Source organism: Vicugna pacos, chromosome 1, assembly GCF_048564905.1.
Source record: "Vicugna pacos chromosome 1, VicPac4, whole genome shotgun sequence".
Lineage (NCBI taxonomy): Eukaryota > Metazoa > Chordata > Mammalia > Artiodactyla > Camelidae > Vicugna > Vicugna pacos.
The window spans coordinates 51,999,963-52,576,678 of record NC_132987.1 but is presented as its reverse complement, the minus strand read 5'-3'; the positions used below and the strand labels follow the sequence as shown (position 1 = coordinate 52,576,678).

General features: G+C 39.6%; 8 protein-coding genes, 4 long non-coding RNA genes, 6 other non-coding genes and 2 pseudogenes across 35 annotated transcripts; 7 read left to right on the top strand and 13 right to left on the bottom strand.

Annotated features, from left to right (window-relative positions):
• Window positions 1–9,406: 9,406 nt before the first annotated feature.
• Window positions 9,407–40,424, bottom strand: KLHL24 (kelch like family member 24). Of its 3 annotated transcripts, XM_072961949.1 has the most exons (9): window positions 40,274–40,403; window positions 36,356–36,489; window positions 34,809–34,850; window positions 30,944–31,924; window positions 22,991–23,175; window positions 21,958–22,076; window positions 18,418–18,606; window positions 17,008–17,196; window positions 9,407–11,853 (listed from the first exon to the last, which is right to left on the bottom strand). In XM_072961949.1, exons 4-9 carry the CDS (start codon window positions 31,861–31,863, stop codon window positions 11,653–11,655), a joined length of 1,803 nt encoding a protein of 600 aa, XP_072818050.1. In that variant the 5' UTR covers window positions 31,864–31,924; window positions 34,809–34,850; window positions 36,356–36,489; window positions 40,274–40,403; the 3' UTR covers window positions 9,407–11,652. The 3 variants fall into 3 exon arrangements, with proteins under 3 accessions (XP_072818050.1, XP_015092163.1, XP_072818057.1); XM_015236677.3 differs by lacking the exon at window positions 36,356–36,489 and having other exon boundaries at window positions 40,274–40,424; XM_072961956.1 differs by lacking the exons at window positions 34,809–34,850; window positions 36,356–36,489 and having other exon boundaries at window positions 40,274–40,419.
• Window positions 40,425–47,753: 7,329 nt separating this feature from the next.
• On the bottom strand, window positions 47,754–48,142 carry LOC116282093 (translation machinery-associated protein 7-like). Its single transcript, XM_072970775.1, has 2 exons — window positions 48,133–48,142; window positions 47,754–47,953 (listed from the first exon to the last, which is right to left on the bottom strand). Exons 1-2 carry the CDS (start codon window positions 48,140–48,142, stop codon window positions 47,754–47,756), a joined length of 210 nt encoding a protein of 69 aa, XP_072826876.1.
• A 35,675-nt stretch (window positions 48,143–83,817) lies between these two features.
• On the bottom strand, window positions 83,818–84,283 carry LOC107033244 (large ribosomal subunit protein eL21-like; annotated as a pseudogene).
• A 10,103-nt stretch (window positions 84,284–94,386) lies between these two features.
• KLHL6 (kelch like family member 6) lies at window positions 94,387–148,655 on the top strand. The gene is made up of 7 exons (XM_006201061.4): window positions 94,387–94,732; window positions 115,440–115,605; window positions 131,949–132,398; window positions 138,853–139,090; window positions 143,307–143,509; window positions 145,022–145,235; window positions 146,552–148,655. Exons 1-7 carry the CDS (start codon window positions 94,440–94,442, stop codon window positions 146,851–146,853), a joined length of 1,866 nt encoding a protein of 621 aa, XP_006201123.1. The 5' UTR covers window positions 94,387–94,439; the 3' UTR covers window positions 146,854–148,655.
• Window positions 146,964–184,503, bottom strand: LOC107033266 (uncharacterized). 6 transcript variants are annotated; one of them, XR_004191787.2, is made up of 6 exons: window positions 184,297–184,503; window positions 179,356–179,457; window positions 178,137–178,272; window positions 175,399–175,568; window positions 170,549–170,764; window positions 169,358–169,681 (listed from the first exon to the last, which is right to left on the bottom strand). It is a non-coding gene; the product is annotated as an uncharacterized lncRNA (long non-coding RNA). The 6 variants fall into 6 exon arrangements; XR_012073016.1 differs by lacking the exons at window positions 169,358–169,681; window positions 170,549–170,764 and adding an exon at window positions 146,964–147,052; XR_012073014.1 differs by lacking the exons at window positions 169,358–169,681; window positions 170,549–170,764 and adding an exon at window positions 160,965–161,472.
• LOC140696556 (uncharacterized) lies at window positions 170,754–174,736 on the top strand. The gene is made up of 2 exons (XR_012073030.1): window positions 170,754–170,960; window positions 174,571–174,736. It is a non-coding gene; the product is annotated as an uncharacterized lncRNA (long non-coding RNA).
• Window positions 177,171–177,302, bottom strand: LOC116282908 (small nucleolar RNA SNORA4). Its single transcript, XR_004192449.1, has one exon. It is a non-coding gene; the product is annotated as a small nucleolar RNA SNORA4 (small nucleolar RNA).
• On the bottom strand, window positions 177,478–177,608 carry LOC116282901 (small nucleolar RNA SNORA63). Its single transcript, XR_004192440.1, has one exon. It is a non-coding gene; the product is annotated as a small nucleolar RNA SNORA63 (small nucleolar RNA).
• Window positions 177,917–178,084, bottom strand: LOC116282916 (small nucleolar RNA SNORA81). The gene has a single exon (XR_004192458.1). It is a non-coding gene; the product is annotated as a small nucleolar RNA SNORA81 (small nucleolar RNA).
• On the bottom strand, window positions 178,351–178,481 carry LOC116282902 (small nucleolar RNA SNORA63). Its single transcript, XR_004192441.1, has one exon. It is a non-coding gene; the product is annotated as a small nucleolar RNA SNORA63 (small nucleolar RNA).
• Window positions 184,504–192,793: 8,290 nt separating the features above from the next.
• MCF2L2 (MCF.2 cell line derived transforming sequence-like 2) lies at window positions 192,794–397,846 on the top strand. The gene is made up of 29 exons (XM_072962053.1): window positions 192,794–194,578; window positions 226,839–226,922; window positions 235,726–235,840; window positions 262,164–262,254; window positions 264,568–264,687; window positions 272,709–272,825; window positions 275,789–275,938; window positions 284,228–284,352; window positions 285,685–285,799; window positions 286,217–286,336; window positions 293,110–293,301; window positions 295,558–295,749; window positions 305,546–305,723; window positions 310,222–310,313; window positions 319,146–319,231; window positions 351,178–351,244; window positions 352,364–352,479; window positions 353,646–353,715; window positions 357,784–357,876; window positions 358,540–358,632; window positions 362,157–362,228; window positions 364,370–364,495; window positions 375,773–375,988; window positions 377,171–377,263; window positions 377,436–377,514; window positions 393,885–393,929; window positions 397,070–397,158; window positions 397,533–397,645; window positions 397,720–397,846. Exons 1-29 carry the CDS (start codon window positions 194,503–194,505, stop codon window positions 397,730–397,732), a joined length of 3,138 nt encoding a protein of 1,045 aa, XP_072818154.1. The 5' UTR covers window positions 192,794–194,502; the 3' UTR covers window positions 397,733–397,846.
• TRNAT-GGU (transfer RNA threonine (anticodon GGU)) lies at window positions 213,170–213,241 on the bottom strand. Its single transcript has one exon. It is a non-coding gene; the product is annotated as a tRNA-Thr (tRNA).
• Window positions 244,837–245,498, top strand: LOC102524651 (large ribosomal subunit protein uL13-like; annotated as a pseudogene).
• On the bottom strand, window positions 321,716–339,594 carry B3GNT5 (UDP-GlcNAc:betaGal beta-1,3-N-acetylglucosaminyltransferase 5). 4 transcript variants are annotated; one of them, XM_031682105.2, is made up of 3 exons: window positions 338,988–339,594; window positions 334,940–335,045; window positions 321,716–325,814 (listed from the first exon to the last, which is right to left on the bottom strand). In XM_031682105.2, the coding sequence occupies exon 3, from the start codon at window positions 325,500–325,502 to the stop codon at window positions 324,357–324,359; it is 1,146 nt and encodes a 381-aa protein (XP_031537965.1). In that variant the 5' UTR covers window positions 325,503–325,814; window positions 334,940–335,045; window positions 338,988–339,594; the 3' UTR covers window positions 321,716–324,356. The 4 variants fall into 4 exon arrangements, with proteins under 4 accessions (XP_031537965.1, XP_031537969.1, XP_031537962.1 ...); XM_031682109.2 differs by lacking the exon at window positions 338,988–339,594 and adding an exon at window positions 337,897–338,359; XM_031682102.2 differs by lacking the exon at window positions 338,988–339,594 and adding an exon at window positions 338,162–338,359.
• A 6,969-nt stretch (window positions 397,847–404,815) lies between the features above and the next one.
• Window positions 404,816–442,352, top strand: LAMP3 (lysosomal associated membrane protein 3). Of its 2 annotated transcripts, XM_072962544.1 has the most exons (7): window positions 404,816–404,887; window positions 406,111–406,176; window positions 419,333–420,081; window positions 420,954–421,082; window positions 429,326–429,383; window positions 431,219–431,389; window positions 440,671–442,352. In XM_072962544.1, the coding sequence occupies exons 3-7, from the start codon at window positions 419,356–419,358 to the stop codon at window positions 440,802–440,804; spliced, it is 1,218 nt and encodes a 405-aa protein (XP_072818645.1). In that variant the 5' UTR covers window positions 404,816–404,887; window positions 406,111–406,176; window positions 419,333–419,355; the 3' UTR covers window positions 440,805–442,352. The 2 variants fall into 2 exon arrangements, with proteins under 2 accessions (XP_072818645.1, XP_006201148.2); XM_006201086.4 differs by lacking the exons at window positions 404,816–404,887; window positions 406,111–406,176 and adding an exon at window positions 411,202–411,340.
• A 4,037-nt stretch (window positions 442,353–446,389) lies between these two features.
• On the top strand, window positions 446,390–497,681 carry MCCC1 (methylcrotonyl-CoA carboxylase subunit 1). 2 transcript variants are annotated; one of them, XM_006201063.2, is made up of 19 exons: window positions 446,390–446,585; window positions 450,312–450,358; window positions 452,318–452,454; window positions 455,564–455,659; window positions 463,971–464,092; window positions 464,509–464,656; window positions 464,744–464,865; window positions 469,461–469,572; window positions 470,838–470,919; window positions 475,190–475,317; window positions 478,809–478,992; window positions 482,733–482,842; window positions 484,213–484,429; window positions 485,923–486,009; window positions 490,441–490,490; window positions 493,535–493,672; window positions 494,508–494,615; window positions 496,469–496,540; window positions 497,333–497,681. In XM_006201063.2, the coding sequence occupies exons 1-19, from the start codon at window positions 446,497–446,499 to the stop codon at window positions 497,459–497,461; spliced, it is 2,178 nt and encodes a 725-aa protein (XP_006201125.1). In that variant the 5' UTR covers window positions 446,390–446,496; the 3' UTR covers window positions 497,462–497,681. The 2 variants fall into 2 exon arrangements, with proteins under 2 accessions (XP_006201125.1, XP_072818014.1); XM_072961913.1 differs by lacking the exons at window positions 446,390–446,585; window positions 450,312–450,358 and adding an exon at window positions 451,668–451,749.
• LOC140696512 (uncharacterized) lies at window positions 485,997–493,590 on the bottom strand. 2 transcript variants are annotated; one of them, XR_012072970.1, is made up of 4 exons: window positions 493,518–493,590; window positions 487,287–487,384; window positions 487,000–487,184; window positions 485,997–486,065 (listed from the first exon to the last, which is right to left on the bottom strand). It is a non-coding gene; the product is annotated as an uncharacterized lncRNA (long non-coding RNA). The 2 variants fall into 2 exon arrangements; XR_012072969.1 differs by having other exon boundaries at window positions 485,997–487,184.
• A 14,752-nt stretch (window positions 497,682–512,433) lies between the features above and the next one.
• LOC140696781 (uncharacterized) lies at window positions 512,434–515,621 on the bottom strand. Of its 2 annotated transcripts, XR_012073307.1 has the most exons (4): window positions 515,550–515,621; window positions 514,870–515,035; window positions 513,025–513,195; window positions 512,434–512,710 (listed from the first exon to the last, which is right to left on the bottom strand). It is a non-coding gene; the product is annotated as an uncharacterized lncRNA (long non-coding RNA). The 2 variants fall into 2 exon arrangements; XR_012073297.1 differs by having other exon boundaries at window positions 512,434–513,195.
• Window positions 515,622–517,665: 2,044 nt separating this feature from the next.
• DCUN1D1 (defective in cullin neddylation 1 domain containing 1) lies at window positions 517,666–550,056 on the top strand. Of its 4 annotated transcripts, XM_072961891.1 has the most exons (8): window positions 517,692–517,765; window positions 520,735–521,106; window positions 533,566–533,782; window positions 535,151–535,319; window positions 537,598–537,728; window positions 548,185–548,267; window positions 548,510–548,606; window positions 549,910–550,056. In XM_072961891.1, exons 3-8 carry the CDS (start codon window positions 533,608–533,610, stop codon window positions 549,987–549,989), a joined length of 735 nt encoding a protein of 244 aa, XP_072817992.1. In that variant the 5' UTR covers window positions 517,692–517,765; window positions 520,735–521,106; window positions 533,566–533,607; the 3' UTR covers window positions 549,990–550,056. The 4 variants fall into 4 exon arrangements, with proteins under 4 accessions (XP_072817986.1, XP_072817992.1, XP_072817976.1 ...); XM_072961885.1 differs by lacking the exon at window positions 520,735–521,106 and having other exon boundaries at window positions 517,666–517,765; XM_072961875.1 differs by lacking the exons at window positions 517,692–517,765; window positions 520,735–521,106 and adding an exon at window positions 521,949–522,255.
• Window positions 550,057–555,797: 5,741 nt separating this feature from the next.
• Window positions 555,798–555,877, bottom strand: TRNAI-AAU (transfer RNA isoleucine (anticodon AAU)). Its single transcript has one exon. It is a non-coding gene; the product is annotated as a tRNA-Ile (tRNA).
• Window positions 555,878–576,716: the final 20,839 nt, after the last annotated feature.

The window sequence follows — 576,716 nt, the reverse complement described above, 5'->3', positions numbered from 1 at the left end:
ATAGCCAGGATAGAACAATATCATCAAGGAGCATTAAATTTGTTAAATAAGAAAATGACTTAATTTAGCAACGAACATGTAATAGAGCTCTTGGCAAGTGTGATTTCCGTAGTGCTGTGAGTATGTGAGGCCAATTGTGGTGTATTAAGAAGTGAGGCAAAGGAGAGACTTAAAAAGAAGGTAGAGTTAGAAAGGAACTTGGGGCTGCAGAAAGGATTTTAAAGATGGGAGAGGCTAGAGTATGCTTAAATCAGGAAAGCACTCATAGGAAGAGAGGTTGAAAATCAGAGAAGGAGATAGAAGGAAGTCCTTAAGACACTGGATGAATGGGATTCAAAGTTCAGATGGGGGAAGGGCACCTAAACCCTGAAGAGAGAGGATAGTATAGGAGTGGAGATTCTACTGCATGTCTTTCAAGTCTTTGAAAAGGAAGGAAGATCAACTGCTGAGAACAAAAGAGAAGATAGTGGAGTGCTGCAGGAGAGTGGTGAATAAGCTGGTATAGAGATAGGAAAAAGATGAGAGCAGGTACACACTGAATAAAGCCTGGCTGAGAATATCTTGCCCAGCTGAAGTTGGAGATGACAGAATTTTAGAGGTACAAATTTGCAGCTAATTGATTTTCTCTACCTGTGCTCAATAACTTGGGAGAGGAGCAGAGAGGGCCAATAATTGGGCTGATAAACATGGATGCAGTAGGAGAGTAAGTGAAATGGGAGATCAAAAGGTGAGCAAATCTTGAGTGCTGGTGAGAGTGTTGGAGTGACACTGCAATGATGGAATGCAGGCTGGGAAGAGATAACGGGTACCCTAGGGGCCTGCATGAAGAGGTGTTAGAAGACTGGAGATCTGGGTGAGCTCACAAGGAAAGTCATAGAATGAGAGAGGTGGAAGGAAAGGAGGGCTTTAGAGTTTAAGGTTTCATTGGAAGAGTAATTCTGGGTGATGAAATGATCTGAGGAATGGCCTTGTGTGTTGGAGTGAGTGGGAGTGAGGGTCTGTTGACTAGAGGTCAAAACAATGTGAGGTTAGAGCAAAGGGATGGGTCCTATATGCTTAAATGACCCAGGATAATGGCAGAAATCAAATTTAAAGAGCAAGACTATGAGTCATATGTCAAATCTGCTGATAAACAATCTTATGAATTGTAGGTATCCAGAAACCACAGGTTGAGAAGTAGAAAATTTTTTTACTTCTACAACAAACTAGGACCTTAGTGTAATGTTATTTCTATGTCTCAATAAGCAGCCCTTCCCTGATTGCTGTGTATTTCCTCACTGGACAGAAAGCTCTGGAGGGCAGGGCCTGTCTTATTAAATTAGATCCCACAGCACCTTATCCAGTGCTTGACAGCAATTGGAAAGAAGAAAACATACAATCTCTTTACTCTAGAAGGCGGTGACTCCTTATTCCCATTTGCACCGTTCTCGGTACCTGGAATCCTCTAACTTCCTCTATCATACTATATAGAATTTATCTGTTCATATGTCTGCTTCTCCCATCAGTCTGTAAACTTTAAGGACAGGGACTTTCACATTCATTACTGCAGTCCCAGAGGAAATATTCTGTCTGATCCACATTAAGGACACCAATGTTTGTCAAATAAATAAATGAATACATAAATGAATGAATCTCTCAGCTGTTAATAACTACCATTCCTGATTAAGCCCCATTGTCAATTATTGAGCTTTGGTCTTTTCTCTCTAATTGCTGCCAGACACTGGGTAAGGTGCTGTGGAATTAATTTAAAAGGCAGGCCCTGCCCTCCAGAAGCTTTCGTTCAAGTGAGGAAATAGGTAGCAATCAGGGAAGGGCTGCTTGCTGGGACATTACATGCTTTTACATTCTAATGTAATCCTCACAAACAAGCCTAAGTAGGAAGAGGGGAAACTGGAGCCCAGAAGGATTGAATTATCTTGCCCAAAGACAAACAAGCAGTAAATGTTAAAGCTGGCATTTGAACACAATTCTGACTTCAAACTTACTTTCACATTATGTTGCCACCAAGCCTAGCCTAAGAGTAACAACTAAGACTTTTCAGAAAATCAATTTAAGTGGATGGCACCACAGTGCTAACTTTATCATTAAGGCAATGATTTCCAAGGGATTTTTTTTTAATTGCTATGTATGTTAGTCCTGTGTCCTCTGAAAAGCAGACACCAAGATGAGATCAAATGTGCAAGAATTTTTAATAAAAACATGCAAGAAAATGCCTATGAGGGAAAACATAGAGGGAGGGAGAGAGAAGACTGGGAGAACCAGTGGATCCCAAAAGCAAGTGAAGAAGAGAGGGAAGGAAGGTTGGATAGAAGCATCTTACATTGCCACATAGTCTCATGAAGGTTAGACAAAGCAGGAGGAAGTCCTGGAGCCCAAATCCAGCATCAGAAGAGACCTCTCTCTTAGGAAGAAGTGTGCCTCAGTATCCCTGCTACAAGTCATTGGCTGAAAGTAGCTGGTGGGAGGTGTGGCTTAGCGCCAATGCAAGTGCATAGCAAAGCCAGCAGCGGGGCATTATTTAGTCAACTGTACTCCCTGTGACTGGGGTTCAGGCAGGCCCTTTTCCATAGCTGTCACACTATGCTAGAAAGGCTGCTTTCTCTTTTGTTTTACCTCTTCTGTTTACCCACTTGCAGACAGTGAATTCCTATAAAGCCTTACTATCTCTAGTGTCATTCACCAAATCTCAGTAGAATGGAGTATGTGTGTTAAGCAAGTAACTATCATTTGAAATCCTCTTTGCTCTTTCCATTTGGACAAGATGCCTCCCTTTGTCACATTTTTCTCTAAATAAAAAGAAATGAATATTCAAAGCCTTGACTTTCTGCACTGATTCCCCTTTAGCACTTTGGTTATATTACATATGTATTATTATGTGTATTAAACTCTGACTCAAAAATCCTGTTTTAAGGTCTATACAGGCTCTTGTATAAAAAACAAAATAGTAAAGCATTAAGGACTTCTGTGCTGAGCGTGCTATTAAAATATAAAAATGAACAGGTGATTTTTTTTTTTTAAACTGAAGTATGGTTGATTTATAATGTGCTGGTTTCTGGTGTATGGCATGGTGATTCAGTTATACATATCCTTTTTCATTATAGGTTATTACTAGCTATTGAATATAGTTCCCTGTGCTATGCAGTAGGAACTTGTTTATCTATTTTGTATATAGTAGTTTGTATCTGCTAATCCAAAACTCCTAATTTATCCCTCCCCCTTTTCCCCTTTGGTAACTATAAATTTGTCTTCTATGTCTGTGAGTCTATTTCTGTTTTATAAATAAGTTCATTTGTGTCATATTTTTAGATTCCACATACAAGTGATATCATGATATGTCTCTATATGACTTTACTTAGGATGATAATCTTTATGGCTGAGTAATACTTCATTGTGTATATTGTGGTGTATATATACACCACAACTTCTCATCTGATTATCTGTCAATGGACGTTTAGGTTGCTTCCACGTCTTGGCTATTACAAATAGTGCTGCTATGAACATTGGGGTGCATCGTGTATCTTTTTGAATTAGAGTTCCCGCCAGATATATGCCCAGGAATGGGATTGCAGGATCATATGGTAATTCTACTTTTTGTTTTTTGAGCAATTTCCATACTGTTTTCCATAATGGTTCACCAAACTACATTCCCATCAATATTGTAGGAGGGTTCCCTTTTCTCCACACCCTCTCCAGCATTTATCACTTGTGAACTTTTGTCTTTCATTTTTTCTTGAGTTATAGTCAGTTTACAATGTTGTGTCAATTTCCAGTGTAGAGCACAATTTTTCAGTTATACATGAACATACATACATACATTCACTGTTGCATTATTTTTCACTGTGAGCTACCACAAGATCTTGTATATATTTCCCTGTGCTATATAGTATAAACTTGTTTATCTATTCTATATATGCCTGTCAGTATCTATAAATTTCAAACTCCCAGTCTGTCCCTTCCCATCTTACCCCCCCCGGCAACCACAAGCTTGTATTCTATGGTTATGAGTCTTTTTCTGCTTTGTGTTTATGTTCATTTGTCTCTCTTCCTTCCTTCCTTTTCTGTCCTTCCTTTTTCTTTCTTTTTTTCTTTTTCTTTCTTTCTTTTCTTCCTTCCTTCCTTCCTTCTCCTTTCCTTTCTTTCTTTCCTTTCTTTTTCCTTTCATTTTTTTTAAGATTCCACATATGAGCAATCTCATATGGTATTTTTCTTTCTTTTTCTGGCTTACATCACTTAGAATGACATTCTCCAGGGATATCCATGTTGCTGCAAATGGCGTTGTCATTTTTAATGGCTGAATAGTATCCCATTGTATAAATATACCACATCTTCTTTATCCAGTCAGCTGTCGATGGACATTTAGGCTGATTCCATGTCTTGGCTATTGTAAATAGTGCTGCTATGAACATTGGGGTGCAGGTGTCTTTTTGAAGTAGAGTTCTTTCTGGATATATGCTCACTTGTGGACTTTTTAATGATGGCCATTCTGCCTGGTGTGAGGTGATACCTTTTGTATTTTGATTCATATTTTTCTCATAAAATTAAGCATTTTCTCATGTGCCTATTGGCCATTTGTATGTCTTCATTGGAGAATTGCTTTTTTAGGTCCTCTGCTCATTTTTGGATTGGGTGTTGTTGTTGTTGTTATTGAGTTGTATGAGCTGTTTTTATATTCTGGAAGTTAAGCCCTTGTCAGTTGCATCATTTACAAATATTTTCTCCCATTCTGTAGGTTGTCTTTCCATTTTGTTTATGGTTTCCTTTGCTGTGCAAAAGCTTGTAAGTTTCATTAGGTCCCATTCTTTTAGTTTTGCTTTTATTTCTATTGCCTGGGTAGATAGGCCTAGAACATTGCTAAGACTTATGTCAGAAAATATTTTGCCAATGTTTTCTTCTAAGAGGTTTATAGTGTCTTGTCTTATGTTTAAGTCTTTAAGCCATTTTGAGTTTAGTTTTGTGTATGGTGTGAGGGAATGTTCTAACTTCATTGATTTACAATGTGGCTGTCTAGCTTTCTCAACGTTACTTACCAAAGAGACTGTGTTTTCTCCATTGTATATTTTTGCCCCATCTGTCAAAGATGAATTCACTGTAGGTGTGTGGGTTTATTTCTGGGCTATTTGAACAAGTGATTTGTGTCTTAATTTATAAATGAGACTGAGTGACAACATGGAGGGAGAGGTCAAAGCCATTGAAAGAAAACTTTGTTATTCCCCTTGAAGCAAGATGCACATCATGTCACACAGAGCCCACAGGGGAAGCACCAGTGTCCCAGAGGCAGAAAGAAATTAGGAGAAAGCCACAGACTTTCCTGGTGTTTCCATGAGAAAATCAAGGCATGGCAGGATAAACAGTTTAAGATTGGCTTGTTTGAATAATTCCAGGTGGTTTGGGGACAATGGGGAAGTTCTCAGTCTTCTGGTACCTGGCCCCAGGGTGATAGAAGGTAGAGGAAATGTTAGCTTGGTGTGCTGAAAGTTAAAGGAAGTGACTGGGGGTTTGGACAGGAGATTGGTTGGTTTATATACCAAAGCTAGGCTCACCGATGAGCTGCTTGCTACCCCTAGGAATTAGCTAGTCCTGGGAGGAACAGTTTCTCCCCAGCCAGCAAGGCTCTCTGAAGATGTCAAAGCATCATAAAATATAGAAAATAAAAAAGACCCCAACATAATTAGGAGGAAATCATGCCTTCTGATTTTCTTAGCCTCCATTAGCAGTTAATAGCAGAGAAACAGAAGACAGGTTTAGCTCACTTTGCCCCTCATTCTGTTAAGAGCACACTTTTTTTAAGAGAAAATTTAAAGAGGCTTCTATTCTTTACCCATTATCCGTGATTTTCCAAATATAAGCTAACAATTACTTTTAATTCTTTCAACTTCTTCCCTGATTGTGCATATGGTAGTTTTATCCTAAAAACAAAATACACGGAGGAGGAACCAACATTTATATTCTCCTCTTCTGTGCCAGGACTGTTCACTCTTCAACATACATCCCATTATCAAATAAGCCTGTAAGGTGAGTACTATGACTACATTTCCTAGAACAAGGGAAATATGGCTCAGAGAGGTTAAATGGCTTTTTGGCAGAGCACTGGCTGGAATCAGATCTGATGAAGCCCACCCACTTTCCAGAGGAATTAAGTACAATGAAAACACCTTTACTTTTTTTGTGTGTGTGTTTCTAAGTTTCCATTTTTTTTTAAATTGAAGTAACAGCTTTAATATTTATTATTTAAGATGCATTCTAACTTGCCATTGTATTTTGTTGGCACAATTCAAAGACTAAGCATAAAAAGCTAAGCATTGCTTGTGCTTCTGTAACATATCTTTTCGAAATTGTACTTTTGCTAATGTAAAATCAGACATCGCCTCTGTGGTTGATAATGTGCCCCCTCTTTGACACCTGAAATAAAATTTAAGTTCTTTACTCTTGATATTATTACAGGGGTATTTTTGCAACCCAAATCAAAAGAACACTACAGTGCAAATGTTATGGATCACTTTCCAGGAGTTAAAAACTTCTTTGAATAGGTAACACTTTCATGTGGCTCAGACTAAAGTAGATTATATACATATTTATATATATAATTACACATAACTCTATAGGAGTATACAATGAAGTTGCTTTTTACTTGTCCCTAACCCACCATTTCCTCATACACACCAATGTTTTTAGATTTTGTTTATCCTTCTAGTTACTTTGTGGGCATACCAGTAAATACACATATTAATTTGTAATTTCCTCCACTCCTTTTTCAAACAACCATTCGAATATATTTAAGATAAGACAAAACAAAAAGGTTTTGGTAAATAAAATTTAATACAACCATAGTCAAGTAATAATGGTTAAGAGACATTTTTACTAGATACAACAACTTTTAAAAAATTAAAGAAAACTATGCACAAAGGATATTTAAACAAGACATATAAGTATTAGTGTGCTGCAACTGAATTGAGAAGAAAGAAATACAAAGCTTTTTTTTCTCCACTGTGAAGACTCTGGAGCCTCTGAAAGCAAATGACATTTGGCTGCCTCAGGTCTGTACAAGTTGTAAAGCACATTATACTCTTGTTCAGCTCTGTAATTGTGTTGTCTTAGGTAGCTCCAGAAACTCTCAGTAAGAATTTAAATAAAGAAACCATGGGGAGGGGTGTTGGGGAAGGAAAGAGTAAGAACTTTTTCAAGAAAGATAAGTAAAAGAGCTTGTAGAGGGAAAAAAAATAGTACGTAAGAATGGAACAAAAATAAGAAGATTTACTTTTTTGATATTAGATGTAGATACTGCAAATAATGTTTACAAGGGTTTAATCAATGTAAGATAGATGTTTTTCTAAATATCTTAAAAAGCACCTTGGTATCAAACAAAAACCTTCCCAAGTATAATAAAACTCCAAACACTCAACAACCTTTCTTAACATTCTCTTTCTGCCAAGCAACCACATGATTGGTGCTCATTAAAAAAATTAAGAAGATAAATTTATAGGAAACAAATATGAAACTTATCTAAGATAAGCTTTATTTAGATTGAAAAAATGTTAAAATAGCACTAGAGAACTTAAGGCACGTAAACAAATTCAGATGCAGTTATTTTGAAAACATTAAAACAAATTCTTTTCTTTGGAAAAATATATAAAATAAGTTATGACTATTGCTATTTTAAAAATTTTTTATGATGATCATCTTTAGCACTAAGTAAATTTAATATCTAAGGCAATCTCACAAATGTAAAACATTCATAAAAAACATTAAAAAAAAGTCTGAAGTATGTTGCAAATGTCTCTGGAATTATCAATTCACACTCCTGGCTCAAGTGGTTTCTGATGCCTAGCATTAGATGTGACAATAAGTATAGCTAGCTGGTCAAACCTACTGCCTTGAAGGCCAATCAAACTGCCTCATTCTGGTTTCTTGGTATATGAATTTATTTATTTAACTAAAAGGAATAATGGGATGTGGTGATGTAAACCTGGCTTTCAGTATAATGGACAAGAAATCCTAATAAGGCCAAAACTATGTTGAGGTTAACTGGTGTCTTGAGTTTAGGAAAATAAAGGCGGTCCATAGGAAGCCTTTAAGAGACATTATCTTGTCACTTGGCACCACATAAGCAGCAATGTCTTCTCTTTAAATATACGGTCTAGAGTAGAAGATGACTTTTCCACATATAAATCTCAAGAAACCAAAGGCACACACAAACGATTCAACCCCTCTCTTTTCATATATGGGTTCTCACAGCAGTTCTTTAAAAAAAATCTATTGCCATATCCAGACGACAGGGAAAAAAAACACACCTGGTTTGAATATTGACAAAAGTAGTATAATTGAACCTTTGTCGTTCCTGAGTTTCAAAAAGGGTGTATGACAGTAGAGATACATAAACAATTCATTTTCACTAAGAGGAAATGTGTCAGTCCACAAACACTTTCACCTTTCTAAATATAAAAGAATGAATGTTTAACCACCATCATGTGTGAAGCCCCTTTACCAAATTAAATTTACTCTAGAATCATGAACTGAAGTTAGTTATGGCACTTTAAACACTCCAATTAGGCAAAAAGGACAAGTTAATACCCTCCCTGAGTATTTACATCATTTTTTTCCTTAATACCTGGTTTAAATGGAGTCAATATCTGTATTTCAGTCATCTAGGGAAAAAAGGGTTACTGAAGATACAACAGGCTACCATTTCATACCTGTGCAGTAAAGACAGTGGGAAGAGTAGAGTAGAAAAGGAAGGCCTTTTGTTGTAAAAATTAGACCACTTTATAGTTCACTCACATATAGAAACACATGAAAAAGGATTAAAATTCATGAAAAAAGAAACTACTTTTCTGTTGATCCACAAAACATACTTTTAAATTTCCTTCCCACTGAGGTATCATGGCTAGGGTTAGCAAACTTGTAATCCACCTCCAATCTGTTTTCTGATCTTGTTAAACTGTATGTATCATATAGATTTTGACGGTATACAAGCCATCATACTAATACTTATCCTGTACTTTCATATGTAAAGAAGTATTCTAGAAATGCCCAAATTAAAATAAAAAACTTCTGGAACTGAATTTAATAAGGTCAGCTCATTTTTACTTTATGTGCCTTTTTCTGATCATCACAAACTGATAAAATTCTTGGTGCTTGTATAAATGTGTGTAGATGAGCATACTATCTATCTACATATATATACATGTATCCTAACCCAAAGGCTTCTATGAGCATCACCCACCAAAAGAAAATCTGTCAACTCTGTGATGACAGTATGAATATAGTCTGACACCAATGTGGTTGATAAATCCCTTTTGATATACTAATTATACTTTAAAGTTCTTTATTATTTTATCAAAGCTAACATTACTATTTATCAAAAATCAATAAAGGAAGATAAAGAATTAAAGGAAAGTAAAGTATCAGGTAACTTTAAAAATTGTTACTTTAATTTCATAGGGTTCAAGCTAAGTTCTTGGTGGCCTACTTAATTTATGTAGTTTTAAATTATGTAGAGAAAAAAATTAAACAATATTGGCATGAGGTCTATGTCTAAACAAATTCAGTTTTATGGGATTTCATTTCAAATTTACTACAATAAACACATGAATATTAAAAATAAATGTGTAACAAAATACAAGTAAATAGTTAATACTTTTATAATAGACAAAAATACTAGAATACAAGTTATGTTGAGAAAGTCTTTTTGTGTGAAGTGTCTGTATTTATGCATGGGCATGATCTTACAAATACACATGAAAATAACAAGTATCATTTATATAATCCTCAGCACTTACAAAACACTTTTCTCATACGTTATCTCATATGCCACAAAGAATTTCTGAACTAAATAGGTTCCATTATCTACAAAAGTTTGATGCAGAAATAGATGTTTACTCTAAAATTTAAAACAGTATCCCAATTGTATCTACTATTGCCTTTCAACTAAAATGGTAGAAAACTGTTTTCTAAATTGCTTTGATAATTATCACAAAAAGGTATATACCATTTCATATATGATTTGAAAAATAAAAATTCCCTAAAAATTTAAGTTTTTTAGAGTTTTCCTCAGAATTCAGATTCCAGCTAAGCATTAAATTTGATGCCATATAGTTTATTTGAAATCTCTGTATCATTCTAAAATGAGGAAAAAAAAGTAGTTTATCAATGTTAGATTTTTGATTACTACCTTGGTTTTAACAGAAATCTGGTGACACTATAATCACATATTAGCGTCATTTCCCCTATGACAAGGAGTATGTAATCATGATGTGAGATGACAGTAACGCCTGGGAAGTTGAAATACAGCAGGCTACCTGGAACATCCCTAAAATGTTGTAAATTTTATCTGTCCACCCAGAAATAACAATAATCGTCTATGCTGTAGTTTCTGCTATTCCATTTGCCTTAGAAAAAAGTTTTACATTCTTCTCTGAAAACTAGTAAGCTTTATTAAACTGAAACTGAAACATCTAGACAAAGGCAATTTGATGCATAGAAGCTTGAGAATGTTGATCAACATTTTACACCATGGGTACCAGATGAAAGAGATATTATAGAAGACTGCCAACTACTGCTGTTAAATTTCTTCAGATAGCTAATTAAAAAAAATTATGGACCCACTGAGACAGGTGGTCCCCACTTTATCCTGTAAGGACAGCTTAACAGTAGAGACTCCCAGGATTTTCAGCTGTTCACAAGAAAACAGGGTAACCAGGAAGAGGTCCTCACCCAAAGCACCATACTAATGAGGTCAAACCATACTGGGCTAGGGAGAAAATCTATCCCAGTTTTTCACAAGATAATATTACAAAGTGGATTTCAACTTTTTTTTACCAGGTTCAAGAAAAGGCGCTTCCTTAGAGGATTTAGAGATGATACATAAAGACTTTTGTGAGCCACGGTGGGTCATTTTCCTTTCAATGGTCTTAGGTAGCTTTTTTCTTAGGAACTAATCTGCAATTTTAATCCCCATTTTAGGGGTACCTGCTTTTATATCTCCTCCCTCCTCAAAAATCTTTAATATAAGAAACCAATTCAAAGAATGAAGTCACAATAATTCAGTGTTTTTTGATACTCAAATTGTTGTCATTACATTTTTATCAATTATAGGGAAAAAACCCAGTAAAATTAATCATTTTGGATATATTTTTCAGTGACAAAGATTTTTAAAACTGATTTTTCCCCTTTAGAATGATTCTAAGCATTATGTGAGTCAACCTAAATGAAGCCTTAAGTCATGAAATTTTTTCTTTCTATATATACATACACACACACACATAAGACAAAATAAGGAATATACAGTCTTGCAGATAAACCTACATAAATGAAGAGACCATTCACAAATTCCTAAAAGGTATGCAGGCAGACATTATTATTATATGCAGGCAGACATTATTTCCTACTTCACATAGGTTTCTTACAAATACAAAGATACACTCTCAAAGCCCAAGCAAAGACCACTATTACCTTCAACATATATTTTTTTTTCAATTACAGGAAAGGTTTTATTACAGTTTGAAAGATTGATATTTTGGGGAGAAAGGCACCACAATTATTATTTTTACCTTTTTGTGCATATGGTATAAAGGAAATATGTCAACTTCCCACTCTGGAGTTTTTAAAACCTCTCATCTTGGATTGGTGTGGCTTCTTGGGTGAGGTATCCTGGCTTTAGAGCTTAAAGCATTTCTCATTGTATCTATGAATAGTCACACATCCGTGATAGGACACTGGCCTGGGCATTGCAGCTACCCCTGTGATGATACTTGTTGCAGGATCATAACAGAGAATAGTGTCTGTAGCTTCTCCATTTTCCCGTCTTCCACCCAGGATATATATTTTACCATTACACACAGACATACCACAGTTTTCCTGTTCAACCAAATTAAAAAAAAATTAGCTGTTGAAGATAGGGGATTTGGTAGCAAACTGAAAAGTAAAATAAGGCATGCTTTAACACAGTCAAAAAAGGAGACATGAAATAAGCTCCCTTTTGCCCAACTCCTGCTCTATATGTGAGTACTAGATAATTTTGCATGGGTGAAGGGAGTGTTAAGATAGAATGTATGTCAGTAATTGGGATCAAGATACGGGAAGTGAAGTGGGGGTGGTGAATTGAGAGAAGAGTTTTAATTATCTTAATAGTAGTTTAACAAAAACATCCTTGAAGAGTATGGCTTGCTTCTCCTATTACAGGGAAGTGGCTATTACATGACCAAGGGATAGGGACATTATTCATTATATGGGATTACCCACAAATTGAATGAATGAATGAAAGAGCTATGACCAAATTAACAAAGATGTTATTAGAGGCCTTGGGTGGGGCATAGAAACTCCCCAGATAAGATTTTATAGTTAACATTCCACACAATGAGATTCTAAGCTAAATTTTACTCCTGTGTCAATAACTATAATTATTATACAAAACAAATATTCTTGCAAGGATAAGAGTGATTCTTCAAAGAAAGAAATCACAGTAAAATTGTCTCACTACTGCATGTATCTGGTTATGCTACAGGTCGATTATTCTTCTATTTACAATTTACTTTAACTCAGAAAGTTATTGATCTTACTTATTATCCTGTTTCCACATAACCAAAAATGAAATGGGTTCTACCAATGAGTACAATAAACATTTTTACTTGATCAGATTTGCTATATAAAAATTTTGCTCTGGTAGAAAAAAATTAAATCTTGGTGGACTAAAATAATAAAGGATAGTATCTTAGGGTCTAAAAGAATTAGGGAGTATTTAAAAATTCTTACATTAGAGTTTATATACACACAAAATTACTTGCCCCATTATCATGTGAATGACAAACTTTTATGCAGAATACCACCCGTGAATTGTACCAATTATGTACTAAACTACAACATTTTTCATCTAAAGCAAAATGAGCTCTTTTTATAAATTCTAAGAGTTCTGAATACAATAAAAAACAACACCCTTAGTTTTTAAGTACATGTTGACTTGTACTACCAAACCTTAAAGTCACTTTGATGATGATTCTTAAGCTATATAATTATAGGCTTTTGTTATTAACATCATTTCATAAATAATTCTCAGAATTAAATAAAGCAAGCAACCATGAAAACAGTTATTCATTCATATCAGGAAATTACTTGTACAATAGTTTATTTCACTCTGAGAATCTCAAGAGTAATGGCAGCTAGTAAGAAAACTAATTTATTAATATATGAAGTTTTAATGTTATTTTTCTGACTTCAATGAAACACAATGAAATGAAACTGTAAAAAATACCCCTCTCCTTATTTTTTATAATGCTTAAATGTTAAAATGACAACATAAAGAGAAAGAATCAGATTTCTTTTATTATTCTAAACTCAGTGATATTTTAAATATCTAGTCCACAGAAGAAAGGTTAAAAAAAACAGGGAGTAAAAAAAAAAAAAACAAAAAAACCCCCACAATTAAAAAAAATATGTTCCTGATGAAAATTAAAAAGCAAAATATGTTTAAAATAGTATGTTGTGGCTTTTGAGAATTATGCAAAGTCCAAAGGCAAGGAAATGGTGAAGTACAGAAAGAGAAAAGGCTGGGTCTATCAGGACTCATTTTTTAGCTCTTTTTTTGGTCATTCACTATTCAAAGCATTAAAAAAAAAAACAAAACACAACCTTTGACTCAAATAGCTGTCTACCATGAGATTACAGTTGACTTATCCTCTTTCATTTGATTAGTATTAAAAAGGTAGGCAAACACTTACAGATGGTTCAAAAATTGCCTATCAATAATATGCACTTAGAGGTACTGGTAATAAGAAAGGACCAGGGGAGAAAAGATAATCCTAGAAATCTCAGTATTTTTTTTGCTTCAAGAGATTTGATATGGAATACTTGATTTAGATTTTAATGATCTGTCTTTGTTATAATAAATATACTTCTGATCTAAATGTTCCTTGAAATATCTGAAGTCAGTATCAGTCATTGTTTAATTAGGGAAAATGTGCCATGTATGTCCTGTTGTTTTTCCTTAGTTTTACCTCAATCATTTAGTTAAAATATATTCATTATATACCCTGTATTACGCTAGATGCTGGCAATTATCTTCCTAAGCTCTCCTACTGTCTTATACAGTATAGTCAAGTTTTAAATGAACAGTAATTCTTAGCAGAAATGCACTGTGCTTTAAAATATGCACTGTGATAAATCAATAAAGAATAGATTTGGTTAAAAAATTCAGAATTAAGTGTAAACACTCTGTCACACAGGTGAATGTAACAGGGTTCTTATGTGGCAGGGTACACCTCACTTACAGAGTTAGAAACTGTCCTTTCCAGGAGGCCACTGAACTAGAGAAATGTGGTTCATTTTACTTAAATGTGATATAAGAGGGTAGAAGATTATGTTCTCTCTACTATGAAGCTTGAGATCCTATTATATCCCTTTCATTGGTTGAGGCAACGTTTCTCTGAATATATTACTAAGTGGAGACTATATACCTCAATGTCAACAACTTTAGAAAAATTGTGTTATACTCAAACTCTAGTCTTTATCCTTATAGTCTATAATTCTTACATATCTTGCATATAAAATTGTCTTAAAATTAGGACCCACTGTTACTTCACTCCTATTTTACTTCACTATTATTTGTTTACTTATTCAATAAATATTTACTGAGCACCAATAAATGCAAGATATATGAGATGAGTTAGAAAATACAGTATCCTAAAGAAGACTGAATTCCAGTATGGAAATAAACAGTTATGTAAGGAAATGTATGACGTCCATAATAGAGATATAAATGTAGTGACAGAGCAAGAAAAAAAAGACATAAATTCTGAATAGGGCAACCTCAGTTTGTTGTAACTATATCCGGTCCTTGAAAGATGAGTAGAATACAAGTAGAGAAGGCAGAAAAGGTATTAAAGGCTAAGAGGACAGCATAAACCAAGGCAGGAACACACATCATCTGTATAGCAAATGCAAGCAACAGATACTTAATGTAATTGGGGTAAAGGTGAAGAAAATGAAGCTGGAAAGGCAAGCAGAGGTTAGACAACAGAAAGCATAGAATGAAGTGGAAAAACTTTTGGATTTTACTCAGTATGTTTCCAATCAGACGAGAGACATAATTAGATTTGCGGGAAAATAGCTGGTGGCAAAATGGGTTAGAGAAGCAAGACATTAGAGAAAGGATTACTGATTAGAATCCATTGTTTTAAGTTTAGGTAAAAACTGATGAGAAGTTGAATGAAAGCAGGAACCACAGGAATGGAAAAGAATAGGCAAAACTCTTAAGGACACAGAATTGATATGATAGACTAAATCAATTGAAGAGAAAACAAGAAAAATCTAAAAAATTGTGTCCAGGTATGCAACAGAAAAACATATATTAGTAATATATATTAGTCTCTGCCCCTAGTTCCTGACTTAAGAGCTCCTAAATCCCTTGGAATTTCCTGGTTGATGGGAGTGTCTTTTGTTCTAATGAGGTGGCTCTTGGTGGGCTCCAGATGAGGGCTGGTCATCAGAAAGATCAAGCCATAATTAGAAACTTGAAAGATTCACCCCACCCTCCCTTCTCTGGAGAGGAGAGAAGGGCTGGAAATTGAATCAATAACTGATCGTGTCTACAGGATTACACCTCCATAAAAATCCCCAAAGTAAAGGATTTGGAGAGCTTCTAGGTTGGTAAACAAATCCATGTCCTAGGAGTGTAGTGCACCTCAAATCCATGAAGACAGAAGGTCCCGTGCTTGGGACTCTTCTGGGCCTTACCCTAGGTACCCCTTTATTCAGCTGTTTATTTGTGTCCTTTTAAATATACTTCATTATATAATAAACCTGTAAACTTTAATAGGTGTTTTCCTGAGCAAATTACTGAACCCAAGGAGGGGGTTGTGGAAACCTTGAGTTATAGCTGACTGATCAGAAGTATTGGTGACAACCTGGGAATTGCGATTGGCATTTGAAGTGGTGACAGTCTTGTAGGACTGAGGCCTTAACTTGTGGAATCTGAAACTAACTTCAGGTAGTGTCAGAACTGAATTGAATTGTCAGACACCAACTGGAGATGGAGAATTGGTTGGTGTGGAAATAAACCCACATATCTGGTGTCAGAAGTGTTGTGAGTAAGGGAGAAACAGTTTTTCCATTCAGTAGGTTGCTTGGAAACAGAAAAAGTAGGCTTGGTGAAGAACGTGAATTGTTTTAAGTTTGAAGTCTTGGAATACCATAGAAAATATCAAATAGGCAGTTTGAAACTTGAGTCTGGTGTACAGGAGAGAGGCTATAATGGAGAGTAATATTTGAAGTCATCAGTACTGAGCAGTAATTGCGATCACTCAGGAATGCAGTATAAACTGGGATGAGGGCAGCGGAAAGAGGCTCAAGGAATACTTGTATTTAAGGGTTGGGTAGAAACAAAAGAGAGAACGTGAATGAGACTCAGGAGATTATTAGTAATGACTTTGGGAGTACAACATCTCTAGAGTGGTATAGGTAGAGCCAGACGTCCAGCATCAGCACCATTTCAAGTAGTTTGGTGGTAGAAGGAAAAAGGGTAGAACCCTGAGTCAAAAGGTGGAGGGAAGCCTTTCTGGAGCTGCGGTGGAGGCAGAGTGAGGGTCCAAGCAGGGTGTGGGTGGAGGAAACCCAAGTACAGCCATTTCCTTTATAACAAAAAACAACAAATTATCTAGTTTCTAACCACAGAAGGAAAGAAATCAATTTGGGAGCATTTCTTCTCTTTTGAAATATACAAGAGAGAGGGATAAGGACTGGAGTAGGACCTACAAAAGGTCAAGGGGGAAAAAACCCCAACAGACCAAGTGCAATACCAACTTTACCATGGGATTGTGAAGAGTAAGTTATTTCAATAAGACAATTCCTTGGAAGGAGTTCAAAACAAGTATACCATATGCTTTAGGTGGAGTTTCAAAAAATTATGAAACAACAAGCATACATGAAATAGATTAACAGTGAAGTTACAGTGTACTCATACTGGTCTGTACTTGGTCCCACCCAGACTGATTTTTCTTTTGGCCTATTTTATGTTATTACCTGCCGGCTGAATGTATTCTGTACATGCATCCAGTAATCTTCAACTGGGTCGTAACAGTATATTGCCTTGGTCAGTCCACCAGCAACATATATCAGGTTGTTTAAGGATACAGCTGTTATACACCTCTTGGCAATTGGGATAGCTGCACGAAGTAGCCAAGAATTGGTTTCTGGATCATAAGATTGAACCTAAGAATGTATAGAAATATTTAATTAAAATTTCTCAATAAAAATGCAAATTTACTTAATAAAAAGTCTACCAATATGACTAAAAATAAAAACCCATTAATTCAGACTTAAGGGAGGTTAGTTTGAGAGTAAAATATCTGAATATGAAATTCTCAAAAGAAATGCAAGTTTATTACTATCAAGCAGAATTTAGTTACAAACAGGGATTGTTTCCAGGATGAATGGCTACCAGGTCTGCTTAACTTATTTCCATTAAAATTAAGAGACGAGATTTAAAAAAAAAAATGTATTATATAGGAGAAGTATGCCTCAATTTGAATACAATTTCTTTACACATTTAGGAACTCCTTTCTTCAAAAGAACACAAGTGAACCTCAATTCAGTATACTTTGAATTATCACAAATTCTGAACTAATGAATTCTAAATATGTAACATTTGACATTATATTAAAATTTAATTTAGGAAAAGAATTTATTGATTGACAAAATTCAGTTAATTATTGCTAAATGAATTAGGCATTAGACATTTGTTTCCAGAATAAACATGGTATTTTCTGTCATGTCATGATGGCACATATTCTTTTGTCCCAGGAGTTCAATGAACGGTAGCAGCTTTGTGCTATATTTTATTTACATTAGAAAGGTTTCTTTCCTTTTCTTTGTTCTAAAGAATATTTTCAGAGTATGCAGAAAATGACCCAGCTGGAAGCAGTATAATTAGTTATTGTCTTACCCTTTGCTAATTCAATTCCCAATTGTGTTTTGTGTGAATAATTTTTTGATCCTGTAAACTATTTAAAACTGTTTGTCTGTTTGTTTATAGTTTATTTTTAAACTTTTTTGGCAGGGGAGGTATTTGTTAATTTACTTATTTTGATGGAGGTACTGGGGATTGAACCCAGGACCTTGTACATGCTAAGCATGCACTCTACCACTGAGCTATACCCTCCCCCTCAACAAAATAGTTTATTTAGTACAAGATCTCAACATTGAGATTAGTCTCATTTCAAAAAGACTGAATCACACTTTTTACAGAAAATGTTAGATATATTAAGATCTCACTTTAGTAACTTGTAACTCAGTGTTTTCCCTACAAAACATAAAGTACCAATTTTTAGAAGGCCCCTCACACTAAGAGACCTAACTACCTACTTGATAAACCTTCTGTATTTCTCTTCTAGTGTATGTCATTAGTAATTTCTATAAGAGAACAAGGCTTACCTTATCAGAACAAGTATTATCATCAGGTCCTCCACCAATCACAAACAATTTGCCTACACAGCTAGTCACAGCAGGAGAACTCACTGCTTCCTTAAGGGGAGCAACTTCAGTCCATCGATTTGAAAAGGAATCATAACATTCTACGCTGCTAAGTCTGTTTTGCCCATCATAGCCTCCAACAACATACACCTATATGTAAAAAACATGGAAAAATCTTAATTATCAAAAGTTTTAATTTTTAACTAGTTAGCTAAAGAATTAAGGGATCTCTCCCCTTTAAAAGTCTATGGTAACTGTAACAGCAACATACTTAGCTTATTTTCTGGATCTTTTAAAAGAAATTATCACTCTCTTACTACCACCAAGGAGCCCTTTTAAAACATTTTTTTTTCATAATAGTTCCCTCTGATGAACATTTAATACTATAGATATACTGCATATCTGTTTAGGTACTGTATATAAATCTGTGCTTTATACATGAAACAGTGTAATTTTTTCACCCCACCAAGAACCAATCTTCACCCTATTAGGGACAATACTGCTTGCATTAAGAATTACAGGACTTAGCACAAATGCTCACAATCGTGGATGATGAAAATATTCAAATATTATAAAGCAATGAAGCTATGAAACTAAAATATCAGGTAAGGAATTTCTAGACTGTGAAATCTTTGAAGGCAGGGCCTTTTACAATTTAGTCCCTACAATGCCTAGAAAAGTACCTGATACATAATGAACTCTATACTGTACGTTTCAAAGAACTTTTATGTACATCTTCTTTTCATAAATATAAGGTAGGTAGGCAAATAAATATCTTTCTATAATAGATGAACTAATCAACACGCCATTTATTAAATCACTTATAAGCCAAATAATCCATTAAGCATCATGAGATAAAGAAGAAACTTTTAGCCTATAGAAACTCTCCCAAGTTTAATATCCACATTCTTTTAATGGACAGCCATCATCAACCCTTCTCTCCCTCCATATCTAATTAACTATTAAGTCCTACTGAGCCTTCTTTCACAGCATCACTCACATCTGTCCCTTCCTTTTGTTTCCCATTGCCACTATCCTACCTTGGGGTCCATATCATTTCATACTTCTCAAGCTCTTGGCCTCCACTCTTGTACTCACTCTCTAAACCACAGATTAATCTTTCTAAAACTTCATCAACTCCTTTTAATAGTTCAACAGTGAATGCCTAAGGGTCAAGGCCAAACTTTACACACTATCATTCAAGTCTGTCCACAATCTATCTTTCCATGCTCTTCCAAATTTCCTCAGCAGCCAAAGCTATTTCAATCTTGCATTTCTCACATTATTTTAAAACAATCAGTTGGTGGGTCTGTTCTCCCAACATCATGCATCTTAGAGAAGTTAAGTAGCTTACTCAAGGTCACGCAGCTAGAAGGGGTATGGAAACTGTGGTACAACGTACCAATAAGTGTGTAGCTTTGAAGTCAGGAGAGGCAGGGTCCATATCTAGCTCTGCCACTCAAGTTAAGACCCTGCTCGGGCAGTTTACCTATCCTCTCTGACTCAGTCTTAACTTCCTCAATTTAAAAATGTAGACAATAATAGTACCTACCATACAATGTAATTTTGAGGATTAAACTTTAATACTACTTCTCTGCATGAAGAAACTAAAAATATATGCTGTGAGTCTCAAGATAAAAGGCCTCTAGATTAAGAAAACCTGAGCTTTGGCCCATGCTTTATCACTTTCTGTGCAACACTGGGCAAACGACTTGATCTCTCTGGACTCAGTTTCTTTGTAAACCGAAAAAGTTACATTAAGCATTCTCTAAGATTCCTTCTTGCTCTGACTATATTCCAAACCATCCTATGTTTCCCTGACAGAGAGCATTTATAACTTTAAATGACTTTATAGGTTTGAATTCAGACTATACTGTAATTTTTCGGATAACAGTTTTCCATGAATTGAGTACTTGCTATGTAAGGCAGGAAGGATTCCCTTTATTTCTTGAGTTAGTGCTTCCTGGTTTTGGGTATATTCAAGTCAAAAATACTAATATTTGTCAAATAAATTTGTGTTCATCAATCCATTTATGATATTTGAGACATCAGTGATTTTAATTTGCCTTTGTATGTCCAGATAAAATGACTATAATGTTTTTAGTCAGACTTCATCTCTTTCTAACCCCTTAATTATTTTAGCTGTCCCTGTCCAGTAGTATTTTGTCATTCTTGAGGTATAGCTACCAAAACCATATATAATATAGTAGGTACTAACAAACCAGTGGTTTTTAGAAAATATTCTGTATTAGTATTTTATTTCCATTACATCTATCTCAAGGTCTTCATTATTTCACTGGTGTTGTCGCCAGCAGCAGCACACTAGATCAATACCCTTAGGAATTAACAGTAGCTTTCAAACTGTACTTTAGTATTCTATGGAATAGAGATTTCAAGAAGCTTCTGTTGGGGGCAAGGGGAGGGAATGAGAACTGATAGAAGGCTCAGTGGGAAGGATTCCTGGCATCATCTGTTTCAACAAGAGCAGTTCTGCTTTCTCACTGGTGGCTCTAAAATGTCTTCATGGGAGGACTTAAGAAGCAGCAAAGTTTTTAGAAGGGGGTACTAGGGGACTGGTCAAAAATATATGTGGGATACACCCAGTATCTTGTGATAACCAATACTGGAATATAACAAATGAACAAACAAAGCCCTAAAATATGAATCACTAACCTGTACACTTAGAACTAACACAATACTGTAAATCAGCTATACTCCAAAAAAAAAATGTGCAAGCAAGTGTGCTGTTTTCACTTAGATTGCTCATTAATTTTGAGATGGCTTTGAAGGAGTTGATACAGATGGAGGCACGGAAAGGTTAAAGAGTCCAAGTTAGCCCTTGGTACACTGCTGTATTTTTATCTGTTTTATGTAAGGCTTTTTATATTAGATTTAACTTCAAAGAAGGGTGTAGTTGCTCTTAAAAAGTTTGGAAGCCACTAGTCCACAAGTGATTCTCAAGTTTGTGAGAACAGTGAATGGGTTCAGAATCAAATTATTGGTTTTTTAAATATTCATTAGCTGCAGCCAATAAGAAGTTTGCTTTAAATTATGTTGGTGAGTTTATCTTAACACTTACTTGTTTTGTCCCTACCTGTACAAATAAATAAGATAAAATAACATCACTCTAGATAAATATATCTTGGCCTGACTGCCAAAGTCAGTAAAAGGAAAAAGACTGCTTGGATTAGACATTGGCTTGTTTTTGTACTTGATGTAACTCCTTCATTTTCCAATGCTTCTCAGGCATTTAGACTCCAGTGGTGCATGAGAAGAGAAATGTGCTGCACTGCTATGAATTCCAAATTGGGAGAACAAAATATCCATTCAAAAGTACAGTGTCAAACTGTTTATATCTTCAGTTTATGTACTGAGGTTAGAAATGGAAGGAAATACAGTCTGAATCCAAAACACCCAGAGGGTGAGTAAAATGAAGGATTCATCTGTGGTATTTATTCTGGACATGTACCAGTAATAAGAATAAAAAGTGGTTTCTCTTACTTTACCAAGGAGGACAGCCATTTTGTGACGCCATCGGCCTTTATTTAGAGAAGCAACTCTGATCCAAATATTTAACTGCGAGTTATAAATCCAGACATCACGGCCATTGATTCTTCCACCTTTAAATGCAAAGCAATGCACATACACTAATATGTATACCACCAAGGGATCTATGCCAAAGGTATAGATAATGAAAACAATTATTTATTCATCCAGCCAAGAATTCGAGGGTTCAACTCGAATAAATTAAGCAAGGACCCTCTTAAAGCTAAATGGCAGATTTAACTTTGTCAGCTGTTATCTCAAGAAATAATTTTATGCCCCAAATAATAAAAGGCAGATTATGAATTTTACAAGTACATGAGAGTTTTCATTTAGGAGTCAAACAAGAGAAGCACCCAAACAACAGAATTATTCTAGAAAAAATTTTAAAAACCATCCATTTTTTTAAAAGCATACTATTATACAGTGGTTCAACGTGTAGTAAAATAGTAATCTGCAAAGCTGGTAAAATTATTTAACTAATTAACAAATTTCAGACCATGGATACTGTAGTTATACTTTATATAAGTCTGTCACTTTACTATCTATTTGATTTTAGAGGTAACATTACATATTGTAAAAAAAAAAGTTTAAGTTAAGAATTTTAAGGAAATTTCTATTTCATAAACTTTGGGGAGAATTTCAGTAAACATGGGTGGAGATGCTTAATTCTGAGTACTTTTCACTTTGCACACTTTACTGTTCCTTAAAATAAACAAGTAAAACTTTAAAAAATTATGCCATATTCTGTATGCATTTGAGAGCACTTAAAATATGGCATGGTTTAAGGCATTTTCTGATGAATCTTTTGAAATCATTCTGCATCATCCTGTGCCTGTTTTTAAGGACAAAAAGTCATCTGTTGTATAATCTGATCTACCTAGAGTGGGTATATCCACTTTCATTGTTTCCTTTTGAGACACTGTTATGGTTTAAAATAGCCGAGCTGTGTTTAAATTAAAAGCAGCTACTGTAATAATTCTTTATTTACCTGAAACAAGAATGTCATTCCTTAGAGCACAGACCGCATACTCTGATTTGGTAAATTCTGGAAGCTTAGCCAAAGACTTCCACTCTCCTGTCACAGGATCATAACACTCAGTGTAGGGAAGATTAAATCCTCCAACTCGTTCACAGCCTCCAACGACAACTATCACCTCAGAATAGCCAGTTGACCTAAAATAATTATTATAAGAATGCACAAATAATAAATTAAAATACACTCAAAATTATTTAAAATTCTAAAAACAAAATGTTGGGTGGTCACTAAAAATGTTAATAGAGTTTATAACAAAGAATAGTAAAGGAAAAAAGCAAGATGAAAAATTGTAGAGAAGGTCTGATCAATAGTATGTAAGTAATGTGTCTGGAGAGAACATACCAAAATCCTAATGACAGTTTTCTCTGAAATGTGGCTTCCTCCTTTCTATCAACACAAATTTTCAAAATGATGATGGACTACTTTTAGAGTGAAAAAGACAACTTTTAAGAGCACTAAGGGAATACTAAGGTTTATGTTAATCACTGGCTTCTTTTACTTTGTACTTTAAATTTAAGATAGAGACAGGAAAAACCAAAAGCTATCCCAGCCTTTTCTTTTTGTTCATAAGACTCATGGAAATGAAAAAGTCTTATAATTGTGTTTTATGGCTGCTACAATTTTAAGTCCCTCAAAGACAAACATAATAATCCCCCGTCTCTTACTTAAATGGGGAGAGCAAAAAGACCACATCAGAAAACTGATTTGTAGCTTTAGTCAATGTGACAGTTTATAACTACACTAGAAAAAAACAAAATTAACCAACATTGCTGTATCCCTTTAACAGAGCTGCTATACTACACTTCATCGCAGCTATTCCAACTAACGATCATTCACCTGGTCCATGCCAGGCATACCTTTTCCTTTATAAAATCAGAAATACATATTGTAGAAAAGAATTTTGTTCACAGAAGCAACAAAAATTACTTTTAGGAACCCAGCAAATTATATAATCCTAACTCATCATAGAGTAAAACAGAAGGACTCAAATATCATCAATAATATTATTTTCAAAATAATTCCAAAATGAAAATATTAAAAGTAAATAGTGGATAGCACCAGACGCTTAGTAGTATAACTAATTTATCCTCCTTTCTGTAGAAGTATTATTTCCTAAAATCTCACTTAAAATACTTCTAAAACAAACCCAGGTGATAGCTTTCAGAGTCTTATCTATTAATTGAACAAAACCAAAAATTGCTAAATAATGTCACTGGGGTTTAATCACTCCTAATTGTTTTAATAGAAAATCAAGGTAATTACTACATAGAGCTTTGATAGAATTTTGTTTTATACTTTATTTATAGCATTTTACTTGTTTTATACTTTCCCTTTGCTTGAACTTGCTTGCTTGCTTTTTTCAAGACTTTTTTTAGCCCAATGAACATATACTATCTGTTTTGTACCTTGGAACAAGAAGAGAAAACAGCACAAAAAGCTAACAGCTAAAACATTTAGTCCCACTAAATAAAGGCTATGTGTATTTATCTGAAAGGATCAGCAAACTAGTAGTTTTTCCTCTGCTGAAGGTCTTATTTGCAATGAAATGGCTTTTAACTTAATTAGAGAATAGTCTGGTGTTCTCATTAGAGACTAATTCAATAAAATTGTTATTTCTATTTCTTGAGCTTAGAAAAATACTTATCTCAGGCAGGAAAATGATTGTCTTAAAGGAAGTGAGTTGCTGTAACTGATAATGGTGACCAGAATAAAAAGGCAGCCAAGATGATACTATAGAATGAATAAAATTCTGAATACCTATGTAATCTATTTTTCAGAGTGAATGTTACTTTATTTTATTAATCTCTTAAAGTAAAAATTATGATTTTCCACTATTACAAAATGAAAAATATTTGCTGCTTTAGCGTAAGTCTCATCATTTGTTCCCAGGAAAGTGTGACAAGCAAATTATCTTTTTTCTACAATGGTAAACATTTAAAGAAAGTCATCATTCTCTTTTATCATAAATTTGAGAAAAGATCAAAGATCACAGTCTTCGATTTATGTAAAAGATAAAATAATTATAACTCCACAGGATATTCTAAACCAAATCAACAAACTGTATAGCAATTACCAGGTTCAGTTAAGAATCTCAAAAGGTAAAATGCATGACTTGCTAGCTGAAAACAGACCTTCTTATCATCAATGCCAAATATGCCAGAGAGAGATGAACTGCCAAACTAACTTTTATCAACAAAAAGGGGTCAAAAGGTGATTCTGGTTAATAAGAAAAATAACTGAATATATTAAAAAAAAACACAATAAGACATGTTTCCATATAGTGAGAAGTTGGAAGGGAAAAAGGAGAGGTGTTAGTGATATAGTCTATTTATCATTCCAAGACTCAAAAATATCTGAAAACTAAGCCATTAAACCAAAATAATGAACTCAAACAGAGATATGAGACTTTTAAGTCCTAAAGAGACTGAATAGCTCTCTACTCTGCAGGATGTGACAGTTATTAAACTCCATGTATTAAGTATATATCAAAAGAGGGGCTTGGTCAGCCCTAGCAGCAATACATAAGTGAATGAACAAATGACTGAAAGAGTAAATAAATAATCACAGACACATTTCTTGTGTCCATTCAAGTTACTGTCTAAAGGAAAAAAACCTTGGCTAAGCTAACTTGAACATTACTATTTCTTCGGTAAGAATATTTTATGGTGGGTGAGACCTTCTCAAGCTATACTAGCTGAGAGGACTCCAGTTCTAAAGATCTCCTAGCTCCCTCTGTTTGGATTCCATTCTTGCCAAACAACCTTTGAAAACTCTGGCTTCCCAACTGGTGACTTGCTCATAGTAAGAGAATATGCTGGACAGGTTGACCTAATATCTAGTCTTTTTGACAGTTCCATTTCTTATTGTAAATAAATTATATAAACTAAAAGATAAGTTAATCGGTCTCTCATAATTAACATTAAATCTGCCCCTAATCTGCCCTTAATAGTCTGATCTATTCTTACTGTAGCAAAAAAAAAAAAGTTTCTGAGCCTAGAGGAATCACTGGATCATGGTTCATCATTATAAATGACCCCTTAAGAGGCTATGCCAGCCACAAACCTTATGGCTTTGTAAACTTTGTAAGGACAAGTTTCAACTTGTGTGGTAAGGCTTTCCACCTGAAACTGAACAGGCAGAATGGGTTCTATAAGGAAATGGCTATACTGATCCAAAGATTCAAAATGTTTACTCTTGAAAATCAGCAGTTAACTAAGAATTTATTATCAGGAACTAATCACAGATATGTTTAAATAGCCACAAAGGTCTTCATCTCACTTACTAGTAAAAAATCAGGAAGAGTTTAAATGTGGGTGGGATGGTTATATGCTATACTGTAGCTTCATGTCAACAAAATACGTTTACCGTAACAGCAGACTATGAAATAGATTACAACTCTGTGAAAGAAATAGTAAGTTCGTAGACAATAAAAGAGAAGAATGAAGTCAAGTGCCACAGTGTTACCTCTTGGAGATAGGAATATAGGTGTTATTTTTTATCTCCAATTAACCATAAATCACTCTATCCCCTCCTCTTTACCTCAAGGTATGAAAGAATAAAGGAAAAAAAACATATCTTAGTATTAATAGACACTACTGGGTTGTCTGCTCTTACATATGGGACAAGAATTTCAGCTACTACTTTTCTGCTACATGATCCTGCTCCCTGGCCAGAGGTAACTGTCCCGAGAAGGTTGTCTAGCTGAATCAGAGATTATCTCCCTACAGGAGAGGGAGAGATTTTATCTCCCTGAGTGACTGAACTTGTAATATAGAGACCCCCATACCCATGAGTGGCTATATTCAGCCTGACTAGTGAGAGAGAATGATGCAGATATGCAGAGAAAAGCAGAGGCAGGAGGTAGAGAGAGGGCACAGCTTGGTTTCTGATGGCTTTTCAGTAGCCTATTCTAGTCTTCTTGGAAGTCCTGTTGAATTTCTGCCCTTAGGTTCTTCAAGATAATGACTTCCTGTACCCTTTAAACACACTTATCTCCCTTCTATGCTTACACTGATGAGCTGGTTTTAATTACTTGCAATCAGAATTCTGATATACTAGAGTTCAATGAATTGCAGGAAAAAAACAACCTACAAATGGTTTTCCAACTCAGGAAAAGATGCTCAACCTTCCACATTAAAGAAATGCACATTAAAATTATGAGATGCCACTTCACTTTCCAGAAAGATTTACAAAAATAATGATGCGCTGTGTCAGCAAAGCAGCAGAGAAATAAGGATATTCATATTTTTGAATGAAGTATAAAACTGAAGGGCAATTTTTACAACATCTACCAAAATTTAAAATGCACATATCCTATGACTGAGCAATTCCACTTCTAGTAATTCATGCTATAAATTATCAGACATACGTACAAGAATATTCACTGAGCATTATCCGCAATGAAAAAATCTGGAAACAACCTAAACGTCCATCATTAAGAGATGGATTAAATAAATGATGGCACCTATATGTGGGGTACTATACATCTTTTAAAAAACAATGAATTTGAAATTTTCCATAATAAAGAGCAAAAAAAAAATAAAAGAATGAAAACCTATATGTGCTGATATAGAACAATCTCCAAGATACTTTTAAGTGATTAAAGACAAGATGCAGACTGTGAGTAAAGTATACTACCATCTATATAAAGAACAGTGGGGATGTATACGTGTGTACACACGTACACACACACCCACCCATCCACCCACTTATATATGCAAAGAATGTAACAGGGAGGTATCCTTTGGGAACGAGAACTGACATACCAAGGGTTAGGCAGAGGAAGATTTACATGTATATAGTACTTTTATGTAAAAATGAGTTCAAAATAATAATGAACTAACATGTGTAAAAATGGTAAACCACGCATCCGATGATATAGGAGATTAACACTCTTAAGAAGGACTGAAACAAAAATTCAGAACACTGAGTTCTAAAATATTATTTCTTAAAAAATCTTAACCTTAGTCTTCTCATTGATTTATTCAATAGCAACTTGAACCTTGTCCTCATTATGGCAATTAGGTTCCTATTTTCATTATATAGTAACAGATTATTATCATAAGCGGTAGTAGAAAGTATTAGGAAAGACAAGTACTTAACCAATTCAATTAAACTCAAAATGATTAACTTATTAAATCCTAGCCAACTCTATTGCTTAATGGAGTGTGGCAAAGATTTTTTTCCATAGATACGAACAATTCATGCTTAAAATTAACCATTTGATAGCTAACATTTCTGTCTCTCAAACCACATTTCCCATTCTGTAAAAGGATAGCAAAAATTTAAATGTATTTTGATTATCCATGAAACCAGCAATAATTTTTATTAAGCATTTTTGTGTCAAATACTAGGTTATGCATTTTTCACATGGTATTTCTAACCCTCACAACAATCTTACAAGGTATATGGTATTATGCTTATTTTACAGATTAAGAAACTGACACATAGAGAAGTTAAAGTGCTCCCAAGGTCAAAGAATTAACTAGTTACATAGAGCCAGATTCTAGTCTAGGCCTATCTGATTCTGAAGCCAGTACTCAAGACAACATGAGGCTTGCACTTTGTTTATTAAAAACAGTATTATACATTAGTATAGAGATTTAAAGTTGCAATAATATATATTAATAAAAAGACAAGTATTCCTAAACTTTACTTCTTCTGTGACTGGTCTCCACTATTTTTTCTTTATGTATCTAAGGTTTACAACTGGCAAAGCAGATTATTAAAGCTTTCATGGTCTTACATCCTATAATATATCCCCTTTCTAGGAAATTGCCATCACACTGTTTTTAATATAATGTACCTTGGGGTTTTCTCTGTCATTTAAGAGACACATGGGTATGTATAGGTACACTACCCAGTATGAACTGAACTCTGGAGAATATCTGGCACAGGATAAACACTAAAGAAACACTGGATGATGTGAGGACTATAACTCAACTGTACAGTGGTGGGATCAGACTGTCACTGCCCTAATCCAGAGCTAATCTTTGCATCACTAGTAGTGTAACAATCAGATATGCTGTATCTCCTAATGTGATGCAATGAGATACTTACATTACCTAGAATGAATTCTAGCCAAAAATATTTAACTTGTCTCCATTGACCTGAAGCTTGTCGAGCTAACTTTGTTTTCAGGATACATAGCTTAATGCAGCTAAGTGACAGCATAATGAAGTAAACAGACTAATACAGAAGGTGGGATATTTTCCTGGACAACATGCCCATCAACAAGTCAGAATCGTGAAAAAGAAACTGTTTTGGAATGAGAGACTTCATGGAAATAACCAGATGCAATGAGTGGTCCTGTACTGGATCCAGATTCATCAAAGAACAGTTAGGAAAAGATTGGGGAAATACGAATATGGATTGAATATTAAATAATATGAAAGAATTATTCTTAACTTTGAGATATTATTTTGACTATGTTACTGTTTTAAAGATGCATCTACTATATATATTTATATACATTATATATATAAAGTATGTGTGTATATATGTGTGCATATATATAAATATAATCTTAAAAAAACCATTGGCTGAATGAATGAATGAATGAATGAATGAAAAAGTCAGGGCTGGAGACAGAGGTTTGACAGTCAATAGCATGCACAATAATCAAAACCAGGAGAACAGATGAGATCATCTAGGAAAGTATTAGGCAAGTCAAAGAGATGTGAACCAAAGTGAATATCAACATTTCAAAGACTAGATAAAGAACCATTGAATTGAAAAAGAGTAGCTGGAGAAGGGGACCATGAGGGAAATGGTATCCCAGAAGCTAATGGAAGAGTTTCAAGAGGGATTAAAGCCGAGCACCTTAAGGATTATTGGATTTAATAGTTTCAATGGCAAAACCATAATGAAGTAAGTTACTATTTATCATTCTCATTTTACATATGAGGAAATGGATTAAATTTTACTTTATCCAAACTAGTGTACGTTTTAAAGACATGCTATCTCACAATATGCTGAATTTTAATCACACTCCAAAATAATGATAATCAAAATCAACGTTAAAAATGTGGTTTGAGAGCAATGCTACAGTAAATTTATAGGAAAAGTAGAGATTGTGTGGGAAAATAAACATCAGTTTCACAACAATGTGAATATATTTAACACTACTAAACAGTACACTTAAAAAGGGTTAGGATGGTAAATTTTGTTACGTGTTTTTTACCACAAACACAAAAAGTCAGTTTTGTTAGAAAGATATTTAAGATTCCTTACTATAATATTTCTCACAATAGCCATTTTTTGCTTACAAGAAAATGTTTACTATTACTCCTTCTATTACTAAGGCATAGAGATTATTTTTCTATAGCTTATGAATTAAAATCTATAGGCTTTTTAAATCCAGTAACTGTGGCAGTAAGAAAGATCTGAAACCTGGGTTTTACATCTTAGGATCCACTCAGTCTATACCAGCTTACTTACTTCACCTCTATATTTCATGTTGTTGGTTAGGAAAAAGGTTAGTCTGTGAATGTGCAAATTGCTTTTTATAAGTAGAGGCAGTCCAGCAGAGTCTAATAAAATCTTTAGTTCCTTTATATCCAAAGACCCTTCGGAAAGAAAAGTGGAATGATTTGGGACCCTATAAAGGTTAGGAAAAATTAGAAGAAATAGTTTGAAAAATGCATAGTTGCAAAGATCCTTTGAAATACCCTCTTATAGCTCAGAAAAACAGTAACAAAACATGCTACTGTTGAATCGAGTCTTCACTGGGAGAGAAATGCTAATAATTTATAATCTAAAACAAATCTTAAATTATATAAAGTCACATGTAGACGATACATATAAATGACTACACTGAGATTATACTCAGGAGGTTTTAAAATATTTTAAAAACGAAAGCTTTTGTTAATTATGTTGTAGTTAATTTATAAACAGTCTTCTCACCTGCGTGGCCTAGTCCTTGGGGACATCATTTCATTCCCAAGTATGTGGTACCGTCTTGCTTCATGCAACAACTGATAACACTCAGGAGAATTCTGGATCAACTGGTCCACCTCAACTGTCTGAACGAAGTAGTTGGGATGCAACAGAGGGAGTCTCACATGTGTCAGGAGCTCATGTAACAATGGTCTTCTCAGATCAACAGCACGGTAGACCCAACGCATGACTGCTTCAAAAACCATTTCCTCTTTACCAATAACAAGTTCATCGCTACAAATATAATCAATAAGTTCATCTTTGTCAAGCTCAAGAAATTCTTCATGCTGGGACACATCCTCAAAAGTCTGCAATGCAAAATTCTTGCATTTTGTGAAGAGTGTTTTGAGGGAATGGGTATCAGCAAAGCGCTGGATCCCTAAGCAATTACAAGGATCAAGTTGCTCCTCTAAGAACTTGGCACATGCATCACGGAGAACACTAATCTGAAAAAGGCTTGATGTTTCAAAGAGATACTGTACATTCTCTGTAGTAATCTTCACCTTTCCAGTATAAACATACTGCAAAAAACATTCCATAGCTTCAGCTAAAATACCATTGATCTCAACCAACATTTCTCGGCTTTCCCTGTGGTCATTACAAAACATAGCTCTGAAGTAGCTACTACAGGCTGAGAGAACAGCTCTATGGCAAGGAAATTCTTTTCCTTCCACACAAATGATAACATCTGTGAATAAGCGGCTATCTCGGAATTCATTAAATATCTGAAGTATGTTTTCAGCATGGGATGATCCTGAAGAGAAGTCAAAAAACTCACGGCCTGTCAGAGATTTAGGGTCCATTTCAAAAACTTTACGCTTTGTTGCTGGTGAATCACGCACCCCGAGATCCTCTCTGTTTAGTCTTCGTCCCAATATTAGTACCATTGTTACATCAGTTGACTATATAATTGTTGAGAAATAACTGTTGTGGATCTTCTTTATGTGGCTAAAAATTAAAAAAAATTAAAACATTTCAATATGTAAAATGTTCAGTAAAATTATATAATTTCATTTTGATGTAAACAGTATAACAAAATCACATAATTAATATATTTCATACAGGGTATAGAGTACTATCTCATCTTAATAAAAATTGATGAATAAAAATTTATACAATTAGAATATTAGAGGTAATTTGCAATAGTACTCTTTAAACCACCACCCCGCCAGTTGAAAGGATACTATGTACTTTGTGAATTACTGATAACCTTAAGTTTCCCCTTTATACAAATGGGTTTCAACTACTGAATGTAGAGTTAAGTCAGAATGCTATAAGACACAGAACTTGATTATATTCAGAATCCTAATATAAATGTTTATTATCTTAAAATAGTGTGTTGCTAGAGAAGAATTCGGGTACATCCATTAATGGCTTTTAAAAATATGTATGTGTTTTGACCGAGCAAATCCCTTTCTAGCAATCTATCCTAAGGAAATAATCAGGATCATATGGAAAGATTTATCTACAAATATTCAATGCTGTATTAATAGAAAATACTTAAAACATCCTAAATACCCAACAATAGGAGATTAAATCAAGTGTATATAATGATGGAACATAGTCTATGCGGCCATTAAAAATTATATAGACTGTTTAATGACACGGGGAAGTATTAACCAGACAGTAAGTGAAAAGCAGGTATCAAAACATTTGCAAAGAAAAGAGAAAAATTTAAGTATCAGTGCATCTAGGCACAGAACAAAGGAGTCACATATGCCAAAGTATTAAGTGATTTATTTGTCTCCTTGCAGGTTATCCAATTTCTTGGGTTAAGGCTGTCCATGCATACGTGTGCATGTCCGCAAGCACATGAACACATGTATGGGTGAAATTAAAAAAACTCACTTATAATGTACATATACGCACTTTCAAATTCCAAGCTTCTGTATACAGGAAGTAGCACAAATCTCAAATATGCTTTTAATCTGAAGTTATTATCTCAATAACAGTTCATTTTATAGACATCTACCTCCCATAGAAGACACATGACTACTGTGCTTGAATGTCAATTTTTTATTATTGAAACTGTAAAAAGTTCAAAGCGGGTAATGTTGCAAGTGATAAATATTCAATTATAATAAATATAAACTGTGGTATGACATATAACTCATATTTTAATCTTAAAGCTTTAATCTAAATTCAAAATATAGTTGAATTAGTCACAAATCAGCTTCCCAAGTCAAGAACTTATTCTTCAAATCAGCTTATTTAACTTAAATTCTTATTGCATTTCAGATTTAAAAAATTCAAACCATTGTTTTTGACTAGTGAAATAATTACTGGCATTAACGACAAAAATCTTGAGCCTTCTGCCTCCATACATTTTTGTTTTCTTAATGTTTAAATGAAAATTTATTCAGACTGCAAAACAAAATAACATACTGCAAGTACTAAGAATTTCCCTTTTAGCTAAAAGGGACAAGTAAGAAAACAAATGAAAAGTACTCTGCTTTCTATATCCAATAATCTTACTGTATCTGGTATTTGTTATCTGTTATCTCATTGTATTTGATAAATTTGGGGATAGCATATTGAATGAGTTGTAATAGTAAGGTTGATTAAAATTTTATATGAGTTAAGGGTTTTTATGCTGTTTTCTGCCCCTTAATTCTCATGGCTATTTTCCTTGATTGTTAACTGACAGGTCTCTAACTGCTTTACCCAATGTAGAATGGAAAATCTTGAATAAGAACAGCTATAAAATCACCTGCTGTTACAAAATATTCAACAGCAACAAGATATTTGTTTACTGCTTTGTACATAAAAGAGGCTGTCTCACAGATCTGGGCTATTTCCTTCCAAACCACTTTTGCCTGGCTTTTTGGATAGCCTGGTCTTTCTGAGAACTCTCCTATTAAGCAGTTCACAACAGCACGAAATATAAACTCTTCATATTGATGACAAAATAAATGAGTTGCACAGGAGTTTATCAGGAATAGGAGATGCATTTTAGAGTGTATCTTTTGGGCTTCCAGGTGTAATTCACTAGACTGTATTTTCCCATTTTACACAAAGTATTTTATTTCAACTAGTAATGGTTAAAAATTTAAAGACACACTTAACCACATCTCAAAGTACAGCATCTAATATAGGTTTAAGATTTACCATAAATGAACTCATAAACAATCAAGCAAATGAAACATAAAATTACAGACTGAATTCTTCTAAAAATTTAGCAAATATCAAAGCATCATTATTCCTATCAGGAAAAAAACAGCAACTAAGTAGGCTTCTCTGGACAAGAGAAAACATTTGTTCCAAAGAAATATAATGACTAAAAGTTATAACTATATAAGTTATTGGATTCAAGGGTGACCAGACTCTGAATGACTGACTGCCAAAGTCACATGACTTGCCTAGAAAAGTTAGTATCCCTTTCTCTCCCTCATTTTCTTCAGGAGCTAAACTCTCATTTGAAAGGAAGATTTTTAAGAGAAAAATTCTTCTAGTTAAGGGTACTCTAGGGTTTATTTCCAACTGCGGAACTCATAAATGTTATAGACCTAATTTCTCATTGCTAAGTAGATTGAAAATTACATGTTTTTGGCCCATGTCCCAGAAAAAATGAGTGGAGATAACTTACTTCCTTTACTGTCTCTAAGAATGGAGAAAAAGGTAGAAGAGGGATGGAGGATATTCGAGAGGAGTAGAAAGGAGTGTGTAAATGCTTTGTTTGGTAACAGAAATGTCTGTGGTGCTGCCTTTCTACATGATCTTGAGAATAGAATTGTTCCCTGTTCCTCCGATGGCATAAGTGATCCCTGGTTAAAGGAAAATGACTTGTATTTTCTAATGTTTAGAGAGTTTATAAATACTATAAATATAGTACCTTTTCAGCATTTGCTTGATCAAAGCCCTAGTTTTTCCACACCTAAAATAAATGGAGAACATCAACATATAAATCAGGTAGTAATCACTTCATGTGTAATTAGCATTAGTTACTAACATGTTGAAAAGTTTTAAATTTCAGTTTCTGACTAGAAGTTTACTTTTGCATAGACAACCAATACTGAATAACAATTTCTTAAAGCAAATTAATAATTTTATGCTATTTTATATCTTAATCAGTTTCATTATCAACTCCCTTACTTGATGATTTTATCCTGCAGTAAGGTTTCCTGAGTGAAAGATGAGTAAACAAATATTCATGTCAACAGCAAGCTAATGGTGGCATTAAAAACATATATCCTATGATAATTCTGCAATGGATATTTGAAGAGTGTCTGGTAACTGATGCCTCATCTGAGTTTGGGGCCATTAAATAATTCTGAGTTGGTCTATCAATATTACCAAAAGCAAACTGTTCAGTCATTATATTTTATATAACTATGAAATCAACTCGAGAAATTCTCCCCAAAATTCCAGTTTTTAATTCTTAGTTATCCAGATTATCCATATAGAGTCACCATGCTTATCAAATAATAACAATAATAATAATTTTTTAAATTGAAGTACAATTACAATGTGTCAATTTCTGGTGTACAGCACAATGTCCCAGTCATGCTTATACATACATATGTTTGTTTTCATATTCTTTTTTCATTAAAGGCTATTAAAAGATATTGAATATCGTTCCCTGTTTAAATCTTTTAGAATATAAATGCATATTTCTTCTGTTTTGTTGATCCTTATAGGGTTGTAGAAACCAACCAATTCAGCACCTTTTTTTTTCCCTTGGTGGAAGGGGAGAGGAATGCTTAAAGGAGAATACTAGAACCTTGAACTGTGCACAGAATACCAACAGTATTTAAACACAAGTGGTTCTGGTTTCTGGCCTAGACATCTATAAATAGAATTCATAAATCTAACAAGTTTAGTCGAATTCAAAAGTTGATTCGGAAAGCCAAGATATGGACTACTGATTTTTTTCTACGTGTATATACAAACACATATCTCTACAACCCTTTCTGCTTTGATTGTGAAGTGAACGTTATCTTGCTTATTTCCTTATTTGCAGAAGTCAATCTAGCTTGGTAAAGAATATTTCAACGTGGTCAAATTGAGGAATTGTTAGTCCTAGCTAAGTTAAGTGTTTCTTCGCAATAAAACAGTAAGATCCTGAGCCTATGCAGGGGTTCAGGTCAATCAAGAAACAATTCTAGAGAGCCTACTCTCTGTCTCACACTGGGGTGGCAAATACTGGATTCAGATCCAATTTTAGACTCTGTGGGGTTGGTTAAGATTAGACTCAAACAAGAACTTCAAGATTGATACTAAAATAGATTCAAATTCTCAGTGTTTCTCTAGCAGAAAACACAGGTGCAAACTGGAATAGATTCTCTCATGACTGATCTAGTCTAGAATTAAACCTTAAGGAGTAGAAGGACAAGGCAATTCACCTGGGCATTTTCTGCAGGGTTTTTAGGTAATACTCACCAACCTAATAGGTAAGGGCAAGGGACAGAGAAGGTCAGAGTACAAAGTCCAAAGGAGATATATAATGTCAGAATTGATCTTAAAGTGTAGTTGCACTGCAATCAAGCTTATTTTTCCTTTAGAATGCAGGAACCCTATATAAAGAAAGTAGTTACTATCAGCCTTAAAGATAGTATGCATTAGTGAAGGGCTTATAAAGACTAATAAAAACCAGATAGCAAAGGAAACCAACATTTTGACTAACATGGTCCCTACAACTTTCAGTAATGAACTGCCACATGCTATGCTCTACACTACTCCATTTTCTCAAACTGAACTTTGAAGAACATAGCAGAAAGAGCAAAAAGACTAATCAAGAAGAGGTTTATCTTAAAAGATATACAGTAACTCCAAAGAAGTCAGAAAACAATTGTAACATATTAAACCTATTATTTAAAAATAACTAGAAAATTATATTTAACATGGAATTATCTGAAATCAAGCAGTTTAAAAAATAAATTTCAGACATTTTCACCCCATTTTCTCAAAAGCTGATTTATCTGAATCATTCTATTTAATGACCACTTTAAAAAAATGGTAAATTTATACTCTTCAATTTTCAATTTAAACCTTAACTTTTGGAGTAGTGGTTCCCAAGCCAAATTTTACAAATGTAATATTTAAAGTCCAGTCTTCAAGCTGCTATTTTCAGTATTTCTAATTTTTTAATGAAACCACCAGGAACATACTCATCCACAAGATATCAAAAACTTTAAATTTGTCTAGAATTACAGCAAGTGATTATCCCTTGTTTACTAGAACCTCAAATAGTCAATATATTATTACTTTGATTAATGAGAAAAAGAAATAAGAGGCATCTGACAATGAAAATTTAGGAGTGCTTAAACTATGTGTCAGACTAAATTATTATGGTTCTATAAGTAAAAAAAGAATGTCTTCTCCTAAATCTCAGAACAGAAATTTTGAATTTCTCCATTCAGTGTTTCTCTCCCTTGCTTTAAAACTTTTAGCTACTAATACTCCCCAACCCCTAGAGGAAGAAAAAGTTAATCATCAGAATTAACACCTGGTATAAGGCAGCCCTACTGAATCTACTTGATACCTAAACTTAATGTCCTTCGGTTTCATCCTACTAGAAACATGTTTCTTTTAGGTATTTAATACATTGTTTTATTTTAAAATCTTAAGATCTATAGATATATAATATAGTATCATTTCTTTTAGCAGAATTGGTTTTGGTTCTCTTACTAGAATTAATTAAATATGCAAGAACACTACCCAGTTCTGTGCCACTTGACAAGTTTGAGATCTAGTATTTTAGATGACTTCCCTATGTATAAAAGCACTTGTAAGTCAGTGATTTTTATTTACCTTAGTGGTAACACAAATTATGTACAGAAGTGAGTTTTAGAAACCACTGAGTAAAGAGCAAAGCCTAATCACCTTTAAACATCAGTTTAGTAGACTTTAAGATGTACCAAATGCTGAAAAGTTGTAGCCCCTGGATAATGAATTTAGGAAGAGTAACAAATTGTTTAATTTTAAAAAGCTACTTTAGCTATTGCGTTTTTAATAGGAGAAAGAATATGGGTTTTAAAATGTCAACAGTGGTCAAGGAGCCACATACTCTGCTTCAGCCACAACAGAAACAGAATTTGTATATACTTATATATTTCACATATTTATAAGAATACATTATGAGGATGTTTTATTTATATTTTTCATTATACAGTCCATACCTAAATATTTATTGAAAAAAAGTGTCCCAAATTCCTAGGTAAGAGAAAAGTATATACAAAAATAACTGCAAGTCACAGTCTTTGTCTGGATAAGCAGGCTTATGAGCAGTGGTTTTATTTTTTTTTTAAAAGGTTAGAGGTTTGCATCTTGTACTTATTTAGAAACACTATATGCCTTCAATGCACAAGCGATGAGGCAGTCCGGGATCACAGAAATTGCTCCTTCTGCTGTAGTCATCCCAACTTCAATTTTAAAAATAAATTAAGAATGCATAACCAATGAGAACTGTTCATATTCAATTCCTGCTTCGGCCAGGGAGCACAATCTACCTGCTACAGAGATGCATTGTCTTGGATGAATACTTACAGATTTATAAGGAAAAGGAAATCTCATAAAACCCAAGCACCCTATTAAAGAGATTAGGAAAATCTTCAGCACACTATGACTAAAATGATTGTTCATACAGATTTTGTTACTGTCATAGAAGAGTGAGCTATAACCCCCTCAAACAAGGAAACAACTCATCTAAACCAGAGTATATAAGAATCTTATTTTTTTTAGGATATCTTCAAGGTATTTCTTTTAAAAATACAATTCTAATTTTACATCCTAGTCGACAGCAGGCAGATTTTTAATCTATTTTACGTATTTAATAAAAACCAACCTCATCTGGTGGATCTAAACAGTCTGTAACTGCAAATATTAAGACACGATTTTAAAAGGCTGCTCAAGAGAGCAAGTGATTAATTATTAAAATCCACTAGAATGAACTGTTACTAGTCACTGCCTCAGAGGTGACTGTGAGGCACTCTAAAATGCAGCGTTAGAGGCCTTATTTAGCTATTTAAACCTTGTTTACCGAACAGGCAGTAACTAATTCGCCTGAGGACTTTCTTCCACTATCTGGGCAGATGAGGCCACACGAGTTAAAGAGGGCTAATCTGCCGGTCCTCCGAGGGCTGGCCGCGGCTGCGGTCCCCTGCGGGCCCCAGAACTGCCTACAGACTCAGGCAGAAGCCGCGGAGTCCGCCAAAGGATGTCCGGGCTGCTGGGCCTTGCGCTTGAATCCTCCAGAGCGGGAGCGCGCGCCGCCGGCTCCACTCCGGCAGCAGCTGCGCGAGAGGCGAGCGCGCGCTCTCGCGCGTCCTCCAGATCACCTTCAAGGGGGCGGGGAAGAACTGCTAGGGCAAGTCCACCTAGCGACAAGACACCCGCCAATAAACACTCGAAGCTCGCCCCGTCGTCCCGCCTGCAAGCCGCCGCAGGCCCCCAATCCCCGCTGTGTTAACAGTTTTCGCACAGACTGTACAGAACCTGGAGGCGGGGCCGTTAGGAACTAAATTAAGAAACCGAGGCCTGGAGTGGTGGGAAGGTGGGGTGGTTAGGCTGGGACTCAGCCGGCGGAACGCCCGCTCCCCCGCCCGCCTCAGCTCCCCGGGGACTGTCGTTCCAGGGCCGGGCTCCCGGCGCGGGCCCCGCCGCGAGCGGTGGTAAACAAAGGTTCGCGGGCGGTGGGGGCGGGCGTAACGGTCAGGTGACAGCGCCCAGCATATTTCGCAACCGCTTTAATGGGGCTTCTCTGGCCCCAAGCCCTGGGACCCACCTTGACCCCGTCAGTCCTCCCCGTCAGGACTAAACGGTCTCTCCCACCAAAAGGGAAGGCTTGATTTGAGACTTTCGCATACTCAGACCTTCCTTCAATTAAAAAAAAAGAGCAGCGGCCCGTTCGAAGCCCATCGGCAACATGCGGTATCCATCTCCCCAGCCCTGTCCTCCAGCTGCCCGGGTCCCCGAGGCGGCAGAGTGACCCACACCTGCTACCCCCGGCCCCGGCGGCCATGCCCCTCCCAACCCGCCCCCAGCGGGTGCGCCAGCAGCGCCGCGGTTCCGGGGCGGCATTGCCAGGAGGCGGGGGTGCCCTTCCTTTCAGAGTGTGGTTACGGAACCGGGGCTGAAGACTCCCAGGGAGGCCCCGGAGACCGCCTCGCCCCAGATAGGGGCCCGGCAGCCTCAATTGCAATCTCTCCTCAGACCCCGCGTCTGACTCCGAGAGGCCGGCCGCCGATGGCTTCCCCCTTGCAGACACCCCCGTGGTCGGGACCTCGGCCGACCCTCCACCCCCAGCTCTGGCCGGTTGCTCGTCTTTCGGCCGATCCCGGAGCTGTCATCCCCGGGTACCTCTCCACGAAGGCTGGAAACGGCCAGCAGTAGTGGACTGCTGCGGCGGCCCCCGCGGTCCCTTAGCGGCCGGCGGCGCTGCGCTCTCTCTGGCGCCGGCGTCTCTTCGAGCCACCAGTCTCTCCGCAGCTCACAACAAAGGAAACATGTGACCGCCCGGGCCAAAACACTGAGCGTCACGGACCCCTGGCCAATCCGAGTGGGCGCCCCCTGCCCCGGGGCACCCTGGGAGATGTAGTTCCCATTCTGGGGGTAGCCGCCGGGGCCGCTTTGGGTTTCCCGCTATAGGGCGGGTTTTGGGTGCCAGGAGTGAGAGATCCAATCCAAGGGCTGCTGATTCGGAAACACTTTATTTTAGGCAGAGGTAGGTTAGGGAAATGCATCCGTGTTAGGAGGCTAGTGAGAGACCTGAGTCGTATGTTTATTGCCACGTCCCAAGGCAAAAGCACATAACCAAGAATTCTCAGAACACTGGAATTTGGGACTAGGCTTAGAGACCTTTTTATTTGACTCCTTCATATACAATCGGAAAATCTGAGGGCCTAAGAAGTGAAAGGGACTAGAACCCTGGTAGCCAGACGGCACAGGGAAACCAGCTTTCTCTGTGAATCTGTTACTGTCACTTGTATCATCCTGGGTTACCTTTTTATTTTAAACGTACACGCAAATCAGAAAAAGTTGTCGCAAATCCCTGTTTTCGGAGGCAGACTCATCAAAGGACATTATTTTGTCTTTTTGTTTCTGCAAATATTTTTTTCAAGCTTGAGGATACCTCTAGATTTTGAAACATTTAACTAGTTTTTGGGTTTTTTTTTTTAACATTTTTTATTGATTTATATTCATTTTACAATGTTGTGTCAAAGTTTTTGGTTTCTGATATCAGAATTATAACTTCTCTTTCTTCCATACCTTATGAATATAGCCATGTCTTTGTTAAATAAGGGCGTGTGTTCCTATGACCAGAGGTGTATATAATATAGAAGGCTTGTGTCCAGGCCTTTTAGACATGCTTTTTGGTTCTGTTTTCCGTCTGTTTTTTAAAAATGAAAATACTTACCATTTATTGAATTTCTATTAAGCTCCAGACTCAGTGCTAGACACTTTTCATATATCCTTTACTCTTCATAATAACATAGCAAGATAGTGTTATTATCCCATTTTACAAGTAAATAAACTTAGCCACAGAAAGCATAAAGAGTTGGCCCCGGTCACTCGGTTATTATGCGGTGAAGGTGGGGTTAACACATAGATTTTTAAAAAAATAAATTTTTTAATATTAATATAGGTACACAATTATCTTTCTAAAAAGTGTATTTACAAGGCTAAATATTACAAGTCTAGTAGTACAACAGTAGTCCTGTCTCCCACTCTTCTCATTCTTGATTCTCCAGAAGCAACCACTTTCAACTATTTGAGCTACTCTGATATTTACATTTATCTTTCTGTATAATGTGTGGCTATTTCCTATTAAGGAAGCTGTCATCCCTATCCCCCATCCTTCCAATGTCATAAATTTCTGGTTAAATAGTTTATGTTTATGTTATTAAGATTATGTATTTATTATTCAACTCTAAGTTAAACAACATACAACTTCCTTTCTTGGGTGGCTTTTCATTTTTCCTGGAGTAGGCAGGCAGCTAAGCACCTGGTAGGTCTTCACTGCTGTCATAAAGTCCCAACTCCCTGACAGTACTTCTAAGGTTGTTCTGGATGGACTCTTGGGCCCACCTCTGCAGCCTGAACACCAGCCTCAATGAACTTCCCACAGTTGCTCAAAGGACTCTTGCTCCAGGCTATTCCCATCTGTATCCTGTTCCCTATGCCTCTTATGCCTCTTCCTTCCCTTCACCCCATTCACTCAGCTAGCTCCTGCTCTTCCTTCCAGGAGTCAGCCTGTGGGTCCTTTCTCTAGGAAACCCTCTATTCCTCCTCATTGCCCTCTGGGCTAGGTATCTCCCTTCTGTCTTCCTACATCAGCCCATCCTTACCTCCTTCCCAGCCTACATTTTCAGCTGACCCTTGAACAACACAGGGGTTAGAGGCTCTGATCCTCTGTGCAGCTGAAAATCCTTGCGTAGTTTATAGTCAGTCCTCCACATACCCGGGTCCTCCGTATCCCTGGTTCCACATGCACAGATTCAACCAAACCTGGCTGGTGTAGTACTGTAGTATTTACTACTAAAAAAAACCCACATATGAGTGGATCTGTGCAGTTCAAACCCTTGTTTAAGGGTCAACTGTATTTGCATGCCTTTCCCAAATGAGTACTCTGTGAAACCCCTGAGGTCAAGGATCATGTCTTATTCATTTCGTGTTGCAGTACACCTAGTAGATGTTCAATATGTGTCTGTTAACTGGTGGAGTGATCTCTACTTCTTGAGTTTAGGGGGACTTGAGAGAAAAAAGGTGCCACCAGACCCCCTGAGATCCACTTGGGCTGGCCTGCATGATGAGGTTCTCAGACTCTCTTGGGGCAGATGGGTACATGGTGATCAGTCACAACTCTGAGAGTGGAAGGGAGTGAGGGGACCCACAGGACAGCAGCCCTGGAGACAGGCAGGGGCCTCCTAGTGGATCTGGGAGCTCCTCAGGCAGCTACCAGAATAAAGGTGGTTTCAGCATTGGTAAACCCTGGGAGTTATGCCTACCCTACAAATCAGTGACCCTGAGAGTTATGCTGACCCCTCAAACCAGTAAGTATGCCCACGGACAGCCTTTTCCTCATCTGGGACTGAAACAGAAGCAGAGCTGTCAAGTCCAAGGGCAGTCTGCTGAAACTGAGTGAGACTGTAACATGATTTATTTTATGCAGTGTTTACAGTCTGGGTCGGCTTGTCATTTGAAGGAGGCAGCTACTTGGAGTGAGCGGAGCCAGAGGGTCTTCAGATCTATTCCTCTCCTTTTTGGGATATAGCATATTGTTCCGTATTGCGTTTTCTTGCAATACCACATGGAAGCCCCTGTTTTGCTCTCCAGAGCATCCTGACAGCTTTAAGATTTGAAGGTGGCCAAGCATCCATAGATCCTCCAGCCATTCCTTTTCTCTCTCCAGCCTGCTCCTCTTCCCTACGCAGACAACAGTTGGGACATAGTAAATCATCACTCAAACATACCGAACACTTTCCACCCTCCCTGCCTCTGCTCTAGGTCTCTTGCACCTGAAGTCCCCCTGTCCCTAATTGTAGTAGGAATATTTGCCATCCTTTAAGGCTCATCTCTGGTACCCCTTCTATTGTGGGGTCTTCTCTGAGTCTCTCCTCTCTCCCTCACCTGTTGGGAAGCTGTGCACACCTTCCACGCCCTTTAGAAGGTGGCACTCACACTGTGCTTATACCCAGCCCCTGAAAGCAGCGGGGTGCTTTGCCCAGCTATGGGCTCAGCACTTGGCACTTCTCCTCTGCAACAAACCCCAGCTGCAAAGCACTGACAAATGGCGATTTTCCCGAAGATTTCACAAGGAGACAATTACATGGCATCTTATACTGCAAAACTCCACGATTCCCTTTAAATATCTCAGCTCCCTCACCTCAGCTCCTCCCTTGGTACCAGCTCTTCCTCTTTTCCCACCACACACCCTGTCTCTGGGCCTCTCTCCACCCACAAACTTGGGCTTCCTCCCTTTCCATAATCTCTGCCACCTTCTTCCTAGACAATTCCCTCTACCCCTCCACTCCCTAATCTCTTTTTCAGTAATTTGCATTTTCATACTCATCACCTTTCAAACAAGAGAATTCCTTTCTTCAGAGACAGAGAATATCAGAAATAACAAATTATCTCAGCCCACCCCACCCCCCATCCTGTTTTCCTCCACAGACATATTAAACAGCTCAGCAAGCCTGTTACACAATACCTCCTCAGAGTGTTGAGTGAAGGCAAGAGTGAACACAATCCTCTATTTGCTCATGGCACCTGAGCCTCTCCAGTCTTGAGGTCCACCCCTTCCTGCCCTTTTCTGGTGCGGGAAGATGTGACACCTCTCTGTAGCTCTTTTGGATGCAGAGGTCTGACTCTGGCTCTGTAGTTACCAAGAAATGTTGTCTCACCCCAGCCCAGACAGTGCCCCAAAGAGACTAGCTTAAGTTTGGGGTCAAACATGGTAGCATTTAACAAGGGTTTAACAAGGGTTTAACAAGGAAAGACATAGTTGGAAAAATTTCCATTTTGAGATCTGGAAAAGGAGGTGTCATCTGGAAGGTGAGCTCTGTTCCCCGCCAGCTTTTCTTTTTCTTGGTAGGGGGAGATTTATTAGGTTTTTTAGTTTATTCTTAGAAGAGGTACCAGGGATTTAACCGAGGAACTGATGCCTGCTAAGCATACACTTTACCACTTAAGCTAAACCCTCTTCCCTGAACTTTTCCTTCTGAAACAATAAGTGCTTCTCCTGGGGGTGGGGTGAGTGGGATGTCAGTCCCTACTTTGTTTTTGAAACCATCCTTCACAGGTTGAAGTCAATGAGATGCCAGGAATCAGTATCTCTATGGCCTTGGATCCTGTTTGTGACCAAAGTTGCCACGCTAGATGCAGGTAAGGATGACTGGGCATCACCACGAGCCCTGGGCTCTGACTTCAGGGGACTGAGACACACTTGTATGTTCCCTACATGTAATGCCCGTCCCTGTTCTCTTCATTCTTCTGCCCCAAGCACACCTGATATCACCTCCCTCTCTTCTTAATTACTTTCCAGTAGTGAGAATTCAGGGGTCCCCTCTGGTCTCAGAAGAAACCTGATTTTTGGAAACATTTTGTCATAAATTACTCCTGCCCTGACTGCTCTATGTAGGCCTGATCCTCCAAGGGACACCTCATAGCACCTTTTCACATGACTTGCTGCAAAACCCTCTCAGGTATGAACACATATGGAAAGTGTCTTCTCCTGCTAATGACATCTGGTCACAAGCTTAGGCCAGTTTAAAACATGACCATAACCCACTCCTAGGGTTGCTCAGCAGCCTGTTCCACAGACAGCTGTGTGTCCATATGGAATTCTGCTGCTGGTCCCAGTGGACTTGGACTTCATCTCCAGTTTCTTGCCGCTCCGTGACATTTAGGAGGTATGTACTGATTCCAACTTGATCTTCCTCTGCTGTCTCTGGCTCTGTTCTCCTTCCAAATGCCTGTAGTTTCTGAGGCTGTGTCTTGTCCATCTGTGGTTCCCTTTTGCTTGATGGGCAGCTCTCCCAGTAATCCTTCAGCAGGTATGGAAGGGCTGGGCCTGTCCGTGAATGTCTGCAGCAGATGTCTCCTGCTCTTGAAAGAACCCATCCAATTTCTTAAGAAATTGTGTTGGTTGAGGCTGGCGCACCAATCTCCAGCCCAAGAATTCTCAGTTTAGTAAGCTTCCCGACGCTGTGCTCATCAGACGCTCTGCCTAAAGTGTCCATTTCGAACAGTGCAATGTTCCCAAAGCTTTAATGCAGATCTCAGACTAATTCCCATACACTGCTAATCTAGGACCACCCTAATCTGTACTGTGTGACTTTTCACTCCCTTACGTACTTTGACACTTTGACAGTTGTGATCTCTGTCGCCCCATAAAGACTTGAAATCTAAGTATTTCCAGCAGAGCTTTAGTCTTGAAAAGTCTAGGTTCAAATTTAGCTTTGTTTCTTACTAGCTGTATATCCTTGGGTAAATTACTTAATTTTTCTCTGTTTTCTCATCTGTAAAAATGAGGATAAAAACACCCACCTCATAGAATTGTTATGAGAATGAAAAAAATAGACTGCGTGGGATACAGGAAGTGCTTGATAACAACCAAAATGATCCCTGTTGTTATTATTGTCCCCTCCCCCACCGAGCTGTGTCCTTCCCTTTAGGAGATGGAAAGAAGGAAAGAAAGGGAGAGTAAAAGAACATAACCTCTATTATCTAGAATTAATAAACAAGTCTGAAGAAACGGAGTGATTTAGAAAACCTAGAAACCAAAGCCAGCCTTTCTGAACACTCCCAGAGTCCTGTCCTCTAATTTCTTTTGTCTTTCCCAATGGGCATTTATAAGAAGAAGAAAGAGAGAGAGACTGCCCACAAGATGTAGAAAAGCAGTTTTCCTCTGCTAGTTAAATATCCACACTCAAGGCCACACCATTGATCTTAAACCATGGTTGCCTTTGAGGTGCAGGTGAAGGGACTAATAGAGTTTGAGGGAGAACTGCTTCTTTCAGTCAGTTTTTGACTAAAAATACCCCAAAACTATGCACATATATACACTTCTCAAATTTAAAAAAATGTTTTAAAAAGTCCTTGCCTGACTAATGTGATTAAAATAAGCACCTGTTTAACTGTTTTGCAGCCTCCTTCGCTTCCAGCCCCAGATCTCTCTGTGCTGGCCTAGAAAACAGCGAGGGCTCCCAGGTCACCAGTGCACAGGGACAGATACTCTTGACCCTGCTTGTGACAGCATCGCAAACACATGCCTGACATACTTTAGAAAGGCTGCCTTGTTCTATTACTGGTACATAAAAGTTTTGCTCCGGTAGCAAATCTCTAAATTTAGATGCTTTTCAGGATGAACTCCGAGTGATCTTTGTCCCCAGAACGAGTAAGGAATCAGAGGGCACCTTGCTTTTTATTCATTATTCAAATGCTGGAGTTGATGTTTTGTAATGCAAAACTTTTGAAGATTGCCATATTAATGGAAAATAAAACAAGCACAAGGGAGTAGCTTTCTCTTTTTGCAGTGCTCATAAAAATTTTCCCGTGGGATCCTTTATTTTCCCCCTTTAGTTGCAAATCATTGCTATGTTATAGTAATACACCTTAATAATACTTTGCATAGTCAGGTGAAATAAAAACAAATTCAGGGTGAAAATTCTTATCCTGGTAACACTGTGGAGGTGTTTAAAATGAATGCAATTTAGGAATTTGGTTCTCATATAATGTCAAGATGCTTAAATGTTGCCATTTTAATCGAAGAAAGACAGTGTCACTAATAAGAAGACTTTAAGGAGTACTGAATTTACTTTTTTTTTTTAAGTGGTTGTGATATTTATTTATTTTGAATTTAGTTTAATGGAGAACCAGATCCTTGAAAGACCAGTCCCAACAGGGTATTTTTTTTTTTGTACAGCCAAGATATTTTTATTTATTTAATGAAAAAAATTACTAGGGTATATTTGATAATTAAAAACTGTATATATTGAAAGTGTACAGTTTGGTGATTTGGTGTACATATACCTTGTGAAATGGTTACCACAGCCAAACTAGTTAACACATCTATCATCTCAGATGGTTACTGGCTTCTTCTTTTCCCTTTTTTTTTCTTTTGTTTGTTTTTTTTCTTGTTTTCTCCCTTTTTTTTTTTTTCAAACGAAAGTTTGTTCTTTGGAATCTATGCACGATAGGTTCCAAGACAGCACTTCATTCTATCTATAGGTGGCAACAGATGTTATGGTAAGGAATCCAGATGTTTAAACGGCAATGGAATTAAGGATCATCATTGATGGAATTAAGGATCATCATTGCCTCAGGCACAAGGAACAGCTTACTTTTTACTGGGTTTCTTAATTCCACCTGCAGTTAGGGGGCCTTTCCCTGTGGCCTTTGCCTTTCGCTCCTCGAGTTTCTTCTGCTCCTCTTTCTGTTTCTGCCTGAGCACCTTATCTTCCTCGCCCATCTCCTTGGCCTGCTTCTTTGGCTGCTTCAAGGGCTTCTTCCTACCACCTTTGTAGCCGGTTATGGTGCCTGCCACCCCTTCCCCAGTTTATTTTCCTTTTTTATGTGGTGAGAACACTTAACATCTACCCTTGTAGCAATTTTCAAGTATGCAATAAAATACTGCTAACTATAATCACATTGTTGTACATTAGGTCTCTAGAACTTATTCATTTTGCGTAACTGAAACTTCACATCCTTTGACCCACATCTTTCCATTCCCACCCCCTAGCCCCTGTCAGCACCCTTCTGTTCTCTGCTTCTATAGCATTAACATTTTTTAGATTCCACATACGAGTAAGATCATGCAGTATTTGTCCTTCTGTGTTTGGCTTCTTTCACTTAGCATAGTGTCCTCCACATTCATCCATGTTGTTGCAAATGGCAAGATTTCCTTCTTTCTTAAGGCTGAATAATATTCCATTGTATATAAATACCCAACAGTGTATCTTTATGGAGATTCAAGAAGGTAACTTGGATTCAGATGGACTGGGTTCAGATCCTGACTCTGCTACCGCTAAGAGGGTGACAGTAGATGGTTTATTTAACTGCTCCAATGCTCAGCTTCTTTGTCTGAAATCTAATAATACCTTCTTATTATGAGAATTAAATGACTGCTTATAAAAAGAGCACATAGGCCTCCATAAATGTTAAGTATTATTCAGTTAGGACATAATGGTAAGTATTATTTTGTCAGGGTATAATGATGAGTACTATTAGGACAGGACATAACAGTGCATTGACAAGTCCTAGTAAAGGAAGATTCTTCCTGTTTAACTAGGAGCAGCTTGGCTAATGGAAAAAATGCACAGAAAAGAGCAGGATTCTGGGGAGCCCTGACATAACTTACTCAGTCACCCTGGACAAATCACCTAATCCCCTTGGGTCCCCGGTTTCTCATCTCTAAAAGGAGCACCATGAAGATGTTTGGCTAAACTGTTTCTAAAGGTCTGTCTAGTTTTGGAAGTACAGGAAGTTTGTGTATTTTTGATTGAAAGGACTTCAGTGGAGCAGTTCTTTTGGTTTAGCGAGCTCCCAAATCAGGACGTTCCTGGGGGCACACAGAATTCTTTGGGAGGGAATTGGGTGGCTATAAGAGGCCACAAATAACCAGAAATCAGGTTCTAGCTCTGGGAGTGAAAAGCCTGCTTGACAGGCTAATGGGATTTGGGGAGGACACAGATGCTTCCTTTGGGATCTAACTGAACTCAGTGCCTCCACTGAAACTTTAAAACAGCTCTCCCACTCCTAAAGCAACACACTCCACAAAGCCTTTCCCAGCTGGGTCCCGGCACCAGCACCTCCTTCCCAGCAATCTGACTCCTAAGGGAGAGCCCCTAGCCAACCTCCCCTACTTCCAAGTCACCCCGCTCCTGGGCTTCACCTCAGTTTAACCTGCTCACAGCCCTTCTTGTAGGACTCATTAGATGCCCCTGCCCCCAATTCAGCCCCCAGATCTTTCTATTTTTATCTCCTAACTCAGGGACTTTTGGGAGTAAACAGTCACATGCGCTAGGGAATTTATGATATTACTGGCTTGCACTCTCTCTTACATTCTCATTAATAATCCCTTGCTTTAAAAAGAAGAAATGAGTAATTTTTAAAGTTTCCTTCCTCCAAATTTAAAACTATTACATGCCAACTGTTGAATACTTCACAATGGATAAAGAGGAAATTGGATACCATCTATGTTCAACCCAGAGAGCTACTGTTAACAATATATTTTCAATCTTTTGTTTCTTTATATCTATATTTATAGTGTATCCATAGCTATTCATACTTGTTTTTGCATATTGAGTTAATACTATACATGCAAAATAAACTCATATATTAACATTTAGTTGGTGGCTTTCTATTTCCTTCTCTCTGATCTGTCTTGATCTTCCACCTCTTGGCAGTCCCAAAGACACTGCCCTGCAGCTTGGAACTAACTTGCATCAGCATGTTATTACTAAATATTGAGATGAGTTAGAGTTTTGTATGCTAAAAAAGGTGTCTCCTCAAATTGAAGGTGATTTAGGCTCGTTAACCCTGCAGACATGAATCCCAGGAAATATTTATTTTCGATGTCTTTAGGGTTTCGTAGCATACAGTTACTTCCAGTGTTCCCTTATGTTTAATTTTTAAATTTCTCCCTTTCATTTTTAAAAAAGAAATTTTCAATAAAGTTAAAAGAAATCCTTCATTAAAATATTATTAATAATGCCATTATGCTATCAATACAACTATTTAAACATTTAAAATACATTTCTCATAGGCTCAGAACTTTCTTACATACTATTATATGTATTTTTTCTTGAGATGGTATTAGGAATATTTTCCATAGTGTATTAAGTCCACTCAATTAGCTGTTTTCATTGACTTTTCATTAGTAATGATAACAGTAATGGCCAACAGTTACTGAGCACTATTCTAGGTGTTTGTTAAGTGCTTTACCTGCATTATCTTATTTAATCTCCACAATAGCACTGTGATGTAGCAACTATTAGTAGCTAGCCCCATTTTACAAATGGGAAGACTGAGATTCAGAAATATTGCCTAAAAACTGGAGCTTAGAAAAATCTGACTCTGAGCTCTGTGCTCCTTATGAACTATTATACAGTTCTTTTTGCTCCGTAATGTGTCTTGGTAGATGTGCTAATCTTTGTTCAACTACGCCGTTGGTTTTGAATACTTACGTAGCAGCCAGGTTTTTCTTAAAACCCAATTTTTGATAACTCTGCAATGAACCTCTTTCTGCATATAGATTTTTGCTTCCACTGCATGATTTCCTTATGGTTAGTTCTCAGAAGTGGAACAGGAAGATAATTTCAGTCAAAGGGACCTTGTTGGAGGAGCTGTTGGGAGAAGACGAGGAGAATTTATTCAGCTCTTTTGCCACAGGCTCTGTTCCTGAGCCCCACACTATGGAGTAGGAGGAGGGGGAGAGGTAGGGAGACTGAGCCACTGAGGAATCTGGTCCCTTTAGGGCTGTGTTTGGTGCCTCTCCTGTCATGGAACCCCTGACTTCCTTTTATCATGATGTTTATTAAAGACACTTAAACTTGTCTCATTATGTTACCTCCACTTAAATACAAGGACTATCTGTTTTCCTTCTTTGTATCCCAGGGCTTAATATAGTAGTCAGAACACAGCAAGTGCTTAATAGATGCTCCTTGAGTGAATAAGTGAAGGATAGAGAAAGAAAACCTCTCAACTGTGAGCTGCAGTTGAATTAACTATGATAGTTAAGATCAATACCTAGTCAGGGTGGATATTAAGCATCAGGGTGGGTTAAGTCTTTTTATTTTGATGCTTTTTGGGCCTTGCTGACACTAGAAGGTGCTGTCCCTTCCATGGTTAGCAAATTCCTATGGAGAGCAAACAACTCCCCTGAGAGTTTCATATGCAAACCAACCAATCCAAGACCATACTCCAACCACCTGCTTTATCAGGTACTCACAAGACTCTCCCCTTTGGGCCACTTCCTCTGTCCTAATTGCCCCAGATCTAGGTACCTGACAGCTAGGGACAGCCCCTATGCCCCAGAGTCTGCTGAAATTATTCCAACAAGCCAATCCTAAATCTGTTTACTCGGCCTCACATATTCCTTCCTCTAAAAAGCATGATAAAGGTTCTTGCCATTGTTTTCCACTCTCTTCCTCTGCCCCATTATTGACCCTAGTGCTTCCTCATGTGGCCATGTGTGGCATGATGTGTCGCCTCCTTTTGGGAACTGTGAGTAACAAACTAACTGTTCAATGGCAATCATCTCCTCACAGGCTGACTTCACTATACTTGAAAAATGATGAAACCTACATTTTAAAACAGGTACCAAAGCTGACAATGACTGAGATGATGGTGGGTGAAACATTGTGACAATGTATTGGAACAGTAGGGCTACAAGATGTAACTGATAGTAATAGTTGCATAACTAACAGGTTATAATGGTTAAAAGCCAGAAAGGGGACATGATAATTATGATAATTAATAGCAATAATAATCACACAAACTTTACAAAGCACTTTTATAATCTTAATAAGGAATCCTAATCTCACTGTTTTATAGATTTCTTTCCTACATATTATCTAATTTGCTTCTCACAACACATAACTTCTAGACAATAGTATTATCCTGTCTGATTACAGAATGTGCTAGGCCTTCTGGTAAGTTCACAGAAACAGAAATAAAACTGAATATCACCAGATATTCTACATTGAGGAAACTGAAGCCCCATGAGGGTGCGGTTAGTTTTAAGTGTCAACTTGATTGGACCATGGGGTACCCAGACATTTGGTCAAACATTATTTCTGGCTGTGTCTGTGGAGTGTTTCTGGATGAGATTACTGTTTGAATCTGTTGACTAAATAAGGCAGACTGTACTTCTCAGTGTGGGTGGGCTTCACCCAATTGTTTGAAGACCTGAATAGAACAAAAAGTGAAAGAGATTTGCATTCTGCCTGATTGTCTTTGAGCTGGGACGTCAGTCTTCTCCTGCCATTGGGACAGACTTGGACTGGAACTATACTGTTCATTGGTTCCCCTTGCTCTCCAGCTTATCAACTGCAGATCTTGGGGCTTCTCAGCCTCCATAATTGTGTGAGCCAATTCCGTACAATAATTTCCCTTGTTTCTGGTCTCTGGGGAACCCAGACTATTACAGAAGGGAAAGAAATCTGACCTTGTCTGGCCCCGTCCCTCCTAACTGAAGTCATAGATATCCTCTGCTGGCTAAACCCATCCTAATTTAGAAGCCCTCTCAGAGCCCAGCAGGAGGCAGGGCAGAGCCTCAGCAGCTGGTGGGCTGGGGATCAGTTTCTAAGGCTCCCTTCCCGTTGAGGTCTGACTGATACTCCTTGGTTACCACCCAAGGTCCATCCCCTTTGCCTTAGGCCAGAGCTAAGCCAAGAACCGAGGATGGGTCCTCTTACTTCTGCCCACAACACCTCACAACAGCATCTGTCAAAGTACCTGAGACAGTACCTGAGAAGGACTTGGCCCTTCTGTAGGGTAGCTGCCTTCACATCCCTGGGATGCCAAGCTGGCTTTGACTTGGGAACCCAAGAAAGGGGTCAAGGTCACCTCAGGTTTCAAGACAGGGGCTTGGTTACAAACCTTTGGCAGGTTTAGAGTGGAACTGGCCACAAGAGTAGGATACAGAGGCCAGAATTATTGGTCCAGTCACCCCAAATTGCCCAGGAATGAAGTTTGCCCCAGAGTGTAAGGTGAATTTGCAGCCTGGAGAGAGGTAAAGTGTAAAACCTTGCAGAGCAGGGAGCCATGCAGTGCTGCTGGAGACCTTTCCCTCTGCTTATTTCATCAGTTCCCAACCTTTATTAAAGAACCACTGGGAGCTTTTTGATGGGTCTGACTCCACTTGGAATCAGAGAACTTCTATTTGAGAAGTAATGTAATGGTAACCGCAGAGCTTGGTGGAAAAAGAGAGGCGGTGGCAAGTGCAGGCAGAGAGATAGAATTAGCAAAAATGAAGAGCACTTGAATTGTCTGAACTAGTTTCTGTGCTTTTAACCATAGCCAGGAGCTGCTCAAACTCTTGCTGATGTCACTACCAGAAATAAAATCTGACTCCTCCTCTGCATCACGGCATTCACTAACAAAATATTGTGTATATCTGTGTGCAAAGGACAGGACGGAGAGCAGGTGCAAGGGTGCTGGCTGGGTGGGTGACCAGCAGAGGCAAAGAGCAGGGAGTCAGGGGCTTGATAGAAGCCGAGGGCTGGGTCACCAATGTGCTCAGACAGGATCCGGGTGAGCTGTGGGCATAAAGAGGCATTAGATCAGTAAACAACCAGAGGGAAGCAAGGTTCTCTGGTTTATAAAGATATTCTGAACCAGAGGAGTGGATAAAGCAGAAATGGAGGCTGGAAGTCTGATACAGCACCAGGAAATTTCCAAATTTCCCTGAGAGGAGGTCATAGTCCTCCTTGGATTGGGTTTTTTAAAAACAGAAGTTGAATTAATTTTACTTAATCAGGGATGGCTCAGGTTTTTACAATTTAAATTTAATTGAATTTTATATATAGCTGCACCTACAGGATAGTCTTTCTAGGCTTTCAGGGGACCAGACCTCTCAGGGAAGCCCAATGCCCTCCTGCATCCTCATGTCCCCAGAGGCCCATGACAGATGGCAGGCTGTGTCTTTGGGCAGAGGAGAGTCATTTGAGCATCAGGGATCATCTTTGGATTTTTCCTTCAGGATCCAGCCTCCCACCTCTTGGGATGGGAAGAAGGGGTAGAATTATAGAAAATATAGATAGCAGTATAAAGAAATGGAATGAGCCACCCACAATTCCACTCTTCAGAGACAATCACTCTGCTTCTGCATCTGTGCAGTGGGCATAATTATTCAAACAGATTATATTAGATGAGGGAGACGCTATTTTAACATTTTGGTATATTTCCTCCTACCCTTTTCGTTAAGCATTTAAAAATTGGAATTGCATTGTATATATAATTTCCCCCTACTTTTTTCCTTAGTAAATAGTATGACTATTCTCATGGTCACAAATATACTCTGTATGTGTGTGTGTGTTTGTCTTCCAGTAAACTACCTACAAAGCCAGTGATGGACCAGATTTAGTCTGTGGGTAGCAGCTGACTAACTTCAGGTATGAAGTCCAGGGCATGGCCCACCCCAGTGCAGAACAAGCGGCAGCCATGGGCAAAATCACGACTGACGTGAAAATGATGATGCTCTCCTCAGGGACTCAGAGGTGAATTGATCTCATTTTTACTTACAGGAAGCTCACTATCTGGGATGTGTAGGGACTGAGGGATAAGCAGGCAAGAGATGAGATTTAAACACACTGCTTTCTGTTTGAATCCAAGCCCCATTTAATCTGGGGCTCCTGGGTCCATATTTAATCTCTACACGGTGGCACGAGTTCTCTGAGAGAGGAAAGCTAGGACTTTATCTCATGACTGAAAATTTCCAGGAAGCCCCAGGAGAGGTGGCTGATTTTCGCCCTCTGTGGCCCTGCCTCTCACCATAATTTTGGAAAGATGTCTGGGTTCTGCCTCTGGGGGCAGCTGGGTGCAGGCAGGAGCCTAAGGACTTGACAGAAATACTTTTTCAAACTGTCACTTTTGACGATTGTATTCTGTCGCATGATTGAAACATAATCTATTTATCCCTCTTCATTGTGTTGGATATTTAGATTGCTTCTAGTTGTTTGCTGTTAAAATACTGTAAAGGACATCTTGTTATATAAATCATTCTCTTACATTTAGGCTATTTTGTATTAGATGGGGGAAAACTATTTTAACATTTTGGTGAATTCTGTTCTAGTCTTTTTATTTGGCATTTTAAACACTGGAATCATGCGGTTTATATAATTTTATTCCACCTTTTCTCTTAATAGCATGACTATTTTCATGTTTATGTTTTATTCATATATATGATTAGATCAGCATCTGAAAGCTTACGGTTCTTACTACATATTACCAAATTGCTTTCCTGATAATTGTACCATTTATTCCCAACAAGTCTTCAGTCTGAAACATAGACTTTGATTAGGCTTTACCAAGGATTTTTCAAATGAGAAGGCCTGGGCTTGGCTTTCTCACTCCCACTTCAGTCCTGATTGGGAGAACTTGGCTTCCTTGCTCTTGCCTACTGGTCATCACCTCACTGGGGAGTGGGAGTCCCAGAGGAGGGAACACTGGGAGAGACGGCTTGCAGTTCCTTTCTCCACCCTACCTGATACTCTTCATTCAAGGGCCCAACCCATGTTCTGATCTTGTCCCAATCTCTCAATCTTAACTCTTTTCCCCTGGAAGCAGTGGGAAAAATCCTTAAGTTTTGGAGTCAGAGAGAACTGGGTTCAAATCCCTGTTCTGGTACTTACTAGCTCGTGAGGTTAAGCAAAGTTCCTTACTGTCTCTGAACCTCAGTTTCCGCATCTGTGAAAAGGGCATGAAAATAGGCATGTAGTGAGAATTAGATAAAAGAAACTATGTGAAGCTTAGGTGTATACTATGTATTTAACAAACGGTAGTCCCTCCCTTTTCTATTTTTCTGTCACACAGGGACTGAACTGGGCCTGGAGTTGCCATCTCAGATGAGACACTGGAATTGTCATTCAAATAACTAGAGTATGAATGTGGCGAGAAGCCACATTCTCTCCGGGACTTTGTACATTTTGTTCCTCAGCCTAGATCAGTGACTCTTAAATTACACTATGCACCAGAAGCACAAATATCGATGCGCCTGACACCTAGAATGTCTGATTCTGTATGTCTGGGGAAGGGCCTGGGAACTTGCATTTCTAACAAGTTCTCAGTTGAGGCTGATGCTGCTAGCCTGGAAACACATTTGAGAACCTTGGGGCTAGAACATTTTACGACTCTTTCTAACCTTCTGGCAAATTCCTACTCACCCTTCAGGTCTTAGCTTTAATTTTATTACCTCAAAAAAGTCTTCCTTAAACCTAAAGTCCAAATGAAGCATCTATCTTCTACACTTTCAAAGCTCCCTGGACCTGTTTGCCCATAGGACTCATCACAATGCTCTGTCTTATGGCTTGTCTATATCCCCCACTAGACTATAACTTCTTTGGAAAAGTGACTATGTCTGTCCTGTTCATGTCGGTATTCTGTATCTTGCTTTGTTCCTAATACATAGCAGGTGCTCAATAAGTGCTTGCGGAATGAATGAGTGAGCCAGACCCTAGGTAGCTGGAACCAGAGCCTAGGACTCATGAGAGTGGGGCAGGTAAAGGAGTAGGTTCTAGTGGCCAGTGTCCAGGCAAGTCTAGGAATTCAGGGTTAGGGAGATAAGCACAACGCTGCAGGAGCTACAGGTCCAGAGAGGAGACCTCAGGAGTTGGTCCACCTGCTGGGTAAGGAGAGCAGGGCAGAACCCAGTGACATAGAAACTGAACTGGGATTGAAGACTCAATTTCTGATTAAGATGCCTGATCCATGGATGAACCTTGAGGGCATTATGCTATGTGAAATAAGCCAGACAGAGAAAGGCCTAAACTTTGTCTGGGGTCCTTGCTGAACATCCCAGGTGCTCAGTGAGGTTTTTGCACTCTGGCTGATCAGAACTCAAATGTGTCTCAGAACTAGGTAAGCTCTGGGAATTTTTCAGCTTGCAACCACTGATAATTTCCCAGGGTTCTTGTAAGGATTAAATCAAATAATTCATATGAAGAATATTTCAGGGGGTTGTTATCAGGAAAGGATACATGAGAAGGGCTTCTGGGGTGATGGCAATATTTTAAACAAAATTTTTGTTTGTTTAAGGGGGGAATTAGGTTTGTTTATTTCTCTGTCTGTCTATTTATTTTTAGAGGAGGTACTGGGGATTGAATCCAGGTCCTCGTGCATACTGGGCATACACTCTACCACTGAGCTATACCCTCCCCCAATGGCAATATATTTTTTTATCTGGATGGTGGTTACATGTGTGTTCACTTTATAACTATTTGTTAAATTGAATGTATTCTGTTTATATGTTATATATCACAATAAAAATTAAAAGAAAGAATATGATATAGTGCTAATATATAGTAAGTACTTAATAAATGGTAGTAAGCCTGATTCAGTGAGGTAAGATATGTAAAATGCCTGGCACAGAATCCAACTCACAGTGATTTCAGGATCATTTCCGAAAAGTAAATTTTATGCAAGTCAAACCTACATAAAGACAAGTACACAAAGCATAAGCACACAGTTCAATAAATTTTTCTTAAAAAAAATTCACCCCAGTAACCAGCAACCATGTCAAGAAATGGAATTGAATTATTGTTAACATAAAAGGATATGAAATGGGATTTTTCTGATGTCTCAGAATTTTGGCTAAGCTCTCAAAGCTGCTGATAAATACCTGTCCCCCTTCTAAAGAATATTGTTGGACATGTCTTCAGAGCTTCCTAAAAGATAACAGAGCTGCTCCTGCAAATATCAGCCTCTGTCACCCACCTCCAGCCTCACAGGAGGCTAGGACTTCAAAGGTGGCTCATTTCAGACTCTGGTTGTTCAGGAGTATAATGTTTAATTTTCACATATTTGTGAATCTTCCAGCTTTCCTCCCGTTATTGATTTCTAGTTTCATACCATTGTGATCAGAAAATACTTGGTATAATTTCAATCTTCTAGAATTTGCTAAAACTTGTTTTCTGACCTAACATATAATTTATCCTGAAGAATATTCCATGTGCATTGAGAAAAATGTTTATTTTGCTCTTGTTGGATGGAATGTACTATATGTGTCTATTAGGTCTATGTGGTCTAAAGTATAATTCAAATCCAATGTTTCTTTATTGTTTTTCTGTCTGAATGATCTATCTATTGTTGAAAGTAGGGTATTAAAATCCCCTACTATTACTGTATTTGCTCAATATATTTAGCTGCTCTGATGTTGAGTGCATATATGATTGGTATATCCTCTTGAAGGATTGACACTTTTTCATTATAAAATAACCTCCTTTGTCTCTTGTTACAGTTTTTGACTTAAAGTCTATTTTGTCTGGTATAAGTACAGCTCCCTCTGCTCTTTTTTGGTTTCCATTTGCATGGAATATCTTTTTCCATCTTTACTTTCAGCCTATGTGTGTCCTTCAGGTTATGCGAGTCTCTCGTGGACAGCAAGTTCTTCTTTTTAAAAAAAATCCATTCAGCCATTCTATGCCTTTTGATTGAAATTTTTAATCTATTTACATTTAAAGTAATTAGTGATAGTTAAAGACTGACTGATGCCACATTATTGATTGTTTTCTGGCTGTTTTGTTCCCTTGTTTATTTCTTCTTGTTTTGCTGTCTTCCTCTGTGAATTGATGATTTTTCACGGTGGTATGCTTTGATTCCCTTCTCTTTATATTTTGTGTGTCTGCTGTAGGTTTTTGCCTTGTGGTTATCATAAGGCTTACATAAAACTTTCTAGGGGTATAACAGTCTATTTTAAGCTGATGACAACTTAGCTTTGATCACATATAAAAACTCTACCTTTTTACTCTCCCCTCACATTTTATATTATTGAATGTCACAACTTACATTTTTTTGTATTATGTATCCATTAACAAATTATTGTAGCTATAGTTATTTTTAGTACTTTTGTCCCTTAACCTTTATACTAGAGTTAAGTGATTAACGCACCACCATATTCTAATATAAGAGCATTCTGAATTTGACTATATATTCTTACCTTTACTGATACGTTGTACATATTCATGTTACTAACATCCTCTCATTTCATCTTGAAGAATTCTTTTCAGGATTTATTTCTTATTTCCTTTTTTTTCCTTTCCTTTATTGAAGTATAGAGTTACAATGTGTCAATTTCTGATGTACAGTACAATGTCTCAGTCACGCATATATACACATATATTTATTTTAATATTCTTTTTCATGAAAGGCCACTACGAGATATTGAATATAGTTCCTTGCGCTATACAGAAGAAATTTGTTTTTCTCTATTTTTATATATAGTGATTATCATTTGCAAATCTCAGACTCCCAAATTTATCCCTTCCCATTGCCTTTCCCCAGTAACCATAAGATTATTTACTATGTCTGTGAATCTATTTGTTTTGTAAATGAATTCATTAGTGTCCTTTTTTTTTCAGATTCTACATATGCGTAATATTATATGGTATTTTTCTTTCTATTTCTGGCTTACTGCACTTAGTATGACAATCTCTACGTCCATCCACGTTGCTGCAAATGGCATTATTTTACTCTTTTTTGTATCTGAGTAGTATTCCATTGTGTATATATACCACATCTTCTTTATCCAATCATCTGTCAGTGGACATTTAGGTTGCTTCCATGTCTTAGCTATTGTGAATAGTGCTGCTATGAACATTGGGATGCAAGTATCTTTTTGAATTAGAGCTTCCTCCAGATATATGCCCAGGACTGGGATTGCTGGATCATAGGATAAGTCTATTTTCAGTTTTTTAAGGAATCTCCATACTGTTTTCCATAATAGTTTCACCAAACTACATTCCCACCAGTAGTGTAGGAGGGTTCCCTCTTCTCTACACTCTCTCCAGCATCGATCGTTTGTGGGCTTTTTAATGATGACCGTTCTGACTGGTGTGAGGTGATAACCTCATTGTAGTTTGCATGGGCCCAGCTTGGCCAGGTGTCTATCCTTGGATCAATCAAATGTGGCCAAAAAAGTGAAATCAACAAGAACATGTCTATGAAAATTACCCCCACGGGAAAAGGGAGTTCTCAGAGGAATCCCCAAAAGAGTCTCCTGTAGCTATAAATTGTTGATGTTCATTTCAAGGACTCATCATCTAGAGAAAGACCATTACAAAAATATTTAATTAATTAATAACTGCCCAATTCTAAAAAAAGGATATACGGCAGCCAAGTCTTAAGTATGCAGAGGTGAAGGCCAGAAAGTAAATTAATTTAGTATTAGAATGCTTTATTCCAAATCATTAAAAGCTTTAAGTGTGACTTTGTTTAAATTATTGTTCTAAATGGAAAATCTCATTCGTAGGGACTATAGATCAGTGAGAAGATTTTAGAAAGTGAATATTTGGCTCATTTGTTCCTCTTTACTTAAACACAGTCTGTATTTTAACCAAAATTACATTAGTAATAAGATGTAAGACAAGAACTAGTAAATCTATTTAAATTTAATTAACACAGGGAGCTTGTTTTAGATATTTAAAATATTTGGTCCATTATAGTGTTTTGGTTAATGAATTGTTGAAATTTCATAAGGAAATGAAACTCAGTTGTCTGGCTTTACCAGGCGTTTCTTTATGACTGTAGATAATCGTACCTCATAGCACGAGTATTAAATGTTTTAGGCTACGTATCTTGTTTTATGCTAAATGAATAGGGGAAGTGAAATGTAGAACAAATTACTCTGGACAGGAAGCAATAGAAAGGAAAATCAATGTTGTTCTTTACTTGATCCTTTGCATTGTTTTTATATTTTTACTGGAAGCGCTTTACAGCAGTGCTCTTTTGGATTACCATTTAATTGTTCAGTAAATACATAGTCAGATTTAGCACAAGTCTCAGATGGGACTGAATGTTTCTGTTCCCCTGGGGAAAGACCCTGTACCCTAAGTTAATTTGCATATGGCTTCAGATGGCTGGGAGAGGGAGAGAGCTGTTGACTTGGAGACCAGGCCTCCTACCTTGGAGGAGAGGGGCTATATACTCCAACAGGCATGGATGCATGTCTTTTTGTGCAATTATAACTGGAAAGTAGAATGTTAAGGAGGGAGGAGGTTAAGTAACAGCAAACTTCATTAAGTTGAGCCACCTGCAGCTCTGGGCAAAATGGGGCTTAGGGGTAGGCTCAGCTTGGAGGACAAGCAATTAATTGCAAGCTGGGCTCTTGAGTACCCTGTATTTCCTTGTGAGGGGAAGTAAATTTTTGTTAAGATTAGGGTCTCCTTGGGAAGAACCTCAAGAAAATAAAAAGCAGGGCTCCTGTCAGCCTCTCTTGTGCAGGGGTTGTCCTAGAGAGACCAGTCCTGCAGGGATCAGCCATTGCCTTTCTCCAGACAAAGAAAGAGCGCAGAGAAAGCTGGAGGGATTCCACTAACAGACCACCAGGGAGGGAGCTTGCAGGCAGTTGTAGTCAGACAATGGAAACAATACTGTGAGAACTGGTAGCCCTTCTTTATGGGGGCATTACCAAGATCAGTGAGGGAGACTCCAGGAGAGGCTGTGGACTTTAAGGGACGTGGCAAGAAGATGCTTGTATTGGCACTCTGCCTTTCCCCCTCTCTGCTGGTTCATTCTTATCGGAAGGTGTCACATGTACAAACTGGCTACTGTGCCTCCCATCTTTAAAAAAGCCTTCACTAGATCCTTCATCTCTCTCCAGCTGCCAGACCGTTTCTCTACCTCTCTTCCAAGAAAAACATCTCAAAAGAGTTATCTGCCTCCAATTTTTCATCTCCCTTAAACTTATTTTTTACCTTCAGGCTGCTTTTGGTATGTAATAACAGAAAACTTTAAATCAGCTGTGTGAAATAAAATGGAGACAGACTAATGAGTTTAAATAACAAGAACTCCACAGGTAAAGTGGGCTCTGGGCATGGACTCTGGCTCTGCTTTGTGACAATTCTTTTGGCTCTGTCCTCCTCTTTGGCGTCCATTTTATCCTCAGGCTGGTACTGAGATGGTTTCCATAGAACTGTCACACCTAAAACTGACAATAGCCAATGTAAGAAGAGGAGCTGCCTTTTCCTAAAAAAAAAAAAAAAAAAAAGAGACCTCTGCAGAAATCTTCCAACGGACTTCCTCTCACATCTCGGCCAGAATTATATCACATGCCCATTCCTAAACAAATCATTGCCAGAGGAGGGTAGACTATAGTGACTGGCTTGGATCGATCAGGGTTTACAATGGAGCTGGCCATATGGGTTCTGTTTGCCAGGAAGAAGGGGAGGACAGATTCTGGGAAAGTATCTAACATGTCAATTTAACTTTTGTCCCTAACAGTACACTGAAATGGAGCAGCACAAGACACCAAATTCAGTGGGCATTTTTTTTTTTTGTCTTCATCTTATTCCACCTTTTAGCAACACGTGACTACCTGAGTACCCTTCAGCTTCTGCTGTATCATGTTTCCCTGGTTTTTAATTTTCCCTTTGGTGGCTCTTTCTCAGTTTTCTCAGTGCACAGGATTGTAGAATAAAACTCATCCTGTTTTGTCTTCAGCTTTGTCTTCCCAACACAATCTTAGCAAATGATTCAAGGAAATAATTAGCCAGGACGTGCAAAGGATTGACCAAAAGTGGGTTTTATCTCCCTTAGTTGATTAAATACTTCCAGTTTATGAAAAAGGTTAAAGATACCAAAATGCACAAGAAATTGGAGTGAAAACTACTTTACAGAGATCTGCAATATAAGTTTTTCCCCACAGTAGGGAAGCAGTGAGAGTGTTTGCTCTTACCAGCCAGTTTAGTGAAAGGGGCTTTACTGGGGGAGCTCCTGGAGAGTGGGACACAGAGCACTGGTGTCTGACTGTGGTTGGCGGCTCCTTTGATGGCAGAGTAAAGAGGCTCTGTGTTAGGGATGGCTGTTCTCCCAGAGTTTTGGGCCAATGAGGCTTAAGTGCCTCCCATGGCCCTGACGTAATGCACACATAGAGAGCAGGCATGAGTTTTCTTAGATCCTGCTCAAGAGGGCTCCTTGGAGAAAAAAACAAACAAACCACAAGCAAATCCTGGAGATATACCACTGAAGTCCAAGGTGGGAAGAATTTTAAGTGATCAGCCCTAGGAGATGCATTTATCTCCAGCAAGGACACTGCCACTGCAAGATTTCCAGAGATGGTAGAGTCTCTGAAAAAAACCCACACACACACAAAAAAACACAAAACCCTACATAGTCCCATGGGAAAAAGAATAAGCTCTAAATACCTGTAATAATAAAAAGCATCACCTTCCAACCAGTTGCTTAAACCTAAGATCTAAGATTTGGATTTTCTCCCTTTCCTCATCCCCTGCTTCCAGTCCATAACCAAGACTGGTCAGTTCAACCTGAAGAATGTATTCCAAATCCATCCTCTTCTTTTTGTCTCTATGCTCATCCCCTCCTCTAAGGCACCATCAACTCTTCCTGGGCTACTGCCAAGCTCTCTGTTATGGTCTCTCTTCTTCCACTCTTCCCTTGTTGAGTCTGTTCTCTACATCATCAGAGTGAATTTTAAACATTAAATCCAATGTCAATGCTCTGCTTAAATCCTCTATTATTTTCTCATTTTATGTAAAATAAAATTCAAACTCTTAACCATCACTTACGAAAGCCTTTATGATCCAGTCCCTGTCTTCTTCTTAAGGTTGTATAGTCCATTCTCTTTCACTCACTATGCTGCAACCATTTTTCCTTGAATGAACTAGTCTCTTGCTTACCTCGGGGGCTTTGCACTTTCTGTTCCCTCTGCCTGGAATGCTCTTTTACTGACTCTGTTAAGGCTGCATCCTTCTCAGCCTTCAGGTCTCTACTCAGATATCACCTCCATGGGAAGGATTTTCCTGATTATTCTTTCTAAAGTAGCTCCTCCTGAGACTTCCATTATTCTTTATTTAATTGCCTTATTTCTTTTATCCATAGCACTTACCACAAATTAAAATGTCATTACTTCTTTGTTTACTTACCTTTCTCTGTTTCTCTTGCCAGATTTAAATTTCAGTCCTTTCCAACCTGTTCACACCAGGTTCTTAGCACCTAGAATAATATCTGTCAGATAGTAGGTGCTCACTAAATATGCAGTGAATAAATGAATGAGAGGGGCAACATCCAGCAGTGATTAATCATCCTTTGGAGATACCACATGGACCTGAGTTAGAAGAGCCCAGAGTGAAATTACAGGGTCCTAAAGCCTGTTCAGAGTGGAGGCTGCCACTTCAACGTGGTGTTTCCTCCAACCAAGTGGGCCACTGCCTCACCCTGCATGTTACCTGGTAAGAGGGAACAGGATCTTCAGGATCTGGGTAAGATAAATGTTAATAGTGATTCGTTTTGTCTTCTCTGCAGTCAGAAAATGACAGAGAAGGAAACACTTAAGGCCTGGGCAGACTCTCCTCAAGAAAATCTTGTTAGAATGGCAAAAAGGGCAATACTTACAGCATTCATTCCACCTCATAATGACCAGACTGAAGGACAAATCCTTTAGTGCGGAGGACCCAGAGCAAGACCTCCCTCCTCAAGGACAAAGCACTTGCCTATACTGGAACCCTCAAGATCTCCTGAGGCTGAATATGTCTAGTGTACACTCAAATAATAGAAAATCCAAGGTGACTTGGATCAGGTGCTGTGAGTCATAGAAATGATAAGAAATTCTGGAATACTGTCCTATGTTTATAATTTCCATTCCTTCCTCCACAACCAAATTCAAATTGCAAATAGCAATAGTGACAATGACTATTTGATCAGCATGGTACGGTGGAAAACACATGGGCTTTGATGTCAGAGACATCTGGGTTCAAATTCTATCTCTGTCACTGGCTTAATCATCTTGGGCAAGTCGCTTAACCTCTCTGTATGTTAATTTCTCCATCTAAGAAATAATTATCTTTGCAAAGTCGTTTGAGTATAAGGGTCTGATAGATGAAATGGGCCTGACAAATGACGGTATGGTTATTATGGTGGGAGATTTTCAGCTTTCTACCTCAGTGTGATAAATGCTTCAGAGGCATAGTAAAATGCAAAGCCTGTCTTACCTTTATCCTCCCATCTGATGAAATAAAATTATTTTTAAGGCAGGACAAGAAAAATTTTAAATGTAAAATTCTCTGCCCGCTTGAGCCACTACCCCCACCCCTTAGTGTGCCTGGTGCGTCTGCATTATACATGAACTAGATCCCCTCAGAAGACACAGGAATGCCTACTGGCCAAACAAAACAAAAAAAGCAATTTCCTCCTGGCACCAGGAAGGTTAACTCCTTGGGAGATAACATTCCTTTCTCAATCTTATTAGGGGTCACAATAGCCCATTACTTGCCTTGTTGGACTATGTAAACTGTCAGTATGTTACTTTGATGTATAATCGTTTGTCTCAAAAAATTATGTAACCGTGCTTTGACTTCTAATGGGAAAACAGTCCTCAGAGTTTTCTGAAAGACTGTCTCAAGTTATAATCCTCAAGTTGGCTCAAATAAAATTTCCATTTCTTTCTTAGATTGACTATTGATTAATTTTTTGTTGTTGACTCATCTCTGTAAACCTTGGAGGATCTGAGCCTTGTAGAGAAGCCCAGTGCTTTAAAGCAAGAAGTTGATTTCGAGTGATGGGTCAAGGTTGACATCTAACATATCATTAGTGTATTCTAAGACTTGGTGGCACCTGTGATCCACCCTGGAAACAAGAAGCAACTTAAATTCCAAGGAATAGGAGGTTACCAAGGAGTAGCAGGGTTATAAGGTGGCTGGCTGAATCATGACTTAAGAGATTAAGTTTAAATAGGGGAATGGCAGTCTAGGCCAGTTCAACTTCTTGATAGACAAGTGGAAAACTATTTTCTACAGGCCACAAGACTATGTTAATTACCCCTTTTTGTCTTTTGGTTTCTTCAAAGCCTCTGTTTTCTAACCCTTTACCAATGACATCCTACATATCCCCTCAAGCTCTGGGTAATTATTTTCCCTGAGAGATGAAACGATTGCACATAAATGTGGGTCGTAGGGCAGTCGCGTTTTCTATCACATGGGTAAAGAAGCTAAAAGATCCTGTTTGAGAAAAATAATAAATCAGATGTTAAGAGAAGAGACTGTCTACTGGTTCATTCCCTGCCCTACAAAAACCTAGGGGCACTCCTGATCATGGGTTCAAAATGACCTCCCTGTATCTGTAACAATTTCTTTTTTTAATGCTTGTGTCAATTTGAGTTGGGTTTTGTTCCTCGAAACAGCAAGAGTCCTTTTTTTTTTCACTTAAAAAACACTGTTTTATTTGTCCCAAGTGGATACCACTTTTTAAACAAACACTGCTTTTTTAACTAATGTTTATAAACACTTCTCTAAATGCATTACAGAAGAGATATCATATCCATTCCTTGAAGTAACACTCTTCTCAAAGTATTCTGCATGTATAACTCTTATAAACATCTTTATTACGTGTGCTTTTCAACACTTCTCTAAATGCATTACAGAACAGCTGTCACCCCCACTCCCTGAAATAACACTCTTCTCAAAGTAGGCTGCACAGAACACGCAAGAGTCCTATCTAATACAGCATACAACACAATGCTTGGTGCAGAGCAGCAGCTCTCTGACAAATGATTACTGTTATCATTAAAGTTGCTATTGGTACCATGAAGATCATATCCTCAGCTTCATTGGAAACTCAACTGTCAGTGTGGTCTTCACAGATAGTTTGGGGAGGGTGATAAATCCTGACCTTAAACTAAATCCTTGCTACTGGCTCTATCTATGATATACACTTGTTCCTACTTCTTGTTCTTTCATTCAATCATTCATTCATTCATTCACCCTTCCATCCATTCATCCATTCAAAATGCCATGGAAGAGGAAAGAGAGTTCGTTTCCTGCTAGTAAAATCATCTGATAACAGGAAGCACAGACTCTTCAACCTCCCCGACGGAGCTCGCAGCAGAAGAGAGTGAGAGAATGGGTCTGTGGCGGTGTTCTATGAAGGAAGCCTTGTTAGATCCCTACAGTTAGAGTTTCTCTCCTTTGACAGTGCTGAGATGGGCCATCCTGTCTGTCTGCAGCTAATGGGTATTTTACAGGCCTGAGATGATCTATGTCCTGCCTGACCCTGCCTGATCTCACATCAGCCTCCTGGCCCCCTCTGCATTTTGCCTGGCTTTAATTACCCAGTAACAGCTGCTGCCCCAAAGCGGGCCTGGCTTCCAGCTGGCTTCATGATTACAGGCATCCAAAGGGCTGGAAGAAAATTTCTGCATGTCTTTGTGGGGCGTTTTCCCTGATAGCATGACCTCTGAGTTGCAGAGTGTCTTTGTTGTAATCCTTGCCATCAGCAGTGGCGTTTTCTGCTGTTTGAGCTGCCTACTGCCACAGATAGCTGGAGAAGCGGTACATATCACATAAGGAATGTGTCCTTGGATGTGGATCACTTTCATCAGGCAGGGAACCAAAACACTACTCATTCTGCCTCTCCTGAGGGTCATAGCCATGGAAGCACAAACTGCCTGGAGAAATTAAGCAGCTGCATTCATTTGCCAGAAAATGCCCCAGAAAAGGCATCAGGACAAAGAGTGGTCCTGGGACAGTGCTGCAGCGCTACATCCGTCAGTGCTCAGCCTCAGGCTCAGCTGAGGCCTCTTCTCAGGGCTCTGTCAGCAGCCTCAGGGTGAGGTATTGCTGGGAGTTTTCAGGAGGCCAGACGAGGGAACCAGGGAGTGGCAAGTGCCCCTGGGCCTGGACCTGTGGATTCCTGGTGGCCTGACGCCATTCTCAGGACTGAAGAATGTTCTACTTACAGGAGTGGGGCCAGGGCACAAGAATCCCAGGCAGTCAGATGGTGGAGGTAGGGGGGTGGCGCTGTTTGCCTGAAGCAGCCTGAGGTCATGTGACCAGGGTGGAGAATCCAAATCATCCCCCAAACAAGCAGCATCATGGGAACGGAATAAAGCATAAGGAACGGCTCAAGGAGACTAGTTCAAAGCAAAGGCTGTGAACGCAAGTTTATGAGGAAGTCTCCCTCCCCTGTGGGGCTTGTGTAATTGTGGGAGAGGGTGTGAGGTCTTAAAGTGACTACACTGGGTATGTGGATGGGAGGGCAAGCCTGGAACCTGGTGAAAGGGGAATCTGGCAGTTTCCTAGGGCTAGAGCAGGAATTAATGGAATTCCTGATATAGCTGGGTGGCCTGACTGTAAAACTTTGTCTCACATGGATCTGTGGGATTTTTTTGCTTGTTTCCTTTATCTGTGATAATGAAATGTGAAATGTCCTCACATGAAAGGGAACCTGTGACATTTGCAAGTCTATAAGCAACCTCCCCTCTTTTTAGAGGCTCTTCTGCGGATGCAAGATGGAGGCCTTGGTATCTTACCCATGCTGAGTTCTAATGTGTCACAAGGTACAGGGTTGTTGGATTGCAGGCAGTCTCTCTTGTCTGTCAACCTCCGTGTGGCTCCTGCAACCTGCTGATCCACAAATTAGGTGGGATTGTTTGGTGAAATGTCTGCCATCTTTTCTCCACAGCCGCTCCACGATATCCTACTTAAGTATTTGTCATGTCATCTAATCACTTTGTCCTCCTCCAGCAGAAAAGGTAACCTCTGAAAATCTTAATCTTTTTTTAATTGAAGTAAAGTCAGTTACAATGTGTCAATTTTTGGTGTACAGCACAATGTCCCAGTCATGCATATACATACGTATATTTGTTTTCATATTCCTTTTCATTAAAGGTTATTACAAGATATTGAGTATAGTTCCCTGTGCTATATAGAAGAAACTTTTTAAAAATCTATTCTTTTTATAGTGGCTAACATTTGCAAATCTTAAACTTAAATGTTTTTTAAATTTCATGCTTTTCTTTTAAAACAGAGGGAAATCATAGATAGCTGTGATAAACTTAAGAACAACTACATCATACACCTTTTGAGGGATACCTAACTATTGGCTAACTCTGAAAAATGATCATGTAATGGAAATAAAGGGCCTAGTAGAAAAGAGGTCTGGGCTCCAGTCCCATTTATGTCTCCAGTTAACAGCATGACCTCTGAAGTCACTTAGTCTCTTGGGGCCTCATCCATCAAACTCTAACGTACACATGGTTTCCCTGGGATCTTGTTGAAATGCAGATACTGATTCAGTAGCTCGAGAGTGTAGCTTGAGATTCTGACTCCCAGGCAATGCTGCTGTTCAGACTTGAGTAGCTTGCACTTAGAAGACCTCTAAGGAGTTCTCAATCCTGGCTATACATTAGAATCTCCTTGGAAGTTTAGAAAGGACTCCGAAAATTCTGGTACCCAGGCCCTATCTCCAGAGAGAATGATTCAGTTGGTCTGGGATGGGCCAAGGCATCAGTCTCTTTTCAAAAGCTCTCAGGTGATTCTAATGTACTGTCAGGGTTGAATTATTACTATGATGAGCTCGAGGAGTCTGTGAAAAAAATGTATATACACAAAAACACATATATGCATATAATACATATGTGTGGATGTATGTGTATGAATGAATGCACACACACACATGCACACACTTTAAGAGTTTCTTTTTATCTTTTCAGAGAATGTACAAAACTAGAATCTGTCCCCTTTCTGCTTTTGATGTGTGAGTAGGGATAGCAGAGAAGGATCAGAGGAAACAGCAAAATAACTGTCAGCCAAAGAAGCCACTAGAGTAAGCAAGGCTGGCCCTTGGCCTGGTGTGACCACTGTGTGGCAGAGTTCCCGAGACCGGCTGCCTCACACAGAGCTCATTAATCAAACAGGGCTGCCTGTCCGACATTGGGCCCTAGCCTGACCCAGATTTTAAACTCAACTCTTTATGTCTTTAAACCTAAGAAGCTAGCAGTATAAACCAGTAGGGCTAAACCACCTGCTAATTTGTTATCTGGGGACTTTATTCTAAGATTGGAAAAGTTGAATGCTCTTACCGTAGACTAGGCACCTGCAATAGAATTGGGGGAAAAGGTTTCCACTGTTTAATCAAGCTGAAGAAAGAGGTTCAAGTGCCTGATTTCCATTGCACCACTCATCAGAAAAGCAAAAGCAAAGAGAAAATGGCTCTTTGAAACCACTGTTGTCTTTAAGGATGGTGAATGTTGTTAAAGAAAAAACCTATAAAGTCAAGGCCTCTGCCGAAACAGTAGTGTGGCCTGTTTGTCCAGCTGAGCCTCTTGAAGGGTTTAGTTGAAGTTGGGCCTGGGATGACTTGGGACAGGGGGCTGAATGGCTTATCTCAAATTGTGAGAAGAATTAGGACCTGGGGGTGGCGGTGCCTGGAAAGGGGAGAGGACAAGGAGGGAGAGCACGAGCAAGGCCAGGATGTCCCAGGCTAGGAGGGGGTTGTGGGAGATACTCGGTGACGAGCATGTGAGGACCTCTGAGAACAGGCTGTCCACAGCCTCATCTGCTGGTGTAGGGCAGCCCTGTAACATCTCCCCACAGCGGCCTTATCTTCACAGTTGCTTCTTGGAGTCACAAGTGAAAGAGCTGGTCCAGGGGGACTCCCACCAGGACAGGATAAAGGAGCAACCCCAGGGGCAGAATGGAGAGCCCGAATTCCAAGGAGGCTGAGAACCAGAGCTGAAGGAGCTGCAGCACCATCTTCCTGCCCTGCCCTATTTGCAGAAACCTCGGGAGAGCCCTGGACTTTCCACAGGACCTGGAATTGGGATTTGAACCTGCCATGTCTAGATCTTAAAGGAGCAGGGCTGCCCCAGCCCACATGAGGGCCACCTTTCAAGTGAAGTTCATTGAATGGTGTGATGGAGGAAATGATTAAGATTATACATTTTCCTCGGGCCTGTGCTTAGAACTATAACCAATTTATGGGCATTTGGAAATGGTTGAACCCAAAGGTAGAGATAGTGGCTTACTTTCATATAATAAGTGGCTACGATGAGGGGATTTGTTGATTTGCTGCTGGAGAAAAATGACTTACAGGGAATGGAAGCTCTGAGAGACTCAAAGGCTACCAGACTGCACTTCCTCAGCAATGTGACCTGGGTGAGCTGTGGGAACACTGGCCTTGCTATTTGTCCAGGGAGGTTCTGGGCTTTAGTCCCAAACCCACAACTGGAGACTCTGCTCATTTTCCATTTCTGAACTGCTCACAGCTCAGTGAAGTCCCAGGTTTTGAAGAGTTACCGAGTTCTGTGGCAGAAATAAGTTGTAATCTTGGAAAAAGTTGAATGAGTTTGAATTGTGCTTAAAGTTTCTGTGTCTGCTGCTGGGATTTCAGGAAAGTCTTTCTGTTTAGTTCAGTAATTTTCCCAGAAAAACTGGTTTTCTTAGTTATGAACGTTAATTTAAACATATGTAATGTAAAAGGACTAATGCATTTTGCACCCAGTGCATGGCCCAGGGAGTCGGTAGCGGGCTTTGGAATGAGACTATGCTGAGGGTGTATGTTGGGACTGAAATCCTGGCTGAGCTCCACTCCCCAGCTGTGTGCCCCTGAGTGGGGCTACATCTCCTGGGGAGGAAGGGATGCCTTTTTCTAATGTGCCTGCCCAGAGGGAGTGCCTTTCCTTAATTGACGGCAGATAGGCCTGTAAGCAGGCAACTGAAAGACCTTAGCAAATGATGCTGCAAGGCATGGGATCTTTGTCTCCCTTGGCTACTCTGAGATGGCAGTCAGGGCGGATATCCTGATGCAGGTGCTCATATTAAGGGAGGCCACAGGAAACATGAATGTGCCTCAGTATGGATCCCTTTGGATTGACCTGTTCTCAGTTGCTTTAGGAAAATTAAAATACTTCGCAGATGTGTTAATTACCTCTGGATGGCAAACCTCCAGATATTCCTAAATTAGCACAGGCTTGCCTTATCAATGTATTACATTTTCAAGAGATTAAAGATAAAAATGTATTATTCCCACATGACAGTCTCAGGATCTTTGGAGTTTTGGAGGTGGGTAGGTGCCAGTGGACACTAGGCTGGAAGCTGCATGAGGGCATGGCTTGGTTCTATCATGTTTAATGCTGCACATCCTGCCTTTAGCACAAAGTTTGCCACAGAGTATTCCCTCAGTGAATATTTTGAATTGAAGGATTTATGAATGGTGCCCCGTGGAGGTGGCCAGAGCAGAGGAGAAAAGGGAAACATTACATAGTGGCTGACCAAGTGAAAACTACCTTTATTTGAAGCACATCTAGAACAATTTCTTCTTTAAAAGGACTTTTCAGGGAGCTAGGTATTGTGTTTGAGGCAAGGCTAAGAGTCAATAAGATTTTATAAATTGTATGTTTATGCTTATTTAACTCTAAGTGTCCAAGTGTCTTTATTGATTAGAGTTGCCTGAGAAACATGTGTCTAGAGCATTTGCTATTTTACTTAACAGATTTTATTGAGTATCCAGTGTCTGACGCTAGGGAGATGCAAATGTCCAAGACAGTTTGTGCCCTCACACTGCACACTGGTGTAGTGAAGGAATGGGCTCTAGAATAGATGTTTCCAATAATAGGTGTCAAGTGCCATGGCAGAAATTCCCAGGGTTCTGTGTGAGCAAATGGGAGGTACATTTAACCCAGCTTGAGTGGAATGGGGGGAGGCTTCCTGGAGGAAGCGGCTTTTTCTGTATCCCTTTCAACATACATGGTTTCTTTGGATTGTGTGGGCTATGGCTTTCCTATTCTCTCAGTCTTCAGAGGTGTAGTACCCTAGAGGTTCTGTCCACTCCTTCTGGGGAAAGCAGCTCCCACCTGAAAAAACTTCACTACTTCCTCCCCTGCAGCTGTTACTTGACCCACTGCAGAGGAAATCAGTATTACACTTAAATATCTTAATATTTTAAATATCTCCCAAAGCAAGCCAACATTTATTGAAGAGTCTTAGACACAGAGATTTCTGAATTTAAAGTCATATCCACTTATTTAAATGTTCTAACCATCACGTTTTCCAATTCTTAAGCAGCCATATTCTCAGATTAAGAAATCTGATTTGATGTTGTGAAGCTTAGAATTTTCCTTTCAAGAATAAAAATTCAAATAACTTGTGTTCCGTTTCTTAGCTTTTAGTTCTGGGAAGAATAATAAGATAGGACGACATTACAAAAAATGGGACCCTCTATCCTAGTTGGTGGTAACAAAATAAAAAGCAAAAATTTAATTTGAATTTTGAAAGAATCTATCAGTTGACTAACAATGGTTTCATTTTAAATAGAGTTCACAGTACATACATAATTATCTGCTGGGTACACCCACATCCTGTTCTCACTAAGGATGAATTTTGGAGGGGGGAAAATTTAAATGTATCGGTTATTAAAATGAGAGGCTAATAATACTCTAGACAGCAGGTGGTACTCAAGGCACTTATTGGTTGGTTCATAGAGAGCTTGGCTGCTTGGAGAGGGAGGACTGGGTTCACCATTTGAGGTGGGGAAAAAAAAGACATGATAATTTACAGAGAATCCAGTTACCTATGGGTCATCTCCAGCTGGATGATCCTTGTACAGTCAAACTCCATCCTAACGCTAAACCTAAACCCATCATCTTCCTCCTTAAACCTACTTTGCCTCCTGTGCCCCCTATCCTGGTAAAGGATGTCACCATCTATCCAGTTGCCCAAAGTAGAAACTTGGATGTTTTCCTTTATTTCTCTCTTTTCTTCTTCCTCTTCCCCTCACTCCTTTTGAATATTACTTGAATCCATTCATTTTTCTCCATCCCCAGAACCATATCTGTATCTCAGACCTCTGTTATCTCTCATCTGGCTTGCTGGCAGATAGCAGCTTTCTGACTTCCCCACTTCTCCTCTCACCTCACTCCAAACCGTGCTGCATCCAGAGCTGATCTTAAAGCGCACATCTAACTGTCCTTCACTTGCTTAAAATACTTCAGGGGTCCTACACTATCATCCAGTTAATGCTCAGGGTCCTGTGGCTCACAGCCCTCAGGAAGAGGTCCTGGGGGTCTTGCCAGCTTCGTCTGTTGCCCACCCCGACTTCCATGCCATAATCAGCCTCCTTCAGTTCTTTGAGTACTCCTTGCCCCCTCTTGCCTCTAGGTTTTTCCTCAAGTTCTCCCCTGTGTTTGAAATCCTTACCAATCTCCTACTTATCTTTCAGATTTCAACTCAAATGTGACTTCCTCCATGAACACTTTCCCTGAATTCCTCAGGTCCACATCATTTCCCTGTTACAGACTCCCACACTCTATGTCCTCCGTCACAGCCCTTTTCTGGGTCATCATTGCTTGTCTAAGTCCTCAAGTAGATGATGAGACACTTGAAGGTGTAGCTCTGTCTCAGTGTTAGATCTCCAGTGATTACCATGTGGCTGGTGCTCAATAGAAGTTTGTTCATAGTTCCAGGGAGTCCAAAAGGGATGATTGCCCACAGAAAGATTGGATAGCAAATATATTCTGATAAAAAAAATTTAAAGAGTTTTGTTCCCAACCCCATCTCTATTCTTTGCAGTTCTATTCTCCAAATGCTGTAAAGTTTTAACAATGAATGCATGTAATAGGGAAGCCTGGGCTGATAGAAAAACTCGAGACACGGCCAACATTTGTTGAGCTCTTGCTACACGTCAATCTGTGTCTTAGCACATTATACATATTAACTTATTTAGTCCTCAAGCAGCTCTGTTGGGTGAGTACTGTCAGCTTCATCTAGCTGATGAAGAAATGGAGGCACAGAGAATCAGGCCCCAGTTCAAATCCATGCTGTCACTGTGTGACCTTGGGCAAACGACCTCTTGATTTTCATCTCCTGAGCTATAAAATGGAGACAACACTGCTGACAAATTGACTTCCTATTTTTCTGTTTTCTTACACCATACATATTACACACTGGCCTTCCATAGTTCAATTCTGAAGGCCGCCCACACACTGCTGCGTATCAGTGGACAAATGAGCATGAGCCAAAACGCGGTGATGTTCCAGCCTACTGGCCGTCAGTACAGCTTTAGCAGCATAGCCAGTATTTTTGTTCAATTAAATATTTCACTGTAACTTGCCCTTATTATATTATAAAATGTGTGAAGTGTGAAAATAAAAGTTCTGATGCTAGTGACTCATAAGTAACAGTTATTCAGCACTGTGTCAATTATTAAACTCCTGTCTTTCAGCTTGAAACTCACTCTTTTATATCCTGCTTTGTGATGCAGGGGCTGGGACTCTGCGAACCACATTCTTCCTTGGCCAGCTGCTTCCTTTTAGGCTCTGTCAATAAGGGACATTGGAGGAAGATTGCAGGGCTAGATGTGGAAGAAGAGACGTACTCTCTCCTCTTTGCTTCTGGTTTATTTCTGTTGGCTTCCTGTCCCAGCCATCAGCATCCAGCAGCGCAGCTAGTCCACCCCGGCAGAGGTAGTTCACTCCAGAAGCAGTTTGTTACAGGTTGAATTGTGTTCTCCTAGAACTCATACGCTGTGGTCCTACCTCCCAGTACCTCAGAATGTGACTCTGTTTGGAGATAGGGTCTTTACAGAGGCAAGCAAGTTAACATGAGGTCATTAGGGTGGGCCCTAATCCAATATGACTGATGTCCTTATAAGAAGAGGAAAATTAGACACTGAGATATGCATAAAAGGGAAAACAATGTGAAGGGACACAGGGAGAAGACAGCCATCTACAAGCAAGGACAGAGGCCTTGACCAAATCCCTTCCTTCACAGCTCTCAGAAGGAACCCACCCTGCCAACAGCTTGATTTTGGCCTCTAGCCTCCAGAACTGTAAGTCACCTGGTCTGTGGTGCTTTGTTATGGCAGCCCTAGCAGATAACATGCAGTTCAGTCCAGTTTGAGGTTTTACCAACCTGCAAAGCCAACCTCAGGGCATCCCTGCAGAGACACAAGCACTGCTGCCTTCCTCAGAAGTCTGAGTCTCAATCCACTGGGACTCTCCTCCAAACTCCTAAATTTTAATAATCCCAACTTCTTCCCTTGGTTCCCCCAGCCTATGAACTGCTTCCTGCTGCTGCTACCTCTGTGATAGCTTAGTGTTCTCTTTTTTCCTTTTCAGTTACTTAGCTAACAGTTCTTTTTTACCTAGTTAAACATGCTGTATATTAAATCCTCTCCGGTAAAATGACTGGAGGCCTGGGATCATGACCCTGGTCTGGCCAAGCTGCAGAGGTGATACCACTGCTCCAGTGGGTCTGGAAAACTGGGCATCGAGCCAAAGAGGATTATTCTCAAGCCTTAAGATCTAATGGAATTTGCCTTGGTGGGTTTTGTACTTACTTGGAATCTATCACCCCTTCTTTCTTTCCTATTTCTCCCTTTTGGAATGGAAAGGCCTGCCCCACCACTGTTATTTGGAAGCACATAACTTTGGTTTTACAGGTTCACAGCTGGAGAGGAGTTTTGCCTCAGGATGAATCATACCTCTGGTCTCACCTGTATCTGATTCAGATATTTAGATGAGAGTTTGGACTTTGGACTATAGAACTGATGCTGGAATGAGTTAACACTTTTGGGGCTGTTGGGATGGAATGAATGTGTTTTTCGATGCAATAAGAACAAGGATTTGGGGGCCTCAGGGTGGAATGCTATGGACTGAATTGTGTCCCCACGAAATTCATATGAAAGCCCTCTTCCCCAGTGTGACCCTCACAGAGAGTGTGACAGAAAGATCCGTTCTGGCTAAGCCTTCTCCAGACCATATTGGGTACTTCTCCTCTGATGCCAGGGACAGGAACCATAGAATTCACAAATTTAGTACAATTGAGACAAAGATGAAAACTTTTGAAGCAAATAGAGTGGTGGATTTTGTTTACTCATTTGAATGTACATTGAGCTGAGTGTTTAATTGTTAAGGAAAAGAACTGAGAAACTAAGAAACAGAATAAAATGTTGAAGATATATAAAGATTGGATCTAAAAGGCTTCATATAATTTAGGGTATCTTATTTCCTCATAGTAACCTGCATGTTCCACATGTTATTCAGAGATTTTCTGTTCTCATGTTGGCCTCCTTGGTCTGGGAGCTCCTTGAAGCAAGGCTGGGGAATATGTAGTCCCCTCTGCATCCCTTGGTGTTCAGTACCATGGCTGGCCCATGCTCAGCCTTCAGTAAACATTGGTGAAACTTAAATTTTGAAAAAGAGCCTGTTTCAACTCCCCATCATCAGTGTCATCTTGGGCCCATTGATGACCCAGGACGGAGCCCTCAGGAAAGGGTGCAGCCTAGCAAGAAGGGTGTACTTGTCGATTTCAGACAAAGAAATGACTTTCCGTTAAGGCGGACTATTTTGAGAGGGTTAGACATGATTTACATGTCAGTCAGGCAGGCAGTGGCCAAAATCGTTCTCATGTCTGGGGGGAATTTATGTCTCTGCTCTTCTTTGCTATTTAATGATAGTTGTTACTTATTTAGCACTATGGTACGTCAGGTTCGATGTCAAGGACTTTACATAATGATCCCTCATTTGATAACCACAGCAATGTGATGAGATGGGTAACCCATTTTATAGATGATGAACCCGAGGATCTGCAAAGTCAAGCAAATTGTCAAGATCACAGTGTGGGAAATGCAGTAATTAGAATTAAAATTCAGGTCTTTCTGACTCTAGAGTTTGGCCCTTTCCAGTGGTCTTCTGTTTTCTTGCTCAAGCAAAGCCCTTAGACTCTTAGAATGGGGCTACCAATCTCCTGGCTCTCTCCACACTAGGACCCTTTCTCCAGGTATAAGAACTCAAATCCCAGTTGTCCCTCTGAGAAAGTGACGACTAAGTTTTCCAGTCCCCAGTTTGAATCAGTTAGTAATAGTCACATTACCTTTCCACACACCATACTGAAGGAAGCAATTTGCACAGTGGCGATGTGAGTTGGAGAAGTGAGCAGGGACTTCTACTGTGGAGTGCTAGCTTCCTCAGGATCTCCTGCCATAATGTTCCTGGAAGGATTAGTATGATGATTAACTGTGTTGTGGATAGACTATTGGTTATACACAGTATCTTTTAATAATATTTTATCTTCTCATTTATTACAGCCACAATTCTGAGCAGCAAACTGGGGATTATCTAATAGTCCTTCCTGAATGCCTTCAGTATGTGTTGAAAAGTTCCTACATATTTTTTAAGAATCATAAAAAATCAGAGCTACTGAATCATATCTGGTTTAAAAGAATTCAGGTTAATTCAGGAATCTCTGGATAATGTAAATGATACTCCCACAGATAAACTGGAAAACTTCCCTTGAAATGGAGATATGGAAAAAGTAGACTTCATTAGCCCAGTGTGTTCCTTGTTTTTCATCTCTCATCTAAAAGTATATTGAAAGTCTGTAGCTTGAAATGTCGAACAGACTGGATCACTTTTTTTTTTTTTTTTTTGGTCTTGGATGAAGTATCTTAAGGGTGAGAAAGCCACCTGTCTGTTTCAAAATGAGATTGATTGGAAGTCCCTGTTCCCCAACTCCTGACCCCACACTATGCTTTTGTCTTAGCCCCAGCTGATCAGGTTCACGCTTTAATCTAATGGTACACACAGAGGCGACCATCTCTGCCGGATTTATTTACTCATTTGGGAGGTTGTTAGAAGATTGAGTCCATGGGGAAGCTCTGTCAGTGGCATCCACCGGCCTGTGCTAAGTGTCTGTGGAGCAAGCTACAGCATCTTAACTCGGGGATGAGGAAAGTGGTGATCTTTCAGAGAGATTCTGAGCCTGTTCTTGGCTGCAACTTTTAAGCCTTGTTCTCCATCCAAGCTGCAGATTTTGTGCTCCCTATACATTCCTCCAAACATTTTAAATTTACAATATAAAAGTATAGTGTAATAAGCTTGTACATACCCTTTGCTTTATCTTTCTCTGTATATAAAACATTTTCTTTTGCTGAACCATTTGAAAGTAGGTGATTCTCTACCCCTCAAAGGGCATGTATCTCCTGAGAATGAAGACATTCTCCTACATAATCACAATGCCATAATCACATGCAAAAATTTAACCTTGATATAATATCACTGAGTATAGTTCATGTCCAGATTTTCATTAAAATGTCTGTTATAGCTAATTTTTAGGCAATGTAATAAAACCTTTAATATCACTTTCGTGCTAAGTGAATTCACACATAAATTGAAAATGTCTAGGGGATGTATAGCTCAGTGGTAGAATGCATGCTTAGCATCCGTGAGATCCTGGGTCCAATCCCCAGTACCTCCATTTAAAAAAAAAAGAAAATGTCAGATTATTTTAAATATCCCAAGACTCAACTTTGATTAATTTTATATTTCAAACCCAAGTCTATATTCAATACCATTTCATCTAAGAATAGTTTTGAAACATGTGACATTGGATGTTAATACTTTTGGAACTCTGGAATGCCCTGTGCCCAATATTCCCAATATGTTAAAACTAGGGGAAAAAAAACCCTCCTTTCTTTAGCTGTTTTTGTTGTTGCTGCTGCTGTTTTTTAACCATGTTAATCGACAATTTTAAAATGTAGAGTTCAAAAATTTTAAGTCTATTCACATTGTTGTGCAACTAATCTCCAGAACTCTTCTTCTCTTCTTGCAAAATTAAAAACTAAAACCCAGGAAACACTAACTCCCCAAGTCCCTCTTCCCAGGCCCTGGCAACCATTGTTCTACTGTCTGTCTCTACGAGTTTGACTGCTTTAGGTACTTTATGTAAGTGGAATCATGCAGCATTCGTCTTTTTGTAACTGGCTTATTTCACTTAGCATAATCTCCTCAAAGTTCATCCATGTTGTACCATATAACAAGATTTCCTTCATTTTTAAGGCAGAATAATGTTCCATTCTATGTCAATATCACATTTTATTTATTCATCCATCTGTCAATGGATCTTTAGGTTGCTTCCACCTTTTGACTATTATGAATAATGCTGCTCTGAATATGGGTGTTGTTTTTCTTTTTAAAACCAGAATCCAAACCAGAATTATACACCCAATGTTGTGCTAACAAATTCAACTTCTGCTAAAAATCAGCTAGTGTTGACTTGTTGCCAGTCACCAGGGACTCAGAGTCTACCCAAGAGTACATGGGAAACATAACGATCTTGTATGTGGTGGAACATAACTATCTTGATTTAGAACCTGAAGCTGAATACATTAACTCATTGGTGGTGTTGGTGAGTATGAATGTGCCTCCTACGTCTGATGTTACCTTGCATTAGCCTTATTCTCCCACCTTCCCTGCATCCTTTCATCCCTCGTCATCCTGCCTCAGAGAAAATGGTGAATGAGGAAGTAGAAACAGGGTGTGTGGCACAGCTTCTTCCTCTCTTCTTCCTTTGGTTTCCTACTTTGCAATTCTAGGGTAAGGTGAGGGTGGGGGCCGGCCTTGGTTTAGTGTTGCCATGACTGGGTGGATAACCTGATGATTATACAGTCTGACTCCCCAACAGAGCTAGTCCTCATGTATTTGGTCCTCATCTCCTAACTCTTTTGTTTTACTTCACAACTGGTTCATCTCCAGGATAAGGGGGGAAATATTGCTGTTTTTTGGGACCTTTATAATACCTCAATTGTCAGGGAGACACCTGGATCCCAAACTTGACCATCCACCTACACAGTGGGCCTCCTCCTGTCGCACAGGTCTGCTCAGGACACCAAGTTACAATTTGGAAGATGCCTACATCTGTGTAAATGCCTGTGAAAGAAACATGGCGTTGCCAAAGAGATATTAGCACTAAACCCCATTCTAGAGACACTGCTGCTGAGGTCATGAATTCCAGCTCCAAGAAGTAGAATGCTCCCCACTGCTACATGCACAGAGAACATTTTATTCTTTTTTTAGACTCTACTTAGAAAAAAAAAATATTGTTTATTGCTGAAAACTTGGGAAAAACAGAACAGCACAAAGACTAAAACAAAAGACACACAGAAGCTTATCATCCAGAAATAACCACAGTCAATTTTTTTGTACATCAGTTTATACCTCCAACCCAAACTTCTCCTTTGAACTCTAGACAGTGTATCAAATATCTTACCTGATAATGCATCTCCAATGTCTCAGATTCTTCAGACTCAGCATGACCAAGAATAAACTCATACTCTTCTCCCCTAAGCCTGTTCCTTTCCCAGTGTTTCCCATGTTAGTGTTGACAACTCCATTTATCTAGCTATTCATACTAGAAAGCTAAGCCATTCTTGAAAATTTCCTTTTCTTTACACTCCATATCCAATCCATCACCAAATCCTATTGATTTTAACTTTCATATATGCCTCAAATGCATCAGCTTGTTTCTGTCCCTAGTCTTCTTTCCCAGTCCATGTTGCCATCTTATGCCATGTGCATTACTGTGAGAGATTCCTCACTAGACCCCTTTTCTTCCTGCTCATCTATGCTAGCCCCTAGTAATACAGATACTTTCAAAGTGAAATCTGATCATATGTTACATACACCACCCCACTTCTCCCCGAGTTCCTCTGAGATAAAGACAAAACTCCTTAACTTGGCCTATAAGATCCTGTATGATCTGGCCCTGCCTACCTCTCCAGCCCCATTCCACACCATTCTCTGCCAACTATTTTTACTCCAACCACTCCTTCCGGTTCCTTATACTTGCTGTGGTCCCTCCTCCCTGGGCTGTGCCCATGCTGTAGCCTCTGCCTGGACAGCTCTTCAGGCAGGTATTGCATGCTTATCCATCACAGCTCAGTCAGCAGAGAAGCCCTCACTGATCTCTCTGACCAGGTCACATTGCCCCTGATAAAGCTTCTCCACCAAGGGCATCTCCTTCATAGCACTTAGAACAATTGCAGTGTGTGTGCTGGTCTCCTTCACTAGACTGAAAGCTCCCTGAGGGTAGGGACTGTGTCACCTTTTGCCTACCATTGTATCCTGAGAACATACTTATGAAACATTTGATGAATAAATGAATGCCTTTCCTTCTGGTCTTCTATCTATTTTCATATACACTCATGTCTCCAAAAATAGAAACATGCTGTACTTACTGCTTTATGGCTTTCCCCTGCAGTTAGCAATAAGCAAACGTTTTGGGGCTGTTTTTACTGACAAAACGTACTCTTTTGAATTTTTGCTATTTTCAATTTACTCTTTGACTTTTCATGTGGAAAATCCACTCTAGGGTTGCTTATAAACAGAAAATCTGAATTAGTACTGCTGCAGCTATGGTTTCTGAGCTTTTTTGGGGGCCCATGTCTACACCTGGCAATATCCCTGGTCTGTGGAGGAAGGGTAGTGCAGTGGTTAGTGTGCAGAGGTCAGACAGATAAGCTTCACAGCACTGTCCTGTTTTTGTTCCAGGGAGACCCATTTGGATGTAATGAAGAAAGTCTCAATCAAGCTACTTCAAGAAAAGTGGGATCTAGGCAGAAGGCTCTTTGAAATCCAAGAGCAGAGCTGTAAATAGAGCTACAAGGCGGACCTAGATTCAGAGTGACCTCAGGACGTCAGCAACAGGAGCCCCCCAGGCCCTGCCCGAGTCTCAGGGTGACCTGTCTCGACTACTCTCTACACGTCAGCTTCAGCCTCCTCTTTAACCTTCCAACTCCCTCTGCTTTCTTACAGTTTATGCTTTTCAGAAGTTTGGCCTCCAAATGGCTTTAACTTGGCATGGTTCTTACACTATCTCTTGATACATCTTTCTGCCTCTTATTTCTTCTCTCAAATGGCAGACTCTGTGTTTCTTATTTCAAATGAGACAGAACGTCTCTAACTGCCCTCATCTGACCCTTTTGAGTCAGCTGTATGTGTCCTTGAACTAATCTTGGTACACACTTGGCTATCTTTGGGTGGGGGCATCCACGCTAGTCAGTAACAAGGGGGAACAGCAGAGTCATGTAGTACCAAAAATGGCTTTCTGGGCAACAGGGCAGGTGTGCTGGGAACTTCCCATTAGAATAGGGTATTGGGCAAATCAGAAGCTATATATCTTACCTAGTACCGCCTGTGTTACCTGGAACAAAGCATCCAAATTCAGTTTTGAGCCTCGGTTTCCTTAGCTGTAAAAAAGTGGAAGGCAACCTATTTTATCAAATTATCAGGATAAAGGGCAATAAGATGAGATAAAGCACACAGAATGCTTCTCCCAGTGACATCTCAACAATGATGCTCTTCACAGTAATAGTTTCATCTATACCATGTTAATATGTTTATAACTAATATATGATATATATTTGAGAAGACTATATTTTTGTATTCTAGATGTAATATACATATATATATGTTTGAAATAATGTGTTTTCAAATTACCTCTCTAATCTGGGTTACTTCAGGGAAGAAATTCCCAGATGAATAAATACTTCTAGGTAGAATAATATTTCTGACGCACAGGGTGGAGGGGCAGGAATGTTTATTTCCCCAGGTGGTCTGAGTACATGGAAAGGATCCAAGATAGCATGGGGACAATAAACAGCCTGTGGATGGTAACAAAGGCCATTGTACTGAAGGAGTTTTTTGGTCTGGAGCCAGAAGCCAGATTTAGAATGAAATGCACATACTTTCTTTTCTACAGAAAGGGTCGAATAATAACAGCAAAATGCTTGCATAGTGCTTACTGTATGCCAGGCATTGTGCTAAAGGGGTCATATGTAGTAACTCATTTCCCTCTCTTCACAACACATCAAGGTAGGTACTGTTATTATCTCCAGTTTACAGATAGAGAAACTGAGACATTGATTTGTTTTTTAAAAGCCTTTCCATGAACTATAACCAACTGCCCTTGCTTTAACCTTATGCCCATCTCCAGGCCTCAGTCCTCTGAGTGCCATGGTTGGTATTGCTGTTCCTCCAGGGCTGGAGTTTTACCTTGTTCCTCTGACTTCTTCCCAGGGCTAACGTTCCTCCATGAACTCCAAACCTTAGGGCTGCCACCAGAGCCCTTAATATATATTTTTTCACAGTCCAGAAGTCTTTTTTTTTTTTTAAATACCTATTATACCATGACTTCATAGGGAATGGGTTCTAGCAGCCCAGGCTCCTTTCCACTAATTCTCACAAAGTGTGCTTCCCTGGGGGGAGCAGGCTGGTGCTTCAGTTGAACCCAAGCACTTTTCTCTTGGCTTCCTTCTTTTTCTGATTGTTTTCCTTCACACGTTTCAGGAAGCCATCTTGGCTCTTAGAGGGCTGAATAGTCTCAGTACATACATTAATTCTCTTGGCAAGAATCTTACCTTTAACTTGTTTGTCTACCACAATGCCAACAGTAGGCTGGGTAACACTAATGTCTCTCAGTTTTGCTATGGGAACATTTGTGGGGAATTCCTTTTTGAACACAATGTCTACAACATCACCTTTGTTGTAGATTCACACGGATGTGGCTGAAGAACAATTCCATGTTTTCTAAAAGCCTTAGAGAACATACAGTGGGTGTCTCTCCTCTTTCCCTTTGTGTTGGTCATTTATCAAATTACTGGAAGATGGCAGTTCCAGCCCCACCCCCCAAAAGAATCCCGTAATATCTTGAGCAAGCCTGATCAAGAGGCAAACTGGGACACGAAGTCTAATGAGATAAGGAGTGAGAGACTACTTTGGACTAAATTGTTCAAAATTCAGTGTCTACAGCTGAGGAAATCATCAACAAAACAAAAAGACAACCTACAGAATGGGAGAAAATATTTGCAAATGATGCAACTGGCAAAGGATTAATTTCCAAAATATACAAACAGCTCATACAGCTCAACATCAAACAAAACAACTCAATCAAAAAAATAAGCAGAAGATCCAAATAGACATTTCTCCAAAGAAGACATCCAGATGGCCAACAGGCACAATGAAAAGATGCTCAACATTGCTAGTTATTAGAGAAATGCAAATTAGACTACCATGAGATATCACCTCACACAGGTCAGAATGGCCATCACCAAAAGTCTACAATAATAAATGCTGGAGTGGATGTGGAGAAAAAGGAACCCTCCTACACTGTTGGTGGGAATGTCAATTGGTGCAGCCACTATAGAGGACAGTATGGAGGTTCCTTAAAAAACTAAAAATAGAGTTACCATATGATCCAGCAATCCCACTCCTGGGCATATATCTGGAGAAAACTCTAATTCAGAAAGATATATGCACCCCAATGTTTATAGAAGCACTATTTACAATAGCTAAGACATGGAAGCAACCTAAATGTCCATCAACAGAAGAATAGGTAAAGAAGCTGTGGTACATATATACAATGGAATATTACTCTGCCATAAAAAGGAATGAAATAATGCCATTGGTAGCAACATGGATGGACATGGAGACTGTCATACTTTGTGAAGTAAGTCAGACAGAGAAAGACTAGTATCATATGATATCATTTATGTGTGGAATCTAGTAAAATGATACAAATGAGCTTATTTACAAAACAGAAGTAGACTCACAAACATAGAAAACAAACTTATGGTTACTAAAGGGAGAAAGGGGAGAATGGATAAATTGGGAGTTTGGGATTAACATATGCGCACTATTAAATATAAAATAGATAACTAACAAGGGCCTATTGTATAGCACAGGGGACTATATTCAATATCTTGTAATAAGCTATAATGGAAAAATCTGACAGAGAATAGAGTTACATAAATATATATATAATATATTTTATATAATACATTTATTGAAAAAATATATATATTAAAAAACTGAATCACTTTGTTGTACACCTGAAACTAACACAACATTATAAATCACCTATGTGGGGTCTACAGACATCTGGCAGATTCCTGCTCTGAGGCCCCTCAAGCATCCAGTGGCTGACCTTGAAAGATAACAAAGAACATTCTTTTCTTAATATCTACCTACCTTAGCTGAACTAACTACTCTGGACAATGATCAGCCTTACAATGACCAGAAGCCTAGCCACCAGGACTGGTCACAACCCCCTACCAGAGTCATAAATCCCTACCCTTTCACGACCCCCTCCATCCTCAGTCACCTCAATATCAACCAATCAGAGAATTGTGCACAAGCTGATCAGGCACCCTGTGACCCCTTTGTGCCTGAGGTCATGTCAGCACAAGCAGCAAATGTCACCCTCCCTTATAAAAGACCTCAACAACCAACCCTTGGAGCACACAGGCACCTCTCGTCTGTAGCCTGCAGTCGCCTATAACAGTGTACTCAATAAACAACTTTTCTATCTCCCTCCTTTGTCTCTGGTAAATTCTTTTTATCACCCATGTATCGGCCCACCAGACCCTACAACAAACTATACTTCAATTTAAAAACTTCAGTGTCTATTGGGAAATTCCCTTTAGGAGAAAACTGGATCTGCCCTCAAGGCAGGTATTGAAGCTTGAAGGTGCCAGTTTGGGCTGAAGATCTGGCTTCCATAGCAAGTATCTGGAGTGGGGTCTGTGGAAGAAGGGCAGGATGCTGGCTAGTGTGTGGTTATATGAAGAAGTGCCCTGATACGGCTCTGTCTCTGCTCCAGTGATGCCTGTTTAGATGTAAGGAACAGGGGCTCAATCAAGCTACCTTGAGAAAAAGAGGTTTTAGCCGGAACTTCCCTGCAATCCAATAGTACAGCCTAAAGTGGAGTGGGAGGGCGGTACAGGCTCAAGTCAGCCTCAGGACCTAAAAAGTGTAAAGAGGAATGTGGTGTATTAGTTGTGTGCTGGGTTAAAAAAAAAAAGCTCTGATTTGTAGCATTTATCATTTCTGTGGTATAAATACTCCCTCATGGCCAATTTCAGCCAATATGGTATCATTGAACTTGAAGTTGGGAAGAAATGTGTGCAGTTCAATCTCTTGAATCAATATGAATCTATTCCAGTGTACCAAATGTTAACTTTGATTCTTTTCTGAATTTTTCAAGTTTTCAACAAGGTGATTTATTATTGTTTTATAATCAGAAAAACACCTAACAAAGTTATTTTTAAAAAAAGAAATAGAAATAAACAAATGGGAAATAATTAAACTTAAAAGCTTTTGCACAGCAGGGAAAACCATCAACAAAATTAAAAGACAACCTATGGAATGGGAGAAAATATTTGCAAATTTTATTACCTATAAAGGGTTAACATCCAAAATATATAAACAGCTTATACAACATAATATCAGAAAAACAACCCAATTAAAAAGTTGACCTGAATAGACATTTTTCCAAAGAAGATATACAGATGGCCAATAGGCACGTGAAACATCACAAATCATCAGAGAAATGCAAATCAAAACCACAATCAGCTGTTACCTCACATCTGTCAGAATGGCTATCATCAAAAGACCACATGTTGGCAAGGATGTGGAGAAAAGGGAACCTTAGTATACTGTTGGTAGGAATGTAAATTGGTGCAGCCAATATGGAAAACAGTATGAAGGTTCTGCTAAAAACTAAAAATAGAACTATGATATGATCCAGCAATTCCATTCCTGGATATATATTTGAAGAAAATAAAAATACTAACTTAAAAAGTACATGCACCCTAATGTTCAAAGCAGTATTGTTTTTAATAGCCAAGATATGGAAGAAGCCTAGGTGCCCATCAACAGAGGAACAGATAAAGAAGATGTGGCATATATATTTATACACCATGGAATATTACTCAGTCATAAAAAAGAATGAAATTCTGCCATTTGGAACAACATGGATGGACCTAGAGGGTATTATGCTTTGTGAATGAAATACATCAGATAAAGACAAATACTCTATGATATAACTTACCTGTGGAACCTAAAAAATAAAATGAATGAATATAACAAAACAGAAACAGACTCACAGTTAGGGATAATAAACTAGTGGTTACCAGTGGGGAGAGGGAGGGAGGGGCAAGATAAGGGTACAGGATTAAGAGGTACAAACTATTTTGTATAAGATAGATAGGCAACAAGGACATATTATACAGCACAAGGAAACATAGCCATTATTTTATAATAGCTTTAAATGGAATATAATGTATATAATAACAATGAATCATTATGTTGTACACCTGAAACTAATATAATATTGTAAATCAATCATACTTCAATTAAAAAAGTAAAAAAGATAGAAAGAAATATTGTGGCTGTGGGGCGATTTATTAAGAACAAACTTCCTTGATTTTATCATTTGTTGAGAGTCAGTCTAAGCTTTTGCCATCAGTTGCCTCCATTAGCCCTTGGGACCATCTAAGGGCTTGCATGTTTGATTGGCCTCACAGCTACCTTTAAGAAGGCACTTCCAAATTTTGACTCCCTATTTTGTGGACATTGTTTCAGAGAGAGGTTGACTGGAACAGCCTGGAGGGGGCCTTGGGAACACCTGGCCTTCCTTAAGTTCAGATCTGTGAGGACAGTCCATGGTAATGCTCAAGGACCAGGCTAGGTGGCCCTGAATGGAAAGTTTTGAAAAACTATAACCCATATATGACAAGCCTTTCATTATATTGACAAACATGTAAAGTTATGCTACGTAAAGTGTGTGCTGTATGTGGAATTTGTAAGAGAAAATAAAGCCTTGACTGAGATCTTTTAAAAAGAATCCTCTTCAATTATGGAGGAGTTGGCTCTGGCCTTGGCCCTGCACTCAGAGATTTTGGTTTCTGGGCTCCCCATTTAGATTAGCCTTGTGCTCTTTCTCAAGCAATTTTCCAACTCTGTTTCTGACTCAAGCAGTCCCCCAGCTCATTGTTCTCTATGAAAGCATTTATTTTTTGTTACTATTATGCTGGGACATGGTTGTCTAGAGGAGTTGGCCTGAGGGGCCCAGCGCTGGGCATTTGATGGGCAGGAGCCTAGGAGTGTTGAGCAGCCTTGAATTGGGCAGCGGGGAGAGACCAGGCCAGCAGTGTCTGCGGGATGGGCATGGGAGAGACTAGAGCACTCCACCGCGAGCCGGAGTACCAGGTGAACCCTGACCTGAGGGAGAAGCTGCAGGTTCTGTCCTCTGGGCCTTCAGAAGGAGGGCACAGGACGGAAGGCAAAGCTACTATTATTTGAGGTATGGATGGATTTTCAGCCACCTCCCACTTACAGGTAAGACACAAATGAAGTCCTGTTCATGTTACCTCACCCTGGGGCGGTGGTTAAGGTGTTGACTCAGGAGCTGCAAGTCCTGAGCTGTAGTCCCGTTTCAGCTACTAACCAGCTGTGTGATTTTGGGCAAGTCATTTAATTATCTGGGTTTGTTTCTTGATCTCTTGCTTGAGGTAGTTACAGGCCAGCCTGGGATGGCTCTCAGGATTTGGTAATTCTTCCTATTGGGCTTGCCTGTTATGCCTTCCTTTTGACTCTGACTCACTGGAGGTGTCCTCTAGCTTCTTCTGCCTGATGGCCTTTTAATTCCCGTATGAGAGTCCTTCTCCTTCTCTTCATTAAACTTTGCCAGAGCCTCTGACAGATTCGTATATAACAGTTCATATGTAACATTCGTATATAACAGATTCTCAAAGAATGATCTGGGACCACAGCATCAGTATCACATGGGAACTTGTTAGAAATGCAAATTTTCAGGCCCCACCCCAGACCCACCAAAGCAGAAAGTCTGGGGCCCAGGTCATGCTGAGGCATGCTCCAGTTTCAGCGTCATTACCGGTAGGAATGGGGCCAAATCCTCTCACTGGCCTGGTCTCTTACTATGGTACCCCCTTTTCAACCTCCTCTCACTCACACACCTTATTCCCTTGTTGTACCTAATGGTTTGTAGTACTCCAAATATGCTGTGTCTTTCACACCTCTGTGTACATATGCTGTTTCTTTCCTTTGGAAAGCCTTTGCCCTAACCCTTTTCTTTCCTGTAAGTTCTCCTTGTAAATGTCCTCCCAATCAGCTCACACATGACCTCAGCCACTCAGAACCTCCTCATATGAGAGTTACTGGCCACCGAGGCAGAGCCTCTCCCCTGATGCCAGCAACAGGTTTCCTCACCTTCTCATGGTTTGGATTTTTTCTTTCATCCAACCGCGAAATCCATCTACCATCCCATATTTCTTGATTGAATCCTATGTAATCAGGCTTGTGCCAGGCTCTGGGGTTTAAGATGGGTGCACAGCCCCTGCCCTCGCTGAGCTCACGGCTTCCTGGGGGAGACAGTCGAGTGGTCAGATAATGAACCTAGCACATCCACAGCCGCTTTGGTGGTGCAGCGTGTACCCAGGCAGGGTCTATAATAAGTGAGGTGTGTTGAGGACGCTATATGGAGGCAGGAGGGACATTTATCATGAAGGATGAGTAGGCATTTTGCAGGCAGAGAGGAAAGTACGGGGTCCAAGACCCTGAAGCAAATCTTACTTTGTTGACTCTGCTATTCCACCCTCCTACAACTCTTGCTCCTCACCCTGGAGAAATTAGGTTAAAATGAACTGCATGTTAGGTATGTGTGTATATATATATTTAAATCTTTTTTTCTGACAGGAAACAAATTCTCTGAATCAGAGAAAAGACAATTTATTACAGACCATCTTCTTACTAGTTTTCTGCATCCCAATCAATCCCTATGGGTAATGCAGTGAGAGCCTGCTGTTATCCTGAGAGTGCAATGGGGGTTGCACCACAGGAGAGTAACCCCGAAGTTATGAGACTAAGAGCTCATATAGGGCAGCTGGCACATAGGCCCATTCTCTCCTGCAGAGAGGGAGAGAGAGAGAGAGAGAGGTACTGATTATTATTCTGGAATGTAAACCAATCCCCTCTGGGAAGAGGAGTGGACAGTCTGCACTTCTCCTTTACTACCATGCAGTATAAGCAAATGGCTTCAGGAGGAAGCAAGTACCTAAATCTCCCTGGAGCAATGCACTGTCTCTAACTCTTGACGCATGTTTTTAATTCAGTTCCCTTTAGCTAAGTGTGCCAGTGCTCTTTGCTCAGAAAGCCCAGACCATACAGTCACATGAAAATATTCATGGGTGATTATTTTCCAACACTGAGAGGGCAGAAACCACCTGTGACCTGTTCAGAGGTCTCAATACACCCAGAGTCTAGCTCAGAGGATGCTAGATAAATATCTAAGAAACAGAAATGTAGGTGTGAAAGAATGGGGCAGGAATGAGATGAAGGGAAGACAGGACCACCTTCACTGCCATCAAAGAAAAACGTTACTAATTTCTCTTTTCCAACAATGATTGGTAAAATGTTATCAAATGCCTATGATAGGCAAGGTGTTTGGCATGCTGGGGGGCATAAAGATAGGGCGACTAAATTGTCTGAGTTTTTCCGGGACTGTTCCAGTTTTAACCCAGAAAGTCTGGTATCCTGGGAAACTTCTCAGTACAGCAAAATAGGACAGACTGTCACCCTACAAATGGGAGACAAATCCCTTCTCTTGAGGATTTTATGATCTAGAAAACAATCAAATCCCTTCTCTTGAGGATTTTATGATCTAGAAAACAATCTCAGATCCATATCCTCAAGAAATATTTAATCATGTCTTAGAAGACATAAAAATATAGGGAAGTGAGAGAGAATATACAGCTCAGGGGATGAGGGAAAGCTTCATGGAGGTGGTGCCATTGAAGATGGCTAGTATTATTTGTTAAAAAAAACCCCAACACTAAGTCTTTCTGAGAAATGGCATCCTGAACTCTTCTTATTGCTTTGTAATTCCGAAGTCTTCAGTAAACATCCTTACCTCCATAACAAGAATCTTACCACCCTGACAGTGGTTCTGGTGAGCTGGCATCCTCTTGCAGCTGGGAATGCTGTCAGGCAGAGTGCTGCTTTGGGTGTATGGGAATTGTCTGTAGGTGACCTCTAGGACGGGCTGAGGGCGTATAGGCGTGACACTGATATACTGTGCAGCAATTATGTGATCTTTTCTGTTTTCATGTCTCTAAAGTGGAGAGCAAAGTACTTAACTTCACTGGATCAGTGGGAAGATGAAGTGCGTGAGAATTCACATAGTGCCGCTCACAGTTTCAGGAACATAGCTGATGCTCAGTAAATGCATTGGTGGTAGTTTTAGTAGCAATAAGTAAACAAGAGGGGACGGTGGCTCTTCCTCTGTAGCTGACTTTAGACTTGTTTCTTTCACTATAATTTGTGTTAGAGAAGAGAGCTGACTGGAGTCAGAAGGGGCAATATGTGGCCTTAGGAATAGAGATATTCCTTAAGTGCAGCTGCCCATTTGTATGGGGACAGAATCTATTCCTTACAAGCATCGTAAAGTCAGGGAGCCTAGTAAGATATAATCAGATTGTTTTCTCAGTAGTAAAGCTTTTGCCAATGGTTTTACATTTTGTTGCCTAGTAGGAAAAAAAAGCTTCCACATAACAATTATTTTGCTTGTAGCTGTAAGGAATATTTACCAGTTCGTGCTGAATCTCAGAGCATATCCAGATTGATACAGACGCCAAACTGATTTTGCTTTTGCCTTTGCACTAAAATCTAATCATAGATATTATCACACCCATAGTACAACAATGGGTGTGCTTGCTTACTAGGAAAATGGGGGGTTAGAAGGAAGGTAACAGTTACCTGTTTATGTTGGGGAATGGGGTGGGTGGGCTTGGAAAGTACATGAGAAACAATAATGGAACAGCGATCCATTATTGTCATCCAGATCTGTCATGAATGAAGAATCAAGTTTTATTCTTAATTTTGTTTTAGTTGGGGTGGTTGGGGTGGAGTTGGATATAGCCAATGTATTTTATAATTTGAGAGGTTCTGAAGGACAAAATGCCATGAGAAGGGTCAGTCATGTGTTGTCCTCAGCTCTACTAGAGAAGATGGTTAGAGTCACGGAGGTGAAGTTCTGAACTCCTCCCAGCCAAGGCCTGCAGGAAGAGTTTGGGTTGTGTATGTCCTTGTGGCAGGCACAGGAGGCTAACTGCTCACCAGCCTGCCCCCCTCTTCTGTGTTAACAGGCCCTAATTTTGTTCAGCTTTCAGACGGCTCTTCCTTGATCTTGGGGGAAGAGGACTAATACCAGTGGATGAATTGTGTTTGGTGCAAGCCAGTCACACTAGGCAATTTATATTCCCTGGTGTTTGGTTTGAGGTAGCCAAGTGGCCTAGGAGAAGTCTGAGTGGGGTTTTAGGAAATAATTTTCTGTCTGGTAAGAAGAGAGAGATGGAAGAAAAGAAGCCTGCCCTTTTTCTTCCTGATTTTGGACTGGGGTTCTATGATGACATGGTGTTTGGTATTGTGGCAGCCATTATGTGACCATGAGGATACATCTCTATTACACTGAAGGTGATAGAATGAAAGATGGAAAAATCCTGTGTTCTTGAGTACATCACTGAGCTTCTGGATCAACCTGGGACTACACATCTCTGGCTTCTTATAATGTGAGGTCCCTATTATTTAAACCACTTTTTATGCGATATTCTGTCACTGAGGCCAAAAGCATCTCCATGGACAGAGCTCTGGATGAAGAAGTGTTGGAGGAATTTAAAGGCCCTGATTTTAGGAGTAAGTATCCATGGAAGAAGAAAAGAGGAGCTGAGACAGAACTGCGACTCCTGGAGAGGGCTTCAGTCACCACTGATCAGGACAGAGAAAGGATTGGGCTCCTGCTGATCAGGGACACCCGCAGTGCTCCCCACTGCTAGAAGGTAAATGAGAGCAGAGGTGAGACAGCAGAGGCCACTTGGAAGTGCCGGACACTGGGGCAGCCATGGAGGGTGAGCCCCATGGTTCTCTCCATGGGAGACAAGGAGCCAGGGCTGACACAGTGTTACAGCTCCAGTTGCCTGGTGGTGGTGGAGGAAACGGGGGCTTTACAGCCAAGAACTGGGCCCTTCCAGTCACTTGAGCAGAGTTTCAGCTTCCTTAGCTATAAAATGAGGACAGTCATATTAGTGCCATTGGGTTGTTATAAGGATTAAAAGACATTAACTCCTGTAAATTTGCTAGGGTATAGCAGGAGCTTAATAAAAGATAGTTATTACTTTTTAACGGATGCCTGCAGAGGTAATGAAAATACTTCATGATCCACCACTAGGTGCACGACCAATAGATGCTGGGTAAGGTCAGGCCAATTTGAGACTTGCTAGGTCTGGTGTTGACCTACCCTCATTGGTCTTCTAAGAGAGAAGACCCTGGGGAATGGAGTTTCTGGAGACCGTTTCTTTTCTGCTCCCTGAGGCATATCCAAAACAATAGACTATTTGCCATGACATTGTTTCCCACCTCCTTCTTCCCAGCAGGGAGGAAGACAAAGATAGAAAGGGCGATACCCTAGCTAAGTGGGTTTTCTAAAGTTCCCAATGGACTGGGCGTGGGCTCATCATGGTGTCTCAGACTCCTGGCAGGAGGAGGAGGAAGATTTAGAATATCCCCTGCCCATCTCCTCATTGACACCTTGGGTTGTAGAAGCACCAGGAATATAAATGTAATAACCAGAACCAGAGGCTTCCTGCTCACGGATATGAGGGGGGAGGTGGACCAAAATAGCCACACAGCATATCAGCAGACTCTGAGAAGCCACTCCTTTTCTCCGGAGCCCCTTCCTACACACCCTTCTAAGTAATTTCTAACCTTGTGATGATTTACAGAAAGAAAAAGAATAGAAGTTACTGGCGTTTGTAGTAACAGGATGAGAAAGTGCGAGACTTCCTGTTATGTGTGTGTGACAGCTGGTGATAAGTGGAGGGCCCTGCACAGGAAATCCGCTCAGCTTCTGCAATGTGACCTGCCTGAAACTTGGGCGCTCCTTCAGTCTGGATGCTGATGGCAGGACAAAGGGGCACCTGGACCATGGGCGACGTGGTGGAGAAGAGTTTGGAAGAGCCCCTGGTACCTTCTACAGATGACCCCCCCAAGAAAAGGGGAGACTTGGTAGAAATCTTAAATGGGGATAAAGTAAAATTTGACGACACGGGACTCTCCTTAATCCTGCAGAATGGCCTGGAGACCCTCCGAGTGGAAAACGCTCTGACAGACGTCATCTTGTGTGTGGACATTCAGGAATTCTCCTGCCACCGCGTGGTGCTTGCCGCGGCCAGCAACTATTTCAGGTCAGCACACCTAGGACGAGAGGCAAATTGGGTGCAAGACGTAAGGAAAATCTGTATTGATGTGAGAGCCCAATCTAAATAGTTGGCTGTTGCATTTACGGTTTGTATATTTATTTAGATTTGGTGTCTACTCAAGATACAAAAAGGAAACTATTAAACCTTAGATTTTAGGACTTAAGTCATATTAAAAGAGAGATTGGCATCATTTAAAAGCAATGTTTCTATATTATGGTGAACCTTCTGTGTATGTGTCCTTGTTCCAGAGGATGGAAAATTACTGAAGTCATGGGGATTTTTTTCCCTTGTCTGACTAGTGTTTTGGAAACATGATGTTGTCTTTGTTCACCAATAGAGGTATAGAAAAGGATGTGGCCACTCTTCTCAAGTTATCCAGTGACTTGCTGAAAATTAGGGACTTCTGTTTGTGCACAGGGAGTGGGTGGGAAGGGAAAGCAGTTACAAAGGTGCTTTAGAATTGAGAGGCCACTAGTTAACAACATACCCAGAGATCTGGGTTCCACTCTACTCTGCTCCTTCCTGACCCTGGGACGTTACATGAGTCACTTAATGCTCTGAGTTTCTGTTTTGCCATCTGTAAGATGGGGACAATGATGCCTATCTGTCAGGATTGTTGTGACAATTAAACATGAGGGAGGAGAAGGTCTCACACAGTGCCTAGCATCTAGTAGATGGTCAATATATCTTTGTTGAAATTCTTCACCTTGTTCTGCTTAGTTCAGCTAAGAACTGTCCATTGAGCAAGTGCTTGGAGTAAGAATGTGGGAGAATCTGGAACCCAGTGAGTTTGGATGGCTCCAGAGTTCTCCAGATTGACGTAGACCCAGTGAGAACCAGTCCCCAAGGGAAATGTGGATGCAGAAGGTATTTGGGGCACTTGAAAAAGAAATATTCTGATAATTCTTCTTAACAAGTTTCTTCTTAACTCTTGATTCTGGCTGGGGAAATTTAAAACTATTTACCTATGTAAATATCATGGAAGATATTTAATTTTTTCAGGTTTTTTTGTTTTGGTTTTTGGGTTTTTTTTTGGAGATGCTTATGGGAAAATCTTTGGAGTTCAAAGAGCAGGGTCGGAAGGTTGTTGTGGGACTGATTAGGTCCTGTATGTAGATGAGGCAAGGGGACATCTGGGTTTGTAGGAAGTAGTGCCTGCTACGTACCAGACAGTTATCTGATTTTATTTTTGCAACAGCAAGATAAAGGTGGCTGATATGCCCTTTTGAAGATGAGGAAATGGAAACCCAACATTACAAATCTAGTCATTGCTGGAGCAAGGATTGGGCACATTTTAGAAATTTTTGCTTTTATTGAAATATAAACTGCCCCTACTTTGGAAGCTTCATCCCATAGGAAGTATATAAAAGATAAATGCTGATGGCAGGACAAAGGGGCAACTGGACCATGGGCGACATGGCACAGCCATAATGATTGGTTGACATAGATAAGCATGTTACTTACTCCACCAGTATTGATCGTATGCTGTCACATACAGCATATGTGACAGCATATGTGACCCCTTTCAGAAATGAATGAAAATCAGCTTTGCTCATGTCCTGAGCACTTACTCTCAGTCTTGTTCACTCTGTTTTGAGTCACTAGAAAACTGCTATCATAAAATGTGTGCCTGATTAGCAATTTCATTAGTTGCTCTGCCTGGCTTTGAAACAGGACCGATGGCTGTGTGCTCTTGAATACGTCACTGGTTTCTCTGGCCCTGGTGTTTCCCAGCCTAAACAGAAAGTGTTTGGGCTCAGGTCCTTCCAGCCCTGCTGATGGAGGATACTAGGGAAAGTGTGTGCCAGCCCTCGGAGGCAGCAGTGGGGCAACTAGAAGCTGGAGGGAAATTCCTTCTATGCTTTTTTGATTCTTATCTTGGCATTTCCAAGATGACTGTCCTCCTACAATGAACACAGTCCTGGAGACAGGATTCTTTTTTCCGGTACTACTATTAAAAATAACCTTTGTTGTTGAGCACTTATTGTGGGTCAGGCCTGTGCCACCTATGTCACAGACACTGTCCCACTAATCCTCACAACCCCGTGAAGTGGGGAACTGTCTCCCCATTTCCAGATGAGGAACCAACCCCCTGAATGTCTCAGTTAACACAGCAGCCAAGCGGGATTTGGATCTAGGACTGACATTAAGTTTGACATTACCTCACCACCCATCTTGCTTTGTTTCTAAGATTTTGAAAGGGGTTGGGAACCAAGTTCCTCTTATGCTCAGACTTCGGAAGGGCAGAGAGTTTGCTCTGTCTGAGAGGCTTCCGACACAGCCCTCTGTTCTCTGGAGGACCTGGAAGCTGGTTGTAAAATCATGCAGGTTTTTCCCCCCTTGATTCACTGAGATCATAAATATTTTCCACTAAGTGATTGAACCATTATTTAATCAATCCTCTATTGACAGACATTTGGATTGTTTCTAATTTTTTTCTGTTATAAACAATTTTATTGTGACTAGCCTAACAATGTCATTTCATATGCATGCAGAACTGTCTGGGGGTGCATTTCTAGAAGAGAGTTTGCTGAGTCAAAGAGAAATGCATACACAGTTGTAGTGTATATTGCCAGATTCTTTTGAAGAGAGGTTCAGTAATTTTGTACTCCCCACAGCCTTGCATCTAACTTTGGGGTTTTTCCCTGTCTGATAGATGGGAAATAGTGTCTCAAGTTAGTTTTAATTTGCATGTCTCTTATTTTTAATAAGGTTAAACACCTTTTCATATTTTAAGGGTTGTCTGTAGTTCTTTTCCCGTGAACTCTCTCTTCACAGCCTTTCAGATTTTCATGTATATCTTTTAAAATCAAAATTTATTTTTATCAAAGCACTATGTGCAAATAGTTAACAAGGAGTCAAGTAATATTTAAAGGCTTGTAATGAAAACCAAAAATTCCTCTTCCCCTCCTCCACCAGTCAGACTTGTTCACAGGAACCCACCGTTTTTGACATTTAGCTGTTTCTGTTTCTTCTAGTATTATATTTATATTTTTACAAAATATGCTTACACTGCTCTTTCTTCATTTCTCAGTGGTAGTCATCATTTATTAATTTCCTAGTATGTCTGATAAGAACTTGGCACTTATACCCAAATCCCGTACCCTATCCTTCCTTTCTTTATAATCTCAATGCAATGTTTTCACATTTTTGGATATATTTGTATTAAAAGTTTACATTATATCCCTGAAAACATTGTTTCTTCTTGAACCAAATTGTGTATTATGATTATATACAATTTCCTTTCTTGTAAACTTTTTTGTCTTTCCTGAAGTTAATAATTCGCTCTTTTTTCCATTTGCTTAGTTTCTGGGGTATCTCTTGCTCACAGCCTCTCCACAATGATCTTTCATGTGGTCTGGTGCATCAGAGAATGTAGCAGTTCCATTTACCCCAATATTTTTCTCACTTCCATTATCCTATACACGTTCTCTGGACCTGCTGCCCAGCTATCATCTAGCTGCATATGTAATTATGGTGGCTGTAAACAGGGACTAGTAAAAAAAAAGAAAAAAACGGACTGGTAACTCAGACAATGTGGTTCCCCTTGGGGGCCTATTTAAAAGTCTGGAGCAGAATGAGGAAGCTGGGAAAACACATAGGGTTGAGGCTGAGAAAAGGGTGAGGGAGAATAAAACTTAGAAAGTAGCACATAGCATACATTACATGTCAAAAAGCCAAATGTCAAGGTGTCCAAATATTCTCAGGACAGAAAAATCAAGGGAAGCATAGATTTAACATTCATAATAATGTTTTCAGAAATATTATAAGACTACTAGTATCTTTTATAAGACTGCTAGTAAAGCTGCCATTGTGTTATGCCTTTAGACAGGTCCCCAAAACAAAGTCACTTGAAGGGGTTGTGTATCCTGAGTAATGAACCTGCTTCCCAAATGATCTCCACTTAAGCAAGTAGTTCTGTCCATTTACGGGGGAGCAACTCACTGCCGACGATGGCACACCCCATAAATGATGTTGACCTGTGAGGGCAACCTTGTTGTGATTCCCAGGGTGAGCAGAAGGAAGGGGTAGTTGTGATGTAGGGAGGGGTCATCAATCTTCTCTCACTTCTACCTGATGACTGACCCTTCCTACATGAATACAAAAACTTCCAGGCTGAGGTTGTCAACAGCAAGCTCCTTTGTTGCTGCTGTTGCCTGAAATCCCTGCCTGGACTTGGCCCCTGCCTTGTACCTGAGTACCTCAGTCTTTGGGTCTGGCTCTCTGAGGCTATGACAAGGAGACTTTGACCACTAGCTATAGAAATCAAGCATAATGCAGCAATGGGAAGGGTACTGTGGGCATAATTTATTAATCATTATTCTATATTAACTGGATGGCATAAAGGGGGCCAAGAGGCTACTCTTAAGCCCTGTTCAGATGTTGTAATCCTTTGTGTTTTTTCTGTAATGATGTAAGATGTCTAGAAAGGAGCCAGCAAGTGATAGAATAAGTGCCAAGGACAACAGGAATGAATTACAGACATCTGGGTCTGGGTTAAAAATCTGGCTAACAGCAAAAGTGTTGAAGGTCGTTCTGCCATGGTGGGTTGATTACTCCCAGTGAACTCAAATGAACTGATGATTGTACTTCCAGCATCAGGTCCTGTGTTTTACACTTTTAATGTTGCCCTTTCCCAGAACCAGCGTGGTGGTTAATATTTAAGGAACTATAGGCCTCTAGTCCCTTATCTGCAATTTCAAAATCCCCAAAGTGCTGCAAATGGAAAAGTTTTCAAAACTTATTTGCTGGCTAAATCCAATTGGAACTGTACCTCTCTGGTGGAGATACCTGTCCTGAACTGAGAGGCAGCTATTTAGAGTTTTTATTTCCCTGAGGATAACTGTCTATTCCCTGCTGAAGTACTGAGGTGTTGGATTGAGGAGTGCTGGAGGTGCTGTATAGTATCCAAGGTATGGTAACAGCCAAACAATTCTGAATGTCAAAACACATCTAGCTGCAAGATTTTGGGATAAGAAATTATGAAACTTTCTAATAAAGTTAATTTTCATTTTAGTGTTATTCTTCTACCTTTTTTTCATCTGAGTATTTTTGTTTACTTTTGTAAACATAGTTTACATACAATTTTGCATCTTGCTTTGCACTCTTTTTTCAGTATAATCTTTTCCTCAAAGTGCTCCATGGTTTTCTTGACTATTATTTATTTAGCTACCATTTTAAATAGATGCATAATATGCAAATCATTCATTGTGGGTATAGGTCGCTTCCAAAATTTTGTTTTTATAAAGGATGTGGTAATAAACATCTTTGTATCAAGTATTTTTCAGAGTCTAAAATACGGAAAGGCTAACAGTTTTTGAGCACTTACCGCATGCCAGGAACTTGGCTGGATTCTTTTACATTTCATTTAATTCTCACAATATTGACAATTAAATAACAACAAGTAGATAGCATTGTTTCCATTTCACCCCCCAGGGAATTCACTTTGATGGGAAGAATGGTTTCCCTGTTGGGATCCAAACTGAAAACAGAGGTCTCCACTGGGCAGAAGTATGGCTGTTGGGACATTTCCTGTGTAAGACCATTGACTCCTCCTCCCCATTGTGTACTACTGTGGTCTACATAAGCTGAAAATGATGAGAAGATGTAAAAAATCATTGCCCTGTGTGCATACACACACATTCACAGGCAGGATACGGTAGGAATGTTCAATCCAATTTGTGTCTGGGGGCTGAGCCGGCAGATGTTGGTAGCAAAGCCCCAGCTTGCTTTAGGGTACTGTTGTGGGTCAAGGGGCTAACAAGAAGCCCAGGAGGTAGGTCAGGGTATGAGGTGAAGAGACAGTATACTTCGAAAATATAGGGCCTCAAGAACCTATGGGACTTCACTGGGGGCTGGAACCAATAACTATTGGTATAGTGGAAAGAACACTGTCTTAAAGTTCTCTACTGGGATTTGAGTCCAGACCCTGCTACTTGTTGGCTGTGTAAATCTTGGAGGAATCGTTGGCTTGGTCTCTCTGGGGCTCAGTACCATACCAACAACACAGTGAGGCTAATGGTTTGTGTCTCCCTATCCTGGTGAGTTCTTATGAAATACACATAACAAAATGGATTTGTTTATGAATTTATCTGCCTAAACATTTTATGCATGGTAATAAACCAGATTTCTTTGTTCTGAGGAATAGAAATCAACCATCTCTTTTGAGAAGGGGATTTATATAAGTAACTCACAGAATCCTCCAGAAGCCTGGAGTGCCAAACTCAGAGAACAGGTGCAAGGGAGGCCAGGCAGTGGGCAGGACCACAGCCCAAAGCCACCCAGAACCCCTGGGGGAGGACTCCCCTGCAGCTGCAGGATCCTGGAGGCCAAGGCTACTACAGCTGCGGCCCCGGCACTGCTGCGTCTGTGGTCTCAGGAAACTGGAGGCTGCTGCCGCTTGTGCTGCCTCCACCAGGACAGGTTCTCCTCGGTCCCTGCTTGTTTGCATCACCAGCTCCCAATTCATAGTCTGGGATTGGTCCAGGCCGAGTTACATGGTAGGGCATTAGCTCTGTGTGTCGGAAAGTGAGCACTTCTGGATCCAGAAGTGGCTTCTGCACTACACCACACCCCACTCAGAGGAAGATTTGCCACCTAGCAACCAAATGACAAAGGTCCATTATATGCAGCTACTATGTGACAGGCCTGCACCAGGATAGGGGTTAAGGTAACAGGAAAACTATGCAAGTATCAGGGAATTCCAGGGCTCTTGTTACATATGCATCAGAGACAAGGATCCTGAGATCCTAGAAGGCAAGAGGACAATTACTTGCCCTTTTATTCCTCCTCTCCCTCCAGATTGTGGGCAGCCCTGGATATGAGAGAGTGTGGCATGAAAGCATCATCCATCATGTGTGGACTGGAATAAGGCTGAAAGCATGGGCTATGAGAGGGCCCTTGGCACCACTGCAAAGGCTGGCATTCAGCAGACACCCTGTAAATGTTTGATGTGAATAAAAACTTGATGTTCCTCCTGCAGGTTCTGTCACTGATTAAGTGACATCCTGGTCAGAGCAGAAAGTCCTCATAGAGTTGGGAGGCTATTGCACAACTTTAGAAAAGGGAAGGATGATAAAGCTTGGCCACCACAGGAAAAATTGGAAGGAGCAGTTAGAAAACCCAAAATGCTTCAGAATTTGTGGATTCAACAGGTCACTCATGTGATCATCTGGACACAGATGTGCTATGCCCACATAGTGACTCCTGCAGACTTTTCTTAGGATTGGAAGATGCTGCCCAGCATCTTCCAGAGTTGCTGCTCCAGAGTGGAAGTGCAATCAGATCCTTTGGATTTTCAATAAAATGTCGTCTGTTGTCTCCACCCCAGTGTCTAGGGCATGTGGATCTTCTTTCAATCAAGAACAGAAAAAAATATTCTCCACTTTTGAATAGTGTTCCATGCAGCATTCAACTAGATCACAACAGAAATACTTTCTTCATTTATATCACAAGTTCTAAGCTTTATCCCTGCCTCAAGTACATGGATGTATAACTGTCTCTCCATGCAAATGTCTTTATAGAGATAGATTCTAATATGGTAACACCAAACAGTCCCTGAGTGGAGATGACCAGATGTTGAATATCTGTGGTTTTGGTGAAACTGCCTTGGAGCTCACCATCCACCCTATTGCTCAACATTCTTATATTAGTCAGCATTCTTTTGGTTGCAAGGGATGGGAACTCAAAGTCAAATCAGTTTAGGCAAAAGAGGAAGGTATTTGGCCACATAACCAAAGCACCAAAGTATAGGAAGGGCTGGGATGTAGCAGAGCCCAGGAGGAAGAGGAACCAGAGCCTTTTATGCTGTTAGGGAGATTTCTTCCCACCCTCACTCAGCTTCTCTCTTGCTCTGTTGGGATTTCTCAGGTGCACTTCTGCCTCACAATGGGGAATTTGCCTGTTGGCAGCTCTGAGACTCACTTTTCCCAGCTTTTGTTTCAGAGAGAAACTGAGGGGCTAGCTTCAGTTTGAAAAGTTCCCAGGAAATACTGATTGGTCCAGCTCCATTCAATTACCCAGTCCTAGACCAATCACTGTTGGGAGGTGGGACACAACGGTCAGCCCAGCCTCACTTAGGAGTTCACTGTTGGACTAAGAGGTGAGTATGTGTGTGTGTGTGTGTGTGAGAAAGAGATTGAGAGAGAGAGAGAGGTCGGTAAAAAATGAAAGCTCCTACTTGAACCACATGAGTTGAGTGGGACCTGACTGGGGAGAAAACTGCTTTCCAGAAATAGGGGGAGGGCATTGGACAAAAGGAAAAATAAATTTCCATTAAAGAAGGATAAAAAATCCTGGCTTACTTTTTTTATTAGCCAACTTATACTTCAGGAAGTTCAGTCAGTGCGCTAGCTTTTCTTAGCCTAGGTTTCAGTAGTATATTCTCCTCCTACTTTAATTACTTCTTATCTTATTTTTGTTGTTACTATTTGTATCTATGATAACTCTACTGCTTCAGTATAAGCCACCTCAAGTTCTTTTGGAGAGGTCATTTCTGTATAAAGATAAATAGTCCTTGCTATGAAAGCATATCGTTTAGCCAACCTACATGTCTTCTGTCAGCTATATGGATTCTTTCAATACATGTAACATTTGTGGAAAGCTTCAAGGCCACAATAATTGCAGGAGTGCTGATACTGTTTTGACTTTAAAACACAATCAAACCAAAAGTTTCAGCATAGCCTTATTCTGAGGAGACACTTAGGGATCTATAAAAATTAACCATCGGCAGGTTTACATATAATGATTCAAGTCTAGGGTCAAGTAAGAGCTGACGTGTCGTAAGCAATCATGTATCATAAAGAGTAAGCTCAGGCTTGCAGGGTGCTGGATATTAAGGGCATTTTGGCTTTGTGGGAATTAGGGGAGGGGCAGATGCCTGATGATTAATTCCAAGAAGGTGAGGTTGGTGGACACAGCACACGAAAGAAACAAGACAAAGAGAAGGGAGATTAGGAAATTTAGTAAAGTTCTCAGATGACTGGCAGGATCCTTACAGCTCAGGGTAGCAGGCTGGTTTAGCAGGCAATGTCTGTTTCCTTTACAGATGAGCCTGGAGGTGGAAGGGGAGAGAATTTAGTAATTGTGATGAAAAACCTGCACTCCTCCCACACTTCTTTGTATACCACTGATGATTTGTAGGCCTTTAATTGAGGAACACTGCATCATATAACCTCTCCTAAGATACAAATGTCAGGGCAGGGTTCAGGAACAAAATATTAAGCTTTCAGTTCTGTGGTGTTGAGTGGGTTTAGTGAAATTCCATCCATCTCTCCATTCATGTATTAATTTGATTGACACAAATTTATTAAGCGCCTAATCTATGCCAGGCATGAGTATACAAAGATGAATGAGTTATGGTTCCCCCTTGACTTCGAAATCACAATCAGAGGAGAGAGACGGATAAATCAATGTTTCAGTCCAGGGTGGTAAGTGCTATGATGAGGCTTTGCTTATGGAAGGGGCATGAAATTGTTACTGACCCTCCTGAGTCAGTCCCCAAAAAGGATCTTCCTGTCAGGTGTCACATCCAGAGAATGAGATCGAGTTCGGTTCAGAAGCAAAGGAAAGCTTTACTCTATGGTTAAAGAATGGAGAGGTGTGGCCTGGCTCTAGAGTCCATGCTCTCCCCACAGGCTGTGGGCGGGGCTGCTTCCTAGAGCTCTGGTCGCGGCGGGAGGGGCAGAGTTCTCACGGTCCGCGCAGGCGTGCTGCTTGTGCCCCAGATCCCCGTGCCTGGCGCAGCCTCTCTGCACACGGCCCACCGCTGCCATCTTGAACCGAGTGTCACTCGGCCACCACGCTGAGGCATCCGGTGCAGCGGTTCTGCACTGGGAACACTAATCTCAAGAGTCAGATGCAAGGCTTCTGCACACAGCCCGCAATGGTAAGTAAAACTAAGCACCGAAGTAGAGATTAGACCTTATCTTATCACCTAGATTCCATCTCATTCCTCCACTTCCCACTCCAGTGGGCTTCACTGGTGCAAAGTCAGAGTGGAGGAAAAGCAGTCAGAGAAGACTTCCTGGAAGAGGTGATATCTGAGCAGTTTTAAAGGATGAGTAGGCATTGGACCAAAGGGACCAAGAGATGGGGAGAAAGGGAGCAGAATTCCAGGCAAAAGAAAACGCATCTCGGAAAGTATTGTGCAGCATAAGCATGGGACCACAGGTAGAAGACCAGGGTTGGAGTAAAGGATATGCGTGGTCCAATAAGGCAGAGACAGATGGGCAAGGGAGACCATGAAAGGTTTTGATGGGCCAGGATGAAGAGTCTGAAATGCATCTTATAGCCAGTAGGAAGCCAGGGAAGAGTTTTTAATGAGGAGAGTGATCCAAGATCTCTGTTAAAATAACCCTTTGGTCTGTGGTGCAGAGGTCCCAATAAACTAGGGAGAATCTCCAGTGATTGCAGAAATTACAGGTAGAGGAAATGAATTAAGGCTGAGGCAATAGGAAGACAGTCCCAAGTGACAATCTGAGTCCTCTCTGAGGGACCTCAGGGTTGCCAGACCACAGAGAGCCCCAAGGAGGGAGTGGCTCTAGCTGGTGAGAAGGGGAAGAAGAAACCAGGGCCAGGGACTGGAAGGCAGACTAAACTGGAAAACAAATCACACTTTTGCCAAAGGCCAACTCTGAGCTTCAAGACTGAAAAGAGAAAGAGAAGGTAGTGTAACTTTATCAACCCTTCACCCACCTATGCCATCCCACTGTAGAGCAGAGCCCAGAAACAGAACAAGTAATTTCAAAGTAACTCAAGTTCTGAACTTACTTTTTTTGAACACCTTGAGGGACACACACCACGGCTATTAAAATCCATTCCTTTTTTTTATCCACATCTCAGATAGGGACCACATCACCTTCGTATAAATTTTAAAAATTTCTGTCTGGGAGGACCAATTAGAAATAGGTGCCTCTTGCCCTGGGGATGTCACTGTCCACATCAGGGCCCAAGGTTTGGCAAGTGCAGCTGGATGTCAGCCCCAAGTCTGGCCTTGTCTGGGCAGCCCAGCCTGAGTAACTCCTCCTTCACCTCTCACATCAGCTGTAAGATCTCCTGTCTTCCTCCCCCTTTCCTCTGGATTCTGTATCATTAAAGTCCAAGGATCAGGCCTGGCAGTCCAGATTCCTCTGTGGCAGCTGAAGCACATATATGATCATCTTTGCCCTGTTACAATGGGGATAAATTTTAGGACTGGGAAAGCCATTTGAACACCTTGGAGTGAAGATTGGGACCAATTCACATGTTTCTAAGTGGTCAGAATCAGCGAATACTCAAAAAAACCTTTAAGCTGAGGCTGACCCTTGACTTCTGGATAATGACATGGAGGCCACAAAGAAACCAGCATGGGGTCCTGGGGAACTGAGATGGAAAATGTTTGGAAAAAGATGGTGATAAGGAGCCTCCAGGATAACAGCCTAGTCAGGATGTGGTGGTGGGCAGTAAGCACAAATGCTGACTCTGCTCCCAGCCCAAGGGAAGTGAGAATCAGAGAATTGTTGAAGGGGTTGTGAGGGAAATGGTGTTTCATTACGGGAAACCAGGCTTCATTTTCGGGCAAGGAGGTATAAGATGTGTAAAGGAAAATTAAGGTGAAGAAGGACCACCACATTTTGTAATGTAAAACCTCAGGTAGGAGAGCTTAGGATAAACATTGTGGGCCTGGGGTTCCAATTTGTAGACTCATTGGCTAATATAGATCTTCACACACGTACTTTGCTCCAGGTCAATCAGTCTTGGAGGTCATTGTTATTTATTCTCATGGCAGTCAGAGGAGAAATATGGCTGTGGAGACTGTAAGGTAAAATAGGTGAATCCATTTCCTTTCCATCCCTCTGTGTATCCGTCCACCCATCCAAAAAATATTGTGTCTATTATACTAAGAATTGAAAGAGAAATAAAATCCAACCCTTGCCTTTCAGAGTCTTATAAATCTAATAGAGGAAAAAACATTAAAAACAGACCCTCTACAGTGTACATAGAGAAGCCTGTCTGGAGTCCAAAGGTGTTGCTGTAAACAGAGGCACATGTTGGAAACTGCTAGCTGAGCCATGGGCTGGGGAAGGGGGTATACAGATCAGACTGCGAAGGGCCTTGCATAGCAATGTTGAGAGCACTTTAGCATCTCTTTTTCTACAACCTTTTATACACTTTTAGTACAATCTTCTTTAGCATCTGGGCCCATTTGTTATCCAGGATTTTTCTTGTCCTATTGTGTCAGTCAGGACTCTGTATTGCAAATGTCAGACAGTCAGTTCAAACTGGTTCAAGCATATTAAAAAAAAGAGGAATTTGTTTGCTCACATAATTTAAAAGTCCAGGGGTATTGGTTTCCAGCTTAATTGGATCCTGGTGCTCAAATAATGTCATCAGGACTCAGTTTCACTCTGTCTCTTGTCTCCACTTTCCTCTGTGTTGGTTCCTCTCTCGTGGAGGGCTTCACACATGGAAGCAAGAAGGTCTCCAGCAGCTTTGAAATTTTATTTCTCCCAGCTCAGCAACCCCGGGGGGAAGAAAACTTCTCTTCCCTAATAATTCTAGAGAAAGTTCTGGAATTGGTTTCAATAGGATTGACTTCTTCCTGTGCCCATCTGTGACCCAATCATTGTGGCTTGGGAAACATAATGTACCATGCTCACCTTGGTCTAAGAGGTGGGACTAGTTCCAACCAAACCTCTGAGACCGGTAACGGAGGAGGGCTAGTTCTCCAAAGGGAAATCTGAGCACTCCTCCTAAAGGATTAGGAATGAAGGTGGGCAGGCAAAATAAGAACTTCCCATTCTCTCTTTGCGGCTGAATCGTTGCTGAATTCTGGCCACAAGCATTTGCTGTGATTGATGTTTATCCTGCCTAACCTTGCAGCACAGAACAAGCCCTTCTTTCTGTCGTAAATTTGGATGGGCTGAAACCATCCATGGCATGTGGAGGCCTCAGCAATGTTCAGGAGGGCCAGAAGGGAGTCTGATTCTATAAGAATGTGGCTGGCATCTGGTCTCCTAGAGGGTACATGTGCACCCTCACCATCCTTGAGGGGTGGTGAACTGGGGGAAGGAGCTTGGCAGAGACAGTTCTTCTGAAGTCTGGTGTTCAGACCTGTTTAGAGTCAGGTAGGGGCAGCTATGGAATTCCAGCTCCTCTGTCAATTTGGAGCAAAGACTCAGCCAGCAGGTGGGGATTCAGGGAGCTGACTCCAGGCCCTGGAAAGAGATAGTGGAGTGCTGTTAGCCGTGTCTCTGGTGTGGAAAGAAAGATGTCCATGAACTTCCAAATCCTTTTCTGAAGGCGCTCCTCCAGATATGTGAGGTTTACCTGTGCACAGCAGATAAGAACAAGTTGCACACTGTTTGTTACAAACAGGGCTTTGGCACCACCTCCTGTTTTAGAGCTCCTAGCTCTAATGAGATGTGTTACTCGAGTATCAGCTGCAAGGGCCTGTCTAAACAGCTGAGGGAGAGAAGGCTTGAGAGGCCCGGACAAGGCCTGCTTCCACTGAACCTCCACCAGGTTGAGAAGTGAAGGAGGAGCACTGCTCCCTCCCTCACATTTTGGGGGGCAGCCCTCTGCTCATGGATTCTAGGAGGGCTGGCTCTCAGAAGATGAGAAGAAGAAGCTACAGGGAGGGAAGACTTTGAAGGGCCCGCCTGTCCCAGAATCATGGTCAGTTATTTCCTTCACCTGGGCCCTTGTCCAATTTCCTCCTACTCAGAGTGCGCCAAGGGGAGCTGGAAGTGAGTTGATCTCTCTTGAGGGCATTGGTTCTAGAGTTTGGTTTGCAGAAGAATTATGGGTGGGGGCTGAGTGAACCGAATAAAATTCATATTCCCAGCTTCAGTGCTAGAGATTTTGATTCAGTAGGTCTGGGGTAGGTGGGGTTCAGGATTCTGCATTCTTTTTTCTTTTTTTTTTAATTTCAATTTTATTGTTTTGGGGGAGAGGAGGTAATTAGGTTTATTTATTGATTTATTTTTAGAGGAGATACTAGAGATTGAACCCAGGACCTTGTGCTAAGCATACACTCTACCACTTGAGCTAGACCCTCCCCTCAGGAATTCTGATGCCAGCTGTCCACGCAATATACTTTGAGACCCACCAGCCTCAAGGCTGGAGTGTCTGCAGGCCAGGGATATGGGCAGGACTCATGTGTTGGGACAGGGTTTACATGGTAAGGGCTTAGGAGACAGCTTGAGGTCAGAAACTGGGCTAAGCCAAATGTCTATGTACTTCCTTTGGTTAGGAAATGGTAGATGGAAGGTTTGGTGCCTTCAGCTTAGAGGCTCTGAGGACCGTAGAGTGATGTCATCCCATGCTAGGGCACCCTTGCATCTGCTGACTTTCTGCTTTCTTTGCAGTAGAAACCCCTTTGATTGACCACATAGGGTTTATATCCAATAATCCCTTCTTAACAATATAATGTTCATTCAGCAGCATGTGATTACTAATTAAAAAAAATTGTAGCCAATTGGTATACATATTGATACATACTCTTAAGTAGAATTTAACTCAGTTTGCAACCAATGTTAGAGCCATTTCAACCCAGAATATCTCACTAATGCCCAAGAGTTAGTTCCTGGTATAAATGGGATGGTGAAGGGGTTAGAGGATGAACAGAGGAGGGGCAGCATGGGTGGAGCTGGTACAGGAGTGAGAAAGTGGGGGCGGTGGAGGTGGACAGTGACTGGGGTTAGAGGTTCAGGAGGCAGGAGATTCAGAGGCAAGTATGGAGGCCTGGGGAGGCGGTGGGCCATAGCAAAGTTGGGCTGAGTTCAAAATTCCCAGTGGATGACATTTAGGCTCTGCAGGGAGCTCTAGAACTCATCCACGCTGTAGGCAGGAGGTTCTGGGGTGGGTGAATCCTCTTCAAGCTCCAGGCCCTCAGGGGTGTGATGGGAGTTCTTTGTGGGGGCACAGGGCTCATGAGGGTGTTTGATCATTCTTGGGGGTGCAGATTCCTGTCAAAAGCAAACACACAAGGGCTAGAAGCACAAGTTCAATCATTCATCCTTTCATTTATTTTCTCTCCAGGTATTTACTGAGTCTGTATTAGGTTCCAGGCACTGTTCTAGCCCCGGGGACATAGCATTGAGCACGTTACAGCTGCTGAACTCACTCAGCTCATGTTCTAGTGGGGTGACAACTGTTAACTCGTCAACAACAGATGTGTAATGTTTCAGGTTGTGACAGGGTTATGAAGAAAAACAAAGGAGGTGATGTTAGGGCGTGACTATTTTAGAGTGAGCATCAGGGAGGGCCACTCCGAGGAGGCAATGTTCGAGTGGAGACCTGAATGACGTGAAGTGAGGCCAACAGAGCGTGGAGGGGAGCGAGGCCCAGGCAGAGAGACGGGGCCATGGCTGGACTTCATTCCTGGAGACTCTTGGGCCTGTGGCTGTTTTCATGGCAGTTGTGAGAGATGAGCTCACTGGCCCCAGCTCTATTTTGGGGTGGGCACTGACTCACAGCTGAAGTATTGGGCAACAGACTCCCTGCTGTGAGACTGTTTCTCACTGTAAAATGAGGATCTTTGTAGTTACCTCTGTTTTATAAGAATCTCATGAGAATTGGTCAGTGTCTGTCTAGGAAGCATTTTTATTACACAAAAATTGTATTTATGTCCTGTGTAAGCTAAGGGGTGAATGGTCAGCAACTAACCCAGCTGTATACTCAGGGAGCAAACCATGGTCTGGTTCTCTCAGTACTGACACTCAGCTGACCCCGTGAAGATGGCCTTGAACTCCTGCTGATTTTCTTGACTTTAGTGCACTGCTGAGCTCCAGAATAAGAGCCCAAAGTCCTAAGTTTTGGTCCCCATTCTATTGCCAACAACCTGTAGGGTCTTAGACAATTCACTTAAATTTTTACCTCAGTTTATCACCTATAAAATGGGTATAGTATTCAAAGGAGATAATGCCATTTGCCCTATGAATGCTATAAACATAAATGTGGAGATTACTGTTATTGGAGTGGGAACCTAAGGGTGACCCACTTTGCTCAAGTTATGGACCTTTCATGGGTCCCAACATTGCTAAAGTGTTTCCATGAATCTCCTGGAGAGCTGCGGGAGGCCTAGGAGTTTGGTCTATGAGAAACAGGTAGTTTTCTCCTTAGTTTTACCTTATCTGTGTTCACCATGGTGGCTGTGGCCCAGGAGAGTTTATTTAAGTGACAGAAAATCAGTGAAAAACTCTCAGAGGAAAGCAGAGAAATGCTGGGATTTGGGGACCCAAACCAGACACACACACAAAAAAAAGCCCCAGAGGAAGGACAGTCTTTATTTTTTAATTTTTATTTTAATGAAAGTGCTGGGGATTGAACCCAGGACCTTGCGCATGCTAAGCACACATCCTACCACTGAGCTGTGCTCTCCCCTTGGGCATAGCCTTTAGAGCACTTCTTTCCTCTCTTTCCCATGAACATTTATTGAGCCCTTACTGTGTGCCAGGCACTATGCTAATGAATCTAGATCAGTCTGTGTACAGCCCTCGCCTTGACTCCACGCTGGATGAGGGGTGGACAACCATGCAGGGACGTGACTGGACCGGGCCCAAAGCTGGCAGGTCAAGTGTTGCAAGCCAGAGTGCAGTCACCTTGCCTATTCCAAGTGTCTCCCACAGCCCGCCAAGATTCCTCTGACCTGGTCTGAAGTCCCTTCCCTTCGTAAGTACTGGGTATTGCGCCAACAACTTTGTGTACATTGTCTTATTTTCCCAGCAGCTCAAGGGGGCAGGGACTATGATACCACTTTACAGAGGAGGAAACTGAGGTTTGTTCACTTGGCCAAAGTTATACAGTGAGTTAGCATCGGAGCCTAGACATGAGAGCCCCTCTCCTCCTTCCTCCAGCCAGCACTGCAGCTCTTCTTCCTGCCCTCCCCTAGGATCCTCGAATCCCTTTGCTAGTGCACACACACTCCCACACACATCAGAAGCCAGAAAGGCCTGAGAATTTACCTACTCCTCGGGTGGCCCCATTACTAAGACTGTTATAAGGTGCCAGGGTATCACAGCCCAGCTTCTTTGCCTCTTGTTGGGACGACTCTGGAATGTATCCTCCAGAGGTCCTCTGCAGGATTAAGCCAAAGTGACTTTGTGTACGACTTTTGTCTTGCTTGGCTTCCTCCCCCGCTCATCTTACTCCCCCCCGACCCCTAACATATCACTGGCTATGGAGGGTTGGTTTCCGGAGGATCCAGTTACCCAGTTAGGTATTGGCTGAGCCAGGGCAGGACGTTATTCAGTGACTAATTCCAAGAGAGAATTCAGAAGCAGTGTCTAGCAATGACAACCTGACCAAGAGTCCAGATGACCCCAGAGGTCCTAATAATCATGTCACATGGGACACAAAAAATACATAGGCTTCAAAAGAGCCCCTCAAAGTGCAAGGCATTGAATTAGACAATTTATATACCTATCTCATTTAATATTAAAACATCTTTCCACTAGACTTTTCCAGTTTTCATTAGAATGTTTGAGATCACACAGATTCAACAAAATTCACCTTTCACTAATCTTAAAGTCACATTCTAGATAAAGGAGCTTTTCTAAATTTCACCTTGGTAGGACTCCAGTGATAGGTTGCCTTAGTTACATGAAGCTTCATTTGACCCCATTATCCCTGCCCATCCTCTCCTGCTAAATGTCCTCTTTCCCGTATATTCATATACGTGACATTCATGTGGGTGACATTCACTTTACCCCCTGAGATGATTGCAGATCTGGGTGACCCGACAGCACAGTTCAAAGTTGATGTCCTAGAGCTGTGCTGCCTAGTACAAGTGGCCACCAGCCACATGTGGCTGTTGAGCATTTGAATTATGGCTGGTTTGGATTGAGATGTGATTTAAGTATAAAATATACATGGGGGATTTTTAAGACAATATGAAATGAAGAATGTAAATTACCTCATTAATACTAAAATATTTATTGCATGTTGAAAGGATAGCATTTCTATATGTGTTGGGTTAAATAAAAGATATAATTAATTTTATCTCCTATTTTTTACTTTAAAAATTGTGGTTTCTAGAAAATTTTAAATTACACATATAGCTTGCATTATATTTCTGTTGGGCAGCACTGCTCTAGAGACTCAAAGGGGAATTTAGGGAGTGAGGTTGTCCAACTCCTCCCAGGAAGACAGGCTGAGCTGAAAAGAAAATGTGTGGTTGCCATGATGGCAGGGCTCTATGGAATCAGGAGGCAGCAGGTGCGTGCTTCATGATCTCATCGCTTCACAAGGTGCACGGTTCTGCAGAAGGCTCTGCGCGCCTCTGACCAAGACAGTTTATGGCTGAGGGTCATCTGGCTAAGTGATATCACTGCTTCTCTGGTTTCAGGCTGGGATTTGTTAACTTTGCAGAATTCGCATTTGCTCTTTGTGTTGTGCTGTCATGTTCTTGCAAGGGGATGGGGAGCTGGCCATGTGAGGGAAGAGAGAAGAGGAGAGAAAAGAGTGGGAGGATTATCGTTGATTAAAACAGAGACAGGAAGAAGGACAGAGGGAGGAAGAAGTTCTCACTGGCTAAAACAAAGGGTTCAAAAATCAGCTTGCCGAGTGATTTCTTCCACTTTCTGTTTTTCTCTCGATTTTCTCAGTCTCTTGGTCTTGGTCTTGGGTCTTTTATGGCCATCATAGACTGTTCTTTGTGCATATGTGTCCCTGCTAGTTTGTGAACTACTTAGGAGGTGGGGGAGCTAGACATTGCTTGTATTAGTCAACTTGGGCTGCCGTAACAAAATACATTGGACTAGGTGACTTCGACAACAGAAATCTATTTTCTCACCATTTTAGAAGCTGGAAATCCAAATCAGGGTGCTAGCATGGTCAGCTTCCAGTGAGGGCTCTCTTCCTGATTTATAGATGAACACTGTGTGCTCACACAGTAGAGAGAGAATTTCTCTCTTTTCCTTTTCTAATAAGGACATCAGCTGTACTGGATAAGGACCTCATATTTATGATCTCATTTAGCCTTAATTACAAAAGCCCTAGCTACAAAAAACAGTCACATTGAAGGTTAGGGCTTCAACATAGGAATTTTAGGGGGACACACTTCAGTCCAGAGTACCACCAAATACTGAAATCCCTTCCATTCCTAGCCCCAGTATCCTATGCAGAGTGAATGCATGATGAACTGAAAGAAACTGAATTCCAGAGCTTCCAAAGAGTTGTTTTCATAAGCTGTGCTGTCCCAGCCTGTGGGGCTGCTGGGATCCCACAGCCACTGGGAGGGCAAGAGAGAGTGAACAGGTTTTTGTGGGAATGAGGCTGAGGGAGTTGTCTCAGCTGCAACTGTAAGGATCGGCCTCATGAGCCTACTGTCTACAGTAAGACCATCATGAGGCTGCTGTTCATCCCCAAGAGAAGTTCCATCTAGTTTTCAGTGTTAAGAGCAACAGAAATTCTTCTGAGTCCTTGGATTTGTGAACTGTGTAACTGACCAGATGGTCTGTCTTTTGCGTTGGTCAGGTGTGAGGCTCATCTGTAATGACAGCACAGTGGCCATTGTGATGGGCACTTCTAGCCGTTTTCATAGATTATCTTCATTTCCCCACTCATTTTTTTTTAATCTTCTTTCTCCTCTACTTTTAATTTATGCAATCTTATTATATTTTAGGTACCATTTAAGTTTTCAGAATTCCATAAGTCTTTTCAGAAACATGGTAGGGCTTTACATCCATTTTAAGAATAAATAACATTGCTCATATAGTCCCTGAGAGAGATTGACAGTTCAAATATCAAAGCCCAGGAAGCATGATAAATTCACATATGAGCCTAGTATGAGGTGAAATAAAACCCTCTATATCTCTATTTATCTATTAGTTATTGAGCTAATTCTTACAATAAACTTTAAAAATAGCTATTAAAATCACCACCATTACATGTTGAAAAAACTGAAGTTCATGGAGATTAAGTAATATGCCCAAGTTCTGCGCTGATGGAACTGGTGTTGAGTCCTGGTCCATTTGATGTCAAAACCAACATCTTTTCCATCCTGTTCCCCTGCTTCCAGAAGTCCAGTCCTAGGGAGGGAACAGGAGAGGCATAGTCCAGAGGCAAGACAGAGTAATGACCTTGGGGAATTCTTTCCTGGGTTGAGGCAATTGAAGGCTTCCAACTATGACTGGAATCCATAGACAGGGTCCAGCCTCTGGGGAAAGAGTCTGGGGAGGCAGCTACTTGAGTTGCTGGAGGGCATCTGCCCCCTAGCCAGACAGGCCTGATGGTGGGACCAGGCTCCAGGGCAGAGGAGAGCTGGAGTAAGAACTGAGAGCTGAGTCAGGAGCCCTGTTTGGTGCTGGAAGTTGAGAAAGAAAATTCAGATGGAGCTTGGCGGGGGCTGGGAGGATTGGGGAGGGTCGGGAAGGGTCACAGAATACCTACAGAAGAATCCTCCACTTTGAGCCAATATAAAGTAGTTCTAGATCCCACCAGGTGTGCCAGTAGGGCTCCTAGTGTCCCTTCACATCTGGAACTGCCTTGGGGACCACAGTTGGGCTCAGCAGAGTGGGACACAAGCGTTCAGTAAGCACTGATGTAACATTTGGTTTGTGCTGAGTGCTGAGGAACAGAGAGCAATCGCCCCAGATCCTGACCTTGGGAACCTCAAAGTTCCATGTGGGCACACAGGTCTGCGGGGGGTCTGTTTAGCCCTGGAACCATGGGTCATGGTCTGACTCACACTCACATGCCTCTCTTCCAGGGCCATGTTCTGCAATGATTTAAAGGAAAAGTATGAGAAGAGGATCGTTATCAAAGGGGTCGATGCGGAGACCATGCACACTCTTCTGGACTACACGTACACCAGCAAGGCGCTGATCACCAAGCAGAACGTCCAGCGGGTCCTGGAAGCTGCTAACCTTTTCCAGGTGTGTGAACAAACAGGCCCAGTGCTCTCCTCTGGAGTAGGAAAAAGCAGCAATTCTCTGGAGATCTGCCTGGCCTGAGCTCCCAGGCCTGGACCTGAGACACATGCACACACTTAGCTGGGCCTGTGCTTGCTCGAAATTTCCTGAGAGGTGGTGACCTGGGGGCATGAACTCCTTAATGATAAGAAGCCAGGCAAGCTTTCTGCTTAGAACCCACACTTGGCTCCTAACTCCAGGAACAATGACTATAATTTACAGAAGCCTAATTGGAGCCAGAGGCTGCAGTCACCACTTCATATATGCACTTTCCACTCCTTAGCACAACCCAGGGGGATAGTTACTTTCCCTCACTTTATGGGTGGGGAGAGTAAGGCACAGAGAAGTGACAAGGCTGTTATTTGAACTGAAAGCTTTCTGAGTCCAGGGACCACATGCTTGCCACTATAACGTGCAGTCTCTCGGGGAGCAGTGTCTGGATTCCGGAGAAAGCAGGACCTTCACTGGTCAGCAGTTTGTGGTGGGTGTAAAAGAAGAGCACTTCTTATAGAAGATGAGGTAATAATTTTATTTTGCTTCATAAAAGAATTATACTCATAGATTACGTCAGTTGCATCCACAGTGATCACAGGGGTCCCATCCTGAGATTCCATCTTTGCTGAGGTCTAAGATTACAGTTTGAGCTCCTTTCCATTGGGTTACAACAGAGATTGTCCCACTGAGGATGTTGAAATTTATGATAAACAGAGGCCAGGTCATTCCCATCAGATCTTGTCCATAGTTTGGGACTTTGGGAGTTGGCATCTTCTTGGATTATCAGTAGGTCAGCAGTTGGAAGGAACAGAAAACAAAGTCTGGGAAGTTGGGGAATAAGAGGTCTAGGGTCAAGACCATGGGCACTGGGATTATCTTTGTTGAGGCTGGAGTCTACACAGGATTTAAGAAGTCCCGCAAGGAAGGGAGATTGGAAAGAGGGAGGAAAATCAACCATGGAACAGCACTGATGAATTCTGAGTAATGGGTTTCTGCAGTGTTGGCCAATTTTATTGTCTCACTTCCCTCTGGGCATTTTAAAGATACAGAGCAAGTTACTTCCTGCAGGACTAGTCATGCCTCACCTGGCAAAGTGGCCAAGTCAGTTACCACCTATACGCTGAGCCCCTTGCCATTTCTGTCCTTATCTGCTTATACCCTCAGCCTACTGATTGGCAGGGAAACGCCCCGTGTTATATGGAGGGAGGGACTCAGGAACCTCCTGCTCAGCATCCCCACCTCACACCTCCACCCTAACTACAGGGAACTCCTTCCAGTGTCATGGAGGGGCCTCTATCTAGTTCAACTTTTATGCTTTTTTAGAACCTTCTCTTAAAAGGCAAACACCCACTTCTTCAATGCTTCCCCCAAAAGGACCAATAACCTTGCCAGAATCACCCCATTCACCATAGTCCAATCAATCCACTTCATCCTAATCTCCTTTCTTGGGGCCCAGAAAGGTTGCTGACTCATCTAAAGGTGGACAGGTAACACTGACAATAATAATAGCATTTATTGCTTCGAGTACAGTGTCTGACACCAGAGTAGACACTTAATGAATACAAATTGTATGAGCAATTACTGTGTGCCTTGAGTGACAGAGTTGGATTAGTAACCAGGTTCCTACTTTTCCCACTAACTGAAATTAGGTCCTAGATGGTAGGCTGAGGAGATAATGTTGTTCTTCAGAATGCAGTTTTTAATATTTATATGCTGTAATAATACTACAAACTTATTTCAGAAAAATTAGAAAGCCATACAAACAAAAAGAACATAAAAATTACCTGCAATCCCTTCCTATCGAGACAATGTGGCAGCTTCTTTGGTGTATAGACCTGGTGTAATGTCCTTTCTGTGCATTGACCCGTATAGAGGCAGCCAGCAGGGTGGTTAATAGCATATCTTGGAGCCAGACTGCTGGGTTTAAATCTCAGTTCCACCACTTATTAGCTGTGTGACTTTGGGTAGGTTTTATAATTTCACTGTGCTCTGGTTTCCTCGTCAGTAAAACAACTAAATCAAGGAATACAAGAGAGAGGAGACAGGAGAGAAACATGGAAAGGAATCTCTCTCTGAGCCTCCAGAGAGAGCCGGCCCTACTGACAACTTGATTTCAGACCCTTGACTTCCAAAACTGTGAGAGAATAAATTTCTAGTTGGTTAAACTGCCAAGTTTGTGGTAACTGGTTATGACAGCCCGAGGAAATGAGTACAAGCTTAAAAAGTAAACTATAGCTAAAAATCTTAAAATGAAAAGCAGTGATCTCCTATTCCTATGCCCTCTTTCAGCCTACTCTTCTGCAACAATTGCTTTCACACATTTTGAAGTATTTCTGCTTTTATTTATTTCCAGATTTCTAAATGATTTGTGTACTCCATTATCTTCTGATGCATCAGTTTTGGATAACTTGTTTTCCCTCTGTCCTCCTGCTCTGGTCTTACCTGGGTGCTCACTAGGCCTGTTGCACAGCTGTTATCCTGGGAGTTCCTGTTGCCTCTTTTCTAAGTCGGATTTTCTCTCCCTGGATCCCATGTCTTCTTCTTTCTTGTATACGCTCACATTTTAATGGATCACAACCTTTAATAGCTTACAATGAAAGGGTATATGAGATAAATTTTTGAAACTTTAATGTCTAAAAATGTTTTTATTTTCTCTTCATATTTGATTAATATTTTGGCTGGGTATAAAATTCAAGATTGAAAATAATTTTCTTTTGACATTTGAAGGCAGTGCTCTATACTGTTACCTGTTACATATTTTATGAGAATAGATTTCTATTGGACCCATGTTTTTAAATCTGTTTATTTCACCTGTATTGTATTATAATCATTTTTTTCATGCCAATAGATTCATTTCTGCAACAGCACTTACGATTGCTGTGGGTCTTTTTTCATCCCTTGTGTTGGTTCCTTCAATTGGGAGACTCATGTCTTTCGATTCTGGGAACTTACATTTTTTCTCTGATATCTTCCTTTCAACTCTTTTTATCTAAGCTCTGGAGCTATTACTAGCTATTATTAGTTAGGTGTTGCACCTTCTGAATTTAATTTCATTTTTTTGTTACCTTTTCTTTCCTATTGACCTTTTTGTTCTATTTTCTAGGAGATTTCCTCAACAGTATATGTTAACTCTCCTGTGGATTTTTAATTTCTGCCACCTTATCCTTAGTTTCCAAGAGTCTTTGTTGTCTATTTTAATAGGGTCCTATTCTTATTTCTTTGAGGCTGTTATAATATATTTGAAGTTTCCTTCTGCTCTCTCTCTTGTGAGTTCCTTTACTCTGCTTAGTTGCTTAGGTCTCCGTCTTTCATCTTAGAGGGTGTCTCAGTTTCCTAGGTTTGCTACCATAATAAATTATCACAAACTGGGTGACTTAAAACAACATAAATTTATTTTCTCACAGTTCTGGAGGACAGAAGTCCAAAATCAAGGTGTCAGCATTACTCCCTGCAGAGACTGTATGGGAGACTCTGTTCTTTGCCTCTTCCAGTTTCTGACATCTCTTGACATCTCTTCAGTTGTGGCCACACCACTCCAATCTCTGCAACATGGTCACATCGCCTCCTCCTTCTCTGTATATTCTCTCTGTGTGTGTCTGTGTTTTATAAAGATATATGTGATTGCATGTACGGCCCACCCAGATAAGCTCCTCCTCTCAAGAAATCCTTAACTTAATCACACCTTGTGCCAGATAAAATAATAGTCACTCTTTTGCCATATAGGGTAATAGGCACAGGCTCTGGGATCATGATGCAGGCATATCTTTTGGGGCCACAATTCAGCTACTACAGAGTGTTTCCTCAAATACCCTTGGCTTTCCAATCATATTTCAGATTGAGGGCTTAATATGCTAGCCCAGCTCAGTGCACATGCTGTAGGTTGGGAGGCCAGCAGACTTGAGAGTTTTACCAGAGTTATCAGGTGGCCTACTGATTTTTTATTTGGGATCCTCATATGTCAGTATCTGTTGAACTTTTCCTAGGGTTGTTCAGCTTCTCCAGATAAGGATCTTCAGTCTTTTGCTGGAGGTTAAAAGACAGCTGCGTGTATTCTGGACAGGTGTGTGGATGTGTGCAAATCTTTACTTAACCCCTTAATTTTAAGTAAGATGTCTGCATGTGTCTTCCTCGGCTCCTGATGTCTCTGAGTCCAGAACCTTTTTGGTCTGATATCTCCAGAGGACAAATCTTCCTCTCCAGTGGGAGTGGGAGTTGCTAGACTGCAAGAGGTAGAGAGGAGAACCAGGAGGCTTAACTTCTTCTTAAACCCTGTTGTCAGCCCCTGTCTATCCTGGACTTCCTGGTATTTGGGGACTTTAATATTCCTGACTTTTGGGGTTCTGAGGGACAAACTTGGTGTGACATTAAAGTCACTTAACAGTTTTCACATTGTGTGGTTTGGGGTTACTGATGTCTCTTGGTTTCACTGAAGATGGAGTTTGTGTTTCTGTTTCTTGTTCTCCTTTCAGTTTTCGGTGATTTTTCAAGAGACCTATAAAAACTTTTTTGATAGTAAAGATTGTAATCTTTGGTAATAATGTTGCAAATATTTTCCATTGATTATATGACTCATAAATTTTAGTCATATTTTTATATACAAAGTTTTAAACTAGTATTTAGTCAGATATATTGATCATTTCCTTGATGGTTTTTGCCTTTGGTGTGCATTTTAAAAAAGACCTTCCCCATTGCTTGATTATGTACTTATCACTTATCATTTCTTTTAGTTTTGTTATATCTACAGATTTGATACTTTAATATTTAATATATCTGGAATTTTTTTGGCTTAAAGTTGTTTCTTTGTCTTTTTCTTCTTTTCATTTTCTCCCAAGTGGTGAGTTTCAGTGGAGAGTTTAATGAGTTTTAATGAGAGAGGTTGGAAAGGAGGACGGAGACAGGATAGAAACAGAGCAAACTCTTGTTTATTTTTGACGCCCCTATTCTGGTAATCCCTCGCCTCAAAACTTTCCAAGTCTCGTTCACTTTCTCGGCAGGAAATAGTAAGTTTCTCTCTGAGGCTATTTTACTCATTTTCCCATGAGTGTTAGTTCTTATGAAAACAAGAGAAGAGTTCTGTGAGCTTCTGGATATCTATTTAACCCACTTTCTGATTGCTATTGCTCCTGGACTGTTTGCTTTGAAGTCTCAGACATAGAATACTGGAAAATTTTCATGCTTGAAGGTGTTTAAGGTATAGGGGCTTATAGGTTGTTGAAATCTCTTTGTGGTTTTAACATGTTGTTTATTCTTTTGCATGGATAAAACATATGCCTGTTTCAAATTCAGAAATACAGGAGAAACAGTGAACCATTTGCCATCGTCACTGTTAGCTTCCTTCTTCCTGCCTTGCATGGACCAATATATACATGCATATAGGATGCTTGCTCATTGCTCTATTTTTTCAAACACAAATGTTGACACACTATACCCTCTGTTTTGCACCTTGCTTTTTTTTTTTTTGGCTTCACAACAATTTTTGGAGGTTGTGACAGGTCAGTATATGTGGAGCTGCCTTGTTCTTTCCAATGCTGGATAATATCGTTGGGGTCTCTTTAGATATTTAGCATGTATGTTGTCTGTAATGGTCTCTTATAAGGCAGAATGGTAGAGCAGAAAGAACAGGGGCTTTGGAGTCGGAACCTGGGTTTAAATCCCAGTTCAGTCAATTATTTGCTCTGTGGCTGTGGGCAAATTAGTTAGATTTCCTAAGGCTCAGCTTTCTCATTTGTAAAATTAGGATGACAATAATACCTACCTTTCAGGGAGAGTGTGCCAGAGTTGGCATTTTATCTCATCATTTTAGAACCTCCATAGAAGCCAATAACACCTTTGTGGGACTGAAGTCAGTGGGAATCAGATCGTCTTGATTTCCCCACCACATCCAGTAGTAACGTTTTTTAACTTTCCTGCCTTTGATGTGGCTCGGCTGCTCTCTCATTCTCTGCTTCTCTTCTGAGGACTCCTCTTAGTGTTTCTTCCTGTTACACGTTGATTTATTCTTTCCCAGGATTCCCCAGTCCAGAAAGGCTGAAGGGAGAATTTGATCAACTAAGTCAATCACTGTTGTTGTTATTTGAAAAGAGCCTTTCATTTGAGGCCGCTTCCTGAGTTGCTGGCCTGTTAACAGAGTAGTTGCCCTTGAGTCAAGGGCCCATTGGTCCAATTAGGTATGGCATGGGGTGGGACAGTTTCTTTGGAGGAAACTTTGGGTGTGTCAGGTATTGAATGACCTGCCCACTAGTGGAGATTTACAGTGACCTGGCCGTGATTTATTAGCCAATTGTGGGGAGAAACATATTTTCTCCAAGTAGTTTTTAGAAAGCTGTAAGTAAGAGAAGCACCTATGAGGAAAGGCCCAATGGCCTGTTTACGCGTGAGGCAGGGGTTATGAGGTGACTGTTACCCAGGGGAGGGTCCAGAGGAGCCAAGGGCCCTCCCTTGCCCAAAGTGGACCTTTAGACTCTGAATGCTAGATAAGCCAGGTAGTCAGAAACTATAGACCTGGGACAATGACTGTAAGAACTTGGACAGTTTTTCAGTCTCGGAGGACTTTGTCATGTTTATTTGGAGAACTTTGCCATATTTGTTACTTTCATTTTTATTATTAAAAATTCATGAAAGAAGAAAGGCTTGTCAGCTTATCTGCAGGGCAGCAAGAAGATGGGAGGTCAGAGAGACCATACTCATCCTGCATTTATTCTTGGGTGGAAGGGTCCCTAAGATACAGAGCAGCGGTTAGAAGAAGCTTGGAAGAACAAAAGGAGGTCATACTGAGTCCCTGGGGCTGAAGTGAGGAAAGAAAGAGGGACATCACGATGGCAGCCTGGTTATCTGGGCTGAGCCTGAGAGGACACATGTGGTGCTTTGGGAGGTGATGTAACTTTCTTCGCAGTGGCAGTCTAAGGAGACTTTGGTGAAGGTCCTGGCATTGCTTATTTTCATATAATTTGTTTTGCTAATGACAGGGTAAATGATGGTGAGATCTATATGATGAGGTATCCATGTGGTCAGTGGCTGACTTGATGGCTTGGATTGGCTTCTTGGCTTCCCAATACTTGGAATATGGTACATAAATGCTTGCCGAGCCAGTGATTGCAGGCTGTTCTTGTTCATCACTAGCTGAATGTGAGCACCTGCTCGAGATGCCATCAAAAATTGCCTGACCTCCTGTAAGAGGACACTAAGAAGCCCAATTCTGGCTCTTGGAAATGCTGTAGGATTGTAGAGGAGAAAGTATTCCACAGGCTAATACTAATAACTGTTCATTTTTAGGCACTTATGGAGTGCCAGGCACCTAGCCAAAGGTAGGCCCCACTAAGATAAGGTACAGACGAACTTCTGTTCTTACTGACAGGGACCCACAGATTATGTCTACTCAACATCAGAGTAGCCAGTTGATCTTGGCAAGAAAACCAGCCCAATGTTTTCTTTACCATCATCCTGAAAAATCAGCCTGTTGACTGGTGCACCTTCTTCCACACATTCCCTTTGCCAATCCACGTTATTGTGTGGATACTATTGAGTGTTGAGAAATCAGGGTTAATTTCTTGGGTCTACATGACTGCAACAGTTGTCCTTTTCGGACTATTTCAGAGCAACTATCTTGCCTGTACTATCTCATTTAAAACGAGGTAGGTATTTTTACTCCCAGTTCATAGATGGGGGAAATAAGATTTAGCAATGCTAAATATATGCTCAAGGTTTCGCAGCTAGTAAAAGAGAGGAGCCTGACTTTGACTCCTATGCATAGCCTGTGTGTTCTCCACTACACGTACTATGTCTCCCCCTCAGAGCGAGGCCTGAAATAAGCCATGATCCTGAAGGCAGCTGGGGCCTTCAGTATCCTCAGGAGGGCTGTCTGATGGAAGGTTCTAGGAACCAGTGATGCTCTGTGACTGGCACAGCTGCAGCCCCTTTTGCTCAGCTCCCTCTGGGGAGCCTTGGACATGGGTTACTAGGTGCCCCCACAGTGAGCCTGCTGTTGCCCACACAGCATCTCTCTTATCTTTGCATTTCTGTGTTTGATCTCAGTGTTCACTCTTTTTAATCTTCAGGTATAGATTACATTCAATAAATTGTTCATATCTTAAGTGTACAGCTTGATGATTTTTTGCATATGTGTACAACCATGTAACCACCACCCAGATTAAGCTCTAGAACATTTGTAGCATCTCAGAATGCTCCCTCATGCCCTCCTCACGCAGAACCTCCCCAAGGGTAGTTACTACTCTAGCCATGTCACTATGGATTAGTTTTTTCTCATTTTTGAATTTCATATTGTTCTTGAGTTCCTACTAGTATAGGGATCTAAGTCTTAGGTTACAAAAAAAAGTACGACTTAACCTATTAGTTTTCTAACATTGAGCCTAATCTCTATTCTGAGCTTCCCATTCTACCAGTGGCAGAAATTATAGTCAGCTTAATGACAACTCTCTTCAGATTCATGTTGCTTGTACAGTTCACAGTGCCAGAATATTATAGAAAGAAGCATCTGGCATGTTCTTACCATGGTCATTTGCATCACTGGTCTGCGGTGGCACCTGTTGGTGCATCTGTTTTCCCATTGGTGTCTCTCTTGATCACTGACCCCTTCCCCACTGGCATCAACTGAAAGTCCCCAGTCCCAGCTGGTTCTGGCCATCAGTCCTTGCTGGTCACTTTGCATTCTCTTTGCCCTGTTTTCAAAGGCCTCTTCATCTACTTCCACATCCCTCTCAGGGGCACCCAAGAACCACCCATGTCCTCTCCTATGCCAATCTACAGGAACTATAGGGAACTTGGAGCGGCTGCCATAGGCCCCCCTTTGTCTAGAAACAGCACACTCCAGTTTCTCTTTCGCTGCTGCTATAGGAGACTGCTGCTTTTCTGATTTCCTCTTCGCCGTCAAGGCACACATTCTTCTGTTCTCCCCACCACAACCTCTAAAGGGTTCCAGCATCCCCCTTCCTCTGGAGTTCCGGCCTGTATTGGGAGATAGGCATCATCCCAGGGGCCCACACCTGCTTCTAACTCTATCACTAGACTCCCCCTTTTTCATCCCTCTTCCAGACCTGGGAACCGTTATCTCCTCCTGGGTGGGAAAAACTAACTCATTGTCATCCATTCTCCTGTTTCTACTGTTTTGGCATAAACTTTATACCTAAACTTTAGGATTCTGGATTCTGAAGCTCAGTGGGTCCAGTTATTACCACTAATTGGTGTTTCAAAACTTTTTCTAGAATAAGTTCTAAAAAGTGCATTTAGAAACTCAGAAGCCAAAATTGTCTTCTTTCATCTATTCTATCACCCTTCCCTGAGTAGGTAAGCCTGGAATGCTCTCACTGCTGCTTGTAGGTTGTGGAATAAGGAAGTGGGATGTGGGGTTTTGGTTGTAATGCAATCCACATTCTACCAGATTCTGACTTTTTCTGCTACCTATCTACCACAAAATTACAAAGCGTCTGCTGTGTGCAAGGTACTTTTTGAGACGCTATCAGCGGGAAATAAAGATAAAAATTATAAATACAGATCACATTTAAGTAGTAATTTATTATTTTCTTTCCCCTACGTGATCCCGTTTGATATTGACGGTATTTCTGAGCGTGAGCATTACCCTCATAATAAGCCTGCAAGTTGGGTTTATTATTCCCAGTGTTCTCCAGACGAGGAGACTGTGGCTTAGGGAGAGTTCAGCTCATCAAGTGGTGGAGCTATGACCTGGGGTCTAAACCCAGAATTTCTGGCTCCTTTGCCTGCTTCCATTTACTATCCTTGAAGCCTCAAAAACAAGGATTTCCACTGAGCTTCCAGACCCCAAGGAAGAATGTAGGAGTTGAGAAATTTCTGGCTCTGAAGGAGGTAGACTTCACAGAATGGGTAAGAGCTCAGCAAGTGGCAGTTGGGCTGGGGTAAAAGTACTCCAGGCAGAGAGAACTTGTAAGCAAAGACTTAAGGTTTCACCTTCTCTACCTGCTACCCCACCTTTTGCAGCTGTCTGCATTCATCAGCTGCAACAGGTCATCAGACGTCAGACATCAGGTCTGCAGACATCAACCATGTCCCAGGCACAATCATTCTATTTAATCCTTACAGTGGTGTCCCTCCCTGGCCTCACCCTCTCCCTGGGCTGAGTCACTAAGCCCCAGCAGTGTCACTTGCCCCTTGAATCTTAGTGCGGCCCACATGTATCCCCTGTTGTACACTGCTGGCCTACTGGGATCCCCACTACGTCCTCGGGAACCCAGGGGCTCTGCTGCCTGAATCTCTACCAAACCTGCCACACCTTTGGGCACTGTTCCTCTCCTTTCCTGCTGGGTCCTCTTCTGAGGTCAGTCACCTCTAAGTGCCTCTGTCCCCCAGCACCTGCTCCACCTCAGTGAGTGGGCCTTTTACAGGTCTCAGCTTCTTCCTTTCCTGCTCACCCTGTGGAGCTTTCAGGAACCAGCAGACCTCTTGGCCAAGCCTACAGCAAGGATTGAAAGTCTGGAGGGAACAGAGGAACTCCTGGGGGTGCAGGAGTGTGCTCCTACAGAGTCTGAGGTGGGGGTCTGGCCCAAGAGAGACAGAGAGACAGGGGTGGAAAATTAGGATCATTGGTAATTTACAATTTATGCGAAGACCCCTCTTTAATACCAATACAGATCCCATAAGAGAATGGCTTTACATTTAGTATCTATTGTCTGGGAAGAAAAAAATGGTGACAAAAATTTACAGTGTATTCTGAAACACTTTCAGATAAATGTGAATCTTATTAATCTCATCAACAACTAACACAGTCTTCACATATACTGATTTGTTAAGGCCTGAAGGTAAGAATATCAATGTCTTTGTAGACCCTTTGCAGGAACTCCAAGGCCACTTAGGAACTATGGTCAATGGAATTCCTGATTAGGACCAAAATAGGACGTCAGTTATTCTGGAGTGGATTTGAAAGCTCATCTAGTAAGATGTGGAATTACAGTGGTGAGGACCTTTAGGACCCCTGGTTCTGGAGAGCATAAAGGAAAGCAGAAGAGGGGCAGGGGAGAGGGGGAGAGGGGGTGCATTCTCTTTGAGGCAGACACTTCTCATGGGAACTACAGCCATGTTTCAAGTGGTTTCTTTGATTGTATTTTTAGCAATCAAAGAAAGAGTCAGGTGCCTGACTGTGAACTTTTACTCACATGTCCCCCCAAACAGGAAGTTGGCTGTCCGTTGCTATTATCTGTCATCACTTAGCTCTAATAAACAAGTTCATATGTCATTGGGACAGACTGAGACAGAAAACTTACCCCAAAGTTCTAAATAATCTTGAATATGAAGAAGCAAAACCAAATTTTTTTTTAAGAAAACAATTTCTTGTCCCCATGACTGCCCTGTGCATCAGCAGTTTCTAAGCCATTGATTAGGATCCCATGATGCTGCCCCACACTCGAAAGTGTTTGTTGAAGAATTTGGTGGCGGTGAAGGGAGATGGATGTAGGCATCTTGGAGACCTCTACCCACCCTCATAAGGCCTCCTCAGGCTCTGCTGGAATTTTGTTAGCTCGATGATGCAACAGTTTCAAAGGCAGGGAGATGCTCAGAGAGCAGAATTAGCCAGGTGAACTCAACTATCATCTCTACCACCTACCAGCTGTCTGACCTTGGGCAATACACTTAACTCTTTGAATTCTCTATTTCCTACTCTGTATAAATGGTAATATTAATACCTACTTAAAATATATTCATTAAAATTAAAATTTATTCATTAAATAAAATAATGAATGGGAGAGTGTCTAGCATGGATCTTGGTACATGCTAGGTATCCGAAAAATATTTTCTTCCTCTCTCTTTCCTTCCCATCTTTCTCTTCTTTTGCCAGAGTTTGTGCTAGGTGCTGCTGTAAATAAAAACACAAGTATAACCAAGAGCCTTCCTTGAGATGCTTGGCTGTAGTAAAAGGCAGACATGTAATCAGTGTTCTACGAAAAGGGCAAGTGAGTTGCCTGGTAGAGCCCAGAGAGGGGAGGAATTGAGTCCATGTTGGGCAGTTGGAGAAGCCATGAAGGAGGAAGTGGCTTTTGAGGAAGAACTTCATGAATAGGTAGGATTTCTCCACTTTTTTCTCTTCCCTTCTCTTCCATTCACCTTTTCTTCTTAATTAAGTATCTACCTAGAATTTAAAATGTCTAGAGGCACAGAAGCCTCAAAGAACAGTCTGATTAAGACCCTGGCTCTGTGTCCTTTTGGTCCTTTAGGCTGACTCTCCCCCTTGTGTTGGCACTGTCCCCAGGGCGATGGATACCAAAGAACAACCCACAGTGTCTCCGGAAAATGTAATTCCCAGAAAAATGTCACATGTGCAAACAAATGTTTGTATACAATGTAGGGGTTCATAGACTCTCTGGAGCCCATCTGTTAGTCCCAGATTTAACAACTCTGAATGAAGAAAACAACCCTGTGTAGATATAGTGATGGCCATGGTACTCACTTCTTCCTCCTTTTCAAGGCAAATTTAAAAGAAGACTTCTAACTTGCAGTTGGAGTGAGCTGTACCAAGTCCTTTCTTTAAAAGTGGGGCTCTAGAGTCAAACTTGCTTGGGTGCGGAGAGCAGAATTTTAGCAGGTAGTAGTGAGGGAGAAAGGTGGTCCTGATCGAGGAAATGGTGTGAGCAAAGAAAGGCACGGTGACAGGTGAGCTTAGGGCTATTTAGAGAAGGTGAGTAGACAGGTGTGACTCCATCAGGGAGAGCCCTGGTGCTGACTTAGTGCCACATTGGGTATGGCTCGGGGGGTAAGGGTGGGACTTTCTTCAGTCTAGGCAGTGGACTCACTGAATTCTGTTATACAACACTTGTCATAGCTATAATTGTACACTTTCTGTGTGATTATTTTTTTCCTGCCTGCCTCCCCCACTGGCCTGCCTTCTCTGATGAACACAGGCACTGTGTCCCTTTCTGCTCCCTTCTGTACCCCCAGCCCTGGCTGAGGGCCTATAACCTAACAGATGCTCAATACTTATTCTGGAAAATTACGGGTGGATGAATGGATGAATGAACAGTTTCTGAGTTGGGGGAGATATGCCTGGGTCACTGTTTCTCACAAACGTGAGCTTTGGTACTTAATTTTATTCTCCTTCCTGGTTCCCTTCTTTGCTCATCAGTGGTCATTACGCAGGGGTAGGAACTGGCATCTTGTTGGCCAGCCCTTCCTGGGTCTGTGCAGATCAGACCATCTGAGCTCTCCGGTGAAGCGTTCAAATCATGTTTGGCCTCTGCCAAGCCCTTGTCCTATGCACACACACTATTCGACCAGAGGCAATTTGAATTAATGTAAAAACATGCATTTTTAGAATCAGATAAGACTGTTTCAAATTTTAGCTCTACTTCTCATTATAAGTTATGTCTCTGAAGAAATGACTCCACTTCTCTGAATCTGTTTTCTCATCTATAAAACAGGTATGATAATAAATATCTACTTTATAGTGTTGCTGTGAGTATTAAATGAGCTGGTTAACATAAAGGGGCTGGCACATAACAAGTGCTCTTTATTTTATTTTCTATATTTTATTTTGTTTTCTCATTGTGTACTCAGTATTGCCAGGAAGTGTTTATTTTATTTAATTTTTTTCAATTTTAAAAGTAACTTCATGCTCTGTGTAGAAAACTTGGTCTATGCAGCAAAGCCTAAAAAAAACCAAATTAATAACTTTATCTATAAAACTGAATTGAGATAACCACTATTATTAGCATTTTGATGTGTTTCCTTCTAGTTTTTTCTCTATTCATGAGAAGTTTTATTTATTTTAAATAGGAGGGGTTACAAAAAAGTAAACAATGCAAAGCAATTCTCCCTCTCTCCCCTGACCCTGGCCATCCGTTCCCTTCCCAGGGGCAACCACTGTTACCAGGTTCTTGGGTGGCCTCCCGGAGAGAGTCTACATATTTAGCAAGTCACTGATTTTCACATCATCGTTCTCTCATGCAAATGCTGGCAAGGTGTACCTGCCAGTTTCCTCTGGAGGCTGCCACCTAAGTGAGTTCCCTTTCAGCCCTCATAGATGTCTCTGTGGGCAGAACCACAAGGGCTCTGGTCACAGGCTCCGAGGGCTCAGCGAGGCTTGGTCTCGGGTGTATATTTTTATTCTTTGAACTGAAAATCTGCAAACAAGCGAACAGGTGTTAGAGTTCTCAGTCCCAACTGCCTCCCCAGCTGCTCATGCGGGGAGCAGATCTGCAGGCGGTTGGGGCTGGCAGACGGGGGTCTGAGGCAGAATTTAGGCTTTCTCCAACGCTGACCCTCGGGTCAATGGCTCTACACTGAGAATTGAGAACTGTGGTCTGATGTGGGAAGATAATATTTTGCAGTTGGGATTGATCCCTGCAATCAAGGGTGTGTGTCTCCTGGGATTTTTGGAGTGAAGGACAAAGCCTAAGTCAATATGGTCCCCTCTAAGACCAGTCCTGCCCCCTCCCTTCAGGCCCCACAACCCTGGCACCCCCAGCTCCTGCCATTAGTTTCTCCTCTGCAGGCTGCACCCCACCCTGATCAGGTCAGTCTGTCTTTACTCTCACCAGGCCCTGTCTTCAGACCAGTCCTCCCCACCAGGCCCTCCTGACCTCTCTGCTTCCACTTTCCATCCTTCCTCTAATTGATCAAACCAGGAACACTGAGAACTTGACCTTCTAAGGGGCCCAGTGGACAAGTTGGGGAGAATGGAGTTTGGACTCATTAAAAGCTACTCTCCAGGGAAGCAGCAAATAAGAATGAACTGGTGCATTTGAGACACCTCATCTGTAAAATAAGTATTAAATAATATAATGGATATGACAGGGCTTGCTTCGTAAGCTGTGAAGTGCTGTATGTATGTATGTAAAGTCTTATGAAGGTGATGGTAATTTAAAAATAAGACATGAAGCTGATCAATGTTACGAATCAATTTTTCATTATTAAACTGTTACTTATTCATTATAGAAGATTTATAAAGTATATAAATAAACAAAATAAGAAAAATTCTCATAGTTTTATTGGAGCAAGTAGTGCCTCATATTATTTATACAGTATATTCCATCCATTCCTATGGGACTCTTTCTGTGGGAGGATTATTGTTGCCTTGACAACAAATTTTTCCGTGTGACTTATTCTGGCCAGTTAAGTGTGGAAATGACATGTGCCACCTCTGAGCAAAAGTTTCAGGAGCCTTTGTGTGGTTCTGCCATCTTTTTTCTCCTTCTGTCACTAGACAAGCACATCTTGGTTTAAGGGCTTTTCCATCATCCTGGGTCTTAGAATGAAGAGTCCTGTGCAGGACACGTAATGTATGAAACATTTATGGTTGTAAGCCCCTGACATTTGGGAGTTGTTTGTTACTGCAGCATGATTTGTCCTAAGATACCTGATACACAGAGAGACAATGACTATAATATTTTGGTTTATATCCTTCAGTTTTTTTTTCCTATGCCTATATTCTATATATTTTTCTTTATAAAAATAGGATCATAACGTATGTGTGATTTTGTGAAGTGCTTTCTCATTTCACCTGCAAATATTTCAATATCTAGCTCCAAAACATGAGTCTTCTTTAAATATAACAACACCATTACCACAACTAAAATTAATAATAATTGCTTCATATCACCAAATGTTGGTCATTATAAACCTTTCTCTGACTTTTAAAATTATTTTGTTTGTTTGTTTGTTTATTTACTTATTTATATTATTTTGTTTAAATCAGGGGCCCAAATAAGGTCCCTATTTTGTTGTAGGTTCTCCCTCCCTGCCCCCACCACTGTCTCTCTCTCTCTCTCCCTCTTTTGACGTATTTGTTTTGCTTGTATTGTTTGTTTTCTGAGGGGAAGGTAATTAGGTTTCTTCATTGATTTCCAGTTGGAGGAAAAGGTACTGGGGATTGACCTATTGGGTGTTGAGCATGCGCTCTACTACTTGAGCTACACCCTTCCCCCTCTTTGGATGTATTTGTTGAAGAAACTGTACTGGTTGTTTTGGAGAGTTTCCCCCAGTCTGGGTTTTGCTGATTGTATTCCCATGGCGTCATTCAGCATATTCCTCTTTTCCCTATGTTTCCTGTAAATTGCTGATTAAATCTGACACTTGATCAAGATTCAGTGAATGGATTTTTAAACTCAATACATTATGAACATTTTCCATATCATTTAATATTCTTCTACAACTTGCTTTCATAATGACCATAGAGCTGTCAAAAATATGAATGTATTTTCATTTATTTAGCTGGTCCCCGCTGTGGGTCACCTAGGTTGTTTCTAAATTTTTGCTACTACCTACAACTTCACTGATCAACCTCCTTGTGGACTAGTCACTTTCTGGCCTGATTTTGCCGCCCTTCTGTTCTTCAGTTCCTGCGGATGGTGGATGCCTGTGCAAGCTTCCTCACAGAAGCCTTGAACCCAGAAAACTGTGTTGGAATACTGAGGCTGGCAGACACACACTCCTTGGACAGTCTAAAGAAGCAAGTTCAAAGTTACATCATCCAGAACTTTGTGCAGATTCTGAACTCCGAGGAGTTCCTTGAACTTCCCGTGGACACTCTGTACCACATCTTGAAGAGTGATGACCTTTATGTGACAGAGGAGTCTCAGGTGTTTGAGACTGTGATGAGCTGGGTCCGGCACAAACAGTCAGAACGGCTCTGCTTGCTTCCCTACGTCCTGGAGAACGTGCGCTTGCCGCTTCTGGACCCGTGGTACTTTGTGGAGACGGTGGAAGCAGATCCTCTCATCAGGCAGTGCCCAGAGGTCTTCCCGTTGCTCCAGGAAGCCAGGATGTACCACCTTTCTGGCAATGAGGTGAGCTGATTTTGAGAGACACTGTATATAACTAGTGAAGTGAAGGATTATCAGACCTCACAAAGATAGAGGTGTGACTGGCTCACAAATCCTTAGGGCACTGAGGAGCAGATGTTATATGTTGATAGTTTCAGTCAGGCAGTTCTGTGGATTTCTGATCTGTAAGTTGGGGATGATACCACATTGTAAACAGCTACTGAGAGAATTAGGTGAGGTCTGGAAATCACCCAGCACCGTGCCTGGCTCATCCTTCCTCTTTCCAGTTGTGTAAGGGCGGAACGTTGTTGGGGAGTCATGCACATGAAGGCAGTGTGCCCTGTCCAGTCGCATCCCATAGGCTGCTCCTTCCCTGGTTTGCCCACTCAGGGGAAAACTTGAGTCTCTTGGGTCCACTCTGACATCACCTAGGTTCAGACTCATGTTTCCTTCCTGAGTTTCTGAAAATTCCTCAGAACTCACCTTCCTGTCGCCCGTCTGGCCTCTGACCAGTTCATTCAGCAGCTGGATGATCTAAAACTCAAGCCTAATCATTTCGCTCCTGGGCTTAGCCTCTTTACTGGCTCCCCACCACTTTTAGGATAAAGCCCACGCTTCTGCCTGAAATCCCAGAGCCTGGCCTCCTGCTTTGCTGTTCTAGCGTCATCTCCAACCTCTCTCTCCTGCCACATCCTAATGCACTGCTTGTCGTTCCCCAGAGTGGACCTGCTTTTTCAGCCTTCAGGCTAATGCAGGTGCTGTTCAAGTGCCTTTTTCCTCATCTTCATCTAGTTAACTTCTGCTCCAGCTTCAAAACTCAGTTCAAGCATCACTTTCTCCAGAGGCCCCTCTCATTCTCATAGCACCTGGTACATTGCTGTATCATAGCACCAACTACTGCATGTTAACTATTGAATTTCTCATCAGTACATATATCTAGACTGGGAGCTTGTTGTGGCAGGAAGTGTGTCTCATTGGACTTTTCATCCAAACCCTAGGAGAGTCTCTGGTATATAGTAAGTGATTGGCTAGTGTTTGCTGAGTGAATAAATGGGTACCAAGATGATGAATACACATATCGTTTGGATCTACCTGGTTCTCCTTAACACTTCCTAATGAAACATTCTATTTAGAACTTTATCAAGACAAGCATAAGTTTAGTGAGAGGAACAAAACAATCAGGAAGTAGTGCCATAGGGACAGTTTGTTAAGTTTACATGAGCACCCACACATGTTCCCACTGTACAACAGTTCTGGGGTTGGCTACCAAGCCTTCTTCATTAGGCCAGTGGTAGAAATCTTAGCCAAAATAGCTTAGAAATTGTCTTTCTGAGGCCCTTGGTTGCCTTCTCCTTTTCTGTGTGTCTTTTTCTAGTTCTGTGCTGTCCGCAGATCTAGTGTCATTTATTTACTCTACAAACACTTCCTTAAATATTTGGTGGGATTTTTTAGTGATGCTATCAGAACCAGTTTTCTTTGTGAGAAGGTTTTAAACTACAAGTTGCATTTCTTTAATAGATATATAGATAAAGGGGAGCTATTCAGGTTATCAGTTTCTTCTAGAATGGTCTTTGGTAGTTTGTATCTTTCAAAGAATTTTTCCATTTCATAGACTTGCTGAACTTACTGGCATAGAGTTATCCATGGGATCCCCCTATCATTCTTTTTGATATCTGTAGAATCTGTAGTGATGACATATCTCTCTTTCCAGGTATTGGTAATTTGTGTCTCCTCTTTTTTTTTTTCCTCCCCGATCATTTTGACCAGAGGTTTATCAATTTTATTGATTTTTCTCAAAGAACCAGCTCTGGTTTCACTTGATTTTCTCTATTGTTTTTACATTTCCTATTTCATTTATTTCTCCTTTTATCTCGATTAATTCCTTTCTTCTGCTTACTCTGGGTGTAATTACTTTCTTCTTTTTCTAGTTTCTTAAGGTGGAGGTGGATGGCATTGATTTGAGACCTTTATTTTTTCTAATCTTGTCATTAGTACTATAAAATTTTCCCCAAGTGCTACTTTAACAGCATCCCGTATATTTTAATATGCTATGTTTTCTTTTGTCACAAATAAATCCCGAACACCAATTATATGCCAGATATGGCACCAGGGACCAAAAAACAGTGTCTGCCTTACTAAACTAATGGTCTTTCAGAGAAGAGAGAACACTCAGCAAATGAAGGGTGATGAGTAGACTGATGGAGGAAGACCAGAAAACCACGTGGGTCCTATGCTGGCTGTGTGGGTCACTGGCAGTGGCTCAGCACTGGGAAAGCCCTCATGTTCTTGAAGACAAGTTCAAATCTCTGCAAGTACTCTCAGTTTAGTATTTAAAGTACAGAATCTTGATCAACTATATTTCCAGCATTCTTGCTATTTCTATTTCAGCTTCCATTTCCTAACTCCCTGAAATGCAGGTGATAAAGGCTTTCCTCTTAAATAAAATGTCTCTACCATATCTTCTGCAAAATGAAATATCTGCTCTGCCTTTTGTATTTGCAATGGGGTGGAAGGGGGGAGTAGGATTATAAACTTTGGATTTAGGAGGAGAGAGAATTTTGATAACTGAAAAATTCTCCAGTGTCAGGAATTTGGGCTTGTAGTCAGGTGAATCTGGGCTTTAAACTTGACTGCCTAGTTTACCTACAGTGTGACCTTGGGCCAGTTACTTGGCTGCTCTAAGGCTCAGTCCTGACTTGTAACATGGGGATGATAATACCTACCAATTGACAGAATTGTTCTGAGAATTAAATAAGATAATGAATGAGGTGAGTTAGCACAATGTCGGACACAGAGTAAGTGCCCCACAAATAAAGACTGTTCTTAATCTCCCTCAGTTCCTTTGTGCTGCTCTATCTCCCACAACCAAGTGTTTTCTTTCTCTGAGGCTAAAGTCTCTCTTTTCATTGTTTCCTGATTTTTTGCCGCCTTATTGCCTCATATCCTGTTCAGGGTACTTTCTGACCCTCATTTTATAACCTGGGTAACCGAACCAACCAACCACTGTGATCTCTGGGTTGGGTCTCATTGCCAGTTGATTCCCTGAAACTCCCTATCTTTTCACTGCTTTTATGATCTTAGGTTTATTCCTGATGACACTGGTGTAAGCCTGGAGGATACTCTGTGAATACGTTTCTCCTCCTAACCTTTATTTCCCAAACTTTAACCCTGCTTGTCCTATTATTATCTCTCCCTTTTAACCTTGTGCCTCCTCTAAGCTCATGGAGGTGGTGACAAAGGGAAATTTTAGAACCCTAAAAGCAAATGTCAATTTATATTTGATTTAAAAGTAGTAGCTGGTACCTTCAGTGGGAGAGGTCTTTTGGGCCAGAGAAAGTTACTCCTTCATTTCATTGCCACCTAAGTTTCCAGGAAGAAACTTGATCTATAACAAAGATTACTCTATGTGTGGTGTCCAGGAGGCTCACTCCTGAGGACAGAAGGGCAGAAACTCACGCTTGAGGACAGCTTTGTTGAAGCAGTATGGTTACTTCTGTTTGGTCCTCTTCTTAAAGCTCTGTGGACAATGAGTAGTCAGTAAGGTGCAACTGTTTGCTCTATTTTTAACAACTTGAAACCTGTTAGGCCTGATTATTGCATGCAGTTCATTGGCAAACAGTTCCCTGTGTCTGCAATGAACTTGCACATCTCTGACTTCAGATTGGCACTTGCCATGCTTTGGGGGTTAATATTTTGCAAAATATAGCAGAACTTACAATTTGGTAATGGTGCCACCACTTGGCAGTTCTGTGGTGCTGAGTTACAAGGCAGGTCTCAATACACAGCCAGTGCCATCAACTAGATGACTGAATCAGTTATCTATTGCTGTGCAATGAATTATCCCAAAACAGCAGTTTTAAACAACAAATGTTTATTATTAAACAGGTGTCAGGAGTCTAGGAGTGATTTAGGTGGGTGGTTCTGGCTCAGAGTCTCTTCTGAAGCTACTGTTGGCTGGGGCTGCAGTCATCTCAAAGCTCAAGGTGGGCTGGAGAACTCTTCCAGGCTCACTCCCAGGATTGTAGACAGGTGTCACTTCCTTGTTAGTTATTGGCTGGAAGCCTCTCCACAGCAGCTGGTTTCTCCCAGAGCAAATGACCCAAGAAAGACTGAGAGAGCCATCAAGATGGAAGCCGTAGCACCTTCATAACTTAATTTCAGAAGTAGTTTATCATCACTACTGTATTCTACTGGCATAGAGACTGACCCAGGAACAATGTGGAGGGAACAACATAGGATGTAAATGTCAGGAAGTGGGGATTGCTGGGGCCATTGTGGAGGCTGCTTACCACAATGATCTAGACTGGAAAAAATCTTTATCAGGTTCTGGGTTACCTAGCTTGCCCATTCACTCATTCATTTATTCAGCCAACATTTATGGAAACCCACAATCTCCAGGCACTGTTCTTGGTGCTGAGAATCCATTAATGAAAAGGGCTGTTCCTTACATTAGGGATATTAGAGTACATTACATGGAGAGTGAAAAGTGCTGTGATGTGGGGAAATTCAAGACTGTGGGAACATGTGTGAAAAGGCAAGAATGGTTTCCTGGACAAAAGAACAAAGCGGCATTGAAAATAATGTCAAATGGCTTACAGGGTAAGTGGTGGGAAAGTGATATGGGAAACCGAGGACAGATACTATGGGGAGATCCAGAAAGCAGACAGGAATGCAGAGGTCCAGTTGGTGGGAGGAGAGTCTTCCGTGAGCCAGGACTCAGGACCAGGATGCCAGCCTCAGGAGATGGAGTAAGATCATGGCTAGTCTGGTCTCCTGCTAGTCAGCAGGCTATTGATGCAGGGGAGCAGGCATTGTGAATAAGATGGGGGCTTCAGAGGAGAGGCTGAGGCCTGGCTCTCCGAACTCGAGTAAGGATCACAGGGAACCAGTTCTGGGAGTTTAGTGCTGCCCTCTAGGCATCACTCTACAATCCCTAAATACCCCCTAAAGGAGGACCAGATTGGTGCTGGAGGTTGTACCTTAGCTGTCAGGAAGGGAGGTTTCAGGGCAGGAACCAGGGCTGGTAGCTGGGGGTAGAAATCGCAGAGTGGCAAATTTTGTCTTTGATGCCAACTCATTGCTCAGTCCTCTCCTACCAGCTTGGTATTCTCAGACTGCCTCCATCTTCCAGACAACCCCTCCCACCCTTGTCTTGCCTTTCTGCTGTCAGTGCCCTCAGGCCCAGCCCATTGCCCAGGATTTGTCCTGCCACACACATCCCCACTCCTTTTAGCTGACCCACAAAGGACAGCCCTGCCAGAGACTTTACGGCCACGGTCCAGCCTCAAGAATTGAGGATGCAAAATTTACTGTATCTGATTCTTTGATTCTTATTGGAAAATAGAGATTGAGTGTTAGCTGGTCTGATTACGTGTGACCTTTTATTGGATTCACCAACTATGGGCTCAGTCTTTGCAACTGTAACCTGTTTGTCACCATCTATGGGCAAGACCAAAATTCCACAGTCTGTGTTAGGTCAGATTAACCTTGTAGGAAAAAGTAACTGCTTTGGCCATGTGGGAAATGGGTGCTGCCTCTCTGTCTCCCATCAGCACACCTGTGGAACCTTCCCCATCAAGCCCAAGGATGGATGGAACCAGGAGGAGGGCAACTCTCACTTTTCCTTAATAATGTCAGTATGACACCTCCCATTGCTCCTACCACCGTGATTAGCTATTGAAGGCCGTGTGTGTGCCAGGTGCTCTGCTTGTCCCTCATGAATGCGCAGATGACCTGGTGCCATAGGAGTGATTATAGGCATTTACAGAAATTGTGTTGCTTCTCCAAGGTCACATGACCACAGGTGATGGAAGCAGCATGGAACTCTGGTGTATTGGACTCCAAATCTCTGCTTTTTCATTTGAGTTCAGATATCTGTGGTGTGGATTTCTTCACTTGTCCAAGACTCCAAAGGGTCAATACTTGATGTTGGTACCCAGTCCCCCAACCTCCCTGCCACATCCTGCTCCCTTTTGGTTCTTTTCTCCTAAGTCTCTGGATGCTCTTGTGTGCCCGCTGTCAGGACTTCTCTTCCAGAAGAAGCCTGGTAGTGAACAAAGTCTGGGATTTCAAGAAATTGGAACCAAGGGGGAGTGGAAGGTGGCCAGAATGAAGTTCCAGGATTCAGTGCTTCTGACCAGGCTAGAGGGAAGAAGCAGGAAGTATATTTGATGGTAGACAGACTTGAACTTCTTAAAAAGTAGCAAAATCTACAACAGACAATCTTTGAGTACATTTCTACATCAGGCCCGGTGCCAAGCACACTAAGTATATTATCATTTAATCCTCATGACAAACTATGAGGTTGTTACCACTAAAATCTCCTTTCTACACATGATGAAACTGAGGCTCAAGGAGGTGAAGTCACATGGTCAGACGGTAGCAGAATTGGGAATCGGGCTCTGCTTCTCTGGCTCCAGAGCCTGAGCTCCGAACCACTGTGCCTTTCTGCCTTTATGGACTCCCATTGGTTTTCCAGATCATTTCAGAGCGCACCAAGCCCAGGATGCATGAGTTCCAGTCTGAGGTGTTTATGATCATCGGTGGCTGCACAAAGGACGAACGGTTTGTGGCAGAGGTAACCTGCCTGGACCCCCTGAGGCGCAGCCGCCTGGAGGTGGCCAAGCTGCCCATGACAGAGCACGAGCTGGACAGTGAGAATAAGAAGTGGGTGGAGTTTGCATGCGTGACATTAAAAAATGAGGTCTACATCTCAGGTAAGCAGGAGCCACATGATGCCTAAGCCTAAGCCAGCCCCCAAAGGCACGACATGTTTTCCTAAGTGAGAGCCAGGCAACCGTCCTAGAAGAATTACAGTGGATGACACTGATCTAGCAACGACTGGGTCAGGATATGGAAACCAGGAGCTCAGGTGGTCTTATTGTGCAGAATGAGTTATTACTGAATGAACCCTAACCCTTGGGCAGTATTGTACTAGGAACTGGGGGTGCAGGCAGCCAGGCTCAGGCCTTCATGGAAACGGAAGAAGGAAAGTGATACTGGAGTTTATTCGGTGTCTGCTAAAGGCATCGGACACTGAGCTAGGCACTGGGAATGCAGTAATGAATCAGAACATCTGCTCTTCCCTCCAAATCTGACTCTTCCCCTCAAGTTTATTAAATCTTGCTTTCGGATGTTCCAGTAGCACCCAGCACTTTTTCGTTGCTTATTTATTTATAATTACTCTATGCCTGTTTCCCATTAGTCATTAAATTCCGCGGGTCAACTCTGTATTCCCAATACCTAGCACATTGTCTGGCCACATAGTAAATGCTCAGTAAATATCTATTAAATAACACAGTGTCTACCATCCTCTCAGCATGGTAGGTGAATTTATACTTTGGTAGCGTTTATTCATTTGCCTTTCACATCAACTCTGTAAGATAGGTGATTTTAATCTCTAGGTTACAAAGGGAGAACACTGAGGTTCAGAGAGGTATGGGGCGTACCTTAGGTCACAAACTGGTAAGTGTCAGGTAGGATTCCAATCCAGGTTCTCGGAGTCTCGTGCTCTCCCCGTGACATCAAAAGCCACCCAGCTCTTCCTGAGGCACCAAGCGAAAAGACAAATATCCCTTCCCTTCTCTCGGAGGCTTTCTCTCATCTGAACTTGTTTGGAGAAGAGCTTCTTCCCAGAGCTGGGCTCCTCCAAAATAAAGGGCAGGTCAGTTCTTCTTTGAATATATTAATACCATAGATTAGGTTTTAGCTTTCTTTTATCTTGTAGAAATATTTTTGATATTTGTGGAAGATTCAAGCAATATGGGGAGCATAAAGTAAAATATGGCAGTTTCTCTGTGCATTTACAATCCTGTATGTCTTAATTTTTTCACCAAAAGAATTTTATTTTGTCTTAGAGTAAATAATGTCCGCTGCTGTAACAAACTCTAAATCTCAATGAATCATCACAGTAGTATGTGGGGGTTGGAGGAGTAGACCTGCTCCATTCAGTCATTCAGGGACTCACACCTCTTCTATATGATGATGTGGCTATTTCCACACGTGGCCTTCAAGCTTGAAGCATTTGAGGAAAAGAGAGAAACTAAACAAGTTGAGAAGGCACACCTGCTCACAACAGCCTCAGCCCGGATCCGAGGCATTGGTTCTGCTCACATTTTATTGGCAAGAACCAGCCACCTGCCCTCTCTCCCCCGACCACCCACCATGCAGCCAGGCTGGGAAATGTAGTTTAGCATGTGCCCAGGAGGAAAAGCCAGGTTTGGTCCGTCTTTGCCGCAAACACTACACGTGTTATTTTATTCTACAGCTTATCATTCCCCCATCTTCAATTAGTTGTTGCCTTTTAAAAAGTGATACAAGCAACACATGAAAGTATGTTTGTTATACACAATTAAATCAACAGAAATGTGTATTCGATTAACAGCATATTCTGGACATCATTACATGTTGGTATAATGGATCTATTATATGTGTTAAGTGACACAACACATGTAAAGCACACCACAATCCCAAGCGCCTGGTGAGAGCTCAGCAGTGATAGCTGTCATTCTCCGTATTGTGAGCATCTTTATTTTACTCTTTCACCAGCTGCAGGGCTGCCTATCAAATGAATGAATTATGATTTTTTTTACCTTTTATTTTCCCACTTTTCAGTATACTGCAGTAGGCATTTTAATACACATATATTTATGAACTTTTGCTGCTATGTGGAGAGATTCCTGGAAGTGGTCATAAGATGTGTAAATTTAGAATTTTTGTAGATATTACTAAATTGTCCTCCAAAAACTTTGTACCAATTTACAGTTCAGCCAATGATGAATGACAGTGCCCATTTCTACAGCCTTGTTAGCATTTTTTATTATCAGTCGATTACATTTTTAATAGACTAGAATGTTTAAATTTACACTCTTGGATTGTTATTGAGGTTGAGGATATTTTCATACACATATTATTTAAATGTATCTTTTTTTTTTGTTAAATTGTTGATTCCTACCCTTTGTTTTTCTATTGGTTATTTGTCTTTTTCCTATTACTTTTTTAGTATCCTTATTATATATCCTTTGCAATTTGTGTAGAAAATACTTTCTCTCAAGCAGTGATTGTCTTTTAAATTTGATTTATATTTTGTGTAGTAACTTTCTTTTCTATATGATTCTAGGTTTCATGTTATGTTTAGAAAGACCCTCCCCAACATGAGATCATTAACATCTTATTCTATATATTCTCCAGCTACTTTTATAGCATTTACATTTAAATTTTAAGTGTAATGTGAAATAGGGATCTAACTTTTCTCTAAATAAATAGCCAATTGTTCCACTGCCATTTATTCAATAATCTCTATATCATTTAGTCTGTTTCTGTACTCTTGCTTTTAATGGTTCAGTTTGTCTCATCTTACGCTAGAACCACAGCATTTTTATTATCATAGCTTTTTAGTATATTTTGATATTTGCTAGGGAAAGCTCTCTGACTCATTCTTCTTTTTCAAAAGTTCCTTAAAATGTTTCCAAATTTACTCTTCCAAATGAAATTTAGAATGGTCATTTCACATCCTGAAATCCATGAAAATTCCTGAAGGCACATAATATATAGATTAACTTGGGGAAGCTTGATATCTTTACAGTAACCTGTTTTCTCATCTATGTATACATATGCCTGCCCAGATAATCAGGTCTTCTTTTATATCCTGGAGTAAAAATGTAGGGGTTTTTTTCCTTTTTAGTAAAGTTTGCATACATTTCTTTGAAAATGTGTAGTTATTTTATGAATTTGGACACTACCTAAATGAGATCAATATCACAGTGTTTTGAAGGCACAAACCTCTAAAAGGCACAACCCCCCCCCCCAAATATGAACAAAAAATCACAGAAGAGGAAGACCTTCAGTCTCCCTAGTAGCTGGGGAAACCCGAACTATGACACCTTTTTCTCCATCAGGCTATAAAACAAAACCAACCAAACAACAACAAAAATCCCTCCTAATATTCTTTGTGAGTCTGGTATGGGGAGAGGTCTTTGGAAGGCTCTTCGGCAGCGCCTGTAAAACCTCAAGATGTGCACGACCTTGACCTAGGAATCCCACTTCTGGGCTTTACCTTTGAGAAACACTTACCCAAGACAGAGTGTCATCAGTGATGTTCATTTCCACACTAGTGCACATTTTTAACTCTGAAAAGTACATCTTTTAAGAAGTTTGTAGTACTCTGTGCTGATGGGGAAATAGAAACAAAAGGTCATTAAAATATTTTATTAAAGTCACTAAAAGTCAGTTCTCCTTCATCTTGGTCTCTCTCCCTAACTGAATTATGTTTTTTCTGTTTATTGGGTTTTCTTAAAAAAAAAAAATTTACCAGCTCACTCTCAAGTGATCTATTGTGAGCATCTCATTCTGTTCTGATAGAAATGGTTTTAAAACAGGACAAACCCTACTTATGTTTTCATATAGATCAGAGATATGAACCAAGAGAATTTTGTAAGATTTAGTGGTGATTTTTCCAGGTTTGTATTTGTTTAAATAAATAAGCAAACATAGAACTTAAACTGCTTTGTAATTTGCTTGCTGGTCAAGGCCCTACTGTCCCCACCTGCAATGCTCCAACTTTACCTGTCCTGCCTAACTTCCCACCCCTCAGCCACACAAATACTGAGTCCAGGCCACTATTGGCCCTGACTCACTCAGGCAGACTTGGGTGCCACTTCCCTGAAGCCGCCTCTGAATGCTCACAGCACAGAGGTGACGCATGACAGCCGGGTGCATGATTCACCCCGGCCTCACACTGTCTCTCCCTGTTTCCCTGTGTTGGCTCTATCTCCCCAACCACACCACAGACACTTTCCAGATTTCTTTTGTCTGGGAAGTGGGGGTGGGGTGCTGGCCTGAGGGTTTAGCACTTTCGGGCCTGTGGGAAATTATGAGAGAAGCTGTATTTCTGACACATCTAGTAGTTTCTTAAATGTTCTGTCTGTCTTCTAGGTGGCAAAGAAACACAGCACGATGTTTGGAAGTATAACTCTTCAATCAACAAGTGGATTCAAATTGAGTACTTGAACATAGGCCGCTGGAGGCATAAGATGGTGGTGCTGGGGGGCAAGGTCTACGTGATTGGAGGTTTTGACGGCTTGCAGAGGATCAACAATGTGGAGACCTACGACCCCTTCCACAACTGCTGGTCAGAGGTATGGGTTACTACCATGAGTAACTCGGTATTACTGGTTCAAAGCTTTACAGAAAGGTATCTGCCAGTGTAGGCATATGGCTTTCTGAGCTCTCTGCTCCCACTGAGAACATTTTTGGTGGCTCTGAGCTTCCCTTCTTATAAGAGCCATCAATTCAGCATTGCTGGTCAAATCACAGAAGTGACCTCCTTCCAGCTGGGGAAGCTCTGTGTGGGTACCAGTCCTATCCTGGCCAGAACCCCAGATACGGAAGGGAGGCTTGATCCTACATGTCTGCATGTCTTGGCCCAGAGTCTCATCTCCTCCGATGCCATCTGCCCTTATCTTCTCCACACTGGGCACACAGGGATCTCTTGACGACACTGTTCATTGAACCCAGAGTCTTTTGGTAGTATTTAGAAGTCAGCTCTTATTTATTGCCTAGTAATGATGAACCATTTATATGCTTGTATGCAAGACTTTAGCAATGCAACCTTGGGTATATATCATACCGAGGAAAAGGTAAAGCATTGCTGATCAATGGGCATAAAGTTTCAGTTATGCAAGACGAATCGGCTCTGGAGATCTGTGATACAATATTGTGTCTATAGATAGCAATACTGTATTTTACACTTAAAATTTTGTTAAGAGGGTAGTTCTCATGTTAAGTGCCCTCACCACACACTCAGATAAGGTGACCTCACTTCCTGTATTTCCAGATTATTCCCGATTTCAAATTTCCTTTCTTCTTATCAGATTATATGTCAGAGCATGTTCCAGCTTTGGGGAGTGTTAAACGTGGTCATCACAGGCACAAGCAAATGTAGCCAGGTCATGATGGCATCTGGCCAAGATCTGTTAACCTGAAAAGAACTTTATAGGGAGCCCTTAGCATTTTGGGGGCTGTGCCCAGGATCTTCTCAGTTCAAGTCCCACCACAAAGTTTCTCCATGACCTAAGAAGGTCATGTGAATGGGTAAGAGGCTCTTGAAAGTCCCCTTTAGTGTCCTTGGGTTCACGGGGTAGAAGCACAAGTCTGGTTTAATCCCCAAATCTGTATGTTGTCCCAGAGTGGGAGAGTCTGCTTACCTGTGGCCACCTGAACCCCTTACACCAGCTTGTCTTCCTAGCTGTAAGCTCCAGGGACAATGCCCAGCACATAGTAGTTACTGAGTACAGATTTTTTGAATGAAGGAACACACAAGTAAATATGAATGTATGTTTGAGAAAGCATCCTCCTCCAACACTGGCTGGTTTCAGCTGTATAAACACTTATTCCTGTCTCCCCCCTTCTCCCCTGAGAGCTGGACTCTGGGAGAAGCAGGATAGAAACATCTGGAGCTGGAGGGAGGGTGGGAAATGTGTGCTTTGATCCTCTGTGTCTTAAGGGGAGTCAAGCCCACAGGACTTGTGACTTCAGGCAAAGGATGCTCAGGCTTGTGTCCCCTGGCTCCTGGCCTGTGTCCTGTGAGCCACTGCAGCAATCTGTGCAGTGTGATTGATAGCTTCTCCCGGTGCCCTGTGCCTCTGCAGGCTGCGCCCCTCCTTGTCCATGTCAGTTCCTTCGCAGCCACCAGCCATAAGAAGAAGCTCTATGTGATTGGAGGAGGGCCCAATGGGAAACTGGCCACAGACAAGACTCAGTGTTATGACCCTTCAACCAATAAGTGGAATTTAAAGTCGGCCATGCCAGTAGAGGCTAAATGCATCAATGCAGTGAGTTTCCGGGATCGCATCTATGTGGTGGGTAAGTGAATGAACGGCTTCTTATTAAACCAAGGCCCCCTACCCATGCAGCCATGCAGATAGCACACAAGCCCCTCCTGGGAACCCTCAAATTCCTGGGTGATGTGGATGGGGTTGAAAAGAAAGAGAAGATGGGATTGGTCCAGACTTTGGTGGAATTTACTTTGCAACCCTGGAGGCAGAAACAACCCACATTTAGGAGACATACAAAGCAGATGGATAATGGGGCCCAGGGGAGGAGCCAGAAGTTGCTGTGGGAACAAAGTGTGTTGTAAGTATTGGTAATGCACAGAAATTGAAATGTGCACAGTATAAGTGCCCAATAAATGGTAGCTATTATGATTTCTTACTTTGTGTTCATGGGAATTTTGTTCTCACCAGTTGCTTTTGGGACTGTGAAAAGTTACATTTAGCCAGAAGGAAAGTCTGACTAGCTGGCATGTAATTGTTAAGAATTTTGCATCTCAACCCTGACTACTTAGTAGAATACTCTATGGAGCTCTTTACAAAAACATGGGTCACTGAGCCTTACTCCAGACCAGCGATATCAGAATGAGAAGGAGGACACTGGCCAACAGTGCAAGGTATTTTTAATGTGTAGGTGATGTTAAGGTGCAGCCAGGAGTAAGAACTACTGATTAAGGAAATGCCAACAATAAATAACTTCAGCAAGTAAGAGCTAATCAGAGAAGGCTTCCTGGAGGTAAAACATGGGAACAGATTAAGGAAAAACCACTTCTCTCCCTTGCTCCAGGTTTCTCATATGTTTATGGTCAGTCTTGTGACGCTGCTTCAAGGTCTAAACTCAAGACGGGTAATTTGGGCTGGTGTCCCAGATCATGCTCAGTCTACAAAGAGATGCCTCCACCTCTTGTCACTGCCACATATATCAACACAATGCAAGATTTCTATGTACCAGGGCTTCTGCCAGATGCTTTATGTGCATGGCCCTAATTTCTTATGGTCTTGGTGCTCATGATTACACATCAAAAATTGGCAGAGCTGGGATTATGAGGCAGGTCTACCTCCTGCACCAGGTGGTATCTTCTCCAGGGAGCAGTATTATGGTACACTTTGGCAACCAGGTGAAGCCAGGTTAGCACCTGGCTGCAGAGTTTAAAGGGCACCGTGAAGTGTTTCCAGCATGAGAATTCCTGCCCCTGGTTATCCATTCTGGCTTTCTGGAGAGCCATGAATCTATTCTTTCTATTGGCAAGACGGTAGACGTGACCTAACCAGAAGCAGGATTTCAGTGGTTAACGGGGAAGAAAACCAGTAGAACAGTGAGATGCCCACGTTGTTTCCTTTCCTCTTCAGGAGGGGCCATGAGAGCGCTGTACGCTTACAGCCCTCTGGAGGACAGCTGGTGCCTGGTGACCCAGCTCAGCCACGAGAGGGCGAGCTGCGGCATCGCGCCCTGCAACAACCGGCTCTACATCACCGGCGGGCGGGACGAGAAGAACGAGGTCATCGCCACGGTGCTGTGCTGGGACCCCGAGGCCCAGAAACTGACGGAGGAGTGCGTCCTGCCCCGGGGGGTGTCGCACCACGGCAGCGTCACCATCAGGAAGTCGTACACCCACATCCGGAGGATCGTGCCGGGAGCCGTGTCGGTCTGACCGCGGGAGCGCGGAGGGCGGAGCCACACGGGGAGCTGGACCGCGCGCGGGCCCTTCCTCGCTCTCCTCCGCTCCAGCAGCAAGCAGGACTCCTGTCACAGGCCGCACGTACAGCAGGGGCTCCCGCGGCTCCCCATGGGCGCTCCTTGGAAGTCAAAGATTTGGGACACTTGACATCAGCCAGGAGTGTTTGCGAGACCTACCTCAGGAGAGAAAAAGAGTAAGACTTAACATTCAGGACACACCTGTCCCATGCCAGGTTCTGTGCCAGGCAGTCATACATATCAGTGCCTTTACCATCATAATGACTTGGTACCTGGATGTTACCACTCTTGTTTTACAGGTGAGGAAACCGAGTTTAAGAGAGCCTAAGTGATTTGCCCCTAGGCACTCAAGTCAGAAGTAAATCCGGAGTCTAAACCTAGGTCTTTCATTGTCAAAGTTAGCGCAGGTTCTGTGATGCTGTCTGTCTCAGAGCAGGAAAAACAAACAAACAAACAACTCTCTGTTGTTGTTGTTCTGACAAGTTTGCTAAAGGATTCACTCAGCAAGGCAGGGAAATAAAGGAAATGTTTCTTTTTTCTTTCCTTTTTTCCCGTATATTTAAACCATATGGGATCTTTGGTGTTAGAGCTTTGGGCTCCTTGTCAAGAGTGTCTCATAGGTTTTTCCATCTGACAATTCTGGGGAGATGGATCTGGGAAGACCTGTTTGCTAAGAAAGATGTAAAAGATTTCTGTCCTCCCCCATCAAAAGCCTGTATTTCTTATGATTACAGGGGGCCCATTTTGGACTGGAACTGTCACTGCCAGAAAGAATTGTACCTTCAGCACAGTCCAGTGCCCTGGCCTCTTAATGTCCAACAGTTGTATTGTAATGTAGAAAAGATTTTTCCAGAGGCTCAGAATGCCATTTTTTTAAAAAAAAAATGTAGACATCCTTACATTGCCGGCCACTGAGGAATGACCGACTATTTTTGACAGTATACTTTCTACTTTTTAGACAGTGATTTGGGTTCATGTCTCTAGGACCCTACCCTCCTGGAACTTTCATTTTCAGGATCCTTTTCAGCCCTTTTTTTGTTTGTTTCTGGATCGGCTTGGCACAATTTTGACACAAAGAACAGAGTCTGTTCTTCAGTCTAAGAGACAGAGCTTTAAAATGAGCTCACTGGAAATTCATCCTAATCCCCCAACTGGGCAAACAGATTAAGAGATCCTGTTTCATACGCTGTACTTAAAAAGCAACAACAATGGCAATAACATAGTAACTGCATTACCCAATGTCCTTTATTTTCCTCATATGATTTCACATCTCTTTATAGAGTTTTCTTTCATGTCAGATGTGCCCTGTTGTGCTTGTACTTCTCAGCAGTTTGGGAAGGTAGAGGTATTAGGATTGATAGTGAATTTCATTTTCATAGAAAAGTTTTGGTTAGAAGGAGCTACAGTTCACTTGGAAAACTGCAAGTGAGGTTTCTATTTATGCTTACTTAGCTCATTGAGGATAAATATAAATGCATGCTGGTGTGTGAAAAGCTCTGTGCCTTAGGGTCAGGTGTGACAGTTCCACTCCCTGCTATGAAAAATGAGATGGGAAAATACAGACAGATTTGTGGACATTTAGAAACACACCTCACTTACTCATGAACACTGATAACCTTAACAAAGCTCTCAGCTGAAACCATTAATCTACTTCAATTCAGCAAACATTCCAGGAGTTTATGTTTGGCAGGCCTTGGGGACACCAAAGAATAAAACAAATCTCCACCCTAGAAATGCTCAATAAACAGGTAAACAGGCTACTGGTCAATGTTATAAATTTTCTTTTCATCAAGGTAGAGAAAAATGAGATGTATATGAAGTTATGAGGTTGCATCTGGGTCTTTATTTTCCTTCCAAATGGTCTCCTTGGGGAGCTGTGCTGTTAGGTCAATGATGTGGCTGTTGTTTACATGTTTGTCTTTCTTTGGGATCACCTGCAGAAACCATTTATGAGCCACAGGAGAAGTCAGTCCTATTTCAAAGAAGCTTCAGGAGAGAACTTTCAAAGAGGAAATCCAGTGATAGCATCATTGGGGTACATAGCCTCCCTTCAGAAAGACAGAGCTCCTTGTCCTGGTGGTCATTTGATTAGAGCAATTGGCAAATTTTGAGCCTGTCAGCAAGTCAACCCTATGCTGGAAAAGTGAGGATTTAGGATCTCTGTGTTGTAAACCTGATTCTCACTACAGGGGTTCTCAATAATGGCATGGGTTAGCAGACAGATACACCTACTAAGAAGATCCAGAATTCTGCACTTGAAGGTGCCAGTCTGTAACTTTTAGGGAAAGAAAAAAGCTCACGTCATTTTTAGGAAACTTCATATCAACAGGATTTAGGTTTCTAGGCACAAGCCAGGGATGGAAGCTCTTAAAATCTAATTTCCATTCTCAGACGAACAAACAAACAAGTGGCAGAAAGTTAACTGTCATAAGCCAGACTACCAGCAGGGAGATGAGGCAAGTTGGTGCCCGATGAGCTGGAGACAAAAGGCCCTGGGACTCAGGCAGGGCATGTGGGATGTCCTGACACAGCAGGCTGGACTTTGAAGCAGGTCCTCTGAGTGGATAGAGCACCCTGGCTGGGAGGAAGAGGATGAGGTAGGAGGGGGACGAAGCCAGGTTTAAGGACACAAGTCTAGAAAATGATGTCATGGGCCCTGGAGTTTGTGAGCATGCCTCCATTCTCAAGAATGGAAGGGGAGCATGAGGAATGGGGGTTCCAGATAAGTGAGTTCCAGGAGGGAACCCACTTCTTAGAAGTGAGGAAAAGTCAGAGCAGGACTAGCAGTCAGACACATTTGCCCGGGGCCTTTGAGCTTCTTGCTGGGTCTCCTATCTTACTGAAATGAGAGAGTGAGGCCCAGAGGCTCTACAGAGTTGGAACTTATAGGGGAGGTTAAGGGACCTTAGTTGCCAAAGCTGATCTGAAATGGATGAGAAGCTAAACTCACCCAAACATCAACAGATAAGTGTTCTCTTAGCTTTCATCACATCCTGCACACACTGGCTTGAGGAAACACACATGCACACACAGCCCTTGAGCTCAAGCAAACTGTGCTCTCAGGGAAATGCAAATGTCATTTGCTTATAGCTGTGAAAGTATAGCTTTGCTATTTATAAAATCCTTGAGGTACTGTTGTTACTTATGTATCCTATTTGTTGAAAAAGAAAGGACTCAGTACAATTTTCAAAGTGGGTAAACACCATTGGAATTTCTTATATAAAGCCCTGACTTGGTGTTGCAAAATCTTTTTTTCCCTTGGAATCTGATCTCGGTGTTGTATTAGATCTTACAATTTGAAGAGCCAACCTTCATGGAATTCACAAATATCTCAGTCATGGCTACAGCAAAACCAATTTTGACAGGTTAGATTTTCATATTGATGGGTAAATTTAGTTAACCAAATCCTTTGAGCATTTTTGGTTATACAAGGTTGTATTTTCCTTTTAAGTGATCAAACTAAATGTATTGTTTATGGGTAAAAACACAAAGTTTTAATTTATTCAATAAAATATGTGTGGAGTAGGTAAGAATATATTGTATATAATTACTTGGTGAATTTTTTTTTTGCTTGGCTTGGTCAATATGAATAACTGGTATCTGAAGAGAAATTAATTCATGAGGGGAAAACTTGAAACATTTTAAGTGATTCAAGAGGGTTTAGATAAACTTATAGGCTAAAATTAATAGGATTTGGTTCACAGAATGGCAAAAAATACAGCTTTTCCCTTCCTAACACCTCATTGCCTCACTGAGCCAGCAATTACCAATCCATTTGCAAACTGTGACTCTCCTCCTGCCTGGCCTGATGCCTTCCTACAGGAGGCTCCCTCTAGGTTTCTGGTTTCTAGTCTGACCTCCCAGCCTTGCCTCCACCAAGATCACTGTGTTGTTTCTGCAGCCCTAACCGACCTGTGCTTCTCAAATCGGGACACGTGGAACTGGGCAGCTGAGCCTGAGAGCTGTGACTCTGAGCACCAGAAAACTTGTCATCATTTAGTTTGAATTTCAATGTAAAGATCCTATGCAGTTGAAAAGAAAAACCTGAGACTTTAAAGAAATGTGGGGTCACAAGAATTGCTTTAGTCCTGGGCCTCCCTACAGTTAGAAATTCTTAGCTCTGTCTTAGGAATTCTGGGCAGAAAACCTTGGGAAGCACAGCCCCGTCTCAGAGGTGGGAAGTAAATCCTGGGCCATTGATCTAGCAGCCAGTGCTCCAGTGAGAATCAGACTGGGGTTTTGCCCTTAACTTCACTGCCGAGCCCTCCAATTTCCCTGCTGGATCTTAGTGGTAATCTGATGTCAGAGCATCTTGGCAAGGGCCTGGTATCTGCCCAGCTTTCCTCAGCTCCTCTTCCTGCCCCTGGTGCTCTTTGCCTGCCGGTGTGTGGTGTCTCCTGGACCAGCCTCCTTTTCATTGGAGATGCAGCCTATATATAGGATCCCATCCCCACCCCCTCCTCCAGTGGGCTCATGCCTCATATTCTGCTCCTGGATGCTGCCACAATTCAAGACCCTTGGTGATGGGGACTAATTTGGGTTGGGTCCCAGGTTGGTCCCACCCACACCCAAGCTGCCCAGTATCAGCCTGCCCGATTACCAATCAGTCTGGTTTTCACTCCCACGTCTATTTCTAACACCGGGAATTTTCCTTTTCTTCGTGCATGCTCAGATGTCTCCTTTGTTGTTGATTCTTGCATGACTCTCATGACCTTGACACCCATGCCTGCCCCATCCCTGATCATCTGCCTGGCCTCCTTACCTGCTGCCTCTCCTGGGGTCTCCCAACCTAGAAACCTCACTACCCCAGCACCGTGGCGTCTCTAGGGTCTCTCCATTTCTCAGGTTTGGAGAAAGAGCAAACAAGGGTATGGGCGTCCTGGCTATCCGTTCTTTAGGAGGATCTGTGTGTAAGGAAATTTTCCTGCTCCCTTAGTGAAACTAACCCAGTTCCTCCAAGTTTGGCAGGAGAGGGAGAAACTCCCAGTGGGGACAGAGAGTTGGATCCTTCCTGATGATTACGCTTCAAAGGAACGGTTTTTAGGGCCTTGAGAAAGATACTCCCGGGTTGTAGGAGATACAGATATATCACAAAGGAACAGAAGAAGGATTTACAACTGTAAGCCCTCTTTAGTAAACGCTGTAAGAAAGGGAGGTCAGGGCATCAGGTGTTGGCCAGGGCGAATGGTAAATTCTTTCAAGAGCCTTGAGCTTTTCCTGACAGAAACTCGCAAGGAGATCTGGGTCATCCCAGGATGTGGCCTTAGGCTGCCAGCAGCCATGTGAGGGTTGGTCAAGTCTCTTAGAGCAGGGATTTGGATGGAGTGTTCTTGCAAAGAATGTTGACAGCTCTCAGTGCCCCAGGTAAAGTTGCTTTATGAAGCAGATACAGTTCAAGAAACAGGTGTGCCCGTCACTTTTACTGCTGCTGGGGGTATTTTCAAAGGAACTGACCATTTTCTACATATGCCCTACTTCTAGAATGTTCTGAAGACAACTAAAGAGAAAACTATGCTCAAACTTCTTTCAACCTCTGTAGGCCAGAGCGATGCTCTCAAACTGTTTGGAATATGTCCCACAGCTGCAAAATGAAAACATTTTCTGTATTTTCTATCCAATTATATTTTTTCTTAAAATGCTGTTTACAACCCATTAAATTAATTTAATTACCTCCCCCCAATCAGTCACAAGTCACAACCCACACTCAAAAAATACAAGGCTAGAGGGTACAGACCTAGGCAAAGACAGGACAGGGGTGAGGAGAGAGGAGGCTGTAAACCTTGGTATAACACACGAGAAACCAGAGGGGAAGAATCTGACTCTGCCAAGAAACCTGCGAGTCTGACCTTAGATAAACAGAATTCTTGTGGGTGAAATTCTATTCTTTCATAATAAAAATAGAGTAATAGGAGCATCTATTGAGTAATTTCCCAGAAACATGGGGCAGAGCCATAAGCAAAGAGATTGGAACATGACAAAGCTAGTCTAGGTAGAAATGCTGGGGGTTTTAATTATTAAAGTGTATCCTTGTAGAATGTTGCCTTCCCAGAAAAGATCACTGTAGAAATCTGGAGGAAAAACAACACATTAGACTCTGTTCTGGCTGAGTCATAAATAGACATTAGTGAAGGAAATAATGGGGTGAGTCTTTGTGAAACAGTGCAGCAAATACTGATTGAGGACTTAATATGTGCCAGGCACGATTCTAGGTACTGGGGCTCCCCATCAACGGACAAAATAAAAGTCCCTGCTCTCATGAGCTAACATTCTAGCAGAGATAGCCAACAATCAAACAAGTATATAATATAATGTCATGTAGTACTAGATGCTAGAAAAGGAGCAAAGCAGGGTAAAGGGTATGCATGCTACTTTAAACAGGGTGAGCAGATGCCCTTTCTTGTAAGGAGACAGCTAAGCAGAGACTTGAGTGAAGAGAAAGTTTGAGTCCTGGGAATTTCTGGGGGAAGCATATTCCAGGTAAAGGGAATAGCCAGTGCAAAGGCCCTGAGGCAGGAGGCTCAGTGTATTCAAGAAACAGTAAAAAGGACTTGGTAGTTGGAGTGAATTCTGAGTGATGGTAAGGAGTCTCAAGACCACCATAAGTATTTTGCTTGTGATCAGAGGAAGGTGATAGGGCATAAGACAAGTTCAGAAATGATACAGATTCACAAATGTTACACACCCAAGCTGTGGCTTACAAATTCAAGTCTGCTACGTTCATGGTGGCAATTAGTAGCGAAGGACTACTGGAAGCAAATTTTTTGTGAACCTATCAAACATGGAGCTTTCTCCAGATCCTTGGTCTTTCTGACTTTGCCCTGTGCACTCACATCATAGTGGGCTGGAGCTGCCTCTCCCAACTGCCTGTCACCCGAGCCCAGAGGGGTTTTGGGGAAAGCCTCTCAAATAACTAAGATGCTCTCCATAATTCCCTGTGTAAATGGAAATGGCAGCACTCAGATACAAGAGCATCTGGTGAAAATGAGACCATCAGGGGGTGATATTGGTGGGGTGGTACAAGGGGGGAAAAGGCAGCTTTTAAAGTCAGTGACCTCCAGGAAGCCTAGATGATTCTGTAAAACCTCTTATGACTATCCCCAAATAATGTGGACTGAAATTCAGCACATTAAAAACCATCTAATAGAAGCCCTTAGTAATTAAGTGCAAACCAACAAACCATTTAAAAATCTAGGTAAAATTGTGTGGCAATTCAGATGGGAACTAGAAACTAGGTGCTGAAAGTGTTATTTCCAGATGGTTTTAGAGAGTGCATCTTCCCAGAAGGTGGTTGGAATTCTCAAAAGGAACCAAGGCTGGAGACTGGTGGTGGGTTAGACTAGGCTGCAGTGTTGTCACCAACCTCCCTGTCTCCAAAGGAGGGTTGTAATAGAGGCTGTTTTTCTGCTGGTCCTTGTATCTAGGGCAGCTTGCACAGAGCCAGATACCCAAGTGAACACTCAAAGAATGTTGCTACTTCCCAGGAGTAATGTGTGGAGCAGGGTTTAGGGGCGGGCTGTGGAGGGATGGTCCTGAGAAGCTGCCACCCAACCATTACCACCACCTTGTTGATCACTTCCTGGACACTTTATACACATCAGAGTTTGATGAAAACCATAGCGATCTTTTCTTTGGACAGTATAACCTTTTTAAAACTGGCAACACTTGGGGTCAGTTAACAACTGGCTGGAAGAGAGTCGGGAAAATTCTCTTTAGAAAGGGTTTGACAGACCCCGCCGACCTGATTGGCCCCCAAAGCTATGTGAGTTTGCAGCCTCTGACGTACACGATCTTGTTTCATCCTTGCACCTGCGTGAACTGAAGCGCTGCGTCTCCAGTGGCCGCGGCCTCAGTGCCCCAGACAACGCGGGTGCCGAGGACCCCAGAACCGCCCCCTTGGAGGCTGGGGGTTGGGGCCCGGCCCCGAGGCTCCATCAGTCAGAGAAGACCCGCAGCCTGGGGTGGGCGGGGCTGGGAGGCAATGCGAGAACTGAAAGACCTGAGGACAAGTTCCAGCCTCTCGGCAGGGTCAGTAGCTCCAGGGGTGAAAAGATGACCCGGTGCTGGGGCTGCTTTCCCTTCCCTCCTGCGAGCCCTGCAGGTGGGACTGGGGGAGGGGGCTTCAGCCTGGCGCAGGGCTGGCACAGAGGGGCTCCCACACACTTAACGGCGGGTTGACTGCATTATTTCGGGGTCGTCTGGGTCATTCTCTGCCTCCAGGTAAGGATGTGCCTGAGCTGGAAAGAGGACCAATTCTCAGAGCACTGTCAAGACCCAGATGTCGCTTCTCTGCTGGGGACTGTCAGTGCACATGGCCTCCTCGGTGCCTGGTCCCACAGGTGAGGGTCCGGGCTGCCTGGGACCCCGCAGGCACCCAGTTTAGTCCAGGGCAGGGTTTTCCATACTCCTTAAAGTGTAACCGCAGGGAGGTGCAAAATTTACACCCAACACAGTGTACAGACGTATATATATTTATAAAATTAAAGCCAACGTTTATGAATCAATATTATGCTTACAGTGTGTGATGTCCTCATCTGTTCTATTCTATCCATTCTATTCTACTCTTCTGTTCTATTATTTTATTGTGTTCTGCTCTATTCTGGGAGACAGAGGAGGAGAGGGGCTGATGGAGGTGGTGGGGTCACCCACAATCTCCTCACAGGACCCTTGGAAGCAGAGTTTCTTCTGAGGCAAACTGCATCTGCCCTGAGCGAGCCCTCATGTGTCTCCCCCGTGGGCCCCAGGCTCTTGGCAGCAGAGACAGTACCCTGTTCACCCATCATCCCGCATGGCTCCTGGAAGAAACCCAGAATTCTTAGAACCTGTAAGCCTTGGAGAACATCCCTCTGTCAAAGCCCCTGGTTTTTCAGGGGAGGAAAGTACAGCTCTTTTGGGGGCAATTTTGCTGTATCTTTGTCATTTCCATATTTAATCCCTTCCTCCTGGACCCAATGACCATGGGCTCTGTGGTACCAAGAGTCTTAGGTACTAATTCCTAGGTCTTATGGAGGTGGCAGCACTGAGGGGACTCCAGGATCTCAGGCTCCGGGTCTGGCAGGTCATAGACACCTGAGTGAATGAATGAGATGCCCATGCCCTGGTATTAGGAGCAGGCACTTTGGAGTCAGACCTGAGTGCAGTTTTCACTTTGCTACTAGCTCACTGGCTGTGTGAGCTTGACTAAGCCACTTAACTTTGCTGAGCATCCATTTCTTTACCTCTAAAACAAGGATAATACTGCCTATTTTGTAGGATTGGTATAAGGATTAGCAAAAGTGGCTGGGAACTCAAAAATAGCCCGTGCTATGACTATTGTTAACAGTAATTGCAATAGTAACAAGAGGTCTCAGGACAACTCTGGATACTTCATATGTGCTGTTGTTACTTAGTTTTGGAGGCAATCTGACTGCCATTGTTTTCATCCAAGGCAAAAAGGAAATTCTCATAAACACCCAGGGGAGGAGGCAGGTTACATTTTCATGAACTGCCTTTAATAGTAGGAGAAGAAAAAGACACACTCACACACATACACAACCAAACCCAAACCAAGAACACAGGCCCTTGCCAAGGATCCACCTGGTTACAAAAGATGGTTGCATTCTTGGAAATGAACAGAACGACTCTGGTCCCAGCCAGTGTCCAGCAGTGTGTTGGGAAGACATAGCCCTGTTCCCTGCGGCACTCCCAATCCACATGCCAGAGTAAACACAGTTTGTTGGTAGAGAAGGACCAGGTGGATGGGATTGATGGGCCATGAAAATTCATGCTGATAATACCTGGGAATCATTCTCTCTCCTCTCAGCAGACCTTTATTACTACATGATTTAGGAAATGTAGTTTTGGGGCTTAAAATTTAGATACTAGTATTGTCGTTTTGCTTTAACAAATTGAATGAAATCTCTTAACTAGTGGGTCTAATATGGAATTTAAATTATTCTGATTAAAAAAGACATCTTTGGTGAATCACAGACTTAGAAAACAAAATCATGACTGTATCAATTATTTTGCTCTAAATTTGGCTTTTCCCTAGCTGTCCACTAGATGGTGGCATGGGACCACTCTAGATCCTGCTCCTTCAGCAGCAGCTCTTTCCACATAGTTTTAAAGTGAGGAAACTGTATTTTTGTTTTTGATTTCATATATATATGAACACACATATATATAAACACACACACACACACACACACACATATATATTTCCTTTCTGAAAAGAAAGGTAAACACTTTATGCACTACTTTTTATGGATCCTTTTTAGCACAGAAATAAAGACATGCTATTTCCCTCTCTGAAGGCCTGAACCCCAGGTGTTTTCCTCTTTGAGGAAAAAACACTCGATGGTACCAATGAGTAGTGAGTGGAAGCTTACCCAGAACCAGGTGCTGTGCTAAGAGCTTCATCCTATTTATTTCGCACAGGGGGACTACCAGGTGTCACTTGCATTTTGTTTAGACGCTACCATTTTCATGTGTGGACGTTTTGTAGGTAAGAGCTCTGAGGTAAGAATTTCAAATGTGATGACATAAACCAAATGAAGAATCTGGCTGAGAGTGAATGCAGGGAAGCTGGACTCCAGAAGGAGACCTCTTCTGGGTGCCCAGGTGTTCCTCCCTGGCAATGACAACTAAAGGGAAAGGGCTGTATACTTCTTGCACAAAGAGGCAGGAAACATCTGGATAAATGAATTAGCACAAAACTTGTCCAGAAATGAAAAGCAGAAGCTGTGGGATAGAGGAGCCCATGACTACAATGGCCAGAGCAAAGGGGTTCCTTCCTTTCCCTCCTGGTTAAGTACCTGAATCTGGGTCGTTTCGTGAGCAACTACCTGGTGCCAGGCATGGTGCTAGTTGCCTTAATTGTGATTTAATCCTCATTTACTCCTCACAGTCCCCCTTTAACATAGGAGTTGTGAGTGTGGAAAGAAGCACAAGGCAATTCCACTGAGTCATTAAGATGATTTACTCAGCCTCATCTCCGCAGCCAACAATCTGCCCAGGGAAGTGGTGACTAAAACAGAAAATAGGCCATGGCCCTTCCATTTATAGAACTTGCAGTAAAAACACTCCCGTTGCTGAATTGCACAAACTAGTCTCAGAAAAGAAAAAACATTTTTTTTTCAGCGTAAGTATTCAAACTCGGAGCTTTTTAGCGACCAGTCAGGGTCTAAATGGAATTCAAATGCATTTCTATGGCATTGGATTCAACAGAGAAAAGCCTTTGGAACAAGGAGAGAAATAAACTTCATCCCGGTTGAGATCCATGTAGACAGCCTCTAACAGTGTTCCCCCACCTGTTACTTGGTTAGGCTAAGAACTAATTGAGCTCACACAGCTGGGAGAAAAATTAAGTATCAGAAAGGAATTTTCCCCTATTTTTGAATTCATCCATTCAAGTTCAACCACTTCCTATGATAAAACCAGGTTAAATTTGCACTTTATAATTTTAAAACCTAAGTCAGATCATGGCATTTCTCTGCTCAAAACCCTCTAAAGCCTCACTACACCCCTAAAAACCAAAGTTCTCCCAAAGGAACCCCACATAGTCTATTCCGCATTGCCATATTTCTCTCTCTAACCTCATCAGGTTTCTTCCTTTCTTTTTTTAACACAATTCTGCAACTAAGAAAAGGTTGCGCGTTGCAGTACCCTGAATTCCCCCACCTCTTCCTGTTTTCTCCATCAGGAGTCAGCAAATACAACTGTGTGGGTGGACCGAATGCCCGTTTTTGTATGGCCTATAAGGTAAGAATGGTGTTTACATTTTTAAATGGTTGAAGAAAAAAAAGAAGAAAGCCACTATTTCATGATGTGTGAATTATATGAAATTCTAATTCCAGTTTCAGCGAATAAAATTTTCTTGGCACACAGCTGAGGCCGTTTCAAGGGATCCACACCACACGTCAGCAGATTTGCAAAGTAACTGGATACAAACAATGTATTTCTCAAAGTAACACGTGGGTTTGTCCATCATACACACGGAAATAACAAAGAAATATACTTAAATCCTCTGCAAAAGAGAGATGAGGATGGTAATCAAGTTACCTCACATATGGACAGCACTTAACAGTTTACAGTCTAATCCATTTTGTCCTCATAACAGCCCTGTTAAGCAGGAAGCACGGAAATGACTCCATTTCACAGATAAGGCAACTGAGCATCAGAGAGTTTCCAGCACTGGCCTAAGGTTTCCCAGCTTTAGATGTCGATGTGGGCCTAGAACTCAGGACGAGGATGCCTAGACCAGTGAGTGCTCTTTCACAAATGCGCTTCCAGGGAAAAATTCATGGTTGTGTAAAAGATAATGGTTTGACATCATTTAGTAGAACTATGATTTTTCTTGAGCAGATGAGATCTAGTACTATCAGATCAACTCTAATGTTAATGTCACGTGGTTGTGATAGCCAAGAAGAATAATTTTCTGAATCATTCATGTGTTTGTACCTACAACAAAATGGTTGTTTTCTACCTTAACTCTGCCCTGCCTTAATTTTAAGTCACTGACACAGAGAAATGACACTCTGATTAGATTTCACTGACTCATATCTTACTACCAGGATTCACATAGGGCATCTGTAATCAATTCATTATTTAAACTTACAATCTGTTATCTTACTGAAATGAAAATATATCTTATTCATTTATTCTTCTGGCTGTGGACATTAGACTAGCTCTGTTCTTTAGCCATAAATAATATGTTCTCTTTTATACCATTTCAATAGCAGTATAAATGATAAACTTCACAGGGTTTTTTGTTTGTTTGTTTGTTTTTAATCTTATAGTTTAAAGTGAAGGGAAAGGCATTCTTCCTCCCTGGGGGAATGAAATCAAACTTTGAAAAGCTAAATAAAATCCTTTATTTTAAAATAAAACTTAATTTTATTGGGAACAACCCCTCTACTGCATTACGCTTTTTAGTTAAGAATTTATTTATGTTTTATTTCAGAGTGTTTTTTAACTGAAGTACAGTTAGTTTACAATGTTGTGTCAATTTCTGGTGTACAGCTAATGTTTCAGTCATATGTGAACATACATATATTCCTTTTCATATTCTTTTTCATTTTCATCATAGGTTACTATAAGATGTTGAATATAGTTCCCTGTGCTATACAGTATGCACTGGTTTATCTATCTTATATATAGTACTTAGTATCTGCAGATCTCGAACTCCCAATTTATCCCTCCATCCCCTCCTCCCCATAGTAACCATAAGTTTGTTTTCTGTCTGTGAGTCTGTTTCTTTCTGTTTTCTAAATAGATCCTTTCTAAATCATGAGGCAAACAGCGCAACGGTCTGTGTTTCTAATCACTATGTCTTCCATACAGTACATAACTTAGTTATTGCGTCAGCATCACTTCTGTGGGAAAGCCCGAGCCTTCCGTACCGGGTGCACCCAGGCCCAGGGGGTGAAGACCCCCACTGAGCTCTGCTCCATCCCACTGCACCCAGCGGAAGGACATACAAAGTTCTGATGACAGGAAACACGGGGCCGTCAGAGGGACATGAGGTCCTAAGTGAACGCGGTGCCAAAACATGCTGACAGGTGCCACCCATGGAGGGAGGCGGAGGGTCACCACCCTCCTCCCCGCGCTGGTGCGCCGTCCCGTGTGTAAAACAACAGCCGCACGGTTGGTTCGGAAGCTTCTCTATGTTTCGTCTCCACGTGCGTCGCTCACCGGCTCCTCCCAGGAGTCCTACGGAGGAGCTTCTCGCATCCTCACCTTACGCTTGAGAAAACCAAGGCCAAGAGGACCCGTCATCCCGCAAGTGGGGGCGGCAGGGCCGGTGCTGCCGAGCTGGGGCTGCGGGTGCGACGCCGAGAGGGTCCCGCGTGCTGAGGGCAGAAGGTTGGGCGTTCGGCTTCACCTCCCCGAGCCTCAGTTTCTCCACCTCCAGGGCCTTTGGCACGTCTGATTATGGGGATTAAATAAGACTAGATCATCTTTACTATTCCCTCCTCACTCTAAGATTATTCTGTAAATATATTTCTATTTGTAGAAAAATTTACTACCTGGTCCTTGATCTAATCACACCTTGCTTTTCATTTCTCACAAGAAAAGAAGTCAAAGTCATAGGACTTTCTGTTAATTTATAACCTCAGTTGACTAGGTCATGTGTAGCTGCATATACAATAAGACAGCAAGGAGAAGGAATCAGCGTGGTCTGGAGAGGTCTTGGAGGAGGTGAGATCTAACTGTTCTCTGTAAGACTGAGCACGTGCAGGAAGAGGGGAGGGTGTTTCAGGAAGAAGGAAACATGAGGGGCTAGGAGTCCTGTCTACACACGGGGCTTCATGAGATGCAGGCTGCTGGGACAGAGTCTGGAAGGGGAGCCAGGGAGGCTGGGTGCCGGGAGGAGCCAGGATGGAGATGGTTGGCCCGCCAGGCTACAGTGAGAATCGATGCAGGATCCCAGGGGAAGGTATAGGAGACTGATCTGGCCAACTGTCCAGAAGCCTGTTTCATTCAGTACAGAATAGGTCCTGAGGGTTCAGACTTAGGAAATCATGTTCTTAGTTTTACATCCTTCTTCTGTTTTGATTAGATGTTCTGTAATTGCTTCATAAATTCCCAGAACTGTAAACTGTAACAACAGAAAACACTATAAACCCATACAATGAACATGTTGGAACCAATGGTTTTTCTTGAGCATTAATTTAACAATTAGATAAATATAAGTACTCCCAAGAATTTTGCTTAGTGGCTGAACTCCCACCTGTTTCTTACTCTCTCCTTCTGTGTCTCAGTTTCTGTCTCTCTGATCACTGGATTTCTTCTATATTTCTACTTTTTAACATAAAAACTATTCCAAATACTTTTCCAACGTGTGTGGGATACAAAGAAATTATTATTAAATCTCTCTAGAGATGTGATCTTCAATACCTTATTATACTAAATGATGACAAAATAGGCTTACATACATACAGCTCTTTTGAACAGAGGATCTGAAGTCCTTTGTAAACCCAATTTATTAAACCTAATTCAAATTAATCCCTGCAGTTGCTGTATAGAATTTTAAGGATTAAAAAGGTGGGGTTTTTTGGGTTAACGTGTATTATTTTATTTGAGCTGCAAAACTCCTGATGGCGAGCTCCCCCAGTACCTAGCATAGTGCCTCTGACCTAAGTAGATTCTCAATAAATAAGTATACTTGTTGAAAAAAATGAAAGATTAAGTCAGAAATAATTCTGTGAGCAGGAATATGTACTGATTCTCATTTCACTGAGGAAGAAACAGTGTTGTGCTGGAGTCATTATGAGACACACTGGGACCTGGGACCCTTTACTGCAGTGCTTGCACCTGGACAAACGTCTAGTCTCGAGCAACAAAACACAAGAAACTATCAGGGACTAAAAGTAACTACATGCATGCACAGTTGGGACAAATTATGAACAAAAAGATACAAAAAGGTGCTACCAAGGGGTTGGGCAGACCATCTAAACCACCCCTCCAGCCCAACCAACCAATCCGCCCCTATCCTCACCCCATTTAAGGAACCAGCTCATCATCCCCCTTCAGGGAGTGAGCAAGGGCACCTGATACTTGTGTTTTTGTTCCCTCCTGCTTCAGCTCGAGTCCCCATAAAGCCATGCCTGAATTCCTCATCTGGCCCCTTATCAATTTCAATTAATTAAAGAGTCCAAGGACCCTGATGGGTAGCAATTAGGACCTGCTTGGAAGAGCCAAGGGCACGTACTTCTTCCCAGCTTCACTTAAATGACTTCACCTTGGCAGCTTGAAACTCGCCACGGTGGGAGCATTTACATCAAGGAAATCAGCAAAAACTGTAAGTCGGCGCCTCTTCCCCTGCATTCCGTGAGAGCCAGTTTTAAAATACTTGCCAGCTTACCGCTGAAATTAGGAATCCCACTGGGTAGGTGACTTGACTGACGTTAAACTGCTGGCTAAGAAGTTAAGCCCAGGCTCCGGGCCCTAAGACGAGAAGCCATTAGGGAAAATGATGAGTAAAGGATGGGAGGGTAGCCAACTTCTGAGTCTGCAGCATAGTTCCGTACATGACAGAAAATGTATCTCCAGAGACGTGAAACACAGCAAGTCCTTTTATAGTGATGATGAAGGGATAGAGCATGAAGACTGGCTGACCCAGTGAGAGGAGCTTTCTGCGGCCAGTGTGGGCAGCCTGTGACGGCGGCCAGACGCTGTGCCCAGCACTTCTCACGTGTTATTGCATCTGTAGTCAGTTCTCACGGCACCCTTCCAGGCAGGAATTACCATGGGGCGCAGAGAAGCTGGGTCACTTGCTCAGATCCCGTGGCCAGTAGGAAGCTAGGTCAGGACTCCACCCCCATTTCTCTAGCAGCCCAGGCTTGCATTAATGCTCACTGGTTTCAGAACACACAGCCTGGGGTGTGTGTGAATTCATGGGGCAGGGTCTGTACAGGGTCTCTGAGGACGCCTCCTCCCTAGCAGAATCCAGAGAGAGCAGATTAAGCTGAACCGCCCAAGCCTGGCACTACGTGGTTACACTTTGGTGTGTCAGGCGTGAGGCCATTCTGTTATCAAACCTCATTTCCTGATTATTCCTGTGCTTTCTTGCTGTTGGGTTTTGGTTGTCTTTCCACAGTTAATAAAACTCACTCTCCTCACTGAGTTTTTCCCATAAATATGCTTCTCCCCTGTACTACCTCGGCCTTATGTCTCCCTCCTAAGTCTGACATGAAACCCGCTACTCTTCTCATTTTCAAGCCCATCATCTCAATGCCACCGTATTTTTCCCCTAATAGTTTCTGTATCTCCTGTTTGCTCTGCAAATCAAATTCTTACCTTCCTTCCTTTAAAGCAGCTACTGTCTTGTTCACTATCTTCATTTTGGTCAAGTGACCATTATCAGTGTTCTCTGTGTTTATTTTCAACCTAATTCAAAATCTTCATGCACTTTCTCCCAATAAAATAACAGTATTTTATTCTGAACCATAAAAACTTCTGATCTTTTTTCTTCCTTCAAGGCCTTCCTTGGGGATCCAGTCTGCTCTAGGAAATTCTGCCAGATGAACAAAGGGACCTCCCAGACTGCTGCCCCCTTTCCCTGTGTGGGTGCACAGTGTGGGCACCAGGGCAGGCATTCTGGGCTGCCCTGCTCGCCCACATCTCTCTTCCACATCCTCTCCCATCCTCCCACCAAAAGCCTCAGATCCTCTCACCAATCTCCTGACTTATTTTGAGAATGTTTATTCATGTGGTATGTTTATCTGTATGTAAAATCATGTAAAGTTTTGTCTGTGTGCATGTGTGCATGTGTACGTGTGGTGTGAGTACCAGTCTGCAGTTTGCGGGGTAGGATATGATCCTATGTGTTTTTTGAGTGCAAGTCTGACACGGGAACCTGGGTGGGCATGGCTCAGCTTGAACCTGGAAGGAATAAAAGCTTGTGTGAACATTCGCACGTATACACAGTACATAGTATCAGCCTGCTTCGGCTCTGGATTTCTCACTGGAGTGGGTAGAGCAAGGGAGCAGATGTGGGCCCTACTAACCAAGAGTCAGCTTATTTGTGGTCTAATGTCAATGGCTTTGTAACAAATTATGGACTACAAAATTATTACTTTCTGTGATTTGACTGAAAATACAGCATTTTATACTGTGAGGCAGAAACTATGTATTTTGCACTGGGATGAAATAATGTGAGTTCTGAGCCATGTCCTGTGTGGCATCTACAGTAAGACAGAAGTATTGAGAAAAATGTGATGTGCTTAAAAAAAAAAATCACAATCAAAAACCACTTCCATTTTGCTTTGTAATAACTGAATGACATGAGGGACAGCTTTTCTGGGGGTGGGAATAGGGTGGAGAGAGAGAGTCTTCTCCTTGTAAGTTGGCAGATAGGTTTACCTAGACAAAGTTCCTCTTTAGACATGCTTGCTGATTACTGTAGTCGATCCTTTTATCTCCTTTCCTCCCCTGTTCTCTCTTTCTCCCTCCTTGATGGCAAAAGTTGCCACTTCAGATCCCCTTCCCCATCCTCACCCCCATATGCCCCCTCCAGCTGTGTCAGTGTCAGGGAGGAAGGGCAGGTGAGGAGCTCAGGGACAGGACCTAGAACCAATCAGCTGCTTCTGAGCTGCCACCGAGTCTGGAATTTATGGCGATTACATGGTTAACCTCATGTCTCGGTGCCTCAGTTTCTTCTGCAAAATGGGGAGATTATTTCTCCCTCATAGGTGGTTGTGAGGCTTAAAGTGTCACTATAGGTGTAAAGCATTCAGAACAGAGGCTGGTGCACAAGAAACACACCATGTTCGTAACTGCTGCAAGACTGGGCAGAAGGAGAAGTTTGTTTCTTAAGCAGGCAAGAACAAAACTGACAAGAATCAGTATTTTAAAAAGCAAGCAGTGCTGTGAACCCAAATATGCCCCAAGAACGAATAAGGGGGGCAAAGCTTAGAAAAGCAAATATTTGACTCCTTCGAGACCTATTTTATATTTGAGCTTTGTTGTTTGTTTCAAATTCTGTTATCATCATACTGGTTACTGGGAATTTTAAATGACTTTTAGCACAACTCCTTTAAAATATAATAATGCTGTACAATCCTTGTGTCACCAGTTTCCTTAGTAAAGACTCAGGACTTTTTCTTTGCCTGTTTGTTCATTTGGCATTCCACTGCCTTAATTTTTTTATGTCCGTGAATGGAAAACTACTCCCATGTGCAAATTGTGAAGAACGATGGTACTTAGTTTAAGTAGTTGTGAATTTTGTTGCTGAACACACATAGTAGGTCTCAAGTGGCCAACAGTGAGAAATGGTAACAGAACCCAAGTTTCCCCTCTGTCCCACAACCACACTAAGTTGAAATTTAAAGTCTTCGGACTAACACTGAAATCAAGAACTAACTCTCTAAATGCATTCTTTGTGGAGGGGTAACTCCAAGTAGCCCCGTTGTGTTGCCCCGTGTGTGAGCTAACGTTTCACAGCTTACATCACAGCCACAAAACACCCAGAGTCAGTGATGGAGTAGAATTCTGTCTTTTGTAGATGAGACAAACAAATTGGAAGTCCTCAAATTTGAATTAACAAATGATATAACAACTGAGAGAACACAATTTTTCACACGTGAAATGTGGGTTATAAATTCAAACTTCAGGCTGTTCCTTCCTTCTTAGGCGCAGAGGGGAAGCAATTACCATCAAACGGGAACCATGAATGCTTCTCAGCACCAGTTGCTATGATGGGTTTCCTGAGAAAAGTCTACAAAATTGAAATTACAAGCTTTCCAGTAAATTCTGGATGATTTGTGATTTCTTTTAACATGCCCGCTTGGCTCCTGGACTGGGTTTAGCAGGGGCAAATTTGTTTAATGAGGAATATAGATCATCAGAAGAAGCGAGGAAAAGACAAGACTTAGAATGTGGAAATCAATGTAGCGTTAAGAATTTGCAGGTAAATTTTATCTTTTTTCTTTTGCCATCCGGACAAGAGCCAAGAATTGTCCTCTGTGAGACTTGAAAGATTAAAAATATAAAATACAAAGCAGTACAACTGATTTTTACTGTGGCTTCCAAGAGAATCCTCATCAGCTCAAGGTCGTAGTTTTTAAACCTGCCACTTTCATCTTTAATACTGATGATTCATGAGGTATTTTGGGTATCAGGTTGATTTTTTTAATGAAAACCCCAGTCCTTTTCCCTAATTTATATGAATCTGTTCAGACTAGAATAAGAGACCTGAAGTTTGAGTGCATGTCCATAGAGTGTATGTCCCATATCAGGACAGAGGGGCAGGTTTCATGACAATACTGCATTTCCCCAGCAAGGAGGAACCTGGAGTCAGAATGGAATGATCAAATGACTTAGTTTTTTTTTTTTCTGACAGTCATATAACATCTTCTAATTCTAGTCCCCTAATTTTTCTTTGGATTATAGTATCTCCTTTATGGAACTTTGGAGTTTGTTTTTGTTTTGGCCATGACGGAAAGCTGAGATGATTACTTTACAGTAGGAGAGAACTTTGGATCCCCCTACTGGTGATTTCTTCAAATTGCAAGTCTCCACTCTGGTTTCTGGAATCCGTTTAGTGGGTTACCATCAGAATTTTTTTAAATGAAAATATGGATTGCATATAGGAACTGTAAATGTTTCTTGGTAAAACTTTGTTCCCATTATGTATATATGAATGCAGAGTCACGACTGATTTCCAGCACCAGTGGGCCACCAGCAGCAGGATGGGATTAGGGTGAGGGGACTGAGGCTGCATAAGTGCAGAGATGGATCCCATCTCTATGTAAAATTTTGAGATTTTGTTCATCAAGGAGTTTTTGCATTACTTTAAAAAAGGTTTTCTTTAAAATATTATTTATTTTGATTACTGCTCTTTTCTATGCCTTCTTAAACTTTGTGCCTCAAATGAGTGCCTCACTTGCCTCTCCCTCACCTGGACCTTGCTGGTCCATGTGTTTACAGAGGGAGCGGAGAGGGTTGGCCAGCCTGGGGAATTCCTGAAGAGGAAGCACATGAGGGGTAAGACGTTGACATGTGTGTGATGTCTTCTTTCTCTGTGGGACAGGAGATGAAGTCATCAGCTAAGTGAGGAGGACAGGCCTTGGGCAGGGGGGAGATTTAGCATGGCTGGTGAAGAGCCTGGGAGAGGGAGCAGGTCCAGGACAAGTGGAGGCCCGTCACTCAGCACCAAGGACTCTGCCTGCAGCTGGATATCGCCATGTATAATGATGCTGTCTGCCTGTGACTTAGGCTTCCTGACAGCCCTGGAGGTGTTGTAGGAGTCTAGAGGGAGGGAATGACCCACGGTCTGGGGTTGCTGGGGTGGAAGGATGGGAACCAGGGAGAGGAGGGCAGAGGTGCCAGGTGATTCTGCATCTGAGACAGGGAGGTGGGTAGAGGAAAGGTCAGGGCACTGCTGGGTGGACAGGGGTGTTAGGGGGCAGGTGGCAGGTGTGCAGAGCATTCTCGATGAATATTTAGAGGTTGTGATTGAAAAGGGAGTGGACTGGAATTTGAAATTTCAGAGGAAATGCAGTTCTAAGTGATGCCACATAAATGACTTTCTTGATGGTAAGTTGTCTTGAATATGTGGGAGGGAATATGAATAAAATGGCATACACACCGTAAAACAAGGGTTCCTGAGACTTCTGAGTGTTGTATGTCTACTAAGCAAGATGTAGAAATATAGTTTCCTTCAGGTTAGATGTTGTTCATATATTACAACAACGGCCAGAAACAGTGGTCGAGAAACATATGGATGGACACAAAAATATGTGCATTTTGAATTCAAACCCGCTGGCTTTCTCTAGTCAACACAACTCAGCCTTCAGCTCCAGGGTCAGTGTTGCTTCTCCTTCTGGAAGATGCCTTTCCCCTCAACCTGGCCCCCACCTTGAGACCCCCGTGCTCCCAGCACAGCCCTCACTCTTTGCTCCACATCTGTCTTCCTGCTCCAGCTCCACGATGGCCTTGTCCGTCCCGCCTTCCAACTGTTTCCCTCTCCCTTTGTTACCCCTCAATCTTCTCATGAACTAGCCCTTTAAGATAATTCCTTTTATCTTTGCCTCCTCCCTCTTCTCCTTCTTCTGAGTTTACTGTTCCTCCAGGCCTCTCTGTTCACCTCCCCCCCAACCCCACCCAAGAGTGTTCACAGCTGCTCTGCTCAGGGTGCCCACCGGACCTTCAGTCCCATCTGCCTCCAGTTCAGCTCACCCACTGCACTTCCTCACCTGTCATCTCTCCAACAATGCAGTCAACACAAGCCTAAAACCAAACATTTTCCCACCTAGCTCCTAACTCAGGAAACAAATTTTCCCTCATTTGTCAGTAATGGTTTGTCATTGGAAATACTGAACAATCTATAATAGGAATAGAAAAGAGTTTTATTTGAGCCAAACTGAGGACTATCTTTTAAGGACTGAAAGCTGTTCCTTCGATATGTAATCATCAGGAAGGATAGAATCCTAATGTCAAGACTGACAGCTGGCAAACAGGGCTGTCTAATTCCATTTACACTGGCTCACTCTTACCCATGTTTTGTGATTTTTCACTTCCCTGACTCTACTTGAACCCCTACTCACCCAGTCGGCTCTGCACAGATCGGGGTGGAGTTCAGCTCGTTCCCCTACTGTCAGTGGTTACTGAACAAAATCTGTGTCCACCGCTTTAACTAATGTCTAACTTTACCTTTGACACCTGAAACAACAATTGTTCCCCTGCCTGCAGCCCCATTGATCCTCAGGTTGTTCTGAAATCCTGTGACTCATCCCACCTTGGCTGATCTCTGCTCCTGGGGACACCCCTGTGGGGCCTGCTGTTGGTGTTGCCCGCGTCAGCACTGACCTGCCTGGACCTTACAGTGATGTGCTGATTTTTTCTGTGATTTTGTTTTTGACTCCAACTAATTGTCTCCATTACTTCGAAGCTGAAGGCCCTATAGTTCATTATTTTCATTGACTAGGATGAGAACTTACATAGAAAGTACTCAAATACTTACAGGATGAATTGAAACTGCCATAGTTTAACTGTAAATTAAAATGCAGGCTTTGTCATCTTAATTACAATTTCAGCAAATATAGTTGGTTGGGCATGTATTTTAAGGATTACAAAAGTAGCCTCAACAAAGAAATGCGTTGTCTGCAGGGGTGAGAGAGAATAGACGAGAGGTGACTGTAGATAAACTAGTTTTGTCCAGAAAAGGTTAAAGAACTCTCTTGTTTGTTTGTTTTGTTTGTTTGTAGTAGTTGTGAGGCACAGCTCCCAGACTTGGGGTGGGGTCCACCACCTGCTTCCCCGAATTCCTTTACTTTTCTCTTCTTTATCCTTCTGAACAGTGTTCCCTATTTAAAAAAGAGGACATAAATTTGCCTCCAGTCCAAACACATGAACCGAAGTTATATTCCAAATATTTGCATATTTTCTTCTAAGCAGCTCTTTGTTCTGTTCTCGTCTGTAGTCTCCTCTTCCCTATTTTCAGCAGGCTCTGAAGTCATCTGCAATTTTTATATCCCCTCAATAAGAATACGTTGATATTCACCCCCAATTTGCAGATTAAATCACCAATGCAGAGCGCAGGGAGGGGTGCCCAAGGTTGTACAATAAATCTGGCCCCAAACCAGACAACTTTGGTTCCAGCCTGTTAACTGGTTGCCCAGTCACGCTGCGGGCACAAAGGAAGCTGCACCCACAGCATTCTGTCCTGGATGGTTGCTGAGCCCACATTCATTATTGGGATCGCTTTGTTTCCTGTAAGCCCAGCATTTTCTCTCTCCAGGTCAGGCAGGTCTGCGGGCTTCTCTGTAGCCCTCACTCCTGCACTTTGACTACAGAAGCTAGAGGATGTGCCTTAGAGATGCGTTATGACTCTGCATGAACCAGAAGGGCGGGCCTCGATTGCCTGTGCGTGGTCTCCATCAGCAAGGCCAGGGCTGGGGCAACGTTGTTTAGTTTTAGTGAATGAATTTGGATCATGCTGTTTTGGGGACGGTAAATTATGCTCAGGTAAATTATGCAGGTATTTTCTTTACTAACAGTTTAACCTGGGTTCACTACACGGCTTACAATTATACAAGCCAATGGTGTAATGATAAAGTCTCTTAAAAAAACCAATAAAAAAGAACACACTCCAAACAAATGATAGATTAATTACACTATTGTCAGGCGAGGGGAGATGACAGAAATGAAGTCGAAATTCAGCTGAGGTGTACCTTGCTCTGAGGTTGGTTCTGGGGAGACTTGGTTTAGGCAACCTGGAGCTGAAGTCCAGCAGACAGCAAGCGAAAGTGGAAAGCCCTCTGTTGCTATAGCAGATTGCTAGGCAACGAAAGCGGTGTAGGCGGCAAGCTGGTCTGGGCACGCGCGGCGGGCTTTTGCCATTGCGGATAGAGTCGCCTTTACCACCGCAGGAGCCAACGCCCCAAGGTCTGGAGGAAATAGTTATTTTAAGGCAGGACAAGAAAAAAAATCAAATATAAAATTTTCTCTCTGCCCATTTGGGCCACTCGCCCCTTTTCTTTAGTGTGCATTGTGCACCTGCATTTTCCATTAGCCAGATTTCCTTAGAAGACACAAGAATGCCTGCTAGACCAAAAAAAGCAATTTTCTCCTGGCGCCAGCAAGGTAACTCCTTAGGAGATAACATTCCTCTCCTGAACTTGTAAGGGGTCACAATGACTCACTACTCACCCAGTGTGTGCAAATCTGGTCCATGTAAACTGTCAAGATGTTACTTTGTTATATAACCCTTTGTCTTGAAAAGGGATGTACTGTACTTTGATTTCTAAATGATGGAACAGTCCTTAGAGTTTTCTGAAATTCTTTCTCCCAGGTCATAATCCTCAGGTTGACTCCAATAAATATCTCTAGTTCTTTTTACATTGACTATTAACTAATTTTTTTGTCCACAGTCTTCAGAGAGCTAGATCAGCAAAGGGTAGCTTTGCCTAGATTGAAACTCTTGGGTTGTCCTTACACACTTTGGGTATTTATAGTCTAAATGTCCCTTCACCATGGTTGCTTCTTATGGTTTTACTGATAACCCCCAGCTCAGCCCCTCAGCAGCTGAGCTCTGAGTGCTTATCAACCCACCTGATGAGATGATGACATCCTGACACAGCTTATTTCATTCTTATATGGAAACAACTTTAAATCTAAAAACAACTCCTTTTTTTTTTGTCTTTGTCATGAACAAGTGGATTAAAGCAACTTAAATCATAAACAAGTGGAAATCATATCAAACCAATATACAACACATGGAGATGCTTTTGCTTTTGGTTGGGAAAGGCCACCTAGTGACTATGTTCAACTGGTGAAGTTCAGGTGTTCTTTTGTTATAAAAGAGAAGCTGGGTATTGTAAAGAGGAGTTTACCTTTCCTAGATCTTCCCCTCATCACATCAACACTGTCAGTGGGGTTTGGTTATAGTTTGTGCAAACAGTGGCTAGACAATTCATGTTGCTAAGGATGGGAGGGTTTGGTTTTTAAACTTCCTAACTATACTGAATTGAGGAGGGTAACCAGCTGTTCTGATTTGCCCAGGACTCCTGAGTTAGCACTGAAGGTCCTGCATCCCAGGAAACAAGAACATGAAGAGTCCCAGCTTTAGGCATTAAGTGCTGAAGGTTGGGGAAAAATTATAAATCCATATGGCAACTCCCTCCCCCTCCAGTGGCCTGAAAGTGACAATATTTTTAGCATTGAGTGGATACAGCATTTGCTGTTGCTTTTGCTTGTTTTTTCTCCTGGCTGCTGACATTGGCAATCATGATTTGCAGTTCACAATAATCGATTATCCATTTGTGTATTATTCTAAGTGAGGCACCTCAAGTGTACAACCTGAGTATATTCTGAGTGACAGTGTTAGCAGTTGTCTTTGATTTGGCTGGTGGATTGACGAACTGTCCTTTGCAGTGAGATAGTGCTAGTATAATTTCAACATTATGAATGTTGTGACAATATTTGCTAAGAGTTTAGATAATGAGGATGACCATACCAAAGCCAACATGACATAGACATCACCTTAAAAGAAAGCTAAATGACTTATTTTAATGATAGATGGAAGGACACTTAGATTAGGAAATTTAATAACCAAAACAGTACATTCCACACAAAGACAGAAGAGAATTTGGGACTGGACATTGCTATGGTTTGAATGTTTCCCACCCCCACCTCCAAATTCATATGTTGAAATCCCAGTGCCCAAGGTAATGGTATTAGTAGGTAGGGCCTTTGGGAGGTGATTAGGTCATGATGGTGCTGGAGTCATGAATGGGACTAGTGCCCTTATAGAAGAGGCCCAGAAGAGCTTTTACCTCTTCTACTGTGTGGGGGTTCAATGAGAAGTCTTTGACCAGGCGTAAGGCCCTCACTAGACCATGCTAGCACCCTGATCTCAGACTTCCAGCATCCAGAAATGTGAACAATAAATTTTTGTCATTTATAAGCTACCCAGTCTGTGGATAATATAAAATACAAAACTATAAAACTCCTAGGAAATAGCAGGAGCAAATCTTGATGACTTGGGGTTTGGTGATGACTTTTTAGATGCAACACCAAAGACAGGAAATCCATGGAGTTAGGATTTTATCCCAGGTGGAAAGGAAAGCTATTGAATAATTTATTTTTATGAGATCACCCTGGGGGCTGAGTAGTAAATGGATTGTATAAAGCAAGATCAAGGGCAGGAAAACAAATTTGGAGACCATTGCCAAAGTCTTGATAAAAGAAGGCAATACAAGGTAGTGAGATCAGCATGGAAGAAAGATGCAGAGTTTGGTTTTGCACATATTGAAGTGCCAGAGTCATCGGACTAAAAATATCCAGAGAGCAGTTGGTCTGATGCTCCGAGGAGCACACAGGAAGCCTGCAAATGTTGAGAGGACAGCAGAGGCCACAAATGTAGGAGGGAGAAAAGCAAGAGTGGGGCCCCGAGGGGCAGAAATATTGAGGAAGTACTGCCTCTTGCCACTGAGTTTAAGAAAGTAATCAAAGGTGTCCTTGGATGGAGATAATGGTTGCCTTTGATCCTGGCTAAAATCCTCATTATTAAACAGGGCTGTGAAGACCTTCTAGTAAATTCCGTTAGTTATACCTTTTCCTAATACAATCCAAGTTATGTTTGTTTGGTTTTGTCTCATCTTTATGTAGTTCTCTCCCCCTGCCTTCCAATCTCTGTAGGGAAGGGACATGAGGATAGATGCCATGCCCTACTTTTCTCATTCTTTAGAATCTCCTTTTAAATGTTTACTTACCAAAGACAGTGATGGCTTTGAATTGACCTGATACTTTCAAGGATTCTAGCATTTGTCTTATTTGTCACAGCAGCAGTTTCATAATGAGGAAAGTCATGTAAACAAAGGATGTTCTATAAGGATCAAGGCAAGGTATACTGTAGGTTGGCAGTTACTGACTTACACACCTAAAAAGGAATTCAGGATGAAGCATTCTGATTTGTGGATATATGGACCCCTAGATAGCTAAGATGCATATCTAAAGAAGAATTTCAACGACCCCAGATTCCTGCATCTTCCCATGCATAGATAAGCACCAAAATAAGTAAACTGAGATAGCTAGGGTTTTTTTGCTTTTTGTTTTGTTTTTGTTTGTGTGTGTGTGTGTGTGATTAGCAGTATTCTTTTACCAAGATGTTTGCTTGAGTACATGTATTTTCCAGCCAAAAAAATTCATATATATACTGGCCCCCACCACCGCTTCTTCAGAGCAGTCCCTCAGAGCTATCTAAAAGGCTGTCTTCCAGGCTGTAGTCCTCAGTAAGGTCCCTGAATAAAACTGAATCTCACTGCTCTTACACTGTGCATTTTTCCCCCCAGTGGACACCGGCAAGCATCAGTACTAACCCTGGGAAAGGACAGGGATGCTGCTCTTCCCTAGAAATTCATTATCATATTTTTTCCTATGTGATATCAAGCAAAGCAACTAGTGGAAGTCACAGTCAGTGTAGTTCTCCTGGCAAATGATAAACTGTGGTCAAGAAAAAGATTGTTTAATAAGTAATTTGTGAGAAGAAAACAAAGATCATACTTAATCCTTCCATAATGGGGCCTATTATAGCAAATCCATGTATTGTTATGGAAAAAGAAATTTACAGATTAATTAGCTTATTAACAAAAACCTTACTGTTGAGTAGCTACGTGGCATATAGCAGGAAATGTTTGCCACACCAGAAGAGGGAGCAATCTTACATTCTAATGCTTTTTTTTTCCTCTCAAAGAAGCAGATGCTTAACAGATGGTGCTGATGAAATCTGCAACTGATCAGCCTTTGTGCTACTGCCCAGCAGCAGCTAACCTGGAACTATTAAAACTTAGTATGAAGAGTCACATTTCTTGCATCCTTTGTGTATAGTTTTGTAAGTAGAATAAAATATTTACTATAGAGCGCTGTTTTATCTCTTTCCTTGGAAAATATGAAGGTATGGCAACAAGTAGAAATCTTTAAGGAACAAGGATCAAAAAACTTTAAAGAAAAATATACTTCTTTGTAATTTTATTGAACATTCAATATACAATATGGCAGTTTTTCTGGGATTTAACCATAGGATATGATTATTGCTGGTGCTTAGCAAAAGACTCAAGTTTACAGTTAACCACTAATAAAATGCCTTACTGAATAAAAATGATACCAAACAAAATGAATTCAAGTACTTTCTTAAAAAAGTCATTTTAAAGTTCATTCTACTCAGCCTAATGACTAACACCATAAAGGCAGAACACTAGTTTAATATACTTGGCTGCTTTTATACAGCAGATATCTTTCAGTTCACATTTAATAAGTATATTATTAAATAACAGCAAATACTCAATATAACAATGTTTACAGAACTAGAAAATAAATTTCTAAGAAATATTTTTACAACTCTATCTTTCATACCCAGCCCCAACAGTCTAATTCTGTAGAGCATGAAGTCAATGACTTTCCTTACATGAGCTCATGCTGAAATTGCTTTGCTATCAAAAATCTACATTTTTGATCTGTTCTGAGCATTGAGACAAGCTTCAAATACTCCCCCCAAAAGAAGTACAATGCATATTGTGATTACCTTTTCAGCAACAGCGAACGTGGCATTCAAAACCATCTCATCCCAGGAATTAGTCTGCCACATTCAGTGGCATTTCCTCCACGGTAGTACGAAAGTCTGTGTCATGTAAGTCCTGTCTTCTTCAATGTTTATGGCCACAGTTTTCCTCCCAAATTGACTCACTGCCAATTCTGAACAAAAGAAAAATTATAAATGAGACTATCACTGATCAAATGCTACATAAACTACTAATGATATGAACTACTTGTTAACCATCAGTGGCTGTTTATTTGCCAAGATTATACTTAGAGTGCTTCTAACTGAAGCGCTAGATGTTAACTACAATAGCTAGAGAAAAAGAAAAGATTTCTTCTGTAGTTAATTCAACAAGATTCATCTGGCTGCAAGATCAAATTCTTTCGGGCACCTGAGTGTTATTATTTATAAAGCAGATGACTGTATTGTGTTTGGGGTAGTGAAATTATAGCCCATAGCAAAGTCGGCTAAGAGCAGCTGTTAGCCTGCAACAGACGTAAACACCAGGGAACAGTTGTGTAATCTGTTTTGACACACTTTTGGAATTATAAATGGAAAATATAAACTCTGGAATGTTAACTATTATTTAGGACTATGCTGTCCAATGCAATAGTCACTAGCTACACGTGGCTAGTTAAATTAAAATGAATTAAAATAAAATAGAAAATTCAGTTCCTCAGTTGCATTAACCACATTTCAGTAGCCACCTGTGGGCTGTCACTACTGTGTGGGGCAGTGCAGATATAGGGCATTTCCAACACGACAGACTTGGTCCAGGACTTAAAACTTTTTCCAGTAGTGGGGAAACTTCCAAAGATTTGTTATAGTAACCCATATTTATCAGTGCTTTCTGCTCTGCTCACCTCATACACTGTAACACAAATGAATGAGAGATGTTTACCACCACAACCCTCTACTAAAACAGATGATAGAACCAATCAAAAATGTCTTGGCTGAGCAACTTAAAGTATCAAATAACCAAGACAAGAGAAAAAAAATATGGAAACACTTTCTTGCTCTTTATCCAAACAACAAGCTACTTCACTTATGAATCTATGTCCTTAATCAGGCCAATGCCATTTCTGAGTATCACCTCATCACCTATTCTTCTCAACCACTATATTTTGGACAAAGTTATTTTTACATTAGTAGCAGGACATAATTTAACTTATTTAGTGATAAAGCCACTGTATGTAAGCCAGGGTCAACATAAATTGCTACCAGAAAACACCAAGAAAATCTCAATTACAGAGGAGTCACCAGGAAAGCACAAGATATAAGCAACATGACCAAAACCAAAACAAGACCAAAAAAAACCCCTCATGTGTAAGTTAAGACAACTAATCTAACAGCATTATTGATTTTCCCTTTGAATATCAACTGTATAAAATACAAAATCTGGGCTACATTTCACATGGCTTTCCCACTGTGTTTTGAGCAACCATGAATCTTTACAAGTACAATTTAAGTAAATTCAACTTACTATGTTACTACATTTCCTGGTTCATTTACTGACTTTTCAAAGTTGTCTGGCTGACAAAATCATACTTGAAAAGCAGTACCTGAAGTTATTTCACCAGAATAAAAGCAAGTCATTCAATGCAGATGACAAATGACTCAACTGAGAACATAGTTTCCACAAGCGGTGGGCAGATCATAGTTTATAACCATAGATATTAGTTGAACATAAAAATCATAAGCCTGAGATATGATAATATATATTCACATTCTGATTCAAAAGGCAACTTCTGCACAATCTCTTAGGCCACAAAATAGTAAGGAACCACATATAAGTCACACGGCTCACTGTGGAGCGTGGTCTTCATTCCCCCACATAGCTTAAGCTGACAAAGGTGATGAAAAATCCTCTCCAAACCACCTTTTAATAGATAAATATTGTAATTAAATGAAATACCAGTAAGTCAGTAGTAATCAAAACACAGTTTTTCCCCTATCTGAATTCCCTCTTGGGAATATCTCTTTTTTTCTGTCACCACCTGCAAGATATTAATAAGCCTTAACTCTCAGGAGTCATTTGTTAAGGCAGGGTTTAAATTGGTAACCGTGTATGAGACCATGCATCCCTGGCTGCTACAGCACCGTGGCTGACAGGGCTTGAAGGAAACAGTCTTATTTTGAGCAGGGGGTAAAGACAATGTGGCACTTCACAGCTACACTGTAACTAGATCCTGCATCAGTTTATTAAGGAAATGGGATTAACAGTGTCTTAATCACCAGTACTAGGGAAGAGCAGTTCTTGCCACAACAGAAACTGAAATTCCTGGCATGCATTTTCTCAGACATCCACCTTCTGCCCTGTGTTCTACTGGCCAGTCTCTCATATGTCACAAAGCACACACGATTCCTCCCTGGAGTATATCAGAGAGGAAAATGTGAATTTGGATCAGAGTTGGAGTAAAAAGCCATTTGATTTCTAACTCTCATCCCTACCATCAGAAGGAAATACTTAGAAATTCATTCATTAATTCTGCTTAAATACAGATATGATTGTACCAAATCTTAGAACAAAACACCTTGGAGTTACCCGTGGTTGTTCTACCATTTGTACAGTTGTGTTTCTCTTTGTTTACTCTGCCAGCTTTATTACAAGGACTAAGACACTGCAGATACTAGTTTCTGCAATTTTAGCACAGAGCTTAAATAAGAAGGTAAAAGCAAATCCTAGCTGTAATTTTTATGTATATCAATTAGAAAAACATTACCCTTTTTCAAAATTATTATATGATATTGACTCTTTCAAGGGTCAGTTCTTCTTTATCAGAATTTGAAACGGGTCTCTCAGGAACTTTTTGAAGACTTCAACATATCGATTGGCATAAAGGCAGAAAGCAACACAACCTTAAAAAGAGACAACAACTAGTTATGCTGCATATCAATTAAACAGTTATAACAATTTTCATAATAATACTGAGAGAAATGTTTGAGACCAAGCGTCCCTGTCTTACTACAGAATTGAGTTAGACAGAGATTGTAGGAAACAATTGCTTTTGGCAGGGGAAAGGACAATATAGCACTTCACAGCTATATTGTAACAATTAAACCAACCTGCCAGCTACAGAAAAATCATGTGCACAGCTGAATCCTTGTATTTGATTTCTGGTAAATCCCATGGATTTGATCTTTAATCCCTTGGCTCAAGATCTGTATTGGCTTCATCAAAAATAAGCCTCCTGATTCATTTTGGAATATGAAAAAAAGTCTTAAGGTGGGTTGTGCATAGAGACTTCCTTCCAAAGACTACAGTACAGAAGAAGAGGCAGAAAAGTGACTTTATGTGGAGAAACCTGACAAACTCTAACTCAGCCAGGCGATCAAGGTCAACAACAGTAATAAGCCTTGATAGAATGAGATGAAAATGGTTCCTTACCTACGTGGTCTTCCTCCCCCAAACCCAGAACTACAGTCTAAACTTGAGAAAAACATCAGACAAATTCCAATACTAAAGGCATCCTACTAAATATCTGACCAATAATTCTCAAAATGGTCAAGGTCATTGAAAACAAGCAAAATTTCATTAACTGGTACAGCCAAGAGGAGCTTAAGGAGACATGAGAATTAAATGTCTCTGTGGTATCCTAGGTGGGGACCTGGAACAGAAAAAGGACATAGGGAAATCTGGGTAAATTCTGGACTTTTTTTTAGTTCATAATAATGTATCGATGTTGGTTCATTAATTTTAACAAATGTAGCATACTAATGGAAGATGTTAATAATACTGGAAACTGGGAATTCTCTTCTCAATTTTTCTGTAAACCTAAAACTGTTCTAAAAAATAAAGCCTATTAAAGAAAAATCTTAGTATCACCTCTAGATATTCCTGCATGGCAAATGGCTTAAACAATTAGGCTAATTATTTTCCCTCCCATACCTCAAATATCCCTGGTTAAAAAAATGCCCTAGGAAAAATATGGCAATACTTACAAAGGTATCTTCTATTTAACATATCAAATGTTGTTCCTGGAGTACCAGCGACATGATGTGCTGTGTCCATGAGTCTGCAGTTTTTGCATTTCATTTTGAACACTGGTTCAACACAATAAAGGCATGACAAGTTACTCCCAGGTAGTATTCAAGTGCCAGAACTACCTTTTGGATCTAAAAGTCAAAAGCTCTAATTATTTATGCTGTACAAATAAAGGCTCCACCAAATGACTTTTGAAGCACATGGCTAAATGCTAAACTGTTTACATTTAGTTTAAGATTCTGGTCTGCAAACAGCTTTTATGCAGCACAACACAGAATCACTTCCAAGCTTACCATGTAGACACACTGCTTCAAGATAATATCCCTTTAAGCATCTCATTTTAAATTAGATTTTTGGGCTTTTTCAAACTTGGGATCCTCAGTTTCCTAGAGATACCAGCTAGATAGTTAAGGAACCAAAACAGACATTTCCAACATTATTCTTCTATGTGTAAGACGTGTAAGTAGTGAAATAAGCTCTACAGCTCTAAGGCAAATTGCTCCGATATGTATTCACTTTCACTTTAAAAATTGACTTATCATTCACTTTAAATATCTTTCCAATAGGAAACTCAGACAGCCTTGATCTTAATAAAGCTTACAACTTTATTAAGAAAAGCTTTATTTCATAGGTAACATAGCAGTAAGGTTTCAAAACAGATAGCAGATAACAGATGTATCACAAGTGACAAAAATTTCCAACTATTACAGATCATTTCTGTCTTCCTGTTGCAAATCTGCATTTGAACTTAACAACAGTAACACAAAGGACATGGATCCTGGTACCCTGAAAGAAAGCAAGCTTCAGTTTCTCAGTCTGTTGAGTATAGCTCTGCAAACTTATCATTTTGTAATATAGTATGCAGTTTGGCTTTACACTGTCTTATTTCACACCTCCAGTAAGTTCTGTCACCATATTTTCTATCAAGTCAATGTACATAGTTGTAATCACCCACTATTTTAAAACTATGTCTACTCGTCCCTGTGTAGATCATTATAAGGGCTAAGATGTATATAATATAAAAATAGGAGTACTGTGTCAATGGACACATGAAACCAAACTGTCAACCAGTTGAAACCAAACTATCAAACCAAACTGTCAACCAGTTATTTTATCGTTTTTTGGTAAAAATGTCTACAGCAAAGATGACTATGGTGAAAATACCAGATATACACCACTGATGTTTGAACCTTGTGAATATACTGACAACCACTAAATTGTAAATTTTAGGGTAACTTCTATGGAATGTGAATTGTATCTCAATAAAAAACTTTTTTCTTTTTAAAAGAGAAGAGAGAAATAGGAAAGCTGCTTAGGAGGTTAAAGCATTTGACTAGATGATGGTGTTTTTGACTTAAGGGTGTGGTGGTATTGGGCAGAAAGAATTAACTAGAGTAAAACACATGTAGACAATAGAATTAACAGCATTTGGTGATTACTTTGTGGGTGGAACAAGATAGGGGAGGGAGGAGAGATGTTCAAGGATCCCCAAATTTCTGGCATTAACTTAATGAGCAATAATGTTCTAATCTACTTAGCTTTGACAGTCTGCAGGAAAAGCAGGATTAGCACAGGATTGTGAATTCAATTTCAAATATACTGAGCTTGGGGTATCTGGAGCACACCAAGTGAAGACTCTGAGTAGGCAGCTGAACACACATGTATGATATTCAGAAGAAAAACTGAGTTAGAGAAATTTGGGGGTTTTCAACAAAGCTTTTGGAATATATGAGATCCAGAAGATCTCACTTCCAACACAGAGTGTTGGGGAATTCCAACATCTAAGGGTCTGGTAATTCAACAAGAGACTGAGAAACAGAGGAGGGAAAAGCAAAAGGAAAACTAGACTTATTTATAAGGGAAGAGACAAGAGAAGAATTTATTTCTAAAAGGAAGAACTGACTTATAGACAGGGTTGGCATCCTTTTTCTGTAAAGGGCCAGGTAGCAAATATTTTAGCTCATGGGCCATATAAAAACATGCTGAAGCTAAATGTGGTCCACATGCTATAGTTTGCCTGAACACTGGTTGAGAGAGTTAAATATTGCTAAGAAGTCAAGAGTGCATTGGATTTAGGGACAAGGAAGTTATTGGTGACCTTAGAAACAGTTTCAGTAGAGGGGTGAGGACAGAAGCATAAGAGGAGTGGGTTGAGAAGGGAATGAGAAGTAAAGAAATAGAAACATCAGGGCTGATAATTTTTAAAATTTGATTATAAATGGGAGAAGAAAGAGAGGCTTAGGTGGGAAGAAGAATGGGACCTACAATTGTTTCCTGAAGAAGAAAGAGACTATAGAATATTTATAAGCTGGTGGCAAGGATCTGGTTAAGAGGGTGTGATTAACCATCCAGATGACAGAAGGGCTGACAGCAGAGACACTGAGATGGTCAGAGGGGGAGGATGGCACAGGCGATGGAGACTAGGTAGGTGGAAGTTGGATGGATACAGATGAAGGTGGGTGGGCAGATTTGCTGGCAGGAAGCTCAGAAGCTCAGGTAGTCTATTTTCTCAATAACATTGAGATCATTTGCTGAGAATGGCTTATAAGGGATGGCAGAGGCTTGAAAAAAGTGAGGAGGATTCAAAATAGCAGTTGCACAGAAAAGCAGAAAGAGGTGGCTAGAGAAACAATGGGCCTGCTGTGCAGTGCTGAAAGCCCAGGTGAAGCTGCCTACCAGGAATTACATTAGTACCAAGTCTTTCCAGTGTGCAAGTTTCTCCAGCTCTCTGGGAGGCCTGGGGCAGGCACAAAGAATACAAATAGTTGGATACATCCATGGCTGATGTCTTCTCTGGTGGATAATAGCTATTAATAATTGGTAGCAATTATAAACCCTGGGGATTAGGGAGTAGGTTTTTATTAGTTATGATTTTAGAGATAAACAAAAGCTCAGATATGTTAAGTATGTATTTATGATCACTTGGGTAAAAGTCAGTAGTTGCTAAAGACTAGATCTTTAATTTCGTAATTCCACATACCTTTCTAGGTGGTGGAAAGATTTTGTAGTTTTTTGGAGAAAAACTGGGAAAAGTTCCCAAGAGGAATTTTAGTGAATAGTTTGTAAGTAAACTACATTAACACTATGAACACTAAGGAAGTAAAACAATATACAAAAAAATGTAAAACTGCTAAAAAGCTTGACATTCTAAGTCTATCTCACCATAAACAGCCACTGACCATAAACCTATTTTCTGGCTTTACCCCCCTCACTCTAGTCATTTTCTCTCCCCTGGTGCTTGGTAATGTTTCTTCCTGTTTATAACACAATGAAAATGAAAATCATATAAAATTATACATGGGGAGCAAATACTAATATATAAATATTTTATTATATTATCCTGGTTTACAGGTATTTGATTTGGTAAAATTGGTAAGTTATGGTCTAAAATATCTGCTCTATTATTGAACAGTATGTTTCTTTTCACTGAAATTCACTATATTCATAATATTCTTAAATACCTGGCTTTTTTCAACTTAAAACTAAAATTAAAATATTTAATTTAAACAAGTTTGTACTGTATAGCACAGGGAAATATATTCAGTATCTTGTAGCTCACAGTGAAAAAGAATATGCATATATGTATATTCATGTATGAGTGAAGAATTGTGCTGTACACCAGAAATTGACACATTGTAAACTGACTATACCTCAATAAAAAAATTAATTATCTAATGATTTATGCCAAAAATTCACATTTACTAAAAGTCAAAATATAATGGCTAATCATGGCTAAAATTAATCAATTTCAATGTCCCAGGCGCTTGACAAGAATTTAACAAAACAATCCTATGAAGTGGATACAACCATTATCATTTCTGTTTTAAAAAAGAGGAAATGGAGTCCTAGAGAGATGATGTAACTTGCCTGCTGCCATCAAAGTGGTAAAGCTAGGCTTTGAACCTGGATGTCTCATTTCAGAATACTCTATACTGCTTTAATCCCTAACTTCACTGTCATGTATGGATCTCTTGCATGAATATAACTTTTTCCACTGACAATAGAGTCAAATGATATGCCATTGTGATTTAATATATAAAATATACTTCCATCATCATATAGTGAATCATTTTTCCTTGAGAATTTAATACCATTATTTCTTCCCCAAAATATAAGGTAAATGCCACAGCGAGGAACCCGAACATAAAACAACTCTCCAGCCCCCCTGAAAGATAAATTTGCTTTTGTTAACTAGATTCATTTCAACAATTAAGAAGTGCTCTGTAGCAGTCTTTCTTTGAACTACACCCCTGAGGAGGGACAGCAGAACTGAAATGGGCTGTCCTGGCCCCATTACTTACTAGTTGCTTAAATTTGGGCAAGACACTATGGGTTTCATCAGAACACGGATCACAACACTCCCCAAACGGGGAGTCCTACGAAAGGACTCTGTAAATGGTTAGGAAGTGTACAAATGTTACTCTTGCTTAGGGTTGCCAGATAAAAAACAGGACGCCCAGTTAAATTTCAGACAAATAATGCTTATATTTTAATTTTACTTGATATCGGAGACATATTTATACTAAAAAAATTATGTGTCGTTCATCTGAGTTTAAATTTAACTAGCGTCCTGTATTTTTATTGCTAAATCTGGCAACCGTATTCTCGCCCCCATAGCTTGGGGAGAGTGGGAGGATGGCAGGCCTAACTCCATTTCCCCCACCCTCTGCGCCTAAGTGGAGAAACGAAGGCAAAGGGCGAGTGAACCTAGGGAGGGGGAAGAAGCGGAAGGGCTGGATGTAGGAGGACTCCCTCTCGGGTTGGGACTGAAATCAGAATCCCCTGACAGCAGAGTCTACCGAGCCTCTGGTATTTCCGGACCAGGCACACCACTCAGGCAGGGCAAACAGCCCCCCGCCCCAACCCCAGGGCAAGAACGCAACGGCCCCTCCACCCACCGTTGCCTTGGCGGCAGCAGCATCCGAATCCGGACACGCTGCCACTCCGTCGCCACCAGCAGCACCGACACCACCGAGACCGCAGCCATGTCCCTGGTGCCTGAACGCTTGTTGACGTGCGGCTGCGCTTCAGATGTCACCCAAACAGTCCCGCCATTGCGTGTAGAAGTCTCTTGTCCTCCTCTGGCCACCGTCTAGTCCCGGGAAATGGGCCAGTCCGAGCGAGACATTCGGGAGGGGGCTTCACAGCTAAAACCAATCAAATAACAGAGGAGGTCTGCAGTGATGGCAATTGGCCAATTGGGCTGTGTGCCAGCGGGGGCGTGAACCCTGCTTCCCCCCTCCCTTCGGCTTCGGATCCAACTGGGGTAGGGGCGTGGTTTCCTCAGTCTCCTTAGGTCCCCTGGGTGCCGGATAGATGTTTCCTCTTGTGGTCTGCGGGGTTCTTTTCCTCTCGTGTGCTCCAAGGCGAAGAGCCTTCCACCAGTTTTAATCTTTAGAGTTTTCTTAGGGGAAGAAGAAAGGAGAGCTGTCCTAAGATATAAAGGGGTGTGGGGTAAGAAGAATACAACATTTTATAATGCTTTTCAACAATTGAAAAACGTGTATTTAAAGAAATGCTCCCCTTAGTTATCTCAAAAGTGAAATTACAGAATTTTAAAATAGACTTTTCTATAATGCTGTTTTTTTAAATTGAGATATAATTGACACAGTATTTTGTAAGTTTAAGGTGTACAGCGTGTTGCTTTGATACTTTTATATATTGCAGTATGATTACCACCATAGGGTTAGCTAACACCTCTTTCATTCCACATAATTATAATTTATTTTTTTGCAATGAGAACATTTAAGATCTAGTCTGTTAGCAACTTTAAAGTATATGATAAGTATTGTTGGCTGTAATCACTGATGCAGTACATTAGATTTCCAGAACTTGTTAGTGTTCTAGTCACAAGTTTGTAGACTTTATTATTTTACAGCAGTTCGAGTTTCACAGCAATACTGAGCAGAAAACAGAGGTTTCCCATATACCCACTGCCTCCTCCCACATGCACCCCCCCATTATTAATATTCCCCCACCACAGTGGTACATTTGTTACAACTGATGAGCCTACATTAACCCATCATAATCACTGAAAGTCCATAGTTTATATTAGCCTTTACTCTTTATGTTATACTTTCATGGGTCTGGACAAATTTATAATGACATGTGTCCACCATTATAATATCATAAAGAGTAATTTTCTGCCCTAAAAATTGGCTATGCTTCACCTATTCATTCCTCCCTCCCCCAATAATCACTGGAAAACACTGATCTTTTTACTGTCTTCATAGTTTTGCTCTTTGCAGAATGTTATATGGTTGGAATCACACAGTATGCAGCATTTTCAGATTGACTTCTTTCACTTAGTAATATGCATTTAAGTTTCCTTCATGTCTTTTCATGGCTTGATAGCTCATTTCTTTCTAGCACTGACTAACAGTCCATTGTTTGGATGTACCACAGTTTATTTATCCATTCACCTACTGAAGGACATCTTGGTTTCTTCCACGTTTTGGCAATTATGATTAAAGCTACTATAAACATCATATACAGGTTTTTGTGTGGACATAGGTTTCTAACTCTTTAGGATAAACACCAACCAGCACAATTGCTGAATCTTTCAGTTTTGTGAAAATCTGCCAAACTATCTTCTAAAGGGCAATTTTCCAAATTTGCAGTCTCACCAGCAATTAATGAGAGTCCCTGTTGCTCCACATTCTCACCAGCATTTGGTGATGTCATTGTTTTGGATTTGGGCCATTCTATTAGGTGTATAGTAGTGTGTCATTGTCATTTTAGTTTGTATTTCCCTGATGACATATGATTTGGAGCATCTTTTCGTATGCTTATTGGCCATCTGTATATCTTCTTTGGTGAAGTGTCTGTTAAGGTCTTTAGCCTAATTTTAAAATCAGGTTATTTTTACTATTGAGTTTTAAGAGTTTTTGTATATTTTAGATAACAGTCCTTTTTTTTAAAATTCAGTTATAGTCATTTTACAATGTTGTGTCAATTTCCAGTGTAGAGCACAATTTTTCAGTTATACATGAACATACATATATTCATTGTCACATTCTTTTTTGCTGTGAGCTACCACAAAATCTTGTATATATTTCCCTGTGCTATACAGTATAATCTTGTTTATCTATTCTACATATGCTTGTCAGTATCTACAGATTTTGAACTCCCAGTCTGTCCCATCCCACCCCCGTCCCACTTGGCAACCAGAAGTTTGTATTTTATGTCTTTGAGTCTGTTTCTAACAGTCCTTTTTTTTTAAATCAGATAGACATGTCTCATAAATATTTTCTATCATCCATAGCTTCTCTTTTTATTCTCTTGATAGTACATTTCATACACTAGAAAATCTTAATTTTAATGAAGTCTATTTTAGCAATTCTTTCTTTTCTGAATCGTGCCTTAGGTGTTCACCAAAGCCTAGGTCATTTAGATTTCTCCTATCTTATCTTATAGGAATCTTATAGTTTTGTGTGTTTTACGTATAAGTCTGTGATCCATTTTGAGTTAATTTTTGTAAAGAGTGTGAGGTTTGTGTCTAGATTAATTTTTTTTTGCACGTAGATGTCCAGTTGTTCAGCACCATTTATTGAAGACTATCTTTGTTCCATTGTATTGCCTTTGCTCCTTTGTCAAAGATCAATTGACTATATTTATGTGGGTCTATTTATGGGTTCTCTATTCTCTTCAGTTGATCTATTTGTTTATTCAGTTGCCAGTACCACACTGTCTTGATTATTATAGCTTTATAATAAGTCTTAATGTCAGGTAGTGTCAGTCCACCAACTTTGTTCTTCTTCAATTTTTTATGTGTTGGTTATTTTGGGTCTTTTGTCTTTCCACATAAATTTCAGAATCAGTTTTTCAATATCCACAAAATAACTTACTTGGATTTTGATTGGGATTGCATTTAATCTATAGATCAAGTCTAGAAGAACTGATAGTCATTGTAAGGAACTGTTAAAGCTCCTGGAGGTAAAAGTCACAAAGGTGTCCCCCCTTTCCAACCATGCCTGTGTACCCCTGGAGATTTTACTCCTCAAATTTTTCCACACTGAGCCTCTAGCAATCCATCAATTACAGTTCAGGCTTCCCTACTCCAGCACTGGTTCCTGCAGAAGTTGCTGTTTGTGGGTTTCTGTGAGTAATTGAGATTCTTTGTATTTGTCTGCCAGTCTCTCCAATTTGGGGGCAGTGGTTTGCCCTGTGACCTCATGTCTCTTATGGGTCTAAGAAGAGTTACTGATTTTTCTGTTTGTTCAGCTTTTTGCTTGTTGTTAGGATGAGGTGGCAACTTCTAAGTTTTTTTCATGCTGAACTGAAAACTGGAAGTCCCAGAACATCTTAAAAATAAAAATAGGTAAAGCCCTGCTGATTAGTGCCTGTGAGATATTCAAAATCAGTGCTCAAAAGAAAATACAAACTAAAAATAAATTAAAAGCCCAATTAGAAATTTCTAATTTTTAAATTAGAAAAAAATTAACAAAGCCATCCTAAGGAAAACAAAAGGAAGGAATTAGGATAAAAGAAGAAATTAATTCATCAGAAAATAAAAATGGGAATACTAATCAATATAAGATTTGAAAAAAGCAATACTAGAATAGACAGTTGGCTAGCCTATTTAAGAAACAGAGAGGAAACACAATCAAAATACAAAAAAGAGGAAATAGCTACAGATACAGAAAGAAATTAGTAGACTTGCATGAAATTACTTTACTCAAATCTATGCAACAAATTTGAAAATGTGGATGAAATTACAAGAAAATTACCAAAACATCCCAGAAAAGGTAGAAATTTTAAGTAGACCAATTATCATAGGAGAAATAGATATTGTCAGAGAACTGTATTTTCCCACACCTCAATGCACCAAAGCACCAAGCCTATGTTATTTTACAGAATTCTACTGCGAAATTTTGAGGAGCAGGTGAGTCCATTGCTGTTCTGTCCTCAGGACAGAAAAAAGGACATCTTCCAAAGTCTATTTATGAAGTGAGTATAACACTGATAACAAAATCTAATAAAACATACACATATCATACACGTTCAGATACACCCTGACCGTGGAAACATATCAAGTGATCAAGACAACGTAGTATTGGTGAAAGAACAGACAGCAGATCAACTGAACAGAATAAAGTGCCCAGATACAGACCTACACAAATACAGTCAGCTGATCTTTGACAAAGGAGCAAAAGCAATTCAATGGAAAAAAGATAGTCTTTTCAACATGTGGTGCTGGAAAAACTAGACATCCACATGCAAAATAATGAATCTAGGCACAAACCTTACAACTTTCATAAAAATTGTCTCAAAATTGATCATAGACCTAAATGTAAAATATTAAACTGTACAAGTTCTAGAAGAAAACATAGGAGAAAATCTAGGAGACCTTGGGTTTGGCAATGACTTTCAGATACAACACCAAAAGCATGACCCAAGGAAGAAAAAACTGATAAATTGTTCCTCATTAAAATTAAAAACTTGTACTCCACTAAACACTTTTAGGACAATGAAAAGACAAGCCACAGTCTGGGAGAAGATATCTTCTAAACACATATCTGATAAAGGACTTATGTCCAAAATATACAAAGAACTCTTAGAACTCAGTAATAAGAAAAAAACAACCTAATTAAAAAGTGGGCAGACACCTCACCAAAGAATATAAGCATGCAAGTTGCTCACTGTCATATGCCATTGGGTAACTGCAAATTTAAACTACTGTGAGGTATTACTACATACCTATTAGGATGGCCAGAATCCAAAACACTGACAACCCAAATGCTGGTTACCATGTGGAGCAACAAGAACTCTCATTCATTGCTGGTGGGAATGTAAAATGGTTTTGCAAGGTGGTTTGTAGTTTCTTATAAAGGTAAACATAGTTTTCGCATAAAATCCAGAAATTGCATTCATAGTTATGTGCCCAAATGAGTTGAAAATGTATGCCCACATAAGAATCTGTGCATGAATGTTTATAACAGCTTTATTCATAATTGCTCCCAACTGAAAACAACCAAGATGTCTGTCATTGGGTGAATGGATAAACAAAACTGTGGGACATCCATGGTGGAATATAAGAAATAGTACTCAGTGATAAAAAGAAATGATCTATCAAGTCATAACAAGACATAGAGGAAACTTAACTTTATATTCCTAAGTGAAGGCAGCCAGTCTGAAAATGCTTCATACTGTATAATTCTAATTATATGACATTCTGGAAGAGGCAACACTATAGAGACAATAAAAAGATTAGTGGTTGTTCTAAGTTTAAGGGGAGGGGATAATGAATAGGTGAAGAACAGAGGATTTTTAAGGCAGTGAAACTATTCTGTGTGCTACTATTAACAGTGGATATGCGCATGCATTAGTCAAAACCCACAGAACTGTACAATACAAAGAGTGAAACTTAGTGTAAAATATAGGCTTTAGTGAACAATAATCCATATTGGTTCATCAATTATAATACATGTACCATACATATAATGCAAGATGTTAATAAGGGAAACTGTTTTGGGGAGGAGAGTGGGAACTCTGTACATTCTGCTCATTTTTTTCTGCAAGTCTAAAACTGCTCTTAAAAAGTCTATTAATGAAAATAATACATCAAATAAAAATATGAAATCTCAAATGGTTTTGCCTGCAGATGGCAGAATTCTGATCAATTCTCCATCCCTTTCTCGTACCTTGTCTTTAGTTTTCTGTATTTTGCTAATATGTTCTACAAAGAAAATGCATTATTTTGAAAATAAGATTAAAATTGAGAAAGGACATATATGGGAGAGGAGAGTAGAAGTACAGAGGTAGAGGCAGGTGCTACCCCTCCCTGACATTTTTGTACTTGCATATTCACAGGCACCCCTGTGGCAGGGGAGGAGGATTGGGGGTGGGGCAGACTAGGATCAGGAAACAGAAGATGACAGCGGAACAACTGTTGAGATAGTGTGAGCTCAGGTGACTTTTTCACTTCTTAGGTTCACCTATTTGGTCATTTGTACAGTAGGTGACACCTGGTGTGACACCCCCCTCCTCCCACCTTAGACAAGGATCCCAGTCTGGTTTTGCATATTAGAACATAGGCTAGGCTCCCAACTCACAGAGCGTTATCCTATAGGCAGCACTGTGGGAAAGGGGCATCATCACGGGGTGGAGGAACGTCCAAGACCTTTGTGAAAGGAGAGGCTTTGACTAAAGGATGTTCTCTTATTCTGGACTTTGTCGGGGAGCTGTACAGTTTACAGAGGTGTGTAAGGTATTTCTCCTGCCAGGGAATCCAAGTCTGGTGGGGAAGATACAGAGAAGGCAGAGTGGGGCAGGTAGGAGGAGGCCCTGTGGAGGGAGGGGCTTTATCTTGAGGCATTTGTGGTGACCCCTGCCACCTCCCACTGAGCACCTCTACCTACTTTGTCCTCTATCTCCTGTCACCTTCTCTACACTGCCCCTCCTTTTCCCCACTCTCTTCCTCTTCTTTTTCTCTTTTCCTCTGTTCCGCTTTAGTACAGTGTTTTTCAGACTGCTGGCAGCAACCACGTGTTGGGTCATAAAATCTATTCAGTGGGTCTAAACAATCATTCCAAAGCACTTTTTATTATGAAAAAAATTAAACATGTAGAAAAGTAGAGGATATTGTAAAATAACCCATATAACACCTCAACACAACAATTATTAATATTTCTCAGGATTGATTACATTTATTCTCTTTGCTAAATTAGCTTAAATTACAGACATTGATGTTTCATCCCTAAAAACTTCCATATACATGTCTAAGAAAATAAGGACATTTTCTTACATAACTACAACACCATACTTTCCAAATGCCAATTCCCCCAATTTGGACTATTAAAAAAAAATGAAATGGAATAGAAAGTATTTCAGGGCTTCATATGTAGTAAAGGAAAAAACTGTTCCATACAACTTTTGTTTCAATTATGTTTATGCATGTTTACTGCATCCTGATGTAAAATGTATATTATCTTCTGGTTTGTAGTCTAAGAAGTTTGAAGAGCCTTGCTCTAGGCCAGTGGTGCTCACAGTGTGATCCCAGGACCTGCAGCATCAGTAATCCTGGGGATTTGTTAGAAATGTAAGTTCTCAGGTCTCATTCCACACTGCTGAATCAGAATCTCTGGAGGTGGGCAACAGGAATTTGTATTAAAAGAAAACCACCTGTATTTCCAGATGATAATGCTAGTTTGAGAACCACTGATCTAGACTAAACTGGGTGGCGCTAGTGGTGCCTCACACTCACCTGTGGCACCCAATGTGGGTTCTTTGTCTTTCTCTTCACTGTCAGAGGCATTGCTGATAGTTCACCAACGGGGAGGTGAACTCAACCTCGGTGTTGCTTGGAGGATGGTTTCTCTTTCCAGGCTCAGGCAAATTCTTACCTGAAGGCAGAGGATGGTCTAGATTCATAAGATAAGTAAAACACAGTTTGGGTCTTATACCAGCAGCTTCTGTAAAATGAGTCTAAAACCATTAAAGGGTTATTGTGGGTCTTAAGTGAAGTTTGTGAAATGCCTACCATCATCCCAGATGGCATAGAGCAGTCGCTTATTATATGATGGTGGTAGCTGCTGTATTTGACACTGCCTATCACCACCCTGGGCATATAATTGATGTTCAGTGAATGATTATTCATTCATTAGAGAGGAAGGCAGGCTATTGTGGTTTGTTCCTTAATTTTGCCATACATTAGAGCAATGTGCTTTGTCAGAGACAGGAAATAAATCATAATTAGGAAGGATAAAAGGAGGCACAGAAGGGAGGAGGGCAGAGAAGGAGAGAAGACAGGAAGCATGTCCATATTTATAAGAGCAATGGAAGCAATAACTATTTTCTTGGAGGAACAAGGAGATATGGGCTATTGAAAACTATGCTCATTTCTTTTTAGTTACAGGATTTTAGAGCAGGAAAAGGGAACATGGCCCAGGTAAAGCAGTTGAGGCCCCAGGAGAGCATGTGTTAGAGATGGGGGTACTGAACTGGTTTCTGAGGATAGGCACTGCCTGCTACATCTTGCCATAAAGTCAGCCAATTCATCTCCATGGAAACCGCTGAAGATTGTGAAAGGTACAGATGTGGGAAAGGAAAGCAGCACTCCGAGTGTGATTTGTTTGCTTTCTATTTCTTTTCTCTCTCATTCCTATTCATAAGCTTCTCCTACCTCTCCTTCCTCTCCCTATCTCCCTCCTTTCCACCCATGATTCTCACCCATAAGGACCTGGCCTGATCCAAGAAGCTGAGGTCACTGCAAAGTCCAGAACGTCTTACATTATCAGTTTTCTTAGCAATATGCTGGTTTCTAGTGACCAATTCACAATTGGCTCTGACTGGGCACCAGGGTACGGACTACTACCAATAGAAAATACCTCCTTTGGTTCCTCAAAAATACTTGTGACCCTTGAATAGCCAGAAGCTGCCATGGAAACACAACCCAAAGTTGTCTTATTCTTCTGGGTCTTTCCCCCTTTTTGAATTTCCTTCAAGAGGTTGCAATGAAAACAGCTGCTCTGCTTGTGCAGGCAGAGTGCAAAGGGCCTGATCACAGGAGGGAGGAACCACTGTACAAATCTCACACCGCAGGTGGATACACACCATCTCTTAACCAGAGCCCACAATTGTTAACAGAAAGCATTTAAAAACATTGCCAAACCCCTGGGATGAGCGGCTATTACTAGAAATTGAATCCAGGGTGTTTGGGGTTTGGCTTTTTACATGCCAAAGAGGAAAGCTGAGCTTCCTGAAATTGGCTCAGAACATGTGGTTGGTCCTGGCACTCTCACGACTGGATTCCCCGTTGTAGAATGGGTTGAGGAACAACCTGACCAGATTCGCGTTTGTTCAGGCTTTTCCCGTGGAGCTGTGCTGATGCGGTTAGCCTGCCTGTCCTGTAGTATCTGGAGGCACCCGAGGAAGCCGCGGGACAGCGTCTACTGCCAGACAGATGCTCCTGGGGCTGATGGGGAAGAGGGCCGACAAAGGTGCTGTGCCAGGGCTTTTCCAGGAGGGAGCACTGGAGTGCCTGACAGTTGGCCGACGGAGTGGTGGCGCAAGGGAGGAGCTGAACAAAAGCAAAGGCCCACACGGTGGAGACACACGTACGCAGTTGCGTCCCCAGCCGGGTCCGTGCACAGCCGGCGCTCCAGGCTCCAAGTGCGAGTATGTTCAGTAGACGCTGATAACTACGTGAGATAACCCGTAACAAGGCGAAACAACGCCGCCGCTCCCACCCCTCCACAAAAGCCCCCCAGCCCGGAGTCAGGAGATAGCAGGCCTCAGCCAGCCCTCCTTCCCGGGCCCCGGCGGACCTCGGCTGCACTCCCTGCCAGCCCTCGTCTCGCCTAGGCTTCTCCGCAGATACCGAGGGAAGAAGGAGGGGCGAGCCAGGAAGGCGAGTGTCTGGAGTTCAGAATCCCGGTGCTAGCCGGAGCGCCGAAGTCGCTGTGTCCTCCCACATAGTTGGAGGGCAGATCTTGAATCGCCCCCCCTTCTCGGGGCTGAGTGTAGGCTTCACCACCCGAAAACCGGCGGCGCTCGCGCGCGTGCGCGCCTCTCCTGGAGCCTCGGGCACCGCCCCCGGGCGAGGAAAGGTGGGCGCCTGGGCGGGAAGCGTGGGGCGCGCCACGGGGAGGCGGTGGGCGGCGCAGAGCACTACCAGCCACCTGCAGGCTCGGTCCTCAGCACCCGCAGGTTCCGTGCGCCCCCTGCGCGCTGACCGAGCATCTTTCACCCCGACCCTCCAGGGAGTCGGCGCCGGAGACCTGACTAGAAATCCAGAAGCCCTTCCCTGGCCGGGAAGCCGGATGCGCAGCTTTGACGAGATTGGGACGACTTGCTCTTCTCACCTCCAGAACCGCCACTTCCCTCTCTCAGCGCCAGACGTCACGTTGAGAAAGCTGCTGGACTTAATCTTTACAAGAATCCCCTGCGGGGCGTGGCTGGCGTCCTCTAGCCGCACGGCCCTGGAGAGCTGGACTTGGCTGGGAGTGACTCTCGTTCTGAGCCTGAGGAGAGCGAGAGAGCGAGGAAGAGTGTGAGGGCCGAGCATCCTCGGGAGGAGATGCCTTTAAAAAATCATTCATAGCAGCAGAAGAAACAGCTCTGTGTTGCTATGTTTTGCTTGTACTGAGTGGTTTTCTGGTGAAATGCTGTTTTGGTTAAAAGAAGAAATGGCCCCTCAGGAGTTCACCCGGCGCCTGGACACAGTGATCACTCATGTCGGTAAATGAAGCTTTTCCTTTCAAAATTCTTAAAATTATTTTTTAATTTGTTTTTTGAAATCCTGCGTTTTATTAATGGAGGGTGGAGGCGTAGTCTCCCCCCAGTCCGCGTCACCCCTCAGAGCCCTGGAAAGGCAGTGGGGCGCGTTCCCAGCGTCTCGGTCTCGCTGCCTCAGGTGCTGCTTGGGGCGGTCGGTAACCCCCATCCCTGGGGCGCCGGGCTCGCGGCCCTCGGGTCCCCCATGGGGCTGGTGCCTTCACCAGGCAATTGCCACGTCCGTTGAGTCCTAAACCGAGGGCTTTGGGGCTGTTAGGATCTGTTACCCTTGCTCACTGAGGCCAGGGGTGGGGGGGTTGTGTCGTGGGTGACGCGAAGATGAGAAAGGAGAGGGAACAGGAGGAACGAATGCGAGGACTTTCCAGCAGAAACTGCCGCCGAGCGACCCCAGGCTCGTTCACGAGGTAGCATGCTGAAGTGCAGGTCACGTTGGAGGACCGCTGCGCAGTCCGGCTCCCTGGCCTGTGGTGTAGAAGTATATGGCCTGGGGGTGTCGCCACACCCCTGGTGAACCGCAGTGAGAAACCTCTGCAAGCCCCCAGGAGACCGAACAATTTTAGTTCTTTTACAATAATTTAACAAGGGGAGCAAAACATGCATGCCTTGCTCCTGAAATAAGGGTCGTCGTGGTGGACAGACCCTATATAGTAAAGGACTTTGAGACAATGACAAGGTAATTCTTTAATATTTGCTTCTCCAAGCCTTTCCCTAGAACTGCCCCCCGCCCCCCAAACAAAAACAAAAACAAAAACAAAATCAAAAACAAAAACACATTTCAGGTTCAGATCCTTTGGAGGTAGATGACTAGAATTATCTGGATAATTTTCTCTGTTGCCCGCTGTAGTTTGAGACCCTTCTGTGAATGCGAATTGGTTTTCATTGATAAAGTCAGAAAGTTTTTAATCTGTGTTTCACTCGTTTGTTAAAACTGCCTTCTTGGTATTTATACCTTAAATATTGCTTCAGTTAGTGAGCCGTTATTGCTTTTTGAGTACCCTGGTTCAGTGTGTTTAGTGCAATAATGATATACATCTCGACTGATACACATGTGGGGATATACTTTGTGATAATTTATATGGAAAGTCTCAGTTTTGATGATTCAGTTTTAAAACATGTTTCTGGTACCAAATGTGGCCACTGAACTGGTTTTTCTTTAAGACAAAAGGTCAGTAGAATCCTACCAGGGAAGGCTGAATGTGAAATACCAGGCAGGATAAAATAAAACAGAATTGAAGTTTGAAATATATTGAATGCTAAGATGATTGTGCTAAATACCAGCACGTGCATGAAATTGTAGTACAGGGAAAGAGCAGTAGACTGGGGCATGTGACCGTCTAGATTTGATTCTGCCCTGGACAAATCATTCAACCTCAGGCTGAAAAATGCGGATTTTCTTTTTAAATTGAAGTACCATCAATTACAATGTAAAATGGGAATTTAAATAATCCTCCCCCACCCAGCTCAAATGCTGCTTGTAAGATTATGTGGGTAAAAATATCATCTAACCTGTGAGTGTGTTATTAGTCTTATCCTTGGGCCCTCTGCCACTAAGGATCTTGGGCGGATCACTGGTCCTCTCTTAGGGCGATGCTTCCCATCTGTAAAACGAAGAAGGATATCTGGATGATTATTAAGGTCTCTCCTATCTTCTGGATGTAGGACCTTCTCGAAGATCTGGTATGCAATATTTCTTGGCTGACACCAGGCTGCCCGTGGGGCCCAGGCTATGGTATTTTCTTGTCTACCTTGTTCCCTCCTTCGTTCCATAATCAGTTCCATGCAGGATACAAAAATGAATTTGTTGTAGTTTCTGCTCTCAAAGAACTTCTAATGAACCCTGGCATTGGTGTGCTTTGCAGCAATCTGTCTCCTCCTGTGTAATCTCACAGACCTGTGACATAGGTGGGGTAAACATTATCACCCCCATCTTACAATGAAGGAGCTGAGACTTAGCAGTTTGATCTCTTAAGCTTTCAAGAGGTAGTGAGAGGCAGGCTCAGGACTGGCAGGCAGCCCTTCAGATGCTCCATTTGGGGATGTCATTGAAGGGGGTTCTAACCCTGCAGCAGCCCCAGCCTTCCTGAAGAGTTGCACGGAGTAGCTAATGGAGCTTCTGCTAGAGTGGATTGGCTTTGCGTTTTTTTTTTTTTCTTGAGTTTTAATGAGATGTAATTGATGTACATCAACTACTGTGTAAGTTTAGGTGTACAGCATAATGATTTGACTTACAAACATCATGAAATGATTACCACAATAAGTGTAATGAACACCCATCATCTCATATAGATACAGTGAAGAAAGAAAAAAAATTTTTTCCTTGTGATGAAAACTCTTAGAATTTACTCTCAACAGCTCTCGTATATAAGGTACAGCAGTATTGATTATATTTATCATGTTGTACATTATATCCCTAGTACTTATTTATCTTATAACTGGAAGTTTCTACCTTTTGACTGCCTTCATTCAGCTCCCCCTTTCCCCAACCCTCTTTCTCTGGTAACCACAAATCTGATCTCTTTTTCTACGAGTTTGTTTGTTTTTTGACGTACAGGATTGACTCTGCATTTAACTGTTCTTTTCAGGCATTTCCTTGGTGAACTGCCTCTGAGAAGTATGAACATGTATTGGAGAAGGGTTGAGAAGTGCTTACAGCAGGATGTGGGTTAGAACATCCTCCTGGTCCTGTCCTAGCCACTCATCTGGGCAACAACACCATGCTTCCATATTCACTGTGCTACCTGTGTCTCTCAGCTTGTTCCTCCTCCAGCCAGGGTTTCTGCTCTTTCCACAGTCCCTTAGATTTGACAATTGAGGTCCGGAGCCTGGTGGTTCAGTTTCTAAAATATCTCATGGGTCTCTCTTCTCTGCTACCTTTCCTCTTTGCCATTGCTTCCTGCCTGTGACCTGCTTCAGAATGCCATTTTTTCCTGACTAACCATTGTGCAAGCCTACTGTCCTCCTGTGTCAGCCTCTAACCTATACCATGAATTAAAAAAACAAAGCCACACACACAGCACTTGTGTGTTTCAGAACTTTTGATGATATCCTTACACAGTCATTGTCTGTTGCCTGGAGTATGAACTCTTTACTGTTTGGCACCCTTCCACTCTCATCCCCCAGTACTTGATATTTCTACGCCTACGGTTGGTCAGCTTGTGCTATTCAGTTCTTCAGCTTTGTTCCACTATATTTTCCTACTCTGTTCTCACTTCTAAACTTTGCTTCTGCTTTCCCTCCACCTGGAATGACCCCTTAATGTATTTCTCCTCACAAAAATAGTACGCACCTTTCAAGCCCGATTCAGTTCCTCCTTCTCTAGGTATCTTCTCTAATCCTGCCAGTGGGACATAAAGACTCCTGCTTCTGAATTCCAAAGTAGGTTTTGTTCTATTCACATGATGCCTCTCTTATTCCCCCTTGTATTATGGTTAGTTGGTTATTCATGTGCTTGTCTTGTCTCTGCTCCTAGACTTTTCATATTAGCCATGTGGCCTAACATGTTATGTAAGACAGGGCCTCCCTCTAAAGAGGTGAGGAATAAATGTTTGCTGAATAGATGAGTGATTTCTTTTGCCTTGGGCTGGACCTTGAGTATTCAGTAATGCCAGACAATTTTTACACTTTTAAGAGTAGCTTTGAAATATTTGTGGTTAACTCTTTTGCCTCCTAAACCCCATTTTTCAGGTAAACACTAAGACCTTTAAGTGTTCTTCATGATGTGGTTCTCTGTGGGGGACTCCTCTTTGGATTTTGTTAGTTTGTCAGGGACCCTCATAAAATATGCAGTTCACATATGTGAACAGTGTCCAGATGTGTTTTACCCAGGCAGGACACAAGTAGGACCATCCTCTCCCCTTTACTCTGGCCTATAGAGTCACATTGGTTCAATTACAGAATTTCTGAATCAGAAAAAGAGTTGTATAATTTCCCCCACCCCATCCCTTTCAGTTCTTGAATCTTCTCTTTAACTTTCACTATACTGCTTTTTATATGCAGAGATGCTCCCTAAGCAATCATGGACTTTCTATTAATGCATCTCAGATTGCTCTAGGATTCTGATAGACAGGGCACATGTGGCTCACATGGCTTCCGTTCAGTGGAAGCCCTTAGTCATCCAGCTGGTCAGTGTCAGTAATCCTCCATGCTGGTGTCACATTTCCAGTCCAGGTCACTCTCCACCCTGTCAGCTCATATGAGAAGTAATTATTTTGACCTGACTTTATCATTGTTCTAAAACAGTTTCATGTTTGACCAGTCCCAATTAACTGGTGGAGCAGAAGGGAATATCTTTTGAGACGTCCTTATATAACTGGAGATTGGATTGGTGGCTGTTTTGGTGATAAAAGCTGTAGGATTTTGATTTATAACCCAGGTCACTACTTTTAGGACACTCCTGGCACTAGTAATAGGCAACCAGAAGAATACTAAACTTCAGCCCACAACTATTATTCTACAATGAAATAGTGGCTGAAATGCCTTGGATTATGTCTCAGCTATTGGTGCTGAAGGGAGGGTTTAACAAGAGTAGAGTATCTGCTGCTCAGATGGAAGTACGCCCCTCAGGGGCAACTAGACTTGCTGGAGTAGTGACTTCATCTACCCTAAAAGTGAATTAACTGGGTCTGAGCCATGTTTCTGTTAGGCTCTCTAGACACTGTGCCTAGTGCAGCAGTAAAGGTAATTATGTAATTAGAAATGACAGCATTATTCAGGGATAATGTGGTGCTCTAAAGACTGAATGGATGTTGCTGTATTTATGATGTGAAATGCCAGCTTTGGTGAAGGGTGACAGGCAAATATTAACCAAAGTGTTTTCATGGTGATAGTGACTATCCATGTTGTCGAGTGATCATTTATGATATCAAGATTCCTTAGAATCTTGTCTAAATAATATTGATTTAGAGGTGACCATCTCTCTAATGTGGAAAACATCAATGGCAATTCCTGCCATTCCAGATGTGAAGTTAGGCTGCATTCAGGCATTGCCAGCAAACAGCTGTGTAGCTTTTAGCACATCACTTTGCCTCTGAGTCTCGGTTCCCTCATATGTAAAATGAGGATAATACTACTCACTCCACAGGACCAGTAGAAGATGAATGTCTAAGTAGTGCCTTATGAGTGCTTAGAATCTGTTGGAGGGGAGAAACTTGAGAAGCAGGGATAGTGAGAATAGCTTTAGATGCAGGGGCAGCATCCTCTCCCCACTTGCCCTGCTCCATCATAGGCACTATCAGTGCTGCTTCTCTTCTTCTTGCTCCTTCCCAGCTTCTGCCTGTGGGGGTCTGTTCTGGAAGGGTTGCAGGCTGATCCTGATGTGAGTTTGCTGCCTTGGGTAAGAGTGTGCGTTCTTGTTCCTGGGGCCACCCCTCTGCTTTCACCTTTTTGGTGCTCCAAATGAAAACTCAGGAGTAGAACCCAGCTGCCTGAGTGTTGCTGACGCTCAGCACTGTGGACTGTCTTCAGACTTTCCCACTGGTGGGCACAGGATAGAAAAGCACAGGAGAGGGGAGTATTGCCTCCAACAAGCGTTATCCTTCTGGTCTCAGAGAAGATCTCCCACTGAAGGATTCAAGGTTTCCTGTTTCCAGTGTGTCTGCTGGTTGTGACTGAGCCTGTTAGCCCAGGGATTTGGTTTGCTTTCAATGAATGCAGTACTAAAGCTTTAGCCCTCCAGTTCACTGTGCTGGCCTCCAGGCCAGGGTCCTACATTGCCTGCCCTTGGAAAAACCTGTAGGATTAACAACCTGTCTAAGTTTCCAGATTTCAAACAATAAACCAGGCCTCCAAGAAAAAGCTTAAATGTTAAATTACAAGATCTAGAAAATGCAGCTTCAGGTGTGCAGCATTTCATCAAAGGATAGCTTCTTTGCCTGTTGAAGTTCAAGTATCCCTATTAGATAAAATAACAGATAAAGAATCTAGAGAAAGGCTTTCTAAAATGGTAGAGGATGCTTGTGTGTTGCTGGCAGATTACAATGGCAGACTGGTGGCTGAAATAGATGATTGGAAGCAACTTACTTGAAAGTGAGCAGATTTTCTTGGTTGTCAAAAGGAAGCCCTTGCAGAGAAAGAGCACAAATTGGAAGAATACAAGTGCAAGTAATCCAGAGATTCCCTGGTGTGCGAAGAACTCAGGTCCCACATCCAGAGCCTGCCAGACTTATCTCGATTGCCCAATGTCACTGACAGCCACATGCATCTGCCCTTTGCTGGAGACATCTGCAGTGAAGATTGATGACCATTCTCTTTCCAGGGCCCAGGACTTTGCAAAAGATGGAGATAGGTTTGGTGGATAGTCTTGTTGCATTATCTTTGTATATTGTGGAGAGAGTGAAGTTTGTTAACAAAAGAAAGGACAAATAATTTATAAAGTTGTTTAAAATGTTGGTTTGTTTACTGTTTTATTGGTAAGTTAACATGACTTAGTTTAAACAAAGTGATGATCTCTGTGTGTTAATAAGCTCACAAATAGTGATTATTTTCAAAAGATTTTTTTGTAAGTTTTTTTGATCCAGGACCTTGTGAGAAATTCCATGTTTCTATTTCTTCATGTATTTTCAAATGTTCTTCTTTATTTTCTTCAGTATCTAATCACTGTATAGTATGTAATTCCTAAAGCATAACTAATCAGGAGTTGGTTGAGACTTTATTATAGTTAGGACTTGATTGTAGAAGTAACTAAATGTTCCAATTCAATCTTTACCCTTCTCCCCAACCAAAATATCAGTTCTGTGCCTCTCAATGCTTTTGATTCCTTATTTCCTAGAGGTCAGTAATTTAACACTTAACATGGATGTCATTTTGAGAGTCAGATCAGAACCTAGAGAACTTTTCCACAGTAGCACTATAGGGGTTCCATTCCACTACCACAGTATAGAATAAAAGGAGTGTTAAATAGGGAACCCCCCTTGATTAAACTATCTAGAATTTCATAATAGATTAATATGAAAATGCTTCGGAAGTGTTATAAATTTTGACATTCTTCCAAGACAACAACTCATTCTGGAGCTGATGTCTATTTGTCAGATCAGGCTCTTTTTAACATAATTGATCCCTTTACTATACAGCCATCTGTGGGATTAAAAAGAGTGTAAAATAATGATACTTGATTATTCTCTTAGCCATTTAACTTTAAAAACAATAGTATTTTTAGCTCTAATATCTCAAGAACACAGTTTTCATTAATGTTCAGTGGAATAGCCTGGAACATTTTTAATGCTTCCTTAAGGTTTTTGAATGACTATATATTTCGAACTTAAGCAATGCTACACTACAGGGTAGATCTGGTAAATGTTATATTTGTATATTTAGGATTACCAGAACAAATGTACGTTTATCTTTTATTTCTAATCCTATGTGTTAGAGCAGTTGCATGCTCTCCTGCTTTCTCTCTAAATCACATTGTTAAGCTGTGGATTTTGTACTCAGTGATGATTTAGGATAAACTTTTTTTTCATTCATTACTTTACATATTAGACGTTTCTCTTTTCGTTGTAAGAAGATTCAAATTACATAGTCAATAAAACATCTCTTAAATCCTTCAAAGTAAATATTGGTGGGGAAAGGATCCCAGATCATTCTCATTCTCTCCTTTGGTTCCAGAATAGATCTTTTCTCAGATGACAGTTACACATGTGAACTAATATACTGGTAAATGCTTAAAAGTAGCATAAAATTAGACCTTAGACTGAAGGTGGGAAAAAGAGGGTGGAGGAAGATGTAATGAGAGCAACTTCTCTGTTCTGTTTTGGTTTTCTATTGAAAGGTTTTTGGTAAGATGAACATCCATTAAAAAAAAAAGAAAGCTCTCATTTATTGAGTGTGAGGCCCTTGACCATGTGCTTTTGTATCTTTAAAACTCAGAAAAGTAGGTATTATTACTCTCATTTTGGTAGATGGCAAAATTAAAAAGAAAAAGAAAAACAAGTTAAGAAAATTTCTCAAAGCCTTTGTGCTACTAGGAGATAGAGACAGAATTTGAATTGAGGTCTAATTTCAAAGCCTATGTTCTTTCTGTTACAGCAAGGCAGAAATTTTTACTGCTACTTGTAAATAAATTTTTGGTGGATATTTATGTTAACTGAGTCCTGGGCAAAGATTTCTGCCTTACCCCTCTCCCTGTATGCTCCCTGAGGGCAGGGATGTTGTCTGATTCATCTTCCTGTCCTTAGGTTTAGCTGGTACCTGGCATTATTCATGAAGAAGCTCTTTTCCTATTTGTTCTGTTTGAATGGATTGAAAAAGGCCCTGGTCCTGGCCTTCTAGCCTTCCTGGGTCTCACTTTCTTCTGAGTTGCATTTGTGGTTCTTCTCACTAACAGTGTGCTTCCTGCCTGTCTAAACCTTCCAGGGTTTGTCTCACACCCTCCCTCCCCCTAAGCCCTGAGCAGAATGGGCCATGCCAGGCCCAGCCTCCCTCCCTTTTCTGAGCACCTGTAATAGTTGGTGTCACATCTCATATGTGTTTTCCAGCATTTAGTTGCAGTCTGGATTTTCTCTCGTATCCAAGTATTGGTACTTGTTTTGGTTGCTGGTTGAACATGTACTATAAAGTCTTTTCTAGTGACTGTGTCTTACTTCAGGGTGGAAATCCCAACTAACACTGCTTTGTGGCTTTGTAGGCTGAATTAGCCATGTAGTTAGTAGGAGATCAAGAATCACATGTTTAATTGAATATAATTTCTTTATTCCCTAAATTTCCTCATCTCTAAAGTAGGGTGATAATTATGCTGGTCTCTCTGCTTATTTTCCCAGAAGAGCTCTATACTATACATTTAAAAAACATAGTTTTTAAAAATAATAATATAGTTGATTTATATATTTGTTTTATATTTTATACACATTTTATATGTCATATATTTTTATAACTAATGTGGTTGTTAAAAAGAAATCCTTTGAGGACTACAGCAAAAGGGACCCTGTGAATATAAAATGACCTCAATTGTTTGCTTTATGGACTAGCAGGAGAAGCACAAAGGGATTGTTTTGTTGTCCCTCCAATCCAGTTAAGAGGAACACTACCAGCATTCGGCTAGTAGTTACCAGAAACTGCAGCTTGAACAGTGTGAGCTTGTGAGACACAGGTTGAAAACAAACGCCTTCAATGCCTGCAGGAGGAAGCAGTGGGGCCGACATGGGCAGAGGAAGTGAGGCAAGGGTGGCGGAGGATATGAGAAGGCCGCTGGACCCCACACCTTAACCCTGGCAGCAGCGGAGATTGTGAGTGGTTGCCTTGAGGGAGTGTGCAATAATCTGTCCTCCTGCTGAGGGTCAGCTGCTCTCCTTGCTTCTCTCTTTGCAGCTAGCCTGGGCTGTTCCGGGTAGCAGAGAAAGAGTAGTTCAAGGCGCCCTAAGAACATGCCTCTCACACAGTGCACTTTGGAGACGGTGAAGCCATTGTGGGGCAGGGGGCTGCTGTTCCACATTTTATCACCCCTGAGTGGGCAAAAATTCACACAAAACACTGGATCTGGGCTGTGGTTGCAAGTGCTTTAAGATAATGTGAATCAAATAATTTGAATCAGACTCTGTGGTAGCTCTTCTTTGAGAGTCTTCTATGCTTCCCTCAGGACGAGCGGTTGTTGTTTTGTGTTACTCTTCTCCACTGCAGTGGGTCTTCACCTGGGCCCTGGAGTCCAGTTAGAGGGTTGGCTGCTCTCCCCTCAGGAGCTGAAGGCTTTTGTCTGTCCATCTGTAGGGAGAAAAGTGTTTTCCTGGGCACCTCCCCTCCTCCAGGTCTGCCCTCCAGTCTCCCACTTAGTCCCCAATCCAGGGAAAAGAGCTGTGGGTGGCTGTCAACACCCCTCACATCCCAGCTCACTCAGCCTTTCACAATTTGTTTTAAACTTTTAGGCGATTTCTTCTTATCTGCTTGATGGGTTCAAGACAGGTTATACTTTTGTAGTTTATCTGGCTTTTCTTGTCAGGGTGAGAGTGAGCCTCTTTCCAGCATTCTGAGTTCCAGGGTAAAGCAGAACATCTCCTTGGCTTTTTACCTTGTGTATATTCATGAAGAAAATGTGCTTCATCCACACAGCCTTCCTTCATCTGTGTTGTTTCAGGCAAGCTACTGTTGGCCATACTGGCATTTTTGCAAACTTCTAGTAAACTGACCTCAAATGTTTTCTCTGTGTTTTGCCAGTGTTGGGTACCTTGAATGTTAAATAACTGTAGATCATCTTTAAGAGAGCTAAGCTAGATGGAAATGCATCCTTCCACCTGTTATCCAGCAACTAACTATGTGCAGGGATCTCTCATGTCAGGGAGCCGGAGGTGTTGGGCAGTCATTGGATGCCTAGCTCCCTAACAGGGCCTCCCTTGGCCCTGTGTGGCGAGGGGCTTATATTTGTGCTACAGAGGCTCATCTGTATTCCCTGTTTTTTTAAAAAAAATGCTTCAAGTAGCCTGAAATTTCTGCTGAATTATACTTAAAATAGCTAATTTTAACATAAGATCATTGAGGATCAAAATGGAAATGGTCCTGCTCATCTTGGAATTTTTCCTGAAGGGTAAGGCTGTTGTCACATCTGCTTCCTGTTAGGTGTGAGTGAGCCTGGCCCAGCCACAGAGCCTCTGAGCCTAGTCTCGCACCTGAAGTAGCTCTCCTCAAATAGGTTTAAATTCTTTTTCTACTCATTGTGAGAGATGGGAACTGGTTGATTTTAATGAGTCTGGAAAGGAAGACTATCTCATTGTCAGAATTCAAGCACTTACTTCTTATTATTGGGCACTAATGAGTATAATAAACTTAGATTCTGGAGTTTAACACATTGATGTTGTTAAAGACGTGTATTTAATTCAAATTAGCAAAGGACAAAATAGTTTATTCTGTAGCACCCAGCCAGTAGTGGCATGGCCAGGATTTGAGCCCAGTGAGGTTTGGCCCCAGAGTCTGCATTCCTGATCTCTACTGCTGTGGAGCACTGTGGATTCAGGGCTTCGTACCCTCCAGGCTGGGGTGATCTCGCAGAACCTCAGAGCAGGAAGCTCCAGGGGGTCATCAGCAAAGGTGTCGTCAGGAACTGAGGCCGCTGTTCTCTCCTTGCTGTCTGTCACCTGGTCTCTGGTCTCTGCTTCCCTCTCGTGTCTGTGCCATTCTGCTCATCTCTGCAGATTAACTCTCTATTCGTTTATCAATGGGTATGAACTCAGAGGGCCATCCCCAGCCATTGTTCCCTTCCACATCCAGAGACAGTCGCTACTGACTCTCAGTCTCTGAATCTGTCTGTACAACTTCTTTCTCTGGAGAATCTGATTGGCCTGGCTCACAGGAAACTTTGACATTTCTGATCATATCAGCTGAGAGTTTAGAAATTGACTTGGTCTTGGAATGGGGGAGGAAATCCTCAGAGAAGAGGGCTTTAGACTGTGGAGATACCTCAAAACAAATGTAGTAACTTAGAAGGCACTGGCCTTATGTTTCCAACCTTTAGAATTAGTAGGGGTGTTAAATACTTGGGCAGCGCTGTGTTCGGTGTGCTGCTTCTTTCTTTGGCGCATATTCCAAGGCCCACTGCCCTTATGTGGCCACCTTGGTGCTTATGCACCACAACTACGCAGGATACCAACTGGCAGTGAACAGATTTTTAGGAAGTGCCCCTAAGGAGCAAGGCACTGTGCCAGGCCTATAGCCCACAAGCTGTTGTGGGGAGAGCATTAGGTGTGGAACCTGTGGACCGCCGAGCAACCCTCCAGCCCCTCAGCACCCAGCTGACAGAGGATCCAAAGGGCTTGGGGAGGAGGCCTGTGAACCACTGGCCTGGAGGAGAGTCCAAGGCCCAATCTGATAGTTATAGCAAGAGACAGTGCAAATAGTCACATGTTGGTCATGTTTCCTGAGTATAAGTATTTTACCAGCCACTTGAAATACTCATTTATTAATAATCACTGTCTTCCAAAGGAAAACTGTTATTTAAAATCTGAAGATTTACTTTATAGTCCTTAAACATCCAAAGGTGATAAACATGTGACACTTAGACAAGAATAAGCCTTTTTCAAGGAAGAAATTTTGGGGAGTGCTGCCTTCTTGACACTTTCTGTGCTAAGCACCAGAGTCTTACGGAAAAAAGCTAATAAAATTATAGCCCCGATTATAATATAACAGTGAGGTAACAGCACCAGCGTACTCTCTTACTTATTATGGAACAGTCCCTATATTTAGAGAACTTTACTATGAGGGAGATTCAAAACATACAGGTGGACAAACTACAGGTGCCCCAAATGTTTGAGCACACTGGTCTTCCCTTATCTGATCCCAGATCCTGTCCAACCAGGTTTCAGTTTGTATGTCTGTTCTTTTAAACCTGTTGTCAGATCAGTTTAAATTCATTTTAGCCCTATTCTTTTTCTGTACCCAGGGAAGCTAGAATTAATTCAATCACCGAGGGGAAAGAGGTCTGTCTGCCTGTTCTCAGTATTTAACCTCTGATTTAAGACTAACCACATTTACTGAGACCCTGGCACCAGGCCAGGGGCTAGGATCGGGGTGTGAAGGAGCAGCCGTGACCCCTGCGGGAGGCCATGGGCTCTGTGAAAGCCAGAACCTGGCCACCTCCCCTGCTGCAGCCCCAGCGTCCTGCACTGCTCCTCAGGTGTACTGGAGGATTAGGGGAATGCGAGGTTCTCCTGGAGTTTACAGTCTGACAGGGAGGCAGATGTTAAGCCGTAAGCTCTAGAAGGAAAAATTTTAGGCAGTCAGCCATCACTCCCCTGTTCCTGCCTCATCTCACGGGCTTCTCTCCTTGTGGTCTCCCGGCCTCACTGCTTCTCTGTCCTCCACGTGTGTTGCTTCACTGTACACTTGGTAATTCAGTTGTGAAGCTCAACTCTTTTCCTCACTATCTCAAAACTTATGCACATAAAAGGTTAGAAGGTTCAGGAGAATTTTCTGAAGATGGGAAAGGAGGTGTTTGTAGTCTAGAAGTGCAGACACTTTGAAATGGAGCTGGAGGCATCACTGTGTTTAAAATGTCCTGTGGCCACTCCCAGCACCTGGGGGCTTCACAGGTTCTCCCTTCTCCATGTCACTGGCTCCTTCCCTCCCCTACAGCTCCCTTCTCTTTTTTCTCTCTCTTTTGTTTTTTCATTAAAAATTGTATTTATTTATTTTTGACAAATAAAATTGTATATATTTAAAGTGTACAATGTGATATATGTATACACTGTGAAATGATTACAGCAATCTAACAACATATCCATCACCTCCCATAGTTACTTTTTTGTTTGTTCATTTTTTTATAAAAAATTTGTATTGAGATGTAGTTGATTTACAATACTATATTAGTTTCAGATGTCTAACATAGTAATTCAAAGCTTTACAGATTATACTCCAGTTAAAGTTATTCTTTCCCCTTTTTTTCTCCCCCCGCTGGTCAGAAAGGTCTGGTGCAGGACCTAGACTAGAAAGATGAGCGTCATGAACTCCCTGACCCCCATCCCTCTACTTTGCATTCCATTTTGTTTCTGTTGCATTATTTATCCCTCCAGCAACCAAAAGAAGCTTTGCTGACAAAGGAGGAAAAAAATCTCTCAGGCTGTGAAATGGGATTTAGACCTTGACATATGGTGCAGAAATGAGAAGGAAAATTCCACTCCTCAAACCTGGTTTGCCCTTCAGGTGTGGCGTGAGCATTTTCTCCTTCAGCGCCTTAGGAAGACCAAGCCAGATTTTAAAAAGAAAGATCATGTTCATCATTTTCTATGGCTTTGTGGTATAATCTAAAAAAGAAGCAGAAGAAATTACATGGTATTTCATAGGGCTTTAAAAACTCTGTTTATAAAAGTAATATGTGGCTTGTGTTTAAGATTTAGAAGAGTCAATCATATCAGTTCTCCCCAAATTGATCTATAATTAAACACAACTCTAGTCATAAGTCTGTCAAGGTTTTTTTTGTTATTTTGTTTTTTGTAGAAATCAACCAGCTGATTTTAAAATTTATATTCAGTTAAAAGGTACCATAATAGGCAAAAAGAATTTCTACAAAGCAAAGTAATCAAGGCAGTGTGGTATTAGCAAAAGGACAGATACATATATCTGTGGACCAGAATAGAGAATACAGACATAGTCCCACACAAATACGGCCAATTGATTTTTGACAAAGGTGTGTAGGTAATTCAGTAGAGAAAAGTGTAAAGGCGATTTCCAGCAAAGTTGCTGGGACAATTGAGCCTCTATATTCAAAAAATAAACCTTCACCTATACCTCACCCCTTATACAAAAATTAACTCAAAGTGGATCATGGACCTAAATGTAAAACCTATTAGAAATCTGTTAGAAACCATAGGAGGAAATCTTTGTGACCTGAGGTTGACACCAAAAACAGGATTCATGGAGGAAAAATTTGATAAATTGGATTACATTAAAATTAAAGATGTTTTCTCTGCAAAAAAATACTGTGAGAGAATGAAAAGACAACTAACTGGGGGAAAAAGTTACGAGTCACATATCTGACGAAAGACTTTTATCCAGACTACATAAAGAACTCTCAAACTCAATGATAAATAAAAAACAAACAACCCAATTTACAGATGGGCAAAAAAAATTGAATGGATACTTTACCAAAGAAGATATACAGATGGAAAATAAGCACAGGAAAATATGCTCAACATCAGTAATCATTGGGGAAATTGCTCACTTACTAGGGTGGTTAAAAAATGAGAATAAAGGGGGTGGGAAGGGATAAGTTGGGAGTTTGAGATTTGCAGAGACTAACTACTATATATAAAATAGATAAACAACAGGTTTCTACTGTGTAGCACAGGGAACTATATTCAATGTCTTGTAGTAACCTATAATGAAAAAGAATATGAAAAGGAATATATATGTGTATGTATGACTGAAACATTATGCTGTACACCAGAAATTGACACAACATTGTAAACGGCTATACTTCAATGAAAAACATAAAATGAAACAAATGACAATAGCAAGTCATAGAATGAGAAGGGTCTGGATCTCACACAGTGTTGGTGGGAGTGTAAAATGGTACAGCCACTTTGGCAGTAATAAATAAATAAATGGTTGGCAGTTTCTTATAAAGTTAAACATTCACTTATGCAACCCAGCAGTCCTACCCCAAGAGAAATGAAAACATATGGTCACACAAAAATAGGTAGTTAATGTTAACAGCAGCTTTATTCTTAATCACTAAAAACTGGAAACAACCCAAATGTCCCTCACCTGGGGAATGGATAAACAATTTGTGGCACATTTGTATGATGGAATATTCAACAATAAAAAGAAATGAATTATTGATAGATACGGCAACTTGAATAAATCTGAAATGCATATGCTAAGCGTAAGATGAAAGGCTCAAAAGGCACATATTAAATGATTCCATTTGTATGACATAGGGAAAGGGTAAAACTATAGGGATGGAGTGGTTGTCACGGGTTAAGTTTGGGGAGGAGGTGGTTTGACTATAAAGGTATGATGGGACTATTCTATGTCCTGATTGTGAGGATGGTTAAAGGACTCTGTGCATTTATCAAAACTCAGGGAACTATACACCAAAAAGAGAATTATACTGTATATCTGTTTAAAAAAAATTAAAAAAACAAAAAATACAGAAAAAAATATATGCTCATTGTCTAACATTTGGAAAAAACAGAAAAGTACAACAGAGAAAGTCTGCAATTTCATCTCCTGGCCACGATCAGTTATCCTTTGAGCATATGTCCTAGTTTTCTTTTCTTTGGCATTTTTACATAGTAAAATCATATCAAAAAATGATATGATCTATCTCCCTTTATATATAGCATACATATTACATATATAATTATGGTTTTTAAAACTATATTATAAATTAAATTATAATTTCATATATTGTAAAACATTTTTATAAACAATAATTTAATGGATTTATAATTTTTTACTACATAGATGTACTGTAATTTATTTAAATATTCCCCTAATGTTGGGTGTATAGGTTGTTTCCAGTTTTTCAATGTCATTTTTTTTAATGCAAGGACCATCTTTGTTCAGAAATCTTTGCATACATTTCATACACTTCAAACTGTTTCATTAAGGATAGAGTTCTAGAAAATGTTGTTATTAGCTCAAAGAGTATAGTATTAAGTTTTAAAATACATTGGTCAAATTGCCTTCCAGAAAACTTACACCATTTTAGTGGCCTGTCAACAGATTATGTTTGTGTGTGGGGTTTCTTGATTTCACCTGATCTCTTTATCAGCATTGTGATCATCTGTTTCCTCGTATGTCAAATGGGGGAAATGACAGGGTTTTGCAGTAATGCATGTTAAGTGCATCGCACAATACCTGCAGTGTTGTTAGCCCTCTTTGGTAACATTATTTGAATTTTTGTTTGTTTGATAAAAATGGCATAGTATTCATTTTAACTGAATTTTAAAAATTACTAGTGAACTAGAATGATTTTTAAAAACTTTATTTGCTGTTTGAACTTTGCCCTATGATTTGTTCATGTGTTCTTTGGGACCAAGACATTTTTGTGTAGGTTTTTTTCTATGTCAAATATATTTTGTAAATTTTATAGCAGATTTAAAAAATTTTTTTGTAAATTTTATAGCAGATTTAAAAAATTTTTTCAATTTGCTATTTATTTTATAATTTTACTTTTGGTGACTTAATATATAAAGGTTTTAAGATTTTGTGTAGACAAATCTATAAATCTATTATTTTGTGATTTCTATTGCTTTTATACCCTTAAATAAAGAACAAATAGATAATCATCAATTTTATTCTAGTGTTTTAATGGTTTTATTTATTTATTTTTTTTACATTTGATTTTAAATCTCTATATGTTTTTGTCTGTGATAAGAGACTAAATTTTCACAGGAGCATTTTATGGGATATTCCTTTGTTAATTGGTGATGCCTCCTTCACATATTAAGTTAGTTTAGGATTTATAGTCTGTTTCTGGGTCTTTCTGTTTACTCTTCTGTTTATTTTTATAACAGTTCCACATAGTTTGAATCATTATTGCTACCTAATATCTTCAAATATCTTCTAGGAGATATTCCCTTTTCCATCAATCATTTTGTTTAAAAACATTTTCTTAACCCTTTAGCCTTTCTTTAAAATTGAGGTATAGTCAGTTTACAATATTGTGTCAATTTCTGGTGTACAGCACTTCAGTCATATACATATATTTGTTTTCATATTCTTTTTCACTGTAAGCTACTGCAAAATATTGAAATATTTCCCTGTGCTGTATAGAACCCTTTAGCCTTTTTAATTCTTTCAAATAAACTATATAATTATCCTGTTAATCATCTCCATCACCACAAGTTTACTTTAATTTTGAATAGAATTCTATAGGACTATAACTTAAGTTGGTAAGAATTAACATTTTAAGATTTGAAATTTTTTTCCTTCTAGAAATATGTCTCATTCAAATATTTTATATTTGAGGTTTTTTGTTCTTTTCACATAGATCTAACACAGTCCTTTTTAAGGTTATTCCTTAGCACCTTGTGTTTTTTTTTTTATTGTTGTTGCTATTGTAAATGTAATCTTTTTTTCTTACCTTTTCACCAGTTATTGCTGGAGTATAAAATACTGATTGGGGATATTTACTTTGTAATCTGCTATTTTCTAAAACCATGAAATCTGATACTTTTACAGTTTTCTTGTGTGTGTTTGTGTGTGTGTGTGTGTTTAACACATAGATGCCCAGTAAATATTTGCTAAATAATGACTGACGGTCGTGTCAAAGCTGAATAGTGATAACTCCTTCTGGCCATTTGTTTCTGGTAGTTTTACCTTTTATTTCAATTTCATGTTTTTGTGTAGTCAGAGCATCCAAAACGATGCTAAATATTTCAAAAGTATTATTAAAAAGAATTATGTGTTTAGCTTTGGGGTCATAGTACATGTAGGGTTTTATACTTGTTTCTGCTCAAGGCCTCTATTTTAAAAGCCACATTTTTATGTAATTTTTGATATTAGCTTAACATAAATAATTAAAAATTCCCAATCATAATGTCCAAGTTATTATGCACTGTTTAGGGGTTCCACCCCACACATGCATCTTATGTGCACTGAAGGCAATAGGAAGACTGTCTTATCTCATTTTGTAACTTACTCATTTTACACTAACTGTTGGGGGTAGCTTTTAATTGTGAAAATTTTAAGAAATCACAAAAATAGGGTAGTCTTACAGACCTTAGTCATCACCTAGCTTCAACAACCATCAGCATTTTGCCATAGTGGTCAATTATGTTTATAAATGTCAGGTAGTATTCTAAAAATATTATTGAGGAGCATGTTGGAAACTTTTGAAACCTATGTATATGGAGTGAGTAACAAAGATAAAATAATTTTAAAAATATTTATGAATACATCTTTATTTTACCAATGAAAATAACCCATAATGTTTGTGTAAATTACAAATAGTATAGAAGGATGTGAAGTTAAAAGTTAAAGTCTCTCTGTCCCTCATTGACTCCAGTCCCACTCTCCAATGGGAACCACATATCCATTTAACACACTACCTGTAGAGGTCCCTCCACATGTGTGTATGTGTGTGTGTGTGTGTTATTTTTATGTTTTCTTTAATGGAGGCACTGGGGATTGAACCCAGGACCTCATGCACACCAACCACGTGCTCTACCACTGAACTATACCCCCCACCGCCGCCTCCACATGTATGTAATTAGAGGTGGCAAGCCCCTCCTCCTTGACCTATGGGGAATGAGGTGTCACTGCTCCCCTATGAGAGGGGAAGCTCAGGGAGCTGAGTGGGTCTGTAGACATTGTGGCCCCGTGGATAACTGGTAGGAGTGTAGTGGCAACACCACAAAGTCCTGTTACTCCCTTTACCCCCAGGCCAACTCTGGGGGAAAATCAGTTTAGTGTTCTCAGTAAATACACCTGGCCATTTGAGTGCTGACTTTTTTTTTCAAAAGAAAACAAAGTCTAGTGTATATAAGGAAAAGATATCTCTTCCTTTAATATGACTTTGATGTTACTTCTGGTAAAATAATAATCCTGGTGATCTTCTGCTATGGATAATGCAAATCCTTCTTGAGCTTGTAGAGTATCTCTCATTTTGTCCTGATAGGTAGGGACAGGTGGATGGCTTCAGTTCATTCTGCAGGGTGATTATGGCCTTGTAGAATGAATATGGAAGTGTTCCTTCCTCTTCAATTTTTTGGAATAGATCAAGAAGGATAGGTGTTAGCTCTTCTTTATATGCTTGGTAGAATTCCCCTGTGAAGCTGTCCAGTCCTGGGCTTTTGTTTGATGAGAGCTTTTTTGATTACTAATTCAGTTTCACTACTAGTGATTGGTCTGCTCAGATTATGTTTCTTCCTGATTCAGTATTGGAAGGTTGTATTTTTCTATAAGTTTGTCTATTTCTTTTTAAGTTGTGTTGTCCAGTTTGTTGGCATATACCTGTTTATAGTATTACCTTATTTTTTGATCTGTGATATCAATTATTATTTCTCCTCTTGCATATCTTATTTTGTTTACTTGGGTCCTCTGTCTTGTCTTCTTTGTGTGCCTGGCTAAAAGTTAATCAATTTTGTTTATCTTTTCAAAAACCCAGCTCTTGTTCTCATTGATCTTTTTCTCCTTCTTTTCCTTCTCCTTTTCCTTCTCCTCCTTCTTCTTCATCTCTGTTTTCTCTCTGATCTTTTTATTTCCTTCCTTCTGATGATTTAGTGCTTTATTCTTCTTTTTCGAATTCCTTTTTGAGGTAGACCTGTCTGCTATAAACTTCCCTCATAGAACTGCTTTTGCTGTGTCCCATAGATTTTGGAAAGTTATGTTTTTATTTTCACTTCTCTCAAGATATTTTCTGATTTCCTCTTTGATTTCTTCATCGACTCATTGGTTTTCCAGTAGCACATTTTTTTAGTCTCCATGTGTTTGTGTTTTTCCCATTTTTCTCCCTGTAATTTATTTCTAGTTTCATACTATTGTGGCTGGAAAAAATGCTTGATATAATTCATAGTCTCTTAAATTTGTTGAGACCTATCCTGTTTTGTAGCCTAGTATGTGATCTATGCTGAAAAAATGTTCCATGTGCACTTGAAAAGAATGTGTATTCTACTGTTTTGGGTGAAATATTCTGTAGATACCTATTAAGTCCAACTGCTGTAATGTGCTATTTAAGAGTACTGTTTCCTTATTGATTTACTGTCTAGATGATCTGTCCACTGATGTGAGTGGAGTATTAAAGCTGTCTACTATTATTGTATTATTGTTAATTTCTCCCTTTATGTTTGTTGGTACTTTATATATTTAGGTGCTCCTATATTAGGTACATATATGTTAATGAGTGTGATATCCTCTTCTTGTATTGAACACGCTTTTCCCTATTTAGAATCACAATATTGTACTTGCACCTGCTCTTTAGAAGTTCATGAGATATGGGTGTGTGGGGTGGGTATAGCTCAGTAGTAGTGTGCATGCTTAGCATGCATGAGGTTCTGGATTCAATCAATCAATCAATATTTCAAGGTCTGTAACCTTACCATTTGCTCTGCCAACGTATATTGCCTGCCTAGGTAGTGACTTCTAGTTGTGGCAGTGTAGATTTTATTCTTGGCAGCCTGGAGAGATTGGAAAAGACAGAGAGGTGAGAAGTGCCCTGGAATGAGAATTGTGACCTAGAATGAATGTTCTTAAGAGCATCTTTTAAAAAGTGTATCCCTGTCTATTATTATATTTTAAGTATCTAGTGGCCTGATGTATGTCTCATGATGTAATTTCCTCTAAAAAAGAAAAAGCATTCTGATTCTCATCAACTTTAGGATTTCCCCCTCTACCTGACATCCTCATCCCCCAGTTTCCCAAGAAGGAGATCTCGTAATCTGTTGGGCCTGTAATCCTGTGAACACTAGCCAATCCAAAGGATAAACTCTCAGCAATAACATGTCCTTGAGTGAACTTCAGAGAGATTAGCCAGGAGAAAGGATTAAACACATTTATGTAAGTGCAGTGCTGAGAGAGGAAGGGGGAGAGAGCAAAGGGGCACCGATCCTGGAATCCAATGGCCTCCTGGTGTACAAGGTGTGGGCAGCAAGACCCTAGATACTTACCTTACACCTCCGTGCGGATCACAGAGGCAGAGATGAGGGCTTACCACCGTTTCCTAGGAAGTTGCATCAGGCTAGAATATATGGCAGAAAAAGGTACTGTGAGAGCAATGATGTGTTTCCCTTATGTATGTTTTGTTATTCATTCTCAGCAGAATAATAGTTTAACTAACCAATTTTTCCCACATTTAAAAAGTTACTTTACAATACTGTCTAAAGTTTGCTAAGGAGTTTAAAAGGGCTTTTTAAATTTAAAGCATTAATTAGGTGTTAACAATATTGTAGGTGATTTATTGAAAAATTATTAAAGGGATGACCAAATATTATGAAAAAATCAGTCTGTAAGATGAATTATGTAAGTATGAACCCATTTTAAAAGCATATATGTCTATACGTACATATGTATGTACTGACTACCATACACCAATAAGATAACTGTTTAATTTGGGGTGAAGGAATGGTGAGGAGTTTTACTTTTTGTATTGTTATTGTAGTTTTTATTTTAAAAAAGACAACCAATGTACATTGCTTTTGTAAAATGAAAATGACAAGATTATGAAATTCATGTTCGTAAAGAAAAGTGTTAAATCTGAAATGCTGACTTCATGTTAGACACATGAGCTGATAACAAACAGACTGATCATTTAAGAAAAAAGAAAACCACTTCCCTTCAGTGGGCTGGATGAGAGGGAACAGCATTTCCAAGTATGCTTTACATGTACTTGGGAGCCAGTAAGACAGATGCTTTAAGAGCTGAAGCAACTACCTGTTTTTAAGACTGCTTCTTTCATAGATGGACTTACTGATGCACTCCCATCTATTCCCCCCTTGTTTTCTTTTTTTTTTTTTTGACTTGCAAATGTTTATAATATACTTATTCCCCCTTGGATCACAGGCTAGGAAAGGTGATTAAAGCTAATGTGTTTGTCTCTTTCATTACTCTTTATCTATACTTGGAAGCTGTTTCTTCAGGGGAGGGGAATTACTGGATAGAGAGGTACGCTTTTAAAATAAATTCATCATTGTTGCAGTATACTTTCTGGTTGAGATATAATTCATGTTTATACTATATTCTACCACATATACTTGTATAGTATATAATAAAAATACTGTATTATCAAAGACAAGGGCTACTATGTATTTGCTCCTTAAGAAAGAATAGCTTGTTAATCAGGTTTAGCTTTTCATTCATTCTTAAAACACACAGATGCTCACCTGTGCGTGCACACAGATCCTTACAGGGCTTGAATTCAAGTGTAAATTATGGCCCTAATTTTACTCAAGTTAAATCATAAGAGCTTTACAGTTTTGTTAATAGTGAGGCAAGGAAGTAATCTGAAAGATAAATATGAAAAATTCCTGACTCCTAAACTTACAGCATTACGTATTTGTTGCTTTTCTTTTTTCCCCCACTATTAAAGGATTATCAAATGTTTGCCTAATGCTTTGGCTGTCGGTCATTTTATTCTGTGATTCAAGACAACAACAAAAGTTTGAGTATCTTAATGCAAGTTTTATGAGTGTCTAAATGGCCTTTCTGACATTACTGCAATCTTACATTCATGGGACACTATCGGTCGTCTTCTTGGTATAATACTGATTTCTTGAGGATAAGGGAATGAAACTCAAGAGATGACACACTGATTAAAATATATGCTAATCAAGACCCGTATTTTATTTATTGGTTGGGGGTCAGGGAGACCCAGCAGTTGGTTTGCTTTTTCACTATCTCCCTCCTTTTAAAAAAAAAAATTTAAATGTAATTAAAATATTAAAATGAATACATGCCTTAGATTCAGGTAACACTGACTGCTGTAACAACTCCTGAATTTCATTAGATTAATACACTTCAATACAATGTCTTTGGTCAGATTGTTTGAGGGACCCTGCCTACTTCTGTCTTGTGGGTCTGCCATCCCCTAGTCTCAGAGTTGTCACCTTGCAGCCTGCAAGTGAAATAGTGGTAAAGACTAGCCTATTTCTGAAATACTCCAGCTCATCATTTTTGCTCTTTTCCAATTGGCATTCACTAGTCACATGGCCATAGCTGGAGGTTAGGGGGTTGAGTGGGAGATGGAGTTTCCAGCCAGGCAGCTGCCTTCCGATGGTAATGCTACTGTTTAGAAGAGGAACTGTGAATTTTGGGTGGGCAGCTAGCCATCTCTGCCTCAACTGCTCATTGCAAAAAACATTCAAATATGTAAGTCCCTCTATACACACATATATGTAAACATAACATAAATGATAACATTCTGTTCTGTATCTTGATTTGTTTATTTTTTAAAAACTTAATATATTTTGAACATTTTTATAGTCAGTGCATATAGATCTATCTAATTATATTTAATGACTCCCTGGAATTCTATTGTATAGCTGTATCATCCTTTATTTAACCAATCCCTTATTAATGGACCTTTGCATTAGAAGAGCAATAGTATAATAAACACCTTAGTACTCACTTATCTTGCATTTGTGTTACTATTTCCTTAGGTTAAATACCTAGATATAGGATTTCTTGGCCAGAAGACTGTCCAAGAAATGTCAGATATTTAACATTTGACAGATATTTCCAAATGGATCAACATTTTTTAAAAAGTACCTATTTATCCTTTTACCTATAGAAAATCTGCCTACACTCTTACCAACTCTATATGTTATTTGCCTTTAAAATAATTGCCAACCCATCAGCAGAAAAAAATCTCATTCTGTTTTAATTTATATTTATTTATTAATGAAGTTAAACATTTTATGTATATTCATTGGCTGCATTTCTTCTGTGAATTGTCTGTTCTCAGTCTATGCCTGACATATTAGTTTCCTGTAGCTGCTGTAACAAATCACCACAAACTTGATAGTTTAATACAAGAGCAATTTATTTTCTCATAGTTCTGGAGGCCGGAAGTCCAAAATCAAGGTGTTGCCTCTAGAGGCTCTAGAAGAAATTCAGTTTCTGCTCTCTTCCAGCCTCTAATGGCTTCAGTCACTTCTCCAGTCATTTCAGGTTTGTGGCTGCATCATTCCAGTCTCTGCCTCTGTCTTCACATGGTCTTCTCTGTTTTTCTCTCATATATGATTGCATTCAGGGCCCACAGGGATAATTCAGAATAGGCTTTTCCTCTCAAGAGCCTTAATCACATCTGCAAAGACCCTTTTTCCAAATAAGATAATACTCACAGGTATTAGGGATTAAAATATGGCCGTATCATTTTTTTTAAGGGGAGGAGCGTAACGTCCAGCCCACTATACCTATTTCTTATTAATTTTATTAATTTGTAAGAGCTCTCTTTATTCTAGGGAGATAAGCCTTTTATCAGCCACAGGTGCTGTAAAATTTCCAGTTTGTTACATGTCTTTGGGGTTTGTTAAAGGTGTGTTTGCCCTGCCAAAGTAGTTTTAAACTTGTTAACTCTATCAGTCTTTTCTTCCCGGGATTCCTTTGAAAAGGCTGTTTCAATTCCAAGATTATAAAAATGCTCTCCCATATTTTAGTATTTTTTTCATTTCATTATTTAATGTGACTCGTGTTTATTTTGATGCAAGAATTGAAGTTTGGATACAACTTAAAGTTTTTGACAATAATAAAATACCTTTACATAGCACCTACCACATACAGGGAATTTTTCTTAAGTTTTCCAGCTGCATTAGCTCAGTTCTTACAACAACTATACCAAGTGGATGTATTGTAATTTCCCTCATTTTCAGATCAGGAAATTAAGGCATGGGGAAGTTAATCAACTTGCTTGAGATTATTCTGCTGTAAGTGGCGGAGCCAGGATTTGAACTCAGGCATTATGGCACCAGAGGTCATGTTCTTAATTACCACACTTGTCCTGTTATGGCCAGCTCTGTTACCCAAAACTATTTGTTGAGTACAGGTATCCCCTGCCTTTTGAAAGTTCACTTTGGCCATTTTGTTTTTATGAAAGATCTACATTAGTACTTGTTTTCACTAACTGAAAGAAATCCAAAGAGGAGTTTTGTTTTTAGGAAAAAAAGGCAGAGTGAAAATAGTGTCCAGCATTTATTTTGTAGTGAGCCTTTGTAGAGGCAGTGCACACATGTGCCCAGCAGGTAGTAAGTGTTCAATAAATGGTAGTATTAATCCTCACAACATCCCTCTAAGAGGAGGTATTATTCATTATTATCCATTTCCATTTTCAGGAGGAAGAACCTGAAGATGGAGGGGCTGGTTTGTGGCAGAGCTGGGGTGCAAGTCTAGTTCTTTTCATTCTGCTTCTGCAGTACTTCAATGAATGAATAAATCGAGAGGAATGAAGGAATGTTTAGCCAGAGCATCTATGGCTTTTTCTTAAACAATAATAAAATCTTTTATCCATCATATTGCTAAAATGTCTAAAATCCTACCATTTTGATTCCTTTTTATTAAGATATTTTTCCTTCTAAGAGCTTTACAAAGAAATGAAAGTGTAGAAACATTTGAAAGAATGCCATGTTAAATGATGAGTCATATCAAGTCTCTCATCTCATAATATTGTACCATATGATGTTATTTTGCCCAAGATGTTACTTCCAGCTGATAGACTTGACTGAACCCCTGGCTGGGAGTAATCTGAGTGAGGAGGGAATAGGCCTTAAGGGCCCACACTGAGCAGTGAGATAGGGCTTGGGGGTGCTGGAAGGAGAGGCAAACAGGTGCTCAAAGCAGGGCTGGCTTGTTTCCCAGGATGCTGATCCTAAAACAGCACAGAAGGAAATGCTGGGCCAAAAGTTTATACCATCTAGGCTTCAGTTTCAGAAATGCTTTGCACACATGTAGATGATTATTTTTATTTAATGATAAGAGAAGCACTAGTGGACAACCCAAATAAAAACTTTTTTTGTTAACTGAGCTGCATTTTTGTAAGCAACAGGAAAGGAACAAGAATAGTCTGAATAACCTTGGACTTCGACATGTGCTTGCTTCTCTGTGGAATTAACCGCATCAGACGAGTTGGTTAGAAATGCACTCTCTGGCCCCACCCCAGGGCTACTAAATCAGAATCTGCATTTTAAAGCACAGGTGATTGATATGTCATTATAATTTGAGAAGCACTGCTGTAGGGCAGTATTTATTAAAATGCAGGTCGAGGCACTTTGAAATCTAGTGCTAAAACTTGAGAGCCTTAGCGGAGGAAGGGATTCTGTATTTTCACAGATTTTCTTAATTTCCTCTAGGGCTTTGCTTTTTATTCAGTATACCCCAAGTAGCAGAGCTGGTTTCATCTTTCCTGGAGTTATGAAGGGCTACAGGAGAATGTCATCTCCAGCTATTGTTACTAAGGAAACTGTAGAAACGTCCACCTCGGTGCAGTGCTTGTCTTGTACAATGTGATACGTCAGCAGGAGTGAAGAAGCTTAAACAGTTTTTTGTTTTTTGTTTTTTTGTAATGGAAAAAAAAAGAAGAAAAGGGATTTGGATAAGTATTCAGAAACAGAAATCCTTATGCCTAGTAATATCTCATCACTTCTCAAAGCAATTTTAAATAGGCATTTGCAGAGCCTGGGGCAAGAGTACACGTGGAGGTCCACACGCCTCCATTTGTGCTGTTTGTCCATTTGTACTGTTCTGTCTTTCTATTTGACAAACATACCCCCATTAGAACAAGATTTAAAATACATATAAAAGTGTGGTTTTTTTATATGACTAAAAATTAGAAAATAGCAGATGACTAAATTGAATTATTGCCTGTGCCTGAGTGTTGTGTTGATGGGCCAGTGAAATTGGATGAATAATAAAGATCTCCATAATCCATAAATCGTAAATTAATCCACAAAATTTTTTTCTCATCTTCATATCAGCAAAAGCACTATGTTGTTATAACTGAGATGTTCACATAATTTGAGCTCTGCTGAGAACAGTGATTTAAAGGAAATGTGGTCTAAGTAAAATGTAATAGTGTATAGGGAGTTTAAATTTTGAATATATTTGCATCATGAATTGGAAGGAAAAAAGTTAGAATGTTGATGCTTGGTAGTCCTGGGCGTATTTCATTATATAAGAATCTCCAGCACAGATGCCTTGTGAGAGGAAGGATTTGACAAGTTAATTAATTTGTCTTTTCTCTTACCTAAGCACTTCCTCTGCTTCAATCCTCACCGCTCAAATCCTCCCAGCACTCTGAAGCAGTGTCTGTCCCTGATATCAGCAGTGGCACAGCCCACAAGCCGTCGTAGCATTTGGATGCAGCTCATCTTTTCTTTTGAGGATGTAGACCAAGGGATGTGGAGAAGTGTTTCCTTGGGGCCCCAGTGGTGTTGAGAGTCACTGTTAATGCTGCGATGTGTTTTGCTGGCGCTGAGCTGTGGGTCATGGGGACAGAGGCACCCAAGTGATCTTTTAACACATACGTTTATAGGAGGGAGGGAAGTACAGGGCCTGGGGCAGGGGTCACAAAGAAACTTCCTGGGGTGATGGAAATGTTCCATATCTTGATCTGTTTAATGATCACAGTAGTGTATGTGGTTGTCAAAATTCATGAAACTGTACACTTAATATTAGTGCATTGTACTGCGTGTAAATTATACTTCAATAAAGTCCTGTTAGCATAAAAAATAAAGGCTACCAGAACATACTATTCCTTTCTTACGCCCGCACCCATGTGCACAAACATACCACAGGCTTTCTTCTTTCTGTTTTGAACCTGGCTGCGATCTCTTTTATGTTTATTTTATTTTATCTTAAATATTTTTCTATGGACATCATATTCATAATTATATAATGATTGCTTTCATTTTTTTCACCTTTATAATTAATGTTCCAATATACATTTTTATGTATAAAGTTTTTATTTTATTATTTTCTCAGGATACATTTCCAAATACAGGAAAAATTAGTAAAAGATATGAAGATTTTGATGAAACTGTGTCTTGATACTCTGTACCGTAATGGTTAAGATGCTGGGCGTTTAGAGTAAGCTGGGTTCAAACTCTAGCTCTGCCTAACCTTGGACCAGCTATTGTGAATCTAGTTTCATATCGCTCTTAGAGTTATTCTGAGGATTAAATAAGATGATGTACGTAAAGGATTTGGTATGAAATCTACACAATATTTGGTAAAATATTGTGAAGCTACTTTCTAAAAGGACACTACCAGGTTCACTCCCCAGGGTTGTGCAGAAGTACTAGTTTTGAACATAACCCCAGCACTATGTGTTAATTTATGGATGAAATGAGAAATTCTGTTGCTGTTTTGACTACATGATTTAACTACTAGGAAGGTGAACATTTTTTAGTGTTCTTGATTTTTAAAATCTTCTAAATTTCTCCTTAAAAAATTCTTCCATCTGCTTTTCAAATGCCTCTTATTCATTGTTAATTTATGAACAATTCTTCAAGACTAACTCTTATGGTTGAGGTTAAGCATCGCAATAGCACAGGAAAAGAAGGAAAATGTGTTTGCATTCTTTCTGACTTGGCCAATAAGAAAAAGAAGTTATACACAGGGTGACCCCATGGGGTAGCTTTTCGTACCAGCCTAGCAACTGATTTCTCAGAGCCTCTGGCCACAGATGTTTTCTCAGCAGTCAAGTCTGGTCTAGTTGTGGGGGTGAAAGGGCTGGAGGGGCTGAAGGAAGTTCCTTTTAGTGCTAAGATGCATTCCTTCACTGTCATTATCTAACTAATTAAACTAGATAGTCAGCAAGGTACCTTATTAGGGCTGGCTTGCAGCGGGTTCTCTCATTAGGGTCATGAGCAGAGACGTGCGCCACCGTGGCTAAGAGTGGAGACCCTGGTCCTGTTCCTAGTTCAGCTAACGGTCGACCCTTCCATCCTTTCTACCCACCCAATTCTCTGGGCAAAGTAGTAATGTAGCAGTGGCTGTCAAACTCAGGTCTGCCTTCCCTCTTGGGCCAGACCATACTTTTCCCCTTCATATTTATTTATTTATTTATTTATTTATTTACTTACTTACTTACTTACTTACTTACTTACTTACTTATTTATTCGTGCTTCTTTTCTCAGACCACACTTGAGTCTTTTAAATCCCAATGTGACCAAAATTTCAGAACAGCAAGAGTGGAGGCTAGGACCAAAATTTCAGCCTGTTTCCCGCCCTCTGCCATGAGGAGGAGGATGCAATCAGTCCGAAGGGTCCTGACCCAGAGCCTGCTCTCGGATGGGGGAGTGGACGACACAGGGGTATTGCTTGCTGTCCATGGCTGAATCCCTGTGGGACATGCTGGGCTGTTACTCCATCACCTAGGAGGACTTTGTGGCCTTTAATGCCTCCTGCATTTTGAACTGTGTGCCCAGGGTAAATATAATCATATTATTTGTACACTTATCAGGGATAGAAAAGGGACAAGTTTTTCCCAGATCTATTTGTAACTTTGGCCAGGATAGAATTGTGTTGAAATTCAGTTACCACTTCCCTTTGCCTTGTATGGGTTACAAAGAGACAAGTTTCTCCCTAATCTACACACATTAAAAATAGCAAGCAGGAAGCTTCCACACAGGACCCAGGGGCCCGCAGGGTGCGGCAGGTACCACCACCTCGGCAGGTTGTCACTGGCCATGCCCAACTGTTCCTGGAGAAGGAAAAGCCAGCTAGAAATTGACAGAAACAGGCCTTGGCATGCAGGACTGTGTGGGTCTGAGGCAGCTGCCTTCCCAGTGCACAGGGAGGTGTTCCTTTAGACGAAAGAGCTCCCACATTCTCTTCCTTACCCCATCTCTGTGGAGTGGGTTGCAGGGCCTGCCAGCAGCAAGGGCTGGTCTTTGGGTCTTTTCCGGTACGGAGCATGAATGGGGCTGAACTGAGCATGGCCCCCTTCCAACAGGCCCACAGGTGTCAGGCATCGCTAAAAGCTGGGTGTGTGCAAGGTCATCTCCATGCACTGGGTCAGTGCTGCGTCCCAGAAACCCTAATGCTCTGTTGCAGCCAGCCAGTTGGGTCATTAGGCCCCTTGGCTGGGAAATCTTCAAGGATAACCTTGTCACTCCCTTGCTGGGGACAGGCTCTCTCAGCAAAACCTGGGCCAAAGGCAAACCAGTTCATTTCTATTCTTGAAAAAGGCAAATCATCAATTTTAGTTCTGTTCCTTTGGTAACCACAGGAGGCAGGTGAGAATGTCTCTGCTGGAAGGCTGGGCATCCTCCCCAGATTCCCATGATGAGAGACACTAGTCAGCCTCTCAGGGGTTGGGGAAGCCAGTATTCCCCAAGGGTCTGGGAATGCCATCACGTTTGTCTTCTTAAAGTCAAGTGACCCGGGCTCCACACTTAAAATTGTTGTGTGACCATAGCAAGGTCAGAATCTCTTCATTTCTTCATTTAAAAAATGAGACCAGGTAAGGGGTATGGTTGCTTAATTCACTTCTGTTGTCCCTTTTAGATCTTACCTCTTTAATTTAACATGTTTACTTTTAAGCACACCTCAAATATTGAGGTACAGTAACAGTAAATTGTATTTTAAAATCTTAATTCTTTTCTGGGGTTATTGTCTCTTAAATAGACTCCCTCAGGTATGGAAAAAGAATAATCCAGCTGTATTTTTGAGTATGCCTCTTTGTCAGACCACTGGCAGATTGTACTCTGAAAAACTGATTATATAACTCTTACTTCTGCTTAAGTTCTCTCTGTTGTTGCCCACTTGTAGTTAACATTTTGTTTTAGAAAATTTGAAACATATGCAAAAGAACTGTATCATGAACTCCCAAAGACCTGTCAACCAGTTTAACAATTATCCACATTTTGTCAATCTGGCTTCATTTCCCCCCTCCCCATACATTTTTTGGAAGAGGGGAGTGCTGGGGTATTTTTAAGCAGATCTCAGACTTTATGTCACTTTAATGAGAAGGCCTTCCCTTTTTGTAAAATATAACTACAATGCCATTATTGCAGCCACCAAAATTAACAGTGATTCAGGGGTTCTTTGAATTTTTAGTGAATTCAGAGTAGAAAGGATATTGGGTTTATCTGCTTTCCTCCAAAAAAAGTGGTAGAATTCACTAAGGATCTCGGTGTTTGAGCGGCACTTGGCCTACCCCTTAAAAGACTGTCAGAAAGCAAATATAGGAAAGGCCTTTCCAGAGTGATGGATATAACTAGCATTTACTAAGCACCTACTATGTACATCCTCATATGCATCAGCTCCTTTAAGCTTTACACCAAAGCTGAGAAGTGGAAACCAAGGCTCTGGGAGGAGCTTCCCAAATATAATCCTCTGATTGGTCAAAATTAAGGTATCATAACATTACTCTGACTGACTCCATGCCCAATCAATAGGAGATACCCATTTAGCATCAGCGTACAAGGCTATTTGGTTTGTGCCTTAATCTACCCAGATGTTTAACTGCTGTAGAATCAATAACCAGTTGATTTTTTTGAGATTCCCTGGGAAACAGTTAAATGAGGATAATAAAATTTTAAGCAGAGAGAGCAGGAAAATGCCTTCTTCTTTCCAGCCCAGGCTAAGGGCTACCACTCAATTTTCTCCTCTCTCTAATATCCTTTCCCCAAATGGATAGGATGCAAATCTTAGTGCTTATAAATCACTCTCTGGGGTTAGAGGACATTGTTGAAAGATTTGAATTTTTGCTTTGGAAACCTATAAACTTTTATGCAGTAAGAAGCATCTTTATTTAGCAAAATGGAGAAATGCCTCCTTAAACATGCTTGGTAGTGGGAAGAGGCTTCTTGAAGTATTCTAGAAGGGGAAAAAGAAGGAATGGAGGTGACTAAGGAGGGAGGCAAAAAGGAAGGAAATGAAGGACCTTGTCTTCAAAAATCAAAGAACCTTCATAAATCCCAGATTGATTTTGTGAACCAGTTTGAGATGAACTCTGGTAACTTAGGTTGTTTATGTTTAAAGTGTCCTTCTGCAGACCCAAAGGAGTGGGCAGACACCTAAGTATCTGCTTTGGTAATGAAGCCATCCCAGCAGGTTTACTGTGAAGCTACTGAAGCTTAAACTTCAGGGCCCCTTCCTTGCCTTGATCCCTCCTAAAGCCTTGGGAGATGCTCTAGAAATGTGTTTCTGTGCTCATGTGTATAAGCGTCAAACCACACAAAACTCAGATCCATCCATGCCTGTCAGAAATTGAGTCCTCAAGAGAATGTGTGCATAACCATATCTTGATAAGTCCCAGATTTCCCTAGTAGTGGAGCTTCCCTTTCTTCCTTTAAATTCTCTTTATAATTTGAAAAGATTTAACCTAATTTTTATTTTATTTGTGCAGATGAAATTATGCAGCAGGAAATCAGGCCTTTGTTGGCAGTGGATATAATTGAACAACTTCACAGACAATTTGCCATTCTTTCAGGTAAGGGGCAAATTCATATGCATTTCTGGATTTTGTTGGGTTGGGGGGTGGGGTCTTGCTGTGAGGGCTCAGCCTCTTGAACTTAACTTGATTAACATTTTACTCAAGTCTCAGTCTTCTCTTAAGCCTCCCCCGGACTAGAATGAAGACGATCCAGCTGTAGGAGAGAGGGATCTCATAGATGTCCCTCCTTTTGCTGTTGGGTGCAATTTGGTCTTTCCCAAGGGAGTACATTTCTTTTAGGTTGTAAAGAACAGAGCTGAAAAGATTTTGAGGAAAGAAAAAGAAATAACTATTGACATCAGCTGCCACCATGATGTTCTTCCAATTTTCTTGCTGGATGTTCTACCAAGATCCAACCTTAAGAGAGTCTTGGTTTTAAGGGTTCATGAACATTGCTGAGGTTATTTGTTCTCTGAGAGATTTGTCTTTTATTCTTAGCTCTTGTGGATCTAATTTTAATACATTGATTTCATTAAGCATTTGACTGGGAATAAAGAGAAGCTAGTATTAATCAAAGGCTAGACATTTTCTGAGCCTAGGCATAACCCTAAGAAGAAAGTTGTTGTTACTAGAATACTCTTCTTTTTTATTTGCTTAGCCCAGGGTGACATGACTTTAATTACTGAAACTTGAGGTACATACCAAACCTACATTATAGTTAGACCTTTCTTGGAAGGATAGGATAGCAAGATTAGATGTCCTCAACACATATCAGAGGAATAAGGTGGCAAGTCACTCTCTCCTTTTACATGTGTTCTGAAATAAGCAACAAAGTCATCTTAGTTATGTCACAGAGAGAATGTGTAGTTGGTATGAATTTTACTCTACAATATGGGATGTAAAAAATATCACATTTCTTCCCTTTCTCTAAATCTTACTTAATCTGCCCCAAACTCTTCATCCTGCTGAGTTTGAGAGAAAAGTAATCTCCATGATTAGGGTACCTCTCCCCATCTTAGAGTTATATCCTGGATGGGGGCATCTTACACAGTTCAGAACATTCTGGGGAATTCTTTGGTCTTTCCTTGATGTTGGTCACAGCTCAGATAGCCACTGAAAGCTCGATAAGAACGGGGTGTTTATTTAAAAAATTTCTGCTCATATTTCTAACTCTCAGAACAGAGAGTAGAACATAAGAGATGCTCAGGTTGGAATTATCCAAGTCTTCCTGGTCTGTCCTGTGAGGACAGTGGACGCTCTGCTCCCTGCATCCCCTGTCTAGGTACCACCATCTTGACCCTGGTGGGAGAGCCTAGCCAGCCTCCTGCGGCTGCAGTGTCATAGCTTCCCACAGTGAGCCTAGGACAGTGCACAACAAAAGGCAGGATGAAGACTGTCCTCTGGATTTTTGGCAACTGCTGCTGTGGCCCTCTGTCACAGAAGGCCCAAGGCCATTGGGCATCAAGGTCTGGAAAGGATGATGGGGTGGGTGGGGTGGATTCTTATAGTCTTAGACCAAACTCAGATGCCTTAGTCCGTGATTGTGGCATAGAAAATTACATGATGACTCATCTGGGGAAAGAGTCCAGTGACTGATTAACTGATGCATTTAAATATTAGAGTTATTTTTTTAGAATAATATTGAGGTGTTTCTTTCTATTCTTATTTCTTAGAGATAGTATAGGGAAGATCATAAACAGCCCTAGACATGGATTTAGATTCTGCTGCTGACTAGCTGCATCATCTTGGGTAATTTACTTGCCTAAGCTTCACGTTCCACATTTATGTAATTAAGGAGATCATCATAATTTTGAGGATTAAAGACATAATGTATGAAAAATGCTTAGTATTGCAACTGCCTACTAAATGTTTGCCCTTTTTTCCTGATATATTTTAATCCCATAAATATGTTTATTTTAGGATTATATTACCAAAAGTTATCATGAAATATCAGAAATTATCATGGAGTTTTTGTATGGAACCAAGACCATACTCACGGTGAATATGGTGTATAATGCTACAATTAAGTCAGGAATAGAGATAATTGTCACTCTTTAATGTAGGACGTAGGACTGAAAACTCACTCTGGGCCAAGAGGATACCTCTGCTTTAGGAAAGGCATTTTGACTGTTTCAAATATAATTTTTTCATTTCTGAGCTGCTTTTGTCAGCATGTTGCCTCAAGTTCGCCCTTCTTATGAGAGAGAAGCATGGATTAGCTGTGTAGCATTTGTAACACTGCAGGTCAGGAAGACTATCAGCAGCTATGAGGTTTTCTGAGTCAGCACCTTTTTGGAATTAGCAAGCCTGCTTTTCATCCTTAACTGTCTCTTTTTACCTGGCGGAGGCAGCAAATGTCAGCAACGAGGCTGTTGTGGGTGCCTGTGTAGTAAAACAGAAATCTCTGCAGTTGGGTCTTTTCCCATGACTTTGGCAGCTCAGCTGTGGCCTCTGCTCTGAATCACAGCAGTTTTCCTTTCCCAGTTCAGACAAGCAGGGTGAAGACTCTTCTACAGATTCCACTGAGATGTGGAAAGAGGCCCCATCAACCAGGGATGTTGGGAAGGAGAGGATGCAGCCTTTTTTCTCAGTGAGGCCCTGAGTGTGGGGCCTGCTGTGCTGTGTGAGTGTGCTCCCACGATGGGTGGGAGGGCAGGGCTCATTGCATGATGCCTGACCCAGATTTGTAGCCAGCTGGGTTGAAGCCTCCAATGGCAAGGCCTGTGAGCAGGAGCCATCAGCAGGAATGGTAACCAGGGCTGGGGCATCTGGTGGCTCTGACCTTGGAAGACGAAGATATATCTTAGCTAGGAAGCAAGAGAATATAACCAGGTTAGTGTGATGGAAACATTCTAGGCTTTGGACTCAGACAATTCTAGGTTCATATTCCAAAACAATTAGTAGGTTTCTCATCTGTAAAGTGGGTTGTTTTAAGGATAATACCTAGCATAGCATCTGGCTGCAAGAGAACTTAGCCTATAGGATGTGTTTGTTTGTTTTTTAAACCACATAACCAGAGGTCTAGTGGTAGAAATTCTTGGTATTTGATCAGTGACTCATCAACATTAAGACTGGCATCTTTGTGAGTCTCTTGATGTTTCTCTTGTTTTTAAATTCTTGACCCCAAGATGGCTGCTGCAGCTCTAGACATTAAGTCTGTGTCCAAAGCAGGAAGAAGGAAAAGGACCAATGTTGGCTTCTTCTGCTCCTTTTGCCAGGAGAGCAGTAACTTTCCTAGAAACTCTTGATAGACTTCTGTTTATGTCTCATTCCAGAACTATGTCATGTGGCCATTCTTAGCAGCAAGGGAGTCTGAGAAGGCAAACATTTAACTTTTTAAATGTCACAGTGAAAGGTGGTCAGGGAAGAGGGAGCTGGGAATAAGTTAGCTATTTATCAATACCTGCCATAATGCCTTTCCTTTAATTATGAGAAGTTATCCTTTTATTTTTCTTTTAATGATTATTCTTCCCCTTGGAATTACTGTCCAAATTTCTTTCTTTCTCTGTCTCTTTCAACACATTTAATCCTTTTAGAAATAGTTAATAATGAAGGCATAAAGTACTCTTAGGTTTGTAGAGTCCCTGACATTTCCCCCTATATGCACACCAGTGGAGCCCAGGGTTGGTAGAGATGGAGTTCCCAGGGGCAAGTGGGAAGTTCTCACCCAAACCAATGGAGAATGTCAAGCCAAGGAAATAACCATAGTTAAAACCAGCATCCTAAGTCAGAGATGGAGCCAGTAACTTGGCACCTGGGAAATGAGGACCACTGCTAGAAGGTCCAGAGCAGTGCTGTTTAATAGACATATAATGTGACCCACATGTGTACTTTTAAATTTTGTGGTAACCATATTAAAAAAGCAAAAAAAAAACCCCCCAAAAACAAAAACCACACACACACAGAGGAAATTAATTTTAATAATGTATTTTATTTAACCCAGTGTGTCTAAAATATTATTCCAACATGTCATCAATATTCAAAATTATTAATAAGAGACTTTACTTTTTTTGTACTAAGTTTCAGAAATCTAGTTTGTATTTTACACTCACAGCATATCTCAGTTTGGACTGGTCACATGTCAAGGGCTCAGCAGCCAGCTGTGTCTTGTGGCCACTGTATTGAGAAGCACAGGCTATAGTGGTTCTCAATCACACTGGACCGAATGCCTCCATTTTATAACAAATGATTTATTTTGCACGCCTCACCATCCTGAAATGAAATGTGTAGGCACCTTAACTTGTACTAGTTAGGGTGCACCATACAGCTGTAGCAAACAGACTCCAAGGTGTATGGATAGTGGCTCAAACTAACACAACAGAAATTTGTTCTTACTGTTGAAAAACGGTCCAGCATGTATGTTCAGCAGGTATACATGGTCAGCAGACAACTTTTCTCCACGTGAAGGCTCTTGAATGAAAGCTCCTTTTACTTTGTGGCTCTTATTGCTGTTACCCATTTTGTGGCCTTCTTATTGTCTACATCTAGAAAGCAGACAGGGAAAGAGAGAAGACTATTTCTTTTTTTTTTAATTTATTTTTTGAAGAGTGACATTTATTTATTTAGTTTTTTTGTGTGTGTAGGGCGAGGTAATTAGGTTTATATATTTCTTTATATGTAGAGGAGGTACTGGGGATTGAACCCAGGACCTCGTGCATGCTAAGCATGCACTCTACCACTTGAGCTATACCCTTCCCTAGAGAATACTATTTCTTAAAAGTCTCAGCTTGGCAACAGTACACACCGAATTCCATTGACTTGAACGGGGCTTAGTCATGTGGATACACTTAACCACAAGGGGAGCTGGATAATTATTTGTGTGTCCAGAAGGTGAACAGCCACCGCCCTCCTTATTTATGCCTATACTTAAATAAGTTAAAAAGTTAAATGTAAAGGACAGCCGTAATGTGAAGGAGAAACAAAGGTAAAGTAAGCAGAGTAAAATAATGTGTTTCCACGTATATTTCTAGCTATACTAGAAAAAATTATGAAGTAGTCAGTTGCTTACCTGTGCATGTGGAGTCACCAAGAATGTAACAGGTGCAAATGCTGAAATGTGGTATGAGTGATCAGACATCCTGAGGGACCTTCCTATAGTGATTTTCTGAAATAGTAAACAATTGTTGATAAAGTTCTGAACAAAGTAGAATATAATCGTCACTCAATTTTATAGGGTAATTGCAATTCCTGGGAAATTCAATATACATTAAAACCATTTAAAAATACTTAATGATTTGTGACAGCATGGGTGGAACTTGAGGGCATTAGGCTACATGAAATAAGTCTGGCAGAGACAAATACTGTTATGATTCCACACTTATATGTGGAAGCTAAAAAAACTGAACTCATAGAAACAGAGAACAAGTTGGTTGTTGCTAAAGACGGGGATGGGGGAATGGATGAAAGGGGGCAAAAAGTACGGACTTCCAGATATAAAATAAATAAGTTCTGGGGATGTAACGTGTAGCATGGTGACTGTAGTTAACAGTACTGTATTGTGTATTTGAAAATTGGTAAGAGAGTAGATCTTAAAATTTTTCACCACAAGAAAAAAAATTGTAACTATATGAGGTGATGAATTTTAACTAAGTTCATTGTGGTGATCATTTTGAAGTATATACATTATATCAAATTGTTGTTGTAACCCTTAAACCAATACGATGTTATATGTCTCAATAAAACTGGAAACATATTTTAAAATACTTTATGATTATATGTAAAACAAAGATTCTAGGATCAGATTACTGTAAATGGATTTTTTATGTATATTGAGTTTCTCATAAAACATTTGGAAATCAAACAGGATATGGGACAATTTTTTATTATGTAGGAAGATTATATAGTATCTCAGGCCGTGAGATTTCCCAAGTGCCTCCCAGGGAGTGGTACTGCCATTTTCTGAGCTAAAATCAGTTCTCTGGGGGAAGAGAAAGGGAAAATAGATATTGGGAGGCAAATAGCAGTAGCTACCTTACTTTCTGTCTCACTGTTGGTCTTCAGCATCTTCCTATAGGATTTCCCAGTGTTCCAAGTGCTCCTCTAAATGACACACATCTTATGCCAGCCAACACCGTGACCCTTATGGGAATGGTCTTATGTATCCCAAGCACTTGCCATTATTTTCTGCAGTAAAGCTAGTCCCCTACCATGTAACATACAGGTAAAAATGATACCAGGAGGAGTGAAGTTTATATTGTTAAGTCACCATTTTACTTAGTTCCAAAGAGTTTGGTTTTCTTTATCTTCTTTGAAGGGGACTTCGTCACAATCTTTCTTCCTTTTGCACTTCCACGTTTCCTCGCAAGGTGGCACTGAATGCCTTGTTGTGGCTGTACTGCTGCGTGGAGGCAGGCCCAGCTTCGTTTCCTTGGTGCCTCTGCCTAACAGACATTTACGTTCAGCAGCAGGTGGTGTCCCCAGGTAACCTCAGGGCCTCTCTGATGTTCAGTATTTGTATTAACCAAGATATGAGAAAACTTCACCCATCTTTCTCCATTTAGGCATGAATAGCTTTAATTATAGTTAGTGAAAAAGGTAGAAATCATTAAATGATGTAATTATATCCTTGTGAATATTTGATGGTGTTTTGGTTCCTTGAAATGTTTTAGCCATTCTCTTGGCAAATGTTGTTTGTATAATTAGTGTAGTGTTATAATGCATCTAAATTTAGTCTCACTGGAGATGCAAATTCTCTTAATTCACATTTCTCTGATACTTCCTATAGTTGTGAAACTAGAAAGAGGATGAATATTTACTATTCGGAAGTTGATATTATCCTGATCTAAACTGTTTCAGTCAACAAAATGAGGTAGCTCAATCTCCTTGTCAAAGCTTGACAAACATCTGATCTGCAGGTATCTTTTTCTTCCTTTTCTTTTCTTTTTAATTGAAGTCAGTTGTCTCTTTAAAAAATTTATAATAAGCATACAGGATTAATAAACAGGAATCTCCCAGAGAAGAATGACTAGTCATCCAGACAGATATCCCATAACAATTAGTCTCTGAGAGCCCAAGACTCATAGTAACAATACTTACAGGAGACTTGTATAGAAAAGCCACAGTGCTGACTTACTCTTTATGTGATACAAATACTCACGTTTGCTTGGCAGCACATTCTCTCCCTTGAAACAAATTTACATGAACCATCAGGGTATTAGCAGAAGATGCTTCTCAGGCATGGATTCAGAACAGCAGCGTGCATTGGATGATCCTAATGGTGGGGTCATCAGACAGACTGGTGACATGGTCTGGATTTTTGAGGTGGTGGACCAGGACCCTCCCTCCGTAAGATGGCTGGCAGCCTTTGCTTATCTGAGTTTCCCTTTTCTGTAGTTTCTTCATTGATCTCACACCCTGAATAATCACACAGTCCTCGTTAAACCACACCCTGCATCTATTTTGTTAGATATATGAAATACGTGAGGTCATTTGTAGTTGGCTTCCCTCGGGAGCCTTATTCCACTAACTGTTTCCCTACAGAGGCGTAGCCTGGAAGGTGCTCCCAGCACTTCAGCTCATGTCCCTCTGGCTGGAGCCCAAGTTCCCCAGCTTCCTCAGTCCTCGGGGTCTTTAGTATTGCAGTCATTTTTTTCTCAGCCCTTCTTGACCAAAAGCAATGCCTGACAGTTAAAACAACTTAAGTCTATATGTCCTGACAACTTAGTAGCTGTTTGGAAAGATAAATACACACAAATTGAAAGAAAAAGTAATGTTTAACTTTCATTCTTACAGAACCACCGTTATCCCAAACCTTGCAGTCAGGCTGGACATCATTTCCCGCATTTCCTGTTCCACGATGATTTTCATACTGCACTTGTTTTTTTATCCCAGCGGCCACCAAAACCCCAACTTCACAAAGATGCAGTGGCATTCAAAAGAATACAGTGTAATTTAATGTTGAAATTGTAAACCACCTCAAGCTATTAGCAAGCATAATGTCTGACAGATGCCAACTATTGCACTTTTCCCCCAAATTTAAGATATTCATGGTGCCTCTGTGAGTTCACTGTGGCTTCCTAGGTATGTGGTACACAGTTTGGGAACCATGGGGCTGGAGCTTAGTCATGGCTATGCCTAGCTGCAAAGAAATTGGGAAATATAATCTATTTAATTTATTCTGGTGGCCTCTACACCAATGAATTAAATGTTTAAATACTAATTTTACATTTTTATTCTTGTAGGGTGTGTTATATCCCTGTTTATGAGTTATTGAAGGGCAGCTGATTATTGCCTCTTTGCAAGAATAATAACCATAACAGTGGTTACTTTACGGAGCACTTATATATAATAAACATTCTGCTAAAGTGCTTCTCATATATGCTCTCACTTAATCCTCACAGTACCTTTTGAGGTAGATACAGGTAATATTCCTATTACATAGATATATATGTGTATGTAAGGAAATTTCTACTTAAGTACCTTGCCAAAAATCACGTAGAAATTAAGTGGTAAGGCAGAATTCGAACCAGGCTGTCTGATTTTAGAGCCAACTTTCTGAACCACCGTGCTCCTTTAGCTTTGATATTTACTAACTACAAAAATGAAGAACAATATTATGTATTTGTGTTGGCATTTTTTACTATTCTACCTGTGCTAAAATAATTAAATCATTATTACCTTTTGTACAGTAACCATCTTCAAAGGATTGAATTCTTACACCACCACTGAACAAGCAGGAAGAAGAGAGACTTGTTCCAAATAATGCAGTGTTGACCTTCCTGAATTCTGCTCTGAAATAATATAGATGGAAAAAGAAGAGGCTGATGCACATCTCGACTTGATATTAGTTGAAGTCCCTTACCTGCAGAGGTGTGACCTGAAAACATTTTGCTAACATCTTGATCCTCTATCTTTGTTGCAGGAGGCCAAGGGAAAGATGGTGCCCCCATCATCACTTTTCCAGAGTTTGTGGGGTTCAAACACATCTCATATGAGGACTTCCTGAATGTCATGACCTACCTCACCAGCATCCCCGGGTGAGCTGAACACAGTGCTCTGCTGCCTTCCTGGTCACGGGCTTTATTCTGAGTTTCCCATGTGGTGGGACTGGGTTGAGATGAGCACAGTTCCCATTAGTATGTAATAGCCAGTTTCTCTTATTCATCAGTCCCAGACAAGGGATGTAGAAAGAAACTAGAAAACAAAGATACATGAGTATTGGTTTTGATCATGGTGTGCACATAGGAAATACTTCATAAACATTGTTGAGTGAATGAAAAATTGAACAGGTGGTGCTGCTTTTGTTCCTTCAGGTTCATTGCTCTCGATAAAGGTGATTCTGCTTTCCTGGGGCCTGTCGTTCCAGACACCTGGCTGCTGCTCAGGGACCTCAAGCCATGTTAAGAATTATTTAATTTATCTCCCATAGACAGGGAACTTAGAGGTAGATTTTATAGTTGTCATTGTCAGATGGAGAGTCTAGGGCCCAGAGCAAGGGAACTTAAAGTCCAGGAATAAAAACTGTGCCAATAGCTGAGACCATAACAGAGATGTTTTCGGGCACCTGCTACTTCTACCTTCTCTGCCCTAGGTCTCATATATTTATGCTATTTAAGTCAATAAATAGCCAGGTCTGTAAGGAATGGAATGTGGGACAGAGTTCATATCAGTGACAACTATTTCACAGACAGAGATGGAGCTGGGCGTGGAGTCCAAACCTAGTTCTCCAGGAGAGCAGACTCGGCCAGGAAAGGCACTAGTCCCCATGCATCTGTTTCATTTATGATATCATCTGTTACTTAACTGCTATGTGGTTAGCAGTTTAGACAACAGCCAGGGGTGTGCTGTTGCTTTCCATCTGCCTCTTATGATTCAGAGGTAAACGCCAGCTCTTTGAAAGGCCACCTGGAATCTGATCCCACCGGCAGAAATGAGGAAGTTAATTTGTTTGCTTTCATCAAACCCACTCTAAGATTTTGTTTTTATTTTTGTCTTTTACCCTTCTTACTTCTTCAGAGAAGGCTATGGATTTATTTTTGATCCACTTCTTCGAAGTTCAGTATTTAAATTATATTTCACCAATTCCCATCCTCTCTGCCTCTGATCCCAGAATCTTGTATACATTACGCAGACACGAGAGGACTTGGGCTTGGTTGGTTTGAGGGAAGGATGCTGTACGTCTCTGTCCTTTGCTCACGCAGTTCACTCTGCAGGAACACCTTTCCCGCCCTTCTAGGCCTGGCTAACTCCTGCACAGTCATCAGCCCTCAGTCTGATCTCATTTCTTCAAGGAAACCCTCCCTGACCCCAGTTCTGCTCTCACAGACTCTTTATTTCCACAGAACCCTGAGGGTTCCTTGTATAACACCATAGTATATGGAAATTATTTCTGTCTCTCCCATTAGACTGTGAACTGCTCGAGTAGAGGCCAATGCTTTTTTTTTCTTTTTTTATTCCTAGCCCAGCCCATAGTAGGTTCTCAAGAAGTAATGTTGGTAGAATTTCTAGTTCTGATACTATTCATTTCAATCAAAGGATATTTGTTGTAGCCAAGAAGGAGGACACTGACAGAGAGGGGAGAACCACACTGTACACTCCTGCCTTTAACTTCCTGGGTTATAGGGAGTTGAACCTGGTCTCCCTCTTTGGTTCAACTGCATTCCAAACATTGACCTACCAGTTTAGCAATTTCCTCTGTGAGGAGCAGCAAGAAGAGCGTGAGCAGGGAGGTGGGCAACAGGTAGAAGTGCCTCCTCCTCATTCTCATCATATTTGTTTTAAACTCACTGCCTAATTTTACTGAATTCCTGGATGCAGTCATATGCTCAGTGAAATGGGTCATTTTCATCTTGTCCTTGCAGCCTTTTCCAAGTCATGTTGAGGACCTTACATTGAGTGTCGTGTGACCCAGTGTAGAGAGAAGCATCGAAGGGTAGAAACCCTAGCTCACAGGCATAGAAGCTGAGACAAATAAGGGAGCTACTGTTTAGACCTGATTTCCTCTTTCTGCTCGATGCTCCTTGCATAATTTCTTGTAACTAGGGAGTGTTTTCCTTTCCTAGAATGCAGTTTGTCTCTTGAGAAAGAGTAGCTGTGACCAGTTATTCCCCTTTCCTGTTCCGGCATTTGTTCGTACTCACTTGCTCACTGTCTCCCACCTTGTTCCTTTCAACATAAAACAAAGACAATGGGTAAGAAGACCTGAAAGGAAATTTGACATGAATCTTGCTTTGCAGTTCCCATTTCAGATTCCAAAGATTCCTTTATGATTCCTATTTATCATAATTTGTATCTTCCTAAATATTACAGTCATTACCAGGCACCAGAGTTTTTCCCAGGTTTTCACAATGTATTACAGGCAGTTGGCAGAGAGCTCATGGCATAGAACAAGCAAGAACTGATGCACTAGAAGAAGAGAATGGCAGGATGCTCGGGGCAGGGATAAGATATCTCTGTGCTGAAGTGAATGAGGATCTTTCATGGTGGTTGGGTTGGGTGAGTGCAGCATCTCACTCTTTACCAGATCTTTGCTGAGTGCCAGCAGTGTGTAGAGAGCTGTGTTAGGGGCCATAAAGGACCAAAAATGCCATAAGACAATGCATTGAATCTCAGGAAGCTCATCACGTGACTCTGTTGTCATGATATTTTGTGAAATATGCAAACAAGGTAATATAGGAGCTCAGAGGAGAGAAAATTTACTTTGGACAGGAAAAACAAGGAAAGCTTCAGGAGTAAAGTGGCTTTGAAGATTGGATACAATTTCCACAGGTAGATCAAAGAGGGACATTCCAGAGAGAGAGAACAGGATGATGTTTAAGAGCTTTGGACACAGCCCAAACCTAGATTGAAATTTAGATTCTATTGTTGCCTCACTGTGTGATCTGGGGTAAATGACTTGGCTTCTATTTCTAACCCCCATGGATTTTGAAGTGTTAAATAGAATGTGTTTGGGAAACAGACTATGCAGACTGCCCAGAGCAGAGTGAGGCTCCTTTTCAGTTAGTAGTGAGAAATGAGACCTGGAAAGACAATTGGGAACAGATTGGTTTTCCACCAAGTTGAGGAGTTTAGGCACAGTGAGCAGGACGAGGCCATTGGAAGTTTTGAGAAGGAAAATGACAACCAGATGGACTTGGTGGTGGTGTGCAGGGTGGACCAGAAAGAGTGGGACAAAGGAGGCAGGGAGACTAGTTAGGGGCTTCTACACTAGGGTAGGTGCAAAGTGAAGGGGGAGTGAGCTAGCAAGATGGCAGAATGACTGGATGGAAAGGGATGGACAGGAAGGAGAGGTATTGGGGACTGGTGGGAGTGGGGGAGGAAGGAGAGTGAGAAACTAATGATGGTGCTCAGCTTTAGGAACTGTGTTCACCACCTGATCTTTTCACTTTTATGTGTCTGGGCACATGAAATTGAGGCCTCATTTTAAAGGTGTTTCCAGTGGTTACAGATTGTCTCTAAGTGTTTTGAAAAGGCATTAGTAAAACATTCTGAACAACAGAGATAGTCAACTATTTTAAAATCACAGTTGTTTTTCCAAAAATCAGTATTTGTATAACTAAATCTGCATTTTTATTACCCTATTTCTCTATTCAGTTTCTTTGTTTTACTCCCAGTTCTGTGTTCATTACCTGAAAGGGATTAGAGAAAATACTTTTTGTAGATGGTAACAAGAGCTGTATTTCATAACAGTGTGAATTTTATTTGCTATTTGTAAAGGTCCTTTTCTAAAAGGAATCTGTTGAGAGGCCTATTTAAGTTTGAAGAATCTATGTCTATTTTCCTTCTGGAGATCCAGATGAATAGTCTGTGAGAAGAGTTGTATCCTCTTTTTAAAATTTTTAAATCTATTTTTTGTGTGTCCTCTTTTGTGATCTGCTGTCTGATAGAATGCTGTCTGACAGTTCTACTTGAGGAAGAGAGGGGAGACAGTGTTACTATTTGGCCTGTGAATTATAATGAGACTTGCTCCTTTGTATTAGTAGACTGAATGGGATTATAACAACTTGTCAGCTCTAGAAACCAGCCTTGTCAGAGAAGTGAGTTCAATCTGGGCCTCTTACTGTTATGAAGGCAATGGAAAAGCCCATTTTTAAGTGGCTTTGAATAGTACTAATGGAAAAGTGCTGCTTTGATTGAGTAGCCAGGGTAAGGTATGGTATTTCCTGGACTGGCTATGGAATTGCTCCCCCAGAATCAAGAAAATGTAATCATTCATCTGACTTCTAAGGATAGAGGTCCAGAGTGGGGAACCTTGTTGGGCTGCTGTCTTTTTTTTTTTTAACATTTTTTATTTATTTATAATCATTTTACAATGTTGTGTCAAATTCCAGTGTTCAGCACAATTTTTCAGTCATTCATGGACATATACACACTCATTGTCACATTTTTTTCTCTGTGAGTTATCCTTAGGCTGCTGTCTTGTCCAAGATGGACAGTTTTGCTTCAGAGCCCTTAGGAAGGATGCCTTGAGAGGCCAGACCTCTGGCACTCAACTGAGTAAAATTAGAGAGCACCCCATAGATTTATTATGAATAGTGACAGTGGCCAGTAAGTCTTATATGTGGAGAGAATTTTAATGGATTATACTAGGGGGCAGAAAAAATTTAATATGCCAGGATCCTGTTCTTCTAATGTAAGAGCTAGGGGTCTGACATTGTTTCTCCCCAGGAGAATGACCTAGAGTGAGTATAACAGCTTTTCTTTGTTTATTTGTTTAGATGATTGTTTTAGAATACCTGTGCTATATCCTGCTTGTGTCATTTACCCTGTGCAGGTAGGAGACCACTTTCCCTTTTCTGATGTATGTTCAATTCAGGTTTCTTAAACATTCAAAATACAGCCCCTTGCTTGAATTTACAGGTGCTGGTGGTTATAAATATCTGGAATTCGGTCTTACTCAGTGATATTATCAATTATAAAAAAGATAATTCCTGTAGTTCTGTGGGAAATGCCATTGATATTTTGACAGGGATTGCAGTCACTCTGTAGATTGCCTTGGCTTGTATGATCCTTTAACAATTTTAATGCTTCTAATCAAGGAACACAGTATATCTTTCCATCTGTTATTGTTGTATTCAGTTTCTTTCATCATTGTCTTATGGTTTTCTGAATACAGGTCTTTTACCTCCTTGGTTAGATTTATTCCTAGGTATTTTATTCTTTTTGATGTGACTGTAAATGGAATTGTTTTCTTAATTTCTCTTTCTGATAGTTCATTGTTAGTATATAGAAATGCAACAGATATTAATTTTGTAGCCTTCAACTTTACTGAATTAATTAATGCTCGAATAGTTTTCTGGTGGTGCCTTTAGGATTTTCTATGTATAGTATCGTGCCAACTGCAAATAGTGACAGTTTTACTTCTTCATTTCCAATTTGGATTGCTTTTATTCATTTTGTCCTTGTCTGATTGCTGTGGCTAGGACTTTAAAAACTACTAAAATAAAAGCAGCTAGACTGGGCATCTTTGTCTTGTTCCTGATCTTAGAGGAAATGCTTTCAACTTCTCACCATTGAGTATAGTGTTAGCTGTGAGTCTGTTATAAATGGGCTTTATTATGTTGGGCTGTATTCCCTTTATACCCCCTTTGTTGAGAATTTTTATCATAAATGGATATTAAATTTTGTCAGAAGCTTTTCCTATGTCTAGTGAGATGATTATGTGATTTTTACTCTTCAATTTATTAATGTGGTGTATCACATTGATTAATTTGTATATATTGAAAAATTCTTGCATCCCTGGGATGAATCCCACTTGATCATGGTGTATCATTGTTTTAATGTATTGTTGGGTTTGATTTGCTAATACTTTGTTGATGATCTTTGCATGTATGTCCATCAGGGATATAGGCTTGTAGTTTTCCTTGTTGGGGGTATCTTTGTCTGGTTTTGATATATGGTGATGCTGGCTTCATAGAATAAGTTCAGAAGTTTTCCTTCCCCTGCAATTTTTTGGAACAGGTGGTAGGTGTTACCTTTTATCTAAATGTTTGGTAGAATTCACCTGTGAAGCCATCTGGTCCTGGACTTTTGTTTGTTGGGAGTTTTTTAAATTACTGATTCAGTTTTGTTACCAGTAATTGGTCCATTCATGTTTTCTATTTTCTTCTTGGTTCAGTCTTGAGAGAGTGTACATTTCTAGAAATTTGTTCTTTTCTTCTAGGTTGTCTATATTTTTAGCATATAATTGTTTGTAGTAATCAATTATACTCATTTGTATTTCTGTGGTATTGGTTGTAATTTCTTTTTCATTTCTGATTTTATTGATTTGGACCCTCCCTTTTTTTCTTATTGAATCTGGCTAAAGGTTTATCAATTTTATGTGTAGCAAATAATTTAAAAATTCATATGGAAACACAAAAGACCCTGAATAGACAAAACAATCTTAAGAAAGAAGAACAAAGTGGAGGTATCACACTCCCCGATTTCAAATTACTCTACAAAACTACAGTAATCAAAATAGTGTGCTACTGGCACAAAAACAGACACATAGATCAATGCAACAGAATCAAACCCACACTTATATGGGCAATTAATCTATGACAAAGGGAACAAGAGTATGGGGAAAATCCAGCCTCTTCAACAAGTGGTATTGGGAAAACTGGACAGCTATATGCAAAAGAATCAACCCGGACTACTCTTTCACATCAGGCACAAACATAAATTCAAAATATATTAACAACTTAAATATAAGACCTGAAACCATAAAACTTCTAGAAAAAGAATAGGTGGTCTACTCTTTGACATCAGTCTTTGTAATATTCTTTTGGATAAGTCTCCTCAGGCAAGGAAAACAAAAGCAAAAATAAACAAATGGCACTACATCATACTAAAAATCCTTTGCACAGCAAAGGAAACTATTAATAGAACAAAAAAGCCACCTACTGAATGGGAGAAGGTATTTTCAAATGATATATCTGATAAGGGGTTAATATCCAAAATATACAAAGAATTCATACAAGTCAACATCAAAAAAAACAAACAACCCAATTAAAAAAATGGGTCAGAGGATCTGAATAGACATTTTTCCAAAGAAGACATAGAGATGGCCAACAGGCACATGAAGAGAGACTCAACATCACTAATCATGATGGAAATGCAAATCAAAACTACAAGATATTATCTCATGCCTGTTAGAATGGGTATTATCAAAAAGACAACAAATAACAAGTGTTCATGAGGATGTGGAGAAAAGATTTCTAAATCATATAGTACCATTAGTGTGAATGTAAATTGATACAGCCACTATGAAAAACTATGGAGTTTCCTCAAAAAATTAAAAATAGAACTAACGTATGATCCAGCAATATCACCCCTGGATATTTAGCTGAAGAAAAAAACCCCACTAATTAGAAAAGTTATACACAACCCTATGTTCATTGCAGCATTATTTATAATAGCCAAGGTATGGAAGCAACCTAAGGTTAATCAGCAGATGAATGGATAAGGAAGATGTGGGGTGTGTGTGTGTGTGTGTGTACACACACACACATATATGTAAAATATATATAACAGAATATTACTTAGCTGAAAAAAAGAAATCTTACCATTTGTGACAACATGGATGGACCTAGAGTGTATTATATTAAGTGAAATAAGTTAGACAAAGAAAGATAAATACTGTACGACATCACTTATGTGGAGAATCTGAAAATATAAAACAAATGAACAAATGTAACAAAACAGAAACAGAGTTATTGATACAGAGTACAAACAGGTGTTTGCCAGAGGGGAGGTGGGTGAGGGGAGGAAAGAAATAGGTGAGGACGATTAAGAAATACAAACACTAGTTGCAAAATAAATGAGTCACAGGTATGAAATGTGCAGTGTGGGGAATATAGTCAATGATTATGTAATATCTTTGTATTGTGACATATTGTAACTAGACTTATGGCGATAATCAGTTTGTAATGAATAAAAATATCGAATCACTATGTTATGTAACAGGAACCAACATAGTGTTGCAGGTCAATTATACTTCAAAAACAAACAAATGAACAATCTCATAGAAAAGAGATCAGATTTGTGGTTACCAGAGGCAGGAGGTGGGGAAAGGAAATTGGATAAAGGCAGGCAAAAGGTAGAAACTTTCAGTTATAAGATAAATAAGTACTAGGGATATAATGTACAACGTGATAAATATAATTAACACTGCTGTATGTTATATATGAAAGTTGTTAAGAGAGTAAATCCTAAGTTCTCATCACAAGAGAAAAGTTTTTTCTATTGAAATGATGATGTTCACCAAATTTATTGTGAAAATCACTTCATGATGTATGTCAATCATATCATTTTGCTATGTACCTTAAACTTACACGGAGCTGTATATCAATTATATCTCAATAAAACTGGAAGAAAAAATTATTGAGATACCAAAAACAAAAAAATTGTCACAACCCATAACAAGAAAGCAGCTTTCTCCCCTATTTATTGTGTGATGTGGGTTGTTTTGGTAATGGAGTGGTCTGAAACCAGAATTGAGATATAATTGGAGACAGTGGGCTTTTAAAATTATCTTTTATTCAAATTGCTGAATACTTTATATTACAGTAAATTTGATTAAAAATAAGAAAAGAAATAAATTTTCTTTAATCAATAAAATGAATGTTGCTTTTGAAAAATGAAGCTTTGGATGGAGAGCAGGAAACACCATGCTCTCTACCAGTCATTATGTGGTCAGTGAAGTTTCCTGACTCTGTGAGCCGGAGAGGGTATTAACTCTTACTGTTTATTTTATTTTATTATTTTATACTATTTACTTATATGCTAATTATTATGACTTTTTACTATTTATTACTTACTATTTTAAGAGATCCTGAAAATGATGGTAAAGGAAGATTCAGAATTAGTCCAAAATACCTTATTAAAGGACTCCAGGCATTAGCACAAGTACCTTTCTGATTGAATAATCTTTACAACTTAACTGGGATGATAAACATTGCATTACATTTAGTAATGATGTGCACTAATTATTATCAATCAGAATAGTCCAAGTTAAAAGTCATCATACTTTTTCTGTAAAGAATCAGAGCACTTTCCCCGGCGGTTGCCGAAGATGGCGGAGGGGCAGGTATTGGTGCTCGATGGCCGAGGCCATCTTCTGGGCCGCTTGGCAGCCATTGTGGCCAAGCAGGTGCTTCTGGGCCGGAAGGTGGTGGTTGTCCGTTGTGAGGGCATCAACATTTCTGGCAATTTCTACAGAAACAAGTTGAAGTACCTGGCCTTCCTCCGCAAGCGCATGAACACCAACCCCTCCCGCGGCCCCTACCACTTCCGAGCCCCCAGCCGCATCTTTTGGCGGACAGTGCGAGGATGCTGCCCCACAAGACCAAGCGAGGCCAGGCTGCACTGGACCGCCTCAAGGTTTTTGATGGGATCCCGCCACCCTATGACAAGAAAAAGCGGATGGTGGCTCCTGCCGCCCTTAAGGGTGTGCGTCTGAAGCCCACACTGGAAGTTTGCCTACCTAGGGCGTCTGGCTCATGAGGTTGGCTGGAAGTACCAGGCAGTAACAGCCACCCTGGAGGAGAAGAGGAAAGAGAAGGCCAAGATCCATTACCGGAAGAAGCAGCAGCTCATGAGGCTACGGAAGCAGGCTGAAAAGAATATAGAGAAGAAAATCGACAAATTCACAGAGGTCCTCAAGACCCATGGACTCCTAGTCTGAGCCCAGTAAAATTGACTGTTTATTCTTCACGCTTGGCCTGGCCTGCCCTTCCTCCATCGCCGCCATAGGATGTGGGGACCCCCAGGGCCTGCCATCCAGGTGCCACAGGCAGCCCAGGGCTTAGAAGGCTGGGGACACCAAGGGGACGGACCTTAGTGCTGTTTAGGAAAGGCCGTTTTAAACTTTACAGAGCTCTAAGGGCTATAGGCATAGTTTGCCTGTGACCAACTCATTTGTGACAGTTGGAACAACCAGTGCAGCATCAGGACTGGTAACGGGGAGCTGGAAGACTAACTGGAAGGGACCCCTACGTCTGCTTAAACCTCCCACAGGGCTGGTTACTATACTCTGCAGCTGTTAGGACGTGAGCGAATGCTTGGGCAGCAGGAGTCCGGTGTCTACAGAGGTGTTTGTGGAAGGGAAGTGCAGCCAGGGGGTCACAGGCATCGCCCTTGTGTCTTCCCTGTGTTTTGTGATTCAACGCTAATAAATTATTTTTAAAGGAAAAAAAAAAAAGAATCAGAGTAAATATTTTAGGCTTTGCAGGCCTTATGGTCTCTGTCTCAACTACTGACCTCTGCTGTTGTAGCTCAAAGCAACCATGAACAATACGCAAGCAACTGAGTGTATCTGTGGCTGTGTTCCAATTAAACTTTGTTTACAAAATGGGAGTAGAGTGGAGTTGGCATATGGATTGTAGTTTGCTGGCCCCTAATGCTAGTTCTCAATTATTAGCATGCATCAGAATCATTTAGGGAATTTGCTGAAACACAGATGCTGGTCCTAGTCCAGAGTTTCTGATTCAGTGGGTTTGGGGTGGGGTGGAATAATTTGCATTTCTAACAAACTCCCAGGAGATGCTGATACTGCTGGTCCAAGGACCACACTTTGAGTACTGTCCACATTTACAGAGATGGATGGATATTAAGATCAGGTAGAAGGAAGAAACATGTATAAATTCACATAACTGGTGAAAGGCAAAACTTAGAACTTAGATTTCCTGGCTCCTGGCTCATGCCATTTCCACATCAGGAAGCTTTCAGATAATGTTGTGTGGCCATGTCCATGATCTGACTTACAAATTTATGTCTATATTTCTTGGCATATCAACTTTAGATGATATCTTGTGATTCTTCCCTGTGGAAAATGAATTTTGCCTATTTATCATGCTTCTCTCGTCTTGCTCTCTTCACCTCGTAATTTTTGTTAGTTACGTAATTGTTTTTAGATCATGTAATGGTTACCATTATAAATTTAAACAACACACTTAACTTCTGTCTGGTGATTCAGCCACCAGTCAGTATCAACAGGTAATTGGGTCCAAGACCCTTGTGGATACCAAAATTGCCTTTGCTCAAGTTCCTTACACAAAGTGGCAGAGTACAGTCAGCCCTGCATATCTGTGGATGTGGACTGCGGGTATGGAGGGCCAATTGTATCCACTAATTTTTCTACTATGCATTTGCGTCTTTCTTTACTCTCTCTTATCCTTCAAGTGATTTATAATGTATTTTACATTTTTACTATAAATATTTTTCTTTGATTTTAGGTTGATTTTAAATAATAGAAATTAGTAAAATGCTTTTATTTATGTAATATGATCAGACCTCTAGCGTAAGAGATGTAATCCTGTGTCATTAAACCCTGTGTCACACAAAAGAGAATGCTACAAATGTTAAGGTGAAATGAGTTTTCTTTTCTCACACTCCATGAGTTGCTCAAAATCGTGCTACAATTTAATTCATTTCAGACTCAGGCAATTACTTTTTATATACCCTTTCTCCTAGCATTTGTAATCACCTTTCTTTTCTCTTGTTTATAGAATGGCAAATCTCGTTATCACATTACTGATATCTTGCAGATTCTTTATCATAGAGTTTGTGTAATACATACATTTTCTTCTTGGAGATAACTCCTTTGAGCCCCTCTGGCCTAATTTTTTAATTCAGGTTGCTGTCTAAACATGCTTTGAGCTGTCAACCTTGGACTGCTTTTTATTCTCACTGGGAAAGTCATTCCTTCTGCTTTAGATTTCATTTTCATTAAAAAAAAAATCTTTCCAGTTATTTCTTTTTCAGAAAGGGTGTATGGTAAGTGAATCTAGTAAGATCTTGAATATCAGAAAATGGCTGCATTTTTACTTCCCACTTGATTGGCAATCTGTCTGAGTATGGAATTTTTTTTTTAATGTAAAATGACATTGATCCATTGATTTCTAGCATTAGTGTTGCTGATAAGGCTGATCCTCCTCACAGGACCCAAGTCTCATTCCTTAATAGGTAAGCTGTTTCTCCACATAGGAAGCGTTTGTGATTTTTTCTTTTTGTTTTGTAGGTTTAAAGTGTCAAATCTTTTTCTTTCTTTCTGCTGGGACTTTGACCTAAAGATTCAAGTCTCTTTTAGGCTTAGAATATTTTTCTGTCATGTCTTTGCTTATTTCTTTCCTCCAACTGTTTTCTGCCTCTGGAACTCAAGTAAGAGGAATATTGCATCTTCTAAATCTCTCTTCTGTGTCTTTAACTTTTCTTTTATATTTTTTTCACCTCTTTATCACTTTACATTTTAAATATATATATTATTTAAAATGTATTATTTAAAATTTTAAGTATATATATTATTTAAAATATAAAATGATATGCACATATATAAATTATCTGTTCATGTATCTGCTCTTTTTTTTCTATCGATTTTTTAATCTTTATTTTCCCATTACTTTTAAGAATTCTTTATGAATTAGGGATATTAGCCCTTTTTCTGTGATGCATGTTGCTTATAGTTTCTCTCACTTCTTAATTTATCCTTTGACTCTGCTTAGAATTTTTTTGCCATGTGAAATTTTTATATCATCAAATATATCAGTGTTTCTTTTAATGCATCTGGATTTTGAGCCATTGTCAGAGAACTTTCCTATACCTAGGTTATAGAGGAATTTGCCCAAACTTTCTTGTAATGCAGTATGATTTTATGTTTTACATTGGGTGTTTATTTTGTGTGTGTGATATGAGATGTAGATCTAAGTTTATCTTTTTCCAAATGGCTATCCAGTTATCCTAACACCATTAATTTAAAATATTCATCTTCGCCTCAGTGATTTGAGAGTAAATTGGCCTCTGTATTTGTAAGTGAATAATATACTATTTTAATTACAAGGATTTAAATATCTTCAATATCTGGTAGGATTAATTCCCCCACGCCTCTCAGGTCCTTAAGTTTTACTTACTTTTTTCATGTTTTCCTGACTGTTCTTTCCTTTCTTCTTCCTTATTTCCTTTCTATGTGTCTAGCTCCATTAAAAAAAAAAAGAAAAGAAAAGGGGAAAAAAAAAACAACAACACTAGTTGATCTTTTCATTGAGACTGTGTTAAATTTATAAATTAACTCAGGAAAAAGTGACATATTTATACTGTTAAAATAATCCTATCAAGAAGAAGAAAAGTCTTCCCATTTGTTAAAATCTACCTTTGCGTCTTTCAGGAGTGTTTAAAATTTTCCTAACATTTTTGCGTATTTATTGTTAAGTTTATTCCATAGTATTTTGTTTGTCGCTATTCTAAGTGGGATAGCTTTACTGTTATATATGTTAAATGGTAATTTTATTTTGGTATTGTCTTTATTCAGTCTAGGTATCAATGTCATACTTGCTTCATAAATAGCATTTCAAAGTTTTCTTTCAGTTTTAAACTGGGAAACAATTTTTGTGGTATTGGGACTTTATGGTCATTGATGATTTAAATTCTCCTGTGAAACTGCCCAGTGCATCTGGGCCTTGATAACTTTCTCTGTTTCTCCTATGGAAATTGGCCTATTAAAGCTTTATGTTTCTAATGAGATCAATTTTAGTAAATTATATTTTCCTAGGAAATCATCTATTTATGTCTTGGTTTTCAAGTTTATTTGCATAGAAATATGCAAAGTAGTTTCTCAGATAATTAAATTTTCTTGTGTTTCAGTGGTTATTTTCCCTTTGCCGTGTCTTAGTTTGCATACCTGTGCTTCGTCCTTTTTTTCACCCTTGATTAAGTTAGCTAGTGGCTTATTTATTTTTTAATTTAAAAAATGCTATTCTGATTTTTTAATTAGAGCTACTGCTTTTCTCTTTTCTACCTTATTCATTCTGCCTTTATTTTTAATATCTTCTTCCCTGTACTTTCTTGGTTTGCTTTGTTTTTTCTCATTTTTTGAGTTGAAAGTTAAATTAATTTTTATCCTGTTATTTTATAGATATAAATATTTTATGAATTTTCTCTGACACTGCTTTAAATGTAGCCCATAAATTCTGATATGTAGTATTTTCATTATCACTATATCTTATAAATTCTGTGATTACATTTTATATTTTCCCCTTACTGAAGAGTGTTTTTGTTTTTGGGTCTTTTTTGAAGAGATGTTCAACAGAAGATTTTTCAAAGTTTCAGATGTTTTCTTTGTGGCCCTATATCATGACCAATTTTTTTGGATGTTCCATTGTGCTTGAAAAGAAGATGAATCCTGTATTATCAGGATGTAAAATTAATGCATATCCATTAGCTCTTCCTTATTGATTATGTTCTTTAAGTATTCTGTGACCTTATCAATATGTTGTCTATTCTGGCTTACACTGAAAATGTTGTATTAGAATCACCTAGGTAAAATATATTTCTATCTGTCTCCTTGTGTCTCCTGTAGTTTCTGCTTTAAAAAGCTGGTTAGTCCCCATACCTCGTGGTCGCTCTCGCTCCATCTCGCTCACCTTCTGAGACGGCCTGCACTCTGTCTGTGGAGTGTGTATCCACTTTTACTTTAAACACCCTACACCTCTTGGCTTCTCTTCCTCTCACCTTTCTGAGATGGCCCACATTCTGCTTATGGAGTGTGTATCTCTCTAACTTACTTTCACTTAAAAAAAAAAAGCTGGTTATTAGGGTATTTGGAACATAGATGTTAATAACTATTATATCTTCATTGTGAATTGTGACTTTTAGCATTAGAAAGTGTTCCTTGTGATGTTTAATGCTCTTTGGCTTGAATGCTAGTTTGCTACTTTGTCTGATACCAAGACTGAAACCCCTTGCTATTGTTTCCATTTGCCTAGTATACTTTTGCTAATTCCCTTATTTTTAGCCTTTCTGAATTACTTTGTTCTAGAGCTTTTTCTTGGATACAGTATATAGTTGGTTTTTACTTTGTGAGTCAAATTGAAAATCTTTTTCTTATATTAAATGAATTAAGCCCATTGATATTTATTGATGTGATTGATATATTTGGTTTCTATATGTCATTATTTTATAACTTCTGGATGCATTATGTTATATTTATTGTATTTCACTAAGATAAGTATTCTTTGCTCTTTTAAAACTTTTAACTTCTTTTGGTATTTAGGAAGATTTGCAGTTTTGTCCTTTTGTTTATGCCTTTTTTTCAGTGCCCTTAGTCCCTTTAAGAAATACATTTTACTATCTTTTTTTTTTTTTTTAGTTTTCAGTAATATCTGTTGATTCCTACCTATTGCTTATACAACAGGTAATGAACTTATTCTTTTCTCTTCCTCTCTCCTTTCTCCTATCTTTTAACTTGTATTATTTCTGTATCTTATTCTCCCACCCTGGTTAGCATTAGACCTACCATTAAATGGATTAAATTAATCCCTTTGCTGAAGTTTCCCCAAATTATCTCATGATTGGATGAAGGTCAATCCTTACTAGATTCTTTAAAAGGGAGTCATAGGTACAGAATTCCCTGAGTTTTTATATGTTTATAACTTTTAAAATTATTAATGAAAATTAATAATTGCCTTAATAATTGAAAGCCAGCTTGTCAGGATGTAAAATTCTTGATTCACACTTTTTGTTCATGAATTGCTGTGGAATGCTATTTCATTCTTTCCTTGATTTGTATGTTGCTTTTGAAAAGTAAGCTGTTTTATCTTTTTCCTAGAAGTGCTTAGAATTTTTACTTTATCCTTAAAGCCTAAAAATTTTACTAGAATATGTCTGAGTTGATTGTTTCAGACGAATTTTCCTGGTAGGTGCCTTACAGGTTTATGTAGACTCAGGTCTTTTTTGTTTGTTTGTTTGGGGAAAGTTTTCTTAGATTATGCTTGTAAATATTATTTTTGTTCCTTTGTTTTTAGTCTTTAGGAACACCAAGTATAATATGTTGGTTCTTTATTTCTCTGGCTTCCGTTTCCACCACTTTCTTTCTAACCTTTTTTGCTTTTTTTTTTTTCATTTCATTTGCTAGGTTGTTTTCTTTATGCTATTCACTGCCCCTTATTAAACTTTTGTTCAAATACATTACTCCTTGGGTATCTTATAATTTAGACTCCATTTCTTATATGATTTTTGTCTTTGCCTTTTATTTTTCTGACTTCAATCAACTCTTATTTTATTTCTTCTTTTCTTTATGTATTAAACAAAATCCATTTCTGTTCTTGGTTTTTGAATTTTTTATTTATGATGTCCCCTGTGCCCCATCCCCTGTATGCTTGCTTATAGACATGTAATTCAGTTTGGATAGCTAAGTACAGGCTTTTGTCTGCTTAATGACTAATTTTTTGGAGAAATTTTTATTATCTAAAAACTTTTTAATAGATTTTTTTAAACAGCAGTTTTAAGTTCACGGCAAAATTGAGTGGAAATTTCAGAGATTTCCCATATACTCCTGGCTCTCACACACCCACCCTCCCCATTAACATCCAGTACCAGAGTAGTACATTTGTTACAATTGATGAACCTGTATTGGCACATCATTAACACCCAGAGTCCATAGTTTATATTGGGGTTCAGCCTTGGTGTTGGGACATACAATGGGTTTAGATAAATGTATAATGACATGTATCTACAATTATAGTGTCATACTGAATAGTTTCACTGGCCTAAAAATCCTGTGTTCCACCTATTCATCCATCTCATGCTCCCATCTCCCAACCCTATCAACCACTAATTTTTACTGCCTCCATAGTTTTGCTTTTTGCAGAATGTTACATAGTTGGAATCATTTGGTATGTAGCATTTTCAGATTGACTTCTTTCAGTTAGTAATATGTTTCTTCCATGAATTTTCATGGCTTGATAACTCATTTTTTCAGTACTAAATAATATTTCATTGTCTGGATGTTCTACAATTTACCCATTTACCTAGTGAAGGATATGTTGGTTGCTTTCAAGTTTTGGTAACTATGAATAAAGCTACTGTAAACATCAATGTGTGAAGAGAAGTTTTCAGCTCATTTAGGTAAATACCAAAGAGTACACTTATATAAGGATGTTTAGTTTTGTAAGACACACACCAAACTGTATTTCAAAGTGGCTGTACCATTTTGAATACCCACCAGCAATGAATGAGAATTTGTGTTGCTTCACATCCTTGCCAAAATTTGGTATTGTCAGTATTTAGGATTTTGGCTATTCTAATAGGTATGTAGTGGAATTTCATTGTTGCTTTAATTTGCAATTTCCTAATGACATATGCTGTTAAACATCTTTTCATATGCTTAGTTTCTAGCTGTATATTTTCTTCTGTGAGGTATCTGTTTTGGGTTTTTTGCGCAGTTTTTAATTTGGTTGGTTGTGTTCTTATTGTTGAATTTTAGAAGTTCTTTGTATTTTGGATAATGATTCTTTACTATATATGTCTTTTGCAAATATTTTCTTCCAGTTTTTGGCTTGTCTTCTCACTCTCTTTTTCTTTTAACACTTTTATTATGGTATGATTCTTGAACAGTAAACTACACATATTTCAGATGTACAATCTGATTATTTTGATAGATGTATATACCAATGAAACCACCACCACAGTCAAGATAGGTAACATTTCTATCACTCCCCAAGAGGTGCAAATTTCAAATTCCCAATTTATCCCTTCTCTTTCCCTTTACCTCCTGGTAACCGTAAGTTTGTTCTCTGTGTCTGTGAGTCTGCTTCTGTTTTGTAGATAAGTTCATTTCTATCCTTTTTTAAAAATTCCATAAATAAGCAAAATCACATGAAATTTTTCTTTTTCTTTCTGGCTTACTTCACTTAGAATGATGATCTCCAGGTCCATCCATGTTGCTGCAAATGGCATTATTTTAGTCCTTTTTGTAGCCGAGTAGTATGCCATGTATAAATATACCACATCTTCTTTATCCAGTCATCTGTTGATGGATATTTTGGTTGTTTCCATGTCTTGGCTATTATGAATAGTGCTGCTCTGAACATTGGGTTACTTGCGTCTTTTCGAATTATATTTTCCTCTGGATATACGCCCAGGAGTGGAATTGCTGGGTCATATGGTAAGTCTTTTTTTAGTTTTTTGAGGAATCTCTGTCTGTTCATCCTCTTGAAGCTAAAAAGTTTTGATTCTTATTTTTTCCCCTTTATAGTAGCTTTGTATAATATCTTTGCAATTAGTGAACAGGTTTGATGGTTTGGGGTGGTTTACAAGATTCCTAGTTCAAGAATACCATCTTTTGTTGATATAGCTAAGTGTAGTTTCTTTCATCAATGGACTTAAAACATTTTTTGGAGATTAAGGGAAGGGGTTTGTATCCTTGATTTTTATTTTTTTGTCTTGTAGGATGTTAAATTTTCCTCTTGCTTATTTTTGCCTTTACTACACAGTCACCAGCTCTCCTTTCATTTCCTTTTCTCTCCTAGAAGCTTTGCCTTCCCAGGACTGCCTCTTTAAGTCTTTCACTAGTCAGTACCCTGATGGACCAGGACTGTCTTTTCAGTATCTTTCCACTTAGGGTGCACTTCTCTTTTCTGGGAATGGTTTATCTCAATCCCCTCTTTTCTTGACTGTCCTTATGTATTAATCAGAGTTCTCCAGACAAACAGAACCAAAAGAATATATGTATGTGTATATATATATATATGACGGTTAATTTTATGTGTCAACTTGACTGGGCTAAGGGATGCCCAGATAGCTGGTAAAATTATTATTAACTGTTATTTTTAAATGTGTCTATGAGGGCATTTCTGGAAGAGATTAATTTGAGGGGGGGTGTTATTTATTTATTTATTTTAGTGGAGGTACTGGGGATTGAACCCAGGACCTTGTGCACGCTAGGCATGCACTCTACCACTGAGCTATACCCTCCCCTTGAGGAGATTAACTTTGAATTCATGAACTGAGTAAAGCAGATTGACCTCCCCAGTGTGAGAAGGCATTCATCTGATCTAAAGTTGAGTGCCTGAATAGAACAAAGAGGCAGAGGAAGGGTGAACTCTCTCTCCCTCTGCTTCATCTGGGACATCCATCTTCTCTTGTCCCTGGACATCATTGCTCCTGGTTTTGGGGCTTTCAGACTCAGATCGGGACTTAAGTCATCAGCACCTCCATTCTCTGGCCTTGGACTTGGATTGAATTACACCACTAGCCTTCCTGGTTCTTCAGCTTGTTGATAATTTATTATAATAAATATCTTCATATATATATCTATATCTGATTGGCTCTGTTTCTCTGGAGAACTCTGATATATAGATGTAGATATAGATAAAGAGATTTATGGTAAGGTATTTGCTCATGCGATTACAGAGACTGAGAAATCTCACAGTCTGCCCTCTGCAGCCTGGAGACCCAGGAAGGCTGGTGGTGTAGTTTGAAGCCCTCAAAGCCAGATAGCCCATGTTGTAGATTCTTGCTGGAGTCTGAAGGCCTGAGAGCCAGGAACACTGAGGGCAGAAGACCAGTGTCCCAGCAGTCAGACAGAGAGAGAGTGTAAATTCCCTCTTCCTCCACATTTTTGTTCTATTCAGACCCTTGGTGGATTGGATGATGCCCACCCACACTGGGGAGGGCGTTTTGGACAAGCCAGGATGGTTGGTCATTCTACATTTGACTCGGTTCTTATGGCAGTGCAGTAATATTTCAGTTAACCAAAGTATTTTATATACCTAGTTTACTGAAAAAGGCAAATCACAGAAAATGTATTAATATTAGAGCTTATTTAAAAAAAATACCATATCAACCACAAAACTACTCTGGTATTTTGGGATCAGAACACATTTACTTCAGTCGCTTACACATATATATTTATATTTAGTCATATTCAAGATGTCAGGTTTGACTCATCAAAAATTCAATTATGTGTGTTACAAGGGAGCTAATAAGATTGGAAAATGAAGGAATATGGTGTTAAGATATATTCCATACCAAAAGAGAATGAATTTTGTGGCATGAACATTGATCTCAAAGTCAGAAGACTTTGAATCTTAACTCTGCACATAGAGGGTGACTTTGGTCAAGTTATTATTATTTTTTTAATCATCTCTGAGGATTAGTTTCCTCATCTATAAAGTGGAAATATTATCACCAACCTGGTTGTGAGGATGGTTGCAAGGATTATGTGAAATAGTATTTATGCAGCTAATGCATCATTAGACCGTAGTGTTAAGAAGAACGGTAAGGATTAAAACAGCCAAGGTTACTAAGGAAATACATTGTTCAGAATCCCCATTTCCTATGCATTTGGTTTAGTTGGGGTTTTGAACCTTTTGTTAAACCAGATAGGGTAGGGAAAAAACACAAACCTACCATATTTGATACTACTGAGTGATACCCTATGGGAGGGACTATATTCAAAATCATTGTCATGGTTCATTAACTCTTCTTTCTGAACTGTGGCCTGTACACAGTTGTGTGAGGAGACACAGTCCTTTACGTACACAGGTATATTCCCAGCAGATCCTACCCTGTTTACCCAGATGCTCTGGTCCTGGGCTTTGGTCTGCAGGGGGCTGAGTGAGTAGCATTTGCCCTCAGTCTAGCTGGGGAAGCCACATATGCTGGCAGCTGCTTTCCTCGCAGATCAAAAGACATCCTGTATTCTTGTACTGTGTTATATTTGCTGAGCCTCTCCCAGCTCCACCTTGCTTAAGAGCCCTGGATGTTCCCTCCAAGCATTCTTTAATAATTGTTTGTTTTAAAGAAAAAAGAAAAGAAATAGAAAATACAAGTAACAGCAAAATATATGAAATAAAACTGCCACAAGGTACAAATAGATCTGCCGTGAGAAAAAAAATTGAAGGGGAGCCATGAGATGGGGCTAAGAGTATGAGTATTGGTATCAGAGAGCTCTGAGTTTGAAATCCGGTTGTGCTAGTGTGACATCAGGCAACTTATGTTATTTTTATCAGCCTTTGTTTCCTCATCTGTAAAGTGGAGATAATATCTATTTCACAAGATTAAATGAGATAAAAAGTAAATATGCCTGACAAATGATAGGAACTCAAGATACAGTAGCTATTATTGACTAAAATATAATGATTTATATTTATGTTGTTATTAATGTCGGTTTGTTTTTGCTGTACTACGGAATTTGTTTTGGTCATTGTTGTAGCCTCTTCAATCAGTGCCTGATGCCTACTGAGCACTCGATAAGTATGAATTTTTGTTTTTGACTTGTATAATATTTTTCCTTTTTCACTACTTGAATTTATTTAATTCCTTGGGTTTTTTTTTAAACTGAGTTACAGTTTACATAAAGTATATAAACCACAACTGTATAGCTTGATGAATATTCCCAGTTTATATTCCATGTAACAACCACCCAGGACCAGGGTATAGAATGTTTCTCTGAAGGTTTCCTCCTGCTTCTTTTCTACCAATATCTGCATTCCTATGCCCTCCATCCTGCCCCAGGAAACTACTATTCTGACTTTTATCACCAGTGATTAGAAAATTTTTTTTTCAATTTGGAAGCTAAGCAATCACCTCTAAATAATCCATAGACTAAGAAAGAAATCATAAAAGGAGTTAGAAAATATTTTTAGCTGAACAATAATGAAAACAATATATTAACATTTATGTGATGTAGCTAAAGCAGTGTTTAGGAGGGAATTACAGCTTTAAACACTTATAATGGACAAGAGGGAAGGTTTAAAATCAATGATCTAATCTTACGCCTTAAGAAGTTAAAAAAAAAAAGACAATGGCAATTAAACCCAAAAGAAGGAGAAGGAAGGGAATTGTAAAGAAAAAAGGAAGAAGGGAAGAAAGAATGAGAGGGAAGAACTAAGGAAGATGAAAGAGAAACCAGAAGAATAATAGAGTTCCAATTTAATTCCACGGTGATCAAAAATATACCCTGTATGATTGCAGTTCTTTAAAATTTGTTGAAATTTGCTGTAAGGCCTAGGATAATGGAATATTTTGATGAATGTCCCATGCACATTTGAAAAGAATGTGTGTTGTGTAATTCTTGGCTGCTGAGTTCTTCAAAGTCAAGTCTATATCCTTGCTGATTTTTTGGCTGTTTGTTCTATCAGTTATTAAGAGAGAAGTGTTAAAATCTTTAACTTTGATTGTGGTTTTATCTATTTTTCTTTTAGTTCTGTCAGTTTTTATTAATATATTTTGAATCAATGTTATTGCATACATACACATTTAAGATTGTTATATCTACCTGATAAACTGACTCTTATTTTTATGAATCATTTATCTCTGCTAATACTCCTTGTATTTGACCCTACTTTTTCTAATATTAATATAGCCACACTGGCTTTATTATGATTAGTGATTTCATGGTACATCTTTTACCATTCTTCTTCTTTTTTTAACCCCCAAAGCAAAAGCCCTTTATTCTTCAAATAGGTCATTTTATGAATATTATAAAAGACTACCTCTTAAAGGAATATTAATGTGAGCTTGGTGTCTGTACTTACGTACATGGCCATTCTTTTAATCTATCTCTGCCTTTATGTTTAAAGTGTAGTCACTATCTCTAATAATTAGTATTTTCACTTTGACACTATTTATCTTTTAAATGGAGTCATATAGACCATTTCCACTTAATGTGATTATTGAGATTGGTTGGGTTTAAATTTACCATCTTGCTGTTTGTACCATCTGTAACTTTTTCCTTACTTCTCCTTTCCTGCCATATTAGTCAGCTCTGACTGCCATAACAAAATACCATCCACTTAAGCAGCAGAAATTTATTTTCTCATGGTCCTAGAGGCTAGAAGTCTTAGATCAAGATTCCAGCTGATTCTATTTCTGGTGAAGGCTTTCTTCCTGACTGCAGATGGCTGTATTCTTGCTATGTTCTCACATGGCAGAGAGAGTTCTGGTGTCTCTTCCTCTTCTTATAAGGGCAACAGCCCTACCCTTAGGACCTTATTTAACCTTTATCACCTTGTTGCAGAGGTGATTGCAGACTCTTTCCCCATTTGCAGTCACACTGATAGAGCTTCAGTATAAGAATTTTGGGGGGATGCAATACAGTCTTTAGTACCTGCCGTTTTTGAATTATTCACATATTTTCAGTATTCCACTTTATCTCTTCTATTAGATTTTAAGCAATGGTTTCTCTGGTGTTAAAGTGTGTATCCTTATATATATATATGGATATATAATATAAAATGTTTAATACTTTATTATTATTATTGCTTTGAATAGTCACTGGTCTTTTAGTGAAATAGAAAACACAGTTGATAATATTTATCCACATATTTAATATTTACAGTGCCCTTCATTCCTTCTTGTAGCTTCAGGTTGCCATATGGGATTTTTACTTTTAGGAATATTTATTTACCTATTATTAGAATAGGTGACCACCACTTCTTACGTTCTCCAGTATTTGCTCAGTGTGGATACTGGTCTTGACTTTCTCTGGAATTTGTTCACTTACCTGTCTTTGTCTTCAGGTTCTCTAATGTTTTTAAGAACAAATACAAGTTTTAAATTTAAGGACTCTTTTTTTGATAAAAAAATGAAAGTCTTCCTAAAACTCATTTTCAGGCTGTTTATTTTCCTTGCACCTTCATGCTTTCAACTTCATTCAGTCTGGAAAACATCCTTTAATATTTCTTGGAGTATATGTTTACTGGCAATAAATTCCCTCAGCTCTAGTGGTCTGGAAATGTCCTTATTTCACCTTCATTTTTATTTTATTTAAGTAATTAATTAATCAATTTTTATGGAGGTCCTGGGGATTGAACCTAGGAACTCATGCATGCTAAGTGTGGGATCTACCACTTAGCTGTTTCTCTTCCCACTACCTTCATTTTTAAAAATATATTTTCAATGGGTATAGAATTATAAATGAGTAGTCTTTTCAGGTCACTACTCTGAAGATATTTCATTGGATTGTAGCTTCCATATTTCCTATTGAAAAGTCAGTGATTATTTTTAATGTTATTCTTCTGATGGTAATGTGTCTTTTTTTAACTGGTTGCTTTTAATATTTTCTGCTTATCTTTAATTTTCAGCCATTTGGCTTTGATATGCCTAGGTGAGTTTATATTTATCCTGCGTAGTATTGGAAGAGCTGCTTGAATCTGTGAGTTGATGTCTTTGATGAGATATGGAAAATTCTTCATTATTATTTAAAGTATTGTTTCTGTAATATACTCTCTCCTCTCCTTCTGAGACTTCTGTTCATCTCCCACATCTCCTTTACATTCTGTTCTTTCCATTTCTCCCGTGCTTCCGTTTTTAATTGATCTGTTTTCAATTCTACTTATCCTGTCTTCTGCTGTGTTCAACTGGCTATTAAACAAATTCAAAGAGTTCCTAGTTTCAGATATTGGTGTTTTGTAATTCTAGAGGGTTCATTTACTATGGATTCTAACTCTCTGTTAAAATAACATTATATTCAAAAAGATTCAAAAACATTCTTTTAATCCATTTTGTCTACTCTTTTCTCTGTTTTCTTTAACATGTTGATCATAGTTATTTTGAAGTTTTTGTCTGCCAAAACCAGGATCATCTTTGAGTCTGTATCTATTGACTATCTTATCTATTAATTATTATTTTTTCCTGCTTTTTTGCATTTTTATTAATTTTTAATTTTATGCTGGATATTATAGATGTTATGTTGTGGAGACTTACCTACTTACTAAAAGTTTTGAGTTTTAATCTGATAGGCAGTTAAAATACTGGTGGATCTCCTTGATCTTTTGGAGGCTGATTTTAGTTTTTCTTAGGGCAAGTTTATTTCTGTTTTGTCCTTACTCCTAGAATGTAACCTTAATTCTATAGAAACTCATATGGCATTTCATTTATCCTAGAAGATGGCCTTTTTAGAGTTTCACCTGAATGCCCAGGGAGTTCATCAAAGTCTGTCTATTCTGGCTGGACCCAAACACCAGTTGTCTCTCCCCAGAACTATGCAAGCTTCATAACTTCTCATCAGTTCTGACATGTACAGTTGCTGTTCGCTGCCAGCCTCCTGGAGTCTCACCTAAAATTAGAAGGTCCAGGAGTTGGCTAAGCATTAAAGGGGAATTTCCATGAAAACTCCCAGGGTTCCCTCTCTGAGGCTTCCCTGTCTTGACAGCCACTCTGCTCAATTCCTGGCCACAGGATTAATCTCTGCTCTCTGCCTGTTCTAACCAGTGAGACCACCCTTTCTTTCATTATCACCGGGCCTGGAAAATGTCCCCAGTGAGAGAACCTGGATTAGTATTGGACTGTGATAATGGGTTGGCCCAGTAATGCTTACTTCAGATCAGCTACTTACGTTTTCTTGCAGAGTTTGCTTAGATCTTCTGCCTTATTTGCATTCAGACACTTTTTAGGGTAAAGCTCACCTTTTATCCAAAATTAGAGACTTACTGAAGGTTTACTATAGGCCAGCTACTTTTCATGACCTTGATCTCTTTTAATCTTCATGATAAGCACATAAGAAATCATCATAATAGTAGTGCTTACACAATATTACCAAGTGCCAGGCATTATTCTGAACATTTTATACCCCTATACTATATATACTCATTTAATCTTCACATCATCCCTACAGATTGGTGCTGTTATTGTTCCTACTATACAAATGAGGAGTCTGGGAAACTACAGAAGTTAAGTAACTTCCCCCCACAAAATACACAATATATAAATATTAGAATTCATGTATCAAACCTAGACAGTCTGGCTAGAATTCAGAATTTGTGCTCTTAACCACTTCACTATTGATGGTATTTTTCTCATCTTACAGATAAGGAGACAGAGTCAGAGAGGTTAGGCAGTCACCTCACGTCTCAGTGCTAATAAGTGGCAGTGCTAGGATTTGAACCAGGTTCCAAAGCTTTGGCTCTTTCCTCCCATAGTTACTCCCAAAGAGAGAGAGGAAAAATGTTTTCCCTTTGAGGATTTTTGTTTAAAGAAAAATTGTGACAATTTAGTGGGAACTTAAGCAGGGACATTATGCTGTACACCAGAAATTGACACAACATTGTAAACTGACTATACTTCAATTAAAAAAGGGGGGGCCCAAACAGCTTTTTTCAGTTGTTCTTAATGAAGGTGATATCTTCTCATGCCTATGGTTTCTGGTGGTTTATGGTCAGATACTGGGAGGGAGTTGCTTTTCCCCACTGATGTGTGTCCTTTCCAAACACCTCTACTACTGAGTCCTAGGGAAGGATGTTGCTAGCTCCCTGAAAGTCAGTCTTGGGAGTGGAAAGATGGCCGAGCTCAACCTCGAGGTCCCTTGCTTACAATGGGACATGTAGTGCTTGACTGGTGTTTCCTACAGTTGCCAGCCAGAAGCAGAACCCTTGAAAGGTTTGAGACACCAAATATTTCTGCTTTGTTGAGGCTGCCTGGCTAAGATGAGGAGAGGAAGCTGGTTCCTTTGTCAGGGAAGTCAGGCCCGGTTATCCCCTCACACTGTGCATGGTGTTTACACTGCAAGCCTGGAGTAACATGGAGACAGTAGAATCTTTCTGCTTAGGGAGCCACACAGAACCTATGTATTTCACCGTCTCTGACCCTGACCACCCTTTATTGCAGTGTGGAGGCTGCCAGCATTGGATTCATCATTGTTATCGACAGACGAAGGGACAAGTGGAGCTCCATAAAAGCATCCTTGACACGAATAGCTGTAAATATTTATTTTTGTGCTATTATTATAAAGGTAATTTAAATTGTCTATTCAACTATTTCACATCAAAGTCACGGGGACATGGCAGTTATTGTATGCCAAATTTTGTTAAGGTCTTTGTAGCAGAGGCTGTTGCGTCACATCCATAGCCCCTCTGCCACCTAAAGGTCACTTGCGGAAGATTCCTGAGCATGACAAAGGCTTCCTGAGTCTCTCTACCTTATTGACCTCTCTGGTCACTGGAGAGGAGCAGGGAGAGGGTGCTGGGAAATCAGCACTTCAGGAGTGACCTGAAACTACTGAGTATAGGAGTTGGTGGATAAATACCCCCACTTCTGCACCTCTCAGCGGGACAATTCTGAGCTATGTTCCACACAGTATCTCCAAGAGTCCCAGCCCTTGTTGCCTATAGCAGTCCCCCTTCATTGACACATTGACTCTCTAGCCATCACTGTCTCATCAGCATCCCCCTACTCCCTAACTGTGTTTCCTAGGATCACCTCTTCAGTAATCCTCATCTTTGGGTTTGCTTTGGGCATCACCCAATTTAAGACAGTCTTCATTTTGGTATTCAAATTATTTTTTCACATATTAGAAAGACATTGGCAAAACCAGACAAAATGATATGGTATGTGCTTGCTTTTGGCATTAAATTGTGCAACCTTGGATGGATTTCCTTTTTCATCTTATAGTCTGATTTTGACCCCTATTTGTTGCCTTTCAGCAAGTACATCCATCCTTTCTCTGTAGGGACCTGAGACCAGGGAACTCAGCCACATGATCAGGCAGAGACACCTCAGGGCCAGCCACACCAGCCTATCCACAAAAGAATGGCTCCCTGGAGCAATTTGCACTGGCTGAAGGGGAAAGGATAGGGTAGGGTGGTCATGTAGAGGCTAGGATGGAAGAGGGACATTTGAAACCTCAGTTCTGCCTACTTACAGAAGCACTCACACATATGGACATGGACACCTACAGAGTGTCTCTCAGATCGCTTTGAAGCCTCATCCAAATACACAAATAGTGTCTCAGGTCATTGGTTCCGTCATGACATAACAAAATGCAAGGTCTTCTGTTTAGGAGCTTGCATTTCAAAGATGAAGGAAAGGAAGACTCCTTTCTCTTTGTGCATGGATTGTTTTGTCCCTGTGGTTTAGTTTTGGTTATGGTATTTATCTGGGGGATAACTACAATGATGGTTGATGTCCTGACAGTGCCCATGACTATTCCAGAGGTCTGGCCTCTAGAGAATTCTGGTTTCCCAGGGTTCATAGACAATACTTGACTCATCTAATGCTTGAGCCTAATTTGCCCAAGAATTACATCGATCCCCTACATGCGTAAAAGATGTTGTAGTGCAGGGATCCAAAAGCCTGACTGCCATCAGAATCTTTTCATGAGCTTGTTTAAAGTACAGATATCTGGGCTTTATCCCAGTCCCAATGAATCAGAATGTTTCAGGGTAAAGACCAGATTATTTTTTAACAAGCACGTCAGGAGGTTGTTCCTGGGAACTACTGGAAGAATGGAAAGCCATAAGCAATAGGAGATTTGGATTCCCAATTTTGCCAGTAAGTTGTTATATCAATCTATGTTATCTCATTTCTCAGAATCTTCTCTGAATCAAGATGAGAGCAATGCTTCCTGAAAGCAACTTAGGAATAATATGCATTAAGAATTCTTAAAATACTAAGTCTTTAACTCAGTAGTTCTTCTAGGAAGTTTTCCTAAGGAAGTGTTCCAAAAGGTGGATAAAGATTTAATTTAAGTGCTATTTTATAGTAATAAAAATATGGAGAAGCCTAAATCACTAGCAATAAGGGATTGGTTAAATACATTGTGCACTCATAAAATTATTTCCAAAGAATTTTTAATAACAGAAATAAAAGCTCATGGTATAATATTAAGTGAAAAGGTAGTTTCCAAAATATTTCTACAGTATGAGTTTAACTATGATAAAGATATTTAAGCAGAGGGAATAGCCTACAAGTAATTAGACTGAAATATTAAGAACAGGTATGAAATTATGAGTGATTTTCTTTTTCCAATGTATACTTTTATTAATTTCTCAATTTTTCTATAAGGAGTATAAATTATTTTTATCATCAGGAAAATTATGTATTTGGTTTGGTTTTTAAGGAGGGGTTTGAATTATATAACTAGTAAAATCTCCTTCAGCTCTGAAATCCTGTGAAATATGTTCTCATTCTTTGCCATCCATGGTGTCCACCTTAATTTTGTCATCTGTAATCTTGGGCAAGAGGAGACTAACGATTGTGGCATTTGCCCTGACACTTTTTATGATCCTTCCAGGTAGCATTTCCAGGAAACTTGCAGCTCATATTCATTCTTCGTCCATCTTGCTTTATCCAGAGAACATTCACTGACATTGGCATTAAGTTCTATCGAGATGAATTTAAAATGAAAGTGCCGGTAAGCATGACCCTTCATCTTGTCTGCATTTGCTTAGGGCATGTAGAGAAGACGGCGTGTGAACTGGGTTTCTAAGGAAGGTGGGACTCCTCAGACAGAGAGGGAGGGGGGCATTCTGGGCAGAGGGAACAGTATGTGCAAGGGCATGGAAGCAGAAGTATGCACTTTACGTGAGGTCCATGGGGGAGCCCCATTCTTGTTGGAAGTACATACAGGATCATCTTTTGGAAGAAAAGGTGGGAAACATGGAATAGGTCTTAGGTGTAAGGATGAAGACTCTGGATTTTATTCAATAGGCAGTGGGGATCCGGTGCAGATTTTTGAGTTGAGGAGCGACTTGGGTAAAGGGGTACTAGAGCAATATAAATGCAGTGGTGTTATATAAAAGGTGGTCTCCAATACTGTAGAAAGAGATTGGAAAAGAAAGAGAAACTGTCAAGTATGGGTAAAGGAAAATAAGAATCTAAAATGTGCGCATGGCAAATATAGGCAACTACAGAGTACAAATAAACACCAACATTGTGATACTTGCAAAAGGAAAACAAATTAAAATGACAAGGTTAAAAATTTTACCTGTAACTCTGACAGAAATGTGGGGGCAAACAGTCATTTTCATACTATGCTGATAGGAATGAAGTTGGTAATGACCAATACAAAGGGCTAATTGATAGTGTCTATCAAATACTAAAATGTACACACTCTACGACCTACCTATAAAAGTTACTATACAGTTACCTCACACATGGGCACAAAGCTACACATATAATGATTTTCATTACCAAATTGTAATAGTAAATGATTGGGGAAAACTTAATGTCCAACAAGAAGCAGCTGGTTAAATAAATTGTGGTCTACCAATCAATTAAATACTTTGCAGCCATCAAAAGTGGTAAGATATAATACAACTACGGTGGAAACAGTGGGCAGTTTCTTATAAACGTATACCTGCCTTATTACCCACCCAAGAGAAATGAAAACACATGTCCACAAAAAGACATACAAGAAATATCCAACAATAGATGAATAAAGAAATTGTGGTATATTCATGTAAAAGAATAACATTAAACATTAAACATAATATTAAACAAAGACTATCATTAAATAAAAAGAAGTGAAGTACTGTTATATACAGCAACATGGATACATCTCAAAAATATTCTCTTGAAAGAAAGAAGCTAGTCACTAAAGAATATATACTCTCTGATTTTTATATAAGGTTCAAGAAGAGGCAAAACTAATCTTTGTGAGAGAAAATGAAAACAGTGGCTGCTGTGAGGGGTGGAGGTAGTGGAGACTGGAAGGAGGCACAGGGAACTTTCTGAGGAAACGTTCTCCATGTTGCTGTTATGTGTGTGTATACATTTGTCAAAACTAATTGAATTATACTCTTAAAATCTATTTTACTTATGTAAATTATGTCTCTACTGAAAAATGAAAAACAAAAAATAAATATGATAAAACTATACTGATCCAGAAAAGTTTCTAATACGTTTTTGGTTTTATTTTTGTTTAATTAGAAATAATTTCCAACTCATAGAAAAATTTCGAGAATAAGTATAGTCCAAGGAACATTTCATGCCCTTTACCATGTTCATTCACCATTGTTAACATTTTATTCCCATTTGCTTTATTATTTTTCTTTGCTTCTTTCTATACATTATACATCTCTATAGATGTAAACATCTCTGTTTATTTCTATTATATAATATGTGTATTTATCTATGTAAATATATATGTATAGAAATATATGTATTATACATATAAGCAATAAGTATACTATGTGTGTATTTATATACAAGATGCAGACTAGGATCAGATAGCGCATTTAGTTTCTAGTATCCTTTAATCTGCTACATTTCCAGTATTTGTCTTTTATGACCTTAGCATTTTTTAATAACACAGTCTTTTAAAAAATAAAATGCACATCATTCGGGGCTTGTGTGATGTTTTCTCAGGATCTGATTTGGGTTATACATTCCTAGTTGGAAAATTACCTGACTGATGTCATGTCTTTCTCAGGGCATCACATGTGGAGACACACAGTGTTCATCCTGCCCTCACTGGTGATACTAATTTTGAGCCCCTAGTCAAGGTGTCCAATATCTTAAATGTATTATAATGTTTTTCCTTGCAACTAATATAGAATCTTTGACACTTTAAGATCATACAAATTCCCTGCTCGTCAAAAACCTTCTATCTGTGTTTAATATCCATTGATGATTCTTGCCTGATACAACCTTTGTTATGTTGGTTGCAAATGAGTTTCCAACCTCAGCACTCTCAACATTTACTAATCAAAAGCTGATATTCTCCTGTAAGCTTGAACTTTCCCTTCTCACCTATTTATTTGTCTATGATCATTATGGATTCTTTTTTTTTTCAATGGCTTATAATTCATTACAGTTCTTAATTGTTTTGGTGCTCAAATTGTCCCAGACTTGGCCAGTAGGCACCCCTTCAAGCTGCCTCCTGTGTCCTTGTGACATGCCCCCACCATTTTTTGGTCCTTTTTTTCTGACCTAATATGACGTTCCAGGCTCATCTCATACATACAGCCCTGTAGTTAGCCATTTCTCTGAAGAGCCCTGGTTCCTCTAAATGGTGAATTAGACCAAGATCTAGATGCTAGGTGTGCTACTAGTTCTCAGGTGTCTTTACTGCTAGGCTCTTTCAGCAGAGTGCACGTATATGCACATATATTCACATATGCACACTTATTTATAATTATATACACAAACATTAGGTACATGCATATACATGTGTAGATGCATATATGAATATGTATATTTAAGAAGTCATAGAGTTCACACAGACCATTTTATGATATTTTAGACCATTTATGGTATATAGAAGAAAATAGCATATATAGTATGTTTCCTTTTGAACAAAATAGGAGGGGCATATATATGATTGTATATGCATAGATCACTTTAGGAAGGATATATAAAATATACAAGTGACTGGATGAAGTGGCTGCTTCCTGGATATAGAGCTGGAAGCCTGGGGCAAAGGATGAGAGTCTGTTTAGATAGACTCTTTTTCTGTTTGAATTTATTATTACCTACGCATATTGTCTTTTTGAAACCAACCAAAAAAAAAAACCACTTTAATTGAAATTGCTCTGAGAAAATATTTAGCTCATCTCAGTGAAAACTGACCATCTCAAACAAGGGATTTTTCTCATTTTTTTCTCTTTTCTACTCTTCTCTCTTTTGGTTCCATTTTATATTAATAATCAAACTTCTCCCTATACTTTGGGTATTTACCAGACTCAAAATGAATTTCCCAATTCTTTTTTAAATGCTTATTTTATTTATTTATTATTTTTTAAATGCTTACTTTAAGATATTTGAGTGTATAAGGGAAGTGTGAGCCGTGAGTTTTGTATTGCTTTCCTGAGGTGGGTGACATTAATATTGGAGTAGAGATGTTGACTTACCAGAAGTTAATGAACTTGCCATAATCCTCACAAGCTTTCTTCTCCTTCAGAGATGAAGACTAGGCAGTTATTTCTTGTAATTCAAAAGGTTTGGCCTTTGAACTGAGCACCTGACCAATGTCATACATCTTTTCCTGGTTGTGTATGAAACACACCTCTGTGAGTGATAATATGTGTACAGATCCGTATGTGATATATGCCCTGCTTTTCATGCGGTGCATCTACACTAAGGAGAGAGTGAATGTCTGCTTCGTCTTGATACTATGTCTTTAACTACTTCTATTTGTGGTAGTGCACATACTTTTAATTTTAAACTAAAATGAACTTTTTAAAAAGCTCTCAGTCACCCAAAGTTGCTTAGGCAACTATGGATAAGACCTTAAATGTATACTGAAAATGTGTAACAGCTGTTCTAAGAATGTCCATGTTGGAAGTGGTGCGACGGTGCTTCCACCGCAGGAAATGAGGAGGAGGCTTTGAAGGAAGAAGTTCCTCATACTCACAGGTTCCAGAGATGGGGGTCACTGCATGCTATGGGGAAGCACTGAGTTTTAGCCAGGAGGCAGAAGCAGGAGGGAAAGAAAGGCATAGGACTTTATAGGGGTTTCCACAGGTAAGGCAAGGCAGGGCAGGGTAACCAGCTTAGGACTGGCTGGTTGGAATAATTCTGTCAGGCTCTAGGGCAAAGGGGTTTGTTGCCTGGTACCTGGCAACTGATTTAGGGCAAGGGAAATGTTGTCTTGCTGTGTGACAGTTAGTTGAGAAAGTATTGTAGAGTATGGGGTTGGGATTGTTTGGTTTTCATATAATAGAAGTGCTCCCTCCAGTCCTTTTTAAAAAATCTCTTAAAATTAACTGGCTTCTCCCCAGTCAGTGAGGCCATCAATGCCAGAATATCAAGAATACAGAAAATAAGATAATACAGTTAATGTAATTGGCCTTGTGATAAAAGGATGCCAAATAGACAGATAAAGAATCTAAGAAAACTCAGAACAACTATTTTAAGGCCAAGTTTACATGCTCAGCGTGTTCTCTGAGTTTGATGAGCAAAATTATACTGCTTTTTCCTGTCTTACATAGAATTTGAAAACTTTTTTTCCCTTTTGACCCTGTAAAGATTAAAAGAGGGGGGAAAAGTTTAATGGTAAAGCTGCATCTCTTTCATTTTTTTCATTTACGTGCAATAAAATTCACTCTCTCTGATGTACGGTTGTATGTGTTTTGAAAATGCATGGTGTTATTTAACCACCACCACAGCAGAGATGCAGAGTGGTTCCATCACCCCTCAGCATCTCCTGATGCTGCCCTCTGTAGTCAGCTCTTCTCCCCACTGTAACCCCTGGTAGCCACTGATCTGCTCTCTGTCCCTATAGTTTCGCCTTTTCCGGAGACTGCCTTTTGAGTCTGACTTCTCTCACTTAGCCTAAAACATTTGGACTTCATTTGTGTTGTCAGTAGTTCTTTCTTTTTACTACTAAGTATTATTCCACATAATAGGTGTACCAGTGTATCTATTCACCAGGGAAGGACATTTGAGTTATTTCTAATTTTAGCAATTAAGAATAAAGTTGCTTTTTTTGCTGGACCATATGGTAAGTGTATGTGTAACTTTATAAGAAACTGCTCAACTGTTTTGCAGAGTGTCTATACCATTTTGTATTCCCATCAGCAACGTATGAGAATTCTATCTGCTCCGTATTCTTGCTACTCATGGTATGGACACATTTTTTTGAGACATTCTAGCTGGTGTGTTGTTGTATCTCACTGTGGTTTTAATTTGCAGTTCCCTAATAACTAATAAGGAACCTCTTTTCACGTACTTCTTTTCCATCTGTATGCCTTCTTTGGTGAAGCATTAATTCATAATTTTGTCCCCCGCCTTTTAATTGTATTGTTTGTTTTCTTATTATTGAGTTTTGAGCGTTCTTTATATATTTTTGATATAAGCCCATTGTCAGTTATGTGGTTTGCAAATATTTTCTTTCAGTTTGTGGGTTATCTTTTCATTCACCTAACAGCATGTTTTGCAGTGTAAATGTCTTTCATTTGGATGAAGCTGAGTTTATTCATTTTTCCTTGAAGAGTTGCGCTTTCTGTGTTGTATCTTAGAACTCTGCCTAACACAAAGATTTTTCTCCTAAGACTTCTTTTGTGTTTTCTTCTTCAAGTTTTATGGTTTACATTTAGATCTGTGATCCATCTTAAGTTAATTTTTGAATAAAACAAGAGGTCAGGGTCCCTTCTTTTTTGCATATGGATGTCCAGTTATTCAAGCACCATTTATTAAAAATGGAATTATTTTTCCATTTAATTAACTTTGTACCTTCATCAAAAGTCAAATTAGTGTTTTCCAGGGTTCAGGGATGGTAGGAGAGGGGACAGGTGTGACTTTAATGGGTAGCACAAGGGAGATCTTTGTGGTGATGGAATAGTCTGCATCTTGATTGTACTGGTGGTTACATGAATCTACTATACACACATTACATCAGTATCAAATCCTTGTTTTGATATTATTATGCTATAATTATGTAAGGTGCAATTATTGGGGGGGCGGGTGACTGGGTGAAAGGCACATGGGACCTCCCTGTGCTATCTTTACTACTTCCTGGGAATCTGTATTTACTTCAAAATAAAAAGTTAAAAAAATCATAATTGTGTGAGTCTATTTCAGGACTCTGTATTCTGTTCTGTTGATCTGTTTGTCTATCCTTTGCTATTACCACACTCTTGGCAGCTAATTTTCAATAAACCTTGAAATCAGGTAGTGTGATTTGTCCAACTTAATTCTTTTTCAAAATTGTTTTACCTATTCTGTGTATTTTGCATTTCCACATGAATTTAGAATCAGCTTGTCAATTCCTACAAAAATTTGATTGGGGTTGCGTCGAATCTACAGTTCAACACTTAACAGTATTGAATCTTCTAATATCTTCCTTTTGTTTCTAATGTTCACTTTTAGCTTTCAATTTAAAATTCCTCTTGGTCTTCTGAAGCTAAAGATGAGAAAGCAGAGTAGAGTTCTGGCAAGTGTGGAAGCACATACCTCCCTCTCCTGTTCAGTAAAGTGGGGCAGAAGATGTGCTGCCTGGCAGGATAGGGTTCTGAAACTCTAGCCTGTGGACAAAGTCACTTCTGCCTAATACCATGTTGCACATAGATATTTTTCAAAATTTCAAGTGTTACCATAGCAACTAATGTTCTAAGAATTAAAATACATTTTTAACTTGGTCATTTCTTGTTATGTGTCTTATAATTTCTAATTTTAGAAAGACTAAAAATCTTTTTAAAATTTTCAAAATTGGTTTAAAAAATTGGAGAGGGAAAGACAGAGATGAATTCAGGTTGTTTTTTTTTTTCCCCTTGCTCTCTTATTACAAAAATAATTTTTAAAGTTCCCAAACTTTTTTCCAGAAGTGAAAGAGAAAGGCATGGGACATGCAGCCTGATGAGGTTAGCACAGTGATGTGTAGAATCAAACCACTAAACCTAAGTTCCTTGAAGGCAGGGCCTGCCGTGCTTACTTTTATCCCTCAGAGCCTTTTTGAAGGCTTTTTATGAAGTTCATTTCAGATTGTTGAATGGGTAAGTCAATTTTGTTTTCACCTATAGACTTGGAGCCCTAACTTATAGTCTTTTCATCCTGAAGTGGAATTATCAATTGACTAATACTATATAATTAGAGAAGAAAGCCTATATTCTCATGCTCTTTGACCAAGAATCTATTCTAATAACGTACATGTTGGATATGACATGGTAAAGTCAGTGCTGCCACAGGAGGAAATGAGGGAGAGGCTTTGAAAGAAGTTTAGTATACTCACGGGTCAAAATAATCAACAAAAGTCATTAGTTAAAGGCTACAGTGGGGGTGTGTTTTAGCGATAGGAGTGACTAGAGGGTGTGGTAGAGTACCTGGGACTGGAAACCAGACCACATCCTGGGCAGGACCACTGCAGAGGAGAAGAAAGGGACAGTTTGCAGAGTGTCATCCTCTAGATATCTGCACACTCTTTCATCCACATGGGTGTGTTCGTCAGCAGGCTTGTTAATTTATGAATATCTACTCCCGATCATCTCCCAAATCTCCATGCAAGATGAATGGCGTGGCATATTACCATTATTCATGGAAGGGGAATAAGTATGGTGAATCTTTTCAATCCACACTCTTCAGTGGGTCCCTCTGTTCTAATTTTGCTCTGATATTCACCAGCCCACCCTTCACTGGGTTTTTCATTGCAGATTGTTAGGTACAGCACTTGATTTCAGTGGCTGAAGGGTAGACTTTAGCCTAGGAACTTTTGACAAAAATTTACCTAAAGCAAGACCGGACTTCTAGGTAGCTTGTAACTGAGCTCCCTGATCCAAGTCACCATTTTGTCACAGACTGTTCGACACTTTGCTATTTCTCATTCAAAGGGGGAAATGGAAAGGGACTTTAAAATATATCTCTGCTGGATGTGGTAACCGTCTTTGGATATAAATGCCTGATCAGGCAGCAATGAAGTACTATTTAAATAACAGTAGAATCTGGATGAGCCACTTGTTAATTATCTGTGAGGAATATATTAATTTTTTTCTGTTATAGATCATTATGTTAAACTCCATTTCTGACCTTCATGGCTACATTGACAAAAGCCAACTGACAGAGGACTTAGGGGGAACTTTGGAATATCGCCACAGTCAGTGGATAAATCATCGAACTGTAAGTACCAGTTAATGTGCCCTTTTCACTGTCTCTCCTGGGTTTCCAGAGATAGAGGGCTTAAAGATCAACTGTTGGGCAGTCACTGCTCATGACTCCCTAACATCAGGAAGGGTGGGGTTTCTAAGCCACAGGCTGGGGGAGAAACAGGGTGGAAGAGTCTAGGCCGGGTAGGGGCTTTTCCTGCTGGTTACCTTCACCCCACCTCATTTGCTGGTATGAGGGTTTTGGAGGCCTTGATTTAGACTGCACCTTGCATGGTTGCAAAATACCAATACCCTGCTGTACCTTAGAGAATTTAATTTACTTGCTCTGGGATAGGTCTCAGGCATCAGGTTCGCAAAACTCCCCTGATGATTCTAACGTACAGGCAGATTGAAACCCACCAAGTCAGAAGAACCTGCCTTTAAATGTTGCCACCATTGCTTATTGTCTGACCTTGGATGAGTTTCTAAGCCTCTCCGAGTTTGTTTGCTCTCCTCTTAACAGGGGACAAACACAGTGGTTCTCAGCTGGGGCATGGTCCTGGTTTCCAGTCCCAGGGACTCTGTCACACCCTCTAGTCACTCCTATCTCTAAAGCACAGCCCCACTGTAGCCTTTAACTAATGACTTTCACTAAAATTTATCAATGTCTTTAGACAGACACTTTTTATAGTCATAATTCGGGGAGAGAGGTTTTACTGGCATATACTGGGTAGGAGCCAACGATGCTACTAAACATCTTATGATGCACAAGACAGCGCCCCCACAGTAAAGAATTATCTGGAACAATGTAATAGTAGTGCCAATGGTGAGAAACCTTGCACTAACAGATGCTGCCTTAAGGTTTGCTGTGGGGAATAAGTGATATCATGTCTATGAAACAACCTGGCATATAGTATTTTATTCTTTCCTACTGACTCTTAGTGTTGGTTATCATGCTAAACTAGAACGGTCAGTAATATTGATGAAAAAGTAAGACTGAAACTCAGCAAATAATAAGTGTTTCTATATAAAGTTGTCATTCCCCTTTCCCTGCCCTCCTAGCCCCACACTTTAAAAAAGGTTAGGTTTTCTAAGCAAAATGAGAAGCCCCCTTCCCACCCTGAGGATAGCTTGTGGTGTCAGCACATCTGTCTGTATGTGCTCACTTTGGAAACATGTTCAACATTTACTGATGAATACCTCAATTACATTTGATTAGGTAGAATTCATCCTGTTTTAGAATGTAATGTTTTGTTTAAAAAAAAACAAGGAAATTTAAGAACTAAACAAAAATAGATATCTAGCAACATAACGCATTCATTTCAAAGCTACAGATTCTAATCCCCCTCACTTCTGTGTATGCTGTGCAATTCCAAGGGAGGCACGTTTTTTCCCCAAAACCTAGAGGAAAGTCCATGACCTGAGCAAGAACCCTTTAAAGTTCTCTTTAATTTTACCATAATAATGGTGACTCCAAGAGAATACGATTAAAAAACAAAAAAAAAGGAGTGGTGAAGTTTTTCACAAGCATTTAATTCTAAGTAAGTCTAAATATGAAAGATAAGGAGAGAAGCTGAATATTATAAGTGTGATGATGGTCGTCCCAGGATGAAGTTTCATTAAATCATATGAAACATGGAACTTGGAGTGCTTCTAGGCTTGCTTTCTTCACTTCCTAGAGTTTTATTTCATTACTTTAGTAACCAAAAGAACTTACTGTCCCACCAACTTTATTGGGCTAGCCAGCTCTCCTTTTTGCTCTAATTTCTCTAACAATCCTTTATTTTATTGTGTTGTTCATGTTTTTCAAGTTGCCTCTAATCTGTTTTGAAACAACACAAATTTGCAACAAATAAAGAAAAAAAAACCTGAAGCACCTTGTCATCAAAACCAAAATTGTTCTCTAAGAAGTTAGAGAGGTAAATAAGACTAAGGTCATGAAGACTGATTATTTAAAGACAGGCATGAACAGCATGTACATACAGCTCCCCTCCCACCAGGCTTAGTTTGTACTTATAGTTTGTGTTTGTTCAAGTGTAAAACGTATTGTAGCAAACTTTTAAAAACACAACTAATCCTGAAACAGAGATAATTCTTCACATGCCTTTTGCAAGTTTTCTGTATACATTTTATATACACATACGTAATTAGAAATATAATTATATATATGCATATACATATTATTTTATATATTATGAACATATAAATCTTTTTTGGTAATAGTGTGCTTTCTGGATGTCAGATCTTTGAGACTCATAAAAAGTCAGAACTAAAAAGAACTTCAAAATTAATTTATTGCAATCACCCTTATTTTACAGATCAGGAAACTGACCTTCAGAGTAAAGAGGTGTTTCATCCAAGGTCGTATAATCAGGTAGTGGCAGAAACAAGACTAAGGCCAAGCGCTTTTTAATCACCCTATCAGGGTCAGGTCCTCTGTGCCATTTTCAATTAGTGATCATTAATAATCATCAATTAGTGATTATTCACTAATCAGACACATGGAATCAAGTTAATTTGTTAATAGAACCCATGACAGGAAACCTCTGGCTTTCCTCTATTTCTAGAATGTCATTTGCAAGCCTTACACCTGCTTCTCTTAGTTCTTACTGTTAATATTGTTACACTTGTAAGGTACTCAGCTGTGCCCGAGATCCTTTCACACTTGCCATTTCTTCTGATCCTCAAAAAAACTCCTGCAGAAAGAGAGAAAGTATTGGTTGAATCTTGCCTTCTTTCTTTCCTTCCTTACTGCCCATGTAAGATGATCTTGGGCAATTTGTTGGACCTGTTAGACAGCTTCAGTTCCCTCTTCTATAAAATGGAGATGAAAAGCCTTCCACTCTGGATTATTTGTCTGAGATGATAGACAGATCTGTAGCAGTAAGTGCAATGCATGGCCCACTGCGAATACTCAGGAAATGGCAGCTAGTTCCCCTCTCCTTTTGTTAGTGAATGTTAATCCGTCCACATTGTTATGATTGTCTGACTTTCCAGGCCATTGAAAACTTTGCCTTGGCATTAAAGACTACTGCCCAGATGCTCCAGACTTTTGGGGCCTGCCTGGCCACAACAGAGCTGCCCAGAGGCGTGCCATCCAGTGAAGACCTTCTCATGTCCCATACAAGGCAGCGGGGTCAGTTACAGGTGAGTGGTCCATGATCTCCCAGAGGCCTACCTCTGTGCTGCAGATGGTCAGCTTCCTGGAGAGTGCTGGGAGCCGAATTATAAGTTAAGTCCTCTTCTTCCCCCTTCTCCAGTGACTTGGCAGCCTCTAGTCATCTTCAATCCTCTGGATAGGCAGTGCGTGAAGAGAAAAATCTCTTAAAGACTGGGTGGTGCATGTGAAAGGATTGCAGGTGAGAAGTGTGAGAAGCAGCACCTCGAAAAGATACTCATTCCAGCTTTGTGCTGGTGAGACAAGGTGTGTGCACATCCCTTCAATGGCAGCACTCCTGTGATCTGCTCAAGACAGAGCAAGATATAATGGGCTGAAATTGCAGGGAGAAAGGGAGGGATGGGAGTTGGCTTTTGAAGCATAAGCTTTCTTGAGGCTGTTGTGAAGTTTGGGGGCAGACTAATTAGCTGGCTTACTGCTTCGCTCTATCAGGGATATGTCTTTTTACCGGGGGCCAGTTTGAGAAAGAGGACTATAAAAGGTGTTCTGAAGTGAGTTTAAGGAGAGGCACCTATTAAGTGATTCATAAAAGCAGGTCAGAACCTGCTGGGAAGGGAGCTTGACAGACTCTTTCAGGTCATGCTGTAAAGGGAAGTCTTCTCAGGACTTACTGGATGGGTGGCATCCTCTTTCTGCCTTCACAAGCACAGTAAGGCCAAATCCATTATCTCACCAGAACTCAACAGGGCAGCAAACCAAGGATTGAATGGTTGATACATCTTAGCATTATGTGTGTTCTTGCTGGGTTGGCTTAAGAAAAACTGAACTCTTTTATCTGTGACGCAAAATTAGCAAACATTTGCTTTGCTAAGTGCTTGATTTTTTTTTTATTCAAAATATATTGACTGTCCACCACTACATGCCAAGAAAACAAACAAAGAAAATGAAAACTCAAAAAAATACATAGCTTAGGTAGGGGGGTTGAGGCAAACTAATTATTCCATGTGTCAGGGATCACTGTTTAATTCTGTCTTTAAGGTTCTTGATAATTAAAAAGAGTTCAAAATTTATTCTCAAGAGTAATCGAAAGATCTGGTTTGAAACTATAGAAGCCTGAAAGCATCCTGGAATTTTTCCTGAAAATGCCTCTGTAAAGGTTGACCTTTTTCTTTGCCAAATATTTCTGCCAAGTTCACATTCCATAGTTCTTGGAAGAGACGATGCAGGGTGTGAAAGTCTGGGTTGAGGGTAGCCTCTGTGAAATCTGCTGGAAAAGGGTTGGTGGTCCAAGCCCACAGGTCACGTATCTGAGGAGTGAAACTAGCTAGTCAGGTCCTGCTGTAAACGTGCAGTGAGCGTTCCCAGGAAAGGCAGATGAGTGGGTGTCTGTCATCTCTACACAGGCAAGGAACTCCACAGGGGTAAAGGGAGGGAAAGACTCAGTCTCCAAGATGGTGTAAGGACATTTTCTTGTGCATAGTGACCAGCTGTTCTTGGAATTAAAACATGATTATGCAAGTCAAATCATTATGCTGTACACCTTAAACTTACACAGTGCTGTATATAAATTATATCTCAGTAAAACAACTGGAAGGAAAAAAGAATATTAAGTGAATTAGGGTTAAAAATATAAGTTATTCTATCTTTACTTTACTAAGTAATATTAATATTCACTTAGACACAATACAGAGGATTCCTTTTTTTGTGATTAGTAATTATTGGCCAAATTTGATTTCTTTGTTTTTTAGCTTGTAAATTAGAAGCAAAAATTCCAAAATCATTGAGCTAGGTTTAGATTTTTCCTTTTTCCCATCCAAAAATGCTTTCAAGAGAGAAAGGGTTTATATTACAAAAAAACGACTACTGTTTAAACTTTTATCAATAACTTAGTAGTTTTGTGATTATCTGTACATTACTTTATTTTACTTTTATTAGTGCTTTACCTATTTTTTAACCAAAGTTTCTATAACTAATTGAATAGGTTTTTTTTTTTTTCCCCATTTGGAGAGTATCTTTTCCAAGTGAAAAAACAGTATGAGATTCATCCTCAGAACAGTGAACTTTTAAATCTATTTAAATATCTATAGACGTTACAGTGTATGATTTAAAGCTTTCTCCCAGCCTGGAAAGTTTTTGTCTAAACAGCATGACATTGAGAGATTTGGTTTAATTTCTTGATTTCCTTTCTCCGATGGATCTTTGAGAGCCCTTATTTTATTTTATTTATTTTTTATTGAAGTACAGTACACTTGCAACATCATTAGTCATTAGGGAAATGCAAATCAAAATGGCAGTGATATACCCACTAGGATTCCTATACAGTCTGACCTCTGTATCCATGACTCTTCATCCAAGTATTCAACCAACTGTGGATTGAAAATACTTAAAATTCATCCTGTTAATGAGGTCTTCAGTGACTTTGTATTATTTAAAATTTGTCTCTCCAGTTAACCTAGGGTCTGTGTGACTGCCTCCTGTTACTCTGTGTCCCATAATACAGCCCTAAAAAAGAATGAAATAATACAATTTGCAGCAACACGGATGGACCTAGAGATTATGACACTAAGTGAAGTAAGTCAAACAGAGAGAGACAAACATATGATATCACTTATATGTGGAATCTAAAAACATGATACAAATGAACTTATTTACAAAACAGAAATAGACTCACAGACATAGAAAACTATGGTTACCATAGGGGAAGGGTAGGGAGAAGGGATAAATTAGGAGTTTGGGATTAGCAGATACAAACTACTGTACATAAAATAGGTAAACAGCAAGGTCCTAATGTATAGCACAGGGAACTATATTCAGTATCTTGTAGTAACATAATGAAAAAGAATATATATATATATGAATCGCTATACAGTACACTGGAAACTAACACAAAATTGTAAATCAACTATACTTCAATAAAAAAAAAAGTAGAAAGTATAGGAAAATGGCATTATTTTAAAGAGATGCATCCTGAGACATTTAGGGGACAAATAGCATAATATCTAAAACTTAATTTCAGTTGTTTGTTGAGGGGATCGTTATAGAGAAAGCTAAAGCAAAATGGTTAAATATTAGTAACAGATAAATCTAAATAGAAAGGGATGAGTGTTCATTGTATTATTCTTTCAACTTTTATGGATGTTTGCAGATTCTCATAACCTGTAGAGATGGGGGAAAATGTTACCAACATATGCCACATACAAGAAAAGGGAAATTGCTCCCTCGAAGTATTTTACTAAGTGGGACAGTAAATAGAGCAGTTACCTATAACTAACTCAGCATAAATCACACTTTTACATTTATCATCCCACCCAGCAACCTACTCAAAATGGGGACAGCATAGTGCCAGGTACTTTGGGGCACAGAATAGCAGAAGGCAGTCACACAGACCCTAGGTTAACTAGAGAGACAAACTGTAAATAATAAAAAGTCACTGAAGACCTCATTAATAGGGTGACTTTTAGCTAGATTTTGAGGAATGGACAGGATATGAATATTCTGAAAAGTGAGAGACAAAGAGGTCGTAAGTAAAGATCAAGAAGCAGAATAAACCAGGTCTGTTTGAAATATGGATCCAAGTAGAGCCATGAGGAGAATTTCTGTAGAAAATTTATCCATTCCTCAATTTTTATAATACCTAGGTTTTATGAATACAAAAATATGACCCTGCAGCGTCTGCCTTCAAAGAGCTGACAAAGTACAACTGGCTTTAAACAACTGGCTCTGTATCTGTCAGTTCCTCATTCAAAGATTCAACCAACCTTGGATCAAAAATATTGAGAAAAAAAAAATCTAGAAAGTTCCAAAAAGCAAAACTTGAATTGCCACATGCTGGCAACTATTTACATAACATTTGCATAGTATTTACAACTATTTTTATAGTATTTGCATTGTTTTAGGCATTGTATGTAATCTAAAGATGATTTAAAGAATACAGAAAGATGTGCATAAGTTACATGCAAATATTACACCATTTTATATAAGAGTCTTGAGTACCTATGGATTTTGGTATCTACAGGTGTCCTAGAACCAATCTCCCTCAGATGCCAAGGGATGACTGTAGTAAAAAAGGTAGATAATAACAAGTTGTTGGTGAGGATGTGAACAAATTGGAACCCTCATACATTGCTGGTGGGAATATAAACTTTGGCAGGTCCTCAAAATTTAAACATTAAGTTACCATATGACTCAGCAATTCTACTCCTAGATAGATACATACGAGAATTGAAACATGTTTCACACAAAAGCTTAAAAAAGTTAAACATGTTCATAGCAACATTGTTCATAATACTTAAGAAGTGGAAATGACCAACATGTCTGTCAACGATGAATGAATGGACAAACTGTGGTATATATATCCATACAATGGAATATTATTCAGCTATTGAAAGGAATAAAGTGCTGATGCATGCTAAGCATGTATGAACCTTGAAAACATGCAAAGTGAAAGAAAGCAGACACAATAAAGCTGCATACTGTATGATTCCATTTATATGAAATATCCAAACATGGGCAAATCCATAGAGAAAGCAGGTGGATTAATGGTTGCCAGGAGCTAGGAAGAGAGAGAAATGGAGAGTGATTGCTAATAGGAATGGAGTTTCTTTTTGGGGGGTGATGAAAAATGTTCTGGAAAAAAACCTGGAATTATACACTTTAAAAGGTTGAATTTTATGGTATATGAATTATATGTCAATTTTTTTAAAAAGAAAGATTTGGGGGCTCTAAGACAGTGATAAAATAACCACAAACCCTACACAGATATGTCCTTTCTTGCACTGTTTTTGATGGCCTTGCAAACATTCTCTGCAAAACAGCTCTTCCTACTGTCCTTTTCCATGCTCGCTTTGGAGGCAGGTCACAGAAGCAGGTAATTTCCCTCTTGGATCTCAAAGAGGGTGATTCTCACCTGTTAGTCTTATTTAGACCAGAAAATGGGACCTTGGCCTTTAGCTCTCAGATGCCTTAGTCAACTAAGTACACTGTACCATGTATTCATTTAAATAAGATAAGACTCCCATTTGTTGTTATTGTTGTTAAAATAAGAAATCTGAAAGAGCAGTAGGCCTTTTTCTCATTGTTCAGGAGGAGAGGAAAGTGCCAGCGGCCCTTCAGTTATGTGACAGAGCAATCTTTACAAACACAAATACTGTTTAGTACTCAATATTTGTTCCATTCAGTATTCATTCAGTTTTGTCTTCAGAGGTGACAATTCCATCAGTATTCCAGGGTAACAAATAATCAAGAAGATAATCAATCAGAATTATAAGTTATGTTCATAGGCCCTAGCAATAATTTTACAGTCCTAAGAGTTTTTAAGGACCCCTTTGTTCAAATCTACTTGTAGAGAACGTAAGTTAGAAGTGGGTAGGCACAGTGGGGAGGGTATAGCCCAAGTGGTAGGGTGCATGCTTAGCATATACAAGGTCCTGGGTCCAATCCTCAGTACCCCTTCTAAAAATAAATAAGTAGGTAAACCTAATTACCATTGCCACCCCCCCCCAAAAAAGAGGTGGGTGGGCACAGAGGTCTTGATTTTGCATAGGAAGACAAAATTGGTATTACAAATACAAATAGGTATTTCAATAGGTACGAAATACCAGAGGGTATTTTGAAGTTAATACCTTAACAATCAGTATTTTGATCTAGTTTTATGTCACAGGAAGATCTCTCTCAGCAGCAGCTGAGGAAGGGGGATGCCTCATCTCTTTCAAGGACTTCTTTCTCTAAATTATGAAGATTTGCGTTTTAAAGGCCAGATTCTGGAATTCATTTGTCAGCGTGTAAACAACAAAGGGGAGTAGAGATTTTTAGTGGCAGAAATTGGGTAAATAATAAAAGTGGAATAATGAGTGTGAAGCATTAATCATCATACATTGTCTAGGCTCTGATTGGTCCTTTTACTTCCCACCTTGCTTCCACTCCCAGCCCATGACACAGCTTAGCATGAAGGCCTGGCATATAGTAATAGTTCTTTATAGTAAATTCATTCTAGATGAAGGAATATCTATGTTCGTGCTTGCCCCTATCATAGGGAAAAATACCCCCAAGAAAATTTAAATTCTTTTGACCCTGAAGTGGTCCCCCATGCCTTGCCTAGTGGGTCTTCTTCTGACCAACTGCTTGTTTTCATAATGATGAGTACACACTGGGACAGCCATACCAGTTGTTAAAAGGATTAAAGATTCACATCCCTTGAGTACCTCACTCCACTTCCCTGGCCCATTTCCTAGGACCCACGAGACCTCCTCGTGAATCTGGCAATTAGAGGGTTAACACCTGGACCACAGTTGGCTTCAGGACTGTTTCAGCATTGTGTCTGACTTCTGTGTTGATTGATCAGTGCTTGCTCCATACAGATATTAAATATTTTGAATTGTCACCACTGTGAACAAGGACAAACTCCATTTTTGGGTTTGGCAACGTACCTTTATGCTTTCCAAGTACTATAGTTCCTCTACTTTCCCTCCACGTTTATGGCAGATTTTGGTAACCCTACAGAAGCTGACTATGTGGCTTGGTCCCAAAGCAGAAACCAGGTCACGATTTTTCCTTGTATTTTTTAACCATGTAAAGGAAACACACAGTGTATAATATCACCTGCTACGATTCATCTTCTCTCTCACACACTTTCCTCACACTCTGCAGCTTTTTGGCTGTATTTCTCTTCCAACTTTCCCCCTCTGATGTCTCCTTCTTCCCCTAGCAACATGCCCCTTCCTCTTTGATCCCTCCACCTTTCCTCCCAATTCTCTATCACACACTTTGTATGTGTGTGTGTGTGTGTGTGTGTGTGTGTGTGTGTGTATAAATAAGATAACGGCTAATGCCACAATGCTGCTGGAATGCTGGAAGCTCAAAGGCACTTAAGGAACTGGGTAGGAAAGCCAAGACCTTTCTTCATGTGTAGGAGGAGCAGGGAAAAGCTAAGAGCAATTACTAATGAGTGCTTTTTTGTCCCCCATCATATCTTGTCTTTATCCATCTGCAACCTGATTTCTTTTAGACTGTTTTTAATTTATCCAACCTACAAATATTTAATGAGCACTGATGAGATAAGAAATGAGTGCCGATACTTGAGAGTGGAAAAAAAACGATATGTCCAGTTCCCAGGCAAGAATACCAGCCAAGTGGCCGACTTGGGACATTACCTGAAGAGGACAGAGCCACAGGGAGTGTCCCAACAATTCTGAGAGACTAGATCAAGGAAGTCAAATCTATCAATAGCCAGATCCTGGGATGAGTTTAAACTGGGTATGGATTAACAGAAGCCTTCAAAGGGGTAAATACAGGAGTGGGATGAGGAGACAAGGAGCAAAGGCATGAGGTTGACCTTCTGTGTGACCAGAGTGGAGAATATAAAACTCCTCCCACAGGGAATGTGCTCCGAACCAACCGTGTGAAGGCTGGAGGTGGCTGAGCCTGGTGGAAGAGATTCAGTGATCCTGTGCATCAGGGTGATTGTTCTGTGACTATGGAGCTATTCTTACCTTCAGGGCACACCAAACCAGAATCCTGTGTGAACCAGGAACCAAACCCAGAATTCCTAGCAACAAAATTCTAGGCCAGCCTCCACCCCTTTTGGCTTACCTTATGGCCAATGCTGAGGGTATTGAGAAACCACCTTCACTGCGTGAGTGGAGGCCTAGAGCCACTGGATTTGGAAGGACATAGCCTGACATCTTCCCCAGTTGCAGCACCCTAGGTCCCCATGTCAAAAGAGAAGAATACAATTGCCTTGGAAATATGAATCTTTCCACATCAAACTGAAATTTCTGCCCATCTCTGCCAAACTTTGATAATTGAACAAGGCTGTACTTTGGGGCCAGGTGGGAGAACTGGCAGATATTTATTGATGAGACCAGATGAAGTTTTTTTTGTGGTCAATAAGTGGTTATTACATTATTACTGCATGGTTGTTTCCAGCACTTAACACTAGATATCTGTCATTTTCTTGCTTCTGGTTACTATCTTGGACTAGAACCAATTTTATTAACTAATTGCTTTTAATTTCCAATAAGAGCTTGAGATATACACAAAAACTTAACAGTTGTTGCTTTTGGAAAGGGAAAGTAGATGGGCTGTGGACACAAGACTTACTTTTTCCAATATATGCCCTTTTATATATTTTGAATTTTGTATCACGTGTATGCTACTTAGTAGGAATAAGTTAACCAATTTAAAAGATGCAGCTTGACTTCTTTATCATTTAATTTCCTAAATGAAAAATATACTGATCTACCGTTCTCCTCACTTCAAATCTGCCAAGAATTTGTTTTTGTTAATTCCTTCTGAGAGAGACTATATTTTCCTTTCTCTAGGATAAGCTGAAATTACTTGGAAAGCAAGGGGCCACATTGCTGTCATGCATTCAAGAACCAGCAACCAAAAAGCCCTCGAGCAAACTCAATCTCAATGAACTAGAGAATGTAGCTACCATGGAAAGGTGAGTGAGAGAGGTGGAATCTGCTTCTGCGGGAGGGAAACCATATAAAACAAGATGATATGAGACAACCAAGAACATATTGGAGCATACTGATGGGTCTTGGTGGGGTCAAGAAAGAATAATATTTGAGACAACAGAAGAAAAACCATGGTATCTATCTGGCATCCATGTACAGAGATCTTTCTATGAGAATACTGTTCCCTCTTCCTATGATATGCTTTCATCCCAGGATGTCAAGGAAGATGGTAGGATTTATGGAGCTTTATTTCCCAGTAACAGTTTGGATGGGTGCTGTGCTTTGCACACCTGTCTTCTCAGGTGGAAAGAAATAAGCACAAAACCAGTTTGGTGCAGCCACTATGGAAAACAGTGTGGAGATTCCTAAAAAGACTAGGAATAGACTTACCTTATGACCCAGGAATCCCCCTCCTGGGCTTGTATCCAGAAGGAACCCTACTTCAGGATGACACCTGCACCCCAATGTTCATGGCAGCACTATTTACAATAGCCAAAACATGGAAACAGCCTAAATATCCATCAACAGGTGACTGGATAAAGAAGATGTGGTATATTTATACAATGGAATACTACTCAGCCATAAAAACCGACAACATAATGCCATTTGCAGCAACATGGATGCTCCTGGAGAATGTCATTCTAAGTGAAGTAAGCCAGAAAGAGAAAGAAAAATACCATATGAGATCGCTCATATGTGGAATCTAAACAAACAAAAACAAAAACAAACAAACAAACAAAAACAAAGTGTAAATACAGGACAGAAATAGACTCATAGACAGAGAATACAGACTTGTGGTTGCCAGGGGGGCGGAGGGTGGGAAGGGATAGACTGGGATTTCAAAATTGTAGAATAGATAAACAAGATTATACTGTATAGCACAGGGAAATATACACAAAATGTTATGGTAGCTCACAGAGAAAAAAATGTGACAATGAGTGTGTATATGTCCATGTATGACTGAAAAATTGTGCTGAACACTGGAATTTGACACAACATTGTAAAATGATTATAAATCAATAAAAAATGTTAAAAAAAAAAAAAAAAAGAAGCAGGCACAAAGGTAAGGTTACCTGGGGCACATTTTGAAGCACAGCAGCTGCATCTGAAGTGAAGTTCCTGCCTAGCACTGAGGATATCCTGACTGAAAAATGGAAAATGTGGGAACCAGCTGAACCACGACAAATTCCTAGGTGGCACAGACTTCCGTGATGAGAATACCATAGTTAGTAACACTGCCTGAAAACATGAGTGTTATCTACATGAGCCTGAGGAAATGAATGCTAACTGCTTGTCCTTTCTCATTCTCTCTTCAGGTTATTGGTTCAGTTGGATGAAACAGACAAGGCTTTTTGTCAGTTTTGGTCTGAGCATCACCTGAAACTTAACCAATGCCTACAACTACAGCACTTTGAACACAACTTTTTTGAGGTGTTATTTTCTTGTTTAATAGAACTTCCTTTTATGGTTCAGTGACTTCTGGTTCTCTTTTCCCTCTTGAACTCCCTAGTCCAGCTCCCTTTTTATACCTTTGATTCCTCTTCTCACTGTTTCAGTGGGGTAGCAATGTTCTAGAATCCTGTTTTCCTTTTGGCATATTTCAGTAATGGTTTACCTTCCTTTTTGATCAATGAGCTGTTCAGTGTAGTTTTAATAGTCCATCTGCATGTGTCTGAGCACCCCAGCTTAATCTGAAAGCTAATGAGTTGTATTTAAAAAAAAATTTATGTAGATATGCACATGTCCTGAATCCTTTATGGATTTTCGAGTTGTCTGGAGTATAACAAACTGAACCGCCTGATGAGTGCTCATTGGCTTATTTCTGGACTTTTCTAATGTGTCTTATAGGTTAAGCTTACCCTGAAAAACTTGTTGGCAGAGCAAGCAGAGTTTACAGACATCGGAGACAGTGTGATGCGTGTGGAGCAACTTCTTAAGGAATACAAAAAACTGGAAGGAGAAGGCCAGGTTTGGCTTTTTGCTGTTTTTGTGGACTGGGAGGGAAATCACTGTGAATGGTGACAGATCATGGTTACTCATTATTGTTAGTAGGTTACCGAAAGACATGGGAATGCCCAAATCCTGCCTTTTTAGTCACCCCACTGTCACTCCAGGTCCCCAAGGAGATGTGCACGTTCGCAGCTATGAGGAGCAATGCGGACAGTGCAGAGCTCTGTTAAGACTGCTGGAGCCCCCATCTGAGGCTGGAGGAGTAGAGGGGATAGTGAGAGTTTCGGGTGGCCCTGCCCACTCGTGGGGTGGCAGCACTAGTGAAGGAGTGGCAGGAAATAAGGTTACAATGGGTGCATTACCCACTGGGCCGGATATGGGGGAGGGGTTTGGTAGTAAGGAGGGGAAACTTTGAAAGGGGAAACCAGAAAAAATACCTAGCTTTATAATAAGCAAGACTGTGAAAAAGGGGAAATTGGCCCACATTAATTTAATTTAAATGAAACAGTTTCCCAGATCTGTACACAAATCAGCACTTAAGAGTGAGCCAATTTAAATCCTTACAAATCTGGCTTATTACAAATTAAGAAAGCCCAGTCATCTCTTTCCAGAGAAATTCCTTTCTGCTTTTCTTTAATTAGGTTCTCTATATTTTTGTCTCTTGGGAATGAAGTCCTCTGTGGTTATCACTTCATTTCTGAGTTAATATGGAGACGTATTTCCCCAAAGGTAATTTTGTAGTGCTAGAGATTTGCTTCTCAAAGTGTGATCCTCTGGCCAGCAGTGCAGATGTCACTTGAGTGAGAACTTATTAGAAATATGGAGAAATCTCAGGCCCCATCTTGGAATCAGAATCTGCATTTTAATAAGATTCCCAGGTGTTTGACATGCACATCGTATTTAGAGGCGTCCTTCCCCAGAGAACAGTAACAGATGTAAACCAAGGCCACTCTGGCTTTGAGAGTTGTCAGTTATGGATTGAGAGCTGGAGGTGCTTTTGCACACATGTGAACGCACAGACTCACCTGTGCACCCAGTGAGAACTCTTTCTGTTATCAATAATTGTTGACAGCTAAACACTTTAGTACTGAAGGCATGAGTCATCAGAAATGTTTACTAAACAATGAAAAAAAGTGAGTTTGCTGTATCTGATAACTATGTCTCAAATTCTCCAAGATAGTCCCAATTTTATGTAATTTTAGGTTTTTTTCAAGTGAACTCCTTATTAAATGTAGATACTATATATTTTCACTTACATACTTTCATATTTTAGGGGAAAATGCCTCATTAAGCCCAGTGCCTTTATTTTTGGTTTGAAAATTTTGGTCATAATATATATGTATATCATGAAGGTAGCTACTGGCCTAGCAGGAAAGTGTTCTCTCTTCACCGGGTGTTCCTACAGAGGTTACATTCTACTGGGGAGAGACAGACAAGTGAAAAGTAATCAAATTTACGATCATATCAGAGTGTGACAAGTGGAGTGAAGAAAATAAGAGGGTTTAACAGAGTGACTGGGGGTGCTGCTGTAGTAGAGTAGTTACAAAAGGCCTCTCTGAGAAAGTGACCTTTGATCTGAGATCTGGATAGCCATGCAAAGATTTAGGGAATAGCAGTCAAGGCAGAGAAGTTGCAGGCAGAAAGGTCTTGAGGTAGGAATGAGGGTGGGAGTCCAAGGAATGTGGCTGGAACCTACTGAGCAGGGAGCAATGGCGGTGAGGACTGAATTTTATTCTCAGTGGAATGGGAAAACATTGGACGGTGCTCTGAGTTGTGTTTTAGATACTGGAGGTGGATCTGCATGACTGCATCCACATTCTCTCTTCTGCTCACCTCCTTGGACTTGTCATCTTTCGTACATACTTTAAAAATCACTGGCCAGGGGTAAGAGTGAAACCTGTGGTCATAGGACATAGAAATGTTCTGTGAACCATGACCCACCCTTCACAGGCAGCATTCCTAAACCAGCTGGGCTAACCCACTGCAGACGACCCACAGAGCCCAGGCAGATTGGTCTTACCCGTTCTGTGCCTTGCTTACCCTGTTTTTTACTTCTTTTCTCAAGGATGCAGAAGACCTACTCCTCTGCCTTTGAGTGAACCAAGCAAAGCTATCTTAGTATAACTGGGATTTTTTTAAACATATCTTCACTCAGATTTCTAAGAGGCATTGCTTCTTCAAGTGATAAGGGCTTGACTAGTCTTTCCATTTTGTCCTGTGAAGTGTTAAAGGGAAAAAGTGATGTTTGGGTAGAATCCACCAAAACCTGCTTCAGGTTTGACCTTCACTCAGTACCCAGGGATCAGCTTCCTTTTCAGCACAGCCACACACTGATTCCTGGGTTGTTGCCGACTTCCTTACTCTGTGCAGTGGTGTCATCCTCATGGTTAACCTCTGAGCCAACTCACTAACCAGACTCCTCTTGCATACTAATTGAGCCTGTTCATTTATCCTGTTCTGATTTGAGGGTTTAGCAGTGTTTTGAGTGCTCACCTCTAATTCTGAGAAACAATGGTCTCAGTCCCCCTCTCACTTCTTTAAAAGCAGAATTTGCCATAGAGTTTTGTCTGTGAGGCACGCTTGGGACTTTGGTGAGGGGCCAGCAAGGAACAGATCAAGACAGGACAAGGAGAACCAACCCTTTTACAACCTTGACATCTCCCTGCAAGGCCAGGGGCCAGCAGTTACACTAGTGTGTCCATGAAGGCGTGGAACCCAGATCATTAACTTCCTAGGGCTGTAATGTAGCTGGAGGGGCATGGCTTTTTTTTTAATGGAAATTTTCAAACACACACAAAAGTAGATTGGCTAATATATGGAACTCCCAGGTGTATACGGCTCCATTTCAACTACCATGAACTCTCTGCCTTTCCTGTTTCATCCGGCCCACTTCCTCATGCATGCATCCCATTCCTATGCCATTATCTGTGGGTCTGTCCTGGGTTCCCCGATCCAGTAGTATCACCGCCTTTTCACCATTTTCTTCCACAGTAGTCATTTCCATCTTTCATCTATTACAGCAGTAGAGTCGTTGTTGGGAGGGGGGAATAAGCTGTTATTACAATACGGATTTCTGAATTACTTGCTCCAACTTGACTATCCAGACTTTTGGTATTTTCAGCATCTGAAAGATGCCCTGGCAGACTTATAGTCAGAGCACCTGATTTCAGTCATTCCTTTTTCATTATTTCTTTTTCAGTTTGTTGCCTGATTATCTTGAGCAGAAGCTTCATAGACTGAAAAATAAACTGCAGTTGGAAGGTTTTATAGCAAAGTTCTTTGCAGGCACCTGAAGGATCTGATATTCAGGGCTGTGCAGCCATTATTCTAGCACATGTGGGGAGGCCAAGTGGTCTGGAAAGTGGCAAGACACAGGCTTTGGTGTCAGGCAGAATCGAATTCAAATTTCGGCTCTAACAACTACCAGCTGTGTGATCCTAGTCAAGTTTCTTAGACATCCCCTCATCTGTAAAATGGTTGCTAATAATTCCTCCCTCACAGGGTCCCTGGGAAGATGAAATCAGTTAGATGTGTAGTAAGGACTCAGTGAGCGCCTGGAACGTTAGCAGGTGGTCAGCGCTTGGAAGCTATTATTATCCATTCATTTCAGTAGAGCGGTCTTCCATCCAGTGGTGGCTCCCATGTTATTTATGGATCTCTTTCCACAATCCATTCAGACATGTTACTCACATCTTTCCTCCAACATCTCACGCATTTTAAGAACAGTTCTAAAGAGCGATATGCCGCTTGCCAAATGCAGGACAGTCTGTGACCGCCACCTGAAGAACAGCCTTGGTGAAGTTCCCTTGGCCCAGAAGACTTGTGCTATTCTTAATAAATTAGGCAGCTGGACTTAAAAAAAAAAAAAAAGAGTCAACAGAGACTTCCTGGCCAAGTTTTCATGCTTCTATATTTGACTAAAGTCAGACAGGTTCAGTCAACCAAATGAGGTCTCTAAGCTCAGGCAGTTCAACGCAGCCGTTTTTTTTCTGTGTGTGTGTTGGTTGGTTGGGGCCACATTCTGGAGCCAGACTGCTTGAGCTTGAAGCCTGGCGCTTCTCTTTCCTGCCCGGGTCACCTTGGGCCATCGTGTCTCCACTCCTCTTTTGTAAAACAGCGCCTGCATTAAAGGGTTGTAAAGGGTGAAAGGAATAACCAGTGTAAGTGTTCAGAAGAGTGCCTGGCATATAATCAGCTCTCAGTTCTCGGTGAATGTTAGCTGCTTTGTTAATATCAGAGGTAGTGAGGTAGATTCTGGGCTGCAGAATGTTTCCTCAGTTCAACCGCAGTGGCTGAGCAGTTCTAGCAAGAGTGTCTCACCCATCCTTTATTCATTCTGCAAATATTTATTGATCTCCTAATTCCAAGGAATTAGCATTGTAACCTCCTTTGGGCAATGGTGACCTGTGAGTCTGGGCCTTTGCTATTTAGAACAAATGCACTGGATACTTATTCCTGAGTTATTTTAAATAGCCGCTGCTTGATTCGTGCCACTTTGTTCCCATATCATTATTCCTTTTTTAGTTTCGCACAACAGTCATTTATTCTTAAGTACCAAATATGTGCTGTATACTGCTAAAGTTGAATACAAGCTGGCTCATGCCCACAAGAGTCTGTGGTGTAGTGTGGGCCATAGATAACTGACCGCAGCACAGTCAAGTTCATGCTCTGATCAGGAAAGGCATAGACTGCTATGGGAGCACAGAGAAGGGTCATCAGAATAAAGTGGGGGAGTCAGAGGAAATTTCCTGGAGAAGATGAACTCTGAAGTGTGATTTGGAGTTAGCTCTGGAGATGTGTGGGTACATCAGGGGTGAAGGATGAGGAAGCAGGGGCTATGAGGGAAGGGTGGGGCTTTCTACACAGAGAAAGCAATTAGAGAAGGCATGGAGGCCAGAAGCTGCCTGAATATTTGAGGAATGAGTCATTAGTCCAGTTACAGTGGAGGACGAGGGTGACAGAAGTGAAGGAGGAGGAGGCACAGGTATGACCTAGAGAATGAAAGGCCTCCCGTGCATTGCTCAGGAGTTTGAACTTTCTCCTGAAGACAACAGGGAGCCAGGAGAGGGTATGAGACCCGGGAGTGATGTAGACACGATAAGACGTTGTGATGGAGATGCTGCTGTGTCAGCAGTGTGGCGTGTGATTGGAAAGAGAGCCTGAAGGAAATCAAAGAGGTGACTGTCACAGTCAGAAAGCCCCAAGGTCTGAACACACAGTGACAAGGAGGTGGGAGGGAAGGGCGCAGAGTTCAAAAGGTATTAAGAAAGGGGTGTGCTCTGTGGGGCTTGGTGAATGACTAGCTGGGTAGGGCGCAGGGGTTTTGAAATTGTTGAAACCATAAACCACTATAAACTAAGAGAGGGGCACACTGTCATCACCCAGAATCCTCATGACTCTCTGTGTTGCTACAAAAAGCTAAACCAGGACAAATGTAGCGTCCTGGATGCTCAGTGTGGTCAGCGAGGGTGTGTGTGGGCTTTCCATTCTGGAGGCCTTTGGGGACTTGGTTGATTCAGGTCAGTGTTCTTCACACAATTCCAACCAAGCAGCCTCCCCTAGTTCACTGGTTCATTCATTCCTTTATTTTATTGACCAAATATTTATGGGATGCCTACTAAGTGTTCTCATGGAGTTTAAATATTGGTGGGAGTGGGTGGAAGAAGGAGGAATCATACACTAAAGAAAAGAACCATTTAGGCATGGTGAGCCATTCTGATTAGGGATAGGTGGGGTGGGAACCCTCCTGACAGTCCAGAGGCCGGTCACGGGCCAGCCTTGCAGGCAGGCCTTTCTAAGGACAGCAGTCTCAGGCTGCTGTGTTAACTCTTCTGCGCAGCTCGGCTAGCGCCTTTTCAGTGAGCCCTTCCCTCACCATCCTATTTACAATAGCAACTCCTCCTCTCCCTGTTTGATTTTCTCCATAGCACTCATCACTATCTAAGGAATTATATTATCTACATATTTGTTATTGTCTGTGTCTCCTACTAAAATATAGGGTTCATGAGGGCAGGGATTTTTGCATGCTATGTTTACCACCAAACCCCCAGCACCTGGACAGAGCTTGGCACATGGTAGGTCCTCAGTAATACATAGTGAATGAATTAAAAACAGAAAAAAACACGGTACATGTGATTAGGACAAAGTGAGCCATGCAGAAAGAGGTAGGAGATGCGGTTGCTGAACAGATGAGGTCAGAGCGAACAGGGACCTTGTGGGTTACAGGAAAGGCTATAGAAAAACATATTTCTCATGATCCCCCATAGGGTTGCCCACAAAAGATCTTTACCATTTTTGCAATCTCAGCTCACTCCCCACCTTCCTCGAGGCCATGTGTCTGTCCCTTTTCCTTTTCCGTTTAGTTGACAAGAGAATTCAGAGTCTCCAGTTCTGTGCAATATAACACTTCATGCTTTTCTGCCCTAGAACTTACCACATTTGTAATAATCTAATTACTTGTATAACTTATTTAATATGTGAGTTCTCCGTTGGATTGAAAATTCTTGGCTTGTTAACACTATACCCTCAAAGCCTACCCCAGAACTCAACAAATATTTGAAAGATTGACTCTCTCTCCTTCAAATTGCAGATTACCCTGAACTAGGTGAGACGTCCTGGGGACCTTGAACCACCCCAGCACTTTCCCAGGTTCCCTGCCCCAGGCTCTCGGCCTAAGACCTGACAAGCATCTCCCTAGCCTCCCTCCAGGTTTGGAGCACACAGTGCCAGGGAAATACCAGCCTCTCCATGACCTGGCTTCTGATGCTTGACTGTGAACGTTCACCTCACAGGAGCCTTTGGAAAAGGCCCAGCTGCTTGCAGTAATTGGGGACCAGCTCATCCAAAGCCACCACTATGCAATGGACTCCATCAGACCCAGGTGCACAGAGCTCAGGCACCTCTGTGATGACTTCATCAATGAAAACAAGAAAAAACATGAGATTTTAGAAAAGTCCTTGGAATTACATAGACAGCTGGACAAGGTGAGCAAAACAAAGCCGTGACCATGATGTGTGTAAAATTTTCTGAAGAATGGTCTTAATCGTACTTGTCCACCCTGCCTCACATGATTGCTGAGAGGATGAAGTCTTTCATGTGAAACAATTCTCAAGAGGCATTAAAAACTGCAGATTCTAGGTCATGAAAGTACTGAAGGTCAAAAATGCCCCAGCCATCCCACCACATCTCATTAGAATGAACTAAAGTTCATTTCCTCTGTGTGGACTCAGACTTACAGAGTGTGTTTTGGCCTGGCCCTGCGGGACATTTCTTGAGAAAGATCTTAATGAGAAAGATCTTAATGGCCTCATCTTACAGAGGCAGAAACTGATATTCAGCATGGTTAAGTCAATGGGTCCCAACATTTGGTACATGAGGTGAGCTTGCTATAATTGCAGATTTCCTGATGTACCACACTGGAGACTCTGATTCACTAAGTTTGGATGATACCCAGAAATCAGTATTTTCATCATTACCCAGGTGATTTGGTGTAGGTGGTACGTGGACAACACTGAGAAACCCTGGGATAAGATATTGCCCAAGACCACATGTAGGGTAAATAGGGGATCACAGACTTGAAGTCAGGACTGCCAAATTACAGCCGCCGGGCCCCTTAGACTAGACAGCAAGGCTGTATGCAGAGCCCTCACAGGAAGGGGACGCGGACCCTGGTGCCCTTCAGCAGTGATTTCTGAGTCCAGGGCCTGGTCAGCAGGCCTGTGACTTCTGGAGTCATCCCTGTCAGCTGTTCCCAGGCAACACAGAGCTCACTGCCATGAGTCAGCACACTCCATAACCACAGTTGTTTCTCTGTGATGGCGCGGGCACCCACCCAGGCTGTTTACATCATCCCATTGCCAAAGGGATTTTAGTGTCAATGAAATACAGCTGTTCCAGAAGCAAGTGGCTCAGAAGGGCCTGGTGCACAGCTTGCTCTGTGTGCTGAGCTCTCTGCAGGATTGGCTGCTGTTTTCCTTATTCAATTTCTGCTCTAGAGATAATAGCTTAAAGCTGGTGTGTGTGTGTGTGTGTGCGCGTGTGTGTGTCTGTGTATCTGTGTGTGTCTGTGTCTGTGTATATGTGTGTGTCGGAGAGCAAGTAGCTGCTGTGACCCTACAGAAGACCCCAGTTTAGTGTTTTCTGCAGATCTAGGCTTGATGTTTAAAGAGTACATTTTCACAGTATATATCAAAGCATAATTTCATCTGTTTTTGGATTTTCAAAAACATAGGAAGGAGGAGGAAAAAAGTTACTCATGGATACCTTCCTGCATACTACCCCCCTCCTCAGCCCTACACAATAGGAATCATAAGTTTTTAAATATCTTTATTATTTTCTGTTATTCTAAAAGTAGTATACATCCAGTGTAGGTAATTTAGGGGAAAATTACAGGCAAATTTAAGTTGCCTGTAATTTTCCTACTTAGACATAACACCTTTGGAGAGCTCCCTTTTTGCTTTTTTCTCCTCATAGTTCTTTTACAGAGCTCTCAGGTCATGTGTAAATGGCAATGCAGATGTACTTGCACTGGCAGCTTCTTTTCATGTAAATATTCAGACAGCACAAGGACCCTTGTCTTTCTGTTTAAGTTTTTAAAAAGTTGAATTGTTAGAATTCATCACCTATCTGTTTTCATTCCAATGTTCTGGAAAATTTGGGTATTGCTGTTCTGAGTTACAAAGCTTTGCATTCTTAGATGCTTCCCTTGAAAAGACAAATGCTAAATAATGCAAATGTGGACAGAGGAAAAGTGGTGTGTTTGTTAAGAGACATTCCCTCTCCCAGGAAGACCCCACATAGGAGCCAGGTCTAAAGCCTTATTATGCACCCTGTGCTTTTGTAACCAATTAGGATACAAGACAAGTGGTCTAAAAGGTAAACCCAAAAAGCCATCAGTTTCATTTGTCTAAGATTAGACCAAAGGTAGAAATACACAACTCTTTCCTTTGAACATGTGGCAATTACTGTCAGTGGGGAAAAAAAAAAAGAATGGTCATACGATTCATTTTTTGAATGGGTGGCTTCCCTGAGAAGTGTACAGATGTAAAATCGGTTTGGGCTTGTGTAGCTTATGGTTGTATTTACAGTGGTTGGACCTCTAAACTTGATACTATCACATGACAATTTCCCATTTTCTCAGAATCCTCGTAGACCCTATATGAGCTCAGACCTCTTGAGGATTGTAGTGGCTGAGTTGTGGGCTGGCTAACTGCACAGGGTACTATGTTTCCTTCCCAAAGGTCAGCCAGTGGTGTGATGCGGGAATCTACCTCTTGGCTTCTCAAGCTGTAGACAAGTGCCAGTCCCGAGAAGGAGTTGACATTGCCTTGAACGACATTGAGACATTCCTGGACACAGCAAAAGAGTACCAGTTACCCAGCCCCAAGGAGTTTTACAGCCAGTTTGAGCTGATCCTCACCCTTGATATGAAGGTAATGTTTCTGGGTTATTTTGATCATGTGGTTGGGAAAGGCATGTAGGGAGACTTTGCCTGTTGCCTGAGAAAGTCCATGTAGGATGTGCTGAGCGGGTTAACCAGTTCTTGAATCCTCAGGTGGCCTCTTAGACTCCTGGTTTGTGCCTCCTAGCAAACTGACCCTTCATGGTCTGACTCAAATACCACCTTCAGTCATTCATTTCTCTACGAGTACCTACGAGCATCTTTGATGTATCACACACTGTGCTGAATGCTGAGGACACAATTATGAGCAAAAATAGATGTAGTTTCATCCTTCATGGAACTTACAGTTTATGTATGGGAGAGACTGACATTAGTAAACATCAAACACAAAGCACAAATATGTGTTGCAAGCTGAGATAGGTACTCTGGAGGATGGATTCAGGGTCCTATTGGGCATGTGACAGGGGAACTTGACCTGGACTGGGGAGTCAGGGAGGTCCCCTGGGAAGCACCACTTGAGCCAAGGCCTGGAAAATGAGTAGAGAAGATGGGAGAGCCTTTCTGGAGAAAAGGAACAGCATGTACAAGGCTGCAGGGCTAGAAGAGACTGGCACAAGTGCAGAACCCAAAAACCGGGGTGGCTGGAGTACAGAGAACAAGGAAAGAGTGTCTGGGGTGAGATCAGAGAGGGGCAGATGAGATGGGGCTCTGTGGGCCATATGAATGAGTTTGGTCTTTATTCTAAGAGCCACTGAAGGGTTTAAGCAGGGGCATAACTTGATTAGATTCGCATTTTGAGAGGAACATTCTTCTGTTAAGCCAGCAGTTACAGACAGCAAACCTTCCTCTCAGATCCACATGACCTTGTATTTACTTCTGCTGGAGGGGCTTTTTTTTATGTCTTTTGAGCATCTGGTTCATGTATTTTCAGGGTTCTACACACTCAAAATGATTGAATAGAGTTTGGTGTAGGCACTGTGTACAAAGAGATGGGCAGAACTTAGGGAACCCGATATGGATAGTGAAGCACCCTGGGCTATCAAGAAGCAGGGAGCAGTTACCATCCCTAAACCTGAAAGACAAAGGGGAACCCAGGAAGCATTACAGCTATGACTGTAAGAGCTGTGGCCTTGAGCAGAGGAATGCAGTCACTGGGGAAGAAATATATACCCCTACTTTTCTCCCTCCCTCTCTCAGATTTCCTGGTAGTGTGTCCCATTGGCCAAATCCAACTGAAGACCATGGGCATCTAGTGAGCCCATCTGATGGAGTCGTAGAGGTCAGCTTCCTGGGACACAGAGCAATATATGGAAGATGTAATGTGGGATCAAACAGAATACCCAGCACATATAGCTTTTTGAATTAAATTTAGGGGACACCTCGAAGTCCATCCAGGGATTCAGGCTAAGAATCTTGCTCTAAAATGATACATAGCCCACTGTATTCTAGTTACTTATTTTTAATGTCTGTCTTGTTTATTACACTGGGAGCTGCAGTGAGTCAAGAGCCTCATCCATCTCTGTGTCCCTGTGCCTAGCCTGTGCCTGGTTGCCAATCCATGTTTGTTGAACAAATGGGTGGACAGGAGGCAGAGTGGGCTGAGTGCCATGGAGGCAGCTTGGTATGGGGTTGTACCTTAAAAGTAATGTTCTTTCCCTGACTCCTCCCAGTGAGTTTTGGTGGTAAGGTGTGATCTTGAGGTGGTGTGTGTGTTTGTTGCGGGGAGGGGGGCGGTGGTTAGGCAATTTACCTTCCCCCAATACAACGACCCTTTACTTCCCAAAGAGAAGGCTCACCTAGTGTTAGTACTACATTGTAGAACCAGAATCAGTAGCCCCAGTTCATATTCCTAAGGCAGAAATATCCCACTCAGCTCCACGACCATTAGCTTCTCAAATAAGTGTATCAGGTCAACCAGGGAGACTTGTAGCCACAGCTGCCATTCTGACCAATGTCAGGAAACTTCATGACCACACCACCCACTAGGAAATGAATAAAATTTAACCAGTCACCCCTGGGAAACAGGCAGAAACATGGAGGGAAGAGAAGACCAGAAGGAAAAAAAATTTAATCCAAAATGGACCAAATAAAAAAAAATCCCCAAAGCCCATCGTTTCTTCTTTTGGTTTAGAGTAAAATTCTAGGTTATAATATTGAAATATCTTGTTGTGTCAGGGGGCTTTGTTCACTGAGGAGTAATGACTTGATTATCAAAACAAATAATCTATACATATAAAAATTATCCTACTTATATGCATATACATTAGTTGGTTTAAACATATGTATCTCCTTCCTTGGGTACTTGAGAGGGCCCGGAAACAATGAGACCCCCATTATCAATGAGCACACCTACCACCGAGATCTTGGTTTCTAAAACTATTCTCCAGTAAAAGAAAGCTGGGCTCCTTAGAGAAATGGCTGATTCTAGGACTGGACCAGGAAATATACAAAATAATTGTAGAACAGGAGATCAAAATATTGGAGTAGGAGGATGCCAAGCTCACCTCCCCACACAAACACATCAAAAATATATCCACATGTGGAGCAATTCTCACTAAAAAACAAATTGGAGATTGGCAGAAAGACTCTTCTGTGACCAAAGCTGTAAGAAATATCCACATGGAGTTGGGCAGGAAGGAAAGAGAAATGATCAGGTTGGGGCCACACCTCTAGGAGGGGACATAGCAGAGGAGAGGGATTACACAGGCTCAGAGAACCTCTCTAGGGAGTGAGCTGTTTGAACCACATATAGCAGATCTCAGTCCTGGGGTCTAACACAGGGAGGATGCCTCCCTTAGCTGGTTTGAAAATTAGTGGGCTGGCAGTGGGGCTGTAAGAAACCTAGACTCTGCTAGTGAAGAGTGGACACATGCTTGTTTACTTCTGAAACAATGCAGAAGAAGCAGGTTGAAACTTCCCAGGGCTCTGGCTTGTTTCCCACAACTGCCCCAGCATGCACCTCATTCCAAGCCAAGCACTTGCTCTGGCCCCATTTCCTCTGTGGTTCAGCTCCACACCAGGGTGAGAGCTGCTGTGGCTGAGGGGAAGACACACCTGTTGGGGACTAAGCTGGTTTGGACTCAGCACAGCATCTGAATCGGACAGGGGTGGCCATTATTGGTATTCACAGAGACAGCAGATTGGGTGCTGTCTGGAACTATGACTGGTACTGGAACTGCCACAGCCCATACTCCCCCATGCCAGGCACCTTCTCCAGCCTCTCTTGCTGCAGTGCTGCTCTCCTCAGGGGCAAATGTACCAATACTAGGAAAGGGGAAAGCACACACTTAGAGGGAATAGAGCCAGTTTGGACCCAACCCTCAGGGTTTCTGTTCCAGCAACTTAGGACCCACTCCTGCCCCCAACAGGGGGTGGTATTGGCCACTGAGCAGAGGAAAAGCTCTGGTTCACACCTGGCTCTGGCTCTAGCCCCTCCATCTCCAGCTCCACCTCCTATCAAGGAGCTAGCTGCCAGCCCACCCTGGGGAAAGACAACCCATGTTCACTTCAGATCTGGGTCATCCACCAAAGCCCCTGGGCACCCACAGACTGTATAGGGATGCTTCCACACAAGGATATCCCTTCAAGCCTGGCATAGGTTACTGTTTCACCTAATTTCATAGAGACAGAGAAAGTTAAGAAAAATGTGAAGGCAGAGGATTTGTTTCAGATGAAAGAACAAGAGAAAACCCCTAGAAAAACAACTGATAAAGAAATAACTTATCAGATAAAAAGTTCAAAGCATTAGTAATAAGAATGCTAACTGAACTAGGGAAAAGAATAGATGAATACAGTGAGAATTTTAACAAGGAACTAGAAAATATAAAAAAGAACCAGTCAAAGGTGAAGAATACAATAACCAAAATGAAAAACACATTAGAAGGAGTTAACAGCAGACTAGATGATATATAAATATGCATAAGTGATCTGGAAGATAGATTAATGGAAATTACTCAATCAGGACAGCAAAAACAAGAGCAAATTTTTTAAAATATGAGAACACTTTAAAGGACCTCTGGCACAACATCAAGAATACCAACATTTATGTTATTTGGATCCCAGAAGGAGAAGAGAGGAGGAGAAAGATATCTAAAGTGTATTTGAGAAGTTGTGGTATATTTATACAATGGAATACTATTCAGCCATAAAAAAGAATAAAACCATGCCATTTGCAGCAACATGGATGGAACTAGGGATCGTCGTTCTAAGTGAAGTAAGCCAGAAAGAGAAAGAAAAATACCATATGATATCACTCATATGTGGAATCTTAAAAAAGAAAAAAAGACACTATGAACTCGTCTACAAAGCAAAAACAGACTCACAGACATAGTAAACAATCTTATGGTTACCAGGAAAAGGGGGTAAGAACGGATAAATTTGGGAGTTTGAGATTTGCAAATGTTAGCCACTATATATAAAAATAGATTTTAAAAAATTTTCTTCTGTATAGCACAGGGAACTATATTCAATATCTTGTAATAACTTTTAATGAAAAAGAATATGAAAATGAATATATGTATGTATATGCATGACTGGGACATTGTGTTGTACACCAAAAATTGACAAATTGTAACTGACTATACTTCAATCAATCAATCAATTAATTAAGTGTATTTGATGAAATAATGGCTAAAACATTCTGAGCCTGAAGAAGGAAACAGGTATCCAGGTACAGGAAGCACAGAGAGTCCCAAAGAAGATGAACCCAAAGATACCCATATCAATACATATCATAATTAAAATGGCAAAAGTTAAAGATACAGAATCTAAAGACAGCAAGAGAAAAAGAATCATATATAAGGGAACTTCCATAATGCTATCAGCTGATTTTTCTGCAGAAACTTTGCAGGCCAAAAGGGAATAGCATGATATATTTAAAATGCTGAAAGGGAAAAACCTACTATTTGGGATACTCTACCCAATTATTGGCAATATTATCATTAAGAATTGAAGGAGAGATAAAGAACTTCTCATATAAGTAAAAACTAAGAGTTCATCAATACTAAACTGACCCTAAAAGAAATGTTAAAATTCATCTCTAAATGGAAAAGAAAAGGCTAAAATAAGAAGTAAGAATCTATAGGAAAGGAAAAATCCCCCCAGTAAAGGCAAATATATATTGTAAAGGCTGTGGATCAACCACTTGAATAAGCTAGTATGAAGATTAAAAGACAAAACATTATAAATTCAACTGTAACTGTGAAGGGATAAATATGAAAGTGTAAAATATGACATCAAAAACACAAAACATGGGGGAGAGAAGTAAAAAAATGCAGCTCTTTTAGAATTTGTTTGAACTTAAATAAGTACCAGTTTAAAACAAGTTAATATAGTTACAGATTAGCATATATGAATCCCATTTGGTAACTACAAATTGAACACCTACAATATAGACACAAAAACCAGAGAAGTTACACATGCATACCACTAACAAAAATCATCAAGCCCTAAAGGAAGAGACTAAAAGAGGAAGAAAAGAACAGAAAAGAACTACCAAAACAACCAGAAAACATGTAACAAAATGGAAATAAATACAAAGCTATCAATAATCACTTTAAGTATCAATGGACTAAATGCTCCAATCAAAAGACATAGGGTAGCTCATTGCTGCTTACAAGAGACATGCTTCAGAACTAGACACACAGACTGAAAGTGAGAAGATGGAAAAGGATATTTCATACAAATAGAAACAAGAAAACAGGGGTACCAACACTCATATCAGACAAAATAGACTTTAAAACAAAGTCTATAACAAGAGACGAAGAAGGGTACTATATAGTGATAAAGGGATCAATGCAGGGAGAGGATATAACTCTCAATATATATGCACCTAATATAGAGAACACCTAAGTATATAAAGCAAATATTAACAAATATAAAGGGAGAATTTGACAATAATACAATAATAGTAGGTGACTTTTAACACCCCATTCACATCAATGGAGAAAACATCCACATAGAAAATCAGTAAGGAAACTATACTCTTAAATGGCACGCTGGACCACTGGACTTAATAGATATCTACAGGACATCTCATCCAAAATCAGCAGGATACACATTTTTTTCCAAGTGCATATAGAATGTTCTTCAGGCTAGATCACATGCCAGGCCACAAAACAAGTCTCAACAAATTTAAGAGGACAGAAATTCTATCAAGCATTTTTTTGTTTTCTGACTACAAAGGTATGACACTAGAAATCAATTACAGGAAGAAAAATGGGAAGAACACAAACATCTGGAGACTAAACAACATGAACAAAATTGATATGCCTTTAGTTAGGCTCATTAAGAAAAAAAAAGAGATAATCCAAATTCAGAAAATAAAAAATGAAAGAGGAGAAATAACAACCAATATCACAGAGATACAAAGAAATTATAAGAGAATACTGCAGTTATATGCCAACAAATTGGACAACCTAGGAGAAATGCATAAATTTCTCGAAACATATGACCTTCCAAGACTGAATCAGAAAAAAATATACAATCTGAACAGACCAATCACTAGTAGTGAAATTGAATTTGTAATAATGATAATTTAAAAAAAAATCAAACAAAAGTCCAGGACTGGATGGCTTCACAGGGGAATTCTACTAAACATATAAAGAAGAGTTAATATAAAACATGCCAAAAAAAAAAAAAAAAGAGCTAATAGCTATCCTTTTCAAACTATTCCAGAAAATTTGAAGAGGTAACACTCCCAAATTTATTCTACAAAGCCACCAGTACCCTGATATCAAAACCAGACAAAGACACTATCCAAAAAAAAAAAAAAAAAGGAAATTATAGGCCAATATCTCTGATGAATGTAAATGCAAAAATCCTCAACAAAACAGTGCCAAACAGAATTCCGTGAATGCAAGGATGGTTCAGTATCTGCAAATCAGTCAATGTGATACACCACATTAACAGAAGAAAGAATAAAAATCACATGATCATCTCAATAGACACAGAAAAAACATTTGACAAGTTCAACAACCATTTATGATCAAAATTCTCATCAAAGTTGACATAGAGGGACTGTATCTCAACATACTAAAGGCTATTTTTGAAAAACCCACAGCTAACATCATACTCAACAGTGAAAAGCTGAAAGTTTTTCCTCTAAAATCAGGAACAAGACAAGAATGCCCACTCTTGCCACTTCTATGTGGCTAGGATGCCTCGCCACAGCAATCAGACAAGAAAAGAAATAAAAGGCATCCAAATTGGAAAGGAAGAAGTATAACTGTCACTGTTGGCAGATGACATGATACTAAATAACCCTAAAGTCTCCACCAAAAAACTATTAGAACTGATGAATGAATTCAGTAAAGTTGCAGGATAATAATTAACTATAATAAATAATTAACTAATAATTAACTTTCAGAGAGAGAAAGTAAGAAAACTATCTCATTTAAAACTGTGTAAAAAAGAATAAATTTAATACCTATGGAATAAACTTAACCAAGGAGGTGAAAGACCTATACTCTGAAAACTATTAAACATTGATAGAGGAAATTGAAGATGATAGAAATGGAAAGATACCCTCTTTCATGGATTGGAAGAATTAATATTAAAATGTCCAACTGCCCACATCACTCTACAGATTTAATGTAGTCAATATCAAAAGCCATGGCATTTTTCAAAGAACAATCCTAAAATTTGTATAGAACCACAGAAGACCATGAATACCCAAAGCAAATTTGAAAGAAAAGAACAAAGCTGGAGGTGTCATTCTCCCTGACTTCAGACCATACTGCCAAGCTATAACAATCAAAATACGATACTGGCACAAAAATAGACACATAGAACAATGGAACAGAATTGATTCATTGATCTAAGGAGAACCCAGAAATACACCCACACAATTAATTGACAATCATTCATTGAGTCAGATTTCTTGATCTCTGTGCAGAAATTAACACTCATGTTTCAGTTTCCTCAAGCTAATTTCTGGGCCAGAAGGGCAGGGTAGTAGTGGCTGGTCACCATGTTATCACCATCCCCCCTAGAAACACAAACTGAGATTGCCATGATCCTGACGTAAGGGCTTTTGGCTTCTTTTGGGACTTGGACTCATAGCTGTGTTATCAGAATCTCTAGTCCACTTTTCAGCTGAGCTTCCAAAAGCCAGGGGCATAGTCTCTGAAGACACCTTTTAAACACAGACTCTGAGTAGAAGTTGGCAAACTACAGCCTGTGGGCCAAAGCTGCTTGGTGCCTATTTTTGTAAATAAGGTTTTATCAGAACACAGCCACTGTCATTCATTTATGTATTAGCTATTATCTATGACTGCTTTTATGCTACAACCACCGAGTTTTGGAGGTGCAACAGAGACCAGATGGTCTGCAAAGCCCGAAATATTTACTATTTGGCCTTTTACAGAAAAAGTTTGCCAACCCCTGGTTTAGATCAACACTTTCCAATAGAAATATAACGCAAACCACATATGAAATTTAAGATTTTCCAGTAGCCACATTTTAAAAAGTGAAAAGAAACAAATGAAATCCATTTTAATAATGTTTTATTTACCTGTGTCCCAACTATCATTTCAACAATCACTATTATATAATTAATTGTATTGTTAATGAGATCTTTTATGTACTTTTTCATGTACATCTTCAAAATCCAGTGTGTATTTAAACTGACAGCACAGCTCAGTTCAGACTAGCCGCATTCCAAGTGCTCAGTAGCCATGTACGGCTGGTGGATACTGCAGGGACAGTGCAGGTCTGCTTCAGACCCTCCAAAGAGTGAGACCTGCTCCAGATCTCGGTGCAGAGGTCAGCCTTGACAGGGCTTTAGGCTGTAGGGGAACTTGTTCAGTGGCTAACACTCAAGCCCTCAGGGATCTTTGCTCTTTCCCTCAGAAGACGGCCCAGCATAGAAAAGACAAGTTTACTTTTCCAGTTGCAAATTGTAGCAGCCTCCCTGGATGTGTGCTGAGTCTCTGCTTTTGGAATTCAGCATCCTCCAACCACCCTGCATGGATTATGGTGGCTCAGCTCTTCTAATTTTGGGTCCCTTCTTTTGGTGGTTAAAATCATCCACAAGGTGGATGTCAGAGTCGGCGTGATAAAGGCTAACCACTTCCTTTACCCCGCAGAGCTAGAGGAATGTCACATTGAAAGAAATGTATCCGCTGAATTTAGGCCTTGGGGAAACTCAGGTGAAACAGATCTTGTTTCTTGTTCCCCTGAACCTCTGCCTGAGGGCATATAGTCAGTGATGAGAATGTGTTTGAGTTTCATCTTTCCTGTGGTGGTTCTTCGGTTTCTTTCTTTCCTCCTTATATAGAGAGGTGTCTCACAAAATAAAATTTAAATGTGTATCCTTTTAATTACAGGTTCTTGTGGTTCTCCTAATCTTAGCTCAGAATTTAGCCACCTCTGTGCCCCAGAACACTTAACAGTCTTTTCTCCATCAGGGCCTTTATTCTGGTTAAATTTCTTATTTTGAAATCCTTGTGTTTTATAAGTTGGCCTCATGCCATTTATTCATGGCCTGTGGCGTCCTTTTCTACTGTGAGTGAACTTGGCTTAGTGAACATTTACTGAGTCGACATGTATTTACCGAGCACTGCTCTGTGCTAGGCAGTGTTCTCAGCCCTGGAGGCACGGTAGTGAAAAGATGGACAACCTCTGTCCATCAAGTGGGAGAGCAGACTCTTAGAAGCACAATCTGTACAAGGTGAGATGTGCAATGACCTGCATATGGATACCTGGAGAAGAGTCACCTGAAGGAGATAGGGAGGCAGGGAGAAGGAGAAGATGGGAGAACAGGGATACCTCATGTCCTCAGACTCAGTGCCAAGCAACCAACTCATGATCTGCTTTTGTTCCCACAGGCCAAAGCTCAGAAAGTCCTGCAGAAGCTGGGTGATGTGCAAGAAATATTTCACAAAAGGCAAATGAGTCTGATGAAACTGGCAGCCAGACAGACTCGCCCAGTGCAGCCCGTAGCCCCTCATCCTGAGTCCTCCCCAAAATGGGTGTCACCAAAAATCAGCCAGCCCTCTGCCTTGGGTAGGTTATTTGGGGAAGGAACTTTTGTGGCTTATGATTCACCAGCGCCCATGAGGGCTGAGATTATGGTGGTTTGTGTTATTTTGACAGATATTATTTAAGACAAACTACAGATATGAAATAGTACAGGTGTCGAAGACTTAGAGAGTTAGGTAAAACTGAGTGCCTGGATGCCAGGAGAAGCTCACAGTCTAGCAGAGGAATAATATAAATGCACAAATAACATTAGCATAAAATAAAGTCCATTAAGGACCTTTAAAAGGCCCACAAGAGTCTATTAGCAAAGTTGGTTCTTTGAAAACAGAAAAAAAAAAAAAGTCCTTACACCCATCCTACATGGTCTTGATTACTGCAGCTTGTTAGTAAGCCTTGAGATCGAGTAGTGTAAATTTTGCAACTTTGTTCTTTTCAAGATGGTTTTGGCTATAATATTAGTTCCTTTTCATTGCCATATAAATTTTAGAATCACCTTTCAATTTCTACTGGGGTTATGCATTGAATATATAGATCAATTTGGGAAGAATTTTGATCTCACCAATGTTGATCTTCCAATTCATAAATGTTATAACTCTCCATGTATTTAGGTCTTCTTTAATTTCCCTCAACAATGTAATAGTTTTGCATGTAAAGATCTTAGGCATTTCATTTTTTTAAAACTTATAATAAATGGAATTTACTATATATAACTATCAATAGGAGTATATTTCTGTATAGAAATACAATCATATCATCTGTGGATAGGGACAATTGTACTTTTTCTGTTTCAGTCTCTATGCTTCTTTCCCCTTACTTTATGATAATATCTGGGACCTCCAGTACAATGTTGAGCAGAGGTGGTGAGATCAGACATCCATGTGTTTTCCCTATGTGCAGGGAGAGAGTTCATTTTTCATCTTGAAGTATGATGTTAGCAGTAAGTTTTCCACAGGTGCCTTTTATCAAATTGAGGAAGTTCCCTTCTATTCCAGTTTGATAAGAGTTTTATCATGAATGATTACTGAATTTTTCAGATGTCCTATTTGGTGCATATATTGTGATGAATACATATTTTTTCTTTATTGATTAATATGGTGGATTACAATGATTTATTTTCAAATGCTGAGAACAATCATGCATTCCTGGGTAAACATTCTTGGACATGATGTATAATTTGTTGCTTCATGTATTTCGAAAGTCTGTTATTAAGCACATACATATTCATAATAGTTATGTCTTCCAGATATACAGGCCCTTTTATAATTATAAATATCTCTCCTTCCCTCCTTATCTTTAACAGTAGTTCTTGTCTTGAAGTCTATTTTGTTTGATATTAATACAGCCATTCCAGCTTTCTTATACTCAGTGTTTGCATGATATATTTTTTCCATTCTTCAATTTCTGTCTTTGTTTTTAAAATATATTTCTTGTAGGCAGCATATAATTGGATCTTCTGTTAATCTCTGCCTTCTAATTGGAGTGTTTATTCTATTTACATGCAATGTAATTATTGATATAGTTGGATTTAATGCTACTGTTGTGTTATTTATTTTCTACTTGTCTCATATGTTTCTTTATTCCTTTGATCCTCCTTTCTTGGATTCTTTTGGTTTAGCAAAATTTTTTCAGTATTCCATTTAAATTCATCTGCTGGCTTTTTAGCTTACATATCTCTTTGCATTGTTTTTCCCCAGATGTTTCTTCTAGGGATTATCATATGCATCCTTAATTTATTGCAATCATCTTTGAATTAACATTGTAGCACTTTATTTCAACACAGGAGATTTGCAGCAGTAGAATTCCACATACCCTTTACGCATCCTCTGTGCTATGCTTATCCTCAGTATTACATCTACATGTGTTTTATCCCCCAACAATATTGTTGTGTTATAATTTTTGCTTTAAACAATTGTATATCTTTTAAAGAAATTAAGAGAAAGGAAGAAAAAAAGAAAATGTGTATTATTTTATATTTAGCCTCCTAGTCACCATTTCTGGTGTTCTCTATTCCTTATCGTAGATCTGAATTATCATCCTGTGTTCTGTCTCTTCAGATTAATGGTCTTCCATTAACATTTCTTGTATTGCAGGTGGGTTTGCAGTAAGTTCTTTTAGTTTTTATTTATCTGGAAATTATGAGGTCTTTTTGGTAACTCTCCATTTAGTATAATTTACAGTCCCCTATCTCTCATCACATATTCCACTTTTTAGAATTAAGTCTTGATAACAGTTTAGTGAATTTCTTACCTGAATTTTTCCACACACACACATGCTCACACAAACACAAGCACACTCAGACACATTTATGTACACATATACCGCAGTTACACAGACATTCACACACACAGAGACATCCTTCTTGGATGGTTGGAAACAGGGTTTGATTCTCCTGACCTCTCATCCAGGGCTCATTCCCAAAACTAAATTATGCTCACTTCTATGACTTTACTTTTCTCACTATTTTAAGGGGCATGTTTGTTACAAGTAAATACAGCAGGAATGATAGGTTGTCTCTCAGCTTTTGAAACACAAGAATTCATAGTAGGTAATGACCTTCCTACAGGACAGATCTTTGAACAGGTATTGCTGACCTTGGTCAGGCAACTTGCTCATTTTGTGTAGCAATCTTGCACTTTTGTTTTGGAGACTAACCACTGAGTGTGGATTCAGGCAGGTCGCTAACAGGATTTTCAAACATGTTTGTTTAATTCCTTAGTAACTGAGACCATGCCAGGATAAACTATTGTATGTCACAGTGTAAGGAATGTGGTCAGGGCTGCTTAGAGATGGGAGTTAGAATCTCAGCTCTGACTCTTGGTAGCTGGGTGTCTTGGGTACAACATTCAACCTCTCTGAAGCACATAAGGAATGTGAAAAAGTTCCTTTGTGGCAATAATAATAGCTAAAATATACTGAGTGCTTTCCAAGATCTAAATACTTTATGCATATTAACTCATGAAATTCTCGTAACACCATATACTGTAGGCTTTTTCATTATTCCCCACTGTACAGATGAAGAAGCTAAGGCACAGAGATTACTTTGATAATGTGTGCTTCCTACATGGAAGAGCAGGACTTGAACGCTGTTGGCATTGCTCACACGCCCCTGCCTTTAACTTCATCACAGTACTTAACCAGGATTAAGGGCAGGTGCTTCTCAGTCATGGGTGTTGCCAATTAGTGTATGCATTTCTAGCTTCCTGTTATTATGCCTGGAATCTCAGCTTACAGAGATCCTGCAGAGGGTGAGAAGCCCAACAGATTGTCCATTGTTATAAAGTAGCTTTAGTGATCATATAACCTGGAACAGCAAACAGTGTGCTTCACAACTGATTTCAGCATAACATCCATGGAAACCCCACAGAAAGCTCGCGCTGCTTCCAGTTTGCTCACAGAACCTGACGGCTGGGAGGGGCCTCTGGAGGCAAGACAGTCAAGCTCCATCAAGTCTACCATAGATAAGAACCAAGTTCACGTTGGTGTCATTAGATAGATGACACTTTGACCATGGGACCTATATTTCTATCCTGTTCTGGGATAATAACATGTATCCTGTGAGTTTCCCAAAGGAACTGTGCCTGTGCATTCAAGGGTGGTAATGGTGACAAGTAAGAACTCAAAATACCACTTACTATTACCCTTGTAGCCCCATCCCCAGTGCAGCCCTCCGGTAAAACTGGGTTAGAAAGCTCTGAGCCTAACCAGGGCTTCTCCTCCCTAAATCCCAATCTTACTGCCAAATGGCCATGGATTTTGAAGAAGGGTATCTCCCAGGTGTCTGAGAGTCCTGTAGGAAGGAGAGGAGGGAGATAGAGTGACAGATGAGGGAGCAAGAGCAACACTGTCCAGTTCCCTCCAGACTCAGCTGATTCTTCACATAGTCATCCCATCCACTAAAAATGTGGTTCCATCAGTTCTGGAATCCAACTGTTAGATCATCAGATTAGCAATGATTTCTGCCCTTATGTAATCATAATGTGTTTAAGTAGTAAGATTTTAGTATTTTTCTAATTTCTGTAATAAGCACAAGTTAATTAGCTATATAATGGAAAAAATACATTCAATAAAAAGTGAACTGAATCTGGTCTTCCAATCCAAGAATAAGATCAAGTACAATATCACACATTGCAAATCATAAATGCTAAGCAGCAGTGCATAAAACAATCCATGAAGTTTGGAATAGTTAGAAGACTTCATAAAGAACATGAGCTTTTAGCTGGACCTTAAAAATGGGGATGATATTATATTTACCAATTTGTTGTGGTTTGATGTTTCATGTGATGTTGGGTATGACTTTTTTTCTCTTGAGATCAAATGTCAGATGCCTGGGGTCAAGGACTCTTTCTTTTCTGCCTCTTTCCTTCACCTCAAATTTCATCTACTACCTTGGAAATCACTGTAGCAGCTCTTAATTGAGCTTTACTAAGCAACTGCAGCAACATGGTTCAAGTCAGTCTAAGTGCTCTGAGTTATTTAAAAGCCAAGTAGCCAAATTAACGGCAGGTTTTCTTTGGCTCTCTAGCTCCTCATCGGAAAACATCTGAGGAACCTTATGCAGAAGCACATTTGAGCTCCCTGGGAAAGGAAGATGACGAGACTAAATTTGAAGTCAAGGTAAGATCACTTTTCCTTTACCAATAGAAATTTCTGACATGAGATTGCTGTCATAATTATCAATAAATCAATAAGTTGTGTTCCCCTATTTCATACCTACCATCTCCTCCTGAGGACATGCCCATAAAGGCACATAGCATAGATTAGTGCTCCCAAAAGCTGGAGTTTGTAGGATTTCTTCCTTTTCTTTCTTCTTAATTGCAACTAGAAATGAAAAGCTATTTGATCATGTACATTAATTGTTGGTAGATATTGTTCTATTGAGGGAACAGTCATTTTATTCATTCCTATAATCTGTCTTCAAAGTTGTTAGAACAGTATATGGTTTATATATGAAAAGACCATGACAAAATTGCATACGCTATACACATACACACACAGATATATAGTTGGTGAACTCGAATAAGCAAGTATAATGGTCAAGGTGGTAGAGGAAGCGGGGTAGGAACAGAGGCTGCCAAACTTTCTTATTTTGGCCAACAGTGGCTGGCCAGACTTCTGCTTCTAAAGCCCGAGGCTATGAGAAGACGAATGAGGAGAATCCACAGTCATGAACAATATGAGAAAGGGGCTTTGTGCACTAAATCTTGGACTTAGAAATCAACTTAGAATCAGTAAATGCAATTAGTGTTTCCCAAGGTAGGTAGTATAACCAGGGAAATCATCATTCCAAAATATGTAAGAAAACTTGTAAGAACAAGGTAGATTGGAAAAGGTTTGGATTCATTTCTGCGTGGTCCATGGGCCATTAAAAGGGAAACAAGGAGACTGATTAACATCAAGAACAATTATTGTTTCTTTTGTATTGGGGCTGCTGTCCAAGACAGATGACCAGGAAAGATAAGAGGACATGAATCTGACTCCAGGTGACAATTCTGACATCTTTTTGGCCTTAGGCCTCGAACTCAAACATGAAATGAGCCCACAGCCAGTCTAGGAGAGCGAATCATAACACAGTTCTAAATGCCCTCCCTGCCCTCAACAGTAAGTGTTCCCAGAAAGAAAAAGGAAAGCTATAACCCCAAACCATTCGTGATTGCTGCTGGAGTCACTGATACTCACGACCTGCAGTAAAATCATGGTACGATTTATCATCAGCAGAGAACTCATTCCCATAAAAAGGCGTTCCTCTTCTCTGGCAGGAAGATCTTTGCTGTGCCGGTTTGCAGGAACTGGACAAGTTCAACTTGAGGAGGTGGCCGGGATTCTCGGGGCGGGTTGGCAGCTGTGAGGGCATGTGCTTGGCTCGCTGAAGCTGCCTGGGAGAGCCTCAGCGGAGTCATTCCCTGCGGTTGCTGGCAGTTGTGATGTGGCTACTTTCTGCCCTTCACGTCACCAGTTAGAAGCAGAAAGCATGACTCCCTGGGGCTACGTTCCCGGGGCTGCTCACATCACAGCCTCTTCTTTGGAGCTGGAAAGAAGCCAAAGGCGGAGGAGGATTTCTTTTTCCTGAACGTCAACCCTCAGGAAAAAGGAAGAGCTGCTGTCCGTGAGCACCAGCAAACAGTGTTCCTGGGCACCTATTAAAGTCGTTTAAAATAGCAAAGTCCTTTTCAGGCTTCTGAGCAAACAGGCTCCCTCATAAAATTTATTTAAAAAACAAGAAAAGCCAAATGGAGAGGAGAGGGAAGGGATTCTAACACCGACTGACAGCCAGACCTTGTGCCACGTGCTGTGTGGACCTGATTTCATCACAAGTCCTCAGTACCTTGTGAGGAAGGTGTTGTTTTCCTTCTCAGCATCACAGATGCTGAGAGATTCTGAGAAACTTAAGTGAATTCCCCCAAGGCTCACACAACTAAGTAAATGATTGAATTGGAATTCGAAATTAGCAGTTTACTTACTCTAGCAGTTTACTTATTTATCAAACTTACCCTAGCTACCTGAATCACTCACTTAATCTACCTAATGAGCAGTTTACTTAACCTTTTATCCTCTAAATTTCCTCTTCTGCAAAGTGGAGATAAATAAAGTAACCTCACAGGTGGTTGATTAGATGAGAAATGTATGGAAAGCACCTAGCAATGATGCCTGACATATAGAAGGTTCGTAGTAATGTGAATTCTCCATTTAACCCTATGTTTACAGATAGAACATTCTATGTAAAAGATGGAAAGGAACTGAAGGAAGATCGGATTCAGGCCTTACATTAAATAGCTTCTCCTAATCTCAAATATGCATCTTTTTTTTTTTGCCAAATGATAACAGATTAGGGCCAAATTCAGTTCTTGGCTTTCTTACTCCTTTGAATTCCAAAAAATTTCATTTACCTTCCTGATCCTCATCAAGAGAACTGTGTGAACCATAAGCATGTCACTGTTTACTTCCTAAGATTTGAAGTCTAGTCATTCTTAGCGCTAATAAGAGATACAAAGGATCCATCAAATCCTTGTGACAGCCCCCAGCCAAGCTCTCTGAACAATTCCTAGAATAAAGAGTCTCAAGTTTCCCTGTGTACTGCAGCCCTGAGTTTATTCATAATGCAGATTCTCAGGCTCCACCCACAGAAATGCTGATTCAGGAGGTCTTCACTTATTATAAATGTAATAAAGCATTTTTCAAATTTGTGATTTTATATGAGTTAAGTAAGATTTACAGACAAGTGAAAATTAAGTTACATTGACAATTATACACCAAGGTTAAATCCCATGAAATCAGTCTGAAAAACTTCAGAATGTATGGGCAACTTCTTTTCAACATCCTTGGCATACTTATTTCCTTCTTATTTTCTTGGTTTGGGTATGGAAGAAAGGTATCTTGTGACATGTTCCTCACTTCCTGATATTTTTAACAGAACTACAGACTTGTGTATCATTGGTTAAACAATGTTGCAATATTTGCAGTTTTAAGGAGACATTTCCCCCATCAACAAATACTGTAAATAGTGTTTAGAGTATGAGTACAACCTATAAAAGCCAATTTAACCAGTAAGAACATTGAACTAATTACTAACAATTCTAGTTGGGAAATTCAAGATCTTAGATAAAAGAGACCCTGGAAAAGTTTTGTAGAGTTTGCATCTGGGACCCATTTCCTTATCTTTCTCTAATCATTTCCCATTTCCACAAAGCCTCAGGACCACTTTTGGCTATCTCTTCAAGCCTGCCCTTCCTCTTCAAAGGGCTTCAGTCTATAAAACATCCTAAAACCTTCCCCTCCCCTCCTTCTTGGAAGCCTCCTCCCAGTGCAGCTGTTCTGGACTAGAGGTAGGAGAAAATCTAAGTGAGCTAACTCGCAGCAACTCATGGCTGAGTGACTGACAGCCTGCTAGCTTTCCTGCAAACATCTGCCTTTTTTGAAAAGAGACTGGCTGCCCTATTATCCAAAGGAATCTTTAGGCACTGGCCTCTTCAGGCAATGCCTGTGAAGAGTAAAGTATTTGCTGGGTAGGGCCAGCGAGAGGGCACAAATAGGACAGACCAGCCAGCTAGGAATCCACTCACAGGATAGTTTCTCTAAGTGGTTCCTGTTTTTTAAGTCCTTTCGTTTCTTCACATCAGAACCCACGGCATCTCACAAATAAGAAGGGTGGGGCTTCCCCTTTCCTGGCAGTCCCAGAGGGGAAGGCCACTGCTTCTCATGGCTGATGTTCTCCACTCTGGGGCGGTGTCTCTGAGGCCACCCTGGACTGAGGCTGGAGGTGAATGCCCTTTGGAGAGGTTTCCTTTCCTTTCTTTCCCACTATCCTCCCCTAAGCCATGTCATTCTATAATCACTCAGTGATTCATATTTGTCATACCTCTTTTACTTTCCCAGGTTTTCACAATTAATTGACAAAGCCAGGAAAGTCTTAACCTTAAACACTTCTTGCAGTGTTCACTCTTCATACTTTAAATTAAGAGGGTATTTCAGCCCCTTATCTGCTTTACTTTCTCTTTCTCAGAATTAGGTCTAGCAGCTTCTCTTTTTAAGAAATGTGATAATGTAATAAATTGTACTTTCACGTTGTTACCGGATACCATCGCTTTAAAAGAGTTGGAGCTGAACTTGTTTTCCAAGCATTCCTAAAATCATAAAGGGAAATTACTTAACTTTAGGGAAAAACTAATTTGATTCCCTTTCAAATATTGCTGTCTATCTCTTGTTTGGGGAAGAAAAAATACAATGTTCATAATCAATCAAAAATTAGCTCTTGATACTTTTTAAAATGTAAGTTTTAAAATTATGTATTCTTGTGGGTATAGCTCAGTGGTAGAGTGCACACTTAGCATGTATGAGGTCCTGGGTTCAATCCCCAGTACCTCCATATAAATCAATCAATCAATCAATCAATCAATCTAATCATCTCCCCCCTAAACAAATTTAAAAATTTTAATTAAATAAATAATTTTAAAAGATGATATATTCTTCAGAGAAATTGAAATAAAATTTTTTTTACAAAATTCCTTCAGGCTAGGCATCTAGCCTGTTTTTTCAATTTTGAAAATATGTCTTTCTTCCAAATATAGGGGGGACAAAACAATCAGATTCTATGTTGTTGAGAAGACATGTGAAGCCATCATTGAAGGTGATCCTAGAAAACCTAGGTTGATGGGTTGGTGTCACTTTGAAGCCAGGGTGAGGTGAGGGCGCAGGGAGTGATGCTGGGCCTGAAGCAGCTACCAGCCTGCCTGCCTTCACTGCCACTCTTTTTCTTCAGAATAAAATGAACATACAGGGAGAGGGACTCTCCCACCTGATTGGCCTCCCAATAGAGTAGTTTATGGGTTGGTTCCCTTTTAAAGCACCAATTGGCTGAGAAAAATCTCTTCTTCAGGATGTCCTAGAAGTTTCTCCAAGTCAGGATAACTGAAGGGAAGCAGGATATGATTTTACATGAAACTTGTTGCTCTGCTTTAAAAGAATGTCATCTTATAATTCAATAAGACTCATAAGGAAACTCTAACAAAGAAATATTACAGCAATTGGTAGGTTGGTCTGTGGTCAGTTTTCTTGGTCCATTATTTGAATCAAAGGACCAGTATCTGAAAGAAAAAAAATAGCAAATATTTATTTGAATATGCTCTCTTCTTCCTAGAGTTTTCAGGAAGCTTAATTTAAAATTTTCTCAAAAGTACTCTGCTTACAATTTAGCTTTCACGTCATAATTGGAAGCAATAGCACCTATGTTGGTGTTTTATATTATAAGCAGAAGAACATTTCACAGCCAAATCACAGATTTCCCTTATTCTACACAAAAGAAAACAGATGTTCAAGGGAGATTAAGTGATTTGGCCAATATCTCTCAGCAAGTGAGAAATACGGGGTCTCTATTATGCATGAGCAGGTAGCAACTGCCCAGCAATTACTGAAGTTCAGCATGCTGAGTGCTTTACATAATTACCTATTTTAATCCCCACAAAGTAAATATTAAACCGCCAACCATCAGTGCCATTTATTAAGTCTCATCTTTGTGCTAAGCACTTTAATACATTATTTCTAATCACCACAGCAACCTTCTGACATAGATGTAATTACTCCTGTTATACAGCTAGAGAACTAAGTTGTTACCTGAGGCCACTTTTTACAAAGTAAGCCAGGGATTTCCACCTGTATTTACCTCTCACACTTCAATTTGTGTTCTTTTCACTCTATAATAGGTTTTTAAATTACAGGTCATAACAGTGATAGTGAACTCAGTTTGGTGGGTTCACCAGCATTTAAAAATAAATAAATAAATAAATAAATAAATAAATAAATAAATAGAGCAGGATGAAATGGGAGAGCATAATTTCAAAATAGGATGCATCACATCACAAAAATCACAAAACCACTTTTCAGTTACATGTACATCCGTTGTACGTTTTTTTCCCATCACCACCAAACAATTAACTGAGTTCTGTACTGTCTATCTGCAGATAGCATCAGAATCCAAACATTGGGGGGTGGAGGGTGGGAAGGGATAGAATGGGATTTCAAAATTGTAGAATAGATAAACAAGATTACACTGTATAGCACAGGGAAATATACACAAAATGTTATGATAACTCACAGAGAAAAAAATGTGACAATGAGTGTGTATATGTCCATGAATGACTGAAAAATTGTGCCGAACACTGGAATTTGACACAACATTGTAAAATGATTATAAATCAATAAAAAATGTTAAAAAAAATTCAAGAGAGACGACAGCCTAAACTGCAGGATTCTCAATGTATTTAGAGTTCCAATAAAACATTTTTTATATATATGAAATATTTTTGGTGCTAAGACAAAACTTCAAGCTTTGAGTTACTTTTAAATAAAATTAACATAAAGCAATTATAAAAAAAAAAGAATCCAAACATTGAGGGCTTACAGGACTGCTTCCATGCCTCCTTCAGAAGCCAATCACAAATCCAAGTTGTCACCTGTGCTTCTGACAGACTGGATAGGGGTGCTTTCTAAAAGTCAGTGCATTAACATAAACCCAACTGTGGTTGAAAGGGGTTTGTTATGAATGTCAAGACACTCTTTATCACTCTTATCACAAGAAATTTAGAAGGTTTTAGGAGCTCTGTGCCAGAAACGGGACAAAAACAAAAATATATTTCTCATTATAAATCACAATATGTGTGTTTAAGTGTCATTATGTAAAAGTTCTTCTTATGGGTTGTGGTCAGATTTTTAAAGCTACTGCTCTAGAACATAACTGACTTGTCTAAACCTTCGCAAAACATTGGTATACAGTGCAATTAACTACCTACTGCAGGCTCTTATTAAGCAGTCCCCAATCTGCTGTGAATCCTTCCCAAACATCCTCAATAACATAAGTGTTATATTCCATCAAACTTGATTGACAGAGGATTCTGCCTCCACCCTGATACCAACTGTCTGACATGTGGCCACAGGAACATGGGATGACACAACCAAGTCCGTGCCCAAGCATTTCAGCAAGCCCATGAGGTCACCTCAAGCATGACAAAATCTATAAATTAGAGGGACATCATAATTCTGTAGAAAAGATGACAAAGTCCATACCTACACCTTGGGTCATTATTATTTTTCCATCACTAAACTAAGTTGTCCTGAAATAAGAAATTCTATAATCCACTATACTAACAATACATGAATAGAGTTGAAAAGAGCACAATTCATTTCATAAGCATAAGCAGTGAGAGAGAGTTTTGTTAATATTGGTAGTTACTCCTTCTGAAGGTTATTGCATGTTGTAGATTCAAAGATGAATAAGGCTGGAGCTCAAAGTCCAGTGGGTGTTTCAGACATTGTAATGCCACAGAGGAGGAACTAAAAAGAAAAGCAATACAACATTATCTGCCATAGTAATTAGTTCAACATTACATGGAAAATGTGAAGAAAGAGCTTTGGTAGTGTGATGAAAATAACTAGATTAGTTTGAATACAAGGACTGGTATTTACTTCTGTATATTAGTTGAAATGAAAAATACACTCTAGTCTTCGGTCAAATATATGTAACAGAGGGAACTAAAAATTTAGATTCTTATTGAAATGATATCCTATTTTAAAAGAAACAAATATGAACTTAGAATATAAGAGTCCTCTTGTATTTTAGAGCTGAATTAGCAAAACTAGTGTCCAAGTACTTCTTTATTGTTAGCCTGCTTTCCTGATGTGATTCCAAAATTGGGAAGATGATCTATGAAAAGATCGAAGGTCCATGGTTTTCTCTCATACTCTGAACATTTTTGAATTGCTGTCTCTGTGGTTGGCATTGTGGATAATGAAACAACCTTACCTTGACTGCTCTCTGTTAATCCAGAGAAAGGACTGTCTTGCATTGTCAACAGCTGGCTGAGCAGCCTGCCACTCTCACCTATTTTGCAAGGAGGCCTCCTATCGGTTCATCTGAGTCTGGGGAAAGCTCATCCTTCAACCTCCAGCTCTAACTTGCAAGGAATCTTATGTTTATTCATTGAATTTCCCTTAACAACACTTTTGCAAGAAGGCCCTTTTAAAAGCTGTACTCCCCTTTGTGAGAATGTAAAAGAACTCATTTAAACAGAACCTGGCAGGCAGGAAGAACTCAAACGCTGGATAATTATCTACTTGCTCGTTGTTGGTTAATACCTTTATAAAACTCTCTTTGCTGTCAATGTTATACAAATTTGTTTCTTTGTTAAAATGATATTTTCTTAAAAGTAAATTGAGTAGGAGTCTTGTCTCTTTTTGAGAATTAAATGCGTAGTGTTATTCTGAAAAGGAGCCACAACTTTATGTGGCAGATAGTGCCATGTGGTTCATGTTCTAGGGGAAGAAATCAGGAGGTTCAGTGAGCTTGCCCCAGGTCTCAGAGGTAGCACATAGTGGAGCAGGGCTTCCAACCCCCGTCTGGCTTCAAGCCTGCCCTGGTAACCACTCTGCACTGCCTAAGGAGGCAGTGTGATGGAATGGACTTGTGATTACCAGCCTGAGAAAGTGGCCACTGGACTTATCTCTGCCTCTAGATCTCTTTCTGGCCTTGGGCAGGTCACAACTTCTCCAGACCTTGATTTCTTACCGAAAAAAGAAAAAAGAAAAAAAAAAAGGAAATATTGAATCAATCATTTCCTTACTGTTCCTTGTAACTCAAATTCTGAACTTTTTTGTGAATCAGCGGGGAAGGGGGAGGACTACACTGTTAGTACCCTTCATTATTAAGGAAAACGGATACCTGCTTTTGAGAATGAGTTCTTGATGTTCCTGAAGGAAGCTTGAAGGGCAAACTGTAAAAGATCCAGAGTGGTTGGGGATAACCCAAGAAAGAAAGAGAAATGTGAGAAAATGGTTACATTGCTCATCTAGAAAATTAAAAACCAAAGCAAAACTAAACGAAGACAATTAGGAATAGAAAAATATCGGTAAGAGTCCTCCTCTCCCAAATAGATGATCTTACCAAAATTTCTTTCACTTCAGAATGAAGAAATACTTGAAAGCAGTCATGATGGGGAGAACCCTGAGCCAGAGCAGATTGACAGCTCTAAAAACCTTTCCCCGAGCAGGTAAGATTGCACATACCTTTGCAAAAGTCACTTTAACCATTTAGAGGGGAGGGGGTGTTGGTGGAGGAGGGTAGGTTTCCTCTGTTTAAATCTCATCACTTATTTTCCCCAGATAAAATCACGTATTTATTCTATATACTAACCTTCATTATGTACCTGAGAACAAAATTCGTAAATCTCATAAAAGCAACAAGCAAGAGCTGAAAATGGCATCTTATAAGCCAGGCTTCCAAAGATACTCCGTGTTTTAAGAAATGGATTATCAAGAAAATAGTAAATGAAAAACTATTATTAATATTGATTAAATTATTGTATTTAAAGGCTATAGGTCCCCAAAGACACAATTTATGCAAATGTAATGCTATGTTTGGCCTACAGAAAGGTATTTGCATGCATGTTAACGAATACTCTGCAGATCAGAAAGCCTTAAATTATAGTGGTTAAGACCAAAAGCATGAGAAGAAATGCATTAAAAAAATCTTTATATTCAGAACCCCCATCATTACCTCTATTCTAGCATTTGTCACATTGCTTATATGCACATCATTTGACTTATTGACTGCTTTTATGCCCAGGGTCTATCATGTTTAGCTCTTAACAGGACTCAAAAAAAAAAAAAAAAAGCCTGTAGAATGAATGAACAAACATCTTTAGGAAAGTGCGCCTTGATTAAAGCCAATATTAGTTTAACTAGACTACTTTCTATTCTTTTACTTTAAGGTGTACTCAAGCAAACATGTGGGCTCTTACTGGTTAAAATGTATCTTTGAGTTCTAGTAAACGGCCCAATTCAGCATATATGAAAGTGTTTAGTTGGGTTTGTCTGAAAAACACTAATTGGCCATGTATTCTGTTGTTTTCATTAAGTGACAGTGTATCTTTGGGGACTTTTCTATTACTACAACCATGCCTACTTTTATTATTGTAATTTTGTAAGTCTTATAATGAGTCCTTTAAATTGATGAATTATTGCATTAATTTACAGTAAATGATTAAATCATGCTTCTAATGAAAAATACAATGGGAAAAAGTTACAGCATGTAATGAAATGAAGATACCTATGAATCTTGCAAAAGAGCTTTGAGAAAAGGCAAAATTAACTAGTGAATTAAGAAGACAGGAGAATCTATAAGAGTACTGTTTCTGTTCTACCACCAGCTTTGAGTAAATACTGTAAGGTCACCCATCTTTGCTGCAAAAGTTTAATCTGTATTTCCTTATTCATTTTCGATTTTATAGATTTGAGTTTTTATGTATAACTAATACAAATTTGTTGGGCTAGAGTTGATAGGTACAATATGCTTGGCATATAGTCAGCATTCAGATTTTGTTGAATAAATTATAAACTTTTAAGTAGTACAGGTAAAATGTTATGCCAGATGGTGTCCATTAAGGGTCCTGCATAATTACTCTCTTTTCCTATTTGGATGGCTTGCCAGAGCAGGACTTTATTGTATTTGAAAACAAAAGTTTTTCAGCACTATGTGATAGCATTGTGCATAGTCCCTACCTTCAGAACTTATATATCAGCTAAGGAAAAACACATGAAATAATTACTAGCTAGCACAATAATATACAGGGAGGGGAGGAGATTCTTAATGGAGGAGCAGAGTTAGAGTTGGATGTCCGAGATCAAAAGGTACAGAAGAAACAGTGTTCCTGGCAAGAGGAACCAGTTTGTGCCAGGTATGGTCATGAATGACATTTGTGATGGATAATAGCAGCCATGGGGAAAATCAACCTACAAGAAATGAAAGAGGGAAACAAGATTACTTAAGGCCTCGAAAACCAGATAGAAGAGATTAGATTTGTTGTTTGGAGGCAGTGAAGAGTCTTTGAGATCTGGAGCAAAGCAATATCATAATGAAAGCTGCAATCGAGGCTTGTCTGCCTGCAGAATGCAGTGATTACAGGGAACACAGAGTCAAGGAGACACCTAACATTTCTCTCATTACTACCGCAGAATGAATAACCCTGTGTAGCAAGAATTCTCTGCTCTGATTCTCCCTGCAGCCTTGGTATTCAATTAAAGCCCAAATATAGGTCAACTTAATTCTTCTGAGTAATCATCTCAATCTCAACTACAAACACCCCAGCTATGCCTCACAAGTAAAAAGTTCTGCTAATTCAGATGCTTCCAAGTTTAAAAAAAAAATACATAGATTGAATCACACAACCTACTATGCTAAAAATTGAGCAGGAATCAGGTGAAAAGCAGATGAGCACATACTAGGCACAGATATACTGAAACCCAGCACAAGCTGCAAAGCAGGCCTAAGAACATTCCAACATTAAGAGACTAGGCTAAATTTGAATCAACTTTTGGACAGCGAGTGATATCAAATAAAAGGAAAATATGGCATTTCAAATGGTGTGTTAAGGCACTTTGGCTATAGGTTCTTATTTCATCTTTTCCTGGACAATCTATTGGGAAGGAAGAATTCCCCCACGTAGACATTCTGGCATAAATCATACAACAAACCAAGGAGGCATTTTAGGTGGCTCCTAAATGCAGAGGATACACTAATTCTCTATCCTGAGCACCATGGCAAATCTGAACAGGAAATAGGATTAAGAGTGTATATTACAGGCCTCTTTGACATTAAACAGAGCAAGTTGATTGTATAAAAAATGATGTTCACACAGGAGTTTAAAAACCTTCGTGAAAATACACAGCTGTTGACAATTTTCAAGTTGTTTATTGGAAATCATAAATTTATTTTTTAAAAACCCACTAATTATTTTGCTATACAACAGCAAAACTGAAATAATATAAATATTTAACATTTTGGTATAAAATTAATAATATGGAATAAAGATGCAAACCAATCAAGAGGTAAAAAGTTTTTAGCAATAACACTGTGTACAACCATCAAGTGACCATACAGGCTGATAGTGTATTTTCCCTTTGTTGATGATATTTAAAAGACAGCCTTGCATTGGAGCACCAAAAAGTTTTTCCTTCCTTTTTAAAAGGTTGGAATCCTTTATTTACAATTATTCTTCTCAGTACTTTAAGTCTGATGAAGGAAGCATCTAGCAATTTCCTTCTTATTAAAAAAGGAAGTGCCTTCATATTTCCTTTAAATGTAAATGTTTCATTCTGTTTTAAGCAAAATGAACACAACTGAGGCGAGCACTTTCACAAATAAATAATTGTTTCGCAAAAGTATTGCTGTAAACAAGATCGTTTTGATAGCCGGAAAGAGACACTGGTGTTTTCAACCAATGGAAAATTTAAACAGTTACAAGTATAGATACACAGGGCATATATACGGCCAAAAGGCAAATGATTATTAAAGGACCAATGAATAAAAATTAATTACAAACCTACTTTGTCAAAATATGCTTTTTGTTCTCTACAGTTTTTAAAATTGGTCAGAAAATTTGAACTGTAATGATCTAAAAACCCTGAACCTACTCTGAAAGTAACTACAAACTAGAATGTTTGACACCATAGTTTTGACATTAGTTAAAAATTCTAAATTATCTGAGCAATCAATGTAAACAAGCTTCAGTTTTCAAAATAGAAAAAAATTAACAAAAAACTCCTGTAAACATTAAAAAGCTACCTGCAAAAAAGTATATATATCATCATCCAGTTGTGTATACTGAGAATTCCTTTTTATTCATTTAGTGTGTTTCAGACATCATCTTACCAAGTGAGACATCTTAGTTTTCCCTAACAGGCGCCTCTGCATACAAAGGTTTTATAATCCATTCAACTGCTGTTGCTGAAGTCGTAATTTTGACCTTCATATAACCCCTCTAACAATACACTTCACCTAGTTCTTTCTGTAGTGAGGGGAGGTTGTTTGCATCATGGTCACATTTTTATTCTGCTTTGTAAAATAAATATAACTTGCTCTATTGGATCTTAGTCACATCTCTTTGATTACAAGGAACGTGCAGCTTTACAAATATTTTTAAGCCTCTTTCTGGTAACTTTTCTATCACTTTCATTCTGCTTCAAGTTTGAAATATTTATAAATTGAGGATCACCTCTGATAGTCATTTTTATGAAAGAATAGATTTTTTTTTAGACACTAGTTTTGATTTGATGTTTAATACTCTCAATTTTAAAGTCTCAACTTAGAACAAAGTACTGTAGTTTATGAGACTTTATTGCAGAGGGGTGTGCTAATTTTAGTAATCAATACAATAATTTAGACATTAAAAATTTTATTTTATAAATAATGAAGAAAAGAGGCTTTTAATCTTCTATCTTTCCTTTTGAATTCTTCATTATTTTATTCCTCTATGCAAACTACATTTAAATAGCTGCCTTAAAAACAGACTGATATTGATTATTTAAAAACCAGTTGAAAAATTCATGAAATTAAAATTAGCTTATTTGAATTAACAGGGATTTCTCCCTAGAGAAGGACCCTTTGGATAATAAACTGCCCATGTTTTGTGTCATTTTCTAATAATTAAAAGCCCATAATAAAGTACCAGTTAGGGTAGAATTAATGACTTTTCAAATTTCACATTAAACTTTGGAAAAAATAAATAAATATATTTTAAATGACTCCAACACTGTCTAGGTAAAATAGCTACATGGCTGGACAACGGGTGATATGGTGGTTTATCAAGAAATTGAGTACATTTTCCTAAATCTCCTTTGAAGGGGAGACTTTCTTTTATCAGATTCATGTACTGTCTTCTATGCCAATCTTCCCCTGCCCCCATCAACTCCATCAAGTGCTCTTTACTGAAAATAAACTTGTATACCTGGTCAAATAATATATTCATTTCTTTGAGATGTTATACTATCCATTTACTTGGCATTTTTCCAAAAGCAGTTTTTCTAACACGAAGGCACCTAAATAATTTCTCTACACCTCACATATACTTATGGGTCAGAGAACTTGAAATTCCCTTTAGTTTTGTTTTCATAAACCTTGTCTAAATGTAAGTTCCTTGAAATGAATTTAGGCAATGAAGTAGATAAGTTATGTTGAAGGGCATCTAGAAGAACCAAAGAAACATTCTGATAGACTGGGCTTTCAAAATATTTCTTTGTTTTTTGTATTCATTTCACTTATTGTACAGACAAACATTTAAAGGTTTTTCATCCAGGACTGGCTCAGTGACAGTGAAAACATACAACATTCAAGTACTATTAGGCAAAGGCAGCCCTACAAGGATACGTATCCATATAGGACAATTTGCAAAGGAGAACTATCTTAATTATTCTGCAGTATATTTGCCCCCAGAAACCTTTTGAAACTGTTTTTACTTTCGGGTCTGTGGCATCCTTCCAAAGGTCCTGAAGATCTTCTACATGCCCGTGAGAGGTCATCATTTTATCGTAAATGCAGGGATGATAAGGAGTTTTACCTTCCCCAGAGAAAAACACATGGTGTTGTGGTACTAGCCCTATTTTATTGGCACAGAGGCCCATGAACACATCGTCTATGTAAAGACTGGAGTTAAGTGTCTGTGATGCTTCATAGACCTTGGCGGCTACATCACCAGAGATCACATAGGCAGCTCCAGCGGTATAGTCAGGGTAAGCTGGCCACTGGTACATTTCATAGGAGACATAGTACTTGCTGCTTTTGTCTCTAACAGGAGGGGCGCCACGATGAACACGACCAATCCAGAGGTCTTGAACACCAATTTGTTCTAAACTTTGAAGGTATTCAATAAGATTTGGCATGTGAATAAATATGTCATCATCAGCAGTCATAAGGAATTTGGCATGTGGACAAAAGCTATTTGCCCAACTGAACTGCAGAAGGAATTTAAGAGTAAGATTATAGAATGAATCAGCAAAGTCTTGCTGAATTATATCACTGTACATCTGGTCTTCCCAAACCAGTCTTCTCTGCAGTCTTTCTCTTATCTGTGGGTTAGAAGGTGTTCCTAAGGCAAACAGAGTTTTGATGTTGGCGTTCAGTTGAGACCGAACGTACTTCTCGTTTCCCCACGTTTCCCTAATGGCAGAACGTCGATGGTAGTTTTCAGGAGCAGTCTTTATTAACAGTAAGAGCAGGACATCTTGTGCTTGACACTTTTCCTCGTGGTTAATCAAGTATTGGTAGCGAGGAACCCCTTCCCCACTGCGCTTAAGAGACAGGGTATCATTCACAAATTCATAGCTATTTTTGAGGTATCTGTAAGAGTAGGACTTCATATGGCTCACAATGTTATTATTGATGGGTCCCCAAAAGAACATGAGGCTTAGTACAAAACAAGTGGCAAATAACTGAATAAACTGCCATTTTTTTACTCTCCTGCCACTAACAAACATTCTGATGTCCATTCAGGTCTGTTTTTATTTAGCGACAGTTTTAAATAGCCACCTGCTTCTTCAAGACCATAGAACTTTGTCTTCTATAGAACAGATGTCCATGTTGGTCATTACTAATGTAAAAGGAGCTTCTTATTTTAAAGAATATTTCCTTCTAATACCATTTTTTCAGAGATGGCGAAAGGCTGGAACACACGGGAGCGTGAGGACGCTAGCACATCAGAACGCTCCTACTCTGACATCTTTCATTAAGTTCGGGGATTGGCCTCCTGCCGCTGTTCCGTGTGCTCCTTTTTGTGAAAGTTAAGTGCAACCTAGTAGACCCTGGAAGAGAAAAGATGACAAGTGAACAGGTTATTGAGTTATCAGAAAGACACAAACTATGCTTAATTCCTTCTGAACTAAATGTAACCTGACTGATCTGGACAAAAGGTGACAAGGTAGCTAGTATTTAGTAGAGGTATACAACTGTTTAATTTTTCAGGGAAGTCCAGGGGAAGGGGGAGAACTATCCTCTACCATCTTGCCATTCAGAATACAAAGACCTTTTTCTCTTCTCAACCTTTAAAAAAAAAAAAGGCTTCAAAATGGCTATCATCTTATATACTTAACGTTCAAATATCTCAGATAAATATATCCATTAATATATTAACTTGGAATATGGTCAGGATGAAAGCAGCTATATAGTTCAAGGCAAAGTACTGACTGAAAAGAAAGTTCATAACAGTAAAAATCCATTAAATTTTGCTACAGACAAGGCAGAAATAGGAGTAAGATTCCCACCCCCCCAAATCAAGGTTCATGTCAAGGAGTTGATGTATGCTTCTCAAAAGCATAGTCCAAACTTTCTCTAACCAAAGTGACTTTTGCGAGCCCCCAATCTGTACAGTCATCTTCTTTCTGTACTTTTCTATTCGGAATCTCAAAAAGCACCCCAAATGTTCTTCAAAACTGGGAAGCCACAGGATTGTAGCCACAGGCACTGTCTTTGTAGTCAGGCAATTTGAACACCAGAGTTGGCTCAGCCACTTACTATGTGCTGCACTGTATCCTGCATCAAACCAAGAAATCTAAAAAATTCTAATAATACTGCTTAACTAGTAGTTTTCATGCAGGTAAAATGGGAACATACACAGATACACAGAGAGAGGAAGGTAGATGAGTAATAATTTCCTGGCATACAAGGGAAATCAAATATCCATTTCCAACCCATTCTACTGTCTTCTCCCCTAAAACCAGCTGTTTTTATTTTCTCTTTGTGTCTGACTGTACTTCATGTGTCTATGCCGGAGATCTGAAAGTCCTCTTTTCCCTCCACATCCATATCTAGTTATTTAATCCTGTGAATTGCTTCTTCTAAACCTCTCTTCACCCTTTCATGTCATCATGACTTCTCACCCAGACCAGTGCAGCAGAGCAAATGATCCCTGGCCAACCCATCCTCTACTTCATGGTCAGAGTGACCTTTCTAAAACTCACATGTAAACATGAGACTAACTGAACTCTTTAAACCCCTCAGATGCTCTCCACCCATTGACAAAACCAAAGTGTTGGCTGAAAGCTCAGATGCACTTGCTACTTCATACACGCCAGCCTTTGCACCAGCACTCCCAGGGCCTGGCACTCCCCTTGCTGATGTGAAGTCTACTAATGCTGACTAAATTCTATAGGCATCCTCCTCTGGGAAGTCTGAACTGGGCTCCCCCACCCCCTGCTCTTATCTGTATTGCCACAGCACCTTCTTACATCCATCTTCTTGTACTGAGACTTTTTAACTGCCTCCCTGATAACATTGTGAACTCTGACCCGAGGCACAAGGTAGATGCCTTGTCGTAGATCCCCTACCTCCTCAGCATCCATGCCAGCACCTGACACCTAGTAGGGGTTCTCTGAATATCGGTGCAAAGAACCATGCTGGTGGTGGAGCCACCTTTCACTCAAACAGCTGGTCACTTGGGAAGAACTGGGGGTCAGGAAGCCCAGCCAGGTACCACCACCTCAGATGAGGACCCTGCCACCACTGCTTGCCCCCATGTCCTCCCTTTCCTGCCACCACTAGGAGACAGCACCTCCCTTCCTCAAAGACTCTGTCCCCATCTCTTACCACAAGTAAGACACATCCTTTTGCCTGGAGAAGCAGGCTCTCCTCTCAGGGTTGACAGATCAGTCTCCTGGGCTTTCAGCACACCGACAGGCTCTAGGCTGTCCAGGCTGGCTAAGTAGCCAAATCCACATCACAAGCCCCAGGGCAAGGGCTCTACTTTTGTGCCCAAAGGTCTCATCCTCAAATTCCCCACTCTTTGCCCCAATATAAAGCCAACTGTACCAGCCTAACCTTGGCTGTGGGACTTCCTTCCTGACTTCAGGCCTTTTACACCCAGCTGTACTTCCCATCCCCCACGATTACTCCACATTAGGGTGATAACTGCCAAAGCTAAGCATGTGAAAAGTCCAGTGAAAGCAGATTAGAGCCAGGCGCCACAAGACTTTGCCTAGAGATAATCAGCACAGGTAACATCTTATCCCCAAGATTATAGATTTTAAAATGGCTAGCACCACTTAGAAAGCCACAAACAGCATTTTAAAAACAGAAAAGAAAAAGAAAGAGAAGAATAGAGGATGGTACAGTGCACTGAAAACAGTAAATATAACTACTATTTTGTGAAACTTTAAGCTTTTACCTTTTGAGTTGTAAAATGCATTTCTATAGTGCTTTATAATCAAGAAAGTAAAGAATACTATTCTAAGGGCTTGATCAATATCAGTAATTTCCCCTGTGGTTTGGCTGGTCATGGTGGACCAAATGCTCCAGAGCAGGGTAAGAGACAGCAGGACACATCCATTTCTGATGGTGGCATCTGCCTAAACTTTGAAAGTCACTATCACTGGTGGGGGAGGGCACTTCCTCTCAGTCTTAACAGTGCCCAGTTACATAAGGCCTACCTATGAAGGCCAATAGCCTCTTCTGCTCCTCCATAATACGCAGTGAAGGAACCGGAGACTTCATGCAAAATAACAGAATTCTTAATGGCAGATTTTACAACAGCATAGGTATTTAAGAATTCTGGTTCTTACAAAAGTGAGGGTATAATATACTAACTTTTTATGGAAAAACAAAGAAAGAAAATTCTCAACTGAAATTGGTCTGCAGTTTCTATTCCAAGAGACTCTGAGAAGGCAACAAAAAAGAAAGTAACCTTTGGAACCACAGGCAAAACTAGCTTCTCGTTTCTGAGCAGCGGCACTCAGTGTGCTCCCACGGCAGCTTGCTTTGCACCTATTCACAGTTGTTTACAAGCGTGAGCTTCTTGCTAGACAATCAGCCCACCAGCCCAACTCCGCTGGCACCCACGTGTACGCTGGACTCACAGAGGCCCTAGTCTCTCTCCAATGAATGGGGTCTATTACTCATCCGCGTGGAGCGTTGCTGCTGCTAACAGTGCTGCTACAACCTAGCAGCCAGCCCATGACATTCATTTTATCCCCTCCCCACCCCACTACCTATGTATTTACCCCATTCTCCTATATTTATTCAGTCGTTCCCAAATGACCTCTAAGAGTCACAGCAGTTTTCTGAAAAATGACAAAGAACCTGTCACAAAGCCAACAACCCACGCGCTCATTTAGGTTCAGCACAGTGTGTGAAGTTCTATGGTTTCTCCACCTTCAGCAGAGCTTGAATTGTTGAGCCCCCGTTTGTCAGTCGTCACCAGATCTGCCTGTTAGTGTTGATGTGATGAGGGGCAGATCTAGGAAAGGTAAACTGCTCGTTTATAGTACCTCACTTCTAACAAAAGAACACTCCAACTCCTCCAAAGTGAACTTAGTCACTAGGTGGCCTTTTTCAACCAAAAGCAAAAGCACCTCCACGATCTAAATTCATTCGCTAAAACTAAACAACATTGCCCCAGCCGTGGCCTTGCTGAGACCAAGCACAGGAAATTGAGGCTCTCCCTTCTGGTTAATGCAGAGTCATAACGCCTCTCTAAGGCACATCCTCTAGCTTCTGTAGTCAAAGTGCAGTGGTGAGGGCTACAGAGAAGCCCGCAGACCTGCCTGACCTGGAGAGAGAAAATGCTGGGCTTACAGGAAACAAAGCGATTCCAATAATGAATGTGGGCTCAGCAACCACCCAGGACAGAATGCTGTGGGTGCAGCTTCCTTTGTGCCCGCAGCGCGACTGGGCAACCAATTAACAGGCTGGAACCAAGGCTGCTCGGTTTGGGGCCAGATTTATTGTACAAACTTGGGCACCCTTCCCTGCACTCTGCATTGGTGATTTAATCTGCAAATTGGGGGCAAAGATCAAAGTATTGTTACTGAGATGATATAAAAATTACAGATGACTTCAGAGCCTGCTGAAAATAGGAAACAGGAAAGACTACAGGAGAGAACAGGACAAAGAGCTGCTTAGAGGAAAATATGCAAATATTTGGAATAGTACTTGGGCTTGCTCCTATTTGGATTGAGAAGAAGGAACAGATACCCTAATTATTCTCTTTCCTAATAGAAATAGTCAGAAGAATAAGAACAGAAGTCGAGTAGGAACATCAGAAAAGGTGGCAGACCCCCCCCCAAATGCTTTTCAGTCTGGGAGCTGTGCCCCTCAGCTACTCAAGAATATTTCTTCCCAAGAGAGCTCTTTAAACTTGTATGGAAAAAAAAAAAAGTTAGTGCATCTAGAGACTACAAGTTTCCGTAAATGACCCCTGATTTTTTTCTACTTCACTTCTGCTGTCAACTTATTTCTTTGTTGAGTCTACTTTTGTGATCCTAAAATATTATGCAAAACCTGCTGTAAATGTTGAAGTTTTAATCAAGATGGTGACATCTCCATTTTAAGTTCAGATTAAATAACCTCAGTGTCCAATGTTTCAATTAATCCTACAAGTATGTGAGTATTTGCCTTGGAAATACTTAATGCCAGGCATGGTGGGACTCCTGAAGTTGTATCTTCTGGCCTCTAATCTGAAAGCAACTACAGTCTAGTTGAGACAAGACTCATGGTGCCCACATGAAAACAGTTCCTCTGGACAACCACGGGCATGTCACAGTAAGGTACAGACAGTGTGTCAGCACTAAAACCAACTCCAGGCACAACAGGAGTGTCCCCAGGAATAGAGATCAGTGACAGCTGGACCAGGAGGGCCTGAGGATGAACAGGATTTAGGTGGCTGCAGGAAGACAAGCAGTCTGTTCCAGGCAAGAAAGGAAAGTATCACAATACGGCAAATATTTGAGAAACAGGCAAGCTATTTGAAAGCAGGGAGTTTGGGGCCTACTTTATGGAGAACCTTGAAAATAAGGCAGAGAAGTCAGTGAGTGCCTAGGGCAGCAAGTCACAGAAGTTTCCATTTTTGTCTTTAGTGATAACTCCCCTGTCAATATTTATTAAGCTTTATGCAAAAATCTGGCAGTGGTACACAGGATGGATGCAGGATGTCTGGAGATCAGGACACCAGTTGTATCAGGGCCTTGTCCTGAAGCAGGATGAGAAACAGAGGGCCTAGTCTGCAGTGGCAGATGTGGTGAAGGCAGAAGGGGGAAAAGAAGACCCTTTCAAGAAAAACAAAACCCCAGCAGTTGGGACAGGGAGTAAAAGGTGTGAAATCTAGTTTCAAGCATTAGTGACACATGAGGGAAAACTGGTTTCCTGAGTTAGGAGCGAGGTGGGAAGATGTCTGGTTTTAGGCTTGTGTTGACTGCGGTGTTGGAGAGATGACAGGTGGGGAAGTGCAGTTGGTGAGCTGACACTGGAGGCAGATGGAACTGAAGGTCCGGTGGGCACCCTGAGCAGAGCAGCTGTGAACACTCTGGGTTGGGGGCGGTGGGGGGAGGTGAACAGAGAGGCCTGGAGGAACAGTAAACTCAGGGGAAGGAGAAGAGGGAGGAGGCAAAGAAAAAAGGAATTATCTTAAAGGGATAGTTTATAAGAAAATTAAGATGGGGTAACAAAGGGAGAGGGAGACAGTTGGAAGGCGGGACGGACAAGGCCGTCGTGGAGCTGAAGCAGGAAGACAGATGTGGCGTAAAGAGTGAGGGCTGTGCTGGGAGCACGAGGGTCTCAAGGTGGGGGCCAGGTCGAGGGGAAAGGCATCTTCCAGGAGGAGAAGCAACACTGACCCTGGAGCTGAAGGCTGAGTTGTGCTGACTAGAGAAAGCCAGCAGGTTTGAATTCAAAATGCATATATTTTTGTGTCTATCCATATGTTTCTCGACCACTGTTTCTGGCCGTTGTTGTAATATATGAACAACATCTAACCTGGGGGAAACTATATTTCTACATCTTGCTTAGTAGACGTACAACACTCAGACGTCTCAGGAACCCTTGTTTTATGGTGTGTATGCCATTTTGTTCACTTTCCCTCCCACGCACTCAAGACAACTTACCATCAAGAAAGTCATTTATGTGGCATCACTTAGAACTGCATTTCCTCTGAAATTTCAAATTCCAGTCCACTCCCTTTTCAATCACAACCTCTAAATATTCATCGAGAATGCTCTGCACACCTGCCACCTGCCCCCTAACACCCCTGTCCACCCAGCAGTGCCCTGACCTTTCCTCTACCCACCTCCCTGACTCAGATGCAGAATCACCTGGCACCTCTGCCCTCCTCTCCCTGGTTCCCATCCTTCCACCCCAGCAACCCCAGACCGTGGGTCATTCCCTCCCTCTAGACTCCTACAACACCTCCAGGGCTGTCAGGAAGCCTAAGTCACAGGCAGACAGCATCATTATACATGGCGATATCCAGCTGCAGGCAGAGTCCTTGGTGCTGAGTGACGGGCCTCCACTTGTCCTGGACCTGCTCCCTCTCCCAGGCTCTTCACCAGCCATGCTAAATCTCCCCCCTGCCCAAGGCCTGTCCTCCTCACTTAGCTGATGACTTCATCTCCTGTCCCACAGAGAAAGGAGAAGACATCACACACATGTCAACGTCTTACCCCTCATGTGCTTCCTCTTCAGGAATTCCCCAGGCTGGCCAACCCTCTCCGCTCCCTCTGTAGACACACTGACCGGCAAGGTCCGGGTGAGGGAGAGGCAAGTGAGGCACTCATTTGGGGCACAATATTCAAAAGTGATGAAAGTATGACTATAAACTAGTGATGCCCCTCTAGTAAGTCACAGATTTTTTTTAAAAGCCTCATTACTTTGTACTTCTACATTTAAACTTTCATGACTTAAAGCCCCATGTAAGACACAATATTTGGTTCCTTTCCAGGCATAACTCAAAGGAAAGATAATATTCTCTCTCCTATCTTTGTGTTGCATTTTGTTTTACATTTCAAGTATTTTTTTTCCTGGCTTTTTGTGATCATCTTTTCTGTATTAACTATAGCTAGAGCCAATACTCAGGACCCAAACTGCTCTGTTAAGAGAAATCAGGTATAAAAAGACCTGAATGTACTGGAAAGGCTATAATTTGATCTTCATAGATTTTTTTCCCTTTTAAATTAGTTGTAGTAAATTGGTGGTGAGAAACACAACTGTTTACTCCTTAGTACTGATTCCCTTTCTATTTGCTCAAGAAGGAAGGAAGCAACCTGAAATGTGCATTTATAACTTGTATTTTGAGTGTGAAAAATTAGGTATTCTCTCAATTTTATTTTATTCTTTAACCAAATTTGAGTGTTTCCAATATAAGACTGTAAAAAGGACAAATTCCACCCAACAGTTGTCATTCATTGTTTTTGTGGCTGTGACTAGCTATGAAACTTTAGCTCAAGCCATGGGCAAAGATTAGAAGCCATTTGAAATTGTTATCCCTCCACAAAGAATACATTAGAGAGATAGTTCTTGATTCAGTGTTAGTCCAGAGACTTTAAATTCCAACTTAGCAAGCATCGATGTGTGACAATGGGAAAAACTGGTTATAAAATATATGGTGTGACGCCTATATAAACTAAGTTATACGGTTCTTTCGAAGTTAAAGATGGATGTTGATTTCTGTTTGCTGGCTATGGGAAAAATAAAGACAAGGAAATACCAATGAACAAACAAGTAAAGACAAGCCCTTTGTAAGGATAAACACTAAGGAAACAGTGGCACAGGGATTAGGGTATTATTATATCTCAGAAGAGTTATATTAAAAGTTACTAAAATTTCTCAGTGACCAGTTTGATGATATAGAATTTGAAACCAACAAAAAAGCTGAAATATAAAGAGGGTCTCAGAGAAGTCAAACATTTGCTTTTCTAAGCTTGGCCTTCTGTATTCATTCTTGAGTTATATTTGTTTGGGTTGACAAGGCTGCTTGCTCTTTAAAATACAACTCTTGTCAGTTTTGTTCTTGCCTACTTAAGAAACAAACTTCTCCTTCTGCCCAGTCTTGCAGCAGTTACGAACATGGTGTGTTTCCTGTGTGCCAGGCTCTGTTCTGAATGCTTTACACCTATAGTGACTCTTTAAGCCTCACAACAACCTCTGAGGGAGAAATGATCTCCCCATTTTGCTGAAGAAGAAACTGAGGCACTGAGATATGGGGTTAACCCCATAACCTCCATAATTTCCAGACCCTGTGGCAGCTCAGTAGCAGCTGATTGGTTCCAGGTCCTGTCCCTGAGCTCCTCACCTGCCCTTCCTCCCTGACACTGATACAGCTGCTTTTCCTGGAGCTCCCATCAGGATGGGAGGACAGGGAAGCAGGTGGGGCAGGGCCAAAAGAAGCAACCCAAGAGGGCAAAGGATGCGTTTTACTGTCTGAAGTTTGGAGACATTTATGTTTTCCTATCACCTGCACTTTGCCAGAGCTTGTTCTTGTTTTCTCTGTAACGTACCCTTTTACTAACCTTCTATCTCAAGTTTCCCTCCCTCCTTTCTTTGATCTTAATAGCACTAGACAATGGGTAAAAGTGACCTTGTGAGTCTGTGTCCTTTGGGTATATGAGATCTTTTCCACACAAGGAGGACTGGTGAATTTAAGGGTAGAGATTCAAAGTGACAGAAGAGGGTTAAAAAAAAAAGTGAAAAGGAGGGGAGAAGAGAGTAAAAAGTATAGGACTCAGAGAGGATGTTTTAAGTAAGAACTTGATGAATAAGTATTGGATGAGATGAAAGGAGATGAGTCATACACAGCTGAGGTCAAATTATGATATGAAAAATAGTGATTTCAAAATAAAGTGACAATATAACCTCATGTAAACCTGTTACATAAGCTGTACACATTAGCCTATTGTCCAGCATCAGTTCATATGTCCTGTTATCTTTGGAAATTGTATCTTTGGAAAAACCATTTGATTGAGGGTTTAGAGTACAAAAAATAAATAATGGTGTGAAACATAAGAGGTATATATAACACATTTCCATCTCAGTTGATCAACATTTATTATAATAAGTTAACTACCATTTAAGCACCTGCCCTGTCCCAGGCATTATGCTGGTCAGCCCTGAAAATAGATAATTAATATCTACATTTAATTAATTCAACAAATATTAATTTATCACATACTGTGTAGTAGGCCACAGGTGAGATGCTGAGAGGGCTTCAGAGATGTTTCCAGTGTAGATCTCCTACCAGAGTAAGAAAATGTTCCAGTGCAGCCTGAAATCTGGACCTGAGAGGGGCAAGAGAGTAGAAAAACCAAGAGTTTTAGAATATGAACAAAAGCAATTTATATTCTGGTGCTTCTATTTACTAGTCATATGAACTTGACTTCGGTCTCTAAACCATGCACCAACAGTGTTTTCTGAGGATCATTTGAGATGATTTATTGACAAAGCGCAGTCCAGATCAGGTGTTGAATATAAGCTAATTTCCTTTCTCGGGAAATTCTTCATGTATCTTTTATCATAATGGTTTAGTTAGTAGATGGCTGATATTCTCTAGAGGTTATTTTCCTTTCCAAATGATGAGCTATATTCTTAATATTCTTCTCAAAAAATATTTATTAGATATGAGTTTTTTAAAATACTGATCTGATTGCTAAGGGCCATTAACACATCTCAAACACTGTTGAGACTGAGAATAGAGGTATCATCCCTAATTGCCTGAGCATGATCTTCCATTATCCTTGGCAGGAAAGAACAATATGGTTCCCATAAGCACTTAAAAATACACTTCAATAAAGATGACACAGCCAAAAGATTACAAGGCCCTGTAAATTATGGAGAAGTTGAATCAACTTTTTAACTTACTTTGCTAAGAGCACTATCAAAAACTGTCAAAAGAGTTGTAGAAAAGGAATACAAGAGATAGAATATGAAATCTCAGGGGATCTTAAGCTGTGTAATGGTATTCTGAACTTGGAATATAGGGGGCTTATTGCCTGCAGACTTAGTAGAACATTCCTTTCTGGCATCTAGTATTAAAAACTTCACTATGGAAGATAAATCTGAAAAATAAGTTAGTAGTCAAACTCCACCTTTGAGTTTCCAGCATTAAAATGTATAAAATTTTTGTTTATTCGAAGTTTACATCTCACCTGATGGAGTTCCTTATCTTTAAATGTGAATTCATATCTCTTCTATATATATTAATGTAAGAAAAACATTTTAGATTTACACTGTTCTGGCTAAATCTTTGCTGGCAAAGATTCTATTCTAATCACAGAGCTCTTATAATAATATGCTGTTCCTCAGTTTCTGGAACACAGAATGTTTACCTCTCCTCACAAGATTATTCAATAATGGGATAAAATAATGGCTATGGAAATATTCCCAAAAAGGTATAATGTGCCATAAAATGCAAAGCTAAGATTTATTCAATTGAGCAAATACAACATTCCAAAAAGACAGGATATATTTTGTTATTCTAGAAGAGATTACTTCCTTCTGAATTTCTCCATGTCCCATTTCTTTGTACCACATCCTATGTTCTGTGATATAGATACTAGTGCAGTTGGTCCTCAGAAGGAACTCCACCTTGACAATTTGAAAGTCACTGAGTGCAATGATTTTAGCCAAAATGACCCATTTTAAAAGATGACCCATTTCAAAACCCATGAGTTATTATTCAAGCTGTTCTATATTTGAGAATCAGAAAGTTATTTCCTTTTCCTACAATCTCATTTGAATCAGTCTTTTATAAAAGGGAAATTTGATCTCTATGTTAATGAAATATAGTGTGACATTTTTCCTTGCTAGAGCCTTGCAGTTTATTTTGAAAATTCCTCTCCACCTTCTGATGGCTTGTGTTGGAGTAGGGGAAGAGGAGGGGAGGGGGATCAAAACATTTATGTGCAATATCATCTATGCCTCCTAATAATGCCTCATTTCTCACTTCCTCGGGAAATAGTCTCTTTGAGCCTCAGCTTGAACCTTCCCTATCATAACATGCATTCCCATCTTCAGGTGTCACGGTGCTGGGAGGGTTGAGATTAGTCAGACTGAGTCACCCTCATCCTCAGAGGGTGCTCAAAAAACACTCATGGAGAGTGCCTGTGGGAGAGGAGGTGAGAGAAAGAGACAAGGAGCATGAGAGTGGAGGATCATTTTAAGTATTTAATGAAAACATTTCAGGTATTGAATTTACCTTGCTTTAAAATTTAAAAAAAAAAGACTTGACCCCCAAAAGCAGCTACCCCACCCCCGTGACAAGATATAAAATCTACCATTAGTTTCTTCTGAGAAAGTTAAAACCTTAGGTGCTAGTCGCCAATCAAGCCCCCTTTCAGAAAGTTCAGGATGGTATCTTTTCAGTGCCACCACTTAATACAGCTACCTTCCATCATTCTTTTCTGGGTCAGTTTCAGCTTCTCACATCCTTCTTCCTTCCCCCATAGGGACCAAGCAAAGTTTCCCAAAATAAAGGCACAGAGGAACAAATCCAGTTCTAATGGATGTACTTTCATCAGAGAATTACCCTAAATATGAGCTCCAAGCCACCACCAGCCACCGAGCGGTTACAGCATTGGTGTCCCTTTAACATGTCTCATAACCTATGAAAACCAACACTGGGAAAGAAAAATATAGAGTGTGTAGTCAGAGTAGGATGAAAAGTTGCTACTTTGGACTCTACGTAAGTGGTGTCTGGGTAAGTAATTGATTATCACTTCAGGATGCAAAATGAAATTCGACAGCGTCAAAGGAAACTGTGGTTAACAACCTCCCGGCTTAGAAAGAGGTCTCGTTTCCCAGTTTCCCTGCCTGTCCACTTCCTTGTCTCCATTTCCCCAGCCTGCAACTTCCCGAAAGCTTCCCTAGTCTGGCGGTTTCCTACCTTCCAATCCTACGCAAGAGTTTCTACCCGAATTCACCCCTGCAGCCCACGAGTGGCAGCAAGATTAGGGACCCCAGCCGGAAACCGAGATCCGCAGGGCGCGGCGTTCGCCTCCCGGCTCCCGCGCTCGGGCGGGTCTCGGCATCGCGGCGCGTCGGCCGCTTTGCAGGAGCTCCCTAGGGAAGGACTCCCACCCACCCGGTCCGGGAAACTTCACCCCCACCGGAGCTCCGGGTCCCCTGGCTTACCTGCCGCACCTAGGCGGCGGCCAGCCTGAGGCCACCGTCGCGGGGCTCCCGCCCGCAGTCCGGAGCGAACAAAGGCGCCCGGGAGAGGGAACGCGCCTCCTCCCCGCCGCGCTCTCGGGCGGTGGGCAGCCCTGCCCCGCGGTGGGTAGGGCCACCCCAGCTTTCCGACGCCGGACTGCGCGCGCTCTGGGCCAGAGCAGAGGGCCAGGGCCGGGCCCGGTGTCTGCCCCAGCCGTGCCTCCCCGGCCCCAGCGCGCATTCCAACCTGAAGCCCTGGAGCCACTGTGTGAACGCGCGTGCCTTCACCTCCTCGCGACTCTCTTCTCGTCTCGGCCCTAGAGACCTCGCCTGGTCCAGAGGGAGCAGAAGAGACTCGGAGTCTCCTTTCCGGCAGCCCCGGAGCCGCTCCGGCAAGGAGGCGCGGCGCAGCTGGGCGGCCGGGCCGGGCAGGGGCGGGGCTCCGGAGGCCGAGGGGCCGGGAGCCCTCACTGCGGACAGAGGAGCCCGTCTCCCCGCACAAAGAACGAACCAGACGCGGAGTTGAGATTTATCCCCGCCGAGCGGTTTGGAACTTCCCCCATTTAGTCATCCGGAAGAGAAGACAGCATTTCCACCCACGAGAGGCCTTACCCCTGCTAGGATGCGGTGGGCTGCAGCGCATTTTTTAATAGTACGATTGATCACATATGTTAATTCCACATGAAATAACTGGTCTCCATACACTTTTCTTTAAGAAGTAGAATTTGTTGGACTCGTGACCCATTCGTTCAGAACACCGGCAGTTTACTTATCTACGAGAGGTAAGTTCTGAGTTGCTGTCCTCTGAGCACTTTATTTTCCTTTTCAGAGCAAGAGTTCTGAGGGCAGGCTAGTCTTTTTGAAAGATCTCATGTCACACCACTTATACGCGTCGAACTTCTGGGGGCCTCAGTGACAAAAGAAGGAGGCTCTAATTTACAGATCTAGAGCTTCACGGCGGCGGTTTGTTTTAAGAATGCAATGGGGCAGTGGGGAGAAACTCACCCCGCCCCCTAATGAAGTTTACTTCCAAGCCCAGCTTCATTTCAAAGAGAGCTTAAAGCAAAACTCACCAAGTCTAAGGCCAGTTCCTTAATCTCCCAAATCGCAGGTAGGCTCTCCTCCCAGCATCAGAGCTAAAGTCATTGGTCTCAAGAACAAAACTTGCGCGTTTTAAATCTTGGGCAGGGGCTGGGCAGCCGACGCTCGGCTGGGCTCGCTTCCCCCGCGGGGAGCGGTCTGGAGCGGGCGGATCGCCGCGGACCCAATCAAGGGCTCCGGGCAGAGCGCGGGGGCGCGGCAGCTCCCCCCCACCCCACTCCGTGGCGCAGCCTTGCTGCACCTCTTGGCGTCACTGCCAAAGCCCAGCCTGGCCTGCCCCTTTGCCACCAGCCCGGCGTGGTGGTGAAGGTGATGAGTCTCACCCGAGTTTGTTCTTGTCCGTGCTTGGCAACTCCAGGAAGTGCTGCTCCGCACCTCTTCAGTTAATTGAAATCATGTACTCAGATGATGAACTGTGAGCCGGAATCCGCCTGAATGTCCTCTTTGAGCTGTTTTCCCCATTCAAAATACTTAAAACACGTTAACTAGACAAAATCAGAAGAATGTAAATTTCCACTGAGGGGAATAGATTATGAATAAATCCTTTATAGATTCTGTTTCTTGTTCCCCAAATGTTGTTCTAGCATTCTCTTTATAGAATAAACATTATCATTTAACAGAAGTGATATTTTGAACAATTTTGTAATTGTTTATATTTCAGAACGTGACAGAAGACAAAAGATAAACTCATTATTTCAGTAAAATAAAAGCTTTGGGTTTTTTATTATAAAATGAGTAAGACAAGTAATGACTCAAAAGTAGATTACTGAAACTGAAATCAATTTAAAACTTATACATGACACTGTACTTGTTATTTCAAACTAGATTTTTAAGAAGTTTGTAATTGCTTTAAGTTCCTTAGTGTATTTTCAACTATGCAATTATTTTATTTCATTTATTACCATGGGTTAGAGCATGGGTTAGTACTATTAATATTAACTCAGAGACTATAGTGCCACATGCCACATCAGACCACAGACAGAAATATTTGGGCAATGTAATTTGTAAGAGAGTCACTGACAGTGAGCCATAGATATGCTGATTCATTGTTAGTACAGTGCAAATCAACTCCCTTTACCGTTGCAAAATAAAATCCTGATGGTAATCCTACATACATTCCCCCCAGGCATCATATGTGTGTATTGTATTTATGTACAGATGTTCAATGGCCATTATATTCCTTTCAGGTCATTTGAAACTAGGTCCACATAGGCACAGGTGTCAGCACACATATATTTCACATGCTCGAACTATACCCACAAAAAATACAAACTGACCCAAACATTGATAAATACATATAAAACTCACATATCACATCAGCCTTTATGGAGACACCCAAGATAGATAAATGATTTCAAAAGTTAATCAGGCGATTGGTAAGAGGATGTGGGCCTTCTGGTGGGAGGAGGGGAGAGAGTGTGGATGAAAGACAGGGATGAGTAGAGTGGCCCAGAATGCCTGCCCTGGTGCCCTCACATGCATACACCACACAGGGAAGGCTCCTTTGCCCATCTGAGAGGATTTCCTACAGCAGGCTGGCTCCATGTCCCACCCAAGAGAGAGAGGAAGAGAGTGATAGACTTAATGATATGGAACAAATTGCTCAGTTTCTTTTATTGGGAGAGAGTGTGTGAAAAATTTGAAATTAGTTGGAGATAAAATTAACTGATAGTAGTGAGTCTGATTTGACCATCACAAAGAAAGAGGATGGTGTAGCATTGCCCTCAGTCTCCACAGTAGCTGCTTCTGAACAAAGGCCACTACAATTAGATTTATAAACAACCTTCAATCTCACCATCAGGAACTTGCTTCACAGAGCATTAGAGAACTATGGAAAGTGCTGGAAAAAGAAACCTGTAAAATCAAGATAGTAAACTTGAAAAATGAGAGGAACTGCATGTTAGATTTAGAAGGGACAAGGTAATGGAAAGAAAGAGCAGAGAGAGCAGCAGATGTAGGAGAGAAGATCAGAGAGTAGGGCAGTAGAACATGTACCATTAGTTGTGGGGAAGGAAGACTGAAACTTGAGTACAAGAGAACCTGGGAAAGGGTGGGAGCAAAAGAGACCCAAAGAAGAGGCAAGTGTTACCGAGATGATGAAAGGAGAAACAAGTATGGTAATGGAGTGCTCAAATGCCTAACACAGCATATCAACATAGTGCCAGGCTCGACTTGTTTAGCTTAATCTGCTCTTTCTGTAGAAGGTGGGAGATGACCTCAAAGACCTGTACAGACCCTGTTCCATGAATTCAGACACACCCCAGGCTGTGTGTTTTGAAACCAGTGAGTATTCATGCAAGGCCTGAGCTGTTAGAGAAATGGGGTGGAATCCCGACCTAGCTTCCCACTGGCCACGGGATCTGGGTGAGTGACCCAACTTCTCTGCACCCCTGGATGATTCCTGCCTGGAAGGGTGCCTTGAGGACTGACTACAGAAGCAATAATATGTGTGAAGTGATGAGCTTAGTATTGGGCCATCTTCATGGTCTGGGTGGACAGCTGTCATCCTCATCCCACCACGGGCTGCAGAAAGCACCTCTCACTGGGTAAGCTAGTCTTCATGCTCTATCCCATCATCATCGCTTAGAAAGGACCTGCTGCGTTTCACGTCTCGAGATACATTTTCTGTTAATACAGCATTGGCAGTTAAAACAATGCAGCATCTTCTTGGCTGCCTCCTCCTCTTTTACTGCCCACCAGCCCCTCCTGCCCTCACATATATCCTTCTGGGGGTTCTCTTCTTCACCAGACTTGCTCCTTGGTGATCTCATCTGTTGCCTTTAATCTCTGACTTATATTTCTAGTCTAGATTCTGAGCTCCAAACTTGAATATCTTCACTTAAATGTGTCACATCAGCCTTAGGCTTAACAGGTCAAAACTAGAATATTCAAATCCATGCTTGAGTTGAATGGCTGGGACTTGAATGCCCCCAAGGGCCAGAATCCTCCTTCTTCTCACCAGTGGATCCAGCCCTGGGTATTTGTTACATATCAATAACAGTCAGTGACATTTTGTGGCTGAATAAATTATCTATGCATCTATTTTCCCTTCTCTTGTGAGAGTCCTCAGACCTCTTGAGGGTGGAGACCACATCCTGCTCATCTCCAGTTCCCTTGAAGAACCTCCCACAATGTCTTGCACAGGCTGAATATGTATTAACCTCTAGTTGAATTGAATTTTTGCTGAATGCTTCCCACATTCATTAAATGTTCAACCTTTCAGTCCAAAGAGTCTCATCGCAGTACAATGGCCCCAATGTACTTCTCCCTTGATGCCAACAAGGCCCAAAAACTGACACTGGAAGCACACTAGCCCCTTTCCTACAGTTCTTGCTTTTGCTTCTGTGGTTTGACACCATTCAGCAGCCTCCCTCAATTCTGGGACTTTGGCAGTTAGATGAAACCATACTACGTACACCCAGAACTGGAAGATGAAAGCACAAAAGAGGAACTCACCTGCAGGCCATTCTAAGAACCCATTTTGTTCCTTTCTCTTCTCCTCTACATGGGGAAGGGGCCTCCTTAACTGATCATCTCTTTCCACATCAGTACATAAGGGCTTCTCTTATGTGCCCCTCTTACCCTCAGGGGAGGCCCCACAGGGACAGGGACAATCTTGGAGAGTCAGGTCCTGCTTGCTGGGATCCTTCTTGATGCAGTAGATCTTTGCTGTGGCTCAGGTGGGCCTCACTCGGGGAAGGGAGCTGTGGGGAGAGGATAAGGGGGTGGGAATGAGGCTAGCACAGGTTTTCCCTCCATGTTGCAAATGTTTAGGCAGCCGCTGCGACAGTGACCTGGTACCAATTCCCTGCCCAATGGATCCCTCAGCATTTCTTCTCCCCACTCCACCTGCAGATCATGCATTCACTTCACACTCCCAGGGCCATACAGGGTTCTGTACAGGTTCTGAGGGGCTGCCTCTAACTCCACCTTTTTCTCTCCAAACCAGGAGGGCATATCCAAATTGAGTGAATGAGTAATACTTGTGTCAGGACAAACTGGAATGCTGCCTGATTAAAACTTACATTTTAAAAGACAGCACCAGCCTGTCCACAGCTATCTAAGTGGAGCAAAACTATTTGGATCGTATGATGTGGTGGTACAGAGGAAAAAGAAGAAAATTACAGTCCATAGAGATGTTCAGAAAGTAGTTATTGACCATAATATGGGGGCCACATACCTAGCCTAGATGCAGTCATTTGTGTTAGAAATTTTGCACTTAAGTTTGATTGTGACAAATAGAATATAATGCTCTATTACCCTTTTCTTAATGGTTAATAAATATTAAGCACTCATTGCCTGCGTTTTGGAGCATACATCGTTCAAATCCCACTCAAACCAATTCTGAAAGGCAGTTATAGACTTCCCTGACATTTATATTGAGTATTGAATTATAGAGTTAGAAACAGTTTTGCTATACTGAGATTTTTCTTATAACAGCACTTCTCGGAAGCCAATTCTAAAGTCCTTGATAAATCATGTGATCGCGGAACAATATACATTTCAGGAATCAGTCTTGGTTGGTCTGATGATCTAAGGTCATTAAACCCAATATTAACAGCAGTTTGGTCCTGCAGATAGATACAGGGCTAAGGAATCCTAGGAAGAGAGAGCAATCTCTGTAAGAGATATGTTTCTAGGATAATAAGCAAACAAATAAACCCTCTTGGGAGTAAAAGAATTAATAGAATAATAGGATATCTGCTGGGTAGGTAAAGATACAAATAGTGTCTTTGCAAAAAACATACAAAGGGCAAAGAATGCAGTGTGTTTCAATGTTTTTTGATCTTTAACTATTTTATACATTTTTTTTTTATCTTTGGAAACTTCCTTTTTGCAATGGATTTCCCTTTGCATAAAGCAGAGGCATATTAACTGTTTCACAATTTCTTTACTGAAGATGATCAAATTACTTGGATATTCCTGTTGGGGCTAGTACCAGTACTACCTTTCACATGAATTGAGGTACTAATGGTTTTCCTATGAACAGTATTCCAGGAATCTCCTTGATACTAGAAATCTCTCCCACGATGTCTTGTTATGTTTGTATTGCACACATGCTGTTGGATTATGGCTCTGAGATTTGAGCCAGACTTCTTGACTCCTAGGCATAAATGGATGATTGCCTGAGCCATCTGTGTCCTTACTATGCAGGCCCTGTACCTTGTGGAGCTGTGCTGCAGAGTCAGAATATTGGGTACTGTTTCAGTGGACTGACATTCACCCTTGGCACATCAGTCCCCTCGTCTAGTTTTAGAGCTAGAAGACCTGGGCCTGCCTCTTACTGGCAGTGTTTAGCCAACAGTTTCACTTCAATCAAGTCACTTAATGCTCTGAGTCCCTATTTCCTCTTCCGTGAAACAAGATTAACAATTAGTGCCTACTCTTGCTTACAGAATTGGTGTCTGTTCCTTAAAGCTGCCATTCATCCATTCAATAAACACTTACTGAGATTTTACCTAGTTGTAAGTCATGGGGACAAGGGGTGGATGACAGGACATCTGCCCTGAAGGAGCTCTTTGTCAGATGTTGGATGGATCAAGGAAGATGATATGCACATTTTTAAAAATTACTTTTCTTCACATCATTAGGTTAGCTATTATTTTCAAAACGGAAAATAATAAGTGTTGGTGTGGAGAAAGTAAAGCCCTGGCACATTGCTGGTGGGAATGTGAAATGGTACACAATATGGTGGTTCCTCAAAAAATTTTAAAGAATTGCTGTATAATTTAGCAATTCAACTTCTGTGTATATACTCAAAGGAAATGAAAGCAATGGTGCAACAGAGATTTTTACATCAGTGTTACCACAGCATTATTCAAAATAGCCAGAAGGTCGAAACAACCCAAGTGTCCATCTACAAATGAATGGATAAACCAAATGTGTTCTTACTGCAAACAATGGAAGATATTTAGCCTTAAACAGGAATGACATTCTGACACATGCTACATCATGGATGAACTTTTGAAAATTTTATGTTAAGTGAAACAAGCCAGACACAAAAGGACAGATATTATATGATTTCACTTATACGTGGTACCTAGTATAGGCATATTCATAGAGAGAAAGTGGAATGGAGGTTACTAGAGACTGGGAGAGAGGAACGGCAAATTAGTGTTTAATGAGTACAGTTTCACTTTGGGTAGGTGGAAGAGTTCTGATGTTGGTTGCACAACATTGTGAGTGTATTTAATGCCACTGAATTATACACTTAAAACTTGTTCAAATGGTAAATTTTATGTTATGTATATTTTACCACAATAAAAAAAAACTTTATAATCCCTAAAATGCTGTATAATTGCAGGATTGTTACCTTGAATTAGAATTAGTGAGATTATGTTTATAATCCATCCCTCTTCTAAAAAATGCAGGTTGTATGAAATTACTTTGTCATTATTTATTATATGATATTGAAAAGTGAGCAACCATCCAGATAAACTTTAGTAAAATTTATTTATGCCCCATCCTCCTCCAAAATGAATTTGAGGTAGTTTACCCTAAATATGTCGGAGTAATGAGACCAAATCCAACTAACATCAGACAAAATATAGAAACTGAGAACATTTATAGTTCTGGGAATTTATTACACAATTTTAGAACATCTTATGAAAATAGAAGGAGGGTGTAAAACTAAGAACATGATTTCCTAAGCCTGAACCCTCAGGACCTATTCTGCACTGAATGAAACAGGCTCCTGGACAGTTGGCCAGATCAGTCTCCTAAACCGTCTCCTGGGCTCCTGAATCTATTCTCACTGTAGCCTGGCGGACCAGCCTTCTCCATCCCGGCTCCTCCCCACCCCCACCCCACCCCCTCTGCTTCCAGACTCTGCCCCAGCAGCCCGCTTCCCACGAAGCCCTGTGTGTAGCCAGGACTCCTAGCCCCTGCTCATGTTTCCTTCTTCCTGGAACACCCTCCCATCTTCCTGCAAGTGCTAAGTCTTACAGAGGACAGTTAGATCTCACCTCCTCCAAGACCTCTCCAGACCACGCTGATTCCTTCTCCTTGCCATCCTATTGCTCACGCAGTCATACATTAACTAATTAACTGAGGCTGTAAATGAACAGAAAGTCTATGACATTTGCTTCTTTTCTTGTGAGAAATGAAAAGACTACATCATACATTTTATTAGAAATGATAATATATTTAGAGAATGACCTATGAGAACCAGGAGGGATACTCAGGATGATCTTTTGACACATGAAGAGATGGAAACCATGAGAAAGAAAGTGGCTTGCTCAAAGTCACCCTGCATGTTAGAAGTAGAAATAGACTTGGAAACCCATATTTCTGAAACCCAGTATTTTTATATCACCACACTAGTTTCATTTTAATTTGTGTTTTGTTTCATAATCAGCAAACAGGACTTTAGATGCACCCCCAAATACAGGCCAAGAGAGGAATCATAATGTAGTGGGGAAAACACTGGCTTTGCCAAAGTCAGAGACCTTGGGCAAGTCAGTGCATGGTTCTGGGGCTCTCTTTTTTCATCTGTAAAATAAGGATGAACTGGATAGTCTTTAAGATTGTATCGGCTCCTAGCATTTTATGAACCTACTGGACTGTTGGCCCAGCGCCGGTAAAGAAACTTGCAAGTATGGTAGAGCATACATCTCTCACTTCTGCTTCCTCCTCCATGATGTCCTCCTTGGCCTGGGACATACTTCCCCATCCTTGTTCCCTTGCTTGCTTTTTTCAAAACTCTGCCTAAACTTCACTCCACTCAACTCAAAATTGGCAGTGTCTCTTCCCACCCCTGGCTTAATTCTGGCCCCTTCTGTTCACCTGACTCCTCTGACTACCTGGTACTCTGCACTGGAGTCATTGATTTTCTTGTCTCTACCATTAGACTAAGGCATTATGGGCATTGTGATACTTGAGAATGTATCATATCCCAAGTATCTATCATAGTGCCTGGCTCATAGTAGAGAGCTAATACATGCTTGTTACATGGTACTAATGATTTTCATCTGGGAAGCAAGGAAAAGACTATGGTACTAATTTCACCTGAAGCTGTTAATTTTCGTGGAAGTAGGAGAATTGGAACTTTCAAGAATGATTAGAATTTGAAAGGAAGTATAAATTAATGCCAACACTGGTTTAACTAAGAGTGACAGGTGGCTAAAAGGAGTGGGTCTGATTGGTGTTAACTTGATTGAATGGAGGAACATCTGCATTGGAATCATGCAGGGTGAAAATTGCAGATTCCACCTGTTTATTTCACCCACAGCACCACCCCCCCTCACCTTCTGAATCTGTGGATGTGTGTTTACCTTTTGAGCAAGCTCCCTAAGAAGATTCTTTTCACATGAATGGAGAGTCTTGGAATCCTGGAAGGAACATTGACAGTTGTGGGCAATTGAAAGCTATTTTAAGTTTTTAAAGGGCTAGAGTGATGGCATAATGGACACGGAGCTTTAGGAAGGGCGGTCTACAAAATAGGTAGACTGGTAGTCTACAAAATAGGTTTTGTAGACTGGTAGTCTACAAAATAGGTTGGTAGGAGTGAGATCTTAGAGGCAAGAGTGAGTTGCTAGGAGTGCACCAAAGTATTCAGGATGAGAAGAGTGGGGAGTTTGCTCTCTATGGCAGTGTCGGAAATAGGGAATAAGCAGTGAGTCCAAGAGGCACATTCAGAGGTGGAAAGACAAGGCTTGGTGACAGAGTGAATGTAAGCCATTAAGGCAGGGAGGAGTTTGAAATGACCATTGGAGTTTTAGGGACCCTAGAAGAATGACTCTTCCACTGATGTGCGTGCTGTTTCTGTCTGATGAGTTCTATTTCAACCTGATGTGATGCGATGTCTGGGAAGCATTTAGGTGAAGATCTATGTAGACCATTGGCAACATGGGCTTGAGCCTGCCCAAAGGTCTAGCAGGAAGTATAAAGATGTGAGAGTGTCAACAGCATGAGGGAAGAGGAGAGAAGGAAGCTGGAAACCTGAGTTCAGACCTTTGAGGAGCAGCAACATTAGACATGAGGAAGGAGGTGAAGCAAGGAAGGAATAGAGAAGAAACAGAGAGGTGGATGGTGAATGGAGATTGAATAATAAAGAGAAACCAAAGGAAGAGAAAGGTTTAAGGTGAGTATTCATTATGACAGATGCTCTAGAGTTTAAGAAGGTTAAGAACAGACCTTTCAATTTGGCACAGAGGGTATCAGATGAAAACTAGATTTTTTTAAGGTGAAAATCCATAATACTTTCTGATGTGTGTGATATGAGGAATAAATGAGACCTCGACACATCTGACTGACAATTAATGAGCAAAAATATATTTCTGAGAGGCTGGTTCCCAAGAGAATACTCTTCAATTGAAGAGCTGGGAAATGGAGGGTGACGAGGGATGAGGGGCAAGTGTTAAAATGGGAAACAGATTAAGGTGCATGAGTAAAGAAGAAACTTACCAGGAAATCCTAACATATACACACTACTTTAATGATCTTACTTACCAAATACGGTTGCATTCATTTTTTTTAAAAGGCACATTCTTTCCATTCTTGCCTCTTGTCTATGGTGTCATCTGAAATAAACATGAGGTGTCATGTAGGGTGGAACCAGATATCTGAAGCTCTATTTTTATGCTACCTTGAAATATGGCTTCAGAGAAGAAACAGCCCCTTAAAACATTATGCCTAATTTCCTCCTTAATGACCTGGGGTGTTGGTGGGGCAAGATCTACTTTAAATGTAAAACAAAGTGCCAGGATGTACATTAGTTTAGAGGATGCTAGTGCAGGCTGAGCTAGCATCCTCAACTCTGTCCTAATTACAGTGCTCCACCTCTGGATAGATATCCATCGGGACATAAAATACTGTAATTTAAGGGTTTTAAATAGCTTGAATACTCCCAATGTTTTCTGTTTTTCATCTACATTATATATACTTGATGGCTTTAGATATTAAACCCTTGAGTTTTTTTCTGTGAACAAAGTTATGTGCTTGGGAATAATGAAGCAGGCAATCATCAGCTAGACTCCTCAATTGCTCCCACTTTATAAAGTTATTTGAAAGGAAAACAAAGGAGAGGAAAGGAAAAAGAATGGCTAGCAATGGTGTGAGAACTTCTTTTAAAAATCTGAACTGATACGGAGGCTACCAGTGTTCACGGACTTCCTATTATTGGGGTTTTGTCTTCAGTATCACTCTAAAAGCAATCACTGTTGACAATGTCTTAAGTTTCTTTGCATGAATTTTCTAAGCATATACAATTTTACATCTACATATACATGCACACTAATTTTTACACAAATAGTCATACTATGCACACTGTTGTTCATCTTGTTTTTTTTTTAATTCACTTAAAATACTTGGACCACGTCATGTCAGCATGATTCAATCAGCTTCATTCTTTTTAAAAACTGCATGGCATTTCATATATATGTACCATAATTTATTGATGAGCATTTAAATAATTTCTAATTTATGTCTGGTTGTTGTTGAAGTTCTATTGTTCTAATTACAAACAGAGAATATATTTAGAAGTGAAATTACTGAGTCAAGGTGTGTGTGTTTTAAATTTTGATGAGATATTTCCAAGTTATCTTGCACAAAGTTACACTTCCACCAATACAATCTGAGTGTGTTTCCACATCCACATCTGCCAGTCTGAACTGTCTGCCATGCTATAGAAGTTGACAATTGTTACTTCTTTTTAATATGCCTTTGTTGGATTAATGTGTATTGAGCATTTTTTCATAAGACTAATAGCCATTTGTGTATGTGTATGTATTTCCTACATCATGTCTTTTGGTTATCTGTCCCTTGCCTTACCCATTCTTATGAGAGGAAAAGAAACTCTTTACTAGGATAAGCTACTGTTTAATAGATAACACACCAACAGTTCACAGGAAACCATAAGTGTATCTATTCTACAAACAAACATTTGTACAAACACTGACTCACTTGGCTGCCTGAAAGAAAGTGTGCCTACACGGCCTGAGGAGAGAAAGAAAGCAGTCTGTCTAGAGGTAAATGTGGGAACTGGCCTCACACTTTCTGTCAGTTTTCTATTGCTGCATAAAAAATTACCACAAACTTAGCAGCTCCGCTCACAATTGCCCTGGGACAGGAGGCTGGGCATAACGTGACTGGCTTTTTGCTCAAGTCCCACCGATTAAATCAAGGTGTTGGCCAATTGCTCTTTGCAGATCTCCCCTTCTAAGTTCGTGTGGTTGTAGCCTAATTCAGTTCCTTGCAGTTGTAGGACTAAAGTTCCTGTTTGCTTGCTGGCTGTCAGCTGGGGGCGACTCTCAGCTCCTAGGAGCTATCTGTGTTCCTTGCTACATGCCCCACCTCCTCCATCTCCAAACCCAGCAAAGTAGAATCTCCCTTGTGTTCAATCCTCATGCTTCCAATCTCTCTGACTTTTAGACCCAGATCTAAAGAGTCCATGTGGTTAGGATGTGCCCAACCTGGTAATCTACCTATCTTAAGGTCAGTTGATTTGAAACAAAACAGACTGGCAAAATCCCTTCATAGCAGCACTTAAATCAGTGTTTGGTTGACTAACTGGGAGGAAGTGTGTGTATACTAGGGGCCAGAAATCTTGGGGATCATCTTAGAATTCTGTGTGCCACACCCCACACCTTCTTTCCTCAAGCAAAGCAGAGCCCATGTCTTCTGGCTTAGAAAAATCAATCCAAAAATGGAAACATGGAATGCCACAGGAATGAGGCTGGACAGACATCCATCCAACCCCGTGCACAACGAAATGCATCCATGTAGGTCAGAGACCTTGATATGAACAATGAAACAGCAGAAGGCTGGAGAGAAAGTCTAGGAAACCATATGGACGATGTAGGGGTCAGGCAGACCTTCCTGACCAAGGATCCAAACCTGGTATTTCTGACTTCAACATTTGCCCTCTTGACCCCCATGCTATGGCCCACTGGAGAATAAGTCATTCTCTGGCTGCACAGATGGATCTTGAGCCCTTTAACTTTGCCATTTCTTCTCATGCCAGTGTGATTAGAGTGTGCTTTTGTGAGATACTGGCCTTGGGTGTTCAACAGAACAGAATAAACTGACCACAACTTAAGTAGGTGAGCCACTAAGGGAAACTATATTGATGACCATTATTCTAAAACAATTCTAAATCACTGCTTCCCCCTCCTCCACTGTCTCTCTCTCTCTCTTTCATCTTCCTACCTACTGCTGATTCAGGCGCATTGTATGTGACTTGCTTGAGACCGAAGAGACTTACATAAAGGAGATTAAGAACATAATTGATGTAAGTAGATTTGGGGCAGAAGGCATGGTAAGTATTCAAACTACAGAAGTTTTGTTGCAGGAAGAATCTCAAAATAGTTGCCATATGTCTGGCATGCCATAGTATGCCATATAGAATCCCTACCAAAGTTTCACATTTTATAATATCACAAGTGTTCTTTTAGCAGGAATAAGAACATACTTAATGTCTGTTGATCCATGTAACCAAATAACTTCAAAAAGATTGTACTAATGATCAACTAGGGTCACCATATGCTTGCCAATAATGGATATAATCATTTAAATGCCTTTGGTAATTTAATAAGGGAGAGTTGTTTCTCATTAAGTAGCATTTTTTGCTTAAGAGTGAAAATTTGTATTTTCCCTGCTTTCCTAAGGTAATAATCTTGAGGAATAAATTATATGTATAAAGTTATAACAAATTTTTTACAATAAAATATCAGAAGAAAACTAAATGTCCAATAAAAAAGGGAATGATTGATAAAGTCATTATTCAACTATTACAAAATAATTATTTTTAATAACAGGCAGCAACATTAAAATAAGTGCTTATAAGATTAAATTAAAAACAATACATGTAGAAATTTACAAGCAGAGTCTAAAATGTATATGGGAAGTGGATATAGCTCAGTGGTAGAGCAAATGCTTAGCATGCATGAGGTCCTGGGTTCAATACCTAGTACCTCCATTAAAAAATTTTATAAAATAAAATAAAATGGAAAAAACAGACTAAAAATTATATATGTACTGTGATTATAACCATATAAAATAAGCTTTTAAAAAGTCATGAAGGAAATTAAGATAGTAGTAATTACATCAGGTCACAAAATGATGAGTAAGATTCTTCCTTCCATACTTGACTTATACAACATATTTTTAAAAATATATTTGTTTTTCCTATAAAAATTCCACTGTGTTATCATTGCCATAAAGCCATCTTCTTCTGAAGATGGCCACATGAGGAAAATAATATCCAAAAAAAGTATTTTGGGGAATGGCTTTCAGGGAACATGTATGCCATATTCCCCAATTATTAAAGTTTTGGTCCCTGGAGTGGCTAATTCAGATCATCTCTTATATGTTCCTATTTGTAAAACCTACCTTGTTTCCATCTCTGCAGGGATATATCATTCCAATGGATTTTATTTGGCTGAAGCATCTAATTCCAGATGTTCTTCAGAATAACAAGGACTTTCTCTTTGGGAATATTAGAGAACTTTACGAATTCCACAACAGGTATATAATCATTCAATTTACCAGGGAAAATGGAAAATAAGAGAAGGATGGGAATCAGACTGATGGAATTTAGAGTTGAAAGTGCTTAGGTATTTTCAGGCTTAAGCAAGTAGTCCAGAGTCAGTGGACAGTACCCGGGAGAGATGGGATGAGGAGGAGGGGAGAAGCGCCACAGGATCCCCAAGGAAGAAGGGAAGAGACATTAATGGAGCATGTACTAGTGCCAGGCATTGACGCTGTAGTCATTCGTCAGTTCCTTTGCTTATTTATCTCCTCACATGTCAGCGTTTATTGAGCCCCTGTTCTGTGTCAGGCTCTGTGTTCAGCATTGGCAATACAAAGATGATGAAGACACATGACCACATACCTATTACCGTAGGGGAGTGCTGGGACCCAGGGTGTTAGAAGATGCTCACCAGGCAGTCACTTGTCCTGTTAGCCTGGTGTTGCTTGGGTATTGGGTTCCAGAGAATGAGAGAAGGAAAGGAATTTGGAAATCATCTTCCAGCCCTTTTATTTTACAGATAACAAAACCACAGCTTGTTTACTCACTTTACCCACTAAAAATGGCCCCAGGATCACAAGTTGAATTGATAGGAGGGAAGAGACTGCTTGGTGAATTGAACCACAGTTGTTTCCTTACCACATCTCTTATCTGTTGTTCAGAAACGATACTGAATGGAAATCCTGTTTCTTCTACTTTCCCTGGAGAAATTATTCCGCCCCTTTGAGCCTCAGGCTTCGCATTTATGAAACCCTATCTTGCAAGCTTTGGTGGAGGATTAAATGAGATATTGTTCTCGAAGCACTTAGCTTATGCCTGACTTACAGTAAGCTCTCAATGGTCGTAGTAGTAGCAGCCCCAACAGCAGTTCTTGTTAATGTCACTGCCATGTAGCAGGGATCAGCAGTGCACCCAGTCTGTCTGTGGCTAGGGCTTAGAATTATCAGAACAGGTGTGGGTGGTTTCAGGGAATCCTGGTAATGTCACAGAATACCTTTTTTCCTTCCAAATCAGTGTGTTGAAGATGAGTCAGAAGCAATAAAGCCTGGAAAACCAGCATTTTTCTATGTACCTCTTAAAACTTAATGTGATTTTACTTGAAAAATTGTGTTAACCCTGTATGTGTAAAAATCAAAGCATTATTAAACTTTTCTTTTCCTAGGACTTTTCTAAAAGAATTGGAAAAGTGTAGCGAAAATCCTGAACTTCTGGCACGTTGCTTTCTAAAGAGAGTAAGTCTGTGCTCCCAGTAAATCAAAATAACCATGCAATTAAAGTCAGCCCTTAATTTTCTGTATAAGTGGAAAGGGCAAATAGAAACACTAGTGGTCTAGAACTTTAAATGCAAAGTGGGAGTCCTTTGCAGAACTTCAGCCTATGTGAGTTGAGTCCACTTTGACTGAGCTCACTCTGCTAGGCACGTATGACTGCAAGCCTGACTTCCTGCAAAGCCCCTGAAATGGAAGACTGGCCCCAGACCCTCATAGTAGATGGTCCTCCTCTGAGTGACTAAGCTAACTGTTTTACACAGCAGGCTTAAATTCTTCACTGAAGTTGTATTAACACTCTCAAGAGAAAGTGCTGGTATTAAACTGAAACTCTCAGAAAATGTATTTTCTTCCATTTTATTTTCTACAGCATCGAGGATAGTTCGAAAAATCTACAGCTTCTTTTATGCTAGCACCCAATTTGTGAACTTCCTGTCCTCCAGCACCATACCTCTGACCACTTACTTCCCTTCCCACCACACAGAACTCTTCTCTCTTGCCGGTTCTCCGCCTGGCTTTGGCGCTCCCTGGGAGCTGGCACAGAGAAGTGCTGCCACCGACATCATTCCCCATCAAGTGCTTCCTTCCCTTTGCGAGGACTGTACAGATGATCCCCGTGTGCTCTGCTCTCTAAATCTCTCCCATTTCTTCTCTCTATCCCAATCAGCCCTTCTTTGCATTTCTTGCTTGTTTTCGTTTCGTGAACTGGAGACAACAGATCAAAAAACTTAAATATTTTTCAACAGTTCAAATCATGGCTGATAAGTCTGAGAGCAGTATTTGTGATAACCTAAAAGTGAGCAAACAAAAGCCTCCAAGTTTCGAGGTATTCAACATGATGGAGAAACAGAGTCTTCAACCCTCAGGGCCCTTGACCTGCTTGGAAGGCCCCTGCCATAGCACTGTCCAGGCTTTTCATCACAGCCTCACCATAGGTTTTCCATCCAGCGCCAGAATTCAAGATACATAAAAAAACCATTTTGTATTCAATCTGATTAGTTTCCTTTTGAATTACCTTTATAGCATTATTAGTGTTTTATACTATTTTGCACTTTTGTGCTCATCAAACCACTATTGTGAAATCTAGTTGCAGAGTTTAGAAATATTTCACAACTGCTTATGTCATTATTGCAAAGACTTATAAAAATTGTTGGATGAGAAAAAGACCAGATTCCTATGGGAAAAAATGGATATCGTCACATTAAAAACTGTCCAAGTATGAGAAAATTGTTAGAGAATTACTAACTAAACATTTTCTTAGAAGAATTCCTCTCCTAAATTTTTACAAAGCTTTTTGTAGTCCCTCATGTTGGGAGAAAACTTAGAAAGCATTAATCTAGGCCACAAACTCTGCATATAATCCTATATGATTTATGATATTGGAGGCAAAATACAGATAATAAATTTTATCATGCACAAAGCTATTCCTCTGGGACAAATGGGGTAATTAAAAAACCACAATTACTTAATCTTTGAGAATCCTTGAGGGAACTGGCCACTGTTGTGCAAAGACCTGTATCTGTTAGCCAATAAGGCAGGCCCATAACCCACTATTTACTATGGCAGTTTATTTCTTCTCAGTAATATTTGCAGATTTCCACTTATCTTGGAAATGAATTTTGAAATATTGTTCTGGCTGAATGTTTTAATCAGACTTAATAGCCCTTAGTATCCAGGAAGATTCTGTCCCAGAGACCAAGCTCTATGTAGAATAATGTTTGTCAGTAGTTAACTTTGAGTTCCATTTGCTCTAAGATCTCACATAGTACAATGGAAAAAGCACTGGAGTGAGACTCAGAAAACTTATCTGAGTTGAGCTGCTTGCTATCAGCATGATCTCAAGTAAGTCACTCAAACCCCTGGAGTCTCACTCTCCTACTCCATATAACAAGCTTCGTAATATTGGTATGTCAAGTTATGTGGAAACCAAGTAAAATAATGCATGCGGAAGGGCTCTACAAGGTAAAAAGTGCTTTGACAATAGCTACCACTTGTCGGGTACTCTGCCTGTATCAGGTACTCCGCATTTGTTGAGAGGTTTCTGTATATCGTCTCATGTAATCTCACAACAATCAAAGGAGTTCACTGCTGTTGTGAGCCCACTTAACAAGTGAGAAACTGAAGTGTAGGAAGGTTAAGTAACTGACCTCAGACCAGATAGCTTGTAATTAACAAAGCCAAGAACTGAACCTGGGCCATCCACCACCAGAGCCTACAGGCTTCCTAATCCATAAGCAATCGTGTCTCCCTGTGTGAATATGAGTTTTGGGGTAGCAATTTTTTAGCCTCTTGATATATTCTATAAAGAGGTAAGGGGAATTGGGCACTTTCATATTCTGCTAGTTAGTGCACATGCTCTCTCTAAGGAATTTTGGACTGAAGAACAAATTTAGGTCAATAGTTATGTTTCAGTACTTGAAGGCCTATGACGTTCTATGTTGCTCAAAGTGCAGACACAGGACCAAGGGGTGAAGTTTTCAGGAACACAGGTAACAGCTCAGCATCCTCCAAGAACCAGGTCCCTTTCTGTTACTGGGAGAGTTTGGGGATGTCTCCCTGGGTGGAAGGCTGGATCTCCAAAGTCTCCTCCAGCTTCTGAGAATCTTCTGGTGGTGAGTGTTGAAAGCAGTGAAACCTTGAATCCTTTTTGGAGCTAAAGGTCAATGTCTTTGTGCTCAGACAGACAAAGGGTAGATGAGATGCCTTAACCAATTTGTAGTGTTTTATAAGTCTGGACTTCAGGATGGCAGGAGTGTTACCCATGTCTAGGCCTCTATGCTCTGGGAGCCATTGAATTTAACAAATGTCCTCAACACAGTGGCTGGCACATCAAAGGCACTCAACAGATAGCTCTAGAGTGAATGAATAATGAAGGCATTATTGCTAAGCTCTGAATTATTATTCCAGTTTCTTAACCAGTCTGAACAACACTTCTCAAGGGCCAGCTGCCTCTATAAATGTATGTGTGTGTGTGTGTGTAATTTTTTCTGGAGAGAATAGCAAAGGACAGAGTTGCTGTAGTTCTTATAGTAAAGTGAAATGATCACTTACAATCCATCAGGAGAAGGGAAGAGCTACAGAAACAGAAATAATTCACCACAGTAATATATTTAGAAGAAAAATAGGAATAGTTGAAGCTGTAAGGGAGAAAATAACCCAATTCCACATGAAAGACATCAAGAGTGGCCTGAGGAGGAGGATAGGGACACAGAAATTCATGAGGAGGGGGCCACGTGGTCATCTCCACCATAGCAGCCCAGGCTCTGTGGCAGGCACACCCACGTGGACCAGGTTCTCCTGATGGAGTGGATGAAACATGGCAAACTGACTCCGTAGGCTTGGGGTGCCCTTTCTGTCTGGGATATTGGCAGACATGTGCCCACCTCTCACGGTCTTTGATATAGTGAGAATATGGGTCACACAGCACGTGGAGCCCTGCTTGACCTCTAGCACTGAGATCATCGTGTAGATTTCCTGCCTCAGGGTCTTTTGCTGCAGGGTTGCCTGAACCACTTAGGTTTGTGTCCAAACTGCCACATTTTCCCTCTGGGTGTTTCTACCTTTTGGTCATTTCTTAGGTTTTTGTTTTTGTGTTTTTTAGGGTTGGCATCATAATAATTGTAATATGGAGTGAGTGGGGAGAGAGAAAGAAGGAGCCATCAGCTACCAGCATTTTTATTGCCTGTTTTATTATTCAGTGCAGAGCTATTTGGGGGAGATATTGGTGTCCCAAATAAAGAGCCAAGGAGAAAGGATAAAGATAAAAATTGACTCCTGTTCATGAATTTACTTATTTACCAGTGTCCTATAGCTGCTCTCACAGTACTCTGTTCAGATCTGTGTAGTTTGTAACCCTCTGTTTACCTCCTCATCACACACTCACCCCAACATAAGATTATTTATTGTGTATCCCCAGTTCCTTACATGTTGAAGATACTCAGGCCCACTGAATGAATGAATGAACTATATTGTCCTGTCCACTGACTGAAAAAATGCTACCTGATTAATTTGTTCTAACTTTTTCTCACCCAGAAAGAAGATCTTCAAATATATTTTAAATACCATAAGAATCTGCCCCGAGCCAGGGCAATCTGGCAAGAATGTCAAGACTGCACCTACTTTGGGGTAATGTTGAGGTTCTAAGGTCTCCCACAAATTGCTTTCCCTGGACAATGTGTGAATCCAATATTTAAAGAAATCAAAAGTATGAATTAGGCAGAGGAATCTGACATTGAGATTTAAGCTTATTAAAAGTCTCTCCTATGTTGACATTACACATTGGGAGTTTCAATGCTGCCCCGAGTCTCTGTGGGACAGCCCTGTGAGGAGCAGCTGTAGGCTAGTGAGAAAACCAGGATCCTCTTCTAGGATGGATTTTGCAAGTGGAACTAAGTCCAAAGGGTCACACTTTGGGGCTCCCTGGAATGATATCAATAAGCCATCATGTACCCTTGAATAGACTCCACCATCCTTAAGACCCAATTTGAAGACAGGCTGCCTTGTTTTCAGAAGGGTTTGAAATGCCCCTCCTAGGGGATTTGCTTTCTAAAAGAAATAAATGGTCTGACATCCCTAATTGCCTATAAAAATATTAGCCAAGCACAACCCCTTTCCCCTTTCTCTCATTTTACACACTGTTCCTGAGGGACTGAACAGCCAATCATATTACAGAACTGGTTGACACAGCTGCTCCTCCTGTCCACAAAAAGCCCATTTCACCACTTGTGTTTAAACGCTGCCACTTTTGTTCTGTGTGTGTGTTAAGTTGTTTCTGTTTGCCTTTTCAAGGTATGCCAGCGTCAACTGGGTCACACTCTCCCTCTTTTTAAGTACCTGAGAGGACCAAGCCAGAGACTTATAAAGTACCAAATGCTGCTGAAGGTAAGTTGATGAGACGTGCTTCCCATGCCTGCTCTTTTCCTTAGACATGTAGAATTATGGCTTTGCCTTGCAAAGGTGAAGATATGTCTATCTTTCAGGCTTTTCCTGTCCCCAGGTCTAAATCAGCCTCCTCAGTGAGGAGTAAGAACAAAGAATCATAGGGACCTGGGAACCTGGCTAGTCTAACTTGCAGCAAGGGCATGAATCTCTAACAGGAGGCGGGCTTAGGGGAGCAGAGGTCCTTGGGAGCTGAGTGGGGACCAGGGAAGCCACCACACTGCAGGCAACTGCGAGGGTGGCAGCCAGGCCTCTACTCTCAGTGAGGCCTCGACAGGTAAGAGATTATCTGCTCCATTCTACCCAGGAAAGAGCTATGATTGCCCCCCACAGCCACTATTGTACGTGCATGTTGACAGTGGAAGGGAGAGGGCAAAACCAGGTTCTTCTCCACTTTTGCGTTATGTACCTTCACTCTCAAACTGAGGATCTTTCTCAATAGCAACATAGCAGAATGAATTTTGCTCTGCTGAACCCCTAGGTGGTTCTTTCTTGCTCTGACACCATCACACCTGCCAGAGAGCAGTCCCAGCCTACACACACACACACACACACACACACACACACACACGACAGGAGGCTTTGTCAAGGCTGTGTCCCCACCTCATGTGTGAGCAGAGGGAAAGTTCTGGGCGGTTTCTCCATGGTTTGTTTTGAATTAAGTTTTACAAGCAGCTCTTGCCCACTGGCTACTATCTCTTAATTAAAAAAAAAAAAAAAGAGCCCCTGCTGTTTACTGGGTACCTTCCGCCGTGTCTTTCTTACTTAATCCCCACCATCAGACGTGCCAAAGGCCCTGGAGGTGGAGAAACTGAGGCTCGGGGAGGTGAAGCCGAACGCCCAACCTTCTGCCCTCAGCACGCGGGACCCTCTCGGCGTCGCACCCGCAGCCCCAGCTCGGCAGCACCGGCCCTGCCGCCCCCACTTGCGGGATGACGGGTCCTCTTGGCCTTGGTTTTCTCAAGCGTAAGGTGAGGATGCGAGAAGCTCCTCCGTAGGACTCCTGGGAGGAGCCGGTGAGCGACGCACGTGGAGACGAAACATAGAGAAGCTTCCGAACCAGCCGTGCGGCTGTTGTTTTACACACGGGACGGCGCACCAGCGCGGGGAGGAGGGTGGTGACCCTCCGCCTCCCTCCATGGGTGGCACCTGTCAGCATGTTTTGGCACCGCGTTCACTTAGGACCTCATGTCCCTCTGACGGCCCCGTGTTTCCTGTCATCAGAACTTTGTATGTCCTTCCGCTGGGTGCAGTGGGATGGAGCAGAGCTCAGTGGGGGTCTTCACACCCTGGGCCTGGGTGCACCCGGTACGGAAGGCTCGGGCTTTCCCACAGAAGTGATGCTGACGCAGTAGGTACGTCCGTACCTTACGTAGAGGGCTGTAGGTCATTGTGATTGGAAACACAGACTCAGGAGTTAGACATCCTGGGTGTGGACCCGGGCTCTGACGCTTCCAGCTGGCTGCCTGAACTCAGGCAAATTGCTTAACCCCTCTCTGCCTCAGGTTCCTCATCTGTAACAGGAAGGTAGTAATAATACTCTCCTGGTGTGCTTTTTGGGAGCATTAAATGAGGTCACATGTGTTAAAAATACTTAGAAGGTTTGGTTGGCTTCATTTCACTGAGGAAACGAGACAGAATCACTGTAAAATATTCCTTGGGGGTCTGTGGGAAACCATGGGAGACTACTCAAAACAGATTAGTTTTTCCCATTGTTAAGCTCACTTTGTTTCTGGAAAAACAAGTTTGAACCATTGGCATGCTTGTGGAGAGAGGAAGAATTTGGTTATTTTCTCTGCCCTGAGGGACAGAGCTCATTCTGCAGTGAGAGAGCCTGAATGTTGGACCAATTGCCCCGTGCCTTAGAGTGGATCACAGGATCCTGGAGTGGGAAAGCTTTTCTAGGTTTAAGAGAAAGGGAAAGGAATGATAGATTATACCATTAAAAACAGACACATGAAAAATTGGGGGAAATGTATTAGTAAGATATGTGACAAATGTCAGCATGCTTAATAATAGGCATTTAGAAATTAATAATGAAAAACAAAAAGGTGATATCTATGAAATGTTTAATATCTTTTCTGAGATATTATGCAAATTAACAGTCATGACAAAGAGTACATAGTGTGCATAATGTCTAATGAGTCAAGGCAAGTTGATTAAACAATATTAGTATATTACTTGTCAGCATACATTAGAAATAGTTGCAGTAAAAGACAACAGAACTTGCTTTCATTGAGCTCATAATTTCTGTCTAACAAGCTAAGCCACGTATGGAAACTATCAAATTTAATGTAGAGAACTTTTCTTGCCTGGATTTTGTTTAATATAAACATGGTTTGCAAAATGGTACATTTGTTTACAGTAAGTTTTGCTTATTGTAAGAAGACTGGTCTAGAATAAGTCATCATGTTGATTTCCTGTTTAGTCCAACTCATGTCATAAATAGATCACTGTTTTTAAAAAGAATTAATAGGAACAGGTTGGTAAAAGGTGTAAACTTTCATCTATAAGATGAATAAGGTCTAAGAATCTAATGTAAAAAAATGATGATTATAATTGATGACTATTATATAATTGAAATTTGCTAAGAGAGTAGTGCTTAAATGTTCATATCAAAAAAAAAAGTCTGAAGTGGTGGCTGTGTTAATTAACTAGATAGGGGGAGTCCTTTCACAATGTATATATGTATCAAATCACTACAATACACACTATAAACACCTAAAATTTTATGTCAGTTATACCTCAATAAAGCTGAAATAAAAACAAAATTAATAAAAAGATGAACAAAGGACATAGGCAGTTTACAAAAGGGTAAATGCTAATAGCAAACGTTTTTTGAGAGTTCTATGTCACTGGTTATTTGAGAAATTCGAATTAAAATAGCAGTAAGGCAGAATTGCTCTGTTTATTCAACTGACAAAGCTTTTTTATTAAATGGTAGTACTCCATGTAGGCTAGAGGTTAGTGAAACAAGCTTTCATATGTGGCTGGTGGTGACACAGCCCTTCTTAAATAACTTGGAAATATGTATCACAGCTCTTAACATTAATAATCGTATTTCTAGGAATTTATCCTTAAGAAAAATATATAAAAATTATTGTAATAATAGTAAAATTGTTGAACCTAAATGTTTAACAGTAGGGGGGATTAATCAATCATGATTTATCTATAGGATGCCACACTCTGCCACAATTTAAAACTATCTTTTAAAAAATGTAATTTCATGATAAAATGTTGATGATATGTTGTTGAGAAAAGCAGACTACACAATAGTGTGTCCAATATGATTCTATGTTTGTGGAAAGAACTCTGTGCTGAATATACCATTTGTTCTTTCCCTCTTGTGAAAGACATATTTATATACATCTTCAGTTAGTTTAGTGTTGGCTGGAGATTGTTTGCACAGTAGCTTAAGTTGACATTCTACTTTTTGATTTTTCAATAAAACTTTTGGGTTAATACAGGATCTGCTGGATTTTGAGTCTCCTGAGGATTTCGAGATGGACCCACGTGACCTAGAAGGAGGTTCAGTTAAGGTACTGGATATTAAATACTGTTTTATGTACTAACTGCTAATGGTATTTGTCTATGGGTGAGAGGACTTATGGCAATCTTGTTTTCTTTGTTTATGATCTTTGTCTGAAATTTCTAAAATAGTATATATCCTATAATTCATAGTCAAGAAAAAAACAAAAACTTAAAGGCAATTTCAGTGGGGATTTGTAGTAGAAGTGGTAATATATTTTCTTCCTTCCACATAAAAATGTTTTACAGGAATACAAAATTAAGTGAAGCTATAAAATGCATGCATAAAAGACTGAAAGTAAATATATAAAAATTTCTACTGTGGTTTTTCTGCATGGTAGGATTATAATGATTTATATTTACTTCTTTGTATTTCTTAGTATATCTAATCTATATACATTATGCCCTGTTCCCCTCCAAGTGTGTGTGTGTGAATTCTAAGACAGCTTCTTCCCTTGGAAGAATTGCTGGCCACACCAGGTTGGGAAGAAATTTGGGCTGGAAGTGGGCTGTTTTTAATTTTCTATTTTAATATTCTGATTTTCACAAGAAAAACTTGAGGTATGTGTCTCAAAAAGCAGTCATTTGCATGCTGACTCAGAATGTGTGGTGGGGATGCCTTGAAATTATAAGAAGCTCAAGGCACAGGTAATAACTTTATAGCCTGGAGCAAGTGGAGCTAGCCTGCGGGGTTTAATAAGGTTTCTAAGAATTTTTCTGAGCCCTGTATCACACAGTTTAAAACTAGCCACCTGCTGGGTTTGTAGGAGGAAGGTTAGTGGGAAGGAGAAGGATCAGGAACAGTTGAGTCTCTAAAAGGAAGGGTTTCAAGTGTTTGGTAAAGAGGAAGATGCCTGGTGTAAGAACTTTTAATCCTTTATTGACATTACAATAAACTCAGGTGAGAGCCTATTGTCTTTCACCAGGACCTGAAGCATATTTACCATGAGTGAGAAGGTAAGAATCCATGGCAGATGGTTTAGTGGAAGCAGCACTCTCTGCTCTGTTCGTCAGCCCGGTCACTCATGACCCAAAGATGCTAACCTTCAGTGTTTAAGTAGAGATTAAGAAAATACACAACCCTCTGCTTACACCTTGCTGTAGAGGACAAGAAGACGTGGGACTATCCTGGGGAGGGCAGCAAAGGGCTCTCTGTTCCTTGTTGTAGAAGTTGATGGGTTAAAAAACAGTGGACAAAACCAAAATCTTTTTGTTTGCATTTACCAGATAATAGATAAATATGCTATGTAGATAGCAGTGGAATAAAATACAGAAACCCTAAAAGCAAAAGACTTTCGAGCTGAAACAACCATCCCTATCATGTCCTAAGTGTCACAGTAGTAATAATCGGAACGTTGGGCCCCTGAATTAGCCATCACTGCTTTTCCACTTAATGCTGGGTCTTTATGCTGTCTGAGAGGTACAGACCACATTGGGTTACCTCTTTGACATCTTTAATGATGACAGAACATGGGGAGGCCTGGAGGAGAAGAGGAAGGAGAAAGCACAGAGCTAGGGGAGATTCTATGAGGCCAGTGCCACCATGATGGTGTTTACATGTAAATCATGAGTAAACCTCCAGTTGGCAGCCCACTCTTTGCCTCTATAGCTTACAAATATCCTCCTCTGGGGGATGGTTTTAAGTATAATTTTACCCATGGGAATAAGACTGCCACATGAAATATAGGAATATAATACTCAGACTGTACTTTTCAACAGGCCCCAGGGACAGGCAAGTAAAAGGGAGAGCAGCCTATTTAAAGGGCTGGGTTTTTCATGCTTTAAAAAAGCTCATGGTGTTTCTTTTCCCTTTTTTAAAAAATATATTTTTATTGAAATATGGTTAGTTTAAGGATGTTTCTTATAGAGCTGGAATGTAATGTCCAAGGTTTCATGAACTTCTTTCTTCACTAGTTCAATGTGTAGAAGGTGCAGTGAATGATTTTGCTTGTATATCTATATATCATGTAGTTAAACCAACAAATACCCTTAGTCACCATTCTCTGGGAGCAGGGAAACAGGTTGATGTAGCCACCTTCTCAGTCACTTCATGCTGGCTGAATCCATGGCTCCTTATCTCTGTCCTGTTTTCCTTCTTCCCTTGGTAGATGGTTTACCTTTTGATTTCCAACAAGGCATTTGGTTTCCACAGAATGGACCAAAGAGGACCAAGGAGTCAGCCTTTTCAGCTGAACTACAACAAGCTTTGGCCATGATGGAGGATTTGATCAAGTCCTGTGAATTGGCCGTGGACCTGGCAGCTGTCACCGGATGTCCGGTATGTTTCATAGCAGGTGTTGGAATGTTGCAACAGAAGGCAGGCACAGTCTTACAAAGCTAGGAGATGCTGTAGAAATGTTACAGAAATGATCATAGGCAAGGAATTTGACTCTGGGCAAAGTAGCCTAAATCCATCAGCAAACCCATGCTATGAGATTCCAAGCAGCACCTCAGTGTTTTTAGGAATCTGGAGTTGTGTTCCTTGGGGTCCTAAACATTGAAAGTGACCCACACTCCGCAAGAAGCAGGAACTCAGGAGCCAGAACATACAGGGACAGGGAAAGTACTGACGGAATAGTTTATTTTCTCACTTGTGGCACCATGAGAAGATTAAAAAATCTTCCTTCCTTTTTTCTTAAGTCCAGCTTTATTAAGGTATAATTAACAAATAAAATGGTAAGATACATAAAGTGTACAACATGATTATTTGATGTACATATATATTATGAAAGGATTCTCCCTGAGTTAAGTTAATATATACATTTCCTCATATATTTACTATTTTTTAATTGGTCAAAACATTTAAATTCTAATCTCTTGGCGAATTTCAATTATACAATAATGTTATCAACTATAGTCATACATGAGATCCTCAGATCCAATTCATCTTTTTTTTTTGCTTTTGTTTATTTTTATTCCCTTTGACAACAATCTTCTTTTTAATTCAATTAGCTATTGACATAAAATAAACAGCAAGGATATTCTACTTTATCAATATATCAATAAAAGAGCTTCCTTCTTGACTCATATTTTCTCCGTGAAAATTGCTTTGAAAAATGGGCCCTAAGTGGAAGCCTAGTACCATTTCACATCACAGATCCCAGAAGAGACCCAACAAACACATTAGGTGCATCCTTTAATCCAAGTGCTTAAGGAGAAATACCAAAAGAGGGAGTGCTGGAGGGTTGAGCCTTCTCAATTCTGGCATTAGGCTTAACTCTGAGTAGACCAGACCCAGGCATTTCAGGCAAATCATCCTCAATCACTGCAGGACCTCCTGGGACTGGGACATAACTGATATCCAGATGGTTTTCACTGTGATGTACTCTGGACTTTGACTCAGGTGTATTTTCCATCGTTGTCATGATAAATTACCCCAAACTTGGTGGGGCTTAAAATAGTACAAACTTACTATCTTACAGTTCCCGGAGTCAGAAGTACAACACAGACTCACCAGGATAAAATCAAAGTGTCTGCCTTCCTTTTTGGAGGCTTTAGGAGAGAATCTCGTTTTCCAGTTTACAAAGGCCGCCCACATTCCTTGGCTCAAGGCCTCTTCCTCCATCTTCAAAGCCAGCTACAGTGGGTTGAGTTCTTCTCAGTAGGATCGCTCAGACATTCACTTCTACTTCTCTTCTACTTTTAAGGACTCTCCCAGTTAATCCATGATAATCTCCCCATCTTGAAGTCAGCTGAATAACAATCTTAATTCATTTGTTATATAATTTGACAGTCTCGGGTTCTAGGAATTAAGACCTGGACTTCTTTGGGAGGCTATTATTCTGTCTCCCACACAGGGATCAAGCATTCAGAGAATTACCTTTCACATGGATACTTTTCTTCTCTTTTTTTCCTTTTCACCTGGTTTTAACATACTGTTTATTGACATCTGGGTAGATGAAATGACCTTCCTTTTCTTTCCTTGTCAGAAATCAAACCATGCAGATTAATTAGGGGAGAAAAAACAGAACAAAACTGTGATCTTTTTATTTCCCTCCCTCTTGGTATTTCTCTGGCCAGTGTCTCAGAAACAGCCCCACAATGTTTGCTGAGATCTGAGCAGCAATGCTGTTACTGTCCCCTGGGACTCCAGAATGCTCTCTACTTACTACAGATGCATGATTTAAGAGGTATTCATGAACCACAGTGTGTGTGGGACAGAGGATTATTTTCTTGATGATAATTGTTTCCCTCTTTGTCTAAGGAAAGTCAAGAGAGCAATTTGTTTAATCATTTGGGAGATCTGTTTTTCTTTTTATCTTTGAATACATGTCAGCCACCCCTACTAGATATCCATTTCCCTGAATCAAAAGATTGTCCTGGAAACTGTACACAGGGCAGGAAACTCCTAGCTATTGTTCTGAGTGTAAGAAACATTGGAGGAGGAAGTCATGAGAAGAGAATGATCAAAATGTGAGTAAATAGCAATCTAATTTCATTCCAAGCTGGCTTTCATGCAAATAAGTTCATAGAATTTTAGAGATTTTTTTTTTACACCATATGCAAAGAACTTTTTTTTCCCTATGTATCCTCAGAATTGTACCTTTGACATATACTTTATGGTTTCTTTTTCACTAAGACTTTAACTAGCTTTACTCATAATACATTAGCTAATTAATCCTATTGAATCATGGAAGAGCAGGCATTAGACTTTTCAACTTTTTGATTCAGGAACTGTTCCATGGAAAAAAGAGTTAACTTACCCCAAATCACTCAGTCATTAGCGAGGACTACATTTTGGATCTCTACTCCCTGTCCAGGGTGACATCCTCTTAACATATTCTTCATCTGGGTCTGTTTCAAGTTTACTAGCAACTCAACTACTATCAACTCAGATATCATGATTCTGAGATTCTTTGTATCAGCTTTGTAGAACTGGATCACAAGGTGTTTACAATCACACGTCGTATGTAGGGATGAATCCAGAACTTAACCTCTTAGCTTCTCTACTTGACATCCAGTGTTGTCCTGGTTTTGTAAAGCAGATAAATTGAACTTGATGGGATGAAGTCATTATTAAAACAACTAGAAAAATGCCCTTCTGATATTTATATTTTCTCCCTGTTGTGTACATTCAGTTAGTTCTTGGTTTAATTTAATCACGGGAAACTTAAAATTTTTTAAGAAAGTTTGTTTTGTGGAAGACTGAGATGTAATTTCCCTCTCTTAAAAAAAAAGTTTCCTCTCTGTTCAATACAATGCATAAAACAGATGCATTTAGAATTCTTTTAAATCTTGACTTGCCAGGAGCAAGTTCCAAGAATGAATAGTAAAGGTTGAATGAAGTATTTTTATTTAGTGAAATAAATGTATATTATTCAGTAAAGAAATTCTTTTTATTGCAAGTTTATTGTGGGCTAAGGTCAAATATTTTATTTTCTATTTTATTTCACACTTTCCTTGACTGCAGAGATAAGGCTGAGTAAATAGCCTTAATGACTCACTGGAATTGCCTTGTGCTTCTTCCACACTTACACCACCTATGTCAAGGGGACTGTGAGGAGTAAATAAGGATTAAATCACAATTAAGGCACCTAGCACCATGCCTGGCACCAGGTAGATGCTCATTAAATGACCCAGATTTGGGTACTTAACCAGGTGGGAAAGGAAGGAACCCCTTTGCTTCTGGCCATTGTAATCATGGGCCCCTCTGTCCCACAGCTTCTGCCTTTCATTTCTGGACTAAGCTTTGTGCTAATTCATTTATACAGATGTTTCCTGCCTCTTTGTGCAAGAAGCATACAGCCCTGTCCCTTTAGTTATCATTGCCAGGAAGGGACACCTGGGCACCCAGAAGAGGTCTCCTTCTAGAGGCCAGCTCCCCTGCATTCACTCTCAGCCAGATTCTTCATTTGGTTGATATCATTACATTTGAAATTCTTACCTCAGAGCGCTTACCTACAAAACATCCACACATGAAAATGGTAGCATTTACTAGATTATTTCACCATCATTTCCCAAGTGGAAGAGACCATCTGACATTTCCTTTGCTTATTTGTTTTGGGCAGTGCTATATCTCTGAGCTCACACCCATCAGATTCATCAACACACCAAAGTGATGGCCACACTATTACATCACTAGTGGAAAAACTGGTTGGGGATATATTCATTTCCTAGACCTGCCATAACAAAGCATTACAAACAGGGTAGCTAAAAACCACAGAAACTTATTCTTTCACAGTTCTGGAGGCAAGAAATCCAAAATTAAGACGTTGGCAGGCCCATGCTGTCTCTGAAGGCTCTAGGAAAGAATCTTCCTTATTTCTCTCCTGGCTTCCAGAGGTTGCCAGCAGTGCTTGGCATTCATGGCTTATAGCTCCATCACTCCAATTTCTGCCTGTCTTCATGACTGTCTTCTCAATGTGTTTGTCTCTAGGTCTCTGTTTTCTCTTCATATAAGGACACCAGTCATTGAATTAGGACCCATACAATCCAATAGGATCTCATTTTAACCTAATTACATCTGCAAAGAGATTATTTCCAAATAAGGTCACATTCTGAGGTCCTGGGTAGACATGAGTTCTTTGAAAATGCTTTTCAACCCAGTTCAGGGTCATCACTGAATTAGCTTCCTCACGGTTCTCAGTATTTAACTTAATGTCCTCCTCCCTACCCACCCCCCCCCAACACACACACTCACTAAATGCCAATAGGTGATTAAATACTTTCTAGGGCACAAGTATCTTCAAGAGGTTGTACATGTGGTCTCTGGACTTGGGACCAACTACAATCTGATTGGAAAGAAAGAATACATGTGGTTGCAAAATGGCCAAAGTTCATCCTTTGTCCTTGTCAGAGCAATCCCCTCTCCCTCTTCCCTTTGGAGGTGAAGTGGCTTCCACACAGGCATGTATCCTGGATCATGGTAACATACATGCACCTGTCCTTCATCAGTACTGTGCAGGCCATGTGCCCTCAGCCACCACAGGATGGGCCTCGAGTATTGAGTTGTTGGATCTCATCACAAGCCTGGTCCTGGGCAAGTTTATGCAAGGTGACCTGGGTGATATGCAGCCCATCTGTTCAACTCAGAAGACCCAGCAGTTTTCTTCAGTGACCTCCAGTGATGACAGGCTTACTAGAAAAGGCAACCACATAGCCTCAGAAGGAATCAGAACAGTGGCAGGACCAGGCTCATGGATGTGGGAACTAGACAATTCCAGAATCCACAGCAACTCTGGGGCCTTGGCCTGGGGAGGGGTTGGGGTTCTCCCCTGTGTGCTCTGCCTACTAGTGCAGGTGTGTTCTCTTCCCTCACTGCCCATTGACTGCTTCTTTCCCCCATCGGAGTCTTTTCCTCTTCCTCATAGCTCCTGATGACTCACCCTCTTCATTGCTCTGCTTGTTTATCCCTTATTCTACCTCTTGCCCTGTCATAAAGGATCTCACAGCTACAACTCCTGCTGCTTTCTGTTTCCTCCTCTGTTCTCCTCAGTTCAGACAGGGATCAGAGTGGACTCCCAGCACATCTTGTTTACACCAGGCCTCTGTGGTCAGGGGCTGGCCCATCTCTTCACATCCTTTGGTCGACTGCTCACCAAGGTTCAAGTGGCTGTGGCTTTGGGAGGCATGAGAAGTGCAGAGATTATATATATGCACCCAATATAGGAGCACCTAAGTACATAAAATAATTACTAACAGAGACAAAAGGGGATATTGATGGGAATACAATCATAGTTGGAGATTTTAACACTGCACTAACATTGCTAGACAGACCTTCCAGACAGAAAATAAATAAGGCAAAAGAAATATTAAATAATACAATAGAAAAACTAGATTTGGTGGATATTTTCAGAGCATTACACCCCCAAAACATAGGATATACATTCTTTTCAAGTGCACATGGAACATTTTCCAGGATTGATCATGTACTGGGCACAAAAGAAACCTCAACAATTTTAAGAAGATAGAAATTATCTCAAGCATCTTTACTGACCACAGTGCCATGAAACTAGAAATCAACAACAGCGAAACAAAGGAGAAAAAAGGAAAGCATGGAGATTAAACTATATGCTATTAAAAAACCAATGGGTCAATGAGGAAATCAAAGCTGAAATTAAAAAACACCTTGAGACAAATGAAAATGAAAGCACAACCACACAAAATTTATGGGACACAGCAAAGGCAGTGCTAAGAGGGAAGTTTACAGTGATACAAGCCTTCCTCAAAAAAGAAGAACAATCTCAAATAAACAATTTAACCCACCAGCTGAGAGAACTAGAAAAAGAAGAACAAAAAACCCCAAAAGGCAGCAGAAGGAAGGAAATTATAAAGATTAGGAAGGAATTAAATAAAATAGAAATTAAAAAAAAAAACATAGAAAAAAATCAATCAAACCAAAAGCTGGTTTTTTGAAAAAGTAAATAAAATTGACAAACCTCTGGCCAAACTCACAAAGAAGAAAAAAGAGAGAGCACAAATTAGCAAAATAAGAAAGGAAAATGGAGAAATTACAACAAATAAAATAGAAATACAGAATATCATATGAGAATATTATGAAAAACTATATGGAATCAAACTGGATAACCTAGAGGAGATGGACAAGTTTCTGGAAACATACTGTCCACCAAGACTGAATCAAGAAGAAACTGATCACTTGAACAAACCAATCACTAGAAATGAAATCGAAATAGCAATAAAAAACCTCTCTACAAATAAAAGTCCAGGACCGATGGCTTCACTGGGGAATTCTACCAAACACACAAAGAAGAACTCATACCAGTCCTTCTCAAACTCTTCCAGAAGACTGAAAAAGAGGGAATGCTCCCAAACTCATTCTGTGAAGCCACCATCACCCTGATACCAAAACCAGGCAAAGACACTACAAAAAAAGAGAATTATAGGCCAATATCACTGATGAACATAGACACCAAAATCCTCACCAAAATATTAGCAAATAGAATCCAACAAAGCATAAAAAAGATTATACATCATGACCAAGGGGGATTCATCCCAGGGACACAAGGGTGGTTCGACATACGCAAATCAATCAATGTGAAGGTACATCACATCAACAAGAGGACAAAAACCACATCATCATTTCAATAGATGCAAAAAAAGCATTTGATAAAATTCAACACCCATTTATGATAAAAACTCTCACCAAAGTGGGAACATATCTTAACATAATAAAAGCTATATATGACAAACCTACAGCCAGCATAGAACTCAATGGTGAAAAACTGAAAAGGTTCCCACTAAAATCTGGGACAAGACAAGGATGTCCACTATCACCACTCCAATTCAACATAGTCTTGGAAGTCCTAGCCACAGCAATCAGACAAGAGAGAGAAATAAAAGGGATCCAAATTGGAAAAGAAGAGGTAAAAGTGTCACTATATGCCGATGACATGTTACTATATATAGAAAACCCTTAAAGATCCACACAAAAACTATTAGAACTAATTGAAGAATTCAGCAAGGTAGCAGGTTACAAGATTAATGTTCAAAAATCAGTTGCATTTCTTTACACTAACGATGAATCAACAGAAAAAGAAAGTAAAGAAACAATCCCCTTTAAAATAGCACCCAAAGTAATAAAATACCTAGGAATAAATCTAACCAAGGAGGTAAAAGAATTATACACAGAAAACTATAAACCATTGATAAAGGAAACTAAAGAAGACTTTAAAAAATGGAAAGCTATCCCATGCTCTTGGATTGGAATAATCAATATTGTTAAAATGGTCACACTGCCCAAGGCAATCTACGGATTTAATGCAATCCCCATCCAATTACCCAGGACATATTTCACAGAACTAGAACAAATCATAATAAAATTTCCATGGAACCACAAAAGACCTAGAATTGCCAAAGCATTACTGAAGAGAAAGAAAGAGGCTAGAGGAATAACTTTCCAGACTTCAGACAATACTATAGAGCTACAGTCATCAAGACAGCATGGTATTGGTACAAAAACAGATATATAGAACAATGGAACAGAATAGAGAGCCCAGAAATGAACCCACAAACTTTTGGTCAACTAATCTTCGACAAAGGAGGCAAGAATATACAATGGAATAAAGAGTCTCTTCAGCAAATGGTGTTGGGAAAACTGGACAGGAGCATGTAAAACACTGAAGCTAGAACACTCCCTTACACCATACACAAAAATAAACTCAAAATGGATCAAAGACTTGAACATAAGACAAGATACAATAAACCTCCTAGAGGAAAATATAGGCAAAACATTATCTGACATACATCTCAAAAATGTTCCCCTAGAACAGTCTACTCAAGCAATAGAAATAAAAGCAAGAATAAACAAATGGGACCTAATGAAACTTACAAGCTTCTGCACAGCAAAGGAAACCATAAGTAAAACAAAAAGACAACCTACGGAATGGGAAAAAATTTTTGCAAATGAAGCTGACAAAGGCTTGATCTCCAGAATATATAAACAGCTCATACAACTTAATAAGAAAAAAATAAACAACCTAATCCAAAAATGGGCAGAAGACCTAAACAAGCAATTCTCCAAGAAAGACATACAAATGATCAATAGGGACATGAAAAAATGCTCAATATCACTAATCAGAGAAATGCAAATCAAAACTACAATGAGGTATCACCTCACACCAGTCAGAATGGCCATCATTCAAAAATCCACAAATGACAAATGCTGGAGAGATTGTGGAGAAAGGAGAACCCTCCTTCACTGCTGGTGGGAATGCAGTTTGGTGCAGCCACTATGGAAAACAGTATGGAGATTCCTCAAAAGACTAGGAATAGACTTACCATATGACCCAGGAATCCTGCTCCTGGGCATATATTCAGAAGGAAACCTACTCCAGGATGACACCTGCACCCCAATGTTCATAGCAGCACTATTTACAATAGCCAAGACATGGAAACAGCCTAAATGTCCATCAACAGATGACTAAATAAAGAAGAGGTGGTATATTTATACAATGGAATACTACTCAGCCATAAAACCCGACAACATAACGCCATTTGCAGCAACATGGATGCTCCTAGAGAATGTCATTCTAAGTGAAGTAAGCCAGAAAGAGAAAGAAAAATATCATATGAGATCGCTCATATGTGGAATCTAAAAAAAAACAAACAAACAAAGCATAAATACAAAACAGAAATAGACTCACAGACATAGAATACAAACTTGTGGTTGCCAAGGGGGTGGGGGTGGAGGAGATAGACTGGGATTTCAAAATTGTAGAATAGATAAACAAGATTATACTGTATATATAGCACAGGGAAATATATACAAGATCTTATGTTAGCTCACAGAGAAAAAAAGTGACAACGAATATATATATGTTCACGTATAACTGAAAAATTGTACTCTACACTGGAATTTGACACAACACTGTAAAATGATTATAAATCAATAAAAAATGTTTAAAAAAAAGAAAGCAGTGCAGAGATTGCAAAGGACAAGAACATTGCTGCCTAAGGGTGTCTCTTTAGCAGGGCTGTGGACAAGTCTGTTTCCTCTGCAGCCCATGGCCTGGGCAGACACCTTAACCAACATTAACCAATCCTCTGCAGGCCATCGGAAAGGGTACACCTGAACTTGTTCCCCGCTCCCTATCCTTCTGGCCTCTTTTAGAGTTGCTTTTAATGGCTATGCTATGAAGTGATGCCTCCACAGCTACCAGATGTGTTAGAAACAGCTTTACCTAAAATCCATTCATCTGTCCTGGGATGTGGTTGAGGGTGGGCTCAGTATTTGACTCAGTGACCCTTTATGAGGACCTAAGGGAGAAATTGCTCACGTCTTACTTGCAGGATTGCCGTGTTTTTCCTGAACAACTGGTTTAGGTATGTCTTTGGACATGATGAGTCATATAACTCACCATATTTCCCTCTGTACTGCCTGCTAGAAGGTCAAAGGCTTGTCTACAGCAAGTTTCCATGGCTTTATTGTATGGATTTTATGTACAATCTCTTCAACCTACTTTATTTTTAATCTTTACTTTTTCTTTACCCTAATTCCTAAGTTATTTTCTAACTGCCTATAATGTGTATGTTTTTACAAGATGTATCTAATTTTTGAAGCAAAGTGAAATGTAAGTACACTTTTAAATAGAAACTACCGATAACACTTGTTCCGGGGCAAATATTAAGCACCTACTCTTGCCAGTTGCCTTGACTAAAATGTATTCACTGCAAATATATGTCTGTACAGTACAAACTGAATGGGTTTAAAGGAGAAAGCAGGGCTTTCTCACCTCACTGAGGCTGAGGTGGTTACATCTGAGTCACTTCTGGAAGGAAATGGATAGAGTGGAAAACTTCTCACAGACCTACCACCCACCTGTCTTGGAGTGTGACCCAGCTGATCCTGTACAACCTAGAACAGGAGTGTCGTGCTTTTAGAGAGAAGGGCTTGTGAGGGGGTCTTTTTATTCCTCAATAGGGGTTTCATCTACCACAGTGACACATGTAAATTTCATAAAGCGAAAAGAGAAAAATAGCACTGAAAGTATGCCACAAGCACCATAGAAATGACTACAGTTTGTTGCTCTTGAAGTTTTTGTTTTAGAATTTCAGAAATATGGTCAACTGCTTTAGAAAAAAGATATTCACAGTTTGATAGAAATAATAAATTATAAAAATGCCTAATTACATAATGTACATGTCTAAATATTAACTATCAGAAATTGTAGGGATTTATCTCAGCTAGATGTAACTCAGGGAAATTTCTCTGTTCTGGTCCTGTTAAAATAGTTTTTCCTTTTGGAGTTTTGATTCAGGGAAATAAATTCTTGATTATTTACTTTAAGTAATATAATTTTTGAAAAATACCAAATAAAATCACATCCCTAGCTCATCTCACTAGACAACTTTTAGAGCTCAGAGAGGGCAGGGCCACCTCATTTGGACTTTCAACCAGACATATGAGAAAGGCAGGCTTGATGGAAGAGGGAGAGGCATCATACGTGTGCCCTAGAGCCAAAAAGACTAGGCAAAAAAAAAAAAAGTCTTCTAAAATTATCTTTGCACTGTTCGCTCACTGTGAAAAACACAGAGTTGAATGTAATGACCGTTTCCATTACAATGTTACGAAGATGATGTCATCCTAAGCTTTCTCCTTTCAGAACAAATCTCATGTTCCCAGGTTCTCACATACCTGAAGCAGATGTTAGGATACGGACAGAAGACATGGATTACCAACGATCCATAATGCAGCAAAGATTCTGTCTCCCCCGAACATAATTATATTAATTTCCTGCCCTTTTAACGTAGTGTCTTGTATCAAAAACAAAGAAGAGGAAATAGAGTTCTGCTAGCTAAAATTAATTACAGGACAAAAATATCAGAGTACCAATATCTTTAGTTCAAGTATTTCTAACATGCTTTTATGTTTATTACCTTCTACAGCTAGACTATTTCCTTATATAACTGAATGTTGCCAGGCTCAGTGAAACTCACAAAACTAGTTTTGATTTGTGACAGAGTAGCCTGAGTGGCATTTTTAAGACTGTAAACTTCAAAGAAGCGTGCTTTGTCATTTAAAAACAGACCCCTAAGCGTGCTTTTCCTGTCAAGTAATTTAACAGCCTCTTTGTGTCTGTGTCTGCATTTCCCAAAGGATGATATTGGAAAATTGGGGAAGCTGTTGATGCATGGCTCTTTCAACGTCTGGACCATTCAAAAGGATCGTTACAAGATGAAAGACTTAATTCGATTTAAGCCCAGCCAGAGGCAAATCTATTTGTTTGAAAGGGGCATAGTGTTCTGTAAGATACGAATGGAGCCCAATGACCAGGGTCTATCTCCTCACTACAGCTTTAAGAAGTCTATCAAGGTAAAGGGGTCCTTCTGCACCCAGGAGTCAGCACAACCCTATGGAGACAAATGTTCTTATTATACAGATAGGGAACTGAAGCTTAGAGAGGTGATGTTAACTTGCCAAATGTCACACAACAGAGTGAGAATCCACGCTCAGGACTGTCTGACTCCAGAGTCGGGGCTTATAATCAGTCGCCAGCCAGGGCCAGAGCTGGCACACAGGTGTCTTTGTGCTGGGTAGAGAAAAGGGTCCCTGGGGCAGCCTGTCTGGACAAAGTAATTAAAAAGCACCCTCTTTCCTCCAGGCAGAAGGGGGAAGGACTTGGTGATTACAGCATGGGCTGAATTTCCTCTTTGACTTGCCCTTCTCAAGCATACACCCTTTGCATACAAGTGTAGACAGCATCCTGACCCTGGGGGTCTAGGAACCCATGTCCACACCAAGCAGTATCGCGGGCCTTTATAGGAAATATTTCATAGCTATCTATCACACACACACACACACACACACACACACACACATTTGTGCTCTTCTGATTAAAAGTGTTAATTCATTCATAGTAATTTTGCTTATTTCTGTTTCTTAATGGATACTAATTCAGTTACTATTATGTAGAGATTTGTGAAATACTCAGATATTAAAGGAGTGGTGATCTTTTGCTTAAAGGTTGAAGGCTGCAGCTCTGTATGTGGAAAGATACAGTCTGTGTTGTCCTTTGAACAAGAGAAGACAGATAACAGTGTACCAGATTGCACTTTATGGTCCTTAAGGCCATTAACAGAGGATAGCGCTACACTTGGAAGGAAGATGGAAGAAGAGGGCTACCAAGGGTAGAAAGGGTTAGAGTGGCTGATGTGGAGGACTTTAAAATCAAAAGAGGATCGTATTGTCGCGCTCTTTCTCTCTCTCTCTCTCTTTCTCTCTCTCTCGCCTTCTGAGACGGCTCACACTCTGTCTGTGGAGTGTGTATCTACTTTTACTTTAAATTAACACCCCACACCTCTTGGCTTCTTTCCCGCTTGCCTTTTGAGATGGCCCACATTCTGCCTATGGGATATGTATCTCCTAAGCCCCTTTCCCTGCTGAGTGAGACGGACCCCACTCTGTCTGTGGAGTATGTATCTCTCTAAATAAACTTGCTTTCACTTAAAAAAAAAAGAGGATGATATAAAAATTTTTCTTCTTTCTTTACAATAGTTGATGACACTTTCAATTCGCCAACTTGGAAGGAGGAGCAACAGAAAATTTGAAATCGCCCACCAAAATGGACTTGAGAAATACATCTTGCAGGTAAAATTCATGCCTTCCCCCATAGGTGTCTTCTACTCTTTCCCTGTCATGTTCCATGACTTGATAAGTGTTTCCTGGCTCATTCCAAAGGGCGCTCAGAGAATGAAAGTCCTGTCCAATTAATATTCCAGGTGATCTGATACTCACAGTATTCTCTTATCTGTAATTGCAGGCAGCTTCAAAAGAAATCAGAGATTGCTGGTTTTCAGAAATAAGTAAATTATTGATGGAACAACAAAACAATATTAAAGGTAGGGTTACCCCTGCTAACTTTAGTCTGGAGAGTTATACTGATTCCAGCTTTGTAGTGGGAATATTGTTAAAGAAAATGATTTGCCTGGAAAATAACTGTGGGCACATGTTCGTAGTACCTGGAAGCACCTGTGCTTGCTTTAGATTGTGTAGGGTTTTTTGTGGTTGTGTGTATGTGTGTCCCTTTTAGTTGTTTCCCCCTCCACATACCTAATTGCTAAGATCAACTTTCTCAATCTTAAAATCCCAAAGCCACCCAAGAAAATAGGCTGTTAATAGAGATTTAAATGACTGATGTAACTTTTAGAAGCTGCACTACTTTTTTAAGCTTGAGGCACAATTAATATACCATAAAATTCACTCTTAAAGTGTACAGTTCTTTGGGTTTTAGTCTAGTTCACAAGGATGTGCAACCATCACCACTGTCTAATTCCAGAACTTACTCATTACTCACCCCCACAAAAACCCTGTGCCCATCAGCAATCATTCCCCATCTTCTCCCCCGACTCCAGCCCCTGCCAAACTGCTTTCTGTCTCTATGGATTTTCTTATTTTGGACATTTTGTATAAAGGGAATCATATAAAATGTGAGACTTTATGTCTAGTTTTCTTTCACTCAGCATGATTTTTTTTCAGTGTTCATCTGTGTTGTAGCATGTATCAGTAGTTCATTCCTTTCCATGGCTGAATAATAGTGCATTGTATGGATATACCACACTTGTTTGTCCATTCTTCAGCTGATACACAGTTGGGTTGTTTCCACTTTGGAGATATTGTGAATAATGCTGCTGTGGAAACTGGTGTACAAGTTTTTCTGTGAACCTGTGTTTCCAATTCTCTGGCATAAACAGTAGATAGATAGATAGATAGATAGACAGATAGATAGACAGACAGACAGACAGATGGATTACTGAGCCATATGGTAGCTTTATATTCTATATTAACTTTCTGAGGAATTTCCAAAGCCGTAGCACCATTTCTTGTTTGCATCAGCAGTGCATAATAGTTCCATTTTCTTCTCTTCCTCACTGACGCTTATTATTATCCTTTTTTTTAAGTCATTATTATAGCTATCTTAGTGTTTGTGAAGTGGTAGCTCATTGTGGTTTTGATTTGCATTTCCAAAATGCTATTGATTTTGAGCATCTTTTCATGTGTTTATTGGCCATTTGTATATTTTCTTTGAAGAAATGTCTAACTCCTTGCCCATTTTTAATTAGGTTATTTTTCTTTTTCTGGTTGAGTTATAAAAATTATTTATACATTCTAGATACTAGACTCTTATCAGCTGTATGACTTGCAAATATTTTTCCCATTCTGTGGGTTGTCTTTTTTCACTTTCTTGATGATATATCTTTTGAAGCATAAAAGTTTTTAATATTTGTGATTTTATTTATTTTTTCTTTGTTGTTTGTGTTTTGGCATCATATCTAAGAAACCATTGCCTAATCCAAGCTCAAAAATTTACATCTGTGCTTTCTTCTAAGAATTTAGTTTTAACCTTTACATTAGGCCTTTGATACATTCTGAGTTAATTTTTGTACATGGTATGGATTAGAGGTAAATTCACTCTGTAACACGTGGCTATCCTGTTGTCCTTGAAACATTTGTTGTAAAGACTATTCTTTCCCCTACTGAATGGTCTTGGCACTCGTTATGAACTCAAGTGACTTAACAATGTTTGTTTTCTTCCAAAATTGGTATTTTGAAACTATGCACCCCTCCAATGTAATGGAATTAGGAAGTGAAACCTTTGGGAGGTAGTGAGGAGTAGATAAGATCATGAGGGTGGAGCCCTCATTAATGGGATTAGTGCCCTTGTAAGTGCCACACAGCTTGCTTCCTCTCTCTGCTCTCTGGTATGTGAGGACACAATGAGAAGTCAACAGCCTGCAGCCCAGAGGAGGGCTCTTACCAGAACTCTACCTTGCTGGCACCCTCATCTCAGACTTCTAAACTCCAGAACTACGAGAAATAAGTTTCTGTTGTTTATAAGCTACCTAGTCTGTGATGCTTTATTATAGCAGCCTAAACTGGCTAAGACAGTACCCTAATGAAAATCAGTTGGCCGTGATGTAGAATTCTCAGTTGAGAGTCTTTTTCTTCAAGCATTTTGAATATATCATCTGATTATTTTGTGGCCTCCATGGTTTCTAACAAGAAATCAAATATGTATCTTATTTTAAGGATTTGTTGTATGTGACAAATTGCTTTTCTCTTGCTGCTTTCCAGATTTTCTCTTTGTTTTTTTGGTTTTTTTAATTGAAGGGTAATTGACCTACAACACTATGTTAGTTCCAGGTGCACAACATAGTGGTTTGATATTTCTATACATTACAAAATTATCACCATGATAATCCTAATAACCATCTGTCACCATACAAAGTTATTGCAAAGTATTGACTATATTTCCCATGCTGCACATCTCATCCCTATGACTAATTTATTTTGTAACTGGAAATTTGTACCTCTTAATATCCTTCACCTATCTTTCCTACCCCTACCCACTTCTCCTCTGGCAGTCACCTGTTTTTTTCTCTGTATGTATAACTCTGTTTCTGTTTTGTTATGTTTGTTCATTTATTTATTTTTTAGATTCCACATATAAGTGATATTATACAGTATTTTTGTATCTGTCTGATTTATTTTACTTACCATAAAACCCTCTATGTCCACCCATGTTGTCACAAATGGCAAGATTTTATCCTTTTTATGGCTGAATAATATTCTGTTGTATATATAAACCACATTTTTATCCATTCATCTATCAATTGACACAGGTTCCTTCCATATCTTGGCTGTTGTAAATAATCCTGCAGTGAACATTGTGGTGCAGCCATCTTTGATTTAGTGTTTTTGTTTTCTTCAGATAAATACCCAAGTGTGGAATTGCTGAATTGTATGGTAGTTCTATTTTTAATTTTTTGAGGAAACTCCAGAATTTTTTTTTTTTCTGGTCAGCTTGGTTGATTCCACTATTCTGTCTTGCAATTTGCTGATCCACTCATCTGTATCATCTAATCTGCTGGGTTTTTTTTTTTTAACACCTTTGTTGTGGTATGATTCTTGTACAGTAAACTACACGTGTTCATCTCACCTACTGTCTATTCCTTCTAGAGTATTTTTTATTTCTGTTATTGTATTCTTCAGCTCTGCTTGGTTTTTCTTTATATTTTCTAACTCCTTTTAAATTTCTCCCTGTATCTTTATGATCACTACCTTCAACTCTTTACTAACTAGATAGCTTAGCTTCACTTTGCTTAATTCTCCTTCTGGGGTTTTATCGTATTCCTTCATTTAGAGTATCTTCCTCTGTCCTCATTTTGCCTAATTCTCTGTTTTCATTTCTATGTATTCTAGGTAGGTCAGTTTCATTTTCCAATGTTGGAGAAGTGACCTTATGTAGGAGATGTCCTATGAGGCCCAACAGCACACTCCTCTTTGGTCACCAGAGTGATATGCTCTAGGGCTGCCTCCTATATGGGCTGTGTGGACCCTTCTGTTGTGGTGGGGCTGACTACTGTAAGTGCACTTGCAGGCAGGGCTGGCCCTGATTCCAGTTGACTGCCAGGCCCTGCCTTGTGGAGGAGGCAGCCAGCTTGCTAGTAAGTGGAGCTTTTAGGTCCTGATGCAGCTGGCTGCATGGCTCATAGGCGGGACTGGGTCCTGGTCCCTCTGGTAGGTAGGGCTAAGTCCCTGGGGGGGTCAGGGGGTCCTAGGGCAGCAGGCCTGCTGGCGGGTGGGGCTGTGTCCCAATACTAAGAATCTAGAGGGAGGATTCCAAAATGGTACTTGCAATGAGCTCTCAAATATGGTTGCTGCCAGTATCTATATCCCCAGAGGGAGTCCCAGTTGCCTCCTGCCTCTTTGGGAGGCTCTCCAAGATTAGCAAGTGGGTCTGACCCAGGCTTCTTTCAAATAACTGCTTCTGACCTGGGTCTTGGAGCATGTGATATTTTGTGCATGCCCTTTAAGAGTGGAATCTCCATTTCCTAGAGCCGTCTGACTCTCCCCAAAGTAATCCCCACTGACCTTCAAAGCCAAATGTTCTAGGGGCTCATCTTCCTGGTGCAGGACCCCTAAGCTGGGGAGCCCAATATGAGACTTGTACCCCTTTCTCCTTGAGGAGAACTCTGTAAAGTGATTATCCTCCCATTTGTGGGTTGCCTACCCCAAGGGTACGGATTTTGACTGTTCTGCTTCTCTGCCCCTCCTACCCTTCTCATTGTAGTTCCTTCTTTATATCTTTAGATATGGCAAATCTTTTCTGCTAATCTTCAGGTCATTCTAATCAATAATTGCTCTGTAAAATAGGTGTAATTATGGTGTACCTATGAAAGGAGGTGAAATCAGGGTTTTCCTACTCTGCCATCTTGGCTATGTCTCTTTGTATTTTGACAGTTTGATTATTTTATGTGTAGGTGTGGATCTCTTTGAGTTTTTATTTCTTGGAGTTTGTAGATCATCTTGGATGTGTAGATTAGTGTTTTTCATCAACTTTTGGAAGTCTCTTCCATTATTTCTTTAAGTATTCCTTTAACCTCTTTGTTTCCCTCCTCTGGACTCCCATCATGTGTATGTTGATATGCTTGGTGGTATCCCACAAGTCTTTAAGGCTCTGTTCTTTTTTTTTTTTTCCCATTCTTTTTCTTTATATTCCTTAAGCTGGATAGTTTGAATTGACCCATATCTAAGTTCTCTGATTCTTTCTTCTGCCTGCTGAAATCTGATATTGAGCCACTCTAGTGAATTTTTCATTTCAATTCTTACACTTTTCAACTCAAAATAACTATTTGGCCCTTTTAAAATATAATTTCTATTTATATTCTCTTTGATGAAAGTTTTTTTCTTCATACTTTCCTTTAGTTCCTAATATATAGTTTCCTTTCATTCTAAACATTTTTTAAATAGATGATTTAAAGTCTTGGCCTAGGAAGTACAATGTCTTGGCTTCCTCAGGGACAGTTTCTATTGACTGCTTTTGTGTGTGTGTGTGTGTGTGTGTGTGTGCGCGCGCGCGTGTGCATGCGCGCCATACTTATTTCTCTGCATGTCTTATTACTTTTTTTTGAAAACTGGACATTTAAAATAACATAATGTGGCAACTCCAGAAATCAGATTTTCCTCTATCTCCAGTATTTGTTGTTGTTACTATTTGTTGTTTTGGTTTGCTTGTTTGTTTTAGTGACTTTTCTGAATTAATCCTATAAAATCTATGTTCATTGTCGTGTGAGCCACTGAAGTCTCTACTCAGTTCATGACTGGGCAGAGATTACCTTAAACATCTGAAACCAATAAATATTCCAGTCTTTGTTAAGAGTCTCTGTATGGATATTGGGGTATACCTTCCATATTCATCCAGACAATGACAGTTCCACCTTAGCCTTCATTTCCTGTTTGTGCAAAGCCTCAAGATCAGTGGAGGTGAGAACATAAGGCCTTCTCTTATCTTTCCCGAGCATGCACACAGCTCTGAGCATGTGCACAATGGCCTCCTAGATTCTCAGGAATATTTTGGAGTTCAAAGCCACTATGGATATCTTATTCTTAAGTATTTCCTTTTAAACTTTTTGATTAGCTTATTCTTGTGCCAGCTGTTATCCAATGCCTCAGGTAGCCAAGAAGCTAAACAATTGTCTCTAGACATTTTCTACAGTTGCTCCTGGGAAAAAGATTTTTCACATTGAACAAGCTCTTAGTTAACGCTTAATAAAGACATTCTTGCACGTAGAGTATTCCAAGGAACCCCCAGATAAGTCAAATGATAGTTTTCTGGAAATGAGACTTTGAAGGATCTCCAACCCTGTTCTGCCCCCTCCTGCAGTAGCTGCCAATTTGCTAATTTTCACCAGAATCTCAGGCTTTGGTTTCTAAGGCTACCGCCAAGAAGAAAAGGTAAGAAGGGAAACTAAACACCTCAAAGCTCACTGGTCATACTGAGATTCATCCAATCTTCTTGAATTAATGTTCTCCTGATTGCTGTAAGCAATTGTTTAATTTCTGGTGTTTTGAAAATATTGTATCTGACTATTTTTGCCAGTTTTTTCCATTCTTTCATGGAGAGAATTTTTGGGTTTTTTTTTTTCCCTGCACCATTTTCACAGATGTCACTCAATGTATTTCTATTAAAAATTAGAAATCATCTTTGAGGCGGCTCTACCCTTTCATGTTTGTCTTTTCAATTGATATTAGATAGGAAAATCTACATTATTAATCATTTGAGTTCTAATATTTCCTTCAGGTAGTGTTGCTGGTGTTAAGAAATGCTAGTCGCATGTGGAAAATCTATCTCCTATCATTTATACTAGCCATAGTTTATATTGTTTAGTAAGAAAAATTATATAAATATGAAAAGATAACTTTGTCTTCAGAGTCTTAGCAGGAATGCAACCATTTCACACTTTTTCTGTATCTTCTCTGATCACTAACTGATCAGGAGGATGTGAGGGTGGGTATGCATCATAAGATGTGGAAAAAGTTAAACTAAGAGGCGTGATTGGAAAACCACTACATCAGTTTTTGGTTACAACCAAGTATCATAAGTTCTTAATTTAAACTCTAGGCCTCTACCAGGAAATAGAAACAAGATCATATAATTGACTTTTAACTTCTTTAAAGGTAAGATGGGGGAAAACTGATTTAGTTTCGCTTTTGAACTATTAATAGTATGCTAAAGTTATGTTACAGTAAGTAACTATGAGTGCTCTGGGAGCATAGTACAGAAAGATATAACAACCCTAGTAGAAAAAGTTACTTGTTTTCCCAAGAAACAAATGTTCTAATCACCAGATTGTTCTAGAAATCCTTACTCCCTAGACCAGAGTTTCATAAATGGTGGTTTAGGGACAACCTGTATTGGAATTACTTGAAGAGCTTATTACAAATGCAAATTTCTGGGTCCTACCCTAGAACTGTAGAATTAGGATAGCTACAGCTAATGCCTGGAAATATGCATTTTAGCTTATTAAAGTTTCTGGACTTAAACTACTATTTTAAAAATAGCCTTATTGAAAAAACACAGCTTTATTGAGTTATAATTGACATAATAAATTATATATATTTAAAGTTTACAATTTGTTGAGTTTTGACACATTTACACACCTGTGAAAGCATCACCACAATCAAGATAATGAACACTTCTTTCAGCCTCAAAATTTTCCTCATGTCCCTTTTTATTACCTATCTCTTGCCCCATCCTCACTCCCCACTACTCTCCAGATGATCACTGATTTTTCTGTCATAATAGATTAATTTGATTTTTTTTAGAATTCCATAAAGAAATCATATAGCATGTGCTTTTATTGGTCTGGTTTCTCTCCCATAGAATTGGTTTTTTCAGATTTAATCATTCATGTTGCTTTGTGCAGCAATAATACATTCCTTTTAGTCGCTGTGTGGCATTCCATTGTTTGGATATACCCTCCATTTACTTATCTATTTACCTGTTAATAAACATTTGGTTTGTTTCCACTTTTGAGGGGCTATTCTGAATAATGCTGCTATGAACATTTGAGTACAAATCTTTTTGTAGACATATGTTTTCATTTCTCTTGAGTAAATACCTTAAAGTGTAATGATTAGGCCATGTAACAGGTGCATGCTTAACTTCTAATGAAATTAAAAGCTATTTCCAATGTGGTTATACCATCTTATACTCCCACAGCAGTGTATGACAGCTCCACTTGCTCCACATCCTCACCAACACTTGGTATTGTCAGTCTTTTTAACTTTAAGCTTTCTAATAGGTGCATAGTGGCATGTTACTGAGGTTTTAATTTGCTTTTCCCTAGTGACTAATGCTTGAGCATCTGTTTGTGTGCTTCTTTGCCATCCACATATCTTCTTTGGTGAAGGGTCTGTTCAAATCTTTTGTTCATTGCTTCCTTATTATTTAGTTTTGAGAGTTTCTTTAATATATTACAGATAAAAGTCCTTTATTAGACATATGCTTTGCAAATATTTTCTTTCAGTATGTGGCTTAGTTTTTCATTCTCCTAAGAGTATCTTCTGATGAGCAGAAGATTTTAATTTTTATGAAATCCAACTTTTTTAAAATTATGGATCATACTGTTGGTGTTGTACCTAAGAAGTATTTGTCAAAAGGTCACAAAGATTTTCTCCTATGTTTTCTCCTAGATGTTTTATAGTTTAAGTTTCACATTTAGGTCTCTGATCCATTCTGAGGGGTTTTTTTCATGGTATACGGTATGAAGTGTCGATCAGAGTTCAGTTTTGTGCACATTAATGGTTGTCATACCACCATTTGTTGAAAAGACTCTTCTTCCTCCAATTGACTATTTACATCAGTGCATCTATTCCTGGATGTTCTATTGTGTTCAATTGATCTGTTTGTCTGTCTTGACATCAGTACCTCACTATCTTGATTACTGTAGCTTTATAATGTCTTTAAATCAGATTGAGTCCTTCAACATTGTTCTTCCTTTTTAAAGTTATAAAATCCTTTACAGTTCTGTATGTATTTTAGAATCAGCTTGTCTATTTCTGTAAGAGAGCTTGCTGGGATTTCATTTGGAATTGTGTAAAATCTATACATTAATTTGGTGAGAACTGACACCTTAACAATATTGAGCTTAGCCTACCATCTAGATTTTAACTAGATCACCTTGCCCTTCCCTGCGCCACAGAAAAACACTTTATGAGGTCATAGTATTTATTCAGTTAATAATTCAGAAACACATTTCTCAAGGGTTCCTCAAGTCCTAGCACTATGCATGCTAGGTTTTGACAGGAATGTAAAATACAGATAAGCAGAACCAGACCCTAGCATATAATTTAGATTAAAAAACAAAAACCATATTGAACTGGCAGACAGGCCCAGGGTGTGGTCCCAGCTTCTGCCTTCTACAGACAGGCAAGCAGAAGATAAATTTTACACAACTTTTCAGCAGCAGAGCCAAGTCTCCTGAGCCTGTCTCACAAGCAGTGTCTGATGAAATGTCATGGTGAGTGATGCCAACAGCAAGGCTCTCGGAATTCAGAGGGGCCTCAGAGCCCCGTGGGTGAGTAAGCAGGAGTGGGGCCCTTGGCTGATGAGACTCCAGGGCAGAACGCAGACTCGGGGGCATCAGGCAACAGGGGAGAGAGGTTTCAAAGGTTGCCAAACCAGGAAAACCAGGACCTTACGCCTGTCGAGCACTTTACACACCTCTGACACACACGGCATTGTTACCCCAGTTCTTCCTACACTGCCCCACACCACCTTTAACCTGGGGCTGCTGGGCATGAAAACTCCGTGCACATTGGCAAGGCACACGGGACCCCGGTGACAGGGGCCTCTCAGGTGGCAGGAGGGGCACCGGAGCCACTGAGGGGTGTGGAGACAGGGCCTCTGGAGACAGCCAGGCAGAAGAGCCCTTGTGCCCAGAGGGACTTACAGAGTTAGAGGGTCTTGGCAGAAAAGAGGAGTGTAACCCCATGCATAGGACACAGCAGTGCAAGTCAAGGAGGGTGGCAGGTACTGCGGTTGAGGACAGTCTTCACTTGTGGCCTGACCACCTGTGACCAGGAGGTCTAGAGAGACTGGGGGATGATCAGGCTCCTGGGGAGGGACTCTAGGGGCAGGCAGCTCTGCAGGGGCTGCACGGTGTGTGGACACAAGGCACAGCCCTGGTCCTGGCAGAGACCAGAGCACGAGGTGGGAAATCCAGGCTGCAGGCTCATCCCAGCAACTGGGCAACTTGTGCCTGTCACATGGGTAACAAAAGTGGACCTAGGAACTTTTGAAAATCACTGTGCTGCCTCCAAGCGAGCATGTTCAGTTGTGACTTGGAGCCTGGCTTCAAAGCTTCATGGGTAGAGTGGAAGGAAATGAGATTGAGAGAGAAGGAGGTAAGCCTCAAATATCAGGCTGAGACATTTGATCTTAATGCTGCTGTAGGCAATGGGGCCACTGGGGGCTGAGACCTGGGGCTGTTCTCACAGCTGGGACAACACCTGAACAAAGGATGTGATTCTTATCACTGTCTGAGAGATTCATGATCCTTCCCTCACCAAGTTATGTAATTTGGGCTCTGGTGGGAAAAATGAGCACTTCATGGGCACATTGTTTATTCCTTAATTCAGTGCTCATGGAGCTAACTATGGAAACTTGGATGGACTAAGAATCAAGGCACACAGGAGATGCAGCAGGATGGGAAAGAAGTGGGGGAGGATGCCAGGGCCAAGTGAGCTGGGACTGCAGAAACGTTTTCCAAATTGCTAGGGAAGTAAGACCAAGATCTACACACTTTCATATATTTTTGTAGTATTCTGTGTTTATATGTGTGTATGAAATCAGTGTGTAAAATCTATTCCAATTGGCTTATGTTTCAGAATGTTGATCTTTTTTTTTAAATATCAGCCCAAGGGAATCTACAGTTTGAAGCAAGCACTAGGTGTATACTGATTTTTTTCTTTAAAAGGTGTCAAATGTTACAGATAGTTCCTGTTAATTCTACATGATCACTTTCATTGATTTTCTTCAACATTTAGCTTATTACAAGGGATTTCCAATTAAATTTTCATTTAATTTAAATTAATTTTTCTAATTAAAAAATATTAGCTCCCCACCCCCACTGCCAGCCTAGGGTATCTTTCCTAATACTTGGTTGCTCTGTTGCAGTTGAGTCATGCCTGCCATCTTGAAACCTCCCAGACTTGCCCTTGCTTCTGACTGTTTTCTGGAACTTTCCTATGAGAACCTCCAGTTCTACTCTTGTTTTCACCAGACTTTCCTGCCTCCTACTTTGCTGAGTAGGCAAAGTTACCCTCTGATGTTAACTCATTCAGCTTCCCTGACTCCACTAGGAACACTCCTGATCATCATTCTCTCTCCGTTCCTCCTTGTCTGGAGGAAGATGCACTCACACATCTTTCAGGGTCAAGTCCTCATTTGTGCTCTTTACCCCACTTACTCCTGCCCACTTAGGAACTCTCCATCTGTAATTCCTCTCCCTGTCCAAGGCACTCAGGACGTACCCAAAAAGTGCTTGTTGAATACACCTGGAGACTGTGATCCAGTTCTGGTAGAGACTGCTTAGTTTTTTAGACTTATTCGGCCTGTTCCTAATAGAGGCACCCCGGGCCCTAAAACAAAGCTGGTAGTGATGGGAAGGGGTGAAGGCTCTGGTAGAAGCTGAGTCTCCCCTCCTCCTCTCTCATCCATGCTCTTAAGGAGGATTCTATCACAGTATTTAACATGCTGTGTTATAATTTTACAATGTGCTTTAGTTTTTCTCCCTGCTAGATCTGGAATTTCCTCTATAGCATAGAGGTTGTCTTATTGGTTTTACCTCCCTGCAGGCCTCATATCATGCAAAGGCCTGGCACTTGGTACTCGGTAAATGTTTAGTGAATAAACAAATAAAAGAACTCATTGCCTGATCCCATCAGACTAGCAAACCACTCTGCAAGCGGAGCTAGGAGGTGAGGAGGTTTAGCTCAGGGTGCATCTTATTCATCTCAGACCTCCAGTGCCTAGTAAGTGCCTATTTGTGGATCTCATCTAACCCAAAGGAGTTACTATAATAGCTGGTACTTCAGGACGGGGAAGAGGGCAGGAGGGAGCTATTGTGAGCCAATGAAATAGCTTTGGAGACAGTGAAGGGGATTCCATCTCTTCACCTCTCTCACTTTAAGATTCGCAGCCAGTTAGGTATTAACTGTATAACCCAGCAGGTGGTATCCCTTGAATATTCTTTTGCTGAATGTCATCCAGAGACCTGGGGCACATCTTAGGCCACAGGTGGAGGAGGAGGATGAAACAGGCCCACGAGGCTTTAGCTGGGGATAATCTGGTGTGAGCCAGTGCCATTCCAACTAGTATAGGGAGGAAGGCACATATGTGCCATCCTTTCCAGTGGTTCAACGTTCATGTGTATTTCTCTAAAGCAAAGACAATGAAGTGGAATTTGTACCCTGGACTGAAAATATGAAAAGAGCTACCAGGAGCAAAGACCCAGTCCCCAGCCATGTAGGATTCAAGGTAGGATCCAATGCGAGAGTGAGGTATGAAAGCAGGGGGGTGATACCAGCTCTGCTAAGAAGCTGAGGAAGACATTGCCCAAGTCTCAGCCCTTCCTTAATTATGTGAGTGAGAAGAAAGGTATAAAATCGATTTCCTGCTATTTACTTGGGTGGATCCAACTAGACCAGAATGAAAATGAAGGGCAAATATTTCACACTGAGAAGTAACTTTGTCCTCTTAAGGAAATGGTTGTAGGAATCAGAGCATTGCCAGAATGTCTCCGCTTTGGACTAAAGGCACTGGATGGTGGCACTGTGTTTCTTGATCTATCCAGGAGTTAGGGATTTCACCTCCTCCCAAAGCTCTCCTTGGAAAGATTAGTAGCACGTGATCAGGGGCTTCTCCATAAGACTCAGCACTAATTTCCTTGTGTGTCCATTTTCTGGAAGGCAGAATTAGGCATGGGATCAAAAAGGTAACAAATTTTTATATTTTGTATTTTAATGACATGATAGATTATTTGTTTATGGGGCTTGAATGTGCTCTTTCTGTTGTCATCTTTTCTTTCCTTGACTATTTAAACTAAAGATAATCATTTCCAAAGACCTACTTTAAGCTTTTATCACTCACTGCCCATAGTTGAAGTCTCTGGAACTTAGCATTTGAGATTTTTGGTTTTAGATTATCATGTGATTGGTTTGGTGGGACATAAAGTCTGTCTTCAGGCATATACTTTATTTGGAAAGGGCCTCTGAAAAGAGTTTTACTTCAAAATACACTTATTTAGCACATATAAAGTACAAAAAGTCATTAAGGAAACATACACAGACAGACCCCTACTCCAGCGCAAGGCTAACTGGTGTGTGTTTCTCCTTCAGACTTCTAGAGCCTTGGATGCTAATGAGCATGAGATGGCTAATTAACAGCAAGACAGCCATGTAATTAAGAAATTGAATTTTCAGTCTTAGTCAGCAACTATTAATGATAATGCTATTTAATAAGGCAGTTATTTTCAGTTAGGGTGTAAATGTGTGTTATAAAATTTTGTATTTGAAAAATGAAATATGACCCATTTTCTTCTTAATACAGACCAGGAAAAATAAGGCTTGAGAAAAATTGTGACTGGTGAGAGTTCATAGAATATAGTCCTTAAATTTTCTTTGCGTGATAAAGCTTATCCTTCTATGTAACAGAATCTCTGGGAGGTAAGAAATTTTTTTGTTTTGTTTTCCTGTGGAGATTTTGTGTTGGCTTGTTAAAAAAGAAAAGATAAAACCAGATTTTCCAACTTCTAAATAACTGGCTTTATCCCTCAGTACTGTCCCTTGATCAAGTCATAGCTCAGCTTCTCCCTTAACAGATGACTTGCAAACTATAGTACATCCATACAGTGGGCTATTATTCAGCAACAAAAAGAAATAAGCTATCAAACCATGAAAAGATATGGAGGAAATTTAAATGCATATTGCTAAGTGAAAGAAGCCAGTCTGAAAAGGTTTCACACTGTATGATTCCAACTATATGACACTCTGGAAAAGAGAAAACTAGAGAGACAGTAAAAAAATCAGTAGTTACTAGGGGTTCAGGGTAGGAGGTGGGAAATGCATGGGTGGAGCACAGAAGATTTTTAGGTAGTGAAATTGTTCTGTACAATATTATACTGGTGGATACATGACATTATGCATCTATCAAAACCCATAGAACTGTACAATACAAAGAGTGAACCCTCATGTAAGCTATGGACTTTAGTTAATAATAGCATATCCATATTTGTTTATCAATTGTTACAAATGTACCATAATGTTAATAAGAGAAACTGTGGGGGGAGAGTGATGAAGGATCTAATGGAAACTCTCTGCACTTTCTGCTCAGTTTTTCTGTAAACATAAAACTTCTCTAAAAATAAAATCTATTAACTTTTTTGATTTCAAAAAACCCACACACAGTAGTTGAGGCTGTTGAGACCTTTTTGTTAGTCAGGTGCACCTGCCTTTCAGTTATAATCTTCTGAATTACCCTCAGCTGACCAGAGCCATCCGGCCTGGCAATGCCTGAAAGGTTATGGCCTCCCTCAAGGGCAGCTTACAGCCAGCCAACGGCTGACCGATTTAGGGTACAAAAACCAGCCCTTCTGCCTCAAGATGAGATACTTGTGGTGCCATCAAGACTCCAGCATTTCTCAGGGGATCAGGTTGATGCTAGACTTTGGCTGAACCCTCGTCTGGGCCTGGCTTCTTCCTTGATCCATCTTCTGCCCTCATTGCCTTACACATTTCAACTGAACTCGCTTGCACAGTTTCTCCTTAACTCAGTTGCACAAATCAGCTTCTGGGAAACCAGACCTAAGACAGTTAGTACCAGCAGAGGTCCCAGAAAGGATGGGATTCTGGTGTTGGGTCACTTGCTGGCCAAATGGCAACAAGGACACCGTTGCTGGTAGTAGGTGGAAGGTTGGGACTCCTGGTCCCTGGCCTGTGTGGTCATTCAATTGCTAAGACCTTCCTTGGTGGTGACCTGGGATCAGATACAGGCAGACAGGGATGTACCAGCTGGTGCAATGTCTCTAGCATTTGAGAGGTTTAGGGAAGATATTAACTATCAGGAACGTGGAACTGAGAAGGTATTCCCAAGCACCACTGATGCACTGAAGAAAGTGACAGGCTGGGATTAATCACCAATTTAAAGCACACTGTTAGGTAGCAGCCGGACCGCCTCATGATGATCAGCATCAACGAGTTCTCAAGTGTGGCAAATGTTTTCTTTACCATGGTGGGGGTTTATATTTTAATCTTATTGAAAAATTCTTAATAAATCTCTGATGAAATGGGCAAGGCTTTGGCTAAACCCAACTAGATACATCAGAGGGCAGCTGGTTGCTGAGCTAGGTGATGGTTTCCCACTTGTAAAATTTCTTTGACCCCAGCTCCTCTCAGCCCTGAAAGTCTAAAGCAGTAAGCTCAGACTGCTCTAGAAATTGGCAGGGACTTTGACAATAGAAAAAAAATGCTCTGTGAGAATATGTGGAATCTGAAAGCACATTGAATTTTCTTCCTCTTGACCAAAGACAGGTATGCCAAGGAAATGGACACTTCAGATATAGACCAGCCTAGATGTCCTAGTTTATACTCTGGGCCACCAAGTACAAGATCCTAATCTAGCCTAGTACCCATGGAAGCATCTCCAGATTTGCCTGTTGTGAACTTTGGACAGCTCCTGGGATGAATCAGGTAGAATGTGACCCTACTGGTAAACTCCTAGAAGACAGAGAAAGAGCTCAGTTAGCAACATAGCACACAGCTAAGGGCCCAAGCACTGAGAGATTATAGACACTCCAGTTCCATCTCTGTGGATGAACTACTTCTTTGTGCTTAAATTCTTTTCATCAATTATTTTACAAAATGGAGGTAATACTGTAACAGTCTGACTGTGAGAATTAAATGAGATGAAGTTCTTAAGCTAGTGCCTATGCTGCTGTTAGCATATTAAATAGCAACTCATTACACACCTTTATTTCTCCTGGGAAGGGAAGGAAAGACCAGGGCTTAGGCATTACTTTAAGGCAGCTGTCCATTCCCCATTTACCAAGTGAAAATGATGTACTTTAGTTTATATGATAGAGACGGTTCTTTAAAAGTTTTGCATAATTGTAAGGAATAGAGGAAAATCTAGTCTGAAAGAAAATAGAAATAGTTTACCCTCTTTGAAATCTGTGGGGTAAGAGCTGCCTCTGAACGAGCAGGACCTACTGTTGTCCCTGTGTGCCGCCTAGTGGACAGCAAGGGAAAGGCCATGATTTTATCTTCAAAGTCTTATTTATCAGAAACGTATTCTGAAGAGGGATAGTTTGTTTGCTGTTTGTTTTTGAAGAGGATAGTTTAAATTCACTAATGGGCTCACTTGTTAACATACTTTTTTTAAGCAAAATAAAAGATCAGGATTTTAAACACCAGGTGCTAAAGCTAAATTTCCTAAATATTTTAGGATTTATGTGGTGTGTGCTATAAATCATCCACTGAGGGAAGAAGAATATACCAGTCTTTATCAGCATGGATTGTCATGGCCCACTTTTTCCTATTCTTCCTGTCCTTTTCCACCAACACTCTTTGTGCTTATTCTGGTACATGGACTGGGAGTGCCCCAGAGACTCAGGGTATATCTTCCCAATACACTGCTGGACCTGGGTTGGTTGGCAGGGTCATGCTGCTCACTTTCCAAGGATGCAACTATCACTTCAAATTTTATAACCAAACTGAATACTTGTCAAAGGCTTATGTGTTTGGTTTGTCTGGGGTGTGTGTGTGTGTTCATGTGTGTGTGTGTGTGTGTGTGTGTGTGTGTGTGCATGTGCTCGCTCACTCTGCTTCATTTTAAAGCCGTTTTTTATTTTTATGTTTCTTCCCCCAGATGTTCATGAGGATGAAGACAATGGCAGACAAATCTCCCCCAAATGTGAGTAATAATAGCACACTTGCAGTACCCAGTACTGTTCTGAGATCTTCTCTTTAGAGTTATCGTAATTACTATTAACAATAATCATAAGAGGTGTTACTTATTAAATTTCTATGCTGTATCAGACATTTCACTGTATAAGTATTTTTGCTAATCCTTATATCAACATTGCAAAATAAGCATTATTATCCCCATTTTAGAAACAATGAAACTGATGCTCAGAGATATTAAGTGGCTTTCTCAAGCTCACGCAGCCAGTAGGTGAGTGGCAAAGTGAAAACTGCACTCAGGTCTGACTGACTCCAAAGCCCCTGCTCCTAACAGTGGGACATGGACCTCTCATTCATTCAGTTGGGTGCCTGTGACCTGCCAGACCTGGAGCCTGAGATCCTGGGGTCCCCTCAGTGCTTCCACCTCCTTAAGACCTAGGACTTAGTACCTATGACTCTTGATATCACAGAGCCATGGCCACTGAGTCCAGGAGGAAGGGATTAAATATGGAAATGACAAAGATACAGCAAAATTGTCCCCCAAAGAGCTGTACTTCCCTCCCCTGCAAAACCAGGGGTTTTGACTGAGGGACGTTCTCCAAGGCTTACAGGTTCTAAGAATTCTGGGTTTCTCCCAGAAGCCACGCGGGATATTTGGTGAACAGGGTATTGTCTCTGCTGCCAAGAGCCCGGGGCCCACGGGGGAGACACATGAGGGCTCGCTCAGGGCAGATGCAGTTTGCCTCAGAAGAAACTCTGCTTCCAAGGGTCCTGTGAGGAGATTGTGGGTGACCCCCACCACCTCCAGCAGCCCCTCTCCTCCTCCGTCTCCCAGAATAGAGCAGAATACAATAAAATAATAGAACAGAACAGAAGAGTAGAATAGAAAGGATAGAATAGAACAGATGAGGGCATCACACACTGTAAGGGTAATATTGATCCGTAAACTTTGGTTTTAATTTTATAATTGTATTTACGTCTGTACACTGTGTTAGGCTGTAAATTTTCCACCTCCCTTTGGTTATACTCTAAGGAGTATGGAAAACCCTGTCCTGGACTAAACTGGGCACCTGTGGGGCTCCAAGCATCTGCCACCCTCACTTGTGGGACCAGGAGCTGAGGAGGCTATGTGCACTGCAGGGAGGTGACATCTGGGTCCTGACATTGCCCAGAGAATTGGTCCTCTTTCCAGCTCAGGCAAATCCTTACCTGGAGGCAGGGAATGACCCTGATAACCCTGAAATAATGCAGTCAATGCTGCCAGATGTGTGGGAGCCCCTCTGTGCCAGCCCCGTGCCTAGCTGAAGCCCCGTCCCCCGGTCCCACCTGCAGGGCATGCAGGAGGGAGGGGAAAGCAGCCCCAGCACCCCCGGCACTGGGTCATCATTTCACCCCTGGAGCCACTTACCCTGCCCAGAGGCTGGAAATTGTCCTCAGGTCTTTCAGTTCCTGCATTGTCCCCTGGCCCCACCCACATCAGGCTGCGGGTCTTCTCTGACGGATGGAGCCTCAGGGCCCGGCCCCACCCAGGGCCTCCCAGCGGCTTCCCCTCTAGGCACCCGACATTGTCTGGGGCACCAAGGCCATGGCCCCTGGAGACGCAGCCCTTCAGTTCATGCAGGGGGTGGTAAAGGGCACAGCTGCTCTGTTCCTCTTAAAAAGCCTTCCAGCGAGATCTCCATCCCTCCTTCCTCATTCTCTGCTCCTGGTCTAAGGGGACCCAGGTTGGATGACCGCCCTAAAGAGGCATTTCTTGGGGTTACTGCGGATGTCCTTGAGTCACATCTGGAAGAGGGTGGGGGGAGGCACCTCTCTGAACCAGTTTCTCCTCCGCCCTCCCTGCCTCACCCCACCACGTTCCAGGACGAGGAATGAAACCAGGCTTTGCCAGCATCCGGGCAGGGTTTCTGGAGGCCGCCAGGAAGGAACTGCCCGGCTGCTCCCCGTGTTGGCTGCTCCCCATGTTGCTCGCACAACCCCCAGTTGCCCTGCTCTGGGGAGGACTCTGGTCCCCGGAATGCAGCTTGGGGGGAGGTGCTCTGGGCAGCAGGTTGAGGAACTTCCATTTTTTTTCCATTTTTCTGGCTTTCTGGTCCCGGAGATGACTGTGTCCTGCCCCACCCTACCTGTAGCCTCCTTCCAGTCCCTCTCCTTCCAATCCTCTGACCAGAAAGCCCTCCTCCCCATGCCCAGCCCAAGGCCTGGACCAAAATCCCTCCCCCTGAATTCTGACCAGAACAGAAACTCTCTCCTGCTCTCAGATTCCTGTGGGATTGATTAAACTCAGTGGATGCTTAGCCTGGGGCTCCTTCAGGTTGAGATCTTTCTGCAGACCCTCGCCTCCTTAACTTGACTTGGGAGAAGTGTGGGCACAGAGATCACATCTTTAGAGTGTAGGGTAAAGAGTAGAAAAGTGTAGATTCCAGCTGCAGTGCTTACAGGCCAGGGGAACTTGGCCAAATGATTATTCCTCTCTCATCTGTTTCTCATCTGTAAATTGGGGCTGTGGCCCATAGAGTTGTGTGAGGCTTAATTTTTGACAAACGCCTGACATCCCAGCAGGTACTGAGCAGGACCATTGGGGGGGGGTGCTGTTCCCCAGGGTGTCCTTAACAGTCCCTGGCACAGGACAGGGGCACGATGGTGTGGCTGATTGGTTAATTTATCAATTTAATGGAGAGAGAGAGAAGCAGCATGTACTTACTGTCCTTCTGATTTTCCCATGCAGAGAGTAGTGGCATTTGGCAAAGGCTGCCAAGGAGATAGGAAATGGGCAATACTCGGGAGAAAGGAAAAGAGGCCAGGAAGAGAGGAGGGTGAGCAGGAAGGAAGAACAGCAGGAAGGTCGTCAAGCACAAAAAGACTATGACCATTTTCCTGGAGGACGAGGAGCGGGGCTATGAACACCGTGTCTTCTCAGTCACAGTTACAGAATGTTGAGCTGGAAAAGGGAATCTGCAGATAACAGACCTCTGAGCCTCTGGGCCCAGACAGAGCAGTAGGGTCCTGGGAGAGTAGGAGTTAGAGATGAGAAGAATGGGTTCCTGGGGATGGGTGCTGCCCACTACATCTTGCCGTTAACTTCAGGGGACGTCCTCCCACCCCCACCCCCCAAACAGCAGGCCAAATTCTTCCCTTTCTTTTCCCAAGGCTGCTCCAGCAGGGAGTTTATCTCCATGGAAACCTTTGACGATTGTGAAGGTGCAGAAGATATGGAAAAGGAGAGCAGTGCTCTGAGTGTAATTTATTTCCTTCTTACCTCTTTCATATTCCTCATTCCTGTGCATCAGCTTCGCCTGCCCCTTCTTCCCCTGCTCCTTCCCTTTCTCCCTCCTTTTCATGATTCTCACGCATAAGGACCCGCCCTAATCCAGGAAGCTGAGGTCTCTGGATCTATGCAAAGTGGTTCAGACCCCCACCCAACCCCAGCCCAGCATGCCCTGCATCGCTGGCTCCCTAGCGACGCGCTGGTTTCTGGCCAGAGTTACGGGCTCTTGCTGCGGACCCAAGTGGCCCCGTGGGAAATCAGGGGTGGCCCCGCTGTGCCAGCAGGAATGGCCATATTGGCCTGGCCTGGTACCCAAGCACTGCACCACTGTCCCTTCCCTTCCAGCTCTCGGGGCTTTTCCAGTTGGACGACAATTATGAAACCTGTACCTTCAAGTCTGTTCAGGAAACGGGAGAAAGCATCCAGGGAGAAAAAGGGGGAGGCCATGAGAAGGACACGTGAGTGTGAAAGCGGAGGAAAGTAAGCGAATTTGTTAGCCGTTGCTTCTCTGACTTTCTTCTTGGAATTGCAGGGCCACAAACTAAACTGAGGAGAGCCTTGGGGTGTCCACTGGCTTGCTCGCCCCTGCGGGGGAGACTAGTTTGTGGGCAGAGGCAATGCGGCTGTAGAAAGAGTGCCTGAGGTCGCCCTCGCTGGAGAACTGACCCTCATCCCGGAGAACTGACCCTCATCCCGGAGAACTGACCCTCATCCCGGAAAACCGACCCTCCCCGGTCGCCTTCATTCCGGGGAGATGCTGCTGTGGGCTCCGAGACCGGCCCGCCCTTAAGCAGAAGCAGCAAAGGGCCTTAGAGCCTGCGGCTCCGCCGCCGGGGCGGGTGACAACAGGGCGGTCTTCCCAGAACCTGAGGAGCAGTCCGCCCGCGGAGCCCATCCCCACCCCAGCATCGCCCGGCAGAGAACTTTGCGCAGCTTCACACGCGCCTGCGCAGGCGCAGGAACTCGGGTGCAGACCCCGCAGAGACACTCGGGTAGCTCGGCAGGCGCTTGCGCAGGGACTCGGCTCAAGTCCCACGGAGAGCCTCGAGCTGCTGGACACGCGCCTGCGGAGGTCAGCGGAGCCCAATCTTGGAGTGTTCGGTGCAGGGTTTCTCGGTGTTGGCACTTTTGACTTTGGGGGCTGGATAATTCTTTGTTGTGGGGGCGGGGCTGTCTTGCGCACTGTAGGATGTTTAGGAGCGTCTCTGGCCTCTACCCTCTAGACGCCAGTAACGCCCTACCCCCCTCCTGAATTATGACAATCAAAAATACCTTCAGAGATTGCCAGATTTCTCTTGGGGTGGCAATGAGCTGGAATGAGAAGCTCTGGTGCGGGCCGCTCAGACTCCACGGGGCACACCTCTCCTCCTCCCCCGAATTCCCGCAAGAATGCCAATGTGGTGCCTGTGTTACTTTGTTCCAGGATTGTTTCCTTTTAGTGAGGGTTGGTTACAAGTTAACTTCTGAGGTATTTACGTTTAGATTTATAGGGTTTTAAGTTAGTTTCCGTTATTTCAGCTATTTATTATTTATTTTATTAGTTAACTTTGATTTATTTTCAGTTTTCTAGTTATTTAAACTTTAAAGCTTTAAAGCTACCTGTTTATTATTTTGTCTTTAAGGTTACTTCGTTTTTGAGTTATTTATTTTCAGTTACTTATTTATAGTCACTTTGTTTTAAGAGTTATATTTTCCAAATTAGTTAGCTTTAGAATTATTTATTTTGAATTATGTATCTTTACAATCATTAATATCTGAGTTATTTATTTTCATGGTTATTCTGTTTTTAATTATTGGCATTCTTGAATTATTTATTTTTACAGTTACTTATTTGAATACCAAAAAAACTCACTGGAGCTTTAGAGTTATTTATTTTCAGAGTAAAATATCTGTAGTTATTTTGAGTTTTCCCCTAAGTTCGGGTTAGAGTTACTTATAGTTATTTATTTTCATTTATTTTAGATACTGGGTTATTTTTACAATTCACTTAGACTATTTTTAGTTATTTAGTTTTTTTAAGTTATTTGGTTTTAAATTATTTTGTTTTCAGTTATTGCATTTTGAGCATTATATTTTGAGTTTTTATTTTCAGAGTTTTTAAGAGATTTAGTTTTGAGTTATTTTGAGAATTCTCAGTTAATTGTTTTCAGTTATGTCTTTCTCATTCAAAAAATTTTTCTATTCTGTATTTTTACTTATTTTATTTTCTGGTTTATTTATTTTCAGGATTATTTAGTATTAGAATTATTTCATCTGTCAGTCAGGGTCCAGTCAAAAGAGAGACACTATACTAATTATTTTAACAGAGAATTTAATGTAAGGAAGTATGATCCAGCTATTGGAGATTTTAATGGGAAAAAAAAGTGATAATGAGACATAATTTAACTGTAAGAAGCAGCTACCAGCCCGAGGGCAGAGGGAACAAGGAAAGAGGCTGGTGGCCCCACATGGCTGAGGGTAGCCCTCTATGGGGGAGGCAGTCCCCAGGTGCCCCCAGGAGCTAAAATGTGGGCCTGAGAACTGGGTGTAGAACTACCCCCCTAGGGAGGAGGTGCTGCCAGCTGGTGCTGGAAGAAGGGTCCTGATGAGGCTGGTTGTGGAAGTTTTAGGAAAATGACAAATTGCAGCTACTGGAACTCACTGTGACCCTCATTGCTAGAGGAATGCTGACAGAAACCCACGCACCCAGGGAGGAGCATAGCCCTCTCCCCTCTTCCAGCCTCTTGTGGTCTGCCCTGTTGGCTGAACCTCACACTGAGCAGCTGGCGGAGATGAAAGCCCCAGTCACGAAGCAAAGGGAAGAAGGGTGGGTGGGGAGCTGAGAGATCATGGCTGACAACGAGCACCCTGAGCTCTGGAATTGTTTAGTTTTAGAGTCAGTTTTGGATTTAGTTTGTTTGGTAATTGTTAGGGTGATTTGATTTTAACTTTTCAGTGGATGAGGGATCTGGCTGAGGCTTGGGTCCCTGATTCATTCCTGGAATGGAATGGGTCAGCAAACACCTGGGGAGATTTCCCATGAGACTCAAGAATATCACTGTAGAATTCAAGAAAACCAAAATAGTGTGTCCACAAAGAAGCCCTTTGACTGTGTGGCCAAAAAAAGGGCAGAGACTAGGACAGTTCGTCAGGGAGGGGCTCCTTGGCACAATTGTTCAGCAGAATAGTCTTTGAAATTTTTCAGAAAGTTCAGCTATTTTTTGGGGCCACCTTTCATGCCCCTTTTTCTAACAACAAAGTATCTTTCCTGGTAGAGTGTGTTTCAGATTGGTAGGATACACTGTTTATTATTTATTAAAATAAAGTTCTTTCCAAATCTGTAGGATATCTTATTTCCTTCTACCTGCATTATTTTCCAACCCATATTGTTTCATTTCAACCATAAGAATATTTATTTATGTATCTATGTATTCTCTCATTTCATTCAACACCTATTTCCTGTGCACCCCCATCCTAAGGAAGGTGCTGGCACCAGGAGAGACCAGGGAATTATGAAGATGAATGAGAGGTTCCTCAGTCCAGTTGGGGGAGACAGACGTGGAAACAGGACATCACAGCTCAGTGTAACATACTGTGGGGGCATGGAACCCTGCTGCTGACTCTTCCTGATGTAGTCAGGGAAGAGGTGACATCTGAACAACCATTTTCTCCAGGTGGAGAAGAAGAAGAAGGACATCCTGGTTGTGGTAGGCACAGAGGAGTGATGTACAGCAGGGAGGATGCATTGGCAGAGGGTTCAGGAAGACACTAACATTAAGGGCTGGCCCTGGTGCTTGACAGATTTGGCCTCAGTTGGTCCTCACAGCCAGTCTGCAAGAGACTAGGAGGCGACCTCTTCGGTCAGTGCTCTTCCTGATCTCACTGCTCCAACCAGTTTACAAGACTCTCTGACTTGCCATGTCTGGAATTCTTCAGCTCATTTCTGGCTTTATCCTTTGTCCATTCACTCCTTCCTACTTACCCTTGGAGGTGAGTCCCTCCCTCCTCCACCTTTTGATTGCTGCTTCTTAAACATCTGCAAGGAAGGAGGAGGGCTGAGACCAGCCAGCTGTGAAGTGCAGGTGTGGGAGAGACAGAACAGAGGAGACCTACAGCAGGATCTCAGGGCAATTCTGCAGATCAACATGGTGGGAACAGGTTCTTTGCAAACCAGTTCTAACATTCCACACCTACATTCAGCAACCCTTGAAAGGTTGTGTGGACTCCTTTCTCAAAGATGGGAACCTGTTTTAGATCCAACCCAAGCTTGTGAATCAACAGATTGGGATTTTTCTAAGCATTAACAGCATTGAGCATGTCTAATCTACCAAGTCAATCTACAAAATCAAAAGGAAGTTCTGCATAATCTCTCATGATACGTTTTCACTTTTTATAATACATATTCTTACAGTCACTCTTTAATATACAGATTTCCCAGCTGATTCTTCTCTGCTTTGGTATCTCTGATTATCTTATCGATTACTGTGTATACATTTCTCAATGAGAATATGTAAGAACTAGACCTGGACAGAAAAATCTTCTAGATTCTGACTATTAAATTAGTCAGAAGACATATCACTTGGATGGTCTTAAACACTTTGACCAGTGGTTGGCCAGCTGCCCACCACAGAAACAGCCCAAAGCTTTCTCAATCCTTTGTACCTCAGTCATGTTCTGAATCTACAAAAATGGCTACACTGGATGCTACTGGCAGAGTGCAAAGTGCCCAGACCTCCCAGGCCTCACAGGAAGAACTTCTCCACAAATCTCCTGTCACAGGTGGGCCACCAGAGGAGCCATTTCAGTACCAATCATCACTGCTGATGTCCCGCAATGGTGCCCCCAGGTCTCCAGGATGGTCTGACCTTCCACTCTGGCATCCTTACCCAGGCCCCACACTGCTGCTCTGCCTACAGGTGCCCTCTGAGAGAAAACCCCTCTGCTGGGCTGGAGCAGTCAGGCTCCCACTGAGCTCATGGTGGACTGAGGGGTCTATAAGGACAGTGGAATAATTCTCCTATAGCCATGCCAGATACATAGTAGGTCCCTGGTAGTCACTGCATCCCCTGCCTCAGAGCCTGGATGCACTGCTCCCTCGGGAAATAGTTGTGAATCTTTTAGATGTCTTAAAAACAAGTGGAAAATAGAGGATGACTTCTATGAGTGAAATTTGTATCATCTTTCCACTTGGATAAATGGAAAAGAATCCAAAACCATCAAATAAAATCCTACAGCCTTCTTTAACTAGAAGTCATTATGTTGCCTGCTGTCCACCAGAGGGACTCATTTCAACACATGGCTGAGGAGTGGGAAAGCTGTAGCTCCAGGTGTAAGTGCCCTGGCCCAGGATCTGTGAAGTCCGGTGGAAGCGTGAGTCACGCTAAACATCAGCCATGACCATGAAATGATTAGAAAAGTTAGAGGTCCTTAAACCAGCATTTCCCAGAGTATATTTTGCAGAATAGGCTGAGGAGTGGAAGAGTTCAATGAGTTAATCCCACAGTGGAAAAGAATTATCTAAAAATAAATACATTTTTAAAAATACTATATATTCTACTCATCTCTTGCTTGATCCCAATTAATAGATTAAAGGATCTGAGAACTCTTTTAGGAAGGAAGTCTCAATGCTTTCGTTAAACTCGTGGTTTCCTAGAGTTATTTGACCACAGAACCCTTTTTTTCTGTGGAATATAACATCATAAAGTCCCATGTGTATTCGTAAGGGGAAAGACTATGGTGCTGTAACAAAGAGATCCAACAATATAGTGACTTAAAGAATATGAAAAGAGGCAAAACAATGATACATCATTTTTCATTATTAGACTTCCAACATTTAAAACTTTGATAATACCAGTGTTGGAGAAGGTATAGGAAACTCAGCACTCATACACTGTTGGTGAAAGTATAAATCAGTACTGGCTTTTTAGAAGACAATTTGTAACAGCTTTCAAAAATTTAAGATAAATATTTGCTTTGATCCAGCAATTCCCACTGCTAGGAATTTATTTTAATGATACACTCATACAAATGAACAAAGATATGTATGTACAGGTGTTCATTTGATCATCGCTTCTAACAGGAAAACAAGTAGTGAGAAATGAGGAGCAGCTTAAATGTCTGTGGTAGTGCTAAATTTTATCCCCAAGTTGATATTCCTCTCTCCAAAGTCCCACATCAGATTATCTTCCCTTTAAGGGTGGGCTGTGCTAGTGACTCTAGTAAGTAGAATGTGGTAGAAGTGATGGTAATCAACTTTTAAGACTAGGTTGTAAAGAGCATTTTGGTTTCTTCCTCATTCTCCCTCTTGGATTACTCACTGTGGAAGAAGCCAGCTACCATGTTGAAAGGACACTGAAGCAGTCCAAGGGAGAGACCCACATGGCGAGAACTGAAACCTCCTGCCGACAGCCATGTGTGCGAGGCACCTGGAAGGTAGATTCTCCAGCCCTAGTCAGTCCTTCACATGGCTTCAGCTCCAGCTGAAACTTCATGGAGACTCGGAGCCAAAAGAACCCAGCTAAACCACCCTTGAATTTATTACCAGAAGGCCGTGAGATAATAAGTGTTTGTTGTCTTAAGCTGCTAAGTTTTGAGGTAGTTTGCTCAGCAACAATAGATAACATATTAAATTTAAAAAGCTGGTTAATAAAGTATTGTACTGACATACAATGGAACTCTATGCAACTGTTAAAAATAATATCTTCTTGAGATATAAAAAGCTAGAAGGAGCACTATCCCCACAATTGCAAGATCAAAAAATCTGAAAAATATGCAACTTTATAACTTCTCTTGGATCCACGAGAGAGCTAAGTTCACAGTGCAACCATCTAACCTGAAGTCAGACACCTACAAAGAGAAGCACCTCAAAGAGAGATGGGACTCCAGCACTTTCTCATGTGGGGCAGGCACTGCTGTACACTGGCAAGGAGAATTCAGCTAAAATTGTTAATGGCCCAGTGTGGGCTTCTAAGAGAAAGTAGAAACCCTGGGGCCACAGATTTGCATCCACTTGCAGACTTTTCTCCACGGTCTCACTGGGCACTCACAGAAAAGACTAGTGAAAGTCTTGAGAAAGCATCCTTCAGGGCATAGCCCAGGGGAGGGGAATATTAGTTGCTGCAGGAAGCAATAAAACTATGTTCAGATCCTATTGTCCGATCTTTCCTACAGAAAAAAAAGCTGAACCAACTGCTGAATGAAGGGCAATAAACACTTACACCCTTACAGGGCTGGTAAATCCAACTGCAGCTGGAGAAAGAACAATAAAAACCAAACCTCTGATTCTGGCAGAGAAGTGGGAATATATGCTGAGGCCAGAACTTTTGCTGGGGGCAGGGTAGAAACACTTTGAAGGTCACACCCCCTCAAGACCCAGGGACAGAATGCCTGCATGATGGAGACTTAATCAGAACAGAGTACCTCACTCCCCAGCTCCCACCACCAGGCTAACTAACGAGCACTGACTGTCAAGTAACAGTGGAATATGCTGGGAAAGCTACAAGAGCATGGAGAGCGAGAGAGACTCTGACACACGCCAGGAAAGACCTAAGCTGAGGGTGGAGCAGACACTGAGAAAAGCATTTGGGCAAACAGGCCATATCTTAAACACAAATAGCACTTGAGGAATCTGAAGTGTGTGATGCACTCCGGGTGGCTATAGCAACAACAAATACAAGGATCTAACAAAGGACTGAAAACTGCAAGGAATGATAATCACAGGAGTAAGTATAGAAGCTTTTCCCCCTTATTTACATCACCTTAAAAGATAATTGACTATTTAAATAATAAAATTGTAACAGTATGTTGTAGAGTTTATAACATATGCAAAATTAAAACGTATGACAAGGGAACAGAGGCCAAGAGGGAAGAAACTGAAGTACACTGTTGTAAGGTTCTTATATGTGAAGTGGTATCAAATCATTTGAAGATATGCTATAATACCTTAAAGACATACTATAAACTCTAAATTACAAACTCTAAAAGCAGACACTAAAATAACATGACAGAGTTATAACTAATAAGCAAACAGATGAGGTAAAATGGAATTTTAAAGACAACTAATCCAAGAGTTGGCAGAGAAAGAGGAGAAATGAAACCAAGAACAGGTAAGGAAAATAGAAAACAGTTGCCAAGATGGTAGACATAAACGTAACCATTTCAATAATCATACAGTCTGAATACTCCAGTTAAAAGGGAGTGAGTGTCAAATTGGATATATGAAAAAGAAAAAAGACCACCCTTCTGGCACACAAGAACCCACCTTATTGTTAAATTAATTAAATAAACAAGGGGGCTTTTAGACTGGGGTGGCTTTAATGCCTTCGAAGCCTGCATAAGCAGACCAAAACCTAAGTCTGAAGTGCCTCAAGTTTAGGAAACTGAAACCCAAGGGCAACCAGTCACAGACAGCCAACTTGTCTTTCTCTAGTTATGCAACCACTTAAGCTCTAGCCAATCAAATAATTTCCTTGCTTTGCTTCCACCTCTTCTCTATAAAAGTATTTCCCCTAGCGTCTGTCAAGGGAGCACTCCCAGCTACTTCTGGGGAGGACGTACCAATCCTAAATGTTTACACATCAATAACAGAGCTTCAGAATACAAACAGCAAAAACAGCACTGCAAAGAGAAATAAACAAATCCACAATTATCATCTGACATTTTGACCCCTCTCTGTAAGAGCTGATAAAACAATAGAGAAAATCAGTAAGAATACAGAATACTTGAACAGCACTATCAACCAATTTAACCTAATTAACATCTATAGCACACCGAATCCAGCAACAGAATACATATTCTTGTTAAGTTCACATGGAGCATTTAACAAGACAGACCACTGTTACGAACTGAATCGTGTTCCCCCATGTTTTGTTGGTCCCGGCCTATTGTTGACTGAAGAAAAAAAAACGCACAACCTGAAAGATGAGAATTATGTTTTATTCCGCAGATTTTCAGAGGACCTCAAGCCCAGGTGACAGCCTCTCAGAGAGCCCTAAGGGACTGCTCCAAAAAGGTAAGGGAGGAACCAGGATATGTAGGGGTTTTGCAACAAAGGCCAGGTAGTTGGAGCATCAAAAGATTACTGTTAATTAAAGAAAACCAGATATCTAAAGTTAAGGAATTCAGTGCTTTTCTATGTATGGGAAGATGCAAGAGTCTGGGTTCACTGAAACCATTCCTTTGATATGCACCTTAACTGTCTAAGGCCAGTATCCTGCTTTCCACCCTGAGTCCCCTCAGGGTGCACCATTGGGGGCTGCTATCGTGGCTAGATGGCTGCAGCATCCTTTGTTTACTGGTTGGCAGGCAGCATTTTTCATTCGCGCTATTGATAGTGATGTTCTCCACTAGGGACTAGGAATGCCTGAGGCACTCACCCAAGCCTGTGGGGCCAGTGTTGTGGTTAGCCTGACCCATGTGGTTCTTACTATGATTTTAGTACACACTTCAGCAAGAACTTAAAAGAACAAGAACAAGTTCTCTTCAGAGAACTTAAAAGAACAAGATTTATTACTCAACGTCCTGGAGGGTACACAGCACACCCAAGGGCCACAAAGTGAGGTGACAGGTTGAGAGAAATAGCACAAACCTGGGGCTCTGCCCTTATTAGGGTCTGAGGGTGAGGTGTCTAGTATTTCACAGGTTCACTCTTTATTGGCTAATTTAAAGCATAAGAGAGGGAATTAGGGAATGAGAAGGGAGAATCCAAAAGAATGTTGAAGAACAGATTTGGAGGGTGGCTAATAATACCTCATTTCAAGGTTTATGATAAGACTACAGAAGTCAAGGCAATTTGATCTCGACATAGAGACAGAAAATTATATAAACAGAATAGACCCATGTACATGTAGACAATTGATATTCAACAAAGGTAGGGAAGAAAAAATAATCTTTTCAACAATTCGTGCTGGAACAATCAGTTATCTACATGCAAAGCAATGAACTTTAATCCACATCCCCAATCATATGAAACTCTCAATAAGATTAATTAGATTTCTCGCCAGAAACCATCAAGGCCTGAAGGCAATGAGATGATATATTAAAGTGCTAAAAATAAAAAGACTGTCAATTCAGAATTCTATATCCACGAAACTGTCCTTCAGAACTGAAGGAGAAATTAAGACATTCCGGATAAACAAAAACTGAGATTTACCACCAGCAAGCCTGCCCTACAAGAAATGCTAAAAGGAGTCCTTCAGGCAGTAACAAAAGGTTACTAGACAGTAACCTTTCAAACCACATGAGAAAATAAAGAGCACCGATAAATGTAGCTACCTAGGTAAATATAAAAGATTATAAATATATTTTTGTTTGTCTCAGTGAGATCCAGCTGCAAGTCACCACAGACTGGGAAGCTTAAACAACAGATTTACTTCTCATAATCTTGGAGGCTGGCAGGCACCAGCGTGGTTGGGTTCTGGTGAGGGCTGACTTCCTGGCCTGTAGACAGCTGCTTTCTCACTGTATTCTCACTTGGTGAAGAGCAAAGAGAGGACTAACTCTCTTCCTCGTCTTAAAAGGACACTAATCCCATCATGAGGGTTCCACCCTCATAACCTAATTACCTCCCAAAAGTCCCCACCTCCAAATACCACCACATTAGGGCCTCAGTATATGAATTTTGAGGGAACACAAACATTCAGTCTATAGCATTGTTTGTAACTCCTTTTTCTCTTATTTGATTAAAAGACAACTTCATAAAGCAGTCATTATAAACCTATGAAGGTAGATACACAATGTATAAAGGTGTGATTTATATGGCAATAATAGCAAGTAGTAGAAGGAGACAGATAGAAGCAAAGTCTTCATATACTACTGCGATTAGGGTAGTAACGCTCCAAACTAGATTGCTATAGGTTGAGATGTTCAATAATCTTCAGGCAACTACTAAGAAATAACTTTAAAAACTGTGGTAAATGGAAGGGAGTTTAAATTGTAGACCAGAAAATATCTATTTAACACATAAGAAGAAAATAATGCAGGTGCAGAGAAACAAAAAGCAAAATGGGAGGCATAAATCCTACCTTCTAGTAATTACATTGAATGTAAATGTGTTAAACATTGCAATTAAAATGTGGGTATTGGCAGAATGAGTGAAAAAAAATCATCCCACTATCTGCTGCCTATAAAAGACACACTTTAGACTCAAAGACACAATTAGATTGAAAGCAAATAGGTTGAAAAAGAAATACTCTGTTCAGAGTAACCAAAGGAGAGCTGGAGTACTCAGTAATATTTGACAATATTTGACAATAAAACAAAAATTGTTACTAGAAACAAAGAAGGACATTTTCTAATGATAAAAGAATCATTCTATCAAGAATATATAAAAATAATACAGAGAAGCCTAATGACAGAGCTCCAAAATAAGTGAAACAAAAATTGAAAATTAAAGGGAGAAATAGATAATAAAACAATAATAATTGGAGTCTTCAATACTCCACTTTCAATACCGGATAAAACAACTAGCCAAAAGGCCAAGCAGAAAATAGTCGTGAACAGCACCAAAGCCTAACTAGAGCTAACAGACTTCTAATAGAATGTTCCATCCCCGAGAGGAGTCGCATACACATTCTTCTCAAATGCACATACATTTTCCAAGATAGATTGTATGTTAGGCTATAAAACAAACCTTAATAAATTTGAAAAAACTGAAATCCTAAGTATGCTCTTCATTCATAATGGAATGAAATTAGAAATCAAGAAAATTTGGGAAATTCACAAATATGTGGAAATTAAAGAATAAATTCCTAAATAATGGGTCAAAATAGAAATCACAATGGAAATAAAAATAATTTGGGATGAATGAAAATGAAAGCACAGCATACCACAACTTGCAGGATGCATCTGAAACAATGCTTAGAGGGTCCAGCTGCTTTCTGGGACACCCAGCTATGGCATCTCTCCTGTAGTCGGAGGCAGGAGCCCTGAAAAACAGCTTCAAGACTCTCATTCTCTGACCTGCCCAGGAGCCTGGTTGCAGACATCTGACAGTACATGTTGACTGGATCAATGGATGAGCCTTCTCCCCTCAAAGCCACACAGCCTGTATCATGTGTCAGGCTAACCCCTTCTTCTATACACAACTTCTTCCTTCAAAGCCTTTGGCAGCCCCTATGTCCTCTTGGCTTGAGACTGGACTCATCTGGCTTTTTTGGCCTCTCCAAATGGCACTAACTTGACCTTTCAACTATATTCCCCACTGCTCCCTAGTCCCCTCCAGTCAAGCTTATCACCACTCAAGAGACTTTGCTCCCTATGGCCAGGAGAAGAGGCACGGGCTTCAGGGCTAGACAGGCCATGATGCAGATTTTAGCCTGTTATGTGATGTTGGGTTTCCACATCTGTAAAATGGGGATTTAAAAAGTGTACCCTATAGAGGTGCCATATGCATTACATAGTATCAGGTACATAGTAAGGATTCCATATATAGAATATTATTATTATTATTATTATTATTATTATTATTATTATTACTACTACTACTACTGCTACTACTACTACTACTACTACTACTATTCTCCAACTATCCAGATCCTCTATGACCTTCAAAGTCTCCTCAAGTTTCAACTACCACAAAAAAATGTCACCTCTGACTATTTCTCTCCTCATCCAGTGTGGCTCTAAGCAGCAAACAATTGATCACTCACTCTCTGGCTATTACTGTATATCAATAAATGTTGTTTCTCACCTAGGCAGTAAGCAACTTGAAGGCATATATTATATTCTAGTTCAGAACACCTCTTCAGCAGTAGTACAGCACAATACTTAAAATCCTAGACTCAAGCAAGACTGAATTCATAGCTTGGTTTCTTCATTTATTACCTAAGGGACTCAGGGCAAGTCACTTGACCTCTCTGTGCTCAGTTTCCCGCATCTGTGAAATGGGACAACAATAATACAATAGTGCCCACATACAGTGGCTGTGGGGCTAAAACGGAATAAAAAGAGTGCCTGGCCCATACTATCTGCTTAATTATTGTCTATTGAATAAATTGATTCAAAGGCCAGAATACTAGACAGGAAGTAGCTGAAATTAAGTTGACTGACACAGTTAATCTTTACTTGCCGCCATAAAAGTCCAATTTGGAAATACACCACTTGTTTTGGTAAACTTGCTTGATCAGAGTGTTTAGAGCAGCATAGTAAGACCAAATAGTTGCCAAAGTTGTTTTTCAGGAAATGATTTGAGACTAAACTGAAAACTCCAACCCCAGTGATCAGGAGGGTATCCTAATATACTACCTATATGTGTATTCCTCACGGGGACCCACAGCCCTGAGAGATAGACCATCATTGTTTGTCTAATTAATAGAGGAAGGAGATAAGGCATGCAATGGTTGCCTTTCGAAGATACTGAATATTATTTATGTTCCAGGAAAACCACCTGGGAGTAGGCATTATTATCCCTATTTTACAACAGAAGAAACTGGGGTTCTGAGAGGTTACCCGGTCATACAGCTGGTGAGTTGGCAGAGCCAGATTCAAACCCAAATCTACCCAACTCCCAAGCTTGTACTCTTCCCACCCCAACCAGGTGAGGCCCCAGGTGAGGCTGCCATGATCAGAGAGCAAGGCCGCCTCTGACTTCCTATGAACACACACACAGACAGATGGTGCTCTAGCCACTGAGTTTTAAGACTCTTGCTCACCCTCATGACTGAGGGACTGGTTTTCTCCTGGCTGAGCAGTCTCTGGGTTTACTGAAATGTACTCAAGATCTTAGAGAAAAATGGAGACCCAACTTATGAGAGAAGGGAGCTGGCGCTACCACAGATCCACCACATCTTGTGGAAAATGATTACAGATGCCCCTCACCTTGGCCCCGGGGGACATCTGCCCTCTCACATCCCGCCTTCACAAACACTGAAGACAGAGATTAAGTGCATACTTTCACACAAGGGCCACTTGTGGTTTCCCTCCCCTCTGAGCGCACCACTTGGGAGGGCCTTTCAGTTACTTCTCCTAACGTAAGTGACTGGTTTCTCCGTCACAAGTGAATGAGGGGCAGAGGAAGTGTCTGCTCAGTTGCTGGAGCCTGCCCAGGAACCAGCCTCACACCATTTGGGGACGCAGCTGAGCGTAGCAGCCCCTTGGCAAGGCAGCGGTGCTCCCCGGGTCCCCAGTCATGTCCTGGCAGCTCTCTGCAGTGGTGGTGCTCTTCGTGTCCCTGGCCGGTGAGTGACACACATGACTTTCCATGGTGAACTAGGATCAGACAGCCACGTCTGGTCCTATTAAATCTAAGTGCATTCTAGTGCCACTGACTGGGTGGGACAGGACAGACTGCAGGTGGTGGTAGTGGCTTCAGCTACTGTGGGTATTTGAATGGAAAATGTCTCCTCCTTATTACCTTCCACACGGAGCACACCTTCATTTTTTCCCAAAGTTTTCAGAGTTTGGGCTTGTTTTCCATGAGTCAGGCAGAGTAGGTGTCAACCCCAGTAGACAGTGACATTATTTCTGGTTCCCAAATTGGTTCGAGGCACCAATTAGTGAGAATTTGTAGAAATCACTTCAAGTTAAGAGATGGAGAACTGAGCCAGGGCTCAGAAATGGGGCTCTTGCCACACTGTCTGCGGAAAGCAGGGCATGCCTTGCTTTTCCTGTGTTTCTCAAGTGAAGCACTATGTTTATATTCTATAAACAGTGATCTGTGAAGATGAAGGAGGTGTGGTTTGACAAACTGCCATTTCAGAAAGATGTAAGCCAGGGCATCAAGGATTTCTTTTTTAATTACCAGTGTACTTCAGATCAGAGAGACTGTCTGGGAAACTGAACTTTTAAAATGATTATTTTATGTCCCCACCCACTGCTTTCATCAACAGCATTTTCTCCCTAGGACTCTGAGTTGTCTTTTTGCCATTATCAAGTTTGCTGGTTGATTTACAGTTCCTTCTGGAACCACTGAATTGAACATTTGAGGGAACTAGTTCTGTCCACGTCCACATGGCCCCACTAACACACTCAAATGGGGGGCACAGCTGCACTTGAGCGTAACATGAATTGTTACGAAAGTTGGATGAAGGGTCGAAGGCCAGCTGTCCTAATCCAGCCTGTTGTTCCTTGTAACACATTTTCAGAATTAGAGTTTCACATTCTTTTGGAGGCAAATGGAAAAGTCCTCATTATATTTAGCAGGACAAGCTAGTAAAAAAGCAAAAAATCTCAATTTATTTTTTTCTTGTATTTATTTATTTATTGAAGTACAGGCAATTACAATGTGTCAATTTCTGGTGTACAGCACAATGTCCCAGTCATGCATATACATACATATATTCATTTTTATTTTTTTCATTAAAGGTTATTATAAGATATTGAACATAGTTCCCTGTGCTATACAGAAGAAACTTTTCAAAATCTGTTTTTCTATATAGTGACTAACATTTGTAAATCTCAAATTCCCAAATTTATCCCTTCCCACTCCCTTTCCCCAGTAACCATAAGATTGTTTACTATGTCTGTGAGTCTGTTTCTGTTTTGTAGATGAGTTCATAGTGTCCTTTTTTTCTAGATTCCATATATGAGTGACATTATATGATATTTTTTCTTTCTCTTTCTGACTTACTTCATTTAGAATGATAATCTCTAGGTTCATCCATATTACTGCAAATGGCATTATTTTATTCTTTTTTATGGCTGGGTAATATTCCATTGTATAAACATATCACAACTTCTTTATCTAGTCATCTGTCAATGGACATTTAGGTTGCTTCCATGTCTTGGCTATTGTAAACAGTGCTGCTATGAACATTGGGGTGCGTGTATCTTTTTGAATTAGAGTTCCCTCTGCTTATATGCCCAAGAGTGGGATTGCTGGATCATATGGTAAGTCTGTTTTTAGTTTTTTGAAGAATCTCCTTACTGTTTTCCATAATGGCTGCACCAAACTACATTCCCGCCAATAGTGTAGGAGGATTCCCTATTCTCCACACCCTCTCCAGCATTTATAGTTCATGGGCTTTTGAATGATGGCCATTCTGACTGGTGTGAGGTGCTACCTCATTGTAGTTTTGATTTGCATTTCTTTGATAATTAGTGATATTGAACATTTTCTCATGTGCCTGTTGGCCATTCATATGTCTTCATTGGAGAATTGCTTGTTTAGGTCCTCTGCCCATTTTTGGATTGGGTGGTTTGTTTTTTTGTTATTAAGTTGCATGAGCTGTTTATATATTTTGGAAATTAAGCCTTTGTCAGTTGCATCATTTGCAAATATTTTCTCCCATTCCATAGGTTGTCGTTTTGTTTTGCTTATGGTTTCTGTTGCTGTGCAAAAGCTTACAAGTTTAATTAGGTGCTATTTGTTTATTTTTACTCTTATTTCCATTGTCTGGGTAGACTGCCCTAGGAAAACATTGCTAAGATTTATGTCAGAGAATGTTTTGCCTGTTTTCTTCTAGGAGATTTGTCATTTCTTGTCTGATATTTAAGTCTTTAAGCCATTTGAATTTATTTTTGTGTGTGGAGTGAGGGAGTGTTCTAACTTCATTGATTTATATGTTGCTATCCAGTTTTCCCAACACCACTTGCTGAAGAGACTGTCTTTTCTCCATTGTATATTCTTGCCTCCTTTGTCAAAGATTAATTGACCATAGGTCTGTGGATTTATGTCTGTTCTGTTCCATTGATCCATAAGTCTGTTTTTATGCCAATACCATGCTGTTTTGATTACCAAAGCTCTGTAATATTGTCTGAAGTCCAGGAGGGTTAAAGATTTCAGTTTAGCAGGTACCCTCAGTGTCCTGTGCATGGGTGCCAGTTCAATGGCTGGCAGATGACTGGTGGATTTGGGAATGCAATGAGTGTGCAGTATATGTACAGGGAGATAGGGAGGAAATGCCTACACTGCGCCCTCCTCTCTGACCTGCACATTCTTGGAGATGAACTGAGTGACTGAAGCATGTGGAGGTGTCCGTTTTTCAAGTGAGGAGACTGAGACAGGTTGTGGATTTGCTCATGGGCACTTAGCTAGCAAATAGCAGCCCTGAGATTGGCATCCAGGAAGCCTGGCTTTGGGGTCCATGCTCTGCACTCCTGCACTACACTTCTGCATACATAAGTTCAGGAGATACTTGTTGAACTGACATGAGCAAAATCAATTAGAGATTTTGCTGAGAAAGACATGGCTTTTAGATAAGCTAACTGTGCAGTCTTTATCCAGTCACTTTGCTTCCCTGGTATCCAACTGCTCCTCCATAAAATGAGGGGATTTAAGTTTGTGTCAGTTAAGGTTCAGCAGCACATAAGAGACAAACCCCAAATAGCGAATTAAACAAGGCAAATGTTTGCTGCTCTCTCGTGTGAAAACAAGTCCAGAGGAATTCAGACCAGGTCTGGTTTACAAACTCATTATCATGGACCCACCATCCTGTGTGAGACTTCCACCTGCAAGGTCTCCTCATGGTTCTAGATGTCTACTGGAGCTCCAGCATCACATACACGTTGTGGGCTGGCTAAAGGAGGAAAGAGGAAGGCAATGAGGAGGACACAGAGGTGACTGAGCTCCCTTCCAACAGCCTTCCCAGAAGGCCCACATAGCCCTACCACTTCTATTACTTTGGCTTGAATTCGGTCACACATTCCCACCCAGCTGGAAAGGAGACTTGGTTGTAGGGGGCTTTGTTCCAGGCAGCAAGTGCTCAGCTTAAACTCGTGGTTCTGTTACTAAGGAAAAAGCGAAGACTGGATTTGAGGGTAGTCAGCCAGTAGACTCTGCCACAGGGTGAGAGCCCCTTCTGTTTGAGGGTTCCCTTTGAGTTTCAAGTCCCACAGGAAACTTAACAAAGGTGGGATTTACATCTTTCTGCTAAAAGGTCTAAGATTAAACTGTGAAACTGAGCAGAATCTTGCTAAGGGCCCACCCCTGCCAACCCACACATCCAGAAGCAGTCTTCCTGCTGCACCCAGCTGGGGCTGCTCATGCTGCCCAGGAGGTGCCAGAGAAAGTGCTCAGGGACTAAACTCAATTCCCTGCCCCTGGATATGGCCCAGGGTTTACTCTCCAGCTGTGGTCCTTAGAGTTCTGCAAAGTGTAGCCTCCAAGACCTGCCAGGCCTGCTCCCTGCTGGCCCCCAACCTGACCCCCTTTACCCCATGCCACCCCCGACCATGTTCCCATCATGCTGAGTTCCTTGCTGTTCTCCAGACATATCTGGCTCTGAAGCCCCTGTGCCTTTGCACGTACTCTTCCTCCTGCCTGTGGGATGCCATTTACTTTCTTGTCTGCCTTAAGAATTTCTCCTTGTGCTGGATTCCCCACTCCACCCCACAGCACTTGGGGCCTGCTTCAGTAGTAACACCTGCCACACTGAGGAGTATAGTCCATTTCTGTGTCTGCCTCACAAGGCTTTGCGCCCCTGAGAACGAAGATCTACTCCCAGTGCCTGGCCTGTTGCTTGGCTCAGAGGAGGCTCCTACATATCTGTTGAATTGGGTATGGCAGGGAAACCAAATTAAGGCTCTATGGGAAGGCCTGACTGTCTGGGAAATACCTAGAGACGAAGCCCTTGTGTGGTCACAGGGTTTCCCAGGGCCTGGCCCAACAGGTCATCTCTCAGCTACTCCTGTGGGTTGTAAGGGAACCGAAACCTTCTCATGCCCCTTCCTGCAGCTCACCATCTAGAGGAGTCCAAGGAAGGGATTAAGGCTCTGAGATCCTCATTTGCTGAGTCTCTTGCATCCTGGAGAGGAGCTGCTGGGGGTTAGGGGGTGGGAAGTTTACAAATCAGCATGTGGATTCCAGATTGAGTTCTTTTATGTAGACGGAGGGTCGAGAGATTCTGAGCTATGGCCTGCCCTGGCTTCTGCCCACTGCCCTCTTTGTGAGTCTCAGACAGACCAGTGAACTTGCCTAAACCTCTTGGGGGCCTAAAGATCCTGTTTGAAAGCTATGACCCAATTTTAACAAGGATTGGTCATATATGTGTGGTCATACTCATAAATTTTATACAACAGTATTTTTCAGAGTATTATTTCCACTGAGTACCTAACAAACATATGAACTTCCTGGGACATATTCCAATGCACAGCATAGCTACCCCTGTCTAAGTTCTATCTAATCACCTGCCCATCTTTTATAGGCCACACTCTTAGCGGGAAATGGGGAGAGGAGGGTCGGAGGCAGAGAAGGGGAGGAGAAGAATATTAGAACAGTATTTCCCAGTTTAATCTGTAATGCTCTGTCACTTTTGGTCACTTTTAGTCCTGCCACCTACCAACTAGGTTTTTGTTCACCACAAAGTCACACACCATATGGAGACACTGTGACCGCCATCATCTCTAGGCACGATATTTCCTATCCACCAAGCACAGCTTGACAGGGTGCCATGAGTCTTCTTGTCCCGTTTGGGATGCTGTGCATCCATGAATGGCCAGTATGCTTTTATCCCCTTATCTGAGTTCATTCATCACTACTGAGAGGAGTTCTAACTGCATTATGAAGAAGGTTCCCCTTGAAAGAATATGCTACTCAGTTGAGGGAATTCTACTCAGCTGAGAAAATCTTCTTTAGCTCATAAGCATAAGCTGTATACAGTGGGATTTTATCAAGGATCTAATCTTCCTGGGAGAGCAAAATATAGGTGGTTCCCAGTCTCCCAGAGTTCTCTGCAGCAATCTTTGCTTTTTACTACAAGATATTCCTGGACACCACATCTTAGAGTGAATTCTATTTCTCCATAGTAGTATTAATACAATGGACCTAATGGGGTTCCCATTGGGTTCTTGACCCAGAAAACCACAAATCAGGGTCAGCCTAAACGAATTGTGAAAGTAAATCTTCAGTGACTGTCAACCTTCATAACAATCTTGAAAGGAAAAATCTTGCTCCAAGCTCTACAATGTGGGCATAAAGTTTCCACATATAGTGATTTTACAAAGATTTGCAAAGTAAACCTACAGCCCAAAAAATTTACAACCCTCAAATATCATACTTTTCAATTGTCCAAGTAAACACTTTAGATACAAAAAAACCCTATAACAATAGTCTTCAGAAACTAAATGTCATTAATAGTAAGTCTACTTAATAGTAAGGCAATTTGAACGGATACTTTTGTCTTTCCCATTTTGCAAACCAACGTAAGTGTTACTACTGGGTTTAAAGTTAGAACTTTTCTTCTGGAAAATAATTACTAATTTAGCATGTGGGTCTTTGAAAGCCTCACTAAGGATCACCATTATGAAGCTTTGGTGAATCAGGGTCACTGCAGAGACAACCTACCGGTCTCCCCTCTGCTTGTGTCTCTGTTCTCCCCATTCTTCCCAGTGACACACACCACCTCCACCCAACTCCAATCCAAGGGCAGGCTTTGGTTCAGACACGGGTTTGAGCCTCAGCTCCAAAACTGACAGGTTGTGTGATTATGGTCAAGTTAATAGAATTTTCTAAACCTGAGTTTCATCATCTGAAAGGCAGATAAAGATAGTACCCATCAGAGGGTTTTTGAGAAGAGTTGGTGAAAGATGGCCCTTGACCTGAGACCTACGATGTAGTAAGTGTTCAGTAACTTGGGATTTTTACTGTTATTATTATGGGAAAAGTAACCACTTAGAAATATACTGAATGAAAGAAAGAGATAGTAAAGGATTTCAGGGATGATTTTGATTTGCTATGAATTTCAGGACTCTATAAACACCAGCATAGAGTGACATTCTTTCACTTTTCCCCGTGTTTTCCCAAGTCACTGCCTAGCACCGGGCAGCTGTTGCTCCAATGAGTGAAAATACAATGGGTAAACGCAGTGAAACCATGGCATTGTAGGGACAGAGCCATGTCTCAGAGTGCCTGATCATGGACTCTCAAGGAACATCATCAGAACTTGTCCACTTTCTGGCTTGCTATGTGCCTGGAAAGAGGCAAGAACAGAACTATTCTGGTTGAAAAAGAGCCAGAGGCCTTCCTCCCTGAAGGGACGGCCCAGGAGAGAACCCAGGACAATAACTCACGCTCTTCATATGCTTAATGATCCAGGAAGGCTTTCGCTTAAACCAGCTTGCTAGAGCCTTGCAATAATCCCAAGAGGTCTATAGTGCTATAGCCCTCATTTACCCAGTCAGTTATTTAGGCAATCGTTCCATGTCCCCTGAACGCTTTCTATGCACAGACTCCGGTGGTGAAAAAACACACACAGTCCCACCTTCAAGTTGCTTTTAATCTAGTTGGAGAGATGCACAATCAATTAAGCAACCAATAAATAAACGTAACCAGGGCCACTGTTCTGCTCATACACACTGTCTGGCCAGGCATGGTGTTAAATATTTGAATATCATCCCCTTAAACACTTATGAGTTGTGATTAGTGCAGTGAAAGCAATGAGTATAATGATGTGATGGCGAACTGTGGGGGTGGGAAGCTCTTTTATATGGGGAAGACTCTTTGAGGAGCTGATATTTAAGCCAGACTATGAAGGACAGCACAGCAGATGTAGCAGAACAAGCACTTACGGACTAATTTACCTTCTCAGTTGAAATAAGCTGGGCCACTCAAAAGGTTAAGTCAGGGAATAACAGGGACTGGCTTATATTTAGAAAACTGATGGCAAAATAAAAAATGGAAAGGAACTGAATCTCTTGTAATTGGAAGTAATTGAGCATAGTTTGGATGTATATGTGGCAAATATCCAAAGGTACAATTCACACATGAGATGACGGTTTGTACTAGATAATCTTTAAGGCCCCATTCGAACCTGGAATTATATGATTCTCTGAAAACTGTACAACTCGGTGTAAATCTTTATCACTGGTATTCCTGCTGCCCCTGCTCTGTCAGGTCATCACAGCAGCGCCCTATACGGGAATGCTCTCCACCCAGGAACTATCTGGATGCACATTTGAAGATGGAAAATGAAGAGGCATTGGCACTTAGATAACTAGCTGAGCATGATTGCTTTGGGGTGCTAGGACCACAGCCCATACAGACAAAGGGGCAGAACATCTACAGTGTGATCACAACACTGTAAAAACATGGGTGCAACCAAATTGTTAAAATTGTGGCTCGTGGTAGAATTTTGAGTGATCTTCACATAACTGTTGGATCCTTGTAAATGTCCCCCAGATCTAAAAAATGCATATTAATTTTTAATGAGGAAACAAAAGTGTGGAGTGGGGGCGGGACTCACTAATGTGAGCTATTAGTTGTTGTGTTAATATTTTTGTTTCCTAATTTGCAGTGATCCTGCATTATGGTGGTCACATGAGAGCCAAGCTGTTTCCAGAAATCTCAGACTCTTCTCCATCCACAACAGCAGCAACAGTACAGGCCCCAGCAAAACCTTCTCTCCTGCAGCCCACTAACCATGTGCCTCACAAAACTTCAGCAACAAGATCAACGGATGGTCATGTCACCTCTCAAATAGCTTTCACAACCTCCAACTCTGAGACCCTGACCACCCACACAACCATAAAAATTCCAGCAACAACTTCCCTGGTAACTACAAACAGCACCTCATCTACCAGCCCAATAACCCACACCCTGGTCACAACCCTGGCCGTAACCAACAAGTCACACACAACTTCAGTCACTGAGGCTACAGTCGGTCCCAGCATGGGTCCCAGTTCATCACCACCTACCATCACCCCACCAGCCCACACAACTGGAAACAGGCCCTCGACTGTCAGCCACACCACTGGGAAAACCACCCAACCCAGGAACCAGACCATCCTTCCAGCAACTCTGTCTGCCTTACCACACAACAGCACAACTAGTCGGAAGCCTACTCTACCCACCAGCACCCCAGGTCCAACCACAACCACAAATAATACCACCCAAACAGCCTCACCTGCCCCCACAGCTCCAGGGCCCACCCTTGCACCTCAGCCGTCATCACCCAAGACTGGAATTTATCTCGTTCTAAATGGAAGCAGGCTCTGTATCAAAGCAGAGATGGGGATACAGCTGACAGTTCAAGATTCAGGGTTGGTAAGTCAAGGCCATAGGACTGTAACGCTATCTTCAAAAAGTTTGAGTGGGAGTGCCTGGCTAGGAATGAACACTCCCCTGCATCCTGTATCTTGAAATAAAACTGCGAGCTCCTCTTTCTCCAAGGTGCTCCATTAAAAGCTGAATCTGTTTTAGAATACATATAAAAGTAGCAACCGATAGTGATTGTGTGGATCAAAGAAAGCACGCATCAAGATTTTAAATACGCACACCCCTCAGTTTCAGCCAGTATGGGCAGAGTGTGTGTCCAGCGTTGACCCCAGCCTGACTCTGCCCCTCTGGATGACTTCCAAGCCTCAGCAACTTTCCTGTGAAACGAGAGGTTTGGATTAGATTGTCTCCATGGTTCCAGCCAGCTGTCACATTAATATGACAATAATATGAAAAATCCAACTTGACAAGAAGATTGGAGGGAATAGGGTTGGGGCTAAGGGTATTCAATTTACTAAAAGAATCACTATAAAGATAACATGTCCCTTTTTGGCATAGTTTTAATGACTTCAAAGAAACGTTCCACATGCAGGTTTTTAATTTGAAACAGAAGGGTAGCAAACTGGGTAGCAAAACCTATCCTGTAGTACCCTTCAACGTGTTTGATTCAACAAAAATTAAATTCCACGTGGTTTATCAAGAGTATACTTGCCATGAATTATCTATCAAAGAACTCCTTCAAAAAGTCTTTTAAACGAAAGAGTTTGGAAATAAGAAGTGTCTTTGGGGACTTTGAAATTCTCCAGTGAACACTCACTAGCCTTGAATTTCAGGCCCATTTACTGGCCTGTGCTTCTAGTCTCTCCGAGCTGGAGTTTTCTTCCACAGTTCACTGAAACAACCTCCTTTATTTGGTTTAGGTTCTTTCACGCCTAAGATACTTCAGCATCGACCCCAATGCAACTCAAGCCTCTGGGAACTGTGGCTCCCGAAAATCCAACCTTCTCTTGAACTTCCGGGGCGGATTTGTGAATTTCACATTTACCAAGGTGAGGCTGAGCTCCTTCACTCTACCTGGCTCTAACGCCGCTTTCCCTAACCCTCACCCTGGGGGCCGGTGGTGCAACCCTCCACTTCACTTTAAGTGCAGGGGAAATAGACTTCAGAGACTTTTGAGATCTTCTCTGATAATAACGAGGGTCGTGGAGACGCAGAAGGCAAGTGTCAACATCTTCTGTTTGCTTTCCTCCCTCTTCAGCCTCCTCAGTGCAGCCTAAGAAGGGCTTTGATGCCTCTTGGGGGAGACTTGGCCTTGGGGAACCTGGCCGCAGTGCCCCTTGCAAGCCACCCAGAGGAGGAAGTTGTACAGATGAACAGACCCATAGAAATTCCCAGTGGGCATGAAGAAACGTGATTACACTAAGACCAAAATTAAATGTCACAATGGGTTCTTTCCAACCACAGCAGGCAAAATTCAGGGACAAACCAGGCACAGGGTTTTCCAGACCAGATCTTGGGAGGGGGAGGCAACGGAGTAGAGTGGAAGAGCATGGTTGTGGGGACAGAGTCTTGGCTGCAAATTTGACTCTGTCACTTGCTCTCCTTGTGGCACCAGGCAGGCAATTTCACCTGTTTGAGTATTTTTTTTAATCACTTGAAAAATGGGGGAAAATTTGTCCAGTACATGGAAAGTGGATGTTCAATAGCCAGTAGCTGTGATCACAATGACTGAAATGGGCAAATGTCCTGGGAACACAGTGATGGTCATCTCCCCCTGTCAAAGCAGAGACTTGCCCCTGCATGCCCCAGAGTGTCCTTCAAATAGGTCAAGAGGACCCTTGCAGCTGGAACTTGATGGGAGCCTCCTTCTTGCCTGTCTGACGTGACCCCTGAAGTTAGAGGGTCTTGGTTAGCAAATCTTGGAGAGCAGTGAGCATAGACTTTGGGATTAGAGAAATCAAGACTGACTCTCAGCCATAATACTTAGGAGCTGCATGATCTTGGACTAGTTGGGGCTTGTTTCCTTCTCTATAAAATGGAAATAACGGCAGCTATTTAGTAAGACTCTTAGGAGAATTAGAAATGCTATACGTAAACTGCCTAGCACAGTGTATGGTACATGCAATGGTCAATAAAGAGGAGTTATTAACTTGGCCTCACAGGCTTTATCTTCCTCATACATGCTTTTCTCCTTAAGGTAGTGATGCATTTGAAAAGTTGATATTTTCCTTTCAGTACCAAATGGAAAAACACATAATCCTTCACCAGAAGAATATTCAGGGCATAATAAGTGCTCTGTTCCTGGACAACTGAAGTTAATCTAGAAAGATGTCAGGAATCTTTAAAGAGTCACTTCAGCAAAATGGCAGCGGATAGGCATAAGCATTTATGCTCTAATTTAGGGCTTAATCCTACCCAGACCATTGCGTCTGTGAAAAACTGCCTAAGGAAAGGCTTCCGAAAACTCCAGTGTTTGTCTGTGGCACACAGTGGCCACGCTGCCAGGCCATGGACAGAGCTGTGAGCAGGAGCTGCTTTGGCATCTTTCCCTGTCTCTTTTTGCTCCTTTCATCTGTTTCTTGGAACGATGCCTTCAGGCTCAACTCTATTTGATCAAGCTCCACTCAAGTGTTGAATCCCTGCCTTTCTGGAAATCCTCTATGCCTCCAGAGGCTGGACAGGAAATGAGTGCCCAGTAGGGCTAGAAGGACCAGTAGGGCCCCCTCTTTCCATCCTCCTTCAGGAAGGAATAAGGTGAGCCTCTCAGTTCATGGCTCCAGGTGTTGCAACAGCAGCTTTGCCGAGTCTCACCAACCACATTCACCATATTCATTCCACTCCCAACACCACTTCCCAAGGCAGCTGACCTTGGCTCTGTCACAGGAGAAAGCAGGGGGGCTCATAGAAAGTAAAAATTCCCACCACCCTTAACCCTTCTGGGGGATTTCCACATTTTAAAAGAGAAAATGTTTAAGCCAAAACAGTGGCCACAAATCCAAAGATTACAGGGACTAAGCATAGACCTTAATGAGTCAAGTGGTGAAAAATTAAAAATGTCTTTTTCCTGGTAATGGGCAGTCCTTATTTTTTATTTTCCCACTTTTGATGAAGACTTCATTCTTCCATTAAATCTGTATAAGAAAAATGTGAGCATAAGCATGCGATGGCAAGCCTCAGAGGGAGGGGTAAGGAGTGCCCTCCTCCTCCACAGGGCAGTTAAGTATTTTACACCTCACCTCTGTCAGGTGGTGACGAGAGACCAATGTTTGTCAACACTGACTATTCAAGAGAAGTCAGAAATCCAGATCTTTTTATAAGACCACATGATTATTGAGTGTTGACAACACATTTTTAAAAAATTTGGCCAAACAAAACACAACTATAGGCCAGACTTGGCCTGTGGATCCTGGCACCATGCCTTCTACCCGAACAGGTGAACTATGTGAAATGTATTTAGACAGGAAAGTTGTCTAGATTCTTCCGCAAGAGAAATGGGCTCAACAATTCAGTCAGACAACTTTGCAAATGTTGCTACCTTCTACCCCAGTGCTTCTCAACAGCAGCAGTATTAACATCTGGGTTAATATGGATAAGTCTTTGCAGTCGGGGCTGTCCTGTGCCTTGTGGGATGCTGAGCAGAATCCCTGACTGCTACCTACGAGATGCCAGTAGCAACACCCAACTCCAGCTGGGACAGCCCAAAATGCCCCCAGATGTTGCTGAATGTCCCCTGGAGGGCAAAACCACCCCCTGGTTGAGAATTAGTGCTCTGGAGAGAAAAAGAGCCTTGGAAAATAGAACTACATGTTAGTTATAACGTCATAGATGTTATAAATGTGAACCAAGTATAGAATGATAAATGGATGCTGATTAGCAAGACTGATTTGTCAACCAATTTATCAATAAGAATTTACTGAGCACCTATTATGTCCCCAACAATAAGCTCAACATAATGGGAGAAATAAAAGAAATATAAGCCAGGGGAGGGTATAGCTCAAGTGGTAGAGCGCATATTTAGCATGCATGAGGTCCTGGGTTCAATCCCCAGAAAATCCATTTAAAAAAAAACTAATAATAAATAAATAGATGTAATGACCTCCCCTCCTAAAATAAATAAGTAAATAATTTAAAAAAGAAATACTGGCTATAGTTTTAGGTTTCAAATCATGTACAATAATTTGTAATTTTTAAAATTGAAATATTGCCAATGACAGAAACATAAAAAAAATTGCCTCCTAAAAAATCACTTGAAGTTGTTCAGGCAAGACTTAACTTATGCATATCATTTCTGTGTGACTGTGGACAAGTTGCTAGCTCGCTCCCTCTGAGCCTCAGTCTCCTATTCTATAAGATGGGCCCGCCAGGACCTGTTCTGTCCGGCCGGACGCTGTGAGGGTGAGCTGGGCTGGCATATGTGAAAGTGCTGAGCGAGGCGTCTGCCCTTTAGTGGGATCAGGAGAGGTGGGTTTCCTTTCTCATTTCCCTCAGTTTCATTTTTTTAAAAGCTGAAAACTTTTCCATGTCAGTGTCTCATTTGATTAAGGTGACATGCTGAAAGCTGTTCAGACCCTTCAGGTGCGGGGTAAATATATCTCCTTTCCCCTGCTACTCCCCACAACTTCCTTCCTGCTCAGGATAGTTGGTTTTAAAAATGTCTTTCAGACACTTTGTGTAGAGTTGAAGTTTCTGCTCTCAACGCTATGCCGTTGTCATCCACCTGATTGGCAGGCAGCACAAGTTTGCAGCACTGGCTCTGGGACGTGGGAGAAACCAGTCACCAAGAGGGAGGGGCAGCAGGGTCAGGCAGCACATCGGCCAGCCGCGGTCTGGAAGTCTAACTGCCCAGCCGCCTGGTGTTGCCCCCAGGGCCTTTCAGGGTGTTTGGAGCCCTCTTAGCTGTCAGACTCCTGTAAACTGTTATCAGTGATCAAACGTTAACACCCTCAGAGCACACTATTTAGAACTTTCCGAGGATGCCGCACCCTTCATGTCCTGTTTTCCCTTGTGGGCTCCCCTCCGCCTGGAATGCCCCTGCCACCCCTAAGCCGCTTTTCCATTCATCCTTTAAGATGACTCAATTATTGTTATGCTATGAAGTCTCCCCCACCCACCTGCACCTCCATCCCAAGTTAAACTGGGATGCTTTCTTCTCTTGGTTCCCTGACCCTCCATGTGCTCCCCATTCAGGCCCTTACTGTGCATTTTGCCATCCTGAAGGCAAGTGTCTGACGTATTCACATTCCTCTGTCTAGTGCCCCACCCTGACTCTGTATATAGTATATCTTTAGCAAATGTTTGATGAAGAAACGAATCAATAAAAGAGAGAATCTAAATTTCAGAGAACTCTGTGCCAAGTTGCCAAAAAGTAGGTCAGCTGCTCTAAAGACACAACTCTTTGGCTTCCTTTTGTTACCTCCAGAGCAGAGGTTTCTTGATGAAGTCAAGACAACACTGAGCAAAAAATACCTGATTGATGTTGAAGACGCAGTCCACATCCTGAACATCTGTGACTGTGAAACTCCCACAATGCATTTTGCAGAAGTTGAGGAGAGAGGACCCTAGGCCTGTCGGTCATTGGCGTTATGACTTCCTGCACAGGCTTGACTGGCTGGCTTGCTCTGAACCTTGTCCTCTGCTAAGAAAGGTGTTTAAGATCTCTTTCATGAGCTATTGCAGAGATCCCTTTAGACACTGGTAGTGAGGAGCCACTGTGTCTAGATCCATCGGTTGAATAGTGAGATGAGATTTTACAAGCGGTCCATTCAAATGGACAAGCCGTAAGTGTTAGTACCGTATTTGGCTGTTAGGAGTCCTCGGGCCCCCTTTTGTCAATGCTGATGAGTACACAAAGGATTTTAACTTTGTCTTCAAGAATCCAGCATGATAAACATTTGTCACTGTCCAACTCGAAACCCAAGTGAGAAAAACATTTGGCAGAAATTAACCCTGTGGGTGTCAGAGGAGTGAGCACACACTATAAATTGCTTACTGTATGGTATGTAATTTCCCTTGGGCTTTGGGTTAAACCTGACACCAGCTTGAAGCACTCAACCTCCCCTCCCCACCACCGCCCTCCTCTGTATCCACCCCATTCCCATCCCCCAGAGCTGAGGTTTCAGCCTGGTTCTCTATTAACTTTTATTTATTTCTTAATTTACTTTTATTTACTTTTTAAGTTTTGTTGAGCCCAGGACCTTGTGAGTGCTAGGCATGCACTCTACCACTGAGCTATACTCTCCTCCCTTCTCAGCCTGGTTCTTTAATACATAAGGGTAGCTGAGCTTAATTCACTGGTTTTGCTCTCTCTTTCTTGCTGTTTGCAGTGAATCTGAGCTCTGGGAGCTAGGTAAAAATGATCATTTGAGCTCAGTGAGAGCGGTTTACTGGGCAGGGGCAATCTTATTATTACTGTTGTTAATAACACCAGTTAAAATTTGAATGAAGACTCTGTGATAAGCTTTTATGTGATTTCTTCATTTAATCCTCACATCAACCTAAGAGGTAAGTCCTGTTATTATTGTCTCATTCTTCTACTGAATAAGGTAAAGAATTAAAATTTTGGAATGTTCACAGAGATTTGACAACTCAAAATAGGCTACATGGAAACAAAGACATTTTTTTAAGTAGTATTTAAAAATTCTTAGCAACGTTTTATTCTTGCAAATGTTTTAAAGAGAGTGGTTAACCAACTGATTTGTTCAGCAACTTTGTTTGTCATTGATGGTGTAGACTAGGAGTCAATAAGCTATGGCCCCCAGACCAAATCCAGCCCACCACCAAAAAAATGTTCAATGTCTTTTTCTACAAAAGTTCACCTAATAAATTCTCTTCCTTCCTTATGAAGATACACAGCAGCTCAGTCGCAGTCAACGTTTGTCTAATTTTGATTCAGGCTCTGGATTCTGTCCTGTTCCAGCCTAAGATGAACTTGCAGTGGGTGTGAGCACTGCCATCTGCTTTGGAGGGCCTCACCTTGGGCATTAGCGCCAGAAAGCACCAGCTCTGGAGGGGCAGGGCCAGGCCCCCTTCCTGTCAGGGCCAGCTTCATGGGCATGTGACCTGTGCAGTGGGGAGCACCCATGCTTGGTTTAAAGCTTTCCTGTCCCTCTTGGGTTTCTCAGTGATTTCTCATCTTGCATTTTCATTTTGTACTAGGCTCACAAATGACGTGGCCAGCCCTGCTTCCTAGAGATGGCTATATATCTAGGCAATTACATTTCAGGGAATGTGGAAGAAAGTTCTTGCACAACACATTTTTCCTCTCTAATATCCCATGAAGGAAAATGTAGAGCAGGACCCTGTAGACAAGATCTTGCTTTGTCTCACCTACAAACAATGTACCTCAGAAAAAGATGCTAGGCTCCCCTGAGCCTCTTTGTTCTCTGCTGTAAAATGGGCTAAGAATTTTTACGCTGCCTCAGGGAGTTGTGAGGATCAAAGAAGGCCACGTAGGTGAACGCATGCACTTAGTAACCTGTGAAACCCTTAGAGAAGTACATAGCACCCTTTCCTTACGGCCACGAGGATAGGTTGAGGAGATGTCACAGGAGAGCAGCTTCCAGGAGGTCTCCCACGGAGCTCAGAGCTGGCCCAGTCACTGTTCTCCTGCTGCTCCTAAAATCAGTCTCGCACTGCAGCCCAAGCAATTTCCAAAAACAAAGCCATGCTTATGTCACTGCCCTGCTGAAAACCCTTCAATGGATTCTCTCTGCCCTTAGGATGGGGCAGAGTCTTGTAACAGTGACTACGAGCCCTGATGTACAGGTCTCTCTTATGCTAAAAGGGACACCAAACAAAGAATAACCTGAATAAACTGTATGTGAAAGAAGCCCAAGAAGGGCCTGGGTCACAGTTATTTTTCTCTAAAACAAATGGATGGTCCAAGGACACTGTTCAACTTGTTCAGACCCAAGACTGAGCACTTAGAATGAGGCATCCAGATCTTATTCTTCTCCCAGAACCTAGAACAGTGCTTGGTCAGGAGTGGATATAAGAGAAGTTAAAGGCTAGCCTGGCAGCCTGGGGTCATATCTTCCCCAGCCACCTATTAGGGCTGTGACCTTGAGCAAGTCACAGTCACTGCAAGGATTAAATAAGGCACGGCACAGGGGTGTCTGTCCCACGAGCTGAGAAGCTCCCAGCACAAGGTAAGAAGCCGGCCTGTGGATGTGCTGCTCAATGAGCTGTAGGGTCTACAGTTCAGTGGATCGATAGTGACCTCACTAGAACAGCCTGTATTTCCGGAACCCTTATTTGTGCAAGGAAGCATCATTTCATCCACAAATAATATATAAATTATTTTATATAGAAGGTAATGAAATGTAATCAAATTATTATTAAATTTCTTTAATGACTAGATTGTAAACAACTAAAAGGAATTCAGTTTCAGATTCTGATTTTGGTTGCTCTACCATTTTTGGCAACTCTTACATGTGGACAGTTTACTAACGAATGTTCAAAAGCAATAACACCTACTTTAAAAAATAAAAACTCCTTTTCCAACTTACCCTTTCGTACCACGATTCAATTTTTTTTAATGTTCCATACCCTGAGACTCACAGGAAGTTACAGGGCTGTTTTGTAGGGTTTTCTTGTTTGTTTTGTTTTTCCAAAGGGACAATCCCCAGGTAAAAAGTGGAACATTGCTTTATATTTCTGAACACAACAACCTGGGGTCCTCTTTTCAGAGAACACCCAGTGATCTCAGGGTTAACCATTTTTTTTTAATCCCTCCCGGTGGCCCCATCTAACCATTTTGGAGGCACAAACCCATTAATCTGTTTAAGTAGCTGACACCCTACCCAGGAAAATGCACACACAATTCTGTATACACTGTTTTTCCCAGAGGGTTTATGGACCCCATGAAGTTCCCCCATGGTAGCCTTAAGGGTGAGTGGTCTCAGTTTGACTTCTCACCTTAATTACTAGGAAAAGCTTAATGTACACCCGCCAACCCGTCCACCTTCCAGATGTATTTGCGTTTCAACAGTGGAAAACTTGGCCCAGCTGAAGGGACTCAAATTGTTTGTATAAGTGGAATTTGAATTTCAGGTTCTAGCAACAAGTATGCAGTAGAAAAATGTTTAGCCGCAGACAAGCTATTACTTGTTATTTATTTATTGCGTGATATGTTTACATTTTTGGAAATTTCCAAACACAATTATGGCTCCATACCAACACACCGCCCAACCCCCATGTCAAGGATTTAATAGCTGCCTAAACAGCCTGTAAGCTAGGATCATAAACATAAAAATAGAGATTATCCAAAGGTTAACATACTGCTGTTTTACAGGGTGAAAACTCCTATTATATCAGTGAAGTGGGAGCCTATTTGACTGTCTCAAATCCAGGTAAGTTCCACAGTTTCAACTTTTCATCCCATTGAATTTGCTAATCTTTGATGCTGCATTTGAGAAACAGACTGAGAGAGTAGACAACAATGTAACTTTGGGAGAACTTACTTCACCTCTGTGTGCTTCAGTCTGTTTGTCTGCTCATGAAGCAGATTGAACTATATTATGTCGACGATCATCACTGGCAGAAAAAGAGCTGAGTAGCTCACAGATTTGCTGTTAATGATCCAGTTTATTCAGTACTCTCAGAATCATGCATTCATTCTATGAGAATGTAGTTAGTGCCTGCTGGGTTCCAAGCCCTGTAATAGGTACTGAGGATCCATAATTATCTAAACATAAAGTCCCTGGCCTCCTGGAGCTTACTTCCTAGAAGTGGGGACAGGGCCATAAACAGACACATTCAATTAGACGAGCCTCCTCATATAGGCTGGGGAATAAATATTGTGAATGGTAACATAAATTAGCTAATGTTATCACTAGCTAAATTCTAGCTAGTGACAGGGTAGTAATATCTCAAGAGGCAGGATAGGGGAAAGGCAGACCAGAAACTGAGAGGCTGAGAGAGGGGATAAAACAATCCTAAGTCTCCATGATCAAGGCTCAGCCGTCCAAATACCACTTACCAGCTGCATGATACTAGGCAAACGTTTTCAGCTCTCTGACTCTCCATTTCCTCATCTGCAAAGTGGAGACAGTAGTACCTCCCTCTAAAAAATGTGAGAATTAAGCAGGAAAGTGCACAGAAGTGCTTGCACAGCGCAGGGCACACAGTGAGCAGACCCTCAGTGTGGGATGTTATGTCAGACGCAGGCAAAGACACCCACAGAGGCAGGAGAGGAGGGAACGTCTAGACTCTCTCACTAACAGCCCACGGGTGAATTCACTGAGATCCACAGTCTGTTCCTCAGCCCTGGGAGGTGTCGGCACATCCTTAAGTAGTGGCTGTCTCTTCAAGTAAACCAGGATCATGAAACCAATGCATAAAATCAGAATGCAAATTTGGTCATTTGTCATGCTCCTGTTTCTTACAGTAACTGCAGGAGGACCAGACAATTGGGTCCTCTGGCCAGTGAATTTTCTCCCATTCAGGAAGCCCAAGTGTACTCGGAAGGGAGCTTGGTGGAGGTGGAATTATAGCAAATGGAGTTAATTATATGAGTAAAATGTATAACCCATGTGCCTTGAAGCATACACCTCCTTAGAAAGGGTGCACCTATCACAAAACAGGGCCAGTCCTTGAGCAGGACCGTCTCTCCCAGCGGCGCTCAGGTGGACGGGGATGGCCCTCTCCCTTCTCTTTGTTTCCATGGATAATGCAACAACCCCTCCCAGCGACGGGCTTAGTCCTTCCTTTTGCTGCATTAATGCATTCAGTCTGGGGATATATAAATACTTGGTGACTTTGCATGTCTCTGCTCTGATTCATTACGAGTTCATGTGATTTTGTCTCAGAGAACAATCTTACCTTTTTTATTACTGAAGTTTTTGTGGGCACTTCTCTGTCGTTCCCCAAGCATTGACAAGAGTCCCCACCAACTCTGCCCCCAGTGATTTAAAATAACTGAGGAAAAGATTGCCAAAAGTTTCATTTCAATGTTATCACATCCCAGTTTATGTGAGGCTGCCCCTATATATTCCAAACAGAGCACCAGAAAGAAGCTCCCAGACGGCACTAGGGTGACTTTTCATGAGGAGAAGGGGACAGAACTCCAGAGACCCACACCTAAGGAAGGCCATTTAATGGCATGTGGCCACTCCACAACAGCTGGGGCTCAATGGATATTTGCCAGGATTCTTATATGTCACTGTTTCACCTCTGTTGTTTTCAGAGAAGGTTTACCAAGGAATGCAAAATGCTGTGGTGATGTTTGAGACTGTGGTTGGGCATTCCTTCAAGTGTGTGAGTGAACAGAGCATCCAGCTCTCACCCCACCTTCAACTGAAAACAACGAATGTCCAACTTCAAGCCTTTGATTTTGAAGACGACCACTTTGGAAATGGTAAGTTATGGGTTCATCGTGTCACAGACATAAACTCCTGAGACCCAGGGGCAGTTTCAAGTTGTTTTCATTTGAAGCTTTCAGAGGGATAAGAATCACATGAATGTCCTAGAACAGTATGATTCAACAAAGCTCTTAGGGTCAAGTTTCTCTGGCCTCCCTCTTACCGTTCCTCTGTGCCTCAATACCAACCTCGAAATGAGACACCTCAACTCACTCGTGTTCACTGCCTTCGCACAGCAGAATACATTCCCCTTGTCTGACCAAAAGACTCATTCTGACCCTTTTAAACACTCACACACTCAGTCAATCAAAAAGTCAGAAAACACCATTGGCAACCTCCCCTACTGTTCAAGCTGTTGAGTACTGGTAAACTCAGGTGTCTTTGGGGAACTTTAAAAATCCTGCGTATTAGTGATATCTAAAATTCAGGATTTCAGGGTAGATTCGTTCCCACTTGCAGAGGGAAAAGGAAAAGCTGTAATAATTTTAGACAGAAATACACTCTGTTGAATCCCCTCTTCTCGAGTCCGGGCTGTTCCACCTGACTGGTGCTTCCTCATAGTTAGTTTCAGTTTCCATGAAACTTCTGCTTTGGGTTTTCACCACCACAGAGGGAAGCAGGTCCTAGGAGGAAAGTCAGGGGCAGCCCAGGGTGACTTTCCAAAAAAGCCCTTTCCTCCCCACCAGAAAAACAGTATTGCAAGGATTTCCACATTTGGGCAGGAATTGAACTTCAGTTTCTAAAAGCATCTCTCTTATAATAATTCAATGACATCATGAGTACCTCTCAACTATCAAAAATAGAGTTAGCTACAAGTTTAGCTATAATTTAAATTTCTATACTATGAATCTGATTTCTCTTTGAATCCCATCATAAAGTTGAAGTTGTGTCTGGCAGGGAACTTCAGATATACTCCATTTAGCCAAGGAAGGATTAAAATGTTACTTGCCTTGGATCGCCTGGTTTCTGCAGGTTTTGTCTGAGTCCTACAATCTCTATCTTCGTTTTGGAGATTTACCACAGTAGTAAGATTAAGTGCTAAAATTTGCTGGTGAGTGTTGTCCCTACTTTGTCATCTTGTCTCAAAATATCCAATATGGGGAACTCTTAAAAATTCATTATGAAGGCTCAAACGAACTCTGTATTTAGTCATGTGGTCTTAAAAATAAGGCACACACTTGCTCTTCCTCCTCTTCAGAACCTGTGTAGGAGGAAGTGAGCAGGTCTAGGAAACCTCTTAGTGGCAGAGGTGAGAAATAAAACCTTTCAGCTGGACACCTGGCCTGTTAGCAGTGCTCATAAGGAGATGTAAGAAAGCTTTCTTCGTTTTTCCCTCGCCCTCCCTCACCCTCCCACATTCATAGTCACAAGGCCCTATCAGTTCTACCACCAGATGACTTCTCTTGTTCATTCCACCATTGCAGCTTCAGCTCAGCTCCATAGTCCCAGTCTTTGTGCTTCAAATTTCACTAAAGATGCTCTGATGTGAAGTTGTTTGTCATTCTATAGGTAATATTTTCTACCCGAGAGTATGAGAAGAGGGAAAAAGGAGCAAGTTAAAAAAATAAAAGTTACCGTGCAGCATGGTGTTCTAAAAGGCCTAATGCAAAGGAAGGCCTGATGAACACAGCATTGCGGGCAGGGGTCAGGGAAGTCCAAGAACTGGAGAGGAGTCCAGCAAATGTAAATGCCCAGCCTTATCAAAGAGACTGTTGTCCCACACAGTCGGCTTCTGACCCCCACATTCTCAACCTCTTCTCTGTAAAATCTCAGCCTGCAAAAAGTCTCCCCATTACCAGGAGCCCAGGCTGTCCAGCAGCGCCTTCAAGAGGCACAGAGTTGAAATAGAAGACTTTGGCCACGAGACTTGGTGCAGGTCCCTGTTTCCAAAGTTGGGAATCAAGGCTCCCCGGCTTCCTCTGGCCTGAGAGTCAATTCTGATTCAGACCCTCTAGACTGAACCAGTGTTTCTCAAAGTTGAGTCTGCCTCCCAGCTACTTCAGAATCAGCTGGGACCCACCTTCAACCCGCTGAATCGTAATTGCCTGGGTGTGGGGCCTGGGGATCACCCCGTAAGTGAGCACAAGCACTGCAAGTGGCACTGCCCCTGTCCTTTCTCGTCTCCGCCAACTGTGTGTCCCTGGCAGCAGGGGGGGAGGCCCAGCCGCTCCGTCTCCCACCCGGTTTCCTCCCGCCTGAGGCCGAGGTGGGCAGGGGCAGCATCACATCCCAGCATTGTGGCCAGCCCATAACACCTGTTACTCTGACTTCAATTACAGCGGATGAATGCTTCAGTGACAGAAACAGGAGAGAAATCCCTGTGGCTGTGGGCCTGAGTATTGCAGGGCTGCTTGGCGTTCTGCTAACAGCATGCCTGGTGACCAGAACGAGGCCCAGTAGAGGATATGAACACATGTAAAGCCCTACCTTTTTCAAAAGGTGCAAGGTTATGGCCTTGGAAATTCTGGCTGCATGTTTAGCCCTAAGTGAAGGGATGGACTTTTCCAGTCGCCTGCTCCATTCTCCCAATCTGATTAGGAAACTAGCTCTCCACCAAAGGGCCATCAAAGGCTAACTCTACTGTAGCCCCTACCCCACTTCTTCCCATTAGGGTGACGAGGTTGTGCCGTATGGGCTTGGATGCCGTGGCCCACACCTGATAACACAGGCCAGGCGGAGACAATTAGGGACAAGAGGTAGGGATGCGAGCAAGGTCCTTGTGAGGAGAAAGCAAACACCCAAAGGGAGGATTGTGGGAAAGACGTCTTCAAACTGCACTGATTTTTCTTACACATTTTTAAGAGTCTCAATATCCAGTTTCTTTTTTTAAAAAGTATTAAAGAAAAACCAATCCATTTCAAAATAAATTGTAAAATGATTTTAAACACCTGGTTTTTGCCCAATTCCTGATTTACTTAAATTACCAATGGTCTTGATAGACTATCATTTTTTTAAAAAGACATATTCTACACTATTATAGTATATTATTAGTAGAAAACTTCCCACCATTCCACCTTTTCTTTTTTCTAAAGGGATGTGCTGGGGATTGAACCCAGGACCTCATGCATACCAAGCACACACTCTACCACTGAGCTATACCCTCCCCCACCAACATTTCCTTTTTTTTAATGTGAAGGACATACCAAAGATCTTGGCAAACAAAAGAGACTTAATAAATGTTAGTTCTCCATTTCCTTGAGTTTCATTTGTTATCTGCCTTCTTGACACCTTTTTCCTGTTTTGTCTCTGTTTTTCTTTGATTTCAGTTTATCCCTGTAGACCTGTTAATTTGAGCCATTGGGAAGCAGAGGTAGGCAAAGCATCAAAACAATGAGAAACGGCAAGCAGAAGAGGTAGATCTACCCAGGTTGTTGTCCACTTGACTTTTAGAACAACATTTACCAAAAAAACTGTAAACCAGAAAATTCCTGATTGGGAGTGGTTGTTGTTGGGAGGAGAATTTCTATTAAGCTGTTGCTTGGAATGTTATTCACGGTTTTCTAGTCCATGGACTGCTTACATATGAGAACCAGGGTTTTTATTTCAGAGGAAGGGGAGAGTAACAGACTTCTGGGTGTTTTTAACTGCTTTTACCAACAGAAAGTTTTCTTGTCTTTCTACACTTTCCAGAGGTGCCATTCATTATTTTTAACAGGAAGTTTATGAAAGGTTGGCGACCACTCTATAACCACTGCTTACCTAGGATGTGTACTGGTTCCTTTGAGGCCTTTCAGCTCTCTCCACTTTCTGAGGAGTGAGTAGGGGGAGGGCATGCGGCTGCTTCAAGAGTGCTTCAAGAGTCCTTGAAGACGGCTGGAGTGTGAGGACATTCCTGTTTCCTCCTTGCAGCAAGAGGTGTTGGTGCAAATCTGGGATGTGAGGACCCAGTGTTCCCCAAAGTGACTTGGGTTGAGCAGCAAGGACTTGGCTTTGGAGAGATACCATCTGTCTCCATATCCTCCCTCTAGCAGGCACCAACCAGTGCCCGCTCGAGACTCCCATTTCCAGTTCAGCCTCAAGTGTACTTGGAAGGTTCTATACCGCAGCGCACGGGCAGCTTATTCACAGGTGCCGCTCACCATCCTGTAGAATGACTAGAGGAAGGTTGATCTTCTAGTGTGGACGTTTCTCCCATAGCAGATGCAAAAAGCAGTGGATTGAAATCAGGAAGAGTGGGATAAGGCAGGTCACTTGAGGTTAGTTTTCCACTCTACCATCTTCAGTGAGTTCTTTGGAGTGACGGCTGGCTTAGACTCCTGTGATCTACCCCTCCTGCCCCCCATGCCAAATGTCTTTAAAGTGACTTTGAATTAACTAAAAAGAGCTCAAGTTTCATCTGAATGACTAGTAAACAACTGCGCTATCCTCTCGCACTTCTGCTTACTGTCTACAGGGAGTCCCGAGAGGGTCCCTGCGGGGAAAGTGCTGGGATTGAGACTTCAATAAACTGGGTGCTGGAAGAGGCCCCTCCGCCCCCAGGGTTGTCTCTTCCCACGGAAGCTCCAGTGGCTGAGGGGCTGTTGTCGCTTTCTGAGGGTGGGCCAAAGGCTGCCACTCCGGACTCCGGAAGATCCCTCACAAAGGGGCCTCTGATCTTCTCTGGCGGCGCTGTCCCTTTGCCATTGGCTCTCCTGCTGTTTTCTGATCCTGCTAGTTTCAACTCAGTTACTCTCTTCTGCTGATGGTGGAACTCCTGAATTCACCCCTTTCTCTGCAACCAACCTAGAGATAATGGAAACCTTCACTAATGCCCACCTGGAGATAACCTATCCATTGTTCATTTTGATGTACCCTTGAACAAGGCTGGGCATTGGGGCACCCACCCTCCAGCAGTTGAAAATCCGTGTCTACCAGAGTTGGCCCCCTTTCCAGTGGTTCCCTCTATACCTGCTTTCCTCAACCACCTTCGGAGAGAGGAGTACTGTAGTATTTAATACCGAAAAATTCCAACTATCAGTAGACCCAGCAGTTCAAACTGGTGTCCTTTGAGGGTCAACTGTATTTCCTTCTCATGAATATTGTTTTACAAACTGGAGGCACACAGAGGACACCATTTGGCATCCTTTTCACCTGTGCACTGTAAGTATCTCTCCGGGCTCCTAAAGGTGCAAAGTGTCATTACCATGACTGCTATCCCGAATGTGCTCTCAACATTATATAGTTATTTACTTAACTCTTCTGTTTTTATTGGGAATGTTTGTTGTTTCTAGGTTTTCACAATTATAATGTGAATAAAGAATTATGTGATGAATTCTATACAAAACAAACATTGATTGACAAATGCGTATAGATATGTGCCTGAATTTTGGTTTTGTCTCATAAACAGTTTGAAATGGTTATAACTTATACTTTACTAATAATTCTTAATTTTTAAGAAAAAATAGGAACAAAATAAATACATGAAGATTGCTTTTTAAAAAAATTAAGCACTACAGAAATATATGAAATGAAAGATTGGAGTTAAAATAGTGACTAGATTGTCTACACAGAATTTTTCTTCCTCATTATCTAACAGACTTGAGGGGGAACTTTTTAAAAAAAAATCACTCTTAGCAGTCAAAAAGACATAACCTAACACAATGAACATTTTAAACTGGTGAACAACAGAGGTACAAGACTCAGAGGAAGAGTGGAGAGGGGCAGCCAAGGTGGTTCCAAACACTGCCTCTCCAACACACCTGCCCCAAGAAGCTGCATGATGATAGAAAAACAGCCTGTGAGCGCTTACCACTGTTACTAAAACTGGAGAGAAAATGGGCAATCACTTTATCTCTTCTAACCAGGAGTAGTGAAAATGGCCTCTGCAAAGGCTAGGACATGAACAGGAGCACTAACCTGGGGCCAGAGGACACCTCCAGGCTTAGCTAGTTCCCAAGGTACAGAAAAGAAGATAGAATCCAAGTGGTTAGTTCAATAGGAAACATGAACTGATGGCAGACACAATGGGATGAAAGGCCCTGATTTACCAGCGGATATTATAGGAAATGCAATGTCTGGATGAGATGCTCAAGCTTGAGCAAGATGAAAGCAAGCCACATGACCACTATGCAAAATCACTGCAGCGAAATAACAGTGTAAGTGTAAATTGAATTGTGGGTAAAGAGTTTTCATTCTGCTGATGAAAAAAGTTCTGGTGATGGACAGTGCTGATGGTCGCACAAAAATGTGAGTGTACTTAATGTCACTGACATGTTCACTTAAAAACTGTTAAAATGGTAAATTTCATGTTATATATATTTTACCACAATTTTTAAAAATTAAAGGAGGGAGGTTAGAAAGGAATATGGTCTATCAAATACAAGGAAACCATAACTCAAGAAACAGAAAGAAATCCCTGTCAATTGGTTTTGCTGAGAATCACTTAATAAGAATGTGAATTCTATAAAACCAGAGCTTATAGATAAAAAATTACAGTGAAAGAGTGAGCTGAATACGAGATTTCACTCCTAATACAACAGATCAAGTATCCAAACAACACACTTATGTAGTAAATAGAAATAGTAAGGGTCAGGATAGATAGAGCTGAAAATTGATTTGTCTTCATAGAGAAAAAAACTGAGATAATCAGTTAATGCAGATAAAAATTAAGATTATAACATTATAGGGAAGCTGCTAGGTGTGAAAGATATTCAGATCATCTAAAATAAAGACTACTGGTGCCTCTGAAGTACAGAGTTCAAAAATAAGAAGACCATATATTTGATGATTTAAGAGGTTTTCCTTAAAATAAATAATTGAAGTTGCAGATTGAAACTGGAGCACAGTGTATCCCAGAAAAAAAGAAAAAAACTGATGCAGAAAGCTTACATATCCAAAGTCGGAGGGAGGGTATAGCTCAAGTGGTAGACCCATGCTTAGCATGCATGGGTCCTGGGTTCAATCCCCAGTACCTCCTCCAAGAATAAATAAATAAACCTATTTACCTCGCCCCACCATGTCAAAGATACATTTATTTGAAGTGCAGTAATTCCTCCAGTTTTGTTTTGGTTTTTTTCTTCTATGAAGTTCAAGTAAAATTAAATGAACAACTTTGGTCAAAATAGCATTTGTATGATTCCATTTTGATAAAACTACTTCTATTTATTTTTCTACCCATCTATTCTTATAGTTGTAAAGAAAGATGCCTGAAATAATGTTTGTCCATGTTTCAGCAGTGATAATTTCTGGGTAGGAGGTTTTCAGGAGATTGGTTTTTACTTTTTTATTTGTGATTTCTAAATCATTTTAGTTATTTATTATGAGATATATCTTTTTTTAAATATAATGATTTTTCTTTAAGCATACACGTGAGCGCGCACACACATACAGAGGAAACAAATGCTTCAAAGGTTTATAGTGATTAATTCAAGTGAAAGAAACATGGTGATTGGATAATATTTTCCCTGTTTACTTTTCTGCATTTTTAAGACATAGTATAAAACGATTTGGAAAGTGAAATTTGCATCTATTCCCATCCCAGCTTCTTGTGTATTTTTTCGCTCTGGATATGTATGAGATGCTTCACAGATCTTAGGGAACTTCCCTGACAGCACCTGGAAATCTACCACATTCTTCTTAATGGCTACATCATAGTCTATTGTACGAATGTATGATAAAAAAAATTTTTTAAGAGGAGCTATTTTATTTATTTATTTATTTTTAATGGAGGTACTGGGGATTGAACCCAGGACCTCATGCATGCTAGGCATGTGGGCTACCACTGAGCTATATGTACCTCCCATGATTTAAAATTTTTGATGGATATTTATAGAGTGTCCATTTTTCTCTCACAAAATGGAGATTATTGTAACATTTCTTTGTGTACTTTATGAATATATCTTTCGGTTTTTTATTTTTAATATATTTTTATTGAAGTATAGTCAGTTTACAATGTTGTGTCAATTCCTGTTGTACAGCGTAATGATGACTGTATCTTTAGTTTAAATTCCTAGTGGAAGAATTGCTGGGTCGATAGGTATGTGCTTTACATTTTGTTTGGACAATTTTGTATGTTTTTCCAAATTATTTTATCTTCTAGCTTATGTTCTTTTTTATCTAAGAAATATATATGTAAATATTTATATCTTCAATATTATATATAATTAACAAAATTATATATTAAGTTTAACAAATATATAAATAACAAAACTGTCATGTACTCCAAAACTTTTATCATAAAAAGCAACATTTCCCTGTCCCTCCTCTTATAGGCAAAGCACTTTAACTAGTTTTAATACTTTCTTATGGTAGCTATCTCCATAAGTCTATAAAAAATATCTAGAAGCTTATCCTACTATTTCTTAATTTATCAGCTTTAAACATCTTTCTATAGCAGATAAGGATTTAACACTCTTGCAGGATTCTTTTCATGGTTATATCACTGTTTTTTGTTAAATCAATAAGGTACGCATTGGTATAGTTATGTAAATATTGTCCACTGCCAAAATCAAATAGTGTACTACAAGTATAGTTCCTGCCTTGGAGAGATTTTGTTTTTTCCCTGGGGTGTCTAATTACCATTCCCTCTTCCCTGGCCCCTTCCTGGTTCTTTTTTCTTGAGCTCAGGTGAGAATTGGGTTAATGGTGATCCTTGATCCAGGACACAGTTTCAATATTGGTTCTTAGAAGACCCTGTGGATATATCTTCTTACCTATCCTTGAATAAGATATAGATGTAGTTCTCCACTTATTTGTATTCAGTCAAGCTCGCTTTTATCCCCATGGCCTTCCATCTTTCTCTAGCCCAGGCTGATTACATCTTAAGTAAATTGAATAAGTATTGTCTAAGGGAATAAAGGAAAAAGAGTTTTGACAAATTCACAAACTTTCACTTTTATGCTCTCATAAAACTAGGTCTATTTTTTAATATTTTTTTGCTCACTAAGAGCAATAAAAGAGAACTTTACTTATGGCAAAAAGAATGTTTTATAAAATAAAGAAACATCATGTGTTTTCAAGAGGTCATGTTTATGGTGAGATGAACAGTCTGTTTTACATGTAAGCACACCCCACTTTGCAGAGAGCAACACCAGAAGAAAACAGGGCTAACAATTATTAAATATCTATTAATTATTGAGAAGAGAAGTTTATCTTATTTCATCCTCCAACAATTTTATATGTTATTTGCTTACTCTATAAGTTGCAAGGTTAAATAACCCACCCAGGTCCACACAGTTAGTGGTGGAATTAAGTCAAGCCCAGGTCTGACTCCACAGCTCACGGTCTCCACACGCTAGCTGCTTTCTGATCTCTCCTCACTAACCCTTACTGGCTGTATTGTATTTGTTTTTTCTCTTAGTGGACGAGTGTTCATCTGACTACACAGTTATGCTTCCCGTGATTGGGGCCATCGTGCTTGGGCTCCTCGCTGTGGGTTTGATTGTCTATGGAATCCGCCTAAGGCGTGAATCATCTGGATACCAGAGAATCTAACCGCTGCCAGGGGAAAAGAAAAACATGGAGTTTAGAGAATTCTTTCATCGTTTCCTGGATGTTGAGGACTTCCCTTAGTGTGGTTCCTTCCAACAGTGTAAACCACCATCTTTCACAGAAACCAAATCATTTCTGATTTAAGTTCAAGCAGCATACCAATTTCTAAATATTTTTTGTTCGTCTTACAAAATATCTAGTGTGCTGTTTAAAAATATGTTCTAGTTTCCTTGAAAATATTTTAACCAAAGTCAACATTTGAGATACATTAACATAATGTATGTAAAATGGTATATACTCCAAATTACAGTCCAAAGCATCAATTGTAATTAACGCTACTTGTGTTCACATTGGGGGTTTTATTTTATCCTTAACGTTCTCCATTTTTAAAAATGCTTCTGCTTTGTCTATAAAATGGATTTTCAATGCTTTTACTATCCATGTTTTATATGATGTACATTTGCTTGGCAATTGATTTACCTCCTTTTCCACTTTGTTTTCTAAAAAGCATCAAAAAGAACAACATATCACAAGTTGTCTAGGTTTTTAATGTGACACCAGGAGGAATAAATCAGCTTATGTTTTTATCTTGGTGACTCCTGCTCCAGAATCACTAAAGACTAAGAACTAGGTGGCTACGGACAACAGAATAAGCATGAAACAATAATAATGGCCCTTCAATATTGACCACATATGTGCCCGACACTAGGTTAAGCACTTTATATACATCTCATTTAACTTTCACAACTTACATATGAGTAAACTCAGACTTAAGGAAATTAGTCACTCAAATGTCATCCAGCTCACAAATGACAGAGCCAGAATTTGAATTACTTTTGGTCTGGTACCAAGGACTCTGGTCTTTTCCACTACAGCAAGGGGCCTCCAAAAACAATGACTCTAAGTGCTGCCTGAAGCCTCACACCGGCATATGCTCCCTTCTTAAAGAGGAAATGATTTTGTCCAGAATCATGAGAGATTAGGGTCCATGAAAGGAGGGCTTAATGGAAAATGAAATAGCCTGTCTTTATAAAGTGCTACACTCCCTTGAAAGAAACTGAGGGGCTGTATAAAATACTCATTTCTCATTCTTATGGGATTGTTAAATTGTGATTCTAAGGACAAAGGAATGTAGTAAACTTCTCAAGGTATTTTTTTATTTCTTTGATAGTAGAGAAATCTAACTGCTAACCAATTCTTCTTTCTTGAATGTAGATCCCCCTCTTGTGGTAATTTGCCTCTTCTGCAGTCTATAGCCACATTTTCTACTCTAGTTCACTTTATTCTGTGGAGCAGCCTGTTAAGACTTTTATTCCTCCTTGTTTTTACTACAAAAAAAAAAAAAAGGAACTAAGTCAGGATATTAACAGAAAAGACCACACACCCCTATCATTTTTTATTAAAGGAATAATTGAAATCACCCTAGAGAACATATTGACTTCCCTGAGTTGTTCTCTTAGGGCTCAATAGGGTTGGCAAGGTCCTAACTTTAGTCTTAATAGAATAGTGAATTGTTTTAAAAGTTCTGTTATTAAAAATTTATTTTGGAGATTTGTTTATGTCATTCATTTTTTATAATTTGTGTTACTAAAATTTTGTTGACAATTAGTGGAGGTTGTTGCTTGAATCAAATCAAGTTATCTTCCTATAAACAATTTATTTTGTTCTAGTCTCCATTGCCACATTGTTAATAGGCAGGAAGACCTATTTGAGAGAAACTGAATTTCTGAGAAGATAAACCACATTAAAGTTACAAATTAAAATTCTCAACTCTTAGTCCAGGCTACCTGACTGGATTACTGGTTTATTTAAGTGCTGCCACAATGTATCCATTCATTCATTCATTCACTCAACCAGCGTCAATTAAGGACTTTCCCAAATGCCAAGCATTCTGGTAGGGGCTGAGCTAAGTAAGAAGTTATGTATTAGTTATCTATTGCTATGGGACAAATTACCTCAAGACTTAGCAGCTTAAAACAACAAATGTTTATTATTCTCACACAGTTTCTGAGGGTCAGAAATCTGGGAACAGCTTAGCTGGATGGTTCTGGCTCAAGGTCTGTTACCAAGTGGCACTTCAGCTGTTGGCCAGAGCTGCAGTCATCTGAAGGGTCAACTGGGGCTGAAGATTCTGCTTCCAAGTTCACACCAGATGGCATATTCATAGGGATGCTTACAACATGGCAGCTGGCTTTCGCCAGGGCAAATGATCTGAAGGAGACTGACCACCTAATCATAGAAGTGACAATATCATCATTCCTGCTGTATTCCAGTGGTCACACCGACCATCCCTGGTACAAAGTAAGAATGAAGACCAGGAGAGGTGGAAGTCAAAGGAGGCCATCCTGATGCTGTCTATCCCACATCCACTGTCAAAGTGGAATTACTGGTTTGCTTTTTGGAGGAAACTCAGGTATGTAAATTCCAGTACATACACTAAGGAAAATAGTTTAATAGGAAACTGTGAAAGGGTAATGGGAGTAGGGCCCATTCTAGCCTGCTTCCAACTCTGCCCTAGGTGTAGCCCTTACCTGGGAGAGAGCCTCTCAACTCCTGGACCAGGAACTGCTCAGCTGACTTGCCTCTCCATGAAGCCTGGTTGTTGGCCCATGGTTCTATGACATTTATTTATAGCTTTGCCTCAGGAATTTGTTAACTCTCCTGTCCTCTGTCATAATCCAAAGAGATCTAGACCACACAGACATCCCATGGGATCTCACACTGAACCGCTACCTTGACAACATCATGTTAATTAGACAGGACAAGCACGAAGCAGTTATTATGCCGCAGGCCTTGGTTAGACACGTGTTCCAGGAGGTAGGAGACAAACCCTAGGAAGATCCAGGGATTGACTACTTCAGTCAAGTACTCAGTGGATCAAGGGCATGCCAGAATATCCCTTCCAAAATAAAACACAGATGTTTTGCATCTTGCATCTTTTCCACAAAGAAGGAAGCACAGAGCCAGGTAGGCCTCTTTAGGTTCTGGAGGCAACATTCTACAGCTGGGAAAATTCCTCTGGCTTATTTACCAGGTGACATAAAAATCTACCGGTTTTGAGTGGGACCGGAGCAGGAAAGGGCAGTGCAACTCTAGGCCACAATGCAATCAGCCCTGCTGCTTGAGTGGTACAATCAGATGGACCTTATAGTGTTGGAGGTCTCAGTAGTGGGAAAAGGTACGATACGGAATTCTTGGCAAACTCTAGTGGTAGAATCATAACACAGGCCCCAGGCATTCTGGAAAAAGGCTAAGGCCATGCCATTTGCAGCAGAGAAATATATGCCCTTTGAGAAACAGCTTTTGGTGTATTACTGGGTCCTGGAACCTTGAACTTGGGACGCTAAGTGACCATACATCCAGAACTGACCACTTTTTTTTCCCTGGCATACAGCATAGTGAGTCAGTTATCCGTATATATTCCTTTTCATATTCTGTTTTATTATAGGCTATCACAGGGTATTGAATATAGTTCCCTGTGCTATATAGTGGGACCTTGCTGTTCATCTATTTTATATGTACATGTATATGTGCAAATCCCAAACTCTGAATTCAACCCTCTATCCTCTGTCTCCCCACTGGCAACCACAATTTTGTTTTCCATGTCTGGGAGTCAGTTTCTGTTTGTAAATAAGTTCATTTGCCTAATTTTTTAAGATTCCATATATAAGTGATATCATACAATAATTTTCTCTTTCTGGCTTACTTCGCTTAGAATTGACCACTTCATTTACTTCACAGAGTTGACCACTTTTGAGCTAGATTCTGTCAAATCCACTAAGTAATATGGTTGGATGGGTCTAGCAGTAATCAGTTGCAAAATAGAACTGGTATGGAAATGACATGCCCAGGATCAAGCCCAGTTTACTCTGTTCTTTTCTATGTGTATGTTTTTGCTGTGCAGATTTTTAAAAATTATATAGTTGAATTTATCAGTTCTTTTTCTGTTTCAGTTTCTGAGTATTGTGTTATACTTAGAAAATCCTTTCCTCCTTTAAGATATCCCTTGATGCTTTCTAGCACTTTTATGCTTTCGTTTTCTATATTTAATCTTTTATCCATTCAGGACTTATTTTGGTAAGTATGAGGAGTAAGTAGGGGGTCAACTTATTTTTTCCCCAGAGTGCTTGCCGTTTTCCCCAATAACACTTCTTGAATATTGAGTATTAAAATATAGAATGAATGTTGAATTTTATCAAAGACCTAAAAGCATGTATGAACATGATATAATTTTTTTCTTTTAAACTACTAATAAGATTAATTACTTATATTAATATTGAACCTTCTTACATTTCTTGAATAAAACTTAGTCATGGTGTATTACTCTTTCCATGTTACTAGATACTTTTTGAATAATATATTTGGGATTTTCCATTAATACTTGTAAATGAAGAAATTGAACTATAGTGTGTGTGTGTGTATATATACGCTACCTTTGCTAGATTTTGGTAGTCATGTTATGATCATTTAATGGAAATATTTTGGAAGACTTCCAGTTTTTTTCTGTGCTCTGCAACAGAATTAATACATTGGAATCAACTGCTTTTGGTGGAATTTCCTTGTGAGACAAGGTGGGGCACGTGGTTTGGAGGTGGAGGTGAAGGTAGAATTGAAGGTAGTGAGAGAGATAAGTCTTTGACAATAACATTCTCTAGTTCTTTTATGGTAACTGAGTAGATTTTCTATCTCAAGATCTAGTTGGGTAAATTGTATTTTCTTGTCTTGAACATCATCCATTTCATCAAGGTCATCAAAGTTTATTCACTTACAGTGAGAAAAATAGTCTTACAAATTTATATTTTTTTCTATACCTGTAACTTTTCTCCACTTATTTTTTTTTTAATTATAGCAAGTGTGCATTTCTCCCCTTTACTTCTGATTAACTATTTTTTTTTGGCCTTACCTTCTGAACCTCTGGATTTATTGGTGCTTTGATACTAGTTCTCTTAATTCATTAATTTTCATCTTTAATAATTTCTTAATTAAAAAATTTAATTTCCTTGTGTTTTTTTTCTAATCCTTGAATTGGAGGCTTAATTTACTTTCAATACGAATCTTCCTGTAAACCCTGCTTTAGTTATATGAAGTCAGCATTTATACGTAGTGTTTTCAGTACTTTTATTTCCTAGATATTCTGCAATTCAGTTTTGACTTCCTCCCCCTCTCCCCGCCCCCACAGACAATGAAAACATTTTTTAAAAATCTCGGGTGGTTTTAAATTATACTTTAGTTATTTATTTTATTTTATCCATTCTTGAAACCACTATTAATCTTGCTCTCCACCCTAAATGACTTTTCCCCATGACTCCGCCTCCCCGGCTTCCTGGTAGCTTTAATGATAATGGTCAGGAGGAGAATTCCAGAACGTAGGAACGCCGGCGCCAAGGGGAAAAACAGTGATCCGGGTCTCAAGGAGGCTGAGGGCGTAGCCGACCCCTCCTCGAGTTGGCGCAAGGGGCGGAGGAAGCTGAGACTACACCACCCGATTGGCCAATCGCAGCCATCGAAGCCCTGCTCTGTTCTTTGATTGGTTTTGGTGGCGACGCCCCTGCCACGCTGCGGTCCGCCTATTGCTCAGCTTTGACCTGGACGGTGGCCCGCGGAGGACAATAGGCTTGCGGAGCGGAGGCAAGGTGTAGTGAGTGAGTCGCAGGTGCTGTAACTACGAGTCCGAGGGCGGCCGGGCTGCAGGGACATGGCAGCTGCCTCTGTGGTGTCGGTGCTGCTCTTGGCGGCGGAGAGGAGCCGGTGGCAGCGAGTCCCAAGTTTGCTGCTGCTGCCCAGGTAACGGCGGGTGGAGGGGCGGTGGATAAGTGTCGGGGGCCGGGGGTGAATGGACTCGTGCACTCTTTGGGAGGCGAGGCGGAGTGGAGGGTCGAGGAGCGGAGGGGAGGACGGTAGGAAAACTCCGACCCATTGCCGGGGGCCCTGCTTTCATACTCGGCGTCGGGAGGAAGGCGCACTCAGCCCTTCCCTTTCTTCTCCCTGCCACACGTCCACCCTTAAGCCCTCTGCCCGTTTGTGAGGAGTGGGTGAGGGGTGAAGCTGGGCCTGTCGTCTCCGTGCTCCCCTCGCCACAGGAGCAAGGATAACGCTTGTGCAGCTGCTAACCATTAGCATTGTGCTTTCACCGCATTCCCTCTGTGGGGAGTGTTGCTGTAATCCCGGTTCTGGTGAATGAAGTTCGAAGGGGTCGTCGGTTTGCCCTTGTTTACACTAGTTGTAAGAAATGGCGCCAGGATGCCCTCAGGCCCTTTTAGGTTCGGTGGAAGACTCTTGGAGTACTTTCTCTTTGCTGAAATGAATCAAGTTAACAAAACAAGTTTGTCTTCCATAGGGCTGAGAGGTTGTTTTGTCATAAGCTTTGTTGTACACAAGTTTGAACAAAGCTATCAGATGACGCACTCTAGCTAACCTGACTCCAGTTTCAAAATTTAAGCTTTGATGACAGTAACTTTGGTAGTGAAGACACCCTCAGGTAGCAGGTTTCTTTAGCTTTCTTTGTCTCCCCCTCCTCCATCATTCCAGAAAAATTCTGTAGCTTAGTGCTGAAGCGCACAGACTCTGCAGTCAGAAGGCAGGGGTCTCGTCTTTGTACTCACTAGATGTGTTAGAGCAACATTGGGCAAGTTGAGCAAGTTACTTAATATCTCTGTTCTTTAGTTTCTTTACCTAGGGGGAGGTGATGATACAATCCTTTGAAGAGATAACACTAGTACCTTGGATTGTGCGAATTAAATGAATTAATACATGTAAAGAGGCTTAAACGGAATTTGGTGCATATGAATCAGTCCATAGATACAGCCTTTGTAAACTCAACCATTTAGATCAAGCTTTTTGTTTGCTTTTATTTTCCATAAGTTATTGTAGATGTATGTAAATTTCCAGGGACTTAATTGTGGGACTAGTCCCAGAACAAAAATAAGACAGTTGGTGAAAGTGGTGTTAGTGCTCTTCTCTTTTTCCTGATATTTCTTAAGTTTCCAGGTCTCTTCAGATTATTAAACAGACCCATTTTCTCTCACTTCCCTCCCCCTCTCAAATCTTAGCTGTTATGTATAGAACTATTCTCAAGTATTGTCACCCTGGAAAATTGTTAATGGCATGTAGAATTAAAAATCTTATTGGTATATAGAGTGTTTACATGTCTTTTTATGTCATGATTCTCTAGTCACTCAGAAAAGAAATCTGTGTAGTGGTGGAATTTTTAAAATGAGGATAAACTGGTATAGAAATTTTTGAATCAGGGTGGAATTATCTCATGGAAGCAACTGCTTCATATTGTTTTTTAAGCCATTGTTTTACATTGTAGTTTAGATAATGGTGGAAAATGGAAAAGACCAATCAGAACATCTTTAGAATAGAAGATTATAGTTAAGTTGGGGGGGGTGCGCGCGCGCGTGTGCACACACATGTGGTTGTCTGTCGGTCGTCACTGGAAAATGGCAGAAGAGAAATTTAGTTCAACAGTGTTCTTAACACTTAATCAGAGGCTTAAGCTGGATTTACCAAGAAGTAGTCATTTTCTAGACACATTGACCAGAACAGTCCTTGAATCTATCAGTAAACCTATCAAAGATTGTGATAGGAAGATGCTGTGATTCCCCCTCCCCTTGAAGATCAAGAAAGTGAGATCAGTTGATTGGAAAGATGTGGGTAAACAGTAGCCTTCTGAGAAAACCATCTTGTAGAGCTCAAGTATCAAAGCTGTGGGTCTTTTCACAAGCCCTTGGTGGATGTCAACATCTGGTTCAGTGTGCATCATGGGGCTGTGAGTGTATGATCCACTCTGGTGATCTGGCCTCCTACATCTCTACTCCAGTGAAAGGCTAGTTCATTCAGCTACACAGTTTTATATATATAGTATATATATATATAGGACACATACATAATTACATTACAGTACCTAATATACATTGTGCTTTTTATGACCTGCTTTGTAAAGGGTTTAAAATGGTTAGTTCTTTGTAACTATAGTTTTGTCATATCTTCCAGTTACGGACAGAAAAGACTAAGGTAAAATTGCTTCTGCAATTTGTTGATTTGTCGGTGAATTTGTTTTCTGAAAACTGGGTTCATCTTTTGGTGGATGTTGAGCCAATAGACAAACCAAGCCAGAGATCGGGAGAAGGATTATTATTTGCAAGAAGTAAGGAGAACACTGTGGATCTTAACCCAAAGCAGTGTCTCCCAGAACAGCAAAATTGGGGAAGTTTGAAGCTAAGGGTGCTTGCATAGTCATGAAGGGGCTTGAACTGAGGAGAATTCAGCATAGAATTGGGACAAAGGTCAACAGAGTCCCAATAGTCTTGGTTGATTGAAGTCAGGAGAGTCAACACTCAGGAGAATCAACATCACCAATCCCTGTTCCTCCTGGATAGGGGCCTTAGTTCCTGCAGAAACTCAAGAATATACTACTATGTTTACCCCTTGAGGAGGAACTAGGACTCTGCTCTGTTGCTGCACTACTGTTTGACTGCCTTTTCTCTGTTCCCGCATTCTAACGGGACTTAAAAATTGTTTCTAGACCTTAATGAACTTCTGCCTGGTTAAGACACCTCACACAAGTCGTTATGCTTCCTGCTTCTCCATTTCTTATTTATACAAGAATTCAGAGTAAAATTGTATACTTTTAAAACTGAGGAGTATCTTCAAGATCACCACTTACAATCTCCTCCTATCTATGTGAGGACACTGAAGCCTGAGCTGTAAAGCGAAAATTAGTTCTTGAGAGAGTAGAAAAACCTTGTTAGCAGATGTTAGCAGAGTTAGTGGCTCTCCAAAGCTCAACCCCTTCTACAAAATCTTATTCCTTAATATTTATGTTTTCACATTAGAGGGCCATAATGGAAAAAAGATTGAGAAATGCTGATGTCAAGTGACTTGTCTGGGGTCACCAGCAGCTGGTTGGTGGGGCCCCTCCAGCCCCACACCCAGCATTCTTTCTGCTCCCCTTGCTCGGCTCTTTCCCTTTACTTCTCTGAGCTTAATTGTTCAGACCTGTGTTATCAGAGAGGTGAATTAGATCAGTATTTTTCAGATTATAGTTTGACCAAGATTTTATTTAATAAAATGGAATAGAACAGAAACTGAAAATGCAGAGGAAGTTTTCTTTCTTGAAACTTCTGTGTGTACCAGGTTGTGAAGTCAGACATAGTTTTTACTTCAGATTCTAGTCAAAAAAAGTTTGAAAAAGCTGAACTAGATGATCTTAAAGTGCCTGGGCTTTCTACTTGTCTCTGAGTCCATTGCCAGGGTCAGCTGCCAACCCAGGAGCAAGCATGTGAGGTGATCAAGGACAAGTTACAGCCAGAACTGTAACTTCTGATTTCTAGGTTAGTTTCTTCCCACACAGAGAATCTTATTGAATCACTTTGTGGGTTTAAGGTTTAACTAAGGTCGTATCTGGACTTGGTTTCAAGTTTTTAAAAATTGAGATTCTTTTGAAAAAACAATGATAGCTCTTACATGTCCTGTTTAATTATTACTCCATTTGGATTCTTTTTATAGTGGATGGACTTGGAAGCAAAGAACCATGAAGTATGCAACATCCACAGGTACTGACAGTCTGTCCTATTTGGCTTTGCTTCAGACTGTGAGTAATGAAGGGAAATGTGTAATTATTTAATGTGTGCTTAGTAGAATTAATTTTTATATACTTTTGAAGTTTTGGATTTTCATGATCATTTTCTTTCTTTCTTTTTTTTTAAATTAATTTGGGGAGGGGGATGATTAGGTTTATATATTTATTTGCTTTTAGAGGAGGTACGGGAGATTGAACCCAGGACCTCATGCATGCTAAACATGTGCTCTACTACTTGAGCTATACCTTCCCCACCATGAGCATTTTCTTAGTAAGTATTGTGTCATGGTTTTCACCTTTTATGTCAGATCTCTTGCTGTGAGTCTGAAATACATAGGGAAATAGTTGAGGACATCATATTTGTGTTGTTACTTGTTTGGCTCTCTTTAGTGCATTGAATTGGAAAAGCATAAATATGATGGTCTAAATCAGTGCTTTGAAACAGTTCTTTCAAGTAGCAGAACTTTCTTTTTTTTTTTTTCAAATAAAATTTTATATGGAGTTCCCAGCTATAAACACATAAAAGTGTAATTTCTGGTTGATTTGAGTATAGCCCTTCCCCCAACACATGCATGCATGCATACTTCATCCCAGCAGCCCCTGTGACAACCTGGGCTCTATTAATCCCTATTGGAAAACATTGTTTTAAATTATATGAAAATTTATTTTTGGAGAAAAATAAATGTTATAAACTGTCAAAGACATTTATTTGATGTGTGATGATGGCAATGTATTTTATGCAGCTTGTCATATAACACTGGTGCTGGTGAACTGGTGCAGTACTGGCTTATATTGCAAGAGAACCACACGCCCTGTGTGCAGAGGGATAGAGGCAGTGGAGCAGAGTGACAGACAGCTCACATTCTGGAGTGAAGCTAACGTGGGTTCAAATCATGGATCTACCATTTCTTTTAGCTGTAATTTCAGGAAAGCGGTATCTCTTTTGATCTTAATTTCTTCATTTAAAAAATTGAGATAATAATAATAGTATCTACTTCGTAGGATTATTGTGAGAATTTAAGTTCAGATTGAGTCTTTAGCAGAGGACCTGAGGCATAGAAAGTACTTATTAAAGTATAGCTATTATTAATTATGATGGGTTTTTTTAACTATTATAATTTGATCTTTGATACAACAAAGCGTCTTTTAATTTTATTTTAAATTGAAAAAGCTGAATAATTTAAGAATTTATGTTAATAAGAGTATCTTGATTTCATGACTTCTAAAGGCTTATTAACAGCTCTCCCTTATCTGATCATACTGATGTTGATTTTAAATTGAGGTCAGAGTGGAATGCAAAGAAGATAGCTTGGTTTACCCTGAGAAACAACCTACAATAAGAGGAAAAGACACTATAAGTTAAAGGTATAACTTAACCTTACACAGCAACATCTACAAATACTGGACATTGAAAAGAAATGCACCAATATTAGCTAAAATGGTTATTGGAGGCTTCATTATGCTGATTTTACCAAATAGCTATGTCTATCAAATATCATAGAATATTTACAGTTGGCCCTCCAGTATCTGTGGGTTCCACATCTGTGGATTCAACCAGCCATGGATCACAAATATTCGGGAAAAAAAATTCCCGGAAAGTTTCCAAAAGCAAAGCTTGAACTTGCTGTGCACTGGCAACTATTTACACATCATTTACATTGTACTTAAAACTACTTATGTAGCATTTACACTGTATTAGGTACTATAAGTAATCTAGAGATGATTTAAAGTAAATGGGAGGGTGTAGGGTAGGTTATGCAAATGGTAGGGACTACACCCTTTTATATAAGGGATTTAAGTGTCTGTGGGTTTTGGTGTCCATGGGGTTCCTGGAGCCAATCCCCCATGGATACAGAGGGCCAACTATATTTCGCATTCTCATTCCTTGTTCCCCAGTAACACTTGTATATCATTTTCATGATATTTTAAACAGGACGAAATATTAACAAGATCCTCATTGCAAACAGAGGAGAAATTGCCTGCCGGGTGATACGAACAGCCAAAAAAATGGGTGTACAGTCTGTGGCAGTTTATAGTGAGGCAGACAGGAATTCCATGCATGTAGACATGGTAAGTTGTTAAAAACTGGAAGTCAAATTTTTTAAGTGATTGTATTCATTTATTGTGTCAGTATTTTTACTTCTTTGTTGACAGTTTGTATTTGCTAGTGTTAACGGTATTTAAGTAGTTAAGTTGAAATTGCTAATAATTATCCTGGGAACCTTTTCAAACATAACACCGGTGGAACTAAATAGTGTGCTTAGTGGTGTAGTTAACTTACAGGCAAGGTCCTGTCTTGTCAAGGTTTGGTTACAACAGTTTAGAGAACGTGGGTGACCCACAGGTCACATTGTGAGTGGTGTCTATCTAGATCCCGAAGTATCAGAAGAATGGAGGTCAGTTTAGCAACTACCACTTACTGGCCAAAGGATCTTAGATAGGTCACTTAATGTTTCTGAGTCTTGACTTAACTGTAAAATTATAACTGAAAGGACCCTACTCTTCTGAGGTTTGTAAGTGTTACCCATTGTTACTAACTGTTAACCACCAGACAGAACCCAGCCATGGGTGAATTCAGCTACTGGCCTTCTTTATGGCTGCAGCAAGACTCCAGGCACCGACATAAATTCCTTGTGGCAGCTTCCTGGGCTTTCCGCACTGTACAGCAGTCCCCTGCCACTCTCTAGCCACTTTTCTCTTAAATTCTGTGCAGTGACCATCTCAAACCTGTTTTGCTCCATTCCAACCTGTGATTCTCCCTCTGCCCTCTCCTCTCAGCAGGTGATCTTGAACACAGAGCTGAGCTCCCTGCCACAGAATCTGCTCGCTTGCATCTTCATGTATCATCTTCCCATCCAGGGCTGGTTGTCTTCCTGGGCTGTGGAGTCCTCCTCTCCCCTTTTAAGAAACTTCCATTTTCTTCTTTTTTTCACGTATACGCTCACTCTAAATCATACCATGCACTCCTGTGGCTTTTCTAAAAACTTGCAAATGTCTATTTCTAGCTCAGACTTTCTGTTTGAATGTGGTACACGGCTGTGCAACCTTGGGCTCAGCATCTCCAGATGGATGTGTCACAGATGCCAAACCACCATGTCTGAAAGTGAGCCTTTCATCTGTACTGAACCTGCTTTTCTTGCAGACTTCCCTAACCCAGAACATCACCGCTCATAAAAATAATAATGCTAGAGATCTGGAAGTCTCTGAACATCTCCCCTCCTCCTCCTGGTTCTACCCTCTCCCCCATCTAGACAGTTGCCAAATGCTGTTAATTCTGCTTCCCAAACATCTTCCATTTCTTTCTGCCCTCCACTGCCTGCACCTTAACTCAAGCCATTATCATCTTTGCCTGGTCTGATGCTGTAGCCTCCTACACAGTCTCCCTGCTTTTACTCTTGACCTCCTCCCACAATATTTTTTACACTTCAGCCAGACTGATGGCTAAAAATCAGTTTCTTCATGTTATCTTCTGCTTTAAATGCTTTAAACCTTTTTATCATCCACCAGACTAGCAGTAATTTGAAAGATGGAAAGTATTTGGTGTTGGTTGATGTAGTTAGAAATTAGTATACTGATGGAAATGTATATTGGTGACAACATTTCAAGGGATGGTTAACCAGGAGCAATTAAAATGTCATGTCTTTCACTGAACCCTGCAAACATTCCTCTAGATCTCTGTCCAGAGACACACTTACACATATGTATACCTAGAAGCATGTACAAGATGCTACCGGCATCCATTTGCCATTACAACTTAAATGTCCGTTACGAGGTACGTGATTAAATGAACTCAGAATAGTGTGGAACATTATGCAATTGTTATAAAAAATGAGGTAGACATATGTGTACTAGCACGGAAAGAGCTGTCAGGACATACTATTAATGAAAAAAACAGTTGCAGAAGATGACTCTAGAGTTTGATCTTATTTGTGTAAAAACAAAAACTAAAACTATTACATGTTTATGCAAATATACATAAATAAATAAGAATATGGATCTGTAAAGTTATGTCCCAAATTGATCATAGAGGTTATATCTGGAAGGGGTTTGGAATGACGGAGAGGGCCAGTGCCAGGGGCTCCTTTGCTTTTGTACTGTTCACATTCTTTAGAATGAGAATAGATTTGTGTTTTGTGAAATTAAAAGTGAAAAAAAAAAGTCAAGACCTTAAACAAGTCTCATTATGTGTCCCCTTGAGAGAAAATCCAAAGCTTTAACCTCCCACAGGGCCCTCTGAAATCTGCATCCCCCGTCTGTCCAGCCACATCTCTGGTCCCTGGCCCCTTGCTCACTGTGCTCCAGCCACACGAGCCTCCTTCAGTCCCTCAAATGGGCCAGGTTTCTTCCCACCCCAGGACCTTCATATGTGTTGTTTTTCCCACCTGGGAGGCTTGCCCCCCTCTCCACTCTGGTTCCCAGCTCCATACCCTCCAGCCATTTGCCTGGCCGAGTCCTGATCATTCTGAATGAGCTCCCTGACTTTCCCTTCAGGCCTTCTGACCAGCCTCTGGCCTGATTGTCTTGCTCTTACCTGCATTTTGTCCTCTGTTTTCCTTTCTTGGCCTTTTACTGATGTACAGGCTCCCACCTCAAAGCATGGCACATAGTGGGCTTTCAGTAAGGCTTTGAATGGATGAAAGACGTTTTCTATGTGGTCTGCTTCAAGGTGTGCTGTGATTTTGTGAAAGTTTTAAGGAACAGTAAAAGATAGTTCACAAATGTATGGGAAGAGTATTATCATACTCTAATAATTACATAAATTTTAGTAAACTTTGTAATTTTCTTGCTGTATACGTCTGTTACATATTTTGTCTCTGTTGTCAAATTGTATATTTTTGGCATTAAATACATTTTTAATAAGGTTATTATCGTTGCTGATAATATTGTGACTAATGCCTGTTGCTTTCTATCCTAAGGCACTTTATTTTACTTTCACTCTGAGTATGTGTTTTGGACATAAAAATTAAGTTTCGGCATCCTCATGCAAAAGACTCTAAACTGACTAATTTTTATAACATCAACATGAGCTGGTGCTTCTTTTTCTAAATTCTACATTGTTCTTGAGGAGCCAGCATTTTTATTTATAATAATAAGATGACCCAGTAGCAGTTCTGTACAGTGTCCTCGTGTATACTAGCTGTGTGGTCTTTTAAGCAAAAAATACTCACTCCTTCAACAGGCAGACGAAGCATATTCCATCGGTCCCGCTCCCTCACAGCAAAGCTACCTTTCTATGGAGAAGATCATTCAAGTGGCCAAGGTCTCTGCTGTGCAGGTAAGAGTTGTGTAGAGGTTTACATTGCAAAAGAAATAAGTTTTATATGATTTACAGAAAATTATTTATTATTTACAGAACTCATTTTCTATTTTCAGCCATTCCCAAGATTTTTACATTGGATTCTGGGGTTGTCATTGTAAACTAGGCATGTCCCTTCTCAGTCCTCAGCCACTTTTACCTTACTGCAGAATCCTGTGCACTTTAGAGCTTTGGCAAGACAGGTGGAGGGAAGGTCTAAATTATAAATATAAATTAAGAGGGAATTCAGCCCTTTTACCTTTAAAACCAGATACTAGGAACATCAGATCCTCTGGGGGATATAGATGGTGTTCTAAATTACCAGGAAAAATAGAATCAAGAAAGAAATCTTTTTTCCTCTTGACTTCCCAGTCTCACTTTAGGATCCTACTCTGGTTTTCCAATATCATAGGCTCAAAACTTTGATGTTATTACATGTCTCCTTCATTCTTCAGAACAAAATAGGAACCAACTTGTGTTGAATCTTTTTTTAAAATGTCTCTGGAAGTTTTTTTAATTATACAGCCAGAATTAATGATCTCTTAATCTGGATTTCTGGTTCTCAGCTGATTTCTCTAAGTCCCTTACCCATCCAATGAATTCTTCATACTCCTGGACAAGTGTTTCTTAAACACTTGTTTCATTACTATCCCCTGCTCTTTTTATTTTTTTATGTATAACTTTGTCCTTTTCTCATCCTATCCCCCAGTAAGTAAATCTTCAGTGGTTGCAGGATGAAGTTCAGACTCTTCAGCCTAGCATTTAAAGAGCTTCCAAAATTTGTCAAAACTCAATTCTCATCGCTGGTTCTTTATTATAGTTACAGTGAACTTTTCTCCATCTTTACACACCATGCTGATTTCTTCTAAGCATTTATATGTTTATATTGTTCCATGTGCCTGAAATGCTCTTTTCCCCCTTCTCTTATCATTTATGCATTTATTTGCCTAGCAAGCATTAACTGATCTGCTTTGTGCCAGATACTAAACATGGATGCAGTGATGTCTAAGACACAGTTCAAACCTTATGAAGGTTCACTCTTGTACATGAGACAGACAGTAAAATTTTATACAAGTAAATAATACAACTAAGAATGTTATAAGTGGTAGGAAAAAATAAACAGGTAAGAGGATAAAGATTGGTTAGGAGATGCTTTTATTTTCATGTATTTATTTTTTTAAATTGAAGTATAGTTGAAGGAGATGCTTTTAAATAGGGTGGTCAGTGGAGGCCTCTCTGAAGAAGTGACAGTTAAACAGAGACCTGCCTGATGAGAGGGAACCAGCTGCGTGGAGAACTGGGAGAGGAAGGTTCAGGCAAATGGGATGGCCAGGACTCTGAGATGAAAGTAAGTTTGGTGTTCAAAGGACAAAAATATTCAGTGTGGATGTAGTGAAGGCAGTGAGGGGCTGTGGCCTTCAGAATCCAGTCAGTGAAACTGAAATGCCAGTAGGTATTTCAGCAGAGGAAATTTAATTTAGGAATTAGTTCTGCCGGTGTTAAGTGTTAGAGGGCTGGAAGGGAAAAAAGTGTTGAAATTACCTAATGATAAAAAACTACAGAAATCAGACACCACCCCTTGGGCTAGGAAGAGATTGGCTGAAGGATCTTCTGCAGCTGTTGCTCGGTTCTCTGTGAAGGGGCGCTACCTGGCTGCAAGGGGCATAATGAGGCTGGTTCTAGAAGTTCTAAAAGAGACTACAGACTGAACTGCTGCCCAGGATGGGAAAGCAGGACGCTTCCCCTGCTTCCCTGTTCCCTACAGTGACCCCTGCTGGCAGAACTTGACAGGAAGCCAGCTGCCAAGAAGGGTAATATGCAGAGCCCGGGCACAAAGTGGTGTGGAAGGTTGGGTTTGGAGCTGGGAAAACCAAATGACACTGGAAGAAAGTGGTAGATGATGAAGCTGAGAGAGAGAGGCAGCACCATTTAGAGCATTATAGGCCTTGGAAAGGAGGCCTCCACTGACCCCTATTTAAAAGCATCTCCTTCAACTATACTTCCATTTTAAAAAATAAATACATGAAAATAAAAGCATCTCCTAACCAATCTTTATCCTCTTACCTGTTTATTTTTTCCTACCACTTATAACATTCTTAGTTGTATTATTTACTTGTATAAAATTTTACTGTCTCTCTCATGTACAAGAGTGAACCTTCATAAGGTTTGAACTGTGTCTTAGACATCACTGCATCCATGTTTAGTAGCTGGCACAAAGCATTTTGCATTTCATTCTAAGTAGCTACTGGAGAATTTTAAGCCGGGAGTGAAGTGATCTGATTTACATTTTAATAAGGTCATTGTGGCTGCTGGTGGGGAGTAGGCCAGTGGGATGGGGTCAAAGGTGGGGCTGATGACAAAGAGAGCAGGCAGAAGAATTAGGAGTCAGTTACAGTAGGCTTGCCCTTCACTGGCATCAGAATTCCTACCTCTTACAGTTTCGTTCAGATATCCCCCACTTACATAGATGTCTCCCCTTTCCTTTACCAATTTTTGATTTCCTATTCCAGTCATTTTAATACTTAATTAGCTATTATCTTGTTTAGTGATTTTAATGCCTATCACAGCTCCTCCTCAATTCCGTTGTGCTTAAGAAAAGAACCCACATCTGAGACTTATTTTCTGTACTTACTACCATCCCAACAAGCTGGTACACGGGGTAATTAATTTGAATTAATGAATATATGCAGTTGTTTTGTATTTATGTTTCTCTGTATCAGTGTTTTCTTCTTTAGAATCAGTTTCTAGACTGAATAATTTAGCAATTAATTTATACACACAGATATTTAAATTTTTGCTTGTTCCTAAATCGTTTTAATTATTGACTGGAGTAAAAGGTCCTTAGGAGGGAAAGGAGATGATAATAATACATAGGCTTTATATATTTCCTTAGGAATCCAGGCACTTTAATTTTCACTTTGTATTTATCTTGTGTTTGAGCTTACATTAAATAATATTATTACCTCCATTCTATAGGTGTAAAACCTAATGCGCAGGGTACGTGATACCCAAAATCATCTAGTCTCACTGCTCAGAGTGTGGTCCATGGCATCATTTGGGAGCTTGGTAGAAAGAAGCAAACTCTTGGGCCTCACTCCAGACCCACTGTTATTTACATTTTTATGCATAATTTGCACTTTTATCAAGATCCCCAGGTGCTTTGAAAGCAAAACTTGTCTCATCCTTGAAAGAGAAAGTATTAAACAAGAGTCTCCTGACTCAGCCTGGCTGAGCAATAGAACTTTATTGCCCTGCATTTTGGGAAAAGGGAAGGTGCTGTTTAATCTGAAATTTCAATTAATTAAAAATAACTTCTTTTAAGCCAGCTAGCTTCCTTATTTTATCATTGCTTCCTCTAATCAGTCTTCTCCTTAGAGGTGAAGATTCTCTCCCTTATAGTGACAGTTCATTAAGACCATTTTTCAATTTAAATAACAACCCTGTAACAAATAAATGATATGCTAATTCTGGGGAATTTTGTCAACTCTGTGCCTGTCTGGATTAGTATTATGTTGTATAGATGCTATAATAACACAAACAATGAGAGAAGAATAAAATAGGTTTCACACATTTTGCCTGTATAGTCAAGATTTGAGTTGGCTTCCAAACATTACAGATAGTGGTTAGGACAAAGGATAAAAGCAAAAAATAAGTAATAGGGGACTATTTTGGGGGAATAGCAGTTGGCATTTAGTCAGAAAACTTAGGCCAAGGAAAGCTACTTTAGTTCTTCCTGACAACCCTGATTGAAAAGGAAATTTGGTGGCTAACAATTTACAAGGCTCTCTAATAAAAGGATACCTGCCAATTAGGGGAGCAAACCTTGCCCTCACTTTGACTTTGAAGAAGAAAAGTATTGATCATTCTAATAAGAAACATTAAATAACATGTGGGTGGTGATTTTGAAATAAGTTTGCCAAAAATGTAGAATTCTTAATGTGGCCTTTGCCATAGGCATTTTTATAGACACTAGAGTAAAACTCACACGTGACCTAAGTTGCTGAGGATTTGTCTGGTAACGTGGCTGTGTTGAGAGACTCTAGGAGGTGTAATAATAGTAAGCATGTTCATTAGGCTAGTTCTCTTGTCAGTTGTCCCAGAGCTTCTCTGGACGGGAGGGAGGTAGTGGTAGTAAGCGCTGCTGACAATGAGAATCAACTTGAAGAGCCTTTTAACAAGGATGCTGGTGTAGTACCTTGGGAAGGGGCCTGAAGTTGCCTGGAGGAGAGCTTTATGCTCTCTGGAATGCTAGTGATGCTTTGTTTCTTGAGCTGAGTGTTGTCTACACACAGGTATTCAGTTTATGAAAACTATGTTTATAGAAGCTGTACACTTACAATATGTACTTTTTTGTATGTATATTATTCTTTAGTGAAAAGTTAAAAAAAAAAAAACTTGTGCCAAGCCTTGCTCAGCCTTTCACTTATCTAGATTAGCTCCTGAACATGAGTGTTTTGTAAAAGTGCTCCAGTTTCTTTTAATGTGCCACAAGGAATGAATAACTTTATTAGAGGCATTTCAAAATCACTGATAAGTAATGAATATAGCAAGTGATTTAACTAAGTGCTGGTAATCTGTGTGATTGACCAAAAGGAAACCCACATGGCATAAGTATCACAGAATGTGGGTAGAAAATTACTGGTAATAAGAATTTGAGGAGTATGACTTGTTCCCTCTGTCATGGGATAGGACACATTTCTGCTCAAAGAGAGAGCCAGTAACAACAACAATAAATTTGTATCTGTGCATATGCTTGAACAAGCATAGAGCAGAATAGATACGAACTAAAAACATGAAAGAATTACTTTGGCAGAGATTGAAGATTAGGAGTTACCAGTTTTCTGTCTTTGCTGTTAAAGGCATATTTGTGCTATGGAATGAACATTCTAAACCCGCTTACAATCCTGTGACCACCAGGGTGAATTGGGAGCTAAATACATGCCTGATGGCTAGGGAATTACCCTGCTGGTAGTAGTAGGATTGTTAGATTTTCTTTTTAGTCCATTCAGATGCTCTAGGATAGTGTGGTTTGGCTATATTAAAGGTGTTCTTCCTAAGAGAAATTAATTAAGCTTCTTGAGGCCATTCCCATGACGTGTTTGAACGTTGTTTTGGTACATAGATAGCTGCTTTTCTTTTCATTATAAAGAGAGTATTAATCTAGTTAATCAGAGTTCTATCGAATTAAGTACCCCAAAAAGGAAGGCTAGCAACAAGCACTTTGAAAATGAAATTAAGGAAACAGTTACATTCACAGTAACATCCATGAAAATCTAATACTTAGTAAAAAAGTTAGCAAAAGCACTTCAAGTCCTATGTACTGGAAACTATAAAACATTGGTGAGAAAAATTAAAGTCTTAAATAAGTTCATAGATATATCATTAGAAGACTCAATATTATTAAGGTGTCAGTTCTTTCCATATTGATCTATAGATTTAATGCAATTTAATGCAGTCTTTGTCAAATCCCAATAAACTTTTTTGGAGGGGTGTAGATTGACAAGCTGATCCTAAAATAGCCAAAGGACCTAGTATATAGTTAAAACAATTTTGAAAAGACTAACAGATTTGTGGGGTTTAGACTCCTGGAATTCAAAATTCACTATAAGGCTGTAGTAACCAGGACAGTATGGTATCAGAAGGATAAATATATATGTCAATGGAGCAGAATAGAAAGTCCCACAATAAACTCACGCATATATGGTCAATTTTTGAATAAAGGTGCTAAAGCAATTCATTGGAGAAAGGACGGCCTTTTCAACAAGTGGTGCTGGAATAATTGCCAAAATAGGCAAATCTATACAGACAGATTAGTGGTTGCCTAGGGCTGGTGATATGTAGGGAATGGGGAATAACTGCTGATAGACATGGAGTTTTCTTTTGGGGGTGATGAAAGCTTACATTATTATATCTTATGTAGTATCTTAGATTATGGTAATGATTGTGCAACTCTGCAAATATACTAAAAATGATTGGATTGAATTATGTCAATAAAGATGTTTTTAAAATCAGTACCACTACACACCCACTACAATGGCAAAAATCAAAAAGACTGATGATACCACATGTTGGCAGGGATGTGGAAGAACTTAGAACCATCATACATAGCTGATGGAAATGCAGAATTGTTTAGCCCCTTTAGAAAACTGGCTAGTTTTAGAAAATTAAATATATACTTACTGTATTTTGATCCAACAGTTGCACTCCTGGGTATTTACCCGAGAGGAATAAAAAATATGTCCACACAGACTTGTCCATGAATGTTCATAACAGCATTATCGTAATAGCCAAAGACTGGGAAAAAATCCAAATGAGTAAAAAAACAAAATGTGGTATATTTACACAATCTGTAAACAGACCTGTTATCTTCATCCATGTTGTGGTATGTATCAGCAATTCATTTTTTTGTGTGTAGGTAAACCACAGAAAATGACTCAAGTTTTTAAGAAGCCAGACACGGACTGTATGATTCCATTTATATGAGATTTCTAAAAAAGGCAAAATTATAGAGACAGCAAGCAGGTCAGTAGTTGCCTGGTTCTGGGAGCAAGGATTAAGCAAATATGCACATGGACACATAGGAACCTTTTCAAGTGTCGAAGTGTTCTAAAACTGGATTGTTATAGTAATAGTTGCACAGTTGTATCAGTTTGCTAAATGCATCAAACTGTAAATGGGTGAGTATTACATTATGTATCGTAAACCATACCTTAAAAAACAGTGTTTAAAAAATCAGAAAGGACTGGGATATAGGCCTGTTTTACTTTGCCTCACATAAATAATATTTGACATTTCATATAAAATCACTAAAATTGAGCTTCAGTTTAAAAGAAACAAAACTCCAAACTCAAATCAGAATGTGATTATCTAGCATCTTACTTAGTTTGTAGCATCATGCTGTTTGCTGTCACTAAGTTGCGGCTTTTTCTATTCACATGAGTCTCCCAGACATCTGAAGCTTATCCCTCTTATTTTGAAATGTTCTTGAACACAACTATTTTGAAAGACAGTTGGATGGTCTTTTTTCTTTTCCATTCCCTTGGTTATAATTACACATACGTAATTATTACTTAAGAACAGAATTGCCCTCAGGACTTACTCCTCATTCAGCCGTCTAAGCCTGTTGTGCTTTTTGTTTCCCTGTTTCCTCCCTTTCTGCTGTTGGCATGTCTCTCGTAGAAATCTTGCTGCCCTTCAGTTACTGATTTTCCTCTTCTGTAGCCTAGAAAGCCAAGTAAATAAATTTCTTAAAATTCTGATCAAGTTGCAAGTGATTAGCCTAAAATCTGAGGGAGTCCTCTCTCACTAGAGTATGTATAGACTTTAATACCAAATGATTTTTGTTTACTACTTAGCTCTTTTTCTGGAGAGGTGACACTGGCAGATAGTGACCTGAAGTTAAATGAGTTACTGTGCTAGGGTTCTCTTTTCAGCTTTTGGGTACCATGGTTTCAGTTCTAGGCCAGCTTTACACGGAGACAGAGCAAATAACGTGCGCCACCCCACCCCCACCACCGCTGCCCTGCCGCCGCTCTGAAGCCCTTTACTTCTACTTGCAAATTCCTTGGCATTTCATATATACATACCTTAAAGAATTTAAAGCAGGAACCCAGATACGTGTGCACCAATGTTCATAGCAACATTATTACAATAGCCAAAAGGTGGAATCAATCCACATGCCCATCAGCAGATGAATAGATGAACAAAATGGAAATATACCTGCAGTGTAATGTTATTCAGCCAGCCATTAAAAGGAATGAAATTCTGATATATGGATCAACCTTGGACACATAATGCTAAATAAAATAAGCAAGACATAAATGCACAAATACTGTTCAATTCCACTTGTATCAGGTACCTAGAATAGGCAGATTCATGGAGATGGAAAGTAAAATAGAGGTTATCAGGGAATGGGGAATTAATGTTTAATAGGTATAGAGTTTCCTTCTGGGATGATGAAAATGTTTTGGAGATGGATGATGTTAATAGTTGCACAATATTGTGAATGTACTTCATGTCACTGAAATATACACTTAAAAGTGATTAAAATGGGAACTTTTATGCATAAGTTACCACAATAAAAAGAAATATAGATTTTTCTGGTTCAAGTAAGGTTTCAGAACTTTAGAATGAAAGTTCAGACATCTCTGAAAACATACTTTGATAGAGACCATAGTGTACCTATCACCAGCATGGGTGGGGAGATGACTCCTCAGGGGAAGATGCCATTGCCTGCATCAGTTTGCCAGTGGAGCGCTAGAAAGTTCATCCTTTCATTTCTCCCTTCTAGGCTATCCATCCAGGATATGGTTTTCTTTCAGAAAACATGGAATTTGCCGAACTATGTAAGCAAGAAGGAATTATTTTTATAGGTCCTCCTTCATCAGCAATTAGAGACATGGGTATAAAGAGGTATGAGTTTATATCTTAAATACAGCCATAGGAAGGTCAATTGAAATGGTTATTTACCTATAATAGACATGTTAATTATACCCTTTCATTGTCATAGGTTTTAAGTTATTTATTTGCCACTATAGTGAGTTACAGAAAATATTCAAGTAATTAGTGTTTCTAATCAATATGTTCATTTTTGGGAATTAAAAACAAGGTGGGATGAGCTACCACATGAAAACTGGATTGAGGAAAGTATTAGATATTTTAACATTTGTATTAATTTTTGTTTTCTCAGACGGTAATCCTTTCTTTACCTATGGAATGTTTTATTTTTAAAATTCCATTCTATTTTATATACTGGGCAGTATTTGTGTTTCTCTTGTATGAAATAATTTGTAGAATTAGGGCATCTTTTTTTTTTTTTTATTCTAAAGCACATCCAAATCCATAATGGCTGCCGCTGGAGTGCCTGTTGTGGAAGGTTACCATGGTGAGGACCAGTCAGACCAGTGCCTGAAAGAGCATGCTGGGAGAATCGGTTATCCGGTCATGCTTAAAGCCGTCCGTGGTGGAGGAGGGAAGGTAAGATTATGCGTGCTTGTGTTTTGCATTTCAAGCTAGTCTCATTTGTTTATTTATGTTGTAGTCATGGCTAGCTTTCCATCTTAGGGTATGAGGATCATAAGATCCGAAAAAGAATTTCAAGAGCAGTTGGAATCAGCACGGAGAGAAGCTAAGAAGTCTTTCAATGATGATGCTATGCTGATTGAGAAGTTTGTGGACACACCGAGGTAGGTTTAGCTTTTTTTCCTGACTTAAATTTTTTAAATTAAATTATAAAAGAAATGCATGCATATTATATAAAGTATAAAATTTTGATAGTACATGAGTACATTAAGTTCCCAATCCCACTCCCTGATGTAACCACTAGTACAGTATGCATTCCTCCAGGCATTTTCTACATGAGTAGAAACATTTATACATATACACACAGAATGCAAAATACATATAAAAGAACAGTGAACAGAATCTTAACATAATATTATATGCTAATATTATATCGTAAACACCTTCCATGTCAGTAAATAGAGATCTACCTCATTCTTTTTATATGCTTAATGGTTCCGTGATATTGATGTGTCATTAATTCATTCAGTTCATTTCTTGATGGAATTTAGAGTCCTTTCAAAATAAATAAAATTCTTGTAAGAAATTAAGCTTTATCTTGCAGAACTCTATAAGCGTCATTTGAGATGCTCTGAAAATGGAAATAATTGTTCAAATTGAATTGTAAGTGATATGTTAACAAATAATAAAACTAACAGCTCATCCTCGTATTTAATCGTGTGCCAGATTCTAAGTATTTTACATATACTGAGTAGTAGTCTTGCTGTCCTATTTCTAATCTAATTCCTGCAACAATCCCATTAGGTAGGCCCTGTTCTCGTTTTGCAGGTGAGGACACCGAGGAATAGAGTGGTCATCTTACTTGCCTGAGGTCTCCCATCTGGGAAGTGGGGAAGCTGGGATTTGAGCCCAGGCAGTTTGACTCCAGAATTCACACTCTAAGCAACCACCTTAAACTGTTTCTCTAGGTTCCACTGTAGTAGATACTGTGTGGATTTCTAAATTTTTTTACTCTCTGGAATTTTATTTTCATTATATTGCTTGAAATAAGATACTAATTATGAACACATCTTGTTTTATCAATTTTGTGGTAAACTTGTAAGTTAGGTGACCTTATAAAGAATAACTCATTTTGGAACCATGACCAGAGAGGAATTTACCTTGAAGGTGATGAACTGAAACTTCAGGCCCTTCCCTTGCATGAGCCTCTTCTAAGGTCCTGTACCTAATTTTGTACTCATCGTAGAGGAGGCTCCCAAATTATTTCTGTTTCAGCCCTACAAATAGAATTGTTCCTATGCATGGCACAGTATATTAAGTTCATTTAGAGTATGATTGTAAAAATAAAGCCCTCATTCTCAAAATAGGCCAGCTGATTAGGCCAGCACAACACATGCCACCCGTTAGTGGGAAATAAGGCAAAAATGGAGGAAGTTCTAAGGTCAATTGAAGGCTCCTTTCAGTAGCTTTCAAAAAAGAATAGGCTGACTATCCAAATGAGCATACTCTTGAGCTAAAATTGTCGTAGAGACATCAGCTAGCTATTTCAGTGACTGTAACTCAACGCATGCGACATTTTTGAAGATACAGATTCTTGTGAAATGTCATCTATTACTTCACATTGTAATTTATTCTCTCAGTAGCTGGTAAGCTCCTGGGAACCGAGGACCTGCTCATTTCTTTTTTTTTTTTTTTCTCCTGTATGTTACTTGGCATATTATTTTCTTCATGGTAGGTGTCTATGATTTTTTTTTAAATGTGGAAATAACATGAATACGTTACAGACTTTGAAAATACAGCAGGTAGAAAACAAAGTCACTCATAAACTCATTCTTTGAATATCAGTATTAACATTTCTACATATTTCTTTTCTGTATTTTCTAGTAACATTTCCATATCATGATAATCATACTGTTTTATATCCTGCTAAATAATTACCTGTTGAGATAATAGCCAGAAGATTGTCAATATGGTGCTGATAACAGAAAAGTAGAAATCAAGATGTTTATAAACTTAATAAATTCACCACCCTGAAATCTGGGCAATCATGTGGATACAGCAAATCATAGCCAAGATCAGTTTACCTGGAGCAGAAGCTGCCAGAGCCATCAACTGATAGGAACACACAAATAGGGATTTTGACAAATTACTGGGGGTTGAGTGTGGACTAGCCTGATGGTAAGAAACTCCTTAGGGCCCAGTTTTAGGGGGAACCCCAAATTTTCATAGGTTTTTCCTCCAAGAACACCACCAGGCAATCAGTGAAAATCCAGGAAAAATGTCCTCACATTCTGGGGGCCTGGAGGAGGAAAGAAGCCGTTTTGAATAGGCCCACAGCAAAGGCCAGCACTCTAAGGGAAACTTTGCCAGAGCCTTTTCTGTCCTTGGGGGAGGGCAGTTAGCCAGCTCTAACCCCCTCTAACCTTCCTGTTTCACCTAAGGGAAGAAAAAAAGCTAAAACACACAGGGACACAGACCCAGTAGAAGACTGAGATTTAATCATAAGAATATGGAATGCTTTTCTTCCCCCACACCCTTCTCCCCTGTCACCAGGGCTCCAGCATAGTAACGGGTTTACAGCTAAGATTGCTGCAAGGCACAGGCTGCGTTTAAGGAGTTCTTAGGGAAAGCCCAAGACAACAGGAGAAAAACAAAACAAGGACAACAGAAGAAACTGAAGCCCCTGGCACCTACAGCTACTGCAGACCTTAAATACAGCCTCTCTGCTAGCCAGATTAACATAAAACCTCACATGAAATTTGTTTACTTCAGTTTCTTGTTCCATGATATATTATGTCTGGTGTTTAATCAAAAAACTTACAAGGCATGCTAAAAGACGAGTAAAACATGGTCTGAAGAGAAAAAAAGCAAGCATCAGAACCAGATTGAAATATGACACAAATTTTGGAATTTTTAGATGTGGAATTTAAAGTAACTGATTAATATGTTAATGGCTCTTGTGGAAAAGTACAGTAGACAACATGCAGAACATATGGGTAATGTAAGCAGAGAGGGATGGAGACACTAAGGAAAAAAATCAGAAGAAAATGCCAGGAATCAAAAACATTGTAAAAGAAATGAAGAACGCATTTGATAGGCTTATTGGTAGACTGGACACAGCTGAGAAAAGAAACAGTGACCTTGAACGTGTCAATGGAAGCTTCCCAAATTGAAGGGCAGAGAGAAATAATGCAATCAAACAACTTAATATCTGAGAAGGGAGACAATTTTAAAAGGTGTAACATGTTATTTGATTACTAAAAGGAGAATAAAGAGAGGAGCAGAAGAAATATTTGAAATAATAATGGCCAAAATATTTCGAAAGTTAATGACAAACACCAAACTACAGAATCAGGAAGCTCAGGGGACACCAAAAGCAGAATAACTATCAAAAAATTTTTGAGTTATATTCAAATTGAAAGGAAACCGAAGACAAAAAGAAAATTTTGAAAAAAGCCCCAGGGGAAAAAACACCTTATCTATAGAGGAACAAGGGTAAGAAATACGTTAGACTTAAGAGTAGAGTGGAGTGAAATACTTATAAAGTGTTTTTTTAAAAATCAACCTATAAATTCTGTATCCAGTGAAATTAGCCTCCAAACTAGAAGGAGAAATACTTTCTCAGACAAGCAAAAATTGAGAGAATTTGTCACTGGTAGATTTGCCTTGCAAGAAATGATAATTTCTTCAGAGAGAAGGAAAATGGTATAGGTCAGAAACTCGGCTCTCTGTAAAGAAAAGAAAAGCATTAGAGAAAGAATAAACAAAGGTAAAGTAAAAATCTCTTAGTTTTCTTAATTGATCTCACAGGTAACAGTTTGTTCAAAATACTATTAGTAATATGTTTGGTGATGATAGCTCAAAGGTAAGTAAAAAGAGGGAGAAAAGATCAAGAAAGCAAATCCAGAAGGAAGAAATCAGCTTCTATTATTTGTCAGAAGAATGTGTTGGACAAGTTGGGAAATTTTTAAATGGAACATTCAGTAGAAACAACGTAACAATAAAATAAGTTCCTCCAGGTGGTATAATGACGTGTTTCATGAGGTGAACAGAAATGAGCCACTGTGCTGAAACATTACATTTATAAGACTTAATAAGTTTTTACAAAAATTTCTTCTTTGACAATTTTTATTTTGAAAACTCAACAGAAAAAAACGTTTGCTGATCACTCATTTCTGTATTATGGTGGTGAATGTGTGAGGTGAACTATATTGTGAACATACCAAAATGAATCTACTGAAAAGAGTGCTTTCATGTTTATCAAATGGTCTGTTACCCTTATCTTCTTAAGTGTTATGTGCATTCACTGTTAATATGACTTCTGATAATTTTACTATTTTACACTCAACATTTAAGTGCCTTTTTTGTTTTTTTATGTTTAATGTTAGTGTTTCCTTAAAAAATGATGATCCATGTTAATTTATTTCTTAACCTTTCTGTGGATGAGCCATTATAATTTTCAGTCTGCCTTAGTTTATAAAATCTGATTGTAAGAGTTGATTTTTTTAAATCCCCTGAAAGTTTTTGTTGGCTTTTTGAGGATACATGAAATGTGACTATAATTTATAATTTTGATATAGTCAGGTTTATCAGTCCTTTCCTTGGCTGTTTTTACTTGTGATCTGCCCCTACTGTGAGTTCGTAAATAGAGCCTCCTATGTTTATGTCTTTTCTTATTTCCCAGTCATTTCATATATATAATTTTTCTTCTGGAATGTTCATCCTACAAATGGAAACTTTTCATTGGGTTTTTAAATAGGCATGTAGAAGTCCAGGTGTTTGGTGACCACCATGGCAACGCTGTGTACTTGTTTGAAAGAGACTGTAGTGTACAGCGGAGACATCAGAAGATCATTGAGGAGGCCCCAGGGGTAAGGATCTTGTAAAGAAATTTGTCAGCTTCTCTATAATGTAAACCTTGGCCACTGACTTTCATGTCCACTTCCCACTCGGAACAAGCCCTCATTGCAGTGTTGGAGTGAGGCAAGGGTTCATGTTTTGGGGCTACTATACAGAAGGCACAGTAGAGCTGTGGTGCTTCTGGATGGTATCTAGGAAAATCTGCTCTGATCCAAGTATCTGCCTTACAGTGAACAGCTGTATATTGTTTCCATGTAGATTTTAAGTTGTAATTAACTAGACTGTTTGAGGAATGGAATGGTCTTGTTAATTGGTTTTTTTTTTTAATGAAGAAGACTCTTTTAACCATTGTTTCAAGTGTTCCTAGAATATATTAGTCATCTTCTCAGCTTAGAGGTTATATTGTATAGGAGAGAGATTTGCTCTTATTTAGCAACTTTTCTCCCTCAGAATTGTTTACATGTCTCTGAGCCCACCTCTTGATTGGCTCAGGTATTATCTGGGTCATGGCCTACTCCTGGGATTACCTGTATTTGGATTTACATTTCTTTGGAACCTGCTGCTATCATAGGCTTCTTTCTTGTCTAAAGTTGTATGTGTGGTTTTTTCAGTGTGTATTTCTAAAAGATCAGGGATCTAAGGTTTCTGATTAATCAGTTTGTTATTCTCATACTGTACTCAAAATTTAATTTCTGTTGCAGACTATATTATACTCTGAAGTAAATGTTAACAGTAATATTAATAAAGCCATATTTTCAAGCATCGATTAAATAAAAATCTGCTGAGCACCATTTTAAAATGTTAAAAGCTCTGCCTACTTATTGACATACATTTCTTTTTATGAACCTTTCTTACTAACTTGCAGTCTCAAGGTTTACTGTTATTCTAAGATAATTATTGGATACATGACCCAGATTGCTTTATCATCTTGAAACAAAATAGAGATAGTTCTAAGTTTTCATATTGATACATATAATTTTAAGTGGACATATAGTCATGAAAGTTATTTTGTAAGTACAAGGGACAGAGATATGTCATTATGCTGAGTAATAGCTGCAGTTCATAGAAATTACTAACAGAATCATTAAACTTTGATATAAGGACAGTTGAACTATGGTATAGGACAATACTTCTTGAAGAAATGTGTGATATTAGCTACTTATCCATATCTCTTTAATGTAGTATTTGGTACATAGAAATGTAATATTGAATCTTAATGGAAACTTCTAGTAGGACAAAGTACTAATGGAAACTTATTTCAAATATTTTTTCATAGCCTGGCATTAAACCTGAAGTAAGAAAAGCACTTGGAGAAGCTGCAGTCAGAGCTGCTAAAGCTGTAAACTATGTTGGTGCAGGTATGTAAAGATGTGCTTCTGATGGAGGAGAAAGAGTGATCCTTTGTGTTTTGAAAGGCAAACAAAACATATAGCTTTTAAATCATTGACTTTCAAACTTTTTTGACTATACCCACATTAAGAAATATGTTTTATATTGAGACCCAGTATATGCATATGTGTTTGTGTTTATATACATGTATATTTGAAAAAAATTTTTCACTAAACAGTACTTACTCTAATTATGTGTAATGCTATTTGATTCTTTATATCCTATTTTAAAATAAAATCACTGAAATGATTTTTTTGTGTGTTTTTTTTTTAAATTTGTAAACTTCAACTTTTTAGGGGAGTTTTAGGTTAACAGAAGAATTGAGCAAAAGTAGAGAGTTCCCATACCCTGTCCCCATACATGCATAGCCTCCCCAAGTATCAACATCCTGTGCCAGAATGGTGCTTTTATTATAATGGATGGACCTACACTGACACATCATTATCACCCAGTGTCCATAGTTTATGTTAGAGTTCACTCTTGATGTACATTCTGTGAGTTTGGACAAATGTGTAATGACATGTATCCAACATGTATTCACCATTGTAGTATCTCACAGAATAGTTTCAATGCCCTCAATATGCTCTTCATCCTTCCCTGCTTCCAGCCCCTGAGAATCACTGATCTTTTTATTGCATCCATGGTTTTGCCTTTTCCAGATGTCATACAGTTGGAATTATATAGTGTGTAGCTTTCTCAGATTGACTTCCTTCACTTAGTAGCATGCATTTAAGTTTCCTCCATGTCTTTTCATGGCTTGATGGCTCATTTCTGTTTGGCGCTGGATAATATTCCATTGTCTGGTTGTACCAGTTTATTTAAATATCTTCTCACTTCCAGAAGTATATTTTGGTTGCTTCCAAGTTTAGTAGTTATGAATAAAGCTGCTATAAATATCTATGTACAGGGTTTTGTGTGGACATAGTTTCAGTTCATTGGGATAAATACCAAGAAGGGATCACATGGTAAGAGTATGTTTAGTTTTGTAAGAAACTGCCACACTGTCTTTCAAAGTAGATGTATCACTTTGCATTTCCATCAAGCAAATAATGAGAGTTCCTCATCCTCATCAGCATTTCATGTCGTCATTGTTCCAGATTTTGGCCATTCTAATAGGCTTGTAGTGACATCTCATTTTAATTTGCATTTCCCTGATAACATAATGTGGAGCATCTTCTCATATGTCTATTTGCCATCTGTGTATTTGCCATCTCTTCTGTCTTTTGACCATTGTTTAGTTAGGTTGTTTGTTTTCTTATTGTTGAGCTCTAAGTTATTGGTATATTTTAGATAACAGTTCTTTAACAGATGTACTTTTGCAAATTTTTCTCCCAATCCGTGGCTAGTCTTTTCATTCTCTTGATATTGTCTTTAACAGAGCAGAAGGTTTTAATTTTAATGAAGTCCAATTTATCAATTATTTCTTTCATGGATTGTGTCTTTGTTGTTGTGTCTAAAAAGACTCACTATGCTCAAAGTCAACTAGGTTTTCTCCTTTGTTGTCTTCTAGTTTTCTGGTTTTGTGTTTTACATTTTGGTCTTTGATCCATTTGGGGTTAATTTTCATGAAGGCTGTAAGGTCTGTTGAGATTCTTTTTCTTTTTCTTTTTCTTTTTCTTTGCTTGTAGATGTCCAGTTGCTCCAGCATCATTTCTTGAAAAGACTTTTCTCCATTTTATTGCCTTTGATCCTTTGTCAAAGATTAGTTGTCTATGTGGATCTGTTTCTGGGCGCTCTATTCTGTTCCACTAATCTATTTGTTCTCTCACCAGTACTTCATTGTTTTGATTTCTGTAGCTTTATAGTAAGTCTTGAACTTAGATAGTATCAATCCTCCAATTTTGTCATTTTGTCGTATCAAGTTGGTTATTCTGGGTCCTTTTCCTCCGTATAAACATTAGAATCAGTTTTTTGATATCCACAAAATTGCTTGCTAGGATTTTGATTGGAGTTGCAATGACTCTATATAACAGATCTTGACCATGTTGAGTCTTCCTATCCATAAACATGAACTGTTTCTCCATTTATTTAGCTCTTCTTTTACTTATTTCATCAGAATTCTGTAGTTTACTTATACATATTTTGTTAGATTTTTGCCTGTTTCACTTCAGGAGGGTGCTAATGTAAATGGTATTGTGTTTTTAATTTCAAATTCTACTTGTTTACTTGTATGTAGGAAAACAGTTGACTTGTGTACTCACCTTATATCCTGCAACCTTGATACGGTTGCTTATTAGTTCCAGGAGGTTTTTTGATCAAGTTTTTGGATTTTTTTATAAAGTTGATCAAGTCACCTGTAAACAGTTTTATTTCTTCCTTCCCAATCTATACCATTTATCTCCTTTTCTTGTATTATTGCATTAACTGGGACATCTTGTATGATATTGAAAAGGAGTGGTGAGAGTGGACAGCCATGTTTCTGATCTTAGTGGGAAGGCTTCTAGTTTCTCACCATTAGGTATGATGTTAGCTGTAGGTTTTTGTAAATCTTTTTCAAATTGTGGAAGTTCCCCTCTATTTGGGAGTTTTTATTATAGTTGGGTATTAGATTTCATCAAATGCTTTTTCTGATTTTGTTGATACAATCATGGGATTCTGCTTTAGTCTGTTGATGTGATGGATTACATTAATTGATTTTCAGATGTTGAACTAGACTTGCATACTAGATCTCACCTGGTCATGGTATATCATTATTTTTATACATTATTAGATTTGATTTGCTGAGGATTATTTCATCAATGTTCTTAAGAGTTACTGGTCTGTAGTCTTCTTTGGTTTTGGTGTTAAGGTAATGCCTCATAGAATGAGTTGGGGAGTATTCTGTCTTCTGAAAGAGACTGTAGATAATTGGTATAAATTAGTATAAATTGGTATAAATAAATTGGTATAAATTCTACCTTCAGTGTTTGATAGAATTCACCAGTGAACCAGTCAGCCTACTGCTGTCTTTCTTTGTTGTTGTTATTTATCTATTTTTGTCGGTCGGGGGGTGGGGGTGATTAAGTTTATTTATTTATTTTTAGAGGAATACTTGTTCACACAGAGGTTTTTGCTCATAAGTTTCTGTTCCAGCAAGTTGTGAATCTCTATATTTGCCTGTCTTTCTCTCTAATTTGGGGGGCTGCAGTTTGCTCACATCTCTGGTGGATCTAAGAAGAGTTGTTGGTTCTTCAGCTTATTCAGCTTTTCACTTGTCAGGATGGAATGGTGACTTGTAAACACCTTACCTGCTGGGTCAGAAACAGGAAATTTTCACTAAATTTTTATAGTCCACTGATAGATTGTGACCCACAGTTTGAAAAACAGTTTTAAATTGTATGGAACTAACTTTACGCTAAGTAAAAAAATTTCAAACACAGAAGGCTACATACTATATGATTTCATTTATATGACATTCTAGGAAAAAAACTCATAGAAAGCAGAAGAGTGGTTGGCTGGAGCCAGGGGCCTGGGGAAGGGACTGACTGCAAAGCGGAACAAGGGAACATTTTGGGTGATGGAAATGTTTTGTATTTTCATAGTGGTAGTGGTTATATGACTGTATTCAATTGCTGAAACCTAAAATGGATAAAGTTGGAGGGGGGTGTAATTAGGTTTATTTATTTTTTTAATGAAGGTACTGGAGATTGAACCCAGGACCTCGTGCATGCTAAGCACGAGCTCTACCACTGAGCTATTACCCTCCCCCTTAAAATGAATAAAGTTTATTGTCAGAAATTATGCTTTGATAAAGTTGGGGGGAGTGTAGTACCTAATAGAATGCCAGTAGATAAGACATTAACATGATGTTTAGTTACTAAGCAATCTTCTAAAGGGTCACTAGCAAAAGGATTTTAAAGAAACTTCCAGAGCCCACATTCAACAGGAAAAAAAGTCTTTCTCCACAGGGTTAGAGTAAGATGGGATGTCACAGTGTGAGGTTTCCGAGGTTCTGGTGCACTGAAGCAGTAATTCATGGTTCAGCCATGTTCTCACTGCTGTGGCAGCTGAGACTGATTCATAACTTGGGTTTACCATTTACTCAAAATCCCAGACATACTTCTCTATTGTTAAATTTCATGTGGCTCCCTATTTTTGATTGAAAATCATTTCACTGCTGCAAAGTATGAGGTATTTTCATGAAATGCAAAATGTTTATCACTGAATGAAGGCAGCAGTAAAACTTGATATTTCATGAAAGATTTTGATTCTGACTGATTACATGCTGTTGGAATGTGACCACTGTATTTTATCTTTCAGGAACTGTGGAGTTTATTATGGACTCAAAGCACAATTTCTACTTCATGGAGATGAATACAAGGCTGCAAGTGGAACATCCTGTTACTGAGATGGTCACAGGAACTGACTTGGTGGAATGGCAGCTTAGGGTGGGAGTGTTTTTTCTGTTAAAGATCAGTGTTGAGAATATGAGATACCTCCTAAGAGGAAGTATCACTTTGGGCAAGGGTTCAATCCTTGGTGGTTGTCATGAGGATAGGAAAATGGGAGGTTAAAGGTGACAGTACATTTGATGCTGTGACATTGTTGTCACTTTATGGACTGATTCCTAACTTGTCACTTACCATCTTTTCCCCTTAGACATGGGGCAGCCAGAAGATGAGCTCCTGCCACTGAGGCCTGCTCTTACCACATTGTCTCAACACAAAGCCTTCTGCTCTACCTGAGGCCACATCATTCAGGGCCAGGCCATCGTTAGATTTTAGAGGCAGGGCAGGTGCTGGTCAAGATGAGATGACCTAAAGAAGAGTTGGGAATGGTTTAGACCAACAGTGTTTCATGTGCAAGTGCGGACACACTGTTGCTGGGCCATGAAGGGATAAGCATAGCCATTGAGAGTAAATACTTAGAAAGTTTTAAACCATTCTGACTTCACTATGACACATCTACTATATTTTAGTGAAGTGTAAGTTTACAACTGTTCCTCACTGGCCTGAACCGGAGTTCTACAAAGCATATTCCGTCAAATACTAATAATAATATTTTAGTCTGTTTTGTTCTCTTTATTGAAAACAATAGGTTTTACAGCCTTTTCTCAATATAAAAAAAAAAATTTAAGTGGTATGAACATTCTTGATCTCTCTAGGATTCTTGGTTCTTTATATATCCTGAATCTAAATTATCTTTTCCATGTTGTGATGTTAAAGTCTTGACTATTTTCATCATTTTGTCTTTGTAGAACTTCTGAGGACAGTAATATGATATTCCTCTTGCTGGTTCTTTGGGAATGATTGGTGGTTTTAATTGACTTACAGGATTCTTCCGGGCCTCTGTAGCCTTGAAAGTAATGAAACCCAGGCATATCAGACTAGGAAATGTTACTAAGTATCAGGAAAACTGGAGCAGGTTTAGAGACTTTTGGAAACAGTGCATATGTTTTCAGAATTCAAAGAAGGATTTTTTTTTTCTGAAGCAATAATCAAGAGAGTCCTGAAATTTGAAATCATGAAGGATAAAAGATTTCCAAGGATTAAGGAGGAGAAAGCTTTTGGACATTAGACGGGACCGCAGACATTTATTTCTGCAACTCAAGAAATTTTAAGAGTTTTGAAGGCTCTTAGAAAAGGAATCAACTTTTATCATCTGGGAAAGGTTTCTAGAGCTTAGGGACACCATTGAACCTTGTTTACAAGGGTTCAAGGCACTTTGGAGTCTGGCTTCCAAGCATAGGTAAAACAAGGGATCTCACCATTTGGTGAGTCAAGAGTTCAAGCTCCAGGACCTTTCTCTGGAGTCACTGGCTTCCTGAGCGAGGGTGAAATGACGTGAGCACCCAGGCTGCAGTTGCAGGTGGTTAGCAGTGTCCACGGGAGGCTGGTGAAATGTCCAAGCTCCAAGGGTTCCAAAAAGTCAACGTCTAGAGCCCGGGAGAACCTGACACAGTTTTCCAAGTACTCAGCCTTTTCTGGGCCTAGATAGAGACCAGTTTCAGAGGAAAACAGGCAGATAAACCAGGTTAAAGTAGGGCTATGTAGTCAGAAATCAGATCACATCTTAGAATATGGTCATTCTTCAATGAATCTGTACTTGAGTCTGGGCTGGGAATATGTAAAACCCCTGTGTTGGGAGCAGGTCTAAGCTGGAGGGATGAGGACTGGTGAAACAAAACCTCCTCTCACTGTCAATATGGCAGCTGTTTTGGGTCAGTATTTTCTCTTTACTGTTGTATGTTACATAATAATGCTATATATTCAGACAATATTGTTACACCTACTTTACCAACAGCCCGGAGTTGCTTTTTGCCATATTTACCTCCATGTTACATAATACAAATAAATCTTCACAGGTAGAATTGAAGCCTCAAAAAAAAAAAAAGAATATAGTCATTCTTTTTTATACTAAAACAAATAGAATTCTTTATTAAAACATTAAAGAGTATTTTATTTTAAAGGATAAGAATGAAACGATGATAGCTAACACGACATAGTGATTATTATATGCCAGGCATTTTTCTCTGAAGCATCAAGAGGTTAAAGAAGCTTACCCAGAATATGAATATGCCCATAACAGGGTAAATGTAGAGACAGAATTTGAACCCAGGCAGTATGGCTGTAGTCTATGGTTCCAAACACTGTGCCATAAAGGCATTCAGCTTAGTTCATTTTCCTTTCATTTTTAACTGTTGTGGTTCCTGATTTTTCTTATTTATAGATTTAAAGAGATGAAACCTTTGCCTGTTTTATGCTTACCTCTTTAGTTCAGTGTACTGCTGAGCTAGAGTTTTTTCCCTGTATCTTTTACCATCTCAGTTTATCTTTTTTTTTTTTCTTCTTGGGAAAAACTTAAGGGGAGAGTAAAGAGAGTGACAGTGTGCCCTACAATAGCCTTTTCCAAATTATACTAGTTGAAGAGAGAGATTTGTTGTATTGATATATAAAAGCCAAAATAATGATAATAATAATAAGCCAAATAATAACAGTGATAAACAATACTGATCACCCTGTTTAGAGTCTGATATCTTGCAATATTCATAAACATAACAACGTCTTTAAAACATGTTCCCCAGTCTGTTTTGCTCTATTACTCACTTGGTGATGAAGTTTACAAAGATGATTAATGCCACACTTTAGCCATAGTTGTAAATATAGTCCTAAACACCAAGTAATAATTTACTGCAAAAAAAAGATTGATTTGGTAACTGAGTACTAATGTTTTAAATGAAAACTAAGAATATCTTGCCAGTGAGAAATTTTAGTTTTGATTATATTGAAAAATAATTGATATTTATAATTTAGTCATCAGTTTGCCTGTTTTCTCTATAACTGTAAAACCCATTGTAATTAATGTATTATTTCCAAGCTGCATCTGTTTTTTTTTTTAACATTTTTTTATTGAGTTATAGTCGTTTTACAATGTTGTGTCAAATTGCAGTGTAGAGCACAGATTTTCAGTTATACATGAACATACAATATATTCATTGTCACATTTTTTTTCGCTGTGAGCTACCATAAGATCTTGTATATATTTCCCTGTGCTATGCAGTATAATCTTGTTTATCTATTCTTGCATCTGTTTTTAACATTTTTTATTGATTTATAATCATTTTACAATGTTGTGTCAAACTCCAGTGTAGAGCGCAAATTTTCAGTTATATGTGAACATACAAATATTCATTGTCACATTTTTTTCTCTGTGAGCTACCATAAGATCTTATGTATATTTCCCTGTGCTTGCATCTGTTTTTAAATCTGTTTTTGCTTTTGTCCAATACTCAAGTGGGTAGATAAAATAATAGTTTTTATTTAGCTTTATTATTAAGTCCAAATGTCCATTTTATATAGGAAAAGACAAGACCATCAAATTAGTCTCATAGCCACTGTAAGATGGATTTTCATAAGACCATGTACTCTTCTTTTACCAGGTTGCAGCAGGAGAGAAGATTCCTTTGAGCCAGGAAGAAATAACTCTGCAGGGCCATGCCTTTGAAGCTAGAATATATGCAGAAGATCCTAATAATAACTTCATGCCAGGAGCTGGACCATTAGTGCATCTCTCTACCCCTCAAGCCGACCTTTCCATAAGGATTGAAACTGGTGTACGGCAAGGTAAAGTGAAATAAAATAAAAATTCTTGGTTTTAGAAAACTTTAAATACATTATTGTTTTTGAATGGGGGTCTTTTCCCTGTGTTTTGTGGAAATGCCTAGTGTGTTTTTAAATAAAGGATTTAATTGATTTCTCATTAATCTTTACTTTTTTCTCAGGAATAGTTATTTTTAAAAAATAACTAGTATTTTTAAGCAGTACTATCTTTTTTAAACTAATATTTCTTTAATTTTGAGCAGTTGCTTTTTTTTCTTTCTTTGCTCTCTTTTTTTGAAATGCAGCAGCACTTAGTCAAACCTAAGCAAAAAATATTTTGTGTGTACTGCTTTCCATTTTTACTTTGCATAGTTCCAAAAATGATTTAAGGTGACTGATACCTGGTATGCCCAAGTCATTCTGCCTTCAAGATACTGAAAGTCAAGCTGGAGAATTCAGTAAAAATAAGTTCAGTTCAAGCTAAACAATAGTAAAAGAAAGAAAGAAAAGTAAAAAAAATCGTGCACAAGAGCTGTCACAGTTCACATATGATTAATTACAATGGTCAAAACTAAATTATTTAGCACTTACTATGTACAGGTGCTGTTCTGGGTGATTTTTCTACATGGGCTCCTTTAACTATGAGAACTACCCTATGAGTAGGTGTCATTATCATCCCCATTTTCCAGATGAGGAAACCAGGCACAGAGAAGTGATTTATTCAAGATCACCCTTGGAGCCAAGATTCAGACCCAGGCATTCTGAAGACATTCCAGCTCCAGGGTCTGCCGTCTGAGTCACCACTGTCTCTTGCCACCTTAGTTGCCACAGAAGTTAAACAGATGGTGAGAGAGAAAATATAGCAATTCGCACAATTAATAGGTTATGTTAGCCTGATATAGTCAGGACACGTTTCTAAGAGGAAACCTGGAGTGGATTTGAGTAGGCAGATTTAACTGCATACATAAAAGTGAAGAAAAGAGGACTTAACTAAAGGTGTGTTCAAAGATCTGTAAGAAAATATGTGGCTGGAGAAAAGGGTTTAGGATAGTGAGTAGTTGATGTGGCTGGAGATAATAGAATGAGAGCAGATCGTTTCGGTCTTGAAAGCCAAAGTGAAGAATTAGGACTTCTTTTTGTTTTGTTTTGAGTTATAGTCAATTTACAATGTGTCAATTTCTGGTGTGCAGCACAATTTTTCAATCATACATGGATATACATATATTCATTTTCATATTCGTTTTCACCATGAGCTACTAGAAGATCTTATATATATTTCCCTGTGCTGTACAGTATAAACTTGTTTATCTATTCTATGTATACCTGTCAGTATCTACAAATCCTGAATTCCCAATCTGTCCCTTCCCACCCTTTTCCACCCTGGCAACCACAAGTTTGTGTTCTATGTCTGTGAGTCTGCTTCTGTTTTATATTTAAATTCATTTATCTTTTTTTTAAGATTCCACATATGAGTGATATCATATGGTATTTTCCTTTCTCTTTCTGGCTTACTTCACTTAGAGTGACATTCTCCAGGGAAATCCATGTTACTACAAATGGCATTATATTGTCTTTTTATGGCTGAAGAGTATTCCATTGTATAAATATATCACAACTTCTTTCTTCAGTCACCTGTCAGTGGACATTTAGGTTGTTTCCATGCCTTGGCTATTGTAAATAGTGCTGCTATGAACGTTGGGGTCAAGTGTCTTTTTGAATTAGGGTTCCTTCTGGATATAAGCCCAGGAGTGGGATTGCTGGATCATATGGTAAGTCTGTTTTTAGTCTTTTAAGGACTCTCCATACTGTTTTCCACAATGGCTGCACCAAACTGCATTCCCACCAGCAGTGTAGGAAGGTTCCCTTTTCTCCACAGCCTCTCCAGCATTTATCATTTGTGGACTTTGGAATGATGGCCATTCTGACTGATATGAGGTGATATCTCATTGTAGTTTTGATTTGCACTTCTTAATTAATAATACTGAGCATTTTTTCATGTGCCTGTTGGTCATTCATATGTCTTCATTGGAGAATTGCTTATTTAGGTCTTCTGGCCATTTTGGGATTGGATTGTTTGTTTTTTTCTTATTAAGTCATATGAGCTGTTTGTATATTCTGGAGATCAAGCCTTTGTCAGTTGCATCATTTGCAAATATTTTCTCCCATTGTGTAGGTTGTCATTTTCTTTTGCTTACGGTTTCCTTTGCTGTGCAAAAGCTTGTAAGTTTAATTAGGTCTCAATTGTTCATTTTCGCTTTTTTTTCTATTTCTTGGGTAGACTGCCCTAGGAGAACATAGCTGAGATGTATGTGAGACATGTTTTGCCTATGTTTTCTTCTAGGAGGTTTATTGTGTCTTGTTTTATGTTCAAGTCTTTAATCCATTTCAAGTTTATTTTTGTGTATGGTATGCGGAAGTATTCTAACTTCGTTGATTTACATGCTGCTGTCCAGTTTTCCCAACACCATTTACTGAAGGACTTCTTTTTCGTTGTGGATTTTGTTTTGGGGGAGGGGAGGTAATTAGGTTTACTTTTTTTTTTTTTTTTTTTTAGTTTAATGGAGGTACTGGGGATTGAGCTATACACTCCCTCCATGGAATTAAGACTTCTTAATAATAAGTTGGCAGAATTTTGAGACCTCTGGCTAACCCACAGCAAGATTTTAACTTAACAGCAAAACATCATAGAAAAGAGGGAACTTATAATAGAGAAGAAATAATCTGTGAGGAAGCAAAGCTTGCAGTATAATTTAATAAAGGTGCTCAGAGGATAACAGAGATACAATTATGAAAAGGACTCCCAGATTCACATCCTAACACTGGAAAGGATAATCTAGGCCAGGAAGCACCCCCCAACCCCTCTTTTGTGTTCCCTGAGTCCCCTGTGTGTTCTTGTGCATTGCCCTTTTATACTATCTTACAGTGATCTTTTACTCCTTGTCTAGTTTCTCCATTAGACTATAAGAATTTTAAGGGAGGGATTCTGTCTTCCATCTTATATTTGCAGGACCTTGCTCAAGCCTAGGCCTAGAAGGTGGTCAGTATGTTTGAGTAGGTGAGTGGATGGACGGATGGGTGGATGGATAAGGGAGTGTAATCTAACTCCTTGATTCTATAGATGGAGACTCTGGGGTTCAGAGGGGTCAAGTGATGTGCCAAAATCACAAAAAGTTCCTCGAACAGCATTCCTTATAACTTCTGGCTTGAACCATTTCTTACCAATGAGATGTGCATGGTTCAGATTCTCTGAGACTCTGTCATAATAGTGATAGCTGTTCCTGTTTATCAGCTCTGCCTGGTGTAGCGTTTAGCACTTGATTGTCAATCCTCCCAACAAGCCTGCAGGATAAAGGAATTATTATCCTTATTTTTCTGGTGAGGAAACTGAGGGTGTGGAGGGACGAAGTGCTAAGGACAAAGTGGCTGTAATCTGAGAGGGTGAAGGGAGTTTGCACCAACTTCCAAAATGAGAAGTGAAAAGAAGGTTTTAAAGAATGGATGGAGAAAACCAGCCTGTGTGTCAGTGAATGACTCTTTTAGGTCCTGGTGCTCTTGGGTGGTCGTAACCTCCTTAGACTTCTAATAAGTGTTTAAGCCCCTGTAAGCCTTGATTCCTCATGAATAAAATGGTGGTAATGATCTCTATCATGCAGGAGTCTGTGAAGATTAAGTGTGAAATGTACCTGAAGCCCCAGGAGAATGTCTTGCTTATCATATTTTATCCCTTTAAGTTTTGAGTGGTTACTGTGGTTTTTCAATTTCAGGAGATGAAGTTTCCATGCATTATGACCCAATGATTGCAAAGCTGGTTGTGTGGGCTGCAGATCGCCAGGCAGCCTTAACGAAACTGAGGTACAGCCTTCGACAGTACCATGTGAGTGACCCTGATGCTCTCTGTCTATCTACAGCCAAGCATATCTTGTCACAAACAAAATAATTTCACGTCAGAGGATTTTCCATTGATCAGAATAGAGTTTGAGGACTTCCTGATTTCAGCTAGAAAAGAAAGATTACAAGACAAAACTACTAGCATCAGTGATAACTTCAGTGAGACCCAATATGCAATTCCTATTCATCCTGTAGATAAGCCCAGCTACACAAGTACGGCCTATAGTCTAGTGTTACTTTCTCCAAAGGAAAAGAATTATTTTCAGTTTTATCCATTTGTTGGAATTTGTTGCTTTTCTGTAGCACATTAATTTCCTTGGTGCAGTAGGTCCCATACGACACTGATTTAGCTTCATAGAAGGATTTCTTATTAACCTATGATATGCACATTATTATATGTCATGAATTTGATCAAACCTCTGATCTCTGGCTCCACCCTCACTGGTCTCCTTGCTGTTTAGACACACCCAGCATGGAACCATGTGTTCCTGTTCTGTCTTCCAGAATGTTCTTCCCCTACATAATCCCAGGACTCCCTCCTCACCATCCTCCAGCCCTGCTCACCGTGATCCTCAGAGTCCTTCATAGGCAACCCTATTTAAAACAGGATGCTTTGCTGTTCTCTGTCCCTTTGGCCAGCCTTATTTTTCTTCCTATGACTTGACATTATATTAGATATTAGTTTATGGGTATTATTTTTTATCTGTCCCTAAAATGTAAGTTCTGTGAGGACAAGGACTTTGTTTTGTTTTTCACTGTGTCCCCAGTACCTGGGTCTGGGCCTGGCACCTAAAAGATGCTCAGTAAATGGGTATTAAATAAATGAATGAATCCAGGTCTCAGATAGCTGGTTTTACTGTGGATCTCATTTATTGAGTGGACTTGAGTTAATTTTATACCTTTTTAATTTTTATGTCTGTGTCAGATACGGATTTTAGTTTTGGAAGGAAGCTCTTTTCAGGTCATGCAATCCTACCTTCTCCCTAGTGTAGCAGTCCTACCCTCTGTTTGCAGTCTTCCTATTTTGTGGGGTGTTCTGAGCGGCAAGTCTTCAATATCTTGCAAATAAATCTCTTAATAAGTTTCTTAACATTTAACTTGCTTTCCTAACCTAAGTCAATTAAATGTCTCCATGCTACCTACCCAGCAGCATTTCCTGCATCCTCTTTATCCTAGTAAATTAACGTAGTGTTAAGTGCAGGTGTATAGTGATGGTGACGTGAGTGGTTTTGTTTTGTTTTGTTTTTCCTGAGAGTTATTCATAGTAGAAAATACTAGGAAGAGCAGGTGCAATAGAAATGTGTTCTGAATATGTTGTTTCCACACTCACTGGGAATGTGGGCTTTTTCCCCCTAGATCGTTGGACTGCACACCAACATTGACTTCCTTCTCAGCCTTTCTGGCCACCCAGAGTTTGAAGCTGGGAATGTGCACACTGATTTCATCCCTCAACATCGAAAAGAACTATTGCCCGGTCGGAAGGCCACAGCCAAAGAGTTTTTATGCCAGGCAGCTCTGGGTCTCATCCTCAAGGAGAAAGCTATGTCTGATATTTTCAAAACTCAGACACAAGGTACAAGAATGCTTGTCTCTTTCCTCTGCTTATCAAGATTTTATGAATAATTATTGAACATGCTTTTCTTTCTTTATGTCACTCCTGCCTCCCTTTTCTGCTCTCAGTGCTTGACACCATCCTTTGCTAATGTGTATTTTAGTGTGAAGTAGAGCTGTTCACAAAACAAGGATGCACCCTTAAACACTAACCCATTAAATAGAAGGTAACTAATCACCCAACAATGTAGAGATGGACTTCTTTTCAGGCAAACACTAGTTCTCCCCGTATCCCATTCCAGCTTTTTTTTTTTCTGTTTTTTCAAATTTCCTTCCAATTTCTTTTATTCACCACTCCTTGTGGCCTACTCTGTTGTATCCTTTGTACCTGCAGCAACTTCCTTGCTCCTGGAGACTCAGATTCTCCTTGGGTTACCCATAATTTATTGTTATTTCCTTCTTTCTTTTTCCATTTTGCAATCAAATTTCTGACTCTAAAGACCTAGGAACTTCTCCATCGTATCACAGAATCTGAACACAGGGAGGACTATAGCAGAGACTCATCCCGGCAGCCACACACAAATGCAGCCCTGCTTCAGCCTCCTCCTAGCACCTCAGGAAGCTGGAAATTCATAATGAAAATTCATTAAGTTTATTACCCTTACAGTCAGTTTTCCGTTAAGAAGTTCTTCCCTCTGAATTGAGCAAAATATGAGCTCTCTCAGACTTGCTCCGTAACGTTTACTCAGGCTAACTGATCTTTGGAGCAAACAAAAAAAAATTGAATCTGTTTATCCCATCATCATTATTGGGATTATTATATTATTATAGGATCCCATTGTTAGGATCTTTAATTTCTAGACTCATTCAAGAAAGTGATATTGAAAATGTAGTATATAAGTTTGTCTTTAAGAGATTTATTCTCTGGACTCATTTTGCCATTTTACATTAAATAAATGCATCTAAATACACTCCATATGATACTCCTAAGCCTGAATTTAGCATTTTTAGAAAGGAGTGTCCTTTTACTCTCACTTACCTTTTTAAAATTTATAACCAGCACAGATAGGAGTTTCAGAATAAATTGCTTTAATTTGGCTATGCTGGATATGGTCCAGCAGCACTGTACACGCAAATGTCTCTGGGGTGGACCAGCAACAGAAGAATAAAAGAGGCCAGGTGAAGGAAAAATAGTGAGTGGTAGAGATTTGGATGACCTGGAGTGCATTTGCCCTGTCAAAGGGGTGACCACTATACAGCTTAGGCCACCAGAGAATGAGACTTTAAGCTGAAAATACTCTGATTTTTCAAGAGAAACTGGATTTTTTTTTATATGGAATTTCCTGAGACGTAAATGAAAGTATCTAATTTAAATTTAAAGCAATGAATAGAACAAAGAAAACACATTTGAGCTGCCAGTAAAGGACCTGTGTTTTATGTTTTCTTTTGTGAGGTATAAATTTGGTAGGGTTGATGTTCATATATTTGTTGTTGAATTTAAAAAATTTTTTTTAGATCAGTATTCTCCTTTTGCATCCAGCAGTGGAAGAAGACTGAATATCTGTTACACCAGAAACATGACTCTTAAGGATGGTAAAAACAGTAAGTAATGTTTTATTAAAAGAGAAATGTGCTTCATAGAAATAGATCACATTTACCTGAAAAAAAAAAAAAAACAATTCAGCCTGGCTGCAATCAGTCAATTACGTTTTTTAACATCCCTAGCCTAAACTTTGGAAGGAAGTATGCCAAAATAAAAGAATTGATTTGCTCTGGGTAGAGTTAATGGTATTTGTTTTTCTTGTTTATGCTTTTCCATATTTTGTAAATATTTTTTAAAACATGTCATAAAACATACACAGCAAAATGACTAAAATGAAATATGCCAAAACATCAGTGAGTTTTCTGTCAGATGGTGGGATCTGAGGTAGCCTTTTTTCCCCGTTTCTTTGTACTTTCTTAGCTTTGAAATTTTTCTTCAATGAGAACGTATTACTTTTAAACAAGAAAAATAATAACCAAAACTACTCTGGGGAAGGATTACCCATTGCTCAGGCACTGTTTCAGGTGGAAGTGGGTTACTAAAGAGCTATAATTTATTAATGTTATCACGTGTAAATTTTTATCTTCATAACAACTTAATGAAGAAGAGTCACTGTTATACCCACATATTGCTGATGAAACTGAGGCTTGGGAAATGTAATAACTTAATGAAGGCTAGTTAGTGTCAAAGCCAAGATTGACACCCATTCTTTCTGACCTTGACTCCTGTGCTATTTCTACCACTTTTCCAGTGGAAAAATGATTTTTGATTGCAAACTAATTTGAGTAGGCTTAGAATAGGCCCTGATTTATTGTAACTGAAGGTAGAAGAGGCTGACACCTAAGCCAGAAGGCAGTTTATAAACTATGGCTGAAACAGTGTACCAGAGGGACCAGAATCCTGTAGTAGCAGATGGCTATATTCCTTCTGCTGCAGGACAGTTTGCCTGGGAAGCCAAATGGGTGCAGAGTCAGAGCTGGGAGGGTTAGATAACCTTGAATGTGAGATGTCACTGAACTGTGATAGCTCCATTATAAAGATATACGTACTAGGTAGAGCAGAATCCTCCTGCCAGCTCATCACAGCATCCTCCTCCCTGGACAGAGTAGAAATTTCTTTACCTCAGATCTTTGTAGACATCCACTCACTTGTTAACAGATTCTTTCTTCACAGAAATTGATTGGGTTATAGCTCTTTAGGTATTTTTTCATTCTGAGCCCAGATGGTCTTTGCCCTAAGTGCATTGAGTACATGGAAGGAAAGTTTGCAGACATTTCTTATAAAGTAGCATTTTGCAAATGGTTAACATATCTGCTGATGTGTTTATTTATTTTACCTTAAAAAAATAGTCTTCAAAATCTGGGCATATTTTACTGTGGACTCCTGTATGCTGAATACAAGTATCAACAGCAGAGTTTCAATGGCCTCTTCAACCTAAATTAAACAGAAAAGTCACGCGTAATTAAAATTCAGATGAGCCAACTGTGTTATTTGGCACAGAGACTCTGATCAGTGTTTTGAATTATATTGCACTTCCTGGAATTTTTTTTAAATTTTAAAATAAATAAGTATATAATCAAAAAACCAATATGAGTGCTGTTCACTACATCCTTTTGGTAATACTTTTGAACAGTAATCCAGGACTGAATGTAACATCTTTCAGAAATGTTGTGGTGAGTGTTTAATAAATGCTAATCAGCAGTGACCGTGGTTGACTAAGAGAATGTGCCAAGCAGGAACTCTAAGGACCCAAAAGCATTTGTGAGTCTAAAGTAGAACCAACTCCTAATGATCTCAGTGAAAACGATCCAGTATTTTAAATATTCAAGGCTTGAAAAATAATCTTCCTTTGTTACTATGGCTATGTGTCACAGAACCCTGCTCTACCCTTACTAATAATAGCTAAGATTTATTGAGTGTTTGGTATATGTCTGACACTGTGTTAAGCACTCTCTATGGATTATTTCATTTGCATTTTCAGAATAGGCCAATGAGACAGTTTTATTATTAGTGTCATCTTTATAAATTGGGAATTAAGGCTTAGAAAGACTAATAATTTTCTTAAAGTTGCACCAGAAGTAATTGATGGAGCCAGAATTTGAACCCACACTCCAGGGTACATGCACTTAACCTAATTTTAAGCATAGTACCCCATGCTACACTTATATGCCTTATTAAATACATAAGAGGATGTTTAAGGTTCTCTTGTAGGGGGTCAAGAGATGTCTAAAGGAGGAATGAACAAGCCCAGTTACTCTGTAATATATAAAAGAATTTAGAGTTTTCCTGGCAATGTTTTTACTATGATTCTGTTGACATCTGCCAGTTAAATACTTTTCATACTTTATAAATGGAAAGAAAACTGATATGGTGTAATTAGATGTATTTTCTCTTAACAGAGTTTAAAGATATCAACGAAATATAGGGTGAAGAAGTTTCATTCATTCATACATTCAATACAAAGTTTTTGGGAAAAAAAAGATATTCTGAATAATGCAAAGAAGAGAGAAAAAAGATATAAGGAATTTACCATTTGGCAAGGGGAGAAGTGTATATGCTGGCAAGTTGGATGGTGTAGTGGTTAATAATGCAGGTCCTGGAGTTAGACTCTGTGGGTTTGAATTTTGGCTCTCCTCTTGTCTGACTCTTGGGCAAGTCACACACTCTCAGCATCAGGTGTCCTCAACCATAAATGGGGGATGGTAGTGGCAGTTACTTCCTTAGGTTGTTGTGTATGTTGAATGAGACAACACATGTAAAGGAATTAGCTCACTGTATGGCCTCTAGCAAGCAGTCAGTAAACAGTAGCTGTTATTGTCATCATCATCATCATTATTAAACTATCCCCTTGCTACTATGGAAAGAACAAAGTAGATATGTATGTCACATTTAATCTTAAAAAAGTAGGTTACAGAACAATATGTATAACAATATCCTATTCTTATAAAAGGAAAAAATAAACTTGTACATTTTAAAAGGTCTGAAAGGATTCGTGCATTAAAGAGTTTAACAGTGGTACATCTGGGCAATAGAGGGCTTTCACTTTTTCTTTTGTATATTTCAGTATTTGACTTTTGTGAATATTTGAAATTTTTAAAAGCAGCTGATAAAGGGAAAAAATCTATCATAAAATAGATGAGGGGAGAATCATAGTGAAGTCTGAATGTTCAGAAAGAGAACTCATTCCACCTAGACAGACTCTTCCCAAGGACAGTGAGTGCGTGATATGAGCAGTGAGTGGGGTCTCAGTCGGTATGGCTGGGGACCAGCAGCGTGTGAAGGAGGAGCATGAGCAAAGAGGCACGATTTCAGGGAAGGCTAGAGACATATATGGAGAATATTAGTTGGCCCATTTTCCCATTTGTTTGGGACACAGGACTGTGTAGAAGAATGGTGGGAAATAAAACTAGGAGTTTGGTGCCTTCCATAGCATGCTAGGCCAAGTATTTTGAATGGGGGGGGGGGCATTCTGGGAAGCATCAGCTGGAAGGGCTGGGACTGGAAGCAGGAAGTTCCGGGAAAACCTCCTCAGAGTCAGCCAGGCTGGAGGATGGGGGCCTGAATCAGGGTAGAGCAATGGAAATGGAAAGGAAGAAATGTAGAGGACAGGTCCTTAAAGGGAAGAATTTGGCCACTTTATGGTAACTACTGGAGGTGGAAATCAAAGAAGGATGAGGCAAGAATGACAGGTTATAAACCTGGATGACAAGGAGAATGATGGTGTCAGTTATCAAGCTCACAGGTCAGCAGGGAAAGCAGGAGGAAGGAGAGATGATTTGTTGGACCCACCATGTTTATTTAAGATGTCAGTGGAGGATCCTGTGGGGAGTGACTTAACTGGAGTTCTAGAGAAGGAAGGTCAAGGCTAGAGACAGACTTAAGCTGGCAGCATCCAAATGCTGGTTGACGTGTCAGGAGTAGATGAAATGACTTTGGTCTGTGTTCTCCACCCCACAAAATTTCCATCTCCTAGGATAGTCTTTAACCTATTCTGTCTTCACATGATAATATGAATGTATTGTATATTATATTTGTATAGTCTGTTACAGTTTATAAAGTACTTTCACTTTCAATTACTGTTACATTCTTATACCCAATTAATGGACCAGAATAGATCAGAAAATCAAGACTCAGAGGTGACCATGCCCCAGATGGCAGATTTGAGTCTTAAGTCAAAACTTCTCTTACTCAATTAATAACATTTCCTACTATGACACAACTGCCTTTCTTGTTGAGGGGGAAATATATGAAATGTCTTACAATCTTAAAAAAGCTGAAACTCCAATTTTAAAAAAGAAAAGTTTGAAATTCACCATTATTGAAACCTGTTTAATTTTTTTTTCAAGTCTTTATTGCCAGAGAGTTAGAAGATGTTGACGTCCCTAACAACTAGTTATCCTTAGGTTGAAAGTGAGGTTTGCAGAATCTCAGTTACTGAATAAATGAATGTCTTCTAATTTTTCTTCAATTTCCCCCCTTTTTCCATAAAGATGTAGCCATAGCTGTAACATATAACCGTGATGGGTCATATAGCATGCAGGTAAGCCTTCTTGGTTTCGTTCTACAGTTCAGAGCTAAATCTGGTCTCTCTCATACTGAGTAGAGTCTTTTTTCACTCTCTACTTTCTCTTAAGCCATTAATTATTTTGACTGTAGTTAGGAGAATGTTATGTGCTTTCATTTCAGACCAATTTGGAGAAATTATCCCCTATACAGTTTATGAATATCTACTCAGTTTGGCTGTGATTTCCTTAAGAATAAAAATGTGGTAAAATAATAATAACAACAGCAGCAGCAGCAGCTTTGAATCAGACACTTAACAAGCCCCTAAAGTATGTGCATACGTTTACATCTAAAGCAGCAGTTTGCAAACTTTTTGGTCTGAAGGCTTCTATATACTCTTAAAATTTACTGGGACTCCCCAGAGAGCTTTTGTTTGTGTTAGTTACATTTATTTAATATTTACCATTTAAAAAATTGCTCTGAGCAAAAAAAAAAAAATTATTATTTTAATGTATTTTTAAAAATAAACATAATATATAAACTATAGAGATTAGAGGCATTAAATACATTCACATTGTTGGGCAACCATCACCACCATCCATCCACAGAAGTTTTCTTCTCTTGCAAAATTGAAATTCTGTACCCATTAAACAGTAAGAGCCCATTCCCTCTTCTCCACCTGCTCTCTCCAGGCCCCTGACAATCACTATTCTACCTTTTGTCTCTGTACATTTGACTATTCTAGGTACCTCATGTAAGTTGAATCATTCAGCATTATTCTTTCTGTAATTGGCTAATGTCACTTAGCCTAATGTCTTTGAGGTACTTCATGTTGTAATATATGTCCGAATCTCCCTCCTTTTTAAAGCTGAATAATATTTCATTGTTTGGATATACCGTACTATTTATTTCTTCATCTATCGATGGACAGTTGGGTTGCTTCCAGCTTATGCCTGTTGTGAATAATGCTGGTGTGAACATTGATATACAAATACCTCTTCAAGACCGTTTTCAATTCTTTTGGGTATATAACCAAAGAAGTAGAATTACTGGATCATATGGTAATTCTATCTTTAATTTTGAGGGGAACTAATGTACTCTTCCATAGTGTCTGTACCATTTTGCATTCCCACCAACAGTGCACTGAAGTTCCAGTTTCTCCTCATCCCTCCTTGCCAACTTGTATTTTGTTTGTTTTGGTTTTTTTCTTTTTCTCCTTAAAAAAACTCCTGAGGTGTGTGAAGTTGCATCTCACTGTGGTTTTGATTTGCATTTCCACAATGACTTAAAATGTTAAGTATCTTTTCATATGCTAATTGGCTTTTTTTTTAATTTTCTTTTGAGAAATGTCTATTCAAGTTATTTGCCTTTTTTTTAATTGGGTTGAGTGGCAGGATAAACTGACAAAAGTTTAAAACCTAAGATTACACAAGCACATGTTGCATTAGCAATTAGAGGGATATTATAACATGTCCTACAGTCTAGAAAATTCCATGGTATGCTTGTGAGAGAATGAATGTTAAAAAAGACAAATGACATTCTATTATTATGAAGTAGTTTGACTCTGTGGAACCCTTAAAGGGGTTTTGGGGACCCCAGTGGATCTTAGTTTTTAAAAGTTCATTACACTGGCAAAATGAAATGCTAGGGGGGAGGGTATAGCTCAAGTGGCAGAGCTCATGCTTAACATGCATGAGGTCTTGGGTTCAATCCCCAGTACCTCCTCTAAAAATAAATAAAATAAACCTAATTACCTTCCTCCCCGCCCCCCCAAAAAGAAAAAGAAAAAAGAAAATACATGTATGAGGTTTTTTTTTAATGCCAAAAGGGTTAAAAAGCAATGTGAGAACTCAACTAAATTCCCATAGTAAGTACAAATTCAGAGACTAAAATAAATCATTTTTAGTATGAGGTAAGAAATTTCAAATCCTACAAAACAAATTTATCAGTAATGCACTTTAGATCCCCCAACACTTTGAGACACATTGGGTTTTTTTCTCTGAGATTCAGAAAAATGATGGAACATCTACCTCCTTTAGTATATGAGAGCTGCAGTTCTTTTGGTACCTCTAATTTAGGGACCCCTTCTTATCCCTTGGTAAATGATAAAGTAAATTGCAAATTTCTTCTCATCTGCTCATGAAACTACATTCACAAATTTAGAATGTGTTTCTGTGAATCATTAAACAAAACTGTTCCCAAACTAACCTTTATGTCCTGAGAATTCCACAAACATTCAAGTGGCTGTTTTAGTAGGTTACAAAGCAGAGTAAAATGTCATATTTAACTTAGGATAGGTGAAAACCAATGTATAAATACTGCAGTGTGACCTGTTTCACTTTAGCCTACATAATATATTTGAAAAGAATAGCCGCAGGACTCTGACACTGACATGGGAATTGAGGTGAAAAATAGAGAAGATTTCAATGGATTTTCTGTGTGTAAGGGAAATTTTTTTCTTGGTGTATATGTGAGAAAACATCCTTTAAAACAGTAAAGTTTCATGTCCTTTTGTCAGCTGTTTTGAAAGATTAAGTGTGAAATCTATTCTTCAGTACTCTGTCTGAGAGTAAGAAAATTGTGGTCAATCTTCAGCTAATTTATCTTCTTAAATCGTGACTGTAACCCATAAATTGGATCTACATGTTGGTGAGATAAAAGAAATCTATCTAATTATGTGCTTCTGGCTTTTTTCATTATTGACTTTGACACAGTAAAACTAAATTTGACTTTGGGTACTCAGAAATGAGTATTAACATATACTCAACTGAATTTTAATAATTTTGTTTACTTTGATTTGTATTTATTTTTTCCTTTTTTACTGCTATTCTTAGTGAACCTCTATCTGTTGCATTATGGTGCTGTAGATGTATAACCACTTTTTTTTTTTAATTATCTTAACTGCTGTTTCTTTCTAGAGTATTTTGTTTATGAATCTTAGGGGGAAATTTCCTACATAACTTAAAAAATTTTTTTTACCTACTACCTTTTGAAACTATTACTAGTAAAGAATTGATTTTGATTTTAGTTCTGTAGGATTGTTTGTTTATTTTAAGGATCTTACTTTTCTGTTTTTTTCAGATTGAAGATAAAACTTTCCATGTCCTTGGTGATCTTTACAGCGAGGGAGACTGCACGTACCTGAAATCTTCTGTTAATGGAGTTGCCAGTAAAACTAAGCTAATTATCCTGGACAACACTATTTACCTATTTTCCATGGTAGTGTCTCTTCTTTATAATAACACTATTGGAGTTTGGGAGAAAGTTGCTTGGCCAGAGGCATTCCACTGAGTTATTAGAAAGATCCTGCTTCCTTCGCACACTGCTGTGACCTTTTCTCTATTTCCCTTTCACTCTGTTTATTTGTCACATTCCCGCCTTCTCTAGTTCTCCATTCATCCCTTTTGTTCTCACATATTCTCACTGACAGACACATACTTTCTTCCTTTAATCCTCAAATACCCTAACCCTCTTGTCACAGCATATCTCCCTGCTTGGGGAGCAGTGTTCTCTCAGGGATTGATGCCTGAACACTAACGGTACCTACCTCATAAGGTTGTTGTGACAATCAATGACATAATAAATGTATAATTGTTAAGAACAGTTCCTGGCTTAGACTAAGCACTTGATAGTGGGGATACTGCTAAAAATGGCTTCCAGACAGTGCCTGTCTTTTACCAACAGTTATTAATTATTTTAATCCCCTGTGAGGCTTGTATGCTGTTATTCCTTTATAATAGAAGACGAAGACTGAGAGGGGTTTAGTAATTTGCTTAGGGTCACAAAGCTAGGTTAGAACCCTGGTATTAAAGGTGACTAATATTTAACATAGCTTGGAAAACAATCATGTGTACATCTATCAAAATTCATCAAAGTACATGTCTGGAATATGTGTAGTTTACGGAAACCATACCACAATAAAAGTGTTTTAAAAAAAAAGCAAAGCAATCATTACCTCAGGTATATTACTAAAGCTGCAGTGATAAGATCTTGATTTAATTCCCAGTTTATATTATATAAATATATATCCTATAAATATCATTTCTCTGTATAGGATGGAAATACTCAGATTGGCATTCCAGTCCCCAAATACTTGTCTTCAGTGAGCTCAGAAGGAACCCAGGGAGGTGCCATAGCTCCTATGACTGGAACCATTGAAAAGGTAATGACGTGAATGTATGTAGGACGATGCAGTAAGGCCTGATAAATGTCTTTGTTGAACTTTGTTTGTGTACCCTTTTCCCCTCTTTCTAAGTCTTGCTCACTGGAAAGCATCCATTTCAAGAAAACAAGAGGATTTTTATAGATTCCAGTTCTATATTACAGTTGAACTTTAATGAAAATACAATTTACCTAATTTATGATGAAGACTGTTCTTTGAAGTGGAAATTTTCATCAAAGTACAAGTTGTCTTTTTATGGTTACAGTGGAACATTCACCAAGCATTATCCAAAACATAAAAGGTATTGGTGAAGAACAGTGTAGTTCGGTGTTGGATGCAGTACATGTTCAGAGTTGAGGTCCATACTGATGTAACTTCAGTGATGATAGATCAGTAGTCTCCTTTTATATCCTTGAACACAGTAGAGTCCTCTCAAATGCATTTAAGTCATAAAAAATTCAACTGTATATTCTTGGTACCAACAAATAAAAGAAGAAGAAAGCAACCATTTAAATAGTGTGAGTGATTTCACCCACTATTCCCCTCTGGAGGTGTGTGCCCCCAAAGGTGACAGTGGACTCGGGGACTCGGATCTGCCTTTTGCTCATTCAGTCTCAGTTCCCACAGGCCTCTGGTAATCCCTGCCCAGGGTGTGCACAGGGTTTACGTTTAAAGGCACTTTTCAGACCACTGATTTCATCAAATGCTACTAATAAACATTGCCCAGTGTTGAGTGATTGTGGGACTTGCTGGCTGTTTCTCATTTTTCACAACTTTGGCTATACACATTGACTTTAGAACCTAACTCTATTGTGTGACGTTTCTAAAAACTCCCTGATAACCATGTTAACCAAGAAAGCAGTGAAACAGTGTGGGATATGTGAGTTCATTTATACCTGAAAATAGGAAAATAAAGGTATTTTTCTGGGTCACCAGTAAGTTGAATTTTGTCACATGAAGATTGTCTATACATTTACCACACAAGATCCTGAAGACTTGAAACACTATCCTATACAACCTAAAAACTGGAAAACCAGGCAAGACCCTGCCTGTCGTGAAAACATTTAAGGATAGTATAGACATATCTCAAGAGATACGGCAGGTTCAGCTCCAGACTACCACAATAAAGTGAGTCACACAAATTTTTTGGTTTTCTAGTGCATATAAAAGTTACGTTTACACTATATTGAATGAGTGACAGGTGTATGAAGATAGTGGCTCCTCTCAACCCCCAAGCACACCATAAAAATGTTATTTTCACTGCAGTAGCATTATGTCTGAAAAAATGCTAACGTCATCTGCACCATCAATGAGTCATAACCTTTTTGTTGGCAGAGGGTTTGAGATATCACAAGAATTACCAAAATGTGACACAGACACAAAGTGAACAAATGCTGTTTGAAGAATGTCGCCCATAAACTTGCTCCAGGCAGAGTTGGCACAAATCTTTTAATTTGGGGGTAGGGTGAGGGAGGGAGCAATATCTGCAAAGCACAATAAAATGAAGAGCTATAAAACAAGGTATGCCTGTAGTCCTTCCCTGTTGGTTGTGTGTCTTGTCTGCACATTTATGGAAAGACAGAAGAATCTCAAAATATGTAAAGTGTATTCATCTGATTCAAGGAAAACTAGATGGATTAGGGGGTGGGGTGGGGAGCTGAGGAGTGCCCCCCACTGACGACAGTGCCCAGCCGACAATGCCAGGCTGACCTGTGGGTCTCTGATTTGTGCCAGTGTGTTTGTATTTGTCAGACAAGACAACCACATAGACTTCTGCTGTGTACGTTTGTATTCCAACTCTATACCACAAAGGACCTCTGTGTTTTTAAATATTAGCATGTCTGAATCTCTAGGTGTTTGTGAAAGCTGGAGACAAAGTGAAAGCTGGAGATTCTCTGATGGTTATGATCGCCATGAAGATGGAGGTGAGTAAAAATCACCAGTTCACTTGCCAAGTAAACTTTGGGAGCTTTCAGTCCTAATCATTCTTTTGCCTTATTTTGTAAGTTAAGGCCATTTTAAATATTAAGAACCATGGGCTGATGAAGCATTAACTGCAGGAAACAAAACCATCCATCTCTTAAATAAATTTTCATTTTAATTTTGTGAGCTCATACCTGTCATTTCTGATTCTGAAATTATCAATAGCTTAGATTCAGGCAGTAACCCAATTAAATGTTAACTTATTGATATTTTCAAAGCCAAACCAAGGATGCCAAGCATCAGTATCAAAGTGAAAACCTCAATCAAATTAAATCAGCTGTTTAGGTTTTTAAAGGCTAGAAATTGTAGGCCAGTAGTTCTCAGCCCTGGTCACGTATTGCACCTAGGGAACTTTTAAAAAAGATTTATTTCCCCAGATCAGTTGAAATGGAATCTCCTAGTGGGGAGCCCAATGTTCAATAGTTTTAAAAGCTTCCCAGGTGAGATACTACTGTCACGCTTGAGCTGAGAATTACTAGCTAAACTAGAGCTTCCCGATGACTGGCCTTGAAAGTGACAGGTGTATCAAGGTAGTGACTCCTCTCAACTCCCAAGCCCACCATAAAAATGTCATTTTCACTGTGTGCTGTGGTATGGGAAAGTTCGGGAAGCACTGATAGGTGACAAGACATCAGAACAATTGACTTCATTTTTCACTTTCTGTGTTTTTTGACGAGGCACGTGCTCAGTCCTCACTGGTATCACAGCTGTTGTCACGCCTTGTGTCTCTGCAGCATACCGTGAAGGCGCCAAAGGAGGGCACCATCAAGAAAGTGCTCTACAGAGAAGGTTCTCAGGCCAACAGACACGCTCCTTTAGTCGAGTTTGAGGAGGAAGAATCTGACAAAAGGGAAGCAGAATAAACTCCATCAAAGAAATGGCCAATATCTCTACACCAAAAAGAGAAAGTGCCTTCCTGCTTTTCTCTGGGTCTAAAGACCAGCACCTTTACTAAATGACTGTATGATTGTGCTTAAAACTGTTTCATATTTAAGAATCATGCACTTGGGTCACAAATACAATAAATTATCTGAAAATATTTTATATTAATAAGATTAAACTGTACTTTTTATTGGAAGCTAATATGGTTTGTTTCTGTCTCAAATTTTATACAATTTAGTTTATTTAGGAAGGTGGGCAGCAACTTGGTCAAAAGAGAATGACTGAAAGGGGAAAGGTGATTTAACTAAATTATTTCCCATTTGCAGTCATGACAAAAATGGACAATAACATATTTCAGAGACAGATGTCATAGTGCTAAACTCAACCAAGGATTGGTTTTTGCTAAAGAGTTTAGGCAACTTCTTAGGCAGTTTAAAAACAGGGATGTTATTTGTTTTTGTGACTGGAAAGTTTCAATCTAGACTACCTCTGCCTTCATTGTTCTTTCTAAGCTTGTACAAATATATATGCACACACACTTGCTTTTGTGTACATATATTTTATATACATATAATATTTAAATTATATATTATATACTACTACATATTTTTTCTAGAAACACATTTACAGCGCCCTGCATTTTCAGGTATCCACTGAAGTGTTAAATATTTGAAATGAGTTCTTGCTGCACACATGAGACTGTGTTAAATGTTGTGGAGAATATAGAGAAATATAAACATATGGTCTCTGTTCTTTAAGATGCCAATGATTTAATTGGAAAAATAAGACACAACCATGTCAAAAGTTATATGGGAAAACAATCAAATCCAAAATTAAACAAGTCCATTGTCAACAGAGTGGTGAGAAAGGTACCAAATACTAAATTTGGAAATGCAGAGTTCTCAAGTAAATCTGATTACACAGATTAGTTAGAACATCCCATTTTTCCAACAAGGCAGTATGCAATATCCTACAATGTAGGTGGGATTGAAGACTAATGTCAAAGGACTGGGCAAAACAGGTATTTTAGGAGCTGGGGCGGGAAGAGAGTTCTTTGGGCAGGTGTGCTCAGGGTAGGTTTCATAAAGGAAGGAGAACCCAGAGACAGTAGTAGGGGGTGGGGTGGGAGTTGTAGACTAGAAAGGAAGGAGCAGGGCTACGCAGCTGAAAATGAGCAAGTCGTATTCTATATTCCAGAGCAGATCTGATCAGCTAGGGTGGGAGGTGCTTGGTGGGGAGGGAGTGAGCAATAAAAAGGTAAGAAATTTAGGATGGGGCCAGATTGTAACTGACATTGAATTGCAGGTCTGGATTTTATCTTGTAAGTAGTGGTTACATTAAATTATATTTTAGTAGGGAAAGCAATGATTTTGGAAAAATTTATCTGGCTATTAGAGCTCCTTTAAGAAACTTGGCCATTTTTCACAGGGTTGAACATTTGCATACCCTATGACCTTACATCCCAGTTCTAGAAATGCACAAATGCACTTGTGCACCAAGAATGTTCTTAGCCACATTACCCGTAATAGCAAAACACTGGAAACAATCCGAGTTGGTTGGCAGGAGAAGGAGTAAATAACTGTGGTATGGCACACAGTGGAATACTATGTAACAACAAAATAAACAAGAGCATCCACATGGGTGAATCTTGGATTCACAATACTGAGTGAAATAGCATGTACCAGGAGATACACACATGGGGTGCTATATAGACTTGCAAAATCAACTATGTTCATATATATAATAAAACTATATATATATTTTTAAATTGTAGTATAGTTGATGTACAGTATTGTGTTAGTTTCAGGTATACAACAAAGTGATTCAGTTATATATATTTTAGATTATTTTCCATTGTAGGTTATTACAAGATACTGACTATAGTTTCCTGTGCTATATAGTAATTCCTTGTTGCTTATCTATTTTATGTATAGTGGTTTGTATCTGTTAATCCCATATTCCTAATTTACTTATCCTTCCTCCCTCCTTTTCCCCTTTAATAAAACTATTTTCTTTAAAAAATAGAATAAAAACCTTAAAGACAGTGATTAGCTCCAGGTATTAGGCCAGGGGTTGACATATGTGAAGTGTGTGCAGGTAGAACAAGCTACTGTTAATGTGCTAGTGTAGGGCTGGATGTTTGGTTGGTCATATTTATTATACAATTATGTTTTATAACATATATTACATATGATTCAAGTAATATTTTAGAAAATTTCATCTGGCAGTAATATGTAAGTTGGATGGAGGAGGAAAGACAAGAGGCTAGAAAACCAGTTAGGAAGAGGTTCTTAACAGCTATTTAGGCAGGAGGTGATAAAGGAGGGGCCCATCTAAACCAGTGCTTTTAACTACAGTTTTAGCAACAGAGCCATTTCCCCTGCCTGAAAAGAACTTCCTCTGTTGACAAGAGGAAAAAGCAGAGGTGCCTTGATGGAAATTTGGGGTTGCTGTATGCCCCCTATATCTTTCAGGGAAACAGGATAGAGTTATTCTCTTAATTCCATTGTTAGGGGCTGTGTTGATCATAATGTGTAGAGAAGGAATTTGAAGCCAACTATCCCAATTACCCACATATTGGAATTCTTTGAGATCATTGCTGAATGTGGTACTGTGTGAGCAAAGTTCTCTGCACATGACTGCATCTGTTTCTTCTAAAACAGGGCATCTGCTGTATACCAGAGCCTCTGGAAACAAAGGTGGTAAGAAATGGTTTTTGCCTTTGCCTCAACTAATGGGAAATGATCCAGCTGTATAGAAAAATGTAATATAATTGCTGGTAAGTAGCATAATATGCTTGGGCACTAGGTGCCCTGGGTTTGGGGGGTGGTCAAGTGAGTGGAGCAATAAATTCTACTGTGGGGCAGGAAGCTGAGGGAGTGGCAGTGACATTTGAACTGGGCTTTGGAGGGTAGCCATTTGCCAGATGGGGAAGGAAGGTAAAACAAGGCCATTGCAGGGAGAGGGACTAGCAAGGGCTAATAATAACAGCGAGGTGTGAAAGTGCACACTGTTCGGGGCACAGGGCGATCCAGCAGAGGCTGGACCCCAGGGCGCGTGGCCCAGAGGGGCTGGGGAGTAGCTGCCTGGCAGTGGGAAGGACTTTATTCTGGAGGCAGTTGGGAGCCCTGGAGGTTTTCAGACAGACAAGTTTTTCAGTTATTTCTGTCCACGGTCTGAAATAGATTGGAAAGTGGAGAGGAACTGGAGACAGTGAGTTCAAAAGAGGCACCAAATATGGAATCCTGTCCTAGGTGCTCCGGGTATGGAAGCCAGACCTCGGGACACATCTCCTTGACTTAAAAGTAGCTCTTCTTTTGGAGAAGATACATTTATAGGCATGGATCCAAACCGAGTCTTATAGTTGGAAGAAAGCTGTTTGCTGCCTTATCTTTGACAATAGCATTCTGGATGCAGTATGTTGAGGATTATAATAACCAAGAAAACAACAACATTTAAGAGCCCTGGTGGTTGCTGTCTAATCATTGAGGAAGCCACATAGCACTGTAGTCAAAACAGTTTCAGAGTTAAAATTCTTGCATTCAGGTCCTGGCCTTGCCACTTAACTGCAGGGTCTTGGGCGTGTGGTTTAACGTCTCTGAGTTCTATCTGTGAGTGGGGATAGTAGCACTACCTCGCAGCTTTGTCATGAAGATTAAATGAGAAAATACAGAAGTTGCCTTTAGCACTGTGCCTGAAACATTTATATTCACCTGATAGTTTTTATTTATTAATTTCTAACTTGCAGTTACTGCTTGAAAGCAATTAAGAAACTGCTCTAAATTGAGCCCAGGTGGTTATTCTTGCCAGCAAAATTCCGAGGTCCCATGGTAGTTAAAAACCCTGCCTGGTCATGCATCACCCTGTCCCCTCTCTTTGCTCCCTCCCTCAGCTCTAGCTTGCTCCAAGGCCAGCCAGGCACCTGTCAACCCCAGGCAGACTGGTGCTGTCAGGGGAAGCCTCCATCAGCCCCTCCCCCTGCGACAGTGGCTGCCAGATTGGCATGTCCCAGAGCCTTCCTACTAATGGGACAGCAATGCTCCCAGAAGCAGCTCGCCTTTTGCCCAAAGGCTGGGCCTGGGTTTATTCCACCTTCCATATCAGCTGTCACTCACATGCATAGCTGGTGCTTGGAGGCAACACCTTCCTGTCTGACTTAAGTGTGGGTGGGCATCACCACTTCTGCTGGGGAGTAGAGTAGGGAGGTCTCTTACTTAGCTGAACTCACTTTTTCCCTCCAACAACTGGCTGCTCTTGCACATGTGCTGTTCGTAACACTCTAATAGTTCTCTTAGGAATATTAGATGTCAGAATGTGCTTCTATGTTCTACCTACACGTGACACTTCTGCTATTGTCATTAAAGTATTTACAGAGTTGATAGTAATACTCCACACTTAACGTTGCACCTTTCATCAGGGGATCTCAAAAAAGCACTCCTAGATAGTCACACTAAGCTTCAAAATACCCAGGAAGAAAAATGCGATTTAAACTGTGTGATGAGAAGGGAGAAGATGGATGTCCCCATATTCTTTGTTCCAAGCTCAGAGGAGGGAGCCTTGGATTGTGACTCCCTTCCTGCTAATGACACACTGCTCCCTGAAGGCTGGCCCCAGGGAGCTGCAGCCTTGGGGTTAGTAGTTCTTCTCCACCAGACTGAGTATGGGGCATCCCAGGAGGCCCTGCCCCCAGCTCTCAAAGTCTCAGGCTGGGTGGGAACAGTCTTGCCTGTCTGCCCCACCTGCTGTGAATAACCCTGGGGACACAATTCCTTCTTGACCAGATCGTAGCTCTGTTATCGGTGATTACCCTCTCACCCTGACATTTGTCTCAGAGAATCAGAGCCCTGTGATGAATCACTGGCTCAGTCTCCTGCAGTGAGCTGCATGTACAGGGAGCACTCCCCCTTAAACCTCCAACCACAGCCCTGATGTAACTCCCTCCCTCCTAAGATGGCTAACATCATTCTCTGTTAGCACCCCTGCTCCTTAGCATTTTGCTAAACCATTTGATTAGATTTGAAATAACTCATTCCAAATACACCACTCCCACCACCAGAAAAAATGAAGAAATACAATAAAAAAGGTAGTTTGGGACTTCTCTGCTTTCCCAATTTTTTTTTTAAATTTCAGAGTTATTTATTTATTTTTCATTGATCTTCCCACTTATTCCTTTATCATTACCGCCTACATCATAAAAGCCACATGGTTTTACTGGCACCCGCCTAAGTTTGTTCCCCTGTTGCTCATTTGGCCCCACACCAAGCTCCCTTTTTTGAGGTGCCCATCTAAACAGGCTCCTCATCCATGACTGCCCTCGACCTTCCCTGCTCTGGAGTCATTCCACATTAATACAACATGTCAAATAATGATTGAAGATCTGTTATATACAAGATAAGCCATCAACCTTCTGTTCCTTAGCTATGTAAATATTAGTCTCCTTTAAATAAGCATTAATTTGGGATAGGTAATATAGTCCCCTGGTTCAAAATCCAAACGTATATATTAAAAGGTATACAGTGGAAATCTCTCACCCACACAGACCCCTTACCCCTGCCAATAGTTAACCACTATTGTTTGTTTATTGTGTATCCTTCTGTTACCCAAAAACTGGGTCTGCCTCTTGGTAGGTGTCGAGCCAAAAGATGCTACCAAGCCAAACAGCGGGAGAAGGAAGGATTTATTACTTACTTAGTAAGGAGAACACTGGGGATCTTTCCCAAAGCAGTGTCTCCCCTAACAGCAAAACTGGGTAAGTTTTAAGCTAAGGATACACTGCGTGTTTATGAAGGGGTTTGGGCAGTGTAGGCATATTCATGAAGGGGCTGGAGAGAGAATTCAGCATAGACTTGGAGCAATGGACAGAGTCCAAGCTATAGTTAATTGAAGTCATGAGGGTCAGAAAAGGTCAACATCATCATTCCTTACTTTACAACCAGTCTTGGTTCTTAGCTTATAGTTACCATCCTCCACCTGGGTGGGGGCCTTAGTTCCTGCAAAGCAACTCAAAGATACATATCAGCTGTTATGTATATCCCCTGAGGAGGATCTAAGGCTCAGTTGACTCTTGTTTCTGCTTTTCCTTTGTTCCTGCATTCCTTTCTTCCCTTAAGATTATTAATTACTGAGACCTCTTCAAGGGCAAGCATTGTGGCCAAGCTTAGATCTCAAAATGGCTTAGGCCAAAAATGGCTTCTCTTAAGTCAAGAAAGCCATGCCTAGTTCTCTTTCTCCAGGGACTCCCTACCCTGTCTGCTTACATTTCCAGTGTTTATGCACTCAAAAGCAAATACAACTGTGTAGTCTAATTTCCTCCCTTCTATAATAAAAGTCAAATTCTGCACTTAGCTTTTTTATTTAGTAAAGTGTGTTAGAGATCCTTCCATAACAATACATAGGGAGTTTCACAGTTGCACAGAATTCCATTTGTCCACTAAATGGAGACAGTTTATTCAACCAGATTGTTATTGGTGGACATCTAGATTTTTTTCAACATTTTGGTATTACAAAAAATGCTACACTGAATAACTTGCCAGTACCTTATTTTGCACATACACAATTATATCTGTTAAGATCTATTCCTAGAAGTGAATTGCCAGGTTAAAGACTAATAATAAATTATTGAAAAATTAAGCTAAAAACACCAATATTTGAAAGTTTTGTTACTGTACCTACAGTAGCAACTCACATTTATAAAGCATTTTATAATGTACTGACATTTTGTTACCAAGAGAGGTATCACCACTATTATCCTCATTTGAGGGGACTGAGATTGAGTAACTTTTATACAATTGTACTTTTCATAGTTTTTGGGACCAAAACTGAGCCAAGACTTTTCATTCCAAAATTCTCTGCTTTCCAACTATGTAATCTGCCTCCTGAAGTAGCCAGGCAGATGGAGGAAGGCAATTTTATTCATCCAGCACTTTTGTTCCCCTCTTTTTCATTTTCTGAAAGCCTTCCCTCCTTGGCTGAGTATCTTCTCACTCTTACAGCTCAACCTGGAGGACTTAGTGGTAACTGGACCCCCACACTTACTTGACCAGAGGATCACAGTCATGCTACTGGCCAGCCTCGTCACCTTTAAACACTCAGTGCAACTTTAGGTGGAATTGGAACCTTGGAAATAAAAACTGTTCTATTCAGAAGGGGGATTAGCATTGAAACATCCTCCAACACACCAATCCTCTGATGGCCTCAGATTTCTAGAATAAGATTTCTAGAATAAGATTATTCACTTCAAACTGTAATAGAAATACTGTGTTTCAACAACGACAAGGAATTTGTTAATTTCCCAGATGAAAACTGTGGAATTTGGTGGTGGATGTACAGGGGAGCAAGCAAAGAGATTCGTGAATCCAGAGATTTGTATTTCTTGAGAAGACCTTGGAAACATTTGATATTTGGAAAAATGTACTTAGTAGGTAGATTCAGTGACAGCTTAGGTCTTTTAAGCAGAAGGGAAAATTTTTACTCTCCTCCTCAGGAACTGTGAAGACAGATTAAGGGAAAAGATAAGACTCAGCAAGGCCAGTATTTCACTTTTAAAAATTGAAAGAATTAAAAAGACAATTTCCTCATCAACTCTTTGCTTTTTTAGATGTTTATTTCTTGTGTATTTTGCACACTTCTATTGTTTGCTAATTTAATTCTCCTTTCAGAAAAAAGTCTGATTTGCTTAAGGGAATGTATATAAAAGTTAAAACTATACAGTGGAATCCACACATAAGAAATATTTGTGGGCAAAAGTGTTTCTCCCTTCCTCAAACAATAACCTACACATTTGGCTAAGAATTTGATTTTGTTATTAAACAAAAATGGTTTGATCGCCTAGAACCCACAGAAAAATATGTCAGTACCTTAATGATGATTTCTTGATTCATAGTGAGAAATGTACCTGCCATAAATCAGAATACTTACATTCATTTCACTGGTGTGTTTTGCCTGGTGTGAAAAACACATGGAAGCCAAATTATAATGACAAGGTTTCTTGATAAGCAGGGACCCAGGTAAAAGGAGTTTGGTGTATGATAAAGGATCTGACAATTTGATGCATCTCTCTCCACAAAAGGAACGCATACCTTCGGCTGCAGAGCTCCAAGTGGTTGAAGACATGCTACCAATTTTCTCCCCTGAGACTTCCCATTTTTTTAATTTTTAAAATTTCATTTGCTCATCCCTCTGTTTAAAAACATATTCTGTCTTTAAATATATTAATACCACCATTAGCCTATTTTCCCTAAACTTTCCTGATAAGTATCACTTGGAGCTTGACAAAAATAGATTTCTGAAAAAATGTCTAAGGGAAAGGCCTGGTATTCTGCATACTTAACAAGTGCCCCAGTGATTTTTACCAGGAAGGTTTGGGGATGACAAGTTAGTCCATTGCATCTCAAAATGTACTGTTCCCACAAACAGATCCTGCAGATTCTGGTTACACACTGGCTGAGAGAGGGCCTGAGAGTCTCCAATCCTGAAGGGCCCCAGGCATCTAGCCCAGGGACTGCATTTTGAGTAGCATGCCTCAGTGGTTCTCAAAAAGTGCTCCAGGGCCAGCAGAATAGGCAATGGCTGAGAACCTCTTAGAAATGCAGATTCTCAGCCCCACCCTGCACCTCCTGAATCAGAAACTCTGAGGATGGGACCCAGCAGTCTGTTTTAATAAGGTCTCCAGATAAGATTTTGATACATCCTGAAATTCAAGAACCACTGATTTGTAGTTATACTTAGCTGCTTCTTACTTCTTACTTATGTGGTTTAACTCCATTTGGGGTGGTACCCTGCTAGCACCATTATAAAGAGTTTAGGAAACATTGGCAAGAAAGTTATCATGGAGTATTTTGAGGGAATTTGTTCCTTTACATTTTATCTTTACATTTCATTTTTAAAGATCACTGAAGAAACCGTTTTGTAATAATACAAGGTAATGGGTTAGAGCAGGGTTCACAAATACCTAAAGGGACTGAACACTCCCTGTAAGTAAAGTAAGAGGTTCAGGAAGTAGGTTTGGCCTCAAAAAGCAGCTGCTCCCGAGCTCCACCCAGCCAGTGCCACGCCTGGTGGGAATGTGGGCCCAGAGGAGGCACATCTTCCAAACACCTAAGAGAAGTCAGAAAGCCAACTTTTCGTGTGAAGTCTCTTGCTTTCTAAATGCTGCCAAACTATTCGGGTTTGTTGTAATATTCTGTGTGCCTAACAAGCCAGCCTTCTGTTAGCAACTCTACCTGAGAGGGACTAATGTCTGTCTCAGAAAGAAGAGAAAACCAAGCTGAGCTCTATCCCCAGCTCTGGAGGTCCACTGCTGCGAAACACCAACCCAAACCATGAGCCATACTCCTGTGAAAGGCCAATCAAGTCTTCCCTGAAGTAAGTAGCTCCCTGGGCAGCCAAGTGAGTAGCACTCACAGAAATATATGGAGCATTCCAAGTTTGAAAATAGACAGTTTTACACTGTGTAATCCATCTGGAAGCAAAGAGTACCCAATAGTCAGAATAGTGGTTCTAGGGGTGAATTCAGATTTTGTGACTTCTGAAACTTCGATGATTTGGGGGGACTCTAAGAAAAAAATGTGAGATTATAAACACAAAATTAGCTATGAAAGTACAAGGAGGTCTTAACCAAAGGTGGGAAAATTTTGCAAATTTTACAGTAAGCGAATTTCCAGGGCCCTTGGAAGGACCCCCACAAGCAGGGACCCTGGAGCTTCCTGAGTGTCTTGGCACGTCCACCTCTGTCCTAGTGACCACTGGGGTGTGGCTGGGTTTGGATCAGAACTGGACGTGGTAGTGTTCTGGGGTGCTGGTTATGTTCTATTTCTTAACCTGGGTGAGGGTTCATTTTACAACAGTTTATTAAGCTGTGCACTTATGTTTTTTGCAGTCATGCATATTTCATAATTTAAAAAACCATTTGGCCCTCTTCTAAATTAGCAAAAATACTCATTTCCATTGGATGAAATAGGTCTTCAATAAATATTTGATGAATGAATGAACAAATAAATGAGTTCCTTCAAATCTATTCAGCCAATATATGTCAAGTACCTAAATGTGTAAAAATCCCTGCTAGGTTTTGTGTTATTAAATACTTTATAGTATTTACTATTTAATATTTAAGTAAAAGGAGAAGTAAAATTTAATAAAAGAAATAAAATAATTATATTTTCTTTTGTTTTACCATTTTAAAAAATTAATTGGATTCTTTCACTATTACTATATACATAAAGCTAAAAATATAAAAATAGAAATATTGTTTTATATATATATATATAGAGAGAGAGAGAGAGAGAGAGAAGCTGGATTTGCACTGTCCAAAGAAGAAAATATATTTAAATTTAATATCTTTAACCAAAGATCTAATACTTTCAGGTTTAATTTTTTTTTCTCTTTTTTTTCCCCTTAGTGGAGGCACTGGGGATTGAACCCAGGACCTCATGAACACCAAACACGTGCTCTACCATTGAGCTATACCCCACCCCACCCCTTAGCTTTAAAATTTTTAAATTTACAATCATGCAATTTTTTAAATGTTAGGTAGAGGGAACAGAAAAACAAAGAAATTGATATTTATTTAGTATATTCTAAAGGCTAGATATATATTTCTTTAATACACTTTATTCTTTTAGAGCAGTTTCAGGTTCACAACAGAATTGAGCATAAAATACAGAGTTTGCACATAGCCCTCCCCACCCACACATATATACTCCCCTACCCTCAACATCCCTCATCAGTGTGGCATATTTGATACAATCGATGAACCAACATGGGCACATTATTATCAACCAAAGCCCACAGTTTACATTAGGGTTCACTCTTGATGTTGTACATTCTATGAGCTTTGAGAACTGCATAATGACATGTAGCCACCACTACAGTATCATACAGAATAATTTCATTGCCCTAAAAGTCCCTTGTGCTCTATCTATTCATGCCTCCCTCCCTCCTCTCCCCAAACCCCTGGAAACCATGATCTTTTTATTGTTTCTGTAGCTTTGCCTTTTCCAGAATGTCATTTGGTTGGAATCATACGGTTTGTAGCCTTTTCAGACTAGCTTCTTTCATTTAGTAATATATCTTTTAAGTATACTATTTTTTAAATCATACATAATTCCACCACACTAACATAACCACTATTATTTTATTGTATTTCCTTTCAGCCTTTTATTTACAGGTACACTTTTACATAGTTAAAATCATAGTGTTAATAGAATTTCAATCCTGATTATTTTTACCTAATATATCATAAGCATTTTCCATGTTGCTACATGATCTTCATAATTCTAATTTTAAAAACTTCATAATTATTCCTTAGTTATTCCTGGTAATTGAATAGAATACTATTTATATGACCATTCTCCTAATCTTAGACATTCAGATTATTTAAAATTTTTGCTATTATAAAATGATGTAGCATTTAACATTTTGAGGTGCATAGCTTTCTTTTTTCTGATTAGGGGCTTATGCTTAAGGATACATAGCCCATACTTTTTTTCTATAAACCCATATATTTTACTTGTCCGCTCTAAAAAAGAACTAGAATTGGGGTGGAAATGAGAGAGGGAAACAGGTGGGGAGATAGTACAAAAGGAAAATCCCTTGTGCATAGAAATTCAAAAGTATTTACCTTGATTGATTCCAAGACAAAACTTCCATTTTTGTATTAAAATTCACAGAATGCATCTTTCTCCTGTCAGGGATATTCTTTTACTTTTATTTCATGGATATTGTGCCAAAACTGACAGATTATCTCTAGAGAATCAATTTCTCAGGTTGTCAGAAATTGTGATAGCTATCAAGAGAGATTTTTAGTAGCCAGATGTTTCAGATTTGCAATTGCCTAACTATGTTATATATGACAGTTTCTTTTCAATTTAACTCAAGAAACTGAGGAGCTCTATTGTCCCTATCTTCTGTACCAAAAATCTGAATAGGTACTGTGATGTTTTTTTTTCTGATTTGTGAATGTAGTTACATGGAAAGTCATAAAACACTCTTTTATTATGCATTTAATTAATTACTTTACTGTGAAATTTGGCCATAAGCATTGGCAAAGCTTTTGGAGGCAGGCATAAACAAAACACAGTCCCTCTGTTCAAGGAGTTTATAATTTATTAGGAAATCAAGAACATAAACCTGAGTTAATTAACTTTCTAAGTTTATGTTTTTAAAAAAGTGTATGGACACACTCCAGGGAAATGTAAACACAAAATGGATACTTAAAGATATTAAGGAATTATTGTTATTTTGTTAGATGAGTTAATGATGTTGTGTTTTTTTTCCTAAAGGCTCCTTTTAGAGATACTGAAATATGAATGAAAGGTTATAGTTATATCTGAGACTTGCATCAAAATTATGTAGACCATGGGAATGAGTGAAGTATGATGAGACAAGGCTGGCCTTGAGAGGATAACTATAGAAGTTGAGTGATGGGTACACGGGAGTTAATTATACCATTTGGTGTACTTTGTATGTATTTGAAAATTTTTACAGTTAAAAATTATTATACCTCATTTCTTCCTTCGATTGTGATATCAAAACACTAAATATGACTGGAGTCTCAGTGATCCATCACACCATTTAACACTCTCTCCACTTTCGTGCCCGCAGCCACCTGCCTGCTCTTTCCCCCTGGGCCTCCACTGGACTCCTCTAGTCAGGTCTCAGTGTCTGCTCTGCGTTACCTGGCGGCATCTACCTGGAAGGGAGATGTTGTCAAAGCAGCTTGGTTAGTGAGAATCTGTGCTTACTTGACTCCTGCTTGAACTTTAAAATCTATGTTTTTTAGGAATAAAACAGAAATGATTCATCTTGTGAGTTTCCTTAGGGCCACTGGAATCCTAATTTCTCTTGGATGAGCTTATTCATTCTAAACTTTAATTGAAACCACAACATGGAAACCAGTTGGCTCTTCTCTTACATATTCTATCTGTTAGAAGCAGTAACACCTGCCAGCATCTCAATTCCTGCCTTCCTTGGCATTGGGTTGAATTAATCAACAGAGTATATAACTAACACAACAAAAAAAAATTAAAATAGAATATCTTCCAGTAAAACAAATGGAAAACTACAAAATAAATCTTAATTTTCTGCAGTTTTTCAAGGAAGGCAGAGTGGTAAGTTTTTCATTTGATTTGGATTGTTTTGAATTAAAATTGAAATTGGTAGTATAAACCTAGTACACTCTCAGAAGCTATTTTCTTGTGTTCCCTCTTTGTTGAAATTGTTCCCCTTAATCTGTTGAATTACCTCACTGCAGTCACTCAAGTTACTGTTACTATATAGAAAACTTGATGCCACTATTATTTGATTTTAGATTCATACTAAACATGATGTTCCCATCAATGAGAAGGAAGTAAATTTTTAATATTTTGAAGGATCAGTTTCTAATATCTATCCTTATATCTATTACTAGTTTAGTTTAGTGGGTCCCAAGCTCTTTACCCTTTTAGATTCTCCTTAATTATTTCTATCAACAAGGATTTCAGGTGTTAAAGCAATTTTTTCTTTAACTACATGTATTTGTTAAGAAGTCATCAAGAAATTTCTCCATCTTTTTTTAAAGTAATAAAAGAACATACACAGTTCACAATAAGCTTGGAGTAATGTTTATTATCACCCTGAACTAAAACAGTCTCAGCTAAAAAGAAAGAATTTCAATCTTTTTAGCAGTAGAAAGCTTTTCTTTTTCTTCAGCTAAACCATATCTGTTAGACTTTTCTACATGTTGAAAATGATCTGTGATCCATATTGCTACCTTCCCAATTGGGGAAATAACTCCCAACTGGCGAAATAACTCTCCCAGTTGGGGAAATAACTCTAATTCATAAAATTATATCATTCAAGGCTCCTATAAAAGAACTTTGATAGCAAGAAAAAAAACATGTATTCTTGCAGATGATTTTTCTCCTTCTCATTGATAGGCATTATTACACATAAAGTTGCATGAATTAGTAAATAATTTTTTACTAGTATGCTTTCTTCCATCTTTCTTTTCTGTATTCTCTTGCTAGAAGACTGAATTCCCTGGCTGTGCTGGAGAGAAGAGGCATCTTGAGGCAGACATGTGGACATGTGCCCACCAGGTAGGCAAGTGATGAAACAAGTGGTTTATATTGAAGCCCTTCATGTTCATTTCAGCCCTCTCTTCTTGAATTTTCAGTTAGTATAATCCAGTTCATTGCACAGAATGCTAGGCCAGTAGGAAATACTCCACGAGGTCTAAAAATGTACAATGCATGGTCCCTGCCCTTGGAGAACACAATCTAGTAGTAGAGGGGAAAATGACATGGGCAGAAATGTCTAAGATGTGAGGCAGAATTAGCTAAGTGCTCTAGGGATTTCATGTAGTCTGCTTGGGCTGTCCCACTGTGTGTGTGTGTGTGTGTGTGTGTGTGTGTGTGTGTGTGTGTGTGTGTGTGTGTGTGTGTGGTAGGGTCACTTTCAGCTGTAGGGGCTAGGGCAGCTTCATGGAGGAACTGAGTGCTGAAAGACGAGGAAGCCTGTGGAAAGTAGAGATGGGGAGATGGGAAAGTGTGTTCCTGACAGAGAAGCAGAACCAATAGGAGATCGATCTACCTACCTACCTATCTGTCTGTCTGTCTGTCTGTCTGTCTATTGTTGCAGGGAATTGGCTTGACACAACGTGGGAGCTGGTTAAGCAGTCTTGTTAAGAGCTGTTGTCTCCGTGTTTAATGTTGGACCTTTTTCTTTAATTTAATTTTTTAAAATTATTTTTTATTTATTTTGTGGGGGGCGGGTAATTAGGTTCACTTATTTACTTATTTTTAGAGGAGATACTGGGGATTGAACCTAGGACCTTGTGTATGCTAGGCATGTGTACTCTACCCCTTGAGCTATATCCTCCCTCCTTAATGTTGCAACTTGATGTCCGCAGTCAGGCAGTCAGGAAGACATGAAGAATGCAAAGTAGGGGATATCAAGAGAAGCCCACAAACATGAGTTGAAAGAAGTGTCAATTCTTGTTACCTCTGACCTTGGTGTCAAAGCCATTCTACAGAAGCTAGGACCCTATATCACAGAGCCAAACACAAACACTTGGCTCTGGACTTGGAGATGCCGAATGAGGATCTAGGGGAAGAGAAAGAAGTTGCAGGCTTTGTTGCTACTTCATGCCAATGAGGTAAATCGGTTATCAGCCAAACTGTGTGTGAGCCACAGAATGGCTGCTGCTGCCTTCTGCTCTCCAAATTTCATCCAACTCCTCCTTGTGGCTCACCCTAATGGGAAACATACAAGGCAGGACATACAAGGAAATGTAGGTCAGATGCATTCCAAGCCATATAAGTTGTATCTAGAGTATAGAGCTTCTGAAAGCCAAACTAAAGAGTTTGGATGATATAGACGATAAGTAAGTGGACACTGGAATTTTTTTTGAACCGGAAGTGGCAGGAGTAAAGCTGCCCTTAAGGACAATAAAAATGTAGTGGAGTAGGACAGATTGGAGGTGCTGACTCAGGAGCTCAGAACCCCAGGGTGTGGTGGCAAGAGGATTCAGGAGGTTGGGGTGGAAAGGGAAGTGGCAGAGCCATGCCTAGAAATTTTGCTGCTGGGGCCAGTGCACAAAGCTTCCTTTTGTATGTTTGAGGAAGAGGGAGGTCTCCAGACAAAGCATTGCTTGCCCTTGACGTTGGTATGCTTGTTCCAACCATTTTTCAGCCTTGAAAATTTCAAAGCCCTGGGTCGAAGTCCCAAGTTTGTGGCCCTAGAAGAGGTTGTGAAGAGAGAAGATAGTGGATGTTGGTTAGTCATGATTTGTGACACCTAACAATAGCAACTGAAAATCCTTTCTGTGTTTGGGGAATTTTCAGCATTAAGGGTCCTGCTAGACGCCAGTATATCACTTCTCTAGCTTGCTTTCTACCTAGGGAGACTCCAATTTGTAAGAGAATCGGAAGAAGCAGGGGTCACACAAAGTCATCTTTTTCTTGCTGAATACGATTCGATTGTATGGATGTACCACATTTCCTTTATCCATTTATCAATTGATAAACGTTTGAATAGTTGCCAGTTTTTGTCTATGTTGCACAATACTTCTATGAACATTCTTGAATACCCCTTTCATTTCTCCTGGATAAATACTTAGTAGTGGACTTGCTGGGTCATATGGTGAGTTCAAGTTTAAGAACAGTTTCCAACAGTTTCTGTTTCTATTTCACATTCCCATCAGCAATGCATAAGGGTTCCAGTTCTCAATATGCTCACCAAAACTTAGGATAGTCCATTTTTTTAATTATAGCCATTCTGGTAGATGTGTAGCATTATTATTGTGGTTTTAATTTGCATTTCTGTAATCTGAATAATGATGTTGAATTTTCACATAAATTTTAGGATCAGCTTGTCAATTTCTACAAAGCCTGCTGGGACTTTGATAGGGATTGCACTGAATGTGTACAACAATTTAGGGAGAATTGCCATCCTAACAATATTGAGTCTTTCAATCCATGGACATGGGATATTTCTTCATTTATGTAGATCTTTTAAAATTTGTCTCTGCAATGTTTTATAATTTTTTAGTGTATAAATCTTTCACTTCTTTTGTTAGACTTATTCCTAAGTATTTTACCATTTTGATGTTTTACTTTTGATTCTATTGTGAATGAAACGGTTTTATTTAATTTGGATTGTTTATTGCTAACATACGGAAATACAATTGATTTTTTTTTTCATTTTGATGTGTTCAGCAGCCTTGCTGAATTCATTTTTCAGTTCTAGCACTGTGAGCATTGTTCTCTATCCGTGAGTCTATTTTTCTTTTGTTATATTCATTTATTTGTTTTATCTTTTTAGATTCCACATACAAGTGATAACATACAGTATTTGTCTTTCTCTGACTTATTTCTCTAACCATAATACCTTCCAGGTCTATCCACACTGGTGGCAAGTTAGCAAAATTTAGTTCCTTTTTATGGCTGAGTAGTATTCCATTATATAGATTAATGTTTTCATTTTCTTTGGATATATATATATATAAGCAAGAATTGCTGGATCATTAGGTAGTCCTATTTTTAGTTTTTTGAAGAGCCTCCATACTGTTTTTCACAGTGGCTATGCTAATTTACAGTCCCATCAACAATGTACAGGAATTCCCTTTCTCCAAATCTTTAGCAACATTTATTATTTGTGGTCTTTTTCAATCTCATTGACTTTTCACATACTACTCTGAAGTAGGTATTTTGGAGATGAAGGAACTGGGGCTCATATTAAGAAATATGCCAACACCACCTTCATAATAAATGGTAGAATCTGGTTCCCAGACAGATCCAAGTAACTGGAAACCCATGCTGTCCTGCTATACACAGCCTCCACTGTGCCCATAGTCCTGTTGGGTTTCCTGGATGCAGTACTTGTAGAACCTTCACAAAGATCCTTTCCTTACCTTTCATAGCTTCCACATTGCCTGATCCTGAGTTCCTGGGGTGAGTAGGCAGTGGTGCCAGGACAATTTGGTTCTTTCTTTATATTCCTGGTACTTAGTACTGTTGCTGACATATAGGTGTTCAATGAATGTGGAAATAAATGACTGATGAGAACAATTACACTTCCTGGAATTTTAAGCAAAGCTCAGATTAGAAGTTGGAAGGAAACCAAGAATCTACCTAATCCAAACTTGCCAGTCAGAGTAATTGAGGCTCAAAGGAGACAGGTATGATTTGCCCAGTCATCCAGAAATAGACTAGAACACAGTTGTCTTAGTCTGTGACTCTTTCATATAACCCCACAGGCCTATTTCAAAAGTTTCAAAGCTGATACCACTCCTCAGTTTGTAAGTTATATAAAATAAATACAAATGTAAAAGGAAAATAACAAGGGATCTGAACTTATTCCAACTTCAGTGCCTTCATAGCTGACTTAACATTATTCATTACTTCTTTTGAGAAATCAGGCATCTGAAAGATTGGCATCAAATCTTAGACTCTTCTCAGCCACAAAATCAACTAAACAAATAGAACACCTGGCTCTGGGGTGGTGGACTAAGAACCTGGGCTCTGAGCCATATACTTCACCCAAGATATGCGGCCCTGTCACATGAACAGCCTGAGCGAGGTGTTCTCTTACCCTTTTCACAGCTATGTTGTTACTCTGTAGGGCTGTATCCGATCTATCAAGAGTGAAAACAATCCCTTCTTCTCTCCTAACCCCTCCCTGTCACTCTTGTTTCCAGCCAGACCTGATCTGCCAATTGTGCTGTCACCAAGGCCTCCTAGAGCTTACCCATCAGGCCCGAGCTTGGACCTTCATGTTTGCTTCCCCTCCACTCAACCCTTCATCCCTGCACCCTTCTTCCAGGTCAGGCTATCAACAAAATCAAGGGACCTCTTCAAATTCTCTATTCCTTATTTCCTTTCAAAGTCGTGATCTGCAGCTACAACATTCTCCTTTCTTTCATTTTTGGTCAGATATAGGAGACCACGTCTCATTTCATCTTTAAAGAACCTGCCTAGTCATCTCCTTTCCTGGTGTCCTGAAGGGTGCTTCCTGCTCTCTCCCAAGAGATTAACTCATTTGGGTTTCCTCTTTAGATTTCTTCATTGACTTCCTCTTTCTGTATATTTATTCTCAAAATGATAATTTCACAATATTAGCGTTGTTATTTTATTGTTTTTTCTCTTTCACAGTGCTATACACTGTGAAACCTGATCTGAATATTCACTTTTTAAGTTTTACAGTATTTGCACAGAAACTTTCTCTTTCATCAAACTCTTCTCTCTTCACCCATCCCAAATAATTTCTTTGAAGAGTGACATACCTCAAAAGAAATAGAGAAAATGGCATTTACTTATTTACTGTGTAGCCCTGAGAAAAACACCCCAGAATTCTAAAGTGCTTGAGAAATGCACTTCAGTGTTTAACATACATTCTTTTGATCGAAAATGTACAGAATTGTACAGAAATTACATGTAACGGGAAAGCTGTACACCAGAAATTGACACAACATTGTAAACTGACTATACATCAATAAAAATATATTTTAAAAAAAGAAAGATAGGATTAGATAAATTACTGGTGCTTGGTAGACATTTATAAATGTGTATAGGTGGTCTTCCTAGTTTGCTATACACACTGAAAATATTTATCCCAGATATAGATGTACAATTAAAGAATAATTCTTACTGCCCTCTTGCCATTTTTTTTTTCTCCAACTGAACTATATTAGCTTCCCAAATGCTAACCATTTTTGTGCTACTTTGGTTCTATGGAGTATATTCCAGGTTTACTTTGGTTTTCATTTATTTCCTGGAAGTAAGAGTACTTCTTACTCCCATTTGTTGGGCATTTACTCCAGGCCAGCCACTGCCTGGGCCTGTGCGGGCCAATAGAGTAGCCATTACCATATAACTGAGCACTTGAGATGTGACTAGTCCAAATTAAGACGACTTTAAATATAATATACACATCAGATTTCAAAGACTTACTATGAAAAAAAGTAAAATATTTCAGTAATATTTTACATTGAGTACATGTTGAAATGCTGATATCTTGGATAGCTTGGGTTAAATAAAATATTAAAAACAAAACAGGTGAAGCCTGTTTCTTTTTACTTTAAAAAAATTTCAATACAAGAAAACCTGAATTTCACATATGCCACACATTTGTGGCTTGCATTGTATTTGTCAGACAGTGAAGTGCTAGCTTAGATGCTTCATGTGCTTCACAATGAATGAATGAATAAATGAGATCTACTTTCCTGATCTTTGAGGACAGCTCATAATAGTCTACCAGGAAGGAATCCTACTAACTTAGGGGTTGATAGAAACTTATTACAATTTAACCCAATCTTCTCATTTTGTAACTGAGAATACTGAGTCCCTGAGAAATTTGCATGCCTTATTTGCTTTTCACTGAATAAAGACAGGAAAGCAAGGTTTTGATTCAATACTAGCTTTCCCTCTGTCGTTATCAGTGGAAAATGCCTTGGTGATGATACCAGAAGTAACCAGGAATAAACACTCTGGATTCTAGGGGATCACCTAGCCTGCTACCTGCAGAAATGTTTCAGCTGTTATGATTTCAATGAATTCACTCTTTGCAACTGACCAGAACTGTTCCAGACAGACACCTGGGCAGAGCCAGTCTCATGTAAGAAGTACCAAGATGAGCTAGGCAGGGAGGTCCAGGATGGACATCTTGAGACAGTAGGACATTGTGACATCATCAGTGATGGTCCTGGATGGTTTCCCATTGCTGGCCCTCCAGTCTCAACTGTTACTGCAAGTCCATTCCTCTACCATGAATGTGGAGCACATGTACCTTGAGGTGACAGACTGGCTCTGGTGAATATTCCCATTTTCCTATTTAGAAAGGGACCCACTGGAATACTGTTTTTGTTGGCTCTTTTGTTTGAAAAGGACAATGGTGCCCAGTTTCCCAGGGACACTCTTGGAAATTTATCCCCTTGTCCTGAATAAGGATTCCTCTTCCAGTCATTCAGAATGTGGAGGAGTCTCAGGCAGTCATTTCTTTGGCTTTACTGGTGACATTTATCAGGGACATGAGAGTCCAAAGCCTTCCACTTTTTTCCCTACTCTGGTGACTTTGGTGTGTATTTGGGACCATCGCTCTCATGTTAGACTTCCTATGGCCACACTAGGGCCTACCCCTGACCCTGAGGCCTGTCCTATCTGCTTCACCCTTTAACAGATTATAATCCTGGATGGATAAAATCTAAATGTCATGTTTCACTCAAACTAAAATAGGTTGCATTGGTCAGTCTCATTTACTCTTACATATTTATAAATAGGCAAGCTTGAATTCAGTAAGTACATTTATGTACATCTTGGGCAAAACTGCGTCCACCTGAGTTACACGTGGGAGGGTGGTGGCTGTTCGTCTCAGACAAGTGCCTTTGAACTGTAACTGTGTCCACATGATTACCCTGCAAGCTTAATTTTAGCTAGATGAACTACTGGAAATGTTAGCAATCTGTCTTCTCAGATTACTTTTGCTCTTTCTCTTTGCTGAAAGACAGATTTTAAAAGTATGGAATCCTTGGTTTTATATGTATCTTTAAACAGACTTGCAACAGTTTTGTCAGCCAATGGATTAACTTAACATGAATTTTTAAGCATCTGGGCAACAATTATTTTTGAATAGTTGCATGTTTTAACTTGAAAAATTATACTTTGTACAAATATTGCATATTAGTTTGTCTATCTGCCTATCTAGCTATAGGTATACAGTGAATGTGTACATGCACTTTTTTTATATATACATACATATGTGTGTGTGCATATATCCATATGTATATATAGATATCTATATATCAATATATTTATCTACAGCTATGTATAGATATAGATACATATCCAGGGGGGAGAGGGAGAATGGTAGTGGATTTCAGCTGGATGTCTCCACCTTATTTCTTACTGTTGAGATTGTCACTGCAGAAAATAATCTTTACAAATTCTGTGTTTAAAAAACCTCAGAGCTTAACTTAAATACTTGAAACCTCATGACAAAAAAGTAATAGGAACATGTTAATGAATATTCTTTAGTTAATTAAATCTTGTAATTTATGCTTTATCTTCAGGACTTTTCCATTTTAAAAATAATCAGGACAATTTTAACAAATATGTTTCTCTCACTCAATAACAATGATTGAGTAATAATTCTCCATTGCACATTCAGTACTGTAGCTTGGAAGTGCAATGATGGGTACAGTTGCTACTACATTTACCACCTGACATATGGTATGACATACATCTGCCAAAGAGGACAGACATTCCATTACAATAATAAACAATATAGGCACAGTCTGAAGGCAGATCAAGAGACAACAATTAGATATCTTCTTTTAATTTATCCAACCATTACCACGTAGCACATATATATGTCCTATATGCCAGGCACTCACTTTGACACTGAAAACTCAAAGATGTGTGCAACTGGGTCTCTGGCACAGAGCAGTGCACAATCTGGCAAGGGAGGTGGTCATGGAGGCAAATAATTATCATATGATGTCATAAGTATAACAGAAGTGCATACAAGCTGTCAGAGAAGTGCAGAAGGAGAAGCATATCTACCAGCTGGAACCCAGGATGAGGTCAGGAGACAATTACAGACAGGATGGTCTTTCAGTTGAGTACAAGGTCTTGGTAGAAAATACAGTGTGGTAGTTAAGAGAATAAAGTCTGTAACCAGACTACCCAGGTTTAAATCCTAGCTCTATGACATGCCAGCTGAAGAACATTAGGCATGTTATTCCATAGTTTCTTCCCTGCATTTTCTTTCTTGGTAGAAGAAGCATGATCACTGGGCATAGCTCATAAGGTTGAAGTGAGGATTATATGAATTAGGATGTGTTATGGGTTTAGAACAGTGCCTGGTACATGAAAAGTCCTCAGTCAGTGTAACTCCAGGGATAACAGAAAGAGAGGCGGCAGACTTGGATTGTTAAAACGGAAATATGAGGTGCATTTGTGTGGAAGATGGTTGGAAAGGGCAAGATGAGTGGACAGATTATGGAGATAGAGTCTTATACTCCACACCAAGGAAGCTCACATTGATGGAGCCCCTGGGGAATTTTAAGAATGAAATTAAGATTTATGTTATAGCAAGAGAACTCTGGAGCAGTGGAAAAAGAGTAGAGTCCAGAAGATTATTTAAGAGGCCACTGATGGCTGAGGGATAGAGGACAGACTGCAGATTCAAAGTATTTAGGAGGTAAAACTGATGAGGTTTGGTGAGTGATTAGATTAAGGGGAATGGGGTAGAAAGAGTTGTGTATGCTGTGGATGATTTGGTAAAAACACAGGAGGAAAAGCAGCTTTGGGGCAAAGTTTTGGATTTTCAAGATTGTCAGGCCTGTGGAATAACCAAATTTAGTGTGTAGGCCTGCCACTCAGGAGCTGGAAGTCAAGATTTAGGACTCCTCAAGATATAAGTAGTAGTTGACATTGTGGGAATGTGAGTCAGAGCATGACACAGCTTGTATACAGGAAGAGATTCAGGGATAGTTCTGGAAAGCCCACCATTTAAGAGCCAAAGAGAGCTGAGCCAGCAAAGGAGAGTGGTCACAGAGGAAAGAGGAAATGTAGAAGAAAGTGGAATCATGGAAAATGATGAGAGGAAATTTAAAGAGGAAGTGTTCAAATACAGGAGAGAGGTCAAGTAGAATGAGAACTAAGAACTGCTCCCTGGAGTTGGCAGAAAACTCATGAGCTATTACCTCTGTGAAGTGTAACAGTGGAGAAAGAGAGACAGTGAATCCTCTTAAGACCCTAACTGTTAGTTAATATTTCAGGCAAACACTAGGTGAATTCCTGGAGAACATCCATGGATGTGGTCCAGCTTCAGGATTGCTGCACCAGGCAGATCTGGCCTGTCCTCGCAGAGCTGTTCTTCCAGAGCCTAGCAAGGACACTGGCACAGTAATATCTAAAGGTTGGTGGAAAGAATGGATGGATGGTCAGTGGTGGCCAGGAAACTGTCTTGGTCGCGTCGTGGGAGCTCCTGATACATGGCTGCTTCAGGAAGTGTCAGAAGGCCCCCAGGAGTTGCTGAAGAAGTTCTGTTGCTTTGATAAGAATTTCAAAGTCGTGAAGTTGTGGAATTGATCCAGCAGCTTATGCCTGCGCTGGGGGGAAAAGGCTGTTGGTGATGACAGTGATAACAGGTGAGAGTGAAACACTAAGGTTGGTTCTGTTCTGAAACACAGTTTTCAGTCTTAGACGTGATTTTCTGATGTTTGCTTTACTACTTGTTTTCTTATTCCCTTCCTTCGTATGTAGAAGTGTCTGATCTCTTCAATTGGGTAGTCAATTTCTTAAGGGCAGCGACTACTCCAAAGAGTTCTTTGTACTCCCTGCATCACATACTAGACTACTTGACCCCCAGAGTAGAATCTTGGTATCCTCACCCTCAACAGGCTTAGAACCAAGATTAGGTCAAGCCTGACATCAAGCCCCAGAGGAAAAAAAAAAGTTCGTCACTTCCCAAAACTTATCCCAGGAAGGTAGAACTAAGCTGATATTTAGACAAGTAGTAGGCACTGACACCGCAACTTCCGCCACCAGCGGCACGCTCTCACAATCCGCCGTCGTCCTCACCTGGAACCCTAGGGCCATACCACTGGTTTTCCTGTGGACACAGGTCTGGGAAGAAGCTGTGTCACACTAAAGGGCATTACGGCTCCCACACGGCTCAGACTAAGGTCTCCCCTGGCACGTCCCTGTGGGGGACCTGATGCAGTCCAAATACTGGAACTTGGGGGTAAGGTGAAGAAGAAAACACTGGAGTGGAGGTGTTTTTACTTTTTCTTCCTTTTTTTTGTATTGATGCGGAGGAGTGGTTTGGGACGGATCTAGCGCCTCAGTCATAGCCCTTCCAGTCGCCCCAGCTGTTCAAGGTACTGACCACCGCTCTTGCCCTCCTCGAGCCAGTGTAGACACGGCCCTGGCTGTCGGACGGCGGAAGGAGAGCGTAGGAAGCGGAGGTGGTATCCCCCGGCCCTTCACCCCGCCAGGCGCGGCGGGAGGATGTCGGCGCGCGCAGCGCGTGCGTCGCCCCCCCTGCCCCGCCCGCGTCCCCCGCCCGAGGGAGACCCCCGCGCCCGGGGGAAGCCCCGCGCCGGGCGTCCGCCGCCCGCCTCAGTCCCTCCGCCTCCCGGAGGCCCGGGGCTGCCTCCTCGGGACGCGCCGGGGCCGCCCCGCACTGCGCATGAGCGGGAGCCCGGCGAGCCCGTGAGAGGAGCCGCCGCCGCCGCCGCCGTCCATTCGCTGCGGAGCCGGAGGAGGAGGGGAGAGGCCTGGAGGACACCAACATGGTGAGGCACTGCGGCCGCCCGCCCGCCCCGCCGGCTGGGGGCCGGCGCAGCCGCGCACCCCCGCCCCGGCCGCCCTCCGCCCCGCGGCGACCCCGCCGCCCCGAGCCTCGGCCCGCGGCCTCGGTCCGCTCCCCGGCGGGGCTCTCCTCGCCTCTCCCTTCCTCCTTCGCCCCTTCCCGCCCGGGCGCCGCCGCTACGCGAGAGCCGAGGAGGCGGAGCGGAGCGGGGCCTAGTCGGGAGCCCCGGGGAGTTTGGGGCGCGGGGAGCGGTCCCCGGTGCCCCTCACCGGGGCATGGCGCCGCGGGGGGAGGTGTTGGGGCGGGGGGAGGGGAGGGGGCAACGGCCCGGCCCCTGACCGGCCCCCTCGCCGGCTCCATTGTGTCTGGCCGGGGTCCGGGGTCCGGGGTTCCGGGTGAGGAGCCTCCCCCCTCCCCGGAGCCGGGGCTTCCCCCTCCGCCCCGCCGGCGAGAAGGGAAGACTTTCCCGGCGCTCCTCTCGTTCCTCCGCTCCGGCTCCAACACCCCTCAAGTCTCCAGGCAGTTTTGCTTGGGGCGGGGTATCAGCCCTCTTCCTTTCTCCATCACCTTTCGCTGCGTCCCATGCTTTTGGAAAATGGGAGTTTCACTGGCCAGTTGGTGGAGGTTATATTTACCTCTGTGCTGAGAACATGGGAGACCGCTGAGCTAGGGGGACGTGGGGGGAGGGGGGAGTACGGAAGTGCAACCTGTTCTCATTTCGTAAAATTAGGAGAAACAGACTTGCTACCTTTTGAGCACATATTTTATTTGCTTGGGGCGGGAGCAGTAATTGCTTTATTATGTCAGTTAAAGACCATTTGTGATTTTTAAGAAACAGTTTCTCAAGTTATTTCCCTCTCCTTTTTTGTTCGGAAAATGTCTTAACGAGCTTAAAGGCGTGGGATTCAAGTTATCTGTTTACATTTTGGTAATTATATACCTGACTCTTAAAACTTTTTTGTTTTTCAGAAGCGATGTTTGGCATTATAGTCTCAGCATGAGTTGAATTCCATGCAGGTTACTGTATGAATAGACAGTAAAAATGATGTTGTCCTTTTGCTCATGGGGAACATAAAGGCCTCTTTGAGGAGGGTGTATGTGTGTGTCTGTGTTAAGGGAATGCCCCAGTGGCTTTGTTTTTAGCTGGTCTTTTTTCTGCTGAGTGACACTTATCTAGTCTCAGCCTCCAACTTGGCAGAATTTTGGTGTCATGTATGGGTATGTGGTTTAGTTTGCCATATACTCAAGACTTATGTTCTGTAGTAAGTTCCAGGAAAATTTACCATTTGTATTTGTAAGAAAACTTTGCTATAAAGTATAGGTTAATGTTTAAATTGATATTGCAGTGTTCAAAGATCCACCACGGGGTCTAAACAGTTTCCAATTTCTAAAGTATTTTGACGGTCATAGACATTACTCCTAAAGTTTCCAGATTCTTGGCGTGTAGTTGAGTAGTAAGCTTGAAGTAATGAAATGCAATTCCCTGGTAAACACTCTGTGAGAGTACTGAAATGTATTCTGTTTATCATAATCTCCAAATCAGCATCAACCTTTAGAATCCCAAGGCCTTGATAATGCTGATTACCTGCTCATGAATTCAGGATTCATGTGGTTCATATACTAGAGTTCAGCTTGGATTGGAGCTTGTAATAGTCTATCCTTTTGCTAATATTAAATTAGCTAGTTTTGGAACTTAGCCATAACTCATCTAATTATACCATTACTGACAAGATATCACTAATTTAAAACACTTTCCGTGGCTGAACTCAGATCATGTCACTAGAATTGTCTTGGTATGCTCTTGTTATTTTGGAAACTAAATCATCGTGGGCCCTAATAAGAAGTTAGGCCAAAAAGAATTTTTTAGTTAAGTTTTTGGTTATGAATTTATAATTTCTTGATAGTTTTTGGACTAATGTTTTTCAGTGTGTGTAATGCAGCCCATTTCTAGAGCAAATGCTGTATTGTGAGTTCTGGGGCAAGCTTAAATAATGAGATACCTGAAATATTTTTTATAAGAAAAAATTGTTCATTTAACTTATCTGACACACACATAGAAAGACCAAAATAACTTCAAAATTAGACAATAATTCTGTTACTCCTAAATATCTTTTAAAAAGTGTTCAAAATTTCAGGCTTATTTACTTATTTATAAGATGACAGGATTTAATGATTTCTAAAGTTCAATTCAGTTACAATTTTTTATTTTAATGATTTTTATTCTCTGTGTGAGAAGTATGTGGCCTGTGTAACCTCTACTAGATTTTTATAGACTCACAGCATCATAGAATTTTTAGATCTGAAGTGGCTTCAGAAATCATCTCATTTACTCCTCTTTTACAGAAGAAGAAATTGAGGATCAAGGAGGTTTTGAGGTTCAGGTTTGCAAAATTGTTATTTGCAGAACTGAAACTAATTTTTCCTGGTTTTACTATTTTCCCCAGTATTTGTGGTACATATAATCTTTTAACTCACATAAAATCTAGAGAAATGGTTGAAAATTGGATTTGAAATTATGTTACTCATTTAAACAGGAAAACCCAAGTATTATTAATGAAAATTTTAAATAACAAAAGTCAATTTAATGGATGATTAATGATGTTAATTATGTTTTTAATGTTTTTTTAAAAGGTGTGGACTTTGAAATTTTAGATTATGTTTTCAATAAATACCAGAGTTTATAAGTCCACATGAATGTAAGCCTGTTCAAGGTTGACACTTCAGAACCTATTTCACATTCTTTTGCATACACATATGTAAATTAAGGGAGGGCCTTAATTCATTTTAATCTTTATTAAACATCTACTATGTGCCAGGAACTGTTCTAGTCTAGCATTGGATATGGAGATATGGATATACACACACCTATCTATCTTGCTATATATTTATATCTGTATCTGTATATTTTTCTTTCACTGAAAGGTTAAAAATCCCTGCTCTGGTTAAGAGTTACATTTTAGTAGGGAGAGACATAAATAAACATAGTATATATTTTTCTTCCTTACTATGTTAGAAGGTGTTAAGTGCTATGAGAGAAAAGCCGTGTTAGGGAGGGGAATTGGGAGTGCTGGGGCACAGTGGAAGTGCTGTTGCAAAATGGTACTTGCAGCACTGATGAGGTGAATTTTGAGCAGACTAGATGAAAGAGTAAACCACGCAGAAATGTGGTCAGAGAGGGTTTGAGGAACAGTGAGGCCCGTGTGGCTGGAGCATCTTGTGGAGGGGAGAGGGGCATGTTGGGCACTGGAGCAGATGAGATCTGAGGGGTAAGGAGTGGAAATGGGCATGGGTGGGCATTGTAGGTTTATTGGGTTTTTATTTCAAGAGAATGGGAAGCCACTGAAGGATCCTGAGTAATATGGTAGACTTTGTTTCTGCTGTCTCTTAGTGTCCTATTACAAGTATAGATAATTACTTTCAAAGCAGTTTTAAAAGACAACAAAATTCTTTTTGTAGTTTTCTTTACCATGTAGCTTCTGTCCACAGAGTTTTGAATTCTGATTAAGATGACTGTCCAGTATTCAATAAAGACTAGTTTGACCATCGAGTTTACCTAGCCAGGCTAATTAATAAACACAGCATCACAATCTCTTTCATAGATTGCTTTTGAATATGTTCTAGTAGTTTGCATGTTGTTTAATGGCTATTTGCAGAAAACTGGGTCTTTGGGGAGAAAGGATCACATTAACGTTTGTTGAGAACATACTGTCTGCTAGATAGACAATTCAAACTGTTATTTCAGCTTCACTCCAGTTTGTGGGATGGATACTGATACCTCCTTTTAGCATATCTGGAAAAAGAGGTTTAGTGGTTCTAGAAGAGTTGACCAAGGTAAAGAGCTAGTTCGTGACAGCAGGGATTAGAAGCCTGGTTTCTGGTTACACGCTTTATCTACCCCTTCTCTCTCTTTTTTTTTTTTTAAAACACTGCAAGGACCCTTTCTTTATAGGTGTGGAATTTTTGATTAGTTTCAGTATGGTTTATTCCTTATATTGTTTCTGTATTGAATCAAATCAGATGATGTGATGTAAACGTTTTAAGTAATTGAAAAATTAGAACTCTTGGTACATATGGTAGGAAAAAATTGAAAGTTAAAATTAACTTGTGGTCAGTTTTTTTGTTTTGTTTGTTTTAAATGAGCTGAGCTCATTTGAGTTAAGTGGCTCTTTTGATTATGGCTTCATAGGCCAGGTCAAGCTAAGGAAAACCTGTGAGAAAGCCCCCTTTTAAATTTCAATGTGAGTTGTTCAAGTTGTGATAGTATTAACCATGACATTTGATGAAGAGAAATAGTTCCAAATAGGATTCAGTTGCTTTGTGGACACAAACAAGCTCTTGAATAACCTGCTGACTGTCTAGTTTACTTAGTCACTTTAGGTTTATATCCCCTACCTAAGAAGAAGCAAAAAACAAAAGGGGAAAATGTCACTGAATTGCGTTTCACCACTTTGTTGAACCCATTTTATATAATTAGTACCTAATCATTTAGAGTCATAGGGCTGCTTATTTGCATTGTAAAATGTTAAGAGAGTTTTTCTTTTAAATAGTTCCTTTCTAAAGAATTCTATTGCATTACACTTTTGAATCCCTCAACACTGGACATGGTGTTCAGCAGTAGAGATAAGTTGAAGTACATGGCTCATTCCTTTGTTGTATTGGGATATTTTTATTTCAGTAAATATTTAGAGCACTTATTTATTATTCATAGGATTGTAATATTTCTGGATTTAAGATTTGAGTAGATACCGGATCTTAGAATTAGGAGATTTTATTTTTTAAGGATCATTTATTTTTATGTAACAAATATCCGTGACTTTTGAATGCCAGTTGTTATTAGAAGTTCTTAAACTATAGAACTTAAAAAAATCTCATTTAATTCTTTTTTTGTTTGTTTGTTTAGTTTTCACCTCAGTAATCTTTTTGTTAACTTGAGATTTCTTTACAAAAGATATTTATGGAGAGGGGAGGCAAATTTAAATTAGTTACCTTGACTGCTTGTTAGGCTTTCAAAGCAATAAGTTTGGGAGAATTTATTTGAAATATGATGGTTAAAACAAGTATTTTTAGGGGTTATTTCTATCCTATTACCAAAATAATCAGGAATTAGTGAAAATAACTGTTTTTAATAGTCAAAGCAGTCTTCTTTAAACCAAAATCAAAACACTTATTCCATTTATAGTGGTGGTCATCTTTTGAATAATACTTCTGAGGGTGGAGTAGAGAAAATCCTTTAAATTTCCATTAATGTTGTGTATTTTTTTTAAAGCTGTGAGGAGGGGTAGGGTATAGCTCCAGCGGTAGAGTGCATGCTTAGTGTGTATGAAGTCCTCAGTTCAATCCCCAGTACCTCCTCTAAAAATAAATAAATAAACCTAATTACCCCTCCCCCCACCACACACAAAATCAAGAATCTCAGAGTGGGCTCTGAATGATAAAATTCTCCCTTTAAAAAAAAAAACCTATGAGAAAAATCCTTAAAGACATACAAAATCTTAACAAGTATACTTAATGAAATATTTTTTCAGGTGATTTACCATTTAAAACATGATTGGGTACAGCGATTACATAGTGTAGTATATTATGCCACATTTGACTTAGTAGTTGAATGCCTCTCAAGAGTTCATTTTATTTTATTTTGTGTGTGTTAGTTGCATTTATTGATATATACAATAGAAAGTTATTTAAAAGCATGTGTTTCTCCCTACACCCGTTAGATAACCCCTTAAGAATCATAGACTCTGCATAGAGAAAGGGGGAGTTCATTTGTCATTTAAAGTGCGGGTAGTTTACGAATGATCGTAAGAGCCACAGGCCTACCATAAGTAATTATCCTAAACTGCGGATTTTAATGCACATGAGTACTGAAAAATGTTTGTTTTACTTAATGTTTGAAATTGTACACATTGATTTATATTTTCTGGCTATAACCTGTACATGTTCTGTATTTTCTCTGGGTTTCAAGCCTTCTTATTGGAAAAGGAAACCCTGACTTTCAGTGACACTAATTTTCCACCTCTTAGTATAGTTAAGGCTATAGATTGTGGCCATCTTTTAAAAAATAGACTGTGACAGGACTATAAACACATCTTTCTTCCTGCTGAATTATACATCTTAAAAATAACCTTCCCCCAAAATCCTACAAGGAAATTTTATCCCTAAATAAGCTTTTTAGTAAGTAAGGGAATGCTTAATGGTCAGTTTTTAGTCAGAATGCAAATTGTTTACATTTGAAAGGAAAAACAATTGATTACTTATTCAACATTTCCGTAAAAACAGGTAAAGAAATATTGTTCAGAATCCACCCCCCCGCCCCCAGTACACACAATAATTAGTCAGTGGTTGCGCTTTTGCCCTTTTTATTTTGTCTTTCACTTGACGACAGTGTAGAATAAATGGAAAGACTGCATGCCTTGAAGCCAGGCACCAGGGTTTCATTTTTGGCTCTGCTACTTTTTGGATAATTCTGTCCCTAGAAAAATCGAGTTCTGAGGCTTGGTCTCCTCATTGGTAAAACAGACTCAGTGATCACCACCTTGCAAAATTGTTAATAATTAAATAACTAGCACAGAATTGGCACCCAGTAGGAGCGCAAATAAATGTTAGCTGCTAGTTTTCTGATTATGGTGGTGGTTTTTCTTACCATCGCATTTACATAAAATTACTCTTTTCTCCAGTATTCTTTCCTTTGTGGACTTATAAGGAGTCCTTACTATGTGCTAGTTACAGTTCTAAGAGTTTAACCTGAATTAATTCATATAACCTTCACACCCTGTTTGCAGATGGAGTTGAAGCACACAGAGATTAAGTAGTTTTCCTGAAGTCACACAGAAAATAGGAGGCACAAGTGGGATTAAAATCCTGCCAGTCTGGTTTGAGAGTCTGCACTCTTCACCTCTCTGTGCAGGTAGAAGGAAGAGAACTTCTAGCTGCTGCTATCTAGATTCTTAGCCTGACTTTCCTGTAGGACTTTGCCCCGAGGTGAAAGTCTTTTCTAGGAGTAGGTAGGCTGGTTAGTTGAATTGATTTTTTTGGCACTTTTGATTTCAGACCTATAATCTGTGAGAAGGCCTTTTATAGATGAGTGGTTTGGAATATTGTTTGTATTTGGCTACATTTGCTGAATACTATGTATCATATATAAAAAGTAGGATTTTCTGGACTAAAACTAGCTCCTCTAAATTTCAGATGAAGTTTAACTGTTAATCACATGGTAAACATATGAGAACACTATATACAGAGCTTTTAATGAAAATTAGGGTGATTATTACAGTGTTTTAATTTTTTAAAATATTACCTTTTATGAGCTGCATTTGTCAAATCCTAAGATAGCTAGAATTGAGTTAGAAAAATAATTTCTTTAAATATAAAGGCCTTGGTGTCTTTCTGGAGTTTAGACTGAATTTGAAACTTACAGTTAAGAAGGTGAAAATTCAGAATAAAAGTAGTAAAATGAATCTTAATTTTTTGCTTTTGGAAATGTCACCCATTAAAATTGTTTTTATTTTGTAATTGTTAGAACATAGTTAACTAGAAAATTATTTTCTATGTTACTTTTCTTATGAAAGGAATTTCTTTATGATCATTATTTTTTATTATAGAACCTTTCTGAAATCCCTGTTCTTCTATCACAGTAGACTTTGTAAGTTCAGTGGTTAAATATACTTATATATGATACTTGGCTACATCCAAACTATTTGTCTGAATTCTGATTTCTTTCCCAGATAAACTGTTATTTCAAATGTAATTCTTAAATTTCTTGAGTGGAAAAAAAATTGCAAACATGTCCTAGATTTAAGTATTAAACAATATATATTGATAACCAGATACTTTTTATTTTGGAAAAGTGAGCAAAGAAGTGCTTTTTACTGTCCAGATAATAATAATAATAATAATAATAATAATAATAATAATAATAATAATAATAAATTATAATAATATAAAATTATTATTATCATTTCTAACTTAGTTAATCTTTGATACAGTTGATATTAGCTTTCTATTCCACGAGACCGCATTTGTTTCTTTTTATCTCTCCCCCTTTTCTCTCTCCCTCCCCCTTTTTTGCTAGAATTATATATAATCGGAATATATTCTGTATTTTGTACATTTTACGTACTTAACCAATATTGAATTTCCTTGAAAAATTGATACTCTAGATAGTTTTCACATTTGAGTACTGAAGATTGTATTGCCCAAACTTATTTGATGACCCCTCTAGTTTGTTTTTTTAAAACGGTCAAAGTAAATAGCATGCTCTACATTTAAGTGCTGAATCATTGTAGTTATCACATGTTTTTGGTCTTAGGAAGATACCCACTGGGCTTGTAGTAGAAATACAGACAGTCCATCTGTTTTTCTTCCACCTCAGTTTTCTGTTTACCCTCTCATCCCCTATAAAATAATTCTTTGCTGACTAGATTCTCTTTTTCTCTTCCTTAAGTTGATAGAAATTTAAACCTTTAAGCCATGCTCTCAAAATCCAAACACCTTGCCTGGTGCCCTCAAGTGGCCTGGGGAAAGTGGGTGAGAGTGTTGCAGCTCTTCTAAGTAAGCAGGTCTGGGTAGCCCAATCCACCTTTCCTCTGGGACAGCCTTTGGGACTGCAGAATTGAGTACATCCTCCCTAGTAGGAGAGCAAGTGTTAAGATTTATCCTGCGCACCACAGACGGACAGAGAAATGGTCAGAGTGCGTTGTAAGTACAAGAAAAGAAAGGGTAGTTATCAGACTTTTCAGGAATGGAATTGCTTGTTACTACTTGGCCTAGCAGGAACTCATACTGTCACTTCTCTGCCAGGTATCACTCATTAGCCTTTATGGTGTTGCAAATGATAACTGCAGCCCTTTTTTTCTTAAAATATATTGATATTGCTCCATATACTGGAAATTTAAACCAGTTAAAATAGTTTCTATTCACATATCATAGATGTTATTTACTACATATACTTTTATTTCAAATAAGATACGACATGGAATTGAATTCACTTATATAATTTTGTTATTTATGTGGATGATTTTTTATCTTTGTTCCCCCAATTTTCTAATATCTTGCTCTCTGACAGGAAATCTAGTAGAGTGAACAGCTCTTTTTTTCTTGCAGAAGTGATTTAAGCAGTGTTTTTCCTTCCTCTCGTCAACAAAAGTGAGTCAGGCTTCAGGGAACAACACTGGATTTAATAGTGTATGATAACCTCCCCCTCCCTCCCCAAATCCTGATTGTTTTGCTGTCTCTAACTTTTAGAATGGGAAAATCTTAATACAGAGAAGTTACATCAGGTTTAATTAAGAAGTAATTTCCAGGATGTGGCCTGTAGTTGTTATACTTCTTTAGGTTCATCTCCAGCACTTCGTATAATATTATACAGTGGTCATTGATGATCATAGTGACTTTCAGGTACTTCCCTGTTCTTCAAAGGATTACAAGAGATGTCAGTATACTCTGGGTCTTGAGAGAAAGGTGTACTAATTTTAAAAATAGCTTTCAGTAACAAAAGTTGATATCAAGTATATTAAAATAAGACACATATCTTCCTTGGCATTTGGTTTCATTGTGTGTTTTTGCAATTGAATAATATCTTGAGGATATTATTGTATCTTCAAAGGAGAAGAATCCTGGACATTTTAGAGATGTGTCTTTCTTTAATGGGACATGAGTTATCTAGTGTTCAGAGGTGGTCAAGTTATTGAAATTATGGGAGGTTAGTGAATTTTTAGTTTCTCAGTTTTAATGGAGAACAGAAGTTGAGGTTTTAATCTGAATTCTAAACATACTTTTGGAGAGGAGAGTATGGCTGACAGATCAGACTCCAAGGTATAAACATTTTTCATATTGCTAGAGATAGGGGTTGGTTTTCATATTTGATTTTGCATAGTCTTGTTTTTACTCTGTGATAGGTGGAAATATTTATGTCTTTGGTAGTCTTTTTCCTGAAAACCTTAAAAGGCTTATAAATATGTACTGCAAGCAGTGTGGTTTATGGAAAGTTTACTAAGACTCAGATTCATGAGGCCTTTCTGTTCTTGTCCCATTTCTGCCAATAATAACTGAGGTAATTTTTGTTCTTTTTTTTTTTTCTTTTTCTTTTTTTCCCTTTCTCTTTTTTAAACGGAAGTACTGGAGATTGAACCCAGGACCTTGTGTGTGCTAAGCATGCACTCTACCACTGAGCTATACCTATCCCCACCACAACCAGGGTGATTTTTGAACAAATTCCTTAACTGTCTGTACAATCAGGGGGTTGAGGTTTATGATTGGCCAGTTTGGGCCAGATAAAAAATGCTGAGGTTCTCAGGTGTGTCGCTTAATCCACAGAACACTGTGGTGGCCTACTCTTAATGTGTGCCCTACTCATGTGATTTTTTTTTCCCCTTCATTTGCAATAGTAGCTCAGGAAGAACCCAAGTATTTTGCTGAGAGATGGTGTTAAGACTTGTGAGGGGGAAGAATAATAGAAGGGAGACTGACATTGCACAGGAGACCAATTGGGGTGAGAAGGGAAGAAACATGACCTTGATACTGGGAGAGAGTGGAGGGCCTGATTGCCCTGCTTCATTTTGCTTAGGGTTCAGGTCAGAGGAGACATGATTCTTTGTCAACACATGCTAGTGAGAAGAGGTTATTACAGTAGAGAGGCTGTCTAGAGAGAGCTTCTGCTAGGCTCAGTCAAAGGGAAAGAGGTGAATCTTTCAGAATAAGAAAGGAGAATTTTATTAAAAATTACCTTGGTTGGAAGGATGCGGGGTCTTGGCTCCTGAACATTGCGAGGAGAAATGTAGAGTACTCCTGTTCTGTTGCTTTCTCACATTTGGTAAGAATCGCAAGAAAACAAGGGGAGTGAGGTCGTGGAGAATTGTACCCCATATCCTTTATAATGGGTTTTAGAACTGCATGAATACCTGCTAATCTCACTTTTCTGGCTGGCTAAATACTGTCTCCTTCTTCCCTACCACTCCTGTAGCATCCGTTTAAAGCTTTGTGCTTGGTTAAACTTCTGGGAGTACCTGTGCTTCCCTTCTAGAGCTTGAATACATGCTCTTAGGATCCACTTTTAGGAGAATTGCAGGGTGGTTGAACTTCTCTTCCCTCTGTCTAGTTTTTTTCCAAAATGATACTAATTGTGTGTTTTAGATTTTTTAAAAATTTGTCTTATTAATAGATCAAAAGTAAGTCTTGAGCTAAATGTTTTAATATTTTATGAGGAAAAAGTATTGCTAGGAATGATTAGTCAGCAATATAGAAATACTTAGTCTTTTGTGATTTTATACAGTTTCAGTTTATTTTCTGGTTTCAATAGAACAAGTTGAAATCATCGCAGAAGGATAAAGTTCGTCAGTTTATGATCTTCACACAATCTAGTGAAAAAACAGCAGTAAGTTGTCTGTCTCAAAATGACTGGAAGTTAGATGTTGCAACAGACAATTTTTTCCAAAATCCTGAACTTTATATACGAGAGAGTGTAAAAGGATCATTGGACAGGAAGAAGTTAGAACAACTATACAATAGATACAAAGGTGAGTGTTTGCTTGTGACTTTAAAAATTTTGAACCAAGTTTTCCAAAGTTACATGCTTTCTGTGAGATATCAAATAATACAGAGAACATTAATTGGGTGGATGTGTCCCACAGAGCTCTGTAGATCTTAGAATTTAAGAAATCTGAGAGAAATTATTTTCCTCTTTTCACTAAAAATTTTCCTTAGCCTTTTATTTCCTTCCCTTTTATCCTCCCCCGTGATCCAATTTGAGAATGGGGGCTGGGAGACTGCATTTCCCCCCCTATTTTCATAAGACTCAGCTGAGCCAATTTTAAGAAAATTTTAAGAAAATAATTTTAATAACCTTTAAAGAATTATAAAATAATATACACCTTTAAGAAGTTAAATAATACATAATAGATGAATATAGAAAAAAATAATAGTTTCTTCATCTTTTCTTTTATTTATTCCTCTGAGGGAACCAATATTTAACGTCCTGGTATCAAGCCTTCTATGTCTTTTATGTTTATGCTGAAAAGATATAGAGAGAGTTTCTTTCAAAATTTTTCCAACAGTGAGATTATATTTCATTCATAGCTCATGCCGAAAAGTCAAAGGATGTGCACGTTTTTTATTCCTTGAGCTGTTAGCAAATCCCATTTGACAGCAGTGTATTAGTGCCTCTTGCTCCTTGTATTTGCCATTTTTAAATTTTTGCTGTCTGAAGAGTAAATATTGGTAGTTGGGTTTTTTGTCTTTAATATGAACAGCAGGTATTTGTATTGTGATAGAAATTGAATTACAGAGTTTATGGTTTTTCTGATACTCTGTTAAAAGTGATTTCTGTAGTAAAATTAAGAAAAAAATAATTTCTTTCGTGTATGTCTGTGGTTTGTTTTCTTTTGCAGGGGAGAAAGAATAATTAGGTTTGTTTACTTATTTATTTTTTTAATGAAGATACTGGTGATTGAACCCAGGACCTCCTGCATGCTAAGCGCGTACCCTACCACTGAGCTATACCCTCCCCCCACAAGAGTTTCTGTATGTGATGCTGTTTAGAATGCATCTGTAAAATGTGAATATGTTCAGTAAAAATCCTTTATCCCTGTATAGAAATGTCTGATTTCTGAATGTGTATGAGTATGAGACATTTTCCACATGAATAAATGAGACTTTTAAAAATCAAGTGCTCATCTGTATATATACTGCTGAATAGAGTGCTGTTTCAGAGGCAGAGTGGCTTTAAATATTATAGGGGAAAATATCTGTTAGAGTAATATTGCTTCATGTTTTTGGTCTATAGTGATTTTTTTTTTTAATGGAACACAAAGAATTACCTTTTTCAGTTTCAGGAATAGTATAGTAAACTATGGCACTAATTTAATATTGCATTATTGTTTTTAAAGATCCTCAAGATGAAAACAAAATTGGAATAGATGGTATACAGCAGTTCTGTGATGACCTGGCACTCGATCCAGCCAGCATTAGCGTGTTGATCATCGCGTGGAAGTTTAGAGCAGCAACACAGTGCGAATTCTCCAAACAGGAGTTCATGGATGGCATGACAGAATTAGGGTGAGTAGATACTTACCACAGGAAATTAGGTAAATTATGAGAATTACAGTGGAACTGACATTTGTGCCCCCAAATAATGGTATAAATAGAAATGGGCTGATATGATAGTTCCTTCCGTGTCAAGTTATCTGTCAAGTTAGTACAACTTACTCTTGTTTGCATTATGCTTTTATTATTTGTTTCTAATGGAGGTTCACTGGTATTAAAATTACTGTGCCTTAGTATTTTACATGGAAAAGTGAAATGAGCAAATTTTATTTCCTAATAGAAGGCTATGAACTGAATTTATAAACAAACTAGAATTTAAAATTTTGCGGGGAAGTTATAGCTCAGTGGTAGAGCACATGCTTAGTGTGCACGAGGTCCTGGATTTAATTCCCAATATCGCCATTAAAATAAGAATAAATTTTAAACACTAATTTAAAAAATCATAGAGGTTACTAATCACTTTTTTTCACCCACAACTAATTAGCTAAATGTCTTGGGATAAATTAGATTGAAAAGTCATAGGTAGATGTTTTATCCATGGCCTCTAGTTGCCTGTATTTAATGAGGCTGCAAAGTCTTCTGTGGAAAGGTAACCAGCTGCCCTTTCTGTTTTTAGTATGTGCTGTTGAATGATAATAGCTAAACATTTGTTGAACATTTATTTCATATATTGTGCTAAGTAAGTACTTCAGCTACCTCTTCACAACAACTTTGTGAGAGAAGTAGTGTTTATATTTGAATTTTAGAGATGAGGAAATGGAGATCCAGAGAAACTATGGAGTTAGGTAGCTAAAGCCAGAATTTGAACCCAGGCATTCATATTCTTGAGCCTGAGGGACATTGTAATCAGTCAGAGTCCAGACAGGACACCTAAACCATACCAATAATTTGAACAGGGTAAATTTTAAAAAATTGTTTTATTGTGTAAAAAGGGCAAAAAGAAAACTCAAGTATAACAGAGGTGGCAGTTGGAAAAAGCTGCCACCAACCCTGGAGCTGAGGGAAGTAAACAAGGAAGGAACCTAGAAACCTAGGATCTCCACAAGGCTGAGAGTGAGACCACAGAGGACAGTGCCTGTGGGGCCTGTGATGCCTGCCTTGCCTGTCTTGCCTGTGAAGAAGTTGTTAGCTAGGGGCCACTTGTTGCAGAGCTATGCCAGTTGCCACCTTTGGTGAACACTGCGGGGACGTCCCAGCAGGCCAAAACTCTTGCTTTCTTCAGAAGACAAACTGGGATAAGAACAATTCCTTCGCCCTCTTTCAGCTTTTCATTGCCTTCTATTGGACCTAACAGTTAGCCAGCTGGCAAGAAAAATGAAGTCTCACAATTTGTAGTGCCCTGCAAATAGCCACGTAGTTGGGCAAAGAAGGGTGGGTTTAAAGCTGAGAGACAATCAGTTAATAACTGGCCTAGGCACTGTGTTCTAAAGCCAAAGCTAGCCCTGTCCTGAACTTGCTGGAATTTTCTATGCTAGGACAGATTTCATTAGAACTCACTTTTCTATTTTTTTTTTTTCATTTGAAAGTGAGTTCATGTGAAATTTAATCAACTTCCAAATCAAAATTTTAATTTATAAACTAATGATCTTCCTGGTATTAAAAACAGCATAGAAGGAAAATAGAAGAAAAATGATTTGAAGGAGAAGCAGTGGCATGATTGGTTTGTGCAGTCTATAGACACAGAATATTTCTACCCTTAGGATGTTATGTGGAAAGTAGGAATTGGTACTTGGACCTTTTCAACTCCTTGGAAATTTGCTTTGCAAATATAGAAAAAGCTTTATATTGATTTAAGTTCAGTTGAAAATAGTATGGGGCATAGCTGATGTTTATTATGATACTTTGTATAACAAGAGGTTTTCCAGAGGAATGCTTCCTCACCTAATCAAGGAACTGCACTTTCAGTTTGTTTGGAAGCTAGACATGTGATTTGTTACCATGTGATGAACATCTACCACAGTTTAACTGGTGATTGTTTTGCTGATTACTATACATTCTCATCTGTTCACTACAACTGACTTCTGCAATTCAGGTGTGTTGATAGTCCAGTGAATTACATAGTTAAAAGTAACAGCCTATTTCTTTTAAAATTGTAGTTATTTCTAGCAGTCACCCCAGATCTTCTGCCAGCTAGCCCGATACTTGTTTATGTAGTATAAAAAGATGAAATCTCAAATGATTTTTTTAAAAAGAAGTTCTATGAAATATAAGCTATTGTAGGAATAAATAAACTAGCTCTTAATTTATGGCAAAAAAATTTATCTTTTATAAACTTAATTTTACAATATAGATGTGACAGCATAGAAAAACTAAAGGCCCAGCTACCCAAGATGGAACAAGAATTGAAAGAACCAGGACGATTTAAGGATTTTTACCAGTTTACTTTTAATTTTGCAAAGAACCCAGGACAAAAAGGATTAGGTAAGAATTTTTTAAAATTATATTTGGTGTTTCAGATACTCAAATACATTGACAGTGTCACTTTTGTTTTGTAATAGAGAGTTCTGTGTTTTGAGCATAAAGTCTTATCAGTTACTGAAAGACAATGAGAAACAATGAACTTCTAGCTAATCAGAAAATACCATGCCCGTTCAATAATATGGTTGCCTTGTATACCATATGTGAACCATGGATTTTTTTTTAAGAACTACAATACAGAAAATAAGTAGTTGTTAAAATTCCACTGATATACGTATGTATGTTTGCTTATTTGTTTATTTTTCAGAAGATGTTGTAGGATCTTGGGATCATAAATTATTTCACTATGTATCTGTTGAAATAGCATTTTAAAATTTCTGAGTCACAGAATGTCAGATAAATTTATTTTTTGGTTATGATTTATTTGGAAACTATAAGATTATAAAAGATGATTATCATTCATAATTTTATCCAGAAGTAGCCACTGTTAACAGTTTAGATCATAATAGTTAAGTAATAATAATACATTTGCTTTGGGAATGCCTAGGGGAAATGGAAGTAAAAGCTACAGTGTAATTTGCCAGTTACTCAGAAAAAACAGACAGTAACAGATAATACAGAATAATAAATATGTGTGAGGTTCTAGATAGAAGAAGAAATGAGTAAAAGCAGGAATAGTTGGGAAATGCTTCCTGGGCAAGATGGGATATGAACTAAAGGGTTTGATATTTGTCTGCGTAAGGGGAGATAAATGGTGTTCCAGTGAGAGGATAGTTACAAGCGAAGGTCTGAGATGTCAGGAATAAGCATGGCTTCTTTGTGGAAGAGAGAAAACAATTTGATTTTAGTGAGAATGCTTGTTTGGAGCTTAAATTTGTGAGATACACTAAGGCTTATAAAGTCTTCTTTTAAAAACAGGACAAACCTAGAAGAAAACATAGGCAAAACATTCTCCAACATAAATCTTAGCAATGTTCTCCTAGGGCAGTCTACCCAGGCAATAGAAATAAAAGCAAAAATTAACAAATGCGACCTAATTAAACTTAAAAGCTTTTCCACAACAAAGGAAACCATAAGCAAAACAAAACAACAACTTGCAGAATGGGGAAAATATTTTCAAATGATACGACTGACAGAGGTTTAATTTCCAGAATATATGAACAGCTCATATAGCTTAATAACAAAAAAGCAAACAACCCAATACAAAAATGGGCAGAAGACTTAAGTAATTCTCCAGTGAAGACATACAAATGGCCAATAGGCACATGAAAAAATGCTCAATATCACTAATTATCAGAGAAATGCAAATCAGAACTACAGTGAGTATCACCTTGCACCAGTCAGAACGGCCATCATTCAAAAGTCCACAAACGATAAATGCTGGAGAGAGTGTGAAGAAAAGGGACCCCTCCTACACTGTTGGCAGGAATGTAGTTTGGTGCAGCCATTATGGAAAACAGTATGGAGATTCCTTAAATAACTAAAAGTAGACTTACCATGGGATCCAGCAGTCCCACTCCTGGGCATATATCCAGAGGGAACTCTAATTCGAAAAAATACATGCACCTCAGTGTTCATAGCAGCACTATTTACAATAGCCAAGGCATGGAAACAACCTAAATGTCCATTGACAGGTGACTAAAGAAAGAAGTTGTATATTTATGCAATGGAAAACTACTCAGCCATTAAAAAGAAATAATGCCATTTGCAGCAACATGGGTGGACCTAGAGATCGTCATTCTAAGTGAAGTCAGCCAGAAAGAGAAAAGAAAATACCATATGATATAACTCATATGGGGAATCTAAAAAACAGGAAAAAAGAGGACACTAATAAATTCATCTACAAAACAGAAACAGACTAGCAGACATAGTAAACAATCATGGTTACCCAGGAAAAGCGGATGGGAAGGGATAAATTTGGGAGTTTGAGACTTGCAAATGTTAGCCACTATATATAAAAATAGATTTAAAAAAAGTTTCTTCTGTGTGGTATAGGGAACTATATTCAGTAGTTATTATAATAACCTTTAATGAAAAAAATGAAAATAAATATATGTATGTATATGCATGACTGGGACATTGTGCTGTACACCAGAAATTGACATATTGTAACTGACTGTACTTCAGTTATAAAAACAGGACAGAAAGGCTTAAATTGAAAATATCAGTGGTGGAGATGCACTGGAGATTTTAATGGTGGCAGTAACTTCCATTTAATATGAGCTTTTAGTGTGCCTGGAAATGTGCAAATTACTTAACATATACTGACTCATTTAATGTTGAACAACTTTATGAGTTATACAGTCTTTCATTCCATAATTCATCAGCTGCTATTTTGCCAGTCATAGAGTGCTAGACATTTTTTATCCTTATTTTGCATATGAGGAAACTGAGGATCAGCAAGTTAAATAACTTACCCAATGATGGAAGTGAGTTTTTATTTTGAATATTACAGTAGTAGGAGAGGCTAAATAGGAGTCTTTTTACTAGTCCTTCTTTATATTTTAGATGAGAGAGAAAAAAAGCATTGAGAAAAGGATTATGTGAATAGGAATTAGACCAAGGAAGTGACTGAAAGTTAGAGGAAGGGATGAGTGTACAACATTTGTATTGGAAAGTTGGCCTAAAGAGCAACGAAACATGACTGAATTGATTAAAGATTTACAAAATATCTATAAAGCAAAATTTGGAATAATGAAGTCTCCTTTTCAACTGAATCTTCAATTTAGATTGGATTTTATTCTTACAGGAAAATTCCTCAGTTTGCAGGGACAATAAACTGGGATACCTGGTGTTAGGTTCTCTGTCTTCTACCTGTGGCCACCAGTTAACTGGGCTGTTTTCTCTAGTCCCTTCTTTTCTTTCTACAAATAAAAACCAATTAAAGTCTTTCAATTTTTATATATATACATACACACATACACACACACACACACACTAAAAAGAATTACACTTGTGTTTTTGATTAGACTTTTGTTATGATTAGAGAAAATGTGAATATCAAATGTTGATTTAAAGTGGATGAACCTATTTCTTAGTTACATCCCTGCCCCTTACTAGAGCACAAAATAAATGATATTTTGATTATGTAGTTTTGACATTGAATCAGTTTTTATTATGTTTGGAGAAAATAGAGAAAATAAAATTTTATAGCTATTAGGTATATTAATATGATAAATTTGAATTTTAGATTACTGAAAAAGTTGAGAAAAATATGAAGGATTAGGTTTTAAAATTACCTTTATTCTATTATCTGATAAGTATTGAGCTTAAGAAAAAGATAGTATTGTTTAATGGGTATAGAGTTTATATTATTCGAAATGAAAGAGTTCTGGAGATTCGTTGTACAACAATGTAAATGTACCTAACATTACTGAAACTGTACACTTAAAAATGGTTAAGATAATAAATTTTGTATGCATTTAGCCACAATTCAAAAGTTATTTTTTAAAAAGTCCAAACCATAGAATATATGGCACAGAGTGAGCCCTAATGTAAAATAGTGGACTTCAGTTAATAATATTAGTCATCAGTTATTAGAAACATACCACACTAAAGCAAGATGTTAAAAATAGTGGAAGTATGAAGAAGGCAGGAAAAGGTATATGGGAACTGTGTGCTTTTGCTGTGTTTTCCCGTAAACCTAAAACTAAAAAAATCTTAATTAAAAAAAAGAAAAGTGTAATAAAGGACAAATCATAATTTCTCTTTTTGTTTTGCATTGGTGTTGAGTGTCAGGAAATATAATGACTTGCTTGGTTTAAGAACTTAATTTAAAAGAAAACAGTTTTCTTGACAGCCCTTCACAAGGTTCTTAAGTTATTTTATATATAATATAAAAAATATTTGGCAGAAAAGAATTAGGAGATTATAGGAGAGTAGGTGAGGCCCAAAACAAATTGGCAAAGAGTGAGTGACAGCACTGTAGTTTATGTGAGAGCTGGTGTTTTCCGTATTTTCTCACTTTCTGTAACTTTGTTTCCTGTGACACCAGGATAGGGTACTTCCTCTGTCACCATCTGCTTCAGTCACCTGCCATTTTTGATAGTCTTTTGAATCTTAAATTTGAAAGGGATTTCATAAATCCTCTGTTAAATCTAACCTATCCAAAGTAGCATCCATATCTGATGCTCATTTAGCTTTTACTTTTGAACATACAGGCATTAGACACACATTGTTTTGGGAAGTGGTCCATTCTCATCACAGAATACTCTTTTTATCACATAATTCTTTCTTACTAAGTTAACATCTTTGTCTTTGGAACTTCTACCAGTGTTCTTCTTTGTCCTCTGCTGCAGTACAAAGGAAGTCTAGCTGTTTAAAGATTGCTATCATTTACCCTTTCTCCTTTTTTTTTTCTTCAGATCAGCATTCCAATTATTTTAACTGTTCCTCATTTGAGAAGACCTTTGTTATTCCTGTTGCTGTCCCCCCAGATACTTCTAATTTCTCAATTTCTCTGAAAATAGTTCTTAAAGCTGAACATAATACTCCAGAAAAAGGCTGTTTAATGTAGAACACCACGGGTCTGTTATTTTTTGAGACTGTTCATTCTGTTAGTTTGTTTATTTATTTATTTTTTTTGAGTAAATGTAGACTTATTTAGAGAGATACATACTGTATAGAGTGTAGGCTGTTTCAAAAGGCAAGAGAAAGGCCATGAGATGTGGGGGCTGGGTGCTCAGTTAAAGTAAAAGTAGGTATACACTCCACAGACAGAGTGCGGGCCGTCTCCGAAGGCGAGGGAGAGAGGTGGCCATGAAGGCGTGGTGTTGCCAGTTTTTGTGGGCTTGGTAGCTTCATGCCTACAAGTGAGAGGACTTTTCCAGCTACCCTGGGAAAGGGTCTGGGATTCCCAGGAATTTGGCCACCACCCACTCTTTTACCTTCTATGGTTAGCCTTGGGACTGTCATGACGCCTGTGGGCATGTTATTTATCAAAAAATTACATTTATTCTTTAACAACCATGTCATTTTTAGGACCTTCCTGAACTTTATATTAAAGTCTGTAAGTTATTTTCTTATGAAGTGTTGTGGTTCAGTTAGGCTCCTATTCCTGTGCGATTGATTAAAAAATTTTTAACATTTACTTTAATATTTAAAAGTAATTTTATAGAGTGTTTTGAAGTATATTTTCAGTTACTTAATCACATTTGGTTCTTATAACAACCCTTTGAGCTAAGTAAAAAAATGTGTTATCCTCTTTGTCATAAAGATGAGGACACTTATGTTCACAGAGGCTGACTTATTAAGGTCATATTAACTCTAGAGTTGGTAGATCTTGTGACTCCACATTTCTTTTTTTTTTTTTTTTTTTGGTTATATTGTGCTAACTGTAGATACCTCTAGGTATATTAAGATATTGTGAATAGGATTTTTAATCACCATTTCATCTTCCCTAGGGAGTTGGCAACATTTTGTTCCCTTTAGGGATAGTGTTTGGATCAGGTCTCAATTCATTTCCATGTTCATCCGGCAGTTAGTTGATCATCTTTTATGAAACACCACATTGCCCTTGTTGATTCTGTTTGAAAGAATGACACGGGGGTAACCTTTGTATTTTAAATTTTATTATAAGAGCTTAAGGATTCATTCTGCAGGTATTTCAATTTTAGGTAATATTGTAATTAGGACTTGCTTATCTCTTTCTCTCTGTATTTTCTTCTGTTTAGTCTAATTGCTGTTGTTGCTTCTTGTTACCTTATTGAATTTGTTCTCTTTCCAGTACTGTTTCAGAATCTATAATAATAATTTTTAAAATTTAAAAAAATAAACAATAGGAATAGTAAGGACACATATATTATTTACCAGGTACTATTCTAAATATTTTATGTGTATTAACTCATTTAATTCTTACAATAGCCCTGTGAGGACAGGAAATGTTATCTTTATTTTAAGCTGAATTGCAGATGGATGAACTTAGTTGCCCAGGGCTGCTTAACTACTGGTAGAGTTGGGATTTAAGAGGCTAACCTACTATATTATATTAAACCACTTCTGTCTAGCTAGGCTGTTCTCTGTCACTCAGACATTTCTATCTAAAGGGCAGTTTTTCCTGTACTTGTGGCAGTTGACATTTTATCCCTGTACAACTTGATCTTACGTGTTTCAGCTCTTTTTTAAAATTTTAATTAAAAAAATTTTAATACAATTTTTAAAGGTTGTTTTCCATTTATAGTTATTATAAAATATTGGCTTATTCCCCATCTTTTCTTAATAACAATTTACTAATCTTTTTAAGTATTCTTGTTTCATTCAAAAACATTTATTGACTGCTTACTTTGAGAGCATGGTGTTAGGAGCATTTAAGTCTGTCTGGGTGAGTTTGCAAAGTTTTCACAAAGATTATAATTTTTGAACCTTGAAGAATGAATATACGTTTTTAAGGTCCAATGAAAGGGAAGCTGTCTCTAATGTGGAGAAATTAGCAACTTCAGTTGCTTAGTGGTGAGAGACATAGCACCTTTGAGAAACTGCGAGTAAGTTCATCTGACTAGAAATACAGACTGTATCTGAAGGCAACAGGAAATACTACAGATTTAAAAAAACTAATAGACTTTATTTTTTGAGCTGTTTTGCTACTTTTATATAGCAAAATTGAGCAAAAGGTATAGAGATCTCCTAACTACCTCCTGCCCCACACATGCATAGCTTCTTATTATCAGATTCCCACCAGAATGGTACATTTGTTACAGTTATACCTACACATTATTATCTTCCAAAGTTCAAGTTTACGTTAGCATTCACTCTTGATGTTGTACATTCTGTGGATTTGAACAAGTGTATAATGACATGTATCCACACTATAGCATCATCCAGAGAAGTTTCACTGTCCAAAAAAACCTCTGGGCTCTGCCTGTTCATCCTTCCTTCCTCCTAACCCCTGGCAACCATGATCTTTGTATTGCCTCCATAGCTTTGCCATTTCCAGAATGTCATATAGTTGGAATCATACAGTTTATAGCCTTTGCAGATTAGCTTCTTTCACTTAGTAATATTATTATTTGGTTTCCTCCATGTCTTTTAATGCCTTGATAGTTCATTTCATTTTAGCACTGAATAATTTTCCTTCATCTGGGTGTGCACAGTTTATATATATGTTCACCTACCAGAGGACATCTTGGTTGCTTCCAAGTTTTGGCAGTTATGAATAAAGCTTCTTTAAACATCCATATGCAGGTTTTTGTGTGGATATAAGTTTTTACTTCATTTGGGTAAATACCAAGAAGTGGGGATTGCTGGATCATATGATAAGCATATGTTTAGTTTTGTAAGAAACTGCCAAACTGTCTTCCAAAGTGGCTGTACCATTTTGCATTCCCACCAGCAATGAATGAGAGTTCCTGTTGCTTCACATCCTTACCAGCATTTGGTGTTGTCAGTGTTTTGGATTTTGGCCATTCCAAAAGGTGTGTAGTGTATCTCGTTTTAATCATTGAAGAATTTTAACCCGGAAGTGAAATGAAATTTATATACTCAAAAGGTTCATCTGAAAGCAGTAAGGTCCTTTAAAAGAGTGGAGGCAGAACTAGGGAAAGAGAGATTGGTTATGAAGCTGTCGCAGTGATTTAGCTAGACATGAAGCCTAGCATAGGCCCTGCTAGTGGGGACGGAGAAGAGAGATTTAGAAGGTACATAGAAACCAGACTGAGAGAGCTTCGATTGGAAGTGTGTGATGAGGAAGTAATTCTCAACACCCTTCAGGGACATTAGGAAATATGTGGGGGTATTTTTGGTTGTCATAAGATTGAGGGTTTCTGATGGGATTAGGAGGCTGCTAAAAGACCTGCAGTGCATAGGATAGTTCCTCACTATGAAAAATTATGTTTCATTGAGAAACACTGTAGGGTGATGACATTCATTGAGAGAGAAGAGAAATGGCAGGTCTGTAGAAGTAAGATAATGAGTTCATTGTGAGCCCTATTGAATTTGATTTGTTTGTGGATATCCAGTTGAAGATGTTCTTAGAAAATTAGGTATAAGAATCTAGAATCTAGAGATAGAAGTTTCAGATTTAGGCATTGTTTAGAGGTAGTTGAGTGTATAATGCAAAAAAAGGTAAAGGTTTGAAAAAATCTACTGAGAGAAGTGGAAGTGGTTATTGCTGATATACAGTTATAGAACATCAGCATTTAATGGATGAATGGAGGAAGAGGAGTCAGTGAAAGAAAATGAGGCCAGCGAAGACAGAGGAGGATCAATAGAATGAGATCATTAAGGTCAAAGAAGTGACAATTCCATCCACCAGGTGTGCTCAATTCTGTCAAATATGGCAGAGAGCCAAGTAAATTAAGGACATAAAAGTTTTTTGGCAACCAAAAGGGTTTGGTGACCCTCAAGAGATTACTTTCAGTGGTATAAGCGATGGAGGTGGACACTAGTTTCTAGAATTAGAGTGGGAGATGAGGAAATGGGGCAATGAATATAGATTACAAAAAGTTTTCTTTCACAGTCTGAAATTTCAAACATCACAGATATACACTCCTGCTCTTGCCAGATTCTTAGGTTAGTGTATCAGCTGACAAATGGGCATTTATAGGTATCTCATGGTATTTGAATATTTCACTGTTTATCATCCTTATTTTGTAAAAATTAGTTGAAAAGGAGAAAAATGCTAACACTAGTAATAAACTTAGTTCCCATAAATTTAATGCATTTGAAGTGAGGAAGGAAATCATTAAGCATGCCAATAACAGCCAGTCCTACTACACATGCTAATAACAGCAGTTTTACTGCACTTAAACTAGACAATTACATGTTTAGTTGTTAAAGAAAAGGATAAAATTAAAGAACCTGGAGGAATATTGGTTATAGAGCTTTAAAGACTGCAGAGATTTAAAAGGAATTGTGATTAGGAATTGGTGTCATATATCTAGTTCTCTTAAAACATGGGGGTTTGAACTTGACTTTCAGACATGTTTAAATAAGCACATTATATATAAAAGGAGAAGACTCCATGTGCTGTTCTAAGATGATCTGTGAAGGGAAGGAGAAAGAGGGTAGCTAGTTAAAGGGATGGAGGGATGTAAGAAAGATTTTTAAAAGATAACTTGAGCATATTCCTTTGTGGAAGGGAAAGCCAGAAGATAGCAAACTTTGAAGGTACAGGGAGAGAAGAAAACTAATAGACCGGATTCCTTGAAAAGTTAGGATGGTGTATTGAATCCAGAATAATGGTCTTAGGGGCTTAACCATGGAAAAGAGAAAAAAGAGGCACCTTTTCCATTGAGTTTGAAGGAAGACATAATGATGGATTTGAAGGTAAGTACATTTGCATGTGGAACTCTAGGAAGTTCGTTCATTAAGCAGTTTCTGAATGCCTACTGTGTGTTTCAGTCTGCTAATTTGGGGATATGTAGTCGCTGTCCTTGAAGAGGCTATGGTCCAATGTAGACAAGGAATTTTTTTTGCTTTATGGCCTATGTATTTTCCTTTGAGGTAGAATATGAGTGTTTTTGGAGTCTTTCAGCTGGTCTCTCATGATTCCTGATTATCCAGAGTAGTTTGAAGATCATATCTAAAAGGACTGTTAAGTTACTTGAGATGTAATTTTTCCTGACCTGGAAATGTAAATTTACTCATAAAAGCTTGAGATAACTAATTTTGAGATAACTAATCCCTTGAAAGGGATGTACTTCTTTCTCTCTGTCTTATGACAGGTATAGTTTTTTTGTCCTGTGGCACTATTGCTTTTTTACCCTTCTCTGCTCCAAACCTAGGAAAATAGTCATTTATATCTTCTTCATCAAACTTGTAAACAGACAAATCTTATTTTATTATTAATTTAAAATTAATAATAAATGTTCTTAATGGTCTCCTTGAGGTCAGGATCAGGCAGCCAACAACTTGGAGTGTAAAATTGATCAGGATTGTGAATAGTAATTCTTTGCACTATAACCTATAGGTGTACATCAGTGATTTCAACTGGGGGCCATTTTGCCCCCAAGGAGACCTTTGGCAATATGTGGAGACATTTTTGGTTGTCATCACTGGGGATAGGACGGAAGTGCTACTGCCATCTATTGGATAGAGGCCAGGGATGCTGTTACTGCTATAATGCATAGGACAGCCATCCCCTTACCCCAACAAAAAATTATCTGGCCCAAAATGTCAAAAGTGCTGAGGTCAAGAAACACTGATATACATTGAGTAATATCTGAATACTTATGCAATAGTCAGGCATGCTTATCTACATTATCTCATTTAAGCTTCAGAAACCCACTGTGAGGTAAGTGATATTTTTCTTGCCCTGAAGGGTCCTTTCATTGGTGATAGAAGCAGGATACAAAGCTTGGACTTACTTCTATAGGAAATTTTTATTATGTAAGTATTCAGGATGCAAGCTTTTTTCTTTTTTTTTTTTTTTCTTTTTAGGCTGTCTTTGGTATTACCTGGTGTTTTTTTCATGGACAAATATTCCTGGCATTTGAAATATATAATTTATTTTTAATTATTACAGATCTAGAAATGGCCATTGCCTACTGGAATTTAGTGCTTAATGGAAGATTTAAATTCTTAGACTTATGGAATAAATTTTTGTTGGTAAGTTCATGTTTTCTGCAGTTTGGTGTTTTGTCTAAATTTTTGCTTTGTTTGAAGATAAGTGAACATTTTTAAGTATGACTAACTCATCTCAGAGCATGTAATGGACACAGAAGAGAAATTTGATTTCCAGAATTTCATTACATAAGTTAGTTTTGCATTCTTACATTTAGCATCAACTGGACTTTTTTTTGAAACTCTTTAGTGATTTGGATGTTCTTTGTTTATTTTTTGAAAAATAGGAACATCATAAACGATCAATACCAAAAGATACTTGGAATCTTCTTTTAGACTTCAGTACAATGATTGCAGATGACATGTCGAATTATGATGAAGAAGGTAATGAAAAGTTTTGCCCCACCAGTTTTTTTTGGTTTTTTTAACCTGTCTTTTATCACACACTCTGGAACTTCTTGACTGCTGTTTTTCTTGGATTGCCCTCTTCTGAACTTTATTTGTACTTCTCTGAATGTATGAAATGCCTTCATCCTCTTTACCCAATCTGTATTGTTTCTTTAAATACCAACTCAATATTCATATCTTTCGGAGAGGCGTGAGTAACTTTCATCCATGTTTTAGATTTTCAGTTTACTTTAAGAACTTGATCTTTTCTTAATGTACTTTTATAGTACTTGTTTGTATTTTTTTATATTCTTATCTGTCTTGTCTGTGAACTTGATTGTAAACTCCTTAAATTTAATGACTTGGTCCAAGTGGAAATGGACTTTAGTTGCCTTCTGTAGCACTATCAGCATTCAGAAATGTTCATTGATTGAATGCTTTTCTGCTGTTCCTTCATGTATGTATAAAGATGTTTCTGCCATCCACTATCAGGACATATGCTTTTGTTTTTCTGGGAATGGCAGTATTTACATTGATTTCTTCACACATACTTAACCTAGTCCCCCCTGAGAATTAGCGGCTAGTTTTTGTGAGATTTTTGAATAGAGGTATTCTCTGAAAAAATCTCAATTAACCGTGGCCTCATTAAAAGTGTCCTGAAACTATTTAATCTAACCACAGATATAGTTATTTCCTTTTCTTTGTTTTCGTGATCATGTATTGTCTTCCTTAAAAAGTGAGAAATCACTGATAATTGTGCTTTCTCTTAGGCCTTACACAAAACTGGAGAACTTCTGATCTGGAGGTTGGCATACATAGAGAAATGCAGATAGGCAATTTTAAATCTTTTAGTGATTATTATTATGAAATAGGATAGAATTTGATGCTTGCTAATTTTCTTTGTAAGATTGCCACAAAATGCAAAAAGGTTGTTAACTCCAACCTACTGTGCTTTCAGCACTGGCAGCATGTCATCATAACAGGGTAAGATTTTATCAAATTACTTCAGTGGTCTGACCTCAGTGGCCTTCAGAAAACCATGATATTATTGATTAATTACCAGAAGAGTTATTTTTTCCTCATTCAAGGAATGATCAAGTGTGGAATAATAGAGCAGAGAGAATACAAGGAGTATTTTAGGTAGAAACTGTAGAATTTTGGAAGTCCTATCAGTGGGAATACCTAAAAAGGTATACTTTAATGGTCATGCGGAAAATATTTTAAAAAACAAAGGATTCTATTAAAATGTTTGCCTAACTCCTGCTTTTCTTTCTTTTCTTCGTCCCATTTTTTCCCCCAGGAGCATGGCCTGTTCTTATTGATGACTTTGTGGAATTTGCACGCCCTCAAATTGCTGGGACAAAAAGTACAACAGTGTAGCACTAAAGGAACCTTCTAGAATGTACATAGTCTGTACAATAAATACAACGGAAAATTGCACAGTCAATTTCTGCTGGCTGGACTGAACTGAAGATCAATCCTCACAATTCAGACCGAGGGTTGAGACAAAACTTTAAGGATACATCTTGGACCATATCGTATTTCATTCTTCTAATGGTGGTTTGGGCTTGTCTTCTAGTCTGGGCCGCTCTAAACATTTATTATTCCAACATTGTGGATTTCATCTTATATCTGTGGACCATCCTAGTTTATCCTCCCATAAGTCTTAGAAGCTTTATGGTGATTATTTTGAGGTTTCCATTCTTGCATATAAAGCACAATGCTGTCTTCATCGGAAAACAGTTTGGCATAAGAATTAAACGTATGAACATCACAAACAGTTTATAAAAACTTCTTAAATATATGCTTTGGGCTAGTTGCAAAGACTATGCTGATAGCACTTCCAGTGAGAGTGATATATTTAAGTGTACTGGATCTGGAATGGTGTTTTGGTTTGGTGGGGGCGGGTTTCTGGCAAATCACATGTATTGTTAACATGAGTAGAGTATCTGATGAAAAAAAATGTCAAAATAACCAACGTGAAAAATTTTTAGGATAACTTGGTGTGCCTACCCCAAAATTTTATTGTGTTTCAGACCCTCGATTTTGAAAGGTTCCACAGAACTAGTCTGCACTTACCTTACCCGTGTTTATATATAGTTGTCCTGCAGGGGCTTTTATTTAGAAAATGTCTGCATAATGTTAGATTCTACTCCTGTCTACATTATGCACTACATAATTGGATTTCATTATGATTTTGAAATGCTTATATGCCTGTCAAGTAAGTTAAACTATTTAATTTGTTTTGAATGTTTTAGATTGCTACATAATACAATACTCTAAATTTAGGCATGAGGGTTTATTTTTTGTTTTTTTGTTGTTGTTTTGTTTTTTGGTCAGCGCACTATGGAACACAAATGAAATTCTCTTAATTTATAAGAAGATAGTAGGAATTAAATTTTCAAAATGGTTGTAATGAGCCATGAAGTTCAATTCTTACAGGTACTGCTCTTTCAGACAAATAGTCCATTTTTGATGACTTCTTATTTTGTTGAAATTGCTTTAACTGCTAATCACTGTGGTTGCCAAATACTTCAGGAGCAAAGATTTTCAAACAAGCATGCACTTAATGCACAATACCAATCTGGCTTCTATTTTCATAAATTATTTACAGTCTCTTTACTGTTTTTGTTTCACTCATTAGCTCACTTCTCACATCAAGGCAGAATTCTATCTTGTATGTATTTTTTTCTCTCATTACAAGACCCATGAATTGCTTTCATGCTGAAAATGCTCATTTCTCTGTTCATTTCCTGATATGAGAAGAAGGGTTTATTGCTTTTTACACATTTCTGTAAGGCAGGTTAAAAAAATGTAAAACTTCAGTTATTGGATGACTGTGGTTTTTAAGCAGGAGTAGATTTTGCTTGGTGTATCCAGGCACTCTCTAAGGTGTAATGCTGAAATTATCAAAGAAATGTACTTCAGAATAGCAGTACATTATAATTAATGTAGATGTGGAAATGATTTTAAGAAACAATGATATATTAAAACTACTTTTTATTTACACGATTTTGAAATTGACTAGAAAGCTTTCCCCAGATATTATATTAATATTCCAATCATAACTTTAATTCAAGAATACAATTTTACCAAAAGAAAATTTTGAAAATTTCTATTCAGTTTATTGGAATTGGTTACTTAAAAAAAAAAGAAAAGAAAAAAGAATCCTGCTGGTTTCAGTATTTCCTGATTTCATATTTGTAAATATTAAGAGGAACTTCAATTATGAGAAATTTTAAAAAGATATATATATATATAGAGATATATATATATGTACTATTTTGTTTCCTGTCTTGAAGATTTTTGAGTTATGGTATTGTTTTCGGATTGATTAATTCAAGTATGCTGTGTTTTGAAATGAGATCGATTAGCTTTTTCCCCCAATATAAATTGTTTTTCATAAAAGTCTAATATTAGTTTGTGGCCTAGTGCCTTGGGTTTTACAGATTTTTCCTTTTAAATGCAAGACCTTTTCAACAAAATAGTGTTTGTCATCAGTTTGGTACTAAACATTTATAATTACTGTGTAATTATAAACAAAAATTACATAAAGCTTTGAATATAATTATGTAGCATAAAAGTTAAGGTTGTTCACTCTATGATGGCATCTTAGAATTAAACAATACTATTACTAGGGCTGAAAAGAGAAGACTGAGTTAATGTGGTGTGATTATTCTGAGGCTAAGTGTCTGGTTACAGGAAATACTTTGTACTAAAAATTGCTTACACATAATGGCCGTGTGTGTGTGTTTGTGAAAGAGAGAGATTGATGGAGAGAGAGGGGTTGAAAGAGACATACATGCTCACACACATATACAAACAACTTGAATTGCTTTAATTCATTAGTGTTTCATTCTTTATCCTGGTAACCTCCCCAAGCTGATTCTTTGTTTTAAACTGAACCGCAGGTACAACATCCTTTTTGCCAAATGTCAAAACAGGTACACTTTAAAATGTAATGCTTTTTAAATAGTAAAGTGTATAAATTAGAGGTGCCCACATATAAAAATACTTGAGATCAGGATCATCTTTAGTGACTATCTGCATATCTCTGTAAGTTCAATTGTGTTTCTTACAATCCCTGTCATATTACCAACAGAGGCAATAAAATTCAATGAAATTGCCATGACTAAATCTTTTCACATATTATTTCAGTGTAATATTTTTAAAGACTAGAATATACTGAAAACTTTTCCAGGAAGGATAATTATTCATGGAAAGAGCGTTGTAATGGCAAGTTTTGGGGAGAAAAGATATGCCAAGTCATGTTTACTACATTTAAAATGTTTACAACTATACTGGGCTGCTTTATTTAATTAACAGTACTGTAGTGTGTAATAGGCATTGTAAGTATGTGTTCTTCATTAGACTTTTAAAAAGTCTTAATGAGAGGAAGTAAAATAACATGGGGAATCTTTTATATAATACACTTACTGGGGAATTCTTATTTAAAGCAAGGTATACTATTTTCTTTTTCCTCAGAAAGACTTAAGTGAATGAAGTGTTCATCTATTTTTTATTTGATGATAATCAAGATTGAGTAGTTGTAGCTAGTTTAATGTGCACTTTGCTTAGATTTTTAAAAACATGTTACTATAAAGACTACGTATTGTAAACCTTCTGTAAATTTTACATATGAATGACAGGAGAAAGTTAAACCTAATGAAAGAATTTTGGAATAAAAAAGGAAAGTGGTGCTGGGGGAGTTTATATAGTTCACAAAGTATGCTTTTGTAAACCTGAATCAACTTTTAGCAAGAATTAATTTATGGAGTTCTAAATGTTAAATTGTGTATATTTAATAGAAAATACTTAATTTGACACCTCAGCAATTTTCTTTTAAATGTTACTTTATACTTTTAACAATATGATTTATATTGAATACAGAGATGTTTTGATAAGATTTTATCAAATTTGATAATGTAATGATAAAATGTTTTTAAAATGTGAACTATTTAACATTTATCTTAATAACTGAGGACACAATAACTGAATTGTGATTTCTACATAATGTGATGATTAGGGTTCAAATTATGGCTCATCATTTAATTGGTTATAAACAAGTATATTTCTTGAACTCTACTTGCCTCCATTTTTACAATCATATAGCAATAATTTCTATCTTTATAGAAATGTGGTGAAGTTGTATATTATGATACCTTTACCTTTGATTTCTGAAGGGGAAGGGATTTATATTTTCTAGCTGATAAATCTGAAAATTCCTAATAGTACAAATCCCCCTTTCCAGGTTTATCCTTTCTGTTTGTCGCCATTTTGGTTAATATTTGCTTGATTTGTACCTGGTTCTGGAGGCAGATAGTCCTGTTTTTGTTTTTTTTTGTGTTTTTTTGTTTTTTGAATTCATAATGCAGTTACATAAATGGTTTTACCAGAGCATTCTTGCCATCTATTTTATTTACTGACTGTTGGGTAATTGGCATTTCCTGTTGACCAGCTCATTTATTTGACAACTTTCCACTAGGCTCAGTGTTCTGTGTTAATGTGTTTTTTTACTTCTCTTGGTTGGCCTTTTTAAAATCTGTTATAAATAAGGAAATTATGATAAAAGGTACACATCCTGGAATTCCTAAAAGGTAATGTCCTTATTTATGGAATTTTTAGGACAGATTATTTGGGGAATCATTTTATAATTATCCATTTAAAAATTGAGTTTCTAAAAAGTATTTTTAATTTAAGTATATCTGAGTTTTTCTTACAGGTATTCCTTGCATATTTTCAGTTTACCTTTTTTGTATTTGTGCAGAAATCAGTATAGCTTGTAGACCATTGGTTTTCAGGGCTGCTATGTTTCGTGAGGTTGAAAGCTTTCTACTTTATCTCTTGTAGGTTATTGGCATTTCCCACGAGATTTGGTTTGGGGAAAAGTGTTTGGTAAAAAAAATTTTTTTTAAGTGGCTGGCTTAGAGGGAATATCAGTTCTTCGGCAGACTTTTCAGTGGAGTGGAAAGAGATGGAGTCAGACTGAAATTAAAGCAAGTCTGGATCATAGAAGGTAGCACTGCTTTGAAAGGAAGAATCCATCAAATAAATTGAAAGCAAAGAAGAATTTTGAACCAAAATAGTTAAAGCAAAGCTTGATTTGAAACAATGAAAAGTTTGAAGCTTATCAGAGGCAGCATGTGAGTGGCTTCATAAGCAAAGAGGAGGAAACAAAAAAGGATAATATTCATCTTATATTTAGAATGTTTGTATGTATTTAGGTGCATGTTTAATATAACTTCACTTAACATTTTATTTCAGGTTATGAAATATTTAAGAAAACTTGGGCAATACAAAATGCAATTTCTACAAAAAGGAATGCTACAGGGTATGTGTAGGAGAAAACAAAATGGCTGAGGGGAAATGTTAATTTAAGCTGTAGTCAATGACTTTATCACATAGTTACATGATACATAGCTTGCAGAGCAATATTTGATCATAAGGTTTAGAGGTGTATGTACTTGGAATCCTTTGAAAATAGCATGTTTAATTTTCAATGTTCTTAATCCTGAGAGTATCTTAGAATTCATTGTATTGAAATTATATGAAATGAAAGCCAGAGCTTTAAAATAGTTACTACTAAGACGTTGTTGTAATGGTACCCAACAATAACAACAGCTTTATTGAGGTATAATTTACACAGCAGAAAATCCACCCATTGTGAGTGTATAATTCAGTGGTTTTAGTAAGTTTATAATCGTTTTAGAAAATGTATGTCAGCCCATAGATGTTCCCCTCATGCCCCGTTTGTAGTTAGTTCCCTCTTTTACCCCGAGCCCTAGGGAAAAAACACTGATCTGTTTCTATAAATTTCCCCTGCCTAGAAATTACACGTGCATAGAATCATACAATTTGTAGTCTTTTGTATCTGGCTTCTTACGTTTTGCATAATAATGTTTTTGAGGTTTATCCAGGGTATAGCATATCCTTGCACTTGCTGCTGTTAGTTGCAATATAGTATTCCATTGTATGGATATACATTTTGTTTATCCATTCACCAGTCAATGGACATTTGAATTGCTTGCATATTTTGGTGGTTATGAATAACAATGTTGTGAACATTCCCATTATGTCATTGTGTGGACATATGTTTTCATTTCTTTTAGGTAGATTCCTAGGAGTGTAATTGGCTTTTTTGGAAAAAAAAAGGGGGGGGAGGTAATTAAGTTTATTTACTTATTTTAATGGAGGTACTGGGGATTGAACCCAGGACCTTGTGCTTATTAAGCACACACACACTCTACCACTAAGCTACATCCTTGTCCCCTGGAAAATTTAACTTTCTAAACTGCCAAACTTTTCCAAAGTTGCTGTGCCATTTAAAAATATTCCCACCACAGTGCACAAGGGTTACAGTTTCTCTGTATCCTTGTGAATATGTTTATTATTATTGTCATTGTAGTAGATATGTATTTTAAGTGTGCAGGTTATATATATCTAGCTATCATAATTCATGTGTCTGTTGGATGTGCAATTTAGATGAGTATATGGTGGCCTGAGGGATTGCTGTAAAATTACTTGCTATATACATATTCCTACTGGAAGATAGTATTTTCTGTAGCCAGTGAGGGTAGTTATACCTTTCCAATGGGCATTCCAGTCCCTTAGTAAACTCTGATGAGGAGATTAACTGTGTAGATGAAGAATGATGCTGATGGGTGTTGCTATTGTGGGCACCATGATTATTAAATCTATCCAGTTAGTCTGTGACTGGTGGTAATACTTAAAATGTTGCATAAGTAATTGAACAGATATGTCAGTCTCATTAATTTTCCCAGAACTCTTTTGCTTTGAGAAATTAATTTCTTAAATTTATAAAACTTTGGTTGGTATTGTTTAGTTGCTGCTAGCTACCTGTGCTGTTATACATAGTAGACATTGGAGTAGTGCTTATTTTATTTTTAATGGAGAATTTAAGAGATATACAAAAGTAGAATCATAGAGTGAACCTACTTCAGCACAGTCAATTCATGGTCAGTCTTGATTTATCTGTATGCCACTAATCTTCCCAACTGTGATTTATTTTGAAGCAAGTCCCATGGAGAAAATAGTTTCATTTGTAAATATTTCAGTAGGTATGTTTAAAAGATAAGGACTCTTAATACTATTACCACATATAAATGTTAACAATTTCTAAATAATTATCTAGTCAGCATTTTTAAAAGTCAATAATGTATTTTTCCAGTTGTCAGATTTTAAGGTCCATATATTGCATATACCACTGTAAATTCCTTTTAACCTGTGGATCCCTATATGTGCCTCTCCACAGCTTGGAATTCATTTGTTTGAAAATGCAGTGGTGCAGTGGTTGTGTTAAAAAAGTTTAATTTCTGTGCAATTTATATTTAAGGTGTACTTGATCAAAAAATGTATTTTAACTTGAAAATATTTTGAGTTAATGAAGTGTGGTACAGAAAGCCATAATAAGTATATCAATAGACATTCCCTTAAAAACATAATGGGACTTGTATTTAGAATATATAAAGAACTCTTACAACTTAATAGTAAGACAGCCCAATTTACAAATGAGCAAAGGACTAGAATAGGCATTTGTCTGAAACAGATACACAAATCGCTAATGAACACATGAAAAAATGCTCAGTGTCATTAGTCATAAGGGAAATGCAAATCAAAATCACAGTGAGATACTGTTTTACACCCTCAAGGATTACTTTTAATAAAAAAACGTGTTGAAGAGCACATAGACAAATTGGAACCCTTGTACATTGGTGGGAATGTAATGTGGTGCAGCAGGTTTGGGACACAGTTTGACTGTTCCTCAAAATGTTAAACAACATGAGCCAGAAATTCAGCTCCTACAAATATGAGAGAATTGAAAACATATTCACACTGCAGTCCCTGGTAACCACCATTTTACTTTGCTTGTCTCTGATTTTGATTACTTTGTGTGTCTCTGAATTTGATTATTTTAGATGGAATCACATAGTATTTTGCCTTTTATGATTGGTTCAAGCTTCATGTTGCAGTATGTGACAAGAATTCATTCCTTTTAAAGGCTAAATAATATTCCATTGTAAGTATCACATTTTATCTTGTTTATCCATTTCTCTGTCAGTGGACATTTGACTATTGTGAATAATGCTGCTATGAACATAAGTGTGCAAATACCTCTTTAAGATCCTCCTTTGAATTCTTTGGATATATACCTAGAAGTGGGATTCCTGCATCCTATGGCAGTTCTATTTTAATTTTTTTGAGGAACTTCTACACTGTTTTCCACAGCATTTGCACAAGTTTATAATCCTGTCAGCAGTACACAAAGGTTCCAACTAATCCACATCTTCATCAACACTTCCTTCCTTCCTCCCTGCCTGCCTTGCTTCCTTCCTTCCCCTATTTTATATTAGCCATCCTAATGGATGTGAGGTAATATCTCATTGTCGTTTTCAGTTGCGTTTCTCTGTTTGAGCACCTTTTCACATGCTTGTTGACCATTTCTATATTGTCTTTAGGAAAATGTCTATTCAAGTCCTTTGTTCATTTTTGAATTGGGTTATTTGATTTTGTTGTTGTTTTTGTTGTTGAGTGGTAGGGGTTCTTTTGATTCTAGATATTAAGCATGTGGTCTGACATCAAGTCCAATGTTTCCTTACTGATTTTTCTGTCTGGATGATCTATCCATTGATGAAAGTGAGATATTGAAGTCCCCTATTATTATTATTGCATTGCCTCTATTTCTCCCTTTAGGTTTTTATAATATTTATATTTTTTTTGTGTGTGTATGGAATCTTTAGGATTTTCAACATGAAAGATGGTATCTGCAAATGTAATTTTACTTCTTTCTGATTTAGGTGATTTTTATTTCTTTTTCTTTTCTAATTGCTCTGGCTAGGACTTCAAATACCATGTTGAATAGAAGTGGCAAAAGTGCTGAGGTAATTTTCTTCTATTCCTAGTTTACTGAATTTGGGGAGGGGGAGGTCAGGAAAGGCTGTTCAGTCTTGTCAAATATTTTTCTGCATCAGAATGACCATGTGGGTTTTGTTCATACTGTTAACGTGGTGTATTAGAGTGATTTTCATATGGTTCACATCCTTGCATTCTAGGAATAACTCCCACTTTTTCATGTTGTATAATTCCTACTGAAACTCTCCACAGAATGTTACACCTTGTCTCTTTAAGCCCCTTTACTGCTGTTTCTTGTCTGTTGCAGCAGTATGACCTTATCTAACTACTGCTTGCACTGAATGTGAAGGTTTACTCAGGGAAACAAGAAAAATTATTGAACCAGATATTCAGATACTTTTTTCCCCCCAGGCTTACTAACAAATATGTAACTTGCTTAAGACATGACAGAAAGTTTAGCTCACTGGTTCACAAATTTAGTGTATCTGAGTTTTTTAGTTTACTTATTTTTACATGTAACCACCTAGTCCTACTTCTAGAGATCCAGAATTGATTCAGCAGGGCTGGAGCTCCAAAAGAAAAGGAGCCAGCAGCATGAAGATCTAGCAGAGAAGAATATTCTATGCAGAGGCAACAGCAGTTCAAATTCCCTGAACCTGGCAAGTTTGAGGAATGTAAGGGAAGGCAGTGAGGTGGCAGTACAGTGGATGAGCAGCAGAGTTCCATGAGATGAGAAGAGAGGCAGGCAGGAGTCATATCACATATGATTTTATTTTATTTATTTTTAAATATGGATAAATTTTAACACAGTAGTTCATTTTATTTTGTTTGTGGATTTTTTGTGTGTGTGGGGAGAGGTCATTAGGTTTACTTATTTAGTTATTTTAATGGAGGCATCGGGGATTGAACCCAGGACCTCGTGAATGCTAAGCATGTACTCTAACCACTGCGCTATATACCCTCCCCTCCCATATCACATACGATTTTATGAACTAGCACAAGAAGTCTGAATTTCTAAGTGCAATGAGACATCTTTGAAGATTTTAAAACAAGGAAGCAAATTTTTTTGAGTTTTGCCTTTAAAAGATGACACTGGCTGTCCTGTCTCAGAGAATGGTTTCCAGAGAGTTAGGAGTTACTGTCTAGACTAGAGATGATGCTTGTTTGAACTACTGTGACAATGATAGAAGAGAGGTGGGCAGATTAGGGATATATTTTAAAGGTGAGGTCAAAGAACTTAATGATAGGTTGTATGTTGTGGGGCGAAGAAGGAAAAATGTCTAATGGGAACTATTGTGTGGACGATGGTGTCATTTACTGTGATGGGAAATAATCGGATTAGAAACCAGGGGGAAATCAAGGATTCTGTTAAGGTTAGACATGAATGTTTCTTATTTTCCTCTCAAAATAAACAAGCCAAAATAAATAATGCTCCAAAGTATAGCCAGATAAATTTACTGTGTCATCAAGGTGCTATGAACATTTTTGGAAGGAACAGTTTTGCATTAGATCTGAGTGCTGTACATTTTATCCCAGGAAATGAAAAACTGGAAGATTCCTGCCTCCCCAGTGTGATAATCCAAACTGCACACATTTTTTTAACTAATGTGTGTGTTCTCAGTCAAGTGAAGGAATAAGAAAGGCACAAAGAAGAAATGGAATAAATAGAAAATAGCAAGATGGAAAGTTTAAATACAAATATATTAATAATTATATTGATATATTACATTGATATATCATGGACTAAACACTTCAGTTAAAAGAGGTTTTTGGAGTAGATAAAAAGTAAGACATAATAGATGCTTTTATACAAGGCTCATATTTTAAATATAAAGACACAGATGGGCTGAAAGTAAAAGGACAGAAAAAGATGTACCAATTTACATATGCATATTTAAAGTAGTGTGGCTATTTTAGCATAAGATAAAGTAAAAAAGGACGTTTTATATTGATAAAAGGATCAATTCATTGAAATATAATCCTAAATGTATATGCACCTAGTAACAGCTTCAAAATGTATGAAGCAAAAATTGACAGAGAAATGGGCAAATCCACAACTATGGCTGGAGATTTTACTACTCATTCAGTAATTGATAGAAGTGACTAAAAACCACACACACACACACACGAATATAGATTTGAAAATCACTCTCAGTAGCATAATTGATGTTTATAGAACATTGCATTCAGCAATTGTAGAAACATTCTGTAACTGGTCCTACACATCCTATTACTGCACCTGGGATTTCGATTGGGATTACACTGAATGTGTAGATCAGTTTAAGGAAGAACTGACATCTACAATATTGAGTATTCTTATCCATGAAAATGGAGTATCTCCATTTATTTAGTTCTTTGATTTCATTCATTATATCCTCATATAGTTTGTGTACATATTTTGTTAGATTTACACCTAAGTGTTTCAGGTTTGGGGGTGATAAATGTAAATGGTTCTGTGTTTTTAATTTCAAATTCCACTTGCTCATTGCTGGTAAATAGGAAAGTGGACCTTTGTATATTAACCATTCTGCAAATCTGATATAATCAATTATTAGTTCCAGGAGATATCTGTCAATTCTTTTGGATTTCTTCAGAGATTATTATGTCATCTATAAACAAAGACAGTTTTATTTTCTTCTTTGCTTGTCTTACTGCGTTAGCTAGAATTTCCAGGGCAATGTTGAAAGGAGTGGTGAGAGGGAGTATCTTTGTCTTATACCTGATCTTAATTGGAAAGCTTTGATTTCTCACTGTTTAGGTATGTTAGCTGTAGGTTTTTGTAGATATTGTTTATCAAGTTGAGGAAGTTCCCTTCTATTTTACCAGATGTTGTATTTTGTCAAATGCCTTTTCTGCATCTGTTGATAAGATCATGTGATTTTTCTTCTTCAGCCTGTTGATTTATGTTAATTGATATAATTTACATACAGTACTGTGTAAGTTTAAGGTGTACAGCATAATGGCTTGATTTTAACTTCATTAATGGATTTTCAAATATTCAAACAGCCTTGCATAGCAGGAATAAATACTGGATTTGATTTGTTAATGTATACATTTTTCACACTTTTATAAACTTGTTTAGTTGAACAAATTTGACTTGTAACATTGTGTAAATTTAAGGTGTATAGTATGTTACTTTGATACATTTATATATTGTAATATAATTGTAGTGATTTATCACATTACAAATTAGAGTACAATATTACTATTTATATCCGTTATATTTTGCATTAGATCTCTGGGGCTTATTACTACTCATTACAAGCCTGTATACTTATCTAGTTCTTTGATTTCATTCATTATAGCCTCATATAGAGTGTGTGCATATTTTGTTACATTTACACCTAAGTATTTCAGGTTTTGGGGTGCTAGTAACACCATCAGTTTTATCCCCCACTCCCCAGGCCCTGGTAACTACCATTTTACTCTCTCTCCTTTTAAAAATAGGTTTAACTTTCTTAGGGTCTACATATAAGTGATACTGTACAGTACCTGTCTTTGTCTGTCTGATTTGTCTTGCTTAGCATATTGTGCTCAAGGTCCATCCATGTTATTGCAAATGGCAGGGTATCCTGTTTCTCATGGCTGAATAATATTGTGTATGTTTTTTAAATCCATTCATCCATTGATGGGCATTTAGGTTATTTCCATATCTTGGCTATTGGGAATGATGCTGCAATAGCCATGGAAGTGCATGTATCTTGTCAAAATCCTGTTTTCATTTCCATTGGGTATATACCAAGAAGTGGAATTGCTGGATCACATGGTAGATCTATTTTTAATTTTTTGAGGAACCTCCATATTGTTTGCTACAGTCATTGGACTAATTTACATTCTTGCCAACAGTGTATGAGGGTTTCCTTTTAACTATACTCACAGTACCTATTTTCTCTTGTCTTTTTGATGATAGCTATTCTAACAGGTGTGAGGATATATCTCATTGTGGTTTTGGTTTGAGTTTCCCTGATGATTAGTGATGTTAAGCATCTTTTCATATGGTTGTTGGCTATTTTGATGTCCTGTTTGAAAAGATGTCTACTTGATTCTTCTGCCCATTTTAAAATTAGGTTTTTTTGTTTTTAAGTTGCATGAGCTCTTTATATATTTTGGATATTAACCTCTTGTCTGATACATGGTTTGCAAAAATTTCCCATTCTGTAGGCTGTCTTTTCATTTTGTTATTTTGTTCTTTTTGCTGTGCAGAAGCTTTTGAGTTAGACATAGTCATATGTATTGATTTTTGCTTTTATTGTTTGCGCTTTTGATATCATGTCCAAAAAATTGTCACCAAGACCAATATAGATGACCATCTTCCCTACATTTTCTTCAAGGATTTTTATGGTATCACTTCTTAATTTTAAGTCTTTGACCCATTTTGAGTTATTTTTTGTGAGTAGTGTGAGATAGAGGAACCGTTTCATTGTTCTGTATGTGTTCCTACAGTTTTCTCAGCACCATTTGTTGAAGACTATCTTTTCCGCATTGGGTGTTCTTGGCTCCCTTATAGAATATTAGTTGGCCATATATGTTGGGATTTAATTCTGAGCTCTTTTTTCCATTGGTTCCACTGGTTGATATGTCTATTTTAGTGCCAGTACCATACTGCTTTTATTACTATGACTTGGCAGTATGGTTTGAATTCTGAAAGTATGATACCTTTGGCTTTGTTCTTTTTTCTCAGGATTTCTTTGGCTATTTAGGGTCTTTTGTAGTCTTATGCAAATTTTGGGATTATTTCTTCTCTTTCTGTAAAGAATGTCTTTGGTATTTTGATGGGGATTGCTTTGAATCTGTAGATGTATTTGGGTAGTATTTTACATATTAATCCTTCCAGTCCATTTACATGATATGTCTTTCATCTGGTTGTGTCTTCTTCAATTTCTTTCAGCAAAATCTTGTAGTTTTCATTGTATAGGTCTTTCACTTCCTTGGTTAACTTTATAAGTATTTTATTGTGAATGGGATACTTTTATTTTTCAGATGTTTCATCATTAGTGTAAAAGAATGCAATCAATTTCTATATGTTGATTTTGTATCCTGTCACTTTACTGAAATTGTTAATTCCAACAAATTTTTGGCTGACTCTTTGGGATTTTCTATATATATAAGTTCATATCATGAGCAAATAGTGACAGTATTACTTCTTTTCTGATTTGGATGCATTTTCCTTCTATTTTGCTTAATTGCTCTATCTAGGACTTGCATTTGTACATTGAATAGAAGTTGTGAGAATGGGTATCTTTGTCTTTCTTGTTCCTGATCTTAGAGGAAACACTTTTAATTTTTCTGCACTGAGTATAATATTAGCTGTGGGTTTGTCATATATAGCCTTAATTATATTGAGGTAAGTTCCTTCTACAACAGATCTGTTAAGGGAGTTTTTTTAATTGTGAAAGAATGTTGAATTTTGTCAAGTACTTTTTCTGCATATTGAAATGATTATATGATTTTTACCTTTCATTTTATTGATGTGATATATTACATTTATTGATTCACACATTGAAACATGCTTGCATCCCGGGGTAAATCTCACTTGGTCATAGTGTATAATGCTTTTAATGTGTTTTTGAATTCAGTTTGATAATATTTTGTTGAGAATTTTTGCAGCTGTATTTGTCAGCTGTATTTCTTTTCTCCTAATCTGGTTTTGCTATCAAGGTAATTCTGGCTTCATAGAATGAGTTTGGAAGTGTTCCCTATTCATTGATTTTTTTTGGAAGATTGAGGAAGATTGGTGTTAATTCTTCTTTAATCTTTGCTAGAAATCTCCAGTGAAGCTATCTGGTCCTGGAGTTTCCTGTGTTGGGAGTTTTTTTGACTGCTGATTCAATCTCCTTAGTTATTTTTGATCTATTCAGATTTTCTGTTTCTTCCCATTTCACTCTTGGTAGGTTGTGTGTTTCTAGAAATGTATCCATTTGTCTAGGTTATGTAATTTGTTGGCATATAATTGTTCATAGTACTATCTTTTGATCTTATGTGTTTCTGTAGTATCAGTTGCAATGTCTCCTCTTTCCTTTCTAATTTTAAGTCTTCTCCTACCTAACAGTTTGTCAATTTTGTTTACTGTTTCAAAGAACCATCTCTTAGTTTTGTTTATTCTTTCTATTGCTTTCTTGGTTTCTATTCCAATCTGATCTCTATTATTTCATTCTGCTAACTTTGCATTTCATTTGTTCTTTTTTTGGTATCTTTAAGGTAGGTATTTCTTTCAGATCATTCTAATTTTTTAAAAATATTTATTTATGGTTTTAAACATTCCTCTCTGTTTTTGCTGCATCCCACAATATTTGATGTGTTGTATTTCCATTTTCACTTGTTTTGAGGTAATTTTTAATTTCCCTTTTGTTTCCTTCTTTGACACATTGGTTATTTAGAAGTGTGCTGTTTAGTTTCCAAATATTTCCAGATCTTCTTACTTTCTTGTTGATTTCTAGATTCATACCAGTTTGGTTGGAAAAGATAGCTGGTATGATTCAAATTTGCTGTTTTTTTTTTTTTCCCTAATCCTGGAGAATGCTCTATGTGCACTTGAGAAGAATGTGTATTCTGCTGCTGTTTGCACAGTGTTATGTATATGAGTGTTAAGTCCATTTGTTCTAATGTGTTGTTCAATCCCAATGTTTTCTTAATGACTTTCTGTCTGAATGATTTGTTCCTGATAGTGGGATATCAAAGTCCCCTACAATTATTGCATTGTAGTCAATTTTTCCCATAAGGTCTGTTAATACTTGCTTAATATCTTCTGCTACTTGGATGTTGAGAGCACATATTTTTAGTATTGCTATATCTTCTTTATGTATTGACCCTTTTATCACCATAAAATTCTCTTCTTAGACTTTTGTTACTACTTTTGGCTGGAAGTCTATTTGTTTGATATAAGTATGGCTACACTGACCTTCTTTTGGTTTCCATTTGCTTGGAATATCACTTCATCTTTCACTTTGAGCATGTGTGTCTTTAGAGCTGAAATAAGTCTCCTATAAGCAGCATATAGTGGCCTGGGTTGTTTTTTTTTTAATCCATCTAACTACTCTGTGCCTCTTCATTGGTAAATTCAATCCATTTACATGTCAAGAGATTATTGATATGTAAGGATTCACTACTGCCATTTTATTTTGCCTTCAGGTTATTTTCTCTCTTCATTTCTTCTTTTTCCTGTTTCCAAGTTGATGGTTTTCCATGGTGACTTGCTCATTCTCTCCCTTTTTTTTGTTTGTGCATCTACTCTAAGTTTTTGCTTTGTGGTTATCATGAAATTTACATAAAACATCGCATAGATACAATAGTCCTTTCTCTTTTAATACCAACTTACTTACATTTGCCTATGTATGTTCCATCCTTTTATTCTTCATTTATATTTTTGATTTCACAAATTATCTTTCATGCTGTGATTTTTTTTTACCAAGTTTTAGTAGCTATTTTATTTTTAAAATAATTTTTATTGTAGTATATTTGATTTAAAATGTGTTAATTTCTGGTGTACAGAATAGTGATTCAGTTTTTCATATATATATACACACACACACATATATATTTATTCCTTTTCATATTTTTTCCTTATAGAGTATTACAAGGTATTTAATATAGTTCCCTGTGCTATACAGTAGGAACTTGTTTGTTTAGTTTGTATATAGTAGTATCTGCAAATCCTGAACTTCCAATTTATCCTTCCACCCCCTCCCCTCCCCTGCTCATAACCACGTTTATTTTCTATTATCTGTGAGTCTTATTTGGTTTTGTAAATAAGTTCATTTGTTTCATTTTTTAAGATTCCACGTATAAGTTTGACAGTCTCCAGGTCCATTCATGTTGCTGCAAATGGCATTATTTTATTTTTTTATGGCTGAGCAGTATTATGTTTTGTGTGTGTGTGTGTGTGTGTGTTTGTGTTTGTTTACATTCCACATCTTATTTATCCATTCATCTGTTGACGGGAATTTAGGTTGGCTATTGTAAACAGTGCTGCCATAAATACTGGGGTGCATGTTACCTTTGGAATTAAGAGTTCCCTCTGGATATATGCCCAAGACTGGGATTGCTGGATCATATGGTAAGTCTATTTTTAGTTTTTAAAGAAATCTCCATACTGTTTTCCATAATGGCTGCACTAAAACTAGATTCTCACCAATAGTGTAGGAGGGTTCTCTTTTCTCCACAGCATCTCCAGCATTTATTGTGGACATTTTAATAATGGCCGTTCTGACTAGTGAGGTAATACTTCATTGTAGTTTTGATTTTCATTTCTCAAGTAGTTAGCCATATTGAGCATTTTTTCATGTGCCTATTGGCCGTTTGTATGTCTTCAGTGGAAAAATTGCTTATTTAGGTCTTCTGCCCATTTTTGATTGGGTTGATTATTTTTTTGTTATTGAGTTTGTATATTCTGGAAATTAAGCCCTTGTCATTTGCATTGTTTGCAAATATTTTCTCCCATTCAGTAGGCTGGTTTTTCACTTTGGTCTTTTTGAATGAAAAGCCAGGAAAATGTCCTGGCTTTTCATTCGGTTTTCTTTGCTTGCAAAAGCTTATGCTTAATTAGGTCCCATTTGTTAACTTTTCCTTTTATTTCTGTTGGCTTGGTAGACTGCCCTATGAGAACATTGTTAAGATTTATGTTAGAGAATGTTTTGCCTATGTTTTCTTCTAAGAGGTTTATAGTGTCTTGTCTTCTGTTTAAGCCTTTAAGCCATTTTGAGTTTATTTTTGTGTGGTGTGAGGGAGTGTTCTAACTCCACAGATTTTCATGCAGGTGTCCAACTTTCCCAATACCACTTGCTGGAGAGGCTGTCTTTTCTCCATCGTACATTCTTGATTCTTTGTTGAAGATTAATTGAGCCATAGGTGTGTGGGTTTATTACTGGGCTCTCTATTCTGTTCCATTGATCCATATTGTCTATTTTTGTGCCAGTATCATGCTATTTTGATTACTGTGGCTCTGTAGTATTGTTTGAAGTCTGGGAGGGTTATTCCTCCACTGTTGTTCTTTTTCTTGAGTATTATTTTGGCATATCTGGGTTTTTTGTGGTTCCATGTAGATTTTAGGATTATTTATTCTAGTTCTGTGAGAAATGTCCCGGGTAATTTGACAGGAATTACATTAAATCTGTAGATTGCTTTGGGTAGTTTGGCCATTTTAACAATATTCATCCTTCCAATCCAAGAGCATGAGATATCTTTCTACTTCTTTAAATCACCTTTAATTTCTTTAATCAATGTTTTATAGTTCTCTGTGTATAAGTCTTTCGCCTCCTTGGTCAGGCTTAGGTATATTATTGTTTATGTGATTTTAAAAGGGATTTTTAAAAACTTCTGATATTGTTAGTGTAACAAAATGCAACAGGCTTCTGTATGTTAACACTGTATCGTGCAAATTTGCTGAATTCATTTATTCTAGTAGTTTTTGTGTGGAGTCTTTAGGGTTTTCTCTATATATTATCGTCTTATCTACATATAGTGACAATTGTATCTGTTCTTTTCCAATTTGGACGTCTTATTTCTTTTTCTTGTTTGATTGCTATGGCTAGGACTTCCAATACTATGTTGAATAGAAGTGAGAATGGGCATCATTGTCTTGGTCCAGATTTTAGTGGGAAGGCTTTCAACTTTTCACCATTGAATATTATGTTGGTTGTTGGTTTGTCGTAAGTAGCTTTTATTAGTTGAGATATGTTCCCTCTATACCCATTTTGGTAAGAGTTTTTATCATAAATGGTGTTGAATTTTATCAAAAGCTTTTTCTGCATCTATTAAGATGATCATGTGATTCCCCCCCCCCTTTTTTGTTAATGTGGTGTCACATTAATTAGTGTATGTTGAACCATCCTTGTGTCCCTGGGATGAATCCAACTTGAATATAGTGTATAATTTTTTAATGTATTTTTGGATTAGGTTTGCTAATATTTTGTTGAGAATTTTTGCATCTACATTTATCAATGATTTTGGCCTGTAATTTTCTTTCTTGGTAGTGTCTTTGTCTGATTTTGGTGTCAGGATAATGGTGGCTTCATAGACTAAGTTTGGGAGTTTTCCCTCCTCTTCAATCTTTTGGAAGAATTTAAGAAGTATTGGTATAAATTCTTTCTATGTCTGGTCAAATTCCCCAGTGAAACCATCCGGTCCTGGGATTCAGTTTTGGTGGAATCTGTTTCTGTAAACTTGTCCATTTCTTCTGGGTTGTCCAATTTGTTGCTGTATAGTTGTTCATAGTAATCTCTTAAGTTTTTTTTTTTTTTTTTTTGGTATTTCTGTGATGTTGGTTGTAATTTCTCCATTGTCATTTCTTATTTTATTTGTGTCCTCTCTTTTCTTCCTGGTGAGGCTGGCCAGAGGCTTTTTAATTTTGTTTACTGTTTCAAAAAGCCAGCTCTTAGTTTGACTGATTTTTTCTTACTTTAAAAAAAAACTCTATTTTATTTATTTCCTCCCTGATATTTAGTATTTTTATCCTTCTGCTAACTTTAGGTTTTGTTTGTTCTTCTGCTTCTAATTCTGTTGGAGGGTAGGTAGGTTGTTTATTTCAGATTCTTATTTTTTGAGAAAGGCCTGTATTAATTGAACTTCCCTCTTAGGACTGCTTTTGCTGCATCCCATAGATTTTGTGTGGTTATGTTTTCATTGTCATCTATTTAAGGTATATTTTAATTCCCCTTGATTTCTTCATTGACCCGTTGGCTTTTTAGTAGCATGTTGTTTAGTCTCTATGCAGTCTTCCCTCATTTTTCTTTGTGATTGATTTGTAGTTTCATGCCATTTACTCAGAAAAGACGCTTGAAATAATTTCTATCCTCTTGAATTTGTTGAGGCTTGTTTTGTGTCTGAGTATGTGGTCTCTCCTAGAGAATGTTCCATGTACACTTGCAAAGAGCGTTTATTCTGTTGTCTTTGGATGTAATATGTCTTATTGATTATCCATCTGGAAGATCTGTCCAGTGATGTTACTAGGGTGTTAAAATCTTGTACTATTATTGTATTTCCATCAATTTCTCCTTTTATGTGTTAGTATTTGTTTTATGTATTTAGGTGTTCCTATATTGGGTGCATATTTGTTAATGAGTGTAATATCCTCTTGTATTTCTTCACTTACCATTATATAGTGTCCTTCTTTACCTTCCTTTATGGCCTTTGCTTTAAAGTCTATTTTGTCTCTTTAAGTATTAACTGCCACCACATCCTTGTCATTTCCATTTGCATGAAATATGTTTTTATATCCTCTCACATTCAATCTATGTGTGATAGCCTTATGAGGGTTCCATTGTAACTAACTCTTTGTTTTTCTCTTGCTGCCTTGAGAGTCTTTTCTTTGTATTTAAATTTGGCCATCTTAATTATAATGTCTTGATGTATGTCTGTTTGAGTTCATCTTGTTTGGGACCCTCTGTGCTTCTAGTACCTGGAAATCTGTTTTCTTCTTTAGGTTTGAGAAATTTTCAGACATAATTCCTTCAAATATGTTTTTCACAACCCCCCTCCCCCCGCTTCTCTTTCTTCTGGTACCCCTATTATACATAGATTGGCATGCTTTCTGTTATCCCATAGGTACCTTAAATTGCTTCCATTTTCTTTTCTTTTTCATTTTATATTTCATGTCTCTCTGTCTGCTGTTCTAATTGGGTGATTTCCATTATTCTATCTTCTAAATTATTCATTCTTCTGCATTATTTTGTCTGCTATTGATTGCCTTTAGCTTGGCTTTTACCTCAGCAATTGAGTTTTCTGATTTTAATTGGCTCCTCTTTATTGTTTCTATTTACTTTTTATAGTATAATGCATTGCTGTCAAAAGTCTCTTATTTCCTTCAGTGCTTTTATCATCTCCTTTTTGAACTCAGGTTCTGGTAGACTATAGAAGTCTACTTCATTGTTTGCTCTTTCAGGAAACTTCTTTTGTTCTTTTAATTGGGAGTGGTTTCTCAGCTGCTTCATTTTACTTTATTTCTCACTATGAATTTAGGAGTAACAGTTATCTACTATAGTCTTGAAGGACTGTTTGCATGTGGGGGTGTCCTTGTGTAGACTGTGTACATTTGATATTTTTGTTGCAAGGGCTGTTTTTAGTATTAATAGCTCCCACATCTTTCTTGTGTGTGTGCTGGCTGTTATCCCCTTGATTGGGGGTGTGACTGGTGTTGTGGTGACCAGAGCCTGCACTGGTTAAGTAGGGCCTCCTCTTTGCTCTGTGGTTATCCTAGCCCTGTTAGAGGTTGGGTCTGCTCCCCTGTTATTGGAATAGAGGCCCCCAGATCCATTTCAGAGCTATGGTGTGTGGTAGGCAGGACTGCAGTGCTTCCACTGGGTGAGGAGCTGCTGAGTATTCCTCTGCAGGAGATGTACACAAGGAAGTGCCCTCTAGTACTGCCTGTCATTCATTGCAGAGGGGTGGGGTGGGTGCTCACAAAGTACACTTTGTTGATGCTGCCTTTGTCTCTGCCTCAGCTGTGGGAATGCTGGTAACCCACTCTGGTGTCACCCAGGCTCTGCAGGCACAAAGCTGCGAGTGCAGACCTGATAGTTTCAGATACCATAACCTGCTGTTGTGCACGTGCAGTCATGCACCCAGATCCACAGCGTAGTTATTTTTAATGTTATTTTTAATGTTCCCCTTTTAACCTTTATGCTATAATTTTTTAATATACTGTTCTTAAAGTATTCTATTTATCACCTTAATTTTGTGTACTTTTGTCTTTTCATTTCATCTTGAAGAGCTCCTATCAACATTTCTCATGAGGGAGGTATGGTGGTGGTAAACTACCTCGGGTTTTGTCTGGGAAAGCCTTTATTTCTCCTTCATATGTGAAGGATAACTGCTGGATAGAGGCTTCTTGACTGACAATTTTAATCTTTCAATACTTTGAATATATCACTCCACTCCCTCCTGGCCTGTAGAATTTTTGCTGAGAAATCTGCCAATTGCATAACGCAGGTTCCTTTGTAGGTTACTGCCATTTTTAACTGGCTCTTTAAAAATTCTTTATCAGTCATTTTAACATTTTTAATGTTTATTGGAGGTCTTTTTTCATTGAGGTAAGTGTTCTGTTAGCTTTGTGGACTACTATATTTAGTTCCTTCCTCAGTTTTGGAAAGTTCTCAGCTATTTCTTTAAGCATGCTCTCTGCTTCTTCTGGAATACCCCTTAATCCTATGTTGGCTTTTTATAATGAAGTCGGAAAGTTCTTGTAGGGTTCCTTCCCTTTAAAAAACTTAGTTCTCTCTCTTCTTCCACATGAAACACTTCTATATTGCTATCTGTGAACTCACTTATTCTTTCCTCCATCTGATCTGCTCTATTTCCAGTGCTCAGTCTTTATCTCATTTATTGACTTCTTAGGCCCCAGAATTTCTTTTGTTCTTTTTAAAAATTTCAATCTTTTTGGTAAAGTACTCCTTCTGTTCATTAATTTTATCCCGGAAATCATTGTATTACTTTTCTGAGTTTTCTTGTAGCTTACTGAATTTCTTCATAACAGCTAGTTTGAATTCTTTATCAGTTAAATCATAATATTCCATGTCTTTGGGTTCAGTTTTGGTAAAATTGTCATCTTCTTCTGTGATACTGTAATATCATGATTTTTCAATAGTGTATAATAAAAAGTACCTCTGTCACTCCATTTGGAGTAGAGAACACTTTTTTAATTTAGGTAAGGCTTTGTTTACTTTGATTCTAACAGTTAAACAGGTTGGTAATTAGGAATCTTCCTTTTGTTTTTCAGAATGTGACACTATAGCACAAGTTTTTTATTTCTCTTCCCAAAGATGACTGACTACTAAGGTTGGGAGTGTGCGTGTAAGAAAAAAGCTGGCAGAGAGAAAAGGAAGAAAAAGGGTAACAGCAGGGTTGGGGTAGGTGTATGCTTGGTATTTGGGGCTTTGGGTGTGTACACAGGCTGGGTAGGGGGATCCTTGATTGTGTGAGGGGATCTCAGAGGTCTGTGGGCAGACAGCAGGAAGTGCATCCTTTCATTTCTCTTTGCCTTTTTCTTTTTCCTTTCCCTCTTCCCAGTCACTGCAAGGAGGGTAATGGGCTCCTCCAGCTGGAGCATGTGTGGCCATTAAGACCCCTCATTTTCCACCTTTAGACTCCACCTCCAGGAGGAAGGTCAGGCTGGCTGCTGGCCCACTGTTGCCCCTCCTGCCACTACGCTACTGGGTCCTCAGCCTCCTCTTAGGTTCACCCACTTTTGGGTGAACAGATGGATGGATCTCTCAGGTAGTCTGGTGTGCTCTGCAGGGGTACTTATTTGGGTTTGGGTTATCAAATTAGTTGTCAATCAATGGGGAAGGGAAAAGGAAATGACTCAAGCTGCCATGAGGGTAACAGCACCCCTCCTGACACACTAAAATTTTATTAAGGATTTTACATCCGTGTTCATGAGAGGTGTTAGTCTGTATTATTTTTTTCTATAATGTCTTTTATCAGGTGTTGATAATAGGGTATTGGTATTAGGGTAATCTTGGGCTCATGAGTTATGAAATATTCCCTCTGATTCGATCTTCTGAAAGAGACTGTAGAGAATAATTTCTTCCTTAGATGTTTGTTAGAATCTACCAGAGAACCCATCTGGAATTGCTGCTTTTTGTTTTGGAAGGTTATTAATGATTGATTCAATTTCTTTAGGACTATTCAGATGGTCTGTCTCTTCTTGTGTGAGTTTTGGTCAATTGTGTCTTTAAAGGAATTGGTCCACTTAATCTAGGTTATCACATTTGTGGCAATAGAGTTCATAATATTCCTCTATTCTACTGTTAATGTCTTTGGAATCTGTAGTGATATATCCTCTTTTGTTTCTAATATTAGTATTTATGTCCTTTTTCTGTCAGTTAGCCTGGCAAGAGACTTATCAATTTTATTGATCTTATCAAAGAATCAAATTTTAATTTCATTGACTTTTTTAAATTGATACCTGCTCTAATTCTTATTCTTTTGCTCACTTTTGACTTAATGTGCTCTTATTTTTCTGCTTTCCTAAGGTGGAAAATAAGATTATTGATTTTAGATCTTTTCTGATATATGCATTAATATAAGCATTGCTTTTGCAGCATCCCACAAATTTTGATAAGTTGTGTTTTCATTTAGTTCAAAATATTTTTAAAAATTTCTTCTTTGACCCATGGGTTGCTTAATCTCCATATATTTTAGGATTTTCCAGTTATCTTCCTGTTACTGTCTTCTAGTTCAATTGTACTGAAGTCTGAAAGCAGACATTACATGATTTCTGTTTTTAAATTTGTTAAGGTGTTTTATGTCCCTGAACGTGGTCTATCTTGGTGAATGTTTCATGTGAGCTTGAGAAGAATTTGTATTGTTGTTGGATAAGTAAGTCTTTAGATGTCCTCAGTTTATTAAGGAACCTCCATACTGTTCCATGCTGGTCACACAATTCCAGTCCCACCAACAGTGTAGGAAGGGACTTTTTACTCCACAGCCTCTCTAGTATTTATTATTTGTACACTTTCTGATGATGGCCATTCTGACTGGTGTGAAGTTACATCTCATTGCAGTTTTGATTTACATTTCTCAAATAATTAGCGATATTGAGCATCTTTTCGTTTGTCTGTTAGCCATCTGTATGTCTTCTTTGGAGAAATGTATAGTTAGGTATTCTGCCCATTTTTTATATTGGGCTGGCCATTTGTTTTTATATCTACCTGCATGAGCTCTTCGTATACTTGAGAAATTAACCCCTTGTTGGTCATGTCATTTGCAAATATTTTGTCCCATTCCATAGGATGTCTTTTCATTTTATTGATGGCTTCCTTTGCTGTGCAAAATCTTTTAAATTTATTTATAACCCATTTGTTTATTTTCGCTTTTGTTTCCATTACACTAGGAGATGTATCTAAAAATATATGGCTGCAATTTATGTCAGAGTGACATGCCTGTGTTTTCCTCTAGGAATTTCATAGTATCTGGCCTTACATTTGGGTCTTTAATCCATTTGAATTTATTTTTGCACATGGTGTTAGAGAATGTTCTAATTTAATCCTTTTATATGTAACTATCCAGTTTTCACAGCACCACTTATTGAAGAAAGTGTGTTTTCTCCATTGTATGCTCTTGCCTCTTTGTTGTAGATTAATTGACCATAACTGCATAGCTTTATTTCTGGTCTTTTTATCCTGTTCTGTTGAACTATGTGTCTGTTTTTGTGCCGCTGGCATGCTGTTTTCATTACCACAGCTTTGCAGTATAGCCTGAAGTCAGGGAGCATGATTCCTCCAGCTCTGTTCTTCTTTCTCAACATTGGTTATAGGTTTCCATACAAATTTTAACAATTTTTTGTTTCAATTCTGTGAAAAATATCATTGGCAATTTGATAGGGATTGTACTGAACCTGTAGATTGCCAGGGGTAGGCAATATGGTCATTTTAACAATAGTAATTCTTCCAATCCAGGAACATGGTATATCTTTCCATCTGTTTGTTTCCTCTTCAATATCTGATCAGTGTCTTATAGTTTTCAGACTACAGATCTTTTGCCTCCCTAGGTTTATTTCCAGGCATTTTATTCTTTTTGATGTGATGGTAAGTGAAATTCTTTAATCCTTAATTTCTCTTTGCAACTTTACCAAATTCATTGATGAACTCTATAGTTTTCTGGTAGCATCTTTATGATTTTCTATGTATAGCATCATGTCACGTGCAAAAAGTTAGTTTTACTTCTTCTTTTCCAATTTGTAATCCTTGTATTTCCTTTTTTCCTGATTGCTGTGGCTAGGACTTTCTAAACAATATTGAATAAAAGTGGTCAGAGTGGGCATCCTTGTCTTATTCTTGATCTTAGAGGGAATGCTTTCTGCTTTTCATTGTTGGGTATGATGTTAGCTGGAGGTTTGTCAAATCTGAGCTTTATTATGTTGAGGTATGTTCCCCCTATGCCCACTTTCTGGAGAGTTTAAATCATAAATGGATGTTGAAGTTTATCAAAAGCTTTTTCTGCATCTTTTGAGATGATCAGATGGCTTTTATTCAATTTATTAATGTGGTGTATCTTTGAAATAAATCCCACTTGATCATGGTATATGATCCTTTTAGTGTATTGTTGGAGTCAGTTTACTAGTATATTGTTGAGGGTTTTTGCTTCTGTGTTCATCAGCGATACTGGCCTGTAATTTCCTTTGTGATATCTTTCATTTTGGTATTGGGGTGACGATGGCCTCAGAGGATGAGTTCAGAAGTGTTCCTTTCTCTGCAGTTGTTTGAAATAGTTTCAGAAGGATAGGTGTTAACTTGTCTCTAATTGGTAGAATTTACTTGTGAAGCCAATATAGATGTCCATTATACCCGGCTGATTGATGATGATGTTTAACTGTATCCTTCCTGATTTTCAGCCTGTTGGATCTATCCATTTCTGATTCAGGGTATTGCAATCTCCAACTCTGATAAAATTGCAAAGAGAAATATGTAAATTCACTGTTTCTGCTTCACATAGTTTGATGCTCTGTTGTTAGACACACACACATTAAAATTGTTTTATCTTTTCAGAGAATTGATCCCTTTATCATTATGTAATGCCCTTCTTTATCACTGATAACTTTCCTTGCTTTTAAGTTTGTTCTTGAAAATTATATAGCTGGTCTTAATTTCTTTTAATTAGCATTAGCATGGTATATTTTTCTCTGTCCATTTATTTTAAATCTATATGTGTCTTTACATTTAAATTGGGTTTCTTGTAGACAACATACAGTTGGGATCTTGGTTTTTGATCCACTCTGACAATCCCTATCTGTTAATTGGTACTTTGGACAAATAACATTCAAAGTGATTACTGATCAGTTGTATCTATCTATCATATTCATTACTGTTTTCTATTTGTTGCTCTTGTCCTTTGTTTCTATTTTTGTCTTTCATTCTTTTTCTAGCTTTTCTAGTTTTCAACATTTTCTACAATGCCAGTTCTCTCCTTTCTTAGCATATTAGTTATACATTTTTCCACTTTTATAAATATAGCTAATCCAAGTTAACTTTCAAATAACACTTCCCAGTTAGCTTATCTTACTGTAACAAAATAATCCTAAATCCTTCCTGTCCTTTGTATCACTGCTGTCAGTCATTTCACTTATAGATAAGCATGCAAACACACATATATCTGCCTACATAAACGTTCATAACATATATACATAAGTATACATAATCAAATACATTGTAAGTGGAACAAACTTTATCTGTTAGATTAAGTATAAGAAAAGTGTAAGTTTTTACTTTACCTTCACTTACTCCTTCTTCACTGTTCTTCCTTACT

Excerpts from the sequence above, each read along its gene's own strand:
- KLHL24 (XM_015236677.3), bottom strand. The coding sequence starts at position 31,863 with ATGGTACTAATATTGGGACGAAGACTAAACAGAGAGGATCTCGGGGTG. Across the intron at positions 17,197-18,417 it reads ATAATACTTGTTCTGATAAG|GTTCAATCTTATGATCCAGA; the intron begins GTAAGCCTTGTT and ends ATACATTCTTAG. Across the intron at positions 11,854-17,007 it reads AGAATACATTCAGCCGGCAG|GAAAACTGTGGTATGTCTGT; the intron begins GTAATAACATAA and ends TTGGTTGAACAG.
- KLHL6 (XM_006201061.4), top strand. The coding sequence starts at position 94,440 with ATGCTGATGGCAGGACAAAGGGGCACCTGGACCATGGGCGACGTGGTG. Across the intron at positions 115,606-131,948 it reads AAGCTGCTAACCTTTTCCAG|TTCCTGCGGATGGTGGATGC; the intron begins GTGTGTGAACAA and ends TCTGTTCTTCAG. Across the intron at positions 143,510-145,021 it reads TCCACAACTGCTGGTCAGAG|GCTGCGCCCCTCCTTGTCCA; the intron begins GTATGGGTTACT and ends GTGCCTCTGCAG.
- MCF2L2 (XM_072962053.1), top strand. The coding sequence starts at position 194,503 with ATGCTGTTTTGGTTAAAAGAAGAAATGGCCCCTCAGGAGTTCACCCGG. Across the intron at positions 285,800-286,216 it reads TTGAACACAACTTTTTTGAG|GTTAAGCTTACCCTGAAAAA; the intron begins GTGTTATTTTCT and ends TGTGTCTTATAG. Across the intron at positions 351,245-352,363 it reads AGATTAAGAACATAATTGAT|GGATATATCATTCCAATGGA; the intron begins GTAAGTAGATTT and ends CCATCTCTGCAG.
- B3GNT5 (XM_031682105.2), bottom strand. The coding sequence starts at position 325,502 with ATGGACATCAGAATGTTTGTTAGTGGCAGGAGAGTAAAAAAATGGCAG.
- LAMP3 (XM_006201086.4), top strand. The coding sequence starts at position 411,292 with ATGTCCTGGCAGCTCTCTGCAGTGGTGGTGCTCTTCGTGTCCCTGGCC. Across the intron at positions 421,083-429,325 it reads TGAATTTCACATTTACCAAG|GGTGAAAACTCCTATTATAT; the intron begins GTGAGGCTGAGC and ends GCTGTTTTACAG. Across the intron at positions 431,390-440,670 it reads AGACGACCACTTTGGAAATG|TGGACGAGTGTTCATCTGAC; the intron begins GTAAGTTATGGG and ends TTTTTCTCTTAG.
- MCCC1 (XM_006201063.2), top strand. The coding sequence starts at position 446,497 with ATGGCAGCTGCCTCTGTGGTGTCGGTGCTGCTCTTGGCGGCGGAGAGG. Across the intron at positions 450,359-452,317 it reads GAAGTATGCAACATCCACAG|GACGAAATATTAACAAGATC; the intron begins GTACTGACAGTC and ends TATTTTAAACAG. Across the intron at positions 452,455-455,563 it reads ATTCCATGCATGTAGACATG|GCAGACGAAGCATATTCCAT; the intron begins GTAAGTTGTTAA and ends CTCCTTCAACAG.
- DCUN1D1 (XM_072961875.1), top strand. Across the intron at positions 535,320-537,597 it reads GATGGCATGACAGAATTAGG|ATGTGACAGCATAGAAAAAC; the intron begins GTGAGTAGATAC and ends TTTACAATATAG. Across the intron at positions 537,729-548,184 it reads CCCAGGACAAAAAGGATTAG|ATCTAGAAATGGCCATTGCC; the intron begins GTAAGAATTTTT and ends TAATTATTACAG.